The sequence below is a fragment of the Girardinichthys multiradiatus genome, chromosome 9 (genome assembly GCF_021462225.1).
Source record: "Girardinichthys multiradiatus isolate DD_20200921_A chromosome 9, DD_fGirMul_XY1, whole genome shotgun sequence".
NCBI lineage: Eukaryota > Metazoa > Chordata > Actinopteri > Cyprinodontiformes > Goodeidae > Girardinichthys > Girardinichthys multiradiatus.
The window spans coordinates 15,858,406-16,370,449 of NC_061802.1; the positions used below are offsets into that span (position 1 = coordinate 15,858,406).

The 512,044-nt window shown below is 39.5% G+C and overlaps 10 protein-coding genes and 1 long non-coding RNA gene across 26 annotated transcripts; 3 read left to right on the forward strand and 8 right to left on the reverse strand.

The window, feature by feature from the left end:
• Nucleotides 1–7,421: 7,421 nt before the first annotated feature.
• eef1db (eukaryotic translation elongation factor 1 delta b (guanine nucleotide exchange protein)) lies at nucleotides 7,422–19,749 on the reverse strand. 5 transcript variants are annotated; one of them, XM_047375426.1, is made up of 11 exons: nucleotides 19,588–19,692; nucleotides 16,752–16,810; nucleotides 13,935–15,205; nucleotides 13,438–13,546; nucleotides 12,949–13,020; nucleotides 11,874–11,936; nucleotides 11,514–11,604; nucleotides 9,860–9,972; nucleotides 9,588–9,785; nucleotides 9,289–9,483; nucleotides 7,422–7,591 (listed from the first exon to the last, which is right to left on the reverse strand). In XM_047375426.1, exons 3-11 carry the CDS (start codon nucleotides 15,203–15,205, stop codon nucleotides 7,553–7,555), a joined length of 2,151 nt encoding a protein of 716 aa, XP_047231382.1. In that variant the 5' UTR covers nucleotides 16,752–16,810; nucleotides 19,588–19,692; the 3' UTR covers nucleotides 7,422–7,552. The 5 variants fall into 5 exon arrangements, with proteins under 5 accessions (XP_047231382.1, XP_047231383.1, XP_047231386.1 ...); XM_047375427.1 differs by lacking the exon at nucleotides 11,874–11,936 and having other exon boundaries at nucleotides 19,588–19,686; XM_047375430.1 differs by lacking the exon at nucleotides 13,935–15,205 and having other exon boundaries at nucleotides 19,588–19,606.
• A 1,548-nt stretch (nucleotides 19,750–21,297) lies between these two features.
• pycr3 (pyrroline-5-carboxylate reductase 3) lies at nucleotides 21,298–25,434 on the reverse strand. Of its 5 annotated transcripts, none has more exons than XM_047374115.1 (8): nucleotides 25,328–25,416; nucleotides 23,634–23,701; nucleotides 23,204–23,297; nucleotides 23,054–23,118; nucleotides 22,565–22,744; nucleotides 22,262–22,474; nucleotides 21,952–22,044; nucleotides 21,298–21,846 (listed from the first exon to the last, which is right to left on the reverse strand). In XM_047374115.1, exons 3-8 carry the CDS (start codon nucleotides 23,289–23,291, stop codon nucleotides 21,664–21,666), a joined length of 822 nt encoding a protein of 273 aa, XP_047230071.1. In that variant the 5' UTR covers nucleotides 23,292–23,297; nucleotides 23,634–23,701; nucleotides 25,328–25,416; the 3' UTR covers nucleotides 21,298–21,663. The 5 variants fall into 5 exon arrangements, with proteins under 5 accessions (XP_047230071.1, XP_047230069.1, XP_047230070.1 ...); XM_047374113.1 differs by lacking the exons at nucleotides 23,634–23,701; nucleotides 25,328–25,416 and adding exons at nucleotides 24,319–24,387; nucleotides 24,479–24,982; XM_047374114.1 differs by lacking the exon at nucleotides 23,634–23,701 and having other exon boundaries at nucleotides 25,328–25,434.
• Nucleotides 25,435–28,153: 2,719 nt separating this feature from the next.
• On the forward strand, nucleotides 28,154–53,331 carry bmb (brambleberry). 4 transcript variants are annotated; one of them, XM_047375007.1, is made up of 14 exons: nucleotides 28,154–28,274; nucleotides 29,711–29,961; nucleotides 32,436–32,564; nucleotides 32,646–32,831; nucleotides 32,930–33,152; nucleotides 33,456–33,572; nucleotides 33,650–33,829; nucleotides 34,240–34,446; nucleotides 34,525–34,663; nucleotides 34,853–34,914; nucleotides 34,994–35,121; nucleotides 35,206–35,327; nucleotides 45,165–45,251; nucleotides 53,194–53,331. In XM_047375007.1, exons 2-14 carry the CDS (start codon nucleotides 29,713–29,715, stop codon nucleotides 53,225–53,227), a joined length of 1,863 nt encoding a protein of 620 aa, XP_047230963.1. In that variant the 5' UTR covers nucleotides 28,154–28,274; nucleotides 29,711–29,712; the 3' UTR covers nucleotides 53,228–53,331. The 4 variants fall into 4 exon arrangements, with proteins under 4 accessions (XP_047230963.1, XP_047230965.1, XP_047230964.1 ...); XM_047375009.1 differs by lacking the exon at nucleotides 45,165–45,251 and having other exon boundaries at nucleotides 53,194–53,315; XM_047375008.1 differs by lacking the exons at nucleotides 45,165–45,251; nucleotides 53,194–53,331 and adding an exon at nucleotides 44,455–44,522.
• On the reverse strand, nucleotides 47,034–51,691 carry LOC124873941 (GDP-L-fucose synthase-like). 2 transcript variants are annotated; one of them, XM_047375011.1, is made up of 10 exons: nucleotides 51,633–51,685; nucleotides 50,414–50,571; nucleotides 50,184–50,298; nucleotides 49,161–49,289; nucleotides 48,997–49,070; nucleotides 48,770–48,903; nucleotides 48,549–48,680; nucleotides 48,397–48,476; nucleotides 47,464–47,563; nucleotides 47,034–47,379 (listed from the first exon to the last, which is right to left on the reverse strand). In XM_047375011.1, the coding sequence occupies exons 2-10, from the start codon at nucleotides 50,569–50,571 to the stop codon at nucleotides 47,324–47,326; spliced, it is 978 nt and encodes a 325-aa protein (XP_047230967.1). In that variant the 5' UTR covers nucleotides 51,633–51,685; the 3' UTR covers nucleotides 47,034–47,323. The 2 variants fall into 2 exon arrangements, 1 of the variants encoding a protein (XP_047230967.1); XR_007039670.1 differs by having other exon boundaries at nucleotides 47,341–47,379; nucleotides 48,571–48,680; nucleotides 51,633–51,691.
• Nucleotides 53,172–56,717, reverse strand: serpinb1 (serpin peptidase inhibitor, clade B (ovalbumin), member 1). The gene is made up of 7 exons (XM_047375010.1): nucleotides 56,480–56,717; nucleotides 55,160–55,342; nucleotides 54,446–54,583; nucleotides 54,246–54,363; nucleotides 54,000–54,142; nucleotides 53,723–53,890; nucleotides 53,172–53,620 (listed from the first exon to the last, which is right to left on the reverse strand). Exons 1-7 carry the CDS (start codon nucleotides 56,606–56,608, stop codon nucleotides 53,210–53,212), a joined length of 1,290 nt encoding a protein of 429 aa, XP_047230966.1. The 5' UTR covers nucleotides 56,609–56,717; the 3' UTR covers nucleotides 53,172–53,209.
• A 29,391-nt stretch (nucleotides 56,718–86,108) lies between these two features.
• On the forward strand, nucleotides 86,109–122,564 carry mylk4b (myosin light chain kinase family, member 4b). Of its 4 annotated transcripts, none has more exons than XM_047374030.1 (13): nucleotides 86,109–86,418; nucleotides 109,306–109,387; nucleotides 111,706–112,120; nucleotides 112,264–112,469; nucleotides 113,492–113,597; nucleotides 114,443–114,536; nucleotides 118,512–118,621; nucleotides 118,703–118,844; nucleotides 118,927–118,997; nucleotides 119,084–119,212; nucleotides 119,364–119,595; nucleotides 121,310–121,358; nucleotides 121,450–122,432. In XM_047374030.1, exons 1-12 carry the CDS (start codon nucleotides 86,281–86,283, stop codon nucleotides 121,352–121,354), a joined length of 1,770 nt encoding a protein of 589 aa, XP_047229986.1. In that variant the 5' UTR covers nucleotides 86,109–86,280; the 3' UTR covers nucleotides 121,355–121,358; nucleotides 121,450–122,432. The 4 variants fall into 4 exon arrangements, with proteins under 4 accessions (XP_047229986.1, XP_047229982.1, XP_047229985.1 ...); XM_047374026.1 differs by lacking the exon at nucleotides 86,109–86,418 and adding an exon at nucleotides 107,741–108,369 and having other exon boundaries at nucleotides 121,450–122,564; XM_047374029.1 differs by lacking the exon at nucleotides 86,109–86,418 and adding an exon at nucleotides 107,741–108,369 and having other exon boundaries at nucleotides 112,264–112,436; nucleotides 121,450–122,564.
• Nucleotides 122,565–124,154: 1,590 nt separating this feature from the next.
• On the forward strand, nucleotides 124,155–383,487 carry gmds (GDP-mannose 4,6-dehydratase). The gene is made up of 11 exons (XM_047375720.1): nucleotides 124,155–124,370; nucleotides 153,535–153,579; nucleotides 155,924–156,011; nucleotides 157,575–157,684; nucleotides 216,923–217,115; nucleotides 219,227–219,331; nucleotides 240,398–240,525; nucleotides 324,522–324,640; nucleotides 324,975–325,071; nucleotides 381,923–381,991; nucleotides 382,954–383,487. Exons 1-11 carry the CDS (start codon nucleotides 124,272–124,274, stop codon nucleotides 383,014–383,016), a joined length of 1,116 nt encoding a protein of 371 aa, XP_047231676.1. The 5' UTR covers nucleotides 124,155–124,271; the 3' UTR covers nucleotides 383,017–383,487.
• A 4,828-nt stretch (nucleotides 383,488–388,315) lies between these two features.
• On the reverse strand, nucleotides 388,316–390,496 carry LOC124874035 (forkhead box C1-A-like). Its single transcript, XM_047375182.1, has one exon. It carries the CDS (start codon nucleotides 390,172–390,174, stop codon nucleotides 388,762–388,764), a length of 1,413 nt encoding a protein of 470 aa, XP_047231138.1. The 5' UTR covers nucleotides 390,175–390,496; the 3' UTR covers nucleotides 388,316–388,761.
• An 18,890-nt stretch (nucleotides 390,497–409,386) lies between these two features.
• LOC124873409 (forkhead box protein F2-like) lies at nucleotides 409,387–413,398 on the reverse strand. The gene is made up of 2 exons (XM_047374047.1): nucleotides 411,968–413,398; nucleotides 409,387–410,089 (listed from the first exon to the last, which is right to left on the reverse strand). The coding sequence occupies exons 1-2, from the start codon at nucleotides 412,941–412,943 to the stop codon at nucleotides 409,917–409,919; spliced, it is 1,149 nt and encodes a 382-aa protein (XP_047230003.1). The 5' UTR covers nucleotides 412,944–413,398; the 3' UTR covers nucleotides 409,387–409,916.
• A 3,719-nt stretch (nucleotides 413,399–417,117) lies between these two features.
• LOC124874165 (forkhead box protein Q1-like) lies at nucleotides 417,118–418,629 on the reverse strand. The gene has a single exon (XM_047375408.1). The coding sequence runs from the start codon at nucleotides 418,470–418,472 to the stop codon at nucleotides 417,591–417,593; it is 882 nt and encodes a 293-aa protein (XP_047231364.1). The 5' UTR covers nucleotides 418,473–418,629; the 3' UTR covers nucleotides 417,118–417,590.
• An 86,818-nt stretch (nucleotides 418,630–505,447) lies between these two features.
• Nucleotides 505,448–509,495, reverse strand: LOC124873281. Its single transcript, XR_007039492.1, has 3 exons — nucleotides 509,310–509,495; nucleotides 506,307–506,517; nucleotides 505,448–505,728 (listed from the first exon to the last, which is right to left on the reverse strand). It is a non-coding gene; the product is annotated as an uncharacterized LOC124873281 (long non-coding RNA).
• Between the last annotated feature and the right edge of the window lie 2,549 nt (nucleotides 509,496–512,044).

The following is a 512,044-nucleotide window of genomic DNA, read 5'->3' on the forward strand; positions in this document are numbered from 1 at the left end:
CATATTATAATAATCAATTATCTAGATGTTTATAAGGTAGTCATCATTCTTCTCATACAATCATACTCAGCCAATCACAGCGCTGCATTTCCAAGCGGAACACATGCACCCAACACAGCTGCAACCAAAAGGTCACAGGACAGATGGCAGATGTTATGCTCAGTAAATATGTAATCTCAAACAGGGCCAGATATTTAAAAAACATGAAAATGTCATTGTACCAGTGTGTCCAAGATTGTAAGGCCTTATTACCTTAATTAAGTTTAACCTTCATCCAATCTCTCTCCCTCTCTCTACTCTGCTGAGGCGAGCCTGCATCTTGGGCCCTGTCTGGTGTGGTAGACACTGGGATCTATGGCTCTAGTGGAGTGAAGTAATTAGTGCCTCGGTATTGTTCTTCAGTCCTGCCAGTCTAGACTTGATATCAGGCATAATATGAACAGTTCTCCAAATGCAAGTCACAGTTTTGACCCAAGAAATTCATGTGCCCAATTGAAAACTGAAGAGATATGAGATTTTGTTTTTCATTTAATTCAACAGAAGAATGGCTTCACCAGCTGAAAATCAAGGTTCTCAAATGATATGCTCTGAGTCCAGACCAAAATTTGACAGAAAATCTGAGGTCACCTAAAGAGGGCTGTAAACAAAAGATGTCCCCATAGTCTGAGAGAGTTGTAGGTCTTTTGCAAGGTAGAGTGGCTAAATATTGTAGTAAATAATAGACCCTGATACACTCTTAACAAAAAAGACAGAATGCTGAAACTGAATTCAAAAGTAGTAGTTTAAGAGTGTGCAGACTTATGCAACTGAGGTATTGCACTTTTTTCACCTGCTAACAGATTAGTTTTTAAAGTTCAGTTGTGAGATTGTAGGGTAGATGCAACATTAAATGAATAGATTTATTAGGATCTCATTTTTCATATCACCATAACTTGGCATTTTAACAGGGGTGTACACTTTTGTTAACCGCCGGTTTTCTAGGGACATCAACTCCCTTTGCACATTTCCTGCTATGACCAAGCCCTCTCGAGTGTTAGCAGTCCTCTGCTCTGCCTGTCTTTAACACAGACGGCACCTTTTTTGATGTGTCCCCATTTTGTTTTCCTTTTTCATAGCCAAATTTGTGAAGAGATTCAGAAAACGACGGCATCCTGATGTTTAATTCATCTGTTTGTCCTAATTTGTGGAAATCCCGCCCTTCCTCTTGGCACATGTCGATGGCCCTTTTACTTTGCCAAAGTGAGTGAAGCCCTACGGGAATGTGAAGAGGGAAGGAGATGATTGCAAGATGAGAAGCTTTATATACCTCCTTGCAACATTAGAGATGTCAACAACCAATCAGGTCTTGTCTCTTGTTTAATGATTCAAACATGATGCAAATTTTGACTCTACAAAGGAATCTGGGCCTCTATGCATAATGAATATCAAGTATTTATCAGCTGATGTTTATACAACTTTGTTTGTCTTGAAATGAATTTCACACAAACAAGAGCTCTCTAGTATAAAAAGGAAGCACTTATGTTCATTGCAAATTAAACATTTCCTAAAATAGCTGGGAAAAATATCTAAAAACTTCAAAATGTTTTTGTTCAAAGCTAATCTGGGGAATTATTGTATGAAAGCACATGTTCTCTTGAACTTTTAATCCACGTGACGTCTAGCAGGTCTGTCCTTACATTTTTCTCTGTCAGAATGCAGCGCTTCTGTACAATGTTGTCTTGATGAAGTTTGTTTTGTCATTGAAACTGACAGGAGTCATTTACAGTGCCTTACACACATTTTGACACTTCTGCTAAAAATACTTTGTAGAACTCCCTTATTCCCTTTTTCCTTATTCAGCACTTTGAATTGTCTTGCTAATGAAATGTGCTATACAAATAAACTTGCCTTGCCTTGCTTTGCCTTTCCAATAGGACAGAATTTTGTCTTCTCTAACTTTTCACAATCTTCTACCATTTTCTTTCTTTAACAATCATCCAGACCCCTTGGTCCTCTCTCATGCACTCTTCTATTCAGATTACCCCCACAGATTTTCTACTAGATTCAGGTCTGGAGACTAATATGTCCATGGTAGAAGGCTGACTTTGTGTCTGAAGAACCATATGTGTGTTGACTTTGCCTTATGTTTTGGATCATTATCCTTCTGGAAGACTCAAAAACCTGTTTTCAGTTTTCTGGATGTTATAAAAAATTTCCTGGAATGATAAAGAGTTTATGATGCTGTGAATCTTGATAAAAGAGAAACAGGCCCACAGTGTAACACAACCTCAACTGGACTTAACACTGGGTATAAAATGCTTGGTCCTGTTTTCATCTGTTGTCTCATCCTATTCCCACTTATATCAGAATATGTGAGGTTCAATCTTAGTCTTATCTGAGGAAAGTTTCAAAATACAGTTCCAGTAGAGTTTACACTTGTGATGGCAGGAGGGAAAATGTAACCCCTACCCCCCCATGTCTCCCAAAAAACACTTGGCGTGTAGATTTTTTTTATGATTGTTATGGCAACTCTGTGACCCCAAAATACCACTCTATGCTGCAGTTTTCTAACAGTGAGCTTTGTAGGGGGGGCGGGATAAACTTTACTTCTCCTCCAGTCTTGCTTCTCACAGCTCCAGTGGTTTTAAACATTTTTGTTATTATTCTTTTATTATAACAGTAGATTTGGGCAAGTTTTGGTGACCAACTATTTCTTTGTAGCTATTTCTTGATTTATGAAGATTATCCCATCTCATGTACTTAAATGTTTTTGTTTTTATCTTGTCTTTCCCATTTTGAAGAGTGGCTAAGAAATATGGGCCTCAATGTAATCTTTAGACCTAATGAATCAGGACATCATGCATTGCTAGTAAAATGTTCCTAGATTTAACAATGAAGTTATAAAAGTAAAACAAATTTAGGTTTTTACACATTTTTACATGGCGGGCCAATATGTGTGGAGGATGCTGCAAAGACAGAAGCAGTGGAAAACATTTTTGAATGTAATACTTGCCTTTTTTGCTAAATCTGTTTACCAAATACAAGTACACAGAATTTATTAAAATCTGTTCCAGTCATGTGCGTGACACACTAACTGCTCTAAGATGCAGGAGAGACAAAACAAATGCAGCAGCTGGCAGGATCGTGTTGTCAGATTTATTGATCTGCTTGGGGAGAACTTGCAGCTCTGTGTTTAAGGAGAGATAAAGACAAAGTCAGCCAGTTGTGCACCACAAATCTTCAAAACGTCTCCAACTACCAAGAAAAACCTGAATCTAATCAGCTGCTGCTCCTCACTGACAAAAACAGCACCACAGTTTTCCCAGTTGACTGATTATTTATTGAAAAAATGTAATGAGCAGTTAAAAAAAAATTTTTACTAGATTTAAAATGTCAAAGTATACTTCTATTTTCTGCTCAAATACTTAATATGTTGGATTAATAAGAGAAAGCCTCCTAAGGGCGTGAATCATGGTATTTCAAATAGTTTCAATCAACCAACTTTTTTATTCCCATTTGATTGTTAATTTTTATTTGGAAATGTCATTTACTCAACAAAAAGCCTCTTCATTTCTAGGACTGTTTACAAGCCCTAGCAGGTGTGGTCATCACGCATTAATCCATTAGCTGGATCAGTTTAACTTCATATACAGGACCGCAAAACTCTCAAAAGCATCTTTCTAAATGCAAAATGTAAGGTTTTAGAACTGCTTTTCACTAGATTGTTCTTTGTTTGGAACTTTTGCACTCATGCTGGCTGGGATATACAGGGGTTGGACAATGAAACTGAAACACCTGTCATTTTAGTGTGGGAGGTTTCATGGCTAAATTGGACCAGCCTGGTAACCAGTCTTCATTGATTGCACATTGCACCAGTAAGAGCAGAGTGTGATGGTTCAATTGGCAGGGTAAGAGCACAGTTTTGCTCAAAATATTGAAATACACACAACATTATGGGTGACATACCAGAGTGATGGTTTGGGCTGCCATATCATGGCATTCCCTTGGCCCAATACTTGTGCTAGATGGACGTGTCACTGCCAAGGACTACCGAACAATTCTTGAGGACCATGTGCATCCAATGGTTCAAACATTGTATTCTGAAGGTGGTGCCGTGTATCAGGATGACAATGCACCAATACACACAGCAAGACTGGTGAAAGATTGGTTTGATGAACATGAAAGTGAAGTTGAACATCTCCCATGGCCAGCACAGCCACCAGATCTAAATATTATTGAGCCACTTTGGGGTGTTTTGGAGGAGCGAGTCGGGAAACGTTTTCCTCCACCAGTATCACGTAGTGACCTGGCCACTATCCTGCAAGAAGAATGGCTTAAAATCACTCTGACCACTGTGCAGGACTTGTATATGTCATTCCCAAGACGAATTGACGCTGTATTGGCCGCAAAAGGAGGCCCTACACCATACTAATAAATTATTGTGGTCCAAAACCAGGTGTTTCAGTTTCATTGTCCAACCCCTGTATGTTACTCCTGTTTTTTATTGCTTGGAATGAGACAATACTTGCCTAATGCTCTTATCTTTTCATATTCTCTATTATTTGTTTGACGTGAGCTAAGCACGCCCTCTTGTGGCTGTTTCTGGTACTAACCAGTAAAGAGTTTACGGTTTAACAATAATCTGTATAACCTCTTGAAGTGTCTTGCATGTTCTTTGCCATCTTAGTTTTGTTAGTATGTTTGTTTTGTTTGCAAACTGGAATGCTGGCTTTTTATCACCACTCATGCATTTAATTGTTTCCCACTATAGGAGGTCTTGATTTAGTTTTGAGTTTCAGAAAACAATAAAGTTTCATTAGTATTAGCCCAAACATGTGAGTGCAATGCAATGCTTTACTGCTCTTATACCTAATAGCCCTTTTTTTTTCCTTTGAAGAAAGGTTTAAAAGGTCAGTGAGATTTGAATGATTGCTTCATATGGTTTACTCTTATCCTTGAGCTGTTAATGGGAAGAAGTCTCGGTCTTGTTTCCCAGGACCTTTAAGCTTGGTACAACATGTCCATATAGTTCCATCCTTCACCAGCAGACGTCAGTCAATCCCAGTGTATCCTGTTTTCAGTTCACAGCGGGCACACCTTTCCACAGAAAACATGAAACTTCAGGTCAGTACAATTTACGTCTGTTTTTGTATTGAAAGCACCCAGTTCCCAGAGCAAAAATCAGCCTCGAACGATCTTCCTGCTGCCTATTTTGTTGTTTTTCAGCATGACTCATTGTACACTGTTATTTGATGTATTGGAGGTGATAACAACACTGACTCAAAGAATAAATGAATGGATGGATGAACAGATGGTTTGATAGTGGATGAATAAATAAATAAATGGATGGATGGAGTGTTGACAAATGGATAGATGTTTGTATAGATGGATAAATGATGAATGGATGGCTAGCAGATAAACAGGATAGCCAGATGGCTAGACAGATGCATTTGTGGATTGACTGGTGAATAATAAATGGATATATGGATGGATGGAAAGGTGGATGAACAAATGAATGACTGGAGAGATTGACCAACAGATGGGTGGATCAAGACCCAAACAACTGATGTATCCAAACCAATGGATGGGTGGAAACATTCAAACAATGAGACAATAAAGTCTGGAAATACAGCATGTCTGAAATATTTGTTTTTTAACCTTTTTTGATCTGGAAATATGTGTGTTTCCATAGTTATCAAGACCCGGAAAATATTTGAAAATATTTTACATTTCCAGACTACAAAGAAACCATGCAACCAATTTTAGCAATCCTGGTGCACAGGAGTTTATAATCCATGTCTTTAATTTACTATTCATCTTGATCCAATACTGCTTTCACTAAAAACAATAGAAATAACTGCAGTTATTTATCTTTTTTCTTATACACTTGATCAAATCCAGTTCAGCCCTGTGCAAAAGAACTAAATTGTCCCATAATACTTCATAGTTTCCTTCCAAACAGCCGGATGTGTAATATTTAAAGGTGCTCCTGATAGGTTCTTCAGGCTTGCTGAAGCCCTGTACAAGTTGTTCCTTGGACTATTCTGGATGCTTTCCATGCAGTATCAGTTAAGTGCTTGCAGCTGCTCCTCTGTTAAAGTATGATGCATTTTAAAAACTCATCTTCTTCCTACTCCCATATGCATAAGGCTGAGCTCTCATTTTTAGCAGCTGTCTGTTAGAAGCTTCTCGTGTGGCAACAGATACTGCATGAGATGTCCGATAGTCCTGGGATGGCCAGGCGGTCAGCACATTCTGTGCTAGACTCACGCTGGACAGGAACAACCTGCAGGTTGAGATGTTCCAGAAGTTTAAAGAAGGATGGCAAACTTTGGCAGCTCCGTGAGTGGAAAATACTTTTTCTGTTGATGATTTTGGATTCATTCACCTTAAAATAAAAAGCAGAGAAGAATTGCTTCTCTGCAGCAGGATCTTCCTGGAGCTGATTAGGTTCCTGGTGTGTCGTTGGGCTTAGGAGGCCAAAGTGACGTGACCAGTTTTTTAAGTTAATGTTTATGTGCTGTTGTTTCTCTGGCTGGAAATGTCAGTTGCATTGTTTTTCAGAGGTGGCCACCTTTCCCCAACCTGCTTTCAGGGTGTAAAGTTTTCTACTAGGGACTGGGTTGAATTGCCTTTTGCTTGCTAATTGGATGGCATTTGTGAAAATTGCATCTAGAATTACAGGTAATCGGTAAATTTAGGGCATCACTATGGAAAATAATTTCTGCAAAGCATCTTTTCTGTTTTATGTTGTGGAATTCATGGATTCTCTTGTCTTCAGCGATCCTCGGATGGCTGCAGGTTGGGACAAAACTTACTCCTGGAGTCTCGAATGCAGCTAATCTGTGTGCCATGGATACCTGAGGCAGTTCTGCACCCTGCGGGATTGAGTGTTTCTGGTCCGAGGCGGGTTCGCTTTGCTTCTTCACCATGCAAATGTGGATCGGACTGATGTCCACCATCATCCTTTGTGATGCATAATGATCACAGGCAACAAAACATCTAAATATTAGGTCAGTAAATCTATACTGCATACTCGGTTTTCTTAAAAGTGAGAGGTAGGTGCACAGCAGCTGCTGATTCCTAGGACTACACTTTGAAACCGTTGTGGAAGGGCACCTGGTAAATTAAAAATTTAATAAAGTTTTCAGTTCAGTTTGTATTAAAATGAACTCAAATTAACGCAAAGATATTATATAAAGAAAAATGATTTCTACTGATTATTAAATATGAAAAAAATTAAAGTTGAAGAAACTAATTAGTTTCTGAATTCAAATATTGTACTAATAATTAGTGTAAAAAGATGAAAATTAATCCAGAGCCTCATTTTAGGAATACATAACATGAACTTTCCCAGGAAAATCTAGGTTACCCAGAGTAGCAGGAATATTGTTTTCTAATATTCAGATTGAATAGTGGCCATTAAATTGTGGAATGCTGCATACATTTTCTTTAGCACTTTATTGACCTCATAACACAATAACTTCAGTGCAAGAATTTGTTTTATTGTCAACAGTTGACACGATCAGCAGAGAAACAGGGAGCGATGAAAAGAGGAAGAGATGCTGCTGAATCAGATCTTGTTGAAGGCTGCTACATCCACACTTTGAACCTGAAACAAGCACGGGAGAAAAAAAGACAAGTGTTAAATGACTCAACTGCAGGAACTTCTAATTGTGAAACCTGATATTTTGGCCACATGATGGCAGCACTGGGCTGGAAAGCATTGACTTGTGACACTATTTCCACAAATAGCTGACCAGTAGAACCTCTAGATGCGACTGAAATAAGTAAGATAGCTCAGTTACTGTTGCAGTAATACTTAAAATCCTGTTTATTTGTCTTTCAATCAACTTCCGGTGAAAAAGCTAAATTAACACAAGCAATTTAAATTGTACCAAAATGAGTTAGTTGTGGTTTTCAAGGCTAACAGGCTTTCAGATGCTTCAATTTTAAAATAGCCATGTAATTATTAGAGCTACTGAAAATAAATTGTAAACTGAATTTTTTTTAAGCAACACAGATGTACAAAGTAAAAACCTAAATATACAACACAACGTTACTGTAACATCAAACTTTTCAAAACCACATGCTACGTCTGAGATTTCTACATTTTTACTTCCCAAAAACATCCAGAGACAGGTTGGCAAAAAATGAATTGAGACATTTAGCCCAACTACAGGACTGAGTCTTATTTGTTTTTAAAGATCATAAAAATAAAAATAAACTTTGCAACCAGCAACCTTCTACAATATATTAAATGAATTGAAAGCATGATGTTAAGTGCCAGATCATTTCAACCTTTACTGACAGTAAAATCTACCAGGGCTGAGTAACTCTGGACTAAACTGTATATTTTACATGAACACATCCGGTCTAAAAACTCGAAGCGACATACCGAGCTGGATCAGCTTTGTGATCCAACGAATGTCAGGATTAACTCAGCTGTATCACCTTAAGATACCAGGTTACCATGTCCCTCTTGATTCAAAATGTGTTTGTAGAGTAAACTGAAGTAATCTCTTGGCAATAATAATACCTATGTGACAGTTAACCTCTGTGTACATGTCATTGTTTTCTGGCTTTTTGACTTAATAAAAGAACGTGTCTGAACTGAACTTTTGCTCGAGTCTTACTGAAACGTTCACAGCCGCAGATATGGCCTAAATTCAAAAGGTCACACAGACTTCTGCGTCTTTCTGATCAGTTTCTGAGAATCATTTAGTGGAAAACGGTACGTTTCAGCCAATTTCAACTCTGACAACTTAAAATGTTGAATAAGTTTAAACTACAAATGTAAAATGTTTCAATCTGTTGAAACTTTTTTAAATGAAAGACTTGATATCAGCTTTGTTTCATTCAACTGACTGTTCCTGGGGCAGCTTTTTGCTTTAAAGGGGTGGGCGTCACCATTATTTGGCACTGAGACGTGTTTATACCATAATTTAACTTTAAATGATTACACTGAGCTGAAGTACAGCACAGCTGATACATGCTAACAAAGGCGTGTGGGTAACTATAAATGGACTTACTGTCACAGAGGAGAAATTAAAGAGCAAAATAAGGCAAATTTACTTCATATCCCCTTCTTATTGGGGGAACTTGGCTCACACGCCAGACCCAAAGAAATCCAGCTATTCTTCGAAGTGAAACTTCAGAACACAGATGTGGACCATTACCACCACCTTGAATTTTCTAATGACGACATAATGAGTTATGCCTCAACAGGAAATGTCCTTTCTAGTTATCAGACCTTTCCATGCTCACCTATACTACACAAACTCCAAAACAATAAATCCAAGTACTTACATAGTCTTCAAACTTGGTGATCTCCTCCTCCAACAAGTCTGTTCCCACCTTGTCGTCCTCCACCACGCATGCGATCTGGAGCTTCTTGATGCCGTAACCCACAGGAACCAGTTTGGATGTTCCCCATAACAGACCGTCTGCCTGCACCGAGCGCACGCACTCCTCCAGCTTCGCCATGTCCGTCTCATCGTCCCACTACGGCAAGCAGGAGAGGACAGAGGCACAAGTTCAACACGGAGAACATGAAGGTTGTTTGTGTCTATAAAGAATATAATTTTAAGGTGTCTAGACAATCTTACAGGTTTAACATCCAGTAATATTGAGGACTTAGCGATGACGGCAGGCTTCTTTGCCTTCCTTTCTGCGTATTCCTTCAACCTCTGCTCTTTAAGTTTATCTGCCTCTTCATCTTCATCACTACCAAACAGGTCAATATCATCGTCATCATCTTCATCCTGTTTAACTGGGACACTGGCCTTCTGCTGGACAGCAGTGCCCTGGAGAAATGAAACCAGTAAAAACTTGCACTTTTTGATTCCTTGATGTGCAAAACTAGTCAGCATCCACTCACATTTGTGTAGAGGACGGAGGGAGCAGGTGCTGGGGTCACTGATGCTGGAGATTTCTCAAGAACGGCAACTCGACATTCCAGCTTGGAGAGTGCTGCTCGTAGGTCGCCTACCACTGAAGAAAACGGGATCAAAGTCAGGGAATTGATGCATAAATAAGCTGTAAATGTTAATTGTGTGATAAAATCAATTAGATTTCTAAATCCTGGTTAAAACCATTATACACAGATGTGCAGAGCAGCTTGTGCATTTTATGAAAACGTAAGAAAAAAGTCAAATCCACATATGACCTCTTGATTGAACTAGCATACATCCCAGATATTCACTAGAAAGTAAAGGACCAAGAAAAGATTTTATTATTCTAAACATCATGCAGAGATAAAATATGTTCGGTACCATCACTGACGTTTTATAGTGTTGTAAAGTATGTCATGGACACTGGATGTGCCTCTTCCTGCATCCATTTGGTTCCATTTGAACTTTTTCGATAGAATAAGGAAATAAAGTTGTGTTTTCTGAGGCTGGACAAATCTTTAGGCTTCAGAATGTTAAATATCTGCTGTAAAGACGAGCTCAAGCCCTTAAAGTGTTTCAGAATCACAACGAACTCGTCCAATGGAGATTTCTTTTTGTTCCATCTATGAGCCTTCAACTGTTGTGTAAAAGAAACGTCCCATGGCATGTTAGAATTTAGGGTTAGAAAGAAAAATAAGATATTCAAACCCAACATTTTGAGATTGGGAGAATTTAATAATGACATACTCCATTACCACCAAAATCTAAACTTTTCCAAACTGAAATTTCTATTTTCTTGTCAGGCATCTGGATAAAATTAAGTATTTCAGAATCTACCACTAAGACTGGACTGGATTACTTTAAATACCGATTCTTTACATCACAGTTCAGTAATCTGCGATACTTTTGTTTTGTGAAACCTTTATCTTAGAAAGAGGAAGTTCCATGCTTTAGTTGGATTCTAAAGCGGACCCAGTTTAAGAACTACAGGTTCTGTTTAAAACCCTGATCTAAGAGGGTCTAGAAGTCAAAAAAGCTGTAAAATGGCTCCTTTAAGAAGTATAGATTCATAAATGGGTTCTCTTTGAGTAACACAAAAACCATAATGACCAATTAGTCGTACATACATAGGTTTGAATGTAACACACGAAAGAAAACGTCATCCAAATATAAATTCATGTAAAAATTCATTTTGTTTTTCAGAAATTCAGATACCTTTAGATAATAGCATTAGGAAAGAAGTCTAGAAACTTCAAACATTTTTACACGTTAAATTTGTTTTATCATGCTTAAAACCATAATGATCATAGAGTGATAACTAGGAGTTTAAAAGTCAACATTTTGAGATCTGAGTCCTACTTTTGAGTTTAAAACGCATAATTATCTTTATGATTAGCGATGGTGAACTTAAAAGCCAGAATCAGTCAACAAGCTGTTCTAAAGATCATCCTCCCATTCAGCACCATGCTGGAACATTAAACTAAAAAAGCATGTAGATCAAACCTTGTGCTTTCATTGTGACGGTTCAAATAAAAATACTAATTTGCTGTTAATGGTTTACGACACAGGAAATAACATAAAAGGCTCCAAGCATTTAAGGCAAAAGTTCTATGTACGGACAAGTGAAGGTGACAAACCAACCTTTGTGTAAACTCTGGTTCTCCAGCTCGAGGCTTTGGATGCGAGAAATGAGTTCTCCTTGATCAGCTGCACTGTTGCTGCTGCCGGTGCTCTGCAAAGATACGACATTTAAAAAACAAAAAATGTTTTACTAATCTAACAAAGACGATTCAACATGGCCGCCTCTTCAGCAAGACAAAAGTGACGAAAAACAAATAGTGTATGAAAGCAGGCCGATAAGCGGGTGCTACTTCCTACTTTGCAAGTCATCCACAAACTGAATTTATATTCAGATTTCACACAACTTGCGTGATATGACCACCTGCTGGCAGAGCAGCAGAAGGTGCTTCCAGCAGCACACAAAGACTCTGAAAGACTTACAGGATGGGACTGTTGGGTCAAGGAAGCTTGGGAAGCCTCTTTGTTACACAGCGCATTCTTCAGCTTGGAGGAGGAGAGTGCAGGTGTGGAACAAGGAGAGAATTCAGGGCAGGGAAATTGAATGAAGAACATGAAAAAAAGAGCCAAGACAATGAGAGAAGTGTGAGGAAATCAGTGTAGAAGCAAACGAAGACGAAGCTTCATGTTGGAATAAAAGAAAAAAGTTCATGCAGAAAGCAAAGGAATCCCATGCTTTCAAATCTGCCAACACAAGACAAAACAACCAACTTTTCTCAGATATAAAAAAGCAGACCATCAAAAAGACTAAGACAAAAGTAGTTTTCAGCAAAGTGTATGTATTTCATATGGAATTTTATCGACAGTATGGATGCAGAGATGTGCTGCTACAGAAACCTTAGCAGAGTTTTTTCTAGACAACCGGCAGCCACCATTTCCAATTTCCAAAAAATAGACAAGTTTCCCTTCTGCCAATCTTTGACAGATTAAGGCCTGAAAGTATTTCCTTTTTGATACAGCCTTTAGTAGGATGACCCTGAACTATGTCTTAGTAATGCAGCCATTAGCTAAGCCTCCTGGGAATGCCTGAAAACGCCTTCATACAGTCTATGCCTCAGTTTCAGTCCGCTGTGCACATTTTCTCTTCTCTGTTCTACAGCTTTCTGTGCTCAAGTTTAACTCAAAAATATTAAGTTTTTTGCAATTACGCAATCTGGGAGTAATAAATGTACTCAACGTTCAAAACAATTGCTGCTGAAGTTACAGCCGATTTTATCTCAAAAACATTTCCATGAATCAGTTTTGCTCTTATAAATTTGACAGACAATGTGGCAACTGACATTCATGTCAGTTTATTGGATTTAAAGTTGACCCTTGCAGGGTATTTGGGTTTAAGGTTTCAGTTTAGGATGCGATGTGTACCTACATGCAAGACAGTCAAAAAACTAGACCCTTAAAAATATTACATTACGTTATTCCTCACGTTTTCTTCCAGACGAGCATCCAGCGGGGAGAAAAGTTGTAAATGTGCATTATAATGGCTGGAAGAAATTCTTACCCCGGCTAGAGATTTCTGGATGTTCTCCCGAGCTCGAGCGATGTCCTGCAGGATGGCGTTTGCTCCAACATCCTATAAGTGAAAACAAAAAGGAAATGTTAGCGCATCTTTCACTTTGCAGAGACAAAATTAGAACGACACTAGAAGAGTGGAGCAGAATACATGCTTTTAAAATCCAGTTTCACAGAGAAAGTGACACATTTGAAACTTTATTGCTTTTGCACCAGTTGTCTTCATCTCAGCACATCTGCCCCATCATTACACCCCGACTGTTTTCCTTCACAAACTTGTCTTTTTTCTTTTGCCATGATCTTAACTGCAAATGTCATAAAACACCACATCACTGTATTTTGTGAGATAAAAGGGTTTTATGCTTTAGGATACCTCAGATGTTGAAAAGTTTAAAAAAAAAGTTGTAGAAATACACTATTGCTCAGTGTTTTCCTCTTGTACTTCGTCTCTGAATCAATGCTAGGTCAGAGTGGTTACCTGCGACGAGCCGTTCATTCGCTCATAGAAGCGTCGTTCTGCCTCATCGTAACGAGGCTTCTCAAACCAGATCTTCTCCTGACCCAAGAAGTCCACTGAGCTCATTTTTCTAAGAAAGCAGGACAAAAGATGGACGTAAGGGGAAAAAAGTTAGGAAAAATAAAATAACTGCTGCTACAATATTAAACTAATAATGATCTAGAATGTATCAAAGTTCTAATAAGTGTAAACGCTGCCTGCTATACAACCAGACACCCCAAGTACAACTCTAACTCTATAAGCTAAAGAAAATGGGGGGAAAAAAAACTATTTTGGTAGAAGAGTCACTCAGGAAAAAAATAAAATAAAATTTGAAATGAATGCATGAACTACAATGAATGAAAGAAATACAAGGCGAATTAAGAAAGAAAATGACATAAAAAAACAGAGAAAATGAAAAGTAATGAACGGTGAACTGAAACATCTGGTGCGGCTCCATTCCCCCGGTTTGGTCATACTTGTCCCTTTTTGGCGTCTTGGAGGCAGCTGACGGCTTTTCTGCCTCCGGCCTCCGATTCTTCTTCACCGCGCAGACTTTATCCGAACCGCTGCTGTGAAAACGACTCTCTGCAGCATCGTAACGCCACTTGTCCAGCCACACCGGCTCGCTGTCCGAGTGAAAGAAAAAGCACACTCCTGAAGTTTCTTCCATCTCGTGGAGCTCAGCTGGTTCCTCTTCCTCCTGAATCGGGTGAAGGGCATGAAAGACTTCCGCTTTACACTGCAGGACCAGCCGTTTCTCCTCCTCCGCGGCATCATCCTCGTCCTCCTCTTCTTCCTCTTCCATGAGACTTTGAGGGTGGTCGCTACCTCTGGTGGTGGAGGTGCAGATTTGCCTCTTGGAGGAATTGTTAGCATACAGGTTCTGGTAAAAGGCTGCTTCGGCGCGATCGTACAGAGGTTTGTCGAGCCACACTTCCCTCAGCAGCTCCACCGGGATGCGAGGCAGCCCGTTAATCGACTGCCGAGCAGTTGGCGAGCCGGCTGCCTGTTGGACGACAGGCGTTGCAGGAGTTGGAGCTTGAGACTGATAACCTTCATCAGGTGTTCTGGAGGCGCTGCAGCGGTTAGTCGGGGCTGGGAGGTCAAGGGAGTTTGGAACTGATGGGGGAGCGGATTCTTCAGCAAAGCGGCGCTCTGCTTGGTCAAAAGTCATCTTGTTTACCCACACTTCCTCCATTACATGGTGGCAAGCCATCTGATCACCATGGTGACAAGTCAGTCCTGAGGTAGATGGAGTCACAGCAGACAGAGGGGTTGAATGTTTCCCTGAGGGTTGATGTAAACGGTTGGGCTTGGAGGTCCGGTTAGAGCTCACCAACCAGCACTGGTAGAGGCTCTCAGCCTGCTCATAGATGTTGCGCTCAAACCAGACACTGCCACACTCCGACTGCAAGCCCATCAACACAGCCTGATGGTCATGTGACTGGCTGGTACGTTCATCAGGCTCCTCTTTATCTTTCACTTCATCCACCTTTCCCTCATGGTGGCTACCAGGATTAGAAGAACGTTTTCTGCGGCGACGGCTTTTCCCACTGCGCTTCCCATTTCCATTCAAGCTCCCACTCTCTGGAGACGAAGAGGTTGTCTCCCCATTTCTCTGGCTTGGTTCTGACGTTTTCCTACATCCCAGGACTGCCTTTGTGTTCTGATCCAACTGACTATGGCTGGGAGGCTGTTCATGCTCCGATTGGTTCTTTACAGAGCACTGGGAGATCTTCTTGGACATCTTTGGGCCATTATAGGACAAAAAGAGAATAACAGGTACAGGCTTTTGGATTAGTTACAAAGGCAGGAGGAGAAAAAAGGGTTCATTTTAAGGAGGTGGATCATTAATGGTACATTTTACTTTGTAACGGAACTAAACGCAAACTAGAGAACAGAATCCACGAGCAACTGCTGGACAAAATACAAGCAGCATGCATAAAACCTAATGTTGTTCATGCAGAATAACGGGGTTAATTTCAGGTGTGAGTTGGCAAATCAGACTTATGAAAATTTACAAGCCCCCAAAGCATCCTATAACAGCCATTATAGTTCAAATAGTGTAGTCTTGACATGCAATGGTTTACTACCTCTAGCACCTTTTCACATTTTGTCACATTAACACAACAGACTTCAGTTTATTTTACTGGAATTTTTGTTTGGGAATGATTTTCCAGCAGCAGGGACATAAGCTGGTCAGAGCTGATGAGAAGCAGGATAAAGCTAAATACCAGGCAATCCTGGAAGCGAACAGAGGCGGAAGGTCACCTTCCATGCGGGACAGTAACACTAAATTTACAGGCAGAGCTACAATAGAATGGTTTACATTAGAAGTCTCAAAATATAGTCCCCTGGAGCCCGGCGTCCTGCAACTTTAAGATCCACGCAGCTGGATCCAATAGCTGAACTACCTCTTCGGCATGTAATCAAGTTGTACAGTGTCCTGCTAATGACCCATTTGTTTGACTCAGCTGTGTTAAGGAAGAACTACCCCAAAATGTTCCGGGACACTAGCCCCCCAAGGACTGTAGTTTGTGAGCCCTGGTTTAAATCAAAGGATATTATATGTTATCATGGCCCAGTCAAAGTCCAGAACTTTAATCAATTTAGAATCTGTGGCAAGACTCGAAGATGAATGTTTTCAGACTATTCTCCATGCAACCTAACTGAAACTGAGCTATCTGGCTTAACTTTCATTCTCTGGGTGTGCAGAGCTGGAAGAGACATCCCACAAAATACCTGCTGCTGTAACTGGAGCCAAGATCTAGTTACAGCGGCAGTAGGTCCTATGAAGTACTGACTCAAGTGAGCGGAATATAAATGCAGGTCACACTTTCAAAATATTTTACCAAAAATCTGAATGGGCATTATTTTCCTTTTACTTCACAAATATGCACTACTTTAGTGGCTGATCAATCACATAAAATCCCAATAAAACACACTGAGGTTTGTGGTTAAGACATGGCAAATTGTGAAAAGAGTCAAGGGGGGCCTGAATACTTTTACAAAACACTGTCTAAGGATTAAAAATGCAAAGCTATGCCCGTTTCTGAGTACTACACATGTTTACTATATAAACTCAAGACTGATTTACAGAATCAATAGTGACATAAGAGCATGCAAAAATGTTCATGCAAATTATTAACATGGCAACAAATTATTCATTCAAATTATGCAAATCATGCCGTTTTATAATGTACCATAAAATACAGGCATTTACTCACTTAAACATATGAATGTGGAGCTAACACTAACTCCCTTTTGGGATTTTCCTACATGATGATTCTCACCTTCCTCAGTAAAAGGTGTAGCTGTCAAGCTATAAACAAAGTGAATCCCTCAACAAGTTCTTTTCATCCAGTTGACCGCAAGCAATTGAAAAGAGAAATTTAACAATCACCACCTTGTTAATAAAACAAATATATGGAATGCAATTACATTTAAAAAAATGAATTAATGCAATGCTCGATCCAATACAATCATATAACATTCTGAACGTGCAGTTAGAGAAGAAGTGTTTGTTATGATATAATCTTGCATGAGCCTATGTTAGTTATTACTCTGGTTAAAGATTAAAATGTGTATTTTATTAAAATCCAAAGTAAACCAAAATCCAGATCCAAAAGGCTCACTTTCCCCACAATCTGTTTTCATCCTTTGCATTTAAATTGTACATGTCTAAGAGCACTAAATCCAACAAGAGAAAAATGTTAAATGTGGTTTATCTGCAGCACATGTACAGGTCCTTCTCAAAATATTAGCATATTGTGATAAAGTTCATTATTTTCCATAATGTCATGATGAAAATTTAACATTCATATATTTTAGATTCATTGCACACTAACTGAAATATTTCAGGTCTTTTATTGTCTTAATACGGATGATTTTGGCATACAGCTCATGAAAACCCAAAATTCCTATCTCACAAAATTAGCATATCATTAAAAGGGTCTCTAAACGAGCTATGAACCTAATCATCTGAATCAACGAGTTAACTCTAAACACCTGCAAAAGATTCCTGAGGCCTTTAAAACTCCCAGCCTGGTTCATCACTCAAAACCCCAATCATGGGTAAGACTGCCGACCTGACTGCTGTCCAGAAGGCCACTATTGACACCCTCAAGCAAGAGGGTAAGACACAGAAAGAAATTTCTGAATGAATAGGCTGTTCCCAGAGTGCTGTATCAAGGCACCTCAGTGGGAAGTCTGTGGGAAGGAAAAAGTGTGGCAGAAAACGCTGCACAATGAGAAGAGGTGACCAGACCCTGAGGAAGATTGTGGAGAAGGGCCGATTCCAGACCTTGGGGGACCTGCGGAAGCAGTGGACTGAGTCTGGAGTAGAAACATCCAGAGCCACCGTGCACAGGCGTGTGCAGGAAATGGGCTACAGGTGCCGCATTCCCCAGGTCAAGCCACTTTTGAACCAGAAACAGCAGCAGAAGCGCCTGACCTGGACTACAGAGAAGCAGCACTGGACTGTTGCTCAGTGGTCCAAAGTACTTTTTTCAGATGAAAGCAAATTCTGCATGTCATTCGGAAATCAAAGTGCCAGAGTCTGGAGGAAGACTGGGGAGAAGGAAATGCCAAAATGCCAGAAGTCCAGTGTCAAGTACCCACAGTCAGTGATGGTCTGGGGTGCCGTGTCAGCTGCTGGTGTTGGTCCACTGTGTTTTATCAAGGGCAGGGTCAATGCAGCTAGCTATCAGGCGATTTTGGAGCACTTCATGCTTCCATCTGCTGAAAAGCTTTATGGAGATGAAGATTAGGAAGGTATTAGAGCCTATATTTGTATTTCAAATACCAGGCCTCTGCAGGGCTGGATGACATGCTGATGAGGGAATTCAGGCATTTGATTCAGATGAATTGGAGAAAGAATGCATCAGGAGATTGTAGGATGGTAGCTCTCAATTACCGGACTTTGGCCCCCCTTCTCTAAAACCTCCAGGTAGATGGCTGCACCTTAGTGTTGGGTGGCTCTTAATTGACTTCCCTCACTAATTCGTTCCTTTCTTAGTTCAACTATGGTCGGTGCGATCCTGTGGCATGTCCTCCATCTGTAACTCAAAGTGTGTGCAGTAGATTCGCAAACCTACAGCACATGAAGAGAACTGCCAAAGCAAAGTGACTCACCAACTACCACAGTGCTGGAAGTGGTGCTGTTCCTCTGCACGAATGAACTGCAGTGATTCGGTGAACGAATCTTCCTAATAAACTGATTCAGTACACTCAAAAGAACTGCCTGTTCCAATTACAACTGCACCTGCACATGTCGTGGATACATCTGTGTGAAGTAACTATTGAAGTGCTGACTCCAGCCATCGTACACATCTTCTGAATCAGCCTAAAGCTCTTATATAGGCTTAACTTCACAGCCCTCTAAAGGCTGAGGTTATCCCTGTCTTTTTTGCACCTTTTCCTTTCCCTAATCTTGCCATTCATATTCTTGGCAATAACATTTTGAGTGACAAGACTGTCTGCTGGACAGCTTTCAAATCAGCAGTCTTCCTCACAATTGTGTATTCACAAATTATTATTTTTTTGGTCTTAATATTAAAGCTACCAGAGAAACTGAATTTTGGATGTTCATCGTCTCCAAGTCAAAATGTTCCAGATGAACTCTTAAAAAAAAAAAATCAGTTTCACGTTTTGAACCCAGTTAAATATTACGATGCACCTGTAACGCGTTTTATAAAAAGGAAACAAATCTGTCGCTATAAAACGAACAAAGGTCTATCCTGTGATGCAGTAAAGAGCCTCATCAGAGCTGTCATCATATCAAAGTGCGTCTTGCTAACCTCCACATTAGCCATCTTTTTCTCAGCGTCAGGTCGGCGTGAACGCCGTCAGTTAACGGCAAATGTCTTCCACCCGAACGATAATACATGTGATAAAACACAGCAACCTGTTCTAATGTTAACCACCACATTTAAAAAAGAATTAAAAAAAAAAAAGCACCGGCGGCCATAGACGCCGGTTTTCGGAAGGCGTGCCAGTTAGCAACCTGCTAGCGTCGGCTAACTGAAGCCTTCAAAACCTTCTATTCTTCTCCATAAATGGCCGGAACAAGCTCCCACAACATTCCCCACAATCAAGCCCTATCTGTCAGTCAGCGTTGTCGTTACTTACTGCTGTGTTTTTGTCTTCTTTTTTTTTTTTTTTTTTGTCGGTATGACCGCAGGCCGGTGGATAAAACGCGTGTTTCTCCAGCCGAGTGAGCGACAACGGGAAGGAGGAAGCAGCAGGAAGCGGCGGTGAGATTGGAGGATGAAGGGAGGGGGATTCAGGAATCTTTAATATTCCCACCTGCTCGGATTAAACTGATGCCATAAACTACTGACACATAATAATTAAATAAAAAATATTAGGCAGTGCCTTTTCAAACAAATCATGTCACCGATAAGTTATTTCTGATCTTTGTCTAAGCTTTCTTCTTAAAATGGTACATTATACTAATGAATCACTCTACAGCAGTGATTCCCAATCTGGGGGACCAGGCCCACTAACGGGGCCCTAGAAAACTTGGATGTGGGGCTGGGTTGAGATGCCAACGAGGCTGCCATTATTTTTGCTAGTATTAAAAATAATAAAACACCAACATCCTTAAAAGAAACATTTAGACTTTAAATGCATCATATGCTGTTTTTACATGTCACATTTGAATGTGTTTATGCAATTCAACTTAATTTACAATAAATTACATTGCCCTAACTGATATTCCCTCCACACATTTTCACATATATCAATGTGAGCCGCATCCTGATTCAAACGTGCTGGTTAAAACTGTAGTGAAAAGTTATAAAAAATTTTAAAAAAAGAAAAACATGTACTGCATGCATCTTTCAGCAAAGGTTAACAATAGGATTTGGGAGGATATCAGGACTCATTTTGTTGAATTCTCAAAGGAAGTGCAGTACTGAAGACATAAAAGTCATCTGCTGTAGTACATTTCAGAATTTTCAGGCTTGTCGAGAATTTCGAGTAGGATTTTGACAAACAAAAAGATTTATTGAAGCAATCAGCTTATTGTCACAAAAGTTTGTAAAAGCTGCTAAATCCTGAGATCTGATCACTGCACAGAAGTATGAAGGTATAAGGTGGTTGTTGGTTTGTGGACCAACATATCATTCAATGCATGTGCATCAAATTACATCCGATTATTTTACTTAAAATGTGTTTTTCACCACTTCAAGGTCTCCAAAATCAGCAGTCTTTGAAAAACCTTTAACAAGAAATGGTCAAGTTTATTTTGTATCTACTTTTAAATATCTAGGTTTTTTTAATTGATGACCACTTAAGGAACAAATTTAATAGATTTTAACAAAACTGAAACTTTTATTGGTATTTTATTACAGAAAAAGTCAGAATTTTCTTTTTATGTAAAACAGAAATTGGTGGAAACAACTTTTTAACTTAATGTAATTGACTATGCTGATAGTTGTCTGGCTTCTTGGTTTTCAGCTCTCAATACTTGGAAGCAGTTACAAACTAATCTTTAAAGCTCTGGTGAAACTGAACGAGTTTAAAGCTCTGTTGAAATCATTGCAGTCTACCTCATTTGTGTGAAAAGGTTTTATATGGTTGGTTTTATACCAAGGTTTTTAGAGTATATTATATTATTTTCTTTATTTGTTTTAAGTAACTGTGCTGCTGCCTTCATGGCCAGGTCTCTCTTATAAAAGAGATTTATTTATCTCAATTGGATTAACCTGTTTAAGTAAAGGCTAAATGACAATGAAATAAATTCAGTCAGGCTACTGTGCTATTACCTTACAAGCCCATAACAACCCAGTCAATCACAAAAAGGCAACAATAACAGTTGTTTCTCCATCACAATAATAAACTGGGAGCTTTGTAGTTTTTATTTGTCACAAATCTCAATCAGCACTTCCAAATGTACATTTCAATCCCATCCTGCATGCATACCTGCCTTCATTGAAAAGAAGGATTATTCTGCATGTTAATCCAGAAACTAAATCACAAACTTGTGATCTAACAGATTTTCTTGTGTTAACTATCAAAGTGAAACAAAAAGAGGTGTAAACTGATTGTAAAATAGTCAAGTTCGTGCTTTTTTTTTTTTATCCTTGAGCACCTAGTTGAGAAATAAATAAAATCAGCCATCTTATATTTAAGACTTTCCGTGGTTAAAGTTCAAGGTGTAGTTCTTAGAAGGCAGCCAGAAGCAGAGACCCTTCCTGCTGCCTATTTTCTTCCAAGCTCCCGGGCTTTCTCAGTGGCCGATTCCACCGCACTCATGACAGACGCCCTCACCCCTCCCTGCTCCAGTGTGTGAAGCCCATAGATGGTTGTCCCACCCGGGGTGCAGACGTCGGACCGAAGCTGAGCTGGATGCTTCCCTGAATCACGTAACAATCTCCCAGCACCCTGCAGCACATGGTGGTAGTAAGAACAAATTAAACACTGATTTTGGACATGGACGTCTAATCAAGAGTATTTGGAAAACAAAAGTGCAGATATCGTAAGACTGACCAGAACCGTTTGGGATGCGATGCTGTGAGCCAGAGCACTTGGCATGCCCATTTTAACAGCTCCTTCTGCCAGCGCTTCTGCAAAGAGGTACACCTGGACATAAAAAAAATTTGATCAAACATTTTGGAAAGATTTGTGGGACATTGGCTAAAGCTTGCATAAGCACTGGTAGAATTCATAGAATGTAAATATGGTTTATTTTTTTGTAACAACCTCTACATTCATTTAAAATTTATTCATTTTAATGCCATATGGTGTAAAAACTATTACAGCATCCTGCAAAATACAATACACTGTAACACAGACTCACAAAAGCGACTCCGCTCCCACTCATCCCTGTGTGGATATCAATCCAGGCTTCAGGCCCTTCAACCACCAAACCACAGCAACGCAACAAGCTGCGAAGTACAGCGCCATCTTCTTGTTTTGCGTTGGCTCCCCGTGCAAACAAGAGGGCCCCCTCTTGAACCACACAGGGAAGGTTAGGCATCAGCCGGATGACAATCGAGTTTTCCGGGAGGAGCTTAAAATGAAAGCAAACAAAAAAAAAAAGCAAGATCTCTGATATCCAGACAGATTGAACCTTTAGTTTAACAGCGGCTGCGGCCCTCACCTCCTCCAACACAGCTAGGGTTACTCCTGCTGCAACTGACACAATTATCTGTTTCTGTTGGACGTGCGGAGACACTTCAGAGAGAACGAGTGGAACGAGATGAGGTTTGACTGCGACAAACACCACATCTGAACCACTGACCACCTCGGTGTTGGAGTGAGTTACAGAAATACCAAGCTCCTGAAAAACATTTTACCAGTACATCAACAGGTTTATCAAGTACACATAGTTTGCAGATAAAACACTCTTAACAGAATCTTGGTTATGTGTGCTAAAATCACTGATTGATGCATTGCAGATTTACTAAAAAAGATTAAGGTTTTCTCGGTTCATGTCTGCATGGCCTTGTTGCTGCAGTTGGTTTGCAGGGGAACTGGAAAGTAAAACCAAGCTAAACTAAACATAGAAACAGTAACATGTTCCCATCTGTTGCTGCTTATTGTCCTAAGTTACTTTAAATTATAGAAAAGCAAAAGAACAAATAATTACCTGGAAACGTCCCTGATTTGTGGAGGATGGTGCACTGACATTGATGTTTATAGGAAGAACATTTCCTGTAATGTAACGAAAGGACCATGGAGATTTGACTGTTTTACTCAAACATCATTTCAATGTTTCAACAAGTTCCTCTGCACCAACCTGACAACATGCCCTTTGCGATGCCAAAAGCCATGTTTCCTGCACCGATAAAGCCGATCCTCAGTTGTGCGTCTGCATCCTGGTCCATTTTGATCTGAGACAAATGCAGAGAAAACAAATATTTCAGCCGGAAAATGTCATATCCTTTTCTGCCCAGCTAATAAAGAGTGACGTTGTGTATAAGACCCTATGCAACCGGCCCAAATAAACCCTTTGACTCTGCGTTTTTTTTGTTTTTGTTTTTTTAAAGAAGACAAGGAGCTTCAGATTGATCAGGCAAAGTTATTTCCAAACGGCTCGTCACAAATAGCTTGAAAACAACACACTCTTGTGTAGCGTTCACAGACCGGCAGTGATTACTGTAATAATAATACATTTATTAGAGTAGAATAAGGTAGAATAAAACAACACAACAACATAAATGATGTACCTGAGTAGAAACACAACGGTGTTGGGTCAGTGCAAACGGCTTGTCACAAATAGCTTGCAAACAGCACGCTACAACAGAGCATCATATTAGCATTATAGTAAGCATAGTGTTATGCATTATTAAACAACCTGAAAGTACAGAAACTGGTGTCAGCCCAGTAAGCACTTCTTACACTAGGGGTACATAAGTTAATAAGAACAATTTATATGTATTCATAATACTTATCTGCATCTGCTGTACAATGATACTCAGCAACTTTCACACAGCAGCAGTGATTACTGCAGCCAGCAGCATATATTCGACCACAAACAGAGGGGAGTGCAATTTCCACACTGCACTGACGCACAGAGCAAGTGCAAACATACAACATAAACACTGCTACCGTTACATCTACACATACACATTAAATAAACACCATTCTGTAAGGTAAGAGCAGGAAAGTAAGGCAACAATTTTCCCATGGGCTCACCGAAACTGGAAAATAACGAATTGGAAAAACATCACCTGCTCTGATGAGCCACGACTTCAGCTCAAACAGCATGAAAGCAAAGATCCAACCTTTCAGGTATCAGAGGTTCAGACTAGTGGTGGTTGTATAATAGTGTGGGGGCAGGGGGGGACATATTCTTGGCACTTTTTGGGCCTCTTAGTACCAATTGAGAATCCTTTAAACACCTCATCTTACCTGGATATTGTTGCTGACCATATCCATTTCTTTATGACCACATTGTACCCATCTTCTGAATGCTACTGCCTGCAGGATAAAACACCATGTCATAAAGCTCAGATGATCTCAAACCGGTTTCTTGAACACGAAATTGAGTGAACCAAAAGCCTCCAGTTACCAGATCTTTGCCCCATACAGCACATTTGGGATGTCGTTGAACAGGAGATTCACATCATGGTAATATGCCCCAGAAAATTCGGCTCCTGTTTTATTTGAAGGATTCAGTGTCCGTCTCAGCTTCATCTGGTCCACAGATCTGTGATAACCTGGTCACTGTCATCAAAGCCATCTCAAAGTGCTTGTGATTGCCCTCTCTTTTTCCATCCAATAATCTCTTTTAATGACCTTGCTTTTGAGGGTTCCAAGCACAAATCCAATCTATTCTGCGTCCCAGCTCTGTTTCTTTATGCCAGCCAGGTCGCTCCAATGAAGCGTCACTCGGCTCGGTTTCTAATAATGTCCTAACGCGGCCACTTAGAAGCAGTGATTTCAATCTCCTCTTTTGGCTCAGCTCTCGTTCGACTCCCGAACGGGTTTTAAATCAGGATTTCTTTTTAGTTTAAGTGCTGAAAACAAATCCACAGAACCAGAACCAAACTCAAGCAAGCGGTGTTATGCCCCCAGTGCTCTGCTTTGAGTTGCAGTAGGAGGGGTAATACTTGCATGTGTGGGGAGGGCAGCAGATGCTGAAGCAGCTGTTGGTCCTTTGGGAGGAGACACAACAGAATCTGTAGGCGGTGAGCTGGCTGGCCCTCTCTCCTCTAATTGCACTGTGGGATAAACAGTTCTGATATGTCTGTGCAGGTTAGTGGTGGAACCTGCTCTTAAGGTTATTCTCATTTTGCAGTGAAAGCACTTTGCTTTGTCTTTCCCAACATCTTTAAACTTCTGCCAGATGCTGCTTCGCTTTCGGGTGCCACTCATAGTTTTACTACACAACAAGGCGACGCACTCACACCATCCTCACCGCTTTCTGCGATCTCTGTAGAGCGTCTGTCACCCTCGTTGGGCTTCTTCTTCTTCTTCTTCTTCGTTATATTGCCGGTTTGCAAACAGCTATTTGGTGCATTACCGCCAACAACTGGTGAGGACAGTGGGTCAGGATGGCAATATTATTTAGGAAAAGAGAGAGAGAAAAAAAAAAGTATATTATTCTACTTAAGTCTGTCGTTATTAGATAATGCATTAAATATTGGTAACAGTCATTTCTTGAATTGTTTTGTAAGATGCCCACTAAGTCAAAGTTAACTTCCACCTGGATGAGTTTTTCAGTCAAGTGTTTTCTTCCTTCCTCATTCTGCTGGCAGCGCACCAAAACATGTTCCACTGATTCTTCTAGTCCACCAGTCTCATCGGCCTGAAAATTTTTTTCCTAACATGAATAGTGTAACATTTGACCTATAATTGTATATTGATTATCTATGGATCTATTTCTGATGCCTCCTTTGCAACGTTATCTGCTATTATCAAAACAAATCAGATATTTGTTTTAACATAAGATGTTAACCCGCCATTTATCATTTTCTCCATTATTTTAAACACATTAGATGTTAATGCAATATGCTTTTAATTCCCTGGATTTTTACATGCTTTACATGGTTTTAGGTATTTGCGCTATAACAGCTTCTTTCCAGACCTATGGTAATTCTCCTCCTTCCCAAACTAGACTAAATAATTCCAGAAGAAACTCCTTTGATGTTTTACTAAATTGACCTATCTGTCATAACTTATTTGATCTTTTCTTGGAGCTTCTTTTCCTTAGAGCTGGATTTAGTTATACTTTTGTAAATGGTGCATTTATGAAGTCATTGCTTCCTCCATTTTGTTGTAATGCCTCTTATTTCTCAGCCATTGTTTCTTCCCTCCATCTTCTCCTCTCTCTACTAACGTTTTCTGAACCATGAACTTTAATAAATGTCTGAGCTTACATTTCTGTTTTCCTCTCATCTGTCATTGCTGTCAGGGGGGGAATTTGATACCATCCTTGCAGGCCACCACCAGCAAATTAAAGCGAACCACCAAAGCTGAATTAAATTGAGCACACTTTGAATGCATGACGTCTACACACGTCATCAACTGCATACCAATAAAATAAATGTTTCTGCTGTGGTGCAATATTATGTACTCATATCACATAAACTGAAATGACATCCACCTAAATTATGCTATGTATAAGCCCTTTTAAACTCACTAATATGATAATCAATCATAGTATCATACAACAAATGAATTGGAATTTATCTTTGACTTGTCTGATTTAGGCTGTACTGAAAAATAAATCCAAATCCTTGGAATGAGGGTGGGAAAAACAATCAAACTGCTTCTTGAATTTTATGTCTATTGCTGTACATGTCTTTCCCCATCTCTCTCTCTCCCTCCCTGTATTGTTGGCTGTTCTGCTAAATTAAATTAACATTTTAAATAATCTATGCTTGTAAAGTTAGTTTTATGCAGATCATCATGAGCGAGGTACAAAGTATTCTAAAAGCATAGCCTGCTGGTGTGTTTTATGCTCAAATTGTACCTGAAGGTTTCTGCTCTGACTCCTTACTGCTGCTGATCACCACCTTAATGTCAGCAGGAGCTCTTGCAGCACTAGTGCTGCTTACTGTACTGAGAATGCTTTCTTCACCACATTTGTAAAGACAATTCCAAAATCAACCCATCTATTCAAGTTCACTCATTGACTATTTTTATGCATTGGCCATATTTATCCATCCATCCATTTTCTATACCCGCTTCTTCCGCACAGGGTCGCTGGGGGGCTGGCGGGGTACACCCGGGACAGGTCGCCAGTCTCTGCATTGCTGTGACAGACAGGCTGAGAAAAAAAGGAGGGGGTGTGTCTGTCTTTACCTATCGCTACTACGGTCTGTAGGAGTTTCAGTCAGGCAGATAGGTTCGCCGAGTGAGCCGCATGAACGGCATGGATTGATTTTTAAGCCGAACCATTGGTTCCGCCACTCAGAGATCGCACAGCCAGGTCAGCGGCCAGGCCACCGGGAAATGTCCCGGTGCTCCCGGTGACCAGTCTGCCCCGGATTGCTGTTATTCCAGTGTCAACTAAAACTGGATAACCAAATTCTCTTTTCAATCCATTCATTCTTTACCCACACTTTTTAATTACTCATGGTTACAGAGTAACTCAGAGAAACAATAACTCAAGTACTCAGAACTCAGTAACTCTGAGTACAAAGCTTCCTCCAAAATTGCTTCTTAGCATTTTTATTGTTTTTCTCAGTCTTTTATGTTCAATAAGATTATGTAACGTACTACTGAGACTTTATTAAATGTTTTACACTCTCTTGTTGACCATGTAGCAATTTTCTTTTTATATCTTCCTACCTATCCGTAAAATCCACGAAACATTCTGACAATAAAACCCTCTGCATCTAGCAAAGGATAACGAGAAAGATGGGTTTCCAGGTTAGATTAGAAATCCCACACACGTGTTTAGCTATGAAGGAACACGAAGACACCAACACAATGCGTGTCAAAATGTCATGGCGGAGGGATTTTTATTTAGCGGATTTCGTTTCCTGATGTACAGCGTTTTTCAAGTTAAAACGTTGGTTTTGAACCGTCAAATAGCCTGCCTCGGGTACTCCCCCTGAGCATCCATGAACCAACCGGCTGAGTAACTCTGCCTTGTGAGTTTGTTTGATTTCCATCCTGCCGCCAGGGATGGGCGGTGCAATGAGCGTCGGCTCAGTGTTTGCACCGCAGTCTTTCGTTTAAGCCGTAGGATAAATTGAGCGCACCCTACAATTGATCCCTGCCCAATGCGACTAACGTGATTGGTTGCCTGGCCGCGGAGCAAATTAAACCATCATCTCAATCAGCTGTTGTTGCCTGTGGAGCCCCAGGGTGGTCGCTTTCTCTGTGTTCAGGTGCTTCCTCCAAATTAAGATAAGGTAGGCTACTTATTTGAATCTTCTTCGAACACGTGTTGGTTTTATATATATATATATATATATATATATATATATATATATATATATGTCCCATTCTTGTATGTAAAGGAAGACACGATTTTTAAATTTATTTTTGTAAATTAGTGAGAAAATAAACGAAATGTAATTTTTCGTGTATCAACACATACGTATTTGCAATGAAAATATAATATTTGTAAACCACTGCATTAATGTGGATGCCTCTTAGTTCTGCTGTGAGCAGACATGCCTGGGCAAGTCTCAATGCCTGGTCTTTATTTATAAGCAACTGAATAAAGGCTACTACAGAAGCTGTGTTTTAGACTCGCTAAACATAAAAAAAACTGATCTTGATCCTTTTAGATCACCACCTACAGTCGGTTATCAGTATCGTGCTAATTTCAATACAATAAAACAGCACCTTTCATGTAAAACAAGTATCACCTTTGTATCAACTAGAATGGTACTCAAGCATTTAAATGGATTTGGCCTTTCAAGTGTAAAGTTGTGCATCTTCGAGAGAGATCTTGCAAAGAAAGTTCTATGGAATTTGTGGGATAGCCTTCTTTACAAGTCCATATTTTAGTGGAGCTACAGAGGTCAAATCACGTTGTTTAACTTTTGTGTACTGCAGACTGTTGGATGCCGTGCAACATAAAGTCAGCTATATTTATCAGTTTATTTGGATTTTAAGGTCTTTGCTATTGCCCAACAGATGACTGAATTCTCCCCTGTAGATATTCATATGTGCATGCTGAAAGACTTAAGTGTTCTTTCAAAGTACAGTATGTTGTGCTTTATTGTTTAAAGCCTCACTGTTTGGTTCCAGTCTAACCTGCTATCCGTGTAATTACAGAGGCCTGCAGTTCTGTACTACCTGCACACCTTTGTAAAGCTAATTGCTGACTAACATGCATGAAAATGGTAAGACGGTAAACGTGCCAAAGATTTAGGTAAATGGAGTTTGCAAAACAAGTACTGCAGAGTTTTGTGCTTTGTGTAGAGGAGACTTGTTTGGTGTAGCATGATTACATTTTCAGCTCCAACCTCAGGGCATAAAGCAAAATAGTTTGAGATGTGCGACACCTCTAGGACAAGATGATGATGCAGCTAGCCCAGACTACCTGATAAATTTTAAATAAAAACTAAAATTCTTTGAGATCTTCAAGTATATTACACATCATCCAGCAACTTTTCTCCTATGACAAAATAAAAATATTGTTAGAATTAATTAATGTTACATGTTGTAGATGAGTGTTTTTGTTTTTTTTTCTTTGTCTTATGAACACAACAAATTGTCTAATTAGGCAATGTGATGTCTTTGAGTGACTGCTAAATGAAGAAGTCAATGAAATCCCCAAAAATATGAATCTATGAACAACTAATCATTTTAAATCTCTTTGTGTGTTCTGATCCAGACATGGGCTACCTCCTGATCCACTGTCCACTCCTCTTGGGAACCATCTGCATGCTGGGCTGTCCTGCAGTCAGTGGGCTGTTCGAGTGGGTGAGGATCACGCAGCCTCATCCTGCCGCAGCTGCTCCTCCTCCAGTAGCTCCAGCGCTTCTGGTGAAAGATGCTCCGTTTGAAATGGTGACCACAGATGAGAAGTTTCTGGCTGAAGCGAAGCAACTGGAGCTGAGCCCATTAGACAGTTGCCACTACAGGGTAATCGGGAGTTTCCTCCATTGTTCACTTCAGAAAAGGTTGTTTTTTTCTTGTTTTTTAAATATATATATAATATATATAATTATATAATATATAATTTTGAGAGAAACGAAGTGAGCACAAAAATTACTGATGAATAGTACAATGATGATGGGATGGAGCAGGGGTGTCCCTGGCCCCAGTTTAGGAATGAAATGTGGCCTGCCTGCACAGGTGGTTGATGCAGATTTTTAGGACAACATTTTTATAAATTAAATTATCTTGAAATTGGAAATTTTAGGTAGGACACATCATTTTTCTTTTATTAACCACATTATTTACTTTAATTTTAATTTTATAGTAAATAAAACCACTCACATTCAGCGACTTTTACTCAGAAGCAGACTGGCATATCTATCCGGTAAACTTGGCAAAATACAACAAGCGTTTCTGAACAAGGAGTGACCCATATACAGTTCTTGTTGCTCTGCCATAAGATTTTAAAACTTCACTAAACGTTAGGCTTTTCTTTTTAATAAAGCGTTTGAGTGAAAGTCTTTTTTCCCATTTCTCCAACAATCGGACTACTTTGTTCATTTCAATCAAATATAAATGTTTAGTTTTACGTGAGTAAGAGGGAAAAAAATATATACAGTACACACCAAAAGTTTGGACACACCTTCTCATTCAAAGAGTTTTCTTTATTTTCATGACTATGAATATTGTAGCTTCACACTGAAGGCATCAAAACTATGAATTAACACATGTGGAATTATATACTGAACGAAAAAGTGTGAAACAACTGAAAATATGTCTTATATTCTAGGTTCTTCAAAGTAGCTACCACCTTTTCCTTTGATTACTGCTCTGCACACTCTTAGCATTCTGTTGATGAGTTTCAAGAGGTAGTCACCTGAAATGGTTTTCACTTCACAGGTGTGTCCTGTCAGGTTTAATAAGTGGGATTTCAAGCCTTATAAATGGGGTTGGGACCATCAGTTGTGTTGTGCAGGAGGTGGATACAGTACACAGCTGATAGTCCTGCTGAATAGACTGTTAGAATTTGTATTATGGCAAGAAAAAAAGCAGCTAAGTAAAGAAAAATGAGTGGCCGTCATTACTTTAAGAAATGAAGGTCGGTCAGTTCGAACAATTGGGAAAACTTTGAAAGTGTCCCCAAGTGCAGTCGCAAAAACCATTAAGCGCTACAAAGAAACTGGCTCACATGAGGAGCGCCCCAGGAAAGGAAGACCAAGAGTCACCTCTGCTGCGGACGATAGGTTCATCCGAGTCACCAGCCTCAGAAATCGCAAGTTAACAGCAGCTCAGATTAGAGAACAGGTCAATGCCACACAGAGTTCTAGCAGCAGACACATCTCTAGAACAACTGTTAAGAGGAGACTGTGTGAATCAGGCCTTCATGGTAAAATAGCAGCTAGGAAACCACTGCTGAGGAAAGGCAACAAGCAGAAGAGACTTGTTTGGGCTAAAGAACACAAGGAATGGACATTAGACCAGTGGAAATCTGTGCTTTGGTCTGATGAGTCCAAGTTTGAGATCTTTGGTTCCAACCACCGTGTCTTTGTGCGGCGCAGAAGAGGTGAACGGATGGACTCTACATGCCTGGTTCCCACTGTGAATCATGGAGGAGGAGGTGTGATGGTGTGGGGGTGCTTTGCTGGTGACACTGTTGGGGATTTATTCAAAATTGAAGGCATACTGAACCAGCATGGCTACCACAGCATCTTGCAGCGGCATGCTATTCCATCCGGTTTGTGTTTAGTTGGACCATCATTTATTTTTCAACAGGACAATGACCCCAAACAAACCTCCAGGCTGTGTAAGGGCTATTTGACCAAGAAGGAGAGTGATAGGGTGCTGCACCAGATGACCTGGCCTCCACAATCACCGGACCTGAAACCAATTGAGATGGTTTGGGGTGAGCTGGACCGCAGAGTGAAGGCAAAAGGGCCAACAAGTGCTAAGCATCTCTGGGAACTCCTTCAAGACTGTTGGAAAACCAATTCAGGTGACTACCTCTTGAAGCTCATCAACAGAATGCCAAGAGTGTGTGGAGCAATAATCAAGGCAAAAGGTGGCTACTTTGAAGAACCTAGAATATAAGACATATTTTTAGTTGTTTCACACTTTTTTGTTCAGTATATAATTCCACATGTGTTAATTCATAGTTTTGATGCCTTCAGTGTGAAGCTACAATATTCATAGTTATGAAAATAAAGAAAACTCTTTGAATGAGAAGGTGTGTCCAAACTTTTGGTCTGTACTGTATTTTTGTGTGACCCTTGAGTATTTTTAACTTTTTGGACAGCTCTGGGATATAGTAGGTCAATCAAAGTATGGATTGTGCTTTTAATCCTTTGTAAATTTCAACCCAGCCTGATACACTGGCATACCCATTACCAGGGTATGCCAGTGACATAATGATAATTTGGGGAGGGGGGAAAAAAATATTGAAGCTTTGGACTTGTGTGCAGGTGGTTGCTCGGCTGAGGTCCAGCTGTGAAAGCCTCTCTGAGGAGAATCTCGCCAAGCTCGGAGTGGAACTGTTTAACTGTCAGGCAGAGATCGAAGGGCGCCGGACCTTCCCATGCACAGAAGAAATGGTAATACTGAAAACTTTTTTACATTGTCTTCCCCCAGAAAACTGTTAATGACATTTTGTGACACAGTTTTTGGTGTTTCAGACCATAAAAGAATGCACAGCAGATATGGATCCGGACACATGGAATGCCTACCACATAGTGAGCAACAGAGCGCGCTCAGTTTGCTACGCAACTCGCCAGCAGCTTTTTCGCCGCCGAGCGGAGCTTACGGTCAATTCTCTCATCTCCACAGCAACAAGCCAGTTAGACGCAATGAAAGACCTGAAGGTCGAGTTTTGGTTTCCTTTGAAGCTAACCCTTTCTATGTTTTGCTCAAATGTGCCAAATCCTGAGTTCCTTTGTTAGTTTGTGCTGTTTTGAAACAGGTGGGACAGCTGGAGCTGAAGGAGTTGACTACAGCTTCTCTCGACAAGCTGCTTGAGGGCCACAGTGCCCTTCAGTCTCAACAGGACAAACTGCACGAGGGTCAGGAGCAGATGGAGGGTTCGCTGAGGGAAAACCTGGAACGTCTGGGTCAGGAAAAGGCCCTGATTGCCTCTGGACAAGAGGTGGTAGCCCAGCTCATTCAGGGCATTACAAAAAGAATGGGTGAGAGGCTCAGTGTGTTCTTAAGCTAATTTAACTTTTCCACATTGAACCTATCTGTAAGAACTCAACGTAGCTTTGACACAATCAGTAGTTTGTATTTACCCACCCCACACTAAGAGAAAACACTGCTAAAGAATCAAACTTTTAGTTGGTGCCTTCTCCTCATCCCTAGAAATCACTTGTTTAAAAAAAAAAAACACACACACAAAAAAAAGCTGTTGCTTTATTTAAAAAAGGGTTTTACTCGACCTTGTCTTATTTGGATGGTGTACTTTCATGATTGTTTTTCCTTGTCCATGTTAGAAAATGTAAGCGAGTATCTGCAGGTCCAAAGCTCAGAGGTCCAAGACAACCACAAGGCAATCGTTGATGACCTTGCGGGTGTCAGGCACCAAGCTCAGGATATCTACCAGAAAATTGGTATCTGATCATCTTCATAGCAATTTTTATTTACAGAAAATGACTGAACTTAATTGTTTGCTGCTGTGAATCAACAGACCACAGCATGTCTGAGTTCCTGCAGTACCAGGACCAGACCTCCCAGTACTACACTGACCTGATGAACAAACTGGAGCGCATGAACAGCACACTGGGAGTCATGCTGCACTACTTGGATAACATGCAGCTTCGGATAGAGGAGAGGCTTCACATGATTCAGGGCTACCTGGGCTGGGCGGGTGAGTGTGGCATACTGTTGCAACATTAAAATCAAACGTTACTCATATCTTTACTTACTTTAAGATATTGATAATTGCTTGGGATGTATTACGTGTGGATCAGGAATTACTAAAATTATAAAGAAGTTGCTTTGATAAAATGTCATACATTCGCTCATCATATTGATTGGATTTCCTGCCAAAACGAGGAAAAAGTTGGAAGTAAATATGTGATCCAAATACTTCTGAAATTTTAAAAAAGGAGTATTTTCTTTTTCTCAGCTGAGTTGTTCTTACTGCAATTTCTTTAAAGAAACTGCTTTAAAATTCAAAATTTGTTAAACCTTTTAAGTAATTTTAGGAGGGATTGTTTTGAAATCACAAAAACAGAAAAGGCTTTCATGAAAGTTTTGGGTTTCTCCTTCTTGCAGGTTTAAGTCTGACAGCTATGTGGACCTGTGTTGCACACACGGGCTACTTCGTGTTGTGTGCAGTCCTTCTGACGTTCCTGCGCTGTCCAGGTTTCTCTAGAGCCATGCTGCTGCTCATGGTTCCCCTGAATGCAGTGGCCGAGATCAACCAGCAGCCAGCGCTGGACCTCACCAGTCTCAGCGTGCTGCTACTTGCTCTGTCACTTGGTACATGCTTGGAGCGACTTACAAGGCAAATATGAAGTTCCCAAATGCATTTCTAACAGGATTGCTTTGTGTCTGTAGGTCACTGGTTTGTAAATCGCCTTTGGGCTTGTATGCCAAGCAGAAATGAGCTCGTTCCACCATTGATGCTTGGTCCATGGAACATCGTGGAGCCTCAGAAGAATGCAATGGCGGGTCCACCATCATCCACACCAGAAAGGTTTGTATCATTCTAGTTGATCTGAAAGTTTGGATAAGTAGATCTCAGAGAAACTCCAAATTGCTATTTCAATGAAGTATTTCTTTTGAAGTTGCACATCACTTTAGATTTATATTTTGGATTTCCAAGCTTGATTTGCATGAATTGCTATGAACTGTGCCTCTAAAGTCTTCATATTGTCTCTTTTAGATACGGAAAAGGCGACGTATATGAGCAAGACAACCTGTTGAATCATGACAGTTTTTTATCAGGTAAAAATTAAACCTGTAATTTAATAAACAATTGACTTTAACAGATTTTTTTTTAAATTATTACTCATTTTGTTTACAGGTGAACTTGGCATATCAGCATTATCTCCCACTCAAAGGAGGCCCGTGCCAGAGCCTAACTTCCTACCAATATTTGGAACACCGAATCGGTCCACTCCCAGGCCAATACCTCCTGAACTTCTATCAAGGGTTAGCTGAGTTGTGTCATTTCCTGTCTAAAGGTCACACAGTAGAGTACTTGAACATTTGTCAACCCATTCTAATTGTTTTCAGGCTCTAATTGAAGACCTCCCTCAAAAGATCCTGGGAGGAGTTTTTGATTCAGTGAATGTATCTCATGATTTTGGAAGGGACTCGAGAAGTGCAAGTCTTACCCCATCAATTATCACCAACAGGTTAGTGGGTTGTTTTTTTTTTTTTTACTTGTTTGAAAAATGTCTGCTTCCCAAAAACTGGTGAAGAAAATATACTGAATTTCTTTTTTCCCCCCAACCTGTCCCATTTGGTGTGTGTGAAAGGTTAATAATATTTGGGGGATTTTAAATGATGTGATAGCTATGCTCTCTAAATAAAAAATAAAAAACACATACTGCACTGCTCTTGAAATACATTTCAAGGAATAAATTATTACATCAGGTGGGTTAATGATTGAAAGCAACACTTGATTCTGATTAATTTTTATTTGCTCTATGCGATTAGGAAAAAGCACATTAGCAGTCCTAAAGACAAATGTCTGCTTCCTAAACTCTTTTGTTAAACATAAATATCTGTTCCACTCTAGACATGTTGGTCTTTAAAACTACTTTAACCTGAACTATTAATGCACAATATCAAATACTATAGCCCTTTAACCATTGAAAGGCCCATATGTTTACATGGCTCCACTGTTTTGTCGTTTTTTTTTTTTTTTTAATGCAGAACTAAATTTCATAAAAAACATGTCAAGGAATCATTTTCATAATAGGACCAGAAGATAGGGCATTGATTGGCATGAACACTGATCTTGATGCAGTACTGCACAGTGTCCGTAGAATATGTTAAGGGTTTCGTTTGTCAGACCACACTGAGTCACCTTAAACAATAACCTAAATCTTCTGTGATTTATTTTTTTTGTGGCAGCTCCTTGTCAGGCCGTCAGCTGTGTAATGGAATCACAAAAACAGGGAAAACCTGTAAGAATAAAGCGCTTCTAGGACAAGAGTACTGCCGAGTTCATGAAGGGGGACACAGCTCTTTTATTCACTCCTAAAATGTTAAACTTTGTGACATATATATATATGTTTTTTTTAAATGGACCCATTACTGCCAAGAAATGTTTGCAACAATTATTGCTTAACAAGCACTACATCTGTAGGAATTTTAAATGTTTAACTCATGTCCTTAGAAACAAATGTTTTACATGTTTTTTTTTTAAAATAAATTATTTCTCATTGATGGGGTTTTTTTTTTCGTGAGTAATTAAACAGTCTGTATGTATCGCAACATTTTGGTCAAGAACACTGCCATGAAGCGTAGCGATAGGGACCCATATCCGGAGGCCTCAGTGCTAAATGCGACTGTCCCAGGTTCGAGTCAAACACCAGAGACTGTTCTGCATGTCTTCCCTCTCTCTCCAACCCAGTTCCTGTCTGCCTATTTTGAAAAAAAGTAACAAAAATAAAGACCATTAGTGCTGCAAAAAAAAAAAACAGTATGGTTCTTGGCATTTATTAAATAATGACATTGTTTTTTTTTTATTAAACTCAACAGTTGTTTATGCTTGTAACATTTATATCAACAGCTTACTGTTTTTAAGTTTTCCACCACCTCTATTTAAAGGGAAAATATCACATTTTTATAACTGAAAAAGACAAAAATCTGTCTGGATCTAGGAAACATAAATCAGAATCAAACATTTATTTGTTTGAAAACTTTTCCTACAAAGGGTTCTAAGCTCCACCTCTTAAACAGAACAGTTGTTTCATCTGGAACTACAGATCAAATTGTTAAACCAAAGCAATTCTTAGCAAAGTGAGTACCAGTAATCTCACTTTCCTCAAATAATCTGCAAGAGAAGTGGGTGAGCATCATGAAAGCCAGGTCGAGACGGTATATTTCTCTTCAAAAGGAACTATTTATTTGCCCAAGGATTATTAAATACTTGGAACCTTGGTGTTAACGTAATCAACCAAAGGCAAGGAGACTAGTACAACCCAGCAAATGCCACAGCTGTGACCAACAGTTCTAGAGTCGGCAGCCAGACCATTGAGGTGCCTGTGTGTATTTCTCTCCAAATGTTTGTCCAGGATAACTTGCTGCAAAAGTGTTTTGGCCAAATGAACAAATAATGCATCAGTATTTTAATCCCCTTCTCAACTACATGTGTAGCAGGCTTAAAGTGGTGGGTCAGGATATATCCTAAGAATAACATTTTGCTACATTGATGTTTGCACAGTTCCACCCTTACTAATAATACCCTGACTTATGTTTAGAAAAATTAAACTTCACTGGAGCTATGTTTTACACCACCACTGCATGGCTTGCTATTACAAAGGATTCTGGGGCACATGTACATCGGACTAATGCTCTTCAGAGCCAGAGCAGGAATTAAAACGTCTTCCTGGAATCTACCAGAATTATTTTTTTTTTTATTACAAGTAGACATTCACCACAGAGTGCTTTAAGTTTCCTGGATAGGATGCCTGTTTAGGTCTCTAAACCAATGCACTATGAGGACGTTCATCTTAACTTCCTACTTTTAATTGGACAAATTGTCGTTTTTTTAAATATTTAATTCAATTCAATTCAGTTTTATTTATATAGCGCCAATTCACAACACATGTCGTATCAAGGCACTTCACAACAGTCGGGTACATACATTCCAATTAATCCTAACAATTGAACAGTGCAGTCGGAGTTAGTTATTTATTCAAATTGGATAAAAAGTTTTTCTGTCTAAGGAAACCCAGTAGATTGCATCCAGTCAGTGACTTGCAGCATTCACTCCTCCAGGATGAGCATGTAGAGACAGTGGACAGTCACTGGCGTTGACTTTGCAGCAATCCCTCATACTGAGCATGCATGTAGCGACAGTGGGGAGGATAAACTCCCTTTTAACAGGAAGAAACCTCCAGCAGAACCAGGCTCAGTGTGAGCGGCCATCTGCCACGACCGACTGGGGGTTTGAGAGAACAGAGCAGAGACACAAAGAACACACACAGAAGCACTGATCCAGAAGTACTTCCTATGGGAAGGAAAAGTAAATGTTAATGGATGTAGCTCCTTTAGTCGTTTCACCTAGAAAGAAAGAACAGATAAACTCTGAGCCAGTTTTCAAGGTTAGAGTCTGAAAGTGAGCACATAGAGATAGTCACAGTAGAAGCTCAGTCAATCGCCATGTCTAGGAGAGAGAAAGGGTTAAACACTAAAAGACAGGGCTATGTGGATCATTGGTAGAGGGTGAGCATTAAGTTGTTGCCAGCAGAAGCTTGGACGATTCCCCTCTCCAGAAAGGTGCCACAGGCAGACACAGAGCCAGGCCAGGTGTAGCTTCTAGGAAGAGAATAGAGAGAACAAAGTTAAAAGCTGAAATAACAGCAAACAATGCAAAATTGGAGAGTAGTGTGAGAATGTAGTGAAGAGGGTGAAATTGGTCGTTATGTCCTCCAGCAGCCTAAGCCTATAGCAGCATAACTACACAGATAGTTTCAGCTCAGATTATTTAGTTAAGCGGCGCTTATTTACAACAATGTCGTCTCAAGGCACCTCACAAAGAGTCCCACTGATGGTCATTGTTATACTAAAAACCACAAGGATTGGGATACCTCTCTCTGTCAGACTGATTATAACCATTGGAAAAGAGAAGGGGTCATATACAGGTAGCAGAAATGGAGGGTGTGTTTGCACCTCAACCATAACTGAGCCGGTTTAGGCTAAACCTGACTCCCCCTTACTCCAACCAACAGGGAGGGAAGAAGATGGAGGTAAAAAATAAGGAAGATAGCTCAGGATAAACTAAGCCACTCTAACTATAAGCTTTATCAAAAAGGAAAGTTTTAAGCCTAGCCTTAAAAGTAGACAGGGTGTCTGCCTCACGGACTAAAACTGTGAGCTGGTTCCACAGGAGAGGAGACTGATAACTAAAGGATCTGCCTCCCATTCTACTTCTAGAGACTCTAGGAACCACCAGTAAACCTGCAGTCTGAGAACAAAGTGCTCTGTTAGGAATATATGGAACAATCAGATCTCTGATGTATGATGGAGCTAGATTATTAAGGGCTTTATATGTGAGGAGGAGAATTTTAAATTATATTCTGGACTTAACAGGGAGCCAATGAAGGGAAGCTAAAATAGGAGAAATATGATCTCTCTTTTTAATTTTCATCAGAACTCTTGCTGCAGCATTTTGGATCAGCTGAAGGCTTTTAACTGCATTTTCTCGACATCCTGATGGTAAAGAATTACAATAGTCCAGCCTTGAAGTAACAAGTGCATGGACTAGTTTTTCAGCGACACTGTTACCTGGACATCTATACTTACCTGTAAAGAAATAATAATTATATGTTATTTGTATAACTGTACTTACCTGTATTCAAATCATTACCTGTATTGTATTTATATTACTGCGATGGCTGATTGGCTTGGGAGGTGAGCTGTGGAAATCTCGCGGCAGGTGGACGAGATCTGGGAGGAGATCTCGCGCCGCATCCTCAGCGCCATCTTTCCTCAGCCAGCTCTCACCATATGAGCACGCACTTTTCTTAGCGGAACAAGCTTGCCTGATGAAGGTCCTGTTTGTGACCGAAACGTTGCATTCTTGCTTGTTTTTAATATTTTGTATTTGCCTTGCCTTTTTGACATTATTTTTTGTCAAAATAAAGTGCGACGCACGAGGAAATTTGTGAGTATCTCGTTTTTTGGCCTCACTCGGCCTCATTTTATTTTTAAATACTAACCAATTTAGTTTTATTTTAATTTACGATTAGTTTTTATACTCACTCCTTCGTGCACACCTGCAAAAATGTATCCGGACGACGACTATGTCGACGGAAGATGGACCTTGGTCCGCAGCCGTCGCGGACGTCGAGAGGGTGACCGACGCCATTTTGTCTCCCCTCCAAGACGCCATCTTGCCTCCCCTCCACGCCGCCATTTTGCTGCCTGGAGCAGCGGCCATCTTGCCGCACCTGACTGTACGTATGTGAGGTCAAGTTCACGCCGCCATGATGGAAGGTGGGTGGAATGCAACTCACCGGACCGCCGCCATTACGCGACATCAGCGGACCTGGCGGATTATTCGGAGGATTTTTAGGGGATTACTATTATCCTCCACCCCGCCAGGTCCGTACGTTACCGCAGGAGCGGCAGCGTCGTGCACCGGTGAGACAACGCTCTCGATGGCGACCCTTTCCCGGCAGCAATCGGGACAACAGACGAGTGGATTTTATAGCAGGGGCTTCCCACAATGCAGTCCACCACGGCAGAAACCGGGGGGAGGGCCGGAAACCCCTCTCGCACACCGGTGTGGCAGCGCGACAGCGACAGGTTCGCCCTTCGCAGCCGCACCAACGTCAACAGCAGTCCGATGATCCTGATTTTCCTGCTAAGGTGAGACTACTCCATAAACTGATCAAAGTAGTACACCATCTTAGAAATGTGTCCCATAAGGACACAAGTCCTGAAACTTTGTACTCACCTTTCGGAGGTAGTTGTTCCGGCGTTTCCCACCGAACAAAGGAGCCAGCTAATTGTGGGAAACGCCCAGAATTGGACTTTTACATCCCTGCTCATCCTCAAAGATCATTACCGGACTTTATTAGAAGAAGGTATTGTTACCTTGAGTAGATTCCCACAAAAGATGTGGGAGGCACCTTTTCAGGTGGCAACAAAGTGGGCACGCCGCAACCTGGGGAGGCGTCTGACGGAGGACTCTGTCGCACATGCCAAGCTCGCCATAACCTCCTTATTGGCGGACTTAGGGTATGTGGAGGAACAGCCTAGGATGGATGGGGCTAGTCAGACTGGGACCCAGACACAGCCCTTACCCCGGCCTTCCGCCAGTCCCCAGCAGAGACCCAGCAGGATGGTGGACTCAGGGACCACTACCCCAGACTCTTTGCCAGGTCCTCCTCCTGCCCCCATGGTGCGTATGGTTTCCACAGGCACCATGACAGAGACAGTTAAGCCGGACTGGTCACTGGCACCTGCCGTGCCACAAACGGAGGGGGAGCCTGAACCCCCTACCAACCCTCCTCCTGGTGGGATGGACACTCCGGCCATCCCACCACCGCTAAAGCAGAGAGCCAAAGGGAGGCATCTGCATGGGGAGGTCCGCCAGCCAGCGGACCAGCAGGACTCTGAACCCGACTCGGATGAGGATCTGCAGGCTCCAAGCCAGGAGGAGGCTCCTCTACTCACCTTGTCGGAGCCAGCTGTGGGGCCTTCGGAAGGGGACACTCACACCCCGGGCAGGGTTATGCCACTACTGGCCATGGAGGATTTTCAGGAATTTATTGAGAATAAGGATCCTACTCCTCCTGCAACTCCTCAGCCACCTCGACCTCGAGAGGAGCCTATCCTGCAGGCTCTGAGGGACTATCGACTGCGTCCCTTCCCTTTTGCCACCAGGGCGGCCACCTCTACTCCACAGACCAGGAGACCCACACGGCATCCCCCAACCCCCAACAAAATGGAAGACTGGAGTCTTACCATTTCCAGAAAATGGGTTGTGTTGGGGGACTCTAATGTCAACAGGTTTCCTACCTTCTCCTCGGAGGACTTACAGGTGGACGGCTTCCCTGGGGCCAAGTGGAAACACGCAGAGGCCCTCCTATTGAAAGCCAACATCACCTGCCAGGTCGAGAAGTTGGTTCCCTCTTTTGGACTCAACAACCGCAGCCAGAGAGAAAAACGCACCGCTCTGAGGGAACTTCAGGCCACCCTCAGGGTGGTGTCCCAGCGTCTCCCAGACACTCAGGTATTTGTGCCAGAACACAACATTGGACCTTTTTTACCCCACAGGGAGCAGGTCATGTTGTGGCACCAAAATGCCTACATTAAGACTCTGAAGGAGCGTTTGCCAGCCCTGCCTGATGGGTTCGAGACTGACAGGGATGGCATCCACTGGACCCCAGGGATGGCGTCCAGAAGTAAGAATGCAACGTTTCGGTCACAAACAGGACCTTCATCAGGCAAGCTTGTTCCACTAAGAAAAGTGCGTGCTCATATGGTGAGAGCTGGCTGAGGAAAGATGGCGCTAAGGATGCGGCGCGAGATCTCCTCCCAGATCTCGTCCACCTGCCGCGAGATTTCCACAGCTCACCTCCCAAGCCAATCGGCCGTCGCAGTAATATAAATAATACAATACAGGTAATGATTTGAATACAGGTAAGTACAGTTATACAAATAACAACACATAATTATTATTTCTTTACAGGTAAGTATAGATGTCCAGGTAACAGTATACAGTGATTCATTAACAAGTAAGAACCATTATGCAGATAAACAGTGCACAATTGATGCAGGATACAGTTAAGAAGTACAAATTGAACTCAGTACCAAAGTGAATAAACCACACAGGTAACAGTAGTCCTTCTCCAGGAGGCAGGTAAGTAAATAGGTTAAACTCAGGACCCAGGGTGCAGGTAAGTATATCCAGTTAACTCAGGACCCAGGTGAGTAAACTACAGGCAAACAGTAGTTATCATGACCCAGGATGCAGGTAAGTAAAAGGTTAAATGCAGGACTCAGGTGAGTAAATCAACAGATAAACAGTAGTTATTATGTTCCGGGTGCAGGTAAGTAAAGAGGTTAAGCTCAGAACCCAGGTGAGTAAACCACCGGTAAATAATATTTAGGTTGTCTCAGGATGCAGGCAAGTAAACCGGTTAAACTCAGGACCCTGTTTCAGGTGAGTAAACCAATAGGTAAACAGTAGTTGCTGTGTCCCAGAATACAGGTAAGTAACAGAATAAACTCAGAACCCAGGTGAGTAAATCCACAGGTAAATAGTAATTATTATGTACCCGGATGCAGATAATAAAACAGGTCAAATGCAGGACTCAGGTGAGTAAACCAAAAAGGTAAAAAATAACTATCTCCCAAAGAGGAGACCGGTGAACTTTATTGTTTTGATCAAGATGCAGGTAGGCAATAATTTGTAAACAAGAACTTAGTTTTAGGCAAGAAAACCCTGAGTTTTAGGGTTAGGGAAAGATCACCGGAAAGGGCATAAACTCTAAAAATCCAGTAAAATCAGCTCATCGCAGGAGAAAGTGAGCTGACCCCTCAAGACCCCAGAACCTAGGAAATCAGGTGACCAACAGAAGCAGGCACGAGCCAGAGTCAGAGACAAAAATAGAATAATGATCCCCACCCTAAGGATGAAAATCAGTGCATGGGCCCTACTCAGTTAGTCGGTAGATCCCCCAGGGTCAAGAGGTGAGATCACTGAAGGTGAGTCAGCCCCAGCTGGAGAAGCATAACCTGAGCTGCCTCCCAACCGTGTGAAATAAAATGTTTTTCTACAAAAAGGTGTGGTTTTTTAGGTTGTTGTCGAATTACATTTAATTGAAATAATAAAAGTCTGCCATGCAGTGTGCTGGCAGACTCCCCCACAAAACGAAAAGCACAACAAGCACAGGACAACAAAAACACACAATTATGCGTTTCCATCCCACCTAGATGGGGAACTAAATAAACTTTCTGAGTGACTGGGTTTTGTAGCCACTTTTTTTGTTTAAAAGTCACTAATTGAAAAGTGCTGTGTGCAAAAGGATGTGGAGAAAGCCCTATTTTTGCATGAACCAACACATCCTGTAAGTTCTTGTTTCTCCGGAAAGCAGGCATGACCCTCAGCGTGGTCAGCCTTCCCGTGATAGATTGGAACTGTGCAAAGTTCTTTTTCAGAACCCTGGACAGTTCCGGGTTATTGGGGGAGAAAGTAGCCAGAAAGGGGAGCAGGGGGCCCTCCCTCTCTTGTTTAGTTGGGAGACTCAGGCAGGCTCTTTAAACATCTCCTCAGAAAAGACCTCTGGTAGCCTCTGCTGGACAAAGCAGAGAACAACACTGACTGCCTCACAAAAATCAGTGTTGTGTACATATTCTGTAAAATCTAAGTACTTGGGATTTAACTAGGCCGGAAAAAGTGTGATTAGGGTGAAAACTCGTTTTGTGTAATAAGGCATGTGTATCAGTGGGTTTGAAAAATACTTTTATGTCCAATATTCCGGTGGTGCCAAATTTAGGGCCTTTATAAGTGGTGGTATCCAAAAAATCCATTGCTGTAACGCTCGTGGTTGATTTAAGTTTGATGGAGGCATTGATATTATTTAGTGTGTGTAAGAAATGTTGGAAGTCCTCCTCTGAGTGAGTCCAAACACCCCAGATATCATCCAGATATCTAAAATAAAGCTCAGGTTTTTTAAGGCATGCCTCCAGGGCCTCAGTCTCCCAGGCAGCCATGAAAATGTTCGCATAAGAGGGCGCAAAGCGCTTTCCTATTGCTGTTCCCTTAACCTGAAGGTACCACTCACCATTCCACAGGAAGTCATTCCTGCGGAGGTTGATCTCCAGCAGCTAGAGCAGTGCAGCATCTGGTCGCTCTTCATCAGGGTATTTCAAAAAGACATCCCGGACTGCATTTAATCCTTCTACAGTCACAATATTTGTGTATAAGCTGTCCACATCAAGTGTGAACAGGATGGAATGCCCAGGAATTTTGGACCTATTTGATAATGTCAATAAAGTGGTATGTATCTTTAGCTTTGGTGCTTTTTAGACGGGATTTAAATAATAATCTATAAATTCAGCCGTGCCATAAGTCTCACTGCCGCAATCTGAGACTATGGGTCTACCCGGGGGGATTTTATAAGGAATACTCCATTTAACTGGTTCCTTATGAATTTTGGGAAGAATGTAAAAGTATCTGGGTCTGGGAGTAATGGGGCTCAATAAATATTCCTTTTGCTTAGCCGAAATGAATTTATTCTTTCACAATTTAGTGATAATCTGATTAATCACAGGAATTGTATCCGGGTAGATAGGCTTTTCCAATTTGTGGTAATAATTTGAATCAGATAATTGTCTGGCACATTCCCACAAATATTGTTGCTTATCCAGGATGACTATTGCTCTCCCTTTATCTGCTGGTTTCAGCACAATTTCTGGATGCCGTCTGAGTTCATCCAATGCTGAAATTTCAGCTGGGGTCAATTTGTTTCCAATGTGTCTAATTTGGGTTTCTGTTTGAAAAGATTCAGGTCCCTGTCGATCAGAATTTGGACTTCAGGAGGCAGAACCCTCATGGAAGGTGACCAGTTGGATCTAGCAGTGAAAGGCTGGTAAGTGGAGTTCTCCTCCAAACCACAAAACAATTTTAATTTAACCCTCCTATGATACTGCTGAAGGTCATACCAGCTCTCCAGAGTCTGCCACCTGGTTCTGCCACATGTCCTAGGGACAAAGGTGAGTCCCTTGTCCAGCAGCTGGTGTTGTGCTGCTGTCAAAACAAAGTTCTTACACAGATTAATTACAGTCCGACCCCCATTCCCACTGGTAGGGCTTAAGGGGATGTGTATTTTACCCACCCATACCAGTGGGCCAGCATTCTGGACGCCGTCCCTGGAGTCCAGTGGATGCCATCCCTGTCAGTCTCGAACCCATCAGGCAGGGCTGGCAAACGCTCCTTCAGAGTCTTAATGTAGGCATTTTGGTGCCGCAACATGACCTGCTCTCTGTGGGGTAAAAAAGGTCCAATGTTGTGTTCTGGCACAAATACCTGAGTGTCTGGGAGACGCTGGGACACCACCCTGAGGGTGGCCTGAAGTTCCCTCAGAGCGGTGTGTTTTTCTCTCTGGCTGCGGTTGTTGAGTCCAAAAGAGAGAACCAACTTCTCGACCTGGCAGGTGATGTTGGCTTTCAATAGGAGGGCTTCTGCGTGTTTCCACTTGGCCCCAGGGAAGCCGTCCACCTGTAAGTCCTCCGAGGAGAAGGTAGGAAACCTGTTGACATTAGAGTCCCCCAACACAACCCATTTTCTGGAGATGGTAAGACTCCAGTCTTCCATTTTGTTGGGGGTTGGGGGATATCCTATGCTGCCTAATAATTTGACCTATTGGAAGCATATATATAGTAAAGAGAATTGGCCCAAGTACTGAACCCTGTGGTACTCCACAATTAACCCTGGAGTTTAAAGATGATTTATCATGTACATAAACAAACTGGAATCTGTCAGACAAATAAGATTTAAACCAGCCTAGTGCTGTTCCCCTGATCCCTACAGCATATTCCAGCCTTTCTAAGAGAATTTTGTGATCGACTGTATCAAATGCAGCACTGAGATCTAACAGAACCAGAACAGACACAAGTCCATTATCTGAGGCCATAAGAATATCATTAGTGACTTTCAGCAGAGCTGTTTCAGTGCTATGATGAGCTCTGAAGCCTGACTGAAACTCTTCAAACAGGTCATTGCTGTATAAATGCTCACACACTTGATTAGCAACTATTTTCTCAAGAATTTTAGATAAGAATGGAAGATTGGATATAGGTCTGTAATTTTTCAAGTCATCTCGATCAAGCGAAGGTTTCTTAAGTAAAGATTTAATGACAGCTAACTGAAAAGCCTGTGGTACATATCCATTTACTAAAGATAGGTTAATCATACCTAAAATGAGGCTGGTAATCAGAGGGAACACTTCCTTAAATAATTTGGTTGGGATTGGGTCTAACATACAAGTTGAAGGTTTAGATGAAGCTAATATTTCTGAAAACTCAGGAAGCTCCAGAGGATCAAAACAGTCCAAACACAGATCAGGTTCTACAGTTATTTCCAATGTTGTCTCACTTGCTGAGGATGAGATAATAATCTTCGGGAGTATGTCAAAGATTTTATTTTTAATAGAATTCAAGGGGGCTGCATTGTCTAATGCATCACGTAATGAATAACTACTTTCGTCAGGGTTGGCCATTGTTGTGCGCTCCATATGTAACATCACTGTTTAGCAACTTGTGGCTAGTGTTTTTTGTTTGTTTGTTTTTTTCATGCTTTTTACCCATTTTTTATAACATAGAAAGGAATATTACTAAAGGACAAGCTCTAACAAATTTGAAAAGGAACGATGAAAATGACAAATGGCTTTTAATAAAACCGTTCAAATGATACAACTGAATACAACTAAAGCACCAGAGGAAAGAAACATCTACAACACAGATTACATCATGTTAGTTGGTTCTGGAATCTTTAATTTAAAACTACATAGCTTTTCAATGATTATCAGACATCACTATTGGCTCACTACTTTCTGCACATGATCTGATTTCCTGCAAGCCTCTCCACTGTTGACCCCACCAGCTTCTTACAGAAACAGTCGACATATTGAAGGATTAGGTGCTAATCAGTTCAGCAGCCACTTTACTTCCGAGCGGTGTCATAATTGGCAACAAACCAATCGCATGTTTCTTTTAAAGCTGCAAGTGAAAACAAAACATCTGTCAAGGAACAGGATCCCTTACTTGTTTAAATACACATAAACCAGAAGCATGTGATCTCACCTTGTTTAAAGGGTGTGAATTTGAAGTCTGGAAGGTAGCGATGCAACTTTGCATTACTGGCTGTCTTCTTGAACTGGCCATCTGCTTTACTGGTGTCATACTGGATACCGCAAGTCAAAGAAATCTCAAGTTGTTCCATGAAGTACAAAAAAATGGTTAAACATGATTCTAAAACAAGGTCTAACTCGTTAATACAAAGTAAGACATTTTGCCACGTCAGTAGTATTCATCAAAGAACACTTAAAATATCAGCATTACTCAACACTTGCAGCGTAAATCAAACTTGGCCTGAATGTGGATAAGAGCATATGAGACAACAGTGACTTTACAAACTAGACTTTTCTCCAATGAAAGAACTGCCAACAGCAACACTGAAGGGTCTACAAGAATTTCTTATCAGCACTGCTTATGCTCAACATGTGACAACAATCGCCTGTGTTCTCCATCTGTCTGGAAGAAGGAATGAGTTTGCAAACAGCAGATTTCTTTCACGTAAGGAAAAGGTCAAGGCTGGGCTAAAATCTCCAAAAACGTCTGTGACAGGATGTATCATGGCCTGATGAAACCAATAACGGCACTGTTAAACTACAATGAAACGTGGTGGCAGCACCATGTTTTGGGGTTACTTTTTCCTTGAATGAGAAGTTAAAGCTGATAAAATTAAGAACAATTCCATGTACCTTTCACCTTCAGATGTCTGCTAGAAAGCTCCAGAAGGAATTCATTTTCCAGATTCAACAGGGTGTTAGTTTAAGGATGTGGAAACAGGTGATCAGGTTATTGCACCTTTTATTTGTTTTTTCATTTTGACACTAACAATTGTTTTTCTGGTAAATGTAAATGGCATGATATTGAAGGTGAAGGGTTTTAAAATCACTTTATCTACAGTAAATTATTTCCAGAAGCAGATAACTTGAATGATTCAAAGGATACCACTACTTCTCCTTTAAAGCCCAAAGATTCAACAACTGCATCTGCGGCTTCTTTAATGGAGACCTCATCTTCTTCCCCAACTGTAACCAAATAAAACATCATTAAATTTTACTTTTAATTATTAACATCCATGTTATGCAATAAGGACACACCAGAGAGAATGATTGGGTCGACCTCTGGATACTCCCTCAAGACCCAGAGGAAAAGACGAGCCAAGTCCAAAGAGTAGATGAACTGCCTTCTAGGAGAGCCTGAACCCCAGACCTCCAGAGGCTTCCCCTCCTCTGACCAAACAAAAAAATTCACAGAAGAGAAAAAAATAAGACATTAAACTCCAAAATGCGCCGCCATCTCTCTGAAAAAGCAGACTTACGTTGAGCGATGTATGCTTTATGAATGAGCCCTGGCAGCACATGGCCATCCTCGATGCTGAAGTTGTCATGAGGACCAAATACATTTGTGGGAATCACAGCTGTGTAGCATCGGCCGTATTGCTGGAAATAAGCCCTGAGAGAAGAACACACAAACTGAAAATGACGTCTAATTCATCCATTTAAAAAAGTGCTTTTTCCATGTTATAAAGCAGCAGCAAATGCAGACCTGTTATGAACATCAATCATCCTTTTAGCATAGGCATAACCAAAGTTGGACTCATGAGGTGGGCCATTATGGATCTATTGCAGACACAAGAACATGCGGTCACCATTTATAATGTTACCGATTTTTTTTTTCCCCCAACAGTTTGGATGAGAGTGAACTTTTACCATAGTCTCATCAATAGGATAGGTTGTTTTATCGGGAAAAATGCAGGTGGATAGACAGGAAACAACCTTGACCGTCCCGACCTCATGCGCTGCCTGCAGCACATTATCGTTGATGTAGATGTTGTTCCTCTGCAAGACACCGATACTGTCAATTCAAGCTTGGAAGCAAGACGGTAGGAACCATTTTGTGATAATCTGGTGACATAGAGACTATTAAGGTGATGCACAACACTTGAGCACTGTGGAACGAGTCTAACACGTGTGAACCTGTGCAAAACTGAGAGACACTTATACAAGTACCAGAGAGGCAGTCGGTAAGGAAGCAAACCTTTGAAACAATACTGTTCTGGAAACTGTTGCTTCTCAGATGTTGCTACAGCTAATGCAGTCACAGAGCTAATTTCTTTGTAGGGTGTGGCCCAAACAATTCTGATCGGTAACCATTGCCAGGCATTGCTTGGTTTGGAATAAATGTTCATTTTGTTTGATTTTGCTAAAGTAAAGAATTTGTTGCTAATTGGCTCATCGAGAACTTAACGGTTTTAGTAATTATTTACTGGCATCATGAAATACTTCTTGTTAGCATATTTTACAGATTTTCTGTGGAAAAGAAGATTGTTATGAATTACTTGACAGATTTTGAAGATAATCTGCTTGTAGTTTAACACTGTTGACAAAAATTCCATTTGAGAGGTTATTGGTTTTCAGCATTAACTTTTTTACACGTCAAACATAAGCATTCTGTACACTATTCCACATCTGGTTCTGTTTGCTTTGTATTATTTAAGGGTTTTTACCTGGAAAAACTATTGCCTAAAAGAAGGGACAATTGTTTGGTCATTGAGGGGAGTCCAGCTTAAATAACCCTGTGTGGATTTCTTTCCCTTTCAAGTGGGGAAAAACAGTTTAAATACCTTAACAGAGATGTCAACAGAACACATCTGTACAATGTTTAAGAAAAATAACATATTCAGCACAATTTTAGTAAATGTTTGACAGCAGGGAGAGAAGTTTCTTATATACCCAGAAGTCCAGGTTGTGCTTCATGTTCTTGAAAAGCCCTCCCACCATAGCAGCCAGGTGGATAACGTGGGTGGGCCGGTGCTTTTCAAAAACTGCCAGTGTCTCCTCTTTGTTCCTGAGGAGAAACCAGAAGCACACTTAAATGCGTGCGACCTGTTTTATCTTAAATTTTTTTTTTTTTTAAACGTGTAAAGCTGCACATAATTAACAAGACGAGCAATGATTCTGACATGAGGTTTGCATCTCTGGAGGACAGAAATATCCATTCTTCTCCTTCTTTGGCTCCCCCTTCTTCCTCTATGACATGTTGTATGGCCCTCCCCACCAGTCCGGACCCCCCTGTCACCAACACCTTCATCAGAGCAGTGCATTCACGCTGTTTGTTCATCTAAACAAACAAGGAGACACCGTAGAAACATCATATAAAGGTCAGACAACAGAACATGACCCTCCATAAATGGTAAGATTTTAAAAAAAATTGTAAACCAATCACAAAGCCCAGTGGCAAAAGGGGAATCAAAAGGTTGTCACTGGTTTTAGTCAGTAACATAAACCAATGAGAGCGATACTAGAGAGTCCTTAACAACAATACAGGCAAATATTGAATGTACATTATTAAAGCATTTTTATAAAATGGAAATACAAAGAAATCCCCAAATATCATTTTAAATGAAAAAGATAAAATGCCAAAAATAAAGCAAACACAGAAATACATAAAACCCTTTTGTAAAATGTATTTTCCGTCTTGTCTTCTGTAACGTTGACACTGTGCTGATTATTTCTTATTTTGTTCTCACTTTGTGCTTCCTTCGGTGCAATTAAAGGGTTCAAATAAAAGAGCTAAAATAAAAAATAAAAAGAAGTTACGAAACATTTTCTATATCAAACCTCCACAGGTCCATCATGCCCATGTTGGACAGAAGATCCCTGAGCTAGCAGTAGTACTCCAGCTTGAACAAAGGCCCATGACACATGCCAATAACAAATCAATGAAAATTACAACGTGATTATAGAGACGCAAATGTTTAAAAATCCGAAATAAGACATCTGGAGGTGTTTCAACCTCTCTCATCTGTTACAAGTCACTGTAAATATGTTTTTACAAGCTGCCTTTTATTCAAGCCTAATATAGTTTTCAGTCCCATGGGTTCGAAAGTTAAAAGTAATAAAATTAATCTCTAAAGAATAGCAACTAGTATACGTGTCACATTCACAAGTAGTTTTGACAAATAAAACCAGTCAGACCGGATCTTCCTAAACTTTGTGCTTGCTAGCAAAAAACTGCTCAGAGCTATTCCTTTACAAAGTATTATCTATAATTTTCGTCCGATAAACTGAATATATAAAATAAAATAAAAATCTCGGCGTTGTTTCAACAGATATTAATTCAGTGTGATAAAATGGCATTAATACTGACTGAAATTATTACGTAAAACAGCCGTTTCTCACCCGTTAGCCAAAAGCACTCCAACAGTGCGTTACCCACCAGCGTCAAGTTACGTAACTCTAACTGTGAGTCTGTTTCCGGTTCCTAACTTCAAAATAAAAGTTTGTTTTCAAATAACATTTCTCAATCGAGGTTTTATCTGCAGGTTGTGCTGCTCTTTATTAAATCTATATTTGTAATCAGAAGTCAAAATGTTTGAGGTGAGCTGCAATGCACCGAAGTCAACATCCAATATGGTCTGGGGTATAAAAATGTTTAGATAGCTGCAGTAATAAGTTAGTTACCCATTTAGGTTTGTAACATATGTCATTAGCTAAAGTCATAGTTCTGAACAATTGCAACTCAAATAATAAAACAGAGGGATTTTCTAATTATTGTGAACTACTGATCACAATACAAGCTGATCTGGTATTTTTTCACATTTTATGCTTTCAAATATGCACAAACATGCAAAATGTCTAGTACTATGTGTGCCATTGGATTAATGAGATACACAGAGATAAGTGCAAGCAATTATTCCTGCAACTCTCACCATGCTTTTATATGCACAGCAGCCATATTGGGTATTGAACTTGAGGGGACTTTCCAAGTCCATGATGCTTCTTGATAAAAAAAAAATCTGTCTCTCTAATACATCCAGTGACTGCTGAGGTAGAGAAGAACCCTACAATCATCGCCTGAGGTCACTTGCTTTACCAGGCCCGATTATCTCCCACAGGCACAATGAAGACTTTTACAGTCCAAGTTATTCTCATCAAGCTGAATTTTCTTGGAAGGACAAAATACTTGTAAACAGACAGTAATGAGCTGGTGAAGTGGTGCCAAAGCAGAAAGCTTAATGCTTTTATACCAAAGTAAGGTGTAGAGGGTTTGCTGGGTGTTCCCTGACCAAAAGAGACGCCACCGTGGAACCTCCACATGGCTGTAGGTAAATAGATCTGACACACCCAGTTGCTGCTGTTGCACAAGCCAGGACCTGATGAACCCTGGTTTATTCAATTGAGCAATGCATCTGATTTTAAGAGTGGAAATAGGTATATGTCCCTCAAGAAATTCACCAGCATATTCATGAATGCAGTTACCCCACATTTTTAAAGTACATTGGTCACGCTGCTGGACTGCTTTTAAATGAGCAAATTAAAAATACTTAATATTGCTGTCCTCTGGTGGTTGGAAAAAATACATGCATCAGCATCTTGAGTTCCAACGTTTTACTGAAGCAACATTTTCATTTGATGCAGCTCTAGCTACCATTGTAAATCCTCCACAGCTCATACAAAGTTTGCTTCTGATAATCGTTCTTAATAAATCCATAACCTACTTCTGACTTTTAATCCGTTTAGAACAAAACTGGTTCAGATTTTTTGTATGAAACTGTTTCAGTTCAGAAACTGCTTATCTTAAACTTTTAAAATAAAATTTGAAACAAAGTTCTCTAAAAAAGAATCAGTTTACCACAATGTTATTTGCATATTTTGTATTGTGATTATTCTCAGTTAAAATGAACAGAAAGCAAAGGATTATTTGATAAAGAAAAGGTAAACATTTTAACTTTTATTTTAGTATCAAACGTACAACATCAGTTCTGAGGAGATGAGAACCTGCCAAAGAAGAGGATGGACCTGGTCTTGTTGTGCCTGATGAAAAAGAGAAAGGGATGATCTGCTTGGAAGTGCTCCTCCCGCAACATGCAGAAAGACACCATGCCAGCTGTGGCTGCGGCGGCTTCCGTTCCCTCTTCGTTCACATCCACAAAGGCCTTGTGAGCCACCGTAGACAAGAAGAGACCCCCCTCTCCGTTCATGCCCGCCAGGTCAGCTTTGCCGGAGCAGAACACATCCGTCATGCCCATCTTGGACAGATGTTCCTTGAGCTCATAGTCCTCCTCTAGCTTGAACTTTGGCAGGTGGATGATGATTTCTGTTTGGATGTCCATGTTTGCTCTGTTGGTCCATTCGTCCAACTTCTCTGGCGTCATCTCGTTTTCAAGCTGCAAAAAAGTAAATCTGGTGATTCTGTTGGTCATGCGTGTTCTTTGCTTGAAAATAAAATGTAGCATTTCTTAATTGTTTTTATTTTCATGGTTGTGTACCTTCAGCAAAGGGTCTGAGTTGTCTGCTGACAACTCTGGCAGCAGGATGAACATGCTGAGCTCCTGATTCACATATGGAAGCTCCAGGATCTGCAGTCCCAACTCAGGGATGAAGTTGTAGGGCAGTTTCTTCATTTGGTACATCATCTGCACCATCTTTGACTCATTCTGACACACAAGAGACAGAAAACATGGGTAATTAGATCTTTAGATAACTTTTTTTGAAGACGCCCAGCTCCACAGTCCCAGTTTTTACATTGTCTGAAATTGTTTCTACCTGGTTGACTTTGAAGGGCATCTCCTTGGTGTTGGACGCATCAAAACGACTCATCCAGTTTCCCTTGAAATAGATGGCATTCACCAGAGCCAGCCTTGTCATTGTGTTGACAGTTCCTTGCTTCAGAAGATCTTTTATCTTATCTGTAAAATTATATGAACACAATGTGATACTTAAGCGTAAAACAACAGACAAAAACAAATCTGTTTTCCAATCTGATGGAGAGATTAACATTGATATTCTAACTCTCTGTCTGCTGCTCCACCCAGCTGTTGATCTCCGTTCTGCAGTCCTCTGGATTTCCAATGAAATCAACGGGCTTCAGGTCTGCCTGGTAGAACTTATGTGTGTCTTCCAGGAATTTCTGCAGATATTAGATGAAGGCTTAATCAATGTCATTCCAGTAGTTTAAAATCAGTTGGACGAGGAGATGTGTGCAAACTCACGGGGAGAAACTTAGACGTGGTCTCTCCATAAAGACGGTTGGCCACTTTCAGGATGTACGATGCAGACGGTGAGTTTATTTCAGCATTTAGGGTTTGAAAATCTGCATGGATGCCTTCACCAGAAGTAAATGAGAGAGCCTGAAGAAATGAGAGTGGGGACAATGAAGCTGAACTTGAGACAAAAAAGGGCTTTATGTAGTTTTAGATGTGTAGATGATAGATGTGTTTAAAATCTTTGTCTGAGGCTGTATCTGCCTAGATGAGGTTCTGCAAATGAAGAAACATCCTTTGGCAAACACAAACTCTATTGCTCAGACTTAAATGTACACTGACTGAGGACGTTTTTCCAGAGGAACCGGTCTAAGCAATGAAACCTTTGTTCTTCTGACAGGTTTTTACAACGTTCAGCTTTTTTTTTTTTTAAACAAAGAATGCATGGCTTGTTCCAGGGGTTATCAAATGAGGTCAAAGTACAGATTTGATTCCCTGCAGTAAGCACCTCAACCAGGACACACCTAAAGGGTTTGGCTTAGATACACAACTTGCTCAATACAGGTGATAAGTGTCTGAACTCCCAAAATGCTTGGAGGACACAGCGAGGGCCTGACTGTGTTTCATAATACACTGAAAAAGAGTTTTAAAAGCCTTTTATGAATAAAACATTCGCTGACACTGACAGAGGCTGATCATGAGATGGCGTGACAGTGTGCTGACCTTTGCCATCTGAGTCGCAGTGTCTCCTTTAGCACCAAGGTAGACCATGGCCATTGCCGAGCTGATGCTCAGCGGAGAGACAAAGATATTGCCACCTGGATTCGCCCGGCTCAGAGTGCGGAACAACTCCAGGGCAAAATCTGCGTTGCCGATGACTGCCATGGCTGATGATGTTCGGTTTTGCTAGGATAGAAGAAATTAAACATAAGGTTATATTACTACCTGTATTATTTAAACTAAATAAAGTACAAAAGGAATTGCACACACAAGTAAAAAAGCCCAAGAAGATATACTCAATATGTTCTTCCACATAACAAGAAAGTATGATTCAAATTATACTTTACTATGCAAAAGTATTTCCTCAAACACTGTCTGCTTTTCTGGAAAGCCTTGCCACAGATGCAGTTTAAAACAGGGTTCCTTCAAGTTTTCCATTTCAAAATTCCAGTTTTCCAGACTCAAGTTTGTAGATTTTTCCAGCTGTTTTAAAAAAATATATAATTCTAAAAGGTAAAGGCCTAGTGTCTAAAGGCCAAAAAATCAGGGTAAGAGTCCATTTTTAACTTTGTAATGTATTTTTTTTTTTTTTTTTTACAAAAGATCAGCAATTAAACACCTAAGTTGAAGAAAAACTTACTTTTATTTGCAATTCAAAGTTTAAAGACGTCATTACTGTAGAAATTAAAAGAAATAAATATTTGAGTCGAATGTTGGATTGATAATAAAATGAGATAAACGCCTGGAAACGCAATTTGTTTTTATTGATCTTTTTTCCGTACTTACCTAGACCTAAAAATGGATCAAACCAATTGACATGTCTTCAATTACCTTTTAAGACTGAAGAACTGTGTTAAAGTTGTTCTTACTCAAAGTGAGTAAAACAACAACGTTCAAAAGCAATAAAAACAAGCAAACAAAACAACAGTCCTGAAAACGATCTGGAAATGTCCCTTAAGACCACCGTAACATATTTCAAAACCTGAATCTGGCTCATGGGCAGCGAAATAAATGTAAATCAGAAGATTGATCAAGACGTCTTCACAGCAGCTGCCTGTAAATATATCATATGTTCACGACGAATTGTGCGTTTTTTACTTTAAAACTAAATGTTACGCCCTTTTACGGAGTTGTATTACGACTTCTTGATTTAAAAGTGCATATAGGTACTCTCATAACGTCATCGAAAAATGTCGATGAAGTGCGTCTGTGATAGCTGGAGCTACCCGGAAATAAATCCACAGACGCCAGTTCGGAGTGTCCACGGAATAAAGCTTCACAAAAGGTTACATGCGCTCCGTTTCTCAGTCTAAGCATATTTACCTTTTCTCGGGCTTGATGCACGCTGCTCTCGCAACAACCTGGTGTGTATGAAAGTGAAAGAAAAAGCAAAAGACAGGCAAAAATCCCCCTGACAACGGCGTGTGCTTCTGCTGGACCTCCGCCGATCATAGGACTGTCCTTTTATTAGCAGATGGTGGACTGCGGTCCACTCCGGTTTGGGTGGGACGCGTGATTGCGCAATTCACCGAGCGACAAAACATTCGGCTTTATTGTAGTGAGGAGACAAGAAACAGAGCAGCCAGCAGCGCCAATGAGGTCTGTGCGTATCTGCTGCGTCACACCAACTGTGCCATGAGACAGTCATTCACTAAAATGACAGTTGTCCTTTGTTTTGGTTTTGTTGTTGCAAGCAGAAGCTGGGATTTTTGCTTTACAAACATCAGTCGGCAAAATACCATCCAGCAAAAACCGTTGTCACCATGTAGTAACACGATGCTACAGTTGTTATAGTCTAAAATAGACACCAAAGGGCGTAAGTGGTGGAATTATATGGCGTGCCCTTTGTAAAATTGCACTGTCAAACATTGACAGCTATAGGGGTTCATTTTTTCAGTCATATTTTCAAAATGTCATTCATACATATATAAATGTCACAGTCCCAAACTAAATATTCAATTAGCAAGTTAAATATTAAATGAACCGAATGAAAATATAATATGAAAATATAAACCCCTTTCTTATGACTAAATAACTCAAAATATTGCTGTCAGTTTTTGACTGTTTAACTTTACAAACAGCACCGCATAGAATAAATGGTGTTACAGGCAGTACTGAGCATCTGACAGTTTGTTAAGACAATACTAGAAGGTCAGTAGGCACCAGATGAAACATAGATGCATTGGACAGGATTACCAGCACCTGACAGAGTTTCATCTGGGATGCATTGTGGGCTTGGACGAGGCCGGGTAGTGGCAGCATATCTGGTACAGATGTTACAGTAGCCTGTTGTTGGAATCAAATGTTTCATGTGGTCATCCACCTGTCACACTAGTCTCGTACCATGTTGCAAAGCAGCAATTCTCTAAATCTGGGCTCTGATCCGAATCCAGACCAACCAGCAAATCGGGTGTTGTTGCACCTTATTTTTAGGGCACGCTGATCCGAGGCTCAACGAACAGAGGAGAGACCCGAGTCAGCTGATTTGACACTAAACATCAAGAAATAGAAGTTCAAAGAACAAAACTTAGCTCATAAAACAGGAAGCATTATTCTTGTCTGTAGGTATACATGTACCTTAGTTGTTTGTTAGTGTGTTGTTATACTGGAAGTTAAGTTTAGTTTTTATTATTGTGGAATAAATTGCATATAAAAATTGTATATTTTTGCTAAAGCCAAAAAGTAATTGATGATCACCTTTAAGATATTTTTAGAAAATTACAGAACTAATTTTACTGTCAAAAATTAAATCCACTTAAGGTCACTAATGAGTGATTGTAGGCATGTAAGCCAATTTATTATTTGGGATTTGCTCATTACTAGTTGCTGTGGATCTTTCAACTGATCTAGAAATCAAATTTAGACCTTTGAAGGGCCTCTAGTGACAACTGTTGGATGCTCCAGCAATTGCTTGTTTAACTCTAGGATTTTCAACTTTCAATTGTACATAAAATTTTACTTTGTCAGAATAATCATAGAAAATGTGGTTGTGACCTTGATTTGGCAGTCTGTGGTCAGTTTGACCCAAGATAAATATCAAGCACTTTACTCTGTAACTAACATCTTATTATTGTTTTTTTTCTGAGTCATTATACTGTCTTCTTTTTACATCCTCCTCCCTCTTTTTAGCATTCGACTCTAATAATGAAAGTTATTACACACTGTACAGTATGCTGCAAGTCATGAGAAAGTTTCTACAGAATCAAATTTGTACAGTGTGTGATCTACAAGTTCATCATGACTTTTGAAATCTGACAATGTTAGCCATAATCACAGAACTCTTGATGTTTTCTCTTGTGTCCTATACCAAGGTTAACATGTGCAAATAAAAAAAATAATCATTATTTACATAATGTACCGATACCATATTAGAACCAAATCCAACGATTTGTGGTGACATTTTGTCGGTGAGTTGGTTTTGTGAAATGCACTAATTGAAATGCATGTTTGTTTTCCAATGTTATGTTACTTTATGGAATCTTTTTTATGAAGTTATGATATTTGAAACTGAGCTGATGACATCGGGCCAATAACCCTATAGTTAAAAAATTTACACTCAGCTTATGACGTTTTGAGCACATCTAGCCTACATATCATCTGTACCATAGCCATAGGTACTGAAATTAGCCCAATTTAGGCCATACCATGTCAGCTATCTCAGGTACTTTAATATGATAGATTTCAGGAAGTGGTGTTTGTCTATCATCCTTGCAGTATGGATTAAAATACTTATGTTAATTACTTAATATCAGACAAAATAGTGGACTTTTTACACATGCAGATTACTGTTAAAGTTACCTAGTTGTATTCTGGTTTTATTTTCAAGTTGCGAATGAAATTTAAAGTCCATTAAATTAGTTTCTTTAACCCATTCCTCATGGCTTGGATCAGATTTCCAACACTTCAAGACATAAGTTAAGGTGACTGAGCTTTGACGTGTTTAATCAGAAAGGTGTGTCTCTGTTTTTCATCTCTTAGAGGTTATACATAATCTTTACCAGTGAAGTTTACATTGGTGCCATGGTAACAGGTACAAAACCTTATGGCAACCTTTAGACTACATACCTCCTTTCTCCTCACAGCAGTTCTTGGAAAGCGTTTCAACTCTGACACCAGGACCATGTTATTGGGAAATAAACATTTTTCTGTTATCTTCTGAAAAGTCTGCAAAAGCATACAGAACAAATGTCAGTTTTTTTTTCCATAGTCCAAATAAGCTATCAAACAGCTTTTTACAATGCTTTCTCTTTGATTTATGCATGGTTGGTATCTTTAGTATGTTTTTAGTAGTAGTGGTAGTTTTATAAAGCGCATGTAAATACTGTTTCTAAAATTTTAAGCGACTACTAAGGCTTTTCCAACGATCTCTAAAACAAGCAGGATGATGGGGCTCATCTTTTTGGAAGGTGTTGTAGTGGACATTTTCGCTATGTGACCTGTTGTTGAAAAAATTGAAAATGATTTTCAGTTCATTAAACTGTTTTGAGAAGCTTTTGAATTTTATATAGCAGGCCTATGCAATATTTCAAGTTAATGTATAGCAAGAATCAAGAAGAAGACGTAAATAACGTAAAATACATCTTTTTTAAAGGAAAGATAGGACAACATTTTCTGAATGCAAATTTGAGATCTAAAACTTTACTTTTCTAAATTTTGGTATCTGTAGGTGCATTTCATTACATTTAAAGTGGGCATTCAACGGATTTGACTCCATCCAATAGAGGGAGCCAAAGTGAAATGTATTAAAGTAACATATGATTATGTTGAGAATGCCCCACTCAGGTGTGACTCTATTTAGAAAACTCTTCCAGCTCTTCAAAAGAAAACATGGAAGTGAAGTAAGTGTTCATGTGTGTGAGAATTAAAAAAAATGAATGAGATTTTTAGGATCCATTTGTCAACTTTTACAAAACTCTGACCTTAATTTTGCGATAAATCTATTATTTGTGACAGACTGAATTAAGTTTTTAGGTAAAGCAAAAATGTTTATATTGTCCAAGCAATGCATTGGTGTTATTGTCCTTTTTGTATTCAGGCACAGCCCATAAAGAGCTTAACATTTACTTTAACAAAGCTTCAACTTGTGATAAGCTTCTAGTTTTTCCAGTTAAATAGATATTTTGGTCAGAATGAATGACCAAACAGCTAGATGTGTGAAGAATCACTTAATTTTTTTGATACGCTATAGGAGGTAATTAATATCAACGTTACATTTTCTCAAAGTAAAGCATGGAGATGAGTGTTTATCTCCTCCTTTTGGAGGACAAAATAATAGCATAAAAATACATTTAAAAGCTGTGAGGTTAAAAATATAAATACAAAGCATTTATGGGTTTAGTTAGCTGTTTGCACTCTTGTGTTACACATCTTTATTTATATACAAAATGTGAACTCAACATAACTACATAATTGACAGTTTAAGGCGCTCTAGAGCTACAAAAGACCAATATACAGTCATATTCAATACATTTTAATATTATTGAAAAGTTAACTTATTTCAGTGACTCAATTCACTACGTTAAATACATTATATCGGTTAATTACACACAGACTGATGTTTCCAAGCCTTTATTTCTGTTAATGAAAACACAACATTTAAAATAAGAATATTGCATCAGAAGAATATAAAAAAAACATTTGCTGAAATGTGGGCTAAATGAAAAGTATGTTTAATACCTGCTTGGAATCACCTCATCAGGCATGTTCAAATTTATCAAATAGGACTTTAAGAAGATTATTTTTCATGCAGTGTATTAAAAAACAGAATCAAATCTCTATCATTATTTGCAGATCCTTGTGTCTGAGTATGTGAAAGACAACACTGTCTTTCATGACCAAGAATTTTAGATATTGTTTCAGCACTAGTGGCCTTTATTTATTCATTTTTGGACAGTAAGCAGACAGGAAAGAGGGGTAGAGAGAGGGGGAGACATTCGGCAAATGTCGCTGGGTCCGGGACTCAAACCTGGGACAGCAGCTTCGAGGACTGTAGCCTCTGCACATGGTCACGCGCTTAACCCCTACACCATCAGCGCCGCTCCCATGACCAAGAATTTTAAGGTGGCATACCTCTCTGTTCGATAAGGTACAGCTGACGGGAAGAAGGAGAGGCTCTTGGCAAAGGGTACGACCTTCTATAAATCTCATCATTGTTATTCTGACTTATTTACGAGCATGAGATGAAAGTAGAGCAGCTTTGCACCAGCAGCAGGGGACCCAGGACGACAAGATGGGGGCAGTTGTCATTTAACTGACTTTACCTTTGTCCTTCAGCCAGCACGTGGGGGACAATAAAGTCCACACATGTACACTTAAATACTTTTAAATGGTCAGGGGCCGGAGCTTATATGAAAAGTGCAAATTGCAAAATAAACACAAGCCTGGAATCCTAAAGAATGCCTACAGGGAGGGGTTTCAACAAATTCTGGAATTCTGTCCTTAAAATCCAATCTGGCTGCCACGTGTGTAAAACTCAGAGGTTGTTACAGTAATACATCCTTTTATTTGCATATATTTTTAAGCATGTGCCATTAGTGTTTGAATGTACAAAATGTAGAAAAATATATCTTTATTGGCAGTGGCAGCTTCTTATGTGGGCCATATAGGCAGTTGCCAAGGGTGACATTATAAAGGGGTAGGGCACACCACCAGATAGAAAAATAAACAATAATTTATCGGTCAGTTGCATGTGGAACAAGTTTTCTATTGCTTTTATGCATGTTTAATCCATGGGGAGTTGGCGCATCCTGCTTCCAGCAGAGAATAGAAAAAGAATGTTATGTGCTTTGTATGAACTGCACCAAAATTTCAGTTTGCCCCAGGATTTAGATGATTCCCTGCATTATGATTGGTTTTGGCTAGCAGAAGGAGAGACTCACCTAAAGGGTGCCATTCCAGCAAGAACGACCACTTTGTGTTTGCTTGTAGCACTTGATGGCCTGCATGCTGAGTAAAATATTTTCAAACTCCAATGATTTTCCATATTTCTCTTTCTCTTGTTTTTGGGGGTTTTTTTCAAAAATTATTATTCAACAATTTGCTGTTCAGGAATGGTCAGGACCTCAAGCAGGCCGGTCCAGTAGCCTTAGCCTTTTCTTCCTTCACTATCCTTTTGTAATGGGTGCATTTGGTCCTATCACATTGTTATATTGAAAAATGCATTGACATTGCTGCAAATGATGTGTTCTTGTCCCGTCACAGAACCTGGATTCTGTACTTTTCATAATTTCCCTCATTTTTCTGTTACTCTTTAGTTCGGAGCACAACACTTTCATTTGTTCCAGCAGCAACAAAACCCCCCAGAAAGATCAAGAATGCCCCCAGAGATGACGGATCTCAGTGTCACACTGTGATGAGCTACTTTGAGCTATGGGCTGTGAATATAGTTTCTGAGGGTTGCCCACAATCTGCGGTGAAAGGTTTAATTTCCAATACTTGTCTTTTACTCAACAGTTTTACCTATAATTAAAAAAGTTATCAATGTAACACTCCAAATAATGGTTTGTGAAAACAATGTTTATTTTCTGACATTAAAGAGATATATTATTGGCATTGTCTAAATCTCAAAATAATCAAACCTCTCTGGAGGAAAAGCAGGCCATAAAAACAATGAGAACCATAAACTCACTAATCACTAATAAGTCACGTTCTTAAATAAAGATTTTAAAGATTTTATCTCTTTAGAACAGTAATTGCAATTCAAAGTATTTATAACCTTTCATAAAACTGTATTTAAAAATGCCCTCAGATTGTGTTCTGTACTTGAGTCTCAGACTTATATTCTAATGTCCACCACACTCTTTCATCTCCTAGTCACCACTAGTGTAAAGCCAAGGTCAAACAACTCATTGTCATTAAATTTATGGAACTCCAAATATTATTTCATCCCATCTGTGCTGTCCCAAGTTGCATTCTTGGTTGGAAACTAGGTTGTTCAGTTCAACTCACGTTGACACCTACAACATCTATCACTTGGTTAAATTCCAGGAACAGATTGGGAAACACACTCACTCACTTTCTTTGGATCAGGACACTTCCTGCAATGCTAAGCTAACTGCTTCTAAGGTACTGCAAAAAACTCAGACATTGCCAGCATTAGTTTGGATCTGGGGAAAATTGATTCTGTTCTTCGTCTGGAGATTGTTTGTAGAAGGTGATGCTAAACCAAGTAACAAATGCATGGTAATTTTCAAAGTGTTCTGTATTTGACTGTGCAGAGCTGCAGAGAGGGGGTGATAATTCTCAACCAGTCCATCACTCATCTCTACTTCATTGATCACGCAATAAAAGGTAAATGTTTAGGAGCTTTAAGTTGGTATTTAGTCATTGCTGGTGTTTATGCATTACTGAATACACACTGAAGACTAAGTACCCTCTTCTAACCCTGTTAAAATATCACTGTTACTTTCTTTAGCTGCATGTTCCCTAAACTGACCTCATTACCGCTGCGTTAATTCTCTCCATAGATGTAATTAAATAAAGTGTGGTGCATCTGATACAGATTCACCAGAGCCCAGTTTGAATCAAGAGAAGGTGAACACTGTTCCAGGTCTTTTTATGTTTCCTCAGATTTCCCCCACCATCTAGCTAATCACTTACACATCCATGAAAGACTGTTTCTAATTGCCAGCCCTCATGTGTAGAATTACATCTAATGCTGCAGAATTTACACCTTTTATGCTGACTTTTGTCATCAGCAACTGATGGCAGCACTTCTTAGTGAGATAATACGCACCGAGGCTCGTGCAATTCTGGTTTTGCAAATCTATTTATTTTCCATTCCATCACTGTAACTAGGGACCAGGACCAAAACAAGAGTTTCTAGATGATGTAGGTGTACGATACTGACCATCCTCTTACTAAAATACACCTTGGGTCAAAGCAAACACAGGTGTTCTCTGTTCTGTCAATTAGGTAAAGTCGCTTCTGCAGCCGACCATTGTCCTCAGCTGCCATTCAAGCCTCATTGTGTGTCCACACAGCTGTGACCTTCTCAGGGATCATCAGGGAATCTGGCCTCCTGATTGAGATTCCGCGTAATATTAGACGATCCCCTAGAAATGTGTCAAGTGTACAGTGTGTCACTCAGCAGCATTTAAGTGTGCATCTTTTGTGTTGCAGCTCACGTGTGGTCAGTGCCAGAAAGATTTACACCATCCATGGTGTCAGGAATGGAGATTTGATGCATCTTTAAATCGAGATGATGATACCACCAGGCAGTTCTAAAACTTTATTTTGGCTTAAAATATCTTGCAAGTACGCAGCTCCCCAAAACTGTATAAACTTTAAACAATGTAACTCAGAATATAACTTTAAATGTACTAGCATTACAACACTCAGACTTGCACTACTGGTTGTGCATGTCTGACTTTTTACCCACCATCCAGCCTTTGTTTAACTTGTGTTTAAATGCATCATGGTGAAGCAGCTGAAAAACAGTATTCTAAGAAAGCTGTCTGTCACGACATTCACTCTATCAGCTGAAGCTAATTAGCAAAGCTAAACATGTAGAAGGAAAGTTTGGGGAGAGCGGTTATTAATTTCATGAATATAAGACATCAGCAGATGTATTGTACTGACATATAAAAAGAGAAAAGTTCAAAAGAAAGTATTTTCCTATCTGATAGACTTTATGCTCACAAACAACAGCTACCATCACCTCAGTGGTCTTTACTCCATGCTAGAGCTGTATGTCCTAAGGCATAAACTATGTTGTGTTCTTTTTCCTCAGCTTTGGATTGTTTTTTTTTCTCTAAATCTAAGATTTCTGTTGTTTCATGAATCCGGGGGCAAAATGTTATTCCAAATGTTTTGTAGGTGGGAAGAAATCTGTCCTTTTCACCTGGTTACTTTCAGCCATATTTCCTGGTTAGGTAATCATTGTGGCCAAAATGCCTACTCAGAACTGCTAATACAAATTCTGCAGTTTCTTCAGTTCTCATATTTTTAGTCCTGCTCTTATTTTATGAGATCACTCCCCAACCATTTTAGCTTTCTGCCCTGCAGACACACCTGCAACTGTGGCTCAGGTGGTAGGGGTCCGTCTGGTTTGAACCCCTGCTCGGTCTGTTTCAGTTGTTGTGTCCTTGAGCAAGACACTTCACGCGCCTTGCCTGCTGAAAGGGGTCAGAGGGGCCGGTGTCAGCCTTGCTTCTGTCAGTCTGTCCCAGGGCATCTGTGGCTATAATGTAGTTTACCACTGTCAGTAAGAGAATGTGTGTTTGAATGATCGGATGACTGATTTTAGGGTAAAGCGCCCTGGGGTCCTTGGACTAGAAAAAGTGCTATACAAGTACAAGCCATTTACTATACCATTCCCTGCTCCTTGTTTCCAGTTAATATGACTGCTTTGCCTTTGTGTACAAACAGTACTAGGTATACTGTAAATACATTATTTGAATCTTTTGCTTCTGTCATGCATTTTTTCTTGTAATGCAAAGATCAGTTTTATTCACGCCACATTTTCTGCTACTTCCTAAAGCTTAATGACTACCTGCTAGTAATTTCATTTTTGTCTCATTTAGAATAAATTTAAATAGTTGACCTTATTTGTCAGCATCTGTGGTCTCATTCTCCCCCTTGATACCTGTCACCTCAATGCTGTCTGCACCAATGGAAAGTATGGCTTTTTATTCCTAAGAAAAGTTGGTCTCATATTACTTACCCATGTGAAGAGCTTAGGACAGTTTTACATTCTGTTTATGTTGGTATAGGATTGGATTCTGATTTATTTATTTTGTTTGGTCATTTTTAAGTTCTGTATAGGACTGGTAATGAATCATTCATTTGTATGTGAATCCCTAAAAATGCAGGGCACCGGTTGTTGAGAACTGGAGTAGACCAATTGTAAAAATGAAGGGATATAATATATGGTTTTTAAAATGCTTTAAAAATAAAATATCTGGGATACATTTGTTTTTCAGTTCCATTTGCTCTGATGCCCTTGAATTAAATCCAGTGCAAACCAGACAGAACAGGTGTAGAGGGTTATAGTAGGGGATTTAGGGGATGTCTAAAAGATGTGCAATAAGGTACTTTTGTCAGACAATACCAAAACATAACATCTTTGCCTACATTTTAAAACACTACATGTAGCAGAAAAGTAGCACTGCACATCACATCACACTAAAATGACCATCCCCACTGTGAAACATGGGAATGGTAATGGGATGCTTTTCTGGTAAGAGGAAGAAAAAGCTGGTCAGGAAGATGGATGGAACTAAATAGAAGGCAATCTTGGAAAATCATCCTGTTGCAGACATCAAAAGATGTGAGACTGGGGAAGAGGTTCACCTTCCAGATGGACAATGGGCCTAAAAATGCAGCCTGAGCTGCAGAGGAAAGGTTCAGATCAAAGTATGTGCTTGTGTTAGGATTGCCCAGTCAAAGTCCACATCTGAAATAATCTGTGGCAAGACAAATGGAAAATGCTATTTACACTTGCTCTCCATCCATTCTGACTCAGCTTGATCTTTTTTGCAAAGAAGAATGGGCAAAAAATCCAGTCTCAAGATGTCAAGAAGCTTGTAGGGACAAAATCTCAAAAGACTTGCAGTTGTATTGACAGCAAAAAGGTATTCTACAAAGTATCAGCTCAGGGGGGATGAATACATTATACATTACACATTACACGTTTCAGTTTTTATTGGTTTAAAAAAGTAAATGTATTACATTTTGTTTTCTTAAGTTTTTTACTATCATTCTCTACTTTCTGTTCTCTTAAATGACATTCCAGTAAAACACATTGAGGTTATCAGTTAAAATAAGTAAAAATGGGAAGAAATTCAAGACGTACAAATTATTTTTTCAAGGCACTGTAACTAGTCTATGACAACACACTGAGTTATTTTCTGTGCCAAACAGAACTATTGTCCCAAGATAATTTAATTTAGTGTGAGCTAAATAAAGAAAGAGGGGAATGCAAACATTTGGCCCTGAGTGACATACCCGGACAAATGTAAAGCATTGTTAAACCCTGCAGTAACAGGCTCAAGGGGAGCCAATTTGCACACAGGAGGAAGATCAAGACAGGAGGGCGACAGAGGGAGTGAAAAAGGATTGTGTCATGGCCACAAGGCTAAAGACTGAGCTCCCTAATGAAAAGGTCAAGAGAACAACAGATGATGGTGATAAACACAGCAGATGATAATGAGATAATGTGACAGGTAAACAGAACACACCCACTGAAGTGAGCATGTTCATTGCCTTAAAAAGTTACGATAAATAATCAGAAAAAGCTATTAAAAAACACAAAAACATCAAAATCCTCCTGACAACAGAAACGAAACTTGCTTCTTTTCTATATTTTTTAATACCTATCAAATAACAAACAAACTACTAGTTGCTGTCACTTGTAAATGGGAATGAGATTAATATGGCCACCTCTATAGTTTCCAGTGGTGAATTTGTCAGTACTCTTATCAGCCAGGACAGTGTAACTAGGTCACCGTGTCTCTAAAAGCACTTGCTAATCTACCAACACCGCTGCAACTGTCACCATGAAGGTCTTCTTCAAGTGTACTTTTATATGAAAACATCCTAGCTGTGAAACTGATGGTGTCTTTTTTCCCATCTATTAAAAGTGTGTTTTAAAAGCATATCAATGGACAACCAGCTGTTCTGCAAAAGTCAAGACTGCTCTTCAGACCACCATCAGATCCCAGATGCCTTTAATAAAAGACCTTTCCAGTTCATCATGGCTTCATGGTGCAAGGAGCATCCTAGTAAACCTGATTTCCCTGATGCCATCAAACAGATGTTACAGAGCCATAAAAGTCTGAAAAGCAGACTTGGAAACAATTTTTAACCTCTGAGCCATCTGAGACTCCAAGGTCATGCCTATGTATAAAAATACACTCTTCCCTTCACTACAAGCAGAGGATGTTATGTAGCGTAATCTATATTTGTTCTTCTGTCAAACTACAAGCAGTCAAACACCTTGAGGTACAGTAATCATGAATAGCATGATGTTACTTTTGACGATCATTTCAGTAATAGCACAGTCATTTCCTATGCCCTCCCAAAAAATACTTAAATATGCCAACAGTTTGTAGGACACAGCAACATTCTTCCTTTTTCCCAGTTTCATTGAATTCATTGCGTAGCATGAATAAGTCCCATTCTTCAGCTTGTTTCATGTCCTTCACCTCATCTGCTACATTTCTAAAAGGGTTTAACAAGCAGCTGCCAACCCACGGCATGATGGAAATGGACACTCACCTTGCTCTTTGGCTTTCAAGAATTTAGAGGTTTATATTTGGCTACGTTCACAACAACTTTAAATTACCCAAGACAAAAATCAATATGTCTTTAAAAAATCTTCAAAAACATTGGTAAAAAAAAAGGAGTTATTCTTTAAAGTTTTACTGAAATAAGTTCTGCACATGAGGTTTGATTAAAACGTTTATACATTTACACTTTCAGAAAGATTCTCTATAACAGCTCTATAAATGAACAAATTAAGACATTACAATCACATGATCTTTGTCAGGTTGTAAAATTATTTAGCTGCGACCTCAAGAGAACAAAAACACACACTCATTATTTATCGGATAGAAATAGTGGTTCTATAAGCTACTGATTCATGGGACAAACGTCTTGTGTACACTTGAGCCCAAATTTAAACCATTTACAAACCTAACATTAGAAAGTAAACTTGACATACCAACTTAAAACATGGAACTATTATAAAGTGTCTAACAAGGGAACAGAATCAGTTAACCGTTGTTTGATGAACATTTAACAATAAAGAAAAAAGTTGTTCTTTTATTATTTTCCTTGTCCCCGTCATTCAGTCATCCATCCCTGCACATGGGGCTCCTTCCGTTCACTTCATTATAATGAGCTGCATTCCTTGGAACAGTCTCTCTGGTCTGTTCGTGGTCCCAGACCAGACCCCTTACTTCTCCTCCTTCTCCCTCTCCCACACACTCCTGTCTTTCTGTGACCCCCACCCCTCTGCTTCTTATCCCTTAATGGCTGTCATGGCACAAGCGCCCACAGCTTCCAGTTGGGCTGTCTTTCCTGACCTCTCAGTGTTTGTTCCATTTGATCGGAGCGTTCGAGTCTTTGCAGGGAGACAGAGAGCATCCAGCACCAACACTGGAACGCAGCTGAAGAACATTTGGAAAGAACTTGGGGAGATAACCTTCATCAAACCCATGAGAGACATGGGAGGAAAGGAGAAGAAGATTTTGGTGATTGCAAATGTGCCCAGCTACCAAGGGTGAGTCTATTGATCTTTCAGCCTGGTTTACGTAGTCAGTCTGGTTCAGAGACATACAATACCACGCAGAGCTTATATATTTGAGCTCACAGTTGAAATATTAAAAGACATTTTCTGCAAATTTTTATCATTTTTTTCCCTCATGCAAAGTAATCCTTAACTTGCACTATGGTCGTGCTTTAAATTCTAACACCTCGTCTCTGGCAGTATCAGTTACTCAGTACACAGCTCCACTTGTCAAGTTACCATGCATGATGATTTATTTAGAGCTTATTAAACCTTTAGACAGTGTTTAATTAAAATATGCTTTTAAAGATGTGCTAATATGTCAAACTTATTTGTGAAAAACATAACTAATATTAGGAGTTGAGCCATATTTGTCACATTACGGGACAAAATTAAACAAATTTAACAAAAATAAGATTGACAAGATTCAAACATATATTGGTTAAAAATGGAAACTGGATTATAGGCAGTTTTACAACATAGCAGAGAGGGACTCCATCTGCTGTGGACTAAAATAAGGTGTCTGCTTTGTTCCTGGCGATATAGGAAAGTACACTGGGTGGAGGTTCTAAGGTTACAGGCTTCTGCAGAGGTTGCTGAGTTGTTGTCAGTGGGAAGGATTTGAGGGGCTGTGGGCTCTGATTACAGGTCCTTCTCAAAATATTAGCATATTGTGATAAAGTTCATTATTTTCTATAATGTAATGATGAAAATTTAACAATCATATATTTTAGATTCATTGCACACTAACTGAAATATTTCAGGTCTTTTATTGTCTTAATACAGATGATTTTGGCATACAGCTCATGAAAACCCAAAATTCCTATCTCACAAAATTAGCATATTTCATCCGACCAATAAAAGAAAAGTGTTTTTAATACAAAAAACGTCAACCTTCAAATAATCATGTACAGTTATGCACTCAATACTTGGTCGGGAATCCTTTGGCAGAAATGACTGCTTCAGTGCAGCGTGGCATGGAGGCAATCAGCCTGTGGCACTGCTGAGGTCTTATGGAGGCCCAGGATGCTTCGATAGCAGCCTTTAGCTCATCCAGAGTGTTGGGTCTTGAGTCTCTCAACGTTCTCTTCACAATATCCCACAGATTCTCTATGGGGTTCAGGTCAGGAGAGTTGGCAGGCCAATTGAGCACAGTGATACCATGGTCAGTAAACCATTTACCAGTGGTTTTGGCACTGTGAGCAGGTGCCAGGTCATGCTGAAAAATGAAATCTTCATCTCCATAAAGCTTTTCAGCAGATGGAAGCATGAAGTGCTCCAAAATCTCCTGATAGCTAGCTGCATTGACCCTGCCCTTGATAAAACACAGTGGACCAACACCAGCAGCTGACACGGCACCCCAGACCATCACTGACTGTGGGTACTTGACACTGGACTTCTGGCATTTTGGCATTTCCTTCTCCCCAGTCTTCCTCCAGACTCTGGCACCTTGATTTCCGAATGACATGCAGAATTTGCTTTCATCCGAAAAAAGTACTTTGGACCACTGAGCAACAGTCCAGTGCTGCTTCTCTGTAGCCCAGGTCAGGCACTTCTGCCGCTGTTTCTGGTTCAAAAGTGGCTTGACCTGGGGAATGTGGCACTTGTAGCCCATTTCCTGCACACGCCTGTGCACGGTGGCTCTGGATGTTTCTACTCCAGACTCAGTCCACTGCTTCCGCAGGTCCCCCAAGGTCTGGAATCGGCCCTTCTCCACAATCTTCCTCAGGGTCCGGTCACCTCTTCTCGTTGTGCAGCGTTTTCTGCCACACTTTTTCCTTCCCACAGACTTCCCACTGAGGTGCCTTGATACAGCACTCTGGGAACAGCCTATTCGTTCAGAAATTTCTTTCTGTGTCTTACCCTCTTGCTTGAGGGTGTCAACAGTGGCCTTCTGGACAGCAGTCAGGTCGGCAGTCTTACCCATGATTGGGGTTTTGAGTGATGAACCAGGCTGGGAGTTTTAAAGGCCTCAGGAATCTTTTGCAGGTGTTTAGAGTTAACTCGTTGATTCAGATGATTAAGTTCATAGCTCGTTTAGAGACCCTTTTAATGATATGCTAATTTTGTGAGATAGGAATTTTGGGTTTTCATGAGCTGTATGCCAAAATCATCCATATTGAGACAATAAAAGACCTGAAATATTTCAGTTAGTGTGCAATGAATGTAAAATATATGAATGTTAAATTTTCATCATGACATTATGGAAAATAATGAACTTTATCACAATATGCTAATATTTTGAGAAGGACCTGTATGTCTGTTGGGGTTCAAATAGAAAGAACTGTGCGGGCCCGCACATAAGTTGCGTAGTGTTTGTTTGTGCTGCGTCTGGAGTGATGATTGAGTCTGTGTGTTTTCCAAGAGGCATCCATTTAAGTCCCCTATGCATGTGAGTTTTTAGTATGTCCCTTTTGTAGCACAATTTCTGGGTCAGCCAGATCCAGTAACAATTTAGCAGAACCTCAGTGCAACTATTTGCATGGGAAACTCCATCAGGCCACTGCTGACCACAACTTGGCTTTGATTGTGATGAAAGTGCCGAGCTGGCAAGCTGAAAAGTCAGTATACTTTGAGTTTAGACACCGAAAACTGACCCTTCTGATCACTTGATATTAGACCATCAACACGTTTGATTTGGTGAAATTTAATGTGGCAGCAGTCTCTTGAGGATCCAGTTTAATGAAGCAAGGACGGCTGAAAATACATTCTGTACCTTTGGATTAAAGTTAAAAGCAAAACCTCCAAAGTTTAAAAAAGTTTCATGCATGCATGCAAGTTTGATCCATTTAGACCAACATTTAGTCACCTTGCCTTGCACAGGTATTCAAATTGTTCCATTACAAATGTCAATGTATTTTACTGACATTTGTTGTAACAGACACAACACATAATTGTAAATTGTAAAGGTAAATGTTTTCAAAAACTTTATAGACAAAAATCTGAAGCCTAATGTGCATTTGTATGTGGTCCCCTTTACTTGGACACCCTAAACAAAAACTAGTGCAACAAACTGACCACATCTTAATTTAATCTCAGTGTAAAGAAACTGTTGAAAACTGTTTAATGCGAGCCCAGACCTTTGCTAGAAAACATTAGTGAGCAAACAGCATCAAGAAGACTAAAGGGCATCTCGTACACCATTGTTGATTCATCAAAAATGAATAGAGTATGGTACAGATACAAATTTATCAAAAGAAGGGCATCCACCTAAACTGACAGTCCTGGCAATGAGAAAACTAATCAGAAAAATAGGTAATCCTTTTAATTCACAATTATTTATTTGTCTATCTCTTAAATTCCCAATAAAAAGCATTAAAGTTTGAGGTGACAAAAGTGACAAATTGTGGAAAAACCATGAAGGTGGCAATGCAGTGTAAAACATTTTTAATCATCTGTTAAATCTTTTTCTCCATGCACACATATAGACACCTCCCACACAAGCTTTATTGGGAGTTTCCATGCCACAGATAAACCAGGATGGCGGAGCCCTCACAGAGACAGATACCAGCCAGAGGGTGAAGAGAGTCCATTTAAAGTTGCCCCTCCTTTTTAACTGGTGCTAGACCTTATGTTCCGGCCTTAAAGTTAAAAAAGGCTCCTATTCTACTCTGTTGCTGTTTCTGTATCAAGCACACAGCCAAACACAAACACCCCACCACATCCAGGCCTTGGCTTACTTCCACACTTGCACGTAAATATACACATACTATATACATACATACATGAAGGCATGCACATGTGCACACAATGAGAGAAACTATGCAAGAAACAGACTCAGTGTCCCCTGCATTACTTAACTTATCATGACTGATAGCTGCTTACTGAGCTGAAGATGCACAAACATGACTGCAACATTTTTCAGTCCTGCACATTCTGCATGAAAAGCTGAATATGTACAATTAGTTCACTTTGATGCATTTTGTGATATTTAAGTCAACAAAAGACTAAAACCTACTGCAGTGTCAAAGAAGAATACATACATCACAAAACAAACATCACAAACAACTATAAAGTGATACGTTTAAGTGATGGACAATGTGGAAGATTTTAACTATTTTTGGTAGAAGTCGTTAAAAATATTTGCAACTTTAAAACATATTTTAAGGGATTTTTCATTTAACAGTACAACAAGACAGTTCTAGTGTCAGTCTCAAGTTAGTTTTATTAAAAATATTTGATGGTGAACTATCTGGAACCCGTTAGGTGCAAGTGGAGTGAAAAACAGATATTAAAATCTGTTGATTTAGAGGAACTAACAGCTTTCAAACACATTTCTTCAGTTTAGTAATTCATATGAAGGAATTTCAAAAAAATATTTGTGTTCATTGCCATAGGTGTTGGGCTGAGCTTTGTTGTTGTGTTTGCACTATTTTGTAAGTGAAATGATTTTTGTTGATGATTGTTGATGATTGTTCTTTGGTATCCAATGGGCTTTTTTCACCTCATTTTAGGACTTGTTTCACTATGTGTGTTTTACTATGAATAATAATAATAATAATAATATGAAGGAGTTTTGTTCCTGATATGAATTTCAAGAACATCTCTGTTAACATGGTTTGATGTCAACAGAGATGTTCTTGAGATTCCTTTATAGTAACAAGACTTACTTACGTAGATTTTGCTCTTCTTGGTCTGCATATTAGGTTGGAAAGGGTTTTTCCTTAGAAACTGCTTAATGATTCACTCAGTTTACCTTCATCTGACATTAGATTTGTAGCTTCTCACATGCCTCTTAGTCTTTGATTTTAAGATACTAACCAAAAGAAAAAGAAACTCTCACTCCACATAACCTGAGCAGTAACACCTTGTGCTTACACACATTGTTGAGGTGACATTTGCATGTGTTTTTATTTTTGGACCTTGGCATGAATGACGCATAACAACATAAACTCCTAATAATTTCATTGTGTGTTTAAAATTGATGACAAAATAATGCTTTCTTGTTGGATTAAATTTTTTTAAATAATTTTTTATGATTGATTGCTGAACTGCTTTTTACAGCTTTAAAATAGCCAGGTAATTTGAAGTCAAATTTAATTTTCCCTATCCAGCATTATCATTAAACCATATAAAACTAAACAGATTTTAGAACAATTACTGCATGCAAATTTGATTTACCAAGACTGGTTTTGGCAGAGATGTTTTCCTCTCATCACTGAGCTCTTAAGACACTTGACATTCTGCAGAGGATTTAAAGGAGGCCCTGTTTTTGTCCCTTGCGATTTAATCATTGAAACATTCAGTCATGGACTAACAAAATCCTGAGGGATTAAATGATTCACTGCTACTTTAGGAGTTATGATGCACACGCAGTTCCTAAGATCAGTTACATGAAAGGAGAAGACGGATAAGGACCGCCATCCGCTGTTTTTACAGAGAGGAAATGCCAGCGGTTGCCACTGAAATGTGCACAATTTAAAGCATTAAAATAAACACCCATACAGACACATACCACACAAAATAAATGTCTGTAACTGGTCTATAAACTGGAATTAGTCAAAACCATTGAAAATAGGTTGGCTGAGTCTCTGTCTGCCAGGCAACAAGCCAGATCATCCCCCCTAATGTTATTTTTTAACAAATGGAGGTTTTCCATTTCTGGTGATGGTGTGGTCAATCATCAATACCCTCTACTATGGAAAGCCCCTAAATATAGCTCCTTAAAGTAAATGACCCTAGGTCAGCTAGCCTCCTAGGAGCAGCAGGGAGACCTAGGGGGGGATGCCGGTGGAGCCATCTCAGCACCAGCTGAGCTGACACTATCAACACAGGCATGAGAGTTCAAGGAAGGTCCTCTTCAACACACCACATGTTGAGAGATCGGCTGGATTGTGATCAGGTGTGACATCTGTTCTGTCTCAGAATAACCACTTGAAATACTTGGCTGCCTGGTTATTTACTATGTATGAAACATTTACATTGTTTATGTACAGGGTTGGACAATGAAACTGAAACACCTGTCATTTTAGTGTGGGAGGTTTCATGGCTAAATTGGACCAGACTGGTAGCCAGTCTTCATTGATTGCACATTGCACCAGTAAGAGCAGAGTGTGAAGGTTCAATTAGCAGGGTAAGAGCACAGTTTTGCTCAAAATATTGAAATGGACATAACATTATGGGTGACATACCAGAGTTCAAAAGAGGACAAATTGTTGGTGCACGTCTTGCTGGCGCATCTGTGACCTAGACAGTAAGTATTTGTGATGTATCAAGAGCCACGGTATCCAGGGTAATGTCAGCATACCACCAAGAAGGACGAACCACATCCAACAGGATTAACTGTGGACGCAAGAGGAAGCTGTCTGAAAGGGATGTTCGGGTGCTAACCCGGATTGTATCCAAAAAACATAAAACCACAGCAGAATTCAATGTGCACCTCAACTCTCCTGTTTCCACCAAAACTGTCCGTAGGGAGCTCCACAGGGTCAATATACACGGCCGGGCTGCTATAGCCAAACCTTTGGTCACTCATGCCAATGGCAAACGTCGGTTTCAATGGTGCAAGGAATGCAAATCTTGGGCTGTGGACAATGTGAAACATGTATTGTTCTCTGATGAGTCCACCTTTACTGTTTTCCCCACATCCGGGAGAGTTACGGTGTGGAGAAGCCCCAAAGAAGCGTACCACCAAGACTGTTGCATGCCCAGAGTGAAGCATGGGGGTGGATCAGTGATGGTTTGGGCTGCCATATCATGGCATTCCCTTGGCCCAATACTTGTGCTAGATGGGCGCAGCACTGCCAAGGACTACCAAACCATTCTTGAGGACCATGTGCATCCAATGGTTCAAACATTGTATCCTGAAGGTGGTGCCATGTATCAGGATGAAAATGCACCAATACACACAGCAAGACTGGTGAAAGATTGGTTTGATGAACATGAAAGTGAAGTTGAACATCTCCCATGGCCTGCACAGTCACCAGATCTAAATATTATTGAGCCACTTTGGGGTGTTTTGGAGGGCGTTTTCCTCCACCAGTATCACGTAGTGACACTATCCTGCAAGAAGAATGGCTTAAAATCCCTCTGACCACTGTGCAGGACTTGTATATGTCATTTCCAAGACGAATTGACGCTGTATTGGCCGCAAAAGGAGGCCCTACACCATACTAATAAATTATTGTGGCCTAAAACCAGGTGTTTCAGTTTCATTGCATACTATACTATACTATACTATACTATACTATACTATACTATACTATACTATTGCATCTCATGTTTAAGATCTCATGTTTAAGAGATACAATATCTCCTACTTTGAGTTTAAGATGTTCAAAGGATGTTTATTTCTTCACAAGCATGGTACCCAAAACTGGACATGAGAGTCTACTGTGTGTCAAGAAGCAGTGAGGGTCCTTGAGAGGATGTAGAGAATTTAAATCAGCATTCCATTGTGGTTCTGACAGCTCATCAGGGGTGACTCTGAGGACTTTCCAATCCAGCTATGAGACGTAATCGCTCCTGAAGTTGCCTCAAGGACCCCATGCAGTTGTACATGTCCAAAACAACTCACCAAGATGGAGTCTAGAAGGTCCTCTCAGCAGATGCCCAAACCATTGCCACTGGTTTCTTTTAATTTAGAGAGCTCATCAAACAGCCAGACTTCCAATCTCTTCCCTAAGAGTGAGTCCAAACACCCTGCAGATGAAGCTTTTTTCTGCTGCTTGCTCCCTAGCTCATGACTGAAGAAGGATGGAAGGTAGATTGACTGCTTTCAACACCAAACTGACAGACTGGGACAGACACTGCCCCAGTCTGTCTGTCAATCTAGAATTTGTTCTACCCTAACTTGTGAACAAGACCTTGTGCACTGGCATTCCACCAATTTTCTACTGAAAACCATTGTTTCTGCAAATTTCTGTGGTGGAGGCCTTTCAGTAGCTCAAGAACTCCTGAAGAAGCATTGTCTGTAGGATCTTGGCCACAATTAGGATATACCATTGGCAATTACAGGGGTTGGACAATGAAACTGAAACACCTCGTTTTAGACCACAATTAATTTATTAGTATGGTGTAGGGGCTCCTTTTGCGGCCAATACAGCGTCAATTCGTCTAGGGAATGACATATACAAGTCCTGCACAGTGGTCAGAGGGATTTTAAGCCTCGTGCAGGATAGTGGCCAGGTCACTACGTGATACTGGTGGAGGAAAACGTTTCCTGACTCGCTCCTCCAAAACACCCCAAAGTGGCTCAATAATATTTAGATCTGGTGACTGTGTAGGCCATGGGAGATGTTCAACTTCACTTTCATGTTCATCAAACCAATCTTTCACCAGTCTTGCTGTGTGTATTGGTGCATTGTCATCCTGATACACGGCACCACCTTCAGGATACAATGTTTGAACCATTGGATGCACATGGTTTGGTAGTCCTTGGCAGTGCTGCGCCCATCTAGCACAAGTATTGGGCCAAGGGAATGCCATGATATGGCAGCCCAAACCATCACTGATCCACCCCCATGCTTCACTCTGGGCATGCAACAGTCTTGGTGGTACGCTTCTTTGGGGCTTCTCCACACCGTAACTCTCCCGGATGTGGGGAAAACAGTAAAGGTGGACTCATCAGAGAACAATACATGTTTCACATTGTCCACAGCCCAAGATTTGCGCTCCTTGCAGCATTGAAACCGACGTTTGGCATTGGCATGAGTGACCAAAGGTTTGGCTATAGCAGCCTGGCCATGTATATTGACCCTGTGGAGCTCCCGACGGACAGTTCTGGTGGGAACAGGAGAGTTGATGTGCACATTTAATTCTGCCGGGATTTGGGCAGCTGTGGTTTTATGTTTTTTGAATACAATCCGGGTTAGTACCCGAACATCCCTTTCAGACAGCTTCCTCTTGCATCCACAGTTAATCCTGTTGGATGTGGTTCGTCCTTCTTGGTGGTATGCTGACATTACCCTGGATACCGTGGCTCTTGATACATCACAAAGACTTACTGTCTTGGTCACAGATGCGCCAGCAAGATGTGCACCAACAATTTGTCCTATTTTGAACTTTGGTATGTCACCCATAATGTTGTGTGCATTTCAATAGTTTGAGCAAAACTGTGCTCTTATCCTGCTAATTGAACCTTCACACTCTGCTCTTACTGGTGCAATGTGCAATCAATGAAGACTGGCTACCAGGCTGGTAATTTAGCCATGAAACCTCCCACACTAAAATGACAGGTGTTTCAGTTTCATTGTCCAACCCCTGTAGGTCTGTCCAGATTACCTTTAGTTATATAATCATTTCAGTAACAGCAAGATTAATGGACCAAGTCATCTTACATAGCCTAGGGATACTAGGTCTGCACTGGTCAACATGCATTGGTATTTAGCTGGTGGACAGGCCTTTACATAGAGATCAGGTACAGTCTGTGTGAGGTGCATGAAAAAACCTGTGAGGTGTGAGGGACCGGTATAAGTGTCATGATCCCATGCACTATGAGTTTGTTTGCTTTGAATTCTTTGTTCTGGTATTTGTATTTTGAGTAATTCCCGTGTTTTTGATATTTACCCCTGTTTTCTTAATGTCTTTGTTTTAGCTATCTCATGTTCAGCTGTCTCATGTTTCTGTTATTTTCTGTCATTAGCTGAGATTCCCCTGCTCTACAGTTGTCTTCCCTGCATAGCTGCCATGCCTTCTGTTGATTGTACTCACCTCGTCCCATCCAACTCATCACCCCTCCTCAGTATTCTACTATTGTACCCGCACGGGTTTCTTTTTGCCCATTTTTGTCCTAGTTCGCTTATGTCTTTAGGTTCCACAGTTTATTCATTCCATAAAGCCTTATTAAACAATGTACTTCTCTTCTTCTTGTATGCATTTAAGTCCTCTCCTACCACAAAACCTAACAATAAGAGACTCGCGCCATGTTATGTTGAAGCCGAGGCCTCGGCGGTCTGATCCCCCAGTCTGCCTTCATAGACATTGTAATTATGTCCCTGTTTAAACGGCTTATTAGCAATGTCTAGATACTTCAATAAGTGATAGCCATAGTAGCAAAACTCTGCCACTTATAATTTTTGCATCATAAACTGAAAACCTTGTCAGGCAAATCAGTGACCTGATCCTATTTTTTTCATTTTATGTAAAGGAAAGTACAGTTGTAGGCAACAACAGAAACTCTTCTGAAATTTGAATTCATGCCCACTGTAAACATATCACCAACATTAGAACAGTGACAGGTGGATCCCAGGCCACCATCAGCACTAGAGCTGAAATCCAACCCTGAAAAAACATCTGATGAGGAGGAACAGCTCTGGCTGCTACACATAGCCTGAATTAGAGTCTCAATTGTGATTCTGAAACTACAGATAGTATATGACATCTGTAATTGTCAAGCAAAGGCAGAACATTTACACTGAGGTGGTATAAATATCTCCAGCGATCTTCCATGACTCCCCCTGAGGCTCAGCAGGTAGAACACAGTAGAGAGTCAGCTGTCGCCAGCAGACACCAGAGCAGATTTCTCCACATCATCAGTCATTTTATTTGGAACTGAGATTATGCAGCCCTCTGGAGGAACAGATCAAAAGATCTGGGCCACGCAGCTTCAGTATTTCAAAGGTTTTGATACAAATTGGGCAACAAACAGAGTTTCTTGCCCAATTCTGTCAGGATGTTATTCAGTTGGTATTGAATATATTTTTTATAGAAATCTCATCAGTCAGTCATTTTCTACTGTTTATTCCATAGTGGGTCATGGGGAAGCTGGTGCCTATCTCCAGCAATCTATGGGCGAGAGGCAAGGTACACCCTGGACAGGTCGCCAGTCTGTCACAGGGCAACACACAAACAACCACACACACACTCATTCATACACCTAAGGGCAATTTAGAGTGACTAATTAACCTAACAGACATGTCTTTAGACTGTGGGAAGAAGCCAGAGTACCCGGTGAGAACCCACGCATGCACAGGGAGAACATGCAAACTCCGTGCGGAAAGACCCCCAGCCGGGAATCAAACCCAGGACCTTCTTGCTGCAAGGCAACAGTGCTACCAACTGCACCACCGTGCAGCCCTAATAGAAATCTATTCATGGTAATGTTTAGGTTACACAGTTTAGTAGATATAATACAACATGAAAATATAACAAGTAAAATTTGAAGTACTTTGCAGTCAATATGCCGTTCTTAAATTTTTCATTTTTACTCGTACTCGTCGTCTTCCGCTAATCCTGGACCGGGTCGCGGGGGCAGCAGACTCAGCAGAGACGCCCAGACGTCCCTCTCCCCAGACACCTCCTCCAGCTCCTACGGGTGGAGCCCAAGGCGTTCCCAGGCCAGCGTGTCCTGGGCCGTCCCCTGGGCCTCCTCCCAGTGGGACGTGCCTGGAACACCTCCCGAGGAAGGCGTCCAGGAGGCATCCGGTATAGATGCCCGAGCCACCTCAACTGGCTCCTCTCGATGTGGAGGAGCAGCGGCTCTACTCCGAGCTCCTCCCGGATGGCAGAGCTCCTCAACCTATCTCTAAGGGAGTGCCCGGCCACCCTACGGAGGAAGCTCATTTCAACCGCTTTTATCCGGGATCTCGTTCTTTCGGTCATGACCCAAAGTTTATGGCCATAGATGAGGGTAGGAACGTAGACCGACCGGTAAATCGAGAGCTTTGTTTTTCGGCTGAGCTCTCTCTTCACCACAACGGACCGGCATAGTGCCCCCATTACTGCGGCAACCGCACCGATCTGTCTGTCGATCTCCCGCTCCATTTTTTCCCCACTCGTGAACAAGACCCCGAGATACTTAAACTCCTCCACTTGAGGCAGGAACTCCCCTCCAACCTGAAGAGGAAGAGCCACCCTTTTCCGGTCGAGTACCATAGCCTCGGACTTGGAGGAGCTGATATTCATCCCAGCCGCTTCACACTCGGCTGCGAACCGCTCCAGCGCATGCTGTTTTCATTTTTATTTATGTGTTAATTATGTTGTATTTTAAACATTGTGACACTGTATTTTAGTAAGTCTTGTATTGTTCTAACATGTCTCTCTTGTAAATGAGACCCGTGTCTCAATGAGACTACTTGTATAAATTAAGGTTTGATAATAATAATAAAAAGGTTTGGTTTGGTTTACAACTTAAAAATCAGAACAGACATTTTTGCCAATTGTTTTCTTACATTAACTGTTAACTGACTCAAAGATTATGCTTTCTCAGTTTTCTAGAAGAAGCTACAAGATTTTTATTGAAAATCTCCTGATATTTCACTTCAAGATGTACCCTCTACTGTCAAAGGTTCCCACAGCGTGACTGACCCACCACCATGCGCATCTATTGACATGAAGTGCTTTTTCACATAATTATGCTTTTTTTGACACCAAAACCACCTGTAGTGTTTGTCTAATAGAATCTTCTCATCGGTCCAAAGAACACTGGTCTAGACTAAGTTGAGTTTAGCAGCCTCTACACTGTTACATTTGTGATGGTAGGAGAAAAACATTTGCACTTAGACAATTACAACTTTTTAACCGCCACCCACAATTTAACATTAATTGACCAACTGTTAAGATTGAAAGAATTGGAAAAATATTGAATTAAAATGTTCATACATTTGTGAAACTAAGGTCAAAAAGTTTATTCAGTTTGAATTAAGGAAATATCAACTTAATTTATAACGTTTGGGCAAGTGATTTAATTTACTGTCAAGAATTTATTAATTTATTTATTGACTTAGGCTGTTCCAATCAACACTCTTTGGCCCCAGTACCAATCTAAGACACTCAAAACATTTGCCTATACCCACTCCCAGTATGATATTTTATCCAAGTTAACAAAATCAAGGCTTGTATGCTTTAAACCTCCATAGCTTTGAAGGACACAAAAATTACACACTCGGTTTTACCATTATAACATGGTTCATTCATATTTTGATTGTGTCCTACCTAACTGACCAATGTTTTTCCAGATGCTGCGATATCTGTTTTAAGTGTGTGTTTCAGATGGCTGTCCTGTTACAAATTTAACATTGCAGACTCTAGGAGTGACGGTCCCAGTGGTGGGACGTTATTATTCCCCATTCGAGTGAGTGAGTGAGTGAGTGAGTGAGTGAGTGAGTGAGTATAAAAATGAAAGCATCATTAAAAAGACAAAAAATAAATTAATTGTGATACAGATAATTTAAAAGAAAAATAAAACAACATTTTTGAAATGAAATTTGCCTGAAGAGACAATAGATGCCAATCTGCAAATTTGAAAAGCATTTGTGTAATGTGTGGTTGAAAGTTTTATGTCAGGAAGAAATTTGACATTAAAATTCATTTATTGCTGTTTGGTTTGAATTTCACTTCAGCTCTAGATCTTGTTTTGTACTTTCAGGTCAGATAAGAGGACTCTGTGTAAGGAGTGTGTTTCTGGGAAGAAGAATAGTAAAACCCCCAACACAGCATTGCCCCCACCAATGCCCATGTCCTCAATTGTTGAAAAGAAGGAGGGACTGAAAGCCATCCAGAACCGCAGCAACAGCCTTCGTTTGGGCCGGCTGGCCTTCTATCGGCACCTTGAGAAAGTGGAGACAATGCGGTCTTTCTGGGAGCTCAAACATGTGGAGCTAGAGGGAGGAAACCAGCAGGTAGTGTGCACATCTCTAAATTCTTTCTTACAGGGTGCTCGGAACCATTACACTAATGAATCAACTGAATGGTGAAGATAGAAGTTTGTCTTCCTTCTCATTTCTTCGGCTTTAGATTTTGATTTCCACAACATTTATTTTGTTTCACTGGATGGTATTGAGTGGTACAAAAAAGCAAATGTATTTGATTTTGGTTCAAAAAACTACATTACACACTGTAAATCCATTCTTAAGTACACCACATGTATCTGTGTATATTCTGACTTAACTACCACAGTATTTACAATTTGATAATTCTGGGTCAGAGAGCATGAGTACCACAACACTGTTGTATCTGCTGATGGCAACATATATATTGAACCGGAGCCACAATCCTCCGTGTGCACAGATGGGAGGGTGGGAAGGGAACTGAAATAACCCACAGCAAATACAACCCTAGTCCTTGACATCTGCTGAAAGGACCAACGTGACCCAACAGGTGAACTGCCGCACGCTCACTAGAGGGTGCTGCTGATCTTTTTATGTTTGGTTGTTTCCTGCTTGAACTTTCTCACCTTAGTATGTAACACACACACACACACACTCACACACACACACACAAATGACTGGCATGTAATCGAAAGCTCGGAGTTACAAAGACTGCCACTAGATGGCAACAGTCGACACCATTTCTAGCTCAAAAAATGACAGCTGGGACTCTAAATCTCAGCTCTAATTGTTTTTGAGACAAATGATTTGCTTGTAATTTAATGTAAAAGAGTTTCTGAAACTACTAGGCTTAGGTGTGAAAAAAACATCTCTGCTCATATTTAGATAAACGATTAGTATTCATCAAAGATCAAAGCAATTAACCTAGTCTGGTTTTAATGACTCTCCTCACTCCTCTTCAGTATTTAAGCTTCTTGGTTTTCATTGTTTGGAGCTGGTGTTGTCCTTTATGCTCGACCCAGTTCCATGTCCAGTTGTTATCTTGCCAGTTTCTTCTTTTCAACAGTTTCTCGCTTTAATTAATCCCATGCTGATCCCAAGTTCCTGTCTGCACTTTGGTCCTGCTATGAATTTACAAGTTTTGATACTGATTAAAAACTAAACCTAAATGAAAAATCATTACTTAAAAGTTTTTATGTTTTCATGAGAATTTACACTGGACTGGCTCAGTATTAATGGAAGTTTTTCTTTTTTTATATACAGTATACATATATCAGTATATATACATATATATTTAGCCACACTAGCTGCCTTTATTTTTCTATTTTTTTTCTGAAAGTGAGCTGACAGAAAATGGGGTGGAGACAGGGGGAAGCTCTGCTGCCAAACGTCAACGGGCTGGGGCTCGAACCCGTGACAGCCGTGTCGAGGGCCAAGGACTCCGTACATGGGGCAACTTCTGCGCTACTGGTGCACCTCGTTTTTAACCAGTTGATTATGCACACAAGATGGAGGAAAAATTGTTCTGTTTATGAATCAGTTAAAACACCAATAAAAATAAAGAGTTTTCCAATACAAACTCATTTGCCACACATCCAGCTAGAATGGAGTTTATAAAGACCAAAAAGGTGACTATGAAATAAAAATAGTGTAAAAAACCCACAGCCACTTCTAAAAGGTTTTATATTATTGTACATATAAAAGTACAGTATGTGTCAGCTAACTGGGAAATCCAGGAACTGCACTGCTCCATGTGTAGTATGTTTTATTTTGTTGTTGTTGTTTTCTTCGGCTGTAAATCAGTTGTGTTCCTAATGTGACACCAAGACACGGCTTGGAGAAATGTTCTGGGTACATGTGAGGCATCGTATGTAATTTAAGTTGTTTAAACTGTGAAAAACTCTCACCCATCTCTACACCTTTAACTCTGGCCTCTTTTAAGATCCTAAGACAGCAAGCTGTTTTATGATTTTGTTAGAAATAAATGGACTGGTTACTAGATCTATTTGCTCAGTAACCATCCTGTCACTCCATCCCTGCTGCTCCCTGTAGATGTTTTCCTCAGATTCCTACTGGGAACATTTATCCTGCCAGGGTCCCTGCTCTGTCACCCCCGTGGCCCTTGAAGCTGCTAAAGCTTGTTAAATCAAGATTGCTAAGAGTTCATACTCTAAAATACCTTTTCGGCACATCTCAAGCCCAGTGTAAACCCTTTGGGATTAATAAAGTATTTTTGAATTGAATTGAATAAACACAAATAAAAAACTTTTTCAAAGATGTCACTGTCTACCTATTACCAAAGTTCAAGAGGTGTGAATAATTTGAAAGGCATTGTATAGATTACCTCAATCTTCAATAGAAACATCTGATGACTTAAATCCTCACAAAGCAAAGAAATTAAATACTTTCAAAGGAACTGAAGGGAAAAGTTTCTGCAGGATGTCATGGTTTCATTCCACTGTTCAACATAAATTAGCAGCTCATCCTGACAGATACTTGTCACACATACAGAGGCACTTGCAGCACAAAAAAGAACTTCCAGTTCTCTGCCAACAACACTCACATGCTTGTCTATAAGTAGTCGATCAGCTGCATATACAGCGTGCAGACAAGAAGAGTACTTCTGTGAACCTTTTATCTGTGATGTTTGTTATTTCTGCCTCTGTTTCATCCGTGACTAAGCGTCCCACACTGTACGCTGGGTTTCTTTGTAAGATAGTTTCTTTCTCACACAGTATGAACACTTCAGTCCTCTGAGAAAGACATTTACCCTTCAGCTCTTGTTTTGGTGTCATCTGCCCTGCACGTTGCACAAAAGATAAACTTGGCACCTCACACAAGAAGGTGTTTGTTTGCAAGTGGGCTGCTGTACCAACATTTTGCATCTGCAGCAATGCATAAGCAGAACATAATAAGGGATACGAAGGTAAAGCAGGTGCCTGCAGCAGGTTTATTCTAAAGATCAGGCACGTTTGCATAAAATGCTGCGTCTGAAGTTAGAAGGATACATGTAGGGTCTTACTAACATGCCAGCAGCAGCAGCGGGCATCTGTTTCTCTGTACAGCAGCGATACCCAGAAACCAACACCACCTGTCTCGACCTCGTCTCAGAGACAGCATGTTCTCTCCTTTTAGGTCCCGTGGTGGGAGGCAGAAAGAAAGCCGGGTGAGTGGGTGGGCCGCTGGGCGCCTTGACAGCACAGAAACCCAGCCCTTGTCAGAGTCTTTAGTGAGATAAAGACTGAGCATTTATTGCCCTGCTACTGGATTCCAGCTATTTCCTAAGAAACAACTGTTGTGCCAGCCCAGGCCTTGCTGCCTGAGATCCTGACATACAGATTAAGATAAGACTGACATTCCAACATCATCAGGCTGACAAGAGGAGCAGGAGGAGCAACCTTAACAATATGGAGAACTTCCTAAAGGATAAAGATATCTGGATATTGGGAAGTGTGTGCCTGGTCGCCACTTTTCTTTGGCGACGAGTGTGGAAATTATTTTCCGTCAGAAAGAGAGGAAGGACAACGGTACATGCAGATGCACAGGTAAAGCAGGGAACAATGTGGTCTGTACACCTGTGCAACAGGTGTTGTTCAGTTACCAGCTGAGACAGTGGAAGTTGTTCCTCTGTTAATTTGTCTCGTACTTATAAACATAAAAGTTCAAAGATACACCAAGAAATTAGCTTTGTCATGCTTTATCTCAACAGAAATGTTCCTGGAAGACCCTCTCAGTTTTTCATGAAATCTCTCTTAATAATAATCATCTTTCTTGGTCATTACACATGTACATTACAACAAAATTTGTCCTCTGCATTTAACCCATCCCTCACAGGGAGCAGTGGGCTGCCATTGTGCAGCACCAGGGAGCATTCTGGGGCTTAGGGTCTTGCTCAGGGACCCAGAGTGGCAGTCTGTGGGATACAAACCTGGCTCCTTGTGTCCCCTCCGGAACGCAAACCTCCTGTTCTAACCACTAGGCCACCACTCACCTTCTTATATAAGAATAGAAACCGATTAGTTAAGATCCGACTTACTCTGGACCTGACATTGCATTTAGGTATCTTATTTTTGTAATTAGACTCTGAAACATCTGAGCTCTGCTACGCTGGTATTATTTACAAGTAGTTTTTAATTTCACTCCAAGAAGTCCAGAAGTAGTCCCCCTCATTATACACTAAAATACTACCGGGTAATGAGATATGTGGTGGAGAGTAGATGAGGAATGTAATAAAATATTTTCGATGAAGTAGTTGATGCATCGGAAGCATTTTTATTTATTTTTTACTTTTATATCAATGCACCCTATTGACAAGAAAGAACTTAATAGTATTTGCACTTACAGCAACCTTCCTTCCAGAGAAGACGGTCCGCTTTAGACACTCTCCATTTATTGTGTTTACACAAACTAGCTGGTAGCAATGTAACTGACTCCTCGTAAAGTTGGGAGATGTGATGCTTTTCAGTCCTGACTGCCTGTTTTTAATCACCTCAGCATGACTTATTCTGCGTTACAGTGAATCACTGAAACTTGCTGCCATCGCTGCATGCTTCATCATTTAACTATGATCAAGGAAAACTAAAGACTAGAGGCATAACAAGGTAAAGATTTTGGAACCATTGATCTGGCCAACATGCTAAATAAATGCCCATCCTCCACAGTCAGGCCTATTTATGCATAATTTAAGCAACCTAATTACATGCTGATGGAGCAAAAATGCCCTAAAGTGTTAGATTTCTTCCGAAGGCCAATCTGAATCATTTGAAAATATTTATTGCTGCTTCTTTTGCGTTCTTAAGCAGTTACTTATCAACAACATGATTTCTGGTTAGGTTCTTACATTTTTTTGTCGTCTGAAGGATGTTGAAATTTAGTGTAGCTTTGAAAACTATGGATTGTGGCCTTTTAATCTCTCACATGTTGCTTTGTTGAGGAAGAAATAACTCTCAACTTGTTTGAATCATCTGTCAGGTTTGATGCACCATTTGAATATTATAGAGACTCTGTGACCCCAAGATGCTCCTCTGTGCAGCAGTTCTCTCACAGTGAACATTAGAGAATCTTTTGCTATTCTTCACTCAATTATTGATAAATATAATAATAACAGAAGAATTTCCATGTGATAGACTGACAACCTGTCCAGGATTTACTTTGCTTCTCATCCATTGAACACTGAAGATAGGATCCAGACTGTAAAACCTACAAAATATGTAGTCAGTGCCTCTGGAGGAATTTCAATGCGGGCTTGTATCAGATATTATAAGACAAATCATCAATTTTATATAATATGGAAATTTCTCTTAAAATCTTAAGCCCTAAGGGGTTTTGTGAAGTTTGAGCTCAAAATAACATGCAAATCTAACTGATTTTTTCTGAGAATTGACATAATCTATCTAAACAATCACTATGTTAATAATTATGTTTTTCAAATGGGATTGATAATTCTGGCCTTCCTTTGCTACTGGTTAAGTAAAATCTGGATGGATTGCGACAAAATGTATTTTTTGGAATCTGTGAGCTCTCTGCTCACAGCAGACATGCTGGTCATGTGTGTAGAAGTTGTGTGGTGAACAGCTGAGACCGAATTTTACGGTTACGTCTTTTTGTGGAGTTTTTTTTTTCTGATTCAGCTGCCTTTAGTTTTAACTGTATTTGGTGTTTGTAGAAATGGTTTATATAAGCTTTTAGCCAAGATTCTGCTCTTTCTGTGGATACCACATATGTTTATGTTTAACTAATTGAACTTGCGGGCTGCACGATGGCACAGTTGGTAGCGCTGTTGCCTTGCAGCAAGAAGGTCCTGGGTTCAATTCCCAGCCAGGGGTCTTTCTGCATGGAGTTTGCATGTTCTCCCTGTGCATGTGTGGGTTCTCACCAGGTACTCTGGCTTCCTCCCACAGTCCAAAGACATGCCTGTTAGGTTAATTGGTCATTCTAAATTGCACTTAGGTGTATGAATGAGTGTGTGCTTGGTTGTATGTGTGTTGCCCTGTGATGGACTGGTGACCTGTCCAGGGTGTACCCTGCCTTTCACCCATAGACTGCTGGAGATAGGCACCAGCTTCCCCATGACCCACTATGGAAGAAGCAGTAGAAAATGACTCACTGACTAATTGAACTTGTAGTAAAGAAAGTAAAAGAAAACAAAAGTTAAATTCTGCCCCCAGTATTGGGGGTTGGGCTTAAGCAAGAGAATGCCATCCAACTGAAATCCACAAAGCAGCCAAAAGAAATAAACTTACATGAGTAGCATTTACATACCACCAAACATAGTCCTACAGGTCCTTCTAAAAAAATTAGCATATTGTGATGAAGTTCATTATTTTCCATAATGTCATGATGAAAATTTAACATTCATATATTTTAGATTCATTGCACACTAACTGAAATATTTCAGGTCTTTTATTGTCTTAATACGGATGATTTTGACATACAGCTCATGAAAACCCAAAATTCTTATCTCACAAAATTAGCATATTTCATCCGACCAATAAAAGAAAAGTGTTTTTAATACAAAAAACGTCAACCTTCAAATAATCAAGTACAGTTATGCACTCAATACTTGGTCGGGAATCCTTTTGCAGAAACGACTGCTTCAATGCGGCGTGGCATGGAGGCAATCAGCCTGTGGCACTGCTGAGGTCTTATGGAGGCCCAGGATGCTTCGATAGCGGCCTTTAGCTCATCCAGAGTGTTGGGTCTTGAGTCTCTCAACGTTCTCTTCACAATATCCCACAGATTCTCTATGGGGTTCAGGTCAGGAGAGTTGGCAGGCCAATTGAGCACAGTGATACCATGGTCAGTAAACCATTTACCAGTGGTTTTGGCACTGTGAGCAGGTGCCAGGTCGTGCTGAAAAATGAAATCTTCATCTCCATAAAGCTTTTCAGCAGATGGAAGCATGAAGTGCTCCAAAATCTCCTGATAGCTAGCTGCATTGACCCTGCCCTTGATAAAACACAGTGGACCAACACCAGCAGCTGACACGGCACCCAAGACCATCACTGACTGTGGGTACTTGACACTGGACTTCTGGCATTTTGGCATTTCCTTCTCCCCAGTCTTCCTCCAGACTCTGGCACCTTGATTTCCGAATGACATGCAGAATTTGCTTTCATCCGAAAAAAATACTTTGGACCACTGAGCAACAGTCCAGTGCTGCTTCTCTGTAGCCCAGGTCAGGCGCTTCTGCCGCTGTTTCTGGTTCAAAAGTGGCTTGACCTGGGGAATGCGGCCCCTGTAGCCCATTTCCTGCACACGCCTGTGCACGGTGGCTCTGGATGTTTCTACTCCAGACTCAGTCCACTGCTTCCGCAGGTCCCCCAAGGTCTGGAATCGGCCCTTCTCCACAATCTTCCTCAGGGTCCGGTCACCTCTTCTCGTTGTGCAGCGTTTTCTGCCACACTTTTTCCTTCCCACAGACTTCCCACTGAGGTGCCTTGATACAGCACTCTGGGAACATCCTATTCGTTCAGAAATGTCTTTCTGTGTCTTACCCTCTTGCTTGAGGGTGTCAATAGTGGCCTTCTGGACAGCAGTCAGGTCGGCAGTCTTACCCATGATTGGGGTTTTGAGTGATGAACCAGGCTGAGAGTTTTAAAGGCCTCAGGAATCTTTTGCAGGTGTTTAGAGTTAACTCGTTGATTCAGATGATTAGGTTCATAGCTCGTTTAGAGACCCTTTTAATGATATGCTAATTTTGTAAGATAGGAATTTTGGGTTTTCATGAGCTGTATGCCACAATCATCCGTATTAAGACAATGAAAGACCTGAAATATTTCAGTTAGTGTGCAATGAATCTAAAATATTTGAATGTAAAATTTTCATCATGACATTATGGAAAATAATGAACTTTATCACAATATGCTAATTTTTTGAGAAGGACCTGTATGTATCCACACAAACAAATCCATTCATATTGTTTAAAAAAAACAGCAGAAGAAAATACGTTCTGGGGCTCAGACTCTAGCGTCAGAATATGGCCCTCCGTACTCTATGTCCGTGTGCAGACAGGACATTCAGCCATCTTTTTCAATTTTTCAGCCAATTGAAAGACAGTTTACATTTTCCTTAGATGGTTTTCCTATCCAACAAAGCTTAATGGTTTTACCACAAGTTGTCTCCAAAAGTATGATCCATGCAGTTGGTGAAATTTTGTTGCTAGGATTGTCAAGTTTCCTGCGTCTTGTATCTTGTCTTAAGTCTTTATATGGAGGTAGTTTAATGCCTTCTCCACAAAAAAATGCCATGTTTGTGCTCATTTTGGCAACAAATACACATTGAGCACTAGCCAAAATGTAACCTCCTTGTTCATGTACAAAGGTCTCAAGCTAAAATATGAATGGCAAAACTTTGCAGAGAACGTTTCCATAGGATATCTTGTGGATGTAGATGCACTGTGCAGAACCTGTTGAATGTTCTTGGTCTTCTGCAGGTAAAGTGTAAGATTTGCCCCTTATATTAATTATTCTATCATTTTTAGCCAGCTAGTTTTCTTGTTTTTCAAAGACTGCTCAGGTCAAGCTAACTCTCATTTTACTAAAGAAAAAACGACTTAAAAAGCATGAAAAATACATTTTGGTAGCTTTAATAATGTTTAAAATCAGCAGAACGTCAATGGAAGTAATTGTTCTAGTAATAAGTATTGTACATGTTGCCTCAATTTCAGCTTATAATAGGTTATTAAGGTAAACAAAAATCATGGAGCTGGAGATTATTTGATTTTCAATACATTATATTTTCTTGTTTTAGCTCGTGATTTTAACTTTATAATTTAAATATATCTATTTATAACCCCTTGAGGGGTTAAAACCAAACTGCGGAGATTAATCAGAAATTTCACAAAGGGCTGTAAATGACTGATTGCACTGTTAATGTACAGTGGGAATATATATTTCTCATGCCCTAAAACTCAAAGGTTGAAATTTGTGACGCCCAACCAAATGTTTTTTTAATGAGGCTTTTACACAGTGAGCTGGAGCTTGTTTAAATGCCGTGTCTAATGTGCAAAGGGCTTCTACTCAGATTCTCAGACTTACTCGAAGAGATAAAATTAGCGCACAAATAAAAACAGCACTGACAGTAGAGGCTATAATTGTCTCATGATGAGTTTAAGATAGACTTAAAACTTAAAAGTCATGACTGTCAATTCATTTTATAAATCTCATGTAATTAAACAACCCTTGCATCATAGTGAAGCCTACTCTAATTTGTTTTTTGTTTTTTGAAAACAGAAAAAGCTAACCCTTAATTTATATTTAATGCAATTAAATGACAAAGGAAACCACATTTCTACTGTACTGTGTCAAAAAATTACTAGAATAAAAACATTTTTAAACATTAATCACTTAATCTACATTTTGTTCTTTTAAGTGACAATTCTCTAGACAAGACACTACAGATATTACATCTTATATATTAAATTTAATCCTTGATCTGCATACATTTATGAGACTCCGACCTGAGAGCACACCTGATATGCAAATGTATGCTGCTATAGAAGTTTCTACCAAAGATGGCGACTCGAGTTTGAGACTTTGACTCGAGTCGCCCCTAGGTTGCAAAAATTAAAGACTTCAGACTCAACTTAGACTTGTACCCTAAGGACTTGGACTCCTGGTCTGAGGCTCAAGTCTTATTAACAGTTTTCACCTCATGTAATGAACAGTGAAAGGAAGCCAGTGTGTGAGCTACAGACTGCAACGGCTGCGCAGGTTTTACTGAGAAAGGATGTGCTTGATACTTAGCCAGTGCCGTTCGTGGATTATGGGCTGTTAATGGGTCAAAACAATCTGAGATTTGACTCTGAATTGGGGCTAAAGACTTAGGACTTGATTTGGACATGGCCCTGAAAGACTTAATATTTGACTTGGATTTGGGAAAGAATGACTTGTGAACTGCTCTGGTTTCTACTCAGCAGGTTAAATCATTTTGAGTCTGCAGTGGTCACTGGAGGTAGCATTTAGTGTTGAATTTGGGTACAATCATTTTAAAATTGGTTTTATTCAATAATTTAAAGCATTTGTGTGTAGTTTTATTATTGAAAAAAAACTTGACTATTTTAAATTTTGCCAATAAACCTAATTTACCGTGGGGGTTAAATAATTTTATGTGCAACAGTAGTGACTGTAATACAATGCTGAAATGTAGTTTTGTCTAGTCAAATGACATAAAATGTTAAATACTTTATGGATAATTTTCTTATATAAATAGGCTGGAGTTTACTAGATGCAAATATTTACAATATGATAAGCTATATACTGCTAGTGCAACTTAGTTCTAATAGACTATTGCAGCATTAAGAAACATTATCACCTCTTTTAAATGAGAGGATCACTTAGCTAGTTATGATTCCCCCTTTATTTCTTGCGTTAATCAAAAGAGAACCAACATATTTACTTGCCATCTCTCTCTGGTATGAACACTCACAGGGAATGTGCTACTTTCACCTGCTCAACTGTACCCTCTGAACTGGTGTCTACTTTCATACGTTTGCATAACTTATTAGCTGCACAGGTCTGAAAAATCCCTGTGAAGCTTATTAAAGGGAGGCAAAAAGCATAGTTTTCATCAAAGGCACATGTCTAAAAGATAATCTCTGATATTGTATTTTGTTTGAGATGCTCATGTTAAAAAACTCCTGAGTTCTGACGAGGATCAAATGAAATGATTTATCTACTTGGGTCAAGGCTAAATAAAGATATATCAGCATTGTAAATAAAGATGGAACAAATAAACTAGGACCTGGACACATCCCAGAAAATGCCAAATAACTAATTACAACAATGTAAATCAAATAAATAAAGAATGTTGTGTTAATTAACATAGCTGATTCTGGACTGTTGTTGCAATGAAATTAATGCAGGCAGGCAGTTAAAAATTGGGTGTCAGTCTGGGTGGTGACCAAACAGATCCCCAAAAAACCAGAAAAAAACCAGAATGTTGAAGAGGTACCTCCTCAGAGGGGTTCCAGTGTTAGAGGGATGTCTGCAGCCCTTGGACCAGATCAGACGTCAGGTGACTCTGGGATTGGCGGCGTTTGAGAGAGGCAGGTGGTAAGCTAATACATCTGTGAGTGGCAGGACCACTACAGTACAAGTTAATTTGGGATTTGTTATGTAGGGGAGCTCTGTGTTTTTAGCTTGGCAGTGGGTGCTGTGAATTTATGAAGACCTGATTGACGTCATGTCACAAGCTGCAAGTTACAAACCACTAACATACGTCTTGGTCACTTTGACAACAGTTGGCATACAAAATATTTCTCAAAGTGTACTCTTTTGCATGTCTTTAACAGCAAAACAATGGTGTTTTCAGTACAGGACATAAATAGAAAATATGTTGATGTATCTTTCTTTATACTACATGTAAAATGTGAAAACTTCAATTTGTTTTTCACTTTGCATTGACTTTCTAACTCTTCCAAATCGTCTCGACTCCAAGCCTTTCTTTTCTTTTGTAAACATCTGGTAACATCTATCTAGACCTAACGGTAAATGAAGGAAATGGTAAATACCTCCCCAAAAATTAGGTCTCTTTCTGGGTTTTAAGAAAGGTATTATGAACAGAAACCTGAAGTTGCTTCCAAATGTTTGGCCTGACAATAAGAGTTTCTAAAGGAGAGACTGTGAGTGGTTTATATCACTAAAGTGTGTCCACACCCATGTTGAAAAAGCCAGAAAGCATGCAACCAACATAAATTAATCTGATGTATACAGAAGATATGTAACATTAATTAATTCAACTGAAAATTAAATATTTTGTTTAGGAAAAGTTTAATTTTAGATTTAAAAACATGGCTGCATAAGTGTGCAATACTTGTTAAATCCCTTTTTAATTTCATTTCAGCTTTCACTCTTCTTGAGTTCATGTTGAGTTGTGCTGGTTCAGATTAACCTAAAACAAAGTTTAGCTTTCTTGACTTTGCATGCTTTTGCTAACGTTTGCAGAAACTTCTCAGTACTATTTAAGTATCCCATATTAGAGTGAAAACAGTCACCATTAACTGGGATAAACTATGGTAAAACAGTGACATTACTAAAACTGGACATTTCGCCAAATCTTGAAGGCTGTCAAGAGCAGAGGAGCAGCAATGAAGGACTGCAGGAAATTCTTACGAACACTGGCTGTCTTCTACATTTGACAGCAATCCCCTGAATCCTCCATATGTCTGTTAAGTAGTGCAGAAGCCTTTTCATATTGTCTAAAATCTCCCAGAACCTGGTGAGAGAACGATCAAATGGAGCCAGGCACTGCACACCATGAAAACAATTTAATCTCTACAGTGAAACATGACAGTGTTTGATCTGGGGTTACTTTTCTCCAAATAGAACTATGGGTTCTGGCATGAAAACGTGCTTCAACAAAGTAATAGTTTGAGGTGCAGACTTACACAACAAGATTATTTCAGCTCTTATTTATTTCAACCTAATAGATATATTTATTTATCTGAATTGTACGCTTCACGTCACATTAAAGGTGGAAAAAGTCATTAACTGAAATTTGAAGTGTTTACACCTTTTCATTGTCTCCCTACAAAGACTTACAAAGCAAAAACAATTATGCAATTACTGCCAAACAGAAAGAATCAGCAATCCAAGGTAAATACAGCAAAACTACAGGTCCTTCTCAAAATATTTGCATATTGTGATAAAGTTCATTATTTTCCATAATGTCATGATGAAAATTTAACATTCATATATTTTAGATTCATTGCACACTAACTGAAATATTTCAGGTCTTTTATTGTCTTAATACGGATGATTTTGGCATACAGCTCATGAAAACCCAAAATTCCTATCTCACAAAATTAGCATATTTCATCCGACCAATAAAAGAAAAGTGTTTTTAATACAAAAAACGTCAACCTTCAAATAATCATGTACAGTTATGCACTCAATACGTGGTCAGGAATCCTTTTGCAGAAATGACTGCTTCAATGCGGCGTGGCATGGAGGCAATCAGCCTGTGGCACTGCTGAGGTCTTATGGAGGCCCAGGATGCTTCGATAGCGGCCTTTAGCTCATCCAGAGTGTTGGGTCTTGAGTCTCTCAACGTTCTCTTCACAATATCCCACAGATTCTCTATGGGGTTCAGGTCAGGAGAGTTGGCAGGCCAATTGAGCACAGTGATACCATGGTCAGTAAACCATTTACCAGTGGTTTTGGCACTGTGAGCAGGTGCCAGGTCGTGCTGAAAAATGAAATCTTCATCTCCATAAAGCTTTTCAGCAGATGGAAGCATGAAGTGCTCCAAAATCTCCTGATAGCTAGCTGCATTGACCCTGCCCTTGATAAAACACAGTGGACCAACACCAGCAGCTGACACGGCACCCCAGACCATCACTGACTGTGGGTACTTGACACTGGACTTCTGGCATTTTGGCATTTCCTTCTCCCCAGTCTTCCTCCAGACTCTGGCACCTTGATTTCCGAATGACATGCAGAATTTGCTTTCATCCGAAAAAAGTACTTTGGACCATTGAGCAACAGTCCAGTGCTGCTTCTCTTTAGCCCAGGTCAGGCGCTTCTGCCGCTGTTTCTGGTTCAAAAGTGGCTTGACCTGGGGAATGTGGCACCTGTAGCCCATTTCCTGCACACGCCTGTGCACGGTGGCTCTGGATGTTTCTACTCCAGACTCAGTCCACTGCTTCCGCAGGTCCCCCAAGGTCTGGAATCGGCCCTTATCCACAATCTTCCTCAGGGTCCGGTCACCTCTTCTCGTTGTGCAGCGTTTCTGCCACACCTTTTCCTTCCCACAGACTTCCCATTGAGGTGCCTTGATACAGCACTCTGGGAACAGCCTATTTGTTCAGAAATGTCTTTCTGTGTCTTACCCTCTTGCTTGAGGGTGTCAATAGTGGCCTTCTGGACAGCAGTCAGGTGGGCAGTCTTACCCATGATTGGGGTTTTGAGTGATGAACCAGGCTGGGAGTTTTAAAGGCCTCAAGAATCTTTTGCAGGTGTTTAGAGTTAACTCGTTGATTCAGATGATTAAGTTCATAGCTCGTTTAGAGACCCTTTTAATGATATGCTAATTTTGTGAGATAGGAATTTTGGGTTTTCATGAGCTGTATGCCACAATCATCCATGTTAAGACAATAAAAGACCTGAAATATTTCAGTTAGTGTGCAATGAATCTAAAATATATGAATGTTAAATTTTCATCATTACATTATGGAAAATAATGAACTTTATCACAATATGCTAATATTTTGAGAAGGACCTGTATTACTTGCACAAAAGGTACTGTGGTCGGGTTGAATCACAGCTACACTGCATTCAAACATTGGAGGATGAGCCGAGGGAAACATACACCCAGACCTTGAATTGGAGCAACACACTATTCAGAAAATCAGCCACCTGGAACTGAATAGTTGCAAACCAGAAAAACACAAAACCCCTCAGAGATGCCAAAACATGAAGGAGTCTTCCTCCTCTGATGATAACGATGTCAAATCTTAGAAATTGTTTGCCTTCACCTTCTAACAGTGTTGAAATCTGTCTTTAAAAAAAAACACATTTCAAGAAATATTACTGACTTTGACAGACATTTGGTTTTGCTTTTAAATTCTTCTTCTCTTCCTTATTTTTTTATTTGTAAATTAAGGTCTGTAGTATATATATTTCATTTCACAGAGGAAACTGTTGCATCGACACAGTGTTATTTGCCAGCTCTCAGATTTATTTTGTTATTGCTTTTTTGTCATACTTAAAGTTGAAGTTCATCAAGAAAAATTAGGATCTGACAAAAGTCACCTTAATTATTACATTTTGTTTTCATTTATTATTGGAAAATGCTATCCAAACTAATCTGGTTCTGTGTGAAAAAATAAATGCTCTAAACCTACTAACAGGTTGTGCCTCCTTTGATGGCAACGATTGCCAACAAGCACTTGTGAAAACTGACAGTCAGTCTTCTATATCCCTGCAGAGAAATCTTGGCCTACTTTTCTTCACAGAATTGTTTCAATTCAGCTGCAATGGAGGGCTGTCGAGCATAAACAGCCTGTTTTAAGGCATGCCACAGCTGCTCAGGTGGATTTAAATCAGGATGTCTTCAAAGCCATACCAAAACTTGAAATCATGATCATCGATGTGCCCTTTGACTAATTGTATGCCCGCCCTCCTGGGAAGGCTCACTGCTGTTAAATGTTTTTTTTGGGACGTTTTTTCCTGAAGTGTATGGCTCTCACTTTGGTTCACTGGAGTCCTTAAGCCTTAAGAATGGCTTTGTAACCATTTCCAGCTTGGTAGATGTCAAATAGTTTGTTTCACATATTTTCCTTTATATTGAAGATATGACATATTGCTTTTTGGGATATTTTTACATACCTCCTGTTGTCTGCCAGGTTCTATTTCAGATTCTACAGGTCTGACAGTAATCAGGCCTTAGATTGGCTATTTAAATTGAGCTCAGCTTTCCAAAAAAATGTGGTTAATCACAGTTAAATCATTGTTTAAAGTAGGGGGCAATATAATTTTCACATGAAGCCAGGTTGGTTTCAATAGTTTTGCCCTTAATAAATGTAATAGTCATTTAAACAGTGCATTTTGTATTCACCTAGGTTATCCTTGTCTGAGATTAAAAGTTGCTTGATGATCTGAACCATTTATGTTTGTCAAAACGCAATAGCAGAAGAAATCTGTAAAGGGTGAAATACTTTGATCAAACTGCTTTCAAAATAATGGATTTTTTTTTTACTTCTGCATATAGAAGCTGCGGATTACTTATTTAAGAGAACTGTTTAAGTTCAGCATTCATTCATGGCAAGATAAAGTATCCGGCTTTGGGTTGTTATTGATAATGTTTTCATATTAGTGTCCTGCTATCTCATGAAAACGAACTTTCTTTTCTCAGTCATGAAATGTTCAGGGTAACAAAGACTGATTTTCCAGTTTTATGGTTGAGCCTCACTGTCATGAAAATTAAAGATATCTATTCTAATCTACAAAGAATGCATGTTAATGTGTGAAAGATGCAAAAAGATGGCAGCTTTATTTTCAGTGGGTGGTGAATGTAAGTGACACACATATTTAATAGACCTAACAAAACATGCATAGTCTACTACCAGTTTTAAATAAGAATGTATGAAGCTGCAAAATTATACCGACATGATGCAATAATCGGCACTTAACTAAATATTTGACTGAAAATTGACTTGTTTATAATCTGCCACCGTGTACAGTAGATCTGACATGGCAAGCACTCATCATCTGTAAATACTAACATGCACGACAGCAGCAGCTTTGTGTTGAAAGTAACAAGAGAGCTGCACGACCCCTGAGCAAAATGTTACTGCTTCTGAATTCCCTCAACTCTCGTCATTCCTGAGACTGCAGATGTCTTCTGCCATCTAGTGGTATCAACATAGAAGTGCAGCGGGCATTTGCCAGTCTCCATAGAATAATTTTGTTTGTATTTAAATTATGTCACCTATTGTTTTAATTCATCAACATAATTTCAGCATTCTGTATTGTCTAATTTTCCATTAGTTGCTAGCTTTTAGAATATTGATAAAGTGCACAAACATAAATTAACAAATACATCAAATAGTGTTACATAAAGGCATCGGAAATGCTGTTTTAAACAAAATTGCATAAATCATGTCGCACAATTGCAGTTTTGGCTTAGAGTGGAAATCTGCATGTACAAGCCCTTCACTCAACTTTTGTCATTCGTCATCTAATTTATTTTTTACACACTTACTAAATGAAATATTCTCATTTTATAGTAAATAAAATAATATACAATAATAATATATGTTTTATTCTTAAGAGTAGTTTGGAATTGACACCTCAAAGCCGAAAGAATGTGTTACAAGGTATTAAGAATCTGTAGAATTTATTTGTTTAAAATATATGTTAAATTGCAACATAAATGCAACATATTCATTCTGTAAAAACTGGTCTAAACAAAACAAAAGCGCTCCTGGGTTGTGTCAGTGCAAAATCTTAACAGAGACTTTGAAATACAATCCTTTCATGAGTAGTTGTGTTCAAGCTGCATATCACTAAAAGTGAGTTGGAACGCTAAGGATAGTGAGGAAAGAGGGTCTTGTGTGCATCTATTTAAAAATCAGTCACTCTGACATGGCTTATGTAACACATTTACAGGCTGGTTCTGTCTCTCTCACACACTCAGCTGAGGTCACACAGCAACTGTTTTCCATGAAAAGAACTGGTTAGTGTTGCCCCAAAGTAGAAACATGGAGAGCAGAATGAATCTTATCATGGCAGCTAAAATGTCCAAGAACTGGCTGTCATCAGCCAGTGGTGAAACATGACGTTTGTGCCAAGAAAGGGAGCAGCAGGTGGAGCTATTGAGGTTAAATCCAAACTCCTCAGTGAGTACTCACCAGAATTATTTACTGTCCTTGTACAACAAAGGAAAATGCTGGGCTGTACAGCCTTAACAGAGATTCCAGTGTAATATGTTGAAAACAAATTTAAAAACAACCTTTTACTATGACATCCTAATTCCATGGGGTATAAATATGAAGTGACAAGGAGACCCATTTCTTTCATTTATTCTTCAAAGTGGGAAAAACAGGAGAACATGTAATTTAAATAAGGCAGATGTGTGTTGATTTTCATAAATTAGCTACAATAAAATTGCCACTTGTCAACTCCAATCAACAAAGTAATTAAGAAGGTTAGGACAGCTAGAAGTGCAACAAACATGGATGAATGAGGACCTACACCTATATTTAGCATATGTTATAATTCATTATGATTATCAGAGGTTAAATTTACAAGTACATCAGTAGGTTTTTCATGGTTTCAGCTGTTCTTTGGAGGTAAACACCTCATGGCAAATGCTATTTACTTACAAAGTACTCAGAAAGTCAAGACCCAAACACTGAAAGGTGTTCTGTAGCTCTGATATTTTTAATAGTTGTTTGCTGCGTCTCAGTTACTGACACTTCCTATGAATATTTTTGCTCCTTGTGTTTGTATCTATCTTTCATCACATCAGTGAATATTTCACACTATAAGTTCAAGTGAAACCCGCTAATGGTGAGCAAGGAGACAAGGATCCTCTTGACACTGTTATGTGAAACTGTAACAGAAGGTAACGGTAACAGTGAGGCGACGCGGGGTAGGAGGGTCATTATGTTGGTATGGTGAATTCTACGAAGGCAGAGATGCACCTTAGCGAAGGACACCCCTGGAAGAGTCAGTGGGCCCAAATGGAGATGGAGAAGGGGGGGGGGGGGGGGTGTGTGGCTTGGAACAGGCTAAAGATCTAAAGATAAGAGATCTGTCACCAAGCTGCTTGGTGTGCATAAGATTTCTAATGTATTACTACAGGTCCTTCTCAAAAAATTAGCATATTGTGATAAAGTTCATTATTTTCCATAATGTCATGATGAAAATTTAACATTCATATATTTTAGATTCATTGCACACTAACTGAAATATTTCAGGTATTTTATTGTCTCAATACGGATGATTTTGGCATACAGCTCATGAAAACCCAAAATTCCTATCTCACAAAATTAGCATATTATTAAAAGGGTCTCTAAACGAGCTATGAACCTAATCATCTGAATCAACGAGTTAACTCTAAACACCTGAAAAAGATTCCTGAGGCCTTTAAAACTCCCAGCCTGGTTCATCACTCAAAACCCCAATCATGGGTAAGACTACCGACCTGACTGCTGTCCAGAAGGCCACTATTGACACCCTCAAGCAAGAGGGTAAGACACAGAAAGAAATTTCTGAACGAATAGGCTGTTCCCAGAGTGCTGTATCAAGGCACCTCAGTGGGAAGTCTGTGGGAAGGAAAAAGTGTGGCAGAAAACGCTGCACAACAAGAAGAGGTGACCGGACCCTGGGGAAGATTGTGGAGAAGGGCCGATTCCAGACCGTGGGGGACCTGCGGAAGCAGTGGACTGAGTCTGGAGTAGAAACATCCAGAGCCACCGTGCACAGGCGTGTGCAGGAAATGGGCTACAGGGGCCGCATTCCCCAGGTCAAGCCACTTTTGAACCAGAAACAGCGGCAGAAGCGCCTGACCTGGGCTACAGAGAAGCAGCACTGGACTGTTGCTCAGTGGTCCAAAGTACTTTTTTCGGATGAAAGCAAATTCTGCATGTCATTCGGAAATCAAGGTGCCAGAGTCTGGAGGAAGACTGGGGAGAAGGAAATGCCAAAATGCCAGAAGTCCAGTGTCAAGTACCCACAGTCAGTGATGGTCTTGGGTGCCGTGTCAGCTGCTGGTGTTGGTCCACTGTGTTTTATCAAGGGCAGGGTCAATGCAGCTAGCTATCAGGAGATTTTGGAGCACTTCATGCTTCCATCTGCTGAAAAGCTTTATGGAGATGAAGATTTCATTTTTCAGCACGACCTGGCACCTGCTCACAGTGCCAAAACCACTGGTAAATGGTTTACTGACCATGGTATCACTGTGCTCAATTGGCCTGCCAACTCTCCTGACCTGAACCCGATAGAGAATCTGTGGGATATTGTGAAGAGAACGTTGAGAGACTCAAGACCCAACACTCTGGATGAGCTAAAGGCCGCTATCGAAGCATCCTGGTCCTCCATAAGACCTCAGCAGTGCCACAGGCTGATTGCCTCCATGCCACGCTGCATTGAAGCAGTCATTTCTGCAAAAGGATTCCCGACCAAGTATTGAGTGCATAACTGTACATGATTATTTGAAGGTTGACGTTTTTTGTATTAAAAACACTTTTCTTTTATTGGTCGGATGAAATATGCTAATTTTGTGAGATAGGAATTTTGGGTTTTCATGAGCTGTATGCCAAAATCATCCGTATTAAGACAATAAAAGACCTGAAATATTTCAGTTAGTGTGCAATGAATCTAAAATATATGAATGTTAAATTTTCATCATGACATTATGGAAAATAATGAACTTTATCACAATATGCTAATTTTTTGAGAAGGACCTGTATATATTTTTTCTCTTATTTGGATAAGCAATTGTGAGGCTCTTTGTTTTCTGATTAATAAAAGCTACAATCCAAACAAATGTTCAGTTTGTTGAAGATTGACCTAAATATTGACTGATAAATAACAATTATCTTTTTCAGGATCAGGCGGCTTAAAAAATCTTGGTGAGTTTCCAAGACACACACATGTAAAACACACTACTGCATTTCAGCTTCCTCCTGCATAGCTACTGTATTTCTAAATGTGGACTTCAAACAGCAGCTTATTATACAGGAGCCCACATTTGTTGCATGTGACACCATGTATAATTGTAGCTCCTGAGTAAAGCTTGTGGCCCTGTTTTGAAGACTGCTCCACCAGCGTGACACTGGGTGAATGGAAAACCTGTGGATGCATGATAAGCATTGTGTGTTGTCTTGTACATCCTGCTGAGTAACTTTATACACAGTGAGAGTAGCCCCGCAGCATTAGTCTCGTACCTGAACAGCTCTCCCTTCTCGGCTGACTCTCATCTTAATGTGTAACCTTTTCCTAACAGTGGGGATTTCAGAGATTCCCTGACAGGGTACAGTTAAACCTCTTGCTGACACCAACAACAGACCAATCAGCTATTACTTTCCTTCTGCTCTGATTGGTCTCTGTAATGTAAATACCTAACGTATAACAAGTGTCAAAACTACTTTTATAGTGTCTTCTGCACAATGTTTTATAATTTAAAAATGCCAATATTGAAAATCCGTGCAGTAGTTTATAGTAAAAAAGGCTAAAGAGGATGAATACATTTTCAAAAGACAAAATAAAAAAAATAAAATTTTTGTTTTTGTTTTGTGGATTTAGAAATAAAAAAGTTAATTACTTTGGTTTTCGTCCTCATTGCTTTGCGGAGACTGCTTATTGCCACTTTATAAAATAGATGAAATCAGCACTTGATCAAGGTAAAATAGGTGGAGCAGTGTTTCTGGATTTTTGAAAAGCCATTTGACACATAAACCATGATATTCTTACCACAATATTAAAAATAGGTTTAGACTTGTTTAAATCAATTCTTGTTAACCATGACAAATGCATTGTTATTGTTGATGAGACAACATTGTCTTCGAACAATTAATACTAGTGTACCCCAAGGCATAGGTTTTGGCCCACTTCTTTTTAACCAACATATGAGTTAACATGTCTGTCCTGGTGCAGATTTCCTGGTGTATAGTGTTGATAGAGTTTTATAGGTAGCTGGTGAGAGTTGCATCTATTTCAAAAGAGCTGTCTCAATATATAATATATAATTCAGTCCATCTATCTAATTAACTGAAATGATTGCCACCTTCCTATCTTCAGTTGTGAATTTAATACTTTTATATTTCATTGAATAATAATATTTCTGTCTGTCAAGGGTTGTCCTATGAATACCAGCCCAGTGTGGTATTAGGACAAAATTGAAAGGGATGAGCCAACCACTGGCATTATTGAACGGCATAACTCTGCACACACACAGAATGAATTCACACAATTTCTAAAAATACAAAAATGTATTAACAAAAATGAGTCAACTCAAAGTAAACATATTTCAACCAACAAACTCTTTGCCATGCTAACACAACTAAACTACCAAGCAAAATGAAAGAATATGGTAGACTAATGGGCTATGTACAATATAAACAAGTGAATCAATAATGAAGATTGAAAACCATGATGAAAGAGTGATGCAATATTACCATACAATGTTTATGTTTGAGAACCAAGGATTATCTTGAAGAATCTGGAAATCTGGAAAAAAGTTAAGTTAGTCTTGGATCTAACTTAGGCAATAACTGGTTTACCTTCAAACAACCATTAACAATGCAAGATCAGATAAAACATTATTTTTGACATTTTAAAGAATAATTTGCTGAATAAAACCAACCTTCATGATGACTAATTCTCAACAGCGTTTAATTAGCTGCCTTTATTTATTAAAATAATATTTAAAGAAATATTAAAATATTAAAATATTTAAGGAAATGTTATTTTGAATAAGATCCTAACCTTTTTATAAATGGGTCTTAATGGTGTTTCATTAGTTATCACGTTTAGTAAAATGATATTTAAGGAAATATTACTTCCTTGATTGGAAACTAACAACCTTTCTGGGTAAATGATCTTTAGCTGACTCATAAAGTGCACATGTTCTTAGCCGCTTGTGGTTGGAGATAACAAAAGAAACTTATAGCTTGTTATCAGAATCAAACGCATACCTTTAAAATACCATTAATAAAAGGGTTGAAATGCATAAGCGTGGACAGCACGTTATGGCCGATCTCCTGCGTTTAAAAACCACCCTTTAAATAAAGTATGCCTTAACTTTAAAAACACAACACAGAACACATCATTAGTTGAGTTTCTGAACTCAAACAAAACAAACGTCACAAAACAAACCTTATTTTGATTATTTAACTCTAAAATAATCTTCTCTGCCCAAACACTACCTCTTACGTGAACTGTGCTGAGGAGAATTTGTCTGGGGCGACAAAGTTAAGGGAAGCATCCACGGTGAACAAAGAGTTAGCTTGCATCTAACCTCCGTAGCTATGGGAAAGGGGCGTCTCGTTCTGCCGGCCTGGTCCAAACTGCACGCAGAGAGGTGTGCTGTGTTGCGGTACATTTGTCCTTCCTTCATACCTGGAAAACCGCTCCACTTGGCGTTACAGCGACAGGGTCTCTGCTGGCAACCCTCTGTAACATTTGCTTCTGTAGGCCTCAGAAAGAAAAGTGAAGCCACGCTTGCACCTTAATTACCCCTTTGTGTGAATGAATGCTGGATACACAAACGGCAATTCATTCCTACTTAACTTTGTGCATACAATCATGTGATCATATGACACTCTTGGATCCAGTTTGAAGAGTTATGTCTGTTTGCCAGCAAGGAGACTTTAACTTGCTGTGTGTTACTTCTTTCAGTTCCGCTGGGGATGTGCGTGGGAGAGGTCTGTTTGTTGGAATGCTTGGTTTTTATTCAAACAGTGACATCACAGGAAGTCCGCTGTTACCGCTCTTGTGTCTGTTCCTGGCTGTGCTGGAAGTAGGTTAATGCGATTGATTTTGAAAGTTCCAGAAAAGTTCTTACTAGCTTTTGTATTATGTTTTACTGTTGATTACTTTGTTTGTATTGTTGGGTCTTATTGAGCGTTATGTTTTAATTTTGTTTACTTTCTATGTTTAAAACCTTTTAAATCCTATATAATAAACCCCTGGGACAATAACTGTAACTGGTAATATGTTCCTCACTTAACAAAACATGTATTTCAACAGGTACTTCTCTGTCTCTGTACTGTGTCCTATTTTATTCTCACCTTAGTTGGTAAACAGGCACCAGGGATGCAAGTGTTCACCATGACAGCTGATAGGCTGTCTGAACTGGGAACCGTGCGAGGGACACAGTATAGGTCAGGTTTTTTCCGGTGCTGACAGATGGGAGCCATTATATAGGCGCCAGCACTTTGTCACCCAGCCAGGTTCAGATAAAACTGTGCTGAGATATGGAAAATTTTGAGCTCAATCTGTGGACTCAGACATGCCTCGGAAGGCCTTTGCATATGAACTTGTTTGCATGTTCTTCCTCTTTAACTCTTGGCAATGCACATGTGCAGAATGTTCCATCTTCCACTGTCCTCTTCTGCTCCATAAACACTGAGTTGTGACAGGGGTCACCAGTTTCCTCGTTTTGTTCTGCTGGCTTCTCATTCCTCACGTTGCATTGACAGTGAGACTTTATTAAGATGCTGGCAAGATTTGTTTTAGGAGTTAACATAAAAATGTTCAAGCTTTCTACAGCAACAATGCATACAATGTTTACCATGTACAGATTTTTTGAAATAGTAAGGCAAGAACGATCCAATCCTGGCAAGTAAAACAAAATTACTTCACTTTCTAGAAGTCACCAGAGATACAAGTAATATATAAAAAGTATATTAAAACGGCTAAATATACAATTGTATGTTTGTTTTTAATATAAATGAAAATAGTACACGAAAGGTTGGAAATGTATTCTTAGGTTTGGAAATATGCAGCAGTGGATGCATCAATAAAGTTCTGCAGTGCTGACGCATGCAGTGAGTTGAAACTAGGCAGTGATATAAATGGACTGGCATCCCCTGTTGGCTCCTAATGCTAATGTAATTCACTGAGTTCCAAATTACAGCCTCGCACAGATGCACACTTGCTTAATTTTTTTCTACTTTTACATTGTTTAAAAGGGTTTCTGCTGGGTCTTAAAGTCTCTTAAATTTAAAAATCCCCATTTTAGCAATGATTTACCATCATAAATCTTGATTTACACTTCGTTGCATCTTACATTTGTTGGAGGACGTATGGCTGCTAAGTTAATGACATGATGACTTGAGTTGATTACCTACTTTACATTTGGGTTTTATAACATTTTTTTTTTTTTTTTACATGAATTAAATTAAATTGTCTGGGTTCAGTGTGGCTCTTGCATAAATTTTGTCCTGGGCGAGTCTTGGACCTATTTTTCTTGTAAAGAACCTTGAGATAACATTGTATATGAATTGGCACTATACAAACAAACTTTACCTGAATGGAATTAAATGACAGGAGCGATGTTTTCCTGAACCACACACTGATGCAGCTGCTGAAGCTCTTAATTATGGGAATCCTCTGTTCTTTTTTTATTGGCAGGACATTTTTATTTGTTTGCTTTACTTCTTATGGCATCATTATTCAGGCCCAGATTCCTGGGATTCTGACACCTGTCTGAAGGGTTTTTTCAAGTGGCTCAAATGTCACATAGCAACCCCCCGCCCCCCTTCTACCTAAGCCCCCCCAATCAATCCCCAGCTGCATAACCAAGCTCAGAGCTCTTATCACTGGCCACTCAGCTTCTGACGTCCACAGAGGGCTGCTCTTTAATTTGAGGAAGAGCCACCTGCTATTTTTATAACTCAGCTTTGTCGTGCAGCATTTGAGGGATAGATTTATGACCTCCATCCACAGCACATCTTCTGCCTGTACTATGGTCCTTCTCACAGATTGCTTTGTGATTATGTGAAGCAGAACAAGTAGTTTTTGGTATTCACGAGCACTTTAACACAAATCATGAGCTCCACCCTGGTTAACTCTTTAGCCAAAGTGTACGATCCCAATCCGCTTCATGGTCAGAAGCTTTCTGCAAGGAAATTTTCCTTGAATGGATCAGACCGGTCTCAGGCGTCATCCTCCTCTTCTCATCACGATGCATCCCTCCGCTGCATGGAAAGCAGAATCGACTCCCTCAGCTCCCAGATGGAGCATCTGCTCAATATGCAGCAGACCGTCCTGATCCGGCTGGACGGCCTGTCACAGGATGTGAGAGGCATGGTTCGGGATATGGCCTCCTCCAATGAAGAGAGACGTGGCTCAGGCATTGAGGCCATTTGCAGGGAGTTGCATGGGGCTGTGGAGCGTATAGAGAGTCAGGGGTGCAGGCTGGAAGGGGTGGAGAAGCTGGTGGAGGGAACCCAGCAGGTGATCAGCTTCATTGGGGAGGTGGTGAAAAGCTCCAAGCTTGTGGAGCTTTTATTCAAACAACCTGGAAACAAAACCAGCAGGAAGGTGAGAAAACAAATGAGGTTTTCTTTAATGACTTATAGGTACTGTGCAGGGAAACAGAGTGACACTTGCATAAAAGCTTCAACTGTCACTAAAGTGCTTCAAATGACATTTATTATTGGACCCGGAATGCATTTAAGCTGTTTTATTCTGGCTTTAACTCTTTATTGTTTCAATGTGACTCTTGTTTTAACTCCGCTGTTCCTAACAATACTAAGAAGACGTACTCAGTAATGTTAAGTAGTTTTCCTTTGCGCAGAGATTGTGTTTTTTACCCCTTGGGTGTAGATGATTGGAGTCAGACTTGTTATCACACTTAGACACTCATGCTTTTATCAGCGATTGCGCACTGAACAGCAGCTGAATGCAGTCATTACAAAACTTGTCTGGTCTCTTCTGAGTGGGTGACTGGAGTGACAAATTAACGGATGATGGTATGCTAGTACAGAATGTACTGGAGTGTGTGTCATACTGTGTGAGTAAAACAATAAGAACCCTACCAGACAGTTCTTCTTTCTGAAGGATATTCACGCTCGTGTGTTGTTCTGGCGCTCTCTCCTGTACAGTAAACTGACTTCTATGCACCATATGGCCTATATCTTGCATCCAAAAGTTTTGAATCTGTATTCAACAAATACCATTGAGAAAGATTTTCATTGTGACATGGTGTTTGCTGCTGAATATGTGACCTTTCTTCTTTAAGGGGAGGCATCTGCTGTGCAGAACATGGCCTTTGAGTTATGAAGGCACCACAGCAACAAAACAAACACTCTGTCTTGGCATCCCACCATTATGCAAACAGAAACATACACCTGTACCATCTGAAACGTGTGTCATCATGGATATTACCTTCCTTTCGTTAACCTTTATGCCTTACTCAAATTGTAGTAACACATGTTTACAGTACGCTATTTCTCCTCCTTTTTTCCATAAATAAAGGCAAAAGATGACAAGGACAAAGCCAAGCATAGTGTGAAGGGAGGGAAATCCCAGAAGAAAAGGAAACCTCAAGATTCATCAGGTAAACCTAAACTTGATGTAACTCTTGACCACAAAATTACCTCAGGTCCTATTAATATCATCTTAAACTACAGGCTGAGAGAAGATTAGCTGACAGGCATATAACGTGAAAGGACATCTAGAGAATAATTTTGTTTTTTCAAGCAAGATTACACAAGTAAAAACTGCAAATGTTATTAATACCCCCTAAACTTTCCTGAAACTTAAAGGTCAACTTGAAGCAAAACCTGGATAATAATAAAGGCTTTATTGATCTCACAATGGAGAACTTGTCCTCTGCATTTAACCCATCCCTTAGGGTGCAGCATCATTGTGTGGTGCATTCAGGGGCTAAGGGTCTTGCTCAGGGACCCAAAGTGGCAGGCTATGGGATTTGAACCAGGGTACTTGTGGCCAGGATGAAATGTCCTGCTCTCTAACCACTAGGCCACCACTCCCCACAGGTCCTTTGTGGTCCTCCCACTACCTCTCCATACTGAGGATGCACTGGTTAAAATGTTTTAATGTCAAATTACTTTTTTAATTGTAAATTATTTATATTTTTAACTATATTTTTGGGTCATTTTATTGTCAAATTTTTCTTGTCCATAAATTTATGGACCAACATCTGTAAACTAAATTTGATGATGATATAGTAATCTTTCCAAACTAATTAAATGAATTGTATTTTTATTTTCCATACATTATGTGGAAAAATATGAATCCCCTGAATTTATAATCTCAAATGATTTTTACCTTAAGATATTTTGATTGGCATGTGAGGACTGTAAGGTTTAGCCATCACTAACAGAAATGCCTAGTTAAAACTTGTGAAGCGTCATTGATTTTTTTAACAAAGACCAACAATCAGATCTTTAAACAGGCTGGCTAGATGTGAAATAGAGGGTAAAACCATTTTTCAGTGGCTGATTTTTCAGTTTATGAAGTAAGACCAAAAGATCTTTTCAATTATTTGCTTTCTCATACCAAAATTAATTAAAAAATGAACAAGTTAAATACAATAAAAAAAATCCCTGTGCAATCTGAATGCAAGTTTTTGCCTGCCCTGACATAAGGACAGGTTTTTTATGGTAACAAAATCCTGCTTGGGTTGAAGAACAAGACTGACAAACCTGTTAAACAGGATTTCATCTAGACAAAGATAAACACCACAAACGCCTTTATAGAATCCAGACTATCAGGAAACGATTTTTAACTGTTGAATACCTACTAGGCGCAGTAGTGCATTCACTCTTCCTTATTTGTTATTAACAAAATATGGGAGTAAAGAAATTACCTCATTCAGATTATAAATAAAAGAGTCATGCTCTATAAAATTAGGGAAGCAAATCCTCACAACTGCAAAATATTTGAGCAAAAATAAAATAAGCAATATTAGACACCTCTTTTTCCATTCTGAGACACTAAAAAGGACATTTTACTGCTAAAACTCGAATCTTTCAGGTTTGCTTGTTGCAGTGAGGTAAGTGGCGTGGCTTGCCTGTCTTGTAATTAACTTTTAGCTATCACATGACAAAAACTTACTGTGAATAATGACCTTTTACATCTACAGTAATGTTCTACAGAAACAAAAATCTATTCAGGCTTGAAAAATTTAATATTTGAGATCATAATTTGTTCTTCCAATTGAAAATTGTTGCTAGACAACACTCAGGTCTAGAATTCAGCCATTCTAGTTGTGGTGAATAAAGTAAAACTGCTATTTTTAGTCTCTCACTAGTATCTAATTAATAGATTTTTACTTCAGACAAGTTAGTTATATTGCCTAAAAATAGATAATATCAAAACTATGTTGCTGTTTGGTAACATGCAAAACATACAAATGATCTCCATTGATGTTCTGTGAACAGATTTCTGGCCTAACCAAGATCCAAGCAATTCATATATCTGGCTAAATATGTTGAATAGTTTTTTCATTGCTCTAAATTAAGCTGAATTTCTTTATCTGCAATCTCTAAAGCCTCTTTGAGAGTTATGTAAGTGAATAAAAGATGAGCATTCACAGGAGCTGAGTCAGAGGAATGAAAAAAGCATTGATAAGTGGAAAACCAATTTACAGGATGCCCTTATGGATCAAAATTAATAACCATCCCCAAACTTCCTTAAGAAATTGAAGTAGCATGAATTTAAAATACAGAAATATTAATTTCAGAACTTTAGAGGGGTTTATAAAGACAAACTATGACCTGCAAAGCTTGGAACTATCACCTCCATCAATATCTGGAAATGTGAACTTTTCAGAAAGTACATTTTGTTTGCCAGTGATTCAAAGTGAACATACAAATAAAAGCATTTTTTTGAAAATTTTTGCTACTTTAGATAGCCCCTCTCTGAGTGAGTCGGCTCTGAAGGAGCAGGTTGAAAAGCTCAACAGGGAGAACACCGAGTACTCCCATGTAAATCCGGAAGCTGACGTCCAGAGTCGGGAAGATGCGGGCAGCGGGGTAAAAAGAGGAGAGGAGCTGGCCAAGCTGATCCACAAAGGGTCACCTGCTCCTGCAAGCCAAACTAAGGAGGGAAGGAAGGGAAATAAGGAAAGCAAGAAAGAGGAAGATGAGGGGGATGTGTTTGATGACACAGAAGCAGAGGAAGAGGAGCAACAGACAGAAGATGATAGTGAAGAAAAGGGCAGAAAAGTGGAGAATGATGTTAAGAAAAGACTTGAAGGAGAATCAGAAGAGTCATCGGATTTAGAAAAAGCTATTTCATACATGAGCAACGCGTCCCAGGAAAGGTATTCCCAACTACTTTATTCACGTTTTTGCTGTGGCTGAAATTATTTCAATCTTTTGATGCCAAGAAAAAACCACTAAGATAAAAAAAATGACTATAACCATAACACAAATCCCACATTGTTCTCTGCTTTGTTTTGTAAAGCTCTGAGGATGCTGGAGATGGGGCCACTGCAGGCAAACGTCGTGTCACAGAAGAAGACCTGGTAAAGGATGACCTGAAAAAGAGTCGAGTGGAGGACCATGTAGTGGAAAATATTGACGGGCAGTTAGTGGATGGGTCAAAATCTGAAGAAGCAAAGCCGGAAGCTAAAGAAGGTGGAGATTCTGCAGTGAAGGAGTTTGTAATTGGTGAGAATTTAGCAGGCATGACTGTACAAATTAAGGGCTGTTTGATGCCATTATATAAATGTAGCATTTTTTGCACACCTGGACATGATGGTCCACTTAAACTGGCAATTGCAGAGATTCAGAGCTCTGGTGGGAGAGCTTTTAACGCGACAACAATTATTTCTACCCACTCAGCTGTTCACTATAATTTTGACTTGTGAAGGAACATACAGTAACAAAAAGTGAAAGGATCCCAACAAATAAACCTTTGATAAAAAACAGATCTTCCTAGAATATTCCAGATAATAATATAATTGATTTTTAATTGATTTGATCAGATAAACCTGTCCGCTGTGTGGACATGTTCAACTTACTCAACATATGTTAGTACCAGGTGTAAATGGGGCAAACACAAAAGGATGCCACATAAAACATTTTTGAAAACCCTGTCTTAATCCTTCAATTTCACAAGTATGTACCTCCTTGTGTTAGGCTATCACATACAATCCCAGTAAAATACATACATGTTAGTGGTTATAATTTGAAGAAATGTGCATGTTTTGAAAATGCCCTATATATTGTATCAACTGCATTTGCTTCTGTTCATATAATTAGTTTGATACTCAAAAACTATTTAAGAAACATGAGACTAAAAAGTAAAAAGAGTCAATAAAAAGCAAAGCAAAAATTGTTATCCTTGGAAGACATCTATGACTGAGAGAATCCTCTGCTTCTTAGCCAGTTTTATGTGTAGTTTATTCCACGAAGACACAAGTTGCCATGTAAGTTTGCAACATTTGACCCAACATTCCTGAGGTTTCGAACAGATTTCATGCTATAACGCCATGCCTGCTTGAGTCTCCAGAACACATAGGTCATGCGGCTTATAGGGCAGATAATGAGTCACATGCATGCTGCTATTTTCATCCATGTTTCTAGGCACTAAGACCTCTTCCTCTGGCTTTACTCCAACTTTGACATTAAATAGTAAACAACTTCCTACTTCTTCACCTTTTGTTTTTTCTTCCCCTTGTCTTGACCAGATGCAGGCCCTCCTCCGACCGCTCCTTTCGATCACCGCATTGTGACTCCCAAACCCCATCAGATAGCCACCTATTACACTATAAACAGGGATGAAGTTCTGGGCGGGTGAGTGACGAGCACAAAGTGGCCATCTCTCATTAATGAAGAGTTATTCTATAGTTGTTTTCCTTCCCCCAAGGCATTTAGATGCTTTGATCCACTGTAATGAAATAACAGAGGATTTACCAGCCTGTGAAGGGATGTCTGTCACTTTCTTTCTTTTCAAGACATTTGTGCTGCCCTCTAAAGGGGAAATGATTTTGCCCCCCAGGGGTCAATTGTCTAAAAGCATGCCTTTCTAATGTATTGGTCTGGTGTTAAATATAGCCTCTCAAAGTGAAGATTACTTCTATGCACAACAACGCATCTCTACAATTTTTGGCTTAACTATTTAAATATGAATCCAAGTTTAAAGCAATAGATGCAATGCATATATATGGAGACACAACAAATGAGCATTTCAAATGTGAGTATTTTGATTTCTTCTGATGACTTTTGTGATTTAAAACCTCAAAAACTGAAATAACAAAGGCCCAGGCTGAACGTTAGAAACTGTGCCAACATATTGTGCATAAGCACTAAGATATCCTTCATTTGTTTGTACTTTCCTGCCTAATATTCTTCAGATCTTCTAAAACGGTCTTAATCAAAGGTTTTCCAGCCTTTTTGAAGACCTTGCAATGTTTTTATGTGGGTGCTGGCTGCTTTTTGCAACAGTACTGTATGATGAAATAAAACAACGCATAATTTCATCAAGAACGTTGGAAGAAGGAAAAATTTGTGATTGCTTAAGAAATAACATTCTACACATATTGTAATGAAATCAAATTTTCCTAAAGAACAGTCTTCCACTTTTAATCTCATATTATGTGTCTATGATATATTTGAATCTGCGTGTTTTCTTTTATTAGGGGACGTTTCGGACAAGTCTACAAGTGCCACGAGAACTCATCTGGGCTGACTCTCGCTGCTAAAATCATCAAAGCAAAGAGTCAAAAAGAGAAGGTGCAGTAATGATGAGCCCTTTAATGCTGAATATGGTACAGAATATACAGTCATCAATGGTGACTCAAGAGTTGTTTTTCAAATCATGCAAAAATAATAAAATACATCTTATTTAGAGAAATGTCTCCCCCATTTTTAATGTTTACTTGTTCATGTAAACAAGTAAAGCAAGAATAGCTGTGTGGCCATGCTAACCGCTCTAACTAAACCTCTGATTAGTATGGAGTTTAATGACTTTATTTTCTAAACCTGGAAAGAAATGAAACAGAACATGAATATGAAATGTATTTCCATTTTCAGAATATTATCTATAAATTATTTTATAAATTTCCTTCTGAAAAAAGATAGACACGCTTACTATATATTATTTTTTCCCAATCTATCTTTGAGTTAAACTTTGAATTTAATTACCTCAAAATACCTTTGTAAATTTATCCGAAACTTGTATGTTTAGTATGGCAGATTAAATCTGATCACTTAAGTTTGAAAAAGTATGGCATTTTGAAATAACAATTAGCATCACACAGAACGTTTCACTTTGTAGCAACTGTAAGGTAATTTAGACAAAGACTCTCGCCGTTCTACAATTCCCAGATTATATCTGAGCAATCAAATTAATAACAGCAAGTTATTTTTTGGTCCCTTGTGTCTATAAATGCGGTTCTACTAGTGTTGGGGTGTGGAATGAGTGATCAGCTCAGAGGAAAGACACAGAGACTCTACTCACAGCTAGGGTAATCACCGACGGAGTTTTTTTTATACAGCTGTTGTAAATATAGATCTGAGATTATTTAATAATTAATATTTTATCAAATAATATTTCGGTCTGTTAAGGGTTGTCCTGTGAATGCCAGCCCAGTAAGGCGATGGTATTAGGACAAAATAGAAAGGTGTGAGACGAGCTCTGACATTATTGAACAGCATAAACTCTGCACATAAATGGAATGAATTCACACAATTTCTTAAAATACAAGAATTTATTAACAAAAGTAAGTCAACTCAAAGTCAAACATATTTCAATCAACAAACTCTTTACTATGCTAAATCAATCCAACTAAACTATCAAGCAGAATTAAAGAATAATGAAGACTAATGGGCTATGTACAATATAAACAAGTTGATTAAAGATGATTGGAAATCATGACCAAAAAGAGTGATGCAACATTACCATGCAATGTTTATGTTTGAGAACCAAGGATTATCTTGAAGGATCTGGAAATGAAGTTCAGTTAGTCTTGGAACTAACTTAGACAACCATTCACAATGCAAGATCAGATAAAATATTATCTTAATAAAATAATATTTTAAAGAATGATCTGCTGAATAAAACCACCCTTCTGGATGACTAATTCTCAACAGTGTCTAACTAGCTGCCTTTATTTATTAAAATAATATTTGAAGAAATATTATTGAGTATTTTGGAAAAGAGCCAAATTTGTCTGGAGAAATGGGCTTAATGGTGTCTACCCAGTTATCAAATCTAGTAAATGATGTTCAGAGACTATTATTCGCTAGCTTGAAAACCAACAACCTTTCTGTTGAATAGTCGCTATCTGTAGCACCCACGTGTTCTCTACCGGTTAGCCGTTAAGCTAACCAAGAAGCGGATAGCTTAGCACCAGAATCAGGACACACCTTTAAAAATACCAGGGTTAACAAAAGGGTTAAAAATGCACAAGCGCGGACGGCGCGTTATGAGCAATGTTCTGTTTAAAACCACCCTTTAAATAAAGTTTATCTTAACTTTAAAACATACAAAGAGCACCAACCGACACGCGCTGTAGCTAGCCTACTAGCGCTAAAATAGCCGGATTGAAAACGTTCAGATTATTTCATCCTAAATCTGTCTCTATATTATTCTGCCCAAACACTTAACCTCATGAATTGTGGTGAGGAATGTTGTCCAAGCGACGAAGGTTGAAGAGATATCCACCGTGAACGAAGGTTAGCTTCCCGCTAACCTCCAGCTGTGGATGAAGAACGAACGTTGTCTGCTGCAGTCTTCCTTCCAGACTGCGTCTTTGCCGGGGCTCCTCTCGAACACCGCTTGCGTCTGCGGGGCCTCGGAGACAGTCAAGTAATGCTTGTACCTTAATTATCCCCGTTCATGAATGGAAATACCGGATACACAAACAGTATTTCATTCTACTTAACTTTGCATATGATCGATGATCGTAAGGCTTTGGATCCAGTTGAATTTTATGTCTTTTTGCCAGCGCTTTGTCTCCCTCCTATCCCGATGGTCATCGGTGTGGAAGAGAGCGATATGTGGGAAGGGTGGGGGCTTATATGCGGGCAGTGTCATCGTGGGAAGTCCTCTGCTACCCCCCTTCCCCCTTCGGAGTTGTGCTTTTATTTGGGTAATGGCGCCACAGGAAGTCCGCAGTTATCCCCTTTCCTGGCTGTGCTGGAAGAAGGTTAATGCACTTTATGTTGAAAAGTTCCAGGAATGTCTGTACCAAAGTTTTAGTGTTGAAATCCATGGCTGTAGGTCCAAACACAGCAAAGTAAACAGACATATCAGGTTACAAAATAGGGTGCAAGACAGGTCAGGCAGAGTTAGAGAGTGGAAAGATGAACAGCTGGTTCTGCTTTCGGGTGTTGTGAAACCAGCTACACATAGACCAAAATAACAAGTGAATGCAGAATGTTTCAGAACGCTGGGTCACATCTGCATCTGACCTTTTAGAATAGACAAGAAATATATGTGACTGATAATGGTGAACATTTAATGTATATACATTCAACCCTAGTTGTTAGGTTGATTGTTTCTGTTTTAGATGTAACTAAACACAAATATGCATGATGCTTGTTTCCTTTACTTAGTATGAGGTTTTGAGGATTTATGTCATGAAAAAATGGTTTTATACTGAAAGCTACTTAGGACTTTACTGAAGTGGTTTGTGTTTCCCTAATGATTATTCTCCCCATGTTAGTAATCATTGTATTTCTTACTAATCTGGAAACGATGATTTAATATATTATGTAACATCAGATATAATTTACAAATGCTGGTTGTAATCCCCCTAAAAAGCTCAAATTTCCTATACATTATTTTTTGTCATAATATTCACTGTTTTTATAAACCAAAGCACAATTAAAAAAACATTTTAACATTTTAACTTCTTCTGTTTGCCTTGTGTTTCAGTGCCACACAAAGATATTCTGCTCGATATATAATTAAATTGTTCTCCGCCTTCACGTTTCTACACATCTGATACTGTAACATTGGAAAACTGATCTTCAGCTAACCCAGGCTGCCATGAATATTTTGGAAATGTCAACAAAACTCTGTGTAATGAGTGTTGCGACTTAAGAGACACAACATACACTTTACTTTGTGCCACTGCTGTGAATACACACAAGTACTACTCAAATGTCACAGCAATGACACATTAACAGCATTACTCACTCAAGAGCTATGCTATGCAGACGCTCTGTCTACACTGTTGAAGATTCACTCACCTCAACATGTCAACCACTAGAACAGGCAGAGCTGTCGGACCACTTTAATAATAATAAATTAGTTTACAGTCATTTGAACACTAGGCGGCACTCATAGACTGTGTTTAGAGTATTGAACATTCAGCCCAAGATGGTCAGGTGATTAAGTATGGAAAATGAAACAAAACCAATCTGACATCATGGCAATATTGATTTCTTAAGACATTATACATCTTTTTTTTTAAGACAGTAAACCAATTTATGCAAAACAGGGGTCAATAATAAAAGACACACATACTTCGTAGAGGTAACAGGACATGATGTTTCTGAGATACACCTCATTTCTAGAATGTGTCTAGATATGGCAGCAATGTAGCAAAATAAGTATATCATGATTGTTATTACCTTTTATTACCTTATTATAATTATTACCTTTTGAAGCTTTGAATAATCTTGCCAGCAAACTCCTGTGAATATGAGATTTAATTTGTTAAGGTAAATATTGCTTTGTTAAATTTGTTTGTCTCTCAGGAGGTGGTGAGGAACGAGATCCAGGTGATGAACCAGCTGAACCACGCCAACCTCATCCAGCTCTACGCAGCCTTTGAGTCGCGGAATGACATCATCCTGGTTATGGAATAGTACGTTTTTGTGGAATGCCTTTAATGAAAGAGCGACAAGCTTTCCATGGCTGCAACTGTGGTTGTGTCTCTGTGCTGCAGTGTGGAAGGAGGAGAGCTGTTTGATCGCATCATTGATGAGAACTACAACCTGACCGAGCTGGACACGGTGCTGTTCATCCATCAGATCAGTGAAGGGCTGCAGTACATGCACAAAAATTACATCCTGCATCTTGATCTCAAGGTAAACTGGTTTAGGTATTAATGTTATATTAATACTCTTATCTTTTGCTTGTTTTTCACACTCTAAAAACTGTTCTTTTCAGCCAGAAAACATTCTTTGTGTCAGCAGAGATACAAACAAGATCAAAATCATTGACTTTGGCCTGGCAAGGAGGTAGAAATATAAACCCATCTAACCTGTTGTAAGCTTTGTTTCAACATTTGCACGTATTTCACTGGTTGATTGTTTGTCTCTGAAAGGTATAAACCCAGAGAGAAGCTGAGGGTCAACTTTGGAACGCCTGAATTCCTTGCCCCTGAAGTCATCAATTACGAGTTTGTTTCATTCCCAACGGACATGTGGAGTCTTGGAGTCATCACGTACATGCTGTAAGTCAGGGAGGCTCAGTCATCTGAATTTGGAAATTGCTACATCGCAGGCTGGCCTCTAGAAAAAATGATAAATCAGAGGCAGGAAATCAGAGGAAATTGTGGCACTGCAAAAAATCATTTCCCGAAACTCTGTTTCCTGTCTCTCCAGGCTTAGCGGTTTGTCTCCGTTTCTGGGGGACGACGACAATGAGACACTCAACAACATTCTGGCTTGTCAGTGGAACTTCGAAGAGGAGGAGTTTGAAGACATTTCCGATGAGGCGAAAGACTTTATCACCCGTCTGCTGGTGAAGAGCAAGAGTTGGAGGATGAGCGCAACAGAATCCCTCAGACATGCTTGGCTGTCTGACCGAAATTTGCACTATCGACTACATCAGAAGGTACAAAAGGGTTCTTATTTGAAGGTTATAGTTAGTTCATCAATCAAGCATGGGGGAGTATGTGCATGGGAGCTTATTTCTTTTGTAAAACTATGATAAATTCTAGACTAGTTACAGAACTACAAATGTATTAAAGTATGGACAAAAAAAGCTGATGTTTCAGGCAGTTCAGGTTTTCTAGTGGTTTGGAATGGGTTAAGTTCCATTTATCATCCAACCCCAGCACTGGGGGAAGAATTCAACTTTTTTTCTATGTCCATTACTGTAAATTCCCTAAGTTAAACATAAACGTGTGGTATTCACAGAAATGTTACAATCTTGGCTAAAAGCTGCTTTAAATCATTTCTATTAACATCAAACACAGTTAAAACTACAAGCAGTTGAATCGGAAAGTACACAAACTTAATCAAAACTCTGTCTCAGCTGTTCAAATATATGCGAACACGTTTAGTACCCTAGTTGCTTCAAAGCATAATCCACAAATTTTAAGAAGCAGTTAAAGTTGGAGTTGGGGATTTGGGAAGGCCATTCCAGATGTTTGACAGTAGATTACTCAATCCATTCAAAAAGCGTCTTTAAGGTGTGTTTGGGATCATTGTCATAGAATACTTGTTTGCAGATTTCAACCATCTAGCTGTTGATTTGAGGAAAACATCAATAAACTTAAGAATATGCCTCACTATTTTATCCCCTTGCAATGCATCAGTGCTACTCACAGAAAATGATCTCCGCAGCATGAAGCTACAACCACCTTGCTTGAAAGGTGCAGTGTTCTTAGGTTTGAAAGCATCACTGTGGCTTCTCTGAACATAGTGTCTATTTTGAGTATGTGCTTCTTCTTTTTCTAGGCTATGGCAAAGTAATGATACAGTTCAATAACTTGAACATACATTTATTTTTTTTCAATTATGATCTTGAAATCTTCAGTTGTTAATAAAGACTTTTCTAAACTTCGTGACTCTATGATTCTCCTGCTAAGATCTTCACAAAGTTGCTTGGACTTTTTTTTTTAGCTCTGGGTCGTTGCATTCTTTGAGGGCTGTCAAACAAATCATTTTCTTGCTAATGAAGAGAAACTACCAAAGTCTGTTAAGATCACTGATTAAAAGTTTATCTACCTTGGCCTTCAGTTAAAATTTAATTAAAAGATAATTGAACCTCCAGCACCACATAATAAAAGCTTTTGGTAAAGGCTATATACTTGAGAGTGTATGTATTGTTTTAACCCTTTGTGGATTCCACAATAAAGTCCAACTTGAGCAACCAGTCCATAATTTTAAAAATAATTAATTAAAGTTGTATGTTGTATATTGTATAATAATTTAACTCTTGAAAAAAGAATGGTTCAAATAAATCTTTAAAACCCTCAAATCATGCCCATGATGAGTTAATGTAAACTTCTGAACAGAAATGCATCAAAAAACAGATTGCGTGCTTTGCAGTTTACTCTGTTGAAAACCTTCTTTAGAGTGGGCACTTTTGCATTCTACACATTTATTTCCTTAAAGCTTTTTCATAATTTAGGACCACCATGGGATTCATATCTAACTGAATACTGCCATTACATTGCTACTTGAAACCAATACTTTAATTGTATTGGTTTGCTCATATTTTCAGTGTGGTTATAGCAAAACAGCCAAAGAATTAGCTATGAAACTAATTTCAACTGAAGTTGGACAAATTAAAAGTTTTTTTGTGGACATTCTGATTGCAGAAAAACAAGTGCCACTCCTCACATGCTCCACCCCCAGAGAGCTAAACATGTGAGATTATTTCCTCTGACATAATTTGGATCTTTCATGTAATAAAAAAAGAAAATCCTTCTTACCCATATTTATTTTGTTTTCCTTTCAGAAACAACCAGGCCCTCGGTTTGCCTTGTGACACTGTATGGCCCTGGGGCCCAACACTGGACCAATACTGCTGCACCTGTATAGCCACTGGATTATTACGCTCTGCCTCACATCTTTACCTTTGCATAGCTGCACAGGTCTAACCTGGAAAAAAGAAACTTTTAAAGCTGCGTGTACTGTCTGCTTGTAAAGTTATCTAAAAAAAAAACTCTACCCAAACCAGTGAGGACTTTTGTGGTAAACACTGTTGCTGCCACATTAAAACACTGCAATATGTGTCAAGTTCATACTTGCCACATGTGTCGATGAAAACCTGTTCTTTTAGCACATTTTAACAGTTATGGTTTTTTGCATGCTTTGCACACATTTTTTCATTTTTATCCAAGATTTAACAAACAAATCTGAAAAAAAACATTTTTCTTTTAATAAATCCATTATATTTTCTTTCTTTTATTTTCTAAGTCTTATAGTGATGTTATTTTCCTCCAAGTCAATTTGAAATCCAAGTCCATTAATTTATTTTGTGTATATATTGCAGCACTGCATCAGTCTCCCCAAAACATAAGAACATCTCAGTGGTAATGCCCCACTTCATACTACTGTTGTTGGTATTTTTTTAACTTTAGAATGCATTGACCTCTTTGTGCATTCATGCCACCTGCTTGTATGGCTTCAGCAGTTTGGAGTACCCAGCTCACCTTCCATGAAGGCATAATGAACAACACCTCACTACCTTTGACCTTTTCTTGTTTATGACTGAAGTGGATTCTTATGCTCATTTATTGACTGGTTCAGCACCAGATGGTACTTGAAGTGCTATTTTTTTCTTCAACATGTGATGTTTTTATTTCAGAGGACACAAACATGGTTTTAAATAGTTATGCACACACATTTAAAGTTTAAATGCACAACTCAGTTTGATGGAATGACTAGACACTCATCAGTTGGATGATTTATTTTGAATTAAAAGATTTGTGTTTTGAATATTTGTTCATTTGAATTTATGATACCTTTTTTCAAGTTTTCTTTAGATTTAATTTGGTTTCTTGAGATGTTAAGATTTAAATACAGTAAATAAAGGACATTAATATGTTAATAAATGGTGCACACAAGAAACTGCATCCAGTGTTTCTTGCAGAGATGTATTTTCCTCATCTTTAAAAACAAGACTTTACTTATATTATTGCTCATCAAATGCAACTAATTATGGATCATCAGCAAGTGTGACCCCATGTATAAAAGCAGGAATTTTGCCATTTTTGCTGTTTTGAAACATGCAGATGTTTATCACAACTCGAAGAAGGAAACGTATTGACAATGATTTAGGGAAGCAGCTGTTCCTTGTAAAATAGGCATGGAACCATCTAATTGCCTCATCTTTTATTTTTAACATGAGAAAAAAAAAAAAACCAAAAAAGTGTTTGATTGGCCTTCAGTCACATGATCAAATGACCTAACTAAGAATCACACAAATGTGTCACACTGTCAATATAAAGGTGAATCAAAAATATGATAAAGTTAAAACACGGCAAAAATGTATAGTATGGCTTGGTTTGGTTTAAGACAATATACAATGCTGCATCACAAGGTTAATTAAGTTGGGATTACATCAGCAGTGATTCCCAAAGTTCTCTGCTTCAGGCACACAAAATAACAGTCTTGATCATCTGTTGAGCACAGAAGCATTTAAAGCTTTAAATTCAGCTTTGATATTTACTAAATGCCATTTTTTTAAATTTAAAACTGTTTTACATGTACATTTTAAATATGTTTAATATTTAGAAAGAACTAGCAAGGGCAGTAGCTGGTATTTGATGTAGTTTTATTATTTATGCTTCCTTTTTCCCTATTGGAGTTACATTTCATGTGAATTGTGACAGTTCACTTAGTATAGCACTAAATTGTGCAACACTTATAGCAGAATCAAACCCAGTTTTAGATTTCTGAAAGCTTTGCTTTGTGAAAGTTCCATAAATGGACATTTCAGTGCTTTCTTTGCATCTGGACCATATTAGAACTGGTCCAACTCATAAACTATAGTACTTAGACTCTTCAAACCTGGACTAGATTTTTCTACACTAATAGCAGAATCTTTCAACCCCAGTTTGGGATTTTTGAAACCCTTTTTTGATTTGTGAACATTTAACAAAGAGCCATTTTAGTGTTTTTGGCACCTGGACCACATTAGCACTGGTCTAGCTCAAAAACTACAGTACATAGACCCTTCAAACCTAGATTGTTCTACACTAACAGCACATAATGAGCATAACTTAAAGAAAACTCAAAATAGGCTAGAAGGGGTGTGTGTTTGCAGGTGGGTTAGAATTCTCTACAATAAAATAGGCCCTACTTTAAAAAAGTAAGAAATGCACAATGTCAGACTTGTAAAATATTTTTTTATTATTAATGGAGTTATTTCTTAAACAGATTTTCTTGTATTTCAAAGATTTCCATGTCTGTTAGATTCTGGTCTCAGCTGTATCAGAACCTCATCTCACTGAGAAGCAACATACTGTTGCTCTCACTGCCCAAGAACCTTCGATGGATGTAATTCACCCTCCTTTCCATTCGAGGACGCTGTGTTAATACACACACACCAACTATTCGTTTTCAAAGATCCCGCCCCTCAATGTCCTCTGATTGGTTTGCGTGTCTGATTTACAAACATTCTTCCCACTTCCTGGCTTCTCATTGGTTTGCGTCATGGGTTTACGGATGCTGAGAAGGCTCGCTGGTACTCGGGCTACTGTCCACAAACACTCTTGGATTCGGTCGGTTCGAACGGTTGTTTTTGCGCAGCGAACCGTAAAGATTTAAAGAGAGATGGCTCAGTGCTCCGAAGCTGCTAATTCGGGCTCCTCGATAAACGGAGATGGTGTAAAGAAGAGGAACGTGGCTGTTATCACCGGCATCACCGGCCAGGTAACATCCTGCTGCTGCTGGAGCTGCCTGAGGCTCTCAGTCACTGTCAAGTAAAGATGGGTTACAGTGAATTCTGCAGGGAGTTTCTGTGTGCTTAATGCTCGCCTTTTCTTCTGGAAAACCATCTTTCCATGTTTGTGTGTCTGTTTAAGGCTTTCTGACTTACGTAGCAGTGGCGCTTCAGGTGTTTTGATGACAAGAGGTCAAGTTTAACTGGAGTTTACACTTGGCGTGTCACTTTAAAACAGGTTGTAAAGGAACAAGGAAATGATTTTATCAGCGCACACTACTGGCGGAATTTATCCCGGATGGGAAGGGAATGGCACGTTTTACTGGTTTAGTTTTGTAATTTGTTGGCATAATTCATTAGTGGAAATCCTTTTTTGTGAAGTGGAGGGAAAAACAAATTTAAGCTATATTCTAAAAACAATTGTCTTGGACACACTGTTCTAATATTCTGATGTCCTAAATCATGTACTTATGTGCATATTTATGCTTTATCCGCATAGTTATTCAAATTCCCCAAATGAAACTTTGCTAAGCAAACATTTGTTATAGATATAACACTGTTTTCTTTAAAAACTAAGAGCTTCCTTGCTCTGTCATACTTCTATGCAAGGGTAAAATTTCAGGATTTAGCAGTTTATACCCAGCATAAACTAGTTTTTGCTATATCAATACGTTTGTGTTTAATATAATAAAATAAAAAGACTATGATGCCAATCATTAGTTACCATCTTGATAAGTATTAGTATCTAGCCTTGGCATTTGCTAACTTAGTTGGCATCTCTTTATGTCACTGTTGGTCATGCTTGGATAAACTGCATTTCAGTATTGCCAATTTCCAAATAAAGCTCTTGTCATTTATATTTACAGGTCCTTCTCAAAATATTAGCATATTGTGATAAAGTTCATTATTTTCCATAATGTCATGATGAAAATTTTACATTCATATATTTTAGATTCATTGCACACTAACTGAAATATTTCAGGTCTTTTATTGTCTTAATACGGATGATTTTGGCATACAGCTCATGAAAACCCAAAATTCCTATCTCACAAAATTAGCATATCATTAAAAGGGTCTCTAAACGAGCTATGAACCTAATCATCTGAATCAACGAGTTAACTCTAAACACCTGCAAAAGATTCCTGAGGCCTTTAAAACTCCCAGCCTGGTTCATCACTCAAAACCCCAATCATGGGTAAGACTGCCGACCTGACTGCTGTCCAGAAGGCCACCATTGACACCCTCAAGCAAGAGGGTAAGACAAAGAAAGAAATTTCTGAATGAATAGGCTGTTCCCAGAGTGCTGTATCAAGGCACCTCAGTGGGAAGTCTGTGGGAAGGAAAAAGTGTGGCAGAAAACGCTGCACAACAAGAAGAGGTGACCGGACCCTGAGGAAGATTGTGGAGAAGGGCCGATTCCAGACCTTGGGGGACCTGCGGAAGCAGTGGACTGAGTCTGGAGTAGAAACATCCAGAGCCACCGTGCACAGGCGTGTGCAGGAAATGGGCTACAGGTGCCGCATTCCCCAGGTCAAGCCACTTTTGAACCAGAAACAGCGGCAGAAGCGCCTGACCTGGGCTACAGAGAAGCAGCACTGGACTGTTGCTCAGTGGTCCAAAGTACTTTTTTCGGATGAAAGCAAATTCTGCATGTCATTCGGAAATCAAGGCGCCAGTGTCTGGAGGAAGACTGGGGAGAAGGAAATGCCAAAATGCCAGAAGTCCAGTGTCAAGTACCCACAGTCAGTGATGGTCTGGGGTGCCGTGTCAGCTGCTGGTGTTGGTCCACTGTGTTTTATCAAGGGCAGGGTCAATGCAGCTAGCTATCAGGAGATTTTGGAGCACTTCATGCTTCCATCTGCTGAAAAGCTTTATGGAGATGAAGATTTCATTTTTCAGCACGACCTGGCACCTGCTCACAGTGCCAAAACCACTGGTAAATGGTTTACTGACCATGGTATCACTGTGCTCAATTGGCCTGCCAACTCTCCTGACCTGAACCCCATAGAGAATCTGTGGGATATTGTGAAGAGAACGTTGAGAGACTCAAGACCCAACACTCTGGATGAGCTAAAGGCCGCTATCGAAGCATCCTGGGCCTCCATAAGACCTCAGCAGTGCCACAGGCTGATTGCCTCCATGCCACGCCGCATTGAAGCAGTCATTTCTGCCAAAGGATTCCCGACCAAGTATTGAGTGCATAACTGTACATGATTATTTGAAGGTTGACGTTTTTTGTATTAAAAACACTTTTCTTTTATTGGTCGGATGAAATATGCTAATTTTGTGAGATAGGAATTTTGGGTTTTCATGAGATGTATGCCAAAATCATCCGTATTAAGACAATAAAAGACCTGAAATATTTCAGTTATTGTGCAATGAATCTAAAATATATGAATGTTAAATTTACATCATGACATTATGGAAAATAATGAACTTTATCACAATATGCTAATATTTTGAGAAGGACCTGTATTCCAGGTTTAGTTGTAAAAAACAAAATGGGTCTGAATTTTTCACTGAAAGGCAGCACGTTAACACTATGTGTTAAACTACTGCCACAGTGTATCTTTGATAAAATACTTATTCTGTTCAAGAATGTCAAGTCATTAAAATCATTACTGAAGTAAATTAAAGATAACATCTGAACTGTTATTTCTGTTAAACGTTGATCTATGAGAATCAAAGAGAAAACTCCTGCCTAATATTGTGTCGCTCACATTGCTGCCAAATAAAACCTGATCCGTTGAGGCATGGACTGCACTAGACCCCTGAAGATGCTATGCTGAATATGGCCCACGGATGTTACCATCATTTTCTTTAAAGCTGGAGTAGGGAGTTCTAAGAAAACCTAGACTTAGCCTGAAAACTTGAACAAGCACACCTATCAGGGCCCATCCCTGTTACTCCATGCTGTGCCACAGTCCTCTACTGCTGTGAACGCGCAGCTTGCTGTGAGCATTGCATAAACAAGCATGATTGACACTGCTGAGATATTCCTACTGGCTCTGATTAATTGTTTCTGATCAGGAGCAGTGTATTTTTGAAAATAGCAGTAGGACCACCGGGAGGAGCCAGAGGAGCTTGATTTTTAATTTTTTTTATGCAGATAATCTGTCTAATATTTTACTTTCAGGACACGGTAATTTTTACAAAAGTTACCCACTGCAGCTTTAAGTCCTGTAAGTTGTGTGGTGGGGCATCCATAGATCCACTTTGTTTGTCCAGCACATCCCATTGTTGCTCCAGACTGAGATCTGGGGCGTTCAACACAACTTTTACCAAAGCATCATCACTGGCTCTGTCCAAAGCCCCGGAGCCATCACCTGAAAAACTCTGTCTCCACGTGTTTTGAAACAAATTTTTGGTACCACCAATTAGGGCTGGACGATATGGCCAAAACTTATATCACAATATATATCTTAACGTCGGTCGATATGATATATTTACGATATCACAATGAACAACATAAAAGCCTAAGAATGTGCTAAGAATGCCCACAATTGATGCCTGTGCAAACCTCTAAAAAATTATTTTGCCAAGTCTATGAAACTCCTTCAATATAACGTTTTAGAAATAAAAACTGTACAAATAGATTAATGTTCACCTTTCATTTGTATTTAGCCTTCAAACAAAGGAATTTGAAATCACCGTCAAATAAACATAAAACTCTCACCTTTCGCAATATTAATAGCTTTAGGTTTAAACTTGAAAAGGCTTATTATGTTATTCTTATAGAAATAAAGGTGCTTCAGCCATGCTAAATACAGTAAATAACAAAAGTTATCTGAATTGCTGCAGTAATCAGAAAAAAAGAGTTAGCAACAAAAAACACAGATGTTGCTGGGTCAGGAACATGGTTGAGGGTTGATGACACCCTATGACCAGCTGAAGAGGTTTCTGGTGGGAAATACACACTGCTGTACATTATCTGGGTTCAAAGATGCCCTTTCAAATGTGACAATGTGTCCAAATGTGCTCAAAACCCTCTTAGATGGGGAACTTGTGGCCTGAGTGCATAGGTAATGTTTTGTCTCTTGGCTTACTCTGGGGAAGTTCTTTTGATAGACCTTCCTCCAAACCAGAGGATTTGAGTCATTTTCAACACCTGGAGACAAAGGGTAGTTGCCGTGCTCCCTCTTAATTGCCTGCTGTGCACTCAAGCCTTCTGTGTTGGAAGTGGTGGGCCTGTTTGAAAACAACCTAGCCAGAAACCACTTTGTTGTTTTGGCTGGTGGCCCTGCTGCAATAGCATCTCCAATGGCTTCTTCTCTGGACTCCTCTTATCTTACCGTAACAGCTTTCTCTCTCTTCAGCATCTCCAACACTGCCCTCTCTTTGATATGTTCTCTCTTCTCCTCCTGAGTGTACAAAAGCTTGTAAAAACGTTGCAAAACGTTCACATCTTGCCATGTAGGAACCAGTGACCTGGTCTTCTTGTCCTTTGAGAGGACCTTTGTGATGGCCCTTTTCTGCTCCAGAACCTGCTTCACCATTTGTCGACGGAAGCCCCATCTTGTTGGTGTTTCACTGATGAGCTTATGCTTTGGCAAGCTCCACCTGAGCAGCTGTGAAGTCCTGTTTCTTTTTATAAGAGTAGAAGAAGGCAGCCACCACCTTACAGACCCCTTGTCTTGGTTAACTTTCTTTGTAGACACAGAGAAAAATATTGCAAGATACAGTTCTCATTGCTATTTATATTTTAACAATAAAAATCATTATTAACCATTTACAGTGGGGAGAACAAGTATTTAATACACTGCCGATTTTTCAGGTCTTTCATTTTTATCATAGGTATTCTTCAACTGTGCGTGACAAAATCTAAAACAAAAATCACATTGTGTGATTATTAAGTAATTAATTTGCATTTTATTGCATGACATAAGTATTTGTTACATCAGAACATCAAAACTTAATTTGGTACAGAAACCTTTGTTTGCAATTACAGATATCAGACGTTTCCTGTAGTTCTTGACAAGGTTTGCACACACTGCAGCAGAGATTTTGTACCACTCCTCCATACAGATCTTCCCCAGATGCTTCAGTTTTCTGGGCTGTCGCTGGGCAATACGAACCTTCAGCTTCCTCCAAAGATTTTTGATTAGGTTCAGGTCTGGAGACTGGCTAGGCCACTTCAAGACCTTGAGATGCTTTTTACAGAGCCACTCCTTAGTTGCCCTGGCTGTGTGCTTTGAGTCATTGTCATCCTGGAAGACTCAGCCACGACCCATCTTCAGTGCTCTTACTGAGGGAAGGAGGTTGTTGGCCGAGATCTCCTGATACATGGCCCCATCCATCCTCCCTTCAATACGGTTAAGTCATTCTATCCCCTTTGCAGAAAAGCATCCACAAAGAAGGATGTTTCCAACTCCATGCTTCACGGTAGGAATGGTGTTCTTGGGGTTGTACTCATCCTTCTTTATCCTCCAAACATGGTGAGTGGAGTTTAGACCAAAAACCTCTATTTTTGTCTCATCAAACCAACTGACTTTCTCCCATTCTTCCTCTGGATAATCCAGATGGTCATTGGGAAACTTCAGACAGGCCTGGACATGCGCTGGCTTGAGCAGGGGGACCTTGCATGCGCCATTGGATTTTAATCCATGGTGGCATAGGTCTTCAGGTCATTGACTAGGTCCTGCCTTGTAGTTCTGGGTTGATCCCTCACCGTCTTCATGATTATTGATGCCCCACAAGGTGAGATCTTGCATGGAGCCCCAGACTGAGGGAGATTGACCGTCAATTTGAACTTCTTCCATTTTCTTATAATTATGCCAACAGTTGTTGCCTTGGCCATGTTTTCCACCGTAGTAAACGGCATTGTCTTTAGCCAAGAAATTTGTAACTGCCTGAGTAACGTCTTTAAAGTGTTTGGACTGCTTGTCATGAGGCATAATTACAGCCATCTGTGTTTGCTGCATGGGCTTCTCTTTTGACACAGCTGGGGCTGGGGAGATGTTTCAGGGACAGGCTGGCTTAAAAATTTATGGTGCTTCATCTTTTCACTGTAAGAATGTTCCTAGATGGAGATAGAGGCTCCACAAGGTCCAATATGTGTTTTGAGGCCTGTCCATGAAGTGCCCTAAAGGTTAAAACCAAGATGAGCTCTTCTGTTAGCCTTTGTTAACAGCCTCGCTTCCGCATTCTGCACAGGCTGAAGGCGAGCCAAGAAGTTTTGTTTAAACAAGTAAAAAGACTGTTATGATAATCCAAACAAGAGGAAATAAAAGCCTGAACAATAATCTCTTGTTCAGTCTGTAATACAGATGATCTCAGTTTAGACAGGTTTCTCAAATGATAACAGTTGCGAACTAACATTTTACAGTAATTGACAAACAACAAAGAGCTGTCAAAGATGACACCCAGATTTCTGAGATTACATTTCACAGTAAGAGTTCAAGAAACAAGATGCTGCCAGGTCAATAAAAGAGTTTCAATTTTTTTGTAGATCTCAGAGGTTCTAAACCTCTGAGATCTATAAGGAACAATACAATTCTATGTCATCAGGATGCTGTCGATATGACACACTGTTATAGCATTTTTGGAAGTTCTCTTAAGGATTTAAATACAACAAAAAGAGGATTGGACCCAAAACCGAACCTCGAGATTCCGCACAAGACAGTGGTGCTCTTTCAGAGTAAACCTGATCAGGAAAAACAGGACAAGACCTTACTGATGAATAAAAAGTGAACCAATTTAGCACACCAGAAATCCCAAACAAGTCTCTCAGTTTGTTGATAAGAGCTGTGTGATCCATGGTGTCAGAAACTCATGTCAAGTCCAATAAACCCAGCAAAGTATAACAAAGTCGACTGCCATTAGCATATCACTTAAAATTTTAAATAACACTGTCTCTGTGAAGTGCATTTTGCCAAAACTAAATTGAAAGGGATCTACGATGTCTATTTTATCCAAACGAAGTCCATTTGTTCTGCTGCAGCCTTGTCAAGGATCTTTGCTTAAAAATGGTAATTGGGAGATGGGTCTGTAGCTGCCAGGAAGAGACGAATCCAAATTTGGCTTTTTAGCAATGGTCAGACAACAGCTTTTTCAAAAAAGCACGACATGGAGCCAGAACAAAGAGAAGTGTGTATCTGTTTTGCACCACTGGGGCAAATACAGTCAAATGTATCCATGAAAAATGATGTAGGAAGGACATCAAGGGGGCTAAAATACGGTTTCTTTCGACCCAACAGTGCTGTAATGTTTTGTATTGACACTGGGGTGAAAGAGGACCATGTATTGGAGGTGAGTGGGGGACTATCCAGACAGTGGGATGGTGTGGGATAGATTCAGGTCCTGATGCCAGAGACTTTGTCTATTATATAATTTAAAAAGAGATTGCAGTCTGCATTTGAAAAGCACTTGTAGAAGGAAAAGATGGCAAAACAATGTTCTTGATAGTGTCAAACAAGATATTAGGTTCTGGCATTTTTAAGCAACTCATTTAAAGGATTGATCAACTGCTTAAGATGAAGCTTGTGAACCTCAAGCTTAGTGCTTTGCCACTGTCGTTCGTTCCTACGGCAAACTCATCATGTCAAGGATTTCCTTATTTATCCAGGGACAATATTTGCACTGGACAATGCTCTGTTTTAAATGTGCGATTTTGCCTAAGATGTTTTTACAATGTGTACTGAAAGATGAAACAAGTGAGTCCACATTCATCATGCTGAAATCTAAAGAGGTAGAATCAGAGAAGAATAACTTGAGCAGTATGTTCATTTGTGATCATCTAGGCGGAGCTTAATCAAGACTAAAAGACAGATTAAAATATATGCAGCTGTGATGAAATATTTCCTCCACAGAAACATTTTTTCAAATCTTTTTTTTTTAACCTTGTCCTGTCCGGCAGAGTAGCGCTCAGAATTGTTGTCTGAGTGCCAAGAAGAAGCCCAACAGATTTACTTTCACAAGTGGAGCATTACAGCTAACACTTTAATACTCTGCTTGATATTTCTAAAAGAAACTTATTAGAAACTGCTTCGGGATTATTTCAATTGTTACGGACATGGAGACAGAAACAAAAAGGAAAAACTAAGAAACACGAAAGAGAGAGAGTTGGGGGAAAATAAGGAAAATAGGAGAGAAGGAGAAAAGAGTGGAGGAGAGAAAGAAACAGTTTTTTTACTGAAAACTACACGGTACTTATAAACACAAGATGTAATTAGTGGTAAATGCGGTTCAATATAGAACATTTGTGTATCTCTTTAACACCTCAATCTAAACACCTGTGGGTCTGAGTGTGAGCGCGTTGTGTATACAAGGTTTTTCCATAAAAATATGCAATAGCGAGTGTGAGGAGCTACAGATCTGTCCCCCCGGACCTGGGTCAGAGACGGATGAGATCCGAGCCATAGACATCCAAAGGCCCCCCAGAGCACAGGAACCCCAGGAGAACCATCACTGGGACTACTCCAACCCCCCAGAGAAGAGCAGGGGAGAGTCCCAGGGGAACCACCCAGCAGCCTCAGTGCAGCGACAAGCCCAGAGGCCCCACTGGCAGGTGTCTACGCCAGAGCAGATCCAGCCATGGACCCAGAGCAACACAAACATGGATGTAAAACAACAGGGCTTAATATAGATGTATTAATCTACAACATTTAGGCTCTAGGGGGCAGTAGAGTCAAACGTTTCTTCACAGAACTACTTGTTAATCATCTTTAAGCTGCATTGGCAGATTTGTAGTAATGGTCTGATTACAAATGTATTTTATAACATTCAAAGATTATCATTTTAAATTTATATGAACCTTGGGGAAAAGCTGTTCTCTGCTTCAGAAATGGAAAGTGTTCATTAAATTAAACACTTCTGCGTAAGTTTGCAGGGAGAAGTGACAGACTCAGAACACTGTCTTAACTGGTCAGTAGTTTTCAGCACCTTTAAGACCGCATTATCAAGCAAGTCTGTTAAATAACCTGCATGACCTTTGCTGTTGACGTTTCTTACTGGGAGGTTGGAATTTTTGTATCACTTGGTTTCATTACAGATGAAGAACACACCCCTTATTAATCCTTATAGAAATAGTAAACACAGTTACAGTTAACTGATGCGTCATTGACTGATTGTCCTTGTGTATATTTAGTTGTTTTTATGTCAGATGTGTGATTTGCAGTATTTAATATTTATGGTTAAGGGAGCATTTTGTCAAGATGCAATATGTTTTTTCTATTTTATATAGTATTTATATATATTACATATTACACAACATGCATGTTGAACACATCTGCCCCTCATTCACGCCTAAGACCTTACAACACCAACGAGTCACATGACACTGGGGAGGAGAAATGGCTAATTGGGAATATATTTGACATGTTTACTTGGGGGTATATTCACTTTTGTTGCCAACGTTTTAGACATCAATGGCTGTGCTGAGTTATTTTGAGGGAACTGGAAATTTGCACTGCTATACAAACTGTACACTGAATACATTGAATGCCGAGGTTTCATATCTTCAGTGCTGTCCCATGAAAATATATAATCAAATATTAACCAAAAGTTTGAGGGATGTACTCAATTTTGTGAGATACTGTTTATAAATATATTTTTAGTGAAAAGAGAAGTTTGAAGGTGAAGGTGCTCGGTTCATGCATTCCTTCAGCAGTCTGGGGCAAGAGCTGCATAACTAAAGCCATGTCTTATCACAGTCAGCCATAACTATAAGCTTTAAAATAAATATATTTTCAAACTAAGTCGTCAGAGTAGACAGCCCACATTTTCCTGACACACCACGTCCTGTGAAGTTTAACATCTCTGCTACTTAAAATAAGGGCAGTTAGAGTCTATCCAACTGGCTAAATATAATATGGATAAGTAGAGCGTGAATGCCAGGCAACTAACAAATAATATGCTACCAAATATTGCATCCATGCAGATTAAAATTACGATGAAGATTTTCACTCCATTTATTGTGCAATTGGGCAGGGTCTCTAAAAAATGGAAAATTCTGCCTCCCATTCTCCTTTCAAACAAGTAAACCTGTAGGCAGGAAATCTGAAATGAGTGAAGGGAAAATATGCAGCTTTGAGATCCTTTTAACATGGTTAATTGAGGGTGTTACAGCCGTAGAGAGGAGTTTAAAATAAAAAGAAACTCAAAATCTTGCTGCAGAATTATGCAGATAACTTTAGGGACATCCTGGCAAGAGCAACAGCAGTCCAACCCGTAGGCATGAATGCATGGAGGTTTTTTATCTTTGCTTTCTTACATTGTGTCTGTGAACCTGGCAATATTTTATTTATGTTAGAATAACCTTTTTGATCTAGGTTTACTGACTTCTTTTTGGCAATAGGTCCTGTTTTCCATTTTTATTATTTCTCCAAAAGCGATTTGCCTTCATTTACGCACAGTTCCAGGAATCAATAACTGATCTACTTGATGATATGAAATTCAAGGATTTAAGCAAAACATTAACCATAACCGACTTATTTAAATATTTTTAAAAAATCTGATTATTTTTATTTATTAAAAAAAATGTATTATTACGGCTTTTCTACATTAATTCGTCACCTGTTTGACTCCAACCAGATTAATTTATTATTACAAAGGAAAACAATATTAAAGCAAATTAACTTTACACTGATTTTTTTCAAGTCAGTTTTAAAATAATAAATAACCTGAAAGATTTTGTTCTAAATCGGAAATCCTACAGTGGTTCTTTAAACCGAGTTAGGGTCAGCTCTTAAAGAATTTGTTTTTCAAAAGTCGAAATGTTCTTTAAAGATTGTATTGGAAAGTGTTGAGAAAACAACAAAAAACCTGAGTTTCACCTGTGCTTCTATGTACGCTTGTTAGAGCACGTCTATTTGAAGCATCCACATGTTATAATATCTGTGTCTAGCAGATGATTATCATCAGTCAGTAGGCCCAATGTTGAGGAATATTTCATGGGTGCAATCACTCGAGCGTTCCCAGAATGTAGCCCTGGAGAGACAACCATCGGAGCTCCTGGAAAGTCTCACATTCCCGTGTCAAGCAGCACTTTTCCAAATCCCCCTCTCCCCTCACTCTCTTTAACAGACAAGAAGAATAACAGCATTAATTCATTTTTATTTGCCCGTCATGGTATTACTGAGGAGTACTGAGATCTCATGCAAGAGGCAGGCAGCGAGGCATCTGGATACACCATCTCAGAAGTTGCACACTGGGCCGCAGGAGTCACAGCGAATCCGTAAATCACCCCACTAACTACTGTCCATAAATTCCAGGGCAGCATGCTGCTCGTTCTGAATATTTCTGAGCGTTGTCTCAGTGTGAAGTATTGGGCCGAGATGGTGTGAGTTATAGGAGACCACCTGAGTGCCAAGCCAAAGCGGCGGAGCCGTGCAGGGGTTTCTGGATGGTACTTCAGGGTTACAGAAAGGACAGCCTTAAGCTCTCTATGCGACACTAAAACTTTACTCTGCCTTTGAGCTTTTAAATATCTTCTTTCAGCTCTGTCTGGGAAAACATCAGGGCATTGAGTTTTGACCCCTCAAACTGTTAGATGTTCCTCCTGTTCACCATTTTCCTCTCTGTTCCTCTTTAATCCTCTCATTCCCCCCTCGTCTCCTTCCACTCGTTCCACCGTTTGCAACACAGGATAAAGCCTGAGCAAGTGCCAGCAACAATAATCATAAAGCTAAGAATCCATGCACACATCTCCTCTGTTGCTCATAATGGCTGCTGATGGCTCCTTAAAGACTGATTCTTCCTCTGACAGAAGTCTGGCAGCCTCTGTTGATACAGGAGGAGATATGAGCTCAGCTGCAGTTGTAAAAAGCTGAATTAGCTGCACACTTAGCCTTCACAGTGGAGTTTATCAACTAGCTTTTATGGTAATTGGCACAACTATCTTTAAAGTTACTTACTCTAACAGGAGCAAGAGGAAATAATTCTCTGCCTTTGCTAGATTGTGTTGTTTCATAAACAAAAACGGAAAGCAAAAATGATGATGGAGATCTAAGACAAGAAGAAGTGATTGTTTTTATAGAACAAAAATTCTAAAATGTTTAATTTATTTTCCTACTAAACTAGATTTATTAATTCACCAACAATATAAATGTAACCTAACAAAATGCTTTCTTCAGGGGGATTTCCACCACAGGAAATTGCAGGCCGTTTTAAAGTTCGAAAGCATGATATTCTTGGCTGATCTCATGGTAGAAAGGCAACATGATATTCATAAGTATGTCTTTATAAGTCTAAAATTGTGTGAAAGTAGAAATGGCTGACTTTATGACATTGGAAGGAGTAGTATGCCATTGGGATCTCTCTTTGCTGCTATTGTACGACATTATTCCCAAAGTTGGAGAATTGCTTTAGAACCAGTTTTTGCGTATTCTTGAGAACAGGCTTGTTTTGACTGGGGTGTTCATTAGTTCACAGTTTGCAAGACGTGTGACAAGGACTATAAAGATAAATGGTCAAAACCCAGAACCCAGCTTTAACATTGAAGATGTAATTATAATGCTACATGTACCTATATTTTGACTATACCCTAAATACTTGAATAGCTAGGGTATGCATTCAAAACTCTAAGTGGCTGTTATTGACTTTGTAGTAACATATGTACTGACTGATTCTTTCACAAGTGAATACTTAGTACTAGATGGCAGAATATAGTTGGTTGAGCAAAATCAACAGCAGGTTCAGGGGTGTTTCTGCAAACATCAAAAATACATGCGGTTACCTGTTACTGCCAGAGATTTATAAGCTCAGTGGTCCATCATTCTGGCCTCAGATGATTTGCATTGAAACTGCAAAGTCTTGAGATGGATGTACAGTCATGAGAAAAAATGTTTCTATGACTCGATACAGTCAGTAACTCGTAAAACCATGTTTAGCAGCAAAAACTTGTACTAGTAATTTTTGTCTGACCTTATCAGTATAACTGTGGTCCACTGTTCTTTACAACGTCGTGTCAGTTCATTTGTTTCTGCACCCCGTTGTATACCCCTGTTGACGATTCAATTATTTCAACAATAAAAAGTCAATGCTATTGAACCTGACCTTATGTCAAAATAATGACAGGTTGCGGCACCCTTGGTGGCAACATTTACGGTCCTTTACATCACTATGCAGGAAATATGGCCCACTCTTGTTTTAGCTTTGCTACACTGGAGCGTGTTTGTCCATAAACAGCATTTTTAACGTCAAAGCACTGAATCTCAATGGGATTTAAATCGGACTTTGCCTTGGTCAGTCCAAAACCTTCATTTATTCATTTATTTGTTTATTTGAGTCATTCAGGGTGGACTTGCTGGTTTGCTTCAGGTTAATCTGATGCACAACCCAAGTGCATTTGGCCTCAAACTGATTATCAGACACTGCTCTCTAGGATTTTCTGATAAAGAGCAGATATCCAGGTTCCATAAGTTATGGCAGGTTGTGTAGGTCCTGAAGAAGCAAGTCAGTCTTGGACCATCACACTACACCCACTATATTTGACTGTCGGCAGTATGTTCTTTTTCTGAAATGCTTTGTTAGTTTTACTCCAGATGTAACAGGAAGCAACAACTTATGAGAAGTGCCACATTTGGTGATAATTCCAAAGGATATTTTTTTCCAAAAATCTGTAAGGGAGCAAATACTTTTTCACTGCACTGCAGCTGTCAGGCAGATGGCCTGACCTGTGACTCTACAGTAGAATACTTTGGTAGACACAGAAACTCATTGTTTACTCATTGACTGCAATTTATCCAGGTCTTTTTGTTGTAAAACAGGCCCAAATCATCATCACCCCACCACCATGCTTGACTGTTGCTATGATGTATTTGTGCTGGTATGCTGTTTGTTTAGTTTTTTTCTAAAAATGGCACACTGCATTATGGCCCTACATATTTGATTTAGTCTTATTTGGCCAAAGGAAATTCTTTCAGACGTTTGGAGGTTCATTAAGATGCAACTTTGTAAACCTAGGTCATGTTGCTATCCTGTATAGAGATAAGAGGTTTTCTCTTATCTCAAGTCCTCAAAACAAGCTTTATTTGTTCAGTGTTTCTAAGTCTATGATCCCGTATAGTCTATAGCAGAGCTATAGACTACAGTTTCATTACACAGTAGGGCTGCAACTAACAATTATTTTGCTAACCAATAAACCTGTCGACTATTTTTTTTGATTAATCGATTAATAATTGGATAGCAAAAGGTGCTTAATGGGAAATTTTGTACAGAATTTGAACCAGGTGAAGCTAAAGCTATGCCACTTGAGGAGTCCTGAATAAGAGCATATTTGCAGACGAAGATTTTTCATCTTAAATGCAAAATTTATATTTTTTGCACAATTTTGGCCTAATTACTGCTCTGAGTGGGTTCTTTCAGCGAATGGCATGTTTTAGAGTCTTTATATTCCAGTTAACAATTATTTGATTACTAAATTAGTTGACGATTATTTAAATAATTAGTTAATCACGATTAATCTGATTAATTGTTGCTCTATTACACACACTGAACCGTAGGGGGAAATTTTGCTTTGATGTCCACTCATTAGAAGATTGGCAACTCTGTAAAAAAACTCTATTTGTAAATCTTTCTTCAAACTGTTTGCAAATGGGCTAATAACCCTTCCCAGATTGCTGAACATAAAAACTGACTTCATTGAGGTCACTGCTGATGTCCTTCCTACTTGGCATTGTTTTGACACTGTATACTCCAGAGCAGCAATCTACCTAAACTTTTTATGCCACATATTTTTATCTTAAATTCAATAGAACTAGCAGAATTATCTAATGCCTGTATTTATAGTCATGGAACCTTTTTATTTCCCAGACTGTATTTTCCTTAAAAGGCCCACAAAAACAGATGGCCTTGTGGCTAAATGTATATTGGCTAAAAATGGAACCACTTGCATCTCTAAATACAGGGGTTTGACAATGAAACTGAAACACCTGTCATTTTAGTGTGGGAGGTTTCATGGCTAAATTGGACCAGCCTGGTAGCCAGTCTTCATTGATTGCACATTGCACCAGTAAGAGCAGAGTGTGAAGGTTCAATTAGCAGGGTAAGAGCACAGTTTTGCTCAAAATATTGAAATGCACACAACATTATGGATAACATACCAGAGTTCAAAAGAGGACAAATTGTTGGTGCACGTCTTGCTGGCGCATCTGTGACCAAGACAGCAAGTCTTTGTGATGTATCAAGAGCCACGGTATCCAGGGTAATGTCAGCATACCACCAAGAAGGACGAACCACATCCAACAGGATTAACTGTGGACGCAAGAGGAAGCTGTCTGAAAGGGATGTTCGGGTGCTAACCCAGATTGTATCCAAAAAACAAAAAACCACGGCTGCCCAAATCACGGCAGAATTAAATGTGCACCTCAACTCTCCTGTTTCCACCAGAACTGTTCGTCAGGAGCTCCACAAGGTCAATATACATGGCCGGGCTGCTATAGCCAAACCTTTGGTCACTCATGCCAATCCCAAACGTCGATTTCAATGGTGCAAGGAGCACAAATCTTTGGCTGTGTACAATGTGAAACATGTATTGTTCTCTGATGAGTCCACCTTTACTGTTTTCCCAACATCCGGGAAAGTTACGGTTTGGAGAAGCCCCAAAGAAGCGTACCACCCAGACTGATGCATGCCCAGAGTGAAGCATGGGGGTTGATCAGTGATTGTTTGGTCTGCCATACCATGGCATTCCCTAGGCCCAATACTTGTGCTAGATGGGCGCGTCACTGCCAAAGACTACCGAACCATTCTTGAGGACCATGTGCATCCAATGGTTCAAACATTGTATCCTGACTGCGGTGCACCAATACACACAACAAGACTGGTGAAAGATTGGTTTGATGAACATGAAAGTGAAGTTGAACATCTCCCACCAGATCTAAATATTATTGAGCCACTTTGGGGTGTTTTGGAGGAGCGAGTCAGGAAACGTTTACCTCCACCAGTATCATGTAGTGACCTGGCCACTATCCTGCAAGAATAATGGCTTAAAATCCCTCTGACCACTGTGCAGGACTTGTATATGTCATTCCCAAGATGAATTGACGCTGTATTGGCCGGAAAAGGAGGCCCTACACCATACTAATAAATTATTGTGGTCTAAAACCAGGTGTTTCAGTTTCATTGTCCAACCCTTGTAGGTAACTATTCACAGGTAAGGTAAAGAGCAGCAGATTGTTCAGTTGACTAGAGATGTGAGATAAAGCGCATCTTATTTTTATAGTCATTTTCTTTTTCTTTAAGCAAACTGTCTAAGCAAGTAAAATTTTGCATTACAACAGAAATGTTCCAGATTGACTGAATTACAGTCTGATATATCTTGCGAAGAAGAACCCAGATGTTTTCATGTGTGACCTGCATGGTTTTGCAGATGTTGGCAGGCAAGAGGAAAGTCTGAGGGTTTGAATCTCAGTCTGAGTCTTTTTGTGTGGAGTTTGCATGTTCTCCCAGTGCAGGTCTTCTCCAGGTAATCCAGTGCTCAGTAAGAACTGCAATGTCAAAAATTCATATTATCATCTAGTCCAAATTAAGTGTTCTGCTATAGTATGTATGAGGATAAAAAAAAAAAAAAAACATTTTAGAGTTTTGCTTGTCACTGGTCAGATAGGTCAGACTGGAAGTGCATCCCTAAATTAGAATATTTTACTTTTACAAATTAGAAATTTTGAAAGCTAAAGGATTTTTCAAGTTTTTGTGGTTAGTTTGTGTAGCTTGTGTTAGGAAATGATTGACATGGTGATGGATCAAACAAGGAAAACAGCTGTTAAAGATCTAAATGCCTCAAACCTTTTGCGTCCAGTGGAGTGATAATTGTCATAATTCCTTTAATTAGGAATAATATAATTAGGAATATCTCTTCCCTCACTCACTCTGAATTCTGATTTGCAATTACCTTTGCTGCCACCTTGTTAAGACAGATGGGCCTATATGGGGACCAAAGCCTGGGGATAATAGGACATTATATTTTTAGGGGGTAGGTGTAGGGGTAGGGAATAAATTGAGTCTAGGTTACTGTTAGGGTTAATAATAACTTTTAGGGTTGGTTTTGGGGTTAGGCACAATGGGAATTTCTAAAAATGAATGGAAGTCAGTATAATGTCCTAATAAGGCTAGAAATCTGAACTTGTGTGTGGGTGTGTTGAGGTCTGTGATTGCAGCATCATTACGCCGTATCAGACATAAATGCAGGCCAGTGCCATGTTTCCCAGCTTCTGCCTGTGGTCTAAAGAAAACACATTAAAGTGATTCACTTGCAGTCAGCACACAATGACAGATTAATGCACGCCTGGCCTCTGCGTTTACATAGATGTAGGCCTCATGGCTGCAGGCACTATCAGAGTTCCTCGCATATCGGACATAGTTTGGAGTGTTTTCTGCTGGCTCCTTTTCTCCCAAATATTCTGCAGGTGATCCGGTTGTGAATCAAACGCCACATAGGTGGCAGAGTATTAAAAACCATATCCTCTCAATTTATTGTTTCACCTTCAGAGGGCAGCAAACTCACACTATATGTCTTGATCATCTCTGCTTTACTCTAAGTTTTGCGTTTTTTAAATTTGAATCAGCCTTGTTTTTCTCCCTTTTCATAATTTTCAGTTTTTAATTGTTAATCAGACACTTGGAAATTGTAATGGCTATTTTTAATGTAAGTTTGCTAAATAACTGACACAGCTCAAAATAATGAGGTCTAAAAATAATTTCTATTTGTGACTTTTACGCAACAGACTTTCATATTGAGTTTGCTAACACTCTGAGCTATGAATAAAACTTTGTTTCAGTTTCATTGTCCAACCCCTGTATATATATATCAGAATCAGCTTTATTGCCAAGTTCGTACATACAAACAAGGAATTTGACTCCGATACACTTTGCTCTTTGGTTTTTGTTTTTGCATTACAGAATATACATATTTACAATGTACAATATACACATATATAAATAAAAAGTGCATTTGCAACATCTGTATGCTGTTGTTTTGTACTCTATTGAATGTTCAACAGAGAAACAGCCTGGGGGAAGAAACTGTCTCTGTGGCAGCTGGTTTTAGTGAACAGTGTTCTGTAGCGGTGGCCTGAAGGTAAAACCATAAACAGTTTATGTGCAGGGTGTGTGGGGTCTGCATAGATTTTTGCAGCTCTTTTTCTGACCCTAGACCTGTATAAGTCCTGGATGGAGGGAAGGTCAGCCCTGATTATTCTCTCTGCAGTCCTGATTATTCGTTGCAGTCTGGACCTGTCCTGTTTTGTGGATGAGCCAAACCACACTGAGTTGGATGAAGACAGGACAGACTGAATGATGGCAGTGTAGAAGATGACCAGCAGCTCCTGTGGAAGGTTGTACTTCTTGAGTTGCCTCAGGAAGTACAGTCTCTGCTGGGCCTTCTTTTGAACAGTGTCTATGTGTGAAGACCATCTTGGGTCCTCAGAGATGGTGGTTCTTAGGAACCTGAAGTGGTCCACAGCTGCTACGATGTTGTTGAGGATGGTGAGGGGGGTGTATGGGGGTGGTGTTCTCCGAAGGTCCACCACCATTTCCACAGTCTTGAGTGGGTTGAGTTCCAGGTTGTTCTGACAACACCAGTGTACCAGCTGATCCACCTCCTGTCTGTATGCAGACTCATTATTGTCCTGGATCAGACCAATGACAGTGGTGTCATCTGCAAACTTAATGAGTTTCACGGACGAGTCCGCTGAGGTGCAATCATTTGTGTACAGAGAGAAGAGGAGTGGGGATAGAACACACCCCTGGGGCGCACCAGTACTTATTGATCTGCTGCGGGAGAAGATGCTTCCCAGTCTCACCTGCTGCTGTCAGTCCGTCAGGAAGCTGTTGATCCACTGACAGGTGGAGGCTGGGACGTTGAGCTGGGTGAGCTTCTGGTGGAGGAAATCTGGTATGATGATTTTGAACGCCTGGCTGAAGTCTATAAACAGGATCCTGGCGTACTTCCGTGGACGGTTGAGGTGTTGGAGGATGAAGTGTAGGCCTAAGTTGACAGCATCATCTGCTTGGTAAGCAAACTGCAGGGGGTCCAGCAGGGGACCTGTGATGTTTTTCAGGTGCTTCAACACCAGCCGCTCAAAGGATTTCATGACCACAGACGTCAAAGCTACAGGCCTGTAGTCATTTAATCCTAGGATGGTGGGTTTCTTGGGAACCGGGATGATTGTGGATCGTTTGAGGCAGAAGGGGACCTCACACTTCTCCAGTGACTTGTTGAAGATCCGGGTGAAGATCGAAGTGAGTTGATTTTCACAGGCTTGATGGGGAGACGTTATCAGGTCCTCCAGCTTTCTTTGTTTTCATGCGCTGAAAGAGCCTATTTACATCTTCCTCGGAGATCTTTAGTGCAGGCAGAGGATCTGAAGGTAGGGGGTTGGTAGCTTTGTGGGAAGAATTTGTTCCTGAATGGGATGTGGAGGAGATGATTTGAAGCGTGAACGGCTTCCTGTCATGTCTGCAGTAGAAGCCATTCAGACGGTTCGCCAGACGAGGATTCTGTTCAGGAAGGGTAGGGGGGCTCCTATAGGCAGTCAGGTTTCTCAGACCAGACCATACAGCCGAAGTGTCACCAGTAGAAAGGCTGTTCTTCAGCTTCTCACTGTAGCTTCTCTTTGCTGCTTTGATCACCTTTGTTAGTTTGTTCCTGGCCTGCCTCTACCACGCCCAATCACCACTGCTGTGAGCTTCTTCCTTGTCCTTGCGCAGATTCCTGAGATGTGGAGTGAACCATGGCTTGTTGTTCCCAAAGGTGCAGAAGGTCTTGGTCTGCACACACATGTCCTCACAGAAACTGATGTATGATGTCACCACATCAGTTAGTTGGTTTAAGTCAGTGGCTGAGGTTTCAAAAACAGTCCAGTCTGTGCATTCAAAGCAGGCCTGTAGCGTCTGTTTTGATTCCTCAGTCCACTTCTTAACAGTGTGAACCACGGGTTTGGAAGCTCTTGGTTTCTGCCTGTAGGTTGGGATGAGGTGGATAAGAGAATGATCCGAAAAACCCAGAGCAGCCCTGGTAACAGCATGAAATGAGTCCTTTAAAGTTGTGTAACAATGATCCAGTGTGTTTTTGTATCTGGTGGGACACTTCATATGCTGTCTGTATTTGGGGAGTTCATTGGAGAGGTTTGTTAAAATCCCCCAGTATTATGATGAAAGAGTCCGTGTATTTTTTGTCCACGTCTGTAATCAGCTCAGCGAGATGTTCTACCATGCGATGGAAAATATGAGCCAATTATTATGAACGAGGAAAACTCCCTCGGCAAATAAAACGGTTTACAGATTATGGAAAATGACTCCAGATCAGGACTAGATGTTATCCCCAGCACTTTTATGTCTCTTCACCAACCTTCATTTATATAAAAGCATATTCCGCCTCCTCGCTTCTTCCCCGATAGCTCCGCGCTGCGATCCGCTCTGAACAGCTGGAAGTCCGGCAACAGCAATGCGCAGTCTGGGATGTGCTTAGAGAGCGGACATTTGCAAGGTGGATTGAAGGCATTGGTGTTCGTAGTCCTCTTTTGCGGAGCTTCACCAGGTCGCCAACACGTTTCCCCTCCGGCACGTTCGGCGCAGTATCCCGTAGAGTGCTGCGGCTCCGCTTGCCAGGAGCTCAGTGAACCTCAGGTCAATGAAAGACGGTGAAAAAATCCCAAGAGAGGACTCTGATGTTGATACTGAATGTTACCACAGAATTGTGGCCCGAGACCAAAGTACTGTGGCTCCAAAAACATATAAACACACAATATATATATACAGGGGTTGGACAATGAAACTGAAACACCTGGTTTTAGACCACAATAATTTATTAGTATGGTGTAGGGCCTCCTTTTGCGGCTAATACAGCGTCAATTGGTCTTGGGAATGACATATACAAGTCCTGCACAGTGGCCAGAGGGATTTTAAGCCATTCTTCTTGCAGGATAGTGGCCAGGTCACTACGTGATACTGGTGGAGGAAAAGATTTCCTGACTCACATAGATCTGGTGACTGTGCAGGCCTTTGGAGATGTTCAACTTCACTTTCATGTTTATCAAACCAATCTTTCACCAGTCTTGTTGTGTGTATTGGTGCATTGTCATCCTGATACACGGCACCGCCTTCAGGATACAATGTTTGAACCATTGGATGCACATGGTCCTCAAGAATGGTTTGGTAGTCCTTGGCAGTGACACGCCCATCTAGCACAAGTATTGGGCCTAGGGAATGCCATGATATGGCAGCCCAAACCATCACAGATCCACCCCCATGCTTCACTTTGGGCATGCAACAGTCTGGGTGGTACGCTTCTTTGGGACTTCTCCACACCGTAACTCCCGGATGTGGGGAAAACAGTAAAGGTGGACTCATCAGAGAACAATACATGTTTCACATTGTCCACAGCCCAAGATTTGCGCTCCTTGCACCACTGAAACCGACGTTTGGCAGTGGCATGTGTGAGCAAAGGTTTGGCTGTAGCAGCCTGGCCGTGTATATTGACCCTGTGGAACTCCCGATGGACAGTTCTGGTGGAAACGGGAGAGTTGAGATGCACATTTAATACTGCCGTGATTTGGGCAGCCGTGGTTTTATGTTTTTTGGATACAATCCGGGTTAGCACCCGAACATCCCTTTCAGACAGCTTCCTCTTGCGTCCACAGTTAATCCTGTTGGATGTAGTTCGTCCTTCTTGGTGGTATGCTGACATTACCCTGGATACCATGGCTCTTGATACATCACAAAGACTTGCTGTCTTGGTCACAGATGCGCCAGCAAGATGTGCACCAACAATTTGTCCTCTTTTGAACTCTGGTATGTCACCCATAATGTTGTGTGCATTTCAATATTTTGAGCAAAACTGTGCTCTTACCCTGCTAATTGAACCTTCACACTCTGCTCTTACTGTTGCAATGTGCAATCAATGAAGACTGGCTACCAGGCTGGTCCAATTTAGCCATGAAACCTCCCACACTAAAATGACAGATGTTTCAGTTTCATTGTCCAACCCCTGTATATATATAAAGATCTTGTCCAGACCAGTTCTTACATTAAAGTTAAGAAAATATGAACAGCATCTAATGTATTACAATGTCACATTTTCCATTTTACACAAAGTTTAGTTTCTGACATGCTGTTTTGACATTTTGGCAAAGTATTCCCCATATTTTAATGGTATAGCAATAAAAACACCGTTATCATCTGTACGAACATATCAGTCCCATTCTTTCCAGCTGTTCATTGAGGTTTATACAGGTCCTTCTCAAAATATTAGCATATTGTGATAAAGTTAATTATTTTCCATAATGTCATGATGAAAATTTAACATTCATATATTTTAGATTCATTGCACACTAACTGAAATATTTCAGGTCTTTTATTGTCTTAATACGGATGATTTTGGCATACAGCTCATGAAAACCCAAAATTTCTATCTCACAAAATTAGCATATCATTAAAAGGGTCTCTAAACGAGCTATGAACCTAATCATCTGAATCAACGAGTTAACTCTAAACACCTGCAAAAGATTCCTGAGGCCTTTAAAACTCCCGGCCTGGTTCATCACTCAAAACCCCAATCATGGGTAAGACTGCCGTCCTGACTGCTGTCCAGAAGGCCACTATTGACACCCTCAAGCAAGAGCGTAAGACACAGAAAGAAATTTCTGAACGAATAGGCTGTTCCCAGAGTGCTGTATCAAGGCACCTCAGTGGGAAGTCTGTGGGAAGGAAAAAGTGCGGCAGAAAACGCTGCACAACAAGAAGAGGTGACCGGACCCTGAGGAAGATTGTGGAGAAGGGCTGATTCCAGACCTTGGGGGACCTGCGGAAGCAGTGGACTGAGTCTGGAGTAGAAACATCTGCCACCGTGCACAGGCGTGTGCAGGAAATGGGCTACAGGTGCCGCATTCCCCAGGTCAAGCCACTTTTGAACCAGAAACAGCAGCAGAAGCACCTGACCTGGGCTACAGAAAAGCAGCACTGGACTGTTGCTCAGTGGTCCAAAGTACTTTTTTCGGATGAAAGCAAATTCTGCATGTCATTCGGAAATCAAGGTGCCAGAGTCTGGAGGAAGACTGGGGAGAAGGAAATGCCAAAATGCCAGAAGTCCAGTGTCAAGTACCCACAGTCAGTGATGGTCTGCTGCAAGGTGCCAGAGTCTGGAGGAAGACTGGGGAGAAGGAAATGCCAAAATGCCAGAAGTCCAGTGTCAAGTACCCACAGTCAGTGATGGTCTGCTGCTGGTGTTGGTCCACTGTGTTTTATCAAGGGCAGGGTCAATGCAGCTAGCTATCAGGAGATTTTGGAGCACTTCATGTTTCCATCTGCTGAAAAGCTTTATGGAGATGAAGATTTCATTTTTCAGCACGACCTGGCACCTGCTCACAGTGCCAAAACCACTGGTAAATGGTTTACTGACCATGGTATCACTGTGCTCAATTGGCCTGCCAACTCTCCTGACCTGAACCCCATAGAGAATCTGTGGGATATTGTGAAGAGAACGTTGAGAGACTCAAGACCCAACACTCTGGATGAGCTAAAGGCCGCTATCGAAGCATCCTGGGCCTCCATAAGACCTCAGCAGTGCCACAGGCTGATTGCCTCCATGCCACGCCGCATTGAAGCAGTCATTTCTGCCAAAGGATTCCCGACCAAGTATTGAGTGCATAACTGTACATGATTATTTGAAGGTTGACGTTTTTTGTATTAAAAACACTTTTCTTTTATTGGTCGGATGAAATATGCTAATTTTGTGAGATAGGAATTTTGGGTTTTCATGAGCTGTATGCCAAAATCTTCCGTATTAAGACAATAAAAGACTTGAAATATTTCAGTTAGTGTGCAATGAATCTAAAATATATGAATGTTAAATTTTAATCATGACATTATGGAAAATAATGAACTTTATCACAATATGCTAATATTTTGAGAAGGACCTGTAGATGTTTGTTTCTGCGCAGTCAAGTAAAAGTTTGAACTTTTGTTGGCCTATTGCGGCACCTTGATTCTTCATTTTTCATCTATTCTGCTGTTGAATTGCTGCTGTTGGGGACATTTGTCCCATTGATTAACCAGTCTGGGCTGATGACATCACATTTGGCTCTAGAAGATATTATATATTTCGTAATTCATGAGCTGGTATCTCCAAAGCAAACTGAAGTCATTACCCCTGCAGCAGTATCCTTCAGTTATGCATTACGTTCAAGAGCAAACAATTACAAGTCCTTCTCAAAATATTAGCATATTGTGATAAAGTTAATTATTTTCCATAATGTCATGATGAAAATTTAACATTCATATATTTTAGATTCATTGCACACTAACTGAAATATTTCAGGTTTTTTATTGTCTTAATACGGATGATTGTGGCATACAGCTCATGAAAACCCAAAATTCCTATCTCACAAAATTAGCATATTTCATCCGACCAATAAAAGAAAAGTGTTTTTAATACAAAAAACGTCAACCTTCAAATAATCATGTACAGTTATGCACTCAATACTTGGTCGGGAATCCTTTGGCAGAAATGACTGCTTCAATGCGGCATGGCATGGAGGCAATCAGCCTGTGGCACTGCTGAGGTCTTATGGAGGCCCAGGATGCTTCGATAGCGGCCTTTAGCTCATCCAGAGTGTTGGGTCTTGAGTCTCTCAACGTTCTCTTCACAATATCCCACAGATTCTCTATGGGGTTCAGGTCAGGAGAGTTGGCAGGCCAATTGAGCACAGTGATACCATGGTCAGTAAACCATTTACCAGTGGTTTTGGCACTGTGAGCAGGTGCCAGGTCGTGCTGAAAAATGAAATCTTCATCTCCATAAAGCTTTTCAGCAGATGGAAGCATAAAGTGCTCCAAAATCTCCTGATAGCTAGCTGCATTGACCCTGCCCTTGATAAAACACAGTGGACCAACACCAGCAGCTGACACGGCACCCCAGACCATCACTGACTGTGGGTACTTGACACTGGACTTCTGGCATTTTGGCATTTCCTTCTCCCCAGTCTTCCTCCAGACTCTGGCACCTTGATTTCCGAATGACATGCAGAATTTGCTTTCATCCGAAAAAAGTACTTTGGACCACTGAGCAACAGTCCAGTGCTGCTTTTCTGTAGCCCAGGTCAGGTGCTTCTGCTGCTGTTTCTGGTTCAAAAGTGGCTTGACCTGGGGAATGCGGCACCTGTAGCCCATTTCCTGCACACGCCTGTGCACGGTGGCTCTGGATGTTTCTACTCCAGACTCAGTCCACTGCTTCCGCAGGTCCCCCAAGGTCTGGAATCGGCCCTTCTTCACAATCTTCCTCAGGGTCCGGTCACCTCTTCTCATTGTGCAGCGTTTTCTGCCACATTTTTTCCTTCCCACAGACTTCCCACTGAGGTGCCTTGATACAGCACTCTGGGAACAGCCTATTTGTTCAGAAATTTATTTCTGTGTCTTACCCTCTTGCTTGAGGGTGTCAATAGTGGCCTTCTGGACAGCAGTCAGGTCGGCAGTCTTACCCATGATTGGGGTTTTGAGTGATGAACCAGGCTGGGAGTTTTAAAGGCCTCAGGAATCTTTTGCAGGTGTTTAGAGTTAACTCGTTGATTCAGATGATTAGGTTCATAGCTCGTTTAGAGACCCTTTTAATGATATGCTAATTTTGTGAGATAGGAATTTTGGGTTTTCATGAGCTGTATGCCAAAATCATCCGTATTAAGACAATAAAAGACCTGAAATATTTCAGTTAGTGTGCAATGAATCTAAAATATATGAATGTTAAATTTTCATCATGACATTATGGAAAATAATGAACTTTATCACAATATGCTAATATTTTGAGAAGGACCTGTAGGTTGGAACCATTATTCAACTGAATTATAGATGGAAAAAAAATCCATCTTACTGTATTTTTATCTGTTTAGTGTCATTATTCTTTCATTTTTGAGGCCTGAACTGGCTAGCTGCACAGTAAATTACATCCATGCATGTGATGGAGCACTGTACTACATACTCATGATCTTGCTTAAAAATGCAGACTTTATCCTCTGCCACTGCTTGAAGAAAGTGTCTTCTAAGTTCTGGGAGCTGATTTTGAGTCTGTCTTCAAGCTGAAAAGATCCAACTAGCTCATCTTGTTCATCTAGTTCATCTGTACTACAATACTAGTACCCTACCTTGACCTCACTGGTGTATGTAAGTGGAGCTCTGTACCTGTTATAATGAAGCCATTGGCCCATCCATCTGGTCTGTCAAGAGTCATTCTCATCTCACCACAAGAAACCTTGGGAAATTAGTCTTTCTTGGCTCAGCCTTGATCTGAGTCGTGTTCAGCAGTTGTTGGGTTTCAAGCTTCCTTATCTTGGTTATGTCTCTGAGAATTCAACACATTGTACTTCTGGGCCATCCAGGTAACTTGCAGTTCTGGAAGGTGACAGCACTGGAGGAGAATGGGTTCCTTGTATCTCCACACCTGATTCTTCTTAAATCTTTTCTACCCAACATGTTTCTTGCAACTCTGTTGACTATATGCAATAAAATGTTTGGTTGTGTGTTTAAGCCCTAATATGTAAGCAACGTAAAGAGTGGTACGCCCCTCTGAAATACTTTTTACGATTTTTGACTTGTCAGAATCAGTTACCGTTTTTTTTTTTTTGTCCCATTTTGCCATAGGAATAGAGGTTGTCTAATAATTAATGACACCTTCATATAGGGCATTGATCTCCTTAGGTCACACTCTCCTTCATTGCAAAAATACGTTCAATATGCTAGACTGAAGTCTATATATATTAGATTTTGGAAATATTCATAAAACATATACTCAAAATGCTCACTTGCCTATAAATTTCCATACTTTATCTATACCATTTTTTACTTGTCCAGAGTTCATAATTTATTTAGTTAAATGTTAATAAAAATGGCTACACACAATCTTGTTCTCTCTTTTTAATGGCTTTATGAGCTTTGTATCTTGTTCTTCATAAGAATGGGATTCATGTTTGAGCCACTGAATTCTCCCCCCTCTCATTTAACCAGACTTTTTGTTTGCAGAGCAAAGATAACATTTTGTCACATTCCTAGATGAGCCTTTGGGGAGTTTGTGGTGTGGCCTCTGGTTTGACAGGTGACTGTATTACGTATTTGTATGTACGTCTGCCCCCGTGGCTTCTAGCAAGCACACGGCTCCCCAAAACAGGAAAAGAGGTGAAGCCAGGGTTTATGGGATAATGTGGCCTCAAAGGAGCTACTTGTTTAGAGACAGAGCTGCAGCCCTTTAGACTTTTTTTTTTCGTTTTGTACTTGGAACATTTTGACCCTGGCACAAGGACAGGAAAACATGACACCAGCCAGGGCTTTGAACGCTGTGTGGATGGATGAGGGGATGCCAATGCTTGGTGTACTCCCCTTGCTATAGGCAGAAACAGGTTTGGCCTCTGTTCCAACTGACTTCATGGTGCTCAACCTGCAGATCCTGAGCGGGATCCTAAAAAGATATCATATGAACATGAGGTAGTTGCTAAAATCTATTTTAATTATGCATTAATCCTCACTTTATTTGTTCTTTTTAAAGCAGTCAGTTTCTTTCACACCACAGAAGATTGTCTTAGAGTAATGTGAAGTGTCTTGTTTTATAACTTTTTCTTCTTCAGTTGCTGAAGAAAATAGTCATTCAACATATTTGCATAAGATTTGCAAAACGTTTTTTGGCACAGAGCAAGTTCTCTACCTTTCAACAAATTACTCTGTTTACTCCAGAACAACAAGATCTGCAGTGATGTTTTCTTCAGGCATAGAACCCTGAGAAGTGTTACAGCCATGTACAATATGAGCAACATGATCTATTTTTGAAGTTTTAGAATATCCTGTATAAACACTTTAGATCCACAAAAGGTAAATCAGATTTGTCCTATGGAGACTTGACAAACCTACAACAGCTCCAAACACCATTTGGACATGTGTCATAGTGACATATTTATATAAAGTATGACGGTAACGATTTTGTAACGGCTCTTAGCCACCTTTCTATCTACTCTATTTTTTTGAGGACTGTCCCGGTTGGAATGGGGAAACAGTTGTGCATATTGTAATTTCATTTCTATTCACTAAATGTTTTCCAGTGATTTCCATGCTAAACGATGTCTGTAGGACTGGAAATGATCAAGCTCTGGGCCGTATCATCTACAGAAACAAGGCAAATTCTGACTGTAACAGTGCTATTTGTCAGTCATGACAAATTTTGGAACTTGTAAAGAGATCAGTTTCTTTAAGTTAATGTTTTTGACAACAATCACAGCTTGTGTTATTTAGACGTCAGATATGAATTCAACTTTGTGGGTTGGCCTAATGTCTGCCGCCTTTTAATTTTGTTTGCTTCCTGCGTCACCCACAATGACCAATGATCTTTGATATTTTATACCGCTCCCCTCTATTTCTGTTTTTATTTTTTTATGCATGCTCAGATTCCATGTTTGATCTGCTACCATGATTTCAGCTCACCTCTTCATTTGAAAACAGGATCTCACACAGCTCAAAATATGACCATCCTTCTCAGTGCTTAGACCAGACACTTAAGATCTCTCACATTGCCATTTTTTCCTCTTTCTCACTTCGGCTAGCACCTGAACCTTTCAGACTTGGAGAAGAAGCACAGGGCTGGCGTGTTACCTGATGCATGTGCATATGTGTGTGTGTGTGTTTGTCTGTGTAATTTATGAAGGGTGCTGAGAGATGAATCTTTCAGGGAGTGCAGTCAGAAAGTTTAAGCAAGAAAAAAGATGTGGAGTAACGTGGGTGAGGGAAACAAGACCTCATTGACAGTGCTTGCTCACATACAGGTCTGACAAGAGCATACGTTGCTTCCACTGATCTCATGACTCCCATGATACTGCTAAAGGTGTACCCTACAGATGCTTTCTTAAGGCTTGTGTTTCAACACCACTGATATTTTCTGTCACTATTGAAGCATTTTATTTGAAAGTATGCGTGAAAAAACAGCAAAACAAATTCCAGTTAAGGTGGACTCATCACACAGTTATGTACGTTGACATAACGAAAGCCGCTTGCAACTGACGGCGCCTTCCTTGATTGGACCTATGGATCGGCACCAGCGCAACTGGTCACAGTCGAGGCTGTCTCTGTGACTTGTTGAGAAATAAAAAAAAACTTTAAAATGTTGCATTGCAATGAAAGATTAAGTAAATGTATGGTGGAGCTTCTTCTAGTAGTATACGGTATAAGTGGTGTTATTATCTATCTTTTCAGGATGGTTCCTACCTGGCTGAGTTCCTGCTTGCTAAAGGCTATGAGGTGAGAGAGACACTACACACAGTGCAGCCTTAAAAACAACCAGATATTTTTCCTTCAGACACTCAAACGTGCTCACAGACACATTAAAAAAAATACATGTCGATAGTCATGACGGCCAACAACCACACAGCAACATTCCCTCGATAAGCCGCGTCCAGCCACCGCTGTCTGTGGGAACTCAGAGGGGAATCGTGACGTAATTTGACAGCTCATACAGACACTGGTTCACCCACACCTCGCCCTGATAAGACCCGCCTGCTAGATGAGCTTTTCACCCCTGACCGTGGTGCTTACCCCAGGGTCAAACTAATTCCCAGGATATTGTTGTTATCATACAGCCATACCAGTGAGGTCAGTAATTGTCTTCTGCTGCGTTATGTGTCTTTAGGGATAGTTCAGTGGTGCTGAGAAAAAGTTTTTGCCGGCTTAGAGATTTTGCTTTTCTGGTCCCAAACAACATATAATATGAAGCACAGATAACCTGGTTAAATAGGGGTATTGAAATTGTGTTTTCATTTATTATGGGAGAAGAAGCTGTCCAAGCCAACCTGCGTGAAAAAAAGACCATCAATGACCTGTCCAGAAGGTCACCAGTACCCAGAACTACATCTAAACCACTGCATGCACACCAGCACTTGCACCTCTGAATGGGCCAAAGTAAAACCTAAATAAAGCTTGTAGAGGGTTCTCTACAAGCTTCTGAACTAGAATCGGTTTGAGCTGCTGTGGCATGAGCTTAAACTAAACATGTTCATGCCTACTGTAAGGCTTCAATCTGGCTGAATTAAAACAATTCTACCAAGAGGCACAATGTCGCCCTGGATGGCACTAGGGTTGCACAACTTCTTTTATTAGCGGGCAGTTACTTTTTACATTGGGACAATTTGTTTCTGATAGCTTTTTAATATTTGCGAGGCCAGCCACTTTGAAGAAGGTTCATCAATGTTGCATGTGTTCTCTAGTTGTATTTAATGGCCCTCACTGTGGTTCACTGGAGCCCAAAAGCCTTACAAATGGCTTACAAATGTAACCCATTGTTACACCATCTGTTGCTTTTTTAGGTCTTTTAGCATACGTGTCCTGTTTAAATGATTCTTTCTTTTTTTTTTTTCCTACTAGTTCTCAGACTAGTATTTCAGAGTGACAGGATGGTTTAGGCTGCTTTTTGTGCAAAAAAGCAAAAACAAAAACTTAAAAAAAAAAAAAAAGTATTAGACAAGTAAGATAGGTTTCATAACTATTCTATAACTTGATGAAAGAAACACAGATTGCTTTTGTGTCAACTGCTCCATCTACTGGCTGTCTCAGGGACAGCAGGCAGGAGGTGGACGAGGTCCTGGTTAGGCTGGTAGGGGGACTGTTGGGGCTTGGGGTGAAGCAGAGGGAAGAAAAGGGTGCCAATAAAGAGGAGTGCAGAGGCAGGCAGGAAGAGCACAGTGAATAAAGGAAGTGAGGTCAGGCCACAGTGTCCTCCCACTAATGGACTCCCATTGGAGCAAGTCCTGTTATCTTCCCTGAGCAGACCTTCCTATCAAGCTCCCTACAGAATATGGCATAAAGAACACAGATCAGACAGTAACTACACACTGAGCTGGAGTTATATCCGTGTTTGTAATAAAAAGTACCAACAGTTTCACAAACAGGTGTTCAGATTAAGTAAGCAAGCTCATTATATCTACCGCGTTTTTATACTCATGTGTGATATTTCCCCTTAAAAAGCAAGTAAGATGTCTTTCTTTTTAGAAGCAACTCCTTAAATAATTAGATTTTTGTTAGGAAAGCAGTTAGAAGACACAATTAGTTTCAGCAGAAGTATTGCAACATTTCCAAATGCAACGAGGTATCTGTTTCACCATCAGTGTAAGACAGGTCCAGAAGAAACACTCTGAGATTAAATGATAACTGTTGGAAAGGTTTTTAGGAAGATCCAGTGTTTTCTTTATTTCTTATTTTTATGTTTTCATTTTTAACTCTGCCAGTAAATCTTGAAACACTACTCAGGTTAAGTTTATTTTGTATAAAATAAAGAAAATGTATTTACTGTGTTATGTTTTAGGTCACAATATTGTGGCATTTCATAGATATCTATGTATGAAAAAGAAAATGGGAAAGAAAATATTCAACCCGTTGGTTAGTTCTAACTGTATTTGTATGTATTTTTAGATCCAGTTTGATAAACTGTGATGTGGTTTTCCATTTTTACCATAGGGTTAATAATGAATAAAAATGTTACATAAAACAATATATTTTTTAAAATAGTTATAAAAAATAGTCCACATGAATAAGTATTAAATGCTTGGCATATTTTTGCAGCACCTGTTCTATCTGTCTCCTTTTCCTGCAGGTTCATGGTATTTTGCGGCGTTCCAGCTCCTTCAACACAGGTCGCATCGAGCATCTTTACCAAAACCCACAGACTCATACAGAGGGCAGTAAGTATCTTGTTTTGTATCTCATTTCTATGATGATTGATGAAGACTTGCTTTGTCAGATTAACTAACACATTTGGTAACTTTTGGCACACTGGTCCTATTTAGAAACATCTCAACAATTCAATTCAGTTTTATTTATATAGCGCCAATTCCACAACACATGTTGTCTCAAGGCACTTCACAACAGTCAGGTACATACATTCCTATTAGTCCTAACAATTGAACAGTGCAGTCAGAGTTAGTTATTTATTCAAATTGGATAAACGTTTTTCTATCTAAGGAAACCCAGCAGATTGCATCCAGTCAGTGACTTGCAGCATTCACTCCTCTCGGATGAGCATGTAGAGACAGTGGACAGTCACTGGCGTTGACTTTGCAGCAATCCCTCATACTGAGCATGCATGTAGCGACAGTGGAGAGGAAAAACTCCCTTTTAACAGGAAGAAACCTCCAGCAGAACCAGAACCAGGCTCAGTGTGAGCGGCCATCTGCCGCGACCGACTGGGGGTTTGAGAGAACAGAGCAGAAACACAAAGAGAACAAAGAAGCACTGATCCAGGAGTACTTTCTATGGAAAGGAAAAGTAAATGTTAATGGATGTAGCTCCTTTAGTCGTTTCACCTAGAAAGAAAGAACAGATAAACTCTGAGCTAGTTTTCAAGGTTAGAGTCTGAAAGAGAGCACGTATAATTAGTTACAGTAGAAGCTCAGTCAATCGCCATGTCTAGGAGAGAGAAAGGGTTAAACACTAAAAGACAGGGCTATGTGGATCATCGGTAGAGGGTGAGCATTAAGTTGTTGCCAGCAGAAGCTTGGACGATTCCCCTCTCCAGAAAGGTGTCACAGGTAGACACAGAGCCAGGCCAGGTGTAGCTTCTAGGAAGAGAATAGAGAGAACAAAATGTTAAAAGCTGAAATAACAGCAAATAATGCAAAATTGGAGAGTAGTGTGAGAACGTAGCGAAGAGGGTGAAATTGGTCGTTATGTCCTCCAGCAGCCTAAGCCTATAGCAGCATAACTACACAGATAGTTTCAGTTCAGATTATTTAGTTAAACGGCGCTTATTTACAACAATGTCGTCTCAAGGAACCCCACAAAGGGTCCCACTGATGGTCATTGTTATACTAAAAACCACAAGGATTGGGAGACCTCCCTCTGTCAGACTGATTATAACCATTGGAAAAGAGAAGGGGTCATACAGGTAGCAGAAATGGAGGGTGTGTTGGCACAACACCAACCTGTGGACAACTGTGAAACAAACACTGCCTTTTTTATCCAACAAAATATTATTATTGAACAAAATACACGACACTGCATATAAATTTGTTCTTATGCATACATGTAGATAATTTGTTCAGATGTTTCAAAAAAAAAATTTTTTTGTAAAATTCGATTGAACATCCAGTCATATCTTTTGATTAAGGCGATTTTCAGATGACTTTCAAACAGCACTGGAAGGTTTTAGCCTAAAGTTTGAATGATTAAGGAAGAGAAAGTTGTGGAATACTACAAAAGCATATCCATTTACCTTATGATTAAAGACACGTGTTTATGCTTTAAAGACATGAGGCTGCATTATGGCGACCTGACAGACAGCACCTGTCTGGTGAAGATCATCAACGAAGTGAAGCCAACAGAGATCTACAACCTGGGTGCCCAGAGCCACGTCAAGGTAGTGTGACTTCCTGTCATCTCATGTGCCTTCACACTGGGATAAACTGGCTGTGTGGTCGTTTCATTATGACACTGTGAACTTTCTTCCCATTCCATGGAATGTCATCGATTTGTTTAGAAAAGTGAAATTTGGAACAAAGAGTTAATGAGATATCACTGATAATGTGATTTGGAAAAATACTGTAATTAAAGTCAATTTGGAAAGATAAAGATCTTTCAGTGAATTTAAAAGGTCTTTGGGAACTTCCAAGGTCAAACTTGATTTGGCATTGTGAGTGAAATGTGACCTCATCCTCTAATAGGAGATGGAGATGCTTGAAGAAGTGACTCAGAAACAAACAGGATAATCCGGTGAAAGCCTGGTGTTGCACCTAACTAACATTTTCACTGTAACCATTAAGTGTATCTAGAGTAGTTCATCAGCAGTCCCTTTCATTTATCTCATAGAAGAGTAAAAAGTTGGAAATCTAAGCTATTCGACCAGATATCTTCTCCAGTACCTGACTTGGTACTGGACTTTGCCAAATGTCTTGTTTTTTTTCTGGCAGAAAGAAGACCAGTTATGTAAGTTTTTAAGTGCTAACCATGAATTACTTTTTTTAAAACTAATTAAAGAATGTGGCCATTTGCAAGCCATCCTTGAAACTCTATCCACAGTTTATGTGCTCAACTGTGTATCCTGGATTCATTCAAACTTGCACTAATGGTGCTTACTTGCAAATGCCCCACTCAGTGGCAGATTATGTTATTCTAGGACTTGAACTGGACACAAGGTGTGATCTTTCCTGTAAGTACAATCAAGACGTTGCTGCGGTCGTGGTGGCTTTGCAACAGAGCGGGGACGCCCTATGTGGGCGCTATTGGTGTTCGACTCCCGACCTCTGGACCTTTGCTTCAAGATTTCCCCCTTTCTCTCTCTATCTGTTTCATTTCTAAAATCTAAACAAAATTAATAATTGGAGTCTTTACTAATATGAAAACAATAAGTGTGTAATTACACCAAATATTGAGCATTGTTAAACATGTTAAATATATATTACAGTCATGGTTTGAATACCTTAATGACTGAAAATAATTTAATCACCTAGGGTGTTAGCGAACTGCCTTGTTGATATGAGTTGGAAGTTGCTTCATACGTATATTTTCTTTACTTTTTAAGATGATTTTTAGGAGCCATATTACTGTTTGCTAATACACTCCAGGACAAAGACCTTAAATGTTGGAGACTGCTCTTGTGATCTGATGAAACCAAAATTGGTGTTTATGTATATTGACGATTGTTACATTTAAAGAAAGAACGGGTAGCTTAAAAGCCAGAGAACACCCACATACTTTCCAACTGTTAAGTATGGAGGAGGCAGCATTCACAAAACATGGCATTATCAGGAGCAGCAATTTCAAGTCATTAGCCAGAAAGTTTCAGGTGTGCTCAAACCAGACCCCTCATCACACCATTAAATTAGTTAATAATAATGTCAGAGAATTTTTAGTATTTTTTCATGACTTTCTTCAAATATAGACATTTAAATTATTAAAAGCGTTTTTTCATCTCCGGGGAGTAAGCATCTGAAATGCAGAAAACGCTGAAGGCTGGTGGGACAGGAAGTAGTGTTTTCTTAAATGGGTCAGTCTATACTACAGTGGTCTTTTTGTCTGTAAGCCTCATGGGGATCCTAGAAGATCCGTCTGGACCTGCTGCCTCGGTCCCTTTGTGATCTGATGCACAGTCCCCACGCACAACTAATCTTCATTCATCTTTTTGGAGCAACCGGGAGCTGACTCAGACCATTGATAAAAAGCGAAGACCCTCAGTTTAAATTTATATGCTGGATTTTGTAAACTTAGTATAACTGGAAGAGCGTTGTCAGCTGGCAAATTTCTCAGTTGTGGTATCATCCTGCTTTTCTGGTTTTGGATTTTAAAAAAAAACTATGAGCTGTTAAAACAATAGCAAAACTACTGCTGCCTTAAACATTGTTCCTTTTTTCTGATTTGGGGCAGAAAAGCACTGACATAAACATGTTTTAGCTGCTTGTTTGCTGGCATCAGCTGAAATTACAGTACTCTCTGCTCATTCTTTAAAGCAGCAGTTTCCTTCAGACTTCATTATATTTATGTCGAACTTTATGTTACATTTTCTACTTAAATGCAATAGTCTGCTTTGGTAAGTGTTTTGAAGCTACTAGCAGCATTGAAAAATGGTAAAGTGATATCTACATTGCCTTTTCTGTTAGTGAGATTCTGAATCAGTTTTCAAAGTGTTTTCTTTTTGGTTTGGTTGTTGAAAATTACATAAATGATTTTCCTCTTTCTCGTTTAGAAACTGCTCCAGAAGGCTTAAAAAAGTGTCTTGAAAAAAGAAATACAACACATTTGTTTAACATCAGGGGAAACGAGAAGGGAAATAAATATTGTTGTTCCTTCACAGACTTATTCCTACTATCGCTTTTGGTACTTTATTATGTACACCTGTTCAATTCCTTGTTAGTGCAAATTGTGAAACTACAATCTTTTAAGTTTTCAAGATGTTAAGCAGTGAATAGAAAATGAAAAAAAAAAAAAAGAAAAATTATATCATGGAGATTAAAGGAATATTAAGAAGATAGGACAGAAAAAGTAAGAAGGGAAAGTATGGATGACTTGACTCACCACATCCTTTGTGGTAAAAGAACATGAATTTTCTTCCACCTCCCACATAGAGGACATCCTTGGGCCACACACAGAAAAAGCCTAAAAATAATCCCTGTACCAGTACAAGGATTATGTGTTTATTTGTTTCCACACCAATAAACCCACCTCTTATTGGGTTCTTGCCAAGTGCTCCCCAATCCGAAGGTGTAAGATTACTGGCAGCAGTGACATGTGATTTTCTGTCTGTTCCACCACAGAGGAAAAGATAAGTCACAGGAGCAACTCCTCTCCGTCTCATTCCCACCAGTGCACTTCCTGCCTTCGTCTTACAGGGAATTTCTTCTGATTCCTTTTAGCTTTAGGCCCTGTTCTGCTTTGACATAGGATGTGTGGGTGCTGGTTTCAGCTTAAGCGTCATCAGCAACAGAGTAAAGTCTATTTTCTAATTTTGCATGGGTGGAGGTGGACAGGGAATAGTTGAACCAACTCTGGAGTACATGAGAGTCAACCAGCTGTAGTATCGCCCAAGTAAAACAGAAAGGTCTTTGTTCTTGTTCTTTGACTCTGAAAAGAGCTAAGTTTGATCTTTGTGCTCAGCAGTAATTCCCCATTTTGAAGTTTATTTATTCTCAGACCTACATGAGAAACAGCCAAAATAATTAATAATATGATTTTCATGTGTTTCTTTCTGTTAGATTAACTCTTATTCTTTACTGTTTTTCAGTTGTTGTTGAACTGTCATGATGTAGCAGTTGACAATAAATTGAAGGTTGTTAAACACTTTGTTTTGGACATGTACGTTTTTAGAACATATTTTGCTGAATTTAAAAGCATTTTCACTATTTAATAGAAATATAAAAAATATTCACATTTATATTTGATTTGACAAAATGTTTATCATCCACTAGTTTTGGTGTCACTTTTTGAACACCTGTGTTTTGCTATTTCTATTTTACCCTCTACTATAAACTAAACTTCTTCCTTTGGGTAGGGTTATTTTTATTGTGTTTTTACATTAGAATAGATAATTATTCCCAAAAAGAACATGTCTTCTTTAGGGATATTGTGAAACATGCAAACTACCAGCTTAATGACTATGTTTGGTGGTAAAATGAAGTATTAAACAGTTTATTTTTTATTTCTTGTTAGCATCTTTTTCCAATTTAATTCAGGTTATTTTTATAGTACAATTTGCAAATGTTACAATGTTACAAGACAATAAAGTACAATTATAATTACAAGTTCCAGGTATATAGGAACAATGTAATCACTTGGTCATATTTAGATCATGTTACATATACTTCAATTCACTCCAAATTTCACTTGCCAATTAGGTATGCCTTTTCAGTTGCTTAATATCACAAATAGTAAGTCAGCAATTCCCATTCTGGCAGCTTAATGCATTTTGGCATCTAAACCTAATGGAAATCAAACAGTACACAAATAGGGCAGAAAAAGGATGACTTTTAACACGGCATGGCTGTTGTGTCTAATAGACTAGTCTGAATGTTTCAGAAAGTGCTGATCTACTGGGAATTTCATCCACAACATCTAAAGGGTTCACAGAGAACGATCCAGACAAAAAAAATCCAGTGACCAGCTGACAGAAATCCCTTGGTAATATTCAGAGATTAGAGGCCACTGCATTGGACCAGAAGTACTATTATGAAAAAAAACAACCCTAAAAGAGCAAAACATTAATGGGAGCAATGGCTCCATCAATGACTGGTTCCAGAAAAGACAAAGAGGAAAATACAGAAGAACAGGGCCAGTCATACCTTCCTTGGAAACAAGGAAGAGAGGGAAAACACAATGTTAATGGCGATCATAGTTCCATCAATTGCTCTTTCCAGGATGTAAGGTTTTTATACACAAACCTTATGGGAGAAGTTGTTGATTTCCTTGGTAAAGAAAATTCAGAAATCTCTGTCATAGGACAAGGTCCTGGACTAAAAGGTTTATATAGTCTATACTTCTCTATAGTTTATATACACTTAATGGTAAGCTAAATAAATGAAGCCTGGTGGTCAAGCTTGCTTATGCTGTTATGTGTATTCAAATTTGTCTGTTTCTATAGTTTACAGATGAGGAGGTGAGACAAAAAAGATTAAGTATTTATATATCTGATAATAATAAGAACAAGGTGTTCTGGAAATTGCCCTCCTGAAATATGCATGAAGAACGTTCTCAAATGGGGAAGTGCTCACAGTAATCTGTTGGGAATCTGAAGGTTCAACACAATCCTTTTGTGTTGTCCCAGTGAAGCGCTTCACAGGAAGGTCATGAACAAAACCACTTAATGTTGCTATCGGCACACAAGTTTTCCCACATGCAGCTGTTACCGAGGACACATCAGCAGACCGTCTGAATTGTGAACACAGACAAAATGTCAAAAAGCAGTAGATTTCCAGGTTCTTGTGTTTGGCAAGTTTTGAAGACAAAGAACAGATCGCACTGAGGCATATTTCCATAATCTATATCCAACATTATCCTGATTTGAATAATTCCTTAAAGTGGCTTACTGTCATGACATTATATACTTGGCGAACTCTTTCTCTCGCTTACTCTTTGCTCCCCCTTCCATCCAGGTTTGGAGAGGTTCCTGTGCTAGAGACCCACACAACATTTAACACGCTTGTTTCCTCTTCGCTGTTTGTTCGCTATGTTGATGCGTTTATAGGCCTGTCATTGCTGTTCTGCAGCCTGCCAGCAGTTTACTCTTGCACACAGGTAATAAAACCTCTGCTTAGTTTGTGGGCTTCTTATAGAACTCTTATGATTCTTTAACAATGCATTTTAGTTGTTTTGATTTTCCATATTTATTTCAGCTGTTTGTGTCAATAAATGATATGGCAGTGTCCAAAACTGTAGCAGTTATGCTTCCTTGAAGTTTGTAATTACATAAAAAATGTCTTATTTATTTTAATGATGCCAGATGTTTTCTTCTTTTGTGCTAATTTATGCCAAAACAACTTTTAAACAAGAGTTTATGAAAGATTCTTAGATAAATTCTTAAGTACTTCTTATCATTTTGATTTCTTTATAAATGCATACACAAATCTTTAATTTCAAACTAACAGGGCTTTGTAGGTTGACGGCTTTTACTTATTAAGTCCTCTAAATATGTGAAAGTATATTGGTTGGGTTTGCCCTTTGCTAAACGGATAAGCTGTTCAACACAGTCTACATGCACTTTAGTTTAACCATACCATCAACACCTTCCCAGACATTGAACTGGGCGAAAGGCAAAACAATTTGAGTCATGATGCTGCATTACCATGTACAAATATGTCTCCCCACATATAATAAAGTTTCATATAAGTTGTACTCAAAGCATGAATCGTGCTAACTCACCTTGAACTGGGGCCTAAAAACATCATTTACCTTATTAAGCTCTTTAATTGTTTATCACATTAGAATCACAACAGTTATTTTCAACACAAGGCACAGAAATACAGGGTTTTGAAGAAAATATTCTGTATGATATGGAAGCTTCTTTGATTTACTACTTGTCATTTACTTTGCTTTTAGTGACGCTATAGCAGCTACATGTACAGCACCTTAAACAACTATGAACACTCATGGTGAAGATATAATAAAAACAAGATAGTGTCAAATTAATCTTTTTAATGACACTTGCAGAATTTCATATAGAAAAATTTTGTTTTTATTTTCATTTTTACCTCCTTGGCCACAATCCTCACTGTACATGTTGGCAAAAAAAAAAATCTTGGGTCCTTGTCCAGTCTTGGTTGTCACATTCCAGTTGTTTTAAATGTTATAAAGGAAGTTATGACTTGCTAATCAAAAAAACACCTTGAAACCAGATAAGTAAAATATAACAAAAAAAAAGAACCTTTTATTTATTTAAAGGTTTATTAAAGCCAGAAAGAAAACAGATACAATACAAAAATAAAATAACTTCAGTCGCACGTATTATATAGGAACTGTTGCAGGTGGCACCAGTGGCTTTGTAAAAAAGAAATAATTTCCTGATGGGGGTTGTTTCCCGGTCAGCGAATAAACCGTCATTTAATGGTTTAATGTTTCTTTTTTTTGGCAAATTGAATATGAGGTTCTCCTTTTTCAAATACAACACAACATTTTTCAAATTTTTAGCAGTTATGTCCCGTAACCATCCATCCTATAAAGGGATGGACAGTAAGCAGTCATTTAGAAACCTTGGTTGATTAGTAGTTGTTGATGTAACTCGTTTCTACACTTAAAATGCCAAAATATACCCTTAGATAATCCCTGGCTGTTCCACTGGCACAAGTGGACAGGAAATGAAACGGAACCGAAAGCAGAATAGGTAGCATGCTAAGCTGCTTGTACAGGTCCTTCTCAAAATATTAGCATATTGTGATAAAGTTAATTATTTTCCATAATGTCATGATGAAAATTTAACATTCATATATCTTAGATTCATTGCACACTAACTGAAATATTTCAGGTCTTTTATTGTCTTAATACGGATGATTTTGGCATACAGCTCATGAAAACCCAAAATTCCTATCTCACAAAATTAGCATATCATTAAAAGGGTCTCTAAACGAGCTATGAACCTAATCATCTGAATCAACGAGTTAACTCTAAACACCTGCAAAAGATTCCTGAGGCCTTTAAAACTCCCAGCCTGGTTCATCACTCAAAACCCCAATCATGGGTAAGACTGCCGACCTGACTGCTGTCCAGAAGGCCACTATTGACACCCTCAAGCAAGAGGGTAAGACACAGAAAGAAATTTCTGAACGAATAGGCTGTTCCCAGAGTGCTGTATCAAGGCACCTCAGTGGGAAGTCTGTGGGAAGGAAAAAGTGTGGCAGAAAACGCTGCACAACGAGAAGAGGTGACCGGACCCTGAGGAAGATTGTGGAGAAGGGCCAATTCCAGACCTTGGGGGACCTGCGGAAGCAATGGACTGAGTCTGGAGTAGAAACATCTGCCACCGTGCACAGGCGTGTGCAGGAAATGGGCTACAGGTGCCGCATTCCCCAGGTCAAGCCACTTTTGAACCAGAAACAGCGGCAGAAGCGCCTGACCTGGGCTACAGAGAAGCAGCACTGGACTGTTGCTCAGTGGTCCAAAGTACTTTTTTTCGGATGAAAGCAAATTCTGCATGTCATTCGGAAATCAAGGTGCCAGAGTCTGGAGGAAGACTGGGGAGAAGGAAATGCCAGAAGTCCAGTGTCAAGTACCCACAGTCAGTGATGGTCCGGGGTGCCGTGTCAGCTGCTGGTGTTGGTCCACTGTGTTTTATCAAGGGCAGGGTCAATGCAGCTAGCTATCAGGAGATTTTGGAGCACTTCATGCTTCCATCTGCTGAAAAGCTTTATGGAGATGAAGATTTCATTTTTCAGCACAACCTGGCACCTGCTCACAGTGCCAAAACCACTGGTAAATGGTTTACTGACCATGGTATCACTGTGCTCAATTGGCCTGCCAACTCTCCTGACCTGAACCCCATAGAGAATCTGTGGGATATTGTGAAGAGAACGTTGAGAGACTCAAGACCCAACACTCTGGATGAGCTAAAGGCCGCTATCGAAGCATCCTGGGCCTCCATAAGACCTCAGCAGTGCCACAGGCTGATTGCCTCCATGCCACGACGCATTTAAGCAGTCATTTCCGCCAAAGGATTCCCGACCAGGTATTGAGTCCATAACTGTACATGATTATTTGAAGGTTGACGTTTTTTGTATTAAAAACACTTTTCTTTTATTGGTCGGATGAAATATGCTAATTTTGTGAGATAGGAATTTTGGGTTTTCATGAGCTGTATGCCAAAATCATCCATATTAAGACAATAAAAGACCTGAAATATTTCAGTTAGTGTGCAATGAATCTAAAATATATGAATGTTAAATTTTCATCATGACATTATGGAAAATAATGAACTTTATCACAATATGCTAATATTTTGAGAAGGACCTGTATATTATCATGAGAAATAGAGAAATGGGTTTTTAGGTGAAGAACACACTTTCTCCATCACTCTAACTGTGGTCTGCTACAGGAGCTTCAGATACCCTAAATAAATATTGATATGTATTACTTAAAAAGATTACAGCAACGAAGCAATGAAAAAGTAAAGAAATATTGAAGACATTTGGACAGTCCTGTATCTGCGTATAAATAGCTCAAACTGGAAGCTTGTTCTTTTAACAAAGCCGGTTTTGAAGGAAAGTGCTTTCCACAGGACAGCAGTCTTCCTTTTCCTAGACCTTACCTTAGATGAGTGGTCTTGTCTGTGCAACAGCCCATTGGTCTGGTTTACTCACTCTCTGATTAGTGTTTAGATTACTGCAGTCCAATCAGTCCTTAGCGGTGCGTTAACAGTGGCATTTGGATCTCACTAAGACCAACACTTGACTGGAAGAACTTTTTTTTTCTTTTACATTTCCTGCTTGTATTGTGTATTTTTTGTCTAATTTGCCATATGTGTGTGTGTGTGTGTGTGTTAACTGCATGTAGTGTATTCTATTAAATTAGATGAATTATACCCATTTGTGTTTTTATCTATTTTGAAATGACTTTTATGAACAGGCAAAGTATTATTAGCTGAATAGAATTTAAGTGCGTTAGATCACATTGATGGGATTTGAATTGAAAGGCTCTGCACTGAACTAAGTGGAACAGAATGTCATTAAATTGAAGTGAATTCAATTGAACAATGTCACATGGAATGAAACAGAACAGATTGACTTGAACTGGGCTAAGTTTAGTTTGGTCGAGCTTAATCGGCTTCAGTTAAATGCAGTAGAAGTAAGTGCAACTGCATTGATTCAGATTTGTCAATGTGGAGTGGAACTGAAATTAGGAGAATATAATCAAATCTGAGTGAAACAAATAGAACTGAGTGGAAATGAATTGAAGGGAACAGAAATAAATGGAATAAACTCAAGTGAATTATGTTAAATAGAACAGATCAGAACTAAATTCAAAGATTCTCAATGGTATAAAATTGATTTGAATAAAAAAAATGAACTGAATGGAATTTACTAGACTGCAGTGGAGTTAATGTGAATAGAAATCTATTAATTGAATTAAACAGAATGGAACTGAGTGAGACTGAAACTACATTCAAAAATAATTAAATGGCGTTCATGCTGCATAGTTGACTGCATCAGTGGTCTGGAAGTTGGTGTCCAGCACCGTTCTGTGAGGAATCCAGTCCCTGCTTTAATGGGTTAGACCTACATATAAGGCAGCCTGCTTGGCCTTGATGGACCTGAGAGTGAACTTTAGTTTAAGAATAGCATCTCCTGTGCCAAAAGAAACAGGTCTACTCAGTGAATGTTTTTTGGTTGTATGTTGTGGGTCAGATGTGTTGCTCCACTCATGAGTCAGACCTTTTTCTGTTTTCTTGAGATGTTGTAACAGATGGAAAACATGCAGTGGGAGAGAAGATGAAGGGAAACAGGAAGGACAGAAGGGGAGTTCTTTTTGAGATCTGTTAACTAAATATACGTAGTCAATAAATAGTATCACAAAGCTATATATGATTGCATCTGTATCTTAAATCAAACCCCAAATATTCCACTTCAGCTGTTTTTCTTTTGGGTTGTCTCATACACAGAAGCCAAAAATAAATTGTGCAGATGCAGTTTCACTTTTGATTTATAGATGGCACTAGTGAGCTACTATATACCTTCCCTAGTGGCTTTGAGTCATGGCCTTTATCAGCAATAAAACAGATGTGTTAGGATTAAATGTCCTCTAATGTGCTCCTCTGGCATCTCAGTTACTTCATTTAATTCTTTTCATTTTTCAACTATTATTGCATTTGTTTTCTGTCAGTAAAATCTAAAAGGAAAAGTAAATACTTATTGGATTACTTGTTGATTCTTCAAATGTAAATAAACAGACCTGTAATGGACAACAGTTTGGATAAGGGGTTAATTAAGTTAACACTAAACTGTTAAATATCAAGAGATTTATTCCTTTTATTGTTTTTCATCACGATTTTAACCATGTTGGGAAGACAAATGTGAGGGGGAAAAACTGCAAAGAGTGCAGTTTCTAAAAATAATCCCAGTTCTTTCCAAGCAAAAATGTCACATGCAAAAATCAGATGTTTTATTGCTGTTCTTAACTCTTTTTTTTAAAAATACTTTAGGCTTCTAATTTTGAATATTTGATTACAACTTCAGCAACAGATACATCAATAAGATAAAACAAATTGTCATATTTCTTGCCTGTGCACCTTCCGGGCTAAATGCGGGACTTCTAAAAAATGATTTTATTCTTAGGAATGTACAACATAATTATCTAGGACTGCAGTTTTGTCTAAAGATTTAATTGCTAATACCTTAGATTTGTAAAAATAATATATTTCAGTAAAATGTTAATCTTTTCTAATTATTTTGTTTTATTTTTTGGATTGGAAACCACTTTCAGAACAAATCCCTTCCTTGTCACTTTGTTTCATGCCAGATCCTCTAAGAAGGTAAATCCCAATTATTTGCTAGTGTTGAATTTAATTCAGATAAATTGAAAAATGAAACATTTAGATGGTATCTAAAGAGTAGAGCACAGTTAGCCAAATGTTCTGATTGAAAGATGCATTTATGCTGCTACATCGTGCCCTTTTTTTCTGTAATTTCCTTTAGTCTTACTCTCAATTATTTGATGAATTTTTATTTGCATGGTGAGTGATTGACAGTGGCCCTTGGCGTGTTTGTTGTTACGAGGCGTACGACAATTAAAAAGCACAAAGCTGAGATAGTTTGTATTAATTGGTTTGGTTTGTGCGAGCCGAGCACTGAGGTGAGAAGTCTGTAACCAGGGATTACATTAAATATTTATTAAACTCATCAATCTTCCTGTGCTTGTTGCTAGGTCTTTCAGGGGTATATTATGCAGCAATCAGCCTTGAAGATTCACTCTTGATCTTCTTTAATGGTTTATCAGAAGCAGTTGCTGTTGTGTGTTTTCTTTTGGCGTTTTCTTCAGCTAATTCCACGTGATTTGCCTTGCGAGAACATATTGCTGCGTGTTGTTTTTCTTCTGGATAATTACACACCGAGTCTTAGGTTTGATGGCCTCAGATCTTTATCAAATCTGCTAACTGTCTAAATATGTACTTACATAAGGGAGTCGGTAATTAGGCCAGAAGAAATAATGCTTTGAATTGAAGATGCAATCCAAATCCAAATGATGTTTTTACAGCTATGTTTGAATAAAATAACTTCATGAACCATATGTCTTTTAAAATAGCCTCAGTTCTACCCCCTCACCAGACCATGAGGCATCATACTAAGTGTTGTGATTTTAAATGGCACTTTATTATTGTAATATGTATATGCTACTATCCTTTATGTCATTACAATTTTGCCTCCATTTACTGTGAGCTGTAGCATCTCAACCTCTAAAAGTATACATATGATGCGGGCATCGAGGGCGGTTAGAGACCATGTAACAGTCTGAATACATTATTGGCATCCAGAGTGGGAATGCATTCCACTTAACAAATGACATACAAATAAACATTGCATTCATGTAGTCCATTGCGATATTGCAAACATTAATTAGGATTACCATTGCGATTCGATATCTCTTCATGTTCATTAAGATATCTTCTTCAACTTTTCATGCTTTTTAAAAAAAGAAAAAATAAGATTTTTCTGTGTGTTCATTTATACATATATCTATGAATAAATACCTGGTTAAACCTCAGTGGACAATCAAGAAGCCAAGTCGCTAGCTTATCACAGGGCCAAAAAGGGCATGTTTAATGAAACTGGATTTAAATGCAGAACTTTAAAATCACTAGTTAACTTTAGGGGTATGTTTCGGACACCAGAGTACCTGGATGGATCATTATTCTCAGGAAGATCATGCAGACTCCACATAGAAAGGCTCTGGCAGAGATTTCATCCAAACACCTTCCTGCTGTGGGACGACAGCGCTGTACCAGCCGCACATGTATAAATATTATATTAATAATATCAGGTCATCTTGGTTTGTAGTAGCACATAGGCACACCTGTGACAAAAATACCTGTGAAAGTCAGTGTCAGTTCGGTTTACACTTAGAGTGCAAACATACTCAGCTCAGTTGACTTTGAGCTTTATTGTGTATACCAATGGATTTCAGCGAGAGACTTTGCAACTTTATAGTCACAAACATAAGCACTTTATCAAGACGCACTGTGTTTTTGTATGGTGTTTGTACTAGTTTGTTTCAGTAGTGGCTGTCAGATAGCACCCACTCCTTATTATGGTTTCACTGAGAGAAATCTCTCTTGTCCTCGGTTGCAGATTTTTAATTATATCGTATTGCCAGACACCCACACCGGCCCTGACAGACAGCGAGAAGATGCAGCCTCGCTCAATCCCTCCATAAGTGACATAATCTCATTACTCACAGTAAACATTGTTACTAATCTGTGAACACAAGTCCTGACTAAAGCTGCCCTCTCTGCTGTGTGCTCACTCCCTCAAAAATAAAAACCTCCCCCGCTGATGGCATGTTGGTGCAACTCTACCATCAGTTTGTTGGTTCTTTAACCCTGTGAGACCCACAGTCATATATGAACTTTTACTATTCCTACTGTAACTGTTTTAAAAAAAGAAAATTAAGATGTTAACAGGAGCTACCCTCTTAAGTAATGTTGTTCTTGTTATTTTACAAGCTCTAAATTCCCAAATTGAAGACATTTAGTAATTGTGACAAGAGGCTGTTATTATTTCTCGTTTCGGTTGAAAGTATTTGTGGTGTGTACATGTTGGTCCATGCATAACAACTTGTCTCTGTAGGGTAATTTAAGAGTTGCCAGCAGTTTGCAAAAGCTTATTGTAATGCACTATGATCTCACTCGTTTGGATGTTGTGGAATGATGGTCCTGGAGCAAAACAACAAGAGAGGAGAGGCGACGTTTGCAATGAGGACAGAGATGAGAAATGTTTGATAGCTGGATGAATTACAACATTAGATGCTAATCTTAATGATTGTAATTGTTTTAGTCTCTCATTTCATAAAAGTGGTTTGGAATTTCTCGTGTGTGTACATGTATGTGTGTGTGTGCGCAGGCCGCTGTTTTTACTTGTGTGTGTGTTCATTAAAGGTTTAAATCAGGCTGTCAGATTTTTTTTATAAGCCACTCCTAACCTTGTCTTCTGTCAACCAAACAAACAAGATTTTACTCTTGGAGGGTTCGGGATCAATAATCGGGTGCAATAATAAGAGAGGTTGGCCGCTCAATGGCATTGACATTTTTCAGTGTGCAGAAATCTGTGATCACCCTGACAACTGTATAGCAGAAGATAAATGGGAATAAAGTACACTCATGAATAGTACACTCATACAAAGGTAATTTGAGTTTGTTGTGTAAGGTTAAAATATTTCCTGCAATACTTAAATCATATAAATATGTTCTTAACTGGCTTTTTAACCACCTTGGTATATTCAAGATGGGTCTGCAAAATATCCATATCTACTGGTGATGAGGATAACCTTTTGCAAAGTACTTGGACAACATCCGTATTACGCTGGGCCTGGTCAGTTTTTGGTTTGAAGATGGCTTGGTGCAGGCGATCAAATGTTTCCACTAATTATTTTGGGCATGGCAATGTGTATGGTAGGATTGTTCTGATGCCACTACAAAAAACCCTTGGCTAAACTGTTGCCACAAAGCTAAGAAGATCTGTTGTTGCTCGCTCTGAAATAAAGGCTGAATTAGCTTGAAGCTTGGTAGCCTAAAACGTGGTAATGATACCTCTGACTAAAACTTACATTTTTAGACCCAAGTCCAAATAACTTTGTTTCTTTCCTCTTAAATTATTACAAAAATACAAAACATCTCAGGTTTTTGTCGTGTAACATGTCCTTAAAAGGAGGCATATTTACAATAATGTCCCATCACACTCACTTTAAATGAGATCTATTATCTAAAACTATATCAATGATTTTTGTATTTTCCTGCTCAACATTCCTGTAAAGATTTTGAAAGAGACAGATCTGGATTGTGTCAACTAAGCCATGCTGCTGTAGGTTTTCCAGAATGTACGCTGTTATCTTGTTGAAATAACCCCAGACCCAGGAGGATGCATTGTGTTAATGTTACACTAACGCGTATTTACTTTTTGTTTCAGTGGCATAGAAAGACGCAATAACTTCACTCTGACATGTGCTGCTGCAGAATCAATAAAACTGTGACATATTGCAACACTGACCAAATAATTACTTAATTTCGAGCTACGCTGTGCTGCAATGATGAAGTCTTAATGACCGTGGCATGCTGGAAACTGATGGCTTGACCTACTTTCTGATTAATTTGGCTAATAGTTATCTGACCACTTAAGCGCACTTATAGAGCATTTGAATTTCATTCTCAAATGGTCAGTCAATCCTAAAATATGGAAAAAGTAATAATAAAATGAGCTGGTGATGTCATGGCGAAAGTAACATACCTCATCCTAAAGCAGTAGAATACTGAATTCCACAACCTTGATCGCAACAAGCTTTCACTATTCAGAATGAGAGTACATCAAAAGTAAAAGATACATATGTTGCCCAAAATCCCTTTTTTCTCATGTTTAGATCCGATAACCTGATTTTCAAAATTATAGCATACATAGCAAGATCTGCTTGCATATCTGATGGAAACCCTGAAAGGTTCTTACCTTTGCAACTGTGCTGAAAGACAGTAGTTTTAAAGGTACCCTGCTCATGTTAAGCACAAGGCCATGAAGGTTTCCCACCTGAAGGTTGGAAGGTCATGCACCTCACCACTTTGACTTTTTTAATGTCAAGCAGGCTGCATTGTGGAGTAGTTAGTGGACTTCACAGCCCCAAGAACCTTGGTCTAGATCCTGGCTCGGGCCTTCCTTTGGGGAGTTTGTATGTTTTCCTATTGATTGTATGATTTCTCCTACTGAAACAATTAATCAGAATAATAGTGAAACTGAAATAATTGCCAACTAATTTAGTAATGGAATAATCATTAGCTGGAGTATACAGACTCTAAAACATGCCATTTGCTGAATGAACAACCCACTCAGAGCAGTAATTAAGCCAAAAAAATCTTCTATTAAGCACCTTTTGCTATCCAATTAATAATCGGTTAATAAAATAGCCAACAGATTAATCGATTATTTAAAAAATTGTTAGATGCAGCCATTTCTCAAACCATCCAAAACCATTTATGTTAGATCAACTGGCCACTCTAAACTGTCCTTGTGTTTGAGTGTGTGTGTGTGTGTCTCATTATCTGTTTAGATGACCTTTTGAGATGGGCACCAACATGCATATACAGGGGTTGGACAATGAAACTGAAACACCTGTCATTTTAGTGTGGGAGGTTTCATGGCTAAATTGGACCAGCCTGGTAGCCAGTCTTCATTGATTGCACATTGCACCAGTAAGAGCAGAGTGTGAAGGTTCAATTAGCAGGGTACGAGCACAATTTTGCTCAAAATATTGAAATGCACACAACATTATGGGTGACATACCAGAGTTCAAAAGAGGACAAATTGTTGGTGCACGTCTTGCTAGCGCATCTGTGACCAAGACAGCAAGTCTTTGTGATGTATCAAGAGCCACGGTATCCAGGGTAATGTCAGCATACCACCAAGAAGGACGAACCACATCCAACAGGATTAACTGTGAACGCAAGAGGAAGCTGTCTGAAAGGGATGTTCGGGTGCTAACCCGGATTGTATCCAAAAAACATAAAACCACGGCTGCCCAAATCACAGCAGAATTAAATGTGCACCTCAACTCTCCTGTTTCCACCAGAAATGTCTGTCGGGAGCTCCACAGGGTCAATTTACACGGCCGGGCTGCTATAGCAAAACCTTTGGTCACTCATGCCAATACCAAACGTCGCTGTCAATGGTGCAAGGAGCGCAAATCTTGGGCTGTGGACAATGTGAAACATGTATTGTTCTCTGATGAGTCCACCTTTACTGTTTTCCCCACATCCGGGAGAGTTACGGTGTGAAGAAGCCCCAAAGAAGCGTACCACACAGACTGTTGCATGCCCAGAATGAAGCATGGGGGTGGATCAGTGATGGTTTGGGCTGCCATATCATGGCATTCCCTTGGCCCAATACTTGTGCTAGATGGGCGCGTCACTGCCAAGGACTACCGAACCATTCTTGAGGACCATGTGCATCCAATGGTTCAAACATTGTATCCTGAAGGCGGTGCCATGTATCAGGATGACAATGCACCAATACACACAGCAAGACTGGTGAAAGATTGGTTTGATAAACATGAAAGTGAAGTTGAACATCTCCCATGGCCTGCACAGTCACCAGATCTCAATATTATTGAGCCACTTTGGGGTGTTTTGGAGGAGCGAGTCAGGAAACATTTTCCTCCACCAGTATCACGTAGTGACTTGGCAACTATCCTGCAAGAAGAATGGCTTAAAATCCCTCTGACCACTGTGCAGGACTTGTATATGTCATTCTCAAGACAAATTGATGCTGTATTGGCCGCAAAAGGAGGCCCTACACCATACTAATAAATTATTGTGGTCCAAAACCAGGTGTTTCAGTTTCATTGTTCAACCCCTGTAACTACCAGTATTAAGTGATTAATGAAAATTGGATGGGTGAATAAGTACCAAAAAATTTGTAATTTTGGATCTAAAACATCTTCTGATACTTATCAATGATTGTTTGTGCTAGTGGTTAATAATTGTCAGCTACGATGCATCTTTGCTTGAAAAGACTAAATCTTAATATTGTGTGACGCTTCTCAGCTGGAGACTCGGGTTTCCCTTAATCTTATGCATTATGCATCTTGAATATTTGTGTTGATCCAATGGGTATAATTTGTCATCTCTGCGATCGATCTTTTGTTTTGTGTCTTATTGTTATAATCTACTGAAGCTACTGCTATGGCTGATATCAATTTGTGTTTGTATAACATATGCAACCATGTTCATCATGTGACCTAATGTTGTCTGTTGCTTTATGTTCCATTATTACCCAAGATATATTTGCCCCGTCAGGGATGAAAAAGGATGTTGATTTTTGTTTTTAAACCTAATTCTGATACAATCTCCTGTTAAATTCATCAAGAACAATTTGCCTGTCTAAGCCCTTTTTTCATGTTTTAGCTGACATGTAATTTTAGATTTACTCATGTATTCTAAATATATGAAAGGTAATTAGTGAAAGGTCAAACAAAAATCTTCTTAATTTTATGCTAGCTTTTTTGTAAAAAGGACTGAAGAGTCATAATTTACACGTTTTAAAAAGTTTAAATGGAAAAGTTTATGGAATTGGTACAATATAAATAATACCAGACATACCTACTATACTTTGCTCTTTACTGATTGTTTTGTGTCTGTGATCAAACCTCACTTACTTTCTGTGAGTATGTGTCATAAGGTGAGTGTTTGGCCACACACACACACGCTGCTGGTTCCTTCGGTCCAGCGTTTTACTCCTGCCAGACATATGAGTGGCAAATGGCAAAAAGATCATTAATCAAACTCCCCACACATGTTCATTGTGTCCTTCGGCCTTCCTGCCTTGGCTCCTTTCTCCTAGATTTTTCCAGCTCTGTTTTAGTGGAAACTTTAGAGGTTCTTTCTTTTAACTTGTCGGGCTATTTCAGAGCTCTACTCAATGCTGTTTATTTATTCAGGTGGGTCAATTAAAACCATTTTTCTTAGTTTCTAACAGTCATTTAGAAGTAGCTTTATAATTGCCCTTGAAAACTTCAGCGCTCGTTTTCAACCTGAGTCATTAATTTATACATTGAGTGTTTCACATGTCCTCAAAAAAGGTGAAACAGGTGTGCCAGGGCTCCTTAAATCTGTCTGTTGCCCTTTGCCTTTGGGGCTGCTATACAAGAACGGGTTAGATCATGATATCTCCTCATCATCATCATCATTAACACTGGTTTCATCAGCATTGACATGAAACATCTCTGGCACTGTGAGAATCTAATCGCAAACTGAAATAACTGGGCTTGTCTGTGTTATTTATGATGCCTGATTTTGTCACTGGGAAGAGGGGTTTTGGTTTTCTGCAACACCATCAATCATCTGCGCTGGCGTCTGGTGGGGCAGGTTATACTGATGGACGGACAGGCTGAGGCAGATGAGTGCTGAACTGTCAGGAGGCCTCCGACCTCCAACTGTTGACTCAAAGCCTGTAACCTCTTGGCACCCTCTGAGCAAATTACATTAACAGATTCCTGTAATTGTTTTTATTTCAGTGCAACCTGGTTTCCTCATCATCATTGGAAAAATAAGCCAACGGTGGTGCAATAATGTGAATTATTTTGAGGTTATCTTTTTGGGTGAAGACAAATTTTTATGCCATCTTGCTATCAACTGTTGTTGATAGGTCAAGTATGCTAAACAATATTCAGGTATCTTGGCTGAAACTGTATTTATTTGTACTGAACTGTCAGTTCGCATGTCACTTGCAGTCCGGCAAAGAATACGTCAGTCGTAGGTTTTTTACAGTTTTAGTCTTCAAGAATATGTTTACAAGTGTTTTTATTGTTATTTCTTTAAATGCCAAAACAGAAACCTAGTACATTAAACTTTAACCTAAAGCATTCCACACCAAACCAATGCAAGAATGGAAAAAGAGAAAAACACATTTGTGTATTTTATTTTTGATATACCTGATGATCACTTACTAGTTTGCAATCTGCCATACATGCTTTGAAAAACATAAAATATTTTTATGAACTAGAATAAGTACTCCACCATGGCACTACCTGACACTTAAAATGTCTATTGGTTCTTAACTACCACCACATAGTGTTTAAATAGTGCACACCAAGTGAGTGAACGTTTAAGATTTTATAGATTTCAAGATTTTCTTGTGATTTTCACATCAGGAAAATGTATCTTGTTTTATACCACTGTCCTATTGCATTAAAGAGGACATATAATGAAAATTTGTTTCCCCCTTAAACGCATTTTGGTTTTTACTTGGAGTCTGTAGCAGTGCAGAAAAGTTGAATTTAGTCTCTCCAGGTGCTGCTTAGATATCTTTATGTTCTTTTTTAGTAAAAAACGTGTGGAAGAATAACTAAAACATTTGACCCATTCACTTTAAAGGGATTTCTACCACTTTCTAAATGAAGGTATCTATAAACATCTGAATCTGAAGAAAGTTCAAAAATAGCTCTGTAAGATATTTTTGCTCTCTTTATTCTGACATTTATCAAATAGAAATAATTATCGTAATCTTAACTGTCCAAAAACTATAAAGGGTCAAAGTACCAAAAATATACTTGAAATGAAGGGGACATGTAAAATACTGAACATGGTCAAATTGAGTGCCGTAAAAACCATCATGTGATTAATTTCGCCTCTGTGAAAATTAGAATCCGTGAATTTGGAGGTCATTAAAATGATGACATGGTAAATATTAATGTTAAAAATATTAAGGTTATCAAATTTAACGTTGCTTGTTTTCATTCACTGCCTTGATTTTAGCGACTCCATTTTACCACTTCAGTTTTATCACTCAGTGTAATTTTTGTTACTTCCGGTAGATCGGAATACTGCAGCAGCCCGGCGCGACAGCGTATTGTAGTCCATAGCCATTCACAACAGCATAGGTTTAGTCCAATTTAATGTGAAACAGTGAAAAAAATGGTTGTTTATTTTTATACTGCGCATGTAAATATCTGATTTCAACTTGTTCTCAGGGTGTTATGATGTTACAAAATTTATTGCTGGTTATACATTGAATGGATACCTCATATAGCATTGGTTGGATGCTTCATGTACCCTTTGATGTGGCACAAGGTGTGCACACACTCACTGTCTGCACACATCCGACAGTGAGTGTGTGTGGCTGTGCAGATTTAAAACCACAATTAGCAGTGGACATTTCAATCCCTTACTCTTACATAGATATGCACTGGTCCATCAGGTTAATATACTTTAATAAAATCTTCACAGGAACTTTAGTCTTCATTTAGTGCACTGGTTTGCAACTGTATTTCACATAGTTTACAAAATGTATTCTGACATAATGCACTACAATAGTATTTTTAATGCTGACTAATTTATATTTTTGAAACTTTGTCGGGCCAAAACATTTTGCAGTTCCGTCAATCAGTCAAAGTTTATTGGTATAGAACTGTAAACAACTACATGATTAGGAACTATAGAAATGTAATCTATACTGAGGAATTACCGGAAATAATGGATTAAAATATTTTAAAGGCTCTACATTTGCTGAAACGTAAATCTTAGGTAGTACACATAAAATACAAAGAGCTGAATATTTGTAGTAAAGTATACAGTACAATATACAAATACATTGAAAAATAATTAAAATTGTTAGATGCAGAAAATACAACTCATAAGGCAAAACATAAATAAATATTACATAATTATTAAACTTCAACTCGAGGCCAAAAGATGCGATTTTAGGTTCACATTTAAAAACATCAAAACACTCAGCTGCCTTTGAATGTTAAGGAAAGATGTTTAACAGGATATGTCTCCTAATAATGGAGAGATGCCTCACAGAGAGCGTAAGTCTCAACTTTCACTTGGAGAAGTCCATTTCCAAAACTGTTAAAATCCTTTGTTTGTTTACTAAGGATCATAGTCGTACACTCAAAGAGTAGGTTTAGAGTTTACAAAGTTTAGGTTACTGAAACTTAAGGATTTTACCCTCCATATTTTGTATATAAACTGCATTTAATGATTCATTTTCAGGCGGTTTATTTAGTTGATCAGTTTATCGCTCAGGTCAGGTTTAGATTTTATATGTGGCAGAATTCGCCACAGTAAAGCTGAGTCAGACGTGCAGAAAACCATTTAGTGCAAAAATACCCCACAGCTGTTTTCTTTACAATGAAACCATGGCAGGCCACTTCTGAAGCGTGTAAATGGCTGTGGAAAGTGCCCACTTTGCAGATGGCACGTCACAGACATGCTCAAACTGCAGTAAGCGACCCTGAGATAGTTCTGACATGCTGCATATACTGCTTGCATCTTTTTCATACAGCGACATGAAAAATATGCAAGCGCATAGAGGCAGGTTTGTGAGCTATAAGTGGCATCTACCAGAGAACAGAACGTGATAAGTCAGAAGATCATTTGTTCCCCTCCGTTTGCGTTCAGCGTGGGCAAACCCCAAAGAAAACAATCCTATGTTTTTCTTACTTTTCTTTGCTCTCTTTACAATCTGTCTTTTACGCAACAGCACACACTCACACACACATGAATACAAAGTGATTACTAAAAATGTGATATGAAATAGCACAGGGAGGAGTGGACGTATGCGTGTTTTATTTTTGTTTGAGAACTTGTGGTGGTTGGATTCTTCTGCCTCTCTGTACAACATCTGTTTTCCTTTTTTTTTTTTTCGGTGACGTTGAACTTTAATCAAAGTGTCACAATGTAGCAAAGTGCCTGAGCCCTCTGACATTTCCAGCACTTTGGCTATTCCTTCATTTAATTACACACATAATGATGGAGAAAATAGAAGAACTCTGGCCAGGGCAGGGTTCACTCTTTCCTCTGAGGAGGTAGTCATTTCAATGCAGCCACCTGGGAGTCTTAATGTTTCTCCATGATAAATCTTTCCAGGATGCCAATGCCACTATGTGGTAATATCAGCTTTGGCATGAAGCTGAGCTAGCAATCTCAGTTCGAACTGTTATAGATGTGCGGCCGTCCCAGGCCGCCGCTGCAAAGAGTTTACAATAATAACCTCCAAGGGATGCCTGTTGTAATAAAAGTCGAAGCGTAACGCCTGGTGCTGTGAAACCAATCTGTTGTGCTGATCATATTATGCTCAAATTAAAGTGTCGTGCCCCGGGCAGCAGGGCTGTAAACTGTGGAACTTCAACAAAAACACAAGCCTGCCTGCCAGAACATTCTCTGCCATCAAACACAGGTGGGAAACTTCTGTGTGTTCGAAAGAAAGCCAGTTTAGCATGTGGAGACACTTTGTTTGCGTGTAAATTTAATTCAGTTTACAGTTTGTTTGTTGTAGACAGAAAGCCACAAATCTGATCTCAGATTGCATTTTAATGCCATTTAGGTACGTTGTTTCAAATCAGGCAACCTAACCACTGTGCCTGTAAAATACAAACTTTAGATTTTAATCAGGGTGTGGTTAAAGAAAAGAGAAGACAGATTATGAATGTATGATCTGCAGTTTAGGTAATTTAGAAATAATGTTGAGACTTGATTCTGCTTTACATGAGGTTGGATGCATTGATGAGATTAGCATTAGGTGGCGAAATCAGATGTGAAAGTTTTATCAGTGTCAACAGAACATCCTCATTTTAGGTAAAAAGACATGATAATTAAATTTTTAGGTTGAGATATTTTAATTTCTTTGTTTGACTGCTTGGTCATAGTAAATATGACATTTAATCACATTTTGAAATTTTTTAGGCCTGAACTCTGGCTCAGTTGTCAGCACTGTTGCCTAACATTAAGAAAGCCCTGGGTTTTTTTCCCAGCCAAGGCCTTTCTTTGTGCAGTTTACATGTTCTGCCTATGCATGAGTGGGCTTTCTCCAGGCACTCCTGCCTCTGCCTACATTCCAAAAACTTGCATATTAGGATTTCTGGCCACTCTGTTGTTGCCCTAAAATCCGGTCCCTCTGTGGTGTAACTACAATAAAGCTGTAATGAAGAAACTGAAAGTAGTCTTCCTGGATGAATTCAGAAGTCATATGTTTGTTATGAGCAACATTCTGACTTTTTATGCTTTATTGAGTAATTACATGAATAAATTGATGTACCGTTTGAATGTGTTAAACAACTTAATAGTTAGAGCTCTGTCAACTCCAGCATATAGTAACGCCAGTTATACCTCAAGTTTTTTGAAACATTAGAAAAGCTGCTCGTATGCTTTGTGATTTCTTTTTTGTGTGTGTTTGTTTTCTATGATATTGACTAATTTATGTCTGACATAAAGGTTATATATATCTGGAAGGCATTCTGGCTGGATAGCCCCGAGTGAACCACGCCTCTCACCCAGATAGGCACCAGCCCGCTTACAACCCGGCAAAGATAACACGGGTAAAGAACATACAGTTAATTCATATTTTTGTATTTGTTTAAAAATATAACAAATATAGACACAAAAATTCAAACTGAAAAACTAGTTGAACCCCTGATGGTGCAGAGTAGTTGACTTCTCATTCAGTTCATCCAGTCAGCAGAGAAGGCAGGGCACAGTAAGCGTAATTCTTTCCCACTTTCTAACTGTGGTTGAGGTCTGAAAAATCTGTACATTCTGATGAAAATTAAAATGTGATTAATTGTGTAAGGTTATTGTGGATGTTTTCTGGATTTTTCCTGTTCATTTTGTTGGGTCTTACCACATCCATTACAGTAGTTAACTTTGTTTTTTTTTCATTGATATTTTATCATAAATGTAGGTTTTTACATTTTTAACACTGAATAAAAACTTGGTGTTTTTTCCCAAGCTTTTTTGACCATTTGGATAATAATAACTTATTAAAAAAAAGTCAGCTTTTAATTTGTAGTTTTATTCTAATTTCACAGTACAGTTGTTCTGATGGAAAAACTGAACTTTAAATGAATCTAAAAAAAAGAAAATCTTTACTAAAGAAATTTTAATTCTTAACCTGTTACTGTGTGGTATGGATTCAAATATACAAAGCAACCAGTTTAAACAGAAGCATACTGTTGATTAAAAGGTACTTACTATGTAATTACTTAGTGTGGACTATAGCTTTATCCTGTTAATTTTGCTTAATTTTTTTAATGTACTGTTCTTTATTTCTTTTTTTTTACTAATCAATTTATGTTAGATGAAGACCATTAAAAATAAATAAAAATATAAATAATTGATAATTGACTCCAACTGTACAGAAAATGTTTTACATGATCTTAAACATTATTCAACTCAAACATGCATGAAGGGTCACTATGGTAGAGCAGATAATTGTAATTTAGGTTATTTAGGCTTGGTGTCCATCTGCTGTGATCTTGTCACAGCAGATGGACAATACTGTAGTTGTAATACTTGTAATACTTTCTTACTCATAACTATTACATTACATCAGTTGATGTAAGTTTGCTTCCCATTCTAGTTTATAATTTTACGTGACATTTGTTACAACAGTGTTTTAAAAATGCCCCATCCAAGCTGCAGCTACGCCACATCACACCACGCGGGGATCAATGCTTTTCAAGTTGTGGACTTTGAAAAATTATTTCAAAAGTCATTTGCAAGTGTGTGGTTTGTTTTTGCCTTTTAAACACATTACAGGACATCCAGTAAAATGCAGTAATTTAAAGAAAACAAGTGTGATCAGGGCTGGGAATGTCAAAGCCTTTGAGGTCCACGCTCAGCGTGAGCCTCCAGAGAGGTCTGCCTATCCGTCTTTTGTTTCCCTGGATTGTGTTTTAACTTGTATCGTTTTGGAAGCCGAGGCGTCGGACGGGGAGCCGGGGGGAACATCTCGGGGCCAGATGTTTCTGTCTTTCTCTGCTCCTCTTTGACATGTCTTCATTCAGTGTGCATACATAGATCCTGCTCAGGTTTAGGAGACATGAAGGCATTACTAGAGTGTCAGTCACCACCTCACTGCCCTTGGGGAGATCTAGAGGAACACTCGCATGTTGTTACATGGAGTAGCTATGGGTAACTGTAGTGTTGCAGCCCTTCTTCAAGGTTACACTTGGTTCTTCTCTCACTTATTGACTTTGACGGGTGGGTTAAGTAAGAAAATATGTCCTGCCATAACCACACAAGACGACTCAGCACTACTGTTCCTTATTTTACAGATTAATGGAGCTTACTGGGGATAGTTCTGTATTTGGTTTAATTTAAAGTTATTAGTGTTAGCCTTTAGAAATGAATGGTCAGTTGAATGTTTATTCTGTCTTAGTTTGGTTCTGAGAAGCCCTTGGCCATTATGATAAGAGGACACATGTATAGCTACTATATAGAAACACTAGTCAACCACTTGAATATTGCTTAGTGGTTGAAAAGAAATAAAGCTGAGGGACTTTTATTGTTTTTGAAGGTTGTAAACAGATGTGTGGGTTTCTGGGAAGTATTTTACTGTATGTGCACAGCCACACCATATAAATACCCCAGTAATTATACCATCTGTGTCAAAGTTTAACAGTTTATCATCAAAATTATTAACACAACATAAACCCTCAACATTAAGGTGTCTGTTAAATGCATCACTTTATAGTTCAATTTGCACTATGTTCAGACTTTCTGCCGGGCTGTGAGCTACAAGCAAAAACATATGGGACATGTGTGTTATGTTTTTAGGAAGCATTGATTTAAGAAAAAATATTTTTGGCACATATGTCGAATCATTTTTAGCACAACAGCAATGAAAACATGTATGTGATATATATTTGGGCCTTTCAATGATTTGATTAGACATTTTTTTTTCTCCGGGAAGAGATGATTATGCAACATAGAACTGCAATAATGTATAAAGAGAAGAGTTGGGTGCAAATTAATTTCTGATTCTGGCTAATCCATGCACAATTAAAATTATACATACAGGCTAAAAAGGAAAAATACATTCACCTAAATCTTTTACACAATGCTACCTTGCTTGTAGTTTATCTTTGCCAGCGTAAAAATTAGATTTTTGACAGGCCTCCTTTGATTTAACAGTTCTCAGGAAAATTAGGAAGTCAGAGGAACTCAGTGAAGGTCTTAGAAGAAGATGGGAGCATCATGATTAGGGAATGTTATGTTGCCTCTTGTACCATCTGGTCCAAGGCACTGCACCAGGTGGAGGGGGAAGGAACTTCCTCCACATTTCTTGACACAATTCAGGGTTACTGCAGGACATTGGTCACAGACACACATCGGTGACTTTGGACCAGATTTATCAGTTCCTAAATCACTGATCTAAACTTTATTGAAAATGTAGGAATTATTCTTAAAAGCCAAGATGGTGCCAGGACACCAAACATTTATAGCAAGTCTACCATTTTGAATAAGAACTGTAGTAAAATATTCAGCTAGAATTATGCCAGAAGCTACAAAAAAGTGTGACATGAAGGTGAAACTTTCTAAATGACATTGAGCCAAATATTATTGAGGGGATTTGTACAAATTTGAATCTCAATTTTTGTTCTTGAAAATCCCTTTTGTAAATCCCTGTTGGATTAATTCTTTCCTGGAAAATAAATGGTTCAAAACAAGAATTTAAAAAGTCATTGTCTTTTAAGCCCTTGAACGTATACCTCTTACTAGAGCTGCTTTCTTTGAGGTAGATCCTAAGCACTAAAGTTTAGACCCATCTCCCCAATAGAGGTTAATGTTCAAAGTAATTCACTATATTTCAATCTTCTTTATACATGGCGGGAAAACTGTTGGTTGGTTTTGTTTGTCTGAAATTTATGCTGTCAAAAATATTATATTTTTGGATTAAAAAAATAATCCGACCAGCCCAAATGAAGTAGGTTACCTAACCTATATAGACAAACATATATATATATATATATATATATAAAATTAAATAGTTTAAAGGACCAAATTTTCCTTCACGTAATTTGCCATAAATCTGAGGCGTAAAGCCAATTGTTTGACATCTATTTTTCTGTTCTGTTTATGTTGTACATAGGTATTACTCTATTAGATCTATTCAAACAGCCTATGTAAAGCCTCCGCCTTGAGGTGTGATTGTTTTATCTGCAAAGACATTTAAGGATCCTGTCATAACTCAGACGATAATCCCATCCTGAAGGACATTGTTGAAAGAACTGATGCCGTCAGAGACTGTACATGTCGACTGTTCAAACACGCTGCACCGAAACAAATAAAGACAATCGCAGAGCTATTCCACACTTAGAAAACAGAGCAGCACCACTGTAAAAACCATCAACCTCAATGAGCCCGTGATTAACCGACAGGAGTTGCTGCCAGCGCAGACTTGGCACAGCACCAGCAGTGTCACTGTGGTATGTTGTTGTTTGCCTACAAGTGTAACCGCACTAAGGAGATCGTCACAGACACAATACAAGCTCTCATTTATCCATGTGAGCGTCTGTTGATGCCTGCTGTCAGACTGAGAGATGATCCATGACAGCTGCGTGACTGGCAGGTCTCAGCAGAATTCCACAACTGTCAGTTTCAATAGCAGCACCTTTTCTTTTTTGATGAATTCAACAACATTTCTTTGTCTGAGAGGAAAAAGGCAGGATTTATCAGGTCTGATGTTGCATTTTGTGAGTTTTCTGACACAGGCCAAGATTTTTAAATCTAAGCCTGCCAATTCCGAAGGGTTCACCCGACTTGTTTGGTTTTTATGATTCAACAACAGAAACTCTTTGAGAACTTATGAAAACTTTCTCTGTGCCTTGTTTTTCTTCAGTCTCAACCAGACAGGACGTGAACACTGGGTGATGAATATGTGAATATGCAGAAGAAGTGTAAAGTATCTCTGCAACGGAAAAGATTTTATATGCAAGGCTTTGAATCAGTCTCTGTTTTCAGAACTACTGTACCCACTCCCATGTGGTAAACTGGTAAGGTGACCTGGGCTGGACAGGTTGCGGTCAGCCTTACTGGGAAAGCAGAGGGTTTAAGAGTTGAGGGTTGTTGTAATGTTGGCTGCTTGGGCGGAAGAGCAGTGTAGACGTGAGGACAGAGAACTCTTTGAAAACATAAACAACGCGAGACACTAAATATGAGTGTGGATTTGCATTTGCATAAAACGGTAGTGCACTCTTAAGGTTGTGTACCAGAACTTGTTGGGATCACTTGATCAAATGACTTAATTTCAAAGCAGATTTGTAAACTTTCTGGAAGGTATCCCTCTTCATGTATCTTTTGTAAATCTAAGATTTTTGTTCTAATCACTAGTTGGGACACTCGATGTTTTAGAGTTATGTTGAATTAATGCTGAATTTGTACAACAGGTCATGCGGCAGATGGTTCGATTTCATTCCTAAAAAGGACAGGTACAAAACCACCAAAACTACAAAAGTACGAAATGGAGCAGGAGAGAAATGAGCAGCAAATATTAAAAAACAAAATTAAAAATGCTTTAGAGTCACAGAAATGTCAGCACATTCACTTCAAGCAGAAAAGTGTGCACTGAATTTAATTTCTTAATGATTAAGTAGTGTTTTAAGTGTTTTTCAGTATATATTCAGAGATGATGTGTTTTGGACATGGGCACCCTCACAGAGACACAATATGCATGCACGCATCCAATCCTAAACCCAATCTATAATGACCATTAAACTTCATATGCATATTTTCAGACTGTGGGAGGAAGGCAGAGTACGTGGAGAGAGCCCACACTTGAATAGTGACACTATGCAGAAAGCGCCCAGGCTGGGATTTACACACGTGGACAAAATTGTTGGTACCCATCGGTTAATGAAAGAAAAACCCAAAATGGTCACAGAAATAACTTGAATCTGACAAAGGTAATAATGAATAAAAATTCTATGAAAATGAACAAATGAAAAAAATAAAATAAAAAATAAACTCATGAAACAGGCCTGGACCAAAATGATTGTACCCATAACTTTATATTTTGTTGCGCAACCTTTTGAGGCCTTTTGTCCCTGCGCCTTCGGTTTGGGGACAGGTCTCTGACTCGTTTCAGCCTACGGGCCGAGCAGTAGTGTGGAGTACCCAGCCTTCTTGGCGTCCCTGTCGGAGGTGCTGGATAGTGCCCCTCCCAGGGACTCCATTATTCTGCTGGGGGACTTCAACGCACATGTGGGAAACGACAGTGACACATGGAGAGGCGTGATCGGGAGGAATGGCCTCCCCGATCTGAATCCGAGTGGTGTTTTGTTAATGAACGTCTGTGCTAGTTACGGATTGTCCATAATGAACACCATGTTCAAACATAAGGGTGTCCATCAGTGCACTTGGCACCAGGACACCCTAGGCAGGAGGTCAATGATCGACTTTGTTGTCGTGTCATCAGACCTTTGGCCGCATGTTGTGGACACTCGGGTAAAGAGAGGGGCTGAGCTGTCCACTGATCACCACCTGGTGGTGAGTTGGATTTTTTTCCACCTGCACAGTCCTTCTTATAACATTTTTTATAACTTTATAACTTTTTTAACTTTTTAATATATATTTTCTTTAATTTGCACTACTTGCCTGCACTGTTTTTGTTCCGTTTTGTTTTGTTTTGAAAATTTCGTTGCACCCATGTGGAGCAATGACAAATAAAGAATTCTATTCTATTCTATTCTATCCGCTGGAAGAGGAGAAAGCCGGACAGACTAGGCAGGCCCAAGCGCATAGAGAGGGTCTGCTGGGAATGTCTAGCTGAGCCCTCGGCCAGGGAAGTATTCAACTTCCACCTCCGGAAGAGCTTTGACCAGATTCCAGAGGATGTTGGAGACAGAGTCCAAGTGGACCATGTTCTCCGCATCTATTGTCGATCCTGCTGCCCGTAGCTGCGACCGTTAGGTCTGCGGTGCCTGTCGTGGCGGCAATCCCCAAACCCGGTGGTGGACACCGGCAGTAAGGGACGCTATGAAGCTGAAGAATTAAATTCAAATTCAAAATTCAATTCAAAAATACTTTATTAATCCCAAAGGGAAATTAAATGTTGTTGTAGCTCATTATGCGGGTTTCTTCAAAGAGCCGTTGTAGATGCTGATGGCTTTGGGCAGGAAGGATCTCCTGTAGCGCTCCGTCTTACAGCAGATCTGAAGAAGCCTCTGACTGAAGACACTCTGTTGTTGTAGGACAGTCTCATGAAGAGGATGCTCAGGGTTCTCCATAATGTTCTTCATTTTATGAAGAATCCGTCTTTCCACAATGATCTCCAGAGGTCCCAGAGGAGTCCCCAGAACAGAGCCAGCCTTTTTTATCAGCTTGTTGAGCTTTTTTAAGTCCCTGGCTCTGATGCTGCTTCCCCAGCAGATGATGGCAGAAGAGATCACACTTTTCACAACAGACTTATAGAAGATATGCAGCATCTTGCTGCAAACACCAAAGGACCTAAGCTTCCTCAAGAAGTGCAGTCTGCTCTGTCTCTTCTTGTAGACGGCTTCACAGTTGCATCTCCACTGTAGTCTGTTGTCCAGGTGAACACCGAGGTATTTATACTCCTCCAACACCTCCACTTCTTCTCCCATGATGGAAATAGTTTTTGACTTATTCCTGTTTCTCTTAAAATCTACAATCATCTCCTTTGTTTTAGTCACGTTCAAAATGAGATGATTGTTTCCACACCATGCCACAAAGCGGTCCACTACCTTCCTGTACTCAGCATCTTGTCCATCTCTGATCCACCCCACAACTGCAGAATCATCTGAGTATTTCTGTAGATGACTGGAGTCTGTTTTGTACTGGAAGTCTGAGGTGTACAGAGTGAAAAGGAATGGTGAGAGTACAGTCCCCTGTGGTGCTCCTGTGCTGCTGACTACCTGGTTAGACTCACAACCCTTCAGTCTCACAAATTGTGGTCTGTTGGTCAGGTAGTCTTTGATCCAGGAGATTGTTGAGGCCTCCACCTGAGTCTTCTGGAGTTTCTGACAAAGCAAATCAGGTTGGATTCCTGAAGAAGAAGGAGTCCTATCGGCTGTGGTTGGCTTGTGGGACTCCTGAGGCGGCTGACAGGTACCGTGAGACCAAGCGTGTCGCAGCCCCAGCTGTGGCAGAGGCAAAAACCCGGGCTTGGGAGGAATTCGGTGAGGCCATGGAGAAGGACTACCGGTTGGCCTCGAAGCGATTCTGGCAAACCGTCCGGTGCCTCAGGAGGGGGAAGCAGTGCTTCGCCAACACTGTTTACAGTGGGGGGTGGGAGGTTGCTGACCTCAACTGGGGACATTGTCAGGCAGTGGAAAGAGTACTTCGAGGATCTCCTCAATCCTGCCATCACGCATTCCCTGGTGGAGGCTGGGGACTTGGGGTTAGACTCTTTCATCACCCAGGCTGAAGTCACCGAGGTGGTTAAAAAGCTCCACGGTGATGGGGCTTTGGGGGTGAATGAGATCTGCCCTGAGTACCTCAAGTCTCTGGATGTTGTGGGGCTGTCATGGTTGATACGCCTCTTCAACATTGCGTGGCAGATGGGGACAGTGCCTCTGGACTGGCGGACAGTGCCTCTGGACTGGCAGACTGTAGTGGTGGTCCCCCTTCATAAGAAGGGTGGCCGCAGGTTGTGTTTCAACTACAAGGGGATCACACTCCTCAGCCTCCCTGGTAAGGCTTATGCCAGGTTATTGGAGAGGAAAGTCTGGCCTATAGTTGAGCCTCGGCTTCAGGAGGAGCAGTGTGGTTTCTGTCCCTCTACAGGGTACTTGAGGGTTCATGGAAGTTTGCCCAACTGGTCCACATGTGTTTTGTGGACCCGGAGAAGGCATTCGACTGTGTCCCTTGTGGTGCCCTGTGGGGGGTGCTCCTGGAGTATGGAATCGGGGGCCCTTTATTAGGGGCCATCCGGTCTCGATACCAGCGGAGCAGGAGTTTGGTCCGCATTGCCGGCACTAAGTTGGACCTGTTCCTGGTGCATGTTGGATTCCGGCAGGGCTGTCCTTTGTCGCTGGTCCTGTTCATAACTTTTGATGACAAGATTTCTAGGCACGGCCAAGGGGGTCTGGTTCGGGGACCATTGGATTTCATCTCTTCTTTTTGCAGATGACATGGTCCTGCTGGTTCCCTCTAGCCAAGACCTATTGCATGCGCTGGGGCAGTTTGCAGCCGGGTGTGAAGCAGCTGGGATGAAGATCAGCTCCTCCAAGTCCGAGGCCATGGTTCTCGACCGGAAAAGGGTGGCTTGTCCTCTTCAGGTTGGAGGGGAGTTCCCTCCTCAAGTGGAGGAGTTCAAGTATCTTGGGGTCTTGTTCATGAGTCAGGGAAGAATGGAGCGGGAGATGGACAGACAGATCAGTGCAGCTGCCACAGTAATGGGGGCACTGTGCCGGTCCATTGTGGTGAAGAGAAAGCTGAGCCAAAAAGCGAAGCTCTCGATTTACCGGTCGGTCTACGTTCCTACCCTCACCTATGGCCATGAACTTTGGGTCATGACCGAAAGAACGAGATGTCCGATATCAGCGGCTGAAATTAGCTTCCTCCGTAGGGTGGCCGAGCACTCCCTTAGAGCTAATGTGAGGAGCTCGGCCATCCGGGAGGGGCTCGGAGTAGAGCCGCTGCTCCTCCACGTCGAGAGGAGCCAGTTGAGTTGGCTTGGGCATCTATACCGAATGCCTCCTGGACGCCTTCCTCGGGAGGTGTTCCAGGCACGTCCCACTGGGAGGAGGCCCAGGGGACGGCCCAGGACACGCAGGAGGGACTATGTCTCTCGGCTGGCCGGGAATGCCTTGGGCTCCCCCTGGAGGAGCTGGAGGAGGTGTCTGGGGAGAGGGACGTCTGGGTGTCTCTGCTGAGTCTGCTGACCCCGCGACCCGGTCCCGGATAAAGCGGAAGACAACGAGTACGAGTACCTTTTGAGGCAATCACAGCAATCAAACGATTTGTAAAATGGTCAATGAGACTTCTGCGCCTCTCAGCAGGTATTTTGGTCCACTCCTCATGAGCAAACTGCTCCAGTTGTCTCAGGTTTCAAGGGTGCCTTTTCCAGACGGCATGTTTCAGCTTCTTCCAAAGATGCTCAATAGGATTTAGGTCAGGGCTCATAGAAGGCCATTTCAGAATAGTCCAATATTTTCCTCTTAGCCATTCTTGGATGTTTTTAGCAGTGTGTTTTGGGTCATTATCCTGTTGCAAGAACCATGACCTGCGACTGAGACCAAGCTTTTTGACACTGGGCAGCACATTTCTCTCTAAAATCCCTTGATAGTCTTGAGATTTCATTATACACTGCACAGATTCAAGACACCCTGTGCCAGATGCAGCAAAGCAGCCCCAGAACATAACAGAGCCTCTTCCATGTTTCACAGTAGGGACAGTGTTCCTTTCTATATGTTTGTTTTTTATATCTGCGAACATAGAGCTTTTGTGCCTTGCCAAAAAGTTAAATTTGTGTCTCATCTGTCCTTAGGACATTCTCCCAGAAGCTTTGTGGCTTGTCAACATGTGGTTTGGCAAATTCCAGTATGGCTTTTTTATGATATGTTTTCAACAATGGTGTTCTCCTTGGTCGTCTACCATTAAGTCCACTTTGCCTCAAACAACGTCAGATGATGCGATCTGACACTGATGTTCCTTGAGTTTGAAGTTCACCTTTAATCTCTTTAGAAGTTTTTCTGGGGTCTTTTGTTACCGTTCGTATTATCTGTTTTTTTGTTTTGTCATCAATTTTCCTCCTGCGGCCACATCCGGGGAGGTTGGCTACACTCCCATGGATCTTAAATTTCTGAATAATATGTGCAACTGTAGTCACAGGAACATGAAGCTGCTTGGAGATGATCTTATAACCTTTACCTTTACCATACTTGTCTTTAATTTTCTTTCTACTCTCTTGAGACAACTCTTTCCTTCGCTTCCTCTGGTCAATGTTGAGTGTGGTACACACCATGTCACCAAACAGCACAGTGACTACCTGTAGCCCTATATATAGCCCACTGACTGATTACAAGAATGACACTTGTGATGCTAATTAATGGACGCACCTTGATTAAACATGTCCCTTTGGTCACATTATTTTCAAGGGTACCATCAGTTTTGTCCAGGCCTGTTTCATGAGTTTATTTTTTTTAAAATAATTCTGTTGAAGCATGTTTTAAAAGTAATGTCTGACTTTCATTTGTTCATTTTCATATAATTTTTATTCATTATTACCTTTGGCAGATTCAAGTTATTTCTGTAACCATGGTAGGATTTTCTTTCATTAACCGAGTGGTACCAACAGTTTTGTCCACGTGTGTATATCCAAGTTCTACTTGCTGCAAAGAATCTGTGCTAACTATGCTATGGTGCAGCCCCAAACTGAAACAACAGACATCAAAAGTTTAATTTCACAGTCCCACTGGCATATACCCTATATCTCTATATTGAGTTTTAAAAAAAGCCATGCTCTGTGGTAATTTATTGAATTTGTGTTGTGCAACTGTTCTCTGTACTTTAATAAAGCTTGCATCTGTTTATTGTTAGTGAATCATTCAATCATAAAAGAGGACTAATGTTGTTGCTACAGAAAACCACAACTTGGCACAAAAGCAATTTAAAGGCACTTACTAGTATCCTGTGGCTAAAACACAATTTGTTTACATATATTTTGCAATATCAATGAAAAATACCAAAAAATGTGACACAGATTAGAGTACCCAACAACGGAAGAACAATGGAAGAACACATCAGAAAGACCGTATTTGTTTTGACAACTAATACTGTCATCAGAATGTTTACCAATCATATTGTCATTGCCTGATTTTCTAATCTCTATTGTAAAAACATTTAAACAAGAACCAATATTGACAAAGGTTCTAATTGTTTATGTTTAGTCGGGTCATTAATGACACATTTTTGTTATGACCTGACAACCTTTTTAACACTTTTTTGATCAACTTGATCTGCTTTGTGTGTGAAAAGCTAAAACGAGTTTTTCGCTTTTGGTTTTTACCTAAATTCATTTATTCACATTGTACCACATTTGGCATAAAAATATACTGTTTACTTTAATTTTGTTTACTTTTTTAAGAGTGACGTTTCGGGTAGGCAGCCTTATTTAGACTGCTTGTAAAGTATTGATATGTGAGCTCTGTTTCATGTACTGATGCATATATTTTTTAACATTTGTAACTGGTCAGCGTTTTGTTTTGACACGTTCAGAAAGAATTCAATAAAATAGTTGCAACTGTTTCCAAAAAACAAGCAGCAGCTCCCAGGATGGAGATATTTGTTTTATGACCATGCTTAAATCTTTCGTTTGCTGGAGTGCACCTTGATATTGGTGGGGGTTGCTTCCGATATTGTGAAACGAAATCAGTGCCATTAATACTAAGGAACTTGTATGATATTAGATTTTCTCCCAGTGTATTGGTGGTGCAGTTCGAGGTGGTGTAAATGTGAACAATGTTCACCAGATTCTGGTTTTAAGTATTCTCTGTAAATACACATATACTTTTTTTAAACTGTACTAGGCGTTGTCAGCCCCTGTATTAAAAGAATGCATATTAGTTTGAACTGTAACTTGAGAGAAGGTCCCAGAGTCCTCCCTGCTGGAGTTTTTGTGAAAATAATCGAGTTATGTTCTTGAGCAAGCAGCTGGATAGCCAGAGGTTGAGCTTGTGGTTTTGCCAGGTTGCTGGTGGATCGTGAGATAGTTCGGGTCAGCAGACTTTCTTCCTACATGTGCTCATGTTGGCTTATCAGTCTCTTTTTCCACTTCAGGCACAGTGCTCTTAAAGTTACCTAATTGTGCTGCAGTTTTGCAATAAAGCAGAGTACTTTAACTTTCAGTCTCAATCAACAAACTCCTCATGTTCTCCTTATGGAATTGTATTGCGGTTGTTTCTGCAGTCCCTTCCTGAAAATAATCCTGTTACATGTTTCTTTGACACTGTCTTTCCGCTGATGTAGGAAAAGCATTGCAGGATAAAGGAATCTGCTGCCATGGATAGCAGAGAAAAGCTTTCCACTGATATCCTAAACTTCAAGCAGAGCACTTCCCCTTTCCGAAAGGCCGTCCTTACCACAGGCCTCCTTCAAAGACCAGCTTCTCCGCAACGGCATGACCCAGCGTGCCGACCCCTGGTCTTGTGTTCCCGCCCTGGTGAGCAAGCTGGGTGGAGCTGGGTTGGACTTGAACTCAGGCAATTGTCTTCTGCTTACCTTCCTTTGTGTCTTTGTATGTGTGGGTTTGCATCTTCATGTAGATTTGTTAAAGTGTGAATCATGAGTTTCAGATGATGACATGCTGATGGCATTTAAGGCCATGTGAACAACAGGGGTCCACTGTTAGGGTGATGGCATGATTAATAGGGCAGTGGCTTCGGAATGCAGTCAACCTGTTTGCTTTCCACAGTAATTACTTTGGATTAATGAAAAAGCAAGCATGAAAAGCAAAATGAAACTGTGGCTTTTGATGGCTTATTGGAGCATATTAATAGAAACAGGAGAATATGGAAGCATCATATGGAGTAATTGTGACAAACTGTCACAAGAGAAATTATCCAAACAGCTGTGTATTCAATGTCTGCCATTCTCACCAAACATTTTTGCCTTTCCAGTAAAATACAAACAATAGATGGTCACATTGAAAAACATTTAACATCATGATCACATCATTTTTTAAACAAGATTAAAATTAAGTGCTTAGGCCTTTCCTTTTTTTCCAATAATCCCTCCAGCTATCCCAAGCTTTCAAATATGTAAAATTTGAAATAAATACCAGCAACACCCCATTCAGTAGCTTGTAGAAGCACCTTTAGTAACATTAATGTTTGTTAGTGATTTTCTGTCTCATTTGATCAGTTTCTTACACTGTTGTGGGTGAATTTTGGCTCAATCTTTACAATGCGTCTTCTGGTTACTGAGGTCTGCACAGCCCTCTTAAGGTCCATGATGTAGACTTTGATTGTTGAAGATTTGCTTCTGTCTTTGGGACCACTGTCCAGTTGTCAACCCAGTTTTGGCTTTTCTGTTGTCAGATGGTCTCACATTTGACTCTAGAATACATTCATATATTCACTGAGGAGTTCAATGACACCCTTGCTGCAGACTGCTCAAATCTCGTCGCTGCATAAAAAGCCCAAATCATAATCCCAAAATAATGAGGTGACATTGCTTGTCTGAAGTCATTGTTGATTTCTTTCCTGTGTTTCAAAGCAGAAAAATGCTGAAACTTCTAGCAGTAATGCATGTGAATGCAGTTCATCCCAAGACTGCGTTTATAAGAATGCGGGGGTAAGAATCTATAAAAATATTTGGGAGGTGTATACCTGAAGCACAAAATATTTGTGTGCCTGTAATGTTGTCTGCTGACCTGACATTGTAGCTGCACTGTAGCCTTAGAGTTGTGTCACAGGACTGTCAAACCTGTAGGCGATGTAAAGCCTTTATAACAGAGATAAATGACTTGGATTAAATTCCCATCCCTGCCCAGGCTCCTCAACACCATGTTAAGACTGATGACTGGCATTGATGTGGATTACCGGCTGTGTGTGTCTGTGTCTGATTGTACACGCCGAGCTAATTTTAGCTTCTCTGCAAATACTCTTGTATTTACAGGCCTGTTTCACTTCCTGCACACAGCACACACGGCCAGGTCACATGTAAATGTTTTCTAAGGTAATTTTGTATGTGATATATGGGCATGAAACAGAGCCAACTGTTTCTATTTTAACAAGAAAATGTATCAGGTGGGGTAGTATGCTTGGTTGCTATGCCCCTTCATTTGGCAAAAATAAATCTTTTTTTTTTTTTCATTTGATTTATTACCTTTCCAAGTATTTTAAGAATGCATTGATACATAGATGTAAAGACGAAGTAAGTATTGTTATGCCAGAGGAAAGAAACAGGAATGTGGGGGAGAAGATGATGAAAGACACGGGGGAAAACGTTGAGATAAGAAATTGCTAATGTCTCTAATCCACTCCAGATGAAAGCCGTTGGTGTGACAGGGTTGGGACGAATGGGAAAAGTCAGCCACGCCACCACATCACACCATCTTTTAATGAGTCTCGTCATGTTGAGAGATGAGGTGTAACCATAGAGACGAAAGCAAAACACACATGGTCACAAACGTGTGCTGCTGGAAGGTGAAGGTGGTTCATCAGTTGTGTTCAACTAGCCTTAATGGTGTTGTCAGTTTGTTACGGTAGCAGTGTCCCAGCATGAGGAAGCCTCAGACGTTTCTGTGTCACACTGTGTCCCTCTTTTATTCGCTCACAGTTTGTCTGTCTACTCAGGAACTTAGTTAGTGGTACATAATGAGTATTTTTCTTTTGTTTTAAATTTTAACATAAATTCTAAGTAATCATTAATAATCAATTAGGAATTTTGAACTAGAATGAGCGGGGGAGAATTTTATATCTTTGCACATTTTAAGGATGCAGAAATCTTTAGAAGATATGTTCATTAGAATGTTTTGGTCCTGATTTTTTTCTGCTCCATGACTTAAAGCCTCACATCTAGACACCTTCAAACAACACTAACCAGACACTTTTAATAAATCTGAAGGACACACAGGAAGGTATTTATAACCATCATGAAACTGCTGGACCATAACCCGGATCCTGCTTGTTCCTGTATCTCTACAACAGGCCTGCAGCTGTTGAGCTGCTTCTTTCCAGGGGGTCCTGGGTGGAGTCAGGGAGGTGTGAGGAGGTGATGGAGTCCAGGAAAAGAAGCCTGTGTAAATCTAATGCCATAATTGCCACATATTGGCTGTGAACTGTATCATGGGGTCTACAGAAGACCTCTAAAGACGAAATTTCCTATAAATGTAAATTCTAGAAAAAGATTTTTTATATATCTGTCCCAAAAATATTAAACCATAAAGGAAATTGCATATATGCTCTCTGTGTATTCTATTTTAATAGTGAAATAGAACTAAAGAATAGAACCACCAACCTTTCAGCTGCAACATTAACAACCTGCAGCATTTAAGTATTTCACAAAAGCAACATCAGGGCAGAGATGTGTTTGCATGTGGGAAGATGAGGGGCAGGATTTATATCGGTGATTTCTTCTGCTCATAAGGACGACATTTATCTAGTGAGCAGCGTGGGATGAGAGGGTTGGGGGTGCTGCGAGCTTGGCGAATGTTGGAGAGAGGGAAAAAGATTAAAAATGATGCGTAAAGAGTGGGAGTTGCTGGAAAAGAATGTATCAATATGTTAAGTTCTGCTTAACCCCAGTTCTTCCTATCCCAGTACTGTGCACATCACAGCTAAATGAACCAGCAGCAGCTTTACTTTAGTTAGCTGGAGTTACAGAGGACTGTGAAAGGAGGGTGGTGCAGAGAGGCCCTGACAGGGGGTCTCATATATTGGAGTTTTCTCATTGTCTGTACAGTAAGAAACCTTCCTTTGAAGTAATCTGGTTATGCTCTGCTGGTTTAAAAAAAGTATGAAAAGTTACACAGAGGGAGGAAGAAGTTATCAGTTGGGGTCATAAAAAGGATCCAGCAGGGTTGTTGTTACCTGTAATTAAAAATGGTAGATAGAACAAATAACAAATCTGTTAGAAGTACAGTAGAACAAATCTAGGTTTCAAATTAACATGATTACAGCAGACCAGGGTTAAGTGGAGATTAAGAAGGAAAATATCTAAAGTAACAATAATAGCAGATAATGAAAAATTACTGTAACACAAACTGAAATATAATGTTAGAATAAGTTAGAAACTAAATAAGTGTAAACAAGTAAAAAATAAATTAAAAAAACTGAAATATCTTTATATAATTAAAACTATCAAACAGAATACTAATTAAGTATAAATTCAGTGTTGATCAGGTTGGGATAAAAGTGGGCTTTGGCATGGGACAGTAACAGTTATTGTAACGTTCCTACATTTTTATACCAGATACGTTAATAACGTTTTTAGGCTGAGAGTAACGCAGTGCTGCTCCTCCCCCACCTGTTGCTGCACACTACCTGTCAGCTGGCTAAAAGAAGGCTACTTTTCTTATCTCACACTTAAACTGTGAATAAGACATTGGGCTGATGGTAAATATGTCATGTTTGTTTTAAATGTTGGTGTAAATACCATGATACTCAGAAAAAGTGTTATTTTTACACAAAGTTATCATACAGGGAATATCTTGTCTAATGAGCTAGTTGTTATGTATGTAAAAAACACAAGGTTGATGTTTTAAGAATTTTGCACTCTGGATCTTGATTTAAAAAAATATATTTATCATATAATGGCTCCTAAAATGAGGATTCCATATTGTCACAAGGCTGAAATGATACAAAGCTTTTATGGATTCACGTGCTCATGGAATCCGTTTTCCAGTACTGAAAACATTAAAAAGCCATTTACAGATAAAGTCTCAGTGTAGTAGAAACAAAGGCCATTTAGCCTTTGTTGAGTTTTTATGAGTGGTAATTTGGGCTTTTTTTTTTTTTTTGCATCCATTCCCCTACATTTATGAAAAAGTTCTTTTGAATTATTTGTATGCAAATGTCCTTTAGGTTAGTCTATGCAATTCTTAAAAAAAAAAACAATTTTATGCCACTCATAACTGGCTATTTAGTTAGCTTTTTCTATTTTTCAGTGAAACAGATGAGTTCAACCTCTGTGTTAGTGCTGCACGATAAATAGCGCATTTATCATTGTTCTCAATATGCATATCGCCAAAAACTGCGTGAACTGCAGTAAATATTTGCTAGTTATTTAAGTACCATGCATTCAGTCTTTCATTGCCAGTATTATTATTGGGGACACTGGTTTAACGCAACATAAAAAATGTTTCAGAAGGTAAAGAGGTGGCAGGGTGGGGAAGTTATTGAGAAAAACTACAAATTGTAGCAATTTTTCAATAGAACCTTGTAGTTCAGATGGAAATGCTGAATTATTATTTTTATTTCCATTATACTTCTCATTGTTCGGGATTTATGTTTACTTACACAATAACTCAATGCATGTCATATCATTGTCACGATATTCAGCAATATTACAGGATATTTTGGTGTTTATCTAACAGCCCTTACCTATCTGTGGCTCATTTTAATACATGAAGTTTTTGCTTATCAGCTTATTTTAATCACAAAAAACCTTACTCATACGTTAAATACGGCTTTTCCGTTGCACAAATTTTGTTAGCAATTTTTGTTAAACTGGCGAGCACAAAATTGTTTGTGCTTGCCTCTATTTCTGAATTACGTTTTCAACTAAAGGCCACAAAGCCAAGTTTTACAGATTTAAAAAAAATTAACAGTATAAACGGTGACTGAAACCAAGATGAGTCCGATTGATGTGACGCACTACGAGAAACCTCACCTGAAAATTCTGTTGAAATTCTGTTGAAATTCTTAGATACCAAACCTCTATCTGCATATTATTGACCTCACATAATGAGATTTCCTCCACAGAAACCTCATGGGCATGACCTCAGCCTACTGCTCTAGGACCTGTTGCTATGTTTACGTGTGTATTTATGATTGCAGGGTAGCATTGAGTGATTGGTGGTAAATGTCTGCAGGGAAGATGAGCAGGCTGAGGGAAAGAAAGAATGTGAGGCTTCTTCTGTTCTTGAATGACTTTTCCAGGGAGTTTCTATTCCTGGCTCTTTGAACCAGTGTTAAAGGAATGGAATGTATGAATCCACCTCTGCTGTTGCTCTCCGAATAACCAGCAATAGGCACCATGATGCACTTATTCAAAGGAAAATTATGGTGTGAGATGAAAGATATGTAGCAATCATCAACCTTCTGGGATAATTCTGGCCTGATAATTTGCTGCTCTCTGTGCAGAATTGGTCAAGTTCATCAACCTGGTTGGTTTCCTGACAAAGAGCACCCATTTTCAGTAAAGCTCAAAGTCTGAGCTTTCCTAATAATAATAATATAATAATAATAATTTTGATGTGTTCGTGTTCACGATCAAATTTCAACCATCTTGGTGTTGATTTGAGCAGACGCTAAAGGATTTCATGTAGTCCTCATTTTGTAATATTCCATCCACTTTGTGCATTGCTTTCACCACCATGCTTGAAATTGATAGTTTTTTTTTTTACATTTTAACCCCCACCGAAAAGGGTGACATAGGTTGTCACCTTCGCCTGTTGATGATTATATTGTAGTCCATTCAGCCTTGGACATATCTGCTATCCTAAATTCCTTTGTCAGCTGTTTTATCTGGCCTGTGGTTTTTTTAGTGTGCTGCAGAAGAGTTTTCAGTTATTTTTCTGGCTCTCTCCACTAAAATGAAGCTATCAATAAATATAGACTGTTCATTTATGTGTAAGCTAGCAAGCTTAAATGCAAAATCTAAGTAAACAAGAGAGTCTGCATCAAACATTCCTCATAACCTTTGCTTTAGATTTGAAATAATTAGGAGCTGTGAAGTGAACAAACACCACGTCCTGTAACCGGTGGGTTCGAATCCCCGCTGTGTCCTTCACTGTTGTGTTGTCCTTGGGCAAGACACTTCACCCACCTTGCCTGCTGATGGTGGTCAGAGGGCCCGATGGCACCGATTGTATGGCAGCCTCACTTCTGTCAGTCTGCCCCAGGGCAGCTGTGGCTACAATGTAGCTTACCACTGTCATTGTATGAATGGGCTTATGAATGGGTGGCTGTAGTTTAAAGTTTGGAGTCTTCGGACTTAATATTGCTCCATAATAGAGTCATATACCTCTTCAGATCGTGTAATTGATCGACAATAACGCATCCAGACAGCTAGAAAAGGAGTGGAAAAGGTTAAGAGGAGTGCCGTGAGACAGACGGGATTTTCCAGACGCATTGTCAAAACTCCTGAATTTGACTATCTCCAACGTTGTGTCTACCTGCCCTGACATAGTCTCCTCACCCTGCACTGCTTCTCTCCACTTCTGTGTCTGTCTTTTTCAGATTCACCTGATCTGTGTACATGTTTTTGTTCATTGCCATAGCTGCAGCAACACTTGCACTTACTGAGCAGAAGACGCCTGTAATTACACTCAAAAATGTGGGGATTGAGATGTGATTGTAATGATGAATGAGCATCGGGGGGGGGGATTAGCGGGTGGATGCATGTTCTGCCATGTACAGATCCGAGATTTGAAAAATTAATGTTCACGGAGAACTCTCCTTTATGTTTCAAGCACTTAGGTTTATCTTATAAATCCCATCTCCCCAGCTCTCTTTAAGTAGTTTTATGTTAAGCATCACATCATACGGCGGTGCGAACACTGAGTAGCGACAATAAAAGAAAGACCTGAACAAATGAGGGATGAACTCTGTTTTGAAATCATGTTGAAGCAATTCATGTTTTTAGAAGGTTGCCATGAAACACAAAAACCATCATTTGTGAAAATTTCCATCTCAAAGCAGAATTAGAGCCAGACTGAGACTATTAATAGTTACTGTTTGAAAACACTTAGCACATCTTCCTTTTATTAACACACGTGAGGATTAATAGCTGTGGTAAGAATTGGACTTTGCCTTGTTGCAGCAAACATGAATGAATCTGTAAAGTAATTTGCTTCTTTTTATTTTTTATAGCACACATAAAGATTCTAGTTTTTTTGTGATAATTCACACAGACCATAAGGAAAAGGGCTACAAAAGTTGATTTTATATAAAGGTCATTTATTTGTTATTGCAGGATACATATGTGTTTGCAAAGTAGAGAAGATCTTCCAACCAAATTGGTAATTTCAGGAAAAAGTACCATTTTCAATGGCTTTTTTTCTATGCTCTACTGTATTATTTGCCAGATAGATTTATAGAGATTTAACAGACTTGCGCTGTTGTTTTGTAACTTTGTTAGCACAAGTGGTTTGTTTTTTTAAATTTTTTTATGTTAAGAACTGTACCTGTGCTCTTATTTGAGGAATTATTGACTAAAATAGCCAATTATTGTCCTGACATAGGACGCTGCATACTTTCTGATGCACCTTCCTCTTTATTTATAAAAAAAATACATGTTATATGTGATTTATGACAGAGCCTGAATTTAGTTTGAGTTACTGTTATAAGCTGTTGTTATTTTCACAAAGGCAGCGACATGAAACTGCTTGGCTCATTTGAGTAGCAACAGACTAAAATCAATATTCTTGAAAATATTTATGAAATGTTTTATTTTTCTTTCTTCAAAGGATATATATTTTGTACAACAACCACATTCAGCCAATTTAAGGCTACAGTTGTGGCCTAAAGCTTTGAGTGTGAGTCCTGTTTTTCTTTAACTTTACTCTTTTTTTGTGGTAGCAGTTTGCATCGAGGATAGGTTGCTATGAACTAAGGTTGTCAAAATAATCAAAATATCAATATAATCAATATTTCAAAAAATAATTATTCAAAGATACTGATTTGCGTCAAAATCAATATAAAGTCACTCTTTCTCATTTGCCCAAATTGTCATGTGTCTTCCTTCGGCATCATTTCAGTGATTTTTATCATTAGCTTATTGCTAACAAGGACAAGCCTGTACTTCTCCTTTAATTGCTTTAAGAGAGGTGTTTAAAAGGATTTTCCTGTTTGTTTTTTTTGTTTTTTTAACTATGGTTACTTCCCAGGAAGCATACTATTAACATTGTATCTGCAGAGACAGTGAAGAGAGCTTTTGGGCACCAAAAAAAGTACTTAAAAGGATACAATTAGAGGATTGGGTTGCCACCAGTGCAGAGCTTGCTCAGAAGGAACAGCAGCAGGCAGGTGTGGGTGACTTTTGGATGCTTGCCTTTTAGGAAGATCGGCATAAAAAAAAAGTCTGTTTTCTCTAAGAAACCCATCTAACTGAAATCTCAAGAATTACCAGGAGTGGACTGCAGAAGACTGGAGGGAAGTTATTTTCTTAGAAAACGCTCTTCCAGACTTTTTTGGACATCTGGCAAAAGGATTGTCCAGAGAAGAAAAGGATAATGCTGCCACGAGTCTTGTGTCATGCTGGAGTTGTGTCTCGCCCAAGAGAGTCAACTCACAATTCTGCTTGAAAACACTGCCATGAATAAAATAAAAATAAAACTCAACACTTTTCAAGATTTGCTTTGCTGGACCACCCAGAAGTAATTTGATAAGTAACTGAGCTTTTTCCAGCACAATAGAACACAATCTCACACGGTAAAAGTGATGCAGCAATTGAAACATTTAAATCTTATGTCTATGGCCAAAAAAAACCACTTATCTTGATCCCACTGAAAACCTGAGGTTAATCCTCTAAGAACAAGCAGGCAATAAATGTTAAACCTCCAAGCGTTGAAAGAGTAAGACTGGACTGTCACCAGTCAGGATTTGGAGCAGAAACTGATATCCATTAGGTCAGGGTGAATTGCCCAAGTCTTAAAAAATAAAAGTTATCACTGTGAATATTCGGACATGTGTTACATCATGACCGAAAGAACGAGATCCCGGATACAAGTGGCTGAAATGAGCTTCCTCCGTAGGGTGGCCGGGCACTCCCTTAGAGATAGGGTGAGGAGCTCGGCCATCCGGGAGGGGCTCGGAGTAGAGCCGCTGCTTCTCCACATCGAGAGGAGCCAGTTGAGGTGGCTCGGGCATCTATACCGGATGCCTCTTGGACGTCTTCCTCGGGAGGTGTTCCAGGCACGTCCCACTGGGAAGAGGCCCAGGGGACGGCCCAGGACACGCTGGAGGGACTATGTCTCTCGGCTGGCCTGGGAACGCCTTGGGCTCCCCCCGGAGGAGCTGGAAGAGGTGTCTGGGGAGAGGGACGTCTGGGCGTCTCTGCTGAGTCTGCTGCCCCCGCGACCCGGTCCCGGATAAAGCGGAAGACGACGAATACGAGAGTACGAGTACGAGTGTTACATCCCCTGTAAATGTTTAGGGGTGAGGGGCAGTAGAAGGGTTCTCAGAATTAGTATGCACAATTTACCTTCCACCTAGTGGACCAAAGACACTATGTGAAAACTAGACTGAAATGGCAACACTAACTTTGCTAGTCCTCAAACTGCCAAATGGCCAACAGTCAATCAGGACAGTTCCTCACACAGTTTAATGCTGTACTCCTGGGGAACAGAGTGGTGCCAGTTTTGCCCACTTAACCTGTAGAGCTGTAGGAAGCCAGGATTCTTCAAGACTCAGGAGATGAACACATCCTTCATTCACTGTTGGATGTAATAGTTACATAAACTTGATATCAGAGAAGCATCTGATGAAATGATCTAACAACAGTGAAGGAGTAATGTCTTCCAAAAGCAAAATTTCTGTCAGTATCAAAACATTTACCCATGACCATACAGGGAAATATCAGGAAGTATTAAGCCTCCTCCACTGCAGTTTACTGATAGGTTTTATGTGAATCTACTTATGATTAGCAAATTGTTAATAGCACCTATTTAAAGATTAGCCAATGGCTTTGTTATTATGGACCAATTTCTAGGCTGCCTTAAGAGGGGTTAATGGTTGGAAAATAGAACCACCACACAAAAGACAAAGAGCCACAAAATACTTGTAACTAAAACTTATATTAAAATTATTACAAAACAATACATGGTTTTCCTCTTGCTTCACAGCATTTCATGTCAAAGTCTGTAGTTAAAATAAAACTGTTCTAAGTTTCTTAGACAGTTTTACAACTCTGGTGAATTTCTTTGATGAAGAAGAAGTTGGGTCACTCCCCAAAACGACTGGACAACAAGAGTACAAGAGGAGACATCACTCTGACTTGACTGAACAGCAAAATAAATTAGTTTATTTTCTTCACGTTACACAAAACAGCAGCTTACAAAATGGCAGCCCATCCATCTCTCTCTGTCATATCCACCAATCCACTTGGATATATTTTAAGACCAGGTCTTTATTATATCTTTATTATAGAACACACCCCTGGTGCCCCCCCCCCCCCCCGGGGTGTGTTCTATCCCCACTCCTCTTCTCTCTGTACACAAATGACTGCACCTCATCGGACTCGTCCGTGAAACTCCTTAAGTTTGCAGACGACACCACTGTCATTGGACTGATCCAGGACGGTGATGAGTCTGCATACAGACAGCAGGTGGATCGGCTGGTACACTGGTGTGGTCAGAACTACCTTGAACTGAACCCACTCCAGACTATGGAAATGGTGGTGGACTTTTGGAGAACACCACCCCCCTCACCATCCTCAACAACACTGTATCGGCCGTGGACCACTTCAGGTTCTTAGGAACCACCATCTCTGAGGACCTGAGATGGTCTTCACACATAGACACTGTTCAAAGGAAGGCCCAGCGGAGACTGTACTTCCTGAGGCAACTCAAGAAGTACAACCTTCCACAGGAGCTGCTGGTCATCTTCCACACCGCCATCATTCAATCTGTCCCGTCTTCATCCATCTCAGTGTGGTTTGGCTCATCCACAAAACAGGACATGTCCAGACTGCAACGAATAATCAGGAATGCAGAGAGAATAATCAGGGCCTTCCCTCCTTCCAGGACTTATACAGGTCTAGGGTCAAGAAAAGAGCTGCCAAAATCTCTGCCGACCCCACACACCCTGCACATAAACTGTTTAGAGTTTTACCTTCAGGCCGCCGCTGCAGAGCACTGTTTACTAAAACCAGCCGCCACAGAGACAGTTTCTTCCCCCAGGCTGTTTCTCTGATGAACATTCAATAGAGTACAGAACAACAGCATACAGATGTTGCAAATGCACCTTTTTTATTAGATATGTGTATATTGTACATTGTAAATTGTAAATTTGTATATTCTGTAATGCAAAAACAGAACAAAAGAGCAAAGTGTACCAGAGGCAAATTCCTTGTTTGTATGTACGAACTTGGCAATAAAGCTGATTCTGATTCTGATTATTCATCAGATCAGCCCTAGACTATCACATTATCATTACCACCTGTGTTGTTTTTGATCAGCAGAGGGTTTTGTCATTGCACGTTTCCATAGTTGCCATTTTTGCCCAGACTCTTTCTTATTGTTGAATTGTGAACAATGACCTTAACTGAGTCAAGTGGTGTTTGCTGTGCTTTTTAAAATTTACTTTGTGAGCCGTTGAGGTACTCCTGGAGTAACTTTGGTAGGCCAGCCACAACATGGGAAAGTTTCACTTTGCTTCGCCGGAGTCCAAAAGCCTTAGAAATAGCTTTTTAACTCTTTACAAACTCATTAAGGTAAATGAGTTTTTTATCTGCTGTTGAGTTTATTTCAACCAGGGCATGATGCGTTGCTTTTTGGGATATTTCCTACTTTGTGTTGTCAGACAGGTCCTGTTTGTGTGAAGTCTCAATTCTACAGGTCAGGCAGTAAACAGGTTAGGTTGTAGCTTGTGAAACTGAACCCAAAAACTGTTGCTTTGCAGCACGGAGGTCCTGGGTTCGACTCCCGGCCAGGGGTCTTTCTGCATGGAGTTTGCATGTTCTCCCCGTGCATGGGTGGGTTCTCTCCGGGTACTCCAGCTTCCTCCCACAGTCCAAAAACAACATTGTTAGGTTAATTGATTTCTCTACATTGCCCTTAGGTGTGAATGAATGTGTGCATGGTTGTTTGTGTGTTGCCCTGCGATGGACTGGCGACCTGTCCAGGGTGTATCCCACCTCCCACCCATAGACTGCTGGAGATGGGCACCAGCTTCCCTGTGACACCACTATGGAAGAAGCGGTAGAAAATGTCCGACTGACTGACTAGAGCTAATTTGTTTTGGATAGCCTGTTCCCTTTACAAATAAAATTATCATTTGAAAACTGCTTTATGTATTTACTTAGTTTACTGGTGACTGACAGTAAACTTGGTTTGATGAGCTAAAACATTAAAGTGTGAGACTTAGAGCAAAACAGAAGAAATCCGTTAGCGGACGAATACAGGTCCTTCTCAAAATATTAGCATATTGTGATAAAGTTCATTATTTTCCATAATGTCATGATTAAAATTTAACATTCATATATCTTAGATTCATTGCACACTAACTGAAATATTTCAGGTGTTTTATTGTCTTAATACGGATGATTTTGGCATACAGCTCATGAAAACCCAAAATTCCTATCTCACAAAATTAGCATATCATTAAAAGGGTCTCTAAACGAGCTATGAACCTAATCATCTGAATCAACGAGTTAACTCTAAACACCTGCAAAAGATTCCTGAGGCCTTTAAAACTCCCAGCCTGGTTCATCACTCAAAACCCCGATCATGGGTAAGACTGCCGACCTGATTGCTGTCCAGAAGGCCACTGTTGACACCCTCAAGCAAGAGGGTAAGACACAGAAAGAAATTTCTGAACGAATAGGCTGTTCCCAGAGTGCTGTATCAAGGCACTTCAGTGGGAAGTCTGTGGGAAGGAAAATGTGTGGCAGAAAACGCTGCACAACGAGAAGAGGTGACCGGACCCTGAGGAAGATTGTGGAGAAGGGCTGATTCCAGACCTTGGGGGACCTGCGGAAGCAGTGGACTGAGTCTGGAGTAGAAACATCCAGAGCCACCGTGCACAGGCGTGTGCAGGAAATGGGCTACAGGTGCCTCATTCCCCAGGTCAAGCCACTTTTGAACCAGAAACAGCGGCAGAAGCGCCTGACCTGGGCTACAGAGAAGTGGTCCAAAGTACTTTTTTCGGATGAAAGCAAATTCTGCATGTCATTCGGAAATCAAGGTGCCAGAGTCTGGAGGAAGACTGGGGAGAAGGAAATGCCAAAATGCCAGAAGTCCAGTGTCAAGTACCCACAGTCAGTGATGGTCTGGGGTGCCGTGTCAGCTGCTGGTGTTGGTCCACTGTGTTTTATCAAGGGCAGGGTCAATGCAGCTAGCTATCAGGAGATTTTGGAGCACTTCATGCTTCCATCTGCTGAAAAGCTTTATGGAGATGAAGATTTCATTTTTCAGCACGACCTGGCACCTGCTCACAGTGCCAGAACCACTGGTAAATGGTTTACTGACCATGGTATCACTGTGCTCAATTGGCCTGCCAACTCTCCTGACCTGAACCCCATAGAGAATCTGTGGGATATTGTGAAGAGAACGTTGAGAGACTCAAGACCCAACACTCTGGATGAGCTAAAGGCCGCTATCGAAGCATCCTGGGCCTCCATAAGACCTCAGCAGTGCCACAGGCTGATTGCCTCCATGCCACGCCGCATTGAAGCAGTCATTTCTGCCAAAGGATTCCCGACCAAGTATTGAGTGCATAACTGTACATGATTATTTGAAGGTTGACGTTTTTTGTATTAAAAACACTTTTCTTTTATTGGTCGGATGAAATATGCTAATTTTGTGAGATAGGAATTTTGGGTTTTCATGAGCTGTATGCCAAAATCATCTGTATTAAGACAATAAAAGACCTGAAATATTTCAGTTAGTGTGCAATGAATCTAAAATATATGAATGTTAAATTTTCATCATGACATTAAGGAAAATAATGAACTTTATCACAATATGCTAATATTTTGAGAAGGACTTGTACTTTTTCACTGCACACTTTTATGCTTTCCTGTGATGTCTGTCATTGATTGAGGTAGAAAACTGCTCGTGGAACATTCGAAGCACGTCAGCTATGTTGTTATAGGAGTTCTTGCAGAATGGATGTTCTATAAATAAACTCACTCTCTGGACTTCCTTCAGGTGCACTTTAAATAAAGCTCCTTAAGTCATGTCACTTAAGTCCTAATATTTAATGCCCTCAATATCACCTATTTATGACAAGGAATGAAATTGTGAAACTCTTGCTATTATGTTGACATCTGTAGCTATCCCTGTAAAGTACACTGATGTTTGCTGAAGATTTCCTCCTTAGGCATTCATACCTGGTGGTTTCACCTGATGTTAATCAGAATGTATTTAAACACTTGGTTCCCAGCGACAAAACACCAGAGAAAAAATGTGTTCCTGCTGGATTATTCTCTTCTCCGTCTCACTCTCATGTCATTCACTGATCATATACATCTGTCATCGTTTTAATTTTCTTTCATTTTTCATTGTGTCTGCATTTTTGGCTAAGGCCATTTGGCACAGTGTGAGGGGGAAAAAAAATAGCGCTCGTGTTTTTCTAAAAGGTGTGTGTGTTTATGCACAGTGACACATTCCATCAAGACAGAGCTGGAGGCGCAGAGATTCCCCCTGGAGTTTCATCACAACACAGCAGCGGTTCATGATGATGGAGATGCAGCTATGTTCACAGAGTGTGCTGTCAGCGTGGGCTCGCATACAGCAACAGTAGCTTAGGCTACAGTTTGGGAAAACACGGAAAGTTTGTGTCAGATTGGCCTCCTTCGTTGCTGCTCTCGTAACTTATTGTGACACTTGGTGTTGACTTTGAGCTGCACTGTGTGGGTTTGGCTCTGTCCTTGAGGGAAATCAGCCTATTTGTCTTTGAGAACACTGAACTGCTCTAATTTGGGTTGGCCTGTAACGTGTTGAGTAAAGGTGTAATTGTCTGTGGTTTCTCTCCACAACCTCCCCTTGCACACATTGAAGAATAAACACACTCTTTTCCTGATTCTGTCATCTTTTCTCCCCTTTTTTGTTTCCACTTTCAGGGTATATCATTGACTTTTTTTCTTAGCTAAGTGTTTTTGGTTGAGACAAATTTGCCAATGTTTGGATTTAGAAAAAGCCTCAGGCGAGCAAGCCACGGACTTTCACCTATCAGGTCAGTTATTAGGATCGCCATATGATTCGTTCTTTAAACAACATTTATGACTGATACTTAGAAAAAAGTAAGACATTCCAGCACAGCTTAAATAATTAGACAATATATTGCTTTCTGTCCAATCTCACCTGTTTATATCATTATATGTGTTGTTCCTTGTTCCAAAGTGCAGACTGATACCTAAGGTGGTTATATTGTATTTCTGAATAGCCTTGTTGTCCTTTTTTCTTCTTTTTTTCCCCAAGTCCTCCTTTGTTTTGTTTCTCATTCTCTGTTTTCCTTCATCAGTTCCTCATCTCATTACACCTTCTCATACTTCTTTACCTATCCATTTTACCTCATTCTTGACCTTCTGCTTCTCCCTTTTCACTCTCTCTTGTCCTTCTTTTCAATTCGTTCACTTCCTTCTCCTTTGTTTTCCAACTACTATTAATTTTTCTTTTGGTTTTCTTCTTCTCATTCATTTCCATGTTTTTTTCTTTTATTCTCCTCCTGCTTCTACTCTCTTTTGTCCCCCTTTCCTATGTTCTTTTCCCCATTTCATCTCTTTTTTTCTTTCTTTTTTGTCATTTGTCTTACTCTTCTTCTTTCCCTTTCTGCTCCTCTAGAGCAAAATGTATTTAATGATGCATTGAAAAAAAAGAATTTGTAAAATGCATCGCTGAATTAAAATGACAGTGTTGTCCATGATGAGTGTTTGTAAACTTCTGGCACTCCATAATAGCACACATTTCCTTAAAGGTCTCCTACACCTGTGTAAATGCAACTAAATGTCTCCATTTGTTCCTGTATGTGAGACCATGCTTGAAAGCGGAGGCCACCGCTGAATTATTGTAGTTCATATTTATACACGTCACAATTCTTGGTCACTCTGGTGTCTGTGAGCACGCTCTTACAAACCTTCACACACTTATGGAGCCACATTCCACAATATCAGGCATGCATTTCAACTGGCCCCTGTGTGAGCACTAAAGAATTGAAACCGCCAAATGCCACACATACAGGGGTTGGACAATGAAAACTGAAACACCTGTCATTTTAGTGTGGGAGGTTTCATGGCTAAATTGGACCAGCCTGGTAGCCAGTCTACATTGATTGCACATTGCACCAGTAAGAGCAGAGTGTGAAGGTTCAATTAGCAGGGTAAGAGCACAGTTTTGCTCAAAATATTGAAGTGCACACAACATTATGGGCGACATACCAGAGTTCAAAAGAGGACAAATTGTTGGTGCTCGTCTTGCTGGCGCATCTGTGACCAAGACAGCAAGTCTTTGTGATGTATCAAGAGCCATGGTATCCAGGGTAATGTCAGCATACCACCAAGAAGGACGAACCACATCCAACAGGACTAACTGTGGACGCAAGAGGAATATATGTCATTCCCAAGACAAATTGATGCTGTATTGGCCGCAAAAGGAGGCCCTACACCATACTAATAAATTATTGTGGTCTAAAACCAGGTGTTTCAGTTTCATTGTCCAACCCCTGTACAGGTCCTTCTCAAAATATTAGCATATTGTGATAAAGTTCATTATTTTCCATAATGTCATGATGAAAATTTAACATTCATATATTTTAGATTCATTGCACACTAACTGAAATATTTCAGGTCTTTTATTGTCTTAATACAGATGATTTTGGCATACAGCTCATGAAAATCCAAAATTCGTTCGTTCGTTCGTTCGTCGTCTTCCGCTTATCCAGGACCGGGTCGCGGGTGCAGCAGACTCAGCAGAGACGCCCAGACGTCCCTCTCTCCAGACACCTCCTCCAGCTCCTCCAGGGGGAGCCCAAGGCGTTCCCAGGCCAGCCGAGAGACATAGTCCCTCCAGCATGTCCTGGGCCGTCCCCTGGGCCTCCTCCCGGTGGGACGTGCCTGGAACACCTCCCGAGGAAGGCGTCCAGGAGGCATCCGGTATAGATGCCCGAGCCACCTCAACTGGCTCCTCTCAATGTGGAGGAGCAGCGGCTCTACTCCGAGCCCCTCCCAGATGGCCGAGCTCCTCACCCTATCTCTAAGGGAGTGCCCGGCCACCCTACGGAGGAAGCTCATTTCAGCCGCTTGTATCCGTGATCTCGTTCTTTCGGTCATGACCCAAAGTTCATGGCCATAGGTGAGGGTAGGAACGTAGACCGACCAGTAAATTGAGAGCTTTGCTTTTCGGCTCAGCTCTCTCTTCACCACAATGGACCGGCACAGCGTCCCCATTACTGTGGCAGCTGCACCGATCCGTCTGTCGATCTTCCGCTCCATTCTTCTCTCACTCGTGAACAAGACCCCGAGATACTTAAACTCCTCCACTTGAGGCAGAAACTCCCCTCCAACCTGAAGAGGACAAGCCACCCTTTTCCGGTCGAGTACCATGGCCTCGGACTTGGAGGAGCTGATCCTCATCCCAGCCGCTTCACACTCGGCTGCGAACCGCCACAGCGCATGCTGTAGGTCTTGGCTAGAGGGGGCCAGCAGGACCACGTCATCCGCAAAAAGAAGAGACGAAATCCACTGGTCCCCAAACCAGACCCCCTCCGGCCCTTGGCTGCGTCTAGAAATCCTGTCCATAAAAGTTATGAACAGGACCGGAGCCCTGCCGGAGTCCCAAAATTCCTATCTCGCAAAATTAGCATATCATTAAAAGGGTCTCTAAATGAGCTATGAACCTAATCATCTGAATCAACGAGTTAACTCTAAACACCTGCAAAAGATTCCTGAGGCCTTTAAAACTCCCAGCCTGGTTCATCACTCAAAACCCCAATCATGGGTAAGACTGCCGACCTGACTGCTGTCCAGAAGGCCACTATTGACACCCTCAAGCAAGAAAGTAAGACACAGAAATAAATTTCTGAACGAATAGGCTGTTCCCAGAGTGCTGTATCAAGGCACCTCAGTGGGAAGTCTGTGGGAAGGAAAAAGTGTGGCAGAAAACGCTGCACAACGAGAAGAGGTGACCGGACCCTGAGGAAGATTGTGGAGAAGAGTCGATTCCAGACCTTGGGGGACCTGCGGAAGCAGTGGACTGAGTCTGGAGTAGAAACATCCAGAGCCACCGTGCACAGGCGTGTGCAGGAAATGGGCTACAGGTGCCTCATTCCCCAGGTCAAGCCACTTTTGAACCAGAAACAGCGGCAGAAGCGCCTGACCTGGGCTACAGAGAAGCAGCACTGGACTGTTGCTCAGTGGTCCAAAGTACTTTTTTCGGATGAAAGCAAATTCTGCATGTCATTCAGAAATCAAGGTGCCAGAGTCTGGAGGAAGACTGGGTAGAAGGAAATGCCAAAATGCCAGAAGTCCAGTGTCAAGTACCCACAGTCAGTGATGGTCTGCTGCTGGTGTTGGTCCACTGTGTTTTATCAAGGGCAGGGTCAATGCAGCTAGCTATCAGGAGATTTTGGAGCACTTCATGCTTCCATCTGCTGAAAAGCTTTATGGAGATGAAGATTTCATTTTTCAGCACGACCTGGCACCTGCTCACAGTGCCAAAACCACTGGTAAATGGTTTACTGACCATGGTATCACTGTGCTCAATTGGCCTGCCAACTCTCCTGACCTGAACCCCATAGAGAATCTGTGGGATATTGTGAAGAGAACATTGAGAGACTCAAGACCCAACACTCTGGATGAGGTGAAGGCCGCTATCGAAGCATCCTGGGCCTCCATAAGACCTCAGCAGTGCCACAGGCTGATTGCCTCCATGCCACGCCACATTGAAGCAGTCATTTCTGCAAAAGGATTCCCGACCAAGTATTGAGTGCATAACTGTACATGATTATTTGAAGGTTGACGTTTTTTGTATTAAAAACACTTTTCTTTTATTGGTCGGATGAAATATGCTAATTTTGTGAGATAGGAATTTTGGGTTTTCATGAGCTGTATGCCAAAATCATCCGTATTAAGACAATAAAAGACCTGAAATATTTCAGTTAGTGTGCAATGAATCTAAAATATATGAATGTTAAATTTTCATCATGACATTATGGAAAATAATGAACTTTATCAGAATATGCTAATATTTTGAGAAGGACCTGTATGTCCTGTATAGTTAGCTTTTTAAATGGATGCCTTGCTGTCAGGAGAAATTTTTGCCCCCCCCCCCCCCCCCCCCCCCCCCCCCAATGCTGACAGAGCAGGGCTGGCTTCCCAGAACAGAGAATATCTGGCAGGTTGTTGGAGAGGCCCAGCAGTCACAATGACTCCCCCTCCCCAAACATAAAGGCATCCACACACACACGCACCCACACACTCTCTCTCACGCACACACACACACACACACACACACTCATTCACTGAGTGATGTACACAAATGTCCGTCCTTAAAACCATGATCGCTTAGGCTAGGCCTTACATAATGACAGAGAATGGAGGCATTAAAGCAGTTTGTTTGATTTAAGTTGTCAAGGCGCCCTCGGCCATGCCCTCCTCAGCTGGTTTTGATACCCGCTGCACGTATGTGTTTCATCCACTTTGTTTCTGGAGGAAAGCTGAAGGGAAGGGGCTCAGAGACACATAGTTATTTTGTTTTGGAAAGAGTTTTTATTGTGGCATGTAGTAGCAGAAAATAAGAGTGGTTTTACCTTCTGCACGTGGTTGTGTAGTGTCATGTCTTTGTGAGTCTCCACTTTCAGCTGTTGAATCAGATTTTGTTTTCTGTTTTTGTCTATTAACATGAACTTCTGGGTTTTAGTTCCCCACATTCAAGTCAAACCTTATAGTGTAGAGTCAGTGTGGGGCTTCATACTGGACAGACTGTAATAATGCATGCTATAGAGTACATTTAAACTGTATGAAATGTTGTATTACTCCAGTGTCTGTGGTTAGCAATTCCAGTTTGGACCCAAATGTTGAAGTTTGTTTGCTATTTTAGTTTTATTTAATACTTCTAATCAAAATGGTATTGTGATTTAAATTGTCGGTAGATGTTTAAACACTAATTGCAACATCAGCGAATGGCAAACACACATTTCAGGACCTTTTTTGAAAAGAGTCCTGAAATGTGCCAGTAGCCAGTGAAGGGAAGTTAAATGCTCAGACTTTCTTGTGTCAGTGAAAAGACGTGCTGCAGATGCCAAATGGATGCGTCACTAACCCCAAAATAAGGCGCATGTAACAGTCTAGATTTAACAAAGGCATGGTTTACTGTTTCAAAAAGGTGCCCCCATGTCGATGTCAAGTCCAAGAAGTAAACCTAAACTACAAACGAGGGATTTTAGAGAGCTTTCAGTGGTTTTGTTCCTACATTCGCAGAAAAATACATAAAAACCAGTAAATTCAAAAATAAATAAATAAATAACTATCCTAAATAGCAAACAAATTCCCACATAAAACTCTTCTCCCTGTGAATATCAAGTAAAACTGCATTTGTAGGTAGACTCTGTACCCAAATGTTTCAAGTTTTATACCAACCTCTTGTGTTGGTATTATAGGTTGCCATTATGTAATATGCACTGTGTGTCTGTGTATAAAGTACCCTCTCACTTTCTCTTCTAATTGATGTAAAGATAAATGAAAATGCCAGAATGCAAAGTAAAAGCATGAGTGGAGTGTCAGAGGTAATTACACTGAGCCACAGAGTGTGATTGAACCTGATTAAACCTCCTCATGGTGTGTGTGCACGTTGTGAGGGGAATAGAGGCCCAGTGTTCTTGGGTCCCGGCTTTAAATAAGGGGTCTTTATCTGGCCGTGTGTAGGGCTGATGTGAACGTACTAAAGGGTTGGAGCTTTTTTTCCTCCATTTAGATGTGGCCCACGCGGCTCGCTCCAGGTGTGGTGACCACTAACCAGCTGGCTTTTAACCGTCACGCCTGATTGGGAGGCTGAGGCCAAGCTGGCACACACTCAAGCATACACACTCACAGCACACGTAGTTGCACAGACAGTGGTGCCTGCCCACAGCCATTTCTAATTTAAATTTGATTTCTACCCAAGTGTTTATTAATTTCACGCTAATTTTTTTATCATTCAAAGTGTAAGAAGGGATTTTGGGAGTTGGAGTATGAATTATATAGAAGCTCTATGCTTTCTAATGTTCTTTAAAGGTACTTTTTTGTTTAAGAGGATTTATGGGGAGGTCTTTTTTTTATTTGTTTTGTAACATTTATAAATATTTGGAATCAAAATTTTAATTCAACTAATTGCAAACAAAAAACAAAACGTATAAATGAATCTACAGTTCCCAAAATCCTGTGGTAGATCACTATAACAAAACTAAAATCACATCTATTCACACAGTAAACCTCAACCGGGTGAAAAAATACATTCCTAACATGGACACACAATATTGTAATTATACTAATATATATAGTTCATTAACTCTTTTTCTACATATCCCATTCAGAAATACTCTAAGAGACACAAATTCTACATAGAATAAATGTTTTGATTATTAATAGGGAGAAAATATCCTGAATGATATGAAATAAATGTAATACAATATTTGGTCATTATTCAGTAAAGTAATTTGAATTATTAATGCATTTTATGTGGTCTAGAGGTTTTACGCAACTACCTTTGTGTCATTACCCAAACAGCTAACATATAAGAACAGCATTTCTTTCTACTCTTTATGTAGAATAATAATTATTCAATCATTAATCATGTTTTGTCCCACAGCAGTCATTGTCTACATTTATATATAGTCTGGTATTTCTTTGAATAAAGTGACAGTTGACCTGTTTATTATTTATTTTTTGCTCTTGAATTTTAATTGCATGAATAGTATATTAAATTGATGAAAAGCATAAAAGACAAACACTGAATCATTTAAACAATGGGTAAGCCCAGATGAAGATGCCATGGGTTTGTAAGCTATTGATGGGTTAATACAGGACATAGGAGTCAGGTGGGGCCTCTGGGTACATTTTAAAGGAACATCTCAAACACACTGCTGGAATCAACATGGAAACAACTGGTCTGACTCCTCCTAGGATACAATTTCCAGATGCCTCAAGGTGCAACAATTATCTGTTTGAACAAATGGACATAAGAGTAAACACAATGGGAATGCCCAGTGATAAAACTATTTAGGAAGAAAACTTCAATACATGAGCTGGTTTTAGTGTAAAATCTGTGAATCAATTCCTGAACAAAAGCACCCTCTGAAGATGTGCTTTTGTTCATTTGGGTTAAAATCAGCAAGGAAGAAGCTATTATTTCAAAAGCAATAATTTAAGTGTTTGGCCAGAATGACCATTGTTACATTAAGAGGAAAAGAGCGAAGCATGCAAACCCAAGCAGACTATCCCAGTTGTGAAGTACAGGAGAGGCAGCATCATGTATGAGGGTTTTTGGTGCAGGTGGAAATGGTGTATTTCACAACATAGATGACATCATGAGGAAATAACCTTACTTTGAAATATCTAAGTAACTTCTAAAGACTGTTATCAAGAAGTTAAAGGTGTAGTCAAATGGGTCTATCAAATGTACAATGACCCTGAGCATGTAACTTTCTGACTTTGAAGAAAATCTCAAAAACCTGGTTTCATTTTTCTGGTTTTGAGCAAATAAAAATAATTTTAGTAATTTGCATGGTAAAAGAAAAGTTTGCTGTAGTCTTATTTAATGATGTGGCTACACTGTAAATAAGTCAGTCTGCCCTGGGGTGACTGGTGTTGAAAATTTCCCTCTCTCTTTCCCAGATCTCCTTTGACTTGGCTGAGTACACGGCTAACGTGGACGGTGTGGGTACATTGCGTCTCCTGGATGCCATCAAGACATGTGGTCTGACCAGCAGCGTCAAGTTCTACCAGGCCTCCACCAGTGAGCTGTACGGCAAAGTTCAGGAGATCCCACAGAAAGAAACAACGCCTTTTTACCCCCGCTCACCTTACGGTAACACCAACTAACACATGGAATGCTGTAGATTCACAATGAAGACAGCATGAAATATGTTCTGTGTTTACGTTTTGTCTGGAACTTGCATGTGATCATTTAAGCACTTACAAATTACATGATATCTCTCTTGGTGCATTTATGAATACATGTCTTTAGGAATGTGTGTGTGAGTGAATAGAGCAGTGCTTTAGAGCTCTAACTCCCTCTGAGCTCCCTTCACACCCTGAGGCCAAACGTCTGATTGAAGACTGGAGTGGCTGTCTTTTTAACAAAGACACCTTTATATCCACAGCACTTAGCACTCGTTTTCAGCTTCCACACACGCACACACACATAAACACAGCCTGCACACGTATGTTAGCGATCAGGTTTAATGTTCTCTGTTGTCTCAATGCTCTCCCTCCTGACACTTTCCCCATCTCTCAGCACTCAATCTGAAGGTGAATAGGAGACGCGTACCGAGCTGGTCCTCTATTAATTAGACCTGGGAAGGGGAAGGTGGAGGCAGAGGTTGTCATGGTGAACTCCCTTCACCTCTGGTGTACATCCTGACCTATGGCTTAATCAACAGGCACCTCCCTTCATTCGCTTTGGTATTTGACTCATTACAGGAGAAGGGAGGATGAGGAGGAGTTTGGTTAGAGATGGTGCTGCTCTTGGTCAATAAGTGAGAGTCTCAGATTCATGCTCTTGAGAGGAAGAAACGATTTGTAGAATTTCTATCTTTAACCCCAGGATGTGGTCTTATTGTCTTGTTCTGTAACTTTTTGGAAGAATTTATTTCTCTGCTTGTCACTTTACGGTATTAGTTGAAGCAGATTTTTGAATGCACTGATTTTGGTTTTTACTTTTACAAAGCTGTGACCTGCCTGTTTAGCTGTTGGCGTTACAATTTCTGTCTAAGACCTATTATTGACTCCACAGTAATGATTTATTTTATTAGTAGTTGAATTAAAAATATGACTATTTAAAACAATAATAAGTATTTGAATGAAAGAAAGTCTACACAGACCATGTTTTTAAGATGTACAGAGCCAGCAGTATTTATACCCCTTAAACTCTTCCACAAACTTCTATTTGTTGCTGGTGTTAGAATCTGTTGACTTGATAACTGATTGCCGTTCTCTTTGTGAATATGCCCATTGTCTTAGTTTGTCACATAAAATCCAAATAAAATACTTTGAAACATTGTAATGTGATTAAAAAGTAGGAATGGTTCAAGGGTTATGTGCCAGTAATGTTAGAGGCCATCTGGGCCATCCAGATATATATGTTTTTCTCTTCAGAGTAAACCTTTTTTCGTCTTTTAAATGTTGCATGTTTGGCAATCTCTTGGACAGTTCAAACGGGTAGGTTTTTGGTGTGGGAGGCTTTTTACCCTTTGAAGATGTTTTTCTTTTTCAATCTCTATTTGCGCAGAATCGATCGTATTCGATTGTTGAGCTTCGGTCAGTGAGAACCCTAATCTTGGTTAAGGTATTCCGTCTGTTTCTTAACAGACGACTCATTGGATTTTCCAACTTTTCGCAGTTGACATTTTTTGAGTCTAAGACTTTTTTATGCTTGTAACCTTCCGGATCTTTTCAGAACTTTAAAATCACTCTCCTTCCTTTGGCAGAGATGGAACATTTTGAAAGACTTTGCTTCTGCATCGCAACTCTCCTGTCAAATTTGACAACAAAAAGCCTTTTCTGTATTTGCCATCACATAGTCATAAACGTGTGAATCCTTTACAGGAAATAACATGAAAGCCAGATTTCTGAACAGATTTGGCCTTTTTAAGACTATACTTTTAAAGTTTATATCAGCTGATAGACAGCCTGTTTCAGTTTAAATGCAGTTTTCAATAATTTGCCTACTATTTATTTTGCTCCTGTTTCTTCTTTATGCATTCTGGTCTACGCACAACCTGCAATAGAATCACAAGCATAAAATGCAAATACCTCCGTTTATGGTTGTTGTCTATTTATCATTTGATATTTCTACCCCAGTCATCAGGTTTTGATCAAATTTTAATGTATTGTAGTAATAATACTTAAATGGACAAACCAAGAACTGTCATTATACAGAGCAGATATTTATAATATTTCATGTTTTCATTTTCTTAGGAGCTGCTAAACTTTATGCCTACTGGATTGTGGTAAACTTTCGTGAGGCATATAACATGTTCGCTGTCAACGGGATACTCTTTAACCACGAGAGTCCGAGGAGAGGTATGTAAAAATCATGATATCTTTTTAGTGTGACTTGGGAGAAACGGTGTATCTGAAAAATATACTCTATAGAGTCAATCATCCAAATCATTGATTCCGGTTGTTCCAATTACTTCCATGCCCACAAGCGTAATGAAATTCCAAGTGGTAGGTCACATAACATCCCAGAGTGCGGTAAGCTGATGCTGAGGCACAAAGTTCGCAGAAGTCGCCAACCTTCTGCTGAGTCAGCAGCTACAGATCTACAGATGTCAGGCAGTCTTCAGATTGCTTAACAACAGTGTTTAGAGAGCTTCATAAAATGGGATTACATAGCTGAGCATTCATGCCTTACATCACTGAGTGAAATGCAAAGTGTCAGATACAGTGGTGTAAAGCTCACCCTTACTGGATTCCAGAACATTCATGACATCTTCTTGGGAGTGACCTCTGGCTATCCAGAGATGCATAATAGGTTATTGTAAAATTATTGTAAATAACATAAAACATTTGTCTTTACAGAGGTTTGCTCATTATCTACATGTTTTTGACTGGGATAAGGTTTCTATTATTCTAGATGTGAAAAATTACATTTTTTTATCAAAACTTTATTGAAATCCTTGATAAACATAGTTTATTCACTATTATAGAGTTAAAGGTTGTGAAAATTCTAGGTTTAACCTGATCTTTTAAAGTTAATTCATGAGTGTAATCTGGTGTGGGCCAAACCCAGAAAAACAGATGCAAGCTCAGATTGGAAACGTTTTAGGGAGCTCCACAATAAATGCAATGTGGTGAAAAGACATACAAAGGCTGCATATTTTGTCTCTGAAACATAAATAATTTGAACAACCACTCAGAGTTTTGGAAAACAAGTCACTAGATGAAAAAAAAAACTGATGCATACTGGTTCACCAGTGCACAAAGTAAGGTACAGGAAATATTAATTCCTTAATCTTGTAAGCAGCCTTCCTATAAATATGAAATTGTTGTAGGTGCAAAGGGTCTGCCAACTCCATGTTAAAGCCTTTGTGGTAAGAAAGTCCATATGTGTGTGAAGGTAAGTAACCCAATACTTTTGGCAATACAGTGTATGTTTTACGACTGATAAAAATATTCTCTACTTTTCATACAGAAGAGTTATATCACTTTCTTTTGGCTTGCTTGAACATAACAAAATTTGCATTTAGAAAATATTGGAACACTGAACAGCCTGAATGTTGCAGAAGCTTTGAATAATTTTAAAACCACCAGGGTCAGTAAATTTATGTCTGTAGCCAGTTAGGAAATGTTTACATAAACAGGAGAACATTAGCATAAATACAGTGCCTTGAGAAAGTATTCGCCCCCCTTGAAAGTTCAACCTCTTGCCACATTTCAGGCTTCAAACATAAAGATATAAAATTCAAATTTTTTGTAAAGAATCAACAAGTGGGACACAATCGTGAAGTGGAATAATTTATTGGATGTGTCAAACTTTTTTAACAAATGAAAAACTGAAAAGTGGGGCGTGCAATATTATTCGGCCCCTTTACTTTCAGTGCAGCAAACTCACTCCAGAAGTTCAGTGAGGATCTCTGAATGATCCAGTGTTGTCCCAAATGACTGATGATGATAAATAGAATCCACCTGTGTGTAATCAAGTCTCCGTATAAATGCACCTGCTCTGTGATAGTCTCAGGGTTCTGTTCAAAGCGCAGAGAGCATCATGAAGACCAAGGAACACACCAGGCAGGTCCGAGATACTGTTGTGGAGAAGTTTAAAGCCGGATTTGGATACAAAAAGATTTCCCAAGCTTTAAACATCCCAAGGGGCACTGTGCAAGCAATCATATTGAAATGGAAGGAGGATCTGACCACTGCAAATCTACCAAGACCCGGCCTCTAAACTTTCATCTCGAACAAGGAGAAGACTGATCAGAGATGCAGCCAAGAGGACCATGATCACTCTGGATGAACTGCAGAGATCTACAGCTGAGGTGGGAGAGTCTGTCCATAGGACAACAATCAGTCGTACACTGCACAAATCTGGCCTTTATGGAAGAGTAGCAAGAAGAAAGCCACTTCTCAAAGATATCCAGAAAACGTCTCGTTTAAAGTTTGCCACAAGCCACCTGGGAGACACACTAAATATACAGGTGTTGGAATGGCCAAGTCAAAGTCCAGACCTGAATCCAATTGAGAATCTGTGGAAAGAGCTGAAGACTGCTGTTTACGAACGCTCTCCATCCAACCTCACTGAGCTCAAGCTGTTTTGCAAGGAAGAATGGGCAAGAATTTCAGTCTCTCGATGTGTAAAATTGATAGAGACAAACCCCAAGCGACTTGCAGCTGTAATTGCAGCAAAGGGTGGCGCTACAAAGTATTAACGTTAGGGGGCCGAATAATATTGCACGCCCCACTTTTCAATTTTTTATTTGTTAAAAAAGTCTGACACATCCAATAAATTTCATTCCACTTCAAGTGTCCCACTTGTTGTTGATTCTTCCCAAAAAATTAGAATTTTATATCTTTATGTTTGAAGCCTGAAAATGTGGCAAGAGGTTGAAAAGTTCAAGGGGGCCGAATACTTTCGCAAGGCACTGTAACTCAAATGTTACCAGTCCAGAAGAAATACAGTGGTAATTCTATTATATTGTTCCTGCGCACTAAAATGACAAAGTAAACCCCTGACAACTATTAGCCTGAATAAAACGTTTAAGCCACAATAGTAATAATACGCAGTAAAACATTAATAAATTCATTGTTAGACTGTGTAAAGTATCCAATTACACGCTCCACATAAAGTTGTGATCATCTACCAGTGAGGCTAGGTTTCCTATAACCACTTGGCATACACTCTTAAACATTCTGACACACAGTGAACGGGTTGTGGTCACAATTTTTAATATGTGCTGTGGGCCCTGAGGGTCGCAGGCGCTGCTTTAACCCGATTTACACGCCACCGCAACTCAAAACTAATAACACATGACTGGAGCCCCGAAACTGTGCCCAGGTCAGCCGCTCAGGTGTTTATGATTTATCCACTAATGAAGGCATTGGCCACGACCCCGGCCAGGGTCAGGGGTCATCCGGTATACCGTAATGGGTTAGCACAGACAGATAGATGTGGGAACTGGTGTGCTTTACTTGCCAGTTCAGCACAGATGATGTGGTTCCCACAGGAAGGTCTTATAATGAAGAAATAGTTGGCAAAAGCAACAATATTTAAGATAAAGTTAGTTTTTCATGTAGTTTAAATATCAACTGTTTTATTTGGTTTGATGAAGTAATTGAAAATAACTCCTATTTGTTGTCTTTTAGATAGAAAACCATTCTGAACTCTTGTGAAATCACAGAAATAGAGATGTGCGAGCTTGTTTCACACATAGAAATGACCTTTTAAGGGCAAGGCTTGCTGCCCACTGATAACATGATGTCAGCCTTTTGGTTTATGTCAGCTCTTTCTCCTCTACCTGCCCATTCTTCCAACACACACACTCCCTTTCACTTTTTTCACCTCTTCTGTTATATTTCTCCTTTTACGCTTGCAGACAGTATTTCTGTCCAGCAGGCCTTTAGATTTTACTTATGTCACCTCTATTCTAAGACTTAGGGCTGATGTTGCTCATGTAGCAGGAACGTGGTGCCTCGCACAGTGCAGTGTAGCACGTCTTGGCCCGATTGACCAGTGTTTACCCAGGCGCCAAGGGTCCCTCATGACCCTTGCGGTGCCACATTGAGGAGACTTTTGGCTCTGCAGTTTTTTTACACACAAGATGCTAAGTTGGTGTTGGTGCTTTGAGGTGCAAAATGCTCCTGCCATATTATTTCTTTTAGATTGTAAGGATGTACTTTAAATCATACACTTTGATATACAGACTTTGTGCCATCTGGATATTGCAAATATCTAATTTAGGCTTGAGGGAAGTAAGTGTGCCATAAACAAAAGCATGATTGCTGAGCAGCCCCTCCAGGACCTTTCCTTTTCTTGTTGTTGTTCTTTGTCAGCAGTTTGCTTTTGATGGCAACATCGGAGCATTTTACAAAATATATATATTTAATTGTTTCATGATGCACAATGTCTGTGTATGTATGATTCGTGGGTCAAATATGTACAATTAAAAAGATTATACTTTGTAAAACTCTAAATGGAGTTAGTATCAATTAATAATCTTACGTATTTGAAGTTTCATGAAAATATATTTAAAAAATCCATCTGAAACAGGCAAAATTGTTCTTTTATTATTTTTACAGTTCTAAAATAACTCTAGGTAGCGTAAACGTCATGAAACCTTTGTTTAGGTACAGTATCTGTACCTTGTAAGTTTAGTCCTTAAGGCCTGTGCGGACCAAGTATATGGGATTGACCAGCACTTTTTCAACCTCAGCCTGACCCTGGAGAAGGTTCTGGTGCTGCAGAAGACATCCAGCTGATTTCCAGTACACACAAAAACTCACCCATCAGTGCTTAATGACTACAGACCTGTTGCCCTGACATCCTACATCATAAAGGCCCTGGAGAAACTCTTAGTGGTCCACCTAAGTAAGCAAACAAGAACATTTCATGACCCTGTGCAGCTTGCTTATTGAAGCTGGAGATGAACACCTGCTTCAACAAACCCAGTGACGTCTGGATAAAGCAGGCTGCGCTCTGATTAAAATGATTATGATTCCCCAGTACTTTGAACATAATTCGGTCTACTTTACTCGGTCCAAAACTCCAGAAACGGTAAAAAGGACTGAATTTATATAATGGTTTTCTAGTCATACAGACCACTCAAAGCACTTTACACTGCAGCCACGTTCACTCAGTTGCCCTCAAAAATGCACACAAATTCCCAGACCCAATATGCAGGTCAGTAGGCAACTTGACGATAAGTGCCTCGCCCAGGGGCACATCGACGTGTGGCAGATGGTGGCTAGAATTAATCCCACAATTTTCAAATTGCAAGATGACACCCACTGAGCTCCAAGCACAGAAGACTCGGTGGATGCCTCCACAGTTGCCTGGATCAATGACTAATTAGCCAAACTGCTCCCATTTTATCCTGTTTTTGTGAAAGATTGCCTGGTGCTAAGTAAGCACTAGTACCTGTATAGGACTGGGACAGGTTTGGTGGAAAAGGCCTTTTAGTGGAGTGACATGGGAACTGTGATATAATCCTCAATATGAATAAAACACAGGGGATGATTGTGAAACAGTAGATCTGTCTGAATATTTCCCTTTTAGAAGTTTTCCAATTTGATTTGATGACATTTTACACATTTTAGACCAAACTTACAAGAAACAACTATCATGTTTTGCCAGACATTAAGTTGACTTGGATTCATGAAGGAATTTTAGTGTTCTTCAGTGTTTCGAATGGCCGCTCTGTTGTTTTGCCCATGTTTCTTATTAATCAACAAGGCCTGCAAGCTCTCTTTTGACTGCAGACTCGTTTGCATACCTAGGCTTGTGCAATTATTTGTTTATGTAAATTACAAACTGATTTAATTTTTTCCCTCTAAACTTTGAATGGCTCCACAATTTTTCCATGACTTGATGTAAAAAGAAAAAAAATACAATATTTTTATTTTTGATGTTTACCTTACAAAACCAAATTGTTGCACTTTTTCATAAAATTAAATAGATTGGGCTACACGGTGGCGCAGTTGGTAGCACTGTTGCCTTGCAGCACGAAGATTCTGGGTTCCATTCCCGGCCGGGGGTCTTTCTGCATGGAGTTTGCATGTTCTCCCCATGCATGCGTGGGTTCTCACCGGGTCCAAAGACATGCCTGTTAGGTTAACTGGTCACTCTAAATTGCAATTAGGTGAATGAGTGTGTGCATGGTTGTTTGTGTGTTGCGTGCCTAAGTTATTCATTGAAAGTTCACACAGCCTTCTCCAGTAGATTGCTCTGATAAAAACATGAACTGATTCACAATCAAATAATAAATTAAACTACTAAGGAGTTATAAAATAACACTTTTCAACAAATAAATCTAAGAATATTATCTTATTTTTATGTATGTGAACATCTTGGCACATTTCTAATTTAGGACAAAGCAGAGAGAGCCGTAACACCTCAGATTACCAGCATGAGAGCAGTTGTCATCACTCTCCTGCTTTCAGCCAAGCCCTAAACATTTCTTTTCAGTGTTTTATTACACTTCATCTACTTGTTAACATTCTTAACGAATGATTTATCATTACCAGTTTGCTGCAACACCTGTGTCATGTTTAGTTTATTTGTCTTAATGTCTTAATTGCCACCAGAAAGTATTTATACCCCCATACTTTTTAAAATATTTTTTGCTGTGTTATAGTCCTATTTTAAAACTGATTTATTGTTATGGAAAATCTTTTTTAATATACAGTACAGACCAAAAGTTTGGACACACCTTCTCATTCAAAGAGTTGTCTTTATTTTCATGACTATGAATATTGTAGCTTCACACTGAAGGCATCAAAACTGTGAACTAACACATGTGGAATTATATACTGAACAAAAAAGTGTGAAACAACTGAAAATATGTCTTATATTCTAGGTTCTTCAAAGTAGCCAACTTTTGCTTTGATTACTGCACCACACACTCTTGGCATTCTGTTGATGAGCTTCAAGATGTAGTCACCTGAAATGGTTTTCACTTAATGGTTTAATAAGGTCTTGGATGCCTCCAGAGCTTTGGTAGCAGTCTTAAATGGCGACAGAAATGCAACTATGTCACTTAGAGTCTCAGTGCTCAGGTTACTGAGGCGGTTTTCCTCTCCTTGCTCCTCTAGACGTTCCCGGACATCCTCGTACTGAACACTGATGGAGTCCAACATTACATACAAAGAGTTCCACCGTGTCTCCACGGAGGCTTTCAGCGTTTTATTTAGACAATTCTGGAGGTTTGTCTGCCTAAAGTAAGTGACAAGTGATTTAGCGGAGTCGATCAGAGCAGACACTTCTTCACCAAAAACATCATCATCAGCAGGTTTTCCTAGCGTGGAATGCAGCACTGCGTTTAGAACGTGTGCTGCACAGCTGAGTCTCGTTACAGTCCGAGGGGCCGCAACTATGTTGGCACCTTTGTCAGTCACATAGACTAGTTTAGAGAAGAACTCATCCAGACTATATTTATGCAGTGCTTGCATAATGGCCAGTCTGAGATTGTCAGCTGTTTTCTGTAATGTGCTGTCGCATTCAGATGTGCAAAGCACTTGCTCAGTTAGCTCCCACCTGTCATTGATGTAATGCAACATCACACACAGGTATTCGATTTTGCGATAGTCATCTATCCACGTGCCCAGAGTCACTGCCCCATTGCTTTCAGTCAGCTGCTTTCTCAGCTCTGGGATGATGCTTTCTTGGATGTCCTCAGCAAATTTAGCCAGTCTGCGTGACATGGTGGTTGAATCAGGAAGAAGCTGTCGAGCATCCACACGGCCGATGTCAATTAAGCACTGAACAAGTGCACCAAATCCCTCTCCGCACACATTCTCAAATGATCTAATATCTGGACACACAAACTTCACTGGTAACTTTGTAATAGTGTCCTTCTCCACTCGTTTGGGGGGTTTGAATGCCGTGTCCTTTGAGAAGTACCGATCAATAGTCCTGCAACCTGTGCTCTTGCAGCTGTTGATGTGTTTCCTCAGCGAAGATGTACCTAGCTTCCGGCTATCAAAAGCTAAAAGCTGTTGACATTTTTTACAAGCTGTAAATCTTCTGACAATGTTGTTCTCGTGGTCTCGTGGTCACATTTCTCCCAAACGTCCGACTTCGCATTGGATGATGTGTTGTCCGTTATTTGGTAGTCATCCAGAGGCTATTTTCACCTTTATTCTCTCCATTGTACACCTGCTATGCTGCTAGCTGTCCACTGCACTTCATGCTAAACTAATGAGTGACGTAATTGGCTGATGTAAGAGGTGAAAGGTTGCCTCGTTGCATGCTTAAAAAATAGCCATTATCCGGTCATAACTTGAATGAATTCGCTCATTAAGACGTAGAGTTATTAAATAATAAAATATAAATATCTTTCATTCATGTCGCAACTTTTATGCTACCCGCCGGCTTTTTGTTTCTTTTTACCCGTGCTTGTACCCGTGAAACGATACCGTTTTATTTTCTACCCATAGCAGAACGTCTTCTGCGGGTACCCGCAGATACCCGACCCGGTGCAGGACTCTGCCTTAGAGAATGTGAACCATGGTGATGGCAGCATCATGCTGTGTGTCTGGTGTTTCTATGTGGCCTTTATAGAGCTCCCAGTTAAAGAGATTCTTCAAGAAAACCTGTTCCAAAGGGCCCTGAACCTCAGACATGGGTAATAATTCATCTTCAAACATGACAATGTCATGACGTACCCAGCCACGATAATAAAGAAGTGACTTCAGGAGCAGTGAGTGCCTGGACTTAAATCTAATTGAACATCTCTCGAAATACCTAAAAATGGCTGTCTACTGATGCTGCACAAGACATAACCAAGAATACTTGAGGTTATGGTTGTCGCAAATATACAGGTCCTTCTCAAAATATTAGCATATTGTGATAAAGTTCATTATTTTCCATAATGTCATGATGAAAATTTAACATTCATATATTTTAGATTCATTGCACACTAACTGAAATATTTCAGGTCTTTTATTGTCTTAATACGGATGATTTTGGCATACAGCTCATGAAAACCCAAAATTTCTATCTCACAAAATTAGCATATTTCATCTGACCAATAAAAGAAAAGTGTTTTTAATACAAAAAACGTCAACCTTCAAATAATCATGTACAGTTATGCACTCAATACTTGGTCGGGAATCCTTTGGCAGAAATGACTGCTTCAATGCGGCGTGGCATGGAGGCAATCAGCCTGTGGCAATGCTGAGGTCTTATGGAGGCCCAGGATGCTTCGATAGCGGCCTTTAGCTCATCCAGAGTGTTGGGTCTTGAGTCTCTCAACGTTCTCTTCACAATATCCCACATATTCTCTATGGGGTTCAGGTCAGGAGAGTTGGCAGGCCAATTGAGCACAGTGATACCATGGTCAGTAAACCATTTACCAGTGGTTTTGGCACTGTGAGCAGGTGTCAGGTCATGCTGAAAAATGAGATCTTTATCTCCATAAAGTTTTTCAGCAGATGGAAGTATGAAGTGCTCCAAAATCTCCTGATAGCTAGCTGCATTGACCCTGCCCTTGATAAAACACAGTGGACCAACACCAGCAGCTGACACGGCACCCCAGACCATCACTGACTGTGTGTACTTGACACTGGACTTCTGGCATTTTGGCATTTCCTTCTCCCCAGTCTTCCTCCAGACTCTGGCACCTTGATTTCCGAATGACATGCAGAATTTGCTTTCATCCGAAAAAAGTACTTTGGACCACTGAGCAACAGTCCAGTGCTGCTTCTCTGTAGTCCAGGTCAGGCGCTTCTGCCGCTGTTTCTGGTTCAAAAGTGGCTTGACCTGGGGAATGCGGCACCTGTAGCCCATTTCCCGCACACACCTGTGCACGGTGGCTCTGGATGTTTCTACTCCAGACTCAGTCCACTGCTTCCGCAGGTCCCCCAAGGTCTGGAATCGGCCCTTCTCCACAATCTTCCTCAGGGTCCGGTCACCTCTTCTCGTTGTGGAGCGTTTTCTGCCACACTTTTTCCTTCCCACAGACTTCCCACTGAGGTGCCTTGATACAGCACTCTGGGAACAGCCTATTCGTTCAGAAATTTCTTTCTGTGTCTTACCCTCTTGCTTGAGGGTGTCAATAGTGGCCTTCTGGACAGCAGTCAGGTCGGCAGTCTTACCCATGATTGGGGTTTTGAGTGATGAACCAGGCTGGGAGTTTTAAAGGCCTCAGGAATCTTTTGCAGGTGTTTAGAGTTAACTCGTTGATTCAGATGATTAGGTTCATAGCTCGTTTAGAGACCCTTTTAATGATATGCTAATTTTGTGAGATAGGAATTTTGGGTTTTCATGAGCTGTATGCCAAAATCATCCGTATTAAGACAATAAAAGACCTGAAATATTTCAGTTAGTGTGCAATGAATCTAAAATATATGAATGTTAAATTTTCATCATGACATTATGGAAAATAATGAACTTTATCACAATATGCTAATATTTTGAGAAGGACCTGTATTAGACTGTCAGGGTTAATACTAATAGAATATTGGATTACCAAGCCTGTTATTAAGGTTCTACACAAGGTAAAATGCACGGTCTTTAAAAATAAGTCTGTAATGTTTAATGTAATGTAACAAATGTGGAAAAGAGGAAAGGCTGTTATTACTTGCTGGTGGCACTGCATGCTAATATATCTATCATTTCACGTTAACTAACCCAAGAGGCCAAAATCAGTGGTGTAATTGTCTTAGGATATCAGTGTATGTATTTTTTCTCCACAATAAAAGCCTCCCTAAAGATTTCTTTAGCATTTTTCAAAGTGGGCTAACCTCACCAATCTTGTTGTGGTTGCTTCTTGCAATAACATGGAAAACTGGGGAGCTCAGCAAAGATTTCTTTTTCTTCCAGCACTGCAGGTGACTTAATCCGAGCAGGAATAGGCTTCTGGTTTCTCTTACCATTCCTGTAAACATATGACACTCTACCAACAAACAGCCGATTTTCATTGTTCTGCTGCAGGGAGTCTGAATCGTATAGTTGTGAAGGAAAAAAAAATAAGCCGGACTAAATCCAGCGTGAAGCAAAGCAAACAGAAGTCTGTTTCTGCCGGCTGGTTCACACCGGTGCTCGCTACTCTCTGGTTAGCTTAGCTGTTAGCCATAACAAACATTTCTCACTTGGTTTCTGATGAGAGGGATTAGCATTAGCAGTGGTGCTAAAGGGACTATGCATAGCTGTGAAATATGAGCCAGTGAAGTTCTCCCGTCTCTTTGAATGTTGGGCCAGCAGTAAAACTTGTTTATTTGATCCTTTTCCTCACAACCCTTCACGTGAAGGTCGCTAGAAATCCAATTTTGAACATGAAGACAATAAAACCCTGAATTAATCTCTACTTTTCAGCAGTTTGTTTGTCCAAGGCTATAGTGAATCAGCACATTGTGTTTTATGTGTGCACACAAAGTTAGAGAGCAGCTCCAGTTGGAGGCTTACCCCTGGTTTATTTGGGCAAGTACCATCCATCCTTTTTCCCAGAGAGTATTGTGGTTCACGCTTGGCAGTACAGAATAATATACTGTTATGTCAGGAGAGAAGAGCAGTCAGAATAACACCACCGAAGTCAAACACACATACAGCCGCTCAAACTTAACATGCCTTGGCTTCATCTTTCTGCTTTTGTTGAGTTTGAGCCCGAAAGGTCAGATCGCATGATAGATTTGTAAGAGGATATGTTTTCCATTTATTGAGAAGGTTATTTTCAAAGGAATCTTCAGATGGGAATGACTCGGTCAGTGGATTTCAAGGAGATTTGTCAGTGTCCTTTAAGATGGATCTCAAGGAGGAGGTGGTGCTTTTTGTTTTTGGTCTTTAGTTACGTTTGGTGTTGATGAGAAAAAACTGAAAGAGCACAGCCTAAACAGCAGCTGAACTTTGGCCAGGTGAGCAGGATTCTAAAGCCTCAAAGCGAAGGTGATGACAGAGTCCTCTACTCCCTTTACGCCTTGCACAGATTTGTGTCATGAGCCAGCAATGGTTCTGAACTGAGCTTCAGACATATCATTTGTTCTTACCTTTACTCATACCTATTCCTCCCGTCCAATCAGTGTTTGTTATGCACCTTCACCAAGGCGACCAAGTGTTTTGATGATGGAGTGGTTTAAATTCACAAGTTAAGAACGCACCATGTTGTCTTTCAAACTTCCTCAAATCCACTATAGCTCTGAGACTGATTCAACCTCAAAGAGCTGCTCCTCTACTGCACAGGGTTCTAGAGTAACTATTTTACTTGTGGGCCTGCATTTTTCAGTTAGGTGCACCCACATTTTTTTATTCATCTACCACCACGGTATTACATATTAAAAGTTAGACTTTTATAATTTTCTGTGTAGACTGACCATAATCTAAAGAAATGAAATAGGAGTAATGGTGTATTTAGTTTTAGTAGAACTGTTGCAATGGAATACATTCTGATTCAAATCAATGTGGTACAATAGATTAGAAATGAAATGGGGATGATCAGGAAAAAAATTAACCAATTATTAAATGAAACTTTCTTTCATATGAAAGCATCACAGTTTCTGTTCGCTTACAAAAGACCTGCTCTTAGGTAATAAAATAGTGGGCTTCAGAGCAATACATGATGTCCGCCGTGCAACACTAAGCAGCAAGTGTATTTTTAAAATTACAAATGAGACAAAAAAAATAACATAGTGTTTCAACTGATCATTTGTGCACTCAAGTTTAACATTAATAACAACGTATGGCAGTAATAAAGAGAATTATTTAAAAGAGTGAATAACAAGTATTACTGATTTACTATTTGGGTGCATTGAAACAAATTGGTTAATCTTAAAATCTTACAGTACTGTCACCACAAAATTTCTGTTGTGGGCTGAAAAGTCGAAATGAGGGTGAATTGCAAATAACTGTTTTTTAAAAACCAGAAACTGGCCAGTTTTGTGTTGATTTGGCCATACATTTAGCATGATTATCCAGTTTAAAAGCTTAATCAATTTTGAGACTTCAGGCAGCTGTGCAGGTTCTCACTAGATTATTATTATTATTATTATTATTTGGTATTAAGAAGAGTCCATGGTGCCAAGCACTCTAGCAACATTTTAGAGCCTTTGGACGAGAAACGGGCTTACATAATCACAGATCCACCACCATGCTTTGCAGTGGGGTGAGGTGATGTTCCACATATGCATCCTTTGTTTGTTGCCAAAAAACTCAAGCTTAAATTCAACTGACCAAAGCACACGGTTTCAAATAAAGTCCCAGTAGGGTTTAGCAAACTTTTGTGATGGTAGTACAGAAAAGTTTTTTTTTTCTGACATCCTTCCCAAACAATCATCTGAAATGATTAAGGCCTTATTTTTATGTTATGAAAACCTGGCATTTTAACAGTGTGCACACTTTTGAGAGTCTGTGTAAATTCTCCACCACTGTGTGTAAACTTGGGTCCTCATCCCACTTTGTCTGTGACAGTTTCAGTTGATTTGGGCTTGTAAATATATGGTTCTGTTGTAGATATTTACTTAGAAGGAAGCTTCACATATTAAAGGATGGATTTTTCTAAACTTTTAGATATTTAACTGATGCTCAACTGTAACTGGAAATGCCAATAATTTTTGAGGACATTGCATTCCTTTCTGATAAAAGAAAGAATCACTAGAAAATACAATAAAAAGAGCACTTAGACTCTTAGTTGGTAAGCGCATGAACACAGAAACATCTACTTGCCTTTCTTTCTACAACTCTCACAGTTTTCCTGCCAATCACACGCTACGATTATTTTCCTGAATTTTTTCTTATATGTATAATGCTTCCAAATATCCTTGCATCACATTTTTTTCCCCATCTCATTCTTGTCAGTTGAGCCAGCCCTTAAATGAGGGCAGCGGTGTTTCAGGTGTGAATAGACACTATGTTGGCTGAGAAAGGTACACAACCTGTCTAAAATATAGCACAAATGTTCTCTCTTTGCTGAAGCTCCAGATGTCAGTCAGAAAGTGAATTGCGCAATAGCATCGCTGGCAGACATTGATGAGGCTTTGGTTAGGTTGGCCAGCTCCCCCTATCTGGAGAAGGTCCCTGTTGCAATATCGCTTAGTCCTCCTGCTAGTTAGGTATTTTGTTCAATAACTCAGCGCAGATAAAGAAAAAGAGGATGTTGCGCAAAATGATTATGCATTCATTTTGGTGTAAACAAGTTGGAGGGAAGATAGAAATTAAGGGTTACATTTTTCACTTTAATTGCACCACAGAGCCATTCACTCCCCAGGGCCATTATTCAAAGACAGAGCAGGATTATGGGATTTGCAGTTCGGTTCAGTGCCAAAACAGGTGTGTAGACACACTGTTGAGGTAACTGAAAGGTTTCTATGACAACATTATAAAAAAGAAATTATGTGTTGCCTATTTTTCACTTTCTATATTCAAAATAAGACCAGTTCAGACAGGCTTGTGATAGAAGTGACTCAAATATCTGAAAGGGACTTGGAACGAGTCTTTGTGGTGGGTTTTTACAGAAATGTAAACAACACAGCCTAGAAGCAAATGGGTAGCGCAGAAAGGAAGTAGATGTTCTACCTGTGCAAATATTCCATTAAAGATCATCATGATTGTTATTTTTCATGAATCAAGCATTGCAGTTGTGTAGCTTTGCAGCTTATAACCTTTCAGTTTTTCCAGGCCTACTTGGCCATGCCACAACCACACAATATGTCTTCAGAATAAATGTTACAGAGGAAAGATGGGAATAAATCACATTGTGGTTTAGTCTCAGTAAATGTACATAAATATACTGACAGACAGTAATATAAATGTGTGTGAGTCAGACGTGTAAATGTCTGGGTGTGTAGTGGGCTGAGCCTTCACACAGTTTAAGGCTTTTTAAGTAATCTTTTTTTTAACCCGAACGCCTCTAACAACAGAATTTCTTAAGCAACCAAGGCCTCTCGGGCCAAACTCTCCTCAAACCCACAGTCCCTTCTCTATCCTGCAGACCCATGCCCCCAGCTGACAGCTCCTGTCCCCATCCTGTCTGGACCCACATGGTCTGGCTTAGAGTAGGAGACATCTCCATACATTTCTCATCACCTGGTTCCTCCTTCTTTTCCTCCCTGTGCTTCAGGCCAGCTGTGCCAACGGATTCTGTTTGCTAATTTTTTTTCCTGTTGGCGAACGAATGAAAAGGAATGGAGGGGGAAAAAAAGTTAAATGAGAGTGGTAGAGAGAAAGTGACTGTCAGTTTTTGGCAGAGGTTTTGCTGTCTGCTCAGTTTTCATGGCCCACGGTTTTATTAGACTTTCCGCCAGGCTGCGGGCAAGGTTAAACGGCCACCCCTGCCCCTTTTGGGCTCAGAACCTCCTGTCAGCTCCCCTCACCGCCCTCCACCTCCTTCTGGCTGTTCGGGAGTGCCACTGCCAGTAAAGGAAACACATTAACACCAGAGTCTTTAACAGAGCAGGCTTTGTCCGGGGCCGGGCAGACTCGTCCATTAGCCCCACGCTCAGGTCCATGGCGCACCAATTAGAGACGGCAAGGAGCAGAGCCACTCTAAACAGACGTGTGAGTTTTACAAGAAGACTACAGGTGTGCTCTAAGGGAAATAATGGACTTTATTACTGATTGGTGTACTGTGCACCACCGTGTACCTCTGACACCTTTTTAAGAGCCAAACAGGCTTTGCAGAGTTTTGACAACCTGTATTTAACCTTCAAACTCAAGTTTCTCTTGGATGTTGGATCAAATTAAACCTCAGCTTTCCAATTCACTGTAGTCGCCAAACTGGGCTCTGGTTACATTGCCTTGGCCCACAAAATCATAGTATATAATAAACAGAGGGCTGCCCCTAATGAGCTTTTGATTACATTCTTTCTTGGCTGTAACCAAGAAAAAGAGAATTTAATGGGATTGATATGGGCTGTATTAAACAAGAGACCTATTTAAATGTAAAGAATATTATCATCACTTTTATTCTGAATTAGTTCTAGATTAAAGAAGCTAAACATTATTTTTGATCAAATGTATTATGATTTATAACATTCATATTTCTGATAATTTTTAAACCTTTGAACATTTTATTATAATTATGTAAAACTCAACAAGTAAATACACGTGAATGAATGCATTTTGCACACTGGGACAATGCAGTTAAGGATTTGTATTCAGTCCATATCTCTAGGTGGCTAAAGATTCCAGCAACATGTGCATTATTCTTGCTAAGGATAGGAAAACCCATCTGCCATGGACAAACTCGAATTCAATAGACTTGTATTACATTAAATTAGGTGGATGCAACTGTGGCATCAAACTAGAGAACATATAGAACAAATATATTGTTTCTTAGTTGGTAAGAAAGTTGTATTAAGCTTACTCATTAAACATCCTTGTGTCATGTGTTTATTAACCTACGTTTTTCCCTCTGAAGGCTGAGTGTCTGCCATAGCAATTTTGGGGGCTCGTCCAGGATATTTTATGCACGACATTTGTAGTCTAGCTTAAAGAACGCAAATTAAATAGATAAAAAGGAACATTCAATGATTGATATCAACTTTTACATAGATATTAAGACTAAAGAGTCCTTGGGGATTGGTTACGATAAATGTTTGGAGAATTTAATAGAATTACTATCATAGTTTTGATATATTGAGACAAAGCAGTCTAAACCTTAAACATTAGTCCTCTAAAAGGTTTAAAATTTTCAAGTGAACGTTTTTCTTGAACCGATGAATATTTTCAAGGAACCAGGGTAGTTTTACGGCAGTTTTTTTACAAAACTTTATTATTACTTTATTATTACCAGGATGAAAAAACAGATCACCAGAGTCAAGAGTTACCCCCAAAAACTTCCTGGTTGGAAGGTATTTCTTTTTCATTTACCAGGAACTTTTGAATGGAATTTTGCATTTTAGATTGATGTAAAATTTTTTCAGCATTATAATTCAGTCAGTTTAAAATAACTTACAGCTCATTTTCTGTTAACTTTAACTGTAATAGAGTTGTATCATTGATGTCTGCTTACAGCAGTATGTGGTGAAAGTGGGAGTAAATGTTTTAGTGAAAGTAACACGTTTGTGCTTGAAATGTTTTATGTTTCGAGGCACAAATTAAAAGAAAAAAGACATTCAAATCAAATAAAAATATATTCAAATAAAAATATTAATATGTAGAACCAAATGCAGAAATATTGAATGGCGAGGGAATAATTTTTTCCTACACGAATAAAGCTGAGTTGAGGTGACGTTTGAGAAGCTAGATGATTGTACTATGAGCTATTGGTCTGTTTAAAAATAAATAATAAATAAAACAAAAGATTTTAGGTATTTTTATTTTATTTTCACATTATTATCCAGAGAAATAGAGTACATTTCACTGTTTTGCATGAGTGTCCGATGAATACAAAAGGTTTTATATTTTAAGGATGCGACAGCACTTAATACTTTTATCTGTTTCAGCAGTATCTACACTCATCTCTTTGCTGCTGGTTCTAAACTATCCTAATGACAAACATTTTACAAGCCTCAATTGAGGAGAGCCTCCTTTCACCGGCTCTCAGTAAATTTTAGAATTGATTTTATGATCTGTTTCGACTTTGAAGGCTCTTAGGTGCTTCTCAGCATTTAATTTAAATGACCCAGCATCCTATGAACATGTTAATAAACAGCATGGCTTTGCCAGGAGACTTTTAAAAAGGAATTTTGCAAGGGAAGCCTTTGCACAATACTGGCTTGGAAAAACATTTTAAATAAATGGAAAGCTACTACAACTAGTCTCGCCAGTCTTCAAACACGATGTGTAAAGCTCCACTGCTAGGGAACAGCCAACCTTCTTAAATTATGTTCTTCGAATCCATGTTGTTCATACTCAGCATATATCAACAATCTTCGAAAGTCCTAATTTTCATTAAAGTTTTCAGATTACTTTAATGTATTTAGTGGTATTTTATGTAGAAGTATTTCAGTTCAGTCTCCAACTAATGCCACTTTGTTTCTGCTTAATGCCTTTTTATAGTCAGTTGAAGCTGAAGCTGTAGATCTTGAAAGGCAGGCAGTTAATAATCCAAGCTGTATAGACTTTTAGACACTCTAACAGGTCAAAGACCAAATCTCCGGATCATACACCTAACATAATGTAGCCTGACAGTGTCTCTTTATTACCTATTGTGTATGGAGGTGTATGATGGATGTCCCACTCTCTGTGATGGAATAAGAGCCTGCCGTGCTGACATGGATGAGAGAAAAACTGACATCCACGTCTGTCTGTGGCAGATGAATGATTGTTGCTTAGCGTCTGACTGCAGTTAGCGGGAGCGCTGGTATCTGCCAGAACAGATGAACTGCCAGGTTAGACAAAGGCCCTCAGGCCAGATTATACATGATCGTGCAAAGACAGGAAAGGTCTGACATCGAAGGGGGTTTCCATTGACAATTTATCTACGCTATTTGGACATGTGCTATTTCTGAATTTATCTGTCAGAAATGTGGTTCGTGGGACTAAAACCATTTCTTTTATAAACTTCCTTAAACCTCATTCCAACATGACAACAAAGAAGCGTTGACACAGGGGCCATGTGACCCACCACCAACACACAACAAGCTGTATTTTCTTAAACAAGCATGTCTGCCCGTCCCCTGGTCTGTTTCTGCTCAGCCTGCCCAGGGCCGTTGCTTTCCTATGAAATAATTACCACAAATTTAGTGCATTCGCATGATTGGGTACATGGGATTTTCCTGTGTCTAAATGGAGGCCCTGCTCCATGTCTGGGGAACAGTGATACAGTGTGGAGCCAGAGCTGAGCTGTAACAGTCTGGATGGACTTGAAGGCAGCATTTAGCTTGTATGTAGCAGCTCCTACAAGGTCTCAGAGAGGTTAGCATGAGGTCGTGGCAGATTTATGTTGCATAAACTAAAAATAGCAAATACTTTGATGCAAACTTGCACCGTTCCTTTGAAATTATTCTCTCATGTCTTCCAGTTTAGCCTTTTTGAACAGGCAGATCAGATGAGTTCAACTCCTTATACTTTATTTAGCTGCTTCAACTCAGATGGTGATGTTATTAGACATGACACATTTAGTGTCGATTTGCGTCAATATAATGCTGTGTTTGAGTTGGAAGGCCTTCGCCATTTATTCACAGACTCTCCACAGCACGAATAAAGAACATGACACCGACATCACCGTCCCGACAAAATACCCAAAGGCACGTCTAACCATCTAACCTCATCATTGGTGGCTTGTTTGCCCTGCTGCAGATAATATCGCCATGTGTGCCGGCTAAGATGAGGAGCACAATGGTGGTGATCTGGCAAATTTCATTGTGGTTATTTTTTACTGGATGCTACATGGGCAACGCCATGGTGGTCCAGATCGTTCAATTTCTTTCCTTTTTTCTCCATCTGGAATGTCCCTGTTCCTTTTTTTTAAATGTTTACAGACAGATGGCCTGAGATTTGTGTTGGCCTCAAGCCCAGATTTGACACTGAAACAGTGAATTAGAGAAGAAAATAAGAGGGAAGGATTCTAAAAAAGCTATTGCGGCTGTAATGTGAGTTGGTAACAAATTAATTTCACTCAGAGTTACATTTTGAATTTCTTGCTTTGGCTAGAGAGGGTTGGAAAAGTATGGGACGTTTGGAAGACTGTATATGTCAGTGTGTGTTGGGTGTTCAATAAATATGCTGATTATTGGTATGTGTGTCTGGAATTTTTATTTCCAGCATTGAGGCGTTGAGTTTGGATAAATATAACCTGAATAAATGCAAAATGGAGTTCACAAATTAAGATGTCCTTTTTTAGGCGAAAAAAATCTATCCCAAGTAATTGGTGGCACCACTCTTGGCAGCAACAACTACCACTGCGATAACTGGCATTGATACTGTTACATTACTGTGCCATTCAGAGATGAACAAAATAGTGTGCTTTGTACCATTGTCCAGCTCCATAGCTCTTTGGCACTTCAGCTGAAGGTTTCAAACTAGTCATCAGACACTATTGGTTCCATCAATTAAAGCAAGTTGTGCTGTCGCACCAAAGCAGCTCCAGATCATCAAACTACGACCACCATGTTTGACTGTGGCACTTTTGATATTCTTCTGGGGATTTCTTTATGTCTGGTTCACATGGCAAGATAATTATGCTGATGTTTGTCCCGATTTTTCTCTTCGGGCAATCTTAATGACACCCAATTATTGTGATGGCTCTAAAGATGTTCCTGCTGTGTGTGGTGTGTTATGAGCGATCTAGTCTGCTTGGAAAGACATCGGAACCGCTACGGGACCTGCAGAAAGACAAACAGACAAAATCACAAACAACAAACACATACAACAACAACGTTACTGAAAAGTACATGGTTGTAATTAATAGAGGACGTATTTAGTGGCAACCGCAGCTCAATATAGAATATATCTGTATATCTGTGTATATGTTAACACCTGAATCCAAACACCTGTGGGGTATGTGTGAGCGTGCTTATGTATATAAGGTTTCTCCATATGAATATTCAATAGAGGGCGTGAGGAACCACAGACCTCCTCCGAGGACCAAAGGCAGATACAGAGATCCGAGCATACATCCAACCCCCCTGCCCCAACCAATGGCTTTTTTTCTGTAATATTTTTCGCTGTTAAAATTAGTCCACAAACTATCGCTTTTGCTTCTTCCTCGTCGGCCATGTTTATTTGCTCTGAACTCACTTTCGATATCCAACAGTTTTGCAAGACGTCAGACATCTGAATGTTCATGAGTGAAATCTGTTCCTGTGTCGTGTGTTGTGCTTGCTGTGTGGCTGGACACTACACACTGTAGAATTAAACCTGTTATATCTACAATTGTTTATCGTCATGTGTGGTGTTTCTCAGGTGCTGAAAATGAACCGACAATTTTAAAATCTTGCCGTGTGAACCATGTAGTAACTTCTGGACGAGTTGTTCATGCCCCCTTGAAGTAATTTTGGAATGCCTGCCAGTTGCTTGAAGGTTCACCACTGTTGGATGATTCTCCATTTGTGGAGACTGGCTCTCACTTTGGTTCACAACAGTCCAAAACCTAAAAGATGTCAATGACTTTGTACATCTTCTTTTCTTGAATCATGTAATTTTTGAGATCTTTCAGCCTACTTCATATTGTGGAATGGGTTCTATATTTAGGTAACTTAATTTTTCTGCAGTTCATGCAGTAATTAGGCATGAGTTTGGCTTGTGAAACTGAACTCCACTTTCCAAAAAGTACTTTCTCACACACGGCAAGGGTGGTTAAAATAGCATTTTTTCCGCTAGCCAATGACGTCTTCATTTCAAAGTCTCATGTTGTATTTACTCTGGTTATCTTTGATAATAAAATTTATCAGATGATCTTAAACATGTCAGTATAATTATGAATGTGAAAAAAAGAAATCTGTAAAAGGGCAAAAGCTTTATAACAGCACTGTATTTGTTCCTTGTTTCTTACTGACATGGTCAGTGACAGTTGAAACAAACTGAACCCTTTTTATATCCTGAACCCTAATTTGTTTCAGGTGCAAATTTTGTGACACGTAAGATCAGCCGTTCTGTGGCAAAGATTCACCTGGGCCAACTGGAGAGCTTCAGCCTTGGCAACCTGGACTCCAAGAGGGATTGGGGCCATGCCAGAGACTATGTGGAGGTAAAACACACAAACGCAAAACAGTCTGTGCACAACTTCAAAGCTGAACAGCGTTCAGATGTGCACATAGTATTAACGGGGCATGTTTTCCCAGATCATTTAAGGCCATAATATATGATCAGCATGAAGCCTCCTATGATTCTCTGCCAAAAGAGATTTTGAGATAGAGAAGGAGAAAGAGAGGGCTGCATGCTGTGAGGCCACAGACTATTCTCTGGTTTCCCACATCTCACCCATGTCCCAGATCCCTTCAGGCCCACATTACCATCCCTTAATGGCTGCAGAAGAAGGAGAGATATTACGAGAACATCGCGTCCTGGGGACGATGACAGAAATACTGTGTTTGTGTTAAGGTAATGGTGCCAGCAGCAAGCAGAGAGAGGCGTGGGGAGATGAAACAAACATTGGGGTCGCCTCATCCAGGAGCAGACAGCTGAGTGTTTTTGAAAGTGTGTGGGTTATCCCTCTTGTGCATGTGTGTGTGTGGCAGCATGCATTCTTGCATGTGTGTTGAAGTGTGTGATAGATCAAGGTCTTAACACGTGTTTACGGCTATTGAGATGAAAGACTCGATGGGTTGCCATGTCTAACAGCAAGCCTCTTGCAGCGGACTGTGTTGTTATTGGGAGGTGAAGGTAGTGCACGTGACGGTGAAGAGGGGGTGGAGTTTCCAAGATCTGAGTTAGGGTTAAAGGGTTACGGAGTGCTGTTCAGCTAAACAGCAGACCACAGTTTGGGGCCGCTTTGTCAGAGCTAGCTAGTGCTACAGTGTTGGTTAATGCTATTTAGGGTTAGTATGGAGGCTTTCATGGCCCACGGGAAGTGAGGCTTCAGTCACTGTATTATTATGGGAAGACCAGTCAGCAATGTATGGAAGATTAAAACTGACAAAAAGAAGAGCACATATTTAAATGTATCACTTTGCATTGCTGTAATGGTACATATGACTTTAGTGCAATTTTCTTTTTTTTTTTTACAAGAACAAACTAAATACAAATACCAAATGGTACATTTTTTTCCACCTCTTAAAGATAAGATAAGATAGACTTTGTTGATCTCAATGGAGAAATTAATTTGTTAAAGCAGCTAGTAGTAGCATACAAGTATGGTACAGTTAGTTAGGAAAATGTGAAATCAAAGAAGAACAAGGTAAATGTGCAAAAACAAGTAGTAATAATTGAATAAAATAAAATAAAAATCTTATGTACAAGTAGTGACAATGATCGCAGGTGTTTACAAATACAGAAGTTATTACATGAGTTATTATACAGGAGAATATAATAGTCTGACAGCAGTGGGGATGAAGGACCTGCTGTAGCGCTCCTTCCCGCACTGATGGTGTCAGTCGGTCACTAAAGGAACTGCTCAGCTCCTCTACAGTCCAGTGCAGTGGGTGAGAGGTTATGTCCATGATGGATGTGAGCTTGGCTAACATCCTCCTCTCACCCACCACCTCCACAGAGTCAAGTGGGCAACCAAGGACAGAGCTGGCCCTCCTAACCAGCTTGTTCAGTCTCTTCCTGTCTCGCTCTGTGCTGCCTGGGGCCAGCAGACAACAGTGTAGAGGATGGCAGAGGCTACCACAGAGTCAAAAAAAAGTCCTGAACACAGGCCTGCACACTCCGAAAGACCTCAGTCTCCTCAGAAGATGGAGGCGACTCTGGCCCTTCTTGTACAAGGCGTTGGTGTTATTGGACCAGCCCAGTTTATTGTTGAGGTGAACACCCAGGTACTTAAAACTGTCAACTGACTCAGTGTCCTCCCCCAGGATGTTTACTGGTGACTGAGGTGGTGTACTTCTCCTGAAGTCGATCACACAGCCCACAATGGCTGAGTTGTCAGATAACTTCTGGAGATGACAGCTGTCCTTGTTGTAGGTAAAGTCTGCGGTGTAAAGGGTGAAAAGAAATGGTGACAGGTCAGTACCCTGCGGGGCCCGAGTTCTGCAGACAACCACCTCCGACTCACAGCTGTGCAGCCTCACGTGCTGTGGCTGGTCAGTAGCTGTGTTTCCATTACAAATGTGCACAAAACTTTGCCGATATTATGCCAATGTCGAAAAAACTAATTTTCACAATTGCGTTGTTTCCATTAAATACGAAATACAATTAAAATCACACGTGAATACTTTTGTTCACACAATAACTCATTAAAAAAACATGGCGGTGAAGGATGTAAACACTTACATGAGCTACATTCATATTTCAGCCATGGCACTAGTGCTCATCATCAGCCATCAGAGGAGACGTCGGAGTCTTATTGAAGGCATTGCAGCGATACTTTTTCTAGATTTCTCAAATGTTGCCAGTTTACTTATCAAAGTGTTTTACCATTCCAGGACAAAAACAGTTAAAATCAGATATTTACATACACTAAAAATCCAAACATGCCACGCCATTCTCCTCCTACTTCTTCCTGTCATCTTCGTCTTTTTCGCCAGTAGTACTATCCGGTTGTTGATCACGTGACTCGTGTATTGGAAAAAAAGTGTTTCTATTGCAGTTTTGCGAAAGGCATCAATTTTGAAACAGCCAAAAATCCACCTCATCCTAGCAGAAACACCTGTTATCGAAAAACAGGGTTTTTTTCGAAATTGCCATGTTTCCATTAAGATAATTTTTTTTTCGGAATTACAATTTGCGTAATTTGATGGTCAATGGAAACGCAGCTAGTGAGGTAGTCAATGGCAGCAAGGTGTCCATCCACTCCTGCATCCTCCATCTTCCCCCACTGCAGCGCCTGTTTGGGGATGGTAGTATGAATTATGCATATAATATGAATATGGTTATGCATGCAAGTTGAGACTATTATTTAAAAAAAAAAATGTTTGGTCTAGTTTGAAATGCAAGTTTGACTAAAATCATAAATATTTTTATTGTGCTGGGAAAGCATTTTGTCCTGGACCTCATTGAGAAAAATTTTTCATCTTGATATGTTCTTCTGGCTGGCATTTTATATGTGCAACCTTCTGTTGAGAGATTTGTGTGTGAGTACTTGGCTGTCCAGGACGCCCTGGGTTGAGATGCACCAGGTTTCCTGTGGAAGCCGCGACATTCCAGCTCCGGTGAATCAGGCACCTCCTGTTTCGGAAAGTCTTTTTCTCTTTATTTCCAGGAAGCCAAACAGAAGCTGGAGGTACGGAGGGGGAACCGATGCAGAGCCGAGATTGCAGGAGTTATGTACATCATACGTAACCATCACACTTGATGAAAGTTTAACCCACCCACAAGACCATCAAAGGCCACGATTGTCACTAATACCTCCCACGGTTTCTGTCTCCTCTAAAATGCCCATCCAGCAACTATCAGCTTTTTGTCAACATGGCAGAGCCAAACAACTGCCTATCAGTAAACAGAACCATGTGTGTCTGCTTTGGGCTGACAACTGCTTTTCCTCTCTTTCTGTCTCCCTCTCGTCACCCCACCCAGGACAGGGAAATTGCTCCTAATTGGCTGTGGATGGATTGCGGGTGGCAGGAGGGGCGTGCTATGTGTCTGCTCTAACGACGTCTGAAGGCGTGCGGCTGGCTGGGCATCGTCTCAGCCGGGTATCGGGTGTCCATCCCAGCCAGGCAGACAGGGCTCGGGCTGCCCAGTCACTCTCAATGGAGCCCTTCATGGTTATTGTAATATTAAATAGATGTCAGGAGCTCAATGCTTTAGTATAAAATCGGCATAAAAAATAATTTAAATCCCCCTGATCTCATTTTCCGTAAGGGGGATTGGAATTTCTTAGTTTAACTATGTTTAAAGCCTAATTTGGTTCAGCGGCTCTGTGATACAGGACAGATTCCTGATTCTGAGTCTGCCAAAGAAAAAAGAAGCCACAGGAATTACTCGCATAATGCTCTAATTGAGCACATATAGATGGAGTAGTGGGCCATTCATGCTTGGTACTGCTGTGCGGATCCCCTAATTCTACAGATATCTCCTCAGTTTTGGCTGCTGAAAGACATTTACTGAACATAAAATAGCTTAGAGGTAGTTGGAATGGCTTTATGGTTTTGGCTTCTTCTTTTGTATCTGGCCTCACTTTCTCATCATTCTGAAACACTTTTTTGCCACTTTGTTATACGGTTCCTATAGTCTTGAAAAGTCTGGAATGGATGTAATTTACTTTTATCACTTTACAGATAATTATAAAAACAAGAGTATGGAAGGATCTTAGTGGTATTCCTTATTTTGTCATCTAAAAGATAAAAAATCTGAATCTCTTCATTATCTCTGGATCATATAAAAGTGTTTATTTTATTGATTTATCTTTTACTTCTATCTTTAACTTGTATCCAGACTTGTTTTTTTCTGGCAGGCCTAGCGACTGGTACATAAAAAACTGGCCTTAGAGCTTCTTGGATCACCATTGTAGACTGGACCCATGTGTGGTTTTAGATATGGCTCTGGGTGAGACATCAAAGTACTTAAAAGTTCTTATTTTCTAACTTTTGCAAGCAAATTAAAATATCAAAATGTTCAAACTGTACTTTAAAGAATCTGTATTTAATCTTGGTTAATAAATAAGTCCAGATTTGACAAATCTAGGTGGTATAGATACAAAAGTACAGTTGATTTGTTTAAATACACAACTAGGTGATTATTTTGTGCCTAAACGTCAGGGAAATCTTTGAAATGGAAAATGTTTAGGTCTATTGCAAATTTTACTTTCTGTGCCACCTTCTGAAGTACTAAACATTTTCTTGTTAAAGTACTGCTGTAGACTAGAAACTGACCTTTTTTAACCTATGTCTTGACAACTCCTCTCCTTAGGCTTATTTCTCTTTAAAACATAATTACCAGTGAAACGTTGGTCTGTGGAAGGTGAGTCATTGCAGTCTTGAGGTGGTTTCATCTGGGTGGCATCCATCGTCTGCTTCTTGGCCGACGAGGTGACACTGCAACGAGAAGGTGTCAGTTTACTGCCCTCTTGTTTTTCTTTTGCAGTTTTTTCAGCTGCTGATGCCTCTCTTTTCAGTAATGACTGCAGATGGGGCTAATTAACCAATCACAATGCAGATCAGGTCCAGTCACAGATGATGGATGAAATGGTTGCCCATTCGCTTGTTTGGTATTACCGTCCCTTGTATTTCTTGAGTATCTGTTTGATAGCACAGTTTTTCCTGATGTGACACCACCTCCTCTGCCCCCTGGTGCTCATTCCAGACATACTAGCTCCTTGAAAATCATATTCTTTCCATACCCATCACTGCTCTGCATGAGTGCTAAATGATGTCTAAATTACACAATTGCTTCCTTATTTTTCTTATTAGTATTTTGTACCAATATTTAATTTTGTAGTTTTTTTATTTTAATGGTTGCTGGTATACCTTATAACCTTCCATCTGCAATACTTAAGTCGCTATAAGAACTTGACCCTTGTTCGTGTTTACCTAATAATACAATGAAGAATATAGGAATTTCAATCTGATGTTTTTTTTAATGATCTACTAACGATTCAGTGATTTCTGTAAAAAAAAAAAAAAGTGTTCATCATTACTAAAGTAACATAACCAAATTTGTAATTTGTGATTAAAAAGAACGGGAACAAATAAATGTGACTAAAAAACAAAAAATTATCTAGCATTTATCAGCAAAATAAAATCAGTTGTAACATAAAGGTTAAACAAAATAGCTCTAGTTAATTCAGAAGCTGCAATGATGTCCTTTTCCCTTGTCGTTTACCTGACAGGGTTGTAATTACCAACATTTTTGACATCAGTCTAATGGGAAATGGGATGCTTATTTGCTGGAGTTTTAAATGGAACTACAAGGAGTTTCAAGGATCTTTTCCAACATTCAGTTAGTTACATGGCGTTTAGATTAAAAGTACAATCAAGGCATTTTTTTTCAATCTGGTCCAATTCACATCTAATTCAATCAAATGTATTATTTATCAAATTTGTTCCTAGTGTATTCCAGTACAATCCAGTACAGTCGGATTACGTCTCAAATGAATTATAACCTGTTTAATGACTCCATGTACGGCACCTTGCACAGTTAGTGGCACTTCTGTTAAAAACATGCAAAACACCATAAACTATTTTATATCGAAGTAGCATAATCTAACACTGAAGTTCAACCTTTAATTTGAGTACATCCCACACTTATTGCCACATCTGACCATGTGCTGAGCACCTTAGTCTTGATGATGTTGCTGTAGGATTGATTTTGTTTACAGCTTTCAGGTAGATTGTGAATGTTACTGTAAAGTTGCACAAGTTACCTCCCTTACACTAGTCTGCTCTTTTCCCTTTTGTTAAAAAAACATTGCCAAGTTTCTCTTTCCTCTCTAATTTGGCCAGTATGGGCCTTTTACAGGGAGGAGGAATCAGGGAGCTGATAAATACCTTTCCTTGCTCTGTAAGGTTTTAATAAACACATCTGGAGTGGTAAAATCATACAATGGCAGCTAATAGGACAGAGGAGAGCGGGTGTTGGGTTTCCTTAGTGAAATCTCCCTGACGATGATGACAGCTTCCCGAACCTCCGAACCCCTGCTGCCACAGCACACCCAAATCAACAGAAGTGTAGTGTAGATCATTCAGTGAGGCAGAGCTGGTGACTGAAGCTACTGTCATGTTAAAGGGACATCCTGCACAGGTAGGTTGAATAGGAATTACAGAGTGTTGTGTCATGGATCTTTCTGTTATCTGTTAGTCTTTTGTTAGAGCAGCAGGAGGGAGTCAGTTTTACACAATCATCTTCCTGCTGCATCCTCTACATCGTGAACATTTTCAACTTCTCCATGCCTGTTTCTGTCCCTCTGGTACAATGCCATGGAAAACACTCATCCAATGTTCAGTGATTTAGAATGTGGATTCAGATGGGGCGAGAGAGCCTCCCCTGAGATCTATTTTTAGTCACTCAATTCATCATTCCTATCATCATGTCTCCTCCAGTGCCTCCCTGAAAGTTTCTCCAAGTCCAAGTTGCAGCTGCCCGCATGTGTTTGCCACTCTTTTATTCTATTTGGTTTGAAATTAATTTTGAAAATGATCCATTTGCTTCAGCTGGTGATCTTTTTCAGGGAGATGGACCAAAATTCTCCCCTGCTGGGTTGAGGATGAAAGCATATGCTCTGCTACTTCTTCTCCTAGTGTGGTTCTCCTCTGTTTTTTCTTCAGCGTTTTATGTAACAAGAATCCTCAGTTTTAATATGGTGCCTGCAGGGTAGTTTGCACCCTGAAGTCATGCAGAAAGCAGACACACAGGCAGAGTGAACACCATTTTGGTATCTTTATTAAGAAAATAGTTTTAACTGCACTGTATGAGTATGCAGCAGCTCTGCCATCTGTTTAGAGCTTTAGTGCTGAATTTCAACCATTTTGCTAAATGACAGGTTTGTAGCTGGAGTGACGTCTATCACACATGCAAAAGAGAAACCTCCCGCCTGGAAAGATGGAGCAAAGCAGGAGCAGAGAAGGTTAGGGAGGAGGAAATAATAGATGGGCTGACGTCTCCCGAGATGCTAGCTGGTGGGAAGGTTAGGGACCCGGCTGAGCATTCAACAGGCCAAGACATCAGAGCAGGAGTCTGCTGGCAGAGACGAGAGTGTGAGAGAGTAGAGCCTAAGAGGCAATAATCCAATTTCATGTAGATTTCTCAAAATATTAAACGGTACAGAAGATTTTTTTTTTTTTCATGTTTTGGTAAAATTTTCTGTGTTGCTGTCTCCTTAATGTGTCCATATGCATTTCTCCAAGTACATCCAAAGAGAAAGTCAGTAGCATGAATCGGAATTATCTTTGTTTTATTGCAGTTATATTGCAGAACAGGTTAGAGTATGTTAATTTTTGTTTATTGGGCATCTTTATAAGTCCATATATGTGTCATGGATTACTTTCATTGACACAACAATTGATTTGTGTTGGATGTCATCTGAGACTTGGTCTTTTTTTAAAATAATTTTGCATCTCTGTCGCTCCCATATTATGGTGTCACTGGTTCAAGGTTATTGTGCAGGAAGATCAGATGCATATTTGGAAATTGCAAAGAGCTACATTAGCTAAAAGTGCTCCCTTTAAAGTGCTACCTATTTTTACTGTGTCTTTCTCTAAAAGAATTAGCTAAAATAACAAGTATTTAACATATTAAAGTCATTGCAAAGACAAAATGCATATGTAGCAGCCTATGACAGTTTTTTACATGTTACATAACATTTTCAAAGATTATAAAATAATTATTAAATGTGTCATGTGTTAAATTATGCCAAAAGGCAACAGTACAGGATGGGAAATCTTTACCTACAGCAATGCAAAATATGCAGCCTATATGCTGCGTTTGAGGAGAAAATATTTTTTTCAGTCATTCTATACTCAATGAGTTGGACTTGTCCCTCAAAGACTCAAGACTTGACTTGGGAAAAATAACATCTGAACATCGCTGCCACCAGTGCAGAGCTTGCTCAACATTGATCTGGATATACAGTGAGGTAAATTATTTTTTATAATGGCCCTGTATAAATTAAGGCAGAGACAATGTATCTAGTAAGTCAAATCCTTGAGGCTTGATGCATAGATTGATTCACATGTGGACAGTTTTTGTGGTTGCACCGAATTCTTCTGTTTACAATGAGTTTGATGGAGAAAGACTGAGGATAATGACTCCGAAATCAGAGAAAAAGAGCCTGAATCCCATATGTTTTGGACTATGTAAATCTAAAGAGAAGCGAACATAATCTGCAAAAATCAACTTTGTGCAATAGCACAACGCCAACAATAACTTTGCAGACCGAAATGGCATTAAATATCTAATTATTCAACCTTCATCGTTAGAACAACAGACAGGTGGACTTATCATAATGTGTACCACACATGATACTGTCCAATTGCTCTGAGCATTTTTTTGCATATATTTTCAACCACTCTGAGGGCAAATTAAGCCCAGTTTTGTGACATGTTCTTAAAATGAGTTGAGAGTTGGTACATGGCTACATTTTTTTAGCTTAGAATATCTAGGAATGAGTGTTTCTTTTCTCAAGTTGACTTTGTGTCAAATAAATATTTCAAAAGAACTCATGCAAAAACCTTTTAATTACCAATAAGCAATCATATTAGTCCTGCCTGCACTCCGGCTGGACAAATAGGGTCTCTCTCTGCATACCTGTTGGGAACTCCAGTGCAGGGTGACAATAAACAAAAACCTTTTGCTCTTACAGATGTCCTGATCTTTGGGCAAATGCATTTCATAAAATGACTGTTGGTGACAAGGTGACTTTTTTTGTCGAAAGAAAATCATGTATTACTGAATAGACTGTAGATGGTGGCGAGGAATATAGGCCTGAGCATGAGTGTGCACAGTTCTGACGGAGGAAAGGATAAACACTGCATTTGTGTAGATTTAAGTAGATTTAGATTTAGGTGACTCAAGGAAAATAAAGATGGTGAAACACCTGGCGTTGTACAAGTATTTCTGATTACTTAATTATTCATTATTGGATAGTCTACTGAAATGTTTGTCAGTCGCAGCCTTGGATGGTCACCAAGGCATCAAGGAATCGACTTCTAACAATTTGCAGGAGCATGGGTAAAAACCAGAAGAATGATGTTCAATGCACAACAACCACCAATCCATGTGGGGTTTTGAGTCCCATCCAAGGAGTGGACTTTTTCCCAATTCTGCCCTAGAACACTGCAATGGATACATAGTGGGATCATGATCTGGTTATCTGTTTATGGTACATTCTGTCACAAAGCCAGTGTGATAGTAAACGGGCTTGATTGGTTGGATAGATGGGAAAATGTTAGGAACCTGCCCAGATCTTAAACCCATTGAGATGCTGTGGTCAGTTTTCAAAAAGCAGGTGGCTAAACAAAAGCCAACCAACCGTGATCAACTGAAAAGGTCAAAGGTTGATGTCCTGCTTGTTAGTGAGTTGCAAAAGTTAAAAGAAAGCAGCACTGCAAATTTTGACTTAGTTTGCATAGATTTGGTGTTTTTTTTATTGTTTTGCAGTAAAAGGCTCCCAGAGTATGAGGAACACGTGTGATTTGTACTAAAACCCTCTTTTAAAATGCATGCATTCTGATGGATGTGTCTCAGAACTTATCATGAAAAAAATGCTGAGTCTTATGTAGTGAAATTTTAGGGAGTATGAGTGTGATGCAGGGAGTGAGAGAGGCCCTCATTGCTCCAAAAGACAGGACTAATGGAGTTGAATAATGTTTGTAGGGTTGGGGGCAGCAAGGTCATCTCGTTTTAATTGTCTGAGGAGTCTGGCAGACTCTTTGCGACTGGAATGTTTGTGACCTCCTCTTCTGTGCCTTCACACTCCCTCTTTCTCTGCATCTCTCTCAGTTTCAGACGGTCGAGCGGTTCGTGGGAAGATTCTTGGTCCAGATTGTCAAAATTAAGCCAAATATCACAAAATCTCAGTGACACTATCAGCTATTTTCTCTCTCTCACAGCTCTCTGTCTGTTTTCTTGTCTTGATTACATTTTTGTCTGACTGGCTGACCTTTGTGACTGGTTTTAGTATGCGCGCGTTCACATAAAGTGGGAACTGTAAATGTTTTATGCATGTGCACACTTATGTGGGAGCATCAGTCCTCGTGCTCCTTGATTATAAATAAAACAAGCATGTTCACGGCCCTTGCTTGTCAAATTCTGGCACTTTGTCTGGAACTTTTGCATCACACTGCTGTAAAGTTGTTAGGTTTTGAAAGGGATTCTTTTTTTAGCAATCATTAGACCCATGTGGCATATATTTCATCTTCACTACCAATCATAATTCTAGTCATAAGGGGGTGCCAAAAACACCAAATACAAATATGATAGCAAGTATGATCACAAGTAGAAGAAGGAAATTAAGGAATAGAAATCATATTTGAAGCCTATTTTATTACAGGGGGAATGTGGCTTTCTGGGAAACCCAAGTTTCTGTTCCGGACATAGTGTACACACATGTTCTGTGTGCAAGAGCCGTATTATCCACATTTGTACAGTTGATATCTCAGGGAACAAAAAATGCATTGAATTCTTATAGACATTTGTTTAGCTCTCCATTAGTCAGGTAACAATTTGGCATTTCATTACTATTACTATTAGACAAGAGAATCCTATTTAACATTTTTGAATTAGCAAACAAAAAAAAAACAAATTGCAGTAATTAATAAATTTTAATCTTACCCTCCTTTGCCTCTGAGATGGTTCAGTCCAACTCGCTCCGTGTGCCACAGTCTGATTTATAAAGTGGTTTCTTCTTAAGTAATCTTTCCAGTCAGCTCTCGGGAGTTAAAGTAAATTATTTTAAATCTGAATCATGCATCAGTGAAGGTCCTATTCATCAAAACCACACCCCAGTGTCTATTTTATAACTAAACATGAGTTCATAATCTTTAAAATGGCTTACTTTTAAGTCAGGATATATCCAAGAACTGGCAAAATTCAGGGTAAGTTATGACCCCAACACTGGGTATCCTGCTCCAAAACAAAGCAATTGCAATTTGTCCTTCTACTGCTGTGGAGTAACAAACAAATTGTTTAAATGATGGGTGCGGCGCTGGTGCAGTGGTAGAGTACGCGGCCAATGTATAGAGAGGCTTTGGCCCTCAAAGCGGCTGTCCCCTGGTTTGAGGCCTAGCTTAGGCGACCTGGGCTGCATGTCTCCCCCACTCTTCACAGCATTTCATGTAAAAGAAAAATGATGAAATGAAGTCCACCAGTACTGCAAACAAATCTTAGACAAAACATGTTCAAATGAAATTAGATGAGTATTGAAACTGGTCTTAATCTGACTCAGGCTACTTTCTTCCCTGTGCTGACTAAGACAAGAAAGGCAAATCTTTTCATTTTTGGGTTGTGGGGAGGCGGTATGGCTATAGGAGTTTAATTCACATCCAGCCCTGCTGAGAGATGTCTGTGGTCTATTGAGCATGGCAGGGATGGCGTCCCCAGTAGTCCACTTTAAATGGCACTGGTGGCTTAAAAGAAATAGACACATTTGTTGCGTCACAGCACTGAAATCTTGCCTTCCCTCCTTTAACAAAGCCAAATGGTTTCCTCATGCTGTCTGATTTTTATTATACTTTTAGTAAATCCACACTTACACAGACGTATGACATTTAATCTGGTGGTCGTTACACCACCTCCTAAAAACCCATACAGATGCTTGATCCTTGTGGACAAACAAACATGATGGTGGGTGAATAAACAAGGACTAAATAATGTATCTGTCTTAATCAGTTTTAACACATGTAGAAAGACATACATGGTGTGTATAAACCTCCCCTGGTTTTACATAAAGCAGCACGGGAGTGTCTGGTTACAATGATGTCTGCTAAACTCTCAGACCAGTTCACAGTTGGTACAGAAATGCTTTGCGAATGTGTTGATCTGATGGATGAAGAGGGAACTGATGCGGCATTCAGAGCTGTGCCACAATGAGGCATTCAGTCACTGCTTCTCATATTTAGCTTCATCCACATTAAAACAGCTTCCATATTAGGCCTACATATTTGGTTTAGGAGGTGGCACTTTCTATGGGAGTGCTCGTAATCTCCTTTTTAATCAAGAATCCCCTACAGCATGAGAATGTATGTGTTTGTGTGTATCCTTAAAGAAGACACTGTCTCAGGCCAGTAATAATGTTGAGCCAGTAGTGGTGGTTTGTTTTTAATTTTAAAATTGCCCCACAGTTACTGTTTTTGTATGACCTCTGTTAACCTGGTCATCACCTCCCTCTTTTACTCAAGTTAGGGCTGAACTGCCTCTGTCTTTTTCTTTTCTCCTTTCCGGATGTCCTCTTTTTTTTGTTTTTTTTACCTATGACACTTCTTTTGCCAACCTCACAGGTCCTTAGTCAGCATCCTGCATGTTCCCACTGATCCGTATAAGCTGACTTATGCTTATGCTTAATCAAGCTGAATGATTGCACATCTGTCTTGACATTTGCTATAAAAAGAGTCTTGCACTAAACACAGCAGGCCTCTTATTATATCATTACAGAGCCACAAAAGGCAGCTGACTACTGCTTCCCTGATTTTGGCTTTCTGTGGAACAAAGGAATAACCAGAAAAAAGTCTGGGGACAGAAAGGCGAAGAAAAAGATGTGGGTGGTGCGTCAGATTGAGAGGTTGGAGCATTGTGTTGAGAAGGTGAATCCCTTCCAATTCTCTACCCTCCATGGCTCCAGGGGTCCAGTCGGTTCCAGTGTCTATTTATGCCTGTGGGCCAGAAGGGAGAGACGGTGGCCATGTTCAGCAGCTACACGAAAGGCCCCGAGTGCTCTAATGAGATGTAATTACCACAGGGATGTGCTGTGAGATTAGGCGGTGAGGAGGAAAACTGAATGAGCAAGCACACTTCACCTAGGCTTGTGTTTACTCCCTGTCTTCACAAATCTTCCAGTATTTTACAGGCTAGTAGCTCACCCCCTTGCCCTCCAAACTAGTGCAACCACAAAGTATAGATATGGCGTACTGGAGACTGTCATGGGCTGTCGTGCTTGTTTTATTTCATGAGGTTTTGAGCTACAATTGGGTATGACATGCAGCAAAGTAGACAACCTGGAAATGTCCCATTATTGGGAAGATTTAAAAACATACACATAAAAATTGTGAATATAGACTGCACAAAGGTTTTTGGTCAGATAATACAACACTTTTTTGTCTCATTTTTACTACACTAACATTTTTATGCCACCAAATGAAAAAAAGAAAACCAATTTCACCAGACTTTTGTATTTGTTTTGTACACCTTGCTAGCACTGGGTTAGACCGTTGTTTGTCTTTCTAACTGCCCTAAGTCTTCATGGTATGGCTTTCAGGTGCAGGAACATTCCTGAGATATATTGGAGGTGTTGGTTGGTATGAATTTTTTGTAAAAGATAAGAGAAACAACAGAAGACTAAATTAACAGCAAGGAAAAATTAATAGAACCAAAAGTAGATTGAAGTTACTATTTACTTAAAGAATAAGAAAGTTAAGCATCTACTGATCATTTTCACCTTGTGTAATATGTTTATATCATTGTTGGTTCCCTGGTTAACTTTAAAATTAGTTGCATTCTATGTGGAATTAAAAAAGATAATTTATGGGCAATATAAGAGAATAAATACAGTGAATCTTACAGGAGTTGGGCCACAGAATACAATTCTGCCCAGGGCCTCAAACAACGCTAATAGTGCCATTTTTACTATCATTTTAGCTGGTCGTACTTCTACTAACTACTTTGTTGTTGGTTGTGTTGGTCTCTGTATGACCTGACGTAATCTAAGAAAGTAGTTAAAGAAACTGTTAGAAAAGTGTAAAAGACATTTATGTCAAATATTTAGTGTTTTTTTAGGAGACGTCGACTTTTCATATGGCCGGCTCAGGAATGTAGGATGCTGCCTGTCATGTCATAAAGGACTGAGTGGGCAGACCATGATGAGCTTCTTAAATGCCCTGGAACTGGAAATATGGCTGTTTGTATTTACAGGCCATTTAGAGCTTTCCACTGACATTCACACTCTGTAACCAGAGAAAACACAGGTTGCTGTGCAGCAAGCGCCACCCCACATATCCTGTACATCTCAGCCTTTGAGAGCTCTCTCTGTATGCTTCACTGGGTTTGCGAGCTCGTGAACACCAGTCGCCTCGAAATAGCATACACCCCCAATTACCGCTGCAAACACAGGTGTGGAAAGCCAGGCTGCCCTCCACCCAAAGCCCACAGCCTTCATGCAGCACACAACACCCTGTGTGTTCCAGTTTGAGAGCACTGAAACGCACATACCAACAGAAGATTTGCATGTGTGTGTGAGTGTTAGAGAGAAAGAGTTTGTGTTTGTATATGAGCGAGTCCAGACCATACACTTTGAAGTCGGCTGCGCAGTGTGTTGGGGTTTGGCAGGGGACATGCAGCCCCTCCGTTGGCTGGCTGGAAACCGTGTACCCCACATCAATCAGGCCTGCCACTCATACATTATTCATAATCCAGGCACACACACACACCAAAACACAGACTTCCTTATTCTCAACGTGTAGTTTTTGTTTCTTATAACTTCAATTTGGAGAAGAGGGAGATTAAAGTAATCGGTGGTTCTGTTGGGGGTCCGCCTTTGGTCAGAATAAGAGACTAACTTGGATTAGGGGGGATAGAACAAGTGTCTTTAAGTCTTTGTTGTTGGCACGGAGTAATCTGACATGGTTTTTTTGTATTCTTTGAAAGATGGTAAAATCTTCGTAATGTTTTGATCCCAAAAACTGCGCTTTCTGCTAATACTTCCACATTTAGTTACAATGAGGAATTTAGGACTTTGTAGTAGCTTTACCCAAACTATAAAAGTAATCTAGATCCTAGAAAAAATAAATGCAAGTGACTTTGCACACCAAACTATAGACCTGTATCTTTCCAACCATAGACACATACATCTGTTACCACATTTTTTATTTTTACAAAATTTACAAAAGCTGTGTAATAGTTGACTGGAAACATTCTTAGAAAAAACATAAAATAATCACCGAAAGTCACGAAATGATCAACAACACCAGCCATACTGGAATCAATAGAAGACATATTGATGTATTGATGAACTGATGTTTATAATAAGACAATAAGATGTTTATAATAGAACAATAAGACAAACTGGAGATAATAAAAAAGCTGTTGACACAATAAATCATAATTTACTGTTAACAAAACTGGATTGCTACACAATCAGAGGGGTTGTGTTGCTGAGTCAATGTGTATTTAAGTGGCAGGCAGCAGTATGTGAAAATGGGACATGTGAGTTCTCAGTGTTTTGATGTTGCTTGTGTGGTTCCACAAGGGTCAGCTTTGGGATCTTAAATTCCTAAGAATTAATGTAAGTGACATATGCAAAATTATGAAATTTGAAAGGTATGAAATTTGTAATATGTCCTGATGACATAAACATTTGTGTTGGAGGACACTGGAGCAGTTGTCAAAAGATGTCATTGAAGAAACGAAAAAAGCTAAAGATGCACTGTATTATCAAAAATAAAAGGTCCAATTTGTTGATGGACTCACCGTTGCTAGCAACAGCAACTTTTCTGTAAACATCTTCCATGAGATTTAGGAGCATGTTTATAGTTAGATGAGAAAACCAGAAATGCAGCCACTAATTCATCCGGAAGGTGTTCTAGAAGGTCAAGGTCAGGACTCTGTGCAGGCCAGTCAAGTTTATCCACACCAAACGTTATACATCTGCAGCCATGGAAGTGATTGGAACACAAGAATTCATTGATTTGGGGTGTGACCCAATACTTTTGGCAATATAGTGCATGATTTCATTACAATAAATGAAAGAAAAACCAAAATAATGTTTTCAGGACTGTAAAACGGACAAGGAACTGAAAATACAGATAAATGTGAATGTTGAAATGGTATGTTGGAATTATGATAATTGATTAATTAATCTTTATCAATAATTATAATTAAAAATCATAATTTGACTAAATTAATTTCTTAACCAAAATCCTCATTTATGAATCGAGACCAGAGATGTCTTCTGGTGTTGTAATTGTGGCTCAACGCCTCTGATAATTACAACCGTTAAATACTATAGTAATAATTGATAACTATTACCAGAGATGTCACTGTTTAATCGACTGTTTCTGCCGAAACGTGTGGAACTTCAACCTTATCTTGACTGACAAATCACTCTTGCACAAAATAAGCACAGAACGCCTTCTGTTACCATCTATGTGAATATTTATTAAATCGCAGCCCTGAAACACTCGCTCTTCCGATTTAATAATCCTCACCTACTCAAACATGCAAAGTTCTACACAAAAGGGTAAAATATCTAACTAAACAAAATAAAGCAATACAGCAGTGGGTGCATCTGGGATCAAACCAGTGATGATAATGATAATATGACAAAAGGGATGTGGTGGTGAGTGGAGGTTGGGGGCGCAGCTCCAACTGTAACTCAGTTATACTCAGTCATAAAACCTCCCCCAACTCTGCGAGGTGAGCAGACAAAGAGTTATAAAACTTTTGGCGGCAAGCTAGTAAGCAGTAAGGTTGAAGACAAAGAAAATGGGGAATTTCACCATGAGGTTATTTTAACAGTCCAGTCTCACAGCGCACCTGCGCTTGCTCTCAGGTGTTCAGCAACCCCGCAAAACACACACAAAGCTGGGTAGTGCAGCGGCTTCCAGATGTCCAACACGGCACATCAAAGTTTCAATAAAAAGGTTACATGCACATATCATTCAGAACACATTAGATTAAATAGCGAATCTCATCGCGCTAAAACCTCCTGTACCCTGCCCAGACTTTCTAAGAAAGAAGCAAAAATAAAGGATGGGTTTTACTTGTCGTTGTCTTCCTTCTGAGCGGGGTTGAGAGAGAGTGGGGTGGAAGTTGAAAGTTACTGTGCGTCCACAGTTAACTTCAGGAAAAGCGGTCAATCTTCGTCCTCTGGCCTCCTTGGCGAAAGGGAAAATATGATCTGACCATCAAAGTCGACTAGGACAAAACAAGGTGGCTCCATGAAACTCAGTGGTTTTTTAGTTACGTGTTAAACTCACGTCTTCGATCGGCAAAGTGAAATTTCTGGCCTTCTTATTCCAGAAACCTCAGTTATGAATTATTCGTTGGCCAACGAGAGAGAATAAATGAAATCCACTCGGGACTCTTCTCCAGGTGATGCTTCAGATGTTGGTAACCGTGTCACGGTCTCCAGCTGAAGGCAAATGGTCAAAATGAGCACCTTTCTATATAGCATCCTGTGACGTCAGACTTGGGACGCCCCGTCATATCAGTCGCAATGTCCGACGGGATCTGTAGGAATGGACTGTCCTGGATGCAAAATGGCCGAAAACGCCAGGAGGCCTGGTGGAGTCCAGCAACATGCAATTGGTCCAATATTCAGCAAACAAATGGTCCAACAGGTACATAAAGTCAAGTTTCTTGGTGTCATTATTGATGAGAAACTGAACTGGAAACCTTACATCAAATATCCTTGAAGTGAAATACCCAAACGTATTTCTAGAAAGCTATGCACAAAGCTAAAACATGTTAGATGAAAAACCCCAAAAAACTACAAAAGAACACTACAGGCATTAATCGTTCCATAAAAAGAGCATTAACAATATTAACATGGGTTGGATCATACTAAACCACTATTTATACAATCAAAATTATTAAAACTTGCTGACATAGTAAAACTACAAACAGCGCTAATATTGTATAAAGCTAAAAATTGATTTACAGCCAGAAAATATTGAAAAATTATTCAAGAGAAGGGGTGTATGAGTTAAGAGGTAAATGTCAATATCAAACACAGATTATTAGAACAAAAAAAAAGTTTCTGTATTTCTGTCTGTGTTGTAACATGTTGGAACAGTCTCAATGTAGAGCTTCAGCAGTGTCCAAACATGAAACAGTTTAAAAAAATGAGACAAAAAGATAATTATAGATGAATTATTGTCAGAAAGAAGCATGAACACTGAATCCAAAATCTGTTTTTTTCGCTGATCACTGGGAGCTGAATTTGCTGACGTTCTGAATTCTGACCTAGTTTATTCCGAGATATTATGTGACAACTTTTAAATTATTTGTAGAACTTATCAGTCACTACTCGCTTTTCTTCCTCCTCTTCCGTCTTATTGCTAAATAGGATGATATCTCTTCAGCACTGTGAGAAATACATTTTATCTGGAGCCTAAAAACTTCAAAACCTTTATTTTTGGTCAGCAACCAGCCTATCTGCTCAACCTGGAGTTGTGTGTGTGCTTCCCCACAGCTAAGAGGCATAATCTTTGACAAGTCCAGCTTGCACTGATCTCTATGTGTAAAGAGCTTATTTGATGGTTCCTTTATCTGAGTTCTATGTTGTTATGTTTCATGTTTTGGGCTATCCACAGATCAAAATGGAATATTTGATCACATCTCGAATCATTTACTTTATAGTCTGTAGTCACGAGTACATACTTGGTAGAGCCACCTTTTGCTGCAAACATAGCTACAAGTCTTTTGTAGTATGTTTCTACTAGCGCTGGGCATCTGGATTTTTGAAAATTCTCCATCCCAAACATTTTTGCTTTTTGCTGTTTTTTGTTTTTTTTCACCAGTGTTTTCTAACAAACTCGAGTCCTTGAGAGAAAACAGCTACATTTATGAATTCTACATAGGTAGATTCTATTAGCAAATTAAGTATTTTTTTGGAGACAGATGGTTGCAATTGATTTAATTTATGGTTATCAAAGTAAAGGAGAATGCTTACAAATGCATGTCTTTATATTTAGGTTTTTATTTGCAATAAAAAAAAACCCAAAACCATCTAACCAAACTGTGGCTGGTTTGGTCGTTATATGACAATATTTTAAAAAGTACAAGATGCATGAATACTTATCAAGGAGCTGTGTATGTTATTGTTTCTCTTAGTGTCAGCTGGTATAATCTTCCCCTCACTGGAAAGTTCAGAAAAGATGCAAACCTGGGTGCATGTCCAAAGAATATTTTCTGTGTGTCCCGTCTTATTCTTTACTTTTGTCCTTGGTTATCAGAGAGATGCTGAAGTACACGGCAAGCAAACTTCTTTGGTCCCTGCTGATCTACAAAAAACTATCACAAAGTTAAATTGAAGCACCGTGACTTTGAGAGTTAAAACTGGAGCTGTAAGAATAAATAACTAAGTTTGACTTGAGAATTACCATTGCCAGCAGTCAGTGTCTGTCTCCTCAGTCGTTCCATCTTCAGACACATATAGACACCATGTGAAATTCAAACTCTAGACATATAACATCTGTTTATTTCAACTAGACCAAACTGTGCCTAATATATTTCTAAAGCTTTTTTATATTCATATGAAGTCAGTGTTGAATTATTGATTAGGGGAAAAGTGCGAGGTTGGCATGCTGGTCTGTTTGTCACAGAGGAAGGGTGTTTCCTGCTCAGGCACCAGCAGTTGCCCGTTCTGCTGCCTTGTCCGTCTGCGTCTTCTCTTTCTCACTCTCTCCATGTCTTTTTCACTTTGAGTTTCAAGGCGCTGAAGCCAAATGGAAAGTGACCCTTGGCAGCTACACAGTGGGTCACTGTCGGAGGAACATGCTTGGAGCTTCTAGCAAAAAGGAACTGGTGACTTATTCAGACTTCATTATGCATTTTTTTTTACCAAGCAGTTCAAGATCCCTTGGTGAAGTCATGCTAATGTACACTGAGAGTCTTGGAGAGAAGTAAATGTTGGGGTATTTTAGGGCCAGAAAAAAATAGATTTTGACAAATGATCTGAGGTGCCATTTTTAAACATACACCCTGGAAACAAAGGCCATTGTTGAAGTAGAGATCTGACTGCCACAGGAATAATTTTACACTGTTACAGTAGCTGTGGGGCCTCATGTTGGGGTGGGGAATGAGTTTGTGTGTCTGTGTGTGTGTGTGTGTGTGGTCTAGGACAGGATATGAGGAAACCTTCGAGCAGCTCTGTGGATAGTTGTTCCCATTAACTTGGAACGTTTAGTTTAAACAGACACCGAGCTGAGTTCAGGTCCAGTTCGCCCCCTGAATTGCACATGTGCGTACATTTGTTTTTAGAAGTTTCTGGACATTTTATCTTGCATTTAAGCAAAACCTGATTAAGGAAGGATTATTAGTTGTGTGTGTCTATGTAATTGCATTGAATGAGCTTGTTGTGAGACCACCTGTGGTTTCAGGCACAAGCAGATCCCTCTGAACCCCTTATTCCACCCACTCATCTCTTTCCTCTGGGCAGGGCATTTTCTGTGGCTTACTCCAGCTACACACACATTCTCAGGAAGCCAGTAAGGCATCAGTGACCTTCCAAAGATCAACAGACAGTCTGATCCTAGTGTGTATAGTTTGATCAGACATAAAAACCTGTTTGTTTATTCACTCAAAAAGCAGTAACACTAAAGCTTGTCCTATGTTTATTATGCTTGGAATGACTCTTGAGATATAAGGAAATTTGAAAAGTCTGAGTGAAGATAAGAGTCAAATTTGAGTTTGATGCAGCCTGGTGTGATATTCTTTCATTGATCTTGCCCAGTTTCCCTTAACATAAAGAAAAAAAGGCCCTGTTTCACATTTCTGGTTTCAAAGGGTAGTGAAGAGTCTTTGTGCAAACACAAAAAGTTTGGAAAAGGTTTGGGAAATGATGGAAATAATTGTGTGGCTGCTCTCCAGATAAAGGAATCCTCAAATGAATTGGAGTGACAGAGGAAGAAAGTAGTGAAAGAGTGAAATGGAGGCTGACAATCTTCTGTGGCGCCCCCTAAAGGTAGCAGCTAAGAAAAGTAGAATCTGCTAAAATTATACTTCTGGAAATATATTCCAGGCTTCTGTTGGGGTTTTCTTTAAATGGTTCTTTTTCTCACTGAACTTTGAAGTCTGTTTATCAGGGTAATATCAGTTCGGGTAAATTTCCCAACTTATAAATCATATAGGAGATTATTCTTTGTGCCTTATTTTATTTCTTACAGTAGAAGAGTCCAAAACTCACTGCAAGTAGTTATTTTTTTCAGATTTATATTCATGTTTTGTTTTCTTTGTAGTCTTTTTCATGTGTCCTATTTTAACACTAAAGAGTTTTAACAATTTTGGTGTGTTTTTTTGTTTTATTTCACCCTGAACACATTAATAAAGCTGCTGACTGAATCTTTGCTCACCTTCCAAGTTGACTGTTGGCTTTCTGCTAGTTGGCCTCATTCACCTATTGTTTTAATGGTCATTTTCTGAAACAAATGTTGTGAATTAGCCTGTGATGCGACCCCCGCTGCATTTGCTGCTGACCCCATCCATCTCTATTAGGCTTCAATTATTGAGTATCATTGTAATTGCTGCGTGAGAAATGTTGGCATGTCGACAACGTCCGGGCTTGAGTGATAACTTACCAGCCGCGGCCAGCTTACTCAAGTCCTGCCAGTCCATGCCGGGTCCACCGAGGGCAGAGTGTAAAGGTTAAAAAGGGCCGAGCGGTGAGGGATGGAGGGAGAGGTCGTGGCTCTGGTGAGAAGCACTGCTAGGATCCACTCTCAGAATTTCTTAGTGGAGTCGGTCTCTGCTGGCCATGCTGAGAATCATGGGAAGAAGTGGCCTTCAATTAATCACAACCAACGAGGTGGAACTAGCTTGCAAGAGACAGAACAGATTACTGATGTTTACGAAAACAGAAGAGTAAAGAGTTTTGATGTGATCCTCTTGGGTGCCAGCTGTCTGACTGCTGATAGTTAAATTCAGATTCAGATTGTATTCAGCTGGAGTTCTGGTTAAATATGTTTAATTCGTATCCATCCAGCAATTCATCAATTGTCTATACCAACTTATCCTTGCATGGTTGCAGGGGGCTCAATCTCAGGCGATTATTGGTGCAAGACATTGGATAATACAAACTCAACATTCAAATAAAAGCACAACTGATTGAATTATAATATATTTCACAGAAATTTGTGACCCCAGTTGGGCTTTCATGCCAAGAAAATGTCCACATAATTTGCGCAAATTAAGAACCACAACATGCAAAAATTAACATTAGATTACATTGCATTACATGCTGGTTGTACACATATATCTTCCCATTATGACTATATTTCTGGAAATTTTAAAAATAAATATAAAATTAATATAGGTGCATTGTAATTATTATGTTGGAACTAGAATGGATTGCAGCAAGTACTTTTTATTGATATGTATTCATTAGTCTGCGAGTTTAAATGAGAAATTATAAACTCCAGATTTTAGTAGGTCAATCTAATCAAATATCTTTTAGGACTTCAAAGTAACTTCATAATCACATGCCTGTCTTCTAAAATAAACCACATCTTTTTTTGTCTCCTTTTTTTTTCCGGCCTGCTCTCTGTTGTCATCTGTGGTGGTTTCATGGCATCTCTATTCCATCTAAAGGTAAGTTTGGACTCTTTTGACTTTGACTTACTTTGAGTGTGAGTTTGGATTATGTTTCATGAACTTTAACTCTTTCTATTTCCAAACTGTTGCTTCTTTCATTGCTAATGAAAAATAATTTCCTCTACCTACATCTAACCAGCGTCATCAGTCAAATCTTTTAATAAGTGAAGACACATCTATGGACACCTGACTAAGCCCGTGCACCATGAAAGTGCTTGTCACTGGGCTTCTGTGTACTGCATTGTTGAGTGGTGTGTAAAAGCCTCAAGCAGAATCCAGAGTGCTGAAAGCAGACCAGTGAAATGTGACGGTTAACCGAGTCTCATGTCTGTCTTGAGTATTAGCACCTCTCTGTCAACTGCAATGTTCCACTTTGCCTCAGAGAGAACTGATGACAAGTCGCCTGTAGCAAAGCATGTTGACATACGACAATCCCCTTAAAGCACACAAACATCTCTGGATTTTTTTTTCCACTTCTTGAAATGCACTATATTTTACCACAGACACTGTAAAACATCATGTAAACCCCTCATTGAGTCTAAATAACGTAATTTCAGTGTAAAATGAACTGTAAAATTGCATTTGACTGTGATTTACATTTGCATTTGCCTCTCCCTCCATTCCTACACAATAAATGCAGCCCATTTGTTCTCAGAAACTTTGTAGATGTTGTCTCAGGACACACAAATGAAGTGTGTCAGAAGAATTTGTCCCTCCTATAGGAATCCGCAACGCATGAATCACAACTGATCGCTGTAATCTTAGAATGTCGGATGCAGAGTGTGTTTGCAACACAAACCACCATCTGTCGCCTCTCTGTTACTCTCTGTAAAAGGATTTATGGTTGGTAGAGGTTGTGTTGCACATGACGCCCGGTCCTACCTTTCAGACCATCCCACTGTCTTTTAAGTGCTCCAGGCTCTTCTCTCTGTCTCCCTGTCTGAGGTGAAGACGTGTGGAATTGTATTGGAGGCCAACAGGGCTGACGTGTACCATTTGGTGCTTCATGTGCTGTCTTTATCCTCACCATGAAATCCTGTCCTCAGAAGTAGCAGCAATGTGATCGTGACACCTCAACCAGAGCAACCCTAAAGTCAAAGGCCACACTCACATTTTTAAAGAGAGTTTACTCTCAGCACATGTCAAAAGGAAAGGTCGTCAAGTTTGAACCCAAGACACTGCACAGTAATTGTACTCCTTAACATTTAACCTTAAAACGTTGGCGTTCCAAAGGGGCTGACTGGCAGTGGACCATGTCTTTTCTGATAAACTCTGGTTAGGAATGATTGGAGAATCTTTAATCTTCCAGCTATCAAATCTCATCCTCCCACTAACATTAATCAGCTGCCAACACATACTGTAAATTCCCGTGGTCAGCCTCCCATATCAAATGATTACTTCAACTTTTGTAGCCCCTCTTGGCAAGAGCCGATAGGAGAGAGGCAGGAAAGAAAACAAAAGACACCATTTGTAAAGGTTTCTTTGCACAGCTGGTCAGGGACAGGTGTGTGTCTGTCTCTGCCGGTGACCATGAGTGATGTTACCAGCAGGATTTCTGTTTAAGGGTCGGGGTCATAAATCAGTGTTGGTAATCTTCACAGCAATGAAGCTGGTGCCAGAGTCTCAAGACCTGTATCAACCTTTAAGAGTAATGTTTCTCCTGACTCTACATTGACTAACCTTCTCGCATTCCTATGAGCAACACAAGCTTATGAACACACTCAGCGGGGGGTAGAGAAACATTACATTCGAAACTTTTGCAATATGTTAGATATAAAATGGTAGGATTTCTTTGGACATTTGAGTCAGAAAGAACCAACAGTCAGCTTCAGGATTACATAATCATTTTTATGACTTTTTATTTTCAAGTGTTTTCGAGCTTGTATCTCAAAATAATTTTATTTATTTTCATGTCCAAAATCAAGAAATATGTTAAAATGCAAAACAGAAAGCACAAAGCAGCTGACAACACACCCATCAGCTGTCATTTTTGACGATGTTTCATTTGGAACGTCTCTTGCTAAAGTTTGAGGTTATAAAGGGAAAATGTATGACGATTTTTCTAGCTTGGAGACTTCACAACCGAGCACCCTACCCAGGGTTTTAAAAGCGCTCTAAAGTGGTGATTTGCTACTTGTGATAAAACCTTTCTGCTCTGGTTCTGGACAGAATTTTACTCTGATGACCAAGGCTGTGAGCCAGCATTTACATTTTACCAACAGCCATGTCACCATAATAGCCTACTTAATAAAGGCAAACTGTAGTGTGAGTGTGTGAGCCTTGCTTTTCTCCAAATATTCCGTTCATGTTTTACTTATAAGTATTCAAATACACCACAGTGATGTTGCTGTCAAACAGTTATCCTGAGGGCACAGTCTGTCACTTCACTTAAACTCTGTAAGTCCACGTGCAGGTAGTTCTTTGGCCCTAAAAGGTTTTAGTTTTAATTGAACATCCATTCAGCAAATTTCCATGGCAAAGGTATTTTATTTTCAAGTAAGCAATCTATTTCCTGTTCACAGTATTAGACAGTGACATGGTTGCATACAGTGCTATAACAGATTCTGGGTCTTCATTTCTGTATGGAAGATTTTTAGGTTGTCTGGCTCTGAAATATGACAATTGGCCTTTAAATCAACTCCTGTTTTTAACAGGTTTAAATGCATTTGCACATGCTGCTGGTCTGAAAGAGGAGAGTTAAATGTTGGCAGTAATAGCTGTAGTCTAGTCAATGGTGATTTGTGCTAGTCTGGTCAGATACTGTTTTAAAGGCTTCTCCCAGCTCATTTAAATGATCTCCTGTCCCCCTCCTTAAAATGAGACTGAATACCATTCTGTTCTCTGTCTACGCTTTCTCTGTGACTGCCCTGTCTTCTTCACTCTGCAGTTCTTTTGATTGTCTCTCCATCCTTATACTCTTTCCTTCTGTCCTGTCTGTCAGTGTGCCCTCTTCCCATGTAGTTTTCTGTCAATGCTGAGGCCCCTCGCTTACTGAAAGACAGAGAGCCTATGACTCAGGCTCTGTCACAGGGCCCAGTGGCTCTTAGTGGCCCCGATTCCCACACCGATGAGGTGATAAATGACTTAATGAGCTTCCTTACACACTCACCCACTGAGACCTGAGGTACTTTTTCTTCAAGTCATTTCTCCGTCATGTTGTTCAACTGCTCTTTGTTGGAGTTCCAGCAGCTGTTTGCAAACTAGATGCTAGTTCTCCATAAAACTTTTGGAGGAAATACTGCACAATGTCATAAATACAAACAATGTAGGTAATTGTGAAGTGGAAGGAAAACGATACATGTTTATCATATTTTCACAAATAAAAGTCTAAAGCGTATTATGCATTTGTCAGTGATTTGCAGAAATACATTTCACCGCAATAAGAGCTAATAGCCTGCTGCCACATAATCAGAATAAAATTTAGAACTGGCCTTTGATTGGGCCACTGTATTTCACAAATATATTTTGATCCAGACAATTGCATTATATCTCTGGCTGTATGTTTAGGTTCGTCGTCCTGCTGGAAGGTGACCTGCCCCTCCACTCTTAAGTCTTTTGCAGCCTCTAACATTTTTTCCTCCAGGATTGCTTTTCAATTAGCTCATTTCATCTTCCCATCCACTGTCACCACTTCCCCTGTCGCTTCATAAGAAACGCATCCCCCCTGATGCTGCCACCTCCATCTCACACTGGGGATGGTGCACTTTTTTGCCACATATAATCTCTTGTGTCTTGGCCACAATGTTTAACTTTGGCTTAACTTGGCCAGAGCACCTTCTTCCACATGCTCCCACTGAGCCAAAGTCCTAACAAACCTTCACAGAACAGCTGTACAGTGGGATCAGATTACACACAGAAGGAATTCTGAAGGCAATCTGTTCACTTGCTTTTATTAAGGAGTATCGGAGTAACCTGGGTTAAATATAAATGCAAGTCATTTGCATGTACATGTACACTTTTCAAATTCTTATTTGAAAAACTTAAAAAAACACATGTATCCGTTTCCTTTTATTTGACATGATGTTCTACCCTGTATTTGTCTGTGCCAAATAATCCCAATACAATACATCAAAGTTGTCTAAAAATCTTTATAAAGGCTCAAAAAGAAAATTATTTATATTGTGCTCTAAATTGAGTGATGTGTGGAAAGTTACACTGTTAGATTACTTTGATATAATAGATGACATGGTGGAGATTGACTTGTTGGTGCAATTTAAATGTATACACTTGCTTAAAGTTATAAATGTCATACAGCATGGGGTGTATGAAACCTTTCTTGGAAAAATGCAAACCTCTCTGGTAATGCAGGTAGGTCTGTGAACAATGTGAGCTCCTTTCACCCTGTTAAGCACAGAAAGCTTGATTCAGCCAAGAAGTAAAGAGCTCCTATTAACTTTACGCTTAATCTAATCAGGCACTTGGTGATTAAAGCTAGTTGAGCGGGCATTACAAGTGATTCATGAGTGCCAAAGCAGGTCACTCAGATGGTGGAAGTGATATGATCCAGATATTGAAGTTAACTTCAAAATGAACTTTTGAAACAAAAACGAGCTCAAATTTATCAGTGCTCCTATTGATTTAGGAAATGGTGTGAGATGTAAAGATAAATGAGTTCATGTGTCATTGAGTTGACTGAGGTGACCTCAGGGAATCATAATCACAGCTGACTTTTGAATCTTTTGAAACTTCAGGATTTTGATTTTTTTCAAATTTTCTCAAACAATGAATATTTTGTCCTTTAGGAGACCTTGCATAATAGTAATGAAAGAAAACATTCAGAAAAATATGCATTAACCATAATTAATATCGTATTTAGAGTTTGATTAGTAGCATCGGAATGACATGTCTAGCCCAACATTCAGGTGCGAGCAAATGCTGGGAATTACTGCTATAGCCTATTTTCTTCCTGTAGTTTTCTTTTAATTCTCCTTACATCGTCTTTAAACTGTTTTTGTGCATCCCCTTTTACTGTCATTGTAGGATTCATTGCCTTCATATTCTTTTTGGCTAACCATCCCATCTCCAGCATGCTGCTGAACTGGCCTCTCCTAAAACCTGGGCCTAGGAAAAGAAAGGGCCTGCTGTTTGACCAAAGCACTCTGATGAGGTGGAGCAGAGAGGAAGGGGAGGGGATAAAAGTAGCAACATGGGTGTTCCGTGACAGTGGACCTCTCGACTTGTTATGCTTTCTAATTCCCCTCAGCACAGAACAGCAAGGGGGAGAGGAGAAAAGGAGAAAGAGAGGAGGGCGGAGGATGATGATGATGGAGTTATGTTTTTACATAAATGCAGCTGGGAAGGTGGAGGAAGAGAATATTTCACTTTTGGACAAGGTTTTATCTTTTTGTTTAAACCTGAAATTAAATAAGAAAAGGATGCATAGCCTAATATCTATGCATGTTTTAGTACACAGTTACAGTTAAAATACTCTGTGGTAACATCAGTAACTTGACCATGGGTTATCAGATCTCGGGAGGGACTCAGGAGGTATTAAAAATTGATCTCTTTGGCTCAGATATAAAAAGGCTTGGTAGGTTCTACCGCCATACCGGTTTGCATCTTCACACCCCTGAAATATCCACTGAAAAGCATTTCCCAAACCTTTTTGGTAACATCATGAGGTGAAAATGTTAAAATGAACACCTAGTTTCCAAAAAAAGTCAAAGACTGAATAATGTATTGTGTTTGATTACATTATTAAGTCTAGTTTGAGGTCCAGGTTTTCTTAGATTACTTGATTACTAATAAATTGGGATTAATGTCAGTTGGAGGTTATTAAGGCATCTGAGATAAATGAGCATGAAGGAGGAATCTCCTTTTACTTACACAGCCCTCCTTGCAGAAATCACAGTAAAAATGTCTTACCCAATACTTAGGACTTTTATTTTTTGTAGAAATAGTTGCACAGTTAACATTTATTTGAGCTGTGATTAAAAAAAAGCTAAATGTTCTTCCCCATGTTTTGTTCAATGAAAGCACAAGTTCTGTAAACATACATGATTTTCATGAATAAAAGTAATTAATGAACATTTTTACACTAGTGCCCCATTCCCTAAAGAGAGTCAGAGGAACAAAACAAGCAGTTAAGTTTTACAACTTTTAAGTTTTAACATTAATCTTGCATCTGTATGTGCTTTCATTGTTTAACTATTCAGCTTAGGTCTAAATATAAGGACATTAATTTACAACATATGTGTAGAATGCAGACATTGTTTTAAAGCATCTTATGTCTGGATTTAATAAACTCTACGTCTGGAATAAATCTACTTGATGGGTTCAGGTCCCATTCTCAGCCCCACCTTACTTCCCTCTTACCAGCCTCCTTGTGTCCTACTGGGTGTGCCCCTTCACCCTGACCTTTGCTGTCTGAATCCACCACCCTGCTGACTGCTACACACTGAGCTGCACACCCACTCCTGATGCCTCACAGCAACCTCCAAACGCTTGTATCATCTGGTTCTGCTTGCCCATCCTGATCCCCCCTCCCTAATGGCCACAGGAAATGGCTGGGCCCACTTGCCTGGGGGTGGAATTAACAGGTGCACCAGTGTTTGTTTCAACTTTTACCCATTACCACTGAATAATTGTAATTATGAACATGGAGGGACCATTTGGAGAGCTAGCTTTATTTTGTTCTCTTTGTCCTCCATTTTCTTCTGAGATTTTTTACACTTATTGTTTACTTTAGTGTTAGTCTCAAAATTGCTTCTTAGTTGTGCCATTTGTTTCTTCCTCTATGGGGAAAAAACATTAAGTAGACCTTTCAAAGTTTCTCAGATTAACTTCTGCAAAACATTTGTAAAAGTAACTAAAGTATCTTTAAGTTTTCCTTTATGAAACAGAACCTGATAAATATAAACGTATCCTTCTAGCCGTCGATCCTAAGGTAGAAACTCTGGATCAGTTTCCACCTTGCTGTGGGAAGGGAAACACTGTCATCTGTGTGTAATATTTTGAGTGTAGTTAGAAGGAGTTATTCACTCAAAATCCAAAATCCGTTTTTCAATCATAACAGTGATGTACAGGGGTTGGACAATGAAACTGAAACACCTGGTTTTAGACCACAATAATTTATTAGTAGGGTGTAGGGCCTCCTTTTGCGGCCAGTACAGCGTCAATTCGTCTAGGGAATGACATATACAAGTCCTGCACAGTGGTCAGAGGGATTTTAAGCCATTCTTCTTGCAGGATAGTGGCCAGGTCACTACGTGATACTGGTGGAGGAAAATGTTTCCTGACTCGCTCCTCCAAAACACCCCAAAGTGGCTCAATAATATTTAGATCTGGTGACTGTGCAGGCCATGGGAGATGTTCAACTTCACTTTCATGTTCATCAAACCAATCTTTCACCAGTCTTGCTGTGTGTATTGGTGCATTGTCATCCTGATACACGGCACCGCCTTCAGGATACAATGTTTGAACCATTGGATGCACATGGTCCTCAAGAATGGTTCAGTAGTCCTTGGCAGTGACGCGCCCATCTAGCACAAGTATTGGGCCAAGGGAATGCCATGATATGGCAGCCCAAACCATCACTGATTCACCCCCATGCTTCACTCTGGGCATGCAACAGTCTGGGTGGTACGCTTCTTTGGGGCTTCTCCACACCGTAACTGTCCCGGATGTAGGGAAAACAGTAAAGGTGGACTCATCAGAGAACAATACATGTTTCACATTGTCCACAGCCCAAGATTTGTGCTCCTTGCACCATTGAAACCGACGTTTGGCATTGGCATGAGTGACCAAAGGTTTGGCTATAGCAGCCCGGCCATGTATATTGACCCTGTGGAGCTCCCGACGGACAGTTCTGGTGGAAACAGGAGAGTTGAGGTGCACATTTAATTCTGCCGTGATTTGGGGAGCCGTGGTTTTATGTTTTTTGGATACAATCCGGGTTAGCACCCGAACATCCCTTTCAGACAGCTTCCTCTTGCGTCCACAGTTAATCCTGTTGGATGTGGTTGGTCCTTCTTGGTGGTATGCTGACATTACCCTGGATATCGTGGCTCTTGATACATCACAAAGACCTGCTGTCTTGGTCACAGATGCGCCAGCAAAACATGCACCAACAATTTGTCCTCTTTTGAACTCTGGTATGTCACCTATAATGTTGTGTGCATTTCAATATTTTGAGCAAAACTGTGCTCTTACCCTGCTAATTGAACCTTCACACTCTGCTCTTACTGATGCAATGTACAATCAATGAAGACTGGCTACCAGACTGGTCCAATTTAGCCATGAAACCTCCCACACTAAAATGACAGGTGTTTCAGTTTCATGGTCCAACCCCTGTATTTCTTCTTCCTGTCTTCCCTTGGCGATGCTAAATTTGATGCCAGGACATCTTTATGACAGCATGATAAATGCATTTGGCATTTGAAATTTAGCCTGGAGAAGCTGACAGTTTCCTACTCTCTCCTGTGTGTCTGCTGCTTTTCCGCTTGGGAGCCCTGTTCATCAGGGAGACTTGTGCGTACGGATCCATATGCGCAAGGTAAATGATCATGACAATGTAGTTTATGGCTTGGAGATTTTTGATCTTGTTCATTTTAGCTCCCTGCTGAAAGCCTGTCCTTTTGGTTGATGGCGGAGCAAAACAATGTGTCCTATAAAAAAGTGCAAAGAGGGTAATGATAAATTACTTGGAGCACTGCGAGCTAAGTCAGGTGTTAGCCCTTGGATGAAGCAGTGATGGCTAGTCTTCTTTTAAACTCTCTGATGTCTATTCTTCACTGGCCACACTATATGTTTAGGCTTCTAATGCTGTTATCCAGCTCTTCCATGTTGCATGAAGGACACAGACATGCTTACACCCCAACAATGAATCAACAGGACCTCACCATGGACGTTTTGTGGATGCTTTCAATGTTCTGAGAGCTCTCACATTCTACCACGCAAAATGGGTATTGTACTTCGTTTTTGATGGACCCCAGTAGACCTCTTCAAGACTGATTGCCTTCAGCTGTTGTCATTATGGTTTGCAAAGGTCAAAGTATGCTGATATAATTAGTTTGTCAAAAAATATTTGGGCCAAGCAGTTTGTTGTTTCCTTATTGGAAGCAGTTCTTATGTTGTGGATTGGTGCGTGTTGGGTTTTTCAGACGATCTTACTCAAGTAGCAGATGTTAATGTCATACACAGTTCTTGCTCAGCTAAGCTCATCTTTTTTCTCAAATTTTCTGCAATTTTGAAGCAGGGCTATTACATCAGGTAGAGCTGCGATCTTGTTCTCGTGTTACCTGGAATCCCGCTTAAGTGAGTCATCAGATTGGGTAATAGCTGGAGAGAGGCAGTTTAATGGTGTACAAGGTTGACTTTGTGGGTTGAAGGTGGGAGGTCAAATGTTGCCATAATCCCAGGCTCCAGGTTCAGCCCATAAATAAGATCTCGGCAGCTGGGAGAGCGAGGAGGAGGGGTAATTGATTTGAAGGGAAAGGGCATACTTCATCTGAAGAGGAAACAAAGCTGTCAACCATCCAGCCAGTTTATAACCATAGACAGATTAGCACCTCTTATGTGGGAGATACTTGGAAGCAGTTGTGGAGAAGAAATTTAGAGATTAGTGAGATGACAGAGGAAAACAAATCTTGCTTTAGTGCCTTTTCTCATGTTGGTGACATGACACTAATCCTGTAAAAAAAAAATTGCAGATGATGTTGAATGAGTGTGATTAAAAAAGAAACAATAGAAAAAGCAACTTCAGGTCTCTACACCCAGTGGTGGAGATTATCGTATAAAAGAGAAGAAGGTTATTTAAACCTCATTTACAGTCAACGAAGAATATATTTTGCAACCATGTGACCACACAGTTTAGGTTCAAAATGCTTTTTCATTGCCTTACACCGAATTCATAGCACAATCTCAGCACTCACTCTCAGACAACAAATGACGTACAGATAAGGCCACATTCCTGTGCTTGTTTTCATTGATAAACATGTTATGATTGGCAGAACAATATCACAGACAGCCCGAGACCTGCAGGGTATCAGGAGCGAGCGAGCGAACAAGTGACTGTTTCCTGTATAGACAGGAAGTGAGGGCTTTTATGAGGGCAGTGCATTGATTTCCTAGCATACCAGGTCTGGGAGTGCAGAGAAAAGAGCCACTTCCTGTCGAGAAGAATGCCATGCTGGCTATCTGGCTCTCAACAGTTTAACTCTTCATGTGAGAGGTTGTTAAAGGAAAGCATGTCAGGTCTACAGTCTGTAGGTATAGCTCACAGGTTGAGGTTTGAGCAATGGGATCATGCAGAGTGGGTCTGAACTACTGATTGTAGTGAAAGTTGGACACCTGCTTCTGGGTTCAGTACTTCATGGTAGATGTTTATTTTAGATTGTTTTCTTAGAAATGGTATGGTATTTACTTCAAACTGTAGAGTTTAAAGAAGTGCTTGTTTTTCTAACATGACCGTAGTGTTGGTTTTTCACAAAAATGCTTTGTTAATTGCTGGAACTTCTGTGAGTGACTTTGGACTCATAATGTCTTCATTTTTATTTTTTGCATGGCAAAAATTTTTTTTTTCTTTCTGCTGAATGTCCTCAGGCTGATGAACCTACATACTCAATTTAAAACATCTGGACCTCAAGTGCCATAAACTATAACCCAAATAACTTGAGGTAAATGGCTAGAGTTGCATGTACGTTTCAAAGTTGATTTTTTTTTTTTTAATGAAGAATACAACAGGATACAGAAATAATGAATTTCCAGTCCAGGATTTTCATATAATACTTTTTAAAAAGCATGCAAAGAAACAAAATCTACTTTCATAACATACTAAACATCTGGGTCACCTGGTGTCACAGCAGACAGCCAGACTTATTGTAAAAAAGGAGGGCTGGCCCAAGAAGATCTGAGTGTCAGGGTGATTTGTTTGCTTTAATAAACTGGATTCTGGACATTTTATGACATTGGTCCTGAATCATTCCTATCCAGTTAGTTAAGGAATCGAGGCTCTGACATAAGAAACATTCCTGCTGCATGGGCTTAAACCTTATATGTGAGCCAAAATGTGACTCTGAGGATCCAGGAGCCATGATTCATGGTAGCACAGGCCCAGAGGCTAAAGCAAGCAGTGAAGAGGATAACGATGATCTAGAGAACCTAAATCGGCACAATGTTTTTTTTTTTTTGTTTTTCTGCGGCCTTACAGAGTAAGGTAAACATTTCAGATGAAAACATGCAGATTAAAAATAATTTACCATGTTTAGCAATACTCTGTTCTGTTGATGATACCCTACCGTGGCCTTTCAGTCATGCACAGAATACAGACGTTGTAGTAAATTATGTCAAGTCTTTTCATAATTTGTAATGAAATGGCAAATCTAAATGAAAAACAGACAAGGACATTTTGCGTTCTATGACAGGAACTTTATGTTATGGGATTTTCAGTGCTAGTATGGTCAGCTTTAATGACATACTTCAATGAAAACCATAATTTTATTAACAATTTCTTTCAAAAAACACAGTGTTGTTTTCTAAGTACAGACTTATGGGAAGAAACTTGTGCCATCAGAAACTGAATTTGAATTGCTCTGACTGAATTTGTATTTGTGTAATTTGAAATTAAATGCATTGGTTTGAAAAGGAATTTCACTAAACTGAAATTGAATTTTATGGTTTGAAACTGAATTCATTTGCTTTTAAAATGTATTTCGTTGTATTAAAAATTCAGTTTGATTACTTTCACTTTCAGGTCTGTAATTCAATTTCAATTCCAAAATTCAGTTTTTTGTGTCGCACATCCGGGTCCTTGAGAATAGCCAGAGAATAATCAAACACAAATTCATCGATTTACGTTTCACATCAGGTTAAACTTCCTTTACGGCATGTTGAGCTGGAGCAGTGCAGCATACATGAGCTTGGCGGATGTCAATCATCAAGTCAAATAAGCATCTATAAGAAGAGTCATGTAAAGAAATGATGGTCAAACAGTAACACTTATGCTACCTGTAGCTATTAGCTAAACATTCCAGATTAGCCTGGTTTACCACCAGTGTTATGTCATTCTGCATTTATCTTGCCCTTACCTCAGCGTAACGTCTGCTGCCTAGCAACCGTGTTAGCGTGAAGCGCAGAGCTGTGAAGCCGAACAAATGGAGCCTGAAGGTTAATAATGCTGTCTCTACTGTAAATAACTACACGGTTTTTATTTACCCTTTTACATATTGCTGATGGCTTATAATGCTGTTGTGTTTTAAAATGTTATTCAACCATTTAAAATGTTAAAAATATTTTTTGTGTTCATAGATATAAATCTAACACTAGATAAAATACATTGATGACAAATATCATTGTTTAATTTATTTGTAAAGCTTTCAACAATTTGTTGGGGTCATCCATTTTGGTCGCACATTTTGACATGTGCAGCTCTGACGTCACTGAGAGTTAAAACCGGCTGAGGGGAAAAGTGTCATTGCTATTTCCCGCGTGTCTCACAGGACAGCGCATCAGAGGCTCATATCTGGAGAGATGCAAGCTCGCAGGTGAACTTTTTGCTCCACAAGGCCATTCCTGGAAGAGCTTGAAAGCTGGAAATCTGTCTGATACAAGAAGATCAGAAGATTTATTAACCGATCGAAGACTGCACCGACACCCGGTGCAGGTGAAAACCCACAGAGGTTTTATTTCCAAGGAGATGAGTTTCCTCCTTGTTGATTGGACACGTGATCCCCCCCCCCCCCCCCCCTCCTTCATTTTTCTTCAGACCTGATCCATCCTCAACCGGTGGAGAGAAGAAATCAACATCAAAGTAATTTTGTTCTTTTCATATTAAATCGGATAGGTGCATTTAGAGGTCTGGGCAGGATGAGGCATAGTTAAGCTGATGTAGGATCAGCAGTAGTTAATCCAAGGTATCAACTTGTTGCATGCAATACTGATTGAAGTGTTTTATGCTGAGTGGTGTTTTGATTTGCTGTGCAAGCGCTGCTGAATCGTGTGTGTTCATGTTTTGTCCGGCTGATCCCAAATCAGCCAGGAGTTAGATGTTGGACTTTTAAAAGTTTTCATTTAAAGCAACTGCGGTCTGTACTTCGTGGTCTGACCACTCTTTTGTTCTAGTTTTATTACTGGAGTTTTTCCACTGAGTTCCCGCCTCAGAGTTTATGACCCTTTGTCAAGATTTGGGGCGATCAGCTGGTTTTGGCTAAAGGGGCGTGGCCGCACCGTTTTATCAGCTGATCGCTGTAATCAAGACCTCAACACGACAGGAGGATTTCTTTCCATTTAACCCAAATTACACATTTTGTCCATAAAACTGCTGGTTTGATCTTCATAGACACTAAATGCGCATATATTTTTCTTTTATATTATTGTTAGGAAGTAATTTTTATTCCCTTTGTGTAGAACGATGCTTGTTAGTTAGGCGAAGGTTTTTGGACCAGAATAATGGTATATCAGGATTATTTGGCTTCAATAAATCTTCATATATATGATTAAGAGAAGCGTTTGTGTTTATTTCGTGCAAGAGTGATTTATCTGTCAAAACAAGGTCTAAGTTCCTCCACCTTTGGTGAAGTGGTTGAATAAACAGTGACAGTTTGTGGTTTTGGTTATTAATTTGTCATTATTAAAGAGCTTTGAGCCCATAATCACAACACCAGAGGACAGCTCTGATTTCTATTCGTAAGTAATGATTTTTGGTTAAGAAATTATTTTTATTTATTATGATTTTAAATTATAATTCTTGATGAATATTAATTAATCAATAATCATAATCCTTACAAATTTAAACACTAACACATTACCTTTAGGAACAAAGTTCAAATCAGTTTATTTGCAGAGCATAATAATAATATTTTTTATTATTATTATTAGAAATAAACCAAAGATTAATATTAGATTTCATCTGACTGAATTATATCTGTTTAACTTACACCCATTGGGGAAACCCAGTGGGATTTTGAAAACAATGTGCCGGGAGTCAGCTGTTCTCTCGGGGTTTAGCGCACCTCAACCACCCGGTCAGCTGACAGCTGCCGAGGCGAGCCGGTTGGTGGGGCAGCAGACGAAAACATCGGCGCATTTGTGTAATTAAGCGATATCTTGATGAACTGATCAGATATTTTAGGGTTTACAGAACTACATTTTTGTCTAAAAACATTGTTAAAGTTCAGTTGTTTCACAGAATGTGCAATATAATTTTATTCACAGCTTTTTTCTGTCCTTCGGCCTTTGCTACTTCCGTTTAAACAATCTACTTCGACCCGCAATTAATTATGGGATAGGGTGGGCCATGGAAAATACACTGGACCTATCCTTCAAATCTGGGGATAAGAAGGACGCATTTGTTGGAACATTGGAGATTGGACAGCATTCATCGCCTCATCCAGGACGTTATCGGCCTACAAATGCGTCCTTCAAAAGATGCAGTCCTGAATTTGGACACAGCAACAGTGATTGACATCCGTGAATAATTAAATCTGTGTTTGATTAATCTGTGGCTTCAAGAACCCGGATCTATGACACAAAAAAATTCATTTTGGAACTGAAATTGAATTTCAGACCTGAAAGTGAAAGTTATCAAACTGAATTTTCAAAACAAAGCAAAGCAATTTTCAAAGCAAACAAGTTCAGTTTTAAACCATTATATTCAGTTTCACTTTTGTGAAATTCATTTTCAAACCAATGCATTTAATTTCAAATTACACAAATACAGATTCAGTCCGAGCCATTCAAATTCAGTTTCTGATGGCACAAGTTTCTTCCCATACAGACTACAATAGGACTCAACACCTCGATCAAAAGATCAAGGGTTATCCTGGCAGAACTACACTAATACTGTATATCCTTTAAAAAGATGAATGTCTACATATATTTTCACAAATGTGAGCCAGGACGTTTCTTGGCTCGTTTTTATTAAACCTTTTAGGCTTTGACCAAACATGCTAACTGTGCTGCAAACTCAGCACGCTAAAGTAGGTTCGACACGTCTGAGAATGATTACCAATCCATTCAATGGAAATAGTCCAGAACCACCTAGTTGAACTGTATGTTGTGATGCATAACTTCTAGTCTGTGGGTGGTTCTCCTTTTCATGTATGTTTTAGAGTGTTTTAGTAGAATGTATTCAAAATCAAACAGCACTATGCAATGCTTGAGTTATTTGTAAATAGTTTTTGATTTCCTTCAGTGGAATGTGTTTTTATTCTTTTACAACAGTCTTGATTAAGTTTGTTTTTTTTCTTTAATTTTTATTCTGTCCAGAACCAGTTTTCTGTTGTTCATCTACCTGACTCTGATCTATGAATCATTCTTGCATAAAAAGCTTCCTAAACCCAAGTATGACCCAATGTTGCATCCATCCATTACCAACAACAAATTGGACCCTTGGGCACTTTTTATTTTTTTCTTATCAGCAATTACACTTGAAAAATCCCAGATTTTTCAGGTCCAATGTATTCCTGTATAGCATGTTTGGTGATAAATGTTTTTTTAATGCATATTCTGGTAAGGTTGTTAAAAAATGCAAGTAAGTTGTTTCCTTCGCCAAAGTAAAATGATGTTAGTGGGACAAAAACATTGTATTTTAGTTTTTTTTCCAATATCTGCACACATTACTCACTATCTGGGCTTTAGGTTTGCAATAGACCCAAAGCAGAAAGACATCTAGTTTGTTTAGTTATGTATTTGTCTATTCACCAGTAGTATTGCATATTGCATGTTTTCCTGATATTGTGTAGCCTTAGTTCTGTGTTAGGTTTTTGCTGACTTTCCCCCCTACTTCCTAAAGACAAGATATGACTTTCTGATATTGTTCATCTTTTTAGGCTTCAGACTAGTTATTTTGTCCTTCACTCTACTAACTTGTGCACAGTATGCTTTCAATGGTGACCTACAAAGAGTGAGCTAAACCTGACTGATGTAGTTGCCCAAATGCAATGAAAACAACACAAGATTTTCAGAAACCCTGGAAACTGTTAACTTGTTGAACTATTGGCTAACTATTGGCTTGTAGAAGAAAATTACATATAAATTGTTTATGCTGTCTTTTTTTAGTATACTAGTCAATATAATTCCTAAAGTCAGTTACAGATGCACCTGGCAAACCAAATGGACAAATTGCTGAATGTAGAAACCAACTCTTTCAGTGAAACATTAGGCCATGGAGAAATGGAAGTTGCATTCCTCTACAATAGGACGTTCCATACTTGGTTTATTCCCTCGAGGCCTCCTCCATCCTGCCTTTTCCAGCCCTCTTGGTTCTTCTTTTACCTCATACTTCTCCCTCATCCATATTTCATCCTGTTTTTCACAACACCTTATGTCTTCTCCCTCCCGTCTTTCCCTTCTACTCTCCCTCACTTTCTTATCTGTCTGCAGCTTTCCCTCCCTTCAGCCCTCTGTCTCTCCACCCATGGTTCAGGGCTCGAACCCATGTCCTCCTCCTCCTACTCTTCCTCCATGATATCCTTTCTGTGTTAGCTGGTGGTCTTTTGAAATGTCCCAAAAGAATTGATGTATCCTCCTTGGCGCTCAGCGGACTGTAATAGATGATTGACACGATTCTCCAAATCACCTCAGGGAGGGAGGAAGGCCAAAATAAGGGAGGAAGGCTCCCTTCTACATGCATGGATATGTAACTCGTATGTGCAAATCAAGTTAAGACTACTAAAACACTGACCGCATCATCTGCTGGGCTTTGTTCCAATAGGGCCAACACATTACTCCTGAAAACCGCTCTGTATGTGGCGATTAGCTGTTTACATTCTTTGAGCCTTTCACAGACCCACTCCCATCTGCATCTCTGCAGGTCAGGGGTGGGGGTTCAGAGGTGAAAGACGAGGTTTGGGTCTGCTCCTCCAAGAGGAGAGGAGCTGGTGTTGGAGGTCCCCTCAGCCAGCCCTCTTGGTTCAGTCTCAGAAGAGAGGAACCTCCTCCAGCTCCCCTCTTGCACATCTGGCTGCCCCCAGAATGCTCATTTGGAAAGAAAACAAGAATGTTTTTATTTCCCAGGAGAGTAGAAGAACCACAGAGTTAAAATACAGAGAGGCGTCCTGGGCCCTCACACAGCCTGTTGCTGGGTTGAAATGGTGGAGGGTTCCTCTTATTTCCCCGTTTCTGTTCTTATTATCTTTTTCCTCGCACCTGGTATTTGTTTTTATTCCTTTAATATGAACTACATTGTTCTGATTTCCTAAAGGGAAAACCAGCAGGCACCTTGAACCAGTTCCTCGTAACAACGTTACTAATTTTCATTTGAAGGTATTCCATGAAACTGATATTGATATTTTTCTTTCTACTATATAAGTAAAAGCTTGAAGTGAGCCAGGTTTGATGAGACTGGTCATGAGAGCAGAGAAGTAAATGCACGACCATAAAGAGACAGAGAGGACATGCCATTGTGTAAAGAGGCTATATAACTTGAGGCTATTTTGGGTTGTTTAGTGACAGGGAACTGTATTGATCTTTTCTATATAAAAGCAGATCATCTTAAACGACTTCTGTTGTGATCTGGCGCATTATGGAAAATAAAATTACCTTGAACTATGTGGGGGACAGGAATACCATAGGAGGCAATGATGGGAGTAACCCTGCAGGACCTGGGGACTTTGCTGTCATTAAGTCAGCCCTGAACTTCTCTTTATAAAGTATTCCAGAGTTGAACGTGGGATCATCAGGATGCTGCAGTTTGGCCCAGACAAGGGCAAGAGGACAGTGATATCAAACACAGCAGCAAATCAAGAAGAGAATGGCTGAAAAAGAAAATAATGAATATGTTCCAGTGGCCCAGTCAAAGTCATCAGAGCCGAGGACAGTTGTGCAGAAAAACAAATGTCTGCAAACATTAGTAAAAGCAGCGTTGTTGAGAACAGTGGGCCAAGATTTTCCAAAACAATAAGACTGATAAATAGTAAATCACAGTGTGTACTTTGCTTTTGTATTTTACCCTCATTGTTTTTTAATGAATTATTACAATTTTGATGTTTTTCTGTTTTTGTGGACTTTAGGTTACACTCAAATAAAACCTGCACGAAATCATAGTAGATTTATTCATTCATTCATCTTTTATGCCGCTTATTCCATAGTGGGTCACGGGGGAGCTGGTGCCAGTAGTCTACGGGCAAGAGGCAGGGTACACCCTGGACAGGTCGCGAATCCATCGTAGGGCAACACAGAGACATACAGGACAAACAATCATGCACACACTAATTCACACCCAAGGACAATTTAGAAAGACCAGTTAAACTAACAGTCATGTTTTTGGACTGTGGGAGGAAGCCGGAGTACCCGGGGAGAACCCACGCATGCATGGGGAGAACATGCAAACTTTATGCAGAAAGACCCCCAGCCGGGAGTCGAACCCAGGACCTTCATGCTGCAAGGCAACACTGCTACCAACTGCACCACCATGAGAGATTAATGTAGACATGTAAAACTCTATAGTAGAAATCAAATGTTAATTGTTCAAATATGCATTTTGTATGTGTTGCATAGGTTAGCTGTTATTTTTGGATGATGTATCAAAGTTCTTTCAGTAATGGGGCTAAAGGAAGAAGATTTAATGTAAGGAGTTGAGCAACAGGGACACATCTTTCAAGTATTTTAGCAGATGGTTGTTATTTGTTTTGGAAAAGTAAAAAGCATTTCCCATTTATTATATTTAATCTAGAAAATCTGATCATTTTCCAAGCACTTATAACTTTAACCATTTCAGGTTTTTGTCAACGAAAATGTCAAGACACTTAAATGCACACTTTTCCCTCATTAATGTGCTCATCAGTGGGTAATCGCCTCTGGTCGTAGTACATGTGCACACAACACAACACCCTTATTCACTCACAGCTGTGCTCTATTACAACAACATACAGTAGCTTTCTCTCCACCCATCGCCTGCAGCTCTCTCTGTAGCTGTTATTGGAAATGTAGTGCTGCTACGGGAGCAAGCTCTTGGCGGATTTATATGACACAGGTGCACATTCTGGAAAGCATTCATAGAATCGCGCACAAACACACACACATAGGGAGGCACGCAAGTGGACCAGGCAGCAAAGACGGGATCTAATGTCAGCCACTTAACGTCTACACCACTCACACGTCACAACACTTCTCAAACGTACACACTCACATATGTGTCTGAACCGCTTGGAGCTCCATCCAAACCATGCTGAAAGTATCACTCGGCCTCAATAACCTCATCTGATTCTGATTTTTGACTTTGCAGATTGAATATGACAAAAATGTCTTTAATTTTAACTTAATATATTTTTCTCTTTGCTGCCGATGTCTAGATTGCTCCTTTTGTTCTGGGAATATGCCAGGCATTTCCTCTGTACAATATCCCAGTTTTCCAATAAGAAATAGGCCGAAGGTATGCACTGGGCAAGCAGAGCTTACTTTTTCTGTGGTGCTGTCTGGTAGCCTAGCAAAGGCATGTTTTATATTACATATTTTCAAAAGTGCCTTTCTGGTCAAACTCGGATACATGTTTATGTTTACTGGAAAATTAAAGGATGTCTTACTGTACCCTTGTTTCAGTTTGTCGACTTTCTGACATAAGGAGGGTCTTAGCCTGAAAAATGTAAAAGCCTTGACCTAAAGAGATTGCTGCTTGCAGATCCTCATGTGGACATGTGTGTCTTATCAGCCCATCCTTTCTGATGTTCATCTAACAATATTGGAAGGGCAGAGGGCAGGGAGGCTCCCCATGCTCCACATGGTCCTGATTTAACTTGTTAGTGATGATCCCCTGTTTAATGAACACTCACAAGGTTCCCACAAATCCTAGAAGATCTGGTATCTTTTAGAACAGAGTCTGCAAAAACACCCAAAAATATTGAAATTTTGTAGGTTCCAAGACAGGTTGGTTGTCTTGCAAAATAGATAACAGAAACGGGGGCATCTGGATTTTCTGTTTTTTAACAGTAAAACTAAGAGACAAAGAAAAACAAACACATTTTCTCTAAAAAAAATAATCAGTGTTATTCGGATGCAATAGATATGGATTTAGGAACACACTTAGCTCCCGTAAAGGAGGACTGTTCAAGAATCGTGTTGTCATGTGCACAAGTGATGACATATTGAACCAGAGGGAGGGATTGATGCTTTGTTTGTAGGGGGGGGTTCCTTCCATCTGTCGTTGTGGGGAACAACCTTCGCCGAATGCTGGTTTGGGCATCTTTAGTGGATGGTTCTTCACAGTTTCCCTTTAGGAGATTTTCCAAGCATGTCTTGCTGAAAGACCCAGGGGAAGTCCCAAAACATTTCTAGAGACCTTAGGCAGAATGACTCCTCATCTAAAATTGTTTTTTCCTTTTTGCGGTCAATGCATCCTTGATCTGTGTTGGCATGGACTCCAATATCCCATGAAGATTGTCGTGATATCTGGCACCAACATGTTAACAGCAGATCTATTAGGTGTTGTAAGTTTTGTGGTCGGGCCCCCATTAATTAAACTTATTTCGAATTATTTCAGCACATCCCATAGATTCTTGATTAGATTGAGATCAGGGGTATTTGGAGTCCAGTTCTACACCTTAATGAAAGGTTTTTCTGTAAGTTTTTAGGTTAATAAAATGCAGATAAATGTGTCCTGAACACAAATAATTTCTAATTTAAATTTGAAAGAAATCTATACATATATCTTCTAGACAAAAATAAGCTATTTTAAATGGTATATGACAATACTGCTGTGACTTAAATGATCAGCTACAGTATAACAGACAAAACAGTAGTAAATCGCACAATTCATTAGATCTTTATCAATGAGTGAAATCTTTTTGTTTTGTATCTACACCTGGCTGTCAAGCTCAAATGATATTGTACTTGTGTCTGAGTAGACTTTAACAGATTATTTTTGTGCCTAATAATTCCTCATCTCTGTTCTGTACCAAGTGTTAACAGTAGAAATGGAAACATCTGAACCTGACATTTTTTAGCGTTTATAAACATTGATTGTTGATTAATGCTGCAAGTTTTAGAAATGATGCTAATAAACATTCTTGGTTATCTACTTGCAGAGAGAATATTGTTTCCATTACAGACTGTCAAATCCTCTTTAGAATGGCCAGGAGGATGGGATGATTTATTTGACACCTTGAAATGTCACCTAAAAGACAACATTTGAAAAAATCAACAGAAAAGAGAATCAGAATCAGCTTTATTGCCAGGTTCGTACATACAAACAAGGAATTTGACTCCGGTACACTTTGCTCTTTGGTTTTGTTTTTGCATTACAGAATATACAAATATACAATGTACACATATATAATAAAAAGGTGCATTTGCAACATCTGCATGCTGTTGTTTTGTACTCTATTGAATGTTCAACAGAGAAACAGCCTGGGGGAAGAAACTATCTCTGTGGCGGCTGGTTTTAGTGAACAGTGCTCTGTAGCGGCAGCCTGAAGGTAAAGCTCTGAACAGTTTATGTGCAGGGTGTGTGGGGTCTGCAGAGATTTTAGCAGCTCTTTTCCTGACCCTAGACCTGTATTAGTCCTGGATGGAGGGAAGGTCAGCCCTGATTATTCTCTCTGAATTTCTGATTATTCGTTGCAGTCTGGACCTGTCCTGTTTTGTGGATGAGCCAAACCACACTGAGATGGATGAAGACAGGACAGATTGAATGATGGCAGTGTAGAAGATGACCAACAGCTCCTGTGGAAGGTTGAAGTTCTTGAGTTGCCTCAGGAAGTACAGTCTCTGCTGGGCCTTCTTTTGAACAGTGTCTATGTGTGAAGACCATCTCAGGTCCTCAGAGATGGTGGTTCCTAAGAACCTGAAGTGGTCCACGGCCGATACAGTGTTGGTGAGGGGGGTTTATGGGGGTGGTGTTCTCCGGAAGTCCACCACCATTTCCACAGTCTTGAGTGGGTTGAGTTCAAGATAGTTCTGACCGCACCAGTGTACCAGCCGATCCACCTGCTGTCTGTATGCAGACTCATCACCGTCCTGGATTAGTCCAATGACAGTGGTGTCGTCTGCAAACTTAAGGAGCAGCAGTTTTTCTCGAACCCAGTTAACCTCTTACTGGTCCTTGGAAAACTTCAAGTCAGGGTACAAAAATTATCATTATCATAAATAATAGGAAAAATTTCAATGTCCTGCAGATGATTAGTTAGTGAGTTTAAAACACAATTACACATTTTAGCGAAATCTACGATTTGGCCAAAAACTGCACAGGTCTGCATATTTTAGACGTGTCCCTGATCCAACACATGAATTAATGAAGAGTTATACATTCAACAGCTTCTTGTCTAGTATTGCAGAAGCCTGTGAATACCCAATTGTTTTAAATCTGATGTCTTAAGATCAAGTCAAATCAGTTTATTGTAATTTTATTGTACTGAACTAACAAAATATAGCCTCTTTTTCTGGGATCTTCAAGAGATTATTGCAAAATATTATCAAATGTATAAAAACACATCGATGAAACGTGAAATTATAGCTTTCCATATTGTTGTACCGTTTGGTTGATGGCTACAGTTAAAATTGTTTAGTTGTTGAGGTGAACGTTATTGTCTGGAGGAACCAGCAGAACCACATTGTCTGAAAAAGCAAATATGGATGAGGATCCCAAACAAGACACAGCCCTTTCTATAACTACACCTTGAGATCCTGTCCATTTTCACCACAAACAGGATGGGAGATGAAGGGCCACTCTGGCTCTGTCCAGCACGGGGAAGTAGCCCGACTTTGTGTCGAGAATGCAGACTCAATTCTTACTTTGGGACTTCAAAGACCATAGAGCCCTTGAAAGCCAACTAGGTGTTCCTTGTTCCCATGGACTTCTCTTCCCCAGATTGCTCTGTTGCCTTCTCCATGGAGAACATCTGGACCAGATTGAAGAAAAGCCTCAAAGTTCTCCTCCCACTAGCATAAAAAAAATACTTTTCAGATGTAGTTTCAACCTAAAAATCACCACTGACAACAGGTTGTGGACCTGTAATGATCATCCCATGCCCATTCTGCGTTTGTATGGTTTATGACTACAGAGTCCCATAAATAATACCCTTCACAATTAAAAAAATATATAATAAACACATATTTGAAGATTGATTATAATTCAGTTATAATTTGACAGTTTATCTTAATAAAATAATATCTAAATTCCTTTTATTTTGTTTAAGCTCATTTACTCACACCATTGATAAAAAGTCAAGTTTGGTAACTCAAAAAGTAAACAAAGTCTGGTCTGTCGTTTTTCTGGCGTACCCTGAAAACCATTGGTTATCTGTCCTATTTTTAACAGGCTTTGCATGTTTTGCATTTGTTTTTGTTTTTTGGCGGCACAGTTGCCCTGGTTTGCAACTGTTGCGTGTTTGCAACATTATCATATTGATCACCTGTAACTTTAAACAGACTTTAAACTCATCTGCCCCATGCGTTTTGATTAAACACTGAAAATCATTGAGCCTTTAAAGAAGGTGACTTCTCTCCCCACACCTTAATAATGTCTTTAGCACAGGTGTTCCTCTGTTCCTTTTACAGTCAGAATTTTTTTTTTATTTATCTTTGAAAGCTGTTTGGGAAAACGATGCAAAGCATTGCATCGTTTACCCAAACAGCTTTGTGGGTGTGCACTTGAGCAGGGGAAGGTCAGAGGAAAAAAACTGTAGATGTGTATCAGCATGGCCTAATCACTACCATGTGCTTTTATGGCCACTTGCTTTATTTGTTGAGGCTTTTGGAATCTCAGCAATTAGCTTCCCTTAAATTTCACACACACGGCCCCTCGTCTTCATCACATACACTGTTCCCCTAAAAGAGGAGCTGGTCCAGCTTCGAGCTCCCAGCTTGTCTCTTTTACTGTGCCTGAGGCTTTTACTGCCTCTGAGCTCAACCCGGTCTCTCCGGTGGTCCACAAGCCTGGGAAACAGGCTTTGCACAGACTTACTCAAACCCATCGAGGGGAGAACTGTTACTTAAGATCATATTTCCTTTCGTTCAAGTGATCTCTTTTTTTATTTTTGCTGAAGGCGGGGTTGTGAGTTGTGGTTGTGATTGTGAGTTTTTGTTTAATTTGCCATAGATTATTATTTTGCCTAATTAGATTTTAATGAGATTTTAAGACAGCTTTGTAAGTAAGCCAGTGGGGTGCTATACCTCCCACCTGCAGGATCCACTCAAGGTTAATCCCATCCAGATCCGGACAGATACTACCCTGTTCCTCTTTACCAGTCCAGCATTTTTGTTTACCCTGCAAGATACATTGGCTAAATTACCCGTTCTAATTTAGTTTTAATATTAACATTCTGTTTAATATTTTCTGGTCAAAATATTTCCCTTTGACCTTACAAAATCAAATCAGTTCTACTGATAAAATTGGTACTTTGCATTTGGACCTCTAAATCTTTAAACGCTGGCTTTGACAGAACCCCTCAGCTTTACATCTTACACTCATGGATCTCTCTTTATGACATTATTTTAATGCAAGCTATGAACTATCAATCCAGCTTTTTATTTTGGACCTTGTTTGTCCTTTGAGGAGTGAGCCGAGGCCTGGAGCCTATCCCATATCTCAATTGTCAGGAGAGCCCTGAGGCCTACTTACAGATACACAAAGGTTCCAGATTACTTTTAGTTTGCACCTGACTTATAACCTCTATTTCAACTAAAACTATTTAAGTGACCTATGGCAAATTATTAAAGCTGCATTAACCTATTTTCTGTATACTCTGAGTACATTAAAGTAGATTCCTTTCCAATGAAGTTGGGACGTTGTGTAAAATGTAAACAAAAACAGAATACAATTACTTCCAATCCTGTTGAACGAATATGTTTTTGGTCCAAGCAAAAGGGGTCAGGTTATGCTCGGGTGTACCATCAGTGAAGATTTCCACCAGAGCTTTCTGAGGGTCAGTTTCAATAGCCCCCAGAGTTAAATTACTCTGAGGAAAAAAACATTACTCCAGCCAGTCCTTTAACTGGTGGGCAACCTCAAGTCTTCACCATGGTGAACTGGGGGAATTGAGGAGGTGTGGGTACACCGTAGCAATTACCTGACGCCTTTTAAAGCAGGTGCCTGGGCTCTGAAGTGATGAGTAGTGGGCTCTGAGCCTGGAGAACAACAAGTTCAGATGCAGAAAACAGAAACAGGAAGGTCGTGGAAACAGCAGCTGTAGATGTGAGAACAACTTCTGCTATTGCTGCTGGTTGGCCTTCAAGAACAGAGGGGAGCCCAGACACTAGCTACATCACCGTTATCTACACATCAATCATTGTATTCTGTTTTTATTTACGTTTTACACAACTTTCCAACTTCTTTGTGGTAGGGTTTGCATTTTTATTTATTTAGTTATTTGCTTAATTACTTACTTATTTACCTACCTGCTTCATAATTTCTTAGTTAATTAGCAGTTCTTGTTTTTATACAATTTTGTTACTATTCTTGTTCAGGTACCTGTTTATTTTTGCAATTTGGTATATGTGTGGTTTTAGTATTTGTAGTTATCTTTGTGACATGTGAGTCATTGTATTTTTCTTGGATTGTGATATAAAGAACTGCATGGTAAATGTATTTGTTTATTTGCTTGTCTCCTTTCTTTAAATATTTTCATTGTATTTATTTAGCATTACCGTAATCTTTATTTTATTTTAATCTTTTCCTGGTGACCTTGGGTATTTGAATGCATTTTGTTCCTTGTTTTTAACAACTTCATTCCTATACTCCTGGTATCTTCTTCTATGTCATTGTGCCACAGTCTGGGACTGTTTGTCTTTTAGTACAGCTGATTTCTTTTCAAAGTGAGTATGTGAGTATCTCTGCCGTGAGTAAAATGTGACATTAGGCACGTGACCATGTGCAGAGGCTACAGTCCTCGATGCGGCTGTCCGGGGTTCAAGTCCCAAACCCATTGACCTTTGCTGAATGTCTCCCCCTCTCTTTGCCCTCTTTCCTGTCTACGTACTGTTGGAAAAATGAAAAATGAAAGGCCCCTTGTGCTGCAAAAAAAATATTTAAAAAGTTAACAAAAGATTGGTGTGTGAACATAGAAAGTTAGCTCTGCAGCACTATGAAACTGGTTAAAAACATTTATCTGCCATTGTTAAAAAAAAAGTTAAGTAGCTTAAATAAAACACACAAGTCTGCATGATATATTTATAATCTAAGAAAATAAATCCCCTTTAGTTCCTACTTATGTCCCTCCATGCTCAAAAGCATCCCTTCTTCATTTCTCACATCGTCCATTTGGGTTTTGGGATTTGCATAAATCACTACTAAATTCTGCCTGAATGGATGTGTGTGTTTCTAATGTAAACCCACAGTTTAAAGGAAAACAAAGGTCATATTTAAGCTTCTTTTTGCAGTTTTATTTTAAATCAGTAACATCCAGCATTTATTTATGATTTGAGGGAATATGCACTTTTTTTAACATAGAAATGTTGATTTGCTTCCCAAGCTTTGTTGAGTGTTTTGGAACATTTGTATTAAATAAGAATATGATTAAGACAGTCGGAGTAATGGAGACAGTCATTGATATTGTGGATCACATTGAATAAGTTATTGTTGAAAATGAGATGTAAGGAATTAAGGGCTGTATTGAAGTGTCTTTTGGTTTATTCAAAACTTAATTCTGGCACATGCACTTACAGAGAGACCCTTTTATCTGTGTTCAGGAACAGAGAACTTTGTTGTTGTTGCATAAGTACCTCACACAGGCTGCAGCATCTCTCCATCTCTAAACTGTTATCTTATCAAAACAAAGGATTCTCTGAATATTTAGATTCGGGGAAATACCCTCCAGCGTGTGTGTGTTTGTGTGTGCGATAGGAAGTAAAATATTTCCCAGTAAGACTTGGCGTTTATCCAGGGGAAATTTGAAATATGGTCATTTTCTCTATCTTGTGTTCCCTGCCAACCGAAATTGGTGTGCACAATGTGCTTCTGTTTCCTGTAAATTTTCTGCATCCATAGCTAGCTGTTTTACAGTCGGTAAGCTAAATAATCTTTCCAGGTTGAGAAGAACTAAAAAGGATAACAAAAGAAAACTAAATTAGAAACCAATTCATTTTTCTCTCTTTTGCATACCTCTCATCACACTGGCTCTATGGTTCAGAGGGATTTTGCAGAGATGAATAGTTAAAGCCTGCTTTACTACATACTTTGATTGCCTTTTATATTTTATTTTTTAGCATGTGTCCTGTTCATAAGCACAGTGTGTTTGTGGATAAAAGTGCACATTTTCCATTAGGTTTATGCATGCTCATACAGGTGAAACACTGTTGATGCCAAGTCCACCAGCAACTGATGAAATATTAATATTTATGCTGCATTGCAAAAGGTTTGACCGACTGTGGTCTATAATGTCCTAATGAAACAGGAAGCTGAAGTCCCAGTTAGCCAATCAAGAGGCTTTAAAATTCACCTGATTCATTTACATCCTAGCAGCACCCAGGAATAGAAATGGTAGAGATCAATTTTTACAGGGTTACAAAACAGCACTGCAAAAAGCACACTGTAACCAATAAAGGAGAATAAAAACACACTACAAGTACTATGATAAAATAAAAATAAAAACAACAAATAAACCAACTTACACTGTCAAAAGCCACTGAAAATAAGTGTTTTTTAGACAAAAAATAGCCAGACAAGAAGCCTGTCTAATAATTAATGCCAACTTGTTCCATAGTTATGTATGTTTTATATTTAAATATTTCACAGATAATTAAACACCAGTCCCATTTTTTTCTTAAAATCTAAACAAATTTAGGACAACAAAAACAACTAAAACTACATATTTCGACTTGCAAACGTGAAAAGTTTGTATTTATCATTATTAGTTCATTGGTCAGTTACTACTCCTATAAATAATTCAGACTTTTTTACAACCTGCTATCACCTTACAGCTTTGTAGAGTGGCTTTAAATACTTGCAATTGAATTCTTTCACATTCAAGCCCCAACTCCATTCTTCTTTAGCTGTTGAGGACGTGGGCTGTCCTGTGAGATGAATACTCTCTGTAGTGACTCCCACTATAGCTCCACAGGAAGAGTAAGAAGCAGCGGTGTCCAGGCAGAATTAGTGCACCCTCAGGAGCTGTCTCTTAGATGGATCTGCTTAGCTTGACTGGAGAGATGTGTTTGTCCAAAAATGTATTGAGAAAAATGTTAGTGAATTGTGGAACTGGAGTAGGATTATGTGATATTAAAATGTCTCAAAGAAAAATCTACTTACTATTTCAACCTGGTTGGATGGCAATAATGATTTCTGCCTTTAAATGTGAGGTACTTGCTAGTCTAGTTTAGCTACACACCACTCACATATGCGTTTGACTAAACCCCACCCTGACCGTTCCAAAAACATGTAGTTCGATTGCAGGCAACACCAGATTGTTGGAGATATGAAAACTTTCTCTAAGGAATAAACAGGCGTTAATTTAACAAGAATATCTAGGCCTCATGCTGAGTGCAGATAAGACAGAAACCATCCTTTCTGGTTTCATAAATAAGAGGATCGAGGTCAGACCTCACCAACACTCAATGTGCCAAAAGACCACAGAGCATACAAGGAATCTGGCTGTAGTTTTGGACATTTTGACAACCACACAGTCTGTTGCTACATCAGCTTACCATCATCTTAAAAACCTTATCAGAATAAAGGGTTTCATGTTAAAATAGGGCACAGAACAAAGTGTGTTTGCCTTTATTTATAAGAGGTTAGATAACTGCAACAGTGTCTTTACTGGTCTCTGTGTGAGTCAGCTACAGCTCATCCAAAACGCTGCTGCCAGAGTCCTGACCAACACCAAGAAATGATCACATTACATCACACCAGTTCTTAAATCCCTGCACTGACCCCATGTTTGTTAAACAACATATTTTAAAATTCTGCTATAGGTTCATAAATCAGTATGTATAGAGTTCTTATCATCATTGCAGTTTCAATGTGTGCAATATTACAATTACAAGAGACTTTGTAGAATTAATATTTGGTTGGTTGTTATAATCCAAATGCCATGTTTTTAAAATCCACTTGTCCTTAATATATTTGGGCAGTTGCAAACACTTTTGCTGTCTTTGATGCTCAAGATGCTAAAACTCAGGGAGAGTAGTTGGCTAATTTAGATGAAGGAAAAGACAGAGTAGGATGAGCATATTTAGGGGGTAATCACAATTTTTATCATCAGCGGTAAATTATATGATTTGCTAAAATTGTACTGGCATAGTTATTTCCCCTGTGACTTCATCCTGCAAATACTTGGATGTATAATTTGGAAGAACACCGTGATTTCCAATAGAACATGCACTACAACAAAGTATAATTTGGAATGTCAAAATCTGGGGTCTAGATCTCCAGTCCTTAAGGGCTGCTGTCTTGCATCTTTGCTTCAAGACACCTCCATAAAATATTTTGATAATTGGCAGGAAGCTGTAGAAATTGACTGCCTACTGAGGAGGCAATTCAGCCATTTTATTCGGGTGCTGGACCAAGGACAGATTTAAAAGTGACCCTTGATTACTGGAGTTTGAGACCTCACTTCTAGATGGACTTCCATGTGCCTTTTCCTCCATTTCCCTTTAAGCTGAATAGTTAAATAACTTAATAACAATCTTTGAAACTTTTGTGCAGTTTGGACTGCAGTGAAAATAATGTAGTGGAGGAGTATGAGTGATTGACAGCAGTTAGGAACACTTCCATCTCTAGTCGTGTTTAACTCGAACACTACGTTAAAAGCAGCAGGAGATCCTGTTTTATTAGACTTGGTTGATACTTTACTACTAGGGCATGCTGTTTAAGTATGTAAAAATTCAAATTTATTGAAGTTATGCTCTGTTTTACAGCTAAAGATTTATTTAGGATATGCCTTCTATTAGTGTTGCTGATAAAGTACCATTCAGAGTTTGTATATTTTAGTGAGATGCATGTAAAGAGCATGTACGCCTCTTTTCAAAAGCCTTTTGATCTACAGACTGCTGTATGTGAGGGATTGGCAAAGTTCTTAATAAACCACTAAAAGCAGTCAAACCTGTCTGCTGCTTTATTACACATGTACCCCTCTGGGTGTCTGACTGTGGAACAATGTACAACATCTACCACAAGACTGCCAGTCGCTCTCTCTCTCATAGACATCTGTTTCCTATGCACAGCATGCGGGGACACAATATTTGATACACACTCACACAGACATGACTGTGCTGTTTACACTGCCTCTACCTTATCTAACTCAGTAGACACATTACATACACATTTCAAACGCTCACACCTCTGATGGATTCAGAGATTGGAGTGAGGTTTGTGTGGTCTTGAGTGTGCAGCTACACTACGGCCATGTGGATTGTTTTGATGACACTGAAAGGCAATCCCTTGTCCTCTTGCTGTGTCATTTGACCCTGAGTTTTTGTGTCAGTCTCCTGATATTATCAGCACGGCATAAATAGGGATGGCACTTTCATCTGATGTGGTCACCTTGCTGATAAAACTGTTGAGCCATTTCTGTGTATGGAGTTTAACTGCATTTTGTTGTGCTGGTGTTCGTTGGAGCATAAAGTTTGAATTTTGTATTTACAAGAAATACTAGAAGATTGTATTAAAGGAGTTCAGTCATGGTAGTAACATGAGGAGAGTTGCAACATCAACTATTCCATTAATCAGGGTTGAGATAGGTGCCCTATAGCCATTTCAGTATTTATCTGTTTTCTCGGCCACCCCACAGAGGAAGCTTGTTTCAGCCGCTTGAATCCGGGATCTCGTTCTTTCGGTCATGACCCAAAGTTCATGGCCATAGGTGAGGGTAGGAATGTAGACCGACCGGTAAATCGAGAGCTTCGCTTTTTGGCTCTCTTCACCACAACGGACCTGCACATCCCGCCCATTACTGCTGCAGCCGCACCGATCCGTCTGTCGATCTCCCGCTCCATTCTTCCATCACTCATGAACAAGACCCCGAGATACTTGAACTCCTCCACTTGAGGAAGGAACTCCCCCCACCAACTTGAAGAGGACAAGCCACCCTTTTCCCTTTTATAAATCATATGATTTAGACAAAATCAAACTGTATTTTAATTAATTATAGTTGCTAATTTCAAATCATTATGCTAATACAGCTATAGCATGACCTAAAGTATTGTGTTACACCCATCACATAACATAAATCTAAGAAAAAAGTCTTGGTTTATTTAACACTATATTGTTTCTTTTGAAATATTTTGCCATTTACACACAAACACACTCCTGAGTTAAACATAGTGTGTTTGACGTATGGTTTTGTCATGAAGAGCGAGAGATGGACGTTATTCTGGTTTATCCTTTTCTACAAAATAGTCATTTTGAAGCATATGTTATGGTGTTTGGTCTTTTTTATATTCTTTTGTCTTATTGTTAAAACTCTCCTAAGCATATATAATAACCTGCCCTGTTAATGGGGTAGATTGTAACAATAGAGTTTTGAATTTACGTTTTGTAAACACATGTGGGTATTATATAAATTTTATAAATGTCTAAGACCTGTAGCTTAAACTATCATTAAATTACAAAAAGGCTAAAAACTTCACCTGGTTTCTCTCATTTATTTAGAGAATATTGAGTTTGAAATAAGTGAAACTACAGCAGACTTACTATGAACATCTGAATTGGAAAACAATGGAAATACACCAATGGCACTGGGGGAAATGATCCGTCAGGATTCAGTAATTCCGTAAAGTATGCAATTATACATTGACTGATGACGTAACATTCACCCCACCTCCTATCTATGGAGGACCAATCCTGACAAAATTAAAAATAAAAGCAGAAATATATATATTTTGTTTTTCCTTTTCCTTACACATGCATTTTCATCAAGAAATGTAAATGTTTTGTTTTTCCTTTTCCTTACACATGCCTTTGTTCTTTTTACATTTCCTCGTCTCTCTTTTTCCTTTACCGTATGCATTTCTGCTTCATTATGCAAATGAGGAGGGCTGCCTTCTTCTCTCCAGCTCCTCTTCTATTGGTCAATATACAGGAAGGAGGAGGATCCATGTGCAGGCCGAGGGTGTGTCCCAATTCAGGGGCTGGATCCTTCCAAGTCCGTACTTGTGGGCTGATTACATCACAGCACGGCGCGTAAGGTCTGTCAGATGATGCCGACAAATGTGTCCTTCTTTTGCCCGATTTGAAGGATGAGTTGTGAGTATCCTTCGCGGTCCATCTTTTCCATGATTCATTGCGGGTCGAAGCAGTTTGGTCAAACAGGGGCAGCCATGGCGGACCACAGTGGCAAAAGCTGTGAGTAAACTGTGAAAAATTACACTTTCTGTGACACAAATGAACTTTTACAATGTTTTTAGTGCGGGAATATAACTGTGTAGACATGAGGAATCTGCTTGATTTATCAAGACATCGCTTAATTTCAAACGTGTTCCAACGTGTTCTGCGTTTTCCGCTCCCACCGTAGTAACTGCCGGCTTGCCTCGCCAGCCCTACCGGCGGTGGGGCGAGCTAACCCGGTAGAGATCTGACCGGACTATTGGCACTGAGCTCCTGCTGCCAATCATCACAGTGAACGTTAAACAGTGATTTCTAACAGTTTATGTTAGTATTATTTTAATGTATTGTGTCATTTGTTCATGTAAGTCGATTTGACATTACAGGTGATATTAAAGTTGACCTGAATAAATGGACGATTTTATGTAATCCTACCGTATCGCTGGAGAGTGTGATTGAGAATAAATAAGCTTTTAAATATTCATTTTTGATGAAGAAATATGCTATATGTGTTTTTAAAAGTATATTTATAATTCAGCTAGCATTATAATTTGTGATTCCAGGTACAGCTGAAGAGAAATACACTTTCAAATGCAAGCAAATCTCAGTAAAGAAGTGAAAAGTTTGAAAGAGCTTGTTTTAGGCATTTGCATAGAAATATTTTAGTATGTTCTGCAAATTAAGACAAATGGAAAATTTTAAAAAAGACTTTTTTTACACTGATATTAAGCAAGATGGGTTTTTTGTTGTTTTTGTTGTTTAGGGACAAAGGAGCAGACGGGCCAGTTTATTAACATCAGGGGTGAGAATGAGCACATTTTTCCTGGAGCTAAAAACTCAGCCACCGTGGCTTGGAGGTACAATAACAACATTCTTTACAGTCAGTTTCTGTCCAGTTTCAAAAACTCCTATCTTTCTAACTTTCATAAATATCCATCCAGTGCTTAACACTTCTTTTGGTTTTCCTCTTTCATTTTGCTTGTTTAGGACAATTCTGGAGAAGATGGTCCAACAGGGGAAGGTCAACCCCTTGCAGGCCAAAAAAAGTGGGACAATATGAAAAAGAAATATAAAGTTTGTTCAGACGTTCTCATGTCACACACAAATAAAAAAATATTTCTCAAAGTCTTATTGGTTTCTCTCTTTAGTCAACTCTTTTTTTCTTCTAACTTTAGGATTGCAAGTATCCAGGGTCAGGAGAGGGAGTCAGTGAAAAGTTATACCCCTCAAACATTAATCAAATCTATAATATTATACTTGCCTGCATACAGTTGTCATGTTCTGGTGGTGTGTATATATATTTATACACATATATACACTGCTGAAAAAAATAAAGGGAACACTTAAACAACACAATATAACTCCAAGTAAATCAAACTTCTGTGAAATCAAACTGTCCACTTAGGAAGCAACACTGATTAACAATCAATTTCAGATGCTGTTGTGCAAATGGATTAGACAACAGGGGGAAATCTTTGGTGATTAGCAAAACACACTCAATAAAGGAGTGGTTCTGCAGGTGGGGACCACAGACCACATCTCAGTACCTATGCTTTCTGGCTGATGTTTTGGTCACTTTTGAATGTTGGTGGTGCTTTCACACTCGTGGTAGCATGAGACGGACTCTACAACCCACACAAGTGGCTCAGGTAGTGCAGCTCATCCAGGATGGCACATCAATGCGAGCTGTGGCAAGAAGGTTTGCTGTCTGTCAGCGTAGTGTCCAGAGCCTGGAGGCGCTACCAGGAGACAGGCCAGTACACCAGGAGACGTGGAGGAGGCCGTAGCAGGGCAACCACCCAGCAGTAGGACCGCTACCTCCGCCTTTGTGCAAGGAGGAACAGGAGGAGCACTGCCAGAGCCCTGCAAAATGACCTCCAGCAGGCCACAAATGTGCATGTGTCTGCACAAACGGTTAGAAACCAACTCCATGAGGATGGTATGAAGGCCAGACGTCCACAAATGGGGGTTGCAGGACGCTTGGCATTTGCCAGAGAACACCAGGATTGGCAAATTTGCCACTGGCACCCTGTGCTCTTCACAGATGAAAGCAGGTTCACACTGAGCACATGTGACAGACGTGACAGAGTCTGGAGACACCGTGGAGAGCGATCTGCTGCCTGCAACATCTTTTAGCATGACCAAATTGGCAGTGGGTCAGTAATGGTGTGGGGTGGGCCATGCGGTACAAACCAGTACACGACCTCTGAAACATTAAATCACTCTTTGGTTTGGTTATGGCATGTAGTGGTGGTTATGACCCCACACACAACCAAGCACACAGCTCCTCCATGCACCAACTATGTAAATCACATTAATAAATAAATAACTTTTTAGTTTATAATGTATCAAACAAAAAACAAGAAGTAAAACCAAATTCATCTAGAAAAATTCAGTTTGACCAAGCTTTCATGCTTCTTTAAGACTAAGGTGGTCCTTCTGCCAAAACATATTGATGATTTTTGTGTGATTTTGTTGTCAGCACATTCAACTTTGTACAGAACAAAGTATTCAATGAGAATATTTCATTCATTCAGATCTAGGATGTGTTATTTGAGTGTTCCCTTTATTTTTTTGAGCTGTGTGTGTATATATATATATATATATATATATTTATATACACACACACAGTACAGACCAAAAGTCTGGACACACCTTCTCATTCAAAGAGTTGTTTTTATTTTCATCACTATGAATGCCAAGAGTGTGCGTAGCAGTAATGAAAGCAAAAGGTGGCTACTTTGAAGAACCTAGAATATAAAACATATTTTCATTTGTTTCACACTTTTTTGTTCAGTATATAATTACACATGTTTTAATTCATAGTTTTGATGCCTTCAGTGTGAAGCTACAACATTCATAGTCATGAAAATAAAGAAAACTCTTTGAATGAGAAGGTGTGTCCAAACATTTGGTCTGTACAGTAACTAAATGACATGTTAGAGATATGATGTAAAAATGTACAGCCTTTAGAGATAACAAAATCTTAAGACTTTTTATGACTCTTTAAGACCAGGGTGAAACATATATGCAATCTCTTTTGACGAAGTCAATGCCAAGCATCCTGCACGGTGTTGGGCTGTGAACACAACCCCCATTTGTGGACGTCTGGCCTTCATACCATCCTCATGGAGTTGGTTTCTAACCGTTTGTGCAGACACATGCGCATTTGTGGCCTGCTGGAGGTCATTTTGCGGGTTCCTGGCATTGCTCCTCCTGTTCCTCCTTGCACAAAGGCAGAGGTAGCGGTCCTGCTGCTGGGTTGTTGCCCTCCTACGGCCTCCTCCACGTCTCCTGGTGTACTGGCCTGTTTCCTGGTAGCGCCTCCAGGCTCTGGACACTATGCTGACAGACACAGCAAACCTTCTTGCTACAGCTCGCATTGATGTGCCATTCTGGATGAGCTGCACTACCTGAGCCACTTGTGTGGGTTGTAGAGTCCGTCTCATGCTACCACGAGTGTGAAAGCACCACCAACATTCAAAAGTGACCAAAACATCAGCCAGAAAGCATAGGTACTGAGAAGTGGTCTGTGGTCCCCACCTGCAGAACCACTCCTTTATTGAGTGTGTCTTGCTAATCACCAAAGATTTCCCCCTGTTGTCTATTCCATTTGTACAACAACATCTGAAATTGATTGTTAATCAGTGTTGCTTCCTAAGTGGACAGTTTGATTTCACAGAAGTTTGATTTACTTGGAGTTATATTGTGTTGTTTAAGTGTTCCCTTTATTTTTTTCAGCAGTGTTTATATGTGTATAAATATATATACACACCACCAGAACATGACAACTGTATGCAGGCAAGTATAATATAGATTTGATTAATGTTTGAGGGGTATAACTTTTCACTGACTCCCTCTCCTGACCCTGGATACTTGCAATCCTAAAGTTAGAAGAAAAAAAGAGTTGACTAAAGAGAGAAACCAATAAGACTTTGAGAAATATTTTTTTATTTGTGTGTGACATGAGAACGTCTGAACAAACTTTATATTTCTTTTTCATATTGTCCCACTTTTTTTGGCCTGCAAGGGGTTGACCTTCCCCTGTTGGACCATCTTCTCCAGAATTGTCCTAAACAAGCAAAATGAAAGAGGAAAACCAAAAGAAGTGTTAAGCACTGGATGGATATTTATGAAAGTTAGAAAGATAGGAGTTTTTGAAACTGGACAGAAACTGACTGTAAAGAATGTTGTTATTGTACCTCCAAGCCACGGTGGCTGAGTTTTTAGCTCCAGGAAAAATGTGCTCATTCTCACCCCTGAGCTTAATAAACTGGCCCGTCTGCTCCTTTGTCCCTAAACAACAAAAACAACAAAAAACCCATCTTGCTTAATATCAGTGTAAAAAAAGTCTTTTTTTTAATTTTCCATTTGTCTTAAATTGCATAACATATTAAAATATTTCTATGCAAATGCCTAAAACAAGCTCTTTCAAACTTTTCACTTCTTTACTGAGATTTGCTTGCATTTGAAAGTGTATTTCTCTTCAGCTGTACCTGGAATCACAAATTATAATGCTAGCTGAATTATAAATATACTTTTAAAACACATATAGCACATTTCTTCATCAAAAATGAATATTTAAAAGCTTATTTATTCTCAATCACACTCTCCAGCGATACGGTAGGATTACATAAAATCGTCCATTTATTCAGGTTAACTTTAATATCACCTGTAATGTCAAATCGACTTACATGAACAAATGACACAATACATTAAAATAATACTAACATAAACTGTTAGAAATCACTGTTTAACGTTCACTGTGATGACTGGCAGCAGGAGCTCAGTGCCAATAGTCCGGTCAGATCTCTACCGGGTTAGCTCGCCTCACCGCCGGTAGGGCTGGCGAGGCAAGCCGGCAGTTACTACGGTAGGAGCGGAAAACTCCGAACACGTCGGAGCATGTTTGAAACTAAGCGATGTCTTGATAAATCAAGCAGATTTTTCACGTCTACACAGTTATATTCCCGCACTAAAAACATTGTAAAAGTTAATTTGTGTCACAGAAAGTGTAATTTTTCACAGTTTACTCACAGCTTTTGCCACTGTGGTCCGCCATGGCTGCCCCTGTTTGACCAAACTGCTTCGACCCGCAATGAATCATGGGAAAAGACGGACCGCGAAGGATACTCACAACTCATCCTTCAAATCGGGCAAAAGACGGACACATTTGTCGGCATCATTTGACAGACCTTACGCGCCGCGCTGTGACGTAATCAGCCCACAAGTACGCAATTGGAAGGATCCAGCCCCTGAATTGGGACACACCCTCGGCCTGCACATGGATCCTTCTCCTTCCTGTATTTTGACCAATAGGAGAGGAGCTGGAGAGAAGAAGACAGCCCTCCTCATTTGCATAATGAAGCAGAAATGCATACGGTAAAGGAAAGAGAGAGACGAGGAAATGTAAAAAGAACAAAGGCATGTGTAAGGAAAAGGAAAAAGAAAACATTTACATTTCTTGATGAAAACGCATGTGTAAGGAAAAGGAAAAACAAAATATATATATTTCTGCTTTTAGTTTTAATTTTGTCAGGATCGGTCTTCCATACCTCCCTGCTCCATACATTAAGAAATGATGATTCACCTTTGCTGATCTTGTTTGGGAAACACAGCTGTAGTAGCTAAACTGTGGCGACTGTGGCTCAGTAGGAAGAGTAGTCGTCTTGCAATCAGAAGGTTGTGGGTTCAATTCCAGCTTCCTCCTGCCATATGTCGATGTGCCCCTGGGCAAGGCACTTAACCTCAAGTAGCTTACCGATCTGCGTATCGGTGTATGAATGTGTGAGCATTAGTGAGTGCGATTGGGTGAATGTGGCTCTAGTGTAAAGCACTTTGAGCAGTGTGTATGACTGGAAAAGCGCTATATAAGTTCAGTCCATTTAACATCAGAATATGCTTAGCTATAGTGACATAAATTTCAGTGGTAATAATTTTCCATGAATCACACGTTGGAGATATTTCACCTGCTTGTGATACCCGCCACTTTGTTTTGTTCTTGCTGTAGTGTGTGTGGATTGGAGTTTCAGTTAAGTATCTTCAAGGTAGGATGACCGCTCCATAGAGCAAAAGCCCTGATTCTCAATGGTATTTGGATTGTCGCAGATCAGGGGAAATCATTAGCAGTACTAACATGATGGGCTTCTGGTTTATGGTAGCAGGAAAGATAAGCTGTTTTACTTCCACCTTAGGATCGAAAGGTGTTATACATTTCCTCTTGTTTCTTATGTGTCAAAAGGGTTTCTTTCAGTTTCACACATCCTGCATATGGCATGGATCTTGTTCAAGTGATTTTATCTTTGCATGTGACACTGTGTTGACCATAAACTGTCCAGGTGCCAAACTAATGCACTTCAGAGATCCCCCTAATTTAAGTTCCTCAAAATTAGGCTGTAAATTAACATTAAAATAATCCAGTTTTGACGTTCGTTAATAGATTCAGAAGTGTCCATCTTTCCATCTCGATTGATGCAACAAAAAATGTTTTGGTTTTTTTTGTTGTTTTTTTTTTGCATCAAGATGGGAGATGTTGCTAACTATAATTGGCAACATATTTTAGAAATATGTTGTAATGTTTACTTTTGTTGGTGACTTAGCACCTCAATTTTTGTTTATATGTAATATTTTATTACTAAGAAAAGTTCTAATAAATATGTACACATCTGTTTAAAATCAGTAGTATTAAAAGTAAACTTCAAACAATATAAAGAATAACGGAGAAAGCAAAACAGAAATAGAGAAATATCATGCTTATTCTGTTCTTCATGTAAACTTCACTACTTTATCTGTCTGCTACTTTAACATCTTTAGTCATCTTATCTCTTCACCCCAATAGCTTCCTCCTCCCTTCATCTCTGTAACCAAGCATGTGAGATTTTGGTGGTGACGTTAACAGGACAATCTGGCTATCAGTAACAGTAGCCTGTAGTTGATTTGAAAATGAGTTATCACAGGAAACTCATCATGTGCTTCAGGAAATGGCCAATGTGTTTATGTGTGTGTTTCACATCTCCCTCCCTTCTCTCCTGCTGCGCTGGCCAGATAACATTAACAAATCAACAAGCACTCAAAAGGTAGATAAAGGGCACAGGGGAAGATGACAATTTTATCTGCTTTTGAAATATTATGTTGTGCCCATTTTATGTTTTTTGAAAATGATGAAGGTGCAGTTTCCCAGCTGTCCCCAAAGACCCATGTGGTTTCAGCAGTGTCACACCAGAAATTATCAGTGTTTTCTCAGTTTGACATGAGGCCAGACAACTAATCAGATCAAACAGAATTGTTATTTTTTTATATCACATTTACCTTTTAAGTCAATGACACATCTTCCTTTACTCTCCAAAAGAAACATGTGTTTGACTCAATTAAGTTTTTCACTTTCTGTGTTTTAATTTGGTAAAGCAGGAAGCCACAGGCATAGATTTTGTTTGTAATCGTTTTGTTCTTCCGAGTGGCCAACATGTGAATGAGCCAAATGATGATATCAGGATCCTGGAATGATCACACCTTAATGGCATGCAGCCACATATGGCATAATGTTAGAAATTACACCGGTGCATTACTTGCTCAAACATGTCCGAATGTTTGTAGTGAAAAAAGGTTTCGATATGGAGTTATTTATTTAATCGAAACCCTTTTGAATAGCTGGCGTGGTGGTGTTTTAAAGATGAAATATGAGAAAGGCGACGTATAAAAGAAGTGCTCAGTTTTTACTGATTTTAAAACCTTATCCCCCTTAAACATTTAAACCCACATTGTCTCAATATTGGAATATATTTTGTTAAACACTTTTTTTTCTTAGTAACTCTCATTGGCTTGTATAACATTTGTTTCCTCTATTAATTTTGTACTTGGGGTTGGAAGGGGCGACTATTGATTTATTTAGGAACAAAATCTGCAAATATCACTAAATGTTTTGTATCAACACAGGGCATCTACAAATTTAAAAGCGACAGGACAATGATTTTCTTCCTCCTAACCATTTCCAGTTGCCGTTTTGTTCCTTCATAGCCATGACATAAACGTTTGGCATGCCCTGTTCAATTAATTCTTAAATTTACATTTACGATTTAGCTCTGCAAGAACATCAAACTATCAAATATGTATTAATTATAGAAAATGATTAATGTATAGATTAAAAGAAAATGTGCATCTACAAGTAATCTAGCAAGTGTTGCACACACAGTGGTTTAGATTCCCAATCTCAAAGTCAGAGTATTTCTACTTTGCACTCTCTCCCAAGCTGCCTAATCAATCCAACGTGGCCCCTTGTTTCAGTGTCAGCCTGCCGAGCACCTGTGTCCTCTTCCCTACAATATAAAACTCTGCTAAATATGTGAAGAAATACAATATTTTTTTTACAGGCTGGGTGTCTGTGTGCTCTCTGCTCTGCTGCTTGGGAGGTGTTGCTCTTTCACCTGTAGTTTAGGTTTCAGTGAGATAGAGAGAAGAATCTAGCTTCATAAAAACTGAAAATGTGCCACTCTAGCATTTCTTTCCCCACACACATTTGAATCTCAAACACACCTGTTTTGGATTGTCCAATTTGTACGCAATGTAGTGGTTGCAATGGAGCAGAGAAAGCGTAAACAAGCTGATACCATCTCAGATGAGGTCACCGTGGCTGGAAATGTGCTCCAAACTGAGAGGCTAACCTTGACATGGGCTCATGCCTTCAAACTCTATTTCAACTGTGAGAGGACAGTGAACATTGTTCTACATTCAGGACTATTTACAACATAAACAGATACTTTTTGTTAACATCCAAGGGCAGGGGTCGGCTGCGTCTGCTTCCAAGTTTTAACTCGACCCTTCAAGGAAGTCTGGAAATGCAATTTTTGAAAACAGCTTGACACCTGGTATGGTGGACTTACTCCTGCCTCTGCTTCTCAGTTAAATGTCAGCTGAAAGAAAAATGAAACATATTTCCTTCTTTACGCCTCTGAATCTCCAGGATCTTGCCTTTTGACTCTTTCATGTTTATCGTTAGTTGGACAAGACAAACATCTCCTCTTCTTATCTGGTCTGTGTAATTCCAGTTTCCCACAGCATTATTTGTATTTTTATTTCAAGTAAAGGCAAAACATAGCAGCCAATCATATCCCACAGTATCAGACAGCATAAAGTAAATATGAATAATATCATCTTCTTCTTTCATGTTTGGCATAATATCTAATATCTAGTGCCTTGTAGAAGTCTTAATACCCCATCAATGTTTTCACATTTTTGCGCATTATAACAAACTTGAATGCATTTTATTGGGGTTTTATGCGATAGACCACACCAAACTGGCCTAAATTTGTAAAATTGAAAGAAAGTGATACATGGTTTTCAGCCTTCTTTACTCTAATATCTCTAAAGAAAAACCAATGTGACCAGTTGCCTTAAAAATTGCCTACACTGGTCAAATAAACCCAAAAAGGAATTTTATGGCCTTCATGTGAAATGCTGTTTGTGTAGGAAAACGTCCAACTATCACTTTGATCACATTGTGAAACACATTGGTGGCAGCATCATGCTTTGTGGATGCCTTTCTTCAGCAGTGACAGTCAGAGTTGATGCCAAGATGGAATGGAAAGAGCTGATGGCAAGATGGAAAGAAAACCCTGGAATAAAAACCATTAGAGGCTGCATAAGACCTTGTAGTGGGACCATGACCCAAACACACAGACAGAGCTACATTACAAGGGTTCAATTAAAAGCATATCCTAAGGCAAATTCAAAGTCCAGAACTAAAGGCAATTACAATTCAGTGGCAAGACTCAAAAATCAGGCTGGACTAAAAAATGTAATTCTTTACATGGGCCAGGCTGGTAGACACATTCGCCTATAGACATAAAGTTGTAATTGCAGTAAAAATGGGTTCTAGAACAGTCGACTCTGGGAAGTTAAATACAAACACAACCCACACCTACAAAAAAGTCCAGACCAGATCTAATTTTCTTACCAATTCTTAATGATGCAATACTTTTCGATGGTCTGTCACATAAAATCCCAGTAAAATGTTATGTTTGTTGATTTAACGTGATAAAATGTGCAAATATCGAAATGTATGCCTTTCTTCACAAGCCCAAGTAAAAAAAAAATGTAACAAACAAATAATATATGTTGATGGAATAGTGCATAAACATCAATTGATATTACATGTTTATGGGATGGTGGACTACAAGCCACTCTTTTGCTTTTTCTTTTCCACTCACTTCACAGAATCCTGCTCTACAGATCTGCCCTCATTTTTTTTGTAGGAAAAGCTTTGACATTTTGCTAACACTTAATGGTGTTTGATGAAGTATATATTAAATCTAAGGAAGTTCAAAGGGGATGTTCCTCATGCTGATGTTTGTTGTTCTTCCTATTTTAAAAGTCGGCTAAATAAATAAAGTGCTTTTCTAGCCCGGCATTACTCATTCCTCTGGTACTGATATCCTCTCTCTGAGTGATGAAGATGTGTGTCTATAAATGCATCTATTTCCACATGTCCTGCAGCTATACCAGGGTCTCTTTAAAGAAAAATGCCAAAAAATGTGAGGCAACAGCTATAAACATCCTCGTCTTTTACCCCATCTGTCCATTTTCCTAATCCAACTCAGATTAGCATGCTTCTGCTATATTTAACATTACTCAACTGATTTCTGTGTGTGCGTGTGTGTATGTGTGAGTGAGTGAGTGAGTGTGTGTGTGTGTGCGTGTGTGTATGTGTGAGTGAGTGAGTGAGTGTGTGTGTGTGTGCGTGTGTGTATGTGTGAGTGTGTGCGTGTGTGTGTGTGTGCTGTCCCCCTTTTCCCCCAAAAATGGTAAAACACCCAAAGCAAAATGAGAGGGCTCCTTTGAGAAATGTGTTTCTCGTGTTCTCACGGTGTAAAAATGACTCTATCGCCAAGCTCCAAGAATCAGCAGCTTTGTCCTCATTACATGGCCCAGGCCCAGTTTGTGTGTGAGTACACACGTGTGTGTGTGTGTGTTTCTGTCTCACTGTGACTGCATGCATGGGCAATTTAGTTTGCAATGTGTGTTTTATGCTTAAATAGTGAATGACAGTCTTTATGAAACCCATTGCTCTGGTAAAACATGATGAGAAGGCTGAACGGCTCATACAGCCAGAGGTCACAGTCAAGTTCAAGTGTGTGTGTTTGTGAGTGGGTGGACGTCCCTGTGCATGTGGCTGTGTTTAGATATAAACCCTCTGAGTGCAGGGTTGATTGATGGAAATGTTATCAGTGAAGTAATTTTAGTTTCATGTTAGAAATAAAATTGTTTGTTTATATCATCATTTGGATAGTCTCTCTCTCTCTCATCATATTGTTAATGCCTCGTTTTCTCTCCAGGGATTGCATAGCTACCAAAACCTGCCAATGTTACTAAAGAGTTCTTTGCAAAACCGAAAAAAAGACACAAAACTCAAACTAAGGAGTCGACGTCGGCAGCTGCCTATTCAGCTGAATCTTCTCAGCAGGGATTTTCTGCTTTTGCAAATATGGCATTGCTTGTTTTGTTTTACCAACCAATGAAAACCCATCAGGTTTACATAGAAGATTAAAGTTGTAAAAACAGTTAATCTCTGATTATGGTTGGCCATGTTTGTGTCTTTCTTTTCCTTTTTGCGTTACAGCTGCTGCACTGCAATGACTGTGAGCCGCACTAATTTTCTAAACAGGAAACAGGGTTAAGCGTTAACCACCTGAAACAAAATAATCTGATGCATTTATGTTAAACAAGGTTTATTCAGTCCAAATATAATAAATGACATAGGACAATAATCATCCTCAGCCCATTCCTGTTAGATTTGTGGTTATAAAGAGAGTAATAGGGACATGTTACATGTGGCTGGTTGATGTACATTCCAACAAACCATCAAGGACCATGGCCTCTGGGACAGTGCTTCATGGATTTCCTTGCACACACTCACTTGCACACACACACATGCTCAAGATAAACATATGTACCCCCTCACACCACCTTCACCGTTCCCGGCATGATGTTGTTTTGTAAACTTGTTGCTTCTTTGTGCTGAGATTTTTTTTTGCAATCTCAAACTGTATCCTGCTAAGGATAAAGTGTGAAATATGATTTTTTTTCCCTCTACTTACCTAATGTGGCCTCTTTTCTCATCTAGCAAGGGCAGCGCCTGTGAGTGGGCAGCAAAGCCTCAGTGACCCGTCCCCCCTTGTCTTGTGTCATGATGTATGTTTGGATGGGTTGTACTGGAATTCTAATTTCCCCTTGGGGATCAATAAAGTATCTTTGAATTGAATTTGAATTGAATGTTGTAAATGCCACCATTGCTCTGGGAGATACCAAGCTTTATGTTTACATGAGCGGGCGTAAATAAAAAATATTCAATTAAAATAATACTGAAGTCTCTGAACATAAAAACTCCAGAGAAAATTAATGTCTCTGCATAAGACCTGCAACATGCTCATATCATCTCACATACAGGTCCTTCTCAAAATATTAGCATATTGTGATAAAGTTCATTATTTTCCATAATGTCATGATGAAAATTTAACATTCATATATTTTAGATTCATTGCACACTAACTGAAATATTTCAGGTCTTTTATTGTCTTAATACGGATGATTTTGGCATACAGCTCATGAAAACCCAAAATTCCTATCTCACAAAATTAGCATATTTCATCCGACCAATAAAAGAAAAGTGTTTTTAATACAAATAACGTCAATCTTCAAATAATCATGTACAGTTATGCACTCAATACTTGGTCGGGAATCCTTTTGCAGAAATGACTGCTTCAATGCGGCGTGGCATGGAGGCAATCAGCCTGTGGCACTGCTGAGGTCTTATGGAGGACCAGGATGCTTCGATAGCGGCCTTTAGCTCATCCAGAGTGTTGGGTCTTGAGTCTCTCAACGTTATCTTCACAATATCCCACAGATTCTCTATGGGGTTCAGGTCAGGAGAGTTGGCAGGCCAATTGAGCACAGTGATACCATGGTCAGTAAACCATTTACCAGTGGTTTTGGCACTGTGAGCAGGTGCCAGGTCGTGCTGAAAAATGAAATCTTCATCTCTATAAAGCTTTTCAGCAGATGGAAGCATGAAGTGCTCCAAAATCTCCTGATAGCTAGCTGCATTGACCCTGCCCTTGATAAAACACAGTGGACCAACACCAGCAGCTGACACGGCACCCCACACCATCACTGACTGTGGGTACTTGACACTGGACGTCTGGCATTTTGGCATTTCCTTCTCCCCAGTCTTCCTCCAGACTCTGGCACCTTGATTTCCGAAGGACATGCAGAATTTGCTTTCATCCGAAAAAAGTACTTTGGACCACTGAGCAACAGTCCAGTGCTGCTTCTCTGTAGCCCAGGTCAGGCGCTTCTGCCGCTGTTTCTGGTTCAAAAGTGGCTTGACCTGGGGAATGTGGCACCTGTAGCCCATTTCCTGCACACGCCTGTGCACGGTGGCTCTGGATGTTTCTACTCCAGACTCAGTCCACTGCTTCCGCAGGTCCCCCAAGGTCTGGAATCGGCCCTTCTCCACAATCTTCCTCAGGGTCCGGTCACCTCTTCTTGTTGTGCAGCGGTTTCTGCCACACTTTTTCCTTCCCACAGACTTCCCACTGAGGTGCCTTGATACAGCCTCTGGGAACAACCTATTTGTTCAGAAATTTCTTTCTGTGTCTTACCCTCTTGCTTGAGGGTGTCAATAGTGGCCTTCTGGACAGCAGTCAGGTCGGCAGTCTTACCCATGATTGGGGTTTTGAGTGATGAACCAGGCTGGGAGTTTTAAAGGCCTCAGGAATCTTTTGCAAGTGTTTAGAGTTAACTCGTTGATTCAGATGATTAGGTTCATAGCTCGTTTAGAGACCCTTTTAATGATATGCTAATTGTGTGAGATAGGAATTTTGGGTTTTCATGAGCTGTATGCCAAAATCATCCATATTAAGACAATAAAAGACCTGAAATATTTCAGTTAGTGTGCAATGAATCTAAAATATATGAATGTTAAATTTTCATCATGACATTATGGAAAATAATGAACTTTATCACAATATGCTAATATTTTGAGAAGGACCTGTAATACCTAAAATTGCCACAAATGACACAGCATCTGGGTCACCAGAAGGGTGGCCACACAGTCAGCTCAGTCTTCCCATTTTTGAGGCTCATTCCTCCAGACAACTGTATCAACATCCTCTTAATTACTCCCTTTGTGTCTCCTACAAAAATCCTTGTGATATCCTGGTTGGAGTTATCCTCTTTAATTACTTTTTAGCAATTGGTAATTGTGCTGCCTTGGGTACAACCCAGCTCTCTACCTCCTGTGATACTGCCCCGTCTTGGTGACTTTAAGTGTTCAGCTACTTCTGTTTCTGTCATATATTTCTTCATGTTTCCTGAAAGCCAGTGCACTACCTGCTTAACTAGAGTGGATCAAAAATACACAAAATACGGGCACAGGGAAATAAGGCTTTTTAAGCACTCAACTTTATATCCCAGGCTCATAGCAGTAGCTTTATAGAAGCTCGTTCCTCCAAACACTGAACATCCATAGACATGTTTTGTGCAGCTATACCTGATTGGGCACTCATTTTCTCTATTTAGCTAACAAAATATGTAGAAAACAAAACTTTATTATATGTCCTCTCTTGATTAAGTCTAAACAATGGCTGGAAATTCTTTGTTTGTTAGATCATTTGATCAACCCAAGCAAATTTTCAACCGCATTTAGACCTTAATATCAAATATTCCAAGCCTTTTGACTTTTTATCTGGCCTCTGAATGACTGAAGCAAAATCTAAAATGAAGGTAAAACGGTTAAAAAAAGACTGGAGAAGCAGCACACTATAGCGTAAGATAGAGTATAGTATAGAATATCTAGTAGTATATACAGTATAGAATACTGTGAGGTTAACCGCTGGTGTGAAGCTCGGCCAGCAGAAACATGGTCAAAACGAATCAGAGAAAGCCAGGGTCCAGTCATTCCTGCGTCATTCCCGACCATGTTAAAGCAGCATGTGTGTGAGAGCCTGCGTGTGTGTTCAGAGTGAGGTCAGGCTGTAAATATAGGCTCCTCTGTCTTCGACCTAAACTGCCAGACAGTCTGGTTGTCTGACAAGGAAAAACGCTGCAGTCTCAGACTTTTTTGGTAAAAATGTAACAAGGGAAAGCTGAGTTAAGAATGAGTGGAGGAGGGGAATGTGTGTTTGGAAGATGGGGGATATAGGGGAGGTTAGTAATTTCAGCCATCTCTAAAAATAGCTGTCTGGGTTACAAACTAGAAAAAAAAAAACATTCTGCTAAAAATCACAGCTCCGAAGCAGCAATTTGGATGATGTTCTCTCCCTGAGGTGGAGCCTGGGAAAGTTAGATGGTTAACATGTTAGTTTGTGTGTGTGTGTGTGTGTGTGTGTGTGTGTGTGTGTGTGTGTGTGTGTGTGTGTGTGTGTGTGTGTGTGTGTGTGTGTGTGTGTGCGTGCGTGCGTGCAAATATAGTGCATAATTATTAAATGATTGAGGTTCTTACGTGAATTTACTCAGAAATTGGTTGGAAGGTTCTAGAGTTTGGGCTTATTTGGCCTAGTCTGCTACAGATGTACCTCATTTAGCCAGCCCTGCTCTAAGCTTGTTTGATTTGGTTCTTCTGTGTTTGGCCGGTAGAGTAGCGGTTCAAGTTTCTGTTAGATCCACCTCTAGCTTTTGCTCATTCCCTTAGGTTTGTGGGAAGCAGATACCAAAAGAAATCTGGAGGTTTAACAAAAAACAGGGCGCATCCAGAGAAGGATGAAGTGAAAAGAAATACAGCACTGTACAAAGATTATAACACAAGCAAGACTTCTTGATATTTTGCTTACAAGGAGTCAAACATTGTTTAGATGTTTAAAATGGTTTTAATCAAACGTTTTCCAGAATTTATTAAGGTCTTTCACAGATTTTATTTTCCCTTTTTCATTACATTTTAGTCCTTTACTTGACTACGAAAGCATATTTTGCATGATTTACTCAAAAATTGCTAAAATGGATGACCAAAAGAAAATCATTTAGGCCTAAAGGATTATCTGCAGCAATTGATCAGTATCTGAAAGACATATCTTTAAGCAACAGAAAGAGTCCAGTAAAGACTTGACACAAGATCTAAAAAGATGCACCATCCGTCAATCGATTATTGATAATATGCCAAGGCATTTTTACACGTTCAGCTGAAGAATAAGAAACAAATTATCTTTGTTATACTGTTGGCAGCAAAGTGCCTAAAATATAATTTATTTTTGTAGTTATTTTTCTGTTTCATGAGTCAGCACTCTTCACCCTGAATTTCTTGACTTAAGATCAGTTTCTTGACCGACAACGAGAGAAAGGATAACTAAATCCTAAAGAACTTGCCTAAGATGACTTTAAAAGATAATGGTGGACCAATAATTGTTAAGGGTTTTATGTTGACAGAATATATTTTCCTGAATTTTACATGCGCAAAGTAGGGTGCCGCATCATTCTTTTCATTCTGTATCTATACAGGTCCTTCTCAAAATATTAGCATATTGTGATAAAGTTCATTATTTTCCATAATGTCATGATGAAAATTTAACATTCATATATTTTAGATTCATTGCACACTAACTGAAATATTTCAGGTCTTTTAATGTCTTAATACGGATGATTTTGGCATACAGCTCATGAAAACCCAAAATTCCTATCTCACAAAATTAGCATATCATTAAAAGGGTCTCTAAACGAGCTATGAACCTAATCATCCAAATCAACGAGTTAACTCTAAACACCTGCAAAAGATTCCTGAGGCCTTTAAAACTCCCAGCCTGGTTCATCACTCAAAACCCCAATTATGGGTAAGACTGCCGACCTGACTGCTGTCCAGAAGGCCACCATTGACACCCTCAAGCAAGAGGGTAAGACACAGAAAGACATTTCTGAACAAATAGGCTGTTCCCAGAGTGCTGTATCAAGGCACCTCAGTGGGAAGTCTGTGGGAAGGAAAAAGTGTGGCAGAAAACGCTGCACAACGAGAAGAGTTGACCGGACCCTGAGGAAGATTGTGGAGAAGGGCCAATTCCAGACCTTGGGGGACCTGCGGAAGCAGTGGACTGAGTCTGGAATAGAAACATCCAGAGCCACCGTGCACAGGCGTGTGCAGGAAATGGGCTACAGGTGCCGCATTCCCCAGGTCAAGCCACTTTTGAACCAGAAACAGCGGCAGAAGCACCTGACCTGGGCTACAGAGAAGCAGCACTGGACTGTTGCTCAGTGGTCCAAAGTACTTTTTTCGGATGAAAGCAAATTCTGCATGTCATTCGGAAATCAAGGTGCCAGAGTCTGGAGGAAGACTGGGGAGAAGGAAATGCCAAAATGCCAGACGTCCAGTGTCAAGTACCCACAGTCAGTGATGGTCTGGGGTGCCGTGTCAGCTGCTGGTGTTGGTCCACTGTGTTTTATCAAGGGCAGGGTCAATGCAGCTAGCTATCAGGAGATTTTGGAGCACTTCATGCTTCCATCTGCTGAAAAGCTTTATGGAGATGAAGATTTCATTTTTCAGCATGACCTGACACCTGCTCACAGTGCCAAAACCACTGGTAAATGGTTTACTGACCATGGTATCACTGTGCTCAATTGGCCTGCCAACTCTCCTGACCTGAACCCCATAGAGAATCTGTGGGATATTGTGAAGAGAACGTTGAGAGACTCAAGACCCAACACTCTGGATGAGCTAAAGGCTGCTATCGAAGCATCCTGGGCCTCCATAAGACCTTAGCAGTGCCACAGGCTGATTGCCTCCATGCCACGCCGCATTGAAGCAGTCATTTCTGCCAAAGGATTCCCGACCAAGTATTGAGTGCATAACTGTACTTGATTATTTGAAGGTAGACGTTTTTTGTATTAAAAATACTTTTCTTTTATTGGTCGGATGAAATATGCTAATTTTGTGAGATAGGAATTTTGAGTTTTCATGAGCTGTATGCCAAAATCATCCGTATTAAGACAATAAAAGACCTGAAATATTTCAGTTAGTGTGCAATGAATCTAAAATATATGAATGTTAAATTTTCATCATGACATTATGGAAAATAATGAACTTTATCACAATATGCTAATATTTTGAGAAGGACCTGTAGTCGACTCATACACAGAGTAACAGAGGTTTTTCAACAAATCTCTACTTGCATGTTGCCAAAAGGTGCAAACACAGATTAAAATTTGTTTTCCAACATATCCCTCTTAGATTGGACAGGGCCTGGATGTCTGCAAATACTCATTGGAAGTTATGAGCTCTTATGTTTAATTAATTTAAGCAGATACCATTACCTTGTTTTCCTATGGTAATTGGGCGAGAGGCAGGGTACACCTTGTGCATTGCTTGAGATATTTCTTTTTTGGCACTAGAGGCCTTTATTTTTCTTTTTTTTCGACAGCAGGCAGACAGTAAAGAGGGGCAAAGGGAGGTGGAGACATTCGGCAAAGATCGCCAAGTCTCGAACACAAGGGTCGGCCGCATCGAGGACTTTAGCCTCTATATGTGGTCGCGCGCTTAACCCCTACACCACCAGCGCCGTGCCTACCTTTTGCATTGCCATCAGTCCAAATAATGTCTCATCTTTTGATACCTTTGTGTTGATTTATTGGGTTTTATATTATTTACTGAATTTGTTCTTTATCAGTTGTGACTTTTTAGTAAGTGGTTATTTATTCATTGTATTAAACAGAATTTCGACAACATTTTTCTTCACAAAGGTTTTTTTTTTTTAAGAGTTATTGAAGATACTTTTTGAAAACAAAATTTGTAGTTGCTGTAATAAGTGATTTATTTATTTTTTTTCCTATTTGATTATTCAACAGGCACCATGTTTTGCCTTAATACTCAAGACCAGAACAATGTTTTTCATTTCTTGGTTAGGCAATTAAACAAAACAACATATTACCAATTTTGAGCATAATTAAATGTAATGTTATATCTGGTATGGAAAATCTGACCGTACTTAAAGCTTTTTAAGCCCTAAACTTGTGATTATTAAATTTAGGACCTTCTCTGATCCAAAGAACACCAGTACGTCCATCGCTATGTGGCTCGGAAAAAAAACTAGGGCTTCAGAGTGGTCTAGTCGAAGTACGGGATTAAATCAAATTGATATCCAGTAGTGTGACTTTTAACAGTTTTTTTATTGTCCTAAAATCCTCCATTGTGGTTAGATTAAGACAATTCACAAAGAAAGAGGAAAGCTTATTGCTTGCCTGCATGATATGGTTTGTAGTTTTGTCAGAGCATAATAACACCTGAAATGCTGAGACAGAGCTACAAATTATGGAACAAACGTATACTACCAACACATTTCTCAAAACGAAAAGAAAAAAAACATGATGACCAATTATTGCAAATGCATGATGGCAGCAGTTGCCAACAAGGGTGGCACAACCAATTATTATGTTTGGGGAGAGTAACGTTTTCAGTTATGGCCAGGTTGGTTTGGGTAGCTTTTTTCCCCTGCATTATTCAGGTCATCTTTATCAGATATAAACATTAATTTGGTGATCTGAAACATTTAGGTGTGAAAAGGGAAAAACAATGGAAGATACGTTTGACCGTAGTTAGTCATTATTATTATTTCATTTATTTATAAAGCGCTTTACAAACCAAAACGGCAACGGAAGTCCTGTACGGGGTGAATTAAAAAATAGAAGATAAAAATAACAAAATAGTAACAGCATAACCGATAAAATAATAGGTTGACAATAAAAGCAATACAATCAGCAATAAAACTCATATAAGAAACAAGGACTGGCTTAATGGTCGTGCTCTCTGGTATTAAAAGCTTGTTTGAAACGAGGAGTTTTTAATATATATTTAGAATAATTTAAAGTTCCAGCAGACCTCACAGAAAGAGGGTGATTGTTACAGAGCCTAGGAGCTACGGCTGAAAAAGCATAATGTGATGTTTTTATGCTTAAAAAGATTGCCAGGTGAAAGACATACAGTGAAAGAATATAGCAGCATGACTTAGGTTTGCAAAGGTACATCTGATTGAACCACAAGACTTTGGAACGAAGTCCTTTGGAGGGATGAGACCAAAGTAGAGATGTTTGGCCACAATTCACAGCACCATGTGTGGAGAAAGTCAAACCCAGCTCATCAGCATAAACATCTCATACCCACTGTCAACCATGGTGGTGGAAGGAGTGATGATTTGAGCTTGTTTTGTGGCCACAGAAGTTGGGCACCTTGCAGCCTTCTAAAGTCAAATGTGATCCCATCTGTCCGACAGCTGAAGCTTGGCACATACTGGGTCATATAAGCAGTGAAGTGATGTATCAAGCACAGCAAGCCAAAACTGATAAGTCATACAGAAAATTACTAGTTCAAGTTACTGCTGCTAAAGGTGATTCTGCAAGCTTTACTTAACTTTTCCCAGGACTATGGCCCAAAACTAACATCAGCTGTATTCAAGGTAGACATCAGTGACCAATAATTCTGAGTCAGTATTGCATGGTCTCTGGCATTTTATTAGTTTGTGTGATGCAAATTAATGTTGCATTAAAAGCCTACGACTTAGTCATATATAAACATCCACTGTAGGACGAAGTTATCTGACATCAGTCTGCTATGGAGCCTTAGGCCATTTTAAAGTTGTAATTTCAATACTGTTTGCCTAATCCCAGTGCAAGATGGCTGCAGATGATTGCCAGAGTATCTGGAAAGTTGTGGCATATGATGAATGTCTGCCTGAAAAGAGCAGTCGATAAGAGCGCCTCATGACGTCACACGACGACGACCTTGTTTCGCCTTAAATGTGATGTTGTATTTGTTTTTCTTGTTAAAGTGCACGTCGGTGGAGATCCACGTGTATGTCTCATATCACAGCCGTGAGTGCAGGTCATTAATCTCGTTATCAGTGCTAAGAGGTTGGGCGGGCAGACTGGAGCTCTGTCTGCTTCTTGAATGGTAGCAGACACAGATCTGGTCCATAGCAAAATAAGATCATTTTTCAACTTATTTTTCTGGTTTTAACATTGTTGTTTGGCAGCCCTGCAGTCATGCTATGAAACCGAGCTGAGAACGTCTAAAGCTACAAATGATCTGGAAAAGTCTGCAATGTAAACCTCACACACACAATGTTCCACAGTCAAGGGCTGTGCTTTTTTTTAACAGGCAAAGGTTTTCGCACCTGTTCAACATTTACGTTTGAACCTCCTTGAAAACACACACTTTTGTGTATTTTGTTGGGATTTTAAATAATAAGACAAGACAAAGAAGTATGTATGGTTTTCACAATTTATGAATAACAATCTAAAAAGTGTACTGGACATTTACATGCAACCTTACTGAGTCAGTATTTTGTAGACCACTTGTTGTTGCAATTGCAGCTGCAAGTCTTTTGGAGTACATCTCTACCGGCTCTGCAGATTGAAATATATACATTGCTGCCCATTCTTCTATGCAAAAGAAATCAATCTCAGCCAGATTGTATGGAGAGTCTTACCCCTCAGTTTGATTTAGGTCTGGACTTTGGGCCTTTCGAACATGAATACGCTTTGACCGTTCCATTTTATTCATTAATTTATGTCCAGGTTGATGGTGGAAGGTGAACCCCGATCTCTAGTCTTTAGCACCATCTAACAGGTCCCATATTTCCTTTAATTGTCTTTAGCTTCCCTGTAGCAGCTGAAAAAAGGCATCGCCAAACCACAATGCTGCCACCACCAGGTTTAACAGGGGGACTGGGTGTTCATGGTTGTGTTCAGTATTAGTTTTTCATACACATAGCTGACTAGAACATGTTCTTCAACATTTGCAGTGTCCTCTGCCTTACTTGTGGCAAAAATATTTAAACTGGACTTAATAAGGTTTTTGTTCAACAATGGTTTTTTTATTGCCTAATTTCTATGAAGGTTGATTTGTGGGTGTTTTATTATTTGTCGACAGAGCCTTCTACCTAAGCTTTGGATCCCTGCTGCTCCTCCAGAGTTACCATTTGCCTCCTGTCTGCTTTTCTGAATAATATTCTCCTTGCTTGGCTATTGTATGACAAACAGAACAGGACCTGTTAAAGGTTCAAAACTTGGGATTTTGTGCTGACCACTACTTCTGAAGACACTTGCTTGCACTGGAGTTTATTTAAAAGTGTTGGTTTAAATGTCAATGAATACAGATGATTATTTCTAAAACATTTTGAAAGTGTGTAGTTTTTCTTTCACTTTACAATTTAATGCTTCTTTGTGATGGACTTTCACATAGAGTAGCAATAAAATATATTGAAGTTTGTGGTTGTAATGTGACAAATTGTCAAAAGGTTCAAAGGGTATCAATATTTTTGCAAGGTACTGTATTTCTTTGGTGTTTTCCTTGACACAGCATGTGTGTTTAAGTAGAAGCTGTGTGCATGTGTTTTGTGCATTTGGCCACATGTGGATACCTGTGTGTGAAACCCTGGGGTTAATGGCATTAGCAGGCTGTGATTGGGCCTGATGGCTTTCTGCAGCCATAATAGCAACTCTATTAAGCGTTTACTGTGAGCAATTCCACATGTCAGCTGGAGTCAAGCAGCGAGAGAGAAGACTGAGGAGCTGCGAGAGTCGAGAAGGCTGGGAGTGAGCCATAGAGGGGGGAGAAGAGAGGACTAAGGGGTCATTTGACCACAGAGGATGGAGGTCTGATAATTCATTTTCCTTAGCTGTGGTTGGATTTGGTTTTAGGCTGAGGACTCCCAGGTTCAACACTCATATCCAAAGATCTGTTATTCTGTAATTACATTTCATAAACTATAACCTTTCTGTTCCCCTCTGTCACTACATGTCTGTCTGCTTCTTCTGCCTGTGGAATTATAGTGTTGAGATTGCTCTTTATGACCTATTCAAGTGTATTTCCAGTTCGCTGGGTGCCTTTGGTTTGTACCAGGGATTTTCCCGCAACCTTTAGTTGTGCAGTGTCTGCTCTCTCTGACTGGGGATCTGGCAAGGATTTAGTATCATACACAAATAGACAAAAAAGGACATTTCAGCTACTTCATGGTAAATCTGTTTGTTAATTTAGTGGTAATATCAGAATTTGCTGAGCTTTTGGATGTAAAGCATGGCTGTTCTTTATTTTTGTTTTTCAAATAAGTTTAACTTTTTCAAATTTCAGTTTAGGTTTTTTTTTACATAATGTTTACACTGCTTTTGCTTACTGTTTTTGTATGTACAAAAGTTGTTTGGCTGTTTTTATAGTTATGCCATTTTTAGAAACATTCAAATTCACACAATTCTGAGCTGTGCTCCATACAGCAGTAAAGTCTTCATTACCTGAGAGGTCTTTTTTTTTTTTACCATATTCCCTCAAATAAAGACTGTTTTTTTTATTTACAGCTGTTTATGGCACACTATGTCTTGTCCAAGTTTCTACAGTGTTTTAATTTGATAGGGTATAATTAATATTTGAACCAGTACACGTGATGTATGCCAACCAGAAGGTGTTTTCCAAAGAAACGTATTCCTTTATAAGTAAATTTATTTTTAAGCTTGCAAATTGACATCTTAAGCATCTTGTCTTAATGTGTATTTTGCATACAGATTAAATAATAATAATATGATAATTATTCCAAAATTAAATGAGTAAATATATGGTGTGATGAAGTGGCAGGTTTATATCAGGACAGCTCAGGTTGAGCGGTTTGGCAGCAAGTATGAGATTGTGTTAAAATGTGTAGATAGGGGATGTCACCCCTTTTGGTAATACTTTGCCAAACCTCCTTTTTTCCTATACAATTTTGTCCTGGTCTGCAGCCTTTGACAAGGTTGGATTATTAGACATTTGCACGATCTCTGTTGATACTCCAGTCCTAGATTCTCTCTGTAGATTTTGTTTCAGTTTCATAAGATGGCATACGTTTTGTTTTTAATGTAAGTTAATATAACAATATCTAACTTGGCACAGTGGTTTGTTGAACAGGTTTAGCAAAAATCAAACTTCATTGTTTTCTTCTTTGGAATTCAAGCTGATACATATGGTGACAAAAAACTGAACCAAAATGCACATTTTAAAATATGCATTAAAATTTCCAGCATTTGAACCCTGGTCTCTGATTTTTTCCCTTTTGTATGTTTCAAAGTATAATTCAGGTAAAGGGGATTTGTAATCGGGGTCCGTTTCCAGTGTGGGGTGTGTGATGGTGGTGGTAGGGTCATCCTGTGGCCATGTGAACAGGAAGGTATGGGTTCGTTGTGAGGGGCTGAAGCTCTGAGCTGTTTATCAGATAGCTAATGAAGCAGCACAATCTCGTGAGCCCCTGAGAACGTGGACAGCAGTGATGGAAACGTGGAAAAGAGGTTGGGGTAAAGTTGGGAGCCTAAAAAATTAGAAAGGTGGGATTACAAAGAATTACAAAGCTCCGAGAAGATTTAAAGTATAAATTGGTCTGCACGTATTTCACTTTATTTCCCTCTACAATAAAAATACACATCTTATTATTTATTACATTTCCTGGTTAGAAATCAGCGGAGGCCATATCACTCAGCTCCTGGCGTAAACATTTTCTCTGGCTGCAGGAGAAACGGAGCCGCGTTCCCGGCTCCCATCATCACGACCATCCAGTTTACTGCGGGCTACACATCCATCAGAGCGCTTTGCAGGAAAGGGAGAAGGAAAGAGCTTGCTTCATTACAAGTTCAAATAATCAGCCAGTCAGATGATCAAAACAGCATTACAGTGTAGATGTCAGTGTTTGATGTTTTACAATTTCCAGTGATAATTAATTCTGTTCACACAGAACACAGAAAAGCTGAAACATTTCAAAACAGCAGATGGAAATCTTCAGACCAGATTTAACATCTGTAATACAGCTTTTGGATGACATTTGTGTGCCACTTTTACAATATAAATCTAAAGTTTATCAAATGATTTATGCAATTCAATATGATGTGTTTACATAATGAGAAAGTAAGGAGGAAATGTCTCTATTTTATAAGGAAGAAACTTCTGCTGTGATAAGGAGGAGCCTGAGACGACATGAAAAAGATGGAGAATAAACACAGAAGGACTGTGAGAGAAAACCAAAGAGTTGAAGGGCTATCTGGCACCATTACTCTGTTAATATTGTTATCCAGAATAGACAGACGGTTCAACACAGTTAAACGTCCATGTACTTTCTATGGGAATTAAAAACAGAGAGTACGCACTCAGTTTATGTGCTTTTGTAACACGTTTGGCATTTACTAACAGGAATTAGACAGGACACAGAGAGGGAAGGAGGAAGACAAGCAGCACATTTCTCAAAGTCTGCAATCAAACCCTGGATGGAGGACTAATAGTCTCTTTATATGGGGCGATCGCTTCATTTATGAATGAGACACAGCTAAACACAGGATCACTGAGCTAACAGTACTTTCTGCTGGAGGATCTTACTGTTATTGTGGAACATGCTGTGGTTGGTTTGTTGCTCAGTTGCTCAAACATTTAGGTGACATATTTTGCCTGTGTCACAGTGTGAGAAAATCTGTTTTGTTCATCAGGAGCCAAGGAGTGAGAGGTCAGAGGTCAGGCTCCGGGGAGTCATCAGTGCTGAGCGCTGAGATGACCCTGAACGATCCTCAGATAGGAAGGCCTCGCCTCCCTGAGGAAGTTGATTCCATCACCGCTCGTGTGTGTTTGTGTGAGCTTGCATTCCATGTGCTTATCCAATAAAACAATTAGTACATACAGTTCTTGATATAGTTCTGCAGTACCATAACATACATACATTCAGACAGCCTGAAGAATTATTGATCAAGATTACTTTAAAAAAATATAGAAAAGGAAGAAAAATGTAAAGAATGAGTTCCAGAGTTTTGCATGGAGACAAACAATGTCAGAAACAAAGTCATCCATTTTACATATGATAACCCCAAGAATTCATAGACAGTATCTTATTTTATAAATTCCTTTGAGAGGTACTATTTAATCACATAAATTGTGTTTCACTTTGAAATTGAGGAGTTTTTGGTGTCTCAACAGTTTGAATTTTCTTATATCATTGAAAGAAGCATTAACGAATATAGCTGCAGAGATGAGATGGCATCTGCTGAACACTCTGAGCGAGGCTGACAGCTTCTGTTTCACCTCATAAAGCATCCTGATGTGGCAACCATATGCACACATATTCAGATTCTAATGCAAGCTATTGATGCTAGTGGAGTACATAAAGTTGATAAACCTCCTGTGGGACAGCTTTTCCACCAAATAAGTTCTGCTTCTTAATTTCTGTTCAAAAACTTTGGGAACTTGTAGCTATGTTGCGCATAAGCCCTCATTTTCCTCAATTTTCTGAGAAAAATGTTTAACTGAAGGCTAAGCCAATAGGGGAGAGAAGCGTAAACACACTCTGGCTATGCGGGAAAATAACACTTAAATACTTTGCCCAACATAATTAGTGGTTGAAAGGGACAGTGTAGGGTGTATCATTTAACATTTTTGTCCTAGTATACATTTAACATTTGTGTTTGAGCCAACCATTGGGGAATCGGACTGGGGCACAAATCAGTGGTTTCTATTTACTAAATTCATTGTATATGTTTGAGTTTAATGGAAATTGTTTACATGCTCTGTATTACTTTTGACAATGCAAATATAAATAAAAAGGCTAAAGAACATAAGAGAATTATCATTAAGTTTTTTTTTTTTTGGTGGTTTTGTCCTAATTTACAGTAAAATTAATTAGGTTAGAATGCTATTAAAAGGTCAACTAAGAGAAACACATTATGTAGACTAATTACACCACAAAGTCATGTTTTCAAGCCCATATTTCTATTAATTAGGATCATTTTCCGCTTACAACTAATGAAAACAGGATATTTAAGATTAGAATATAATTTCAGACAAATAAAAGGAATAATAATTAATACCAGAATGTTGGCTTTACAAAAAGTATATTTAATACCTTCCTAATGGTTGTTGTTTTCAAACTTTACTATTAATCTGATAAATGAGCCTCAGCAGAATGCATATTCTAATTTATTAGAAATGATTGTAAAGGCATAAGAATATTGTTATTATTTCTTAAGTAGCCTACTAGATATATGTAGTGAAGTATGTAAAAATTTTACTAATTTCCTAGGTTAATTGTTAAAACTGTTAAAAAAAATCATACTGAACCACTAATTGGCCTGTGCCTGTCTATGGAACTTCAAAGTTCTGTGACAACAGACATGCATGAGGACCGTCTTATTTAATGGTTATATACATTAACATGTGCCCAGATTCTAGTTATGTACTATTTTTGATTTAGCTTTAAGATACTCTGTTATATATTTATGATCACAAACAGCATAACATGGCCTGTTGAAGGTAAAACACAAAAAACCTATATGCTGCACAAATTAATCTTTCTCTCACTGACTGAGATTTCATAGTTGTTATATGAAAGGGTAATGCTTTGTGTAACATAATTGGGTAAATCATGTAAGTCACCACAGTTGTCAACCTTTTTGCAGCAATATGTTTCAGTGGTCATTATTTGACTGACTTTATCAGTCTCTCACATCGTTGTGGAGGACTGTTAGCACACTCTTCTTTTCAGCATTACTTCAGTTTATCGAGGTTTATAGATGCTTTTTTTCTGCACAGCTCTCTTAATGTCCCACCAGAGTAAATAGAAGTTTAGGCCTGGGCAATGACCCAGCCCTTCCAACTCCATGATTCTTTTTTCAGTTATTCTGTCTTTGTTTGGGATCATTGTCCTGTGGATGACCTAGTTTGCGCCAAGCTTCAGGTCGCAGACAGATGGCCTCACCTTTGACTCTAGATTACTTAGATATACAGAGGAGTTCATGTTCAACTCAATGACTGCAAGGTACCTGAGTGCTCTGGCTGCAAAACAAGCCCAAATTATCAGCCCTCCTCCATCGTGCTCTAAAGCATTTGGGTTGATACGCTTTATTTGGTTTTCTCTAAACTATTCTCTACTCTGGTTTCATCTTTCCAAACAACATTGTCTTATGCGAGCATTATGCACTCTGACCTCGGAGTACATTTGCTGGAATGTCCTCTCCTGGGAGGATTGACAAATGTCTACAATGTTTTCCACTGGAAAACAATCTTTGTCTCTGCAGAATAATGGTCATCATATTATTTGGAAAAGTCCTTCTAACAATTCCCAAACGGATAGGTAGCCATAGTTGCTCTTTCTAAATTAATTGCTTTTGTCTTTCCATATTGGCATTGAATTAACACACATGTACAGTATGTTACAGACCTTCAATGAGCCAACACTCTTACTTTACTGGAGGTGATCACACTCATGATGATCCGATGACTGAGTGCATTTTATTGGCAACTACCTGCTACATTCCTACTGCACTTTTCCATTTTGGGTTCCTTTTAGTTTAACAAATAAGTACAGTGTGGATTTTTGTTATTTGTTTTGCACTTGAGGTCACATTTAAATGATATTAGCATCTAGGAAAAACCAGATCAGTTTCAGCTCCTGATCTATTAAACTCAAGAACTGAAAGAGGGTATACTTTATTTTTATACCATGACTGCAGAATTAACTGAAATAAACTGCTATAGACTATTATTTTTGATGATGTAAGACTGGATTTAATGCTGTTGTACTCAAGGCAAAATACAATTAGGAACATCTCCCAACTATTTGTGTGGCCATCTTTGATTTTAGAAACATCAGCATCTGTCTGTCTGTCTTTGTGTCTTTCATGAATTCCCTCTTATGTTGGGTGTACCAGAGGTCCGTAGTTCTGAGGTGGTGGCTCCACATATGACAGGATATTTTGGGAGACTTGGATATAGTAACACTTTTTTAGCTTTACAATGTTGTCACAAGACAAAAATATTGCATTTGTGCAGCTCTCCTTTAATGCTTGAGCTTCCGTGACCACGTGTGCATTTTTGTGTGTGGCAGCAGCCCAATGGGCCTGTGGGAGTGATCTGTCCTCCTTTCCCACAGTTTGTGTCCCATGAGTCCCCTTGGTGACGTCAGGAAAGAGGTACAAGCAAGTGCCCCGCTCAGAGGTCGCAGGTTCACTTCCTGTCTGTCAGAGTAGAGCTGGGCCGTGTCCAGAGTGGAGCACCAAACTGTCTTTATGATGTCGTTGTGGTTTGACCTTTCTGTCTCTGTCTCTTTCAGGCTATGTGGCTGATGCTCCAAACAGAGAAGCCAGAGGATTTTGTCATCGCTACGGGGGAGGTGCATAGCGTGAGGGAGTTTGTGGAGAGGGCCTTCAAACATGTGGGAAAGACCATTGTGTGAGTGTTCACACATAAACACAACAAATGCCACTTTTACTATGGCATAATGTGCAAAATCACATCCCAAGAGAGATTATTATCTTTACTTCAATAAATAAAATTTGAAAATGGAAGTTTCTTTCACCGCTCTTTTTTTCTAGAACCCCCAAAAATATCATAGAGACGTTTTCGTGTTCATAGTGCCATAGTGCCATACTTCATTGGTGCCATTTTGACTTAAAAAACATCAAAGAAAGAAACCATTCACAAATATCATAGAGGACGAAAAAATATTTACATGAAATGTGTAAAAAAAAATAAGCTTCTCCATTTCGATTTTGTCATATTCCAGGTGGGAGGGAAAGGATGAAAATGAGATTGGCCGTTGCAAAGAGACCGGGGTGGTTCACGTGAAGGTGGACCCAAAATTCTTCCGTCCCACTGAAGTGGTAAGTCATATTTGTTCTGTTATTGAGTGTCTAGTGTACTTTATATGTAACAATGAATCCCCAACATGTTGTTTTATATAACCAAACACCAATTTATTAGGAACTCCTGGGAAATATTTATCAGTCTGGCACATTAATGTAGAGGAATTTTAACCCATTTTTCCACATAAAGATGGTTACATTACTGGATGCATGTTTTTTTCCTTAAATGAACTCATTTTAGGTTCTCTCAAAAAACGTTAAGAATAAATAAAAACATGTTTTTTTCAAAAAATAAAACAAGATAATAGAGTTTAAATTAGTGCAAATGAAGACATGTATCCTGATTGACAGGTCCAGCACATTTTTTCCAACTCCTGCCATATTACTGTGAATGCCACAGTCTAGAAAAGCTCCAAACATCAAAATTTATTCTTGTAAATCCAGTAAAACATTTGCAGTTAAAAAAGATACTTGATGACAACCAATCTGAGCCCAGATAAGACCTCATTTGGCTTTAGATACAGTGACATATATAAGTGATGTATAAATCACCTGAATTGATAACTGGTTTGAATTAACCAGCGTTTCTGTTTAAATGTGTCCTTTAGCGAACTGCTGTGTTGTCAGGCATATCATTCTTCTTTGACATCTTTGCTGTTGACTCATTACACATCACACATGCCAGAGTGAGAGGAGTCTGCAGTTTCCTACAAATAACACAGGTTAAGATGAGACGAGATGCCTTTAATCTCACTGTATGAATAATGTGATTGCCAATGTGTTGTCTTTCTAGCCTCTTATATTAATAAACACAAAGATTTTGGACAAATATCTGCTTGCCAACCACTTCTTGGGAAGCTAGAAATTAATTGTGTCTTGCTGTAGTGCCCCCATGTCAAAATGATTGACCTTTAACCTCATTACTGCAACCAAAACTTCAGTAACTTCTAAGAATTTACAGTTCTTCAAGTTTTGGCCACAATGTTTATGTCTGATGATCAGAATCATCTTTAGAATTGGAATTGGCTTTATTGGTCAAGATTGTGTGCACAAGCAAGCGATTTGACTTTGGTTTCAAGGACTCAGTGTACAGACATGAAGTATAAATATATAAACTTTAGAAAACAAAAAGAAAGGCAGGTTGTGGTAGTGCAATGTGCTTACTTTGTTATACAGCAGAGAAGCTGACTGCTCAGGCTGTAAGGTGTTCATTGTGTTCACCAGAGAAACAGCCTGGGGGAAGAAACTTTCTCTGTGGCAGCTGGTTTTTACAAATAGTGCTGTGTAGCATTGACCTAATGGTAAAAGTATAAGCAGTTTGTGTCCAGGATCTGTGGGGTATGCAGAGATGTTGTGGGTTAAGCTCCAGGTGGTTGACTGTACTAGTGGACCAGCCGATCCACCTCCCATCTGTATGCAGACTTGTCATTGTCCTGGATCACACCAAAGACAGTGGCGTCATCTACAAACTTCCGGAGTTTCACAGTGCAGGAGAGGACGCGCTCCAGCTGAACCTGCTGTTGCCAGTTAGTCAGGAAGCCGGTGATCCACTGATAGGTGGAGGCCAGTACTGTGAGCCCGGTGAGCTTCTGGTGGAGGATCTCTCGGTTGATGGTGTTGAAGGCCAAGCTGAAGTCCACAAACAGGTTCTTGGCATACACCCCTGGGTGGTCAAGGTGGTGCAGGATGAAGTGCAGTCTCAAATTGAATGCATCATCTGCCGACCTGTTTGCCCAGTTAGTAAATTGCACTGGGGTGCAGGGAGGAGTTCTGTAATGTCCATCTGTAGACCCATAATGAGGTCTGATGCACAATTTAACAGGTAGACATGGTAAAAAGCTGCAGTGGGTGCCGGAGAACGACATTGCCTTAAAAAGTTGTGAAATCTGTATTGTTTTGTTTTTATTTATTACATAGAACAGTGTATATTCCCATATACTTCTAGATACTTGACCTTATCCTGCGAGTCATATGTTGTTTTTTTTGTTTGTTTTTACCTGTGTCTCATTGCCAGTCATTGTGTTTGAGAGCATATACTTATCAGCCATAAAGGGTGCAGCTGACAGCTCCAGGCGGCTCATTGTATGCTTTTAAACTACTGGAAACGAGCCAGCCAACCTCTTTAAGAGTAATGTCGTCTGTATCCTGTAAGAAATTCAGAAAGGCTGCACATTAACTAAAGCCAACTAAAAGACATCCCTTTAATGGTGAGGGTGTGTATCAGAATGTGCCACTTTCGTTGAAAGGTTAACCTGATCAGTGAGGAGCTGGTTTGTATGTACCTTAGAGACGGAGTTGTGCATGAAGAAGTCATCTTGTGTAACAGGGGGTGTTGCACCTTTCCCCTGCTGATGGTATTAGGTTACCCCAGAGTGTTGTGGCTCAGATTAGCCATCAGACTCTTGGTTAAAAGCCAGAAGCCCCCATCCCATGAGGTTTGGCCCTCTGAGATTAGGGTTGAGATTCAGTTGAGTGACAGCAGGGGATTAAAAGGAGGCCCTGCTGACTGACTGCTGAGGGTATGGCAGCACTGGTTACACACCTGTGCCTGTATTCTTTGTGTGTGTCAGCTCGTTCATTCAGGGTCTTAACCCTGAATCCACACTGAAGACTACACCTTGAATTGACTGAGTCAACACTGACCTGTGAGCCAAGACACCTAATGTGTAGTTTTTGTGATATGTCTGGCTACTGGCAGTATCACCTGTATTGTTGATCCAGTTTTGATGTTTCTGAGATTGGATGGGTTTAAAACAATATACATGTGAATCTCAGACTACCTGAAGCTAATAGTAATGGATCTTTGGAAGATTAAGGGTAAGCCAAATAAATCTGACTTTAACATGGGGAATTTGTAGGTACTGCTTGGTAGATTGTTGACACATGTTGAACTATGTAATGAAAGCTGTCAAGTGTTATCTTCTGGTAATATCAAATGACCTGACTGAAGCCTTCGGAAAGAAGATTGTAGCAGCTTCTCAGTCTGGTAACGGATTCAAATAGGTCTCAAAAGAATTGGAAATCAGCCATTTCACTTTACGGAAAATGGTGTTCAAGTTGAGAAAATACATAACCACTGCCAACATGCTGAGATCTGGCTGTTCAGGCAAGCAAACCTTGAAAACAGAAAACATAACATGTCGTCCTGGGACCTACACCAGCCTCCTGCTACTGATAAGAAAGTGCATGCCTGTACAATCACATACAGGAGTGAAATGAGGAAACCTTTGCTCTATGAGAAAAACATGATGCCCAGACTAAAGTTTGCCAGAGACAACAGAGACCAGAACCTCTGAAATAATGTTCTTTGGACAGATAAGTGTAAATGTTTTATTATTAGACACAATAGCAAAAGAGAAGTTTTGAATAAAAGTAATTTAGCATTCCAGGCAAATAAACTCATATGAACAGTGAAGCACGGTGGTGGAAGTGTCATGGTTTGGAGATGCTTTGGTTCAGCAGGACGTTTATACAAATAATTATTGTGTATCAGAGGGCGTTATAGGATAATGTGAAACCATGTGTGAAAAAATAACAGATGAAGGATAACAGGAATCTGCAACATAACAGTTAGGTAGTATGGAAACATCTGCTAATGAACAACTAAATATTTATTAAAGTAGCCTAATTTTTCCACATTAATAAATATATGAAGTTTTTCTCTAAAATGTGAAATTATTTAAAAAATGTTGCGATGTTATGTGGAGATTGTATAACCAGAGAAACTCGGAGGGTTAGCCTTGAAGAGATGACAAGCTTAGGACAGTTCAGTTATAGCGGGTAGACTCTCATTGTCTCCTTATTTCTAGAAGTTAAAGAGACAGAAGAGAGTTTAACCTCTGAACCCCCAGATAGGAAGCGGCTGACATTGGGCTCATACCTCACTATTGTGGCTCACTTCGAGTGGAAATACCTGTCATCGAGTGGGTGCCATGTGTGTCCTGAGCTTCCAGCTGACTCAGATGCTTTCAGTGTCATGTTTGCTGTTTAAATCTCTGAAGATTTGGACATGTTCCCATGTAGAGGGTTTGTGAAAAAAGGTTTGTGTGGCGTAGGCGCAGTGTCACCTCAGGCTGCATGTTAAAATATGTGTAATTCATCATTATTCCTGTCAGTGTTTGTGCTTAGTAACCCTGGGGACAGGGGTCGGCAAGCAGTGGTGGTTGTAAGGAGGTTAAATAAACAGGTTTGTGACTTTCTACAAAGGTCAAATCAGGTTTGTCTTTTACCTTGGAAGCGGCGAGTTGAGATGATGCATTAAAGTTAAATCACGAAAGCATGGAACCACCCACATTTTCTGCAGACGTGGAAGTGAAAGATGTGCGATGTGAGTTGTCAGACTTGTTTTGAATTTTTCAAACTGCTCCAACTGTCATGGTGTTGTAGAGCCACCATTTGTCCCAGACATACTGCAGGGGTTTTACCTGCTCTGTGGTTTGGCTCCAGTAAGCAGCCAAAAAGCCAATCAGGTGCTCCTCTCTATACTGTGCTGTATTGTTTATGATTAGTTTCAGTCGCCTGAAACTAATCATAACATGTGCACCATAACTGTGCACATTTCTGATGTTTCATTGTTTTCTTGTAAAGTCCACCTTGTTTGTGTAATTCTCAATTATCTAATGCACAGGATCTGGGACAAAAAATAGATCTAAAACAAATCCAGAAGAAAATGGCATATGTAAAAAAAAAAAAAAAGCTTTATTTTTGCATCAAATATGTTTATTAGTGTGTTTGACTCTATTGGCCTCTGTATAGTGGAGATGATAAATACTTCTCTTCAAACTGGCTCAGTTCCCAGCTCCTTTAAACAAGCTGTTGTTGAGCCAATTTTAATGAAACCTCATTTGGACCCATCTCTTCCAAACAGTTACAGACCAATATCCAAATTGCCTTTTGTGTCAAAGATTTTGGAAAAAACGGTAGCAGAACAACTTAACCATTTCTTGGAAGAAAATAATGTTATGGACACTTTCCAGTCTGGTTTTTGAAAATTGCACTCCACTGAAACTGCGTTACTTAAAGTATATAGTGACATTTTGATGGCAGCAGACTCTGGAGAGTTCATAGTTTTGGTTTTATTAGATCTCACCTCTGCTTTTGATACTATTACAGTATCATGATAAACAGGCTTAGGGATCTGTTCCGGATTACTGGTGTTGTTTTAGAATGGTTCGTGTCATATTTATCTGAGAGATCTTTTATTGTTAATATGAATCAAGTGATGTCTGAAACAACAGTTTTGTCTTGTGGGGTACCTCAGGGATCTGTTTTGGGTCCAATTCTCTTTTCACTTTATATATTTCCGCTAGGCCAAATTATAAGACGTTACAATGATATTTTTTATCACCTCTATGCTGATGATATCCAGCTATATTGCTCTTTCAAAGCCTCTGAGTTTTATAAATTGTCCAGTTTAAGTAATTGCCTGACAGAAATCAAGCAATGGTTAAACGACAACTTCCTCCAGTTAAACACTGATAAAACTGAAACACTGATTATTGCTCCTGACCACATGATTTCGGAAATTAGGCCCTTCTGTGCAATCAAGCCTCAGAAATGTAGGTGTCATTTTCGACAGTTCAATGTCCCTCGAGCATCACTCCAAACAGTTGGTTCGGAATTGTTTTCATCATTTAAGGAATATCTCAAAACTCAGATTACTGGTGTCAAAGGCTGAGCTTGAGATGATTATTCATGCTTTTATCTCTTCCCATTTGGATTATTGTAATGGTCTTTTTACTTGTTTTAACAAATCTGCTTTGGATCACCTTCAAACTGTGCAGAATGCTGCAGCAAGACTCTTAACTTGCACCAATAGAAGATCTCATATCACTCTAGTTTTGGCCTCTCTTAATTGGTTGCCAGTAAATTTTAGATTTCATTTTAAAATTTTAGTTTTAACCTTTAGGGCCTTACATGCCCAAGCCCCCCAGTATATCTCTGATGTGTGGAATCCATATTCTTCATCCCGAGCTCTTAGATCATCAGGTCAAAGGTTACTGTTGGTTCACTCGTTTCAAAACTCGTGGGGATCGGGCTTTTGGGGCTGCGGCACCAAGGTTGTGGAATTCTCTTCCATTGTCTTTACGCTGTACAGACTCCATTGACTCTTTTAAAAAGCAGCTGAAGACATTTTTATACAAACAAGCTTTTAATGAACATGTTATATTATATTCTACTGTTTGATATTGTTGTACTTATATTTTATTTTTTGATTTTTTGTTGTGAAGCACAATTTTTATCTGTGATAAGTGCTTTATAAATAAATTTTACTTACTTACTTATGTGCAGAATTGTCATATGCATGCATAAGGCAGGTTAGCTGCCAACAAGTGGATTGCTTGGAGTTGTATTTTTGACATGCTGACCACAGAATATGCCTGGCATGCAAGTGACAATAAAAATGAACGTCAATGGAAAGCTTGCAAAAATATCTTGAGCTGTTAAGTCAACACATGAAAACTGGACTACTGAGACTGTTATAATGGTATTTTACGTGAAAGATGGTATAGATGCTTAGATGAAAAGAGAAGCCAAGCGATGCTTTTTATTTTATTAAGGTCTAATTACTGATATAAACCTAGTTTTAGATCATGTCAACTGTATTCTTTTCTGTGCTTTAGTGAGTACGGGTGTTTCACTTAGTCAGTGCCTGCATGTCGACGCTTGTGCCTGTCTGTGCTAATACAGGTTAGCTGTCATATCTCATAGTTCATGTGTCACTGGAGGGCATTAACTGCTGTGGGCTGAGTGACAACTCCACGGTTTCTGTCCAACCTCTCATGCCGAGCAGGACGACTGGTGATAAATGGGTAGTTGTCTCTCAAGCCGTCTTTTCTCCTCCCTATCTCGTCAGTGCGCGCGATTTTTCCACCACCATTTGTTCAGCTTATTCAGTTGCACTTCTGTCACTGTCTGAAACAAGGTAACACAAGAAGAAGTAGTGTACAACACAAAATATCTGTTGATATTTTAGGAGTTTAAGTTTTATGCACTCCGTCTGTATCTGCCATTGCCTCCCATCAGTTCATTCCTAAATCTGATTAACAATCCGATGTGTGCAGATAGTATATATTTCTAGGTTTCAAGGCGTATAATCAAACAGGACACCCTGTGAAAGTGGTATTCCATCTTTGAAATTTACACTTCCCCAATCAACCTCTAGTTCCAATTCAGTATGGTTGTCATGCATATAAAACATAGTGAAAGTTGCAGGAATAGACTGTTCATTTGCACTTTTTATTATTATTTACTACAGTGTACCGATCAATCGTGTTAATGACTACAACAGCTAGCAATTCCTGAATGCAGTCAGCTTGAGAAATATGTTGCTTCAGAATCCAAGTTCTGATATCAAAGAATAATCAAACAATACATAAGTATACTATAAATTAAAACTACCGCCATAATAGATAAAAACATGTTCACATTTATAGTTGTGGTATTATTCCATCAGCACAACTTAGAATTAGGATTTAGCTCTTTCATTAAATCGTTCGCTTGCGTTATTGCAGCCGTTGGAGTGTTTCATTTGGAAGATGCAGGCCATGGTTGTAGTAGATATTGTCAAGCTCCCTTAAAATAATGCTGAATCCATCAGCTATTTTTTGCCTTCTAAAGGACAGTTTCAGGATATAGCCAGAGACAAGCCCATCTTTGAGGCTCATCTGTGTTTCACAAGTCAACCACTTGAGCCATGTCCTACAGACAGCTGAGATTGCTGAAACACAATTATTTCAGTGTAGCAGATGTGTGTGCCTTCCTTTAATTGTGACCACTGAGCCAACTGGAAGCATGCAACTCTGCTGAAGGTGCTTTAATCATTTTGGCTAGGAATACTAATGTAAGATCCTCTCCAACACCAAATAAAACACTCTTCCTTGTAGACATCTACTTATTGGTTGCCACAAAGGAAAAAAACATGAAAAAATAGTAATTTCCTTATTTTTGATAAATGTGGTCAATGTTAGTCAGTGTTATTGTGCTAATGCTAGTTTTCACATACAGGAAGTATGCAGTTTTTGAGGCCAAATGCATAGTTATACTGTATGTACTTCAACTATGGTGGCTCCGTTTTTGTGCTCTTGTTTGGCATAAACAACAGGTCCACAGTGCTGTATGTTAAAATGCCTCACCTAGTTTTTATTATTTTTTCATTGTTGAGATCAGACCTCTCTGAAACTCTGTTTGTAACTGCTGCGAAGAAGCTGTGTTAAAGAATCTGACTGTTACAACCATGCTTCCTTGTAGGGATTTTTTTAGACAGGTACCATTAGTAGTTGATGTTCTCCACACATGACACCTTGACATCTGCCTACACTCTGCCTCATTTTTTGTCTCTTCACACCTAAAGAGGTTTCCTTCATCTTTTCAGGATCAAATTCAGTTTGGATAATTTCTCACAGCCTTTTGTTAGTCTAACGTCCATCAAAAGGATGAGGTAATCATCCTTTAGGCTATATTTCAGTCATAGCTGAGGAAGTCTGAAAGTGAGTGTTTAATTGGAGCTCTTGTTTTTTTTTTGTGGCCTACGAATGCATTTCAAAATTACTCAAATTTGGCCTGCTTGCACAGGTGGTTGTTTTTTTGTTTAAGGCAAAATTATTGCAGATAAATTTAAATATTCTTACAATAATAAGTACAACACAAAGTTTTATCTTTTAATAACCGTGCTTTTTGCATTCCTTTTAATTCCATAGTAAGCACGATCACATTGATCCAGTAACTTTTAGTCTAAAACTGAATTTGGTGCATTTGGTGCAAGCGTTTTCAAAAAAAGAGTGACCCAAATGCTGGTCCTATTACTGAAAATATAAATTTTTTTCTTTCAAGCCCAAAAGAATTGCAAACTGGATGCCTTGCTTTTAATGAGGCAAATGTTCAGACCCCTTTTTAAGTTTTAAATCTGCAATGGTTTACATCCCTTTCACACAAAAATCTGACACAAGCGTAGCTTACTGTTAATTGTGGAAAAAGAAAAATTCACACAATAGTTTTTGTGATTTTAGTCTTTTCTTTCTTCATTTGGCCTGTGAGTACTTTTGACTTGAAGATTTTGGCTCATGTCACAGAAACTTTGACAACCACTAATTCTGTACTTTTACCTTTTCATATATTTTTAAAGAATATGCCAGAAATATTATAGGTTCATTGTTGTAAAAAAAATTCAAAGAAAAAAAAAGTTTGTTAATGTGCGTAGATTATACATGATATAATAAGTCAAACAAAGTTTTTATGATGGACTGTTTGCACGTCCATGGTTTTGCCAACTTCTTTCACATTGGGTCCCTGAATGGCTTCCTGCCCCCCAGTCAGTGAGAGTCGTCAATGCGGAGGAAGCCTGTCAGAAACTGAATTATCCTTTAATCTCTTCATGGAATAGAGGTAAGTAGCAGATAGGACAGAAGACAAAAGGTGATTACTTAAAGGTATTAGTGGTGACGCTGATTCGACTACAATGTATTTAATTATAGGGTGTGCTTAGATTTTCACCCACTCACAGTCAAAGGCCGAGTTGTAGTTCAGCCGAGTTTTTCATTCTAATTCTTTGATACATGAAACCTTGGAATAATAATAGCATGTAGTTGTTTTCTACATCCACCTGTGATCTGTAGCTTACAATAAGAGCATGCTCTATGTATGAAATCTTTCAGCATGGTGCTCAGTAGCAGTTCATCTTGGGTTACTGTGGCATCTATCATTAGGATCTAGATGTCATCTTGGCATATTGACTGATTGGGGAGATTTCCATCTATGAACCGTCAGTTGCTTGGCACCTGGGTGTGTTATGCAGTAGCACCTGTTCTTGACTTGCAATGCGAAGTTGTTTACTGTATTAAATCATTCAGTATGGTGTTCAGATCAGATTGCTTTACTTATTAGAGAATTAAATGATAAGAAATGCACATTGTATCTTAAGCACAGTATTCAATTAGCACCCCCCCAAAACAGATAATTAAGTTATATTATGACATTATGAGACAAAACACAGCAGCTCTAACTAATTAGAATAAAAAGAGGTGCAGTTAGCTGCTTTCCTTTAAGTCAGTTAAGCTTCTCTCTATAAAACCAAATTACAGCATGATTTGATGACCACATCGAAACTCCACTTTGCAGTGGCATGAGTAGGAGGCTTTTTATCTCCGTGGGATGCTGTGACTGACAAGAAGGAATTATCACCCACAATTCCCATGTATTAAACTTAAATCAGGCTTTCCTAGAGTCACGTACCAGCATTCTCTGCAGTGCTGTCAATACATGACTGATTATCCTTTTGTTTTAAACAAGTTTCCAAACAAGTTTCTGCTTGTGCAGTGACAAACAAGTGCAAATTGAAGGAGTGTTACATACCTTTGATGCAACATCTTTTAGTGTGTGTGACTGAGCGAGACACCTAAAATTCTACAGTTTTCAACTGCAGGTTAAGTTTTATGTTTCTATGCAAAAAGACATTTCATGAAATAAATCCTATTTTTTATCTTTGCTGTGATGGTGTACAATATCCTGCAGCAACATCAGATGCACTGTAGCTGCTTAGTGGTGCATTGTTCATTGTTTATTGGCTCTAAGTGTCATGCCCTTGAGCACTAATCTCATTGCTTAAAAAAAAAAAAGTAACACTTGTAAAACAGTGTAAGTGAGTGTTATTCTGATTATTTTTTTGTAAAGATAACCTGACCTCAACAAAGTCATCCTGGACAAAAATTGAAAATCAACTTCTTCCTGCTGACCTAACACATGCCAGAATGTGTGACAATTTGGCAGAGCAGTTTTTCTGCCTTCCTTTTCCAAAACCCAGAGAGGTAGGAAGAAAAAGCTCCAATATCAACCCCTAAAAATAGCATTGTTGACATACCGCCCCTCTGCACCTGTCAACTGCCTGTCCTGGTCCGCATGTGCGAAACTCACAACCCTAAACTTCCTTCTTGCCCCAGATGGCTGTCATACCTGCAGCGAGATGAGCTTAACGAAATCAGCAGAGCCTCTCCCGCTTGCATATTCTCTCACATCATCAGTCATGTCGTCACATGATGAGAAGCTCAGACAATGGTTGCAGTTATTAAGTGAAATAAAGAACGCTAAGTGTTGTAACGTTTTATGACAGTTGGCAGCATAGCTGACCCACCTGTTGAGGTAATCAGTGAGACAAAGGCATACCTGACTGACGTAGCTTCTAAATAATGTTTGGCACTGTCAGACAAAGCTCAGCCTAAAGGACAATTGCACTCTTGTATGTTTTGACACTGTAAGATATCAACGTTGATCTTGAATGCATTCCTTATGGCTTTCAGATGAAGTGTTTTAACCTGCCTCTTCTCTTTTGGTTTGATATCTCAAAAGTCTCTCACAAAGAATGCTTTTGATTGTTGTCAAGCATGTGGGAGTAAACTGTAATTTGTTTATTTTTCAAATTTGGTTTTGTTTGCAAGAAAGTGTAGAATTGTTACCAGTAGATTTTAGAAACCATCAACCCTAACTCAAGCCATGAGACACATTACAATAGTAAATGGCCTGCACTTGTATAGAGCTTTATCCAGTCCCCAGAGACACCAAAGTGCTTTACACTACAACCAGTCATCCACCCATTCATACAGACATTTACACACTGACAGTGGTGAGCTACAATGTAGCCACAGCTGCCCTGAGGCAGACTGACAGAAGTAAGGCTGCCATACACAGGCGCCACCGAGCCCTCTGACCACCATCAGCTGGCAAGAAGGGTGAAGTGTCTTTTCCAAGGACACAATGACAATGACTGAGACAGACAGAGCTGGGGTTCGAACCGGCAACCCACTGGTTACAGGACAAACCTCTACCACTGTCGCTACCATTGCCACAATGCTCAGAACTAGTATTTCGGCTAGTAGTAGTGCAAAAGTCATTAGCCAAAACCTTCTAGACTACAAACCTATCAGCTGTTAATGGCAGATAACCAATAATCATAATTTATAGGAATATCCTAGTTTCACATTAATCTGCATGCCAGAACAACACAACCACTAAGGCGAACCCCATCTTTGGGTCAGTTCAACCATTTGCCATTTTGTATCTTTTTTTAAGCCTATTTGTTGGGCTTTTGTCCCATTCAACTTCCATTTTGTAGCTTTAAACAAACCACATTCTACCCATACACTTAACCACTGTTTTGTAAATGCCTGTCTCTTGCTGGTTTTAATTATGGAGATTAATAATCACAAAAACATTCAAATCTCACATATATTTTAGATGAATGTTATATTATTTATCTGTGCTGGCTGACAACAATTAAAGAAGAAATAGTAAGACTGACTAAGCATTAGCTGCTTACAAGGCAAAAGTTAGCATCTCTTTAGTAGCTTCCTATTGGCACTAAACATAAGGGCTGTTTCACAGTTTGTAGGGACTTTTAATGGAAGTGGTGCACCTCCAGCTCAAAATCAATACATTGAGTGGTCAAACAGGTAGTGCATAAATCTAAACTAAACACAGATTATTCAAAGCACCATCTGAGATTTATGAAATCTTCATTCGGTTTGTTAAACACAAAGAGCAATGCTTCGTGACTTTTTTTGTATCAAGAAAAAACAAACATGAAAATTGTGACATTCAGTTTTAGTCAATAAATTAGAATTTGATTAAAAAGTGCATTTATTTCAGTAATTCAGTTCAGAGTGAAGCACATTACATACATTAATTACACAGACTGTTTTGGGGCCTTTTTTCTCTGAATTATGATGAATCTCCACTAAGAGCATCTGGTGTCATTCTTGTGAACACGATATCGTGTTTAGTCTTGTGAGCAGAATGTATGGTTACACCTCTATGTACCGTTGTTTCCAATCCATGACTTGTTTTATGAGTAAAAATATTTTGCAGAATAGACTTTCAGAGTAAAAAAAGACCATTGAAATGCCAGCCATACATTTTCGTGAACCTTTTGGTTTGATGTTGTTATTCCCACAAACACAGAAAGCCCCTACGTCATTGCCATTGGAATGCTTATTTATGACTTCTAACAGTATTACTGTAATATTTCAATAGTTCACTATACCATAGGTAACATAAGTGGTGTGTTGCACAACTGTTTTTTCAAAGTAAAGTTTCTTACGTCTGGCTGTCGACGATGCTTCAGAATTGGGCTTGTTATGTTGATTAGGGGAACTTGTAACTTTATGTTCACCAGATCTGTGTTAATAGGGACAGCCTCTTTGTACAAGCTTGAATTCATGCTCCATGCCTTCCTTCTTGTTTTTGAGTAGTTCCACTGCAGCATATCGAACTATTCAGAAAGAAGCTTGACACATGCTTGACACATATAACCTGGCAGAGTTACCGTAGCATTATGTTTGTTGTTTTCATGTGCAGAAGGACCTTTCTGGAAACAATGTCTGAAAAGATCATTTTTGCAAAACTAAAACATATTTGGACAAGACCTAAATCTGAAGAGATTTTTATCTCCTGTTTAACCAAAAATTGTTCTAAAATTAATTAATAAACCAACCAATTACTAGCTGTTTTACAACCTTGGAACGTAATAGTGTTTCTTTTATGGGAAATAACATTTCAAAGTAATAACAAATAAAATAACGAATAACAAGTAAAAAGCTAGATTTCAATAAAAAAATGTTCTGCTGCCTTAAACTATTTCAGACAAAAAATGGTCGAATAAATCCATAAAAATACACACACAGCGATAAATCCCATGGTATTTGCCTTTTTTACTTAAAGACAACTTCATTTTGACACCAACGTTTTTGAAATGTTTTAGAATAAGGTCCTGTTGTTTTCCGTCCTAAAATCAGTTTTTTTGCGCAAACATGTTAAATCGTGTGTGTTCCATTACCCTTCTGACCTTTTAACAATTTTGTTTTTACATTACTGGCTTTAAACTAAGGGCAGCATTAAATAGTGCTCTATTTGGGAGCACTTAGATTTAGACTTTTGCAACTAGGTTTTGGTACTTTAAGCCCAAAAGGGATGCATTATTTCCCTTTGAATTTAAGAGTGTCTGTAGGTGTGTGTGACTGTGCACAGTTCAGACTGTTAACCAATTTCAGTCCTATCACCATTTATGCATAAACATCTGTGTTTGCTGTAGTCCATTATTGATAATGTATCTGTCCCTTTTTTTCAACTTTACAACATGAATGGAAAGCGTTTCCCTTAACTATTAACACTGATTAGGTTAATTGGATTATTTTGAATTGTTTCTTCACCCCAGTTCTTTTGTTACTACGAATCCAGCAGTGCATTTGCAAAGATGAGAACAAGGATTACACTGTAGCTTAATACATTCCGTCTCTTCTGACATTTTTTTCAAACCAACTTAAAGGCAGGTTTTGCTGAAATAACAGCACAGATGTTGCTTTTCGTGAGGTTTTGTCAGTTGAAGTGCTTTAACAGGATCCCGATTTTGTCAAAGAGAAACCTGCAATTAAAACATTCGCCACTTGGGCCCTGTGTGCTTTCAGAGCATGCTGTTGAGAATGCGGAACCAAAGAGACGTGTACAATTCGCAGCAGTGACCTCAAAGGCTTAAGCTCTGAGTCACGATCTTAATGCTAGTTTTTTAAATCCATTCAGTGATTTAAATATAAGCAAGGTTGTTTCGCATCATCTTCAACATGTTATCTGCATCTGATTCTGCTGAGCAATTCATTTCCAAGATGAGATCGGACTTATGCTGTGCAACTTATCTGTGCAAACAGCAGACACCTGCTGCTCCTCTGCTGTTGTTTTTGTTAAATCACTCCATCACGTTCATTCCGCAACCCCATATTACCCCTTAACCTGGTTACAGGTTTGTGACTACTTGAGGTGGAAAGCAGGAAAATATTTAAATAAGAACAGCGTCAATGAGAATTTTGCCAAATTAAAATTCTGTTAATGTGACCAAAGAAAAGAACAAATGTGTTTCTTCTGCCAAGGACCAGGTTGCAGAAACTCTTTAATGACAAAGATGATTTGTTGAGGTCACACACTCAATTTCTGTCCAAGAGAAACAAGCATATCAGCATTGTTTGGTAGGATTTCATTAACTCGTCACAAATATTTTGTGGAGTTCAGTTGAAACCAGAAATGTACATACACTGTGATTAAATCAATGTAATCTTTTTCTCTTTGAGTCATTTACGATTACTGAAATTATTTATTTTTACAAAGTAAAAGAATAATAAGTGAATGTTTTAGACAATAGTTTTTTACTTTATTTTAATTCATTAACTTAAATACGATTACCATAATGAATCTGTAGATGATGATTTCATGACTTTGTAATTTTTTTAATAATTACATTTCAGTTAAAGTCAATGTTTTGGAGTGGCCCTCATGAAGGGCCACTTTCCCTGAAATAGAAGACAGGGTGTTAAAGCTTCCCAGGGTTCACTGCAGTTTCTTAGGTAGCAGCAGAAGCGAGGCACTCTGTTCTCAGGCCTGAAAAAGAAGTATAGAAGGTTTTCAATTTCATTTTATTCCATGCAAGCAGTCCAGACCTCATAAATCCCCTCCCAGGGTCCTTGTAGTGCAGTCTCTTACACACAAAATGAGCATTGAAATGTTACATATAATCAAAATGTTATGAGCTCTTTGGAGCTGCTGTCAAATGTTTCAGTCACTCTTTTATGCAACCGCGTCTTCATTCAAATCACTGCTTTGAATTTCTGATGCAATCGGTGCACTAGGACAGAGACAACCCATTCCATTCAGACGTAATCAGAAACCCTAAGATTCTGGAAACCACACTATCAGAGCCCTCTATGGTGGACAGTCCTCATCCTTACAATGAGAAAAACAGGTATGGCCTAGTATACATGCGTGCTAATAATATTATGGCCCATGGCAGGCAGTAACTCACACACTGTCCCTGTGCACCATAGATTTAGAACTTGGTCTGCTGTTTTTGCTTAATATCTGTTACTTAATGAAGCCTGAAATATAGAGGCTATTTCAGTTTCCCAGTATTAGGTTGGAATTCTGCTATGGTATCCAGTTCAGAGTTTATCTAATGCAAAATAGGCTCCTAAACCAATGAGCTGTTTGATTCTTTGATTCTCAGCGGAGAGTTGCTTCTTTTTCATGCATATTTATTTGCCTAAGACAAAAGTAGTCTCCTCAAGTGTTATCTGAAATAAATAACCATTGATTTGCAGATTATTTTGCTCATCAATTTTAGGTTTCTGTTGATTTAAAAATCAAACACAAGATCAACAGTTAAAAATAGCAATTAGTATTAAATAAAAAATCTGCCCCCCGATATTATGGTAGAAAAAAACTAGCTATAATAATTGTCTGTTCAGTGGTTCCACAAAGCAAAAAGGAATATACAATGCAAACCAGGGACTTTGTCTTATATTTGATGCAATGCTGTGTAGACTGTTAAATTGCTACTCCATTAACTTGTTTTGGTGGCTCCCATTTCTGCAGTGCTAATGCTAGCTAGCACGAGAGAAAAAGGCGGAGGCCTTAACATTAGCTTAACTACACACTTTGGAGGGGCCTCATGCCACATGTCATGACTCCCCATTCCCCGCCTAAAGGTGGCATACCACACTTTTGGAGGCAAGGAAAAAGTAGCATGTACAAGTTGCAAATTCCCTATTATGTCAACCAGCCACCACCAATAGATGGGGCTGTGGCCCCAGCCGTCCCTCTTACCATGCTAAGGTTCGGTTGATAAAATGCTGATACAAACAGTGAATCCAATTTGGATTGATTGCTATAGGTTTTCCCTAACAATACATAGTTAAGCCAAAAATTATTCCTACCCCTGGCAGATTTAGATTCAATACTTTATTATTCAGCCCAAGAAGTTTGTTTCTGTTTTGAAAAAAGCTATATCAAAACAATTCACATATTTCTTATGAATCACTAGAAAAATCTTTATTGGTATTACCGCAGTCCCTCCCTTCTTGTAATTTCTGACCCACTTTTTCCAAATTTTTACTCGTATTTTGACAATTTACCTTTGGTGATGAGCTCCAAGTTACTGAGATTGAAGTCTTAAGTGCCATAACCCTAATCTTTGGCTCCTTCACAAATTCTTCCTAGATTTAAATTGGGACTCTGTTGACCGCTCCATAAATGGTAATGTTACTTCTAGTCAAAAGGAACATCCTGGTAAAAATAAAAGATTACTTTAAACCTGAATCTGCCAGGAGTGTGAATAACTTAGATGAATTTATTACATTTAATATACCCTCAGTACATTTGGGTAATTTCTGTTAAACTGTTGAAGTCTTGTACATTGACCCCTTGCATAGAAACTATTAGGTGTTTAGATTATGATTCCTTGCAAGACTGAGAGCTGAGGGCTGTGGGTCATTTCCCCTTCTTGATTAATTTGTACTCTCATTTTATACATATACATGTAAACAATTCATTTTATTTCTATGTACTTAAACAATTGTATATCAGTTTATTTGTATTTGCAGTTGCACATTTACAAATATTACAGAGAAATTGTTATAGAAAGTTTCAACTCTCACGTGTGATTTTTACTAATCTATTTTCCCATTTAATTTGGTTCTGATACCAGTTTGGGCCAACAGGCTTATACAGGTCCTTCTCAAAATATTAGCATATTGTGATAAAGTTAATTATTTTCCATAATGTCAAGATGAAAATTTAACATTCATATATTTTAGATTCATTGCACACTAACTGAAATATTTCAGGTCTTTTATTGTCTTAATACGGATGATTTTGGCATACAGCTCATGAAAACACAAAATTCCTATCTCAGAAAATTAGCATATCATTAAAAGGGTCTCTAAACGAGCTATGGACCTAATCATCTGAATCAACGAGTTAACTCTAAACACCTGCAAAAGATTCCTGAGGCCTTTAAAACTCCCAGCCTGGTTCATCACTCAAAACCCAAATCATGGGTAAGACTGCCGACCTGACTGCTGTCCAGAAGGCCACTATTGACACCCTCAAGCAAGAGGGTAAGACACAGAAAGAAATTTCTGAACAAATAGGCTGTTCCCAGAGTGCTGTATCAAGGCACCTCTGTGGGAAGGAAAAAGTGTATCAGAAAACGCTGCACAACGAGAAGAGGTGACCGTACCCTAAGGAAGATTGTGGAGAAGGGCCGATTCTAGACCTTGGGGGACCTGCGGAAGCAGTGGACTGAGTCTGGAGTAGAAACATCCAAAGTCACCGTGCACAGGCGTGTGCAGGAAATGGGCTACAGGTACCGCATTCCCCAGGTCAAGCCACTTTTGAACCAGAAACAGCGGCAGAAGCACCTGACCTGGGCTACAGAGAAGCAGCACTGGACTGTTGCTCAGTGGTCCAAAGTACTTTTTTCGGATGAAAGCAAATTCTGCATGTCATTCGGAAATCAAGGTGCCAGAGTCTGGAGGAAGACTGGGGAGAAGGAAATGCCAAAATGCCAGAAGTTCAGTGTCAAGTACCCACAGTCAGTGATGGTCTGGGGTGCCGGGTCAGCTGCTGGTGTTGGTCCACTGTGTTTTATCAAGGGCAGGGTCAATGCAGCTAGCTATCAGGAGATTTTGGAGCACTTCATGCTTCCATCTGCTGAAAAGCTGTATGGAGATGAAGATTTCATTTTTCAGCACGACCTGGCACCTGCTCACAGTGCCAAAACCACTGGTAAATGGTTTACTGACCATGGTATCACTGTGCTCAATTGGCCTGCCAACGCTCCTGACTTGAACCCCATAGAGAATCTGTGGGATATTGTGAAGAGAACGTTGAGAGACTCAAGACCCAACACTCTGGATGAACTAAAGGCCGCTATCGAAGCATCCTGGGCCTCCATAAGACCTCATCAGTGCCACAGGCTGATTGCCTCCATGCCACGCCGCATTGAAGCAGTCATTTCTGCAAAAGGATTCCCGACCAAGTATTGAGTGCATAACTGTACATGATTATTTGAAGTTTGACATTTTTTGTATTAAAAACACTTTTCTTTTATTGGTCGGATGAAATATGCTAATTTTGTGAGATAGGAATTTTGGGTTTTCATGAGCTGTATGCCAAAATCATCCGTATTAAGACAATAAAAGACCTGAAATATTTCAGTTAGTGTGCAATGAATCTAAAATATATGAATGTTAAATTTTCATCTTGACATTATGGAAAATAATGAACTTTATCACAATATGCTAATATTTTGAGAAGGACCTGTATAGATACACATAGACACATTTCCTTACAGCAGACAATAGGCATTTTCTAAGAAAAATATACTTAAAATTGTCACCTATGAAAGTGGATACCAAACATCCCTGTGGCAGGTTTGAACTGACGTGTTGTCAGTACAAAATGTTGCATTACAAAGCGATTGTACTTGAAATGGCTAAGAGGCTAAATGTGCAGCACCTCTTGCAAGCCCCTTTTGTAGACCAATCTGAATGTGAAATTGGAAAGATCTAATGATGAAACTTGGAACCTTTAAATCGGGATTTGATTTGGAGTTGAGGTAGTGACACATACATTTTTTTATTTTTTTTTTTTGCTCCCTGTCCATTTTCACCTGCAAACAAGCAGCTAAATGATGCATTGGGCTGCACTCCTTTATAATGACTAGACCAGAAACTTTCCATTTAAAAGGACTATTTTCCTACAAAGCTGTCACAAAATCCACCAGTCAGAGTCAGTAACCTGCCAAGATTATGACCCGCTAAATATGTTTAACTGGAATTATAGATTGTATTTCACTGAGGCTATGTGCTGAAGCGTTCACCTTCATTTGTCAGATATCATTCACTTAAATATGGTCTTTGACGTTTGGCCCTGTCTGGCCGTCAGTGGAGAGGAATCAGCAGCTATTATTATCCAGCTTTATGTCTCTGACAGTGCAGCAGTGTCAGTCAGAGGCCGTGGCGGAAGCCAGGGGGCCGGTTAGGACTGCTGGCTCTCCGAGGTGCTTCATCTCAGGACTGAGGCAGCAAGACCTCTAACTGAACCGCAGCCATTTGGATGGAGAAGTGCTGAGGCAGCAAGTTCGAGCCGTTTTACTGGGTGGGGTTCCTAAACTGTACTATAGGTCTTAAAACAAGAAGAGGTGGCTGCCAGCCACTTTCTGACTTTATTATCATGTAGACCTTGTCCCTGCGCTCAGATTCACACATCATCGTCATTTATTCTGTTTTTCTCCACACTTGTTGCTTCGCTGCAGTGGTTAGCTCCAACATCTGGAATCAATTTGTGCGAATTATGTGCCAGAAATTAGTGTTTTAAAAGAAGCATATGTCTGTGTTTCACCTTGTCATATTGGGTGTTGGGGAAAAAGATGGAGCTCAAGGATTCCTCAGATTCCTTTCAGTAGAGGCCAGCGATAAGGAGAAATAGAAAGAGAGGCCTTAGTGTTCTGCTTGTCTCATTGATGGATGGAGGTGAATGTTTGAACACCAGACAGACGCAGAGAAGCAAATGTCTTTTATGAGCAGCGTGATTTATCTGCCGAACAAGCTTTGTCGAGCCCTGCCACCAGAATTTATGGGACTTGACACAGAAAATGGGCTAACAGCGTTGAGTTTGGATGTTAGACAGAGGCATTCGGTGATTTCACACTAAAGAAGCATTAAACATAAGCACTATTTGAAATGGTTTTCGTAAACCCAAGGGTTGAGTGGGTGTTGTTTTGTTTTTTTCAAAGATGATTCACTGTAAAGTCACTAGCTGTCTGGAAATATCGCTGACAGCCAGAGAAACTGTGAGTTGGAAGGAAAATGATGGAGAAGCGTTAAAGACATACTAGAAGCAGTTACACATTTTCAGTCATGCTTGAAGTTTTCATTGACAGTTTGAGCTGTTCAGGCAGATTCTATACTAATGGAAGAATTTATATATGAGAAAACTTATTGTAGTTGATTTTTTTTTCATGCTCAGTTACAATTCGAACCAAAGTGTTTTACACTAAACAGAGTCCTAGCTGGAGTCAGATAGAGAATCTGTGGAGGGCGCAGATGATTAGGGCACTGGCAAGGAGGCCTTCCATGCTCAAAGGGTTGGAGCTCATCAACAAGGATAAATTGTCAAGATAGCAGTGGAAACATGCAGAAAGCTGTTCAGCAGTTATAAGAAACATTTGACTGCTGTAATCCCAACCAATTATCTATTGATAATTCAGAGTAATTTTTAATAAAATGTAAATTAAAACCAATATGTACTTTTATTTTTTTCAAAATTTATACTCTTTTTAAATTGCGTTATATACCTGTCTCAATTCCTATCAGAAATAAACGTCCTGGCTAAATAAAATTATTTTACATATTAATCTGCAGAATGAATAATTTAAGGCTTTACTGTATCTTCACAGGGGATTAGAAACATATTTTCAGGGGAAATCTGAGTTTCTTTACAACTTATATTAGTTATAGTTTACTCCACTTTTAAAATTTTAAGATAGAAGGCATTTTGTTTGGATTCTTATGTTGTTTGTTTTACTGTTTTCTTTTGCAGGTTTTTTTTTGTTGGTTTCATGGCGTGTCTAGGCAGCATTTAATCGGCGTAGTGACATTATTGTACACGCTGTAAATCAGAGGGGGTCATTCGTTTGTGGTCTACATGTAAACATCCCTGTATTGGTATGTTCTGTAAAATCTGGGATTTTATTGTGCATAAAAACAGAAACAACTAGAGTTTTAGCCCAATTTCAAGAATTTACAACAGCATCATGCACACTAGGGATAAACTCTTTTTAATTTCATATAAATTTTTAATTTTTATGACAATAAAAACATCTACTAAAATTATTGTTGGGATTGTTTCTTGTGCCATGAGAGCAGTAATAAATATCAATATCTTTAAAAGAATGATTAAATGCAGTTATTCTGCAATAAAACTGAACTACGTAAGTGTAACAGGGGTCCTGTAGCCTATCCAATAATCTGTAAATTGTTCATTCATAAATTATTTTGGATTGTTTTTAAAGAGCAGGATTTGTGTTTTGGGGGATTTGAATGTTGTGACCTGCTGTCCCAGCCAAAAAAAAAAAGACTCTGTTGCCAAGAAAAGACAGCAATGGAGTAATATCTCTTATCATCATTTTTTGCTTTGTCCCAATAATCCACAAAATATTATGATTAGCTTTTAGGTTCATATTATCAATCCCTGTTTCACACACAGTGACAGACTCAGTGATACCTTCCATCACATTCCTGCTGATTTTTGTAAAGTATTTTTCTACAACTGTGTCTAGATTACCACCAGCTTTAAGCAGACTTTTTCTGTTCTCAGTCTACATATCTCAAAAAAGACCTGATCTTTGAGAATCAGATGTGTTCTGCTCTGGGAGCAGCGTTTTTTATAACTTAAACATACATATTGTTTAATTTCCCCTCTGAAAGCTTTAAAAATGCATCATTTAAAATGTGTATACTTCAACAGTGCAAAAGGAATTTGTTTGATAATGATCTTGTAGAAGCAGATCCTGTCTACAGACATGTTATGGACCTTAGATATGTTCAGGTTTGTGGGTGTTTTATTCTGTATCAATCTGAAACAAAGCTTCTGTTAGCGTCTAGTTTGAGTACCATTAAAATGGATTGGATAGTAAGTCTATTCAGTTACTTATTCAGGGATTTACTGAAACGAGATTAAAGGCCAACGTGATGTCAGAATGCTAATAAGAGCCTAAACCTACTGTTGGACGTTATGTTCGTCATCCCAGCACTCACATTTCCATAGAGCTGCTAATCAGAGACCAGATCATAACTTCCTGTCTGATTATGAGCTGCAATGTCATGACACCGTGCTGTTTTCTTCTCTATCTACACATTACTTAGCACTTTTTTACTGTTCGTAGAACAAGTACATTAGAGTAATACTTGTACAGTATATTGTACTCAAATAAAACCCAAACAGCCACAGAATCTCATTTAATCTACCTAAACATACAGGCATTCTGCGTGGAAGTGCATTTAATGATCACCTGTCAGTTTAATTGACATTAAGCTCTAAGCCTCATGTTTTATTCACAGTCATGCTGTAATTGAAACAGATTATGTACTTGAGAAACCACAACAGGATGCCTTTCTTCCCTACCTCACCAACTTGGATGTTCAGATTGAGTTTGGTTTTTGTTAGTATAAAAGCTGTGATTAGAGAGGCTTCCCTGTCTTCAGCCACATATTTAACATGCTTTTCCACATCCTTGAAAGCCATATTTGGATAACAATAATGTTACTGTGCATTTCTGTGCGTGCATGCTCTTCATCAGCTTGGACACAGACATGTGGTTGATGAACATGATGGGAATTTGGCCCTTACTAATGACTCAATCATAGCCTGATTTTCTCTCTGAGACCAAATACTTTTCAGCAAGACCCTTTTTGGAAGTAGTTGTTAATTTGAATTTGTATTGGCCTTAATGTTTACAGAATTTGGACACTCATTGTTCTTTTTTTTAATGGTTGAGATCCAAGTAATTTCTGTCCGCCCAAGTGGTGGAAATGCTCCAACATTCAGCAGTCAGCCAAAGAGTTTAGGCCCTTTCAGTGAGAGAAATTTAGTGATATGTTTTGCAACATGTAGCCACATTCTTTCTTTGGTTTTTTTCTGTTTTGTTTTGTCATTTGTTAAAGATGTTGGTGCTTTGATGTATGTCTAGATATCGTGCCCACTGGACCAACCTATTTAACTCATCTCCAGCCCACTAGCCTGTTAGGGGTATTGGGTACACCGAGCTTTTAAACAGGTATGGGACCAGAAACACTAGAGGTTTCTTTCATACAACTCCCCAATCTAAAGTAATTTTAATGAGATGCCAGAGAAAGTACCAAAGTGGCCTGAGTTTTTTCCAGCTGTAGAGTAACGCAGCACTGCCCATCCCCCACCAATTGCTTGACCAGTTTTCTGCTCAGTTTCTTTATTCCGCCAGCAAATGATGTGTAGCCTCCGATTGAGCAGCTGGGTAAAATGCCTTTTCTCTAACTTAACTGCCAAGTTGGAAGTTTTGTATCAGATGCTAACTTCGATGTCACGTTTTCTGCCTAAAAGAGTTTTAGGCAGAGAGGTTTTTGGAAAAGTAGTTTAGTTTATCAGGCCACTGGAAGTTAAAGAATATTGTATCTGTCCGAAGGCCAAGGAGAAACTCTGTATGCAATGACAATAAATAAACGATTATTTTCAAGAAGTCAGAAGTATCTATTTACTCCAGATCGGACCCATTAGTCTACCTGCTAAAGTAACCAAGAGCAATGAACAATGGGAACAATGAGAGTATCTGTTTTATTGTCAGTTATTAGTTTTACTTTCCCTCATCTGCTTAATTTATTTAAAAATAAGTTAGCCATTAGGACTGCCTAAAACTTAACAGAAGAAATACACTAAATACACATATAATTAGATATTGCATTTTTATTTTAATTCCCAATGACTAGTGTGATCAGTAGTGGATAAATATCACATTTAGAGTTTATCATCACATATATTTTTGGAAAGGCAACCATTATTGTCTTGCACCAAGAAGATCCTGGGTTTGAATCCCTTCCTGCGGTCTTTTTGCATGGTGTTTGTAGGTCCCCAACACTCTCTCCTGCATTCGTAGGTTCTCTCCAGATCCTCAAGCTTCCACCAACAGTTCAAAAATATCTATATTAGGTTTGTTGGTCAATCGAAATTTCCCTTAGGAAGGATTTTATTTGTTCTGTGTGTCTTTTTCTTGCCCTGTGATGGAACTGCCCTGTGATAGCTTGCGAACGGTTCTCGGTGTTCCCCGCCTCTTGCCCAACGTCCACTGGAGATAGGCCGTGTCTTATCAGGTTGTGGTTGCAAAGCATGAATTCCGAACTTTCAAAGCTAGGTCCAGTTTTTCCTTGATTTTGAGGTAAATATAAACATGTATCTCATGTGCAGGGAAAAGTCTTAAGTAAAACTGTTAGCATATGTACAAAAATAGCCTCCCTGGGAAGGTTCCACCCTTGGATACATAAACATGACAAACATGACATTCACTTCTTAGTCCTAGTTGCTTCCTCTTCTTTTCTTATTCAGTAATATTTGTAAGTCACCTGTTTTTTGTGCAGGAAGTTAGGAATTTGATCCTCTGTCCACTAAAATGTATGTTTAACAGAAACACATCAGCACAATAACAGAGAATCCATCAGGGTTTTAAGCATCTTATTAACCATGTCCACATCTTTGTACGAGTGATTCCAGAGATCAGAGACCTGTCTATCAATGAGACACTAAAGTGTGTGTGTGGGCGAGGGAAAAGGAGGAGAGTGTGTAAGAGAGGAGATGGTGGGTTTCCGATGGATACCACTCCTTCGCTACGCGTGAACTGATGTGAATTTAGGTGACAGGAGCCTGTAACCCCTGGGAAAGACTCTGTAAGGGAAAAAAGGGCGAGGAGGGCTGAAAAATGGGATTGACCCTTGACCCTTGGAGTCGGTAATGTGATCCTGGTATCTCTACTGTGGAGGCAAGAGATGGGGAGTAGGTTAGCTGGGGAAAGGGAAGCAGCAAAGCCACACTGCTGATTAGAACTTCCTGTGATCAGCAGCAGAGCCCCAACTTAAAATCACACAACCAATGCAACACTTCAGACAGCTTTTCAGCAAGATTCTAGACTCTGCAATAAATCTAAAAGCATTTCTGTTGTTTCCTTTGAGCTTCAAACATGCACCACTACAAATGGGCCAAAAATTGAAGAATCTTGCCAAAAAATTTACCTTACTCCAGAAAAAAGCACAAACAAAATCTACTTAAGCAATGGAGTGGGAAAGTAAGAACCATTGGACTTATCCAATACAATTTAGTGCACAAAAATATTCCTAATACCTCCATATATTTGTAGTAACTCTTGTTTTGAATATATGAAGTTTAGAAATAATTATAATACAATAACAATTGGAAATACTTTTGATATCCAGCTGTGGTCTTAGAAGTAAGCAAAGGGCCTCAAAATTTCACTGAACTGATTTCTGAACACAACTGAGATTGCAATGGATTTATCAGATTTTCTTTTTATTACAAATAGATTTAAAAAAAAATCAAATTTGACAAATCTTTATATATATATATATATATATAAAGATTTGTCAAATTTGATTTGGTCTGTACTGTATATATATATATACAGTACAGACCAAAAGTTTGGACACACCTTCTCATTCAAAGAGTTTTCTTTATTTTCATGACTATGGATATTGTAGCTTCACACTGAAGGCATCAAAACTATGAATTAACACATGTGGAATTATATACTGAACAAAAAAGCGTGAAACAACTAAAAATATGTCTTATATTCTAGGTTCTTCAAAGTAGCCACCTTTTGCTTTGATTACTGCTCCGCACACTCTTGGCATTCTGTTGATGAGCTTCAAGAGGTAGTCACCTGAAATGGTTTTCCAACAGTCTTGAAGGAGTTCCCAGAGATGCTTAGCACTTGTTGGCCCTTTTGCCTTCACTCATCCCAAACCATCTCAATTGGTTTCAGGTCCGGTGACTGTGGAGGCCAGGTCATCTGGCGCAGCACCCCATCACTCTCCTTCTTGGTCAAATAGCCCTTACACAGCCTGGAGGTGTGTTTGGGGTCATTGTCCTGTTGAAAAATAAATGATGGTCCAACTAAACGCAATCCGGTTGGAATAGCATGCCGCTGCAAGATGCGGTGGTAGCCATGCTGGTTCAGTATGCCTTCAAATTTGAATAAATCCCCAACAGTGTCACCAGCAAAGCACCCCCACACCATCATACCTCCTCCTCCATGCTTCACGGTGGGAACCAGGCATGTAGAGTCCATCCGTTCACCACTTCTGCGCCGCACAAAGACACGGTGGTTGGAACCAAAGATCTCAAACTTGGACTCATCAGACCAAAGCACAGATTTCCACTGGTCTAATGTCCATTCCTTGTGTTCTTTAGCCCAAACAAGTTTCTTCTGCTTGTTGCCTGTCTTCAGCAGTGGTTTCCTAGCTGCTATTTTACCATGAAGGCCTGATTCACACAGTCTCCTCTTAACAGTTGTTCTAGAGATGTGTCTGCTGCTAGAACTCTGTGTGGCATTGACCTGTTCTCTAATCTGAGCTGCTGTTAACCTGCGATTTCTGAGGCTGGTGACTCGGATTAACTTATTATTTGCAGCAGTGGTGACTCTTGGTCTTCCTTTCCTGGGCCGGTCCTCATGTGAGCCAGTTTCTTTGTAGCGCTTGATGGTTTTTGCGACTACCCTTGGGACACTTTCAAAGTTTCCAAATTGTTCGGACTGACTGACCTTCCTTTCTTAAAGTAATGATGGCCACTTGTTTTTCTTTACTTAACTGCTTTTTTCTTGCCATAATACAAATTCTAACAGTCTATTCAGTAGGACTATCAGCTGTGTACTGTATCCACCTCCTGCACAACACAACTGATGATCCCAACCCCATTTATAAGGCTTGAAATCCCACTTATTAAACCTGACAGGGCACACCTGTGAAGTGAAAACTATTTCAGGTGGCTACCTCTTGAAACTCATCAACAGAATGCCAAGAGTGTGCGTAGCAGTAATCAAAGCAAAAGGTGGCTACTTTGAAGAACCTAGAATATAAGACATATTTTCAGTTGTTTAACACTTTTTTGTTTAGTATATAATTCCACATGTGTTAATTCATAGTTTTGATGCCTTCAGTGTGAAGCTACAATATTCATAGTCATGAAAATAAAGAAAACTCTTTGAATGAGAAGGTGTGTACAAACATTTGGTCTGTACTGTATACATATATATAGACAATGAAATATTAATATCCCATCTTGTACACTAGTACCTTATATCCATCTTCCATTTTTGTTATTAACAAAAGAAAGCTAAGGTTTTGATCAAGGTATTGATAGTTACATTAGTTGTCAGTGTTTGATGCCCAGCTTTCCCAGGTTATTTACCCATTTCTACAAACTGATTTTGCTCTTAGTCAAATCAGTATGTCAAAAAGATATGATAGAAATTTCTTTTCTCCAACTTAGCAGTTGTTCAATGCACTTTATTTGTGACCTTTATTGTAACCTTTATTGTTTTCGCTCAATAAGGTTTTAAGAAAGTATGAAAATGAGCGGGAGCTTATCGGCAGAGAACTTTCATCCTAAAGAGGAGCTCAACGTCAGTGATATCAGTGGTCTAAAGTATGCAAAACAGGCTGTGATCCCTGCGTCATTGCAAACGTATTAGTATTTAAATAATGTCAAAGAAGGAGTGGTTGACTGTTTTTTGGAGGCATCTCTATTCCTTTTTTATCTTCATTTGCTCAGAATCCTCATCTAATTTGATGCATCTGAAGAATAAAAAGTTTTGAAACTTTCATCTATTAACATTACTTTTATTTTAAGTAAAAATGGTCTTTGAATAAGAGTCATCACCATGGTAGCATAGTACTTTTAAAGCTGTTTCAACAAAATAAAGTGCAAAGCAGTTTATAAATTCTCTTAAGAAGTGGTATGATTTCTTGCACGCTAATTTCCATGACATCCTCCTTGTTTTAGCGGAAAACGACTCTGTGAGCTTTTACTGGTCTTAGTGGAGAGGTTCTGCTCTCAGGGCCAGAAACTTGGCTCTGCAGTGATTTATTGTTTAATTGAGCTGACTCGTTAAAGTTAGCTGTAATTGATGCCATAAAAAAGCCTGGCCATCAGCCAAACTCTGGGTTGTGTAATCCGGCAGGTTCAGCTTGCACACTGACATAACTGAGGATATGAGACCACACGGAACAGACCTGTGCCCTCCTTTTTGTTTCAGTGCAATGCTGCTTTAAAACAGTGCAGGGCTTTTAAGTTCAGCAGTTTGTGTAGAGACTTTAGGTCTGCTTGTACTAGAAAAGAAAGAAAGATTGTGAATTGTGTGTGTGTGAGAGAGACCGTGTGTGTCTGGCAGTCTGGTATTTCCTGAAGGAGTTTCCTCCTACCGTCAGAGCGGAACCACCCTGGGCCCCTCAGCAGTCCAACCCAAAGTCTGACCCGGTACTGCTCCCAGAGAGAGGCAGAGATATGTGGCTGCAGTGGTGAGCCGCTCTGGATTTGAAGGTGTTCAAACATAAAGACACACTGATATAATTGGTGGCAAACAGATAAGAAGGTTTTTGTTGAGACAGGAAGACTTGTCTAGTCAAGACAATGCAGTGTCTAATTTCTTCTTCTGGCTTTGGGCAGCTTTCCATCCGTCTGAGAGTGTGAGCCACATTTGCAATGTGCTGTTATGTGTGTTCTGTCTGTGGTTTGATATATAGCTGTCTTCTAGCGTCCTTACAGTAAATTGTTGGCTGTAGTCTACCACAGAGATTGTGAAGGGGCATAGAGGATCCTGGGATGAGATTCCAGTGCTATCAGCAGGCCATAGTGAGGCCTGACGAGAGAAACCTGCCAGATGAGGAGGAAATGCAGAGGTGAAAGAGAGCGCAAATGAGATTTGTTGACATGGTGAGGGAGAGAAAGGTGAGTTGTGTCAGCTTGTGTCTTTGTCCCCTTGTCCCAGCTGGATCTGATTATTCAAAGGCCTGTGCTAAGCAGCCTTAAGGTATATATCTAACAGTGTTTGCCACAAAAATGTGCAGAACCTTCTCAGTGGATGAGGGAGAATCTGGTCCAGTTTCTGAATGACCTTGAGCCTGCACTTCTAAGATTATTTATGATAAATAAATGCCTTTCTGATTCATGGGCATGGGCATAACAAACATTAATCAGCTAGGCTAGCATTGTCGCGTGAAGTAGTCAGTATCTTACATAAGGCAGCCAGAGTGACTTTTCTTTTAATGATCACAGAGGAGGATGATGTTCATTTTTGAAAATCCTAGAAGTGTCTTCAATAACATTAGTGAACAAAACAGCATCATGAAGACCAAGGAATACACCAGACAGGTCAGAGGTTAAGTTGTGGAGAAGTTTAAAACTGGTTTAGGTTATAAAATAATATCCCATGCTTAAAACATTTCTCTGAGCACTGTTCTGTCCATAATCCAAAAATGGAAAAAGTATTGCATAAATGTTTTTTCCCTTGTATGTAGAAGGGAGCAGCAACTGAATTGTCCTAATGTTTAAGTGTATGCATGGTTATCTTTCTTTTTACCCTCTGTGTTGGCCCCATGAATTATTGCTGACCTGTCGGAGGTGGCCCCCACTGCTTACTCATTGACTGCTAATATAGGTTCCAGCTTCCCTGCAACTCTGACAAGGGTTAATCAGTTACTGAAGATAGATGGATAATTTTAACGAATATTGAACTTCAAGACAGGTGGAGTGAGATTTATCTCATTCTAAAACATGGAGGAAACCCCTGCATCAGAAGTATAAAAACCCCAACAACTTGCTGGTGGTTACACTGTTATTGTTCTGCTGGAAAAGCTTTGGGTTCCTGATTCTGATTTGGATGTTACTTTCAGTAATAAAACCCACCAAGACACATGAGGGACAAAACAAAGTACCTGGCAGGGAAATCGGCTTACAAGAAGGCCTCATAAGAATTTGATATGCCAGCTTTGAATTTTTTTTATTTCTGCTAATGGGGATAGAACGTTTTTTGTTTCAAATCTATGGGTATAGTGTCATACAAAAGTTTGCATACCCTTCGAACCTTTTCTAGATGTTGGCATGTTACAACCACAAACGTCTGTGTGTTTTATTGGGATTTTATGTGATAAACCAACATAAAGTAGTGCTTAATTGTGAATGTGAAGGAAAATGATGCATGCTTTTACCATATTTAATCCACTGAAAAATCTGAAAAGTTTTGCTTGGAGTTTTGTTCAGCCCCCCTGAGTCAATGCTTGGTAGACCCACCTTATGCTGCAGTTACAACAGCAACTCATATGGGCTTTGTCTCTTCCAGCTTTGAATATCTGATACAGGTTGTCAACCAAGTTTTAACACACCTATATTAATGACTACATTACTTCTACTTCTAGTCGTTCAACTTCTCATTTGATTCAGGTGTGTTGAGCAAGGGGAACATAGACAATATACAGAACCCTGGCTCTTGAATACTGTAGTTGGACACCGCTGATATATCTTTGCAAAATAACTCAAGCTCAGTCAGAATGGACAGAGAGCATCTGTGAACATCAATTTTGCTACATATTTTCAATTGGATTTAGGTCTGACTGGGGCCTTCTAACATAAGAATATGCTATGATCTAAACCATTTAATAATTTGGATGTATGTTTGGGGTTATTGTGCTGTTGGAAGATGAATCACAGTTTTATTGCAGCCTCTAACAAGTTTTCTTCAATGATTGCTTTTTATTTAGCTCGCATCCAGCACCCATCAGCATTGACAAGTCTGATTCTCCTGACTCAATTCATGATGCTGCACCCAAACTGTAGGTTGTAGTAGGTTGAAGGTGATGTACAGTTTAAATTTTTCCACATAGGCCAAAAAAAGTTTATTTTTGTCAATTTTACTCAGAGCACCTTTACCCACAAGTTTGCTGCATCCTCTGCTAGGGTTGTTGGCAAACTTCAAACACGTCTTCCTATGGTCTTCTTTCAACAATGGCATTCTTCTTGCTAATATTTCGTAAAGGCCAGATTTGTATGGTGGACAACAGATTCTCCTACTTGAACTATAGATCTCTGCAGCGCTCCAGAGTTACCATGGATTTCTTAGCTGGTTCTCAGTTTGATGCTGTCCTTTCTGAGCCTGTCAGTAAAAGTGGAACGCCATACTTTCAGATAATGAACTGAGTTGCACTCAGTTAGCTTTAAAGATTGTTTTTTTTCCTAAACTGACCATTAATTTCTCAAATTTATTCCCGACATGTCTGGTGTTTTTCTTTGTCTTCATGGTTCTTTTTGTTCTCTAACAACCCTTTCAGGCTTTCACCAAACAGCTGTATTTTCACTGAGAAAAAATCACATGCAGGTGGACTCTTTTTACTAATTTTGTGACTTACAAAAGCAATTTGTTAAACTGGATGTTGTTTAGGGGTATCGGAGTAAAGGAGGTTAGATATCAGTGGGCACCACAGTAATAAGTCTTATTCTTAAAAAAAAATTACACTTCACAATTATTTGCTAATTTGTATTAGGTCATCTCAGAAACAAGTTTACTTGTGGATACTCTCTACTTTTACTTATATACTCAAGCTGTATCCTAGTTTTTCTTTATTAATGTTGGAGAACACAACTGAGAAAAGGAAAGAAAGGGTAGTTGTAGAAGGAGTTTCAGTATTGGCTCGAAGTGAGTGACTAAGATTTTAATGTGTGTCTCTGAGAGTTTGTGCGTCCCATAGAGCGGTGTTTATAAATCAGAGTCAGACAGTGTGTGTCTTTCAGGACCGGTGTTTCCTGCAGTGTAATCTGAGTCTCTGGTGGAATGTGTGAACCACATCCGACTCCACTCCACTCGAGCCCCGCACCTCACTCAATATCCCACTGTAAACAATGCGGCTTTGCCAAAGTTTCTGAAACAGGACAGGTAGAGTGGTTTTAACTGCCCCCGACCCCAACACCCCTACCCTCAGACAAAAAAGAACAATGAAGTTAGACGAAAGGTTTCAAAATAAAAGCCCTGACCCTACAGTTGGTAATGGTGTTTTTTGTGCCCTGTTTTGTGCAACGTTTCATAGTTTCGGTGTGTGTGTGTGTGTGTGTGTGTGTGTGTGTGTGTGTGTGTGTGATTTAGACTAAGAGGTTAATTGCCCTGTGACCTTCCTAATGTCTTTCCTTGGCTTGTTATCTTGATTGGGTAATTAATTCTATGGCTGCTCTCCTTAGTCGCCCCACTATGCTCACACACACACATACACACACGCACACACACACACACTTTCGATCTTTCTTGAACTCAAGAACCTTCACATTCCTGTAACCCTAAGGCAGAGCTGTTGCACTACTTTTCCTTTCTCTGTCTCCTCTTTACTCCCTCCCTTACTCTCCTTCGTTCTCACTCTTGCTAAACTTATTTTTTTTTGTCATCTGTCATTTCAATCTCCCACCTCATTTTACCTATTGGCCCAAGAGTCAAATTTCTCACGTAAGTTAAAGAAGTAGAACCAGAAATGTAAAAAAAAAAATCCCACGCCATGAAAAAAGTCTTGTTAACTGGTTTGGTTAGTGGCATTTGCTGTTTTAATTGAAATGTATAATTATTTATTTGACATAGTTTCTTGGATTTGCTAAATAAAATGTAAAAATAAATTATTTCCAATTACTACTAGTTCCTGCATCAAAAGAATTAAGTTAATATCCCTATTCAGAACTGCAGAAGAGAATTTAAGAAGGGAACTTATTAAAATGAATTTGGAAAAAATTTAACAAATTATTTAATATCTACAGTCTGAAAAGAAAGTCTTTTTAATTTTGCATGGGATGCCATTGTCCTCTGCAGGAATGGTCTTTAAATATTTAAAGACCAATCCTATAAGGTATGAAAATTGGTTTTGAGAAAATACTAGAGTTCAGATCAAGTTGCAAACAAAACAACTGGACAAAGTATATATTTAGTCAGATTTATCAAAACCCCTGCTTCAGTTTAAAGATATAATTCATTTAAATTATAACTAAACTGAAAAGTGATTTCCCTCAGGGTGTGTGGAGGAAGACCACCACTATGACTTAAAAAAGGAAAAATCAAAAATACATCGAGATCCCATGTAACATGTGTGTTTTGGTACCAAACAGCTACAACAAGTTTGTGGTGGTTTATTATCATGGTGGCATTGTACTCGGATCTGGAGAGTTACTCTAGGGCCCCATAACACTTGAAGGGTTTGGTCAACAAGAAACATTTGCGTGTAGGCCTCATCTCAAGGCTTCAATCCTCCATCGTGGTAGCTTCATGCTAGCTTTTTCTTCTAGGATGTTACTTTAACCTGAAATAGTTCAAGAGTTTTTTCAGGTCATAACATGGCGTGATTGTGGTGGCATGTGGTTGTATCACCATTGGGAGACGCATCTGATCTATAGAGCCTGGAGAAGAGCATCTCCAGGATAAGGAAAACAGCCGGAAAAATAATTATTTGTAACTACAAAGAGCATAGCAGTGTCATGATTGCCTTCGAAGTGAAGGTGGTTCTCCAATTTTGCTGCAGTCCAGCTGTTTTGTTTTTGGATTGGACCCTAACACAGGCGGAAGTCATGCAAAGTCCAAAACTTAGAGCAGAAAGGAACGATAGGAGTGGAAACAGTAAACGTGATGGGAAGAACAGATTAATCCAGTAAGGAGTTTATGAATTGGAGAGCATATTTACTGGGAGGTACATTAAACAAGTGAGTATAACTAAACAAATGTGAAGCAACTGACCTTGGCCTAGCGAGTTAGGCTGACTGGAGATTAACACAGAAATCATAAAATATTATCAAGACACCCAGGGGAAATAATAAAATCCTAAACAATATAAAGAAACAGAGCTAAGTAAAAAAAATACATGAATAACTCAATAAATACAGACTAAACAGATAATATTTTGCAGATTGTTGTATGCATATGTGTGCATTTAACCTCAGTCAATACTTTGTAGAACAGTCTTTTACGGCAATTATAGCTGCAAGTCTGGTCACTAATTCTTATCTGTATTTAGGTCTGGACTTTGACTGGGACATCCTAAGACATGAATGTGTATTGATCTTAAACATCTCATTCTAGCTCTGGCTGTATGTGGCGGCCCATTGTGATGCTAGGAAGTGAACCTCTGACCCAGTCAAGTCGTATGCATCCGTTAGCAGGTTTTCTTCCAGGATTACCCTGTAGTTGGTGCCATTCATCATCCCATCAACCCTGGCAAGCCTGTCTGTTACTACTGAAAAAAAAAACCTTCCCACAGCAGGATGCTGCCACCGCCGTGCAAACGTAGGGTTCAGGGTGATGTGCATAGTTTTTCTCCACACATAGTTTTGCATGAAGGCAAACGTATATATTTTGGTTGGCTTCATAAATTTCAATAAATTTCTTCTGACCACTTCTCTACAAAAGGCCAGATTTTTTAAATTCTCAACTAATAGCTTTATTGTCAACAGATTATCCCACATGAGCAGTCACTTTCTGCAGCTCCTTCAGAGTTGCCATGGGCCTCTTGCCTGTTTGTTTGATGAATACTTTCTTTGCCCAGCATGTCAGTTTAGGTCACAGGTGTCAAACTCCAATCCCCGAGGACCGGTGTCCTGCAAGTTTTAGACTCATCTTTGCTTCGGCACACACATAATTAGGTCATTAGCAGAACTCTGTAGAACTCGATTAGATGCTGAGGAGATAATTCAGCCATTTAATTCTAGTGTATTGGACCAAGGACAGAAGTTGTGGGAGACCAGCTTTCAAAAGCTGGATTTTGACACCACTGGTTTAGTAATGTCTTGGTAGGTTTTTAGTTGCACCATAATGATTCTATTTTCAGATGATCAATCATTCAAATATGAGGACACTGTTTTATAACCATATGCAGTTTTTTATGCTGTTTTCTTCATCAGTGTTCTCTAAAATACAGGGGTTGGACAATGAAATCGAAACACTTGGTTTTAGACCACAATAATTTATTAGTATGCTGTAGGGCCTCCTTTTGCGGCCGATACAACGTCAATTCGTCTTGGGAATGACATATACAAGTCCTGCACAGTGGTCAGGGGGATTTTAAGCCATTCTTCTTGCAGGATAGTGGCCAGGTCACTTCGTGATACTGGTGTAGGAAAACGTTTCCTGACTCGCTCCTCCAAAACACCCCAAAGTGGCTCAATAATATTTATATCTGGTGACTGTGCAGGCCATGGGAGATGTTCAACTTCACTTTCATGTTCATCAAACCAATCTTTCACCAGTCTTGCTGTGTGTATTGGTGCACCGACTTCAGGATACAATGTTTGAACCATTGGATGCACATGGTCCTCAAGAATGGTTCGGTAGTCCTTGGCAGTGCTGCGCCCATCTAGCACAAGTATTGGGCCAAGGGAATGCCATGATATGGCAGCCCAAACCATCACTGATCCACCCCCATGCTTCACTCTGGGCATGCAACAGTCTGGTTGAACTCTGGTATGTCACCCATAATGTTGTGTGCATTTCAATATTTTGAGCAAAACTGTGCTCTTACCCTGCTAATTGAACCTTCACACTCTGCTCTTACTGGTGCAATGTGCAATCAATGAAGACTGGCTACCAGGCTGGTCCAATTTAGCCATAAAACCTCCCACACTAAAATGACAGGTGTTTCAGTTTTATTGTCCAACCCCTGTACCTCTAAGGCCTTACCAGAACAGCTGGATTTTTACTAAGGATCAACCTGAGCACTGGTCGACTATTTACTTATTTGGTCACTTACGAAGGCAATTGGTTGCATTGGATTTTTGTTTTAGGGTATTAGATTAAAATGGACTTCATACAGATGCATGGCAATCTTTTCAGGTGTTTATTTGTAATGAATTTTGTAAACTGTGTTGTTCTGTTACTTTCACTTTACAATTATACATAATGTTGTGCTGCTCTATCACATAAAATGGCAATAAATGTACATTGAAGATTTTAATAGTTGCGTGGAAATATGTGAAAAAGTACGAAAGTGTTTACATGGAGCTGTTCTTATTAAAAATAAAGTTTTTTTTAACTAAGAAAAAATTCAGTTTTGTTATGCAAACAGTAGTGTTTAGTACATGCTATGAAAATAGCAGCATTATTTCTAATGCTCACAATTTCCGCTGAAATCAAATTAGAAAATGGCAAAAATAGCAAAAAGTTAAAAAAAGAATTACTATGTGCATAGAAAAAGTTTTAAAATGTCTGTAAGAGAAAACAATCATAGAGCATCACATAAAAAAATCTAATAATTTTGTGCAGAAAAGATCTACTTTCACTGTTTAATGTATACCATGACTTGAAACTACTTGTTTTATTCCTCTGATAGTGCGAGACCCCATGTGGAAGAAGATGCACACTGACAGTTTTACCAAGTTGTACATCAAAACAGTTTTAGTTCTCTCCCTCTGTTGCTCGCCACTACTTGCATTCCTTCTTCAATATTGGAGCATACTCAGTGTGCAGGTTAGAGCAATCACAACTGTTGAATGGCAGAAAGTTTGCTGTTTTCCTAATCATCTTATCAACCCATCACCAGCCAACAGACAGAAGGAGCTGGGAGCTAGAGAGCGAGTAAAGGAGAGACTTCACACTCTCTCTCTCAGGTTTGGCTCCTCTCCCTGTTTGGGCACGATGAGAACGGCTGATTATTGGGGCTGATAAGATGAGGAATGTTGCTTGCAGAGGAAACTCCACTTTGGATGAGATGTGGCTTACAGAGTACTGTTTCCCTGTCTACATTGCATGTCCTCCAGCAGCCTCTAAGACATCCATCACTGGTCTCTCTCTCCTCGATTTCTGTCTCCTTCTAAGCCATAGATAGATACAAACATCCTGGATCAAGTCTGCATCTTCCTCCTGTTTGCTCTCCTTGTACATCTCTTGCATTGTTTACTAGTTTTCACTTAATTTATTCCCTTAATTTCAGTTTATGTAGCATTATGGCAGCTGTTTAATTCAATGCATTTCTACTGTGTAAATAATTTGAAATATGCTGAATCAAAGTAGGTAAAAAGCTCAGAGAACTAGCTTTAACATAGTTGTAGTTTATTACAGCATTTTTCATGCTTTGCAACTTTTTAGCTCCAGATTTTGACATCAGCCTTCATAAACGCTGAATTATACTGGAAATTGTTATCTCAGAAGCACTTGTCAGATAATCACAGGTTTTAAATTATTTGAATAACTAAACTTACTCATCAGACAGAAACAATGAGGTGATTCTACAACCAGATTAGCTTGTTAGTTAATTTCTAATGTACTGTGCAAATTTCCTTCTGCAGAGATGGAAACACTTTGCAGAAATGCTTTTGTATGCCTATTTATCAGTTAATTTTTACTTACGTTCACCAAAAAAGATATTTTGAGTAGTTGTTTTGCACAATGCAGTCAAACTGCGCTAAAAGAAACACAGCTTGGGTGATAATTTGGTTTGTTTGGAAAACCAAATCATTCGGAAAATCAACATCACTATTTTATCTGCAATGTTCAAGAAAAATCTATAAAACCTGAAACAAAACCTTGTGTGAAAAACTCTGAAACAGCACTTTAAGCTTTACTGCTAAAAGCAGAAATAAGGGCATGCCTGCAGGCTACAAGGGGTAATAAAGGCCTTGACAACAGCAGAAGTTGACATTGAGCTTTTTTTTGCACAGTAGATAAATATTTGTCACATTTTATAGTGTTTGCAAGTGTATAAGATGTTTTCAGGTTACATTTTGTTGTTCAGAAATAACTTATAAAAATAGATAAGTAATTAGTTGTTTTCTCACCATCATCATATCACATGCACAATTGATACCTTTTCTTTAGTTGTGTCTATTAAAACCTCCTAATGATTACACGGTTTGACAGGTTATGGTGGTTCCCAAAACCTAATTAGCTGAAATATTTATGATCAACTCAAGGATGAGGGTTAGGGTAGATCCTGCATCAAGTCATTGATGGGTCTTTGAACTCCTGATTTTTGATCCTGTGATTAAACAGATTTTTTTGATGAATAGACCCACTGTTTTAGAAATCACCTCAAAGGTGCTAAATTGATCTCAAGCTACTCAAACTGTCATCTTTCTCTTTCCTTGCACATGCAACTAAAGAAAGGACATTTTAGGACCCTAATAATATTACTCACAATGGGTTTTTTGCCACATTAATTTTTCCACCTAATAATTTGAAAAAGGAGTCTGTCCTTTTCAAGTCAAGTTTTCCAAAATGACAGTTTTTTATTATGTGAGGCACTTTACTAACATTTATCTGTATGAGAACAGTGTTTCTGGATGTCAAAACCTAGACGGGCTAGATGGTCATGTTTTACTAAGATTACACAACAATTAGGATAAGACTGGATGACATTTTCCTCTCTCGCTGTGTTTCTCCCTCTCTGTCGTTTTGTGGTGTGATTGTAAAGACTGTTGTTTAAAACTTGTTTATATAAGAGAAAGTTAAGTTGGCCTTTGATGTCTTTTGAAATATGAAACACCCAGAGGCTCGTAGAATTGCAGAATGCCCACAACACACGCAGGCGCACACACACACGCCTGGCTACACAAAGCACAGCTTCAGCCAAGCTTTATTATCCAATTGTATACACAGACTAAATATATTTCACATTTCATTGGAAATTACTTAACAGCACAGGGTTATATTGACCTCAGTGATAGCGAACGTTCACCTGAGCCCCCATGCCCCTGCCCCCTCCCGTGTGCCTTCTCCGCTTCCCTCCCTTGCTCCATCTCTCAGTCTGTAGCTTTCTGCTGACTCCAGGAATTATGATCCGTTTCCCGTCCGCGGGAATAATAGAATACGGGGGGGAGGAAAGGGGGAGTCGGCAACAGTTCTGTGGAACAGTAGTGAGGAGTCCAGATTCACTGTGGTTACACCGTGTGTGTGTGTCTGCAGAATGCATTCAGATCCAGATGTGCAAACGTGCTGCGTTTTCCTTTTTATTTCCATAAACTTCACACGGAGACAGAAACACACATCCCGGCCTCTGTTAATGCTCATAAATCTTTGCCCTCCTACTAGTTATCTTGACAGTAAACGCCTCGCGTACACAACCACGCGACAGGCGGTGAGATTTCTCTCCGCCAGAGCCTCTGGGCACTTAACGCTATCGGCAGTCAGATCCAGCCACTCTAGTGTGTTTGGAGTGTGTGAGGAGTGTGTCCTCAGCCACGTAAATATTTATCACATGGCTACCCCTGGAATTTTAATGAGCACTGATCGAGAGCAGTCAACACAGCCAAGCCAGAGGAGAGACAGATGAGGAGTGAGAGTTTGTGAGCTTGAGTTTTGGCTTTTTGATATCTAAGTTGGTCTGTACTGATTTCCTGTGAAGAATCAGGCCCTGTACACTGAAAATGTCGCACAGCAAGTGTTTCTTCTCTTCATTTTCATGCTTTGTCCACCCTCAAATAATATTTTTTTTATCAATCAAGAAAGGGATTTTTGCATGGAGAGGTTTTTAGTGCTTTGTTACACACACAAAATATAATGCCCATTTTGCATAGTCCTTATATTATTTTCACTATTGACCATGTGTTAGTGTTCTTGCCAGTCGTACCTTAACCACTTTACATTTTGCATGGAATGTTGAAAATACATTGCCAAAATTGTAAATAAAAGTTTAAAATACCCCATTAAACATGAGCTAGAATCTTCTTGTTTTTTGGCAGTTTTTTTTTAGAAGACTCTTGGTCCATGGTTAGATGTTACCGTTATCTACAATCCGCACGTGGATATAGTTTTACTTTACCTGGAAAAAAGAAAAGATCAAAACAAGTTTAAAAAATATTGAGTCATACCGGTAAGACTTCACACTTTTGCTTTCTTTCACCTAAATGTTTTAATTATACAGCTTTTACATATTTTCTCTGGGTGTGTGAGTGTGGTCATGTGAGCAGGGCACGTACCCGTCAGGGTGACAGGGCCACCCCTTAGAGGTCACTTAACACATTGTGCGGAGGCCAAACTGCATGGGGAGCCAGGGAAGGAAACCTGAGCTGTAACTCTCGCAGCTCTTTCTCACACACAGACACGCAAACACACGTATAGAAAGAGACACACTGGACCTGACCTTTTGGCATGTAGCTGGGAGTGGCTAATAACTGTCTTGAATTCCAAAAGACCCCGCAGCTCGCTATTCATTTACTACACTAATGCTTTATTGGTTTGATGAAATGATAGACATGAAGTTGATAATTTGTGTTGCCAAAAGAGCCAGGAGTTAAATGGTCAGGTCTTCTTTCCACCCGTCTGGAAATCTCAAAACATTTTAAATGACAACTATGTTTAGATAAGATACTTATAGTTAGTGTTGAATGGCTTCATGGACTATTATGTCTTCAGATTCTAATAAAATGTGTTGGCTGATACAAAACAAACACTGTTACCATATAGCTCATACACCTTATTCTTTTCTTAGAAGCAACTTTATTATAAAGATATATAATAAAAAGTATTATTTTTTATTCATTTAGTTTTCTTAGATTTTTTGTTGCTTTGTTTGAAATCTAGTCAGGAGTGTGCATACATATCCTTAGTGATTGGTAGAATTGCCTTATTTCACATTTTAGGTGTTTTTCACCAGGCTTCTCACAAGAGTTTCCTGGATTTGTGGCTCATTCCTCCTGATAGAACTGGTGTAACTGAGTCAGGTGTGTCAGTTCATTTTCTTGTACACACCTTTTCATCTCTGCCCACATATTTTCTATGGGATTAAGACAAGAGCTTAGTAATGACCACTCCAAACCATTGACTTTTCTGTCCTTCAGCCACTTTCTAACTAATGTGGTGGTATGCTTGGAGGTATTACTTAACTACTTTGTGAAGTACACCAGTCCCTCCTGCAGCAAAAGATTTACTCAACCTGATACCGTCAGCTCTGTTTCATAGTTAGGATGGAGTTGTCAGGCTTGCTTTGCTTTTTTATGTTCTTTTTGAATAATGGTTTCATCCCTGCAGATTGGCCTTATAGCCCATGGCTATACAAAGCTTGTTTCTCTGTGGATAATGACACTCTCTTACCAACTTCAGCCAACATCTTCACAAGATCTTTCACATTTATCTGGCATCTATATGCACATTTAGCATCAAAACAGGTGCATTTTTTGCACACAGAATCAGTCTCCTTCTTAGAATAGTATAATTGTAACTGCAATAAAATAGCTCCTTAACATAAAAGTTTAACAACTCAAATTGAATCAAACAAGGCTTGGCAAAGTATACCTTAGGTCTGTGGGAGGTATGTCAGGAAAAAAACATTGTCTGTCCTACCATCATAAACATATTTGTGTAGAGTTTACCAAAATGCTACAAAGATTTTTAACTCAAAACGTGTGCTTTGTTCTGCTGAGTCTGAAGTTGGTCTTTGTGGCAATAAAGACTGGGTTTGTTGTGAAACAAAGAACACGGATCTGGATAGAGCACCTCTTGCCCACAGTTAGGTATAGGGAGGATCTGTGATCCTGTGGGTGTTTAATTTGTTTTCTTTTGCCTTTTAGTAAAAGGAGTGCATAAAGAATTAACAGCTGTGTTTTTCTGGCTTTGTTGTTTTAATTTGTGAAATGTGCTATCTAAATGAAATGTATTTGTAACATAGGATATTTGCTCACTTAATAAATAAACAAAGATTTCAGTGTAAGAGAGTTCTATTTCAATAAAAGCAAATTTTTTAAAGGTTTTTATGTATCTTTATCATTTGTGCCCATAATTACAGAGAGCACTGTATACATGCCACAAATAGCCATTCATAAACAAAACTGGTAATTTGAGAAATTACTGATATGTAAAGCATTTTTGAACAGGAATACTAACTTGGTCAAAAAAAGAAGAAAAGGGTCTAAACATGTCCTTCCAACATATATCTGTGTAGAAGTACAGATACATATTGTGAAAATGTTACATTTAATTAAAATGAAAAATTATGTGTTTCATAATTTTGGAATATTATATAAAATGAATAAAAAGGACATTTTAAACATAAAGGTCAGGCTTTTTAAAAGTACTGTATATTAAATCTATATGTAATCAATACTTGGGTGCGGCTTTTGTGTTTATTACTGCATCAATGCGGCATGGCATGAAGGTGATCACCGTGTGGCTCTACTGAGATGTAATGGCAGCCCAGGTCGCTTTGATTGCAACCTTTAGGTCATCTGTATTGTTGGGTCTGGTGTCTCTCATCTTCATCTGAATAATCCTCCATAGATTCTCTAGGGGGTTTGGGTCAGTTGGAGTTTGCTGGCTAGTCAAGCCCAGTAACGCCATGGTCAGTGAACCAGCTTTGGGACCTTTGGCAGTGTGGGCAGGTATCCTGTGGGAAAATAAAATCAGCATTTCCATAAAGCTTGTCAGCTGAAGAAAGCATGAAGGGCTCTAAAATTTCCTGGTAGATGGCTGCATTGACTCTGGACAAAACTCAGTGGACCAACCCCAGCAGATGACATTGCACCCCAGATCATAACTGACTGAAAACTTAACACTGGACTTCAAGCAACTTGGATTCTGTGCCTTGCCGATCATCCTCCAGACTCTGGGTCCCCGATTTCCATATTAAATGTAAACTCTACTTTCATCTGGAAAGAGGACTTTGGACCACTGAGCAACAGTTCAGATTTTTTTTCTTTTTTCCCAACCCAGGTAAGACGCTACTGTCATCTCTGGTGAAGGAGTGGCTTGAGACTAAGAATAAGGCTTTTGTAACCCACGTTTAGGATTCTTAAATGGATCTTTTAACAATTTTCTCAAGGCTGCAGTTATCCCTGTTGCTGGCGCATCTTTTCCTTACCACACTTTTTCATTCCACTTAACTTTCTTTGAATAAACTTAGATAGAGCACTCTGTGAACAGCCAGCTTCTTTAGCATTAACCGTTTGTGGCTTACCCTCCTTGTGGGGGGTGTCAACGACTGTCTTGTGGACATCTAGTCAGTAGTCTTCACCATGATTGTGTATGAAATACTATGGTTATTACATAACATTTCTACATTAAACATGTCGTTTGTAAAATCGGTGTTATGTAATACTAAATTTTAGGGTTTCATTATCTGTAAAGCATAATCATCAAAGTTACAAGAAATATTGGAATGTTTCACTCTGTGTAATGAATCTTATATATCTTATACTCTATGAGGTTCACTTTCTGAAATGAGTGACAAAAAATATTGAACTTATTCATGATATTCTGATTTTTGAGATGTACTTTTAAATCACTTTGGAGCTAATTAGTTTGGCCCTCTGGATGCAAAATATACCCAAACTCTGAACTAATAAATTACAAAAAAAAAAAAAAAAGACTTGAAAAAAAATGTTATTTAGCAAACATGAAGCTGTGTAATGTAAACGTTCCAAATACTCAAGAAAAATTACATTTGAATGATTAAACTTTGTGTTTCTATTGCAAAAAATGCCATTGTTTCCACATTTGGTTATTTATATATAAATTAAATGGTAAATGGCCTGCGCTTGTATAGCTTTTTATCAAGTCTTCAGAGACCCTAAAGCGCTTTAGACTACAGTCAGTCATCCACCCATTCATACACTGACAGTGGTAGACTACATTGTAGCCACAGCTGCCCTGGGGCAGACTGACAGAAGTGAGGCTGCCATAGACAGGTCCCACCGAGCCCTCTGACCACCATCAGCAGGCAAGGCTGGTGAAGTGTCTTGCCCAAGGGCACAACAACTGAGGGAGACAGAGCAGGGGTCGATCCGGCAGCTCACTGGTTACAGGACAAACCTCTACCACCGTCGCCATCGTCGTAAATTTAAATTAATGGGTCACAATATTTAAATATGTAGATAGAGATATCTCCATAGATCAGAACTTAAAAAATAATTGGAGACATCTCTTGTGTTAGGCTGTAACAAGTCAATAAAATGAATAAATAAATTAAATGAATGCAACATTCTTTTACCGCTCAGAAGGTTTGCGCACATTTTAGGAAACCTAGACTAATCTTTTCCCCAACAATCGTGGTTAATTACAGTGTTACATGAGGAAGAGTATGAACAGTATTAGGAGGATGTTATTTAAAACACATCTACTATGACATGCTTTAGCTCATAAATCTCTGGTTTCAGATCCCTCTCTTTCCCTCAGTCTTCACTTCCTTCCAGCTGAAACTGAGGGTCTTTTGTGCCATAAAGGAAGTGATAAGTTGAGGCAATGCAGGCGGAGGTGTGTTAGAAATTGACCAGTGACAGATTTGTGACTGTAAGTTCAAGCAGCCACAGAATGATGAGGTCCTCTCTGTTTGCTGTGAGTGTGTCCCCACCTGCACATGGGTATTGGCTCACACACCTGTTGGCCTGACTGCCATGTTTCTGCAGACAGAATGAAGCATCAGTCCCTCGTCATTTGTGCCAGAGTTATTTCATCGCAGTTATAAAAAGAACAGGATCGAGGTGGAGTTCTTCCATCCGTATCCAGGCAAGGTCAAAGATGGGTCTGCTTGGAACATCTGTGTCTGCAAGGGGACACGCAAGGACCGTGGGCTCCAGACTCTCACAGCGTTCTTTATCTGATTTCCTCTTGAAGTCTGTGTATTGGCAGCCTCATGTCTACTACTGTATAAATACTAGACGCCACTGGACTTCCAAAACCACATCATTCAGTATCCCAACATGCAGCCCTCAGAGACAGGCAGAAGAAAGAGTTGTTTTTTGTAGAATCTGGGATCAGTTTCCCATAAATGGGAAGGGTTACAGGAAGAAGAAAAAATAACTGCAGATTATGGACGTTTTCCCACCTATCTTGATGTGCATTTGTAATTGCTGTAGTGTGTACGTGTGTGTGTGTTCACACATGCGACATGGTTGCGTGTGTGCCCCGATACGTTCTAAGGTCAGCCCCTGTTTACTCTGTGATTTATTGAAAGGCCTTGCAGTGATACCAGAATTCCTTTGCGTTAAATGCCTGCTCTAAGGGCCTTTTTACTGCTTCTGTGCTTTATGGACCATGATCGCTCTCTATTTGTCTCTCACCTCCACATTTCTGAGGATTTTTTATGGCTTCTCATCTTTATTGGAATTGATGGTATCAGGGAACCTTCTAGCAAAGCGATCTGAGAAATGGTAAGATGCATACTTGATGCCGGAGATGAAAAAGATTTGCTATTGTGAATAAAGACATTCTGGTGTACAAAACTGGCAACTTTTTAAAGATTACAACAGTTTTTGTGGAAAATTACATCTTTTTTTCCAAGATTTTTACAAAACTCAACAAATCCTGGCTAATAATTCAGTGTGCCATATTTAAGGCTAATTTAGTAAGACCAATTAACTTAAACAGTTATGTTTTTGGACTGTGGGAGGAATCAAAGGTACTCGGAAAGAACCCATTCATGCACGGTAAGAACATGCAACTCCATGCAGAAAGACCCAGGATTCAAACCTGGGACCTTCGCGTTTCTTCAAAAGCAAAGGTCATATTGTTTCCTACTTTCTACCTGAGACCAATCATAAAGGCATGGATGCTCACTCTCAGTCCTAATTTTGGTCCAACATATGGAGCATTTATAGATTTTATTGACATTTAATCTTTTGAAATGAGCAGAATGCTCACACATTAATTTCCCGGCACCCCAGGCCCCTTTTTTACTGCTCATTTCCAGCTTTTCTTTTCCAGTTTTTGTTACCATCATTCTCCATATTTTCCGTCGCTGCCTGCTTTACACAGGATGCACCAAAACGTTGGGTTTGGTTCCAAATTGGATCCATGTGAAGATTATATTGTGCCCGCATCTGTTAGTGGTTCAAGTTGAATTATTCGCTACATGCTCTGCTTGGGGAGAGTTCACTCGGCCGCAGAACACTCTCGTTAGCAGCTTGGGGTTGGCTTCTCTTTCACCGAGCGACTCTCGGCAGGCAGGTCTGCATTGAAGAGACTGTCTGTCACCTGTAGAGATCCTGTCTGACAAAGACCAGATGCAGGATTAACTTCCTGGATGCTGACTTGTGTGGTTGTGTGCTAAGCAGACAGACTTAGAGGACAGGAGTCTGATTTCAACAGATGCTAAGCTCAGATGGAGAATTCAGTGGTTTGTCAATACAGCTGACAAGAAAAATGAATATAAAACAGGAAACCACTGCTTCTGTTGTTATTCCAACTTACATAACTCATTTTCTTATGTGTTGTTTTCTTTTAACTTCAGCTGTAATTTTTAATCTTTATAGAAATACAGACTTGAAATGGCAACTGTCCTAGTGCCTTGCATCGAGTTCTTTTTTGAAATGGTTTAATGTTGAGGGCTTATTAGTAGATTTGGAACAGTATACATGAATTGCAGTTTAGTGTGTACCTTGTGTTTTAAATTATAAAGCATGTTAAAGAAGCTGAAATAAGCAGTGTCCTTAAGGGATAAAACAACAAATACCATAAAAGAAATAAATAGAAACCTTCCTTTTTGCCACCTTGTCATGAAAATAAAACAAGAGGTCAAACCCAGTCAAGTTTGTACAACAGGCTTGTTTAATTACTTCATAGCAAAAAAAAAAAAAAAAGATTTTTGCAATCTACAATTTAAAATAAATAGGCTGACTGGTCAGACTCTGTTTTATCAGGGTCTGTTTTAACACAACCTTCTTAACAAGTGTTGACAACCATTTGAGCACTTGTTTAGACCCTAGTGCTATTTATTTAGTGGTCCTTGTGGCTAATGTTGTATGATGTCAACCCTAAATTACCCAGATCTAAATTCAGTTCAGTCAGGTGGAAATGAATCACTTCCTGTTCATATTTCACTTCCTAGGATGGATGGATGGATGGATGGATGGATGGATGGATGGATGGATGGATGGATGGATGGATGGATGGATGGATGGATGGATGGATGGATGGATGGATGGATGGATGGATGGATGGATGGATGGATGGATGGATGGATGGATGGATGGATGGATGGATGGATGGAGAGGAGAGGAGAGGAGAGGAGAGGAGAGGAGAGGAGAGGAGAGGAGAGGAGAGGAGAGGAGAGGAGAGGAGAGGAGAGGAGAGGAGAGGAGAGGAGAGGAGAGGAGAGGAGAGGAGAGGAGAGGAGAGGAGAGGAGAGGAGAGGAGAGGAGAGGAGAGGAGAGGAGAGGAGAGGAGAGGAGAGGAGAGGAGAGGAGAGGAGGGGAGGGGAGGGGAGAGGAGGGGAGGGGAGAGGAGAGGAGAGGAGAGACACGGCAGTGGAAAATATTATTACAGTCAAAAGCACATCCATCCATCTATCTGTCAAACAACAGGAGACAACCGCTTAATACAAGATTGCAAAAACTGCGTGTGCAACAGCTGAATCTCACCTGTGCTCATCTGCATAAAATATCAATAGTTTGCACCTGAGAAATGCATTGTTCATTTTTCCGAACAGAGAGGCATTAAATGAAGTCAGGATGAGCAGCACTCATTCAAGATCACCGTGTAAAAACCTGCATCATTTACTTCAAAGTTCTCAAAAAAGTGCACTCCATGCAGGACAAGTAGCATTACTTCACTATGTTTTTACTTTATTATAAGAAAAAATGTAGTCATTCAAAATTGTTCTCAAGTAAGAGTAATAATGTAGTTAGTCAAAAGGCTACTGAGAAACTGTATTATCACATCTCATTTAATTTGTACAAAATGATCTAATCAGACAGACAAAAATAGAATGTAATATGTAAATTTTGTTTTTTAAAGAATAAAAACTTCAAATAAATAACATTGTTACAAAATAACAAATTCCGGCAGAAGAAACAAACGCTTCCAGATCAATTTTTTTCACAAATTAAAGCTTCTATAGCCAATACTTACAGTACATATTGTGGATATATTAGAGCAGAGCAAAGTACTTCCAATCACAATCTCTACTGTTCACTTGATCTCCAAATGGCACAAGCAGCAGGTAGGAAAAAACAAACGGAGAACAATGAAGTTTGTGTTCATACAAGAAGTCTTACTTTCACATATACTGTAAGTTTTCTCTGTGTCTGGAGCATTTTTCATTCAGTGAAGTTACTAAAAGTGCGTCCAGTTGCCAGAAATTGTTCCCAAGAGTAGCAAAACTTGAAAATAATTTTACTCTAGTAGAAGTAAAACATAAGGTGCAGTAAAACTACTCCTACAAGAACTATTTTTAAAGTTAGTCAAGTAAATGTAAGTATTGTTTTTACTTTAAAGTTGGATCAGCCTGTAGTGTGTTTTTCCACTTTAATTTTGTGTGACTCCAAATCCAGTCCTCCATTGGTTAATACATTTGATTTCCATTGATAATTTTTGTGTGATTTCTTTGTCAGCACATTCAACTTTGTACAGAACAAAGTATTCAATGAGAATATTTCATTCATTCATATCTAGGATGTGTTATTTGAGTGTTCCATTTATTTTTTTGAGCAGTGTATAAACACTCGCTATGAGCTTGCTTCACATTTTTTTATTCTAATAAAATGTTTATGCCTCTGCACAATCTTCCGGATTCCACCCAAAAAATCTGGTAATACAAATGACGACCCTGTAGACTGAAAACAGCTTTATTCCCAAGAAGAATATCCTGAGCATGGCTAAGGCAGTGATGGACTAAATATTCTCAGTAAACATCAGTAGCTCATATTTTATTTCACAGGGGTTTTTTTTTCCCGTTTCCTCTCTGACTTTCTTTTTTGACCAACTGGTTTAATGGAACCACAGTTGGGACAGTCGATGTAATGTGTAAAAATCCATAAAATCAATGTTACAGCTGGTGTGGTTTTGAGCCCAGAATGCATTAGGTGGGCATGCCTAAAGTGAACCTTAATGTAATTATTTCTATTAATCTGTGTTTCTCTGGAAAAAAATCCATGTTTTGGTGGTTTAAGTGAAAGCCATCTATTGATATTTACACTCCTTTACTTTTCCATCATTTAGTCACTATTGCTGTAATAAAAATCAGTGTTGATCTTTAGCATTAATCTTTGGGAACGGCTAATTTGTGTTTATGCAAAATGAAGAAACTTACAAGAGTTTTCTACTTCAGGTCAGTTATTTACTGCTAATAAGATCACAACAGAACCTAACTTACACAAATCTGACCTTCCTCTTAAAGGAACAGGAACCTCTTAAATGTCCTCCACCTGAATCTGTTGTAACCGTTGCATCCAAGAAAGGTAATGATGAAAACCTTGTTACCTTGATGATTGATTAAATTCTGTTATTATGATCTTACCTTTATTCAACATTACTCCACATTGCTTTTGTGTCCCACACAAATAACTGACTGTCTTTCTAGATACACATTCTGAATCATTTGTTTTCAAGAAGTAAAGAGAATACCTATGGAAGCACCAGCTGTGGTGGCTAGTTGAGAAGAAAGCCAACCAGGCTTGTGACCTGGATATTTAGTATCATTCTGACTGTTTTAAACCTAAATCACAAGTTAAGAAATAAATCAGTGCAGCCTTGTTGGACGCTGCAAACATGATCTAACTGTGCTGCGGCCTTGAAGGAATTTAATGTATTGCTCTTTGCTTTCTTCTGACTTGTTCTGGAGTGGATGGATTCTTCTCAGCTGGAAGCTAAAGCTATGTTTTTTAAGAGCTGCAATTTGTTCATTGTTTTATGTCTCATCTTGGCCTGGAGCTCAAATTTAACTTCATTGAATAGGTCAGAAGACCTTAGGACCACAATAGGTCATAATATCTTTTGCAGTGTCTTTGATACCATCATACAACTGTGTACCTGACTTAGTAATTAAAAATTGATCTGTTGGAGCTGATTTTATTTGTTATGAATGGAGGAAATCCCGGTTTGAAGAGGTTTGAGCAATGGGAAGAACGTTCAGTTCAAAAGGAGTTCATGTACTAGGACAAAGACCCTGAAGGAACCTTTGTGGTTCTGGGAAACAATCAGAAAGTAGTTGCAGCTGTTAGGTTTTATCCTTAGATACTGTATATCTTGAACTGATAACAAAAATAGATCTGTTGAAATGCAGTAAAAACTGATGCTCCATTTCATTGACTTCAATTCAAAGATTAAAGCCTGAAGCTAAGATAAAGTTGGTTCTTGATAAAATGTCTCAGATTCAGACTGCATGTCCATGCTGTACTATACAATTCAACAGACTATAGAACTGCTGTTAAAATGTGGTTTTTAATCTCCCAGTTCTATGTACAGCCCACATATGACCTCTTGAATGCTTTTGTTCATTATCTGTGAAGATAAACTTGAGAAAAGGGAAAAGTCAGAGTATTAAAATAGTGCCGTGGTTGGCCGTTCTTCAGTCGTAAAAATGTCTCCCTTGTCACCAGAGCAATCATATACACTGGTTGGCAGTAAATAAGGTTCTGCCATGATTTGGGTCAAACATAGTTTAACTTACTTCACCAACATTCAGGACTGCAGCCAACACAATGCAGCAGTGCTGCTCTATGTTTCCATCACCCGTCTCAATTTCCTCAGTTAGTTTTGTGGTTAGGTCATTTTCAGTTGGATCGTAGTGGATTAGGATCTGCCATGCAGTTGGCCTGCTCTGCTCATTGTGCAATCCCTTCAGCAAAACTGAACGGATTCTAGTTCGAGTCGAGGTTGTGTGGCCTTCAGATTACTGGCATAGAAAATTCAGCTGTAAGTAATGACACAAATCAGCTTTTCACTCAGAGCCTAAGTTAAATAAATACCTTTATGTTCACTACTTGGGCAGATCTGATCAAATCTGATCCTTGAGAAGAACTGCTGATTACACTGTCTCCAAGCGGTCGAACATTTTTTTTAAGTGGTCTTGCTTAATGGTTTTCTGCCGGACTTTGGCTACTTTCTCACTTGACTTCATGAGCACCTCCTACACTCAGCGTATCTTTGTTTTGCCGAATTCCACCATTACCATATAGTAATTGAACACGAAGCTCAGAAGATCTAAGAGGTGAATGTAAATCAAAGCGACAACAAGTTGGGCACAACTTGTACAAAGATTAATCATAAACACTGACCTTAGCTGAGGCCAGTGAGGCCTGTAGTGCTTTAAATGTTGTTTTGGGTTGTTTTGTGACCTCCTGGATGAGTTTTTAATGCCCTTCTGGAATAATTCTGGTGACCAGCCATTCCTGGGAATGTTCACCACTGTTCCATGTTTACTTTATTTGTACTTAATGGCTCTCACTGTTGTGTGCTGATGTCCCAAAACATTAGAAATGGTCTTATAACTCTTTCCAAACTGATCAAATTAAAGGCCAATTAAATATGTTCTTGAATAGCTTTAGGTTCATTATGTGTTGCTTTTGAGATCTTTTATCCTAGTTTATGTTGTCAGACAGATTCTGTTAAAGAAATATTTTGATTCTTATGATTGTGAGTATTCAGGCTTTGGTGTGGCTTTCTAAAAATGTGATTAATTACAGTTAATTAATGCTTAACAATGGGGCCATTATTTCTGACAAAGGCCCACTTTGCTTTGAATACAATAGAATAGAATACAATAGAATGAGCTTTAATGGTCTTGATTGTGTGCACAAGCAAGGAATTTAATGTTGGTTTCACATCCTCGCTTTGTACAGACATTAAATTAAAATATTTAAACTTAAAATAAAATAGAAGATAAGAAGACGATATATAAATATTTGTATATTTATACCCAGTGGATAGCTTAGTTTAGATAGCTTTTTATCCTGTAATAAATGAAATTATTATCTAAAAATGGCATTTTGTATTAACTTTCGGTTTTGTTTGATATTAGAATTTGCTTGTTGACCTGAAACAATAATGTGAAAAAACAAAGCAAACAAAAAAATTAATCTATCAAGGGCGAATACATCTTTACAGTATTTTGCCTATCTCTGAGACACTGGTTTCTACAAGGCCATTTGAAATGATCTGCAAAAATACAGTTCTAGAGGTTGAAGTACACATCTGTGTGCGTTTCATTTATATATTTGTGACTCATTAAAATATTGTAAGCTCTTGTTGGCATTAAAAGGATTATCAGTGAAATCTATGAACCACAAAACCCTGCATTCTAACTTAAACAATTTTAAAGATGCAGTGTGCAAATCCATTCTTAGCAAAGCACAGCCATTGTTAATGAGGCTTGTTCAAAATGTTCTGGAAACATTTTCACAAATGAGCAAGTCCACTGATGCCTCAAAATATAAGACGATCTTGTACATAACTTCAGTAAAACAATATTTGAACATTAGAAGACTTTTATGCTTACAGAAGGTCTCGTTTATAAAGTCCTGGTTAATTAATAAAGTGGTGAAATGTCTGAATGCAAAACGTCTTCACTTGCTGCACCTTTTAAACACACATCACCTCAGCCTTGTAAAATCTTCTATGCTGTTAAATATTGTGAAGAGTGGGCCTAGAATGAGGAAAGCAGGCAAGTAGAGGATAAAACAGGATGTGTGAAAAACAAGTAAAGAGCATCTAATAGTAATCTCTTTAAGATTTTGGGAAAAAAAATCACCTGGGAGATCCGTCTTCCTTTAGTTATTCATCGCCATGCCAAGTGTTCAACTAATAACTCTTTGGGAATTTACTTTTTCTGTCTGTCAAAGTTGATCTTTGATGGGGTTTTTTCAGGTTTAGCGTAAGAAATATGAATAAATTGTCTTTTTGTGACAGGCTGCAAAGAGCATTTGAGGATATTCAATTAGTTTTTCTTTTGTTATATGTGGAAAATTTGGTTAGTTAGGGAACCTTCATAGACCTAAATAATTGTTAGTGGCTTTACAAGCACTCCAGCAGATCGCTTTCTGCCACCTACATCTCAATGCAGATACTAAAAACAAGAGCTTCTCTCTGTCTGCTTTCAGCAAACAGTCGCAGTCTATGTGACTTACATGATGCCAAAGTAAATGTGAGCAGCAGGTGTGTCTGCAGCTTCTGACCAGCGTTCGTGACGAGACCGCGCCAAGCTGCTAAATGTCCTCCATTACAAACCCTAATCAATATAATTATGAAGCAAGTGGATTATTTAATGTAATTGTGGAGTAAGTCACTCAATTATAATTACACTCAGGTCCATGATAAATGATGTCTAGTTGCTGTAGGTAATTAGTCTGAAAATGCTTCCAGGTATGGCTTCAGAGCCAGAAATAAAAAAGCTTGTGAGTAATGTACAGAGCTGCTCACACGAGAAAGAGCTGTTTGTCCTGCTGTTACAGACAGAGCAGAAAGAAAAGTCTTTCGTGTGCTGAGCTGCGTTTAGACCCAGCGCAGTTAAAAATAAAAATAAAAAAACACAGCTGACCCGGAACTGAACCATGTTTTCAGCTTTGGCCGGATAATCTTAAACCAAAGTGCGTCAGAGTCAGAATCGGCCTGTACTTGTTCCCGCTGTGTGTGTTCAGTGTTCTTGCCTTTGTGTGTAATCAGGGGAGTGTGATTAAGCGCCGTGGAGCCTCTCCGAGATGAGGGTCCCTGTTCTCTCAAAGGCTGAGCTATGCCAGCGCTGCCGTGTGCGTTCCTCTGTAATAAGATCACCCAGAAAAGACGTTTTTAAGAGGTCCAGAGCCAGATAACAGCGCTTCTCTTTTTTCACACTTTAAGCTCTTTACATAAGACTTTTTTTCAGAGCTGGAGCAAAGCATTCGGGTACAAACGGTTGAAACCAACGCTATGAGCAGCAATAAGCTTATAGCTTTACACTCCACATTGATCATGTTTAAACATGACACTAACTTCATGCACAAGGCTCAGAGAGAAACTAGGTTTTATTGACCTTAGTGTTAGAACAGGTCCCTTCAAGGTCCTTATCTTCTGGGAAAATTAGAGGCTGATTAACAACACAAAAATTCTCAAACTTTCTGTTTTTTGATCACACTTTCATGGCTCTCGTCAAAATACGCGAAGTTTATTTGCATATTTAGGCTGACTCACCGAATTACTCCTTGCCCCTGACTCTTAGCTCTTAACTGTATAGGGGGGTAGGGCATCCTATTTGTTTCTGTGCAGTACTAGTCCTGCAAAGAAAAAGGCCTCATAAGCCCCAAAAAGAGCGAATTTTCAAGGCAACACCAGGAAACACTAATTTCAAGTGTTTCAATGTATTATATTTGATATCTCTTTGATATATTGATAACCATTATAAAAATACCAAAGATAATGATGTCCTAATTTAAAATATGGTGCCATACCAACAACTGTTGGAATATATAGTTTTAATTCTTCTGATGTGTTAATCTAACATAGTGAAACATTATTGTACATAACATTTTATCTGTTCCAAAAATGTAAGGAAACTAAAATAATTTATTTCTCAGCAAGGTAGATTCAGCTCTACGTTCTGCTCTTTCCTCACATGCTGCAGGATTGAGAACTGCTTGCTCAACTCAAAATGGGCACATTAGGCCACATATGTTAACTTTAATAGAAACAAACTGATCGTGCTTCTTGAAGGAGCATTTTAACCTCTTCTTTAATTAGGAGCCATGGGATAAATGGGATGCAGCTTTAGAGGCGACCTTAATTTTATCAAATTTCTGAACATCACATGAAACATAAAAGCACAAATGTATCAGTTAGAAGTAAAAAGAGGACCCTGCGGAGGACAGTGCAGGACACTGTTTAGTGAGTCTCTACCTTCTGTTCAGGAAGATTTCAGCGCTGCTGTAAGAACAGGGCTCTGAACATTGTCAGAAGCTCCTCACAGATTCTCCATGACGTTTTTGAACTGCTAGGTGCCTCAACATCAAGAGCAGACCCACCCGACTGCTGTTAAAATACTGAACTGCTGCTAAGATTATTCACTTTATGTTATTAGATGATTTTTGTTTCCTCTCCTTTAATCAACTTTTCCACTAACCTTTCAAATGATCTCTAATAGGTAATCTCTTGTTTTGTTGCTTACTATGAGCTGTACAATGTAATGACAAGAAACTACTCATATTTGTTATGAAATAAATAATTGAGCTGGGCTTGCCGAGTGAAACAAAAGAAATTAAGGACTAAAAGTCACTGAAGACATGGCTTTCACCAAATAAATACGGAGATCTAATTTCCTAATGTAGACGGTCATGAAATCACTCCGTTTATGATATTGAATCTTGCATCCAATAGTTCAAGCGCTATTTAATACGTACACCTCTGTCTTCTGGCTGGAGTTTGATGGTGCAAATGTTTGAATAAATTAAGGTGTTGCCAAACCATCAGTACTCTCAAAAAAAGCATGACGAAAATATTTGAGTTCTAGCTCTTTCAAATCCAAAATATACCGATCTTTCTATGATAAAGGTGAGTCTGGTCCCTAAATCCTTTTTAAGGATAATTTATTTCTTCATCCATCCACACATTATCCAAGTGTTTCCCCTTTAAGTGGCCTCAGATCAGTGTTTGTCCTCCTTCAGATTGCATAATTACACCAGATGTGCACAAAACGTCCAACATGCTGGATCTTGTTTTATGAATCCCAAACCTTCCTGTAAACATTTTGTGGGATATTTATAATTATTTATTTCTCTGTGTGTTGTTTTATTAATTACAAATAATGTGTATTAAGATCAAGGAGCCTAAAGTAATACATAAAGAAATGCTGAAAAAATATACAAACTAAAGAGAAATATAAACATAAAAAATGAGGTAATAGATTTAAAGTTGATTATTTTAATAGCTACATTAATACTAGATATAAAATTAATTTTGACAAAAAAAATACTAATTTTTTACATGTTTTTAGTTGATTTTGTTTTTTGTTTTTTTGTGAAGCTTATAAATACTGTTACTTTTAAAATGGCATAAAAATATTTAAAAAATCATATCTGCAAGAAAGTATAACATTTCTGCCTTTACTCAAGGATTTGGGAACTTAAAGTAATAAAAATAAAAGAGCCTCGTTTTTGTCAAGCTACTTTAAGCTATCAGTGTTTCTGACACTAATATAGATGAGTGATGGCGGATGAAAAAAGGTCCCCAGGAACACCGAGTGGGAAGGAGGAGTCAGCAAAGAACAGGGAGCTTTAAAAACATCGACGTACAGGAAAAAGTCCCTTTTTTTTTTCTCCCTGCTCTTTTTCTGACTCTTTGGTGGTCTGAAGGAAGGTCTAACTGGATGTTGAACCCAAAGCAAAACACAACAGGGGGGGAAATGAGTTAGGGGTTCCACGAGGGGGTGAGTGGGGGGTCCTGAGCTGGGGGTTACACCACCAGAGTCCCACAATTCATCATGCTTTGGCACCGTCGAGGGCCGTCTGGACAGACGTGAGGTGGGGAGCTGGGAGAGGGGATTGATGGCCAGCAAAACTCTGTGACCTGCTTCTCCCCCCATGACAGGAGATGGTGTGTGTGTCTGTGTGTTAATATGTTTATAAATGTAGAAGAAATACATAAAGAAATATCGAAATAAATCATCACCCTGCAGCTTTTCTGTCTAGTTGATGTTTCGAAGCTGAATTCAGAACCTCTTCATATCAGTTTTCTGAAGGATTCTCCTGCTCGCTCCCAGCCATCAGATCAGACATGACACATGATTTGTTTTTCTTGCCTCCCCCCCCTTTCTCCTCTTCCCTCTCTACTATCCTTCCTTTCTCTCAGGACTTCCTGCAAGGTGACAGCACCAAGGCGTATGAGAAGATGGGCTGGAAACCCAGGGTTACTTTTGAGGTGTGTCTCTATCATCTGCTTCTTTCAAATGTTACAAATGCAACACTCATCCATTAATAAAAAAACAGAGTTATCAATAACAACATTGTTTAATGCAATGTAATGTTTCCATAAAGAAGAGAATTTGAAGAACAGATTTTTGCAGGCAGTTAGGATTTTTTCCAGCAATAACTTTCCTGGATATAAGAGAATTCACCAAATAAAATATTTTCACATTAATCCACTGATTATGGAGGGCATTCAGTCCACTCAGAGAGGCAAAAAGAAATTTAAAAACAAGTAACAAGAAGGTTGTCTTTTACACCCAAGAGCATAAATGTTTTATAAAAGCAGCTAATCTAATAAAATGCAGCGCATGTCCCAAAAACACTCTGAAAACTGAGATTTTATTTTTACTTTTTATTCATCTGCAAGACATAACTTTCAGAATTTTATAGGAAAATGTAAATACAGCAAAATTATTTGTTTCATTCTCTCCAGTTAAATCACCTTTAATAGGCAAAATGAATAATCTTCAATCATTTTGTTCATTTATTTTCATAAAAACTTGCAAATTACGCAAATGTATCTTATAAGAACAACTATAAAAAATATTCAAATATGCATTTTTGTTGTAAAAAATGATGTTAATATGTCAAGCAAAAGTTAACCAATTGAAAATAAAAAGGTACCTGCTAAAATAAAAACTGAAGACTGTTAGCAGATCTGTTTGTAGATTTTATTGAATTTTTTCTGTCTTGCCAACTTATTCAAAAAAGTTCCCAAAGCTCGGTAAGCATCTCTCAGCTCTTAGTCTTTTTAAACATACCTGCTGCTACATGTTGAACCAAACGGTCCTCCTCACTGCTGGTCACAGAGAGTTGGGATCATTTCTGGCCCAGAATAAACCCTCCGTTGAATAAATACAAATATTTATTCATAGATCTGTCTCTTCAAATGATGGGAATCTGATCTCTCTGCAGGATCTGGTGAAGGAGATGTTGGACTCTGACATCGAACTCATGAGGCAAAATCCAAATGCCTGAAACCAGATCAGCCCCTTCGGATGTGATGGAGATTTTTTGGCACTCCAAGGTTCTGTCACTGGATCAGACGGCAGCAGAGCTATTTTTTAAATTTCTTCTTCTCCAAATGAAGTTGTTGTTGTTTCCTTGTTTTCTAACCAAGAGCCAGATGTTGCCTTTCTGTCTTTTTGTTTTTGGTTCTGTGTCGGGTTGATTTATTATTTACACACAGACACTGATCATGTTGGGTTTCATGTTGAAGGCAAGTTTTAAGGGTTTATTTATGTGTCAGGTTGCTTTGTGATTTAATTAATTTAAAGGTTAAATTTGCTCTACTTTCTTAAAAATGACCAAAGGGTATAGGAACGAATCAAGTTGGAGATGATGAAGTTAATAAGGCCATTGCTTTCATGGGGTCTGTTGTTTTAACGTGTTTTTTACTTGATGATGATGATAAAGGACTATGAGGGGGATAATAAAATATATAGGAATAATGTGCATTTGGGTTTTTTATTATTTCTGTTCACTGAATGGAAATAGAAGAAGTAAAACTTTAATTCCTTTGTGCCTGTATTCATCTTCCGGTTTGGCAGACGCCTCTTTTATCTCCGCTTTGCTTCCTCTGATCTTCCAGGGGTTTCTTTTTTTTTTTTTTTTTTTGTGCTCTTTTATTCGACCGGAAGCGCTTGATTCCCGGTCCTCTGATTGGCAGATTCCCGCTCTCAGGCGGTTTGCTGTCCTCTGTCTTCTCCTACATAAAGCCCCTTCTGGTCCTGATGCTGTCAAAGGTTATTTAGCAATATTTACACGTCTTCTCCCTTTTCGTATCATCTTCTCAAAAAAATATATATATAAATAAATAAATAAACCCTAACCGCTAACAGAAGTTATAGGTTCCTCAAACATCTTGTCATAGTAGTTGTATTTATTTCTAATAAACTTAATATTTCTCGTCTACTTTTGTAATTGAGGACTCACAGATCAACGTTTCTCCGGACTAATATTGTTGAAGTTTAAAAGAAAAAAAAAACCTGTATCCGAACCCAAACTGCATGTGCTTTTTTGTTTGTTTTTCTATTTATTTATTTATTTAATGTGGTAGAACCACATTAAATATGTCCTGAAAACAAATATCAAGCAGACGACTGAAGGTGAATCCAGAGGCTAAAATGAGAAAATATCATTTAACTTTTAAATTTAAAGGCTCAAACTGCGCCGCTTCTCACCGCCTGTTTTTATTTATTTATTTTAATTTTCTCATGTTTTTAGCCATCTAACAATTTTCTTGTAGACCAGATTAGTTGGTAAAAATAAAATAAATTGCTTCAAAAATACTGAATGGTTTCCAAGCGAAATGTGGCGAAGAAGCAGAAAAGTTGTCCTTTTTAGGACTGAACGGTGTTTCTCTCCTCCAGTCTGCTGCCTTCAGTTCAGTTAGAATGGGTTTAGCATTCAGCTGAGCCCCGAAAGCTTTAGAAAGTGGCTCTAAGCAGAAATGGGACCACAAACCCCCTCTGTCTGTGCGCGGGACGACACCTTCAGCACGTCTCAAGTTCTGTCCGATCGTCCTGGACGTCGCTGCGTCTGCGCGAAGCCCGAATAGGAAACAGATGTGGCCCTGGCGTTGTTTGGGCCCCTGTAACCTCAAAACATACACACCACACACACACACACGCAGCCAGTGGCCTCACACAGGTGCACCGTGTATCCCTCAACAAGAATTAGTTCTGTGATCAGGTCTACTGTTGGCGCAGCTGACTGAGCTTTGGAGCTGGAGGAGGAACCAACGAAAGCGTCCAGGCAGCTGAATAACAGTTTTAGAAGATTAAAGGAATTTCAATGCTTCAGAGTTTTCGAAGATATGAGTCCTTAAAGGAAAAATATAACCGGTGAAATTACGTTTAAAACGAATTTCCCTCCCAAACATCAGCTTTCAGGCAAACATGCGCACTGACTGAACTGTTTTATTAAGCATTTAAGGGCTGTACAAGATCATACAGCGATTATCTGTAATAGGCCATCATTTTGCTCATCATGGACTTCATTTAATATCACAACGTCACATGTTCACTAATAATACTCAGCAGTATTAATATATGTTGCTCGCATATTATAACGGGTGTTTAAACAAAGAAAACGAACATAGATGGTGTAATATGCGTTATCTGTGTGTGATGATTTAGGATAAATGCACCAAACAAATTGATTTCCCCCATTTCTAGTTGCAATTTAAAAGACTGAGACAAATCCAAAGAATGCTTTTAAATCTCCTCTAAATGACAAAAAGGTGACGCTAAAAATGAGACGTAAAACAAACACCTGAGTTTAATCAGACACATATTGAATCTTTTAAACCCAACTCCTCCGAGGCCTTTAACTTGTCCGACATGGAAAGCTGATCGAGATTTGGCCTCAGTAGGACTCGTTCGCAGCTTCCAAACAACCAGCAGAATAAAATCTGTGTTAATGTGAAAATCCTGCAGAACCAAAGGCAGAATAGGCGACCGGCTGCATGCATATTTGGCTCTGCTTCCCAGAGACTCAGCAGGCTGATTCCAGAACACACCTGGGAGTCTTCAAGCACGCATTTAAAATCAAACGCATGAATATTAATGTCTTGAACAAGGGACATGAGCAGGATTTTAGGTCTAATTTAATTTTTTTCACTAATTTTATACAAGGAAAAAGTGTTTAGCTTTATTTTTGCTCCAAATGTGGAGATTAAACGTCCAAAAAGTACACCAGTAATTAGGTATGTCGTTTTCTTTATCGTTTGGCCTTGTGTTCATCTTGCAGTAAAAAAAAAAAACTGAATTTAAAAGGTCAAACGATACCATGTTGCTTTTAAAATTTCCAAAACATTAAGTTTTGCTTTGTGTAGAGAGTAGAAGATAAGGTGTGTCAAATGAAACAGAAAACCTTCCTTGCTATATTAAAAATAGCTCGTTTGCCTGCAGCTTTACTTCTTTCTGAATCCCACCTAAAATCTGCAAAAACTTAAATCCATTAGGTTTCTCTGCAGAGAACTTCAGTGGAAATTGTGGTTTTGTGCACTGCTCTGAATTAGACGACGCGCAATCGAAGCTATAGAAACGCACCTATGCACGCCTGATGCATTGAAGTGAAGTGGTTCCGAGTTTTAGAAAAATAAAACCTCCAATTCAACATGGCTCGTTAATTCCATAATCAATCCTTCTGGATGTAACGCTGCGCGCTTGAAAAGCGGCTTGGCTGCAGAAAGCCTCCCTGCTCCTCTGGGAATCTTTATGGGGTTTTTTTCTGCGCTGCAGACCTGCAGAGCTGCGCCAACAACACGAGTCCAGAGAAGGTGCTTTAAGATAAGGCAGTGACAGGCTTCTCACCGTCCTTTCCTAAAGTGCATTGTTGACATCCTCTCCACTAACCTCCATTACCCCCTCCTGCTTGTCCTTAGGATGAAAAACGATTCGCCCGGAGTGCCTGGATTTCCCTTCCTGTCTCAGGAGAGCCGCATCAATCACACGGACGTTTGTTTGGGAGCAGAAAAAGTCGCATTTCGGTATCATTAGAGCACCTTTCTGCGGACAACTCGCTCGATTTTGAAGAGTGAAAAAAAAATTGCTTGTTGCATTTGAACCAGTAACCCCCCCCCCCCCCTCTCTCTCTCTCTCTCTCTCCTTGTGGAGGTAGAGAAGCTCTGGTGATCCTGACTCATCCGACTGTGGCCTTAGGGGAACAATTGTGTGCTGGAAATTATTCTCATTTGTTACCACGCAAGCCTGAAACCGACTGTCAGCTTTCACTGCAGCTTATTCATCCGCGCAAACACACACAATTAGCTTCTAACACACACTGCTGTTATTGTAGGATATTAACATCCCAGTCTATGCCTTTAGGGTACAGAGTATAGGCTATTAATACATAAACTACTCTAAAGCAACAACTTTTTCTTTAAACTATTATTATTATTATTATTATTATTATTATTATTATTATTGCTGAGCAGGTTAGATTGTACTTTTTATTACTTATTTCCAACATAAGTCTTAAAAGCGATAATAGCGTCTAAGATTATTTTAACGTTATCTCTCTGATGTTGATAGCGATGGTGATTATGTCTCTTAGTAGTAGCAGTATTATTTTCATTGGCCAGAATATAATTTATATTTATCACCTCGGTATTCTACAAATTACATCAGAATATAAGATGTTTTTTAATGTGTATTTATATTTTATATATTTCTATCAGTTATATGCATCATTGGTCAAAAAGGCCTTGGTATGATTATTTTAGACGATATTATTTTTGAAATAATAATAGATTATTATTGTACTGCTGTTATATTTAATACAAAATGTTGTATCCGAACACACTGGAATCTCAATATGATTTTGCGGGTAAAATAAAGGTTATACAATTACATGAAAATATGCTTTAAAATCTCGGTCACTTTCCTAGAAACCGTCTTTCAAGGTGGGGGAGCTGTGTGTGTGTGTGTGTGTGTGGGGTGGGGGGGGGGGTGTTCTCAGTGATTAAGGAAGCAGTAAAAAAAAAATAATAATAAAATAAACATATGACAGCTGCCATATTCCAATCAACCACCGCTGAACGCAAAGCAGACTGGGCTGTAGCTCATCCCTGCAGGCAGATATCACATCTATCAGAGCGCAGTCGTCGTACGTCAGCAGGGACCTTTAGGGTCTGAACCTGCAGCAAAAAAAAAAAAAAAAAAAAAAAGGAATCCTTCCAACTAAAGACCTCCAAAACAAATGCAGCTGCAGCCGCAATTTTTTTTTTCTGCGCTCCCATTTTTGTGAAACAGAAGCCAGACGGAAGCCTGATGTGCGCTTTGCGACTTGACTGATTTGTTTAGCTGACAAGGCCTCTTGGTGAGCTCAGACTGCACTAATGCCACACGTGAGTTTGTTTACCTCCGGTGTTTACGCTCACACACGGAAAATACACGGCCTACAGAAGAGAAGGCGGCTGCAGCTTTCACCTCTTTTTAGGGTGCTCTGAACGTAATTTAGAGGAGGGAAATTTGCAGGCTTGGAGCTAGAAAGCTTTTGGAGAAAACTCTCTTTTAGCGCAAAAATAATTTTGCTCCACATTCTTTCAAGTTTTAAAAGGAAAATTCATTCATTAGTATTCATGCAACATGCATTTGCACAAATAGCGCCTCTACAAACACACTCGCTGTTAATAAAATATAAATCAACACTAATAATTGTTTTGGATTTAGAGTTTCAAAAACACTTTTAACGATTTTCCTCCCCCCTTTTTGCCTTTGAATGTGTATTACGGCCTTTTCTGTAGCATAATACTAATAAATCACTGCAATTAAACTCAAATATTCGGCACTTTATTAAACAAAACAACTGGTAATGCCTTCAGGATTTTTTTAAAACAAATTACAGAATGAATAAAATAGGCCAGTACAGGCTACAGAGTCTTTCCCCGTAAATTTCTATACAACAGGAACTCATTTAAAGGCAGCAAGAAAACTGGAAAAGAGTTTGGTCCTCACCACCCAGCACCTGCTTTCCCTCCAAAATAAATTACTATATTAGGCTATAATTTACAGTCTATTCATGTAGGTGGTAGGATCAGTTCTCAAAGTGAGAGGGAAGGAAACTTACGTGTTGTGGTTTTACACAGCTCACGACAAAAGAAAGGAAAATCTCAGAATCTCTCATGTCCACTCGGAGATTAAAGGTACAGCCAAAAAAATATATATAGAGTAAATATATACTCGAGTTATTAATTTAAAGGGGATGTTTTGGCTTTTAAAACTTGCTGCAGTCATAAACAAACGCTCCTGAGGTGCGGTACAGGGACTGACCGGACGGGAAGGCCATCTGACAGCTGTTATTCCCGCTCACAGGGGAGCCGTTCAGCCCGATCCGCTGGGACTCGAACATCTCCCGGACAGCGTGGAAGTTCTGCTGCTGCCCCGGATAGGCCGGACTCAGGTGGCTCAGGTCTCCGTACCAGGACGCCAGCCTGCCCTGGTGCGCATGGTGGCCCTCCTGGCCCGCCTGGCCGAGCGGGGACGCGGTGCTCGTAGTGATGCAATAGTCGGGCAGAACCTCCTCCACCGTGGTGGAGGTTGCCAGGGGCCCCCCGGATGAGCGGTCCCCGGCATACAAGCTCATGGCCTGCATGTTGCAGTGATAGGTGGCGTTGGAGCTCGAGGAGATGGCGCCCTGGTTGCAGGTGGAGGAGCTGTAGACGGAGGTCTGGTTTGGGGAGTAGTTGAGCGACAGTGACGGGGTGATACCTGTCCGAGAGGAGGCGACGAGAGGCGGTGAGAGCTCGGACTGCGGGGAGCCCCGTAAGGAGGTGATGATGTTGTCCACGCTGAAGCCCTGCCCCGGGGCCTGGCTGTGGCCGTGGTGGTGGTGCTCGGCACCTTCTATGCTCAGTGACCGGGTGGAGGGGACGCTGTGTGGGCTGCCTGTTGACATGCTGCTGGTGCTGCTGCTGTCCGGGCTTTCGATTTTAGGCACCGCGCCCAGGGTGGGTGACGCGGCCTGCGGTGGCGTGGAGGTCCCGTTCTCTGTCTTAATGTCCTGGATGCGCACAGGCTGAGCGCCCTGCATCTGCGGCTCCTGATCCCGGCCTGTGGGCCGCGCAGAAGAATCCTTTCCCGGTCTGTCCCGGTCCTCTTTTTCCCTTTGCACGTCCTTCTTTTTGAACCTCCTGCGGCGTCGCAGGAAGCTCCCGTTCTCAAACATGTTGTAGGAGTCCGGGTCCAAGGTCCAGTAGCTGCCCTTCCCGGGCTTCTTGTCGTCCCGAGGAACTTTGACAAAGCATTCGTTGAGGGACAGGTTGTGCCGGATGCTGTTCTGCCAGCCCTGCTTGTTGTCCCGGTAGAAGGGGAACCGCTCCATGATGAACTGATAAATCCCGTTAAGGGTGATCTTCTTCTCTGGGGAGTTCTGGATCGCCATGGTGATTAGGGCGATGTAGCTGTAGGGAGGCTTTACCATGTCCTTCGGCTGGTGCTGCGGGGTGTACGGACCGTACGCGCGGGCCATGCTGGCCGGGTACTGTTCGTGGGCCGCATGTGAGTACACGCTCATGGGCGCGGGCATCCCGGTGTACCCGCCGCCGGTTCGGTAGTAGCTCTGGTCGCTGCTGATGTAGGGGACGACTCCCAGAGAGTTGGGACTGGAGACGGAGTAGCGCGCCTGCATCCTGCCTCTCCAAATCACTTCCCCGCAGAACGTGTCACAACTTCACGCTGTAGACTATCTCTCTCTCACGGTTCTCTGTCCTTCCTATATTTTTGGTATGTGAGTCCTTCAAGCCGCAGCTCGCCACGGTGACGCGGACAGAGCGCACGCTGCAGCAGGGAACATTTGGGAAACTACGAGCTGGAGGAGCTTGAGTCTGACACAGCGAGGAACTTTTTCCTTTTTTTCTTTACGCCTCACATTTTTTCTCCCTTTTGGCTCCTCCAGCTGCTCCACCCCAAATCCAAACGTGCTCCATCATCCAATGGGGGACGAAATGAACCTGTGGAAAAGAGCACGGCGATAAAAGTTTCTACCCCCACCTCCTTCCTCCTCCTCCTCCTCTTTCCTCCTCCTCTATTTCCCTGCTTCCCTCTTCTCACAGCTCAGAAATGGAGTTAATAAAATGTTTTTGAGGGTGTGCCCAATGTGCTGAAAATTCCAATTAATGATCTAAATCAGGATTTATCTTGCACTGAAACCATAAAGTAACTCACATTTATTTATTTGGAAAAAAGGGAAACGTGTAGTTGTGATTTGAGGGCTCGAAACAAATTCCTTTTTCATTTTTTCCCATCATTTTAATATCAGATCTATGTGTAAAAGCTAAAGAAAAAGGTTTTTCGCCAAACCTGTTCATTTAAACGTTGGTGGAATAATTTTGTTTATTAAACCCACAATTAGAGCTTATGTGTTATAGATTAGGAATGCAAAATGAGCTCAGACTAATCAGTTCTCAGCCGGAGACGGTCTCAGCTGCAGTTGAGCCTCTGAATAAACAAAATGCACATGAAAGAGTGAAAAAGTGAGGAAGCCTCCCCCCCTCCACACCCACGGTGCCCGTTGGTGGTGTGTGGGAACTAATTATGGGTTAAACAAGATCATTTGGTCGGGCTGGGTGAGAAAAGATTCACTGGGTGATGAGAGAGAGGTTAGGAGCTCCAAATGTCCCAGCACAGACACCCTGACAGGGTGGTAACCGAGCCATCAAAGTGCCCTAAAGTTTTATTAGAAAGCTGCGATCAGGTCTTCCAGATGAATAAAGAACTGGAAGCAGTTTAAAGATAATTCGGAATTACTCCGGAAGAAGATGAGATAAAATAAAAAGCAAAAAAAAAAATTTATGTCTATCATAACAATGTTTTCCGGGAAAATAAACACACAAACCTATAGATAAATGTATAAACAGCAATATTTCTGTTTTTGAAAAAAAGATATACTCCAGTGCGGTTTATTATAAGGCCAAAGAGGAAAAAAGACAAACATTTTTAACTCATTTTTCTACTTTTATGACCCATGTGATCATACTTCTGTGCATTTCTATATTAGTTATAAATCAGTGACAGTAGAACAAAAATCCCAAATCTGATTAAAATCTAAAATAACCGATATAGCTGCAACTGCGCTCTGCTCAGCTGAAAAAGATCATTAATCATTATTCTTTATGATCATTATTAAAATCATTATGATCATTATTAAAATCATTAGGATCCTTATTAAAATAATTATGATCATTATTAAAAATCATTATGATCATTAAAATCATTATGATCATTATTAAAATCATTATTTTGGACAATAAAACATTTTATTTTCTAGCTTTTAAATGTTATTATAATTCCCAGTTTACAGTGTGAATGTTGAAATCATTTTGTTAATTTCCGATAATTAGGCAATATTGCCCATGAATTAAAAATATAATCATTCTTTAAAAATGTATTTTGTTTAAAGAAGAGAAAAAACAAACGAATGTTTAAAGTTACGTTTTAGAAATCCCCTTCATTAACATATGTTTTAATATTTTATTTTAAAAAATCACAGAGTGAAAAATGAGTTTTTTAAAAACGGACATAATTCCCAAAAAAAAAAAAAAACAGATTTCTGTTTCTTTCTCATTTCAGTTTGAATTTGATCCGTACTAGTTTTTTTTGAAGTGTTTATTTTCGACAAATTTGACTTCTGAATTTCTTTTAAACTTTGAAAATATATACAAAATAATTTCTGAGACCATATGTAAATGTAGTTAATTTTCACCTGAGTGTTTTTTTAAAAATTTTTTATGTTTGTGTCTGTTTTGTGATTAGCATGTGTCTGCAGGGCCACATGAGGAGCAGCAGCAGCCGGAGGAGGAGGAGGAGCTGGGAACAAACGCCATCACCTGCGAGGTCCCCCCGCACGGTGAGTGCTCCGCAGCGGGTCCAGACTAAGCGGGGACCCCTGCTGACAAGCAGCTCTCCTCAGCTGCTCCGGACGCAGCGTGTGTCGGTGTGACTGTACTGGTAAAGCAATCTGTTCCTGATAAAAGCATCCCTACCTCACAGATGACGGTTTAGAGAAAACAGACCTAGTCTGTGATGATATTCTGTTAAAAATACACAAATCACATCGAGTCAACTCGTTCAGCAAAGAAGCTTATTTAAATATAAATACATTAAAATGATCTGTTTTTATTGGGACAGCAAGAACCGCGCATTAACACGGCACACTCCTGCCTCCTTGTGGTCAGAATATAAAAAATACACGATGGATAATTAAAAAAATACATTATTATTCCGTGGATTTGTATTCGATAATATTTGAATTTTATAATTTGGATGATGCTCTAAAGCTGAGTGCTGACAATAAGTCCTGCATGTAGCTTTCCAGAAAAATATTTTAAATATTTACTTTGAATTGATGCGGTTGTAGACATATGTGTGTAAAACAACTAGAACCGTGACTACCCAAGCATTAAAGACAGATGTAGTAAAAGATGCCTTCATTGATAAAGCTGCACCTTTTGCCAGGTTTTATATCATAACAGATACAGAATCTTTCTTGTCTGCTTCAGATTGAACTTTTCTGTGTTATGTTTATTGTTACTGCCTCGCATGATAGAACAGGCTTGCACTTACATGTTTGGTTAGGTTTGACCAACCGCGTCCTGAAGCCATCACTGACTAGGATGGACCTCTATATTGAAACTGTGTAACAGCGCCCCCTGCTGATTACATGTTACATTTGACGCTCCTTCTTTGAGAATGTGACTCCTAAGAAATTAGTTATGAACTTCGTCTTAAAGGGGTTTCAGCGTCACCCGCAGTATTTATATTAACTGTCTAATTAAAGGCAGAAGAATTTCCCAAAATCCCCCCCTTCATCAGAGCTGTGCACTCAGAAAGCGCTTCGGAATTGGTTTTCAAATAAATAGCTGCCAATCATTCATGTGCAGCACATTCTTCCTCTGTGTGGTGGTCTGGCTGAGACTGGTTTGAGGAAGGTAAAGCTGTTCTCAAGGCCGTGGAGTGCTTCTCAAAATGGCAGCTTTTCCCTTTTTACCCCAAACCGGACATCTGAGAGCAGACAACTTAGTGAAGAATGCTCCTTTGGAGTGCCAAGGAAGGACCGGGGGGGAAATATTCCCAGATGGATCACTCAGACCACAGTGGCCTGTTCCGGTCCCGTCTTAAAACATTTTATTCATTCTTAGTTTACTTGACACACAACAAAATGTTTACACTAGACTGATAAAATACAAAAATATGAAATAGTATTGACGTTTGCAATCACAAAATAATCTATAATTTTAGGACTTCAGGGCTTCAAACTACTGCTAAAGTGAAGGTCGCAAAATCTTTACAGGTAAATGCTGCCCCCTAGTGGAATCCCTTCGAAAAACATTAATTTATTCCTATTTTTATTTCCCTTTTTATTTGTTTTTCTCTCTTAATCTTAATAAATAATTTAGGATAAATCTGCTAACATCTTTTTAAAGTTACTTAAAAAAAATCTGAATCTAAATGAAAAAGTAAGTAAAAAGCTGTAATATCTAAAAGGATTTGGTTCTTAAGATGCAGCTTCTGCCCCACATCTTTTAAAGCGATTAAAAGCTGCTTCTTAAAAGAAAACATAAGCCAAAGTATTAAGTGACCATTATGTTTTCATGTTTAGTGCATACTTTATTTTCAATAAGATCAGTTATTGCTGTCAGCCTGTGTAGATTGAGAGATTTTCAGTAGTTCCTTAACTTGATAAGTCAAAAGGATATTTATGGTATAAAACAAACAAATCTCACCTGCATTTTATCTCTCATCTTAGCTTAGTAAAGTTCGACCTTTCATCATTTTACTACATATTTGCCTCTGCAGCATGATTTTTAGAGAAAACACATTTTACTGAGGTTTTTGGAAGCTTGTCAGTTATTCTTGCCACTCCTCCATTAGGATCAAACTTAAGGAATGCACAACTCATAGTTGTCCTGCCAAGAGATTACTACCTGAGCATAGGATCTCTGTAGCTCCTCCAAAGTTATCATGGGCCTCATGATCACTTGTCTGATTACTGCTCTCCTTGCTTGTGTTAGGATTATGATTATTGATTAATTCATATTTATCAATAATTATAATTAAAAATCATAACTTGAGAAAATTAATTTCTTAACCAAAAATCCTCATTTATGAATCGAAACCAGAGATGTCTTCTGGTGTTGTAATTGTGGCTCAACGCCTTTGATAATTACAACCGTTAAATACTCAGTAATAATTGATAACTATTACCAGAGATGTCACTGTTTAATCAACCGTTTCTGCCGAAACGTGGGGAACTTTAACCTTATTTTGACTGACGAATCACTCTTGCACAAAATAAACACAAAACGCCTTCTCTATATCTACGTGAAAATGTATTAACCCAATCAGCCTGATACAATCAACTCTTCGATCCGATAATCTTCACCTACTCAAACATGCAAAGTTCTACACAAAAGGGTAAAATATCCAACTAAATAAAATAAAGCAAAACAGCAGTGGATATGTATGAGATCAAACCAGCAGTTATGGCAGTTATGGCAAAAATAAAAAATAGGAATATGGTTGAACGAAGTTTTTGGGTGCGCCCCTCCCAAGGTGTAGCTCAGCGGGACACTTGCAGTCATAAACCTTCCCCCAGCAAGGTTGTAAAACCCAGAGGACAAAGGATCATAAACCCTTTTGGCGACAAACCAGTAAAACATGAGGTTTAAGACAAAGAAAATGGTTGATTTTCACCATAAGGTTATTAAAGCAGTCCAGTTTCACAGCGCACCTGTGCGCAGGTGTTCGCACGTTAAAGACACAACTTGCGAGACAAGGCGGCCTCCGAAAGTACCAGCAAGTTTCAAAACAACGACATGCACATACAATTCAGAACACATTAGACTCTAAATGGAGACTCTAATCGCACTAAAACCCTACTCTACCCTGCCCACGCTATTCCTAATAAAGAAATAAAAATAAAAGGGTGGATTTTACTTGTTGATGTCGTCCTTCTGGGGCAGCGAATGAGAGAGATAAAAAAGGGGGTGAAGAGATCCACGCGTCCGTGATTTTCTTCCTTGGTGGCCTCCATGGCAGAAAGGTAGAAAAATAATGACGGACCATCACTAGTCGACTGGTACAAAAACAAGAAGAGAAAGTTGCATCTCCTTGAAACGCTGTAGTTTTTTAGTTACATGTTAACTCACGTCTTCGATCGGCAAAGGGAAATTTCCAGAAACCTCTTTCATAAATTTTTCGTTGGCCGACGAAGGAGAATAAATGAATAATCCACGTGGGACCTCTTCTTCTCCAGAGAGAGATGCTTCAGATGTTGGTCCGGTATCCAACGTGAAAGCGCTTTTTTCAAACGTTCGCCTTCCTATATCACCTCCTGTGACGTCAGACCTGGGACGGCCCCGTCATATCAGCTGCAGTGGCCGCTGGGTTTTGTAGGACAGACTATCCTGCGGTACAAAATGGCAGATGACGTTGGAAAGGCCTAGTGGCGTCCAGCAACGTGCAAATGGTCCAATATTCAGCAAACAAGTGGTCCAACACCTGGCCTGTCAGTTTAGGTGGACAGCCATGTCTTGTGTTGGGACCCACAGCCATGGATTACAACACGAAAGATACGGTACAAACGTTTCTGGAACTTTCAAAATAAATTGCCTGTAACCCACTTCCAACATTTGGAAAAGGGGGGGTAGCAGCGGACTTCCCATGATGCCACTGGCTGTATAAAAGCACCCCCTTTCCAATGGTCCTTTCTCTTCCACACCGGTGATCATTGGGACAGGGGAGGCACAGCTCGCTAATGTCTCTTTGCTGGCAAACAGACATAAACTCTTCAAACTGCATCCAAGGGTGTTACACGATCATCAATCATATGCACTGAGTTAAGTACGGATGAATTACTGTTTGTTTACCCGGTATTTATTCATAAAAAGGGGAAATTAAGGTATAAGCATTGCTTTACTTTCTCTCTGGGGCCTGCAGAAGCAAACTGTTCCAGAGAATTCCTGCAGAGACGCTGTCTCTACTAAACCGAGTGGAGCGGTTTTCCCAGTCTGGAAGGAGGACAACCGAGACCGTATCACCGTGGTTACAGTAACGGTGCAGTTGGTTGGCGGACAGAACAAGCCGTCTTTCATCCGCAACTACAGAGGTTAGCCGAAGCTAACCGTTTGTTCACAGTGGACGTTTCTTCAAATCTTGTCGCCCGGACAACGTTTCCTCTCCACGGTTCATGAGGTTAGGTTTTCAGCAGAGAGATAGAAGCGATGTACAATTAAATAATCTAAACGTTTTTCATTTTATGAAGTTTGGTTTTGTTTGTCTTGAACTCAGCTGTCTTGGTGCTAGCAGAATATCTGCAGCACACATGTTCAGTTTTGTGTTCTTTGTTTGTGTGTTTTTAAAGTTAAGACAAACTTTACTTGAAGGGTGATATTAAACACAGAAGATTGATCATAACGTGCCGTCGTGCTAATGCATTTTAACCCTTTTATTAACGGTATTTTAAAGGCATGTGTTGATTCTGGTGCTAAGCTATCAGCTTCTTTGTTAGCTTTAACTGCTAACAGCTAAGTAAACACCATTAAGCCCCATTTCTCCAGAAAAATTTGGCTCTTTTCCAAAATATTCCCTTAATAATATTTCTTTAAATATTATTTTAATGAATAAAGGCAGCTAATGAGACACCGTTGAGAATTAGTCATCCAGAAAGTTGGTTTTATTCAGCAGATCATTCTTTAAAATATTATTTTATTAAAATAATATTTTATCTGATCTTGCATTGTGAATGGTTGTCTAAAGGTATTATTGCCTAAGTTGGTTCCAAGACTAACTGAACTTCATTTCCAGATTCTTCAAGATAATCCTTGGTTCTCAAACATAATGTGATGTTGCATCACTCTTTTGGTCATGATTTCCAATCATCTTTAATCAACTTGTTTATATTGTACATAGTCCATTAGTCTTCCCTGTTCTTTAATTCTGCTTGGTAGTTTAGTTGGATTATTTTAGCATAGTAAAGAGTTTGTTGATTGAAATATGTTTGACTTTGAGTTGACTTATTTTTGTTAATAAATTCTTGTATTTTAAGAAATTGTGTGAATTCATTCCATATATGTGCAGAGTTTATGCTGTTCAATAATGTCAGGGATTGCCTCACACCTTTCTATTTTGTCCTAATACCACCGCCTTACTGGGCTGGTATTCACAGGACAACCCTTAAACAGACCAAAATATTATTTGATAACATTTTAAAATATTAATATTAAATATTAAATAATATTTTCAGATTCATGGTCACAACACTTGTTAGGTTTGCAATTGTCCTATAATGTTTCTATTTTCAGATGATGGATTGAGCAGGGGTCTGTGAGATGCTTAGAGCTTGGAATATTGTTTTTCTAATCTAACTGTGCTTTAACCTTCTCCACAACTTTATCCCTGACCTATCTGTTGTGTTGCTTGGTGTTCATGCTGGTTGTTCACTGATGTTCACCATCAAACCACTGGCCAGTTGCATGTTTAATGTAACTATTTCACTAAACAAGGAGTCAATTCAAAAAGTGTTTGGAGGAACACATAAGAAAACAATTGGCAAGACAAGTTTATTTGTATAGCACATTTCAGCAACAAGACAATTCAAAGTGCTTTTCATGGTGACAAAACAGACCAAACAGACTCCCCTGCAAGATAATTTAAGTTTTTAACCCATTCATTGATGGACTTGATGTTTTTTGGTCCATATTTTTCACCATAAAATCAAATGTTTCTCCATTGGGGGTTGTAATTCCTTAAAACCATTCTGGTCCATTACATGTCTAGGTAATGGGGGAATATTTCCTTAAAACTTGTCCAAGTCTGGACCAAGAGCCAGAACCTCTTGATGCTCTGTAACCTTCCTGCCAACTATATGCTTCTCACTGCACATAGGAAGATCTGCCTCGCTCAGTTCTAAGGAAGAAAATCCCAAATAACCTTTGTCTTCAGTAGAAATCTTCACCAATATGTTTTAGTTAATAGTTTTTAAACGAATGGGGTTTTACCTTAATTTAAAATAACTCAGGGATTCAGCATTTTGGCAGTTTTTGGGAAATTTGTTTCAATTTAGAGGAGCATAAGAACTACATGTTTGCTTCTGGTTCTGAGGATGCAGAGGAGAATTAAACCAGACGATCTGAGGGGTCTGGAAGGTTGATAACAATAGATCTTTAATGTATTTTGGTGCTAAGTCATTCAGTGACTTATAAACTAACAAAAGTGTTTTAAAGGTTTTTTCTCTGAGATACAGGGAGTCAATGTAAGGATATTAGAACTGGGATGATGTGGTCTACTTTAATTGTTTTAGTGAGGATGTTCTGGATCAGTTGCAGCTGCCTGATTGACATTTTAGGCAGACCTGTGATGACACGGTTGCAGTAATCAATTTGACTAAAGAAAAACACATGGGTTAGTTTTTCAAGACCTTGCTGGGACATTAGATGTTAATCCTGGAAATGTTCTTCGGGTGATAGAAGGCTGATGTAGTGATTGTCTTTATGTGCCTCTGGAGGTTCAGGTCTGAGTTCATCACTACACCCAGGTTTTGGGAATGATCAGTGGTGTCTAGCTAGTAACTGAAGCTGTGTGCTGAATCTTGATCACTCCTCCTCTGATCCAAAAATAATGACTTCAGTTTTGTTTTTATTCAGCTGAAGAAAATTATGGCACATCCATGCACTGATTTGTTCTGTGTATCTAGCCAATACTTGAATAGGTTCATGGTCACCTGGTGATGTTGTAATGTAGAGCTGTGTGTCATCTGCATAGTTATGGTAATTTATCTTGTTGTTTGCTATGATCTGAGCTAGGGTGAGCATGTAGATATTGAATAGGAGGGGTCCAAGGATGGAACCCTGTGGAACCCCACATGTTATTTTGTCTACTCTGATGTAAAGTCACCAACTGACACAAAAAAGTCTCTGTCCTTCAAGTAAAACTAAAACCAGCCAGGTGCTTTATGAGGAGGTACAGCACGCGGAGGAACACATAAGAAAACATTAGTATTTACATAACCGTGGCATGGCGTGTGGCGGAGCTGTAGAGCATGAGACACATTCAGTCCTCAACGCAGCTGTCCCTGGTTCAAGTACCAACCCCGGCCACCTATGCTGCATGTCTTCCCTCACTCTTTACCCCACTTCTTGTCTGCCTACTTAAAAATAAAATCAAAACATGAAGGCCACTAGTGCTGCAAAAAAAAAAAAAAAACATAGCTGCAAAAAATGGACAGCCCAAAATAATCACAATAAAATTTTTTTAGAAAACATCACTTTTTCTGTTTACAACTATCAACATTTTATGAAAACACCAGAAAACATAAATAATTTGCAAATGGAAAACAGAAAACTGTAAAAGTGTACCTTTCAGATTGTTCCAGATTGGCCTGCACAGTGATCAGAATGCCTATACTGACTCTTGACCACCTCAAGCATATGATTGTCACAAGAGCATTTGTTATCAAGTACTACTTTAACATAGGCAGTCTGTCAAATGTTATGGCCGACCAGGTAGGTTGTGTTGCTGGAGAAGTTCAGGTTAAGACCTCAGTGATACTTCAAACAATGTTCGGCACAAAATTGTGGGCATTATAGATGACAGTCATTTTTAGCAAAATCATTCACACTGCCACTCTACAAACATTTGAAAACATCTAGTGTGAGGTGCCGACTGAATTTCAAATATCTCCAGGTCTTAACAAATCAGGAATCAAACAAGTTGAAGCCAGGTCGTTCTCAACATGCAACACTTCAAGCCAATTTCAGATCAAAGTTACACAAAAAAACACGCAACCGCAAACCCCCATTGTGGATGGTTTCTGCACATCATACAAATCAATCTACAGAGATCAGAGGCCCTGTGTCCTTGTAGAGCATGCTCTTTAGTTAGAGGACCCAAGAGTCGTGGTTTACAACTTCCAGCATCCACTTGAGCAATCTGTGAGATGTTTCCAGAGGGCTGAGATTATGTTGTGATTCTCATGCAGACTTTTCAAATCCAGTTAGTGCTTCAGATAAAAGCAAAGTTGTTGTGAACCATCCCCTGCTGAGCAACGCATACAGAGAGTCTCTTGCCTCGTGTCTGCTCTGTCCACACCACAGACTCCTGCTGCTTATGCAGCTGTCTTTACTTTGTTTTTATGATATCACTGCATCACAGTCATTCTGCAATCCTGTATCACTCCTTCTTTCTTATGTTTTTATGTGTTGATTTAAATCCCTTGTGTTAGTTCTCATGTGTCCTGTTTTATTCCATCTGTGGCCATTCCCTTGTTTCTTTGTCACCTTCTCTCAGTTTCCCTGCTTAGGTTCTTCCCTGGCTTCGCAACATACTCCTCATTAGTCATACCTGCTGCTCATGCCACTCATCAACCCTCCCAGTAGGTTAAAAGCCTGTTAGGTTTTTCTTTCCTTGCTGGATTCTTCTTTGCCAGTTTTCCTTTGCTCCAGTCTCATGTCTTCCAGTTTAATTTGCGCTAATTCCTTGGTTTTTGTAAGTCTTTCAAAATAAACATTTATCTTTAAAATGGAACAGTCATCTGCTCTGCATTTGGGCCCATCTTCTTACCAACATTTTATATCCATGACAATGATACTTGTAGACACTGTGGTACGGTACACATTACAGTAAGTTATGGTACAATATATTATGGTATTGAACTGTACAGTGTATTGCAGAAAGGGGTGATAAAATATGACACGACGGAGTATGGTATAATGCCCATTTGTGTTGGTATAGTAAACATAGTATGGAGATTTATGGCACTGCATGCTATTAATTCCAAAACCTGTGGGGTCTGCTCCCCTAATTAAGGCACTAGAGAAGTCAGGAGGGCATAAAGCCTTCATGACAAACAGACTTTCATTGTGTTATGGAAAAAGAAATGTATGTTTTGCCGAACAACAGTCTCCTGTCAACGCAGAGGATGTCTTACAATCTTTGGGCTTGATAGGCCTTAAAGCTGAAGGTGAGTGATAGTGGAAATTAGTTCATTTTACTTGTCTGAGAAATCTTAGATCTTTTAAAGTCAATGTAATAAATTATTCAATGACATGAATCTGTTTTATTCAATCATTCTTAATATTGTGCTTAAAATGTTTGAATATCAAAACAATGTCAGTCCTAAAGTAATCCTCATGTTTTATAGGGATGTGTGGTGCTGTCTCTGGTGGTTTGAGGAACCTGGAAGATTTCCTGATACCTTAGGGGAAATGTTTCTCTTCTTTTTGAGAAATACAATATAAATAAGTGTAAATATACATAAAGGGTTAATGTGAAAGGTATAAGAACTTCCTGCCACCATTTCAGCATCTGACTCGTCCTTCCACACCCAAGTGACCATCAGCCCAGGGAGAGACATTGGTGCTGTACAAATAGATAAATTTAAATAGATGAGTTATCTTGTTTATGAATTGTGGGGACAGAGCAGAGGCAGGTTTGGTGGATTGCAGCTGCTGCTCATGTCTGTCATGATGACAGAAGTGAGACAAAAATTAAATTGACTGGACCATCAGCATTCCAGCCCTCACCTATGGTATTCAGAAAGAGCATCAGAATGAGATACAAGCAGCTGAAGTGATCTTTTGTCCTCTGGTGGCAAGTAAGAAGTATGTTCATCTTCTGCACGCATTATTTGGAGGGGTTTTAAAGCAAATATCTATAGGAACAGATCCCACGGGAGACACAGAACTCTCTGGAGGGATTAAATATCCTTTCTGTCCTAGAAATACCTTGGGATTCTGAAGAATGAGTTTAAGAGACAATGGATGAAAAGATTGTAGTCCTGCCATGGAATGCACATGTACAGGACCATCTTATGTTTGCTGGTAAACATCTAAATGATTCAGAGAAGGCTTAGAGAACGTTTTGTGGTGGGATGAAACTAAAACCAGCTCTATCGTATCAACTCAACCTGGTCGTTGTAGGAAAATAAATATTGAGTATGACCTGAAGAACACTAAGCACAGTCAGGCATAGATGGGGAGGTAGTTTGTCTTCAAGACTACTTCTCCACTTTGGGATGTCATGGAACATTGTCATGTACCATAATCTGTTGGACAAGAACTTTCTTTCCCCAGCCAGAACAATGAAACGGATCCTGGATGGATCCTCCAGCAAGGCGATGACCTGAAAAATACTACCAAGGCAAGCCCTTATAGGTCACAGAGTGAGTGAAGCTGTCAAGCAGCAGCCAACAAAGCTAGCAGATGTTGGGAGTTGCTGTACATATAAGTGTGCTAAAACCAATCCTGAGATGTGTGTTATGCTGCTTACCATCTCCAAGAAAACAAAGATTTTTCTCCCATGTTAAAAATCATGATTTGCTGGAGGATCAAATACCTATATCCCTCCGTGCGTGCAAATCAAGCTGTATTTTTGTATAAATGTTTTCTGGATGTTTGGTTAACAGTCTGTCCCTCTAGTAAAATGCTACCATAGAAACAAGAAACTGTTCTGTGATCAAACCAGCAGGGAATCAAATGTTTTATCTTTACTAGATTAAGGTGATTTAAATAAATGTATCAAATAATGATGTAATGTCTAACAGTAATGTAGTAAATGTAAATGTAATGTTTTTGACTAAGCTGAAACCAGGCTGAATCTATTTTTTATTACAAGTTAAATAAGAGTATATTTTAAACACACACACACACATGCACTGTTTGCATTTAGAATCTTATTTTAATTATTCTTTTATTTATTTAAATAAAGTTGATTAAATCATTTACTTTAAATTGCTTTCCCTCTTTTATTGCATTTGTAAAATGTTGTTTTACTCTAAGAATAATACGGTGGCTCTCAAACATCTACAAACCCTTGTTCAAATGGCAGGTTTTTGTGATCTTTGAAAAATGAAGCTTTGATAAATAATTTCAAACTTTTTTCACCAGATAATAACATTCAGTCAGTCTTTAGTAGGAGACTATTAGCAGCTCACATTCCAACCTATTATAACTGGCCCACTCTTTTTTTGTTTTTACTAAAGTTCTCAAATTCTCTCAGCTTGCGGGGAAACCTTGTGACTACCGCCCTCTGCTGGTAATTTACAGAGTTCCTGTCATATTTAGCTCCTGACTCTGCATTGGCTATTCCAGGTTTCACTTTCCTGTTATGAAATCCTTCTTTTGTTGGTTTTGAGGTATGCACGGACTCACTATGATGATAAAAAATGACATCTCTAATCATGTTCAGCTTTGCCTTGCTCTTTAGTCCAGACCATTGGTGCTCAATTTTAGGCCTTCAGTGCTGGTGTTCTGCATGCTTTAGAGGGTACCCTGACAAACCCAGAATCAAATGAATGGTGAATACCCAGGCCTCTGCACAATGCGATAACATGCTGATAGGTCATTTTAGCATTTGAATCAAATGTGCTGGAGCAGAAAAACATCTGAAACATGCAGGACACCAGCCCTTGAGGACTGGAGTTGGACATGTCTAGTCCAAACATATGGAGACAAGAGGATTTGCCACATGCTGAACACAACCAGTCCTTGTTGGACATTTGTGCAGCTTCTTTAGCGTTGCCATTGGCTATTTGGCAACTTCTCAACCAGGGTCAGGGTTGTTTTTTCTTCAGTTTTGGAGAATTGTCCAATTTTATGACAGTCCAATGTGGTCTTACAGGGGACATTAATAAAAAAATTAATGAACGACAGCTGAACTTTTATTGAGGTTTAGCAAATTTACTGACTGCTTGGCATGTGTGAACGGAATCAAGGGGTAGTTCTATAAATTATTATTTTAGGTCCTACACATACGTTGATGCAAGCAGGTTATATGTAGCTTTTCATCCATCCATCCATTTTCTATACCCGCTTCTTCCGTACAAAGTTGTGGGAGAGCTGGTGCCTATCTCCAGCGGTCTACAGGCAAAAGGCAAGGTACACCCAGGACAGGTCGCCAGTCCATCACAGGGCAACACAGAGACACACAACCATGCACACATCCATTCAAATCTAACGGCAATTCAGAAAAACCCTGTAACCCAACAGTCGTGCTTTTGGACTGTGGGAGGAAGCCGGAGTACCTGGAGAGAACCCAAGCATGCACAAACTCCATGTAGAAAGACCCCAGGTTTCAAGGCAAAAACGTTACCAACTGCCCCACCCCATGTATATTTTCATTTCATTTCATTTTTTTTTTTGCTCCTGTAATACATTTGTTTACCTTTCCCTTGAATTATAGGGGATGTACAGTACAGACCAAAAGTTTGGACACACCTTCTCATTCAAAGAGTTTTCTTCATTTTCATGACTATGAATATTGTAGCTTCACACTGAAGGCATCAAAACTATGAATTAACACATGTGGAATCATATACTGAACAAAAAAGTGTGAAACAACTAAAAATATGTCTTATATTCTAGGTTCTTCAAAGTAGCCACCTTTTGCTTTGATTACTGCTCCGCACACTCTTGGCATTCTGTTGATGAGCTTCAAGAGGTAGTCACCTGAAATGGTTTTCCAACAGTCTTGAAGGAGTTCCCAGAGATGCTTAGCACTTGTTGGACCTTTTGCCTTCACTCTGCGGTCCAGCTCACCCCAAACCATCTTGATTGGGTTCAGGTCCGGTGACTGTGAAGGCCAGGTCATCTGGCGCAGCACCCTATCACTCTCCTTCTTGGTCAAATAGCCCTTACACAGCCTGGAGGTGTGTTTGGGATCATTGTCCTGTTGAAAAATAAATGATGGTCCAACTAAACACAAACCGGATGGAATAGCATGCCGCTGCAAGATGCTGTGGTAGCCATGCTGATTCAGTATGCCTTCAATTTTGAATAAATCCCCAACAGCGTCACCAGCAAAGCACCCCCACACCATCACACCTCCTCCTCCATGCTTCACGGTGGGAACCAGGCATGTAGAGTCCACCTGTTCACCTCTTCTGCGCTGCACAAAGACACGGTGGTTGGAACCGAAGATCTCAAACTTGGACTCATCAGACCAAAGCACAGATTTCCACTGGTCTAATGTCCATTCCTTGTGTTCTTTAGCCCAAACAAGTCTCTTCTGCTTGTTGCCTTTCCTCAGCAGTGGTTTCCTAGCAGCTATTTTACCATGAAGGCCTGATTCACACAGTCTCCTCTTAACAGTTGTTCTAGAGATGTGTCTGCTGCTAGAACTCTGTGTGGCATTGACCTGTTCTCTAATCTGAGCTGCTGTTAACCTGCGATTGCTGAGGCTGGTGACTCGGATGAACTTATCGTCCGCAGCAGAGGTGACTCTTGGTCTTCCTTTCCTGGGGCGGTCCTCATGAGAGCCAGTTTCTTTGTAGCGCTTGATGGTTTTTGCGACTGCACTTGGGGACACTTTCAAAGTTTTCACAATTGTTCGGACTGACTGACCTTCATTTCTTAAAGTAATGATGGCCACTCATTTTTCTTTGCTTAGCTGCTTTTTTTCTTGCCATAATACAAATTCAGTAGGACTATCAGCTGTGTACCGTATCCACTTCCTGCACAACACAACTGATGGTCCAAACCCCATTTATAAGGCTTGAAATCCCACTTATTAAACCTGACAGAGCACACCTGTGAAGTGAAAACCATTTCAGGTGACTACCTCTTGAAGCTCATCAACAGAATGCCAAGAGTGTGCGGAGCAGTAATCAAAGCAAAAGGTGGCTACTTTGAAGAACCTAGAATATAAGACATATTTTTAGTTGTTTCACACTTTTTTGTTCAGTATATAATTCCACATGTGTTAATTCATAGTTTTGATGCCTTCAGTGTGAAGCTACAATATTCATAGTCATGAAAATAAAGAAAACTCTTTGAATGAAAAGGTGTGTCCAAACTTTTGGTCTGTACTGTATATGTGGAAAAGCATTTTAAAGTCAACTTTAAAACAGTTTTATATATTTTTTCTTTTCATGGTCGTGCTTACACTTTAAGAATTTAATGTGTAATATTGTAAGTAAATGTGTTTTTGTATATATATAAAAGCTTAATCAATGTAGTTTGATCTTGGTTGCTGAGACTAGTTGTCAACCCAACCAGGCATTAGGGCTCGACTTATGTTTTTGAAGTATGTCAGGTAGTCAGTTGCAACAAAACAGACGAGATAATTATTTTCTGGCATAAAGGTTTTTATTTTGCCTTTGCTTAAGGATAGTTGCAGTATTTAATTTGTGTTTCTGTTTATCAATCCGCATTTAATATAAATGGCTTCAACCTGTATGACTTGTTCTGTCACCCCACCACTTGCAGTTGTGTTGTTGGTTTTGGCCACTAGATGGCAGTGGAACCTTGTTAATTAACGGGAAAGCGTCTTCACAAAAATCCAGCATTTGCAGAAGCAATGTTTGTAACTTGTATGTTGGAAAGCTTTTGGATAAAAATCAGAAATAACTTAATAATCACTCAGGTTTACTTTCTTTTAGACACACAATCTTCTGAAACTTTATTTACCAGTTCAACATGACACTCTCTATACCATAGTGTTCTTAAACGAGTCATTCTGTATTTTTGATCATGATTACTGAAATTTAATTACAATCAGATTTTGGCGCACATTTTTCGCCCGATCATTTTTTCCCATCCCATATACAGTTTTACCTGCAGGTTTTTTTTTAGGCATTTTCTAATTCATTCTTTGCCAACTTCTCAAGCTGACTCATCCTGACATTTTCAGTGTTACCACACGTGATCTTAGGCATGTCTTTCCTGGTTCAAAAAAACCCCAAAACTTTAACTTAAAATAAAATAAATAAATAAACAATGAGGTAACGGTGAAAACCGTTCTTTCTCACATGTAGCAAGAAGCTTAAGATGCCAGCTTACTTTAGACCGGCAGCATAGACCATCTGCATACCTGTGTTAGAGATGTGATGCGGCAAACCCAGAGAAAAAGCCACGTCTGCTTTGTGTTTGTGTGACGAAGCAGCTCTGTTTCAGTCTCATATGTTTACTGCACACTGAAAATACCACGTCCTTATATTTCCAGGGCCCCGGGTGGTTCGTGTGTTTATGTGGCGTCTGCAGATGTTGACAGCCCTTGATGGTCAGTATGGAGACTTCCAGCTGTGCAAAACAGCCTGGTGGTGTTTTTGACAAACAGTCATAGAAGTGGTGTCTAAATTCAATCAAAAAAAAAAAAAAAAACTCATTTTGGACGTATTTTAAAAGGGTTTTGACCTCCTGAGGTTCACGAAATAAATCAAAAATATTTTAACCTTTATGTCTATCTGTCGGCTAAGTGAAAAAGTGCAAAGGTTACTCGTTTTATTTATTCCACAACACTTTTTTGTGGAAGGTAACAAAGAGAAGCTTGGGTATGAGCATATTTTAGGCACTTTTTCATTCATTATCTCTGTTTAAAACTTCTTCCTGCACTTGTTTTACTATGACAGATTTATCTCACAATTGAACTCACCTTAGAAAGAACAACTTTAAACTTTATGATATAACGACCTTTAAAAATCTGTCTTAGACTGAATTATTCGAAGAATATAAATGCATTTCATGCTAATCTCATATTACACTAATAATGTTGATGTACTGATGTTTTTGGATCATGTTCTCTGTTTTTGCGCACATTTTTGGTTCAGATTTCTGTTTTCGCTTGAAGATTATCATTTATGCACCAACTGATAAACAATTGTAAATGCTCAATGCTTCAAAAATTAAAAATCTTCATATCCTAGAGCTAAAACTCCAAATTTCAATATAATTACTGTAATATTCTTATATATTCTGCTAAGAGGGTAAAAATAACTAGTGAAAAGTTAAGAATTTACATTAAATACAAAAAATAGTTAGTCAAAGATAATTTTTTAGAGGTGACGATCAGATTAATTGCTCCTAGTGTCAGTGAACATTTGCAGAAATGTTAGTGTTTGCAGGGAAAACCTGGAAATCCCTGTGGACAGACGGCGTGATGGAAACAAGGAAAAATACAAATGTAAAAACACTTTACAAGGAGGAATACTGCCCTCAAGACTTAGTCGTAGGCCTATTTAATATTTTAATATACTTGTCACTGAAACGCCTCTTTTGTAACCACAACAAATCTGAAAAAAACGTCTAAAAATATGCGAAAGAAATTTGCAATGAATCAAAAAAAAAAAAAAAAAAAATAGTCGAAGGTTTTTGTTATCAGAGATGGCAGAAAAACAGTAAAGAAAAAGAATACAAATGTTAAGGACAACAATAAAGACCAGCGTTTAGTTTGTTCTTCTCCCTGAAAACCTGAACTCTCCAGAAACTTTATATATATATATATATATATGTGTATATATATATATATATGTATATATATATATATATATATATATATATATATATATATATATACCTGTGTTACTTTATTTTCCTGTAAAGCCCAGTCGGAGTAGGAGTCCTGCAGTTAACACAAAAAATACAAGTATTGAGAGCGCTATGATTACGCTATATTTAACTTGTCATAACGATTACACTTCTTAAGTAAGTTGAACTTTATTTGTAGGATGTGCTGATAGAATTTCTGACTTTAACAAACGTCTAGGAGGTATTTTCCTTATATTGCCCATAAATTATAAACTGAGCCGTTTTAGGCCTATGTGTCCAGTTAAGGCTGAGCCTAAAAATCAGCCCATTTGATCAACTCTGACGAATTTTCAAAGACATTTAAACGTCTTTATTTTGACGTATTTTCAACGTTCACTTTTCAGCAACATTTTCGCGCAGTTTAGACGGAAAATAACGTCTTTTTGACGAAATTCTGCATAGGTTGAACACGATTGACCCACATTAAATATCTGCAGTGTCCAGAAGAATGAGTCTCCGCTGCGTGTATGTGACAGTCTCTATTTGATGTCGGGGTCTCATTTCTGTTGTCACTCCTGTGTTTGCAAAGATAGGGGCCTAAATCCTAAAATATATTTCAGCTTTATTGATACCTTTTACAAGACAAAAAAAAAAAAAAAAAGTTGGCAATGGTTATACAATAAGTGCAAGATTTGTTGCAGTTCATGGAAGTCTTAAGCGTTGTGTGTGTACTTATACAAATAATGTAAAACAAAACAAAAAAACATCGTTACATGGGATATAAGTAGTTTGCGCGTGTTACAAGGGCAAACGCATTAACAGTCGTGTTTCTGAGGCTTCTTTGGACGGAGAAAGGTCGTCAGAGTTCATAAAGGCGAAGTGGTTTTACTAAAAATGCCTCTGAGGTTTCTTCATTTGTTTCCTTCAATGCATTTTCTCCTTAAGTCAAACAGAAATAGATATATTTAAGTTGCACTCAAGAGGCAAACGTGAAAGTGGACGCGGAAACGTCCACGGATCCTTCAAAACCCGACACGTCCGCTGTTTTTTTTTCTTCTGTTTCTTCAGATGCGACGGAGCTGCAGTTTCACTGTGACCGTCGGTGCCCCTCCCTCCCTCTGCGGGGAGTCCGAGCTCACATCACGCACGGTTTGATGTCCTGACACACGCTCTGCGGGTGGTGGTGGTGGTGGTGGTGATAGTAGGATCCGCTGGCCGAGGGGTGGAAGGACGAGATGCCGTTAAAGTTCAACACAAAATCCTTCCTGTCGCACACCGAGGAGTGGCTCTGGTAGCGCGGAATGCCCACTGTGGAAACAGACACGGGGTGCAGACCTTTAAGTATTCCGTCCTCAACACAGAAATGCATCAAAGGGCTTTGCACAAAGACGATCTTAGACATGGGTGTTATTTTTATTTTTTGAATGGCCAGCGTAATTTTCTTCCCTGATCACAATAAAACTCAAATGTTTTTAATCATTCAAAGATTCAGGAATCTTTCTCGTTAGTTGCCTACGGTGATTTTCTAATCTCTTAAAAAAAAAAGAATAATAAGAATAAAAATGAACCTGATCCAGAACATTTTTATGATAATAATAATTAAACGAGGCAATTTCTCTTCATCTATGAAGCTACACTTAGATAGGTTCGGAAAATATTTATTTTTAACAAAGTTTCCACCCATGCAAGAGTTTTTGTTCTTTTATTATTTATTCTATTAATTGTCGTTATGGAATCTATAAGTGAATATTTACATATGTGCCAATGTTCTCCGGGACAAAACTGACAATTAGTGTGAGAAGAATGGCTGAGAAAAAAGGTTTTCCATAAGCAGGAGTAGGATCAACATGCATGCATTATTTATACTGATTATGCAGCAGTAAAGTCGGTCCCAAATTGTATTATTATTACTTGGATTGAACTTTAAAAGTTATGTAAAATGTTTTTTTATAGGATATCAAGTGGATCCTACCATCCAAACATTGTTTTTTTAATTCAAGTTTAAAATTACAGTAAAAATAAGACTTCCTAAGGAAGCTCATTAACATATCTGATTATCTTTATGTGAGATAGTTCCCGCTGGTTTATTTCATTTATTTTCATCCCTTTGATATGAATTAGGGAAAATACATTTGAGACAATTTCCCTTGAGGTCCCCAACTCAGCGACATTTCCTTTTTTAAACCTGATTCTGGTGGCCGTCATTTTGGGGTCTAAAAGTGAACCCTCTATTTCCAGAAACAGAAACAATAAATGAGGAGGTTTCATCGGGGGTCATAAGGACTCCAGATGTGAGTGTTTTTCAGGGGTGAGGCAGCAAGCCACAGTTTGCTGCTCTACGCCCGTTTTCACACACAACCCAGCAGCCTGTGTGACTGACAGCACCGTTACTCTGCAGCCTGCATCCTCCACTCAGCCTCTGCGTAAAGCAGAACAAGGCGGATGCGCCGCGGTTTAAATCCACCGCCGGTGTGGTCCGAGCTGCACAAGCTTTGTTTTGTTAACCTCTGGGACCCTTTCTGGGCTCCAGCGCGGTTCGCTCACCCCCGGGAAATCCCCAGACTTTAGTAAAGCTTTACTCTGTTCTGTTAAAGTAAATGAGGGTGAGCTGGAGAAGCAAAAAGCTTTTCTTTATTTTATTAACTACTGGCGAATTGACGGCAGTTAAAAAAGTAATCCTGCAACCTTTGCAGGACGCAGACTCTAGGATTTAACTTTTTTATTTAGTCAATGACCAAAGAGTGTTTTAAAACGTTATTTTATTAGACGTTTCATGCACGCTGATGAGGGGTTTTAGGTTGTAATTTAATCCATTTCTAATCACCTTACAATAACTGTAATGCTAATAATTATACTTTGCAGGAAAAAAACAAAAAAAAACATTCGGATCCCAAAATCCAAATGAAAAATGTGAGGGAAATTAAACTACATTATTCTAAACTACGAATCTATTATCTTAAATGGACAAAATCACCACCATTCAGATAAACGTTGGTATTCTGTGTATTATTTGTTAGTTATCATGTTGAAGCTACATGCTTCTTCTTTGGACTGGAATTTCTCCTGCAAATAAAATTTAAATGAGAGGTTTAAAGATATTAAATTTATTTTCCACTTGTACTTGGCCATATCAGACTGGTTTAATGCTCCCCAGTTTGAGCCATGAGCTGGTTTTGGTTTTGGTACCTGAAATGTCAGCTGAGTGGCTGTCTCTGCCGTTCTGGTGGAGGTAACTCTGCTCCAAAGAATAAGGCGACATGCCGGAGTGTAAACCAGAGGATGCCGGGCTGCTGGAGGCCAGGGGCTGCTGTTTGATGTAATGGGACCCGGCGGAGGAAGCCCAGTGCGCCGACGTGGAGGCGTACGGGGAGTGTCCGTCCAGCGCGCTGGCCATGGCAGGAGAAGACGGGACGGGGCTGCTGCTGCTGTCCGGCCCGTACTCCCCACTCGGAGGGACGGGACAGCTCGCCATGTACGTAGATCCGGGGCTGGGGGACATGTGGGGGACGTGGTGGCCCCCGCTCAGGCCGTCGTATCCTCCAGTCATCGAATTGCTCATCATGTCCAGGTTGTAGCTGTTGCTGTGACAGGCGAGGGTGGCGGATGGAGCCTGGAAGTCGAAGCTCTGCGGGAGAATGGAGGTGCCGAAGCCGATGCCGTTCATCATCCTGTACATGGGCTTCAATGCTTGGCATTTCCTCCTGAAGCCTCTAGGTCTACGTCGAAACGAACCCTCTTCGAACATGAACTCGCTGCCCGGATCGATGGTCCAGTAGTGGCCTTTTCCAGGCCGGCCTAGTCCTTTGGGTAGCTTGATGAAGCACTCGTTCAGTGACAAATTGTGTCGGACTGAGTTCTTCCAGCCCTGATACGAACCCCTGAAGAACGGGAAGCGAGCCTGTAGGAACTGGTAGATCTCACTGAGGGTCAGCCGTTTGGTGGGTGAGCTTTGTATTGCCATGACGATGAGAGCGATGTAGGAGTACGGCGGCTTTTCTGGTCGCCTCAAACCCGAACTGCTCTTCTTTCCTTTGGCGCTCGCAGAAGCGCTTTCCGTGGCGGCCTGTGGGCTCAGCATGGCGGGGTGCAGGACGCCGGACGTCGGGCTGGATCTCAGAAGAGGCGGAGGGTCCAGCTGCTGCTGAGTGGTCTCGGTTGTCATGTCAGCTCTGACGTACAGTTGGCGTAGATAAAAGAGAGAGGGAGGGAGAAAAGGCTCAGGAGCAAAATATATGCAGAGTTTCAGCGGTCAGTGGGCGCTGCACCACCAGTGGTCCCCAGAATCTGAGCGCAAAATGGAGTGAATTCTGTCTCCAGTTACGCACGACTCTCCCGTTACGCACAGTGCTTCTTTGACGCATGCAGAACGCACGGTGGCTACGCGCTGACAGAGAGAGGAAGAGGAAGGGAGAGTGGGGGGAGTTGGTTATCCACTGGAGACTGAGTGTCCAGGGCTCCACTGGGTGTCACACCGGCGCTAAGTGGCGCTGTGTGACGCGCCGGGTGGCCATCGACCTCCTCAATGAAGGAAGCACAAAAAAACCCTGGGTCTTATTGCACGCAAGAGTCCAGACAAACAAATCCCGACCACCTATCGTTTCACAAATCTCTCTTCTCTCTGTGGGAGCCCCCACCCTTTCTCCTCAACTTCACTCTCAGTGACGAAAACAGCCTCCCTCGACCCCTCCCACACCAACGCCAGATCTGGCCCTAGTCCACTTGCAGTTTCGAGCAATGTGAGCGCCTCACATTCTCTCCACTCCTTGTCTTCTTTTTCCCTCCCACCTCTTCTCCCCAAGCCTGGACTCTACGCAAATAAGCGATTTATCAAACCTGCCCCAGACATCCCAATCAACAGCGCCACACGCCTTCCGCACAAGGTAAAAAATACCCCTCATTTTTAAATGACGCAATTTGAGCCATAAAGCATATCGCACCACAATATCTCAAAAAATCTGTCACAGAGCTCAGAACATACAATGCGTCCCCATTTCTGAAGATTGTCTATAACTGTGAGTTATTTGTATTATCTTGCACATAATTTCCTCCCAAAATGATCCAGAGGATAACAAAAACAAATAGTGGCGGTGCCGGAGTGCAGAGGGACGAATTGGAGGTGGTGGTCTTTACCGTGCGTGTGTAAGTGGAGTGGGGGAGTGGGCTGCTCTGAGTAAATGACTTTGACATGAGTGGAAGCAGGCTTTTTCCATCAAGCCCGGCCCTGGATACCACACACAGCGCACCAGTGTCAGTTTACCGCCCCGGGGCCGCAGCTTGTCCCCGGGGCCCCGCGTTCATTAGAGAGAGAAAAGCGAAATTAGGCGAGCGGGCGTCGACAGTTTCCGCTCCTATGGAAACATCACACACAGATTTGTCCGACATGATGGAGTTCCATATCCCATAAAGGTAATATCAACGTCCTGCGCTTCAGCGGAGTGGTCATAAACACAAAAGAATCAAAAAGCCATAAAGTGAGATTTGTTTTATCCAAATAAACCTTCACAGAAGTTATCAGCATAACAATTAAACATATACTCTGATTAATTTCGTGCCCTCAAATGTTCGTTTATCCTTTGAGGCCCTTAAACGTGTAGATGTTTCCAAACACACACCCGCTTCACCAACCTTTGCACTTTACAAAACAAAAGGCTGTGCATGTGGATAAAAATCAGTTTCCCACAACGATACACACACACACACACACACACACACACACACACACACACACACACACGCACACACACCAGAAACGGCTCCAGAAATTTCCTGCGACATCAAAAAAACTTATGACCCCCGCTGAGATCAGGATGCCTCGGTTTGCCGAGGGAATCTTTGTTCTGAGGGCCCGCTTTGAAGACGCTGATCCGGCCGCTTTTTGCGGACCACAGCTTCATTTCGGTTCTAATTTGGTCTGTCGGAAATATCACAACTATCATAACTATGCAGACGTTTTGGGGATGGAGCGTTCCGGACTTGTATTATATGATGGCTGGGGACCCAAAATGAGCACCGTTCCATCAGAATGACAGCTTGTCTGTTTTTATGGCCACGCTATAATTTGTTTCTATCTATTTATCATAACTTAAAGCCAAATAAAGAAACAGTAGTTATTACGTGCATTAAATTGCCCCACATTTTTATTATTTTACTTAGAACTAATACAGTAAAATACAGTATGTTCAGGCCTTGTGGGAAGTAGTGTAATATTTGTTTGGCTGCTATGCTTTTGTCTTGCCTCTCTGCTTGTGTTTCCTGCGGTGGTGCAGGGAGCTTTGGAGCTGCCTCTGCAGGACTCTGGGAGGTCAGACGCGGTTCACTTTGGCCGGAGTGACAGACTGTTTGGACTTCCTAACATTGTGCCTGCTTTACAGTTCAGTTTTAATCTTCAGTGCCTCTCATTTGGAGCCCGATTAGGCCTCGTGTTCAGCGAAGACAGGGATGCAAAATTTGAAGCATGCGCATTAGCAGCAAAAAAAAAAAAAAGGTGCTAACCGCGTGAGACGCTGTCAACGTTTCAAGTCACGTGACTGCACCTCAGACAGGTGTGCTGTTCCGGTGTTTCACCTGCAGGTTGCAGCATTGTCCCTGCAAACAGAGAAGTCTCACCTGTCACCTGGCGCGCTTCTCTTCCTCCCATTGGCATCTGTTCAGTTCTCAGCTGGTTTGAAGTTTGTGAAGTTTGTGAGTATAAGTGAACTGCGGAATGAAATAAGCATTTGGGCCCTTAACATAAATAACGTCACACTAATTGTTCAAAGATATGTTTTTAAAGCCCTTGTGAATATTTTTATCTCGTAGATAAATTTAAAGACAAAATCTGTTCCCATTTATGCTTTAAAGTAAAAGCATGTAAAAACAAAAAACCTGATATTTTATTCCATTTTTTTTCTAAATACACATAAATGCTTTAAAATAACCCTTGTTTTATTTAGTGTTTTATTGATGGAGGTGAACTCGAATATTTATAATGCTGCATTGAATTTCTTTTATTCTTTTCTCACTTTGGTGCTGAAATTCCGGTTATTTAATTTATCCTAAAATGGTATCTAAAATAATTAAATGAAAGGTCCACAGGGTGATTAATTTGATTTAGTTGGGTTGCTGCTGATTTCACATCAAACCTTGAGAACTTAGAGGCGCAACTATAATTCTGAGAAAAACAAAGATTGACGGTACTGGGATGATTTGAACGGAATTTGTACAGTTTTGAGTTTGTATGTAAGTGAATGTGAATCGGACCTGTTTGTATTTGAGATGAGCTTTGTTGTTTTTTTACGGTATAACTTAATTAAACTTCTGCATGGGGAGTGATCACTTCGTAATAGATGAGTTCATTGCCAGGTATTGTTGATTTCTGCATTCAATTCTACCAGTTGTTTCTAAGAAGACTCTTTCTTGGATGTTTTTTTGTTTGTTTGTTTGGAATGTCGGTTTCAGGGCCGTAGAGAACAACTGAGCCCCCTCTGGTCAGAAACTTTTAACAAACTGCGGGACGTGGGCGTGGATACTTCTCTAAAGCAGAACAGGATAAAACAAACAAGTCATTTTTTCCCCCCTTTTTTTATACTGGATGTGACGCATTCCACAGCGCAGACATCTAATTCAATATTTTAATGGTTAACAAATTATCTTTAAAAAAATAATCCTGTGTATTCCAGTTTAAAAAATAGTATGTACCGATTTCATCACATTATAATTAAAGTATTAGAGTATATTCCATGTTCTATCATGGCAAAAAAATACTAACAGCAGTGATCATTTAATTAAAATGTTCTAATGTGTTCTTCTGGATTAGGAAATGATCACAAACTGCTTTATTTTAGGATGTAGACGTCTAGTCTGAGACAGATCTGATTTGCTGCGGCCCTGAAAGCAAACAGCGTTGCTTGTTTGAAATGCGCTGTTCAGAATTATTTGTTATAACAAATAATTGTCCTCTCAGATAAACAGCGCAGATATATATTGTGATGCATCACGGCCTCAGTGTGTGCTGGGCAGACTCTATATAATAACAGAGCAATTTAATAATTTAAAACGTCACTGTGGTTATGTTTAATATTGGTTTCATATTTTTAATGTTGTTCCTGTTGTATTTTCCTCTCGTTTTTTTTTCTTTTCTCTCCGAAAACGCTAAAGTGGGCATAACGTTTGTTTGTACTAAATTAAACTCACATGATTTAAAGGTTGGTACCCAGCATTATTAAACACTAACATGATGTGATTTTGCAGCAGGTGTTTCATCTACAACTCCCTCCCATTTGCACCTGTTCTTCTTCAAATATCCCCCATCCCAATTTTCTTTGATTTCTTTAATGGAAAAGTCATCAACAGCAGGGTCCCATTGTTTCATGTTTTTTATTCATAAAAATACCAAGCATGCATCTATCAATCAACCGTCCAATCAATCAGCCTTTGGAAAACCTTTTCATGTTTCCATGCATTTTCTCGTGCAGCCGCATAAATGCGGCGTCGTCAATATTTAATATATTATACATATTATACATTACAGCAGTTCATACAAAACATGAAAATATAAATAAAGCGACAGATTTATTTTTTAAGAAACTAAGGAAATGACCAACGAACCGTGAATACATGATGACAAACACAACTAACACGCGCACACACTCACACACACAAAAGAAAAACCTGATGACAATGTTTTTAGTTTGTCACCAGATCTATGTTGACAACACAAAGCGTTTGCTTTCGACTCTACAGTAGTTTGGTCACTATGAGTCCCGTACAGTTAAATAAGTAAAGCGCTGGGGGCGATGGGAACGCCCATCTAGGAGCAGTCTATGTGTTTTTATGACAGCAGGGAGTCTATGTGGAAGCCTCGGGCTCTGCTGGGCACCTTGAAGGCGGCGTCAGGTGCGGCCCTGCCAGCGGCTGTTGCCTGCAGGTACGGATCCCTACCGGGCTCGGTTCTGCTGTACGCCGCCTCGGAAAGATACGTATGCTGGACCGAATAGTTCAGAGCGTAAGGCAGTGTGTGGGCCCCTGGGGGCCAGTACATCCGTGGGGTGGGGTTCTGTGCGTCAGGGTGGTGCTCCTCTCTCCTTTTGAACGGCGTGCTGAGGATGCTGTCGATGGCGAAGGAGCTGGAGAACTTGACCCCCACTCTCTCCTCAGGGGCGGGGAGCCGGGTGTTCCCACTCAGCATGTCCGGGCTCTCCTGCTCTTTAGGACCCTTCTTGGCGATGCGCTTCCTCCTGCGCCGGAACACCCCATCAGCGAAGGTGTACTCGCTGTGCGGGTTCAGCATCCAGTAGTTGTCCTTGCCCCAGGGCCGGGAGGGGTCCCGGAGGACTTTGAGGAAGCAGTCGTTGAGTGACAGGTTGTGACGCACGGAGTTCCTCCAGCCCGTGTAGCTGCCGCGGAAGAACGGGAACTTCTTCATCAGATAGTCGTTGATCTCTGCCAGTGTCAGGCGACCGCTGCTGGACTCCCGGATGGCCATGGCGATGAGGGCGATGTAGGAGTAAGGGGGCTTTGGTCTGCGGGTGTAGGGTTTCCCTTTGCCGCCCTCGCTGCTTTGAGTGACAGGTGCCGGGCTGTTGGCCACGCAGTCCCCGTCGGAGCCCAGCTCGTCTCCGGACAGAGGAGAGGGAAGCCCTCCTTCTGGCTCCATGCACAGCTCCAGTGGCTTCTTCACAAAGTGGTGCGCGGAGAAAACCTCAAGTTTCATTTCCCCCAATCAAAAATGAAGAAAAGTCAGAACTTGCGTCGCAGCTGATCAGCAGAGCAGGTGGAGTTGTCCTGTCAGCTGTGTCGGAATGTTTATGATGTGTAGAAGTGCTTGCAGGCACCCTGAGCGTCAGTGTGGAGCTGTAGAAAACAGATCTGTCTCCCGAGACACTGGTCTTGCTTTAATATAATGCCTCCGCAAGGGACAGCCCACGGGCGGGGTTTGTACGTCAAATCCATTGAAGCGGTTGCTATGTATGTAGATGTATGTTCACAATTGGAAGCTGGCATGCAAAGCCAGGGAGGGGAGAAAAAGAAAAGAGGGTGGATAAAAGAGGCGAGACAACGCAGGTAAAACAAATATCATTACAGTCAAAAGCACATCTATCTATCTATCTATCTATCTATCTATCTATCTATCTATCTATCTATCCATCTATCTATCTATCTATCTATCTATCTATCTATCTATCTATCTATCTATCTATCTATCTATCTATCTATCTATCTATCTATCTATCTATCTATCTATCTATCTATCTATCTATCTATCTATCTATCTATCTATCTATCTATCTATCTATCTATCTATCTATCTATCTATCTATCTATCTATCTATCTATCTATCTATCTATCTATCTATCTATCTATCTATCTATCTATCTATCTATCTGTCTATCTAGAAAACCACCAGACAGACAGATTTTGAGCAGATTAACAAACAAGAATGCTTTTTTTTACAACTTGAACTCCTGTCATACCTTCAGTGGAACGAGGAAGAAAGGCAAAAACAACACATATTAAAGAAACATATTTGGATGAGATCCACCTAAACCACAATGACTATGTAAATTCACAGGATAGCCAACAAGATGAGAGGAAAAAAATAGATTGTCTGATAGGTCATTGTAAGTTCAAAGGAGAAGGCCAATAAGACCTGCCTTCAAACCAGCATGTTTCTGCTGATATACTGTGTTTAGCTTTCTCCAAAAATTTGCATCATGGCTAATCATGGTCTCACCTGTTCAGAGGACATCGCTCCTGAGGTCTTGTGGTTCATTCACATGCAACTTTGCAAACCTAAGTTGTGCTGACATATTCTTTTTAGAGGGAAGAGGCTTCTAGGCCATACTTGCCATTTTTTTTCTGTCATGAACTTTAACATTTAACACACTGAGGTCGTCCCAATCTGAGATGGAAGTTGTTGGTGTTTTTTTTTTTTTTTTGCTATTTCAATTAGAAGTGCATAGTCTGTACTTGGCGTGAATGCACTTCAAATGTTCTTAATGTGAATAATCTTTTCCCCAGCAATATAAAGGACTTTAAATAATTTGGAAATTGCATTATAAGTTGCAGTGAAACTTGTCACTCCAGTTTTCTTGCTGATGTCCTTCTGTCTTAGCATTGAATTGACACTTCTTGGAACATTACTGTATCTTCTGTGTTTCAAACACCTAATGGCTTTAAAGTCACCTGCCTGAATTAGACATTCAAGGCGAATCTAATGCAAAAATACATTTCCATGTTCCCTTAAACTGTTCAGACATTTATTAGATCATTTAAATCATAACCAAAACCAAAACTACTAAAATGAATTGTGCTTCCCCTGCAGCACGCTGAGTTCAGACCTTTTCCATATACTTGAAATTATATTTCATAGCTGTGTTTTAGTCCTGTCCACTGAAATTTAAAAGGGACCATAGCTGGAGTAAACTGGTAAATTCACACAGCTGGTGCCTTTAAATCAAACGTTAGTGGCACTAACTCCTCCTCTGTCATCACCTCAGCCGGATGACGAGACTGACCTGACGTAGAAAAGTTAACAAGAGTTATGAACTTCAGGGTAGTTAAACTGTTGTCTTGGCCACTCCTTCTCCCTCACCTGTTTATAGTGGGCCCTGAACACTAACTCGAGCTTCTACTTTGTCCACTACTTTAATATTATGCATTTGCACCGACATATTATAAATGATTAAAAAAGCGAACATCTGATTGAGTAAATAGATAGCAAATACCTCATAGCCACTGTAAAACATCTATGGACCTCCAAAGAGCAGACATGTTTAAGTTTTGTACCTTTGAGGTGTAAAAAGCAGTTTAAATTTATCACCTTTGATGCTCATGAAAGGCCTAAATACAGACAGTAAAAAACTGTTTGATTGTGGGTGTGAAAGCAAGCAGATTTTGGAAGAGCGTATAGGTTATCTACGCAAGCATGTACTTAAAGTCATGTCTGTGTTTACAGTTATGTTAAAAAGGCCTGAAGAGGGCTAGTTTTTGTGTATTAAATGTTCTCAATTTGTTTGGTTACTGTTCAGCTCAACTATGGTACAGTGTAAATGTTTTCTTTGCTCTACGGTTAACCTTTTATTGTTTTCCATGTACCCTACTGTAGTAGAATATCGTGCTGTAAAAATATTCAGAGAATGGACAAGTATGGTAAAAAGGAGGGATTTCAGGACCTGAAAAATAATGTCATGGCTTTGAAAAAAAAAAAAAAAAATAGAATGCAGCAAAGTACATGACCTGAGAGAACCATAATCCTACAGAGGATCCTCTGCTGTAAGTTCTCCACAAATGTATTTATACCGTTTAAACATTTTCACGTTTTATCACATTACAAAATTAAACTTTATGCCATATGAAAGACCAACACAAAGCAGTGCATACACACACTTTTAAATTTGATATCTAAATATAATCCGTTGCAACCTGTTTTCCTCAAATGTCTCCTAGCCTGTGTGTGTCATCAACTGTAACCGACAAGCCAAACGAGGATTGATGAGAAAATCCCCATATTGTTCATAGTTACTCTGGAAGAGCTACAGAGATTCACAGCTCAAGTGGTATTGTTTTTCTTCAGCAAGGACCCTGAAGCTGGCCAGAGCTTATGGATAGTCCTAAACAAATGGAGGTCCTGTAGAGAACCCGTTAGAGGCTGCAAAAGGGCTGAATACAAATATACATAAAATCCCCATAAAAACACGGACGGTTAAGGTTGTTACATGACAATATGTAAAAAAGTTCAAAGGACATGATTACTTTTGTATGGCATCTTGTATCGTACTGTTAAGACTCTACTTTTTAAAATACAAAAGGGTGCTAAACTGTTTTCTTTGTGATTTTTTTATAGATTTGGCTGATTTAAATGGAAATTAACTGTACCCCCACAGGCTGCTGGTAACAAAGTGTGTAAGAGTTCAATTTAAGGTTGTGGTTTTGCTAAGTTCTCCTTAATGAGTACACACAACAGTGGTTCATTCCTTAAGGTTAGAGGGCTTTTTATGCCTGAATGATCTAAAAATGGTCAGTTACTAGGCTGAAAAGAACGAAAACAACAGCTAAAGTCAAAAGATTAGCTCCTGTGTTTCTGAGTGACCTTATCACAATCTGTTTTGCAGAATGATGAATGCCAGAGAGATCAAAGGCAGTCAGATATCAAAGTTAAATCTCTTAACTCCGTTATTTGTTTAGTTTTTAGTTTTTTTTTTCTGGAACAGCTGATAGTTAAAAACAAGAAAATGTTTTTGCAGAAACTCATGATGACGACCGCTGTGAGGCTAAATCCAGAGCTGAGGAAACCATCATTATCGCCCCGCTGGCGAGACGCAGAGAAAGATGGTCCCACACAGCTTGGCTGATGGTGGGTGTTGCTGCATTGTTTTTTTTTTTATATTTGTTTTCAAAATTGCAGTGAAGCTGGATTTAATTTCACTTTCTCTGCCAGAATGACTACACCTCACACATATATGCTGTAAAGAGAGCACCTGTGCTCAGTTTGAAATCAGAGGTGGAAATGTGGCTCCCCAGGAGGTATTGGTGCACTGTAGCATTATCTTTTCCACTTGGATTTTTGGGTTATGGTAGATCTAAATCTGTTACACATTTCAAGAAGTAAGGCATCAGGTTTTAACTTTAGATTCTGCTGATATACGGTTCCATGGATGTCATGGACCGCTTTCAGGATGCATTTGAACTGCTGAACCTTATCTAATGTGGAATGATCAAGACAACAGACTACTAACTATTGCAAATGATTTTCAAAAACAAGAATTAGGTGACCAAGTTTGAATTTATCGCCAATTTTCTTAAATCCACACATTCAGACTCAAATTTATACATGCATCCCCTCTAATATTTGGTTAAATGTCCAAAGTCTCCAAATTCTTCTACTTTACAACCACTCAACATGCGCATTCATATTTTAACTTTGTGTAGGCTAGAAAAAAAAATTCATGATCAATTATTTTTTTTAAGTTATTGAAGGTGTTGTGTAGTCATTCCACTCAGCAAAAAAAAAACATCCAAAAGCATCATGAAAAGCCCACAATAACCATAGCATTCATGCCAAGGAGAACTGTATGTAAACATTTCACCAGTACTGTAAATGGAAACTTAAAATATCCACAATTTTTACACAACCTGTTAATGTGTCTCTTAAAATTAGAACCTTGTTAATTTAGTTCACCTTTATGGGTTTCTGTTTGAGCAGCAGGAGAAATCTCTTTTAAGTGTTGACATGTGTGGAATTCCAGTTATGTAAATTCATTGGGTGAATCCTCTGCTCCAAAAATAGCCCCACCTCTCTGCAGCGGTCTGCGCTCACACGCTAAGCCTTGTCTGCATGTCTCTGGATGACTTCTTACCTGTATCTCATGTTTGTTTTCTTTCTTCTCTGTGAGTGAAGGGTGTCCGGCCCTTATGTCTTTGTATAAACAAAGCATAGGCTGTGTGTGTGTGTGTGCACAAGTGTGTGTGTCTGTGTGTTTATCAGGGCCAAAAGAAGCTCTGCGTAGCTGAGATTCCCAAGATTCTCCTGCAGCAAGTTTGGTCTCTGACGGAGGCCTCTAATGATCTGATATGCTCCAGTGGGGCTCACAGGTAGGTACAGCTGCTATCCTGCTCCACAGACAACCTTAAGTTCAAGCATTCCACCTTAATTCCACTCGGTCCAGCAGCCACAGCACACTGCGGTTTGTTTGTGGGAGTGTGTTTCTGACTGCAGCTGTTTGTCTGATCAGGTGTGGGTGTTTGGAAGTGTGAGAAAACAGTTCTGCTGAAAAATGGAAGACGCATGCATTCCATCTAGTTTATTCTTCAAATGGTGATTACTGTAATTATCCTAAAATGCAGGCTGTCAGAATGTTCGCTGTCTGTTCTGTTGTGTTCCTGCGGAATCATACCTTTATGTTTCAGAAGATGAATTGGAGGTAGTCATATCTCTTTTTTTATATTATCACACCTGAGGAAAAAAGTTCCCGTCAAACTGTTTCCAAGCTTTCCAAATAGATATCGGCTACACGAAGCATCAATAATTTCAGGTTGACACCTGATACAGACATAAACAGAACAAAATTGCACTCATTGGCTCATGAAGCTTGCACACGTGTGGTTTGGTAAGCATGAATCTCTTCAAACCTTTGTGTCAGCGATTAATAAATGAAATCTGTTGAAATGGAGCACCGTATCCTGAAGTCACTTGGCAGCTGCTTGTTGCTATTTTGGTTCTTACCAGAGGTGTTCACACCCTGCTAGGCACAGGGAGAGCAAAAAAAAAAAATAGATATACACAAACACACAAGCCAACAGGGGTGTAATTAAAGTAATTAAGGAGAGAGGTGAAGTACAGGTGAAGCAGCAGCGAAAGGCAGCTTGGTGATGCTAGGACTAAGGGCTAAGCCCCTTTTTGTCCTAATATGTGAAGTACATTTTAAGCTTTTTTTGCCCTCAAATTAGGTGCTTTGTTGGAATACTGAAGGTTTTTCTTTAGTTTGTTTCTACATTTCAGGAAGTATAGGCTTATAGAGCTGCTTTTGTAGTCTTTTCAGCCACCTTACCAGCTTTCTTATCTGAATAAAAACCTGGGTGATTCTACCCTCAAAAAGCAGCTTCCTTTTGTTGGCAGCAGGCCGAAATGAACTCACCTTCTTCTCTATTTAGCAAAAATAGCAGGTTGACCCAAATAGAGATGTTTTGTTCCAAGATTTGACCTTGGTTCAAAGTGGTCAGGCTTTACTTTTGGTTCAAATGCGCATTTATGTTAAGCTTTTCGAAAGAACCATGATCAGTCAAAATTTTAGACATCCTCTGATCCAAAATTGTTTTCCGTTTTCTGCTTACAAACATTACAAGATGTACTTTCAGTCGCAAAATTGTAATAACGTTTTTATTAAAAAAAATTTCCTAAATGTTCACAATTTTTATAACTGAAGAATTACTTTTCTGACCTTCGTTTTGACAATAGTTGTTCTGGTCCTGTTTGACTGTGTTAGCATTATGCTGATAGCGTAATTGTCTGTGGGTATGGCGAGATACACTGTATTTTTCTCAAATTTGCTCTCCTAATGAAAACATAATCTGGGGCCTATGGTGGCTGGATCATGCCAACGTTGGTGTTAGAATGGGGGTGTCAAACTCCAGTCCTTGAGTGCTGGTGTCCTGCTACTTTTAGACATGTCTCTGCTTCTACATAACTGAAACAAATATCTACAGGGGTCGGACAATGAAACTGAAACACCTGTCATTTTAGTGTGGGAGGTTTCATGGCTAAATTGGACCAGCCTGGTAGCCAGTCTTCATTGATTGCACATTGCACCAATAAGAGCAGAGTGTGAAGGTTCAATTAGCAGGGTAAGAGCACAGTTTTGCTCAAAATATTGAAATGCACACAACATTATGGGTGACATACCAGAGTTCAAAAGAGGACAAATTGTTGGTGCACGTCTTGCTGGCGCATCTGTGACCAAGACAGCAAGTCTTTGTGATGTATCAAGAGCCACGGTATCCAGGGTAATGTCAGCATACCACCAAGAAGGACGAACCACATCCAACAGGATTAACTGTGAACGCAAGAGGAAGCTGTCTGAAAAGGATGTTCGGGTGCTAACCCGGATTGTATCCAAAAAACATAAAACCAAGGTTGCCCAAATCACGGCAGAATTAAATGTGCACCTCAACTCTCCTGTTTCCACCAGAACTGTCCGTCAGGAGCTCCACAGGGTCGATATACACGGCTGGGCTGCTATAGCCAAACCTTTGGTCACTCATGCCAATGCCAAACGTCGGTTTCAGTGGTGCAAGGAGCACAAATCTTGGGCTGTGGACAATGTGAAACATGTATTGTTCTCTGATGAGTCCACCTTTACTGTTTTCCCCACATCCGGGAGAGTTACGGTGTGGAGAAGCCCCAAAGAAGCGTACCACCCAGACTGTTGCATGCCCAGAGTGAAGCATGGGGGTGGATCAGTGATGGTTTGGGCTGTCATATCATGGCATTCCCTTGGCCCAATACTTGTGCTAGATGGGCGTGTCACTGCCAAGGACTACCAATGGTTCAAACATTGTATCCGGAAGGCGGTGCCGTGTATCAGGATGACAATGCACCAATACACACAGCAAGACTGGTGAAAGATTAGTTTGATGAACATGAAAGTGAAGTTGAACATCTCCCATGGCCTGCACAGTCACCAGATCTAAATATTATTGAGCCACTTTGGGGTGTTTTGGAGGAGCGAGTCAGGAAACGTTTTCCTCCACCAGTATCACGTAGTGACCTGGCCACTATCCTACAAGAAGAATAGCTTAAAATCCCTCTGACCACTGTGCAGGACTTGTATATGTCATTCTCAAGACGAATCGACGCTGTATTGGCCGCAAAAGGAGGCCCTACACCATACTAATAAATTATTGTGGTCTAAAACCAGGTGTTTCAGTTTCATTGTCCAACCCCTGTAGATCATTAGCAGGATTCAGTAGGACCTCACCAGAGACACATTCAAAGGTTGTAGGGTTTTGACCCTCAAAGACCGGAGTTTAAGACCCCACTCTTGGTAGAATATGAGATTTATTTAGAAGTTTAAATTTCCAAAGAAACAGCTGTAGGTTAGAAAGCCAAAAAACAATCTGACAGACTGAGGTGATTAGATGTACAATCTTTTTAACAGCCTCACTGCAAGTGTATAATGCATATCCATAGAGGTTTTTTTGTGTCTATTTTAGGTGGGGCTGCACGGTTGTGCAGATGCTAACACTGTTGCATCACAGTAAGAAGGCCCTGTGATTATGGGTTGCATGTTCTGTCTGTGCATGTTTGGGTTTTCTGCAGTTACTCTCAGAAAAACATTTAAGAAAACATACATGAGACATTCAGACTGGCCTGAGTATGTGCATGCATGGTTCTTTGTCTTTTGTGTCTCTGTGTTGCAATGTAATTGACTAGCGACCTGTGCACAGGATGAACAACACCTCTGGAGATAGACACCAGCCTTCTACAGACCTGAAATATAATAAGTGGATGTATAAATATCTCAGGTTGGCCAGTCAATATCAACATTTGTAAAGTATGTTGAGAAATATGACATTTCTCAGGCCATGTGACCAGTCCAAACACACTGAAAGTCAGGCTTGGTTGGTCTATTTGCCTGGATTGATCTTCATCTCATTAGGTCAAGTGACAATCACTACTAAAACCAATGTAATCAACCTTAGTATTTTAAATAATTTAATTTATGCATGAATTCCATCACATTTATAATCATTAACACCTTTTTTCATGTATTTTCCTGGTGTCCAAGCTTTTCTGTAATATTTTGAAATGATCTGAAACAAAACGTTCTCCAGGCTTTCTTAAGATCTTTCAAAATATTATATCCATTGTTTTTAGTTGTTACTTTTACCCACATTTTCAGTCTAGTTCTTATACCTGAGGATAGTAGTATACAGTGTGATGTGTATTAAAGCTATCTACAGCAGAATATTGCCAGAAAGCCATTCATTACAGAATAGAGAAACAAATCCATCAAGGATTTGACACTGGACCTGAGAGATGCACCACCTCTCACTTAATCCAGCCACTTCATTAGGTCAGTACTACAATTGACCATGAATACTTTAAAAGATTACAGCACAGTTTGGTTCCTCGCAACCATAGTTTAAATATTTTGTATACAGTATGATTGTTGACATTTTCAGGGCTAAAATCTGCACCATCACACGGACACTTTCAATGACTCTGAAGAGCTTTGTTGAGTCTTAGAATCTGATGACAATCTGCGATCTCCAAAAATTCAAAACAAACCACTCAGGAAATCATACCCGACTGCAACCCTTCATCCAACCTGTAGAATGTTACTGCTTGAGCATGTCTGTCAACGAACCTCTGCCATGCGGGACACATGGGGTTTCATACCTATGGCTGTATCTCCTGTTGTCCTCCTTTGAAACTCTTCACACGCTAAGGTCCCCCTATCATGTCGAGCTGGAAGGCTTGGAGGGTTTTCAGGGAGCAGGGATGGATAGGGTGGGTGCCAAGAAAGAAAAAGGAGCAATGATTGATCTCAGAAGTAGAAAACCTCACTTTATCAATGCAGCTGATAGGGCCTACCTCCATTCAGCAATGCTGTAGGCTGTTTTTGTGTAAGCATAAACACAGGGCCAAATCAGTACCTGTGCTACTCTGTTTACCTGGCAGCCGTTCAGCCCCTTTCTGTCTAAACTTGAAATAGGATCCAAACACTCTACTCACGCATAGCAGTTTGCACGAGATGCTTTCCTTGCCACCTAACCTACCACAGGGCTCCGTAATGCTATTTTTGCACTGTCTGAACCTTAACCACCCCTCTTATTTCTTTGATTGAGAGGTGGAACATTGAGCTTGGGGGCTTTGACTGCAAACAAAACAGTGATTTTGAGTGGTTACCAAGGAATCACTCCACTAAAAACCCCAACAAACACTGCTGATGGATTGCATTAGCGTGCGGTTATACTACTTTTGAGATGGACGGATTTGGTGGTTGGCTTTGTTGGTTATTCAGCACATTTCTATGACTTGTCCAACAAAGTGTTTCCTACAATCATCGACATTTGTTAGCGCATGAAATTTTAGGCAGGATTTGGAGTCTATATGTCCTCCTTTTCACATCGAACGTCAGGTTCAGACATTACAATTTGCAGCTAACAGAAACAAAAACAGAAATGAAAAAATAAAGTACAACACACTGAAGTACCAAATGTGTTTTCGCCTTGCTCAGAATGACCTTTTTAAAAATGTAATGTCCACCAACATCTACTTGAAGATGAAAATCTCGTCTTTTATCCCATTGGACCAGTTGTCCACTGGAATAAAACACCCAGTCATGGAAAACTGACCACAGGTTCTTAGTGGGATTAAGAAAGTTCCTGGTCAACTGGTCCTACATTTCTGTGTTCTGATCCTTGATCTTTGATTAATCTTTAACCTGTGAATCCAAATCACCATTATGCTGGAGAGCACGTAGATCATCTTCAAACTGCCTCTGGTTTGTTTTGGTCCCATTTTTTAAATCCCTGGCAGTGCTCTTGGCCAGAACTGACAGGAATGGGAAGCAACCCCACACATGCACAATATTGATTTTCCTGATCCCCAAACACTCAGAATTGGGTCTCATCAAGAAAAAATAATTTTGCCCTTGTCTTCTGCTGTCCATCTGTCTGTGTTTGGACACACTCACACCCACCTGTGGCCAACTTTGAGCAAATTATGCACTGGTGGTAGCTGAGCTCCTACAAACTCCTCAGCAGGAGATGGCCCTGAAATCCTTGATGAGCTAAACTGACATTTAAGCTGCAGCATTCTTAGTTTCTTGTACACGAGTTGGTGGCTGCAGGCTTTCATTTAGAGGTAAGCATTGCTGACACAGTTAGACAATGATTTCAAGCAATCTGCTTCTCCTTTAATATAATCGCTGTCCTAATCAGCTTGATTCAATAATTGTAGTGAGACCAATTCACAGTCTTCTCTGGGCCGATGAAACGACTATTTCGAAATAAAGTCAACGTTTTCTTTTTTGTGCTACGAAAAAAATCAAAGAGATTTAACCTTTTAAACTAGTAAAATATGCATCTGATCGCCATGCAAAATAATCTACAAGGCTTATATCTAAACCACTAAAAAAGGGAATTGAATCAGCATGCCTTTAATTTGGCCGTTTGTTCCCACAGTTTGGTTTAAATTTTCTGGTCTGCAATCTAATTGCAGATCATTTTAAAGCTTCATGCTATTTTCAAGTTAAATTATTTTGAGATTTTCAGATTAGCATTTTCTTTAAATTATAATAAGAAATGTTGAGTTAAACTTTACCTTGTGTGTCTGTACATGGATCACTGCAAGGGTAATTAGAAACCTGCACTGTAGGGCAGCTGTGACTGTTTGTATTATGAGCTATTAGATATTGATTTGGTGATAATACTTATAGGAATATCATTAGGCATCGGAAGTTTGACACAAAATGCTTAATCTATTCCAGCTGTCCGATGGGTCGTAATGTCCTCCTGCCTCCGGTGCACCATTGATCCGTAGGAGCAAACATCAGCAGCTCGAGTGTAAAGAGAGCCACATGGTGCATTTGCTGTAAAACATGTTGGATAATGAAATAAAACTAAACATGAGCTATTTGGTGGTGCAGCCCGAGAACAGAATGAGGATTCATTGCATAATCTAAAGGGGTTATTTTGCTTACAAAGTACAGGAAATATTGGAGACTTTCGCTACTTTTTGGTACAAGAAAGGTCTCAATCCAGACAGTTGCCATTTGTAGTTAAATTATAGTGGATGGAGCTGCCGAATGTTACAAAGCTGAGGTGCCACTTTCTTTACATTTATGGAATCTCTTCAGGTTGTACATGTCTTGAGGCAAAAACCTAAACACACTTATCTTCCACTCGCTTAATTTAGCTTTCAGTGTTGCCCCACTACATCTTACTGTGCTTCAGAAGCTTCAATGTCAAGCTAGACGATAATCAAAATGAAAGCGAGTTGATACAGTGCTCAGAATGTAGAGATTTTGGCTTAAATTTCTTTTCTGAGACATCAAAGTGAATATCTGTCAAACAGCTTCTTCCAAACTTATAATTTTAAGATATCCTCCAAACCCAAAAGGAGTTTATTTTGGTTTAAATTTAGTAATTCATTTTTTAAGCACACTTTTTTTTGGATACTTGTTGAATTAAAATTACTCAGTGATTTTCAAAAATCCCCCCTCATTATTCAGACAAATGCTTCTTGCAAGAGCTTTAGTTACTATGTTGTTCTATAGAAAGCTAATTCATAGAGCACCTTTTGGCATATTTCTAATTCTCTTTAATCATCTGGAAATTGATCTGCCCAGTTAGTGTTAGAGTACTGTCGGTCTTCTGAGTCTTAGTACCTCTCACTTCAAGCCAGAGAAACAGGTTTGGCCATTTGGACAACCAGTTGGATAAAGAGGGAAAACAGAAGGAAGCGTAAATTGGACTACATGCTTATGGTTCAGACGGGCGATGATGTAAAATTATCAAACTACTCAAGCACGGCAAACAATGCATGGTTGTAAGAGTATTATATACGAGAAATTGCAATGTAGAGCACATAATAAATCATTGACGTAACTGCCAAAACATCCCAAACTAGCTTCCATATTTGATCACTATTCTAACCAAGTCAACATATTTAGTATATTTTCACTTCAGTTTCTTAAATATAATTTTTTGCAAGCTGCAGGTTTGAAATTTTCATCATTCATAAACTGAAAGCCTAGTTTCCATGACTGGCAATAATTCAGATTCATAGTATTTTACAGCACTGCCGTTTGTCAGTGATTCTATTCATAAACTGCATGGCCTGAGTATTTCGATGAGGCTAAGGGTTGAAGGAGGGAAGGGTTCTAGTTCTAACGTACTCCCATTCGCCTCATCCTGTAAAATCCACTGCAGAAATCAAATAGGTTTTCAGCTGAGGGGCAGAACAACCAGGGGGAAAATCAGTACTTCATAGCAAGAGGCCATTGTCCTCAGCTGTAAAAGAGTGGAAAGCTGGCTTTAGGTTATCAAAGAGCTGCTGCCTGAAGCGGTGCAGTGAAAGAATCTCTGGTTCTAATTCACAGGCCATTTGATGGGTAAAATAAGATGCCTACAAAGAAATTAACCAGTGACCCTCGTCAGGCACTTTTAAGGTATACCAGATTAAGTGTTTGTTAACACAAATAGCCAATTAGCAAATCACATTCCAAAGCTGAATGCATTTTGGTGTCTAGTTGTGGCTTTAGGATTGCGGTGTACCCATCTTCTGGTGACTACTTCCAGTAGGATAATGCACCATGTCACAAAGCTTAGATCATCTAAAGCTGGTTTCGTGAACATGACAATGAGTTCACTGTATTCCAAGGGCCTCTACAGTCACCTGATCTCAGTCCCACAGAACACCTTTGGGATGTGGAGGACTGGGAGGTTTACATCAAGGATGGTCAGCTGACAAATCTGCAGGAAAGTTAGATTTTTATCATGTGAATTTGGATCAGATGCTATGAGGAATGTTTCAGACATCCATTGTGAATCAATGTCTTGGTGAGTTAAGGCACTTCGAAAAACAGAAGGGGAATAAATCCCAGGATGGATGGATGGATGGATGGATGGATGGATGGATGGATGGATGTCAACTGCAATTTAAAACATTTTTGGATGAACAGCAAGAATAACAGTAACTAATATGTTCTGAACATAAGTGCGTTTATTAATTTGAAATCTGTAAAACAACACTGGTTTAAAATGTCAGCTTAGCTTTACAATGATGTTTTGTACCAAACAAGATTTCAAAGACTTCAGAGAGATTATATAAGAACAGATTTGTTGTAATTGTCTCCTTTGGTCTCCTTTAGAGAAAGTGCTCATTACACTTTCAGTGTAACAAACAGAACTACCAGCTCATTGTGGGTTTTAGTTTTAACATTATGCTAAAGAAAGGAAAAAATAACAAAATGCATATAGCTCTTAAGTGGTTGTTGCTCATGTCAAAACATATATTTTTGGCTTTTCACTTTTCATTTAACTTTCTCTGTGAGAAAACATGAGAACCACACCTGACCGGGCATCTATCCAAACAAAAGGTCTTGAACCCAGCCCTTGCGTGCCGCTCCAGCCCAGACATCTGATTAATTACAGTGTGGCCGTTAAGGCAAAGAAAAACTAGCTGATGAAAAGGGAGCGAGTCTGCAGGCTCAACCTGCCCAAACAGCATCATGCGTGTTAGCTAGTTAAACCCCATGTCCCTCCTCCTTTCCAAGTCTTTTTTCTTCCACACCCCCTCCTCACCACTTCCCGCCTCTGCTCCGGGCCCATTCGTGCCGACATGGTAAAACATTTCTCCTGCTGTGTCAGAGCACCGCAGGTGGGCCCCGTGTACTCAGGTAGGTTATATCATTGTTACTATAGACCGTGTTTGGGTTAGCTCAAACACACTCTTCACGGCAGGATCAAAACAAAGTGTTCCATTGTGGATGATAACATCAGAAGCTATGCCAATCAAATTAACCTTTTAAAACACCTTGGCCTCTCACGGAACACAGGCCTGCCATCCCCACCTATTGTTTCATATATGTATAGTAACGTTTATACAATGTTTCCCGTTAATCTAAAACAGTGACACAAGCCTTTCAGTTAAAGAAAAGAGCTTCCTTATGTCCAGATTGAAATCATTGTGCTGATTGAACGAAAAGCTCTGTTTCTGATCTGTATGCTGCTTGTGCAGTAGACTTTATAAAAGTGACTTACTTTAAACAAAAGAGGCATGATTTTCTTGACTGTGCTCTGGGGCCAGAAGCCCAGGATGGCTTCGATAAACAGATCACCCAGGTGGTCCCTGTGTGAGAGCGGGGCTACGGCGCTGCTGCAGAGGCCTGCTGCTGCTGCAGTCACAGCCATGCATCTTCTTATATCAGTAACTGGCTCACAGTGTTTCAGCAAAGGTCAAAAAATCTGCTGAAGCAGGTGCAAATACTGAATACTGAGTGTTTGTCATTGACAAAGAAAGACATGAGCTTAGAAATCTTTCAAAACATCTCTTTCATTTGCAAACAACATTAGGAAAAAAGGAATGCACTCAAAAATAAGCCTTTCCATAAAGTGTCCAGTTTCTTGCTTGAAATATCTCTCCTAATTCTTCCACTGGTTATACAGCATATTACACTAATAAAAAGAGAAAGCTATTCCTACATTGTTTGTATTTTGTTTCTTTGATAAATGTTTATTTTTAATAGCCACAGTTGCTATTTAGATTTTATTATTATATTCTTATGGAATGATTTCTAATCAGTTTTCCACAGAAAATGTAGTGAACTGTGCTCTTTCCAGGCCTAATGCTGTAAAGAATTTTTGTATTAGAATACAATTATTTACAAATAAGATGAGTTCTATAACCATCCATCTATCAATCCGTCCATTCAGTCTTTAGCTTATCCCAAATTGGATTGTTCGAAGGGAAAGGGAAACACAGAGATCCTGTCCACAATAACACCTCTAGCTCCTCACAGGAGATTCCAAAGTGTTCCCATGTTGCAATGGGCATATAGTCCCTCAAGTCAATCCTGGGTCTCCCCTAGCATACATTTTCCATGCAATAGAAGCTTCCAAGAGGCATCCCAATCAGATGCCTGTACATCCCGAGGTGATTCTCTTAAAGGGCTTCAGAGATGGTTCCAGTGTCATGGTGGGCCCAACTATATCTAGTTGGTATTGTTCCATCTGCAAAACCAGATTTGGCATCTGTCCCTCCAGTGAGCCCACCTGGCTCCTGGGAGGTACACTGGTATTCAACTACAAGATAAGGTGCCCTTATATCTGTGATCCTTGTCGTGTTTTATTTTTATATTCACATATGACATGTTCGTCAGACGTTTCCAGGCTAAAATATGATCAATAGACGGTGTATTGCTTCCATGGCTCACATAGAACAAATCAGACTACCTACAATCCAACAACTTTGTAAAGTTTGCTTTCTGGTAATGATTAAATATGATTACATCAACAAAGCTTGATATCATATTTAACTAATTGTTTTGATAATTATTTTATTAGCATCAATTTTTGGGTGGTTCTAAGACTATATAGATGTCTCTGTCATAAAGTGCATGTGATTGCAAAGCTAGTCCATATCATCACACCTTCAACACTGTGCTTGATAGTTTATATGAGGTGCTTGAGCTGATATGCTGTTGGAGGTTATCTGTTATGGCCAAATACAAATTTATACACAATCAGTCAGAATAAGGTTCCAAAAACATCCTCAGCATTATATTTTCACAATGGAACTGTGAAGATATGTTTCAAAAATTTGAAGAAAGTATGGAATGGGGACATTACAAATGTTGGACGTTTCTCCAAAACTGATTAAAAGACAAGGCAGAAACTGGTTAGTACTTGTATTCTCCATATATCTGGGTTGAAAAAGTCCCGGCTAAAATATCCTAAAACCTTGTGGCAGAATGAGTGATGATCCAATGAAACCAAACTTAAGCATTTGGCCACAATTCCAAAATGCAGGCTTGACACAAAAGCCACAGGTACGTCAGCAGTGAAACATGGTGGTGGCAACATCATGTTGTTGAGTTACTTTTCTTAATATGTAATTAAACATTGATTGTTCTATCATTCAGTTTTGACCTGAAACCTTTATTTGTTTGCAACAAAGCTGAAGAATTTTATTTTTCAGCTTCACAGTGATTTCGAGCATACTTCAAAATCCACAAAAGAATAGCTTTTATCAGAAGAATATTATAGTTTACAATGGGTTAGCCAATCCAAAATGAAATTTAACAGAAAATCTGAGGACATCACCTGAAGAGGTCTGTGGACAGGACATCTTTACAAACTGAGAGATTTGGTGGAAACCTCAAGATGTGGGATGAAGACAGACTCCTAAGGAGGCTCAATCCATAAAACAGAATAAAAGGTGCTTAAACAAATGGTTAGTTCTAGGATATGTAGAGTAGCTTTTTAACTTTTTTTTATTTGTCCCTCTTACAGTTTCTTTTGTGTTTAGTTAAATTGTATTGTACATGTGTGACATTAAAGGTGGCAAAAGATTTGAAGTGATTTGTCATAGTCTATATATTTTACGTCACAAAAAACTGCTTGCTTTTGTTTACATGCTGTGTAGATCTTTTACATTCACTGTGGATCCCCTTCAGAGCACATAATTTGTATTTGGCCAATAACAAGTTTTTTCTACTAGTTTGTAATCAAGTTTTTCTCTGTTAAATAAATAACAAGTCCTTGCACACACAACAAACAAGCAGAAATAAGTTCCTCAGAGCATGGTGATCTCTTGTTCCATCAGGATTCCCAAACATGAGTGAAATGTGTGTTTGTAAAGACTCATAACCATATCTGCTGGCATGTTCTTGTTGATACCTTCTGGTTTATACTGGTAGCTGTTCCAGACAGACAGATGTAGGCTCCTGAGCGCCGGGAAACACCTTAACAGCTTGAGATTTACTCAGTGGAAAAACACATTCCTTACACCCACATACTTATCATGCATCAAGCGTGTTTCTAATCTGAAGACAGGTGAGGGTTCAAATCAACAATGCGAGACACCCTACCGCCTAACGCATTGTTTAAATAGCATTAATCCATTTCCAACAGCCCTAGTCAAATTCTGCCTTCAAGCTGTCCTCCTCTTCATAACTGCCATCATTCACGCCCCACCTCTGGAATTGTTCTTACTAATTCTAAGGGGCTATGGTGGCAACAGTGGTAGAGGTTCGTCCTGGAACCGGTGGGTTGCTGGTTTGAACCCCTGCTACGTGTGTCTCAGTCATCGTGTCCTTGGGAAAGACACTTCACTCTCCTTGCCTGCGGATGGTGGTCAGAGGGCTCAGTGGCGCCTGGGGATGGCAGCCTCACTTCTGCCAGTGTGGCCCAGGGCAGCTGTGGCTACAATGTAGTCTACTGCTGTCAGTGTGTGAATGTGTGTATGAATGGGTGAATGGCTGATTGTAGTGTAAAGCACTTTGGGGTCTCTGGGGACTTGATAAAGCGCTTTACAAGATCAGGCCATTTACCCTTTTCAAAATTGCTATTATCACTTCTACACTGAAGAAATCTGGCTCAGATCCTAACAACTACTATAATCTCTGCCCCATTTCTAATTTATCTTTAATCTCCAAAGTTCTCGGAAAAAACAGATGCCTTCCAACTTCACTCCCATTTAACTCATAATACTCTTTATGAACAATCCAACTCTGGTTTCCGTTTCCGCCACAGTACTGAAACCACCCTCATAAAAATCACTAACAGTCTTCTGATAATCAACTGTGGTCTACTTTCCATTTTCATTCTTCTGGATCTGAGTGCAGCCTTCGATACAGTTTCTCTCTCCATCCTTCTCCACAGATTATCTTCCCCCAACTAGTTTCAGTCTTACCTTTCTGGCCGCACTCAACTTGTTCAACTTAAGTCCTTTAGTCTCCATCCATCCCGTGTCACAACCGGTGTGCCCCTGGGACTCCTATTTTTTATCACCTACCTTCTTCCCCTCAGCAATATCTTCCAAAAATATAACATCCATTTTCACTGTTATGTGGATGACACCCAGCTCTATTTTTCTTGTAAGCCAAATTCCACACTCCCACTATCTTCCCAAACCTCCTGCTTATCTAAATAAAAATAACTTCATTAAATTGAACCGTAACAAAACTGATACCCTCCTTGTAGGAACCAATTCTGTATTATCTAAAGCCGACAGTTTCTTCCTTTCACTAGACGGTTCTACGGTCTCCCCCTCACTTCACATTAAGAGTCTGGGTGTCATCCTTGATAGCACTCTATCCTTTCCCTCTCACCTCTTCTCATTTTTATCTATGCAATATTTATTGCCTTCGTCAGTCCCTTTCCCTACACTCCGCATCTATTCTTATCTGTACTCTTGTCACCTTCTGCATTGATTACTGCAAGTCTCTTTTCTTTGGTCTTCCTCAAAAATCCCTCCATAAGCTTCAAGTGGTTTGGAATTCAGGTGCTCACAATATTAGAAAAACCCCTTCTTTTCATCACATCATCCCTGTCTTACACCAGCTCAACTAGCTCCCTGTTAAATTCAGAATACAATTCAAAATTCTTCTGTATACATTTAAGGCTAACCACAACCTTGCTCATCCCTACATTTCTGATCTTCTTCGCATTTCTATTCCTTAGATCTTAGATCTTCCTCCTCCGTTCACTTTACTCCCTCCGGAGATTGGCAATATTGACAACCTTTTTTGTGTAAGTCTAAACTCAAAACCCATCTGTTCAGGAATGCTTTCTTCTGATTGGCAGTTCCTTGTAACTTTTAATGTTTCATTACACTGTTTGATTTGTGCAGTGTTCTTGAGTGCTCTGAAAGAATTTTAAAAACAATGTGTAATTATTATTGTTTTACATAACAAGTGTGTTCCTGTGGCCTTTCTTATCATGGGCAGGTGCTTGTTTCATGAAAGCCATTAATCTGGAGCTCTGCTGTCCCTTCCTCTAGTAACACAGCCTCTATCTCGAATCTTATATTAAGCTGAGCTTTTGTAAGGCCCTGTGTGCGCCAGCGATGGTTTATGTACAGTAAGTGTGACAGATCATTTGCTAAAGCCAGCCTGGTCATTCCGTCAACATGCCCCAACATATTTGTGCCTTTCGGCTGCTCAACCATGTTTGTCTGAAAAAAAAGGATTAGGTGGAAAATGAGGAAACTGTCAGTATATAACTGCGAGGGTAACCCGGCTTGTGTTTCACAATGCTTAACAGTGTCAGGTAATAGCTGTGAGTCATAGCTAAGAGTATGCCATCGCGTGCTTGCTGAACAGTTGAGGTTATGCCTGTGTGGGTACAATTGGAAAAACTGGTTCTTCTAAAATGTTGTTATGACAGATATCACTGCACAGGGATCACCAGACACAGGGGGTTCCCTCCACAGGCACAAACAGATCTGATTTGGATTTTCATCCTTTGTCTCGTTTGGGGTATTTTTTCCTCATCAGGTAAGGTGAATCCGGGCTTATATTATTCATCTGTGTTTGGATTGTCTGCGAGAGGTTCATGTTTGTCTCTGGCTTAAGTGCCACAGAAGTGCTATTATTGTTTTTTTTTTTACCTGCTAACATTCTGACTGCAGCTCCAAAAATAACACAAAGACGATAATTATGGCTTCGACATAAAGCCCCCACCTCGCTCCACTCCCTCCTCCCATTATCCTTTACAGCACCTGGTCTTATTTATGGTGTGTGTCTTTGTGTGTTTTCCACATAATTTGTAGCTTGTCAGTTCGTCAGATTTGTGCAGGAATGCAGTGTCTGATGTCAACAAGAACTGATTGTCAACTGATTTATGGAATCTTCTACTGACGACATGAAGTCCAGGCCCTCTCTAACAATAAAGAGTTTACTTATGGTGTCACTGGTAATTCAGGTACTGTATGTGAGGTGTGGTGCAAAAAATTAATTGTCACCTTCTCATGCCTCTTTGCTATTAGGACAGGGCCGAGCCCACACCTACACCTAGAGACATGTAACAGGCACGTTCATCCACCCAGTCTTGCTGCTCCTGTAACATTTTCTATTTTTTGCTTAGAGATATTTGTCTCATTTCCTGTTAGAAACAAACTTCTTTGAATAAAATTAATTTTAAACCTAAATCTGCCAGAGTGTATGGATATAGATGTTGTAGTGCACACAAACAGCTTAGATTGGACCTTTCACCAACAAGATCTGCCATTTTTAGGTTGCTTCAAAAGGTCCTCGCCGACTTTTTGGGTCTAGTAAGAATAACCTCTTTTCTATTCTTGTTATATGCCGAAATATTGCAAACATAAGAAGTCCTGTTTCAAATAATAATAATTAGATAATATACATCCTAGTTTTACATTTTTTTGTTAATGCTGTTGGTGTCTTTGGTTCAACCATTAGTTTTCCTTAAGACTACTATCCTGATACCTACTATATAAAAGAACATGAAAAAACTCCTTACACCTTCCGAATTATAAAATACCCCACTCTTTAAAGCAACATGGCAACGCAGTATGGCAAAACAATGATGAGGGAGATCACCAAAATAGGGTAATTCAAATGAATAAATAATGTTTTTATGCAATCTGAAAAATCTAATTAAGAATACAACAGTGAATGTCTATCAATAGAGCTTGCAAAATGCTGCAAGTATGACCTTTAAAGTATCTTTAAGGCTGAGGAGGAAAAGCTACAATACTGTAACGGTTTATTAGGGGACACAGTGGGAAATATGAGGAGAATGTTAATATTGTTGTCAGGACCCATGAGGGTTGCAGTGGTATATGTAGAAGCCACAACAATGGGAAAATTGAGCTGACTGAGCAGCTGATACACCGGCTGCCCAGGCAACCAAATTGGTATGCCGATGAGATGACTGTTTTGGAAAAGTTGACCCATGAAAGACACTTTCTGAGGTGGCTTTATGTTTCGTGGACTTTGTTAATAATAATTTAGATTAATCATGTAAGTTTACTCGCTCATGTCTAGGTAAACAAAAAGCATCGGATGTCATGAAGAATCCGTCACAGAGGTAGCAATTACAGCAGGTTCCTAATCTCTGTTGTTTAGAAATAGAAATTTAATTGTAATGGGCAGAGAATAAATATCACTCCTAGTAGTTTGTTAGAAGGCTGAATGAACTGATTGTAAATAAGCTACTGGATAACACAGCTGTTAACAAGGTGTAGCTTAGAGCACAAAACAACTACTGCACTGCCTTTTCCTACTATCGAAGCTCCGTGTCGGTTCCTCCATTTGTCCCTTAAAACTTAATGTTGTTTTGAGGATAAGAGGATGGAATGTTTCTCTGCTTGTTAATCCACATAGATTTATGTTGCATCTCTCAGCTAAATCTGGAGTCTAGTAAATTTCTGCAGTGATCTTGCAGTGATCTGAAATGTTTGATTATTAGCAGGAAATAAGTCATAAATTTCCAAAGAAATTATAAACAACCACAAATCTGCAAAACAAACAAAGACCTAAAGAAAAACAATTACATTATTATTTAGAAAAAGAACAATATGCCCTCTATAATAAAACAACATGTATTTAAAAACATTTATAAAGCCAATCAGCACGTTTTTGTAGTTTCATTTTGTATTGTTTAATGTATATAAAAACTTTTAGCTCTTTCTTGGTGAAAATAGGGGTTTCAAGTCTTTCAGGTAATGGCAAATCACCCCTAACACTACCAGTTATTCTTAGAAAGATTCTTCTATGTATCACCACTGGTAGAAGTAGTTTCTGTGTTGCTAAAATAAGACATTTCTGACACCAGAAACTAAATATGTAAAAGGCAACACTGTGTCATGTGGAAGTTACTCTTATAAGCAAAGGTCAGTGATGACTTGATGTTTTCTACAAAATGCTCATTCGAAGAATCACTGAAAAATGTTTGTTGTTCACACAGAAACTATATATGTATATGTGCCACCAGCATTTTTCATAGGTTTTCTTGAAGATTTAAACAAAATCTAGTAATGTATTGCCAAAACATTTCCAGTCCACTACCAAAAAAAATCCTTAGAAAGCACCAAATGTTTATGACGATTGCTGTTTGCAACACACTAGCAATTTGTAATATTTCCTGTCTCCTAAATGCCAGTTGGAATAAAGTGATTTGCTACCTCCTGCTTTACAAATGGAGGGCAACAATGTCCCAAAATGAACAATCCATCTTTTCGTTCAGTGAAGAATGTAGCAAATTGTTGCTCTAATCTACAAATCCATGCATAAAATGTAAAAAGCCAATAATGCAACATAAATTTCACTGGAAGTTCATTACATCTGGAAATACAACCTGTCTTCAATGCACAACAAGGTTAGGATACACTGAGGAATCTCTTCCCTTTATTATTTTTATGTAATAGACTACAGCTGTACAATATGATACATATTTGAACCAATTTGAATAATAAACTGAATCTGACTGCACTATTTGATAGTTAGGATTAATTGGAATGTACAGGGGTTGGACAATGAAACTGAAACACCTGGTTTTACACCACAATAATTTATTAGTATGGTTTAGGGCCTCCTTTTGCGGTCAATACAGCATCAATTCATCTTGGGAATGACATATACAAGTCCTGCACAGTGGTCAGAGGGATTTTAAGCCATTCTTCTTGCAGGATAGTGGCCAGGTCACTACGTGATACTGGTGGAGGAAAACGTTTCCTGACTCGCTCCTCCAAAACACCCCAAAGTGGCTCAATAATATTTAGATCTGGTGACTGTGCAGGCCATGGGAGATGTTCAACTTCACTTTCATGTTCATCAAACCAATCTTTCACCAGTCTTGCTGTGTGTATTGGTGCATTGTCATCCTGATACACGGCACCGCCTTCCGGATACAATGTTTGAACCATTGGTAGTCCTGGGCAGTGACACGCCCATCTAGCACAAGTATTGGGCCAAGGGAATGCCATGATATGACAGCCCAAACCATCACTGATCCACCCCCATGCTTCACTCTGGGCATGCAACAGTCTGGGTGGTACGCTTCTTTGGGGCTTCTCCACACATAAACATGAGAAACAATTAAGAAAAAAAAGGCTTTTCCTTCATTAGTTGAGATTCACAGTATCTAAAACACCCTACACACTTATTACCCTTACCCAAGTCCTTCTTGCCACCATGATCATGGTGGCACATCAGAAGCTCACTGCTGAGAAAAATGAACTATGGCGGCATTTTGGCATCAAGTCTCTGTAACAACCATTCTACAGTATTTACATGTCAACTGGTTGTTTGTTGTTTAATGCCAGGTGAAATCCTTTAGTTTCCTACCATCAGAAATGTAAACATACAGAGTTTGCTAAAGTCTTCAGCGACCTTAAGTGGAACAGGTTGATTTGGTCAGATAAGACTAAGACTACGCTTTTTGGCAATAAACACTCTAGAGGGGTCTTGTGGAAAATAATGGTTAGAACAGAACATAGCTGTACTGTGAAACCAGCTATATTCCGCGCACACTGTCCACGAATGTTTTTTAGGTGTCATAGTCTACATTTATGGTGACAAATTCCTACATTTCTCACACTTTTTACCATGGTGTCATCAGATGAGAAGGAAGAGCTTGCCTTGTCTTTTACCCTTTGCCTTGTAGCTTTATAAAAACAAAAAGAAAAGAAGGTGTAAATATAAGGCCATTAAACCACACTAGGGTTGAAGAAGGGAAATACATCTGTCAGTGCGGCACAAAGAGTGGCAGTGACATTGTGCGTCCTCACAAGCAGTTTCTCAGAACGCTGAACACATATAAAACATTCAATGTGGAGACGTTTCCAGCCAAGCAGTTTAGAATAGGCATTTTTAAAAATTGAGCTTTGTGCGGACATGTCCGGCAGATGTCTCCTTTATGCATTGACTCAGTAAGCTGAAAAGAAGAGAGCATAGTGAGAGGATTATCCTCTGTGTATACTTCAACCTTGTGAAATGTTATAGCGAAGACTAGTGCTGTCCTATTGGGAAAAGGGGGTTTTCTAGAACGTGTTAACAGAAATCTTTCAGCATTCTGTTAGAGGAAGGTTTTGGCACTGCTATAAAAGATACATTTATTTTGAAACCCTTTTAAATATGTGTATCAGGGACCTAAATAAGTGTGAAGGCCCCTGTTCAAAGGGAATAACTCTGAAAAGATGAATAGATGATTAAAAAACCTTCTTTTTTTTAGTTTTCTGTACTGAGATTCTTCTGTTATTTCAGACTCCTTTACGATATATTCCAGTTTATCCTGCTTTAACCTGAGATTTTTGATGTGACTGAATGAAACTTTGAATAGAAAAACAAATATGTACGATTGCTCTTTATGTGCTTTAAGAATAGTCAGTACAGGAGACGAACCAACAATATTATCAGAGTTCCCGTTCTCACCTCCCTCTGTACATTCAGTAGATCAGCTCCACCGGAGCAGTTCCTGCCTCCTATCAGCTCCACTCATCACCTCTGCGTCTTTGCTTTAGCCAGGTTATCAAGCATGCAACAATAACGTGCCAACATATGCGGGCATTTTCTACCAGTTCAGAGAGCTGGCACGCTCAGCGAGCTGTGTGACATCACAGAGGAGGGGCTGTTGATCAGATCTTACTACAACTAACAGCATGGCATGACAACAACGTCTGCTAAACAGTCAATCAGATAACGTCCCAAAACTTCAAACAGGCTTCATTCTGCCTCACCAGAAATGTATTTGTCTCTTTAGTTTATCAAACGCCAACATCTCAAAAAAATGTATTTTGTCGTCTTGATTTTGAGGAACAAAACATTAGGAGAAGATTCTGCTCACTTTCTGTGTTCGAAACAAGACACTGAAAGGAATTTTCGAATTCTATTAAAATGGTGCTAAATATCATACATTTTATTTTTAATTTCCACTTTTAAAAATTAAAACATGTACTTCCAAATCAAACTTGTGCTGAGTAAACCTCAAACCTAAATATCACAAATATTTTAGACATCTGTTCCACGTCTGTTTCATTCAAAATTATTGAAGGTGAAGTCCTCATATCATTAATATAAACAAATGCACTGATTAAGAAAAGCCACCATATAATCAGATTATGACTGACAATTTATTACAACGTGTTCACAATATCTTCTGAGGGAAATTTCCCCTTTTTAATATTTCCTTTTATAATGTAAGGCAGATGGATTCTTGCTAGATTTACAAGATAGTGATCACAAAAGAATTCATATTTTCGCTTTGTTGAGTTTCAGTTTGTACCGGTTGCTACAGGTGTGTTTTCATGTGACTATAGTCAACAAAGGCGTCACCTGCTCATTTTCTTAATTGTATTTTGTTTTTTTAATTGACAGGTGTAGGTTTGTTATAAAGGAGTCCAGATGCTTGACCTTCAAAATATTTCTTTAAACTGACCATCCCTCTTTTATAAAACCTTTTATAAAAACGATTTTGTAGATGTTTTTTTTGTTTCATAGCCAGCATTGCACAATTGGTTATTAATACTTCAGTAATCCTAGAGTTTAATAAATCATCATGACAGTTGCTGCAGTTATGTAATATGGAAAATGCTTTAATGCATTGGTTGATGGTTATATATAATGGGATAGTATACTATATTTTTGTGGGAATATGTAGGATTGTGTGAAATAGTGATGAGCAATGATTATTAGTAGTAAGCAGCAGTAAGATTTTTATACTTCTTATCCCATTGTAACAAACATCTTTTATGAGATGTTTTTGTCTAGACTAAAGTAAAACCCGACTGTAAACAAAAACATAATAAACCCTAAACATAAACACAGTCAGAAAAAATGCCTTCCAGCTGTGCCTTATTTGGAAGTGTTTCAAAATATCTAAATTAAGATTTATGGCTGCGGGAAATTACATTATTTGCTCATTGTCTTTTAATTTCAATAACAAAAGCAGAAGTGTGGCTGTGACTTGAGGGAAATGACACATCAGCAATGGTGACAACAGCGATTCACGAGTTTCTAAGATTACATGTTCTTCCATTTCAAGTTTTATTTTGCACACGGTCAAGAAAAGGCTTCTTTAAAAAATCTTTTTTTCCAGGCATTGCACTGTGTGCATTTTTTGTGAAACTGCAAGCAAAACACTGCAACCTGTTACTGTCATTAAAATGCTACTAATCCAAGAAAATAACTTTAGAGCTCATCCACAAATGGCATGCTGTGCAATGCCTCAGAGCGTGCCACTGTTATCCTACCAACTTTAGCTACCGTAAAGCAGCTTAACTGAGTTTTCTTTGTTATAATAGACAGTTATTATTGTTTAAGTCAAATGTGCACAACCAAACAGAATTTTGTTTCAGAGTTAAAGACTTATTATAAAATGACAGCAAAGTCATGTTTGCAAAATAAATCCAATCTTTCATGAAGCAGACATTCTTCGCTGAGTACCTAGGTGCGTGAGAAATTCTTACACTTGATTCAATGAGCTGTGCTCTCAGATCAGATAAGCTTTTATCAGATCAGCGCTCGAGTCGTTCTGAATAAACATCCAAGATAATCTGAGAGCATGTTCTTGTCTGTGCGCGTCTTTGTGTGCATGAACACACACTGACATTAGTGTGAGCAGGCGACGCGGCTGCATGTTTATTTAGGACGGATCTCAGAACAGGAGCTCAGGTTCAAACACAAACAGGGCATTAAATTTAAACTGGCAGATTGCTGCAGGGCAACCAGAACTGGGAATGACAGACTCTGTAGATTCACCTGAGTCTATCTCTCAGGTGTGAGCAAACTCAGTTGATATGCTATCGTCTATGGCCCAGTGTTTTCTTCACAGACTTACACGCTGCATCTGTGTCACAGCTCACAGTGTGTGCTAATCCTATAGGTATTTGCACATTTTTTTTCTAAAAGGGCAAATATCTTTAAGCTTTTCAGTCAAGATTTACTAAAGAGTTCTCAGTTGATTGGCAGGTAATTTTGTGCTAAAACAGTTCATTGTCTGTCTTGTCTCCAGAGAGACAAGACAGACAAGGTAATTTGTGTTTGGTTGATTTTTTTATTTGTTAACACAATGCGTCTTGGCAATTTATCTAATACCACTTATTTCCACTTAAATGCTGTCACATTTATAAGGAAGATGCATTTGCCGTTTAACCGGGAGAATTCAATTTGTGGGTTGAGACAATGAAAAAGTTGTCACAATCCTCAGTACCTATTGCAAACAACCTTTGGTGGAGGCACGGCAATGGTGTGGGGCAACATCTTCTTGTCTAGAAAAACAAAGCTTGTCATTATGGAGGCAATCTCAAAGAGTTATGGTGAAGAGATTCTGTAACCAGTGGCCACTCTTAGAGACCAAACTCCAAGATGTCAGTGCCACTCCCACGTCCAACCTAAACATAATCCAAACATAGAAAATTGATGCATGACTGGATGGATGGATGTTCATCATATAATGGTCTTCAATTAATCTTTGGCCTGTGGAAGTTGTATTTTTTAATACTATTTTTTATTTCAGCTTATATATATATATATATATATATATATATATATATATATATAGACGTAAATACTGTGGTTATGAATATCAAGCTTTCATTTGTCTTCCCTATGACAGTCAGTTTTTCAGATGCAGTGATAGGCATGCCATGAAGTCATGAATGGTTAACTTTTAAAATGTTGTAATGTTTAGCAAATTTGTTATTGTTTTAAAGAGAACTCTCTGATATATTTGATCAATGCATGATTGTAGTTTAGTGTGACTGTCTGGGTATTTGTCGTCTTAAACTCTAGATTATCTTAGCATGATAGGGGAAGTTGAGGAATACCTGCCAAAATACTGGTCACTTTGGTACATACCAAAAGTAGTTTGTGTGCACATGTGCGTATGTCTGCTGGAGGGATGAGACAATTAGATAAGTTACATGTAAGCATGGTGGTGGAGGGTGAGTCGCACGCCATCAGCTCTTTTAACCTTTAGCATATTTCCTATTACTTATATTTATTTTTATACATGCATTAATACACTGCCACAGACATGGGACAGCGTGCACACACGGTTCACACAGGAGTGTGTATTTGTGTGTCAGTGTGTGTCAGTATGTGGTGTCTAGTATGAGAAACACAGCAGGAGTTTTGCTTTGTCACTCTGAAAAGTGAGGGAGGGAAAAACAAGTGCAGGGGTTGGAGGATAAGCTGTGATAACAAACTGCATTCACTTCAGAAGTACCAAGACGGCACTCAGCTTGAACCTCAGCCTTTTTTCCTCTGGGAGTCTCTCATCTATGAGAGCAAAAAGCTTCAGATGATTTAGCGTTGAAATACAGGAATTCAGTTGGATCTTTAAATGTCTTTTTTAGGCTTTGTACACTTCAACCCATTTTACAGGACATTATTAAGCCCAACCCATTGCATCCTCTTCCTTTATCAGGATGAGTTCAGTTGTAATTGAAGCAAGATGGTGGAACAAACAGCATAATGAAGACCAAGGAACACAACAGACAATAAAGATGTCAAGACGTTCAATGCAGGGTTAGAATATGAAACAATTTTCCTAAGCTCTGAATATTTTATAAAGTCTTCTTCCATGTATCATATGTAAATTGAAAGAGTATGGATCAACTGTAAACACACCAAAACATGGCTGTCTACCTAAACTGACATACTGGGCTATGGTTACTCTGGAGGGTCTGCAGAGATCCATAGCTCAGGTCACAGAATTTATCCCAAAAGACTGAAGCAAGTTCCTGTACACATTTACTGCCACACTGATCTTTCTGCACTTGCTTAGAGGCTAGAGCAGATTTAAGAGCTTCTTTCAACATTTATAGTAAATGGCCCCACACCAGGCCTAGCTTCAATACACCTGTTATGCTTTTTGTTCTTAACAAGGTAAAAGATGCCTGGTGGTCTGCAGATACTGAGCAAACATGTTGAGCTGGTGTCTTTAAGGCAAAGTTAGATACCTATTTTTTATATATTTAATGTAACTTTGATGACTTCATTCTCAGACTGCAGGTTTACTGGTGGTTCCTAGAGCCTCTAGAAGTAGAATGGGAGGCAGATCCTTTAGTTATCAGGCTCCTCTCCTGTGGAACTAGCTCCCAGTTTTAATCCGTGAGGCAGACACCCTGTCTACGTTTAAGGCTAGGCTTAAAAGTTTTTGATAAAGCATATAGTTAGAGTAGCTTAGGTTATCCTGAGCTATCTTTGTATTATGCTGTTACAGGCTTAGATTGCTGGAGGTCATAATGACCACTTTCTTTCTTTCTGCTATTCTCATTCTACTCTCCAATTTTGCATTATTTGCCATTATTTCAGCTTTAAAATTTATGTTCTCTCTGTTTTTTCTCTTTCTAGAAGCTACTTCTGACCTGGCTCTGTGTTTAGCTGTGGCACCTTCTTGGAGGCGGAGATTGGCTAAGCAGCTGCTGCCATCAACTTACTCTAAAAAGAGAATGCAGCTCCAACTTAAATGAATTGCTTCAATTGGTAACACGTAATTTAATTAAGTTCATCCAACTCAAATAATTTAATTTAGAATTTATCAAGTTAAACCACTGTAGATAATTTAAGTTGGATGAATTTAATTCAATTAGGTGTAACCAATTGAAGGAATTCATTTAAGTTGGAGCTGCATTCTCTTAACCGTTAACATTTCACTTTTCTTTCCTGTAGAAAATACTCCTGGATCAGTGCTTCTGTGCTCTTTTTGTGTCTCTGCTCTGATCTTTCAAACCCCCAGTCGGCCGTGGCAGATGGCCGCTCACACTGACCTTGGTCCTGTTGGAGGATTCTTCCAATTAAAAGGGAGTTTTCCTCTCCACTGTTGCGACATGCATGCTCAGTATGAGGGATTGCTGCAAAGTCAGTGCAAACGACTGTCCACTATTACTACATGCTCATCCAGGAGGAGTGAATGCTGGAAGTCACTGACTTGATGCGATCTGCTGGGTTTCCTTAGATAGAAAATCTTTTAACCAATTTGAATAATAAACTGAATGAGAGTGCACTGTTTGATAGTTAGAATTAATTGTATGTACATAGTATGCACCTGACTTGAAATCTGCGGAATTGACTTTGTAAAGTGCCTTGAGACGACCTGTGTTGTGAATTGACTCTATATAAATAAAACTCAATTGAATTGAATTGAATGCTGCTATAATTTATTTTTCATTTTTTTACATACAGCACACATAATAATAATAATTATTATTAATAATATTTATTATTATTATTATTATTATTATTATTATTAGGCATAGAGATAGTTAAAGATTGTCGCTTGAGCATTTAACAGTAATAAATTTGTGTTTTTATTGTTTTATATTAAGATTTATTTTACAGAAAAACTTTACCTCTGAAATATTTACTCTATCAAACAGCTAGGATCCTGCATTTCTTTATTTCTTCATTCCAGGCATTAGCATGGCAAAAAAAAACAAAAAAAAAAACAATCAGGCTACTATTATAAATCTAATAAGTGTACATACTGATTTCTGGCCAACAATTTGACATTTACATGTTGTGCTTCTAATCAAAAATGTCAATTCTTTTCCTGCTGGTAAATAAATGCACATTCACAATTTACAGTGTAATTACACACACAGAGAAGTTTTGTGCCTAATCTAACTTGTGTTTATGATCCAACACAGAACAAAAGGATACTGTCTGTGGTGGACAATAAAGTGGAGTAAAAACAAGACAAAAATGGCAAAACACTTCCCAATTTCTAGATAGATTAATTGAAACCATAAACAAATAATGATCAAAATGTGTATGTGTGTATATTAAATCCAGGGAAATGGCTCTGCTCCAAGACATAAAGGCTACATGGCTAACCGACCTTTGGCAATAGCTACATTGGATTTCTTCTTATTTTCCCATGGTCTTGTATTTTTCAAACCGTTTGCAGCAAGCCACTACATCGATCAATGATCATATCAGTTCACCTTCAGGTCCGTGGTCACAAGCCAGACTGAGAGCAACAGGATCGAACTTTGTTCCTGTCATTCTAACTATGACAAACGATTGTAAGTCTCTCTGACCTTTAAACCTATCTACAACTGCGTGGAGCTCCAGATGTTTTTGACACCAATCTTGACCGAAAACAGCAGAATTCTTTGTAACAGAAAAATTCACATACATTTTGCCATTCACTGTGATGTTAGATGAATGAACCTAATCTGCTTAAATCCAGCTTCTTAAATAAAAACACTGCTGACAAACTCAAAAATAAGCAGAAATCTGTTGAATATCTCTTAATAAGACAAAAATGTTTTCAATTTATGTCCACCGATCTATCCTTTGTCTTCCACTTATTTGAGATCGGGTCAGGAGAGTAGCTACAGACTTCCCTCTCCACAGACACCCTTCAGCCTATTCTGGGCGATCCCTAAGCATTGCCACAACAGAGGGACCCATTAGACATTCTGATCAGATGTTGAAAACACCTCAACTGACTCCTTACCCTATTTCTAAAGGCTGGACTCCGCTGACTTCTGTGTGTACTCAAGGAGGACTTAATTTTTTACAACAACGTAAGCGGTGTCACACTATAAACTGCTCGGCGGGAAGAAGTCCCATCGAACTGTTTTATATGCGACACTGATCTGATATACCAAGCTGCTCCGAGCAGGCCGTGCCGAGGACGTGTAGTGGCACAGGAGCCTTCTCCAGATCCACAAAACACATTTAGACTGTAGAAGCATACTCAAATAACCCCTCTTGAATTGGATAAGGGTAAAGACCTGGTCCACTGTTTCACAGCCAGGACAAACGCCACATTGCTCCTCCAAGACGTAGGATTGGCAATCAGTCGGAGCCTCCTCTCAACACGCTGGAATAAGGTTTCTCAGGGAGGCTGAGAAGTCTGAACTTCCAAGTTCACATCACCAGTTCACACCACCAACTTCCAAGTATTTTCTTTTAAATATTTTTAAAGGGGTAATTTTTTCACTTTCAGTACTAATGCATTATGCCGTAACAATGAAAGCTATTTACTCTCCTACAGCTGCGGAAGGATACTCAACAAAAGCATTTTATTTGTGTCTATCCAGAGAGGTGAACCGTACATTTGCACAGTCTGTCATGTCCTGAGAGTCAGAAACAATCAAAGACTAATAAGTTCACTGCTTAACATTCCTTGAGAGTAGCCTCCCCTGGGAGTGGAGGTGAAAGGCACAGGTGAGTATTTGTGTAGGTGTTCTTCCATACATAAAGCTGTTCCAATCAGCTTATGTCGTGCAACAATAGGTTTGGCTTGACTATGAACAACTATTAATAAGTGCCTTAAGCAATTATTAAGAAAGTTGGTAATTTTGATCAAATTTACCAAGTCGGGACACCTGATTATGAAGAAGTATTAGCCAAACACTTCTCAGCCTCGGTCATTTATTGTTTTATGAATACCTGGTTGGTGGGGTGTGGTATTATAGAACAATAAAAGAAGGAGTGAATTATTGCTTTGGCGTTTTCAACTGGCAGGCACTACATACATATACAGAATAAACGCAAACAACATATCTCCAAAATACAACAATTAACAAAATAGTTCAACCTCCTGTTAAAATACTTCAGTCAACAAACTCTTTAACTAGTCTAGTAACACTGAACTAAACTACTAAGTAAAATTAAGAGAATAGGGAAAACTAGTAATATATGGGAAAAAAATAATAAAATAGAACCAATGAGAATAACATTGAAGCCAATAACCAACAAAATAATGCAGTGATATCAGTGTGAATATGTATGCTTTAAAACCAATGTTTGTTTTGAGGAGTTGGGAATGAGGCAAATTTAGCTTTAAAAGTTAACAGAGAACAACAGTTGCTAGGTGTACAAACAACCAGTTCACAAAGCAAAGCAGAAGGGAAAATAAAATACTATTTTGATAAAATAGTGTTTAAAAAATAATTTGCTGAAGTAAAAATCATTTTGGACAACTGATTCCTAATGTGTTAACGAACCATCTGAATGACTGATTTAATAGAGTAATGGACAACCAAGATGGTGGTGAAAAACGTTTATGGCGAAGGAATGGACAGATTCTGCTGTGTAGTAAACACAGCAGAACTGATGGTTGCTACAGTTTTAGCATTAGCAGATCTTTAGAATCTGGGATAAGAGAGACACAATTTATTATGTTTATAAGGACTTTGCGGACATATTTTATCCTTGTTAGTGGGAGGAGAGAAAAATAAAAACACAGATAAAAGGAACAAGCTCACGTTACCAAACTATCAGTGTTCAAACCACTGATTGATAATTGTTTTATCGTAAACTAATTTTCTCTGCCCAGGCACAACCTCTTACTGTGAACCGTTCTGATGAACAGAAGAGGATGTTGAGTTCAGCAGTACCAACGAACAGAGAAGACCTGGTCTGCTTGGACCGGTGCTTGGTCAGGCTTGTGGAGTTGGGGTTTCAAAAGCCATCTTCTTCAGGCAGTGGAGGGAAAACTGCTTCGTAATTCGGGACAACTTCTTAGGTAATCTATAATTCTTTCAGATTATTTCAGGAAGTCAGGCAGCCAGTTTTAGATGGCTAGTTTTGTTTTTGGCTGGGGTGCAGTCACCAAATACATGAACAGCGGTCCATGTGCTTTACTTTAGAGCCAACGATTTCTTTGAAGAAGCAATACTTTTCCAGCTGTGAAAGTCCTCCTTCCTGCGGTCTCTCATGAAAATGGGTTAGTACATTCTGGCATTCAGAGTTTTTACCAGTGTCTTTTGTTTTCTGTTTATAGTTCAATCCTTGTTTAATGGCTGGACTCAACACTCACGAAAACCTGCTCTGCTCAGTTGGGCAGTCAAATGAGTGCTGCAATTCGTTAGGTTGGAAAGAATTTGAACACAAACACCTTCGCTGCCTTTTTTATGATTTAAACAGCATTAAAAACAAGTGCTAATAGTACTTGTGATAGAGCTTGTTGCATATTCACTGATTATATCTTAGATCACTGGGTAGAAAAATACTTTTTTGTTTACTTAAATTTCCAGCTATTTAACTAAAATCATGTATACTTTACTGACAGCAGTTTACCTAAAATAAGTAATATCTGCACATTCTGCCTGAGCTCCTCTGAATAAAAGTTTTTTTATTTATACTTTAACCTTGGAAACCTAATTCTGTTGAAATATGGAATTTTGAAATGAAAAATATGAAACCCTTTATTTTAATGATAGATAATAAGCAGGCCGGATAATTTACCGCTTCAAATTTGGTGTGTTGGAGAGGATGTTCACATCTGATCTGGGGCAACATGTCAAGCTTTGGCTCAATATTTAAATCTACTAGCTGCTGAAAATGATAGAAAATGTAGAACTGTCAACATCACGCTAGATTTCATATTCTGCTAAAGTGTTAGTTATGTTGTCTATTGACATGCTGCTGAATCTTTTGTGTCGCCTCAAACACCTTCAAGATTGTTGTCAATCAAATGTTGGGGCTGTCAGTCAAGTGACAAGGACAAAAGTCAAAAGTCTATGTTCAGTGTCCTCAGGGAGCCAGTATCACCTAGTTGAACCCTGACTGCTTACTGGATACCAGTTCTAGGGAATAGATTACCCTAATATGCCCTTAAAAGTACACACAACCCTGTAGACACACACCCAATAGTGGTCATCAGCCCCTTTGAGGTTGTCTGTCTCTGACCTTCAAATCAGTAAACAATGTTTCCAACTAAAGGTATGAAAGACAAACTTTACTCTCATGACGCATGTTTTCATAAGCAGCGCACTCTCAATGCATATTTATCTAACAGCAGAAGAAACATAGAAAACACGCTGAAACACCCTCTAAATGACTCAGCTGTGCCCAGATTGCCTCTCATCTCTGTCAACGGAAGAAGTTTTTTCAGTGCCATTTTTGGGTCCTTTTAAGTAAACTAATCTTTAAGCAAATACCACAGGCTGTTTCTTATGTCGGCACATAATAGAAAGTCTTAATATATCTGAATAAGAGCAAACAGACTCAACAAGAAGCTTGCTGAAAAGTTTGGGATCAAAGCTTTGGGGCACAAAGACGGAGATTTAGCATGTTAGAGTGTTCGTCACTCTTTCATTTCCAACTATTGTTCCCAATGTTTTTCTCCTCAGGTTTTCTGAATTCCTGCTCAATGTAAAAACGCTTATTGTTATCCGTGGGTTTTATTGACACAAGCCGTGTTCTTTAACATCTTCACTCTGCCTTTCAGGCGCCCCTCTTTTGAATGGGAAGATTAAAAAAATGGAGAGCCGGGGAACATCAAACAGGCAGACATTGTGGGTTCATGTTTTTGCTGGGGTTATTGTTGGAGGACTTGACCGGGGTGTAGTGTGTCCACGCAGCTTGCAAACACCTCTTTTTTTGTTGTTGTGTTTTAAGTGGTTGTTTGGCCCAGTTATCATGTATACTGGGCGTGCTCCAGGTGTATTTGTACAAGATGCAGAGTTTCAGTGTGCATAAGCCGCCTCTCTCCTTGTCATGTCGTTTTTTTGTATTTTTTTCCTCAAAGCTGTTTGATGATTTTGGCATCCCTGTGTATGATCATTCTGATATAGCGTCATTGAGCAACTCGCAGTTTGAAATGATTCCGTTTCTGATGCAGCTGCCTTTGAGTTATTACCTCAGATATTTAAACGTTTTATTGCTGTGAGGCTGGGTCTTTTATTTGATTTTAAATTCATTAGAGGCAATTACATTACTCTCTATTCATATCTGATGATTATCTTTTATATTTTGAAATCTTTTCATTCCAATTCTGTCACATGATATAGGAGGAAAATCAGTCACCGGGATGTTTGTGAAAAACACCTGTTCATGTAAAATTACTTACAAAGGCATTCATAATCCTTTAATCTTTTTGTCACAATAAAACCGCAAAAGTCGTGTATTTTTTGTGGATTTTATTTTATAGATCAACACAAAATATACATAATTATAAAGTGGAAGGAAAAGGACACACGTTTTTAAATTGTTTTACACATAAAAATCTGTAAAGTTTTATTCAGCCCCCCTGACTCAATGCCTCGTTGAAGCACCTTCGGCTGTAGTTAGAGCTGCAAGTCTCTACCAGCTTTGCACAGACAGAAACTTTTGCCCTTTTTTCTTTGAAAAATAAATCAAGCTTGGACAGGATTGGGAGCATTACTAAAAATGAATTTTTCCACATACTGTATTTTTAGTTGGATTTAGGTCTTGACTTTGACTGGGCCATTCTAACACATTAATATGCTTTTCTCTAAACCGTTCCTTTGTAGCTCCAGCAATATGTTTAGGGTCATTGTTCTGATGGATGGTAAACCTCCACCCCAGTCTCAAATCTTTTGCAGCCTCTAACAGGTTTTTGTCAGGTTTTTCCTCTATTCTCCATTCCTCCATCCTAACAACTTCCCTGTCCTTGCTGAAGTGTAGCCTCCCAACATCATGATGCAGCCAACACCACCATGGTTCTCCATGGAACCCATGTACAGGGGTTTTTATTTCTATGTAAATAGGGTTTTGCATGTTGCTTAAAATGCCCTTTCCACATGAGTACCTTCTTCTTCCACGTTTGCTGTCTCCTCTACAGTACTGTACTGTTGCAGCGTGTAGCAAACTGCCAATAGTGCTTATTAAGGTTTTCTGTTCTACAACTGCTTTTCTGCCAGCTTTATATGGGGGCCGGATTTTTGGAGTGTGTGGCTAATAGTTATTGTGTTAACAGCTTCTCCCATCTGAGATGTGGACCTCTGCAGAGTTACTTGGCTGTTTTTCTAATCAATTATCCTTCAGTGTAGGTGGTAGTTGTGCCATGTTTTCCCAATTGTTCAAACTGACCGACCTTCATTTCTTAAAGTAATGATGGCCACTCGTTTTTCTTTACTTAGCTGCTTTTTTCTTGCCATAATACAAATTCTAACAGTCTATTCAGTAGGACTATCAGCTGTGTACTGTATCCACCTCCTGCACAACACAACTGATGGTCCCAACCCCATTTATAAGGCTTGAAATCCCACTTATTAAACCTGACAGGGCACACCTGTGAAGTGAAAACCATTTCAGGTGACTACCTCTTGAAGCTCATCAACAGAATGCCAAGAGTGTGAGGAGCAGTAATCAAAGCAAAAGGTGGCTACTTTGAAGAACCTAGAATATAAGACATTTCTTCAGTTGTTTCACACTTTTCTGTTCAGTATATAATTCCTCATGTGTTAATTCATAGTTTTGATGCCTTCAGTGTGTGAAGCTACAATATTCATAGTCATGAAAATAAAGAAAACTCTTGGAATGAGAAGGTGTGTTCAAACCTTTGGTCTGTACTGTATGTGTAAACCTTGGTATTCTGCTATATGCCCCAACCCTGCTTTAAACTTCCCCACAACTTCATGCCTGACCTGTTTGGTGTGATCATTGGTTTATTCATGAAGCTATTTGTTACTAATTTTCTCTAACAAATATCTGAGACCTTCACAGAACACCTGTAGTTATTCTGACATTAAATTGCTCACAAGTTGAGTCTGTTTACTCATTAAGTGACTTCTATATGCAGTTGGTTGAACTGGATTTTATTTACAGGTATCAGACTACAGAGAGTTAAATATGTATGCCACACTTTCAGATTCCCATTTGTAAAAAATTTGAATACCTATTTTGTGTTGGTCTGAAAGGAGGCAAATACTTTTCACAGGACAGTTGCATTCTGATATGTAACTGACAAACGTAGCTCAATTCAAAAAGTCGATTATCTTTCAAGGTCTGGCCAGTACCTTTAACTTTTTGAAACATAGTTAATGCGTAGATTCATTCAGTGTGGCTATAAGGTCTGTCTGTAAAATTTTCAGCACTGTCAACCCTATCTGACCCCGGTATTTAGATCTTTTTCCCCACCACCTGCATATCTTTATACTCAGGCTTAACTGGGTCTTGGCAGAACGTTTAGTTATTTTTCTGAGATCAAGTGAAGGATGCAGAGCAAAATATGATGATATTGTCACAGCATGCCAGTCAAGGTCATGAACCTCAGGAGGAAGAGTTCAGTCTGCTGTACCTGTCTGTTTGTGATCTTAACATTGTAGTGTGTTATTCTTGCTTGACAAACAACAAATTACCCATGGAACAGAAAGTAAAAAACCTTCTGAACTTCTCCAAGATTCACCTTTACTTACTTTTTGACTCATGTTGGTTGCTTTACAAAAGTTTATACTTGAATAACAAATACATAATTTGGATTTTCTTCTAAAGCTTTTCTCCTTTGGTTCAAGCATTGCATTGACAGTGGAATGTTTTTAATTTCTGTTTTGTCAGGGCTTTTATTTTTAGAAAATGTTCTGAGATTACTTAGTTTTACACCGAAACCTGTTTTTGACACATTTTTTTAACCTTAATGAGATTTTTTATTTTCATTCTGATGTTTTTATTGTAAAAACATGCTGGGTAACTGTATAGGTAAAGGAAAAAAGTGTTTAAAGTCGTAAGACATGTTTGAAACAAGTTCCAGGATTATTTTGTCATAAATATTTCTGTCATGTAGAACTAAAACCCTAATATTTACAAGAGCTACTGCATTGCGGAAACATGTAGCTCTTAGGTAAACACAGCTGCTACTTTTAGTTCAGCTTCAGTTTACAGTGTTGTGGTGAGACACAAAGGTGTCAGAAAGTGATTCTTCAGACTGGCATCAGGAAGTTGCCTCTGCATGAATTCTGAAGCAGCTTCACTTTAAAGAACATTTTGTTTATTTGTTTGTTCTTGGCTCTGCGTTTAATAAAAGGCCATTACACATCTTTGGAAAGTTATTAACAAAGACTAATAGCTAAACTATGAGTCAGATTAACTGCAAAGCCCTGAATACGGGGAAATTAAAAGGAACTTCCTGCTTTATGAAACCTGCATGTTTGTTTATGTTCTGTTTCACTTGAATAGCTGCTGATTAATTTCCCTGAACGTTCATTTCCTGGCCTACCTGTGGGTGCAGGTAGCTACCTTTAAATGGCACGTTGCCCTCTGTTTGCACCTGAGCTGCCAGATTACATCAGACAGACAGACAAACACTTGCACACTGGCAAACATAAAAAAAACTGTACCTCAGCTGACATTCAAGGATTAGTTATGACATGCCTGTGTTTTATAATTCCATTTATTTGCCACGGAGAGCTTTGAGTTTCACCCTGATACACAAGGAGAAAACTCTCCCAGGGGTTCACAAAAGGTTAGCTGCCCTACGACTGCGTAGAAGAGTGTGTTTGCATGTATAAACAGGTGAACCGCGGGGTGGTTACGCTGTCAACTGCTGCTGAGTCACTCACATGTACACCGAGTTGATTAGAGGCATCAGAGCATTCCTGGCTCTGCACACACGCACATAAACACTCATGTACATACACGAACGCAACCGCACACAACACAAAAAAATTACAGTAAGGTATAAATAAACTTGCGTGCCATCCGTCGCTAGGCTCTGAACACCTTGATGGAGTTTGACACAGTCATCCAAATTACATGTATGCGTACATCTGTACTGTTTGCAGGGCTTTCGAGTAAAACCCTATCACTTCTCACTAAGACTCTATTCAGGGTAATGCTGAGAAATTAAATGTGTGTATGTTAAACAGAATATGTGTACACTGGCTTGTGAAATAGTGTTGATACCTGCAGAACTTTGTCACATTTTGTCACCTTACAGCATAATTTATGTTATATCATTTCATGTGATAGAGCATAAAGTAGCACATGATTCTCAAGTGAAGGGAAAATTGTACATAGTTTTAAATGTTTCACAAAACAAAACAAAAATAAGGAAAATGTGGCATGTTTATGTATTCAGCCCTTTTTTCTCTTTTACCCCTAAATGAAATCTGGTATCTTTAGACATTACCAAATTGGAAAATAGAGCCTGCATTTGTGTGATTGTATCTCAGTGTAAATAAAGGTGTTTTGTGAAGGTCTGTTAGAGAGCATCCTAAAGACCAAGGAACACAGCAGACAGGGCAGGCATAAAGAGAGAATTTTGAGAAGTCTGAGAAGTTTAAAACAGTGGTAGGTGCAATCCATCATTGGATAACTAAGAGAGTATGGCTCAAATGCAACCCTACAAAAACATGGTTGTCAACCTAAATTGGCAAGATGGCCAAGGACAGCATTAATTAAAAGCCCTTTTCGAATCATGCCTCTGTAATAAACATGCAACCACAAACCCATTTAACAGGCCAGTTTGTCCTTTCACATCATACCAGTCCATACGCTCAGAACACAGATGTACTCATCGCATCTGCTCTCACTCCACATCGCAGACTCCTGTCTCACGCTCGTTACATAATCCCATATAAACGCTAACAATTCATGTTGGTAACGTATTCGCTACTGGTTTGTGACAACCAGCCGAGCCGGTTTAGGGGCGTAATATCGTTGGATTGACTTTAACCCCGCAATCAGTGTCAGAACGTTACAATTGATCGCAAATGTGCTCTGGTCAAATGACTCATACACACAATAGGATTGGGATCAGTGGGACTTAGAGGTACATGGTACTTACAGGGGCTGATAGCTAGTGCCGCAGCCATAGTTTTTGTTAACATCACCATGCCTTCCATCTGTCTGACATCTTGTGAGTCCATACACCTTTCTTTGTAGATCCTACCTCCATTTACCCTGTTACCATGATGGCTGAATAACACAGCATTAAGAGTTAATTGTCCATTTATGTTTTAGCTTTGCAATGTGAGCTGGTTGTTTAAACTCCGCTTTTCTGTTGTTAGCTGCTGAGCTAGTTTGTTCTTATCCCAATTACTCATAAATCACCTTGCTTTTGACAGATAACTCTACCCTAAACTGTGATAACACTGCAGTGGTATTTTATTGGTTATTAGTGTTTCAGTTTTAATATTTGCCCCCTTTTCCTATTTTTATTCTATAGTTATTACTTTATTAATTTCTCATGTTTCTTTTAAGTTTAGTTGAAACTTACCAGACTTTATTGACTGGCAGTTAAAATATTTTATTACCAAATTCTGGTGTTTTGGAGGGAAGCTGTTTTATTTATTCTGTAAATGTGTGCAAGGTGTGCTGTTTTAGAATGCAAATGTATGAATTCACAAGGAAATATTTACATTTTTATTGTTTGATAGAAAAGATGGTAAAAATCTGCTCTTAAAATAGATCTCCCAGTTCTCCAGACAGAGATCACACCTACTGCTGTTCACTGCAGGTAAGACAAAGAGCACTTATAAGTAATCCACACAATCACACTTTGAAAAAATAATGTACCCTTTGAGGAATTATGACAACATGACTGTTAAAAAATAGTGAACAGCAATATTCCGGTTTTTTTTGGAGGTCCTGAAAACTTGATTGCCAGCTCAAGTAAACAGTGTGCAACCATGCTGTAGCAAGAAAAGTTTGTGCAATATTATGTCAAAGCAACTTGTTTCAGGTGGAATAAGGATGTTCTGGAAACGGTCATGTCAGGGTTTGGACTTTGTTTGTGTTTAGTGACTTTTTATCTAAGATGTTTATATTTTGTAATTTGGTAGTCGTAGTTGTTTTGGTTACTTCCTCTTACTCCCGATTGTTTATTTCCTCCTAGTGTTTGTTGTCACTCTCCTTGTTCATTGCTCCTTTGGTTATTGTTGCTTTCTTAGTTATGACTCAGTATAGTTTTCTCTGTGTTATTGTTATTATTATTTATTATTGTAGTGCTCTGGCTTCCTTGTATTTCCTAGTTCTGTTTCCCGTTTAGTATCTCTGTATTTTTTTACAGTTAGATATTTGTTCTCTTTTGCACTTTTCTAGTTTATTAGTCTTACTTTCTCTGTGTTAGTTTCCTTTATAGTTGTAGTCCCTTTTAGCATGGTTCTTTGCTTTTAGTTTCTATAGTTCTAGTTCTCCCTCCTGTTAGGTCAGCTTTAGTTATTGTTTACATTTTGTTTGTATTTATTCTAGTCCTCATGTTCTCTGCTTGTTTCCGTCAGTGTGGTTTTAGGTTTGTTTACTTTTGTAATCTGGGTCTCTTTATGGGTTCTTTGTTTATATTTAAGTTGCCAGGTCTTAGGTTGTTGTTGTTCTTCTGTTTCCTTTAGTTCATGGTTATTCTAGTTTTCTTATGATTATTTTGATTATTTATCTTTGACTATAAGTTTGCTTGGTCTGTGTTTCTCCTTATTGTTTATTAGTTCCTTCACCATGTGTTAGTCTATGCATTAGTTCCACCGGTCCCTTCAGCCTCCCTGCCTCCTTGTCTCACCTGTTCTGAGTTCCTTTGATTACCTGCCTTTGTTCTCCTTCAGTATATTAGTTGGTTTTGTTTCATTGTCCTTTGCTGCTTTCCTCTGTTTCACAACCGCTTATTAAGTTCAGTTTTTGCTACGTTCCTGCAGTGAGTGGTCAAGTAAGTTTTGGACTGTCTCATACTTGTACCTGCAGTGATACTTGCTACGTTTTTGCTACGTTCATAACCTTTTGAATAAAGCTGAAGACCGTTTCAAAATGCTGCTGCCAAGCTCTTGTCTGCTCATTGGTCCACCCCAAAACCCAATCTTGACAGGCCACTGACAGCGGGCGACGAACGGGTCAGTTGTCTTGGGCCTGTGATGGAGTGGAGGCCCATAATGGGGACCAATCATGACATTAAGGTCAAGAATATTTATTTTTCCAAAAAGACCTGTGAATAAATAACATACTCCAAATATTTAAGTTACATAAGCCCTTTATGTATATTTCTCTTGGGAACCCCCGCCCCAAACCCTAAAATGGTTTGCCTCCGACACAATTTGGGACTTTGAGTTCCCAAAGCCCGCTCCAGTAAACTAAAAGATGCTCGGTGCGGTACAGGCAGACAGAGGAAAATATGCCACTGGAATCTGTCCGTCTGCTATAGGTCAGTAAGTCGTTCCATCACTATGATACAAAGAGACGGCACCATTTCTGTTCCCTGGGGAACAGCCCTGAAGCCACAGCTACAGCCTACCTTCGGTTTGCTCTCAGATCCACTGTGACCTACAACCACACCTGCCTCATCTGTGTCTTCTGCTCTTAGACCAACTCAGCAGTTTCTGTCATAGAACTGTTTGAATAAAACTGGAGATGCATGCAATAAATAAATTAATCTATCTTAACATTAAATAAATGTATAAATATATTTTTTTTAATCTTTAGTCACTTTTAAATAATTTTATTTTCAATTAATTTAATTAATTTTATTTCTCAACCTTACAAATCAAACTCACTAAACAGAACCAAAAGTACCATACGAAAGGTGATTGGTCTACAGGTAAGTTGCCATGCAGAGTAACCAATCAGAGGGTAGGGTTTATTTTATGGCACACAGCTGTTATTTCATTATGTAGTATAGGAAGCAAAAAAGTCATTGAAAAATTATTTGTACCATTTTTAATTATTGTACCATATATTTGATTCAAATTTTGATTAGATTTCCCAATGTAATTATCTATTTGAGAATTTTGTGTCATTGTAAGCCTTCTACATCTTATTTAAAATAATAAGTATGGAGCAGATAGGAAGGGGAAGAAGCAAGGAGAATAACTGAGATAGAACACAGCATCAGTCATGTCTTTAATTGATACATACAAATTTTCTACTAGTTACAGTAGAATTTGATTCCTTTCTGCTGGAAGAAAATGTCAAGACACGATAACAAACTAGTTTTGGTCACAAGACAGAAAAAAGTACCAACAATATACACTACAGATATATATGGAGAGATCATTTAAGAAATACACCTGTAAATATTACACACAGAAAAATACTTTGTCCTGAAATAGTTATTTTAAATGTCTGATTCTGATTTGTTGCAGGATAAGAAATGTATCCTCCAATAAAATTACCTTGACCTGCTTTATTTTTCTTGACAGTGTAACCTCAGAGAAACGTTTTAAAATATTTACAGCAGCACAGGGCAAGAATCTAGTCACATCTCTTTGTCCTCGTTCGGTTGTTGGTGATTAGATGACAGTTTCCAATCTCCAGAAGGAAGGATCTGGGCCCCCTGTTGTTATATGACTGCATAATAATCCCCTTTGAGATCCCACAACACCCTTGCAGTCATTCTGTCACAGACACCAGATAGCACCTGTGAGGATCATGGGACAACAATGGAGATTCTTGTCTTTATTTCATGTAGTTGGTGTAAAAATAAGGTGGTGACTCTTGACTGAAAAGCTGCCCAAGGTGATTATAAACTGTGAGCCGGTATCCAAAAATAAACAAAAGCTCACGTAAACTTCCTGGGATTTTGCACTAAAAACACACACGGTAAGAGAAACAGTAGGAAATAAAATTGGGTAAAAACATGTAAATATACAAAGAAATTATGAAATGTCGTCAGGATAGTTAACAAGCCTAGCAGTAGCAGGGTGCTGGCAGAGGATGGGGTCTGCTCTGAGATGCGAAAGGTCTGGACATTGTGGGACGGTGATGGTTGCCTTTTTAAGGTAATATTTTGGACTGGGATAACACCTGTGTGGTAACGGATGGGAATTGCGGTCCAAGTTTTCACTTGGAGGATTGAAGGAACATATTTATCAACATTCTAGGGAAAGTTTACTACAGGGTGTTGGAAATAGGCTTCATACAATTGTTGAACCTCAGATTCAGAAGAAGCAGTGTTGTTTTCATGGGTCAAGCCCAGTGGTCATGATATCAACCTTCATGGAGACACTGCCAGGGTCATGAGAGCTTAGTTCTCCAGTTGATATGTATTGTATAGATCTGGAGAAGACTTACGACCATGCCCCTTGAGGCATTTTATAGGGGGGTTTTGTTGTGGTAATATGGAGTGCTTTAAGCATGATTCTGTTCGTGCCGCAGTAATGGGGATGCTGTGCCGGTCCATTGTGGTGAAGAGAGAGCTGAGCCAATAAGCGAAGATATCTATTTACTGGTCCGTCTACGTTCCTACTCTCACCTATGGCCATAACCTTTGGGTTATGACCGATAAAAGGAGATCCCAGATACAAGTGGCTGAAATGAGCTTCCTCCATAGGGTGGCCGGGCACTCTCTTAGAGATAGGATGAGGAGCTCGGCCATCTGGGAGGTGCTCGGAGTAGAGCCACTGCTCCTCCACATCGAGAAGAGCCAGTTAAGGCATCCGGTATGGATGCCTCCTGGACGCCTTCCTAGAGAGGGAGGTGTTCCAGGCACATTCCACCGGGAGGAGGCCCAGGGGACGGCCCAGGACATGCTGGAGGGACTATGTTTCTCGGCTGGCCTGGGAACGCCTTGGGCTCCCCCAGGAGAAGCTGAAGGAGGTGTCTGGGGAGATGGACGTCTGGGTGTCTGCTGCCCCACCGCAACCCGGTTCCGGATGAAGCGGAAGACGACGAGTATGAGTACAAGTAATTCCATTTTTATGCCAACTATGTTGGAACTCTGAACTGTATGAAGTTCTGGTAAAACTTTGCAATAAATCTTCAAGGCATATTCTGTGTCACTCCCTGTTTTAACTGACTGCTGGACACTATGACATCTTTCCTGTTTTAAATGTTTCGAATTCTTACAAATCAAAATATCCATATAAAATGCTGGTCTGCCATTGTACCAAATTAGAACCAAATTAAATCATACCATCTTGGTGCTAAAACTGGTGCTTGTTGTCAGTGACAGCTGTAAAATCAGGTGTTTTGATCTAAGATGTCATGACTATGAGGGACATAAATTTGCTTTGTTCTTAGCTGCAAACAAATGTAACGCAAAAAAAAATTGTCTTGAATTCAACAACGCATTTTGTTGGAAATAATTTTCAGTTAGAGTGAATCCACATTATAGTTTAAGGAAAATATATAAAAATATATTTAGTTTAAACTATGTCAGTTATTTACATTGCATAACGTTATAAGAAGCAGACTTTATCAGTTTGAAAGTAACCAGATTTACTCTTCTTAAGGTAAAAACCTAATTCTGTGGAGGATATTTGTCCTTTAAATCATTTATGTTGCTTCAGGTATAGCTTGTCTTGTAATGAAAGATCTTGCCGCCAGTGTCAAACTGTACTATGATTAAAAAATTTTAAAAGTACTAAAGCTTTTATGATGATTGAATGCCATAATAACCCTGGGCAAACTTTCAGTCCCTGCATTTTGACTCGTAAATAAATCCAGGTGAACCTTTGGATCATATTCCATTTCCAATTACAATGTGCATTTTTTTCATTCTTTGACTTTGGTTTTGCCTGGGTGTGGATGGAAATAGAGAGAGCAGTGCACCTAAAATGTAAACAGCAGTTTCTCATTTCTCTGCCTTAATTTCAACATAAACTAAACAAATCACTCCCCCAGCTTGTGCTCCAACCACCAGACTTGATGGTTTCTTGGTGTTCCTTGCCCCAGGCCACCCCAATTGGCACACTGTCTCAAACCCAGTGGCCCATTACCCCACAGTAGTTCCCAGAAGTAAAGATGCACAAAAAACTAAGAATGTGTGTCCTTTGTGGAACTTCGGGTTTTTTTGGATCAAAACCTGGGTTGTTCTTTACCTCTGTCACAAGAAAAGAAAAATGTGGAGATATTCCTCCTATTAGGGGTCAGCTATACTAACCTTCAGGAAAATAAAATGTATCTTGGTATGTGTAAGAAGAATAACAACTGAGACAAATATCAAAAGTGGTGTGTGAAAAACTGAATACACTTTGATTCTTCTATAGGAATTATGGCGGCAGTGAGGCGCTGTCTGTTGATAGAGTGCCAGGTCAGAAAGACAGCAGCAATTGTCGCTCTCCTTCAGTCTCCCAATCTTCCCAAGAGTGGAAATCCCAGCAAATTCATGTAGGCTATGGCCTGATTAGAAGGTTTGCCTAGTGAAAGCCTTCCCTCTCTAGAACAGATTTGAAATAATGTCACATAAACAACTCGGAGCAATATACAGATGTTTGGGCAGGGGACATGTCATCATTCCTGATGCAATGCTTTTAACATTTTCTTTACTTTCATTTTCATTGCTTGAGTTGGGTGTACTCATAAACTAATGGACTTTTTGCTTGTTGTTAATAAATTGTCTGATTAATTTTACAAAAGCACATAGGGGTGGTGGAGATTGATTTGGGAGTCATTATTGTGAAAGTGGAAATGCAACCATGCTAACATTCTGTTGAACTTGGATTACTATGTTTGTTCTGTTTTAATGTTCTCTGTGTGGCCATGATGGAGAAACCTTATGAACTATCTGCTGAAGATTGTAATTCATTAAGCAGCAGCAGAAGGTGGCTGGATTGGGATTAGGTGAATTCAGACTAAGGATTCCTCTTGGATTTTTGGATTTACATTTGAGCAATCTGACATTCATGTGGAATTCAAAACTTGGCTTTGTTATTTGAAAAAATAACATCAACATAAACATCCCACTTAGAATGTTTATGTTTGAAATCTGTACAAAAGTCAGAGGAAAAGGTGCAAGAGCTTTTTTGGGACCCATAGGAATGTCTCTCCCAATTTAGATAGAGCACCCATCCAGGCCAGAATACTAACTGAAACATAAACCTCCATATCAGTCAGCTAATGCAAAACTGTGTTTGGTGTTTTGATGACGATATCACTTCAGAGGCCTGGGTCGACTGTTGATTCTACTCCGACAATGATGAAGAAAGAATGAATTTACATGCATCTCCGCAGTGATGTTTTAGTTGTATTGGAACAACTTACCTCTAAAACAAACTGTTCCTTATTTAACAGCAATAAAACAATCTGTTTGTTATAGCACAGGTTATATTCATCAGCCTATTGACCAACTCTTATCCGCGCTGTGTATTTTGTCATTGTATATGCATGATCCTGCAGCTAATCTGTTTCTTTGTTATTGCTGATAGGGAGCTGACAAGGCCGATAACTGCCTTGCACTTGTTTGCAAATTTACAAAGTGGAGCTGGGCTGCAAAGGATGTATACCATAAATCCAGGCACACCAGCAGCCACTGAGTCTGATAAACCTGCTCTGGTTATTTGATGTTTTAGTGGCAGGGTTGTTTGAAAGCCCGCCAGAAATATTCGCAAACGTTATTCTATCCTGATTCTTTATAAAAAGAAAACCTTTTTGAGGTATAAAAGATTATAAATGACTATTTACAATGATGATTATGAAACATTCACCTTGTTTACAATTGAAATGTGAAATTGAAACTTGAATTTCTTTTTTTCTTACAATGGAAGGCCCTTTTGCCGCTTGTTTTATGCCATACTGTATGTGTCAAAATTATCGGATATGAATGACGGATGGTTTTAGGGGCGGTCTGTAAACATATTAGCCGTGGTCACGCATATCAAAGTTCACAACTTTATCAAAAATGTTTTATGTTTCATGACTGCAGTTTTGAGTGTAGGCGACTGTGGCTCGAGTGGTAGGGGTTCGTCCTATAATCGGTGGGTTGCCGGTTAGAACCCCTGCTCTGTCCGTCTCAGTTGTTGAGTCCGGCAAGACACTTCACCCACCTTGCCTGCTGCTGGTGGTCAGAGGGCCCGGTGACGCCAATGTATGGCAGCCTTGCTTCTGACAGTTCGGAGAGCTGTGGCTACCACTGTCAGTGTGTGAATGGGTGGATGACTGATTGCAGTGGAAAGCACTTTGGGGTCCTCAGACTTGATAAAGTGCTATACAAGTGCAGGCCATTTACCATTTTAGGCCACCAGAAGTTTAAAAATCAACAATATAAGAAACTGTAAAAATATCAGTGTTTGCCAAGATTAATAATAAAACTCTAAATGATCATTCAAGAACATGACCTGTGGTTTTATACATGTTTAAATTTATTTTGTGAAATCAATACGAATAACAAAATGACAATGAAAATATATGATTTTGTTAAACAAACAACAAACTGATGCTGTGCTGACAACAGGTGGTAAGTGACACTCACCTGTTTTGTAACCTTCAGATAGCTAATGATTATGTTAAAGCTATTTAACCACCTTGGCTATGATCCTAATAGAGATAAGGCTGAGGTCTAATAGAGCTTGTATTTAACTCATCCGATACAGGGCAAGTTGCAGAAACATATGCAAATATGTGGAATTTGGTCTTGGAAGTTTTCAACAGTTAATCGGTAATACAAAAGTACAGCAGAATGGAGAAAAGCAGGAAACACAGTTAAAAAAGATAGGTAAACTAAAAGCAGTTTAGAATGCATGGCTACCCATAGAGTAGAGTTGTGTCCTGGATGGAAGGGATGATTGGATTGAAGGGTTAAGAGGGAAGGTGTTGAGGTTTCTAAGGTGCAAACATCTTTTACATAAGGAGTGTGTTTTAAGAGATGCACTGGAGGGATGCAAAGCAGCAAGGGGAAGCTGTTGGAGTGAGCAAAAAATACAGATGAAACAAGGTATTTCCATAAACTATATAAATAGACACGTAACTATTATATCAGCCAAATCGTTTTCTGCCTTTGGTCAGTTTGACTTTCCAAAATTGTTTCTACTTGCTAAATGTCAGAATAAGGAGGGAGATAATTTCTTTAGATTGATTTTTTATTTTATTTCACTTTACTCAAATTCAGAAATTGACACACATTACATTACTGCTTCTCTGATGAAGCAGGGGACAAAGCCTGGCAACATTGCCAAGATGGAGAAGGGAGATCTTACCGAGGAGTTTGACGTGGTTTTTACAGATGAGATGGGGATCAAACTTAACTGCAAGGTGGGTGACTAATCAAGATTCAAGATTCTTAATTGTCATTATGTCACCATAATGAAATTTAGCTGAGACCCAGGTCAAAAGATACGCATATAGTTATAGACACTTACAAAAATTAAAAACACTTATAGAAAAAGAGAACATATGTAGTATTGTAGTAATTAGTATTTACATAAAGTAAACAGCCTGAGATGGGCTGGTGGTTTGTTTGATTGTCAGAAGGGATCTGTAGTGTCTGCCTGCAGGGGGAACATTTTTTTCACTGATTTGGGAAATAAACTGTTTCTGTGTCTATTTGGTTTTGTTTTGATGTTCCTGAATCGTTTTCCTGATGGAAGTCGGACAAACAGTGCATTGACAGGGTGGGTGTGGTCTGTAGCGTTGGGTCTGGCCCTTTTCTGGACTTGTGCAGCATAAATCGAGTCCAGATCCAGTAGACGACATATCACAATCCCCTGTGCTGTCCTCACCACCCGTGCTAAGTCCTTTCTCTCCCATGCCGTGCAGCTCCCATACCACATTGTCACACTGGGGCAGAGGATGCTTTCAGTTGTGGCTCTGTAAAAGTTTTTAAGCAGCTGAGTAGAGAGACTAGTCCGTTTCTGCTTTCTGACAAAGAAGAGCTGTTGTTGGATCTTCTTTACCAGGTGGGAGGTGTTCTCAATCCAGGAGAGCTCAGATGAACAGGAGAATATTGTGTGGCCAGGAAAGGTTAAGGTGACTGGATCTGGTGAGGGCTTTTGCTTCAAGATTTCTAAAAGACTGGAGATCTCTTCATCTTTCCACAGGAGAAAACTCTGCTGAACTTCTAGCATGCACAGTAATACTAATTGTTTTAATGCAACCTATTTTGTTATTATTTTTTTAAATAACTTTTTGTTTTTAACTCTGTGTTTAATTTTTAATGACTTCATGCCTTTATTTTAATCATGAATATTGTAGGCCTTTTTCTCTCTTATCTTAAGGTGAGGTGCTGAATTAAACTAGTAATTGTCCAGGCTGAAGGTCAGCTCTCAGTGCGAGAAACTCCAGTCCCCTTGTCCCTACTGGACAAAACAGGTACAGGAAAATGATGGGTTGACAGAGAAACCGATGGATGAAACTGAACTCACTTTATAACAATAAGACAATATTTTATTTTATAGTATATTTCTTTTCCATGGCCATTTCACAGTTTTACATTTAGACTCTTGTTGCAATCATGTATAATTTGTCAATTGTCAGTTTTTTCCCTCAGTATAAAAAGATAGTTAGAACAATAAAAATAATAATGTGATATTTAAAAAAGCAAAGGTTGACGCTTTATTTCCAGCCCCTCTAATTCAAATAGCACCTGTTATATCAACCTTCACTGCAGTGATTTATTGAATTATTAACCAGGTCCACAGAACAGAGATTAGTCTAATAAATTATATAATTATCCACGAGCATGTTGTAGCAACAACACATGTAAGAACAGTTGCAAAACGGGCATGTTTAGATTGTGAGTTGGCCTCTCAAATCTCAAGAAACCTAAGCTTTCACGAGAGGTTGCTAAAAAATGCAAACAAAACAACATGAGTAACAGACCGCGGTTGCAAAATTCAATCATAGGATTAGCAGCAAGACCAACACCAGAAGGATGATTCAGGTCACTGAAGCTGCCTGGAATCTGGTGTTGATGCAGTAAAGAATTGCAGGGACCGTTGGATAGCAGTATTTATCAAATTGTTGAAATGCACAAGAAAATAGAGCATCTAAACTATTTATAACATTAATTTCCTTAGTCCCAATTTACAGGTTTCTAAACAAGCATGCAGATTTTGACTTTAAAACTGTTTTCACACTAGGAAACAATTTGGATATAGTATGCAAATAAGTCCTTAGCTTTTTGAAGTATGATAATGAAACTATTTTTGCTTATAGTTTTAGGCATTTCTTAAAACAATTTATTTAAAAACCTTTTAGCCATAGATTTATAGTTAAGATTATCTCCCGAACCTCCAACTGGAGTTTTGTATCCTTTATTTAACCGTTGATGCAAATAATTTAAAACATTTTCAATTGCAGCCCATCATGTCATATGGTTTGTAGGTCAGTGCTGATGGTTTAGAGGGTACATATTTCTTTACCCTCTTCGGTTTTGGTATTTTGATAAAACTAAACTCATCGGATTCTTGAGTCAGACAGATGATAAACAGGAGTGTTTTCTAAGATCTACCTCTCCATCCTGTTTTTCATGGAGGTGGATTAATGGAGCTGGGACACTCCCACGTTTCCCAACGGCCTGGCCCGATACTGATTACGAAGGCTAGAGCTGAAGAAGAAAACAGATTGTTACCATGCAGCTCCAGACAAGGTCTATCGTTCCATGAGTCACCAAACTCTGGAACGTGGTTGAGCCTCAGGAGCTCAACTCAGACAAGCTGATTAATTGCTGCAGTGATTGCAAACACTCTCCATGTGTTGGTGTGCCTCATACAAATTTCACGTTTACAGGACGTTACAGACTGGGACTACTGTGAGCTCGAGGATTTTTGGTGGAAAATCATTTTTTCATAAACTCAGTAAAAAAATGTAAACAAACTTCTTAAAATAGGACAAAGAGAGGAATCCCATAATCATGTAACACTTTCTGTTTTTTTGTTGTTTTCTGTCTTTTTTTTTTACATATTCACCACTTTTGTCACTGATTCGCAAGCAAAGTCAGAACCAAATTTTTCTATGAAGAAAGGATATGTGCAAAATAATATAAAACATGGAATTTTCTGTCTATCTCAATAGAAAATAAGACATCAGAATCAGCTTTATTGGCCAAGACTGTGTGCACAAACAAGGAATTTGGCTTTGGTTTCATGAGCTTGCAGCATACAGACATACAGACAATAAAAATATATAATCTTTAGAGTAAATAAAATAAGGATAAAAGGAACAGTATGTACATTTATGTGTATGTATAGCTAATTCCTTTTTTATAAAAAAAAAAAAAGAAAGGTTGTGATAGTGCAAAATTACTCCAAGAGCAAATCAGTGACTCATCCAGGAGTCTGGAAAAGAATCCAGAACAACATGTAAAGCAATGCAGTCCTCATTTGCCTTTTTTAAGGTCAGTGTTCCCAATTAAATTGTTAGAAAGAGACAGAATGGCATCTATTGGAAGGGTTCAAAGATAAAATCCACTGCTCACCCAAAGGAACCTAAAGGCCTTTCTCATGTTTGCCTTAAAATCATCTTGATGATACCTAAATCTAAATAAAACAAACAACTTTATACTGACCGTGTTAGTCTAACAGCCTGGGGCTGCTAAACAATGTCAGGAGCTGTATGACTTGCTGTAATTGATGGAACCATGGGTTCTGCTTTTGACCAGAAATTCTGAAGGAGAACGTCCGGTCATCAGTACGAGACAGCTCGGGTACACCGATAAGTTCATCTCAGTGGCCTAGTCAAAATCCTAGGGCCTTAGGGTAGCCATTTATACTTGAAAACCTTCCCGTTTGGCTTAATTAAAACAATTCTGTGAAGAGGAGGTGGATAATATTTCTTCAGTGATGTTAAAAGCTAATGGCTTGTTATCGTGATTTTTTGATTCAATGGGTCTAGCACTACTCGGCGTGGCCAGGAAAATTTTATCTTTCCAAAAAAGATTTAAAACCAGACAAAGGGTACCAAAACTTTTTCTCAAGGGCCAGGTTGGTTTGAATATCTTTTCCCCTAATAAATTAAATAATTATTTCAAAATTGCTTCTGGTATTTACTTAGGTTATTTTGTCTGATAACCAAATTAGTTTGATTCCCAAAAACATTTAATTATTGTGTTAATATGTCTGTTTAAACTTTACAAATGCAGATTTTGTTGCCATTTAATAACAGTTATTTTCAAAAGCAGTTATCAAGAGGGATTTGTAAACTATATAAAAAACACACAAGTAATAAAGGATATTTTTTGGACTATAATGCGCTTTGATGTAGACATAATTACCCCTACTAGTAATTTATGGATATATTAGCATCAGAATTTTTTTGTTTCTTTTCAGAGGAAGAAAATATCTTTAAAACACAACTTTGGTTTATATGCAGCCACAAAGGAAACCTATTTTGTACATAGGTATAACTTTTGGCAACAAATAAGACAACCCTGAAATCCCTGGTCATGGCTAATGGCACATTTATAATTACATCCTTTCAGCATCACCTATTAAAACATACATATTTGATGCTAATCTGAAATCTCATTCCTGAGTTGAATAAATAAAGAAATTGTCTTCATACATCTATAAAAGTAACATTTTTAAACGGTATTTTTATTTGCTGCTAAAAGCTTCTCTAAACTTTAAAACATCAGATTTGGATAATTTAAAGAAAAAAATCAACATCAACAAGAAGCCTTTAATATATGTAATGTGAACACTCCAACAAGCTGGTTTTCTTATTGCAGCATAACAGTGTTCCCATTCACTCTAAGAACGGATGAAAGTTAAATGATCCCTATGTGGAAAACCTGAGAAATCCTTTTTGAATATGAAAGGCTGTTTGCCAGAGGGAGTTTACGAGGATGCACCATGGCAGCGGCAACAAAAGGGCAAAGTTTCCTGCTTTTGTCATTTTAATGTTCTCCTGCTGCATGCAAGAGGTTTGCAGTTTGAGAAGAAATTTTACTCCTTGTGTGTGCTGCTGTCTGTTTCTGCCACTGATCATTTGTTTGGAACTTCTGTTTATGCAGAAGCAGTGGAGAAGCTGCCCCTGCACAAAGGAGAGGAGCCAGTGTCGTTCTCTATGTTAATGACACTTCTCTGTGTTTGTACTGCATTAGCTGATAACTCGCTAATCCCAGCCTGTGTCTTGGGAGCTGAACATTCTCGGTGCGAGTGTGCAGGGATTAGAAGCAAAGGGTCGCTGTAAAGGCAACTAATCTGCGGCAAACTCGCTCCTCAGAAACCTGAATTCATATTTAGCACAATAAAGGTGCTCGATTTTGACACTTTGCATACACATAGTATTATTACTTTTCACAATGAGAGGCAGGTTGTTGACTGGGATGGAGTTTGTCAAAACCATGTATTTGTATCTCTGAGCTGTTCCGGTGCTCTTTGGTTCAAAGTGAGATATCAAAAAAAGAAGGATGTTTATCTGAGCAATGAATCCTTTTGTGACTGCACTAGCAGCAGCAGATAAGCCTGCAAAGACCCTGTGGGTACACAAACTGTAATGTTACCTCCACCCTGTGTTTGACCAGTCACTCAAACACTCAGAAGCTGAGTTGAGGAACAAGTTTCTCTTTTATGTCCCGTTTCCCCACAGCCGCTCCTTCTCTATCATGACCGATTTACCGCAGACGAGAAGTTCACGGCTTGCATGTCCTGCATGTGAACCATGAGAGATGCATACTCTTCAATAGGTGTGTTTTAGTTTGCAGAGATATTAGGTGTGTCTGAGGCCATCTGGAGTGTGAAGATCTCAGACTGACAGGGGAGAAAGACGGCGCAGGAAAACGTGTTGTTCCAGCCCTTGTTTTAACTCCTCAGTTCAGCAGGTTCACCCTTTTGCCTCAGGCTTAGAGTGTGTGGAACGTTGTGGAGTTTGAGGTCAGGAGATCATGGAGTGGACAGAAAATGAAGAATCAAAAACAGGCAAAGCCTTTATGCAGTTCTAAGCAGAAATATTTAAACGTAGGCCTTTTTAAAAGAAATAAAAAACATTTATTTCTCTAAAATAATGTATTGCTAGCAAAAAGCAAGCTTACTTAAGGTTACAATAACATAACACAAGCTTAATATTGGAGTGTCGGAGAGCAGAACGGTCTAAAAGAAAGATGAAATTTGAAGCCATGGAGTTGGAGGTAATAATAATAATAATAATAATAATAATACTAAATTGCATTTTGACTCGCTTGACACAAACATTGTAAATCCAGGTAGGCCCATAATAATTTAATACAACATGAATGTGCTTCTTACAGACCCGTAAGGGAACAATGAGGGGGGAGAAAAATTAAATAATCTGTCCTGCGCACAAGGCTCACAGGACAGATTTTTATTATTTGTTTTTTCTTCAATGTCCCCTTGGCTCGGTGATGATTTTCTGGTCTCTGGTGGCTGTTAATGTTTGGTTTTCTTTGTTAAATAACATGGTACAACATTTTTACATGCCAGTTTGCAAATGCCTTTCAAAAGTGCGAAATATAAACACACAAAACAGGGTGGTAAGAAATACATTTGCAAATCCACTTCCTATTAATTGGCGTTTGGGTCATTATCTCATGTTTTGCGGTATTCATGAAGGCAAATACGCTAAAAAGTTTGCACCTGCTGTTCCGCAGATTTTTCACATGCAGTTCGATTGGCACCAGGTTTGTCATATTCAGCCTTACGCACACAAACCAGTTTGCACACGTTTTTATACAGGCAAACCTTTTGATGATCAGGCCCTAACTGTTTTTATAAATTAGTTGCCCACATTATGGAAAATACTTTATTTCTTGTGCCCTTCACTATGGATCCCACTCAGATATGACATTTTTCGCCAGTATCTTTGCCCCCATACAGTTGTGTCAGCCTGCCCCCCACATTTACAGCACTGGGCCTGCAGATGGGGACTTTGCATTGCAGTGCTAACTGGCCCTACATATTTTGTGCCATATATAGACCTACATGATTCATCTCCCCAGCATAGCCTGCACATGGTCCACAGTTTGCATCAGAATCGGTTGCCATACATGTGAGTCGCTCACTATAGTCCCTCTTTACCCCCGTATAGTGGGGCGCTCATGTCCCCCATATTCAGTACTGGCACCAGCGTCTACAAAAGATGGCCCATTGATACATACACGAGCAGCTGAACATAGGTCCTCTTGCCCCCTTGGAAGTAAACAAAAGCCTTTGAGTCAGTTTATCCCATTTGCCTTGTTACAGGTTGCTCCATCATGCTTCAAAATGTGCCTTACCAAATTGTTCTTCAATTACTGAAATTAGTCACTTTTATAGGGTATTTAATCCCAATCTTCATTCACAGCAGTGTTCTTGAGTAGAATTATGAGTGAGCAGACTCCCTTGGGTGAGAATAATGAGAAGGATGCTTGTTTTTCACTCCATTTTAGAAGGAAATGTTTCATTGAGATACAGTTTCAGTATTTCACCACAAAGTCAGTTTATCTTTGTATGCAAATTACTTTTCTATGAATTTTAGAGTAAACTAACAAGATACTTGAAATATGTTTTGCAGCCTTTTTTAAGGGTATGTTTAGGAGATCTAGATTTTAGATATATTTGCAACAGTGAGGAATGACAGTAAAAACAATAATAGTGAGGGTTGACCATAATTCAAGTAAATGTAGAGGAGTAAAAACAATCGAGATTTGCTGACGGTAACAATACTCAAATTTATTTTAGGAAAACACATTTAACACAGTCTTAGCGTCCCTCTGCTTTTGTCCTAAATGGAAGACTGAAATTAAACCTGAGATGAAAAGAAGGAGAAAGCTGGAGGGCAGGGATGGAGTAAAAATGTACAGGGAGGTTTCTGACACTTGTTCAGAGGTTGGCTGTGCCAGTCACGCCATCCTGCAAGGATATACGGACATGCATTACCTTATAAAGACCAAAAAAACCACAGTCTGCTCAACTATATAATAGTCCCACTGTCTCCATCTGAAGATTATAGCATGATCTTTAGACTTTATTCAACATATCTTCTGGAAATGTTGCTTTCAGAGCTAATATATTTTAACCTCACTTTTTGCTAGCGTTGGAGCACTTCACCACAGAAGAGCAGAAGATGAACTTTGTTTGCCAAGTTATACTGAATAGACATGTTATTTATATCAGTTTTCAAAGTAGTATTACAATTTTTGTTGAAATCTGTAGAAACAGGGATTAGATCACTAAAATAAAGATTTTCTGTTTACCAAAAGAGTTTTACTTAAATGTGATCTTCCAAGCCATAAATGCTGGCTACAAGATTCATTGCAAACCATACTTATTTAATCTGTTTACTCAGATACACTCTGAAATTTATACCAAAACACATAACCTCATTTTCCTGTAACTCGATGCATGGTTTGCAGGGAAAGTGTTAAAAATAGAGGTGGTTATTTCACAGCAACCCTCCTTGACATGTGGCAGTTACATAACCTCACTCAGACACAGACTCTCTCAGGAGATGTTTCGAACTAAGGAAGCTTCTGGGAACCTGACAATTACACAGTCCAGTCACTGAGTGACTCCTGAGATGCCTGTTACATGTCATGTTGTGCGGGAAGTTAAATGAATCCTTCTCACAATGTATGAAACCTTACATCTGAAACTGAATCACCACTCCAATGACTTCCATCAGTGTTCATGGCTCAGTTCATATGATCGCCCTGTTGAAGAATCAAGGTATCATCTTGTTTCTCCTCCTCAGATTACTGTGATCAAGATAAAAACAGTTATAAAAACAGACAGCTGGCATGTTTTTATATCTTAAAATAGACTAAATAAACATAATCTAAAGAAGTTTTGTAAGATTTTTGAAATTCGCTAGATGTTGCAAAAGTGAAAAGTTTAATAGCTTCAACAGGTTACGTTTACATGCCATTTTACGTGAAAAAAAAAAACATTAGAAAATTGAGTTTTTAAAAGGGTTTCTTCTGAATGTTGCCTGTAAGCATTGTTGTACCCCTGAGGAGCAACTGACTGAAATGGAAGTCATTCATCATACTTTTTTCTTGATGTTTACAATTTAACAACTATATCATAAATGTAAAAAAATATCATACTATCACTGCAATTGTCTACAATTTACAATGAACTTTGCCTGCCTTACTTAATTATAGTTTTAAACATTTTTCACCACTGAATGCAGTCTCTATCTATACCCTTTTGAGGAATAAAAGGGTAGAAATCATAATGCCCATCTATGTTATACTGTACCAGAGATATCTCTCTCTGTACCTCTCTCTTTACCTTCATCCTGATCCTGATCCTGATCCTGACCTTGACCCTGATCCACACCCTCATCCTCATCAGTCTCTTTTGGTCCATCATTTTTTTTTCTCTGCTCAATTTTAAATCTTCAAAATGCTTAATTGGAAGTGTGATATTCACTCTATGTTTCAAAAAAACCTGTAAACATAAACTCCTGTCTTTTAATGATGTTGGGAACACTTTTTATAAACTGATTGCTAAACCTGTCAAACCTGTTGACATAATTATGCTGAGATGAAGAATGGATCTTGACATTTCAGGTAGTCACTTTCTAATTACAGAGTTACCTAACTTGAGCTGTACCATCTTATGTAAGAATGTCTTGCACATATTAACTATCTAATGAAGCTGTTTAGCCTGAAACTTCACTTTAGTGCAGTAAATAAGCCACTGGTGGAGTCTAGAAGTTTTTAAACATTTGCTGCAGTTTATGATAAATCTACATGTTTACCCTATATAGATGTTATCATCATACACCAGATGATTGATGGTCTCATGCCCATCTTCTGGAACAGCCTGAGAGTCATGCCAAGTCTGGGCCCAGGTTGCTGTGTGATATCACGTGGGATTATGGTTAGAATGTCCAACTGACATTTAGACCCTGGTAAGGCTGTAGGACAGCACTATGAATAGAGCAAATGTATACTTGGTGACTTATCAAAGTCTTTACAAACCCCACAAGAACCAGTGCCAGAGGAAAAGACTGACATATCCCTTTGTCGCCCAGGTGTGAGAGTTTTTGCAGCTTAGAAAATCGGGAATGTTGTCATTGCCTTCTTTTGTACTTGTGTTTCTTGTGAAGTATAAAATGCCCACGTCATAAGGCAGTTGGAGTGTCAACACTAGAAAACAAATTTCTTGTCTCTCATGGAGTGTGTACAGGCCTAAGTGAAGAGCAGCATCTTAATTTCTTTAACCCTGAGTGTGTTGTTCCAACTAGAGTGTCTTGCAAGTATTCATACTCCTTAAGCTTTTTCACATTTTGCCACATTAGAACCACAAACTGAAATGTATGTTGTTGGAGTTTTATATGACCCCCACAAAGTAGTCAATAATTTTAAAGTTGAAGAAAATTAAACGTGGTTTTCATGTTTTTTGGAAAATACTTTGAAAACCTTGGTGTGCATTTATGTTTAGCCACTCTCAATTATTAGTTTTTAGAATTACCTTTTAGAGTCTTTTGGAGGTATGTCTTTAACAGCTCTGCAATCTAAAAACTTGTTTTGTCTTATTAGCCAAAACGCTCAAGCTAAGTCATACTGGACAGAGAGTCATTTAGGTCTGGACTTTGACTAGACCATTCTAACACATGCATATGCGTTGATCTAAACCATTTGATCCCAGCCCTGGCTGATTCTTACCATTTTTAGATGAAGGACTGAACTGTGCTCAGTGAGGTGTCAAAACATTGGGATATTAGATTAACCCTACTTAACTTCTCCTCACCTTTATCCCTGACCTTTCTGCTCTGTTTGCATGATGTTTCATGCTTATGGTTTCACAATGCTAAAACATGATGATAAAATTCCGGTACATATCTCTTCTCAACCTTGTTTGAATTTTGTCACCAATTGCTATCATAAATGAAATATTATTATAAGTACCTTCAATAGATTTTGCATTATAAGTTTTCCATTCACTGGTATTTTCAAGATACACCTACAGCTTGGACTTTGAAATTGGAGTTTAAATAGGGTAATTTACTGACAAAACAAATTGTATCACTCTAATACATTTAGAATAAGTAACAAGAACTGTAAATCGTTTTACAAGAATAAAAGTAAAACCAAATACTCACCAACAAATCTGCACACATTACTGTTTCAAAGCACAATTTTTAATAAGCCTGCTTATTGTAATCTGCAACAATCAGAGGGGCTCTGACTGCAAAATGAGGCTGTTATGCGTTTAACAACCTCTGCCTTCTTTAAGTACAAGAGAATTTGGAGATACCGAATTCCAACTGAGTTTGGAGCCATTAGTGCATGGTGTGTCTGCACGCTGTCCAACTTTGAGCTTTGTACGAATGACTAATCATTCTCCTTGACATAAATAAATGACAGCTTTATGGTTGTTGCATAGTGATGCAAGGTGGTCAGCAGCTCTTGGGAATCAAACGAATGTTGAGAACATGTTTAAGATGTTATATTAAACTACTCTATGTAGGTACTGACATTTGTTGGTGTTATTGACATTTGTGTGAAAAGCAGTAAAATAAATTGTTTCATTGGCTTAGCATTAACTCAGGAAAAAATACTGAAGAAAACAGCCTTTAATTTGAGGTCATTGACTCAGAGGAGAGAATAATTACAGTAATTGTCTTTGACAAAACCTCTGGTGGTACAAGTTTGGGGCCGTTAATACTTTGTATAATTCTATTTTACAAGTAGAACAGCATTTAATGTTAAAATTATATAAAATTACACAAAATTGGAGCAAACAGAGAGTGAGATCTCTACCATACCTCTGCATAATCTCTCTGGATCACCCAGAGTCCTCTGTTTTGCTCCTTTCAGTTCACCCTACAAGTTTTCACTAGGATTTAGGTCTGGTCACTTATTAGGGCATGTAAGAAGGTTGATTTTGCATCTGGTGAACCATTTCTCTGTTGAGTTGACCTTGTATTTTGGATCATTATCTTGTTTATCCATGGATCAAAGTCAAACCCACAGCCAAATCCTCCACCATACTACCAACAGCTGTAATATTTACTCGACAGTAAACTTCAGTCCAGTCAAGAGTAGTGAAACCGGTGTCCAATGGAAAGAACAAGGAAAGATCAGCTTTGGAACTGAAGTTTTCTTGTTTCTAGGCGTCAACTGGTTGACTATCAACTATAAGAACTGTTTAAACAAGATATAACATGTCCATTACCGGCTCAGGTGTGTTTCTGTTGAAAACCAAGGCCCATGTCAACATAAGGAACAAATACTGATATGTAGCAGAGACGTTTACCTTCTAAAATCAAGCCAGAGCAGCATTCTTATCAGCCACTTTATTGCAGGGACTGCCTTTTCAGTGCAACCTGCATACCTCAAAAAACCTTTGACCTTATGTAATTACTACCATTTCACTGTATTTCAGTTTGTAAATCTGCTCAGAACCAACTTACATTCCTTTCTGTGTCAGTTAAAGTGTAGGTAGAGGAGACGTGTTTCAGACAACGTGGCTCTTCGGATTCGACTCAACAGATTTAAGCGTGACATTTGTACGAGGTTTCTGCATATTCGTCCATTTTCATCAGACTTTAAGAACTTTAAATTAGCTTCCCGCCCCATGTGTAATTACTCCAATGCGTGCGTCATCTCATCAATCACACATAAATGTCAATACTTCTGGGAGTGAACCTGTTTCGAGGTGATCCTCTGTGTGGCAGTTGGCTGCTGTGATCTGATGATTACTCATTTGTATACCACGCGCACAAGCCCACTATTAGTGTTAGACCCGTACTATCAGCCGGAGACATCTCACCTGTACATTCAAATGTACGAGTAACGGCTCATTTCAGTGTGCAACAGCTATCGCTTGGAGTTTACACGATCTCAATGACAAAGCCTCCACTTTTCATCTATGGTTGCATTAAGACTGTTCCTTGTTTTAGTGGTTTGATTGAATTTGATTAGGAAGATTGTATTCAAAGTGAAGGACAAAGGATCTCTGGAATATTGATGCATAGGGAGAAGAGCAGTTAAAGAGGAACTATACGCTTGATGAAGAGGGAATTAGTTTTTACAGAAGATAAACTGAAATAGGTGTCACTGGTTTGGCACTGTCACTGGTTTGCATGTATTGTATTGAAAGACAACAGCATTGCAGAGTGTGCCTGTGCATGCTTGTATGAGCCACTGTATTGGAATGCTGGCCTCAGGCACTCACTAGTTCACAGCTTCAACTTCTGTAAACAAACTAATGGCAGGAGACTGGAGGACCTCACAGCCTCTCTGCTGAAACTTTAGCTCGGTGCTTTGTACAATGAAGTGGCACAGTAGACAGTGTTTGAATAGATTTAGATCAGAAAAAAAGATTATGTGTGTATTGGGTTTCGTATTAGCAGTTCACTGTTTATGCATGGGTTTTTTACACTAAGGAGAAAAGTGGCATCCACACATTTTGAACTAATAGTTTATAGTTTAGTGCCAACTCTAGTCTAACATTGTCTGTTCATAAGGACAGAAACAAACAGACTTTTAACAAATGTAAATTTTAAACTGCTAAATCTCAGGTAAAGTTTGAAAACAAAATCTGTTGTAGAATCTTGTTGGATTAAAGTTCATTTTTTATGATTCTACTTAGATTCTTCACATCATAATTGGTGAAATCAATCTACCAACCCCTGGTCCTGGCAGAAAAGCTTTTTAAAGTACAAGCATGTATGTTAATTTAACCTGTTTATTGTGAGCATATAGGAAAATACCTGTAATAAGCCAAAAATTATCAGGAAAACCTCGCTCTGTATATGTTTCTGTCAGGGTTTGGACTCTGTTTGTGTTTAGTCACTTTTTATGTTTATATTTAGTATTTTGGTAGTCGTGGTTGTTTTGGTTACTTCCTCTCACTCCTGATTGTTTATTTCCCCCCTAGTGTTGTCACCCTCCTCGTTCATTGCTCCTTTGGTTGTTGTTGCTTTCTTAGTTTTGACTTAGCATGGTTTTCTCTGTATTATTATTATTATCATTATTATTATTATTATTTATCGTAGTGTTCTGGTTTCCTTGTATTTCCTAGTTCAGTTTCCCATTTAGTATCTTTGTGTTTATTTATGGTTTGGTATTTGTCCTCTTTTATATTCTACTAGGTTACTAGTCTTATTTTCTCTGTGTTAGTTTCTTTCCTAGTTGTAGTCTGTTCTCGTTTAGTTCCTCTAGTTTAGTTTTATTCTCCAGCCCCTCTGGTTAAGTTGTGTTTACTTATTGTTTATATTTCGTTTGTTTACATTCTATTCCTCATGTTCTCTGCTTCCCTTCCAGTCTATTCAGTCAGTGTGCTTTAGGTGTGTTTACTTTTGTAGTCAGGGTTTCTTTATGGTGTTGCTAGTTCTTAGGTTGTTGTGTTCCCTCTGTTTTCTCAGCTTCCTTTAGTTCATGTTTATTCTTGATTTTTATGCTTTATTTATCTTGGTCTGTAGTTTCAATTTGGTCTGCTCACTGTTGTGTTAATTAGTCCCTTTCCTTATGCTTAGTTTTATTAGGTTCACCTGTTCCTTCTGTCTCCCTGCCTCCTTGTCTCACCTGTTCTTAGTTCCTTTGATTATCTGCCTTTGTTCTCCCTCAGTATATTAGTTAGTTTTGTTTCATTGTCCTTTGCTGGTTCCTCTCGTTGCACAACTCTGGTCTACCCTCTACTGCCATGTATACCATGTTTCTGCAGATGTAAGTTTTGGATCTCTGGTTTACCTGCCGTGATTTGGTTACGTTTGTAACTTTGAATAAAGCTGAAGATTATTCAGAATGCTTCTGCTAAGCTCTTGTCTGCACTTCAGTCCACCCCAAAACCTCACCGTAACAGCTTCTGGCTCTCTTGGAATTCTTTTTTTTTTCGTGCAGCCTGATAATAAAGATATATTGTATTTAGTTATATCCTATTGAATTGCAATATATAAAACTGTATCATGACTTATTTAATTGTGTTAAATGACTTTTTTTTATTGTTTTGAATTGTATCATCATTTTATTTCATAGCAGTATATTTTGTGGTTTCATATAGTGTTATATCATTTTGCATTGTATTACTTTATATCATATCATACTACAACATTTTGCATGTATATTTATATGGCATCAATCCATATTTTGTATATTATTATATCTTATAAGCAACGCAATGGAATACATATTAAATTAATTACATTGTATGCAAGAAGGTTCTTGGTTCGACTCCCGGCCGGGTGTCTTTCTGCATGAAATTTGCATGTTCTCACTGTACGTACTTGGGTTCTCTCCTGTTACTCCGACTTCCTCCCACAGTCCAAAAACATGAATAATAGGTTCATTGGTTTCTCTAAATTGTCCTTAGGTATGAATGGGTGTGTGCATGGTTGTTTGTTCCGTGTGTCTATGTGTTGCCCTGCGACGGACTGGCAACCTGTCCAGGGTGTACCCCGCCTCTCACCCACAGACCGCCGGAGATAGGCACCAGCTGCCCTGTGACCCCATATGGAAGAAGCGGGTGTAGAAAATGGATGGATGGATGTTTTGTGTGACATTACATCATACTATCTGGTTTCACATTGTATCGTTTTGGATCATGTTAAGTTGCACGGTATTGTATTACCTGATTTTGTATTGCATTGTATTCTATTGTTTTGCAACATTTCATATTGATTTGCATTTCATCATATTTTGATCACATTGTTTTATATAGTCACATTGCTTCACTTATTGATTTAATTTTTTTGCATTGCATTGTATTGTATCGGATCATACTGTATCATATCTCATTGCACTGTATAATATTGAATTGCATCACAGCATATCATATAGGATAATTTTCTATTGCTATGCATCATATTGTATCGTATTGTCTTATATTCTTTTGCATCACATTAAGCTGTCGTCTCTCATATCACAAATTATATTTACCAGAGTATAGCCTTTTATGTCCTTCAGTGAGACATTTATGTCTCACTGAAGGACATAAACAGGCACACTCTGCTTGTTCATGTTTGTTAACCCTGCAGATGGGATGAGACTTGACTCCTTAACATGCAGACATTTTCTGAAGAGTAAGTAACCTTTGCCCTTACCTCATTCTGAGTAGGTTTTTTTTAAACTAGCCCGGTGGTTTAAATTGTTTTATACATCAAGCAAGCAGTTTTCTATTGTGAAATTCTTTAGTAGTTCTCTTAGACTTCATCTATGCTTTTTGAGTGATAATGTCAAATGAGGTCCATCCATGAGACATGTTAGCATTACAATTAAACTCTGTTGAGGGTTGTTTTGACCTTAACTGTGTTGGTTGTAGTTTTAAAATCTGAAAAAGTCAGATGTTTGAGTTCAAACACAATAAGTCTGGATCCTACTTCATCCCCTGTGCCAACCAGTTAGTCTCCACAGATTTAGAATATGAAAGTAAGACAGAAATATAAGCAATTGAGATGATCTGTGGTGTCTTTTTGTAACATTAAATCACAGGATAGTTGATCTTTTTAAGTGAATCATCATGTAAACATTTATGTCACTGTTTTATTGCTTTATTAGATAAATAAAACTCTACTGGTATTTTACTGTGTTGCAGACAGTTTACACATAACGTGTGAGCTATGCGGTCTGATCGCATGTTAATGGGCCACTTTCCGAGGTGCAAGCATGACTCAATCCAGTCTTTGTTTGACTCCCTGATAACAATCCAACCGCCACCTAATTATGAACTGAAACAGGTCTGATGGGATGCTAAACATTTAAGAAAAACCTCTCGTCTTACCAGAGCCCATGGGCGGCCTTTATGTGTTGAAAGAACACAAGACGCTTCTGCGTCACTGTGTGTGTGTGTTTTCTAAACCAAACGCATCTAGGCAAATCTCTGTGGCAGAGTGCAGAATGTCCAAATATACTTGATAATGTGTGAGTGTGTGTATGCCTTTATGGTGCTTTTGTATGTTTGTATTTTTGTGTGTAAGTGTGTGGATATGTGAAGCTGTAGTGTTTTCTGCTGCTGCTAAACTCATTATAGGATAAATAAGATCATTAATCTATACAAATACTGAGAGTTGTACTGTGAAATTTAATGATAGATAAGAAATGAATTACATTCCATTTCATTCTGCACACGGAAATAGGAGGTTGGTTGGGAGGATGCTGAAGGTAATTAAATGCAGAATAAGAGATGGAGCTGGGAATTTTCTTCTTTTTTTTCCTGTTCTAGTCCATACAACTGCCATTTGTCATTGTTGGCCTCTGTTAACAGGGATTGCTATTTGCACGTAAATTTAGACTTCTGTTTCACAAACGTTAATGTAAAGTTCTTTTATTGGATGTGTTCTCTGTTTAACTGTGCTGTTTTAGAGTTGGATAGAGTCAAATTTTACCACCTCTGACCCTTTGCCTATATGACTAAGATACTAGCAAAGCTAGACCTCTTATTTCTAATAGGTTTTGGTAAGTGATTTCATTTATTTGATATTTTTTGAAACAAGAATTTTATCATTATATCAAGAACTTGCGCATTTTCCTCCATGGAATCTTAATTTTTTTCAATATTACGTATTATCAGAAAAGCATAATTAACTTCTTAGCAGGTCATGGGATTCTGCAGAAGCCTGTTAATTACCCAGAGGTACCTGACCCTGCAGGTTGTATGGAGTGCTGCTGAGCCGTCAGTCTCTCAGCTGCAGGAAACTGCAGTCCCAGTTTGGTAAACCAGGAAGAGGTTTTCATTGGAACACCCAGAATAGCTCCTTAAAGCAAGGCACATTCAAGGGTACATTTCCTCTACCACACAGGTTAGAACATTCCCCCAGCAGTTCATGCTGACTCTAAATTAGGAATTGTTTCACTGCTTTGCATGAGAATGTTGTTTACTTTAACAGTTTTCCATCATAATGAATTCTTACAGCTCCCTAATGGCCACTCAGCATCATTCCACTGATCAGTGAAATAAATTTTATTCATTGTCTGGTTTTAAAACAACTAACGCCGTAAACAAAATTATTGAATAAGAGAAGACAACACGCAGTCTTCAACAGAAATAAAAGGATATCTGAAAGCAAGTTACTATGACAGGCTCAGATGATGAACAGCAGGAAGAGAATGTGCTAGTTTTGCATAAGAACACAAGCATTGTTGGATTAAGAAAATAGCAACAAAGTAAACTATTTTCCAACAAAGAGAATACATGTAAAAATATCTGATATAGCATTTATTTCATGTAAGAAGCTATTTTAAATTCTTTCAAATTATCCAAAATAGATGGTTAAAGTCTATTGCAGGGAAGATACTGACTGCTCACACACACTCCAAACAATTCCACTGGAAAAAAAAAAGGCAATGATACCAGTTAAATTAAAACCGCTTTATTAGAAGTCTCTTTTAATATTTGGCGAATCAGGTGAACACATTGGACAAAACCAGTGAAGAAGACCAGGAAAACATTGAGTGGTAACTGCTATTTACATATATTTTTTATTTGTTTTTTTCTTGTCATATTAGCAGTATTGTAGATGAGCATGTTCAAATGAGTGTAATAATTTTAAAATTTTTGAGTAGAGCAAGATTCTTTTTCTATTCTTCTGAAGAACTTGATCCAAGCATAGCTAAAATCCAGACAATGAATTAGTTATCTTTGACAGTGAACGGCTGCTGCAAACAAATGTTGAAGAGTGTTGCATTTTCACTTTCCAGTCTCTGATCTGTGTTGGTTTGCTGTGGTGTTTCAACAAGCAGCTTCACATTAAGTTAGTATTTTCCCATTGGAAAGGTTGTTTTTATGAATGAAACTATCTGTTTCCTGTTTACAGCAATAGGTCTTTGCCCTCTGCTGTTCCATAAGATACATTATGATCCCATATATAGTCATGTTGGTTGTATTTTATCAAGGTCTGCCTCCATAGAGTCTTGTGTCTGAGAAGTGTGTTTGACAAGTATTTATCATCTGTCAAAACAACGAAAGGGCATCTTATCATTCATCAACTTGACAAGTAATTTCAGTTTTGTATTCTAACAAACTGTTACAACTTTAAAGCCAGCATATTTTGTAAACGCTCCACACGTTTTGGTTGAACATCCCAAAATCCCCAATCTCCGTGAAATGAAGTGGAAGTTTGGAACAGCATAACATTTATTTAAAGAAAGAACCTGAAATTTGGGTCTGAATAGCAAAAAAAAAAACTAAACTAATTTCAGGTCCTAAAATATTTAATTATCATTTTGATGATATGGTGTTGAGCTACATTGTTCATCCCCTCACTGAGATGCGGAAAAATGTTTTTGCTTATTTATGTTTAAATAAGGATTGAGGGGTTAGTGAATAACGTTTACAAGTTGTTTGTCTCATGAACACATGTTAGTAAATTGATAATTTATGTTAAGCTTGTGATCTTCGAACATTGGTAAAACGAAGAACTGGACTCCTTTTGCAGTCAGACTTTACCTAAGAAGATAGAGGAAAGAGACGGATTGCATTTCCTGAGTCTTATTTAAGGTTCCAACAGCTGGTTCTCAAAGCTATCTTCAGAGTATACTAGATTAGAGTTACACCTAACTAAGCCAGAGACACATGCTAACTGTAAAGTAGTAGCATACTCAAGCTAATCCATTTAGTTAGCTTCTGTCTGTTACCTATTTTATCCCATTTTTGCTGTAAAGAGGAAACTTTGTATGATTCGATTGAATTGACTTTGTGAAGTGCCTTGAGACGACATGGTTACAAACTGGCACTATATAAATAAACTGAACTGGATTAAATATAAAACTGCAGTTTTAAGGCATTTTGCTCTCCGTTAATTCAAAACTAGTAGAGGTGGGTAGAGGAGCTTGTTGTACTCAAGTAAATGTAGTAGTACTTCAAGGAAGACCAAAAAAACTTTTCTTAAGGCTACTCAAGTACTGAGTAGCCTTAAGAAGTACTGAGTCAAATACTGACTCTGATTATAAAATCTGATTTAATTTGTAAGTAATCAAGTAATAGTAACCGGGTAAATGAAACAAGTTACTACCTACCTCTAAGAACTGGTTGTAGGTAAATGAAGGACATTAGGTCTTTAAATTTACATCAGTGTTACCAATGAAAAATGAGCATTTTTTAATGTCCTCCACATTTGGAAATTAGATACCACAATTATTGGTGATGACTTTCCAACCATGTCTTTGACAATTCTTGTTTTATTTACTCTCCATTGTTTATTTGGATTCATTTGTCATGATTATCCTGTGTTCGGTTTTTGTGTTTTTAGTTTCTTGTCTGTTTCTCTGCACTTCCCTGTTTAGTTGCTGTGATTCTTATTAGATTAGGTTCATGGTCCTTCTTTTGTTTATATATTTATGTTACTTCCTCAGACCTCTCTATGTTACCGCTCATCTGTGTTAATTAGCCTCCCTCCTTCAGTTGCTCTGCATTCTCCCTGCCACCAGCTGCTTCACATTTCACTAGGTCTTCTGCTTCATTGGTCTTTTTCCACACTACCCCTGTATTTATACTCTCTGGTTTTCACTGCTCCCCACTGGATCCTCCTGTTTACTACCGGCTCCATGTCTGTTGCCTCGATTTCTTTGTTTACGTTTAGGTTTTCATCATTAAAACATTTCTGCTAACCATGTGGCTCCCATGCCCTTGTCTGCACATTGATCCAGCAAAGACCCAGCATTACATGACATCATTCAACGTAAAATCACAATACTGTAATTGCAGAACATTTTCTAACTTTGCTTTTTTTATTTTGACAAACACTCGCATGTTTGACGGTAAAGTGCTGTAAAAATGCGCCTCCTTACAGATTCCCCCTGTTTTTAATTTTTGTAACATTTAAATGTTTCACATCATGAAACAAATATTAATATCAGACAAAGATAACCAGAGTAACTACTAAATGCAGTTTTCTCATCATTTATTAATAGCCATCTGAAACAGCTTGTCAGCGGGTTGTGCGCCACTTGGCAGCAAGTGCTGACAAGTGAGTGTAACAATTGGTATTTACGCCACTGTAGAGGAATGTGCAGAAATGTTTTAATTACCCACATTAGAGGGTTTTTCATCATAAATGCCATGTTTATAATTATGCCACAGCTTCTAAATTGATTTAAATCTAGAGTTAGATTAGGCCACTCCAAAACCTTTATTTAGGTTTCTTTCATTTTGGGAAATCATTAACAGTGACCTTAACTGATTTGATCAAGACCTACAGGGAGAGGTAGATGTTATTAAGTTTGTTTCTCATCTGTTTTTGAATTTCTTCTAATCAGGACATGATGTGTTGCTTTTTGAGATCTTTTGGCCATATTTGAAGTTGTCAGGCAGGTTCTACTTTGGTGATTTGTTTTATTCTACCAATCTGGGATTAATCAGGCCTTGGTTTTGGTAGTGAAATTAAATGTAGCTTTCAATAAAGTGCGGTTCACCACAGTTAATTTGTTGTTGGATCAAGGTGGGCAGTTACGGTATACACAAGGGCCTAGTTGGTTTGGAAAGCTTTCTTCCGTTAGTAAATGAAATTTTTAAAACTAAATTTAGTATTCACTCAGGTTATCTTTGACTGAATTTTTTTTTTTCATTATCTAAAACATTTATGAAAAGAGGGGGCAAAAGCTTCTTTTAACAGCACTATATGCTAAATGTTGTAAATGTTTATAGAATTGCTGAGATGTTGGTTGCAGACTAGTTTGTGAGATTAGAAACATCCATCCATCCATCCATTGTCTATAGTCACTTCTTCCACTGTGGGTCGCAGGGTAGCTGATGCTTATCTCCAGCGGTCTACGGGCAAGAGGCAGGGTACAACTTGGACAGGTCGCCAGTCCATCACAGGGCGACAGAGATGGACACAGGACAAACAGGACAAACAACCACGTACACACCCATTCATACCTAAGGGCAATTTAGAGAGACCAATTAACCTACTAGTCATGTTTTTGGATTGTGGGAGGAAGGTGGAATACCGGAGAGAACCCAGGCATGCACGTGCAGAACATGCAGCCTCCATTTCTTTATTTTTTTTGCCAGGATGTAAAGAAGAAAACTAAAATTGGTCACCATATTTATTAAAATTTGAGTATTAGTTTGGATTTGTATGAGCTTTTCTGTATAGGAAAACATTAAAGGTTAGATAACCTTTTTTTAAGCTAAGCGAGTGTATTTTTTCTTAGAGTATAGAAAAATGTTCACCATTTAGCATTATATAATTGTTCATTATGGAATGAAGCACATTTTTTACAACTTTACTTGTTTTTTTAATAAATTTGGTTATTTAATTTTTAAAATAAATACTACTGTGGTTATTTTTTTTTCATCAGATGCTTGAACATTTTTAACGCCTCCATAAACCAAGGAATGTCTCACACGTTTGTTGCTCAGTTCATACTTAACTGAGCAGCAGCTTATGATAGGGAACAACCTGTTTGTCAGTTCAGTAAGCGAGGTGTTTTTCTCTGATGAGGTTGTCAGGGTAGATTAGTTTATAGAGCCGGAGAGAGCACCTGCTGTTCTGACTTGCTTTATTATGAAGTGTAGCCTCTGAATTCCCCTCCCCTTTTTCTAAAACTGTCAGATGGCTGAACACAAAAAGTAGATCATGAGTCACTTGAAGTTATGTTTTGTTTCTTAGGGTGTGAAGGATCCACCTGTTTCTTTCCTAGGGTTGGTCCACTTCAGTAATTTGGGTAGAGCTGTAAATTAGTTTGACTTTTGTTTGTCCAGTAATCACCAATCCCGCCTTGTTGTGGGACCTATTTCAAAATTAAATACCTTGCATATTTGTTGCTGTTTTGCCACTGAATCATCATTACTGTGCAGGTTTGTATTTTCACATCAGGTGATAGAACCTCAGCTCTGGCATTTTCTTAGTCTTCTCAGAAGCAGCAGCCTCATGTCTGTCTTTCTTACTGACGCACTGTTTACTGATGTAAAGATTGTCTTTGTTTCCAGACACATTCAGGCTGAATGGCTGCCAGTTATTCCCATAATGTCACATCAGGTCAGATTATCTCTCCAAGATTTGTTTGTAGCTCTGTTTCATTTCACAGACGTCATTTGCATCCTCCCACTCCTCAGGTCGAACCCGGAGCTAGCACGCACATCTCATTCCAGACCCCGACATGTTACTGTACATTTTATTTTGTCTGTGATGGATTGACTGCACAAACTTTTTCCCTGCACTGATGTTTCTCTTTGACTCCACACTTACTAACACCACACCGACCAGAAAAAAATAAATGCCAGAAAAAAATAAATGAGGAACACACAGACCCACTTTGCCCCAGCTTGTCCTGTGTCAAACACAGGAAAGTCGTCCTCTGTTACTACCTCTTTGTTCCGGAGTTCTATTGTGTTTAAGTCCTTCTGTCCTACCATATATGCTCCATATGGTTTTGTTATGTTTTTCAGTGTAAAGACATACTTTGAAGTTTTTTCGTTTGGATCAGAAAGCCAGAGTCAAAGAAAAAAGTCAAATTACACATGACCACAGCTGCTAACAAGAAACAGTGAGAGATGCTGGGAACTGTTTTTTGTAGCTGTTGTTGCTTCTGTGCATGCTCATTTATTATAAGGATATTTGATTTGGACATTTGAACCTTGATTTGATTTAACCTTAAAAAAGGAGAAATCTAACAATATTTCTGTTTTTTATGTCTTTTTTTCCCGCATGCATTAACATCCAGCTATTATTTTACGTTCTTGTTTATTAACAGTTCAATACAATTTCAACTTTTCCTACAAGCCATGAACAAGAAATGTATGTAAAATTGCTAAGTTCAAGTGAACGTACATTAAACCTATTTGTTTTGAAAGAAAGTGTAAACTAGGGATGCTCCAACATGAAAACTTCGGGCCAATTTTAATATCCAATATCAATATTGCTGTTATGGCCAATATTAATATTTGCCAATAATATATATATGTGTGTGAATGTGTTGCAGTTTCTCCCAAACAAATCTATTTAAAAATATACTTAACCATTGTCCATCGGAATAAATCTCTTGGTAGTTAAAATTTTTACAAATTATGTAGATAAGTATTTAAAATGCCCTAATCTCAAATTTTACTTAATTTGATTGTACTTTATTTAATGATGGTTTTACCTTACAACCTACTTCATTTGATTGAAGTTCTGCCCTTATAGTCCTTTGATATATGACCAAAGTAACTTTCAGCAAGCTTCTGCTGGTTCATATTTACAGGATTTACATAACCACATTTCCTTTGCTTGTGCTGGTTTTAGACTGAAGAATTCACTGTGACACAGTGCTTTCTTTTGTAGAGGAACGTTCCCCATTTATTCTTTGACAATAATAGAGAAAAGAAAACGAACCTTAAACGAACCACTACCCAGTTCAAGTCTTCTCACACAGGAGAATATTACAAAAGGGCAGGAGCGCCCAGAGGAGAGTACATTTAGGCGTTTTGACATAACCTGACAATAACAGAGAACTGAAAAACAGACACATTATGTGCTGCCCACTTCAATTTCTAAGCAGAACAAAAGTATGAAAAGCAAAACTGAAGTTAATGTGACTCCATGTAATTTCCAGGCTAGTTACACTTCATCCGTAAATTATGTTTTACCTCAAATATAACCAAACATTCATGTCGCTGGGTAGACAAAAAAATTATGAATCCACTGAATGCCTTTCATTAAAACAATATGACCACTCACCTCTCTCATAGAAGAATATTACAAATACATAGAGGTAAGTGATGTACAACTTAACAAACTTATACCACAAAAGAAGAAATTAACAGGATTATCCTGAACTTAAAGTCACATTCCAAAAACACTGTTTTTTTGGGGGTATCTACTGTCAAACATGCATACTACTCACAAAAGTAACAAATGACAAAAAAACGAAATTTACATTTTAAGAAAAATTGGCATGTTGAAAATTATTTATCTCGTCCTCAATAATCTTGCAAAATATTTATTGGGAAAAGAAACGTGATAGTGAAATTAAAAGACTACCATTATTTTAATTTGCAGCTCCAATATCCCTATTAAAGAGTTCATTTGTCATAATTCTGTGTTAATGGTCACTCTGTTTGAATCTAAAGTCATTCGGAATTACCCAATATTTCAGAGATTCAAGTTCAAATTAGTTTGAAGTATTTTAAAGTCTAGCATCACCTAAAACATTTATGTGCCAGTAGAGCATTTTAAAAGATGCTAGGGCTTTTAAAACAAGGTAAACATAAGGAGAACCAACCTAAAAACTCATGTGCTTAACAGCATTAGCCCCTTTTCAACCAAAGGTTTTTTTACCTGGGTAAAAGGATTCCTGGGTAATTAGTGTGATTAATGTTTCCAGTGCTCTGAAAAGCTGATACAAATTCATTTAAATCAGCCTAAAGACATATGGGGACGTTGTGAAGAAAACTGCACTACACCTCCACTCCAGCGAAGGTGTAGTACAGAAATCAAAGACCAAACAAGCAAAGCCCAACCTAGAAGTCAGGCTTTGCAATTGTTCACAAAACACAATGGAGAATGCACAACCAACTTTTCTTGCTTGTGGTGTTATACCAAAATTGTAATTGAAACCTGGCAATCAGCAAGTAAAATAAGGCAGGTCATCCCCGGGCGAGGACACATTCAGCAGAAGTCAAAACACTGCAATAAAGGGTCCATCAATCATACAGTGCCTTGCGAAAGTATTCGGCCCCTTTGAACTGGTCAACCTCTTGACACATTTCAGGCTTCAAACATAAAGATATAAATTTCAATTTTTTGTGAAGAATCAACAAGTGGGACACAATCGTGAAGTGGAATGAAATTTACTGGATGTGTCAAACTTTCCGAACAAATAAAAAACTGAAAAGTGGGGTGTGCAATATTATTCAGCCCCTTTACTTTCAGTGCAGCAAACTCACTCCAGAAGTTCAGTGAGGATCTCTGAATGATCCAGTGTTGTCCCAAATGACTGATGATGATAAATAGAATCCACCTGTGTGTAATCAAGTCTCCGTATAAATGCACCTGCTCTGTGATAGTCTCAGGGTTCTGTTCAAAGCGCAGAGAGCATCATGAAGACCAAGGAACACACCAGGCAGGTCCGAGATACTGTTGTGGAGACGTTTAAAGCCGGATTTGGATACAAAAAGATTTCCCAAGCTTTAAACATCCCAAGGAGCACTGTGCAAGCAATCATATTGAAATGGAAGGAATATCACACCACTGTAAATCTACCAAGACCCAGCTGTCCCTTTAAACTTTCATCTCGAACAAGGAGAAGACTGATCAGAGATGCAGCCAAGAGGCCCATGATCACTCTGGATGAACTGCAGAGATCTACAGCTGAGGTGGCAGAGTCTGTCCATAGGACAACAATCAGTCGTACACTGCACAAATCTGGCCTTTATGGAAGAGTGGCAAGAAGAAAGCCATTTCTCAAAGATATCCATAAAAGGTTTTGTTTAGTTTGCCACAAGCCATCTGGGAGACACAGATGGCTTGTGGAAGAAGGTGCTCTGATCAGATGAAAGCAAAATCGAACTGTGTGGCCACAATGCAGGGACAGGGAAGATGGTTAAAATTGATGGGAAGATGGATGAAGCAAAATGCAGGACCATTCTGGAAGAAAACCTATTGGAGTCTGCAAGAGACCTAAGACTGGGATGGAGATTTATCTTCCAACAAGGCAATGATCCAAAACATAAAGCCAAATCTACAATGGAATTCAATTCAATTCAAAAATACTTTATTAATCCCAAAGGGAAATTAATAAATGGTTCACAAATAAACGTATCCAGGTGTTGGAATGGCTAAGTCAAAGTCTAAACCTGAATCCAATCAAGAATCTGTGGAAAGAGCTGAAGACTGCTGTTCATGAAGGCTCTCCATCCAACCTCACTAAGCTCGAGCTGTTTTGCAAGGAAGAATGGGCAAGAATTTCAGCCTCTCGATGTGCAAAACTGATAGAGACATACCCCAAGCGACTTGCAGCTGTAATTGCAGCAAAGGGTGGCGCTACAAAGTATTAACGTTAGGGGGCCGAATAATATTGCACGCCCCACTTTTCAGTTTTTTATTTGTTAAAAAAGTTTGACACATCCAATAAATGTCATTCCACTTCACGATTGTGTCCCACTTGTTGTTGATTCTTCACAAAAAATTTGAATTTTATATCTTTATGTTTGAAGCCAAGTGGCAAGAGGTTGACCAGTTCAAAGGGGCCGAGTACTTTCGCAAGGCACTGTAGTTGCTCAGCACATAATCCCACTACTCAACGATCCTGGGATAAACTGAAAGTGCAGACTAGGGCCTTTCATCCAGGAAGGACCAGGGAAATTAAAATTACTTGGGTAAAATTGTATTTTAATGCCTGAACGTTCCTACAATGGGAATGGGGTGGGTGTTTTCATGCTATTTTCTAGTTTGTGAGGTACCTTTGAGAGCAAAGCATGCTCGTATTAGCTAAGTAATAAGCCTATTTATTTTGCCAACAGGCATGCTAATATTCACATTTTGATTTAAAACAGTTTTGCCTAAGAATCTATTCATTGCACTGTTCTGGCCAACCAGAAAGATAGTCATATGACTAACCTTATCATTCTGTTAACCAGGAGACAAGGTTGAGGAATTTTTCCGCTCAGTCAGCCATTTTACACAGCTGACCAACAGCTTACAGAAATAGGTGGGGAAGGGGAATCACTGCTTTATTCTGCATATGACCTGCGAAAACACTCCACCATATCATCTAATAAAAAAGAGCTTAAACCATCAAAACTGTGTGACAGTTTTATAGTTAAAAAATTAACTAAAACAAAGACTTTTCAGATAACACGTACAGAGGATAAAAATGTCAGTTTTGCTTTAAAACATAAAAAAGCAGCATGCTTCTCTCAAGTTTAAGGATTTGTAAACCAGTTCATAATACATTAGATTTGCATAAACTTTAAATTAATGCAAAGGAAGAATTTTGCATGTATAGTTTGGAATAAATCTAGAGTCAACTTCAAAATTATTAAAAGTCCAAAACCATACTCTGGTTGTTTTTCTATTGAATACTGTTTTCTCCCTGCCTATATTTTACAGTAACAGAATGTATCACATCCAAACAAAATGATCCCATTATACAATTATAATTTTTTTAATCTGGTGAACTGTGATTGAAAAGATTTGCATGTGAAAGCACACACACGCGTGCAAACAGAGCATTACTTCAGGCCTCAGGTCCAGAGTCTGGGAGGATCAAAGTTCAGATTTTGAATGCACTGCAAAGCAATACGACAGAATAGACAGAGGAGACAGGGAAGAACAGATTGGCAGACAAAGCATGGATAATAATAACAATGCCCATTTGGGTTTATACTAGCTGGAAAAAAGCAGAGGTGGGGAGTAAAAAGAGATTACCAGTAGAGAGGTTAGAGGTAAAATTAGATTATCTTTGTGTAATAAAATATAAAAGATTATTTTGCCATTTAACTACATTTATCCAGTCTCCCCTCTACACACACACACGCCACACACACACACACACACAACCTCTCCGCCCATATCCCAGTTCTCCTTAACAAGGGAAGCAGGATGTCTTTTATCCCATTCGGCTGAAGGATCAAAGCTGAAAGGGCCACTCGGCTGAAACTGACCTCAGTTTGCACTGAAGGCACCTTTCTGCACGATCCCATATCTACAACACGCCTCCCGCTGAACTTCACATTTGCTGTTCACCTTCCTGTATGCACCACTACCTCATCCACTTAGACACAGGAAATCTCTCAGCACCTTCAGGCCATTAATACCACAAGGTATAGCCTCCACATTCACACATTATCTTTGCTATTAATCAAATATGATGGCAGATATACCAACGTATGGTTGGCTTGGGTGAAATCGTTCATTCTCCGCTTCAAAGAGCAGTCTGTGTTTAGTTTTCTCTTTGTGTCTTCTTTCTCACTGTTTTCATTGCAAACAGCACCCTGCTTCAATTTACCACCCACACACAGTGTCATGCAAAAACATGATGTATTTATGTATATACACACACTCTCAAACAGGATCATTTATGCTAAAAGTTACTCAGAAATATATTTGTTTCAACTATGTTGTTTTTGTTTTACATTGTCTTTATTGTTCATGGGCAGATATTTGTATGGTGCCTTACACTTTTTCATATTGTGTGCTGCAAACAGAAACAGTGTATTTTAGTAGGCTTTGTTGTTATTGACCAGCATAAAGTAGTTATAAATGTAAAACAGAAAAAAAGAGATGATTTAAAAAAAAATTTGCAAATAAAAATCTGAGTCAATACTTTGTAGAACCACTCTTACCATTTCAGGCAATTTAATATCTTTTTGTCTAGAGACTGAAGTGTTTCCTTATTTTTCTGTGCAAAATAGCTCAAGCCCAGGCATATTCCATGGTAAGAATCTGTAAACATCAGTTTTCAAGTCTTGCCACAAATTCTGAAATTTATTTAGATCTGGGTGCTTCTAACACATGAGCATGCTTTGATCTAAATGTTGTGCCACAGAGCTGCCTGTACATTTAGGGTCATGGTTCTGCTGAAAGATTAACCATAACCCCAGTCTCAAGTCTTCTTCAGCCACTAGCAGTTTTATATTTAGCACCATCCATCGTCCCACTTACTCTGTACCTGCTGAAGAAAAGCAATCCCAATGCATGGTGCTGCTACCACCATCTTTCAGATTGGGCATGATTCACGATTGCACACATCACGTTTTGCATGTAGGCCAGAAAATTTTATTGTGGTTTAATCTGACAAGATTGTCTTTGTCCATGTTTTCCTTTTCCCCTATTAGGCTTTTGGCAAACTGCGAAGGGTTATGGCTTTCGTTACACTATTCAGCAATCTTGCCACTCTTCTATAATGACCTAATTATAATAGTTGTCCTGTCAACATATTTTCCCACCTAAACGGTGGATCTCTGCAGCTCCTCCAGAGTTACCATGGGCCCTTTGGCTGCTTTTTTTTGCATAATACTATCCACTACTTGATTCCTTACCCTTCTGGTCTGTACATTGGTCTTCATAATGCTGGCTGTTTACTAATAATCTCTAACAAACCCCTAACATCTTCAAAGAATAGCTGGATTTATACTGACATTATATTACACACAGATGGACTGTATTCGCTAATTAGGTGACATCTGCAGCAGTTGGTTCCTCTGGATATGAGTAAAGAGGACTTAAAACAAAAATGCATGACACACAATCACACAAGAAATTATATATTTATCTATTCATCTGACAGGATGCTATTTGCTGCTATTTTTGTTTTGTTTTTTTGTGCTATTCACTATGGGAAATGTACTAATATAATGATCGATCACCTCCATTTGCAAACATGCATTTTACTGAGGGTTAGTGGAGAATTGGCCAAAGTAAAACTACATCCAACTGTGCAAAAAGCCCAAAATAGCATTGCAAAATAAATACAATAAAATATTTTTTTAAATGCTACTAATTTATGGATTCTACTTGTGATCAACTCCAAACAGTACAAATGCAAATGATGGATGTATAAACACACGTTTTTTTGGTGTTTTTTAAAAATGTCTAAATTCAATGAAAATATTGTTTAAAAAGACTTTGCTCAGTTTAATGTAGAGTACTTTATATTTAGCCACTGAAAAATTATCTGGGGTTTTTTTTGGTTTTTTTTGGACCAATCTTTATTTTCTACCAGAACAGATCAACTGTCTGTTGATATCCAGCCTAAATGTTTTCAGTCTACATATGTCTGTTAAATTATACCATCCTTTTCACAAATCACATAAAATTTACATCATGGCATCTTCAACACCATACTTTCTGCAACATTTTGGTTCAAAGTTTGCATGATAAATCTGCTTTGAAATATTTGAATCTTCCCTCATGATGTGCCAGTGGATGCTCATTAAAATAATACGATTTTAACTCAAACTACACAACACTATCTATTATCATGTCTGTTAATTGTCTTTTTACTTTTCTTTGTCTCAACTATATTTCCATTCCTCAGAAAACTTGTGATCCCATTGTTTACCAAACTCTCTGCTGAAAATGGCATCTCAAATGAATGTCTTACCAGAAACCAATATACACAATTGCAAAAAGCTGGAAAAGACAGAAGGGTAAATCTGGATTTATATCTTTTATATCTTTTTTTTATGGCTTCATATGTTATATTTTACTTTTTTGTTTGCATTGAATTATTAGTGATTCCTGACTCTTTTCACGCCATTATTTTGTATTTCAGAACAGGATTGACAATGAAATCTTTTGGTGGCAAACATGTAGTTGAATAGAGTAATGAGTTGCCTGTGGCTTTTGAAGATCCCGGATTTTGTTTGTGGATCAACTAATCCTGGTTGTACCAAAAGTATTGTTTTACACAATAACATTATTATTATTACTATTATTATATGTCAAATAATAAATTTGGGTTAATTTATCTCAAATTCAACTCCTCAGCGATAACTTAAACGCTTTAATCAGTATTGTTGATAATTACAAGGCTCGAGATCAGCAGACACAATTCCTCCTTAAATTAGCCTTTCTCGTGTTTGCACACCAATCATTTACTGAAAACTTTGTCCCAACATCTACATCAAGTTCTTAAATTACATTCTTGGGCGCCCCCTTCTGGTTTTCAAAGCACTTCTCTTTTTTTTTTTCTTGGAAAAATATTTTATGCTGCAGGAACACTCAGGACTCAGTCCAATAAGGGCCTTGATCCTAGCTGTCACCAGTTCAGCAACGGTAATGAGGAGATGTTATTAAATCATAGGTTTTGGAGCCAATGTGCTCCACAGTAAGTCCAGTTAATGTTCACTGAGTTTTTCTTCAGTGTGTTAAATGCTCACATGCAAATCCACTGGATAGAAAACCCACATGTTGCTTTAGAAGGCTCAGGGAAGTTAAGACCGTCTCTTCCTTTCACATTATTTTATTTTATTTTTACTTAAGGGCATGTGCTGATTTTAATCTATGAGTTATATATTAATTCCTTAATGTCCCTCATAGTGCATTTGGTATAATCATGAATTATGTTTGTCACATTCTTGGAAATCACAGCATTTCATTGGAACTATTTAGTGTTTGTTTCACTCTGAGAACCACTTTTATTTAAAGCATGTGAAATATCCTTTTTATGCAAAACACAATAAATACATTAAGAATGAATTATTGAAACCCATTTACACTTAACTTGAGCAGGATGTCAGTTTGCAAACAAAAACTATAGTAAGAATAATGTTATTTTCTCTGTAAGATTGCCTTAAATGATATACCAGTAATGTAGATGTGCCCTAAAGGATGTGAAAGTATGATGCCAGTAAACCCAGTAAGTAACCCAGTAACTATGACATCACCCTAGTCAGTGTCTGATTATTTCCTGCTGATTACAACCTGCCTGAGCCAAATCCAAAACATAAATAACCTTCCGCTATAACCACCTCCACCTGTTTATAAACAAAAATAAAGGTCTGAATATTCTCCTGCCTGCCACATCAGATCAAGCTTCATGGCTTCAGCTTGCCGAGCTGCGTGAAATCTATTTCCTCTCTATTCAAAGAGGGATGCTCAACAAAATCTATCTACACGCAAAACATTTGGAAGAAAAACATATCTAAAAAGAACTAATTCAAGGTCTATTTGTTCTATTTTGTTTTCTTCTGATTTTGCTTGTTAGGCCCCATTTTTTCCCCAGTGAGAGTTTCTCCAACGCTCCCAGAACTGATCCGGACTGTGCCTCCTGAGACACAGTAGCCTGTTGTCTGGCCTGGGGGGGCTGAAGGAGAGCTGTTATGAGAAGGCAGGGAACATGTTATGGTAACCTGGGTGGTAAAAGCCTGAACATATTTGGGAAAATGCCCCTTTATACCCTCTTTGACCCTCCCATTTTCTTTCTCAAAATCTCTAACATCCCTGCTGAAGTTCTTCCAGAGCCTTTCATTCTTTACTGGCCGGTCTGAAACTCCCCGTCTGACTTTATTCTAATGTGATCAGATTTATTTCTGAGGTTTGGGGTGGAGGTAGGGAAGAGTATTAAATTTCATGTTTTTATTGTTAGATGTTCAGCAATTTAATGGTATCTAACATAAATGCTTTTAAGTGCAACATCTGCATTAACCAAGACAGACAGATTAGGTCATACATGGCCTAGTTGTTGGTTAAAAAAAATATATATTTGCTTTAGATATTTGATATAGATAGAAATAACTGCAAATTATTGCTTTTATCCAATCTGCCTTTGACCATAAGAATAAAAACAAAAAAAAGCATTTCAGTTCCACTATCAAGTATTTATGATGATTTATCTGTTTTGGCAGTCAGTTACAATTTAATCTAACATATAGGTCTTGTGTATATATTGTACCTCCTTTAATAAGTTCTCTGTATTTTTACTTCACACATGTTTGCCATATTTAGTACTTAGAGTAGGTATTTACCCAGTAAGAGAATTAAAGGTCAAATTGCAAAAAGTAAACGTTTCAGAGGAATCTAATATCTATAAACATTATCAAGAACAACAGTCATGTAATCCACCATAGTTTCAAGAAACACAGCCAGCATCATAAGTCAAACAAAGCATTATAATAAAATGAAGAGAATCTCTCTCAGACAGCATGTCATGGTTTAATGAAGTTGTCTATTCATATTCAGATCTGGATCCTTATTAAATGTTGAAAACATTTTAGAGGATATTACATAAATAAAATACAATTTAAAAAAATTAACAAGCAAAAGTTACCAACAACCTTTAAGCTCTACCATAACCATTTTCTGCCAGAGGTGGAGTTAATCATTTTGGTGTCCAGGGGGAATTAATGGAAAAGGGTCATCCACCTGTCAGTTTTTACTTAAACTATTTTTAGTCAGGTTATTTACCATGTACTCTTTCCTAAATGTTTTCTGAGTGATTTATTTTCAATTTGATCTTGGTTCACTTAATTGTGGGTGTTAATGTTTGCAGTTTGTGAGGTGTGGCTATTATATATAATATAGGGCATAATATTTATAAATAAATGTGATCTAAAAGGTATTAAAACTTGAAACCTTTATTTTTACTTATAGCAATCAAACAGCACTCAGGTTTGTAATTAATTCTTGACTGCTAGATCCTGTTTAACTTCTATGTAATAAATTGGCAGTTCCTGCATCATAGATTTGGTCAGAATAACCTCTAAGTCCATGCAAGTGGCAATACAAAGATCTTCAAAATATGACAGACAAACTCTTGATAAATGTTAGCTCTTTAAACTGTTTAATATAATGTTTTCAATCCACATTCCTTGATCATACAACTTCCCTTTATTCTGAAACACTAAAGTTGAACTAGTGAAGCAACTTTCTTTTTATCTGTTTATGTTTATTTTCCTTAATACGTAGAGAACAGATATTGGGCCTATTAATAACAGATTTGGTTCTTGGTCAGTTGGATTTTTCTTTAAAGCTCCAAATGTCATAATGGTATTTTTTCTTACAGAACCCTCATCAGGAAAAGCAGTTGCTAGCTTTACTAATTGAATCACAAGCTTCTTCCTACCGACGTTTTCTTGCAGTTCTTATTTAGGGTTTGCGTTCACAGTGCTTGTGCTAAAAACAGCTTTTATCTTTGCAAGTGATCCTAACATGCTTTTACTTTTCTCCCCATTTCTGCTTTTTTACAGAATTGCCAATGCAGTTTTACTTCACTTCAGTGCATGTTAACAATCTCGGCTGTATATTTGTTTCTGTGATCATTTGCAGGTTTTTTTTTTTTTTTGGAGAAACCCTTTTTTGATACTATATACACTGCTCAAAAAAATAAAGGGAACACTTAAACAACACAATATAACTCCAAGTAAATCAAACTTCTGTGAAATCAAACTGTCCGCTTAGGAAGCAACACTGATTGACAATCAATTTCAGATGCAGTTGTGCAAATGGAATAGACAACAGGGGAAAGTATTTGGTGATTAGCAAGACACACTCAATAAAGGAGTGGTTCTGTAGGTGGGGACCACAGACCACTTCTCCGTACCTATGCTTTCTGGCTGATATTTTGGTCACTTTTGAATGTTGGTGATGCTTTCACACTCGTGGTAGCATGAGACGGACTCTACAACCCACACAAGTGGCTCAGGTAGTGCAGCTCATCCAGGATGGCACATCAATGCGAGCTGTGGCAAGGTTGCTGTGTCTGTCAGCGTAGTGTCCAGAGCCTGGAGGCGCTACCAGGAGACAGGCCAGTACACCAGGAGACGTGGAGGAGGCCGTAGGAGGGCAACAACCCAACAGCAGGACTGCTACCTGTCTTTGTGCAAGGAGGAACAGGAGGAGCACTGCCAGAGCCCTGCAAAATGACCTCCAGCAGGCTACAAATGTGCATGTGTCTGCACAAACGGTTAGAAACCTACTCCATGAGGATGGTAAGAGGGCCCGATGTCTACAAATAGGGGTTGTGCTCACAGCCCAACATCGTGCAGGACGCTTGGCATTCGCCAGAGAACACCAGGATTGGCAAATTAGCCACTGGCACCCTGTGCTCTTCACAGATGAAAGCAGGTTCACACTGAGCACATGTGACAGACGTGACACAGTCTGGAGACACGGTGGAGAGCGATCTGCTGCCTGCAACATCCTTCAGCATGACCGGTTTGGCAGTGGGTCAGTAATGGTTTGGGGTGGCATTTTTTTGGAGGGCCACATGGCCCTCCATGTGCTCGCCAGAGGTAGCCTCACTGACATTAGGTACCGAGATGAGATTCTCAGACCCCTTGTGAGACCATATGCTGCTGCGGTTGACCCTGGTTCCTCCTAATGCAGGATAATGCTAGACCTCATGTGGCTGGAGTGTGTCAGCAGTTCCTGCAAGATGAAGACATTGAACCTATGGACTGGCCCGCCCGTTCCCCAGACCTGAATCCGATTGAGCACATCTGGGTCATCATGTCTCGCTCCATCCACCAACGTCACGTTGCACTACAGACTGTCCAGGAGTTGGCGGATGGAAGGAGGAGATCCCTCAGGAGACCATCCGCCGTCTCATCAGGAGCATGCCCAGGCGTTGTAGGGAGGTCATACAGGCACGTGGAGGCCACACACAATACTGAGCCTCATTTTGACTTGTTTTAAGGACATTACATCAAAGTCGGATCAGCCTGTAGTGTGTTTTTCCACTTTAATTTTGTGTGTGACTCCAAATCCAGGCCTCCATTGGTTAATACATTTGATTGCCATTGATGATTTTTGTGTGATTTTGTTGTCAGCACATTCAGCTTTGTACAAACAAAACATTCAATGAGAATATTTCATTCATTCAGATCCAGGATGTGTTATGAGTTTTCCCTTTATTTTTTTTGAGCAGTGTATTTAACGCATTTAACACAAGTTCAGCAAGTAAAAAATGCACACTCTGAGATTAATGGTAGTAATTGCCCTCTAAATCAAATAATCGGTTGTGCCACCCTGGGTAGCAACAGTTGCCATCAACAGTTTGTGATAACTGGCTAGGAGTCTTTTACATAGCAGAGGATGAATTTTGGCCAACTTTTTTATTTTTCTGGATAAGAGTTGATGATTCCATCAATAACGAGTCCATGTCTTGTAGGAGAAAAGTAGCCCCAGACCATAACGTTTTACTGTTGGTACAATGCTATTTTTCTGAAATGCTGTGTTAGTTTCATGATGTAAGGGGAGGCACACCCTTGAAATTGTTTCACTTTTGTCAATATAGTTTTCCCAAAAGTCTTGGGAATCTTTAAGATGTTTTTGACAAATGTAAGTTGGGCCTTTGTGTTCTGGGTTCTTTAGTGACCTACTGGATGAGTTGTTGATCCACTCCAGGAGTAATTTTGGTAGGCCAGCCACTGGGGATAACCGTTCTCACTGTGGTTCACTGCAGACCCAAACCCTTTGAAATGGCTTTGTAAGGTTTTACAGAATGACAGATGTCAATAACATGTTTACTCATGGGTTCATAAATATCTTTACATAGTGGTATGAGGTGTTGGTTTATGAGATTTTTACCCCACTTCACCTTGTCATACAGCTTTGATTTAACTGGTTCAATTATTGTACAGGTCAGGCAGTAAATCAGGCCTGGGTGTGGCTTGTGTAATTGAACTCAGCTTCCCAAAAAGTGTGATAAATCACAAGTAAATTGTGATTTAACAAGAAGGATGCTTACCTTTTACATGGGGCCGAGTTGGCTTAAACAGCTTTTTTCACCTAGTAAATGAAATCACAAATTGAAAGCTGCTTTTTCAGCCAAGTCAGGTTATCTTTGGATATTGTTTTTGATGACTGTAAAGTGAAACTGAGGCAAAAAAAAAGGGAAAGAGAGAACCTATACGAGCTACCGGTGTCAATTTGTTTGCAATAGATCTGACCCACATACAGAGAACACTCCGGAGAACAGAATAAGTACAGGATGTTTATTGTGACAAAGATAATCAGGAACATAATGGGTGATTCTCCAACTGTATGGGAAGAACACTGGTGAAAAATAGGGAACTGAATAATATCAAACTAAGAACAAGGAATTAATGCAAACAAGAGAACAGCTTACTAAATAGGTGTGGTCAGGTCGCCAGGGAAAGAGGCATTCAGGATCCAGGTTTGTAGAAGGTTCTTTTGGTGCTGTTCAGTGTGAGCTCGGAGCAAAACAGGAATGAGTTCGGTGTGCAGATCCTTACGTTGGAGGGTGGACAGGCTACGCTTTGCGGCTAGGTCCAGGAAGCGAAGGTAGCAGGAAACTGCCAGCTAGATGCGAATCCAAATGAAGACAGTAGATAGGAAATGAAATCCTCAGAACGTAGATAACCTTGATCATCCAGAATGACGTCCGGACACGTAGTCAGTATTCAGTGACATAAACCCAGGGTTCAGGTTTACTTAGCCTGCAAAGGAGCATAAACAAAGTTACACGAGGTCAAAGAACAAAGCATAGATTTAGTGTTTGGCTTGAGCTTGTTATCACTGTGGGCAAAACACTCTGGCGTTGAAGTGCTGGCAGCCTCCTGCTTAAGTACTCCTCAAAGTAATCAGTAGAATAAGTCGCACCTGTCACCCAGCACACCTGAGAACGAAAGTTACGTATGTAACTACGGTTCTATGAATCCCAGATGACCGCCAGAGGCGGTGCTTCAAGCACTGAATGATCATTCTTGCGCATGCGCAGGTCGAGAAATTAATAACATGGTCACATGTGACCTACCGGTGGCTCACGTGAGTCTATATAGTCACATGACACCGGGAGCCCGGTCCCGACAATCTTCTCGCGAGCACGCGGACACCGAGGGACCGAGCGCTCTGGCGGTCATCCGGGATTCATAGAACCGTAGTTACATACGTAACTTTCGTTCTATTTCATCCCTACTGACCGCCAGAGGCAGTGCTTCAAGCACTGGATGACGCATACCAACAGGGTCCCGAGGGATCCCACGGAGACCCCAAGGAACACAGCAACACCACTAACCTCAGCGGGACGCAGAAGGCGGTTGCTCCAGTATTCCCTGCAGGGGATGCGGCGTGGCGACGTTCACCCTGTAAAACCTGGCAAAGGTGCTTGGCGCTGTCCAGGAAGCAGCTTCACAAATGGCCTCCAGAGGCGCCCCGGTCATGGCAGCCCACGAGGTGGAGAGGCTCCTAGTGGAGTGACAGCGCACGCCGCTCGGCAGGGGCTGATCCTGCAAGGAGTAAGTCACAGAGATCATCTCCACAATCCAACGTGCCAACCGCTGTCTAGAAAGGGCCTGACCTTTCCGAGAGCCAGCATAACAAATGAAGAGACAGTCAGTCCGACGAATGGGTGCTGTGGAGCGGACATATGCCTCAAGCGCTCGGACAGGGCAAAGAAGCTCAGAGGGGGCACCAGGATTAAATCGGGAAAGCCGGAGCGGCAGCACACTGCCAGCCACTGCAGGCACCTTTGGCACAAAGGAAGCATTAGTCCACAGTGTAACACCGGAGCCATCTGGGTTCCACCGACAACATGGTTCAGACACAGACAGAGCATGCAATTCCCCCACCCGTTTGGCAGAAGCAATGGCCAACAGGAAGGCGGTTTTCAGGGAGAGCCACTTGAGATCCGCCCCTGTAATGGGCTCAAAGGTGGGGGACTGAAGAGCCGCAAGCACTAGCGACAAATCCCATGTAGGGGCCACAGGGCGCCTGAGCGGACACAAGCGCCTGGCACCCTTCAGGAACAGCGCGACATCCCCATGCCGGCCAACAGAGCAACCACCAAACCCAACATGCCAACGGGAAATGGCTGCTACATACACCTTCAAGGTGGAAGGGTATCGCCCTAGATCCAGCAACTCCTGGAGGAAGGACAGCAAATGGGAAACAGGACAGTGAATAGGGTCCAGTCCCTTACCACGGCACCAGCCGGCAAAGATCGCCCACTTAGCACCATATGCAGCCCGCGTGGACGGCGCCCATGCGCCAGTCATGGTCTGTCCAACCCTGCCCCCATAATGGGAGAAGGCAGAGCCTGCACATGTAGAGGCCAAAGCCAGAGTTTCTGGCGGTCCGGATCGGGGTGGAGAATCTGGCCTCCCATCTGGGAAAGGAGGTCTCTCCTGGAGGGGAGGCACATCGGCAAGCTGGAGCAGAGCCTGCGCAGCAGAGGAAACCAGGTCCTCCCTGGCCAAAAGGGGGCTACCAGCAGGAGCTCGTGCCTGTCCTGAAGAACCCTCAGAAGCGTCTGGGGGATCAGGGGAAACGGGGCAAAGGAGTAGAGAAGGGTCCGGGGCCACTCGTGCACCAGTGCGTTGCAGCCCAGAGGACTGGCTATGTCCATCAGGGAAAACCAGAGGGGACAGTGAACTGCATCTCTCAAGACAAACAGGTCCACCTCCGCCCTGCCGAAGGTGGCCCAAATGTGATCCACCACCTCCGGGTGAAGCCGCCACTCCCCCGGAAGTGGCACCTGCCGAGACAGAAAGTCCGCGGAGACATTCCGCGGACCTGGAATATAGGCTGCCCTGAGGCTGGCAAGGCGTGGCGTCGCCCAGACCAGGAGCCGCCGTGTTCTTGAGACCTGGGCTGTACGCTCCAAGGCCTCCAGCGCGGCGGAACCAAAGAGTTCCCCCGGAACCACAGGAAGAGCCCTCAGCGTTCTCCTGCAAGGCTCGGTCAGGGGCAATTGTGCCAGCCACACCTGGCGCCGAACATTGACCAATGTAGAGAGCGTGCGTCCAAGCTCACGTGTCATCAGGGCGAAGGCCTGCAGAGAGGCGTCCAACAAGCCCTGAGTTGACTGGTCCAAGAGAACCGACTCCAACGAAGAGGAGAGGCCCAACATCAGATGGGAGAGTGAGTTCCCCATGCGGCCCATCCGGGCACCTGAGTCGTAGGCCCTACACAGCAAATCGTCCGTGACACGACATTGCAGTCGTGGACAACGGGCTTTAGTCCTCAACGCCTCATCGGGAGGAATGATGAGGGAGGCAATGGCAGACTCAACAGGGGGCATGCAGCCCAACCCGAACTTGGGTGCCTCGTGCATGGCAGCCAGGGCCCTGCCATCCGCTGTCGGGCAGGAAAAGGCCCTTGTGTCTGTCCAGCAAGCATGCAGCTCCTGGACATATTCTGCTGAGGGAGGAACAACAAAGGCAGCCTCGGCATCACGGCACCTAAAGAAGGCGCTAGATGGAACAGGCTGGGCCAGGGGAACGTCCAGCTGCAAACGGCCCGGAGCCGTTTTAATAGCTGCAGACACCGGTTCCCCCGCACCTCCCAGGGAGGCACCGGAGCCCGAACCTGAGGTCCGGGAGCCCAATTCTGGAAAGGCCTCTCGAAAGAGGGTGCCCGAGGCCGCAACTGAAATAACATCATTCTCGCAATGCGAAGACCCGGCCTGTTCAGGAGGGGAAGGCTCACTGCAGTCACCATCCCCCCGGAGAGACTGAAGGAAGGCCTTCATCTGGGCCAGCTCCGTAGAAAGTTGGTCCATTCTAGAGGACAGTCCCGGGGGCCCTCGCCGCTTGGCTCTCCTCCCAGACGCCAAGGGCACATCCTCAGCAGACCATTTCGTGGAGGCCGCACCTTGTCCAAGCGGCAATGGATCCTGCTGGACAGAGACCGTCCAGTCAACAGGCTGTTCCACCGAGGACAGCCGGGCCAACCGCACCGCTAGGGGCAGAACGCTGCAATTAGAGCAGGCATGATCTGAAAGCGCCCCCCTGAGATGGTCAACACCAAGGCAGGGAGGGCACATGTCATGACCGTCCTCCGGCTGTAGGGGAGCCAAACAGGACGCACAACAAAGATTGTCCATGTACCTAGTGGACAGATGGGGTCGAACGGGCAGAAAAAACGCCGTCAAGACCCTGTCACAGCAACAAGCCGTAGGACTCAGCACGAGCAGAAAACGCCACTGGCGAGCCAAATCAAAGCGAGCAGCAATACTGCCGAAGAAAGTAAATAGACTCAGCACGAGCAGAAAACGCTACCGGCGAGCCGGATAACTTACCAGAAACCCTGGAAGAAAAGGCAGCTTGCACAGCCTCTGGAGGGCAGAACCATCCGCAGCTCCGATCACAACGATCACGAGGATCCCAGCAGCAAGCAATAAGAGGAATGAGGAACAAACAAACACAAATCAACACCTGCATTCATCAACCTGCGCGCGAGAAGAAAGAAGGGACTGGGCTCCCGGTGTCATGCGACTATATAGACTCACGTGAGCCACCGGTAGGTCACATGTGACCATGTTGTTATTAATTTCTCGACCTGCGCATGTGCAAGAATGATCATTCAGTGCTTGAAGCACCGCCTCTGGCGGTCAGTAGGGATGAAATAGAACTCTAGCACTGTCTGAAAACACTGAACACATGTTGCAAGCACAAAACACAAACACAACCCAGATCCTGACAACCAGTTTCTTTTTCATTGCACTTTGTGGGGCCTCTGGGAGCCCAGGGCCCCAGGCAATAGCCATGTTTGTGTCCACATCCTTAACTCTGTAAAAGAATTAGCTTGACTCTTTGAGTTATTGTTTTATGAAAGATGTAAGGGTAGTTTTTGTTTTATTTACAAAAAGAGTAAGGACATCATGCTTTTGCATATGGGATTTTGAAAGTAAACGAATGTGAATGAATGTGAACGGATGTGAACGGATGTCATGTTTGAAAAAAGGTGATACCTTCAGAAAGAGTTACACTTTGTTACAGGCAGATTATCTACTTGTTATAAATTAGGAGATCCAACTCAGTAATCTTTCATGGTCATAGATGTGTTTTTATCCGTTCACTGCATTATTCTTCTAGCAAGGCAAGCAATGTGTCAGCATTCACACTGAAAGGCTCTCTGTTCTCCTTAATTCCTGAGTTTTGTTCATCTGGATGCTTTTCCAAGCAAAGCCTGGCACAGGCCTGGATTTCCTGAACCCACATTCTCCAGGGAAAGAGAGCTACTGAAGATAAAGCAGCACTCAGAAGCAAAACAAACCCAAATATCAGAGGTTTATTTAAAATCCTCTTGCCTTATATTAACAGCAGCGCTACAGGGATAAAGATTAACCACGCTTGGGTCAGCGTTCCATAGCTATGATAAGTTTTCTAGGAATACATTTTTCAAATTTCAGTGGGACACATAATACTGACAGCAACTGGAGTCATATTTGGTCATTAAAACAGTCAGTTTCTACCACTTATTCCATGGTGGGTCACAGGGAAGCTGGTGCCTATCTCCAGCAGTCTATGAGCGAGAGGCAGGGTACACCCCAGACAGGTCGCCAGTCCATCGCAGGGCAACACACAAACAACCATGCACTGCACACACTCATTCATACACCTAAGGGCAATTTAGAGAGACCAATTAACCTAACAGGCATGTCTTTGGACTGTGGGAGGAAGCCAGAGTACCCAGTGAGAACCCATGCATGCACAGGGAGAACATGCAAACTCCATGCAGAAAGAGCCCTGGACAGGAATTGAACCCAGGACCTTCTTGCTGCAAGGCAACAGTGCTACCAACTGCACCACCGTGCAGCAGTCATTAAAACAAATTATACATAATTAAGGACTAAAATATGAGAAAATGTCTGTTTATACCAATGTGACACTGTGATTTTCTTTACCAAGGTTGGGACCCCCGCGGGTTTATGCAATGTAAACACAAAGCATGTGATCTCCCTGCAGCCATCTCTGACAGTGAAGGATTTTTGCTAGTTTGATGTGTTACAGTTGCAATACCCTACGCAGGAAGGAATTGCTCACCCAATGCTCGTCTGTTCCATCTTCAGGAGCAGCAGGGGGAGGGAGGGTGGATTTCAGTGCAATATTTACAGTGACCTTTTCCTCTCACTGGCCAGGGGCCCATGGGAAAAACTAGAGGAGACAAACAATGAACAATAGGGCTAAGGGATGAGCAACGGTGCCAACACAGCATGTGCCATTACGGGGTGTGTATTAGACAGGGGTGAGCAAGGTCACGGCAACTGTCTATGGCACCATCAGTGCCTAGTGGAAGCGACACCTGATCAGAAAGCTTTTGCTGTCTCGAAAACACAAGAACATGGAATCAAAGGTTTCCTCCTAAATGGCAAGTCAAAACAATGCTTTTATAGTAATAAGTAGAAATTTACATTGTTGACAAAATTTAAACGAGATCAGTTATAATTATGGTAATTAGCCTGCACTTGCATAGCGCTTTCTCAAGTCAAAGTACCTCAAAGCGCTTTACACTACAATCAGTCATCCACCCATGCATACACACATTCACACATTCAGACACTGACAGTGGTAGACTACATTGTAGCCACAGCTGCACTGGGGTAGACTGACAGATGTGAGGCTGTCATACACAATTGGCACCACAGGGCCCTCTGACCTCCATCAGCACATCAGATGGCAAGGCAGGTGAAGTGTCTTGCCCAAGGACACAACTACTGAGAAGAACACAGCGGGGGACTGAAACGGCAACCCACTGGTTACAGGATGAACCCTTTGCACCCGAGCCACCGTTCTGTAATATATTAGGAAAACTGGCAGTTGGAATATTCTTGTTGAAAATTTTGATAATGATTTTGGTACTGATTGACCTACATTTTTTTCACGGTTCTTTTTCCATCATTACTATGTTCTTAAAACCCTCCTTGAGCTTGAGTATTGTGTTCACTAAAATCTGCATCAACTGTTGACATCAAGGGCTGTAAAAATCTATCCAGCTAGCTAAATATATTTTGGCATGCAAGGGGTAATTACA

Bases quoted from the DNA above. Each gene is read 5' to 3' on its own strand.
- eef1db (XM_047375426.1), bottom strand. From the start codon at position 15,205: ATGTCCAAGAAGATCTCCCAGTGCTCTGTAAAGAACCAATCGGAGCAT. The intron at 11,937-12,948 runs GTAAGAATTTCT...TCCTCCTCCAAG, and splicing joins TCCAGAAATCTCTAGCCGGG to CTGAAGAATGCGCTGTGTAA. The intron at 9,786-9,859 runs GTGAGTGGATGC...TCATTTCTCCAG, and splicing joins CCTCCGTCCTCTACACAAAT to GGCACTGCTGTCCAGCAGAA.
- pycr3 (XM_047374111.1), bottom strand. From the start codon at position 25,284: ATGAGTGGCACCCGAAAGCGAAGCAGCATCTGGCAGAAGTTTAAAGAT. The intron at 22,745-23,053 runs GTAATTATTTGT...AATGTTTTTCAG, and splicing joins CAAATCAGGGACGTTTCCAG to GAGCTTGGTATTTCTGTAAC. The intron at 22,475-22,564 runs GTGAGGGCCGCA...TTTCATTTTAAG, and splicing joins CCCTAGCTGTGTTGGAGGAG to CTCCTCCCGGAAAACTCGAT.
- bmb (XM_047375006.1), top strand. From the start codon at position 29,713: ATGGGCTACCTCCTGATCCACTGTCCACTCCTCTTGGGAACCATCTGC. The intron at 32,832-32,929 runs GTCGAGTTTTGG...GTTTTGAAACAG, and splicing joins ACGCAATGAAAGACCTGAAG to GTGGGACAGCTGGAGCTGAA. The intron at 33,153-33,455 runs GTGAGAGGCTCA...TGTCCATGTTAG, and splicing joins GGGCATTACAAAAAGAATGG to AAAATGTAAGCGAGTATCTG.
- LOC124873941 (XM_047375011.1), bottom strand. From the start codon at position 50,571: ATGAACAAACAGCGTGAATGCACTGCTCTGATGAAGGTGTTGGTGACA. The intron at 49,071-49,160 runs GTAAAAGTTCAC...TGTCTGCAATAG, and splicing joins ATCCTATTGATGAGACTATG to ATCCATAATGGCCCACCTCA. The intron at 47,564-48,396 runs GTATCCTTTGAA...TGCGGTATCCAG, and splicing joins GCTTTAAAGGAGAAGTAGTG to TATGACACCAGTAAAGCAGA.
- serpinb1 (XM_047375010.1), bottom strand. From the start codon at position 56,608: ATGATCGGCGGAGGTCCAGCAGAAGCACACGCCGTTGTCAGGGGGATT. The intron at 54,143-54,245 runs GTTAGAATATCA...ATAATTTTACAG, and splicing joins GGTGGAGCAGCAGACAGAGA to ATAAGATAAAAGATCTTCTG. The intron at 53,621-53,722 runs GTACACAACCAT...ACTTTTTTGCAG, and splicing joins ACTCAGACCCTTTGCTGAAG to CTTGAAAACGAGATGACGCC.
- mylk4b (XM_047374026.1), top strand. From the start codon at position 107,875: ATGAGCTCCACCCTGGTTAACTCTTTAGCCAAAGTGTACGATCCCAAT. The intron at 108,370-109,305 runs GTGAGAAAACAA...CCATAAATAAAG, and splicing joins GAAACAAAACCAGCAGGAAG to GCAAAAGATGACAAGGACAA. The intron at 112,121-112,263 runs GTATTCCCAACT...TGTTTTGTAAAG, and splicing joins AGCAACGCGTCCCAGGAAAG to CTCTGAGGATGCTGGAGATG.
- gmds (XM_047375720.1), top strand. From the start codon at position 124,272: ATGGCTCAGTGCTCCGAAGCTGCTAATTCGGGCTCCTCGATAAACGGA. The intron at 153,580-155,923 runs GTGAGAGAGACA...CTTTTCCTGCAG, and splicing joins TGCTTGCTAAAGGCTATGAG to GTTCATGGTATTTTGCGGCG. The intron at 157,685-216,922 runs GTAGTGTGACTT...TCTCTTTCCCAG, and splicing joins GTGCCCAGAGCCACGTCAAG to ATCTCCTTTGACTTGGCTGA.
- LOC124874035 (XM_047375182.1), bottom strand. From the start codon at position 390,174: ATGCAGGCGCGCTACTCCGTCTCCAGTCCCAACTCTCTGGGAGTCGTC.
- LOC124873409 (XM_047374047.1), bottom strand. From the start codon at position 412,943: ATGACAACCGAGACCACTCAGCAGCAGCTGGACCCTCCGCCTCTTCTG. The intron at 410,090-411,967 runs GTACCAAAACCA...CTGTTTCCACAG, and splicing joins CCACTCAGCTGACATTTCAG to TGGGCATTCCGCGCTACCAG.
- LOC124874165 (XM_047375408.1), bottom strand. From the start codon at position 418,472: ATGAAACTTGAGGTTTTCTCCGCGCACCACTTTGTGAAGAAGCCACTG.